The 568,195-nt window shown below is 44.2% G+C and overlaps 1 protein-coding gene and 3 pseudogenes across 2 annotated transcripts; 1 reads left to right on the top strand and 3 right to left on the bottom strand.

Moving 5' to 3' along the window:
• Positions 1-5,734: 5,734 nt before the first annotated feature.
• On the bottom strand, positions 5,735-433,572 carry LOC125894781 (nuclear factor 7, brain-like; annotated as a pseudogene).
• Positions 68,379-478,838, top strand: LOC125894638 (metabotropic glutamate receptor 7). 2 transcript variants are annotated; one of them, XM_049586197.1, is made up of 11 exons: positions 68,379-69,731; positions 207,988-208,204; positions 279,066-279,201; positions 280,036-280,190; positions 313,811-313,948; positions 355,524-355,724; positions 368,149-368,288; positions 413,120-414,055; positions 467,431-467,677; positions 469,609-469,631; positions 474,021-474,087. In XM_049586197.1, exons 1-10 carry the CDS (start codon positions 69,219-69,221, stop codon positions 469,611-469,613), a joined length of 2,688 nt encoding a protein of 895 aa, XP_049442154.1. In that variant the 5' UTR covers positions 68,379-69,218; the 3' UTR covers positions 469,614-469,631; positions 474,021-474,087. The 2 variants fall into 2 exon arrangements, with proteins under 2 accessions (XP_049442154.1, XP_049442147.1); XM_049586190.1 differs by lacking the exon at positions 469,609-469,631 and having other exon boundaries at positions 474,021-478,838.
• On the bottom strand, positions 426,407-433,588 carry LOC125894823 (zinc-binding protein A33-like; annotated as a pseudogene).
• LOC125894840 (nuclear factor 7, brain-like) lies at positions 431,228-433,607 on the bottom strand (annotated as a pseudogene).
• Positions 478,839-568,195: the final 89,357 nt, after the last annotated feature.

Below are 568,195 nucleotides of genomic sequence, written 5' to 3' on the forward strand. Positions count from 1 at the left end.
AACATTAGTTGATATCTGATGTGTGGAGGGGTGAGGTCATTTAAAGCTTCATGAACAAGTTAAACAACTTTAAAATCAATTCTTAAAGCTACAGGTAGTCAGTGTAGTGACTTCAGCAGCGGGGTCATGTGATCCATTTTCCTTGTTTTAGTCGACACTGTGGCTGCAGCGTTCTGGACTAGCTGTCCAGTGAAAGGGGAGCTGCAATAGTCCAAACAGCTGGTAATAAAGTGTGAATGAGTATTTCAGCATCTGTCTGGGTTAAAAAAGGTCTGAGGTTTCAAAGCACTCAAGGACACCTTACAAGACACAGTTAGAAAAAATAAGCAGCAGCAAACAATTCAGTAATATATAATACTGAGTTAATAACTGACTAGACAAAAATCATAATTATAAATATGGACAGGTCTTCAGGTGTTCAGACAGGTCTCAGGCAAGCTCAGGAACGACGCTTGGCCACAATTGTTTTTTCTCCAAGTGAGGAATTAATATAAATATTAATATAAATAAACGCTCCACTCATTACTAAAAGTGTGTGTCATATAAAAACTAAAGTGATGGTCAAAGTTGTCACAGTGAAATTTAAGGTGTGCTGATGGATTCACGTCATCAACTCATGCACTCATGCACTCTCCACAGTATGAACAGTGGTTACATGAGGTCACACATAATGACACTACTATCAAATTTAGCTGGATTTAACCTCAACATTATTGAAACTACATTACGTATGCAGACAGAGAAACACTATTAATGTGAGACCCAAAGGACAATGAACTGTCCAGGATGACTCCTGACCTGAGGGGACAGACAGACAGACGGAGGACTTGTCAGTGATCAGAGAGGTAGAATAAGTACCTACAAGATAACACTTCATTGATTCATCTGTAATCCATTACAACTTGTAAATAAAAACTGTTTTTGTAGTGTGTACACTTGTATCAGTTATTTCTGCTTCGTCTTGAACCTTTGATCGATCTTTGTTTTTACCTTTTTCTTTTTTATGTTTCATTATTGCTAATTAATAGAGGAGGTATCTTAACTATCTTCAATCTAACCTCCCGCACAACAAAACCTTTTTTAATTATTTTCCATCCCCACATACGTGAAAATAAATTAACTCACTAAAACTAACTTATAATAATCAACTTGCAGCATTGAGCTATTTGCAGAATTTGCATAAACTAAAGACGGGTCAGCTCCAGAGCTGCTCCACAGGCCTGTTTGTATCTTGACCTACACAGTGGAAAAGTCACAGCAAGGAACATAACCAATTAAATTTAACAGGAACGTGCATCAGCCCACGCTGCTGCTGCTGTTAATGTAGTTTAGGGCAGGTTGAACTCCTGAGCTACAGAATATATAAAAGTTCCCCTCTGGTTATAAAAGTAGTGTGCTGATTAACTGCTGTGGTCTCACAGCCTGCACAATAACATTTAAACTTTTCTAGGAAACAATTGGACTTAATGGCAGGATTAAATAATGAATAAATAAATAATGAGTCATAAAAATTGATCTTTCAAACTTTCCTATAAAAGTTCCTGCAGAACCACTAAAGAACAGGCACCATCTTGGAGTCTGTAGTTGTGTTCATACAGTGTGCAGTGGCTTAGTGGTGACTTGGTAGATGGGTGTACTGAGGCAATGTGTCTCATTTGTTCTCCGTGTCCCTGCTGATGTCACCATGTCATCACTGTCAGACATTTTCTTGTTGACATAGCTTAAAGTGTCTTGTACCCGCTTAATTATGAAGCCTGTGGGATGTGAAATGACAGCAAGGAGAGGAGTGTTTGTGCCCTCAGTTTGTCCTGAAGACACAGCTTCTCTCCAGGCTTTGTGCCGTTACTTGTGTCGCCAGGAAGAAGGCGCCGCCTTCAAGGCTAAAATCAGGGAAACAACTCTGTCATGCACAGTTAACATTACAGATTACATGAAAGACTGGAACATGATGAGCTGCAGCAACAGGTGCACTGCTAGCTACCTGTGGCTCCAACATGTTCTCCCCGTGTCAGCGTGGGTTTCCTCCAGGTGCTCTGACATGTTCTCCCCGTGTCAGCGTGGGTTTCCTCCAGGTGCTCTGACATGTTCTCCCTGTGTCAGCGTGGGTTTCCTCCAGGTGCTCTGACATGTTCTCCCTGTGTCAGTGTGGGTTTCCTCCAGGTGCTCTGACATGTTCTCCCTGTGTCAGCGTGGGTTTCCTCCAGGTGCTCTGACATGTTCTCCCTGTGTCAGCGTGGGTTTCCTCCAGGTGCTCTGACATGTTCTCCCCGTGTCAGGGTTTCCTCCAGGTGCTCCGACATGTTCTCCCTGTGTCAGCGTGGGTTTCCTCCAGGTGCTCTGACATGTTCTCCCTGTGTCAGCGTGGGTTTCCTCCAGGTGCTCTGACATGTTCTCCCTGTGTCAGTGTGGGTTTCCTCCAGGTGCTGCGACATGTTCTCCCTGTGTCAGCGTGGGTTTCCTCCAGGTGCTCTGACATGTTCTCCCTGTGTCAGCATGGGTTTCCTCCAGGTGCTCTGACATGTTCTCCCCGTGTAAGTGTGGGTTTCCTCCAGGTGCTCTGACATGTTCTCCCTGTGTCAGAGTGGGTTTCCTCCAGGTGCTCTGACATGTTCTCCCCGTGTCAGCGTGGGTTTCCTCCAGGTGCTCTGACATGTTCTCCCCGTGTCAGCGTGGGTTTCCTCCAGGTGCTCCGACATGTTCTCCCCGTGTCAGTGTGGGTTTCCTCCAGGTGCTCTGACATGTTCTCCCCGTGTCAGGGTTTCCTCCAGGTGCTCCGACATGTTCTCCCCGTGTCAGTGTGGGTTTCCTCCAGGTGCTCTGACATGTTCTCCCCGTGTCAGTGTGGGTTTCCTCCAGGTGCTCTGACATGTTCTCCCTGTGTCAGCGTGGGTTTCCTCCAGGTGCTGCGACATGTTCTCCCTGTGTCAGCGTGGGTTTCCTCCAGGTGCTCTGACATGTTCTCCCTGTGTCAGCGTGGGTTTCCTCCAGGTGCTCTGACATGTTCTCCTTGTGTCAGCGTGGGTTTCCTCCAGGTGCTCCCACATGTTCTCCCTGTGTCAGCGTGGGTTTCCTCCAGGTGCTGACATGTTCTCCCTGTGTCAACATGGGTTTCCTCCGGGTGCTCTGACATTCACACCTACGGACAATTTAGAGTCACCAACTAACCTGTGGGAGGAAGCTGGAGCACCTGGAGAAAACCCACACTGACATGAGGAGAATATGCAAACTCCACATAGAAGGGCTCCCCGACCCTGGGGTTTGAACCCCCCCTCTCTGTGAGGTGACAATGCTAGCCACCATGCCACCGAATGGAAGTGTATTTTGAAAACACATACTGCATGCAACACGCATAAATAGACACGGCATTCCGGAACATCCAAAACTGCCGCAGGAGGGCACCTGGTACGTCATATTTTGATGTGTAGACATGTGACAGCGGCACTTGAGGAGTAGGGCTCAGAAGGCGTGTGTGCCTTCACACTGCTACACCTCTGTATTTTTGTATGAAGACATCCATGTGACAGCGGCAAATGTGTGTTCACATTGTGCACATGATGGGGTATGTTTTGTTGTTTACTGCCTTCAGGAAAACATGTAAACAAACATCATTCATTAATGATATTCTCAGAGCCCGGGTTTATTTCACGGGTCATCCATGTTGGCGGCCTGGTGGCGTGTCCTCTCCTGAGAGATGGAAACTCAGAATGGTGAGAGCAGGAGAAGGGAGTCTGTGGCAGCTCTCCACCACCGGGAAGGTTTCTCTCATCAGAGCGATGCAGCTCGGGTGTAAGGTGACGGCGTCTACGTTTGGGAGAGTCCCCGGCGTCCTTCGTGTCACTGCTCTTATCCACACACAACACCACAGGAGGGAAACTGTGCCCCTGAACAGCAGGAGGAACACACGAGTCCAGGGATGTAAGTGGAGCAGTGTGCTCCCTGTCAAAGCACATAAATCAAGCCTGGCTGCAGGATCTGACAAAACAAACAAACCCCAGGCTTTAAAGGAACAGTTCAAGGTTTTGTGAAATATATAGCTTGTTTTCAAATGAGCATGTTTCCCAAAGTGTCAAAGGTTTCCTTTGATAAGTGGCTGAAGTGTCCAGACACTGCAGGTCAGACGACTGTACAGTGTGTCAGGTGAGAGTCTGAATAACCACACAGCTTTTATCAAGATCTGTGAGATGCTAACTCAGTGTCAGAGAAAGTTCTTCAGCTCTTTCCCCGCCACTGACAAGATATTCTGTCAATCGGTGTTCATACTCTTATAAGATAGGGGGCGCTGTTACACATCTTGTGAAATAGAACAGCACTGCCATGTCCAAAAACAAATTAAGAAGATCTGCTGGGAACTGGAGGAGGATGTAGCAGCTTGTAAACTGCACGAAAATGCCAACGGAAAAGTTTACAGTTGCGTGAGCTGTGGAGATATTGATAGACTCAGACCCCAACACTTCCTGTTTTGATCAACAATCTGATTGGATGAGGAAACAAACAAGTTTGGTGGGATGAAACAGGATCTCCATGGTGGCGACAGTGACACACGGACAAGACAACAAGATGTCCAAAATATTGTTTCTTTTTCATGAGAATGCAAAAATTCAAGTGTTGATAAGGACCAAATGGAATAAGATATTATAAAATGTTTTTAATGTATAAAAACAGACGGTCTCTTCTTTAGTTTCATGTATAGACTCTTTACATATTCATAGAACAAATTATTCTGTGGGTCTTGAAAGATTAGTGAATATGATCAAAAATGCTGGCAGTGGCTGGAAACTTAAAAATAATACTCTGGCAGAGAAAGTGTTAAAAGGAAAACTGTCCCAGTTCTGCATTACTGGTCACCTGCTCACTTCTGCCTGCCCAATCACCCAGCTCCCAGTCCCTGCACCTCAGCATCTGGCCCGCCCACCTCATCAAGGCAACTCACTACACCTGTTCCTCCTTACTCTCAGCCAGGACATATACCCCAGCTTCTGTTTGTCACTCGTGCTTACTTAAGACTCTCCAGCACTTTATTCAGGACTGATTTCCTGTTGCTGACCCTGCCTCCCTCTGACCTGCCTGCTTTGTCTGATTCCTGGTAAAAGCAACAGCCTTCTGTCCCCGACCTTGCTTCTTTGGTTCCTGTTCTCCTGTGGCTGCTTCGCGTTACGGCCTGACCACAACGCCACAGTGTGAGTGTTCCAGTGTGCTTACCTGTGGTTTCCTACAGTCCAAAGATTCTCACCATGTCACCACACTCACCATTGTGTGTACATCCTGTCATCAGCCATCAAAAACTGATGAAACTCTCACAGATGTTACTTTTAGTTGTTGGTATTTTGGAACTTTTTTATTGTTTAAATTTTCTTTATGTTGCTATTTACTTGTGATTTTCTTTCCCTTTGCTGTTGTTTGTTTCTGTTGTTCTATTGTTGACCTTATTCCAGTTATTCTTTTATCTCTATATTTGGTTTGTTTTGTTTATTTTTAAGCATGAAGTCTGAGTCCAAAGTGAGATGTCCGTCTCAAATGAAAAATCTTCTCCTCTGACTGAATGACAAACAGCTGAACTAAACTAATATAAACAGAATAAAAACACTTTTACAGACAGAATCGTCTTGTCTTTATTATATCAAACAGAAAATGGTTCATAATTTTTGTGAACTTAAAATTTGAAACATATAATTTTTTATCTTGTAATTTCATTTCATTTCATTCCACGTTATTATGAATTGACTGTAATGTTGGTTTCAGATATGTGGAGCAGAAAAACTAAACGCTGCTTCTCCAAGTCCTGACTCTGTGGACACAAAGCAGTTTGTCCACATCCTGCTGAGACATCACTCATCTTATCCTCAGTATGTCCTGAAGGTGGCAGCAGGCTGACTTTGTAACTTTCTTAATATGGCTGTTGAAGTTCAGCTCTGAGTCCATGACTACACGAAGATTTCTGGCTCCGTCTGTGGTTTTTAACATGGACATCAACATCTGACTTTTAGTCGTTCCTCCTTGGTTCCAAAAACTATGACCTCAGTTTATTTGTTGTTTGACTGAAGAATATTTGTGAACATCCAGTTATTGATTTGTTCAATGCCCTCAGTCAGAGTTGTATCGGACAACAGTCCCCTGGGGACATGGTAATGTAAATTTGTGTGTCATCTGCAGAATTATGGTAACATATTTTGTTGTTTCCATAATCTGAGACAATGGAAGCATGTACTGTAGATGTAAAACAGAAGAGGCACCAATATGGAGCCTTGGGGAACTAAAATGCATGTCATTTTATATGCTCAGCTCTGTAATCGCCTATAGACACAAAGTAGTCCCTTTCCCTTTAGCTTGAATTGAATCAGTTTAGTTTAGTCACTGCAGTAAATTCTGGTGCAGTTCATAGCCACACCCACAAAGTCTTCAGAAGGTCATAAAAATGTTGAAACATGACAATAGCACACTGTATCTACAAAAACTTACAGTCCCAGTGATTTTTAAGTACCCACAAGGAACTGCTCGTCATTTCTCACAGAAGACAAATAAAACTATCAGCAAAAAAATGCAAGCAAAGCTGGAGTTTAGTGACTTTTCCTTCATCTTGAACTGCTCTGTTTCCCTGTCACACAGACCGTCTTTGGTAATATCTTCAGATCATCAAAAGTGCTAACGTATGGAAACATCCTCTCAGTGAAAGTGTGTGTGAAGGTGTGTATGTGTGTGTTAGTATCAGGATCAGAGAACGACAGCTTTCCTCTGTTCCAGTCCAGATTCACTCTGATCCTCTGGAGCTTCTTCTGCACTTTGAGACCAGTGTGTGGAGCTGGTAGTGCCCATGCTGAGTATTCACCTTTATAGAACATTATTCTCCATAATCCAGACTGTATGCGTCCCTTCCTCTGGACAGACTCTGCTAACACACCCAGTATCCAGCCTGTTCTGTCTCCAACCTCGACATCCCAGCTGTGAGTCCCTGAGTTAAAGCCCTCAGAGCCCAGGACAGACCAGTAATTATCAAACCTCTCTGGATTATCAGGAAGCTGCTGTCTCTGTCCTCGTCTCACACTGGTCAGATCTTCAGACAGGATGAGTTTTGGATGAGCAGTGTTTGGATCCAGGATCACAGGAGTGTAGGAGACCATGTCCTTCATCTTGTTCCAGATGTTGAAGGTCAAGTTGCCCAGGTGTTTGGCCTCGTCTATCAGAGCTCCTGAGAGCAGCTGTGGATCATCCAGCAGGGGGCGCTGCTGGACTCTGTCCACTGCAGCCTTGTAGTTGAGCAGGAATGAGACGTCTTCAGCTCTCAGCTCGTCCTCTGTGGCTCTGACTGTGTCTGAAAGAGCTGCTATCTCTCTGCTCAGAGCCTCCATCTTCTCCTTCATCATCTGACTCTTCTGCTCCTCTTCCTCCCACAGTGCAGCCATCCTGGCCTCCTCTTCCTCTTCTAGAAACTGGTGAAGCTTCTTAAACTGCTCCTTAATCTGCCTCTCTGTGCCGGGCCTGGACCTTCATGTGTTGTGCTGTTTGTTCACACTTCACTTTAACTTGTTCACAAACCTTTAACTTCTCCTTTAAGGGCTCCAGAGTTTCCTCAACTTCCTTCTTGTGTTGTCGTGCAGCTTCATCGACGGGTCTGAATCTGTGCTTGGTGTGTTTTTCTGAATCTCTGCAGACGAGACACACTGGCTGCTGATGGTCCAGACAGAAGAGTTTGAGTTTCTCAGAGTGCAGACTGCAGAGAGCCTCTGAAGCTCTCTGATCTCTCTCCTGTAAGAAGGCCTCACACAGGTTCTTTAACGCCAGGTTTAAAGGTGGTTCAGCCCTTGAAGATCTTCTGTTACAAAGTGGACACTCCTTTGTTTGTTTGTCTTTCCACCAGTTCTGCAGACAGTCTTTACAGAAGCTGTGGCTACATGACAGAAGAACAGGATGTCTAAAGACGTCCTGACAGACCGGACAGCAGAGATCCTCCTCTGATCTGGAAGCCATTTAGTCTCTGAGTGAAGCTGAAAACACAGCAGACAGAAAGTACAGTCAGTCATGGCTCCCCTCCCTCCTCTACTAACTTCACTGAAATTTACTTTGAGTGGTGTTTTTAGTCAAACTCACCTTCAGTGTGTGGAGTGTCAGCAGGTTGAAGCAGCAGTGTTGGAGTTTCAGCTGAACTCACTCACAGGAAGTTGTTAGTTTGGTCTGAAGGTGAATCTCATCGTCCGTCCTTCAGTCTGTGTCTCTCTTCAGTGATGAAGAATCACAAACTGTTTTCTGGCTTTTCTCAGGTGAGTCAGGTGAGGGGTGGAGCTGTGTTACACCTCTTCTGCTCAATGTTGTTGCTGGTCCTGTTACACAGGTACATTCCAAAGTACTGATTCATTGTTACATATGTTGACTGGCAGTGTCTAAGAGGCTGTTGCAGCAGCTTGTCTCTGTTAAAAGTAGTTTGAATGTAGTGAAGGAGCAGGTATATAATTTGGTAAAACAATATTTCAAGTTCAATGTTATGTTCTTTAATGGCATGTGCACAACAGCAGTCGTTGACAATGACAATAATAATAATAAATAATAAATAATAATAAAATAATACAAGTTAAAATATAGGTCTGAAATAAAAATAAATAGACCTAACACAAAACTACTTTAAATGTTAGTTGTTGATTATGAGGAAGATGCCTCCTCGCCGCTCTTCCCAGTTGTTTTTGTCCGGTCATGGCAGTGAATGAAGAGCTCCTCTGGAACAACGGCCGAGTCCGGGATTGAGGGGTCGACCCAAGTCTCTAAATGTTGTGGTCCTTAATTTCCCAACAAAAAGCTATCCTGCATCAGTTTCCTCAGAGTGCTGTCACACCTGCCATGCATGGATCATTTCAATTGAACTCAGGTTGGATTGTGCAGGTGTGATCACACCAAACCAACCGGACTGAGACCTTCTTGAAGAGGTGGTCTCAGTCCGGTTCCAAAGGAACTCTGGTGCGGTTGGTTTGTGGTGAGAAGGTGTTGCGACCTGGATGTGAAGCAACTGCAGTCACATGACACATTGTTTGGGTTAAACATGAGCATGTTACAGTCCTGGAGGATTATTAATGTGCACCTCCTCCTGTACTGCCTTAATATGCACATTCAGCACATCCAATGCATCAAAACATTGTTTTCTAGTTGGAGCCGCGTTTGCCTCGTTTTCAAACTGTATGCTTTGACTAAAATGAACAATGACAGCAATATAGTCCACGATGAGCAGCGCTAAAATCAACCTGCGTAGTTGTCCCTCCATTGTGACATTAGAAAGTGTCACATTTATCTTGCAAGTGTACTCTTCTTCAACGTTTGCTTTACTTCCTGGATTTTTCCCACATGGAAATTCTGACCAATCAAGAGCAGCTTTCTCACACAAGGCATTTGATCTGGTCCTCTTGTAAATGCTGCCGTGAGAACACCAACCAACTCTAGGCAATGATACAACTTTGGAACAACATGAGTCCCTGACTCAGACCAGAGGAGACCACTCTAGGGCTGACAGCAGCCTCAGTCTGACTTGGACCCTCTGTTTTACCAGCCATGGAAATTCCCCATCATTTGCTGCTTATGGTGCAAAACTGTTGAGCACCAGTGACCTAATGCACATAGGTTGTTCATAATATATGACAGGGCTGGCTTGGGTGGTGCGCATATTGCAAAAAAACTAAAAAAAAAAAAAAAAAAGCAACAATAAAACAAAGTAAAACAAGAGAAAGAGCAGGGCTGTGGAGGACCTTAAGACACAGCAGCATCCCCTGCACCATCTTGTTCCCTTAATAGTGTACAGCAGTGCTGTAAGGTAGTTACCACGGGCCCCAGTGCATGTTAGTTAATAAGGCACACACAAACACACACCACTGGCAACTATAAAAAAGTCAGATAAATCTGATTTGGGGAGCTCTGCTACTCCTTCCTCATGCTCGCCTCTCCCTTGTCCTTTCTAGCTGCCACTTTTACGTTTGAAAAGGCCTGACTGCCCCCTGCTGGACATACAGACATGCTCTGCTTGTCGGTCTTCAGGGATTTTGTGCCTAAACTAGCTACGGGATCGTATCGTCTTGTCACGTGATCAAATAGAGACTTGACTTCAGGCAACATCAAAATCATCAACATACATGTTCCCCAACAATAATCACTGCATACCTTTTACGTCTGGAACCTCCCGTCTACACCGCCTCATTGAGGACTTGGCTCAGACTAATCTGATCGCATTTGATTCGGTGGTGGGAACCTCTTGCGACTGCATGCCTTTGCTGGCATCTGCCCATTGGTCCGACATCCCATTGTTCCGACCATATTAAACCCATTGTTCCGAAGTCCGTTCCGAAATCATCATGATGTCCTGTGGTTAAGGTCTGGTTAGGTTTAGGCACAAAAACCACTTGGTTAGGGTCAGGAAAAGATCATGGTGTGGGTTAAAATGAAAAAGAAAGTGGCAAACACATAAGCTGTGAGCCTGCTCCGCCTCAAGCCTTTCCCAGCTGACCCAGAGCCGGTTGTGGCGCACCATCAAGGCAGAAATACATCCGCTGGGAGCCGTTCAGCACCGCGGACCGTCGGACCAATGGGCTGTCGGACTAATGGGTTGTCGGACCAATGACATGGACCTCTCCGCTCGCAGCCTTCACAGCTTCACCCCGCAGGACTCCACTCAGTCCGGACTGGAGAAGGTTTGTGGGTTGATGGTGTTTGACAGGCAGGTAGGAGGCTCAGTTATCTGTGAGTGTAGCTGTGCTGTAAGTAAACAGTCTGAACTCAGATCAGTTTTCTCTGACAGAGATGAAAGTTTAGTTTGAATCACCAACTCTGTGAGAGGACACCAGTTTAAACCTCCAGACTAAGATGTTGCACATGAAGAAACAAGTTATGTTTCTGCTTCTTAACAGTCACATGGATAAGTCAGAGTTTACAATGAACCTGGGGACAAATCCTAGTTGGCTTACATTAGTTATTTGTTGAGAGCATAAATAGAGAGATGTTGAGCTTTTCAGATGATGATCAGTAAGTGTGTGCTCGTAAATCAGCCCTTAAACCTGTCACACACTGCTGGAGACATGACACACACATTATCTTATACAACCTGTCACCTTGAGTCTGATTTATGATCCATGAATCAGCCTCACTGGATCAGTTTGAAGAGAAAAACAGATAGAAAACATCAGGACTAAAATGTGACTAAAACTAAACTCAAAGGAATAAGATTTGTTTGTCTCGACTCAGACTAAATCTAAAGTAGCTGTGAGAATGAACACTGGTTAACACTCAGATAAAAAGCACAGATGCTGTTTCATGCTAAATGTCGTTCTGTAAACCTGCTTCATGCACACACAGTACACAGTGTAAGTACTTTATCTTTTGTCTGCTGCAGAGCACCGACTCAGATTAAACTGTCATTGCCAGAAATGAAATCCCAAATCAATGGGTTAATTACAGAACGTCTACAAGAGCTTTTCAAGTCGCCGTACATTTACTGTGATCATTACAATCCTGAGAAGTCATTACAAAGAGTGATGAGTGAAATCTATACACAGGTTTCTACAGATACTCCATTTGAACAATCCACATTCTTCAAGGTTGTGGACTTCAATATTCGTCTGAGGGTTTAATTACAGGTAATTATCAGCAGCAGCATGGCATGTTCAGTGTGGAGGCTAATTTCCTGAATGAGTTTGTGTTTTTAAAACCAGGACGTCACAAAAATTATGTTTGTTTAATGAACCTGCAAATACCAAACACCATTTCTCATCTAAAACCAAGTGAATATTTCTTTGAAATATTTGGTACACTGAGTCCCAACTATGTTTTGTAATTAAATTACAGAGCAGAATGTGATGTGTGTTCTCCTTCATTATGTTTTGCCAAGGTTTTTATTTGATGAGTAATATCTCCAGTGAGAATGAGTCAAGCTCAGATCCTGACTGAGAATAAGAAGGAATTTGTAGCCTTTCTTCCAAGTGGTGTTTAACAGTGGACATTATTCACAATGAGTTCCCCTCAGTGTGATGTTTGGAAGCTCATAAGGAGAATAACATTCATGACTGTTGGCTGATATGAATCAGCAGCTGAAATCACAAAAGACCTTTGTAGGATTTCTTCTGTTTGTGTTTAGGCCCTGTCTGTACAGATCCAGATATTTCTCTAAACAGATATTTTACTCAACGTTTGGGCCTCTCGTCCACACACACACACACACACACACACACATGCACTAAGTTTTAGGTACCTGAAAGGGATATTTTCTGACACACCTTCTAAAGTGAAAAGTTATCAAAACTCTGTTCATCTGTGTGGATGTGTGATATGGGGCGTTTAGAAAACAATGTAATCTTCTCAAAGTGCACACTAACAACAGCAGACTACTGGTTTGCTAATGTTTTGTTCGCACTGCTTGATCTAATGACTTTATACTTAAACTCAACACCAGAAGCGACAGTCTCAAATCAGGACCGGTCGAACCAGCAGATGGTGGGACACTTTCCAGAAATTGTTGTTGATGACGAGTGGAGGAAAAACTTTCAGCAATCAGTGGTGATGATCTCCAAAAGGTGACGTTAGCTTGTCCACTTTAGACGCTCGACACCTGGTCACCCTGCGGCTCGAGTGACGTGCGTTTTCAGCAACAAATGGGCAGTTGTGGTGATCACAGTGGCATTGCACCATCTTTCACTACGGTTTTAATGTTTATATTTGTCACAGACAAGAAACAACTCCGAGTATCTATTTTTGACTCAACACTTCCTGTTTCTGTTTCAAAATAAAAGTCCCCTGAGAATGTTTCTGTGGACAGAATCTTTTCATTTATTGTGCAATATGTGCAGGACCATGTTGTTGTTCATGCAGTGGCAGTTGTTTTTGTACGGCTCCATAAATATGGAGAGTGCAGGCTTTCAATTGTGGAAATACAGACGTTACAGCAGCAGGCAGCTCTGCAGCAGCAACGCTGTCTGTGTGAACACTGCACACATGGGCTGCCGCTCATATTTTAACTGGGACAAATCATGGGTCTCATTTTGCCCCAATCCTCGCCTCTTTTTATCGGCTGTCAGTTAACTTCAGAATTGATTATAAGATTCTTTTAATAACTTTTAAAGCTCAGCGTGGTTTAACCCAAAGTTATACAGCTGAGCTTCTGACGAGCTACACTCCAAGTTGTGACCTGAGATCCTGGAGCCTACCCTCACTAGTCGTCCCTACGTGAAGGCTGATAACTGAAGGTGATCAAGGGCCTGAGGCTCTGGAATTCTCTGCCTGAGGACATCGGCCTCGTTAGCACATTACCTGGTTTTAAATCTTTGCTTGAAACATATTTTTATAGGAAAGTTTCCCTTTTAATGTCCGACCTGTAATTTTGTGTTTTATTTCCTTCTGTTTTGTTTTTGCTTCTGCACTGACTTTTCTTCTCAGCTCTTAACATTTCTTTAATGATTTTTAACTATTGTTGTTTTATTTTCATGCACTTTGTGAAGTACTTTGTGACCTAATGTAGAGAAGTGCTATACAAATAAAGTTATCATTGACTGCTGCATCGTATACCTCCAAGGTCTCAGAGGTCAGGTGTAGGGGGGGCGATTGACTTTGGTGACGCTGTGTCTCCTACTGTCAAGTGTGTTTTATTGTTGGAGGTGTTTTGGGGGCAGTTTGTGCCTATATGTTACAGAGGACAGCAGAGAAAGAATTGTGGGGAATAGCATGTATCAGAGGTCAAATCAGGGACATCGTGGTTCATGTGCTGCTCTGCTGGGACGGCCCCTGTCAGTTTATTTTTGTTGGAAATGCTCTGCAACAGTAATGCATCAAATAATAAAAATATTCAGAGCCTGCATGGCACTACATGAAGAATATATATACTCACACAAGTCCGAAAGAGATATGAAAAGATTTCGGTCAAAGACAGCAGATCAGAGGAAGTCTCACCCCCATGCCCTTTTCTCAACTTCATTCACTCCTGTTTTGTTTTGATCCAGTCTCTACATTAAATATACTTTGATGTCATGAACGTCTGACACCTCACATGTCTGCCTTTTACCATTCGGGCCTTTTAGCACCTGAATGCCTCGTATCCTCCTCACTGGGTCAAGTTCAGCGCTTGGTTCCTGCTGAATACGAGGTGTGAGGAACATGCTGGTGATGAGGACCAAAACACGCTAGCAGGGAGACATGCAACATCAGCACTGCACACACACGCACACACACACACACACACACACACAGGCTTATCATGAGATTAGGGAATGTCGTGAGATCATAATGAATAAGGAAAGAAAAAAAAACGACTCCTCCTCTTTGTTTCTCAAGTCATGTCCTTCTTCTCTCACTTTGCACCTCCTCCTCCTCCAGCCTCTCTGTCTTGGTGAGAGCTGATACATAATGGCAGTGGTGGGACTGTGAAGTCAAAGCCTGCAAATAACAACACGTATATCGCCTGGGGTTGCCATGGTGACGGACTCTGAGCCCACAAGGTGCAATGGGAGCTGCTGTAACAGTGCAGGTGTGCCAGTCGGCTTCCTCGGCACCTTGCCTCCACCAAAGACAAAAAAAAGAAGGTCTTTCCCTTTAAGTTGTAGTGAGACTATGAATATGAGTTTACTTCTTAAACGCTTCCTGTTAGAGGAAAGTAAACAGAAATAATTTCTTATCACTGTTAACGTTACAATTTGTCTTATTGTTTCAGGCGTGGGGTCACTGATGGAGCCAGTTCACATGTTACTGAAGAACCATCATGTTGACACTGAAGATGTGTTAGACACAATGAATATGGTCTATGTCCAAATATACACTTTAGATGACTTTAAGTCGAGGTGCTTCGTGGTCGGTCGCTGGCGCACACAAACCTGTGGCGAACTATGTAACAGAGCGCTTGAACAAACAATTCAACGGCAACTCTGCGATCATGTAGCTGGGCGCTGTGTTGCTGCGTCACTTGTGGTGTAACCACAGAATAAACGTAGACAAGCAACATGGCAGCTACTGGTGAGGGCAATGAAGCCAATAAATGAAGGTTTATCTTCACAAATAATGATGTTAAGATCAGTTGTGATATCTGAGTTTAACAGAGACGCAAAGAAATATGTCATTTAATCATCTCACTATATAATGACGAAAACTCATGTGTGTGTTCCAGGTTTTTCTCCTCACTGACTTGGTCAATCCATGTGAAATTTGGCACAGTGGTAGAGGGTCATGGGAGGATGCCAATGAAGCAATATTACATCAATTGGCCAAAGGGGGGCGCTATAGCAACCCATTGAAATGTCACACTTTGAATGGGCATATCTCATGCCCCGTATGTGGTAGAGACATGAAACTTTGCACAGAGATGCCTCTCCTCATGAGGAACACATTTGCCTCAAGAACCCATAACTTCCGCTTATATAGATTTGTTCACTGGTGGAAACTGAGTACACTGTATGTACTCACTCAGTGTTCATGAGCACAGTTTTGAGAAACTTGTGCATTCCCATTTAAATGCTACTTTACACTTCTACACCACTACGTTTATCTGGCAGAGACACTGGTTGCATAATCCCAATCTGTTTGTTCTGAGATTTCCTGCGACTGAATAAAATGTGTGTGTGTGTGTGTGTGTGTGCAGGGTCTCCTCGTTGTGTCTCTGTCGCTTCCACAGAGACAGTTCTCCTCCAAATGATCAATATTTTTTTGTATTTTAAAAAAATGACGACAGATTTCTGAACTTTGTTTCTTTGTCTTCTCCTCTGTCATTAATCATGTGACTCAGATTTATCTGGGGACCCTTTGGAGGGGCACGGACCCTAGGTTGGGAACCACTGCACTAAACCTGCTAACTGTATATTAAGCAGCTCAAAGTTGCAGCAACATACTGCTCTGACACTAATCAACTACATCTGATGAAGCTGAGCATACTTGAGTACTTTTACTGCTGATACTCTAACTACATAAAGAAGAGGGACTTTTACATGTAATGCAGTATTTTTACACGTTATACTGGTACTTTTAGAAGAATCTGGAACAGAGTAAGAATCCTCCTCAGCTGAAGCAAAGACGATCTCTCATGTCTTCACCTTTAAACGATGCAGTCAGTAAAAACTGAGTTTGTCTTGTTCATGATGAAGCTGAAAATCAAAGTGTTTCCCTGCTGACTGAACGATACTGAAGGATAATTCCAGGAGGACACTCGCAGGTTTGTTTCCCGTCACTGCGCTGAGTTATGGCTTTGTCAGAAATTGATTAACGTTTCAAAATAGCCTGTTAAGGAATGTAATTCAGCGAGGTCTGAGCGGGCTCGCTGTGTGATGTGATCATTAATTTGTATTACAGAGATTCTCAAATGCCGATAATTCTCCCCGTTTTGTTTTTTGACAGTGAACGCGGAGGCGATCATAAATCATACTTTTCTTGTACGAGGCGGTACAAGATGTCCCGTTGAAAAGCAATTCATCATTTTAATAAAAGTGTCACCGCTGTGCTCTTTTATACATTCTCACTTTTTCTTCTGACTGAACTCAAAGATGGAAGAGTTAATCTGGAGACCTGAGATTTTAAAGTGCACAGATTCAAATGAACAGCAGAAATTAAAGCAGTGAAAATGTGACTTTTATACAAACTTTGTTCCTCTGTGACGACCAGAAACAGCTCCAACAGTTTGCTGCTGTCTCTTGGAGGTGGATGGGAAGGTCAAAGTGAGTCGAGCACTAGGACCCAGGAAAAGTGTGGCGTTTATAAAAGGGGCTGAGAGCTCACCTGTGTCCTTCACCCTGCACTGAGACACACCTGAGAATCAGCAGCTGAGGCCGGCCTCTGCTTGGAGATGACTCAGTGAGCTCCTGTTAAATATCTCTGACAGCTTGAGTTTAAGACTTCATTTGTAAAACCAGCACATCTCACAGACTTCATGATGTCACATGAAATGTTGTCTTTCGTCTCTTTGTGTTCTGTGAAACTCGTCAGCTCATCAGCCAAGAATCAGAGTATGTGACATCATGAATCTAAAGAGCTGTGTGAACCATGCAGGAGGATTTAGAGGTGTCCAGCTGAAACTTCTCCTACTTAGAATTATTGTTGATAATTCGCTGCATCAACCAAGAGATAAAATCGTCATTTCCAACTCAAAGCCCCTACAAGGAACTTTCATTTAGAGTTGATTTTGGCGACCCTGTGGACAAAAGCAGTAGTGTTTTGCCGGAATGAAGCCTACATTTCCCATGAGCTCTAGCGCATATTGTCGTAAAGACGCTTACCTGGCTCGCACACGTGTTTGTTTTGTGGATGAATGAAACAACAAGACGGGAAAACTTTGCCCCGCTCCAGCTAACGCCATGGACCCGCCGGCTCCTGCCAGGATTGGGCTGGTAAATGCTAGATCGCTAGCGAACAAAACGTTTATCCTGAAGGATTTCCTGACTTCCCGAGGATTGGATTTTCTCTGTGTGACTGAGACGTGGCTGACTGTTGGTGAGTCCAGTGCTTTCACAGAACTTTTACCCGATGATTGCTGCTATTTTAACTCCCCGCGGACGTCGGGTCGAGGAGGAGGAATAGCGACTATTTATAAGAGTCACTATAAATGTAAGCAGCTAGGTAAGATGACGTGTGCCGTCTGAGTGCCATAAATTGCTTCGTCCTGGAAGCGACCTGGGGCTGTTGTAGGTCTTTTGCATATCCAGTTAAAAGTTCCTTGTAGCGGCTTTAATAATTCAGACATAGACTTCTCACATTGATGTTGCACATTTAGTCAAATGTTGTGTCTTTTTGTATTTTAATCTGCGTCAAACAACTGAGGGCCAAAGTGCTGGAGAACATAGAACTGTGTTGGTGTGTACGTCTGACAGTGTATTTTATTGTCCTTGTGGAGCTGTGTGTGAGAGGCTGAGTCCACGAGCAGCCATTTTGATTGTGTGCTTTATGGTGTGGTTTGAGTCACTGGAGCCTGGGCAGTGATGGTGTATTAATTTGCTGACACACTGTGTGATAAATACCTCATTCTAGCATAACTACAGTCATTCCCTGCAGCTGCAGTCGGAACTCAGAGTGTTTATTTTGTGTTTGTTGTTGCTGATTCATCTCTTTATTTAGTTGTATTGTTTAATGTCTCTCCTTTGTTTGGTCTGAATTTCAGCCTTTCATCACAGGGAGAGTCTGGTGTTTTCAGCCTGGTGTATTTCCCAGTGGTGTGGTCATGGCGGCTCTCTGCTCTGCCTGACTTTTAACTCTTCACCTCTGGTGTAGAAATTCAGGGAAGAGAAGACTCAAGACGACATGTATCCAGGAAAGCTGCGAGAAATAAAAAATGATCTCCATTCAAGCCACGTCGGTGCTACTTAATCAAAGGTAATTTAATAATTTGAGTTAGTTGTGAATAAGATCTTTATTTTTGGTGCTGTTGTGTATCTGGATGAAATCCTTTTTGTCTCAGTATTTTCAGCAGACTTCTGCTGCTCAGTATAAACCACCATCTCCTGCTGTACTGTAACAGCGCTTTGGCCTCCACCCAAACGCACTGTGACTGACTGAAGGTTAAGTGACTTCCTCAAGGTCAGCAGAGACTACACGTTCAATTTCCTCTCCCAGATTTCCCAGTCAGTCTTCGGGTTCCAGCTGGTATCTGTGCCATCGCAAGCGAAGCACCTTGATCCTGAGTGTCACGTTGACTCACGGCTGTCATTTCATTTCACTGCGCCGTAACACCTGATCACAAACCATTAAACCCACAGCCACCTCTCTAACTGGCCGACTCACTCCCATTCACAACCTGCAGGAGGAGCTTCACCTGGACGTGAACTCTTCACACACCTCCTTATTTATTAACAGGAGTGGCATCATAGTGACAAACACACCCTGCCTCCTGTTTCCCTGCCAACAGGCTGTCAGTGCTTTGTTTTTATTCAACCTGTGTACCAGCCAGTGGTAGAAAACTTAAAATACCACAGTGTGAAAATAATCAAATATTTTTTTAAAGAAAAAGGTTCTGCATTAGACGTTTTACTTGCAGCAGCAGTAACTGATGTTTTCATATTACGTCTCAACTGAGTGCTTTTTTAAAGAGCTCACTGGTTGTGATGAATCCACAGAGATGTTTCACTGAACTGGTTTTAGCATCTTCACCTCCACCAAAGAGGTCGTGCAATTGGCTGAGTTTTCTGCATTTGTCATACAGGAAAACTGCCCGCCCAGTTTTCATAAACGTGGCAGAAGGGTAAAATCTGGGCCCAAAAAAGAAAGAGCCCAGATGTGATGATTTTGGTTCCTGTGGTATGTTTTTGTGTTTGCTCTCCCTCCCTCCCCTCTCTTCTGTTCTGCAGTGCATGTGTGTGTCAGGGGGCGTGGCTGGCTTCTCCTGCAGCAGCAGATGAGGCACACCTGTCTTCACTCACCTCATCTTCCTGTCTACAAAAGCCTGGTCTTAACTCCACTATGCAGCCAGGTAGTTCCGTCATGTTCGGTCGAGCTCTGTGTTCTTACATTTTGTATCTTGTGATCAACTCGTTGCATAGCCGTATTTTTGCTGCCTGGTCTTCTAGTGTTGCTGGAGTTCTTTTGAACTTACCTGTGTTTTTTTCCTGTTGTGCTCAGGTTGTGCTTTGTGCCTCACCGTGTGCCCGAGTTTTTTCAATCCATCCTTCGGTGAATATTCTACGAGCCAGCCAGCTCCCTGCCTCCACTGCCTGCTCTTTTGTTTTTTCGTGTTATTAATAAACCTTTTTTTGTTACTTACCTGCATCAGTATCTGCTTTGGGGTCCAAACAAAACCTGAACCTAACACCAAAATTTTGGAGCGGGTCCAAATCACGGGGCAGATGCACAGTTATTTTACAATTTGTGATTCATGACGTTCAGTCGGACCGGGACTGCTCACGGCTCTCACCTCAGACTGTGCAGGTGAACATGGAGATGGCTGAAGGTAGCAGTACAGCTCTAACAACAGTAACAGCACTGACAGAGATAACAGTGTTAATGGGGGTGTAGCTCACAGTCACAGACGATCAACAATGCTGTCATATTCCTACCACTGTTTACTTCTGCTGTGCATCGTGTAGTGGCCTTTGTTGATGACACATCCTTGATTACAGCGGTTTTGATTGACTCTGGTGGAAAGGCAGGCTGGGTCGCTGGATAGCACCCAGGTTCAGAGAATCCTGAGCCAAACCAGTTCAAGAACCAGAGCTAATTTGGTGGACAAGGAGCCAGTTTCAGTCAGTTTGGTGCAGCGTCTGCAGTGATGCAGGCACTGTGCCAGACCATCGTGGTGAAGAGGGAGCCGAGCCAGAGGCCCATCTCCGTCCCAACCCTCACCTATGGTCGTGAGCTCTGGGTAGTGACTGAAAGAATGAGGTCACGGATACAAGCGTCTGAAATTAGTCTCCTCAGAAGGATGGCCAGCTCAGTCTTAGAGATAGGGGGAGGAGCTCGGACAGCCAGACGGAGCTCAGAGTAGAGCCGCTGCTCCTTCACGTTGAAAGGTCAGTTGAGGTGGTTCAACATCTGATCAGGATCCTCCTGGGCGCCTCCTGTTAGAGGTGTTCCAGGCACGTCCCACTGGTAGGAGGCCCCGGGGCAGACCCAGAACACACTGGAGGATTATAGATCTCATCAGGTCTGGGAACACCTCGGGGTCCTCCAGGAGGAGCTGGAAAGCGCTGCTGTGGAGAGGGACGTCTGGGGTGCTTTGCTCAGCCTGCTGCCCCTGTGACCCGGCTTCAGATAAGTAGTTGAAGATGGATTGACGGACGGACAGACGGATGGACGGATGGATGGACTGCTTGATGGAGGGGTCAGTGTGAGATGAGCCTCAGTCTGTCAGAACCTGATATCAGTGTGAGGCTTTCAGACTGAGGGATGAATGTGTGTTGGATCGTAGCTCTATGGAAAGAGAACAGAAACCATCATCCAGCGACTGATGTTTTTAAAATGCAGATCTGCAAGAATCTGCAAACTTTTTAGTTTTTGTTTGTCGCAGCCGTCGTGTTGTGAGAATCCTGTCCTAAATAACCTAACACATGGACATCATACAGCATAAATGTCTTTACGAGGCATTTGGTGTGCTGCATTTAAACGATGTGCTGCATTTATGATTTTCTGCTCTTAATGGTCAGCACCTCGACATGAAGGGTCTCTGAAGTAAGAAATATCATGTGCAGGTTAACACAGAACTCGTTTGTGCAGAATAATAATTTCATCATTCCACAGACCCTGACTCTTTTAACATTGCTCAGTAACTGTAGGTTTGTAAAAGGTTTTGTGTTCAGTGTCACATGTGTTGGAGGACCGTAATGACCTCAGCTCCTAACAAAACACCTGCCAGCCAAACAGCCATTTCTTGGCACGCTGCAGAGACATTCAGGGAAATCACTGTGAATGGAACAACTGTGATCTGAACACATCTTTCTCTGCTGCTTTTCTTCTCCCACGAACCGAGCGCTGCCACATGTACAACAGAAGCTATAATCAGCAGCAGCAGCCGCGGTATTCTAACCAGATGATTATCACTCTGTCTTTCTAATATTGTATTTAAATGTTGGAACGAGCGCCCTGCAATTAGAGCCAGCCCATGTGGGATTATTCCGAATAAGTCAAATGAATTGTGTGAATAGCAGTGACGTGCCTCCACCCCTGTGTGCTCCTTTCTAAAGGCTTATTTCATTTCCCCTCACTGAGGCTTTCAGTGTGGGACTCAGTGTGTCACGGTGGGTGTTTTTCATATTTATCAGCCATTTGAAGCAGGAAAGAAGCACTAAATTACAAAATGAAAGGACAAAGCACATCATTCAGGCCATTTTTTCCTATCATAAAAGTTGTTGTGTTTTTTATTTTTTTCAGAGCTTTAGAGTGTCGACTATTATAACTGCAGTTTGTAAAATTTAAATTCGCCAAATCCCTGATCCTTTATTATTGAAAAGATGAGTATTGAGAGAATAAAGCCAAAGCACCGCACTTTAAATCTCAACTCAGCTGTCAGAATAAATGGCGGCATTCCTGCAAACTACAAATACGTTACATTTGTTTCGATTTAGTAGAAACTTTACATTTTCAACAATGCTGTGGTTCACATGTGATTCGGATTAGGCACAAAAACCACTTGATTATGATTAGAAAAAAGATTACATTTTGTTTTGGTGTAAAAACAGCTGCTTTTGTGGCACTATCCCCGGGGGAAAAACACAGTGATGGGGTGCTAAAAAACACCAAAGTTTGGTAGCTAAAAAGCTGCTGGAAACAGCAATGAGTTGCTGTTAAAAAACAACCGGTTTTGCTGTTTGTTGAACAGCATTTTTTCATTTTTAAGTATAATTTAGTTTGGGCAGCTATTGATATTTTAAGATTCTAAAAAAAACATTTGATTTATAGTCAAGGACGCGTCGAGTATTAAACACAAGCTGTAGTGAGGAGGTCAGAGAACAAGGTTCACATCCTGTCTGTGGTTTAGGCAACAAAAGCCCCTTGGTTAAAGTTCAGAAAAAAATCTAGTTTTGGTTAAAGGTGAAAAAATAAATACTCAACACATCCAGGCTCAAGTTTATTCCTGCATTCCTGGTCACCTGCTCACGTCTGCATGTCCACTCACTCAGCTCTCATTCAGTACTTTTCCATACAGTCTGCTTCTCCTGCCTCAGCATCAGCAACCACGCCCACCTCATCAAGGAAACTCAGTTCACCTGTTCCTCACTGAAGCATGTACAGTGCAAATAAAATGGGCCCTAAGATGGAGCCTTGAGGTACACCACAAGTGATATGGTCAGATGAGCAGGAGAGGCCCCCAGTCTGAACAGAAAAGGACCTGTCCGATAAATAGGAGCAAACCACTTGAGGGCAGTTCTCTGGATGCCAAGAAGTTCTTGAAGACAGTTTAATAATATACAATGATCAACAGTGTCAGAGGCCACACCGAGGTCTAATAGTATTGAAATGGCACATTTACCTCCATATAAAGACAGCAGTGGGTCATTTGACACTTTAAGAAGAGCAGATTCTGTGCTGTGTCGAGTTCTAAAACCTGACTGAATCAAGTAACAGTAAAAGCAAATGGCTGTTACTGTGGTTTTGTTGAAATATTAAGTTATTAGCATTATTGTACCAAAGAGAAAATGTGTGTCTAATGGTAGAATTACAATAATTACAATACAAATTTAACCTCACCCCCCTTTGTTTGACTGATTATACATCATTAGAATTTTTCTACACCTCTGCGCTGGCAATAGACTGCAGGCATTACGTTTTTGGGTTGTCTGTCCATCTGGTGACTCTCATTTTGAACCTGTGTTGATTGTATAGATCTTCTGTGTGTGAAGCATCCATGTTTTCACTGACATGGATGGAGACTGACTGTCAGAGACAGTGGACTGGTGGTGGTGGGGGGGGTACGATTGCTGGGCGGTGATTCTGTTTTTCACAAAAAGTGACAATGCAGGTTCTTCACCTCAGTTCTGCCTCTTTTTTTAGACTGACTTGGATGTGGAGGGACAGGAAGTGGTGTGTGTGTTTTCAGGTGTGTGATGATGTCCCATTAGTCAGAAAGCAGCAGCAGCTCAGCACAGAGCTTTAGAGACCAGCACCATCTGGCTCAGAGTCGCTGCCACACGATGGATGACACTGTTCGCCTGCTTGCTTCCCAGACCCTGACAGCAAATGCAGGACAGTGTCCTCGCAGACGGCTACAGTGGGGGATTTTACACATGTGCAGGCCACATTACTGGCATCGCACAGTGAAAATGAGACTGCTGAGCTGGGCTGGGAAACCACATTTTGCCACCTTTAAATGCAGCGCCACAGCTCTACACAAACACAGGAAAACGTGATATAGTATCTGTAGTTTGCAGCATGACTGCAGGGCGCCCCTGAGCGACTGAATAGAAGACGAAAACTGCAAAAGGCTCATCTAAAGATAAAAATGCATTTGATACAAGAAACTCTAATTAATTTAATTCTGTGAAGGTTTCCTGCCATTTGTATCATTTGAGTCCTACAGCAAACTGCCGAAAAACTCTGATCAAGCATGGTTTTACTCCGTGTTCTGCCCTTGAGCAAGGCAGCGCACCTGCAGCCTGCTGTGCTTTTCGTTGCTTTCAGCCAGTCTGTGCTGTGCATGTTGATCCGGCTCTTGTTAAAACCTTCCCAGATGAGCATTTAGAGCTTGAATATGGTTTTGCAGCAGAGCACTGCTAATGCATTCTGTGTCACTGTGAGGAAATGGAAGACAGCAGCGAAACCATTCAGATTTTTAATTATGCATCTGAGGCATCCGTGCTGTACACTCACACCCATGTGAATTCCATATTCTCTCCATCCTTTTAATGTGCTAAACACTATGATGTCATGCTTTTTGTTTCTCCCAGTGGTATTTGTGCTTGATCTGTCGACTGAGGAAGGAGGTCACAGAGAAACTGAGAAAATGTTGTGTGACTACGAAATCATGAATATTTGGAACAACCGGGCCATAAAGTGACGTTCAATTTAAACAGTTTGCGACATTTGATCAACCTTATAAGTTAGTGCAGCTACACTGTGTGACATGGATCTTATAAACTTGGGTACAACATCCAGTTTGATGTGTGCAGACTGTACGATGACAGCGCCTACTGAATCACGGGCTACCACGTACGTCCATCGTCATCATTATGTCAGAACAAAAATCATCAGCATGCATCATCCATCTACATCACTGTAGTGGTAAGAGAGAAATGAAAACTAACCATATATATTCTATAGTGGCATAGTGTGTCAAAAAAAAGTCTGAAGAGGAGGAGGAGAATGTGGACATGTTTGTGGCTGGGGAACAGAGACCAGCTTAGTGTGCCAATTTTTGTGTCCTTTCATGCTGCATTGCTACTGGTTGGTTAGTAGATGCAGATGGTAACAGCAGTCACACAGTGAGATGGTCACTGTCAGAATTTTATCCCAGGATGTCCTTGATCACAAGACCGTGACCAAGGCCATCGTAGAATCTCTCTCACTGTGCAGCACAGGGCCACCATCTTTCATCTGGGACAGCCCAACATCACACAGTGTGTACCAGGATTAAAAGTCACTGGTCAAGCAGTGTAGTATTGTTAGTAGTGTACTAGTCCGTACGCATTGAGTACAGCATACCATACCATGACTTAGTCATACCAAACATTAGAAAACAACACCAACATTGGTCCACAGGGGGAGCCACAGCCATCGGTGGCATTTTAGCCATTTTGAAGCATTTTTCTGTTGTTATAGCGCCACCCAGTTGCCAATTAGAGTTAAATTTCTCCAGTCACCTTGAGGCGTCCTGTTCTACATATCTACCAAGTTTAGTAAAAATCCATATGGCGGTTAGGCCTAGATAAGAAATTAGCTCTCTAGCGCCCCCATTTTGTTTGATGGGCTCAATAATGGAGGGGTCCCCTCAGATTATGTGTGGTCATATGCCTACAAAGTTGCGTGGTGATGGGTGAAACCCTTGAGATGTTCTACACCTTTATGTGATGAGCCACGCCCTCCGCAATATTCATTGCCTTATAGAAGCTCAGTTTTAGGAAGTTTTCCAACTTTTGCCAAGAGGGAACTTTAGATATTGCTCCCTAGATTATGTTCACCCAGTTTCATGCAGATCGCTCAAACTTCCTAGGAAGAGATCCATTTGAAGTGTTTTTCCAAAAAATGGTGGAAAATCTATATAAGCGGAAGTTATGGGTTCTTGAGGCAAATGTGTTCCTCATGAGGAGAGGCATCTCTGTGCAAAGTTTCATGTCTCTACCACATACGGGGCATGAGATATGCCCATTCAAAGTTTGACATTTCAATGGGTTGCTATAGCGCCCCCCTTTGGCCAATTGATGTAATATTGCTTCATTGGCATCCTCCCATGACCCTCTACCACTGTGCCAAATTTCACATGGATTGACCAAGTCAGTGAGGAGAAAAACCTGGAACACACACACACACACACACACACACACACACACACAGTTTTCCTCATTATATAGTAAGATTTCCTCAAAGCATTAGTTGTTACAAAATACTTGTACATTAATGTTATTTCTATGAGATGCAGATTAAATATGCTGTAGCAACACACTGCCATTATGCATGATGATCCATGGTGGTTAAAACATACAACCAACTCCAGGCTTCTACAAAATACTCACACACACCATTTATATTCCATTTCAGCTGACCTGTTGGTGCACAGCGCCTACACAAAGGAAAAAGGTAGGTGTGATTGTGTAAACCTTCACTGACCCTTTTGCACTGGCCTTCAGGATCTCGTCAGTAAGCAGAGCTCATTGACGGAGTGTTAGACTCTCAGTAACTGCCTCATCACATGAGCTGCGGAGGATTCCCACGTGCGTCTTTCCTCCACAGATCTCAGCATCATGGTGATATGATAGCACGGGCTACATCTAATCAATATTTTAAAATGCAAGCCCTCCCTAACCTTCTTCTCTGGTTCAGGCCATTACTGTGAAATTGACCTTTTTATGGTTGTAAAATTAATTATTTGTGAGAAGAAATCAATGGCTGGCATTTGTTTGGCTGCGGAGAATCGATATCAGATACATGGGATGACCCAAAATACCAGAGGTTAACATTACAGGCTGCAGAGATAATGCTGAAGTGATTTCTGTAATCTGCTTTAAATCTCACTGCGAAGCATTCCTATCAAGTGAATAGTGTTTCATACATTTATCTGAGAAGTGTGTTACAGAGCTCTCACAGCCTTTTTATAGCCACGCTCAGAGTTTTACCACTGAAGCTCTTCGACCGCTCACAAGTGAACATCTCGACCCAGTCGGCACTGGCATCTCTGCAAAACACAGACGTACGGTTCATACAGTTCATATCAGTGTTTCCAAAGAGTCGTAGTGTCTCAGCTGAGTTAGCAATCAGGAGGTGGAGGTGGGAAGGTGGATGGCGTGACACCTACAAGGCGAGATGCCTGCCAAGCTGCAGATCACTGTTCAAGACCAACAAACAGCAAAACCAGTTGTTTATCAGTGATCTTTCACGGTGTCCTCCAGCAGCTTGTTAGACGCCAAACATGGGTGTTTTTTAGCAACCTGTTGCAGTGTTTCCTCTTCAAACATGGGCCTTTTTATCAACCCACTGCTGTGTTCACTGCAGCTGTTCAGCACCCAAATTTGGACGTTTAGTAGTTTATCATCTCTGTGTTTCCTGTGGTTTTTTAGCCCCTAAAGCTTTTATGTTTTTCAACAGTCCATCACTGTGTTTCCTGTTGCTTTACAGCCCCCAACTGTGGGTGTATTTTATAGAACCTGTCACTTTATTTCCTGCTGCTCTTTAGCCCCCAAATATGGGAACACAGGTGTGTTTAGCACCTCATTGCACCCCCCCCCCCAAACATGGGTGTTTATTAGTGAATCAGCTCTGTGTTTGCTGCAACTTGAACAGATTGTTCCAAGCAAGTACTTTAAGACAACCAAGTGTTTTTGTGCCTAAACCTAACCACACACCATCTTCACTGCTGTGTAGACTACCAAGCAGATCTCGCCTGAAACAGAAAGATGGATTTTGTTTGTCTCTAAAATGGCTGCCATCTCGTCTCTGCTGCACCTGAGCTCATGGTTTATATTTTTGTTTTGATAGTTCTCTAAATTTTTGACCTCATCTGAATGAACTTTTTTCAGAGGCTGAAAAACCAGGTCACAATCTGATGAGTTACAGAACTCCAGTTTTATCTGACCTCGACCTTTTGTCCTTTATACTTGCTGCCATTTGAGGTTTTTTTAGATTCATATAAAATCCTCCACATTCCAGCACTCTCACTCTGTGGCAATATTTGCATTTCTAACAAACCATTAATGTTGGCAGAGGGGCTCTGATTTATTTACATTTATTTCTTTTCTCTTAAATTTAAATCTACTCTCATTTTGGACATGTATTCTTAAACACATTAAGCATTGTGTGCCACAGAGGACAGCCGGACTCTAAATGTGCAGATTAATTAGAGAGGTGTACTCTTCTGGTCTCGAGCCATAAAAAAATAAACAGCATGTACAGGGAGCTGGCTGCGCTGGATATCCGTGGAATTAAAATCCCCGATGAGCATGTATTGCTAATTACTGCAGGGGCTTAGAGGCTTCACATGGACATGTAACATAAACTCCCCAGTATTGTACAGATGACTCAACATCTCAAATCAGCCCAGCGTCATGTGTGGATTATGGGGGATTATATGCAGTCCAATCATCTCATGTACACAGTCATACCTCAACAGAGCTGCAGAATGCCTCATTTTGTTTTGCACTGATGCAGAGGAGCGTGCCATGTCTAATACTGCACACACTGAGCCACTGCACAATAAAAAAAACCACTAAGAACTGGTTTGAATCTCAGTGGAATTATGTTTTGCCAATTAGCCCATTTTAAAATGGGTCCACTGTTAAGAATATTTTCTTATAATAGGTCACCTAAAAATAACAGGAAATGTCACTGGTCTCTTTTTAGCCATGCTGGTGGCAAAGTCTGTCAGTGTGTCCGTCTGTCAGTCCAACACTTTGGTTCAGATTCAACAACAGTATCTCAGGAACTATTTAATAGATATGGTTCAGAAATGATTGTTACTCTCAGAATAATAAATTATTTAATCCCAAAAAGGCCCTAAAAACCATCGGCTTCTTGCTACCTTCACTAATTAACTACTTCCTGTGTAGTTTTGTAGTTCTCTTTGAACTGGATTAAAATGGGCGGGGCTTAGCTGGAAAAAGACAATAAATTTTTTTGCATAATTTGACTCAGGATGTGATCTCTGCCGAGCAACAACTTGAAGAAGAACTTGAAAAATGAAGCCAACACAAAAAAGTGCCAAAATCTGCAGTTCCTCTAATGGCCACTTGAGGCTGGCTCCAAGAGCGAGTCAATCCTTAAAGACCCCCATGTTAAAAGGTCCCACTTCACAGCAGAAATAAACGTGTTTACAGCCCGGTACAAAAAAGAGTTTAGGTCTCTACAGCTAATTTCAACATTCAGGACAACTGTCATTACAAGTCATTACATATCACCATTTTGTCAGTGGCCTTTCACGTATCGCACATCAAGTATCATCCTGCGTCTGCTGTTGACATTCTGGTATGCCACAGCCAACGCTGGGGCATCAACAAAAGCACATGGTTAGGTTTAGAAAAAAACATTCACACAGGAAATGAACACAGGCTCCTGGGTGAAAGTCCAGGTTTTATTGGACGCATCCACAGACACATCCGGCAGTGTTTCAACCTGATGCTGATCAGAGGCATACCGTACCACAACGAAAAGTTAAATCCAGCAATGTTACAAACTGCCAGGAAAGGCAGATTTTAGCAAGTTGTGCTTATGTAAGGGCAGGGCCACTTTGAGTGACAGGCTGTCTGCCAACAGTTTCTTCGTCTCAGTCAGATCCACCCCTCACTCTTCCTCAGCTTCCCCCTCCTGTCCAAGTATGGTCACTTCTGGCGCCAAAAATCCAAGATGGTGACAGTCAAAATGCCAAACTTGAGGCTTCAAATCCAGGCCCCCAGGAAGTGCACCAGGCTTTGAAGTCAGTTTTCATAGTGGCCAAACAGTGGCAGTGCAATTTCTGGGGTCCGTTATGTGATGCCGTTGGGCCCAAAAAGACTTTTTCCCACAAACTTACATCGGGAAAGAGGTGTCTGTAAATCAGTGGATACATTTTTTTGAGTGTCACAACCCCCATGAAAAACAGCTCCAGGATTTAACTGTTTTTTTCCCCCATTCAAGTTAACAGAGCACTAAACCAGAAGTCAGCTGCTTGGCCAGTGGCAGTTGGCCACTCGGTCATGCTTGGCCACACTTGGTGGTGCTCACCAGTCCTAAGTCTTATGTGTGCCTGCTCCATCGGCCAAATGATGCAGAAGCAGCACTGATCAATTTCATACTGCGGAAAGAGAGCTTTTTTAGCTTCATGCACGACTGAGCACCTTTACATAGGAATGAGGGGGGCCCCGCCTCCAACGCTGTATCCAGGTCTCTTTACACAGCCATGTTCAAAACAGGAGTCCACAAAGCAGTGGGTGAGGTCATGATTAGGGTGACCATATTTTGATTTCCAAAAAAGAGGACACTCGGCCGGCCACGACATAGCCTATTTAAATGATACTCGCAGTTTACTCAAAGATGCCTTATAATTTTAATATATTTAAAATGTATATGTATGGATAGAAAATTCAGTTATATTACAAAATAATATCTCTCAAAGACAGAAATTCAGATAGGCCCCAATAGGGGACACATACACACACTAGAGTGTGGCGATCCGAGCCCGACGGTACCCGACGGGTCGGGCCAGGTTTGGTCAAAAATGTAGCTATAAATTGTATTCAGGCTCGGGTCGGATTCGGTCAGCTTTCAGTGAAAATGTAGTGTAAAAATAAATAAAATCCTATTGTCTGTCCTGTTTATTGCTTGGGCACTGTTATTTACGTGACAACACCTGAACACAACACACACACACACACACACACACACACACACACAGGCTGTTTGTTTCTACCTCTCCCCTCGTGTCGGACCTCCAGCCGCCCGCTCCCGTCTCAAACATGGAGGTCTCCCTCTCCGCTGAGCACGCCCGGCCTGTTAAATACCCTGTAACCGTAACAATTGTGTGACACAAACTCAGTGCTTTGGTCATTAAATAATGTCGGGCTCGGTTCGGGTTCGGACAGAAATATGCTGCCCATGCCGCACTCTAACACACACACACACACACGGAAACCGGACATTATCATCAGTTTATAAAACCCCCCGGACGCCCCGGACGGGACGTGAAAAGTGGACATGTCCGGGCAAAGGAGGATGTTTGGTCAGCCTAGTCATGATGGTTTCAACATTTGAATGTGTCCAATTCTTTGGTTCATCACTGAATACCTGCAGAGTTAATGACATTAACATCAGCCTCAACTGAATGCTAATTATTTGTTTAATGCTAATTAGCTAATATTGACACGCTAACTCACTAAACTCAGGTGGTGAACATGGACACATCATACCTGCTAAACATCAGCATGTTAGCATTGTCATTGTTAGCATGTTAGAATTGTCATTGTTAGCATGTTAGCATTGTCATTGTTAGCGTGTTAGCATTGTCATTGTTAGTGTGTTAGCGTTGTCATTGTTAGCATGTTAGCATTGTCATTGTTAGCATGTTAGCATGCTGCAGTTAGAATTTAGTTCAAACAGCTGTTAAGTACAATAGCAAGAAAACCTTTAATGCTAATAATGAAAAGACTGAACTCCATCAAAACTGTTAACTTCATTATTTCACTTTAGTTTTGCTACAAGTCGTCAGTGGTGTAGTGGTCGATGATGAGGAGGGTGTACGACTCAGTAGATGGGAAGGTTAGCGAGGAGAAAGTGGGTTTACTCTCCCAAACGTTCCAGTGGCCTTTTGGCTGATAGGTGCTAGGGCTGCGTACGCACTCCTTTGCACCACTACAAGTTGCGTTAAAGCAGAAACACTGTGACAAACAGCTGGACACATGTTAGCGACAACATAATGAATAGATAATGAAGGAATCATGTGTTGTAGTTTCCTCTAACAGGAATCTTTACCTTATTATTATTATGATTTGTACTGGTACCACTGGTTGTGATGGGATGCCAGTTTCAATCAGCTGAAGTGATGCCATTTAATTTATGTCACAAACTCTGTGAAGAGATATTGATGTTTTTATGCCCTTTGTGTATTCTGACCACGCTAAATTGATTTCCTGGCTTCGACTTTGAACTCTGTGTTTACTCGTCGCTATCAATACTCCTTCCTGCATTATCTCAGCCCTCATCCTCTGTCTCTGTCTCTCACCTCACTGGGTGGCAAATTAATCCTGTTTCTCTTGTTCCTTTTAATCAAGGGACCATCCCACGCTGGGCCAGGTCATCATTAAAGGTCAGCGCCTGCAGCCGGCAGGTGAGAAGCACTGAAGTAGCTGATTTACAGTCAAATAATGCAGTTCATGATTACAATGCTCTCATTATGACTCAGAGGAAGTCACTGGTGATGATGTGTCCTGCAGTGGAAATGGTTCAGTGGAGTTGAATTGAGGCTTTTAATTGAGTCTGTATGTATGTGCAGTAAATCATACGATGGGGCTTTCTCCAGTGTGTGAAAACATGAGAAAAGGTCAAGTTCAATTCATTGGTGCATCCACAAGTGATGTTTCCAGCTGCAGCACTGGCATTTACATTACTTAAAGCAGGGGCGGGGGCGGCAGTAGCTCAGTCCATAGGGACTTGGGTTGGGAACTGGAGGGTCGCCTGTTCGAGTCCCCGTCCGGACCAAAATATGGAGCGTGGACTGGTGGCTGGAGAGGTGCCAGTTCACCTCCTGGGCACTGCCGAGGTGCCCTTGAGCAAGGCACCAAACCCCCCAGCTTGGGGTGCCTCACCAAGGGCAGCCCCCTCACTCTGACATCTCTCCACTTTGTGCATGTATAGGTCCTGTTTGTGCATGTGTGTGTCTTTCAGACATGTGTGTAATTGACAAGCAAGAGTGAAAACATTGAATTTCCCCTCAGGGGGATTAATAAAGGAAATAAACTTAAACTTAAAATTAGATGGATTATTGAACAGGCACATGCCCAGGGGCCCCAAAGTGTCAGGGCCCCCTGGCCTTCTCCTGTAAAATGTCACGAAAATGAACATGTATCGACCAGGAAGAGACTTAAAATAACCACAAAGAGATGCATAGAAACAAAAAGATGCATAACAACTACAAATAGAAGCAAACAACAATAAAAAAAAGAAAACCCATAAAGTCTATCGTCATTTTTACACTGCCTCTTCAAGGCAAGAATTTCCTGTTGTCATTCCGCGTTGCTGTTCTGTATAAAAGATAAATTACCAGAACTGAACAGACAGACTTTATGCTCAACGTTAAATACGGATCCGGATATGGACGGAGCCTTCTGTCCGTGCTCTGCGTTCATTTCGTCCATATTTCTGCGCGTTTCCATAAAGCTTACAGATATGGGCCAAACGGAGCAGTACCACCGGGAACCGTGGGGGCAGTGTTGCTGTCACTACCCGATACGTAGCTCTAGTGAGACACGAAGAAGAAATAACAATTCAGTTTCTCTCATTGGCAGTACTAGAGAAAAGAATTCTCCGTCCTCCAGTCGCGATGTATTTAACGGCCTCACCGACCACCGCCTCCTACAACGCTGCCTCTGTTTTTGTCTTTTATGCAAGAGGTACATTATCAATATCTCCTCCACAGTCGCCATGTTTGTTTTTGAGTTTGTTGTTGTCATAAACTTTTGACGCTGGGCTGCCCCCTGGTGGATATATTGGTTAACATCCATGCCAACGTAAAGGACGCATGGGAGTATGTGGGCAGTGACGGTAACATCGTTTGAAACGGACGTATACATTTCGTACGTAAAGGGAGCATAAATGAGCCCTTATCTTACTTTTAAGGCTGTATGTATGTATGTATGTATGTATGTATGTAAATGGGACAGCTGGGCAGGATGTTTTGACGACATCTTATGTGTGCGACCCACTGCCTGTAAATTTAAAGAGAAGCTGATAGCAGTCAGCAGCTAACTCAAAGAAGAAGAACAGTAGAGCAGCGATCAGCTGTCATGTAACAGGGACGGTAACTGACTCTTGTTGACATGTTATGTCATTGTTATTGTTTATGAAGCGCTGCCGACACACACATTATGTGTCACAGTAGAAGCCAATGATGTCGTGTTATGTGTCACGCCCACGGTCCAAACTCACACACTGGAGCGGCATGATGACGTGTTTTTGGTTCTGTGTAAAAAAGGCAACCATCGTGTTGAGGTCAGATAAATCATTCCACAACCAGAAACCATGGATTAACAGAACCATCCGGAGACATGGACAATTTCACTGGAGTTGTACCCTGTGTAATTCCATCTGACAAATGAATAAATGATTAATGTTTTTATATGTCACTCAAAACTGTTGATACTGTCGTATTTTACAAGACATATCAGCCACAAACGACTGGACGGGGAAGACATGGCCATTAATCCAGAAAAAATGCTTTAATAATTGCGAGCAGCAGGAAACGTTTTCATCAGCCTACCTGCTGATTCTGAAGGAAACGGACAGAAAGGATTTAGAGCTCCTCCCCCACAGAGGCCTTTTCAATCAGCAAACACAACAGAAGCTGCTCTTCCTCTTCTGAGAGTCTCTCTGTCAGTGTGAATGGCCGCGCAGCGCCTCACCGCCTCTTTGTTGGCTTTTTGAGAGCCGCTGTCATCAACAGTGCTGCTGTGAGATCTCACCGAGACGATAAAAGTGGAGTCTTGTAATAATGTGATTATTTTTAAATTGCATTCTAAGATTCAAAGAGCAGCTGCTGAACGGAGCTGACAGTTAGTGTCACACTTAATGACTCCGATCAGCTGCATCACAAACTGGACACTACTAATGGAAATATTGTATTTGATTTATTAAAAGTAACTTTCCAATATATCGAGCATTCGTGATGAATTCACTCGTTTTTGCTCATGCATATAAAACACTGGAGCTCTGGAGTCAGCTGTTTCTTTCCTCCCTGGATTATGTTTGAGTTGTTTGGGATTTTCTTGACTGTTCCTGTTTTCATGTTTGGATGCCTTCAGTGCACCCTGCCCGAGTGATATTGATTTATTTTTTCCTCAGGTAAAGATGGAAGCCTCTGGGATGTCACATTCTGACATTTAAACCAGCTAACCTTAAACAGAGTTTTCTATAAGGGATATAAAAATCATTTTCTCTGACCCCTCATCTCCAGCTGAGAGCTCAAGAGGGAGGTGAGCAACAGACTCAAACCACTCGTGTTCATGGGGAAGGAACACGCCAATATCAGGCTTGTATTGTTTCAAAATTGAGTTTTCTCGGACTACTGTTGAACTGTTGCATCAAAATTCTTAAAGCAGCATTTCCAGAGATTCATTTGAACACTGCGTCACAATAATGCCACGATGACAGATTGTTGCAGCTGGTGCCTGACATCAGGAACATTTGCACTGAGACGTGAGACGTGGTGGACTGGGGGGCTGAAAAACACCTTCAGAGATTCAGCATCTGCATCTCTGATTATTTCATTTGATTATTTTTGAAATCACTCTCCCCCTCATGTGACTGCGCTTCTTCCTGTTGGTGTCATCTCATTTCTGTCCCTGTTATCACAGTGAAATGAGTCCTGATCACAGACAGAGAAAAGCATGAGGCAGTTCATACAGACGTTGTGTTGTTGCTTGTGAATGTCCAGATACGGTCCAAGAATGGAAATGGCAAACAGATGTGAACACAGTTCTGTTTATAATGCTCTTGGTGTTTGAACACTTGGACATGTTTGCACCGGCACATATGGCCCAAGGCTACAGTCGTACCTTAGCATCCATATGAATGCAGAGAGTATAAGGGCCCAAACACATGCCGTGTTTTTTGCACCCTCAAATGTATTGTTCTCACGTTGTGTTTTACCTGCACTTCTGATCAAGAACAAGATTCTTGAACTGCTGCTCCGGAGTGTTGTGGTGAAGAAGAGGCTGAACCAGGAGTCACAGCTTTGGATTTCCTGGTCCATCCTTGTCCCAGCCCTCACCTATGGTCATGAGCTCTGGGTAGTGACTGAAAGAATGAGATCGCAGATACAAGCAGCTGAAATGAGTTTCCTCTGTAGGGTGTCTGGGCTCAGCCTTAGAGATAGGGGGAGGAGTCAGACATCTGGAGGGAGCTCGGAGTAGAGCCGCTGCTCCTTCATGTCGAAAGGGGTCAGTGGAGGTGGTTTAGGGATCTGATCGAATCCTTCTGGGCGCCTTCCGTTAGAGGTTTTCTAGGCATCTCCAGCTGGTAGGAGGCCCCGGGACAGACCCAGAACACACTGGAGGGATTCTTCATCTCATCTGGTCTGGGAACACCTCGGGGTCCTCCAGGAGGAGCTGGAGAGTGTTGATGAGGAGAGGGACGTCTGGAATACTTTGCTCAGGCTGTGGCCCCACAAACTGGCCCCGGATAAGTGGATGGATGGATGGATGGATGGATGGATGGATGGATGGATGGATGGCACAAAAGCATTCTCCAGCTCATATTGTTCAGGGCACAACAGCTGCTCCCTTAGCTTAACAAACTTCAACTTTCAACATGTCATGTGATGATCAACAGCCATTCACAGCTCACTGATATCTTTCCTTTATTCCATAAATATCAGCCTACAAGGAGTTGATTATTTTAGAGCTTTACACGTGTGCAACAGACAGCTGAAGTTGAAAGTTGGCACAATTGTAGCATCCAGATCCAGACCTCACATTTTCCAGCTGGTAAAAGACGCCACATGTGTATGACCTTTAATGTGGCTTGATGAAGGAAAAAGAATCAATATTTGGAAAATAAAGACACTGGAGTAAAAGGCTGCTGGTTCTGGTTCTGTTTGGATGCTTCAGGTGTGCTGTGCTTATTTTACTACATATTGCCAACACAGTGTGCCTTGGATTATTTTTGAAGGAGATTTGCATTTCATCTTTTCTACTGAGACCTTATTCCGTCCATGCAGTGAGCCAAGATTGAATTTGGAAAGTAGAATTCCAGCGTTACAGTGTTCAGTCCGTCAGTCCTTTCAGCAAACTCCCAGAAACACTGTTTACATTCATGTGACAGCGGCTGTAAGAGGCCACCGTTCACTTCCTGTTTCCTACAAATAGCCAGCGTTGGTTTCTTTCACCCCTGACCACCATCGTTCCTTCAGTGAGATGGTTATTATCAGAACCATGACAATAAGGTTCCCTGAAAATCACAATCTTTCCCTCACCGTGCTGTGTTTCTGTCTGAACTGAGCCAAACCTTCACCATCACAGTGAGGTCACAAGCGTTTTATAAACAGCCATACAGTTAGTCGTCCTGTTGTTGGAGGCGTCAGATCAGAAAACGTTTGCTGCGTGTGTTGTTCTGGAGCACAAACTATCATTCTGTTGGTTAATGTGAGGGCTTGTTCCTCAGTATGTGGTGTGACGTAGACACGAGCTGCATGCAGAGTCAGAGTGAACTCTCAGTGACTGGAGATCATCAGTGAGTGCACATACTGTAACACCTTTGTTGTGTCTGTGAGCTGCAGACTGTCTCCAGCAGCTGATGTTTCTGACATTTGCCTTTAAAGTCAGACAGTCCATCGCTGCAGCGTGTTCATGTGAAAATGAACAAACATGTGGCAGACCAAGGTCCTCACAGGAGAGGAGGACAAGTCTTCAACAGCAACATGATGCTGCATCCAGCTGCAGTTCTGTCAGCAGTGCAGTCACAGACTGGAGGCTCAGCGACAACAGAAACAGAATAAAAACCTTTTTGCTTTCAAGGTTGTTCATCTTTTCATGGTGCTGCTGGCAGAGGACACTGAGGAGACACTTAAATCGGATCACCTGTTTGTGTAGCGTTACAAAACAATCATGTCGAATAATGAAGCACGCTGAAAGTCATTAACAAGGTTCTTGAAAGTGGCAGTAGGCACTTATTTGTAATTTATTTTTAGTCATTAAAGCAATGATTATTAGTTTTATCTCCAGACAAAATAAATTCAGCTTTTCTGTCTTAGCCTGTTCAGATCCCCGTCTGTTCCAGTGGACGCAACTTTTCTATGATGTCTAGATACATGATGACTGTCATCTGACTGTCATCTGACTATCTATAAGCCAATCACAGTGTTCCACATCCTCTAAAGTGCAGTAGAGCCACACCCCCTTTTTTTTTTTAACAATCAGGGCCAATTAAAGGAAGGAAGAAATGCAAGGCAGGTTTTTATCTTTTCATGATATTGTTAAGGTTCATCATTTGTGTTTAAACTCTGTTTAAAGTTTACATGAGATGTTATATCACTTATACCTGTCATAAAAATCATAAGAAATATTTTAAGCATTTACTTTTTTTTATTAATTTAAGTTATTATTATTATTATTATTATTTAAGTTTTTTTTCAAAGATATTTTTAGTAGTGGGAATGCTATTTAAATAGGAAAAGACTCTTCTGATTTAATTTCCTAATGATATAATCAGCTTATAATGCACCCTAATGATTACACACACAGAATATTCATCTCAAGACGTTTTCAACTAACTGTTTTTTGGAGATACTTCAGAAACTGAGGGTATTTTGAGTAGCAATGACAAATACACTACAGTATGTACATTTATATGCAAAGTGTGTTTAGCATTGATTTGAGTTAACCATTCATGAAAATGAATTTAGTCTTGTTTTTTTTGTTGTTGAAAAAATGACTAATGCAAAACGTCAAATGTCAAATTAAACAAAAGACACTTAAAGCAACCACAAAGACACACAGAAACAAAAAGACACATGACAACCAAAAGCAACACAAAAAAACCACAATACTGCCCCGAATAGGTCGACATTACTCTAAAAACACACAAGACATCCACAAAGAGACACAACAGCAACTAAAAAGTGACAAAATAACTTCACAGAGACACACACACAAAAAGACAAAACAGTATCTCAAAGACACCCCAGGGATAAAAAGACACAGAAAAACCAAAAGGAGACACAAAACAATTTTACCACAAAGACAGAGACACAAATCAACCACAATGTCTGTGTGTCTTGCTCCTGAGTAGGAGAGGTGGTGGGGCCCTCTGCATGTCAGTGCCCAGGGGCCACTGTCTCATAATCCGGCCATGGTTTAGACTGTTTATTGTCATTATTAATATTTGTGTTTTATTGCATTCAGAATCTCCGACCATTAGAACGGACAGAAAACAATAGCACATAATAAAGAATTTTAATTTTAATTTAAATGTTTATGATTTATGAGAGCATCTAGATCCACCATGGAAATATCTTTTTTGTGTTGGAACATAATCAGGTTCAGAGCGGGTTCAGTTTCAGATATCACTGCAGCATTAACTCACACACACTAACCCCCAATTTCCACCAGATGCGTGTTGGTTGCGTCTGCGCTCCGGAGCGGCAGCAGAGCAGATACGTTTCAATTCTAGTCAATGTGTGTGTTTCCACCGGCTGCGGCTGTGCTGCGTTCCGGCTCCGTCACAGCTGCGGCGCTCCGGAGCCCTCCGCAACAGATACGCAGGACTTCTATTTTTGCCGGACGCCGGAGCACAACGCAGCAATTCAGCACAGAGCAGATCGTGCGGGGCAGGAAGTCGTGCACAGAAACAAAACATCCGGTTAATTTTCAAAATAAAATACACAGTGTTCACGGAGGATCATATTTCCCGGCACTACACCTTGAAAACGTCATAATGGGCAGAGGCAGGCCTGAAGTCAACAGGTCAGAGGTTTTCAGACGTCATTTCACCCCGTTGACACCATGGACGAGGAGATGGTAATCATGGAGGTGCACCCAGATGTCTTCCTACTACTCCTCAGCGTTAGTCATGTGTTTAGAGAGGAGATTTGTCGGGCTGCTGCAGAGTAGATGTTGGGGTGCATTGCGTTACAGAAGTGATAATAAACGTAACATGGTGCCAGTGTCATCGGGACTGTCCCATGTAAGACCTGCAGGAGCATGAGGGCGTGAATCCACAAGGCTGCAGACCACCTGAGGAAACATCCCACATGTCGGGGTGCAGGAACGTTAACATCAGGGCTGACATGTGAAGAGCAGAGACATCCTTCCAATAAATAAATAAAAACAATGACTACATAAACCATGAAGCAGCTCATGTGGTGTTTACATGCACATGCTGCAGCTCAGGAGCATGCACTGTGTGCAGCAGGACATGTGTCTGCCATGATAACATCACACTGTGTGTCAGTGTTACTGTTCTTCTTGTAAACTGGGGACGGATCACCAACACTCCAATTACATGGAGCTGCATCTGAAATATGAGCCTCGCTTTAGAGGCCACAGAAAAACCTGAGCCTCAGGTAACATTATTGATGTCACAGAGTGGCGTCCCATTCCTCATACGGCGTCTCCAGCCTTTACACCCTCTCTGGCACTCAGACATTTACGCTGAGCATGCAGGTGACATCAGTTAGAGTCTGTTCAGGTTCAGTGCTCCGGGACAAGAGAGCACAATATTGGTCCAGAGTGTGTGTGTGTGTGGTACCCCCCCCCCCCCCCCAGTGTGTGATACAGCTGATAGATACAATGAGTCCAGACTGCTGCATTGTACAGAGAAATACTGGAGATGGACAAAGAAGAGTTCAGTCCAACAGTCACAGACACTGAGAGAGAAATACATGAGTCGACTCACATGTAGTCATTAAGCACCTGTAATGGATGGGCCTCACAGTACGTAACTTTATCGTGACTTTATCTTAAGTATGTGACTTTACATATCTGTACTTCAAGTTTGTAACTTAACTGCATAACTTTACATGAAGAACATGACATGACAATTTTTCTTTTCCTAAATCTAACCTACGTAAAAGTCTGCAGTAAGAATCTAACTTCACATTTAACTTTACATGAAATATGTAACCGTATGTTAAGTTTGTAACTTTCCATTATGTACGTGATGTAACAACATTCATGGGATGCTAATTCATTAGATGTTGTATAAGCTGCTGCACATGGATACAGCTGTTTGATCACAACTTTAATTGATCACATATGAATTAGCCCTCGTTGCCTCCCAGTGGCCAAAAATCTGTAACTGTTTGTCCATGACTTTGTGAATGTGAAGTGATGGAATGACAGCTTCGTTTGTTTGAAGACAGCAAAGGAAAACTAAGGGAACAGAAAACTTTAGAGAGTGTATGACAGGCGGCTGAAAGATGTACTGACTGGTCTTGTGTGTTCTATCAATAATTAATGTCTGACAAAATGATGTCTTCTTCAGAAATGTATCTTTGTTATTGAGTCGTTCATAAAAGTGTGGAGACATCAGTCTTAAAGATGTTGGTTTCTATAAAGTTTGTATTCAAACGTTTTAAATATCGAAACAATATTTTAACATATTGTTTATGTTAGAAAATGATTGCAGGAAATAAGAGCAGAACTCTAAGTGACGCTTTTGTTTAATAGTTTTCTGCTCTTTACTAAACTGTCCAATCTCCTCATTGAATAAAGACAAAAACACGTCCTCTGTGTTCAGAGAGCAGATTGTTGAGAATAAATATATAAGATCTTCGTTAACATCACACTAAGGTAAACACTTCCTGTTTGGGTTTTTCTATCCTAAAGACTCGTTTGACGTATAAGTGGTATTTAGTGGTTCAAGAAAAAAGCCATCCATCTCCTCTCCTGCTGCTCACACACACACACTTCAGTGGTGTTTTTCAAAATGACAGTCTGTGCAGAGAAGTTCAAACTGGCAGCAAAATGACTTTTACTGACTGACGAGTGTTTGTGTGGGAAGAAACTGCCGGAAAATGTAAGCACCTCACTTATATTGTTTTATGACCCTCTTCTTTTAATGGGACGAATTTGGTGAAGAGTAACAGGAGCGATAAGAGACAGGAAGCAACATGTGATTCAGGAACACGACATAAAGATCCAGTGTGTTGATTTCTGATGTTGTTCGGACTCCATATGTTTACCAGACAAACACATGGAGATGTTTTTCTCAGAGCTCTAAGTGTACGAATAAACACAGATGGTAACCAAAGGAACGTCCTCTAAAACAGTTGTGCAAAAAGTAGACTCATTACTCTGAGTCAGGTTTGACTTTGAATAAATCACACCTGATTTAGAAGTTGTTGTTAATTTTTTATATCACTTACAACTCTTATTTTTGGACCCTAAGGCAATAAATGCAGACGCAACATCATCCTCACTGTGACCTCGTCACATGTCCACGTTTGGTCATGGACTTTCCACGTCCACATATGGCGTCCAAGGTACCCTGGGTGTGTTGGTTGTTGATGTTCTGGGACGCCGTGTCAACTTCAGCCTGTTACATGCATTGTCTGTTTTCAAAATACACTTCTGTTTTCACAGGAAATGTACAGTTTGCATACAGTCTCTTTCAGAATAAAAGCATTACGTCGGTACAACACCACCAACTGATGTTTTTTTTCCTTCAACAACACACAGGTGGTTGAGTTTAGGATAAAAAGACAAAGTTTGGCTTTACAGTCTTACAGGAAGTGAACACCAGTCTCCTGGGTGAAAGTCGGTAGTTGTTGGGCCCGTCCACCCCTTCCGCCCTCCCTCCAGTTCGCCCTACTCCAACTTCCGCCACCTTAACTTTCATTGTTGTTAAACAATAAGAGCAACATACTGAACGCACTCAGCTCAGACTCAGAATGGACAGGAACCCTCATCCTTTCTGTTATTTTCTTAGAGTTGCATTAACAAAGTGTAGTTATGTGTTTGTGTCCACTTGCATCTTTCCATTAACTTTGTGTGCAGCTGCATCATCTGTAAAAATAGCTTCTTGTTCTTGTGAACGCACCTTTAGTTCAGGTTAATTTCACATGTTGCTGTTCTTAGTGGTCATTAATAATTACACTGCATGCTGGAGCAATGCTGCTTTACTTTTCATTACAGATTTAATTTGTACCTTAAACTCAAACTTGCGGCTCTGTGGTGGATAAAAGCTGCTCGCGTGGTCCCATTAGAGCTCATTATGTTACATGATGTTACATCAGCTAAACAAATAGTTTTTCCTGCAGTATCTACCTGCAGTAAAGACTCTAACAGCCTTGTAGCATCTCCACTGCCCACCTCGCCTTATTATTCACTGTTTGTGTTTATACATCTCTTTTTTCTTTTCAGCTGAAATAAATAATCACACCAGCGCCCCCACACAAACTTCCCCCTCTCCCAAGGGAAGAAGAGTTCGAGGCTGATTTAGGTTTTCTTTCAGACGCAGGAGGTTGACTGATTTGTGTATAATTATGTGCAAGAAGACAGTGAACAGCGGTAATTGGCACCTGATATTCCTTCTTCCCCTACTCTAACTGAGCTGAATTTGAATAATCTTGACAGCGGGGCGCAGACACCCAGAGATAAGTGCGTCTTGAGGAAAAGAGCTGGAAGTGTGGAAATACGAGAGGAAATGACACGTATTCACTGTCACACACACACGTTCAGGCTCTGATGGACACTAAATCCTTTCTACTGCTCTCTGTAGTTTTTATGTTTATTGCCTTTCCTGCTGTTTCGCTCTTACATATAAATACAGGAACACTGACAGGGGCTTTGTGGTGAGAGACTTGAGCTCTGCTGCAACCGTTGGCTGTTTACAGTAAAATGTTGGTAATCTGGGAGCTTTTTTTTCTCTGGATGCCAAATCAGATACTGTACGCATATGCATTCAGGCTGTAGTCAAACATCTGCAGTCTGTCTGAGGCTGAAAAATGAAACTTCCTTCTACATAGTGTCTGTGTTTGTTTACATCCTGAATACACAGGAGGGTAGCTGGATTTAACACGTCTAAGAGTCTGCAGCATGCAGCCTTGGTAAATGCTAACTATAGCATGCTAACATGCTGATGTTGAGTCAGCATAATGTGCTTCAGTTAGTAATCGCTGCGTCTGCTTGCAGCCTTATGGCCACCGATTGTGGGAGTTTTTTAGCGACTCTTCACTGTCTGTCTATCGTGGATAGTGCCATGATAAGCAAACAATCTCAGTCTGACCTCGTCACATGTCCACGTTTGGTCATGGACTTTCCACGTCCACATATGGCGTCCAAGGTACCCTGGGTGTGTTGGTTGTTGAGGTTCTGGGACGCCGTGTCAACTTCAGCCTGTTACATGCATTGTCTGTTTTCAAAATACACTTCTGTTTTCACAGGAAATGTACAGTTTGATACAGTCTCTTTCAAAATAAAAGCACTACATTGGTACAACATGGGTAAGGTAATTTTTTTTTCATCAACAACAAACGCACATGGTTGGGTTTAGGAAAAAAGAACAGGGTTTGGCTTTACAATCATACGGGAAGCAAACATCAGCCTCCTGGGTGAAAGTCAGTGGTTGTTGGACCCATCCATCGCCCCTCCCATCCACCTTGCCGGGACTTTCACCCCTTTAGCTTCTGCTGTTGCCCCACTGCATCTCCTCCTGATGCCACCAGGCGTTGCTGCACAAAATGGCAACTGGGCGTGTATCATGCTGATGTGAAAGGACGAATTTTTTCATCAGTGTCTGACACCTCAAGTCACTGCCCAAGCGCCGGTATTTGATGACTCTGGAGTGAGACCTGGTTGGAAAAGCATGTATTTAGGCCCAAACATGATCTTTCCCATCACTATATCACTATAACCATGTAGTTTTTGTCCCCAAACCTAGCCACAAGTCATCCACTGTGTTGTTTAGATGTGAAGAAACTAGGGAAGTCCTGATCAAATATTTTTGCTCCGGATCCGAGTCATTTATTTTTGAGTATCTGTCAAAACCAAGTCCTGATCTAATACTTCTATTTCCTTGATAATACAGCTGCACTGTGCACACTGCAAATACTTTAAAGTTATTAAAGTCAGTTCAATGTGTATGCTTGACAATTCCACAGCCCTGCAATATATGAAAGATTCTCTCTTGTGTGTTTGTTGCGTTGTTGCAGCCTGTGTCTGAGTCAGTCTACCTGAAGGAAGTGTATTCCACTGAGTGTTTATTTTTGTCATCTGTACATATTTTGTGCTGATTATGCTCCATAAATAAATTGCTCTTATTTGCGTTTTGCTCACAAGATTTTGTTGCACTTACAGCGGCATGGTGCGTCTGACAGTCTGCTGTCTCTGAGTAGGGCGGTTGATACCATGCGCCACAGATGACAGCAAAGTGTAAGAGACTCTCACACTGAACTGAAATGTAGCAAGCGCTCAAATATTTGATAAATAATCTCATACCACATTTTGCTGTCGTTTACAGCCTGTCGTGTTTCACAGTGGGCCGACCTCGGCTGCTGCTCTTACACACACGGCAGCTCAGTGAAGAGGAGGCGAAACAGACGGCATATAGCTGGAGAGATGATGATGGCTGCACTCTTTGTTGCTGCATGGCGGCCGGTAAAAACGGTTAGAAATGCCTTGATCAGTCCTGATATTGATCTTTGAGATCGGATCAGGACATCCCTGAAAGAAAAGTAAAGTCTCAACCAGTGGTCGCGTTAACCGGATATTCTCTGTCATTGACCGGTTTTTTACAACAATGACCGGAAAATCTGAAGGCTGTCGGTCATTTTGACCGGTTGCAATTACCACCCCTGCCCACTTGGCGGCAGAGTGCACAGTAGGTACTGCAGAGAAAAAGTCATTCACCTGCTTTATGTAGCGTTGTTGACATAACGGCCTGGACACACCGGACACGGAACCGAAGCACAGCGCCCAGCAGTGGAGGCAGTTTTCAATCGGCGCCCATGTTAACCTATCTGACTGTCCACACAGGCCGCTGAGCAGAGCAGAGCGCCCGCGGAGGCAGCGCTTCAGTTCAGCGTCTGGTCTATTTTTCATGCAAGCTGCGAGCGCTTCTGTCAAGCTGGATCGAGCGGATCGTACCAAACAGGAAGTCGGACACAGAAAAGACGACAGAATCCGGCCAATTTTCAAAATAAAATAACAACAGCACGCACTGAGGAACGTTTGGAGAAAATACTGTGTTTATAATTTAAAAAAACACAACAGTGCATAACCAAACACATTTTTCAATACCCTAATCACTTCATTACAATTTTAATTTTGTGTCACCGAGCCTACAGACATAACCACATAACTCCCTGGACACACCGGACGCGTTAGTGCCGTCCGGTGTGTCCAGGGCGAAGCCTAATGGCACTGTGGTGTGTGGATGTCTGTTCATCTTTTCGTTTATGTCCTTATTAATGCACACTTTATAACTTGCTTGTTGGATTTATTAAAAACGAACAAATGAAAACTAAATGTCTTTGAATATCTTTATAATCATTTAAAAACGAAAATTAAAATGACCGGTAAAAACAGATTATGACCGGATTTTTATGACCCTGTCGGTCAAAATGAGCGGCGACGAAAAAGTCTAACGCAACGTCTGGTCTCAACGTATCTGTTACACAATAAGGAAACTGGTTTGCAGAAACTTACAGTGCTGACATTTATTTGGTGATTGTGTTGGTGAGTGACAACTTTGACCTGCATGTGGTGCTTGAGGGAACATCAAGGGAAGTCTGATGTCTTTAAAATCCATGCTTTTGGCACTCTGAATGTCTGTACCAAATTTAATGGCAACATCTAACAGTTGTTGAAACCAAAATGGTGGAGCGACAAAGCATCTTGGGAGCCACGCAGCCAGCTGGAGAAAACTGCAACATTAAAATGACACCAGTCAACACAGGCAGTAACATTCAGAGGATCAAATGTTGATATATATATGTTGTTATAAAAAATGTTCACATGTGAACTAGCAAGTCTCTTTTGAAGGTTTATGAACCATCATTAGAACCCACACAACAATATATACTCTTTTAAATCCTGATTTAACAGCTGTGGTTTCTCCTCTGACTCGATGCTGGAGAGATTAGCTCAGCGATACAAGTCACGCTCCACATTTTATCGGGTGTGCGCAGTCGTTGGGGACTCCTGCTGTGACAGTGTGGGAGTCTCATTGAAATGAATGCGGAAGCGTGGGATTTCTGCTGCAGTGCTGTTGTCACTATGAAGGGGCTCTTAAATTGCCTACTGTATGTGGCCCTCACATTTTCAAGTGAAGTGAAATATCTTTGTCCCATGCTGATAAGGTTAAAATCAGTCTCTTGGAAAATCCATCTTTCAATATGCTGCAGTTTGAAATATCTGTTAAGTCTCTGGAGACCTTGATGAATAACAGCACAGCACGATAAATCCATCATTTGTGTTTGGAACAAATGAAAGACGAGAGAAATCCTATCAAGACGTTTGCTTTGGTTTGATTTCCACTGACAGTTTGCTTTGGCTGATCTCAGGGTTAATGCTGTCATTTTATTTTATGAAGCCATGTGAGGGGTTTCGAGGCGGAGACATCTGAAACATGACCAGGAAACACAACCACACAGTAAAACAATACCTGTGACGGTAACACTACTTCCTCCTGAAATGTGGCGGAGCAGAAGTATAAGTACCTGTGCTTAAGTACACGACTTGAGTAAATGTATATTACTTTACTTTTCACTTCTGCTGTTACTGTTCTCTGTTGCCTGCAAATTTGTATGATGGGTAAATAAAAATAATAATGTTTTGTATGCAGAGCCATAAAAACTGGTTTGATAAGCAGTAACTGAGAAGATGAATTCTGGCCTGCGGGGAAAGACTGTGTTTTTGAATGGTTGGTCTCCGGTGTAAGAAACCCAACGGTTTAAAATGTCAATTTATGTGATGTACTAAATTAGTTTGGATCAGAAGAATACAAATTCTGATTAATACAGATTTCCTTTGTTACATAATGATATTCATGCTCTCTGCTGTATTAAAATGTGCAGAATTTCCTTTCAGTAAATCCGTCCACCTTTAAAGAGAGATGATCACAGCTCCTGTTCTGATTCATGATAAACTCAACTACATTACCCAGGGGGCACTGCATGACCTGAGTTACAACCATACTTTCAGACATTTTGGAGACATCTCAACACACTTAACTGCCGACTCTGTCAAATACACCACGCTTCACCACACCATGGACTGTATGGGCTGAAAAGAGAATCCATCATCGAAGTACCAATACTGCAGTTCCTCTAATGGCCACATGGGGGAGGCTCCAGGAGTGAGTCAATCCAGCCTGTTGTCGTTCTGAAATGTCAGTGATTTTGGCATCAGGCACCGACGCCAAAAAGCCACCTCTCACAGCAGTATAATATGCCAGCAGGTGGCGTCAGTTTGTAACGCAGCCAGATGAAGCCTTTCATAGTGTTATGACTGCCAATCAGCTCAACGGCGCCAGTTGTGGCAGTATGAAACACTGCAGGACAGCGTCAGGTTGAAACCCTGCCGGTAACAACATGATACAAGGACCTAGAAAGTTCCTAGTGGGTGGATGGGTCCTTCGACCCTGACCTTGACCCTTCAAAATTCAGTCACTGCATTGTTGAGTCCAAGTAAAAGTTTGTGCCAAATGTGAAGAAATTCCCTCACAATGTTCTTGAGACAAGGTCACAGTGACCTTGATCTCTGACCATTAAAAACTAATATGTTCATTGTTAATTCCACATGGACATTTGTGCCAAATTTGAAGTAATTACCTTGAGGTGTTCTTGAGACATTGTGTTCACAAGAATGGGATGGACGGACTGATGGACAGAAAACCTGAAAACATAATTCCTCCAGCCACGGCTAATGTGGGTGCGGAGAATAAAAAGGCGCCGTCCTTGAAGAATCAATTCACGGCTCTGCTTCAGCCTGAAAATGGCCAATAAAATTCCTGAGGTCAGTTATTCCTCCGTACAGCCGGGCGGGAACAGGGTCATTTCTGATCACTTTTTATAGTGTGGCACGGTGTTTTGGCTGATCGGTGTGTATTTAGGTCTGCGTCTTTTTCCCATTGTTTAGTATTTTCAGCGTCTCCACTCACTTCCCCAAAATCTGCACTCATCACTTCACAAAAACATCCATATTTCCCAACAAGAAATCCCAGTTAGAAGACTCGCATTGATCGCCCACTCAGACATAATGATGTTCTCACTCTCAATTACCATGAAAGCCATCGAAACGAGTCTCCAGCGGCAACATCAGTGCCTTTATTGTCTCGTGTGCGGGAGACACAAGAGGGAAGATAGCGTATCAGGAGGCCGGGGTCATTACTGCGCTCAGCCGCACAGGAGGACGAGAGCAGAGAGGAGGGGACGGTCGTGTTTACGCTGACCTTTGACCCTGTGAAGTGCAGCGATTGATCAGCTCCAACACAGCACCGTGTGTGTGCCTTCATCTCATGAATCAGTAATGCTTTAATAGTGGGAAGTTGTTGCTTCTCCCGCTGCTGGGTCCTCACCATTAACACACACACACACACACACACACACACACACACACACACACACACACAGAGGCATGTTTACAGGGAACTTTATGATGCCTTTGAACATACAAGTTTCATGGCTTCTCAACCTGTATGGCTGCATTATTCAGGATGTTGCTCGTGTGCACAGATAAGACACAACGCTTTAAAATATTCATCAACGCTATAAAACAACAATCAATACAGGGAAATGTGAGAATACAGAAGTAGAGCTGCTGTATCTTTAACCACAGCTGCACGTCTTCACTGGCGTTTATTACATCATTTAAAATGAACAGGAATCGAAGGTTCAGTCGTGGTAGCAGAGATACTGTGCGTCGTTCTGTCTGACTAAAAGAGAGCCCTTTTTTTCTAGGTTCCTGCCCCCCCCAAGCTCGTTGCACTTTAACTGCTCTCTGGGGCAGATGGGCGGAGCTATCTGACGTCACGTGAACCCTGAAACACGCTGTATCATCATCATCATGTCAAAACAGCTTAACTACCACGACACTACTGAGAGGGGTGGATGTGGAGAGGACGAACATGACATCAGCAGGAGGAGAGCTCGTTAAGTTAGCAGTTAGCAGTTAGCTGTTAGCAGCTAGTTATCCTTACCTCTAAGCAGCCGGTGGACGCAACCAACAGCTTGTGGAGGTTCTACTGATTTAAACTGTGAGGCGTTCAGGCTCTGCTCAGTAAAAATGAACACTGGGTGAAGGTAAATTATTACGTTCTCATGATGTGTTCAGTGTAATCTTGTAAAATGTAGCTCTTAGTGATAAACTTGAATAAATCAGCTGTTTGAAGGAGAAATGTGTCGATGTTTTCACAACACTGTAAAATAGATATTAGAGAGGAAGTTATGATTCATCATATTTAGTAAAAAGGCTTTTTTGCTTATTTATACAAAGATGTTTTTCACGTATAAGAAGGTTATGTTAAAGTACTGCACCTAATTATATTATATTCAAGTTCTGGCAATATATCCTCCTGCATTCTACACACTGGACGTTAAACTTTCGTGAACTGAAAACACACACTGAACCAGCAACAGCTACACTTGAATGTGATGCCATGGTTACATGATCTCACCAACACTGTAGCCATGGCAGCAACTTCAACAGACAGAACCCACATGTCACTCAAAGTGGCGACCACTTTCAGCCTTAAGACATGTAAACAGGTGAGGTCTCTAAAACTTCAGCCCCGTACAGTCGTCATGAATGTTGAAATCAACTATAACGACTAAACCTGTTTTTTGTACCAGGCTGTAAACATGTTTATTTCTACATTTAAACGTAGAGGTCTGTGGGGACTGACTCGGTCTTGGAGCAAGCCTCAAGTGGACATTAGAGGAAGTGCAGTTGTTGGTACTTGAGCGTTGAGCTTTGTTTTCAGGCCTGGAGGCTGCTGCTGAAGTCATGCCTCGGTCAATGAATACTGCAATATGAAAATAGCTATATAAATATAATCACTATTATTATTTTCATGACATTTGCACACAGTGAACTTTGCTTCATATGATATGAAATATCAATATCATGAAATAATTTAAGATAAGAAACTCATCCGAACCTGAAGATCTGACTGAACTGTCATTTTATTTCACTGGTTGTTTTCTGCTCTGTTTAAAGCAGCTCTGATCTGTGTTTATATAAAATAAAATGCCACATGTAGGGGCAAAAATCCCATTTCATAGTTGGGGGGGACAATAAACAGTAAAAGTTTAGAGAATAATTCCAGGGGGGGACAAGGAAAAAAAGTTGTAGCCTGTCTTTTATACAGCGTCTTTTACCGCAATTTGACGCTTTAATCTTCTCTATCTCTCCAACAGGCAGAGTGAATGTCTATACTTATGAGAAATGGCTTAACAACTAAACATTTCCTGCAATTAAACTGGTAAACTGGTTTATAAACAGTGTGCTGTCAGATCTGCCGCTGCGCACCTCACAACCGTGCGTAATAGTTGCTCGTAATGACCGCTCCTCGTCTGCACGTCTTTCATGTTTGTCTCACTGACAGGTGGAGAGCCTACAGACAGGTAGCCACTGACTGCTCTTGTCCTGTCCTCTCCCTCTTCTTTCTCTCCTGTCCTCTCTATCACTAAACTCTGAGCTTAATCATTAGCTTTTAGCTTAGCAGCACTCGTAATTGAGTAGGCTTTTGAACAATGCAGGAGAAATGCTGCAGACTGTTTATATCATCAGCCTGGGCCTGGGGCTTGTTGTAACAGTAAATGGGATGTGTTGTAACTTGTGTAAGTTAAACTGTGTCTGTGTGAGTGAACATCTTACCCTGCGATGTGCGATGTGGGCAGCGGGTCCAACCACACGCTGCTGCCGCTGCTGCTGCTAAGCAGCTCCGCCCGTTGGAAAGAGTGTGGGATATACCACTACTAGGAATGGGAGGGGGGGACTAGATCAATTTAAGATTTAAACAGCACATTATTGCATGATTATAATGAGCACCGCTTACATTGTGCTTTCAATAAATACTACTGCACTGTTCAAAAATTATTAATTGTGTCTCAAATGATTCCAGGGGGGGACAGCTTTACTGAAGGGGGAGTCATGTCCCCCCTGTCCCCTGCAGGATTTCCACCCCTGGCCACATGTGAGAAACTGGAGGACGAAGAATCTGGATGTTTCAACTATTTACTGATTTCTGTTTTATTTCTTTCGACTCTCTTGTTAGTTTTCAGGCGTTTCCATCCTCAGCATGTGTTGTTAAAGCTGCCCTGTTAGTTATCACTGTTTATATTCAGTGTTTCTCACCAGACCTTATTGCCTGCATCTTTGAGCTTTAACCAACATGTTTAACATTTGCATTTTAACATTTTTTTTTTCACAGTTTGAAACCTGCAACGTAACATCCATGTTTGCTTCTTCTTTAGTTACCTTCTCAGTGCGTTGTCACCACCTGTAGACCTGGAGCAGAGTGTATGTCCTCATGTCCTGTTCAGCCTGTCGCACTGTAGCTGGTAGTTTATTGGTCACTGTCACCATAATTATACGCAGTGATGGGCAGTAACGTCACTACAAGTAGTGATGTTACCAACTAAACTACATCTCTCAGTCGCGTGGTGGTGATGTCACAACTTTCTGAGTCAAATATCAGGAGCGAGGTTGATGAATTTACCGAATACTGCAGCAGCATCCATAAAAGTTAGAAACTCTTTTTTTCCCAGATAAAGCTCTGAGGTGCAGCAAACTTTTTTTCCAGTGGAGGTCTGGATAAAAGTCCGGATAATGACACTGAGAAAAAGTCATGGGACTGACGCCAGCGCCACACTGAGGCATGTAGATGAGGGGAAGCACTCACGTACTGATCCTTCAGTTTATTCTGCTCGCTGCTTCGCTATCAGCTTTTCTTGGCAAGTCCCGCCCTACTCGGCTTCTGATTGGCTACACTGCACCTCTTGATGTGTCTCTCACATAGACTGTATATATTTCAGATTTGCAGTGGACGCCAGACCATCATCATCCTCACTGTGACCTCGTCACATGTCCATGTTTGGTCATGGACTTTCCACGTCCACATATGACGTCCAAGGTACCCTGGGTGTGTTGGTTGTTGACGTTCTGGGACGCCGTGTCAACTTCAGCCTGTTACATGCATTGTCTGTTTTGAAAGAGGCTAAAGTCTGAAAGAAAAAGAAAGCTGTAATTTCAGCTCAACTCAATTTCTTGCTTTCTGTTTGTTTGGCTGACAGTTTTTCTGATCATTGAGAAAATGCTGATTTGACATGAAGTCAAAAATAAGTCACTTTGCAAGTAGCGCGCTGCTTTAGCCATTTCCTTGTTGCTTTGCTGTTACATTTCTCTGAAGACAGCGTTAATGTAGTGAAACTTTATTATGATGTCGAGGAACTGGTAGCTGAGTTCACCACATTTTCCAAGCAGCTGGCCCAAAACTGAATATAACTGGATATATTCTCTGACTGCCAAATAGTCATTTGGTTTTTATTCACTGAGCTTTCCACAACCTCTCTGGCTGTAAAACACTTCACAGTTTCAGTGTTTAAACAACACAAAAGATTATAAATTAATACTCAGCATAAATGATCACACAACATGAAAACTAATAAAGTACGAGGACCCTCCTCTGCCGAACTTAACAGATAAAATCAGTCAACACGTCTCGTCTCTCAGCAAGAAAGACCATAAACATATTCACACAAACTCTTCCCGTGAGGTTTTCTGTGCGCGAGCGTTGTCTGACCTTGTGAGGTACATTTCAACAACACAATGAATTATTGATACAGTAAAACAAAAGCTGGATCAAAGAATCGACGTATAGAGTAAAGAGCTTTGGTCCTGTCCTTCACTGCTGCAGCAGCTCTCAGCTGAATATTAGCAGCTTGTGACAGCTGTGACAGGACACCACCTGTTGAGTGTCAATTTATAGATTTCATTTGATGATTTCTGGAGCATTGACAGACATTTCTTCGATGTTCCACATCAAGGAGAATATTATGTATGTTAAACACTAATCTCTGTCAAATTACACCTTCAGTGTTGCTCTGGTTTATTTCCTGTCTCTCAGACTGATCCATGCTTACATGTCTGAAAGCATTTACAGAGTGTTTTATGTTTATACTGAGAATGCTGTACGTTTCTGTGGTTTTACTGAAGTCTGGCCGACTGTAGTGGAAACCATCAGGCTGCCTGTAGTTATGATGTCTCGGTACACTCCGGTCCTGACCTCAGAATATATCGACCTTTCAGGTTTGTCAGGTTTTCAGGCATTAAGTTGTTGTTCACGAGACTGCATGAACTGCCAATAGGACGTGCAGGAAACTGATGTCCTTCACTGATGCAATATTTCTACTCAGGACATCATGACAAACCCAGTCTCACTCTGGAATCATCCATACTGGTGCTTGATCAGTGACTTCCAGCTTCAGACACCAACAAAAGAAGTCATCCTCCAACTACAATTTTCTGAGGATTCACTCAGCCCTCAGCCAGTGATTTTCCAGTCATACCACTACTACCTGCCAATCAGTTATCTGTCACCCGCTCCTGCTTGTCCACCACGCCCACCTCATCAAGGCAACTCAGTTCACCTGTTCCTCATCACTCTCAGCCAGGACATACCCCTTCTCAGTCACTCAATGCCAGATTGTTCTTCATCACTCATGAAAGACTCTCCATCACTTTATTCTGGACTCATTTCCTGTTGCTGACCCTGCCTCCCTCTGACCTGCCTGCTTTGTCTGATTCCCAGTGAACACACCAGCCCTCGGCTCCTGACCACAAGACCTGCTTCTGTGTCCTTGTGTCCTGTTTGCCTGTGGCTTCTTCAACTGATGACAGCACTAGTCGTGTTTCCATCACAGTTTTGCGCAAAATAAATGCGATATTTCTAAAGTTTCGACAAAGTACAATTGCGACTTGCAGGTGTTTCCATTAAAAGGTGTTTTGCGTATGAGCCGTAATTCTCGTAAAATCTCGTCCCGTGAGACTTTACTTTGTCTGTGGAAGTAAGATGGACATTCCAAATCTCTTGGGAGCTGGAACAATCATCTCGCTTGCAGTAGTGGCAACTGAAGACAAAGAGAGCAAGTGGTTTTCCAAAGGCAAAATCCTTATGAACGAGGAATTCTTTTTTTGTTTTGTTTTCAAAACTTTATTTGTGAACGAGGAATTCATAGAGGACTTGAATGTCCAGTGACGTACATTTGCGAAAAAAGTGTTTCCATTACACTTTTGCAATATACTTCTATATCGACACATCTGAAAAACCACCTCATGAGGGCGTAAAAACCTTTTCTCAATATTTGAGAGGTTTTTTTCGAAATGTAGGTGTTTCCATCACCAGTTTTTTATTGCGATATTTAGGTTTTGCGCATTTCTAGGGTTAATGGAAACGCGTGTGAGTGTGTGAGTGTTCCTGGCTGCTTACCTGTGGTTTCCTGTGGTCCTTTCCTGTGGTTCTCACAGTGTTGCCACACTCGCCATTGTGCGTGCGTCCTGTGAGTACTTACGCTGGCTTCTCGACCTTCAGCCTGTCCCCTCCTGGTTCTTCTGCTTGGACTTTGTTCTTACCTGGTTCTGGATTTCCTGGAGCTCCTCTGTGGTTCCATTGCCTGCTGTAGAACTGAACAGTATTTGTTGTTGGCTGGCGCCCCTGCTCACTCACCTGCCTCTCGGCCCGGTTCAGCCTGCTGAACCAGCCGTGCTGGCGAAGACTTTGTTGAGAGACTTTGCCGGAGTGTTGAACTGTTTTATGTGCTGTTAACTTGCCTTACTCTGTACCTGCTGAGCTGTCGCAGTAAAAGCATCATTACAAACTGTTCCTGGTTATCTGGGTGCTGCAGCTGGGTCCAAACACCATCTGTTTCAATACTTTTACTCAGGTTGGGTTGTGAATGCAGGACTTTAACTTTTAATGAAATCTTGTTCCATTGTTGTACTGTTAACTTTTACTTCAGTAAAGTATCTGAGTACTTCCTCCACCACTGCTGACAATGTGCTGGTGCAAGCAAAGCAACATGTATACATTTTATGTTTGTTATATTTTATTCCCAATTTGTTTTCTGATCATTTGACAAGCAGCACAACAAGAGGTGTGAAAATGAGCGGCTGGTCTGATTCTTCCCAGTTTTCTCTTTTGTATGAGAAACACAGTGTACTAGGTAAATTACCTCTCACAACACACTGAGCTTTCAGATGTCTTTTTGATGTGTTTTAACTGAAGACACAAGGTAAGATGAGGTGATGTGGGGTGACTCAATCCGTTTGATCAGTCAGCCTTTGTCTTTGAGGTGGGTTCGGTGCGTCAGAGTCTTGACAATGTGAATTACAAGTTTGAATCAGGAGTAAATGCAACACAAAACCTCCGGGGAACAGAGCATGTTTGCAGTCACAAGCCGGAAACAATTCGATCAGGCACTGATGTATGTGAGAGAGTAAATAATGAAAATGCATGATAAATATATTCTTGACTTGTAAGCTATGAAGTTTAACCAACATGTTCTCATCCCAACTCCAACTCCACTGAACAAGCAGCATTATGTGACGAGATGGGAGGGATGATGTGTGGATTCTGGGAGTCCTCTGACCTTCCAATCAGCGCCATCACCAGGTCAACATTAATGTGCCCAGTACTTTGGTTTAAGACCAAATAACCTGCAGAACTAATGACATCCACATCAGCCTCAGCTGGACTGTGTGTGCAGTGCTAATGTTAGCATGCTAACATGCCAGACTGTCAGAGTGAACATGTCATTTCCTGATGGTATAATACTGCAGTAAAGTGAACCAAGAGATCTGAAACTTTTAGGAAATCCTGTTCAGCCCGATAATTATTTACTGAGCAGGCCCTGTTCTCATCTTATTCTATTCAGCAGTCACATCAGTGTGAAGCAAAACAAAACTCAGTACCTGTCAAACAAGACGACACCTTCTAACAGCCAATAAACACACAGGACTCATTTCCCCGCACAGTCCCCTGAGGCTCACTGTGAGTACTGCAGTCAAAAGGAACTCCTACATCTGTATGTATATTTAATCTACAGCACTAACCAACCGTGACAATGTTCATGATGTCGCCACTTACTGTCTAACTGCTCCACTGATGCTGGACGGCTACTCAGCCTGCACACCGACATGACTCTGACTGAGCCAAGAGGATTTAAAAGATTTATTAGTACAAATAACCTGCAGTACTACATGACCTGGAGCCTGGTACTCATAGTATGCATTTATTTATCCTGTCCCCTACAAATTACATTTATATACAACTTCTTGAATTTACAACAGCAGAGACACCCTGAGGGAAACTTGTACTTGTGTATTTTTACTGCTGATACTTTACCTACATGAAGATAACAGCTCTGTGCCTCAGTGGCATTTTGAATGCAGTATTTTGTCTTGATATCGTTGTATTGGTACTTTTACTGCAGTGAAGGATGTGAGGACTGTCTCCACCGCTGCCTGTCTTCCATCTGTTTCAACATATGGGTGAAAGCACAAACAGAAACACAGTAGTTGAAGTAATTATTGCAGTTTACTTCCACCTCTCTGGTGAAGAAGTGTCCCAGGCTGTGAGCTGCTCATGAACAAAAACAAGCCGTAAACACGCAGATGATAGATAGCACACACAGTACTGCATGTTTGATCACTTTAAGGAGCATTTAGGAGAAGATAAGATAAGAACCCGCTGGTGGCTCCGCTCCAACTCAGCGCTGCAGTTGCTCCGTCTGTTGTCTGATTACAGCTCAGGTCTGCCAACAGAGCTGCTGCGTCTACCTTGAGACGTGTGTTGGTGATTAATTACAGTTATTTTTCATTTTACACGTGTTAAATGTCAGCTGACTGATCAAGTAACAGCTTAATCATGTTTTGAGGGCTCTTATTTCAGACTGAAGTTATGCATTAAATTAGTGTTCTCGGAGAGCAGCCAGCGGCTCCCAGAGCATCTCTGACCCCTCGTTGATAAAAAAAAATAAAGTCAGTAAGCTGTGATTGAATGCAGGAGTACGGGAGAGCTGAACGCTGCCTCACAGTTAGCAGAATAAATGCAATTATCTTTATTTTGTGCAGGCGGCAAAATCATGAAGAATGACTTGAGCAGGGAGTTGGAGACTAAGTGCTCAGAAATATACGGAGATGTTATCGAGTCATTTATTATGTTTAGACGCCGCTGCCTTCACAGATTAAAGGTGATGCACAAACAGGAGCATAATCGAAGGCACGCAGAACGAGAAAACTCAATGAAAAATAATCGTCTCTTCAGTAATGGTATTTAGTTATATTAAGTATTTATAGAGCCTTTTTCTAAACACCAGTTACAGAGTACTTCACAGATACAAAGGGAGGAATGAGACAAGACTTAAATAAGGCGGCTCTGTGAGGCTCGACTCGGACATGGCAGCACTCTGAGCTAAATGCTAATATCAGCATGCTAACAAAAAGAGGAGTAGTCACAGCGTCATGTCACTGGGTCACAACACAGAGAAGTCTGCTCTGCACCTGCAGAATGGCTCAATAGCTGGCGCACTATCAGAGAACATGATGTTTCACTGAGGCAGAATATATTTCATGTGAAGCATAAAGATATGGGTGAGAATAACAATACTGCAATTACTGAAAAGTCTGAAGTACCTAAAAGTGTTCTATATAAAAATGTTGTATTGTATATCACCATCCAACTGAGTGTACTCAAAGGCTCTGTCAGGGTGATTACATCGTACGTCATAGCCTGTGATTCAGTGGGTGATGTCATCGTACAGTCTGCAGACATCAAACTTGATGTCATACCCAAGTTTATTAGATGTAGTGTAGTGTAGCTGCTAAACACAGAAGAATGATCAAATCTCACAGTCTGTAGGAGGCTTAACGATGACACACAATCTCATTGTGTGACGCAGGTCATTTCATTCACACCGGGTGTCTTCACCTCGCAGGCCCACAGAAGGACAACCAATCCATCCATTGTCTGCCCAAATATCCCAAACACATTTCACGTGCACTCTGGTCTTCATGAAATGATTTGTGTTTAAATATTGTTTCAAATCTATGATGTGTAAAACACACTTTAATTTCAAGTCCGGAGCTCTGTGAGAGGATTGTCTGACTGTTTGTGAATACAGCCGACTCCATGTGTAACAGGTATGATGTCATCATCTTCTGTCACATTCTGCCTCTCTGTCCTGTTCACTGTCGTTCCCCACCTGTCCACCAGATGTCCTCACACCTTCCCTCCAGTCACAGTCACATGACCTTCCCCACCCACCTGCTCACCTGTTTCCACTTCCCCTCCTCAGCCCTGCAGTATTTAACCGGCACATTTCCACATGTTCCTGGACAGACTGTTGCGTCGTGCTTTTGCTTCCAAGCTTTTGGAACTTGAAACCTGGAGCCTGTAGCTGTACCTGTTTCCCTGCCAGTCTGCACCTTTCCGAGTCACCTGTGGACTCTTTGTCATTTCAGTTTGGACTTTTTGACAGTAAGCTCACGTCAACACCTTTCAATAAACCTCTGAACTGCTCCATGTCTGTATCTGGGTCCAGATCTTTTAACTTTGTACCAGTCTGCATGACATGTTCACCATCTGAGTTTGATGTGTTAGCATGCTAACGTTTGCTAACATTTACTGTTTACACAGAGTACAGCTGAGGCTGATGGGAAATCCTTTCCACTGCTCTCTGTAGTTTCAGTGTTTCTCCTGCTGTTTCACTCTCACATATTTAAATACAGGAACACTGTCAGGACGTGAGAGACTTCAGCTGTGTTGCCTGTTTACAGTGAAATGTTGATAATCCGGGAGCTGAAACTTCCACAGACAAACAGAGACACAAAGATGCTACACACACACACACACACACACACACACAGGCTGCAGGTATAAAACCTGCTAGCAGCTCTGAAGCTGTAGGTTCAGTTAAATGCTCAGATTAGCATACTAGCATGCTGATGTTTAGCAGGTATGATGTTCACCATTTTAGTCTAGCATTTTAGCCTGCTAATGTTAGCTTATTAGCAGCAAACACAAGCCCTTTTTACAGAGATGGCGCTCCAGTGTGTGATATTAGACAACATGCCAGTATCATGGAAGCAATAGAGGAGTGACGCGGCGTGACGTAACTCAACAGCGTCGGCCTCTACTGTGACGTATACGCATCAGCAGTGTTTTAAAAACATTAACAATCATGAGTTAGCTGCTAACTGCTATCAGCTACTTTTTAACCCTTTAAAAACAGACATTCCATGGACGGCCATTGGAGATCACTGTGTGTATGATCCTGTTTAAATCGATCTAAAATAAGAACCATAATAATTAAAACAATCATTCTTACTGCAGCAGAGAGCTAAGGCTTCTGTCCTCCTCGTCAAGTTGTGTACTTGTAATGACATCACTACACTATGTTACATGTGTTGTGAAAGCGTGAGATGGCTAGTGATGGTGAAATCGAAGCTTCATGAAGCATTGAACCACTTTGACACACCTGCTTCAAGAATGACACACTGCTTCGAAGCATTTCATACAGTCAGAAGAGTGACATCTGCTGGCTGTGTGTCAGAACTGCATCTAAGTGAAAGACCATTGGGACTGCCTGTAACGAGGCCTCGCTCCCGGTAGTCACGTGATTGTGGGCGTGCCGAAGCAGGGATCGAAACACTGCCTCGGAACACTTGCGCTTCAACAGATCGACACTGTGTCAAGCAAACTGGCTCGAGCGTAACATCACTAGAGATTGCGCCAGAGGAATTAATGATGAGTCTATCACTCTGGTCACAAAAATGAGCATATCCCAGCAACTGATTAATGTACAAGTTAAAAAATATTTTGTTGTTTCTACATTTAAAAATCTTTTGGGTCAAAATGTTTTGTGTTTTTATTTTGTAAAATATGATAAGAGAACATCTATTTTTGGTGTTTTTACACACAATTCAGCACTTCTTTCAATTCTAATGGTTTATTGATTGACATAAGTTTTAGCTCAGGTTGTCAGGTTGATTTAAGGGATGTGAGGAATTTGAAGGTACTCTAAGAAATGACATCACAATAAGCAGAAATACCAGTGTGGGCGGATCATTTCTAAGGCAGAGTTCAAAGGGTTAATTCTCCTGGGGGTGGGTCACACGCATAACACGTCATCAAAACATCACAGTGACGCCCAAGGTCCCGTCCTGCCAGCTGTCCAGTTGATACAGATGTGGTTTTGGTGCTGTTACTACCTCTGATGCCACATTAAAGGCGAGACAACTCTGTCCCGCCATGTAGGGATTGTGCCTTTTAAACAGAAGGAGGAATAATGGTGTGACATTCCCGCCTTAGAGAGGCTGTGTAAACAGGACTACAGAGTCCAACTGAGGCTGATGTGAATGTCATTACTTGATGATGGAGTTACCAAAGTTATCATTTCATTCATTGTGTGCGGATCATAGAAGTTATATTCATGACACTCCACTGAGTAGATTTCATAGGATACATGAAAACAGAGCTGCTGGTGGCGCTAGAGGAGCAGTCAGGTCATCCCTACCTTGTTCTGCTCCTGCCGTTGGTTATTTGTCTTGTTTTGTGTTGACCTCAGTAAAAATCTATCCACGTCTTTAAAGTCTAACATCATTCCCATGGTGTGTTCTCTGCACTGAGATCTTATTCTGCAACATCACTCTGGTTTTGATGTTTTCCTGACTGCAGAGGAACGTCATTTAGCTGATAGAGACATCAGAGTTTGGGGCCTAATCAATTCCTGATTTAGCAAAATCAGCTCAGAGCCAATGAAAAGATCCTGTAATTGGTTCGATCCATCACTAATGTGGCTAAAAGTTGTGCTGCAGAGTTTGAAACCATTCGGAGGGAAGAGCAAGTTTCATAAATTAAGCATGAAGACGAGGAGTTACAGTCTTCAGTAGGTTACGTAATGAAAGCATCAGTAACTCGATGTGAATGTGTCGGGGAAGAGCTCTGTGTGTGAGTCGGATGATCAAAGAGCGTTGAACTTTCTACTTGACCTTTTTACTTGAACTTTCCAGTTGGCCTTCAAACTTCAGTAAGGGTCAAAAGTTACTCGTAGAATGAGTGCAGGGGGTCTGATGCAGAAGGTTAGATCCTCCTCTAACTTCATCCTGTAAATCCTGAATGAATGAATGAATGATCACTTCACGACATCATCATCATCATATTTCACTCCATGTTTCAGGCAGAGTTTTGTGCAGCTGAAGGAAACTGCTCCATCTGGACAGAGGAGGAAGGAGCTGGTATCCAGGGTGACCGGTGCGGCGAGGCTGCAGGTAGGTGAATCCTTCAAGGACACTCTGACAGGAGGTGTGAAATATGACGGACTCAGTGGTATCAAACATGTGAGCTGTCATTTCTCTAACTGCTGCTGTAATTACCGGGGCAGCTTACAGGCTCTCCTCTCTGCAGCCACTGTCGAGTGAGAGGTTCATTATATTCTGTCTGATAGCCGAGTGCAACGTCTGAGGGAAATTCAATACCACAATTCAATCACTGAGTAATGTGTGTTAACAAATTTGCACTTAAAGCATTTTCCTATGGAATCAAACAGGAAACATTTTGTCTGAGTTGTGACAGAAACACTCGGATCATTCATCAAATGTGTTTTGGCTCAGCGAGTGTCCTTGAGCGCTGAACTCGCTAGCTCTCTCTAAGTCACTCTGGGAGAGACCATCAGCCAAATACCTAAAAAATCTAAATGAAAGAATGGCCTGTCGTGTTGTTGTAATGTTCTGGAGGCTCATTTTTCATTTCCTCGAAGGTCGTTCCCCCGTCCCTCCAGCTGTATGAAAGCATCCAGTGAGAAGTGACAGTGAGACATGATGGCTCATGATAGGCCACGTTTGACTCGCTGTTGCATGTGTGACATATTTTACAGTCTAAACACACACACACACCTTTCAAAGAAGGGTTTCCTGCCGCGGAGCTTTCAGGGTCAGGACACGCTGTACCAGCAGGCTGCTGTGATTCCTGACGTCCTCGTCTCTCCTCAGGTGAATCCTGGGGCAGGAAGTGTCACAGTGGCAAAGACAACACATCAGAAAAGTGTCAACAGGAATTACAAGTGTTGGAAACATTTGTAGTTTGGAAGTGCACGACTCTGCAGGTTAGGAGCGCTGTGCTTTTGATAGGATGTAACTGAGCCCAGCCAGACCCAGCACTACGTGACTCTCATTTTGTTTCCTTTTTCTTTTTCATTAAACTATATCCTCCATGTGGCTTCACATAAAAACACAGGACTCTCCAGGACAGAGTGTCTGCAGGTCCTCAGAGAGTCTTAAGTCTTTGCAGTTATTCATTTTCTCATCTTACTCATCCCTCTGTGTTTTTTCTTTCCTTCTCTTGTCACTCGTGATATCACGACTCAGACATCACAGGTCATCCTAAACCAGCCGGGGTGGGGAGGATGAGACAATAGCTTTATTTTTTTCTTTTGGAGTTTCAGTAACTGTAAAATTCTGTAAAATATATAGACACATATAGATTAGATGCTGCTATGCAAATATGATTTATTGTTAATATTTTTGGAAGGAAACTAAAAACAATTTTGATCACAAACAAAAAAAAATCAACTTTATAAAAAAATCAACTGTAAAAGTCATAAAGTAGTTAAAACTGAATTTGTGGGGTTTAATTGCCACAAACATTTAGTCCATCTTTCAATTTCGTGTTGTCAAAATGAGTCGAGGTCTTCAGTGTGAAAGTTACAAATCTTCTAGTCCAGCACTGAACCTAACGCTGTCTTTTTACTTTCTCTTTTCCCTGTTGTTAAACTGACCTATGGCTAAGCCCCGCCCTCAAACACGATGAGCCAATCACAGTGCGTATAGCCATTCCCATACACTGGGACATTCTCTGCCTGGACGTCCATTGAAATGCATTACAGAAAGTCAGTTTGTTGGGTTTTATGAGCTTTTTCTGAGATTTGAAGTTTAAAAATGGTCAAACGGTGTGCATGGGGTACATGCAACTCTGACACAAGGTATCCTGAGAGGCTGGGCGACCAGGTGTATTTTTACACTTTAAACCACATCTCAACCGAGAAAAGTGTCTCCTTTGGATAAAGTTGTGTGGTAACGTTAGACCACAACATCAACTCAACGTGAATAAGATTAACAATGATGTCTACATCTGTTCTAAGGTAAGTCAACATTGTGTTTGAGGCAACATATTGTCACTTTGCTGGAAAGAAATATAAAGTTATCTTTAACATCTCTAGCTAACGTTAGCTAAAGTTAGCCTAACGTTAGCTCCTAGCTGCGTTGTTCATCATGTCACCTTGTTTGCTGGGAGTTCATTAGCCTATTTTGTTCTAGTTTTGTACTTTGGTGATGGTACATCATTGTTAGCTGTTGTCCAAAGGGCTCTAGTTAAGCTAACGTTAACTTCTGGAGCTTAGCTTCATTAACTTATCTGTAATGGCAGAGATAACAAAGGTTGGCAAACGTTATGCTGAATGATTCAGTGTAAATACTGTAGCACCAAACTAACGGAGAGACACTCTTGGTAAAGATGGTAAAAAGGCCGTTATCCTTTTCTCATATTCTGAGCCAAAAACCTTAACTTCAGTGGCACTTTAACTTGTTGTCTTTGATGGTGACGGCAACCAGATGCGGTTCACAAGCGTACACTGTGACCTGTAAATGTTGGCTTGTAATTTAAGCTTTTCATCGACCTTCTCAACAATAAAATGATGAATATATCCCTCCAATGCGTAGTTTAGGCCCTTTTGGTTACTTCTCAATGACATCTGATCGTTATGTCCCCAAAAATCATCAGTTGCCTCCTGTGAAATGCCGTGTACTGTGACACCTGCCATAGCGCCGGGCACTGAATGTTGATAGTTTGTCCGAGTGAGTGGAGGGGGCGTGGCTTAGCCATAGGTCAACTGTAGATGAACCTGACTCACTCTAAGGACCATATTCCTACACACAGGATTCCCATGGTCATGAAATCCCTTGAAAAGTTGTGACATCAAAGGAGCTGTTTTCCAGGCCTGGAAATGGTTTGGAATGAACAGAATATTTAGGGAGAATTGGCTGTTGGTAAAAATGTGTTCAATTAAACCCCCGAACATGAAATACTTTCTTCTATTACATATTTAAAATCTAGAGCTGCGCCGTGTGACCGTTGAAATATTTCTAGTATCATGTGATACACATACACCAGATCGGTATCCCATCACTGTGAAGGCCACACCCCCCGTTAGTGTCAACATATTGTTGCCATAGAAACAAAATTGACATGCAGCAGTAGCAAAGTTTGATTATGATTTTGATTATGGTGCATTATCAGCATGTATGAACATGATGTGTACCTTCCCAACATATATATATATTGTAATTACCGCCAAGTGTTTACGTTCTAAACTCAGGTTTGTCCATCAGTTTGTGAGACGGGTCAAAATACTGCAGTACCCATGAGCCTCAGCTGTTGCTATGGAGAAGAAGTCGGTCTGAGGTGTGAATGTGTTGTTGCATTTATGAACAAAACACACTGCTGTGGACACTGATTCATCCATAATGAAACTGCTTTAAGCTGCAGATCGTAAAGTCAGTTTTCCAGACAGTTTAATCTTCAGCTCACAGTTAGCAGAGACTGAACAGAATTTGAGGCTCTGAGATTGGATTTCTTTGCTGAAATACAAACTGGGAGTCGTGGTCGGCGTCTCTCCCTCAGTTTTTGTGTCCACAGACTTTGTGTACTGTTTGACTTTTTATAAACAGCAGATTTATTAATGCCAGATACTCTTTAACACAGTCATCCGTCTTTTGTTCTGATGACTCTTAAAGATATCACATTACTGTGGGTGTGTCAGCTGTGATGTTCATAAAGAACTGACGTATTTAATTAGGATACGAACGTGTGTCTGAACATCGTTTGGTGGTAACAAATGCACCTCTGGAGTCACACCAGAACAGGGGAGGATATTGTTTCATGTTCGGACTCTCACAGTGTGTTCACACCGGGCGCGAGTAAAATATTCGCCTCGCTCTACTCGCGCGAGTTTGACCGCTGGAATATTTGTTTTTACTCGCGACATTCACGTGAGTAACAGTGTGTTCACACTGCTAGTAAATCAGACAAGTATGGCGGCCAGAAAGCAAGCTACATCGGTTGTGCTAACTGGAGCTAATGCTAGTGCTAATTTTGTTGATAGAAATGTACAGCCAATAGTTGGAATCAATTTTCAAAACTTACCAGGCAGACCGACCTCCTCACTCAATTCCTCCACGCCAGGTCTTTCTTGGTCCGAAGCTTATAATTTGGGGACGTAACGTCATAACGCTCAGGGTGGCCACAAACAGCTATCATTAGCTTGTCCTCCATTTTCGGAACAACGTGGGGCAGTTGTTGACCATTGAGGTCCATCCAGATGTGGCAGAGAAGTGTGTGAAGGCTACCTGCGTTCTCCATAACCCAGACACCTGCAGTGAGGGCGAGCATCCCAGTTGCCGTTGGTGAAGTGGAGCCTGCATTGAATATTAGCACCAAAATAAATATCCATCTGTCTCCGTTGAGTTTTTTGCGTGTGAAAATCAATAAATATTCACTGTATCCGGAAAGTCACATGTCTCCTGAATGAATTTTGTTTACTACAACGGCAGCAGCATGTCAGTGACGTTGGTGACAACAGGAAAATCTCAACGCTGATAGGCTGCCCCGACACAGCATCAAGCGAATATTTTGCTCGAGTTCAATATTTTGAACTTGTGTGAAGAGGCGAATGACGCGAATTTCGCATGTTTGCTCCATTCGCGTCGCGCCATTCGCGTCATTTGCGCCGCCGGCACAAATTTGCGTCTATTCGCGTCTTTACATTGACTTTGTATGTAATCTTATCGTGCGAAAAATTCGCCTCGCTCCCAGTGTGATCACACTGTCAGGCAGAAAGACATGTTTCTGTACATAAGACAAATCATGTATTTAAAAATCTGAATCAGATTTGTACTCAGTCTTTTCTGTTATCAAACGAAGTTGCATCTACACTCTTTGCTTCCTGTTTTGACTTGTTGGAAAAGTTGGAAAAGTAACTAATATGTGGGACAAGGTGTCCACATACTTTTGTCTACTTTTCTTCTGTGGCTGTTGGTCAGCTTCTTCATGAAGGCAAAGATACAACATACAATATTTTAGATCAGATGTGCTTCAGATGTTGTGGCAGAAGTTTAACGAAGGCTTTCCCAACATGAAGATGTCCCCGTGCAAAAACTAACATCCAAGAAATGCTTTTCATATTGTCACGGGAGAGAACTGGACTGAATGAGAGATCCAGATCAGTGAGGGGCGTCTGAATAGTTTTATAGTTAGTCCTCCTCAGGTGGTCCTGACAGACAGACGCAGTCATGTGACTCAGCTCTGTGACAGCAAATCTGCATCAGGTAAATTTAGACCCTTTCATTGTGGAGAAAATATCATCATTAGCATTAATTGATTCACGTGTCTGAAGTCGTTCTGTGAGTTTGAAAGAGGAGCTGCTGCCTCTGTGTCGTCAGATCTTCAATCTGTCATTAATCAGACTCTGACTGGAGCTGAGTTCAGCAGCAGGAGGCCACGGCTGCATTCCAATACTGTCGGGACACACCCTTCCTGTGCTGTACCTCCCACTGTGTGTCCGTTCTGTCAGTCTGCTTGTAATGTTACATCCGTCTTCTTATAGCTTCATATGAAACTGTTACTGAGTCTGAACGCTGAAATCCATCATCAGTAATCTTGTCATCAGCCATATTTCATCTTCACCTCAACTTTGGACATTTACTTTATTTCCTCGACATTTGTACCTGATGTTTGTGTGAAAGGAAAAAACAAAATAAGTTCATGTTTATTTTTTTCTCTGATCTCAATGAAACTAAACAGAAGAGTCCTGTAGTCATGAGGAGGACACGGACGCTTTGACACCAAATTAGGAAACAGTTCATGTGTTATGTTGTATTTGTTCTGTTTGCCGACAGGTCACAGACACACGTGCAGTGCGTCACAGGGTGACAGTAGGCCTAGTTAAAGCTAATGCATAGGATTCAGGGGGATATAATCTAATCAGTCTGTTTGCTTTAGTGTAAAATCAGCTGATAATAATAATAATAATAATAATGATAATGTTTTACAGAGGCTCTCTGCTCAGCGCTACACAACTTTGTGTTTCCCTCGTGCTTCTTTTTAATGTTTCACAGCAGCTCCGCTCCACTGAGATGTGACTGAAGCAGCCTCTTATATCTTCTTATTTTTATCTGTTTACTGAGACGATCCTGTAAAAGCAGAGTTTAAAGCTCCAGTGTGACGGATTCAGAGGGAAATATTGTCAGAGGTGGAATATAATATAATCAGCTGAGAATAAGAATCGTTGGGTTCTCGTTGTCGTAGATTGAGACGTTTATATCTACACAGGAAGCAGGTCCTCGTCTACAGAGATCACCATGTTGCACCCACATGTTTCTACAGTAGCCCAGAGCAGACAAACCAAACACTGGCTCTAGATAGAGACATTTGCTTTTTTGTGTCGTTGCTTGGCCACTGTAGTTAGAAGCCCCTCCGTGATCGTTATTGTTTCCTGGTGTAAATCAGTGTGTGTGTTTGTGTCTGAGAGGAAGAGACCTCTGAGGATAATTCAGCTCCTGAACACTGAAGGAAATGTAACCAGGAGAAGTTTCAGCTGGTTGTAATCTGCAGCCCTCACCACTAGGTGCCACTAAATCCTCCTGAATCTGACACGCTGGACCTTTAAGTCGGTGTTCTGATGTAAACACATCTTCTCATTCAGAATTCATGATGAGAGTAAGGAGTCACTTTGTGCAGCAGAGCTCTGAAACAGTTCAAACTAATGATTTAAAGCCATTTTAATAAAGTGAGCAGAACTGAAATATGAAGCAGATAAACCAGTGTTCAGTGTGTGTGTGTGTGTGTGTGTGTGTGTGTAAACATGAAACAACTGCAGCTTTTTTATTTTCTTCTGAATGCAGTCATTCATAACAACACGAGCTGTCCATAACTCCAAATGTGTTTTGTTTCAGTGTGTTTGTGCAAATCGTTTTGGCACCTTGGACTGATAATTACACGAACGCGCGTGGGCGGAGTGTGCGCGTGTGATTGCGTGTCTATATGTGTGTGAGAGAGGGGGGGTTCTCGTTATTCAGACTCTTTGAGCCCACAGACCTCCACTTCTTCTTCTTCTTCTTCTTGTGCTCCTCGGCGCAGCAGCATCTGTCCGCAGACAGACAGGTGACCGTGGGGCCGGGCTGTGGGAGGGATGAGGAGCCAGTCACAGACGGCTCGTGCTCTCAGCAGAGTTATTTCGTGCACTCAGCAGCGCGTGCGGTGCCGCTTTGACGCCTTCTCCTTTGTGTCCCCACATCCTGAGTCCAGGCTCGAGGAAACTATTAAAGCTGCCTGATCTCCATCCGCAGGTGTGACCACATTTATCTGTTGTTATTTACTCAAGTATGACATCAGAGCCGGCTGGGCTGGGTCCTTCACGGCTCCACACACGGAATACCGGGATAGCCTGACGGAGTCTTCCTCTCCTGCTCCTTCCTCCAGCTGTGTGTGAACACGCACCGATGCTGTGTGTTTCTTTGTTTCCTCTCTCAAATCCCGGAATGGGTTCTCGAGCAACAAGCGACCGTGGCTGCGTGCAGCGGCGGCAGCAGCTCTGCGCACACTTCACAGGGATAACGCATTGGTGAATCAGTGGCTGAGCTTGCTTTGGATGTGTGTGTGTGAGAGAGTGTGTGTGTTTGTGTTTGTGTTTGTGTGTGTGAACCTGCGGGATTACTGTAGTCTCATATTGTCGTTTTTCTCCGCGGGATCGAGGACAGGAATGAACTCGGGTGTTGGATTTGTAAAACTATCCTAAGAAGTGTCTGCACCTGCAGAGGCTCCGCGTTTTCCAGCCGGAGTCGGTGTTGGAGCTGCTGTGGTTCAACTGTTGGTGTGTGTGTGTGTGTGTGTGTGTGTGTGTGTGTGGGTGTGTGTGGTGGGGGGCAGATCCGATCATGGGCAGACCATCTGATAATGCCCCCCAACTGAAAGCGGGTCTGACACTCCGGGTGTTGTGGATGCTTCACGCTTTCCTGGACCTGGCCGGCTCCCAGGAGATTTACGCGCCGCACTCGATCCGGGTGGAGGGCGACGTGACGCTGGGGGGGCTCTTCCCGGTCCACGCCAGGGGGGTCCCGGGGATGCCGTGCGGGGACATCAAGAAGGAAAACGGCATCCACCGGCTGGAGGCGATGATGTACGCCCTGGACCAGATCAACGGCGACGAGGAGCTGTTGCCCAACGTCACCCTGGGCGCCCGGATCCTGGACACCTGCTCCCGGGACACGTACGCGCTGGAGCAGTCGCTCACCTTCGTCCAGGCGCTCATTCAGAAGGACACGTCGGACGTGAGGTGCACCAACGGGGAGCCGCCGGTGTTTGTCAAACCGGAGAAAGTTGTCGGGGTCATCGGAGCGTCGGCCAGCTCCGTGTCCATCATGGTGGCCAACATCCTGCGCCTCTTCCAGGTAGGGGCCGCGCGCACAGTTTCCTCAGACTGAACTCACTACATGAGACTCATTTACACACATCATCATTAGTGTCAGCTTCTGCTTATGTAACCCGCAGTCCTCATGCAGCCGCTTCAGCTGCAGCATCACAAGCTGCGGGCCTGTCGTCCCCCCTCACAGTCTCCACCGGTTACACACACACACACACACACACACACACACACACACAAGGAAAACATTCTCAGAGTCACGCGTGGTGTGGCTGAGGGGCTGGGTCTGGACAAGAACCGCAAATCACTCGTTCCTGCGGAGAGGATGCCATCAGTGTGTGTGTGTGTGTGTGTGTGTGTGTGTGTGTGTTTGCTTTGCCATCCATGTGAGATGTGCGTGCACACTGAGCATTAATATCAGAGAGTGCTGCTTCTTGGCTTCCAAAAAAGGAAAGATGAGCCATCACATTCTGATCAGACATCAGCTGGTTGGGTTTGTTTCCTCTGTGTGTTCATGTTGATGTGAAACTGAAGCGCTCAGGAAATACTGCTGCTGTATTTAAGAAGCGTGAAACATATAAATCCTTCGAGGTCTGTGTGAAGCTTGGAAATGTGTCCTGTGGTCCTGTTGGAGGTTTTAGTGTCAGCAGTCCTGCTGACGACAGAAACAGGATTTATGTGCTTATTAAAAATGTTTTCTGTTACTGGTCTATGAGAGAGCTCAATCCTTCAAAGGTCTGGTGTTTGTGGTGTGTTCAGTGACATTAAAGGCGCCCTGCAGATTGATTTTTGTGCCACTTGCCAGTTTCCTGAGATCTGAGATTTGTCTTCGACTATTTGTGAGCAGGGCTGAGTTATAGCCGATGTTTTGAAGTCTCTAAAGTACGGCAGACTACTAAAACACAAAATTATAGAATGTTACAACAAAGTTAAATAAAGTACTGTTATAATACAGTTTAATAAGGGACTCTTATTATGAAGGTATATAAAGTATTGTTATGTTTAAATCAAGGTGGAAGCACTGGTGCTTTTATTTAGAAGCACCCGGCTCAGATGAACCTGAAACTTCTGTTAAACAGTTAGCTGTTAGCAGTTAGCAGAAAGTTAAACTGTTGCTTCTGCACCGTGAAACATGAGGATTAATTCACGGTGGAGACAAACACAGCTCTACAGTTCATATGTGAGTAATATCTGCAAGTGGCCGAGGGGCTCCATGGTCGCCAAGTGCAACTAAACCGTAACGTTGGCGGTATGGAGAAACACACCTCGCCTGCTCACGCTGTTGCTCAGCAGAAAATGATCTGGATGGGCGCAGGAGTGTGTGTGTGTGTGTGTGTGTGTGTGTGTGTGTGTGACGAGTCATGTCTATGAGAGAGAGAGAGGTTAATTGCCGAAGCGAGTCTCAGGCAGTGGCTAAAGAAAGGTGACCATCTGTACTTGATGTTCACAATATAGTCGTGTTATATATCTCACCTGGAACAAGCTGCAAAACTTGGGACTGACTACCCAGGGCCCCAGTGGTAGGGCCCCAGTGGTAGGGCCCCAGTGGTTGGGGGTCATCGAGAAAACCTGGAGAGAAAAGTTTGGTTTGATTTGCAGTTTTTATTTCTAAGTTATTAGCGCCATAGCTAAATTAAAATTGGCTGAATACGTTGATTTTAAAAAATGAATGTTGTTTGAAAAAGCTACAGCTGTCTGAGGCCCCTCCCACCCCGTACTGGCACAAAATGGTTTAGTCCGTCATTGCACTGGGATTTTTTTCTCTAAATGCAGCGAGAGCCAAGTGAGTGTGCACCAACGCACTGTTATGTTTTTCCCCAAGAGAGCAAAGTCTGGGTTGCAGAAAAGAAAAGAAAAGAAAGAAAGAAAGAAAGAAAGGTGCATGAGAGAGAGAGAGAGAGAGAGAGAGAGAGAGAGAGAGAGCTAACAGAGACTGGCTGTGCATGGAGCCCAGATCTTTGCTGTGGCCCTGTGCCTGTGCACTGGTTCTGTTTTCAGGTGCATCATTATAACAAACTTTTGTTTATTAATTGAGTGATTGCACTAAAATATAGTTTTTAATTGTTCATGCATCTTATCAGGATATCCTGCAGACCTGCTGTGGAGCATCATGAGCTGTCTGGTTATGTTGGTTGTAAACAATCCTGTCTCAGCTGCCCTCTCAACTCGTAGCAGTAAGACATGACCTGATCTGCTCCTCCTGCAGGGGGCGTGTTCTTGGTTCTGAACTGAGATCAGATTGAAACTGAGGACAGAGTAAGATGGAGAGAAAAGCACACAAACAGAGATTCGGACAGAGATTTATAACGTGTGTGTGTGTGTGTGTGTGTGTGTGTGTGTGTGTGTGTGAGGCACGCAGAGTGAGACAGACACACAGTGAAGACATGCAGAGAGGGAAGGAGGGAGGAGTGGTGCTGAAAGAACAGCTCCTCTGCTCCTCTCGTTTGCCGGTCGCTGGGTGAACAAATCATCCTTTTCTCCTTCATTCTGTTAAAACCCTCTCAGCTCTTCACAGTCTTAATACGCCTCACAATTAGAGGGTATTACTCCGAGTTAAAGACCTCAAACAATCCTTTCTATCTCTCTCCTCCTCACAGCTCCTCCTCCTGCTCCTCACAGCTCCTACACTCTCCTGTGTGTTACGTTAAAGCTTCAGTACCAGGTCCACGGTAACGTCGGTCAGTCTTTATTTTCTAGGAAACAAATCTATGACTTCCTGTACCCAGAGACACTCCTCCCCCCAACAACACAACGTATCCTCACACAGCTGTTGGTATGAATGAAGTTATGTTCTTGACTTAAGTTTAATTTAATTCAACAGGCTTTACTGGCCGACATTCAGCGTGTTGCTAAACACAAACACAATTAAAAGGCAGTGAATAAAATTTACAGCTGATTCCACAAATGACAAAAGTCAACAGAGCAAATCAGTAACATACATATATACAGTTCATATAAAGACGTTCATATTTACATAGATATCTCATATGTCTCATATATGTTTACCTATAAACACATGTTTTATCTGTGTGTGAAAACAAACAAAAATATGGAGTAGAAGAGTAAATACAAAGCAGACTGAGCTGTGAGGAGATGAACTCCAGCTTTTGTTTGCTGATGTTGTTCTTGTTGTTTTGTGTGTTTGACTTGGTGTGTTAATTAAAGGTGTCGTGTGTTTATACAAGTAACTTTGCTTTAGACAGATTAAGAAACAATTAACAATATTTTAATGCAAAATCAGAGACGTAAATTGTAAACACATAAACCATAGGAGTAAATAAAAAGGCAGAGTGAGCTGTTGTTGTTGTTGTTGTTGTCTCTGAGGCTGTGACATCACTGACATTTGTTGCTGCATCTGTGACGCTGTTTTATCAGAGTAGATGTTGCATTTGAGTCTGATCAGAGTTACAGCGGTTAGGGTTAGGAAGAGGAACGTTCAGGACGTACCTTAAAATGACTCAGAGTCCTGTGTTTGGTGACCGATCCACCTCCCTGAGCTGCCTCCTCACAAGACTCAGCATCATTGTTCACTCCTGTCAGCACATTGGCCACATGATCAGACTTCCAAATTATCGTGGGTTATGCACGAAGTACTGGCTCATCATTACGTGGGATATATATTTTTTTGGTAGTTTTCGTACACTCTAAACCCGAATTAGTTGACGCAAATTGCGTGGAAACCCGCTGCCTTGTACGGGTTAAGTTTTTACACAAGCTGAAACTAAATAAGTCAAGCTGTTGATAAGTACATATTAGTAGTGTCTACTCAAAAATATGACCAGTTATTGCAACTTATCATTCATTACAATTAATGTATTTTCTTCTAATTTAATTAGCTTTTGTTTTTTAAGATTGTATAAAAACACTGTTTCAGTTAAATTGTATGGAAATGAAGAAATTAAACAGTACATTTAAATGCTCCAATGCATTTTATTTTGAAAAACAAAAAAGCATAACATCAGCTGCAACTTGTTTGAACACTGTAAACCCAGATTTTGTTTCTAATTAAACTTCCGAGATAGAGGTAAGTTTAATTTAGTTTAAGTTTACTTCTTGAAATGAATGAACACCATGCACTTGCAAAGTCGGCTCAAACAGTAGACAGAAAAAAACTGCGTCAGCAAGTTATGTCTAAGTTTACTTTAGCATTTACTTAACAGACTGTTGTTTTGGGTATTAAAATTCCCCACAAAGATCACTACTATAGTTATTTCACATACTACCATTCCTCTTGCTGCTTCACGGTCTGCCACCGCTGTGCTGGTTCCACCAAGTGTAGAGCCTGAAATGGACACACCATTTGCAAGCAGCTGGCCTCGTCACATGACCAAGCAGAATTTTGAATTAGCCCCTCCCCTTTCTTACAAAAAAGTTAACATACCAAGTTATCTCTGCTTAACATGATTAGTGGAATAAATCTTTAAGCTAAATAGTACAAGCAACTATTGTTGTTTAGTAATGATAACATGTTTTTACAAAGCATGAAAGAATTAGTATACTCTGACTAGTATGCTCTAGGATTACTCTGAAGTTTAATTAGAAACAAAATCTGGGTTTACAGTGCAGGAAAACACAGAAAACAGCTCTGTATTTTTGTTAACCTTTATTCAACCATACAACACACAGATCATGTCAGATATAAAACAAGAGCAGCTGGGAACATCAACTGCAATGGGAGATTAATGATGTTCTACAAAAGCTGAGAATTAAATAATAATAATAATAATAATAATAATAATAATATAAAAATATTCAGAAAACGTATAATAAATAAAAATGGACATTAGAAAAAAACAAACACAAACAATGCATTTCACGTCAGAGTTTCAGTCCGTTTTTTTCCTTGTCATTTTCTGTTCCGTGCTTGTGTTGTTGCTGTGAGCAGCAGAGTGCTCAGCACTGAGTTCAATTTCCCAAATACAGTAAAGAAATGAACATGTCACTAGTATCAGCAGAACAGATCATATCTTTCAGGGTAAAACAATGAGCGACATCAGTGGTGCTGAAAACATGAGAACTTAAATCAGACAGAAATGTCATGTTTGTTTCTGCACTGAAAGATGTTTCATCATGTGTCCACAAAAAGAACAAGATTTATCGGCATCCACACGTCTGGAAATGACAGAATTCACTGGATAGATTTTATGTAAAAATGTTTATTCTTTGTTTCTGTTGGACGACTCAGTGAGACCAGGTCGATGTAGGAATACAAAACTTGTGAGGTTTTTTCTTTTCAAATGTGAGTTCCAGTAAAATTTCCATCTTGGGGGAGGTTTTGTTTTTAGTTTGAGAAAAGAAACGTAATAACAGACATATTTGTCCAGTTTCTCAAAGATGTTGATACCATTCAGAAGCAGACGGAGACTCTGGGATGTTTCCTTCACCCAAACACAAGTGACTCCTAAGAAGGCGGATTAAACCAGAAGAAATGACTTTGATTACTGAACTGTTCATACGAGCGCCGCAGGTCAGGACCCCTCTGGACCCCCCTCTCCCTTTGTTTCTTCAGCTACTTCAGATATTTTATTTATTTACGTCTGAGCCACAGCTTAGTAACTTTGTAAGCTTGTCAAGGCTTTGGCTTTCACTCTCAGCCGTTGAAAGCTGATTTGGAAAAGAATTTAATGGTGGCCGGGCTCAAGATGTTTTAAATAACAGACTTTGAAAGGCTGTTTCTCACCAGGAGCTGAGAGTGTTTCTTCTGTCCCACATTTTTCAAAGCGCACGGCACCAAGATGCTGCTGGTTTCTTTTTTCAGCGCTGCCGTGAAGGCCAATAACACAACAAACAGAACTTTAAAAAAAGGGGTGAACTGTGACCTTGAGTCAGAAGAAAATAAACGAAAATGAAATTTATTTTCAGAGGAGTACGCATGCTGCTGCAGACTGTCCTGGTATTAAAAACCATGAATGAAATAAATGACTCTCTACTACGTCCTCATTTATACAAGAACAACTAATATTTGCAATTTTAATTTTAACCCACTAATTTGTCCGTCACACACGTTACAGAACATCTCGCAGGTTTTTCTGCAGCTAACTGGGTCACAAGTGGAGGAGAATGGGAGGAATCTGGTTTCTGCATCCCTTCAACCCAACACTCAGTGGGATGAGATGGGAGGGTAATTATTTTCCCCTGTGATAGAAAAGTCATCTGTTCCACAGCTGTTTTCACTTCATTACGCCCCTGATGTTCCTAAATGGCCTAGTTGGCAGCGGAGTCACACCACAAACACATTAAGGCTTCACTCTCTGGACTGCTGCCCCCTCCCCCGGTGGATCTTGGGTCAGGTCATAGCCAGAAAAAGATTTTTACAGTACATGTAGGGCAGTGGGGTGGCAGCACACGGGCGTGTGCCAGTATCAGTAATTAGACTCATGAATTTTTCCATCGTTCTCTTTTATTCTCATTATTAAAGATGTGACGGCATCAAATATTCATGCTGAGATCTTAGTGGCCAAAAGTGTTTCAGTAAATATCAGGATGTTCCCAAATCTTTCTGAAATACTGCTGTAAGAGCTGAAAGGTCGTAACGTTACTTCACAACATGTTTGTGTTTGATTTTAAACTTGAAACTTTACTGAACGTTACATGATAAACACTAACAGGCTGATACAAGCTGAGGACGTCCATTCATTCATGTTCAACCACTTATCCGAAGCTGGGTCGCGGGGGCAGCAGGCCGACCAAAGCACCCCAGACGTCCCTCTCCCCAGCGACGCTTTCCAGCTCCTCCTGGAGGACCCCGAGGTGTTCCCAGACCAGACGAGATATGTAATCCCTCCAGTGTGTTCTGGGTCTGCCCCGGGGCCTCCTACCAGTGGGACCAGCAGGATCCTGATCAGATGTTGAACCACCTCATCTGACCTCTTTTGACGTGAAGCAATCCCTCCAGCTGTCTGACTCCTCCCCCTATCTCTAAGATTGAGCCCAGACACCCTACAGAGGAAACTCATTTCAGCCGCTTGTATTTCCGATCTCTTTCTCTCAGTCACTACCCAGAGCCTATGACCATAGGTGAGGGTTGGGATGCAGATGGACCAGGAAATCGAAAGCTTTTCTTCTAAGCTCAGCTCCGTCTTCATCACGATGGCCCAGCATCACTGTAGACGCTGCACCAAACCGCCGATCCATCTCATGCTCGGTTCTTTAGGACGTTTGACAAATAATTTTCAGAGTTGTGTCTCGTAGATTTTACACATGTATTCATGGTCTGATTCAGGCTGTAGCTAACAGTTATTTCACTGTCCAGTCCCCAGAGGAAAATGTCTGCGTTGTACATTTCACGAATGTGTGTCATACCAACATCTCTAAAGTGACGTAGTATGTGAGCTGACTTTGTCCTGAGGAGGTGGAGGGGATGGTGGATGGTGTGACTCCTAGACCGCCAACCTGCAGATCTCTGCTCAACACCAACAGTCAACAAAACTGGTTGTGGTTCGTCACTGAGCTTCCAGCAGCTGTTTAGGCAGACAAACTGAGACGTTGCTACTTTTTCCAGCCAGAATTGTGCCACCAAAACCAAGTGTTTCAAGCCAAAACATGATCTTTACTCAACCATAACCAACTGTACATTCCAGTCCCTATACCACCATACTATATTATACACCAGAAGAAGACTGAGTATGTCCCAGTACACTGTATGTCAAATACAGTATGTCAAATATACCAGGATTTTCTTCTTCATTCCGTCTGATTTTGCAGTCTGTAAGCCAGTGTGCTTTTCTGGATATTTTGACCCACAATCTTCCACGATGCACTGACATCATTACGAGCGTACAGCGTAATGACATGAACACAGAAGCCTCTCTGCTGCTGAGAGAACTGTGTTCACTCTGCTGTCAGGTATCATAAGGTACTGACCTGATGATGAGGAAGACAGAAGCCTTCGCTCTCTGCTGCTATAAGGGTGAATTATCTCTGTTGTTGTTCTTATTTTAGATCAGTTTAAACAGAATCATGCAAACAACCATTTACTGTGGCCGTCTGCTGGAGGTCCGTCTTTCAAAGGTTAATTTCCTCATCATGTCGTGTGTGACCGTCTCGTAATGTGAAAGAGGCGATGAACCAAGTCACAGTGTTTGTTCTCAGTGACCTGCTTAGAAACAGCAGTCCTGATGCTACATGTGTTTTTCTGTAAAAAGCACTGATAGCCCATTATCCAAATTAACATTGTCACATATGGTGGAGTCATATTACAGTGTATGTGTCTAATGAGCTGCAGCCTCCATCCCGCCCACTCACTCCCATTACCGACACAAAACACATCCAACCGAACCCACCTACCACTGTCATTATGTGGCACGTCTTGTGTAGCAGCACCGTCCCTCTCGCTCCACAGCAGCAGCAGCAGCAGCAGCACGGCTCATAAAACGCCACTGCAGCCAAACTCTTGTATTTTTATAAGAGAGACGGAGAGAAGTTATATTTTCATTTTGCTCTCATGCTCGCTAAAATTTATGGCTAACAAAGGAGGTATACACCATAATGTGCAGCGACGGGAGGGTTTAATGACCCTGTATCTTCTCGTCACCGTGCACCTGTGCTGAGTCGACTGGTGTTACGGCCTAATGAAGCACACCCAGACAGAATGAGAGGGGAGGAGGAGGAAAGACAAACAAGAGAAATAAAAACGCATGTAAAGAGGAGGAAACTGAGACGGAAGTAGAGCATGCAGGTCAACTGGCAACAGACAAGTTTTGTCACGGATTAAAGGAACAGTGTGTCAGATTAAGGGAGATTTAGTGGCACCTAGTGGTGAGGATCAGAGACTGCAACCAGCTGAAACTTCTCCTGGTTTAAATTCCTTCAGTGTTCAGGAGCTGAATCATCCACAGAGGTCTCCTCCTCTCTGAAACACACACACCAGCTGATTTAAACCAGTAAAAACACTGAATAGAGACGTTTCATGTTTTAAAGAATCAGTGTAATTCCAATGCTGCTCGTTGCAGATGTAGAACGTCTGTAGACGAGGACCTGCTCCCTGTGTAGATATAAATGTCTCAATCTACGACAACGAGAACCCAACGATTCTTATTCTCAGCTGATTATATTATATTCCACCTCTGACAATATTTCCCTCTGAATCCGTCACACTGGAGCTTTAAACTCTGCTTTTACAGGATCGTCTCAGTAAACAGATAAAAATAAGGAGATATAAGAGGCTGCTTCAGTCACATCTCAGTGGAGCGGAGCTGCTGTGAAACATTAAAAAGAAGCACGAGGGAAACAAAGTTGTGTTTAAAAAAAAAAATATATCAGGTTAGTGATTTGCGGTGCTGAGCAGAGAGCCTCTGTAAAATGACTTCACAATGCATCTTGTGATTTATGTTTCTCTGTTTGGACTTGTCTCGCTCATAGCTGCAGATTTTCCTCCTGCTTTTCTCCCACCTTACATTTCCAACTCAGTTTTCTGCTGCAGTGGTCAGTCAGTCTCGTGTTTTGTGTTTCTGAGCAGGAACAACTTAAAATACATAACACATGAGACCCAACATTTCACTGACGTCAAACTCCAGTGCGGTTCCTCAGTAATTAAGTTTGTTTAGCTCCTGAATAACAGCCACAAGTCCTCTGTAAATATTCCCACAGTGCATCAGTGAGATATACATGCATGTCACGATGTGAAGGATCCAATCAGTTCATGAAGGAGTGTTTTATTGATACCTGACTTCACTTCTTTTAATGAGGAGGAAGTGATTTTATTTCCTGACTCTCTGATTGCCTTGGGCCTGATCCCAGTTCCCCCTTGGCCCTACCACTTCGTCTGTAGTGCTGCTGCGCAGGGAAGGGTGTCCCGTTTCTGTTGTGGGATTGAGAGTAGCCCTCCAAACAGAGTAGTAGAGGGAAATTCCCAGCATGCTTTGCAAACTGCAGTAGACTAAATCTAAACAAGCTACCTGTGATGGAAAGAAGCCAATAACTTTAAATGTGTCCTGATAAATAGTCATTAAAACTGTTAAAGTCTGTTGAGATATTGAAGTGTAACGTGGACACAAAGATATATATGTAACTTCATCGTTATAACAAGCATTTCAGTTTCATGTCAGTTACTTTTACCAAGCTATTCTCACAGTTTATTCATTACTGTTACAGGGTTCCCACAGTCATGGAAAATGTAATGTAATAATGTAATGTCACATAACAGCAAATTTATTTCCTGTAGCTGTCGATGTGACACAGCTCTGTGTTGATTTGTGACGTCTTGCTTACCATCAGGTACATCTCTGCATGTTCCAACCTGGTCTCACTCTGAGGTCGTCAAAAACCGGTGCTTAGGCAGTGACTTCTGGCGTCACACACAGACAGAAAATCCTTTCATGTTGGCATGAAACAGTACCTAGCCGGTTGCCATTATGGTTTAACAGCGCCTGGCGCCATCAGGTGGAGAAGCAGCAGGACGACAACAAAAGTGAAGGTGGCAAAGTCTGAGTAGGGCGGGAGGGGTGATGGATGGGTCCAACAACCACCGACTCTCACCCTTAAGGCCGGTGTTCACTTCCTGTATGAATCAGAAGAACCAGTTTGTACTTGCAGTTCTTTTTTCTTAAAGCCAGCCACATGTGTGTGTGTTGTTGGAGGACAAAAACATCAATCATGGTCTTGTACTGATGTAGTGCTTTTATTTTGAAAGAGACTGTATGCAAACTGTACATTTCCTGTGAAAACAGAAGTGTATTTTGAAAACAGACAATGCATGTAACAGGCTGAAGTTGACACGGCGTCCCAGAACGTCAACAACCAACACACCCAGGGTACCTTGGACGTCATATGTGGACGTGGAAAGTCCATGACCAAACGTGGACATGTGACGAGGTCACATTTTCTCTGCTACCTGAAACCTGAATAGAGTTTAAAGCTGACATGTTTGAAGAGTGCAGGGTAAGTGGTACAAAGAGAAAAAATGTCATTAAGGGTCCTTGAAAAGTCACGGAAAAGTTTTAAAATTTTCTCCATGAAAATGTTGGAACTCTGCTGTTAGTTAACTGAAGCTATTTCAGCTGTTTCTCCTGCCTGCTGGGCTTCTTTGGTAGATTAATCTGTCTTGTTCTGTCTTGAAGATTTGGTCAGATGATGACATCGGGGGGGAGAATCTGGACTGAGGCTCTCTGAGTGACTGATGTTGTGTTGGCTCTCTGTGGGTTGGTGGAAGTTGAACTCACAGGTTTACTGTGGCTCAGCCTGAAGTTGCAGAGGACGACACAGATAGGAATGTAAGCAGCAGAGTTTGTGTCCTCGTTGGTTGAACAGGCGTCAGAAGGAGTATTTAAACTGCATGACAAGAAGATTGTCCATTCAAACCAAAACCAATCCTGTTAGCCGGCGTGGCTGCGGCTCCAGGCAGGATAGCCACCCCGTCTGCTCAGCGTGGAGTGGAAACACTCTCTACCAGGCTCGGCAAAACAGTCGATTATACTGTTTCAAGTGCTAAATATCAGACCTGGGTCACACATTCTTTACATAATCCTGTGTGAAATATCCCACTGGTGGGTACATCAGTATGAATATTGAGCAGCACACAGTTCAGCCTATTAAAAATGAATCGGTACAGTTTGCGGTGGCTGGAATTTACCCGACAGCGGGTATAATGGCTCATTTTCAGTGAGTGTTGCCTCACAGGAGAGAGGTCCCTGCAGGGTGGGTCCCTGGTGGTGTTCCTGTGTGGAGTCCTGTCACTGCTCCAGTTTCCTCCCACAGGCCGGCAGTGTATGCAGGTCAGGTGGAGCAGACGCTGAAGGTGCCTTTAGTCTGGGAGTATTTCATGTCGCAGTGTGTTAGATTGTCTCATAAAATCTGTGTCAGACTGCAGGATATCAGTGTGAGGCTGCCACACGGGGCCGTGAATGTGTGGTGAATGATGGCGCTGCGATGGAAACAGTTATAAAGTGTGTGAGAGCAGAAACACTTCGTCCACACTGTTGTTGTGTTTTTCAAATGCAGCAGGATTATAACCAGGCTGTGGTCTCAGAGAGGACACCTATGAGCATCGGACAGTCTCAGAAGAGGAGAAGAGAGGAGGTAGTCGTGGTGGAGAAGAGGGCACGGTGGGTTTTTAAGAACTTTGTTTAAAACAATTTTGTGTGTCTGATTGGTTGCTCTGTAGTCGAGGGCACTTTAAGAGAATTTGGTTCTTAAAGTTTGGCTTTTTTTATTCTCCACAGATACAAATGATCCGCCAGCAGAGGAGAGTCACTGTCTTTCTCCTAGAAATTACATTTAAATTTTATTTGCATTATATTTAAATCCATGAGGTGCTTCATGTATCATACATGGAGGAAGTCATAGAGAGGTGGTCGTGTGGATTGAGGTCGTACAAAGATTCAGATTTCTTTATTGTCATTGTAAAAAACATGCAATGAAATGCAGGTGCACCAAGGACCAGGGTCATGTTAAAGTAATAAACAGTAATAAAAATAAATAAATGCCTCCATTCCACTCATATTCTTCAGTATATGTAGATACCGTGTACTCATCGCCAACATATGCTGTTAAAATGGGATTTTAAAAAGTGCTCGTTCATAATATATCACATAAAATAAGTTATTGCACTTTAGAGAATGAGCTGTGATGTGTTGCAGTGAGTTGGCCTCAGGTCAGAGGTCAGTATGGTGATGGCTTTGTGGCAGAGACTGACTCGCGTGGTGTTTTGATGCACCTGTGGCATTTTTTTCAAGATGAGCAGGATGGAACGAGTCGTTCAGGATGTTCTGTGTTTTCTGCAGGGAGGGAACCTCACAGCAGAAAACACATCGTAGGGACGGGTGCACACAGCTCAACAGCTGCAGTGTGACTGGTCTCACCTGGGCGCAAATAGACACCGTTCATAAAAACATGTATATCATGATTTAACTGTACAATAGTCTCTCACATTTCATTCTTATTTATTCTATTCTGGTTCTTTTATTGAGCACACTTTAGTAGAATGCACATATTTGAACATATTTCATGTTTGTTTTCTGTTTTTTTTTTTACAACATATATGTATACATTGTGTTATATACTTTATTATCTATTTCTGTATCCTTATGATTTCTTGAGGACCAGATCAAATGCCTTGTGTGAGAAAGCTGCTCTTGATTGGTCAGAATTTCCATGTGGGAAAAATCCAGGAAGTAAAGCAAACGTTGAAGAAGAGTACACTTGCAAGATAAATGTGACACTTTCTAATGTCACAATGGAGGGACAACTACGCAGGTTGATTTTAGCGCTGCTCATCGTGGACTATATTGCTGTCATTGTTCATTTTAGTCAAAGCATACAGTTTGAAAACGAGGCAAACGCGGCTCCAACTAGAAAACAATGTTTTGATGCATTGGATGTGCTGAATGTGCATATTAAGGCAGTACAGGAGGAGGTGCACATTAATAATCCTCCAGGACTGTAACATGCTCATGTTTAACCCAAACAATGTGTCATGTGACTGCAGTTGCTTCACATCCAGGTCGCAACACCTTCTCACCACAAACCAACCGCACCAGAGTTCATTGATTGAACTGAACCAAACAGGGCAGGTGTGAACGCAGCCTTAAAACACTGCTGTAAATGAATCGTATAAACACAGAACCAGCAGGAGACAGTGAGTATAAAGGGGCTTTACAATAGTACATGGTGTGAATGTGAATGGGTTTATCTGTCTGTCTGATGGACTGTGACAGTTGTGTTATTATCTGCAGCTCCTGTGAGCCTTAATATGACTCAGCAGTTATGAATGATTGATCAGACGACAGAATCAGATTCAGACTGATCTGAAACACCTGGATGTGAACTCTCCTTCCAGCTCTTCTTCACACAGACTCTTCCTGCAGCTCTGACTGTGAGTAAAGGCTCTGCCACTTTCTGGGACTGCATTCTGTATTTTTGGATACAACACAAACCCATAACTCTTGGACAGCCTTTTTTTCTGACCTATATTCAGTGAAGTGCCACAACAAGAGTGCTGATTCATTAAAACTCCACTTGTGTTGGATGCAGACGCCTCGCCTCGTGTCTGACTTTCATTACTTTCCAAACTCTCGCAGGTGGAAGAGGAGCCTCGCTGCACAGAGAAAGATAAATCCAGACTCAGAAGGGAAGCAATCAGGAACATTTTGGGGTCATGATGCAATTCAAAACAAATTGGGCAGCTGTGATTGGCCCAAAAAAATAAAAACAGCTTCCCAGGTAGCTTCCTCAGCACGGCGCCTTTCATCGCGCAGGAAGCTCCCGTTTCCTTATGGGCTGTTTGAAAAGAGTTTTTGATCTTCACTCACTTTGTCGCCTGTTGCTGGGAGAATTGGTCTCCTGCATCATGGGGGGAAACTACCATCCGTGAATGTGAATGATGTATTTTCGAAAACTCCAGCATTAGAGGCAGCATTCAGCATTTAAAGAAGTGTCCTTTAATATTATACCACACATCACAGTGTCGTGTTAATGAAGTCGCTGCAGGACTGTGGAACAAATCAAACATCATCCAATATCACAGTCTGAGTCGGTCTTTATATGAACACAACAGAGGCTGTTCATGTCGTCACACTGGAGAACAGAGAGTCTGCAGGTCTCAAAGAAGCCTTGAATATCGGCCTTTTCCACATGTTTACGGATCTATCTTAAAATGTTTCTTTCATTCACACAAACTGATTTAGCTCACTGACACAAGGACCTTCTGAAAACCCCGTCCAGAGAGAAGATGTCCTGAAACTGTGTTTTTATTGTTGGTGTGTAGACGGTGACGTCAGAGTGTGCGTCATGATCTCCTGTGTGAAGTGTCACAAATGAGGCAAGGTTTTGTGCAATAATGGACGAGACCAAAATTGTGCTCACTAGATATATCACCGCCTGTTCGGCGTGCTCCTGACAGCGCTTCAGTTGTGTTTTGCTTTGTTGTTTGGACAGAGGATTTTTCATAAACCTGTGTGAGGATCAGTGATGTTGCTGGATACGCAGCCTGCGCCCCTTGAGATGTTCTACACCTTTATGTGATGAGCCACGCCCTCCGCAATATTCATTGCCTTATAGAAACTCAGTTTTAGTAAGTTTTCCAACTTTTGCCAAGAGGGAACTTTAGATATTGCTCCCTAGATTATGTTCACCCAGTTTCATGCAGATGGCTCAAACTTCCTAGGAAGAGATCCATTTGAAGTGTTTTTCAAAAAATTCAAAATGGCGGAAAATCTATATAAGCGGAAGTTATGGGTTCTTGAGGCAAATGTGTTCCTCATGAGGAGAGGCATCTCTGTGCAAAGTTTCATGTCTCTACCACATACGGGGCATGAGATATGCCCATTCAAAGTTTGACATTTCAATGGGTTGCTATAGCGCCCCCCTTTGGCCAATTGATGTAATATTGCTTCATTGGCATCCTCCCATGACCCTCTACCACTGTGCCAAATTTCACATGGATTGACCAAGTCAGTGAGGAGGAAAACATGGAACAGATATAATCTCACACAAGACGAGATCCGGTTTGATCGTCTCAAAGAGTGAAAGGAAAACATGAAAACTCTTCTCAAAAAGAACGAGAAGAAACATATTTGTTAAAAATTGAACTATTAAATTTGTGCAATATTGGGATTATCACATATTACAGTCCCATATGGCTAAAAGAGAACTGGACGATGGAGACGCTGGAAATATTCCCATTACTTTGAGGAGAGCTGTCAGGAACACTGTTGCTGCAGGTAGTCACACTAAAACTCCGGTCTGAAACACCCACTATGACTTCACCACAGCAACGTGACATGTTAATGTGTCCACTGCTTGTTCCTGCTGATAACAAGGGGACACAGATCAGTGAGTGAAGTGATCATTTTAAATCTCATCTGTCCATTAATGTAAATCATGATATCACAGATTGTTGCTATGCTGCTGGACAGTATTAAAAAGGTGATGGAATAATAAGTTATTTGAGGCGCATGTGCTTGTTTCTCATCATACTTTAATATGATCAGAGTCTGATATTGTTATATTTTAGTCTGTGTGGTATTAAACAGGTCTCCACAGTCTGGAGGAAGCAGCAGCAGCAGTAAAGAAAAACTTCTCCTCTCAGGTGTTTGCATTTGTCTCTCCTCCCTCCTCTCTGCTCTCCTTCGACCCTCCATCCTTCTGCCTCCACCTCACAAAGCTGCAGCCCTCCTCTTCTATTAATCCAACACCCAGGAGAGGCTGTTTGCACTCTCAGCTGCTTCTCTCCTTGTTTCGGGGCGTCTTTGTGTTGCTCCTCGGCCTGTCACAGCTGCTTGAGAAGCCTCTTTCTCCTCGCTGTCTTTGCTAAGTATAAAAGAATTGCTGTGGTCGTCTGAGTCGGCCCTCTGAGACGCACACAGCCACACAGGCCCATCTATTACTGGCACAAAAGCTCCTGTGGGTGCAGACACCGCTCACACTCTGTTTCCTGTGTTAGTTGGTGCAGTTTTAGATTAAAAAGCCTTGTTTCAGCTTGTTGGTGGTGATTTCACATCGATGCAGGTTTGGGCTCGGATCTGTTTAGTTGTGCGGATCTGAGTGGTTTTTCATCCTGAGGCTTAAAGTGAGCAAATTAACTGTCACCATGGGACAGACTTCTTTAAACATGGATTTAAGCTCAACACTTGTTCCTTACTTTTCTTCTTCAAACACATATTATATTACTGGCCGTGGATTTGGAGAATTAATTCCTTGTACAAAGACAAAGAAAGAGTTGCTCTGAATGTCTTGGTCCACAGGATGACATGTAAGTGTTGCTGCTGAGTGACGTCATCTTCATACAGCTGAAATCCTGTAATCAAGACAGGTGGAAAAATGTGATGTCAGTTAGTGGGTTCATTATAAGTCACCAGAAACACAGATGCAGTGAAACATTTGTCAGACATGAACATAGCTTGATACATGAAGCAATAAATTACAAATAACTTCATCTTCTTCATCCCTCCAGGATCTCACCGACTCTTTTTGGGATTGTTATTGCAATGCATGTTGCAGCTTTGAATCAGCTCTGCCTGCCCCCCCCCCCCCCCCCACACACACACACACACACACTGAAGCACTATTCGGACGGGATTAGTTTTACATACAATTCGTACGGGATAAGAAATATCAGCAAAACTACCACAAGGGGTAAATCCATTCACGCACCGCCATCTCCTCCTGTCGTCATGTGCATATGACGTTACTTCCTGTGCATACCACACTCGAACACACTTGAATCGTGTTCGTCGTAGGCCCACAGTACCTGAGGTTTCACACGGACTTGTCCAACTGTGAAGTGCAAAACTGAGTGCTTCTTCAAGAGCCTCCATGCTTGAAAATTCGCGAAAAACCACTTGTAAACAGGATATGACGAAATATCTACGCCCGTATTTACTGCTGGTCTGTTCGCACGGGATTAGTATTACCTGAGGTAATTGTCCGGGACCCTTTTACAGAGGGTAAAAGTCGCGGTAATCTTTACTGACGTGGCACGTTCGGACGGGACTAAAATCTCTGGTAATTATTACTTTACCACGCATACCTATGTAAAACTAGTCCCATCCAAACAGGGCTTTAGACTGTTCCTAGTGGACCAACAGCCCTCATCAGGGTCCATCAGTGGACCAACAGTCCTCATCAGGGTCCATCAGTGGACCAGCAGTCCTCATCAGGGTCCATCAGTGGACCAGCAGTCTTCATCAGGGTCCATCAGGGTCCATCAGTGGACCAACAGTCCTCATCAGGGTCCATCAGTGGACCAGCAGTCCTCATCAGGGTCCATCAGTGGACCAGCAGCCCTCATCAGGGTCCATCAGTGGACCAACAGTCCTCATCAGGGTCCATCAGTGGACCATCAGTCCTCATCAGGGTCCATCGGTGGACCAGCAGTCCTCATCAGGGTCCATCGGTGGACCAGCAGTCCTCATCAGGGTCCATCGGTGGACCAGCAGTCCTCATCAGGGTCCATCAGTGGACCATCAGTCCTCATCAGGGTCCATCAGTGGACCAGCAGTCCTCATCAGGGTCCATCAGTGGACCAACAGTCCTCATCAGGGTCCATCAGTGGACCAACAGTCCTCATCAGGGTCCATCAGTGGACTAGTCTCCTGCATGTTTCTGATATTGCTGTAATGATGAAATGATATATTTTGAGTTGAAGGTGTGAGAAAGAATAGTATCAGTAACATTGTTAACACTGTGCTACATTACAGAGAAATACAAACCGTACTAATGAACCTTCATTAATATAGGCCTATATTTTATCTCCAAGTGCACGTCACACACTGAGCGAGCCGCCTGTTAATGACGCTGTGGGCTAATGGGCATGTAGCTACTTCCATGTTTCACATGATACGTCATGTTTGTAGTCGACCAGTGAAGACTGATGTCACTGATGTCCAATGACATCATTGGCCTTGTGAAGACCTCCCCAGAGGTTAAATACCTGGGTTTTTCCACACCAGTTTGTCAGACTAGTTCCAGCCGAGTCAGACAAGCATGGACTGATGAAGCCTCTTGGATAAGAGGTGAAACGTCTTCTAAGACAGAATAAGTCCAGTTGCGTTCGATTCAGTTGCCTTGACATTCTGTGTGTGAAGCATCCATGTTTTCACTGACATGGATGGAGACTGTCAGAGACTGGACTGGTGGGCGGAGTCATACAACCACAGGGTGGACTGGTGGGCGGAGTCATACAACCACGGGGCAGGGAGTCTAGTTTCTTTGTACATCTGGAGGAATTTGCATGAAGCTTCATGAATCTCAACCTGCAGACTGTACATGTATCCACCTGTGCAGCTGCTGGCAGGGCAGAGCCTCACATATGAATATTAATAAAGGTAAAACATGATGCCCAGGACACGAACATGCTCCCAGTGAGGATGTGTCCTGTTCTCCTGTCCGCAGACAGCAGCTGTGTTACACTGCAGGAGAAACTGTCTGCAGTTTATTAAAAGCACAGGATTTAAATGTGATCCCAAAAAGGAGGTGCTGAACAGTTTATTTAATTCAGGTCATGTGGAAATGAAGCAGTTGCTGCTGCTGCCTTCACAAGTAACACAGCCTTACATTATGCTCTGCTTGTTGTCAAGTTGTTTTTTCTTTCAATACATTTCCTCATTTAGGAACGGGCTCTTGCAGCTCCATTAAGGCAGGCCCCCAGGTGCAGGCCTGTGTGTGATTTTGGGTGACCACACATACTGTAGTTTCAAAGGCACCGTGTGAGTACTCAAAGAAAAACCAGTGTGCCAGAATCCAGCAGCCCTGTGAGGCATGCAGAGTCACGCAGGTTCATCTGTAACGGGCAGAAAAGCCTGTCTGTGTCAGCGCCATTCATCTGAGAGCTCACCCCAGGTTGGAGAGATAAAACCCTCAGATGGATGTAAAGATCAGGCTCCACACGTTCATCTGATTTTTAAACTCCTGTTGTGGTTGAGTTGTTATTCAGGCTATCATTTAGTTCCCAGTTTTAACTGCTGTGGTTGTTTCCTCTGAGCCGCTCAGTGCTGCACAGACTCGTGAAGCACCCCAGGAACAGTCTGCGATAATATTCCTCAGTTTTCACTTGAAATCGTAGCTTTTTGTTGTTTATTATATAAAATAGTTTATAAAATACTCATTAAATTGAAACCGCTTAGGATGAAAATATGTCCAAATATTTGGGGGGACACATTGTTTTATTAAAGCTGCAATAACTTTCTGCATCTTCACAACTCAGTGACGTCCAGATGAGCTTTTACTGTTCGTGAAAGTTTTACAGCTCACTGTCGTTACGCCTCCACGCCAGCGACACCCATATGCATCATGTTTTCATGTTGTCCCAACATTCGTCCTATTGTTGCCAATGCAATTTCTCAGAATGCCCTGAGGGATTTTGTTTTTTAATTTGGCACAAACATCCACTTACACTTAAGAATAATCTGACTGGATTCTGGTGGTCAAAGGTCAAGGTCACTGTTGCCTTGTCTGTCTGATTTTTGTGAATGCAATATCTCAAAAAACACCTTGAGGGAAACTAGTTTAAATTTGACAAATGTCCGCTTGGACTGGAGAATATCTTGACTGGAATTCTGAGGTCAGAGGTCAGTGTGAGTGTTAGGATAAGATAAGATGAGACAAGACAATCCTTTATTCGTCCCACAACGGGGATGTGCTATATATATATATACATATATATATATATATATATATATATATATATATATGTGTGTATATGCAACATTACAGCAGCAAAGGGACAGAGTGCAAACAGTTAGCATCAACAGCAAAAATAAAGCTGGGGGCTGGTGGGCGGAGTCATACAACCACAGGGTAGACTGGTGGGCGGAGTCATACAACCACAGGTGGACTGGTGGGCGGAGTCATACTGATATCACACTGATAAATCCCACTGAAGTGATTAACTCACATGTCACTGGTGCAGCCTGACAAACTCCATCCAGGTCTCCCAGCAGCAGCAGCAGCAGCAGCAGCAGCAGCAGCAGGACGTTACAGTACAGATCAGCCCACATTAATGAGGGCAGTGATCACTGAGCTTCTGTCGGAGCTGACTCTGTATCACAGCAGCGAGCCTCCTGCCAATTCACTGCAGTAAAAACTCACTGTGGTATTTATGATGCACATTGTGTTTTCAAATGACTCCATCAGAGATAAAGAAAAGTATATGGAGGGAGCAGATGACGCTTGTTGCCATGGATACCAATTAATCAGGTGCCACTTAATTACAGTTCATTATGTCTCCTTGGTGAAGTCACATCTCCTTGGCTTCTCTACACACTGTGAAAACAATAAGCGTGCAGTCACACTGAGCCCTGTTGTTGTAGCTGGTATCAGTGGAAGAAGTACGAGTGAAGAACAGCTGCTGTTCAAACAAAGTTTGAGTCTGTGTAAAATGTAAATAAATAGAGACTGCAATGATCTGCTCATCTTTTTTGACCCATAGTCAATTGAACTCAGTGCAGAGACCGATGTTTAATGCTGAAACTGATAAATGCTATTTATTTTTGTAAACATACACTCAGTTTGAATTTAATGCTGCAACATGTTTCAACAAAGTTGGCACAGGAGCAACACAAGACTGGGAAAGTTGTGAAATATTCAAAAAAGACACACCTGAAACTTTTCACAAGACACAGATGATAGTATGATTTATAGGTATGAAAGGAGCATCCTCGAAAGACTCAGCTGCTCACAGACATGGACACTTTGAAAAACTGTGAGGACAAACAGTCCGACAGTTAAAGGCACAGTGTGAAACATATTCAGTTGTTTATTGGCAAAAATTGATGTCTGCATACATGGTGCATCATTACCACCACCATCTGACTTATTCTGGTAAAAGGAGAATTTCAGATTTGTTTGTACATTGTGCGGGTAAGTCGTCTGGGGGGTTCCATAACGTTTCACCATCTTGAGAATACATCCGCCAGCGAGGGACATACAGCCCCACCTTAGGCCAGCACTGCATGACTGAGGAAGGAGAGGAGCAAGAGGCGCTTCACTACGACCCCGGCACTACTGCAGCACAACACAGCCCCACTCTTTGAGCATAATGCAGGGTCATGCACATGCAGCGTCACGGGAGACGGAATCCTCGTCACCAAGAAAACACAAAGGGAATCAAAAAGGCAACGTGAACGGCAAATTCAAAAAACAAGGGTCAACATCGGGGCAGCCTTTCCCAGGTGGAGAGAGCTGCTGAAGGAGAAAGGTAATGCAGTCACAGGCTCCTCCTTACTGAGGCTGCTGTCAGCCCTAGAGCGGTCTCCTCTGGTCTGAATCAGGGACTCATGTTGTTCCAAAGTTGTATAATTGCCTAGAGTTGGTTGGTGTTCTCACGGCAGCATTTACAAGAGGACCAGATCAAATGCCTTGTGTGAGAAAGCTGCTCTTGATTGGTCAGAATTTCCATGTGGGAAAAATCCAGGAAGTAAAGCAAACGTTGAAGAACAGTACACTTGCAAGATCAGTCCGGTTGTTTTGGTGTGTTCACACCTGCACAAACGAACCGCACTGAGGGGGCAAACAAACCTGAGTTAGACTGAACTGAACCAAACAGGGCAGGTGTGAACGCAGCCCGAGTGTTGGTAAAAGAAAAGTGAAACATGTTCCTGTCTCAGCTTCATTAGAACATGTTGCAGGCATCAAATACAGAAGGTGTACGATACGTCAAAAACTTTTGCATTGCATTCTTTTCTCTTTACATTACAAGCGCCAATGCAATGATGTAAAAATACTTCATTACAGGTAGTGTGTGTGTGTGTGTGTGTGTGTGTGTGTGTGTGTGTGTGTGTGTGTGTGGACAGTAGTAGCTCCTCATCACGTGTCCTGTTGGTGTGGAGGAGTCGAGGACACAGGGAGCAGGTCAGACAGATCTCCCTCAGACTTCTGGGTAAAGGAGTTGTGTTGGACGTGACTGATGTTGTTCCAGCTCGGTCAGTCAGCAGGTGAAGGACGGCTCACACAGACTCTCTCACGCTGCTGCAGCCGGAGGAGAAGTGCAGCTCGTCACTGCAGGTCTGACCTGCTGCTCTGCTGCTGGGAGCTGAGCTCCAGCTCGGCTGGACGACTCACATTATTTTGGATTTGAGCCGTGAAACAGCGACTGTCAGACATCTGCTCACACACTCGTCCTCTGGACTTCATTAGTTTTGTCTTTGAGTGTGACTCCGTCCTGTTTCTGTGTCAGCAGCAGTGGAGACCAGCAGTGACCTTTGCTGTAATAAATCAGAATAATCCATAACGAGCTGTGGCTTTAATGAACACATCTCTGTGTTTCTCTCCCGTCTCTAACAACAGTGATTGACCTGCTTGTGAGCGAGCACAGATATCTGCACAGCACGCTGTACGATTTAGTCAGGAAAACATTTCTATCCGACTTCTCTGAGAAACGACATCTGTTTTCTAAACCTCAGGAACATGGAGGTGATTTATGAACAATAACTCTTCTTCTTCTTCTTCTTCTTTGGTTCTGTTTTCACTTGCAGCAGAGCATCTTCCTCTTCCTCTTCCTCCCACTCTCAGGCTGCATGCTCCTCTGCCTGAGCTGTCACTGTTGTCACCACTTCCAAACACTGCATATAGACTGCAGCCTGCATACAGATGTTACATGTTTACGCTCCACGCTGTGCCCCCTCCCCCACTACTCTTTATTCTTTATTTGGATCAACAAAGTGGCGCCTCGTCTACAAAACAACACTGATGAAAACAATTTAAAAGACAAAACAAGCCAAATGTACGGATAGACAATAAGTGACATCACTCCAAACCAGTGTTTTCCAATCCTCCCTCCTTCAGGAACCCCTTTAGTCCCAGTGTTCTCAAATGACACAATCATTAAGTCCCGAGATGATGATAACAAACATTATAAATCATTAATAAACAAGTTACAGCCTTAAAAATTGTTCAGCTTTTGTTCCTTGTTCACTTCTGTGTCGGGATCAGCTACAGACTGACTCGGCAGAGATGGCCGCCATCTTGTTTTACATGGATTAGTGTACTGTGCTTTTGTTGCCACTAGATGGCACAAAAAGTGTCCACGTACGAGGACAGCAGGTTGAAGTTAGGCAGAATGAAGTATAAGGTGCAGCCAAACTGAAATGTGATGTCCTCATATGTGGACGCAGGGTCGCAGGGGGCTACGTCTTTATCTTAAATAGTAATCTAAACTTTAAAAGTAACAATGTCTTTTAGGTTTCTGCACATAAATGAATGAAATGCTGCAGTTTTCTTTCAACTATTAAAATCAAAAAGGCCTTGAGACCCACCGTGAAGCTTTGGTGACCCCTAATGGCGGTCAAGACCCCCAGGTTGGGATCCAGTGCTCTAAACAACAAACTAAAGAAACTATTAAAATGATATGAACCAAGCTTTGAACAGGAGTGTGTGTTTGGTGTCTAACAGGTAGTGAGAGACAAACTCTCACGTCACTGATATGATGAGTTGAGAATGATGGCGGCAGCGTTACAGTAGACAGCTGTGTAATTACTGTGAGAGCATATTGATGTGGTTGTGTGTGGCATGATTGCAGTTGAGGAGACAAACAGCTCTGAGTGTAGAATTAACCTGAATCAAAACAGTGTTATTATAGTCTTTAAATCCAGGTTTATTTTTGTAGTGCAGGTACAGAACATTAAATCTATTCAGTAGCTTTCCTCCTGGTGGCAGCCGTTAATAACACAAGTGCAGCCCTGCAGGCAGCTCCTGACATCACCTGTAATGTCTGAACAGCAGTAAACTGTCAATATTAATTTATCATCAGTTATACTCATATCAAATGTTGAATAAACCTAAAGTAGAAAAGACTGACAGGATGTAAAAACACAGTTAATTTAGTCTGAAAACATTTACTGCTTAAAACAGGAATTTCTTTCTTTATTTCAAGGATAGCCCCTTGAGATGTGCCATCTCATTTTCAAGGGGTCCTTAAAAATAATGACAAACATCAGCAATACAAACATAATGAAAATTAAATACAAAACATAATACTAATCATATAAACACAAGGACACACACACACACTCACACACACATGCACACTCCAACAATGCTCCCCAAACCTAGACACCCCCCCCCCACCAGCCAGTATTACACAGTCAAAATACAATCAGAAAACCCTCTGCGAAAGTACGTACGTAGAGGTGGGCTTGTGTACACATAAGCATACATTTACACACCCATATAAATACATTTGCATGCATGCACAAGTACAGTATACATATTTATATGGACAAATACACTCATAGTGTACGCAAGGTGAATGCATAAGGTATATACAGTTCAGTACGTGAACAAAAGGAAAGCAAGTATGAACAGAATGAGTCGTAGAGAGAAAAGGAAAGATAAATCAGAAACAAGAGCAGGATGTTTGAAAATGTGTAATTAAAGATGATTTGAAGATATGAAAAGAAGTGATAGACCTAAGTGAGCAAGGAAGGTTGTTCCAATGTGATGGAGCTTTGAATTTTAAAGCACGATGACCGATTTCTTTGCTGATTCTACGTGTAAGGAAAAAAAGATGATCCATATGCCTTAGGTTGTATTGTGAACTGAGAGGAATTAAAATTGTTTCAAATATGAAGGGAAATTGAAATAAATACACTTGAAAATAAATAATGACCAATGGAATTACCTTCTGGACTTGGTGGCCAGCCAGTTCAAGGACTCTTCTAGGACTCTGGGTTCTATATGGACACCTGAGCACAAATCTACAAAGACTATTTTATAATACGTTAAGAGGACGGAGACTTGTTCCAATAGATAATATCAGTATAGTCTAATATTGGAAATATCAATTGCATTATAATTCTTTTCTTTTCTTTCTTGTCGTGAGAAACAATCAACAGAACGATAAAGTGATTTCAGACAACCAAATATTTTCTTGGAGATTGAGTTGATATGAGGTTTGAAGGATAGCTGGGAATCAAGCCAGAGGCCCAGATATTTAAATTCTTCACCTTTTGCTATTGTTGTTCCATCAAGAAAACCAATACACCAGTTTTTAGTTAAAGACAAAGAATCAGGTCGAGTGCAAAAAAACATATTATATGATTTTTTCTTGTTCAAAAGAAGCTTATTTGAAGAAAACCATTTTTGAACCAAGTTAAAATCAGATTGTAGAGAGTGTTGAATTTGTGAGATATCAGAGCTGGAGGAGTATATTACAGTGTCATCTGCATATAAATGAATTTGGCAGTCAGAACAGATTTGAGGAAGATCATTGATAAAGATGGAGAACAAGAGAGGACCTAAGGATGAGCCTTGTGGAACACCTTTATCAATAATCTTGAAGTCTGATCGGCTACCCTGAAAGGAAACACACTGACTTCTGTAATGAAGAAAGGAATTAAAAAATAATAAAGTCAGTAGAAAGACCAATAGCATATAATTTGTCTAAAAGAAGATAATGATAACCATGTCAAACGCTTTAGTAAGGTCAATGAATATAGCACCTGTAGGCATATTGCTGTCAGATGCTGACAGTATATCGTTTGTAAATTTTAAAAGAGCCGTGGTGGTAGAATAGTTAAGTTGAAAACCAGATTGGTGTGGGGATAATATGTTATGGTCATTAAGATATTTAAATAATTGATTAAAGATTAGTTTTTCAAATATTTTTGCTATAGATAATTGAGATCGGTCTATAATTATTAATGTCTGTGGTGTCACCTATCTTTATGAAGAGGGGTTACTCTGGCACATTTCCATGATGAAGGTGTTTCACAAGTTGCAAGAGATAAATTAAATAAGTCTTTAAGAATTTAATTTCACTAACAAGTAACAGACATGCAGACATAAATATTTATACCACTTCCAGGTTTGTCAAACAGTCTTTTTTTTATTGATTTTGATTTTGTAAAAGCATTTGTGTACACAGTAAGCTTCTAAATATACATTTCTGTCTGTGTTGAATAGTTTTTCACTCAGATTCACACATTTAGTGCCAGTGATAATGTTGATGACAAAAACTAGGATAGAAATTTTTCATCAATGACCTTCTTTCTGTGATGAAAACAAGTCGATGACGAGCAAAAAATAGATCTTGATAAATTAGACAAGACGTGATGTAAATGTTGGTGGTGGACTGTTGGACACTGACAGCTTGTAATGATCTTCAGATGCCTGATGAGCGACAGGCTGGTAAACTCCAGTAAATAGTCTGCACCAGGATGTTTGGGTTGGTGCGAGTTGTGAGCTGTAACTCAGCAGTAAATAATCAGCCGTGTGTCTGACTGTGGATGATGGAGCTGCTGAATGGATTTGTGGAGTTTGTTAGTTGCAGCGGTGGCTGTTAGCAGCTAGCTCCGCTCGCAGCCTTCACAGCTTCACCCCGCAGGACTCCACTCAGTCCGGACTGGAGAAGGTTTGTGGGTTGATGGTGTTTGACAGGCAGGTAGGAGGCTCAGTTATCTGTGAGTGTAGCTGTGCTGTAAGTAAACAGTCTGAACTCAGATCAGTTTTCTCTGACAGAGATGAAAGTTTAGTTTGAATCACCAACTCTGTGAGAGGACACCAGTTTAAACCTCCAGACTAACATGTTGCACATGAAGAAACAAGTTATGTTTCTGCTTCTTAACAGTCACATGGATAAGTCAGAGTTTACAATGAACCTGGGGACAAATCCTAGTTGGCTCACATTAGTTATTTGTTGAGAGCATAAATAGAGACATGTTGAGCTTTTCAGATGATGATCAGTAAGTGTGTGCTCGTAAATCAGCCCTTAAACCTGTCACACACTGCTGGAGACATGACACACACATTATCTTATACAACCTGTCACCTTGAGTCTGATTCATGATCCATGAATCAGCCTCAAAAAAACATATAAACAATATAATTACTAAAATGTTTTGAATTCTTTTCGATTAAAACTATGAAGGATAAAAATGACTAAAAAGTGACTCAGACTAAATCTAAAATAGCTCTCAAAATGAACACTAATCACCTCATTGTTTCAACCTCTTTTTTTGAAAGCGCCTGGATAAAACCTTGAAAAAACTTGTGATTTCTAAATAACACCTCCCAGTTCTGGTCATTAGAAGCTTAATTATCATTTGATTAATTTCAGGGCATCATACAGAAAGTGGTGATGGAGGCATGTGGTTGTTTTTCTTGAGAGAAGGCTGTGTCATAAAATATTCTACTTCAGTGTGTTTAAACTACTGTAAGCCAATGATAGAAGCACTTGTATTGATTCTGACTGTTGGGGAAGAAACTCCACAGCGTCACCTGTCAAATGAGATCACGCATTTACATGTACTAAAAATGGAACACCTTTCAGTTCACTGTAGGTTTGCCTTTGATGGGCGTTTTGGGTGAATTTTGCAGAAATATTAAGATATAAGTGACATGTTTTCATAGATGAATATGTTGAACCTTGAACTGTCTGCAGGGCAGTGGGATCCTGATTTTGAAAAATGCAAAACACTTTTGGATACATGCTGTAGCATCCTCTGAAAACAACCCTCAGCGGCGAGTGCAAAGGTCAGAACAAATATTCCTCTGACTAAAGAATAATCATGCATGATGAAGCAGGGTGCTTTTATGCACAGGGTGACCTCTCTGGGGTCGGGACCTCATGTCAGCGAACATCATCTACAAGGTTCCAGGCTGACTGTGACCTCCCATCTCTGCACTGATAAACTTCAGTGAATCAGTTTCTTGAGGTAAAGGTAGAATCAAACAAACAGGAAGCAGCACTGAGAGTCTGCAGACCCAGAGGCACAGCAGTGCTCTGAGCTCAATGCTAACATGCTAATGTTGAGCAGGGGAAATTTCTACCTTGCTAATGTTTGGTTATCAGCAGTAAGCTGAGCTGAGGCTGATGTGAATATATTGACTGAGTATTGGACACATGTTGACCTGATGATGGCGCCAAAGGAAGAGTCGGAGGATCCACAAAGTTTTTACAGTTCATCCTGAGAGGAGGAGCGTCAAATGTTTTCCAACCCACTATAGATGAAACCACGCCCACCTCTATATCGAAAGCGAGCTGCCAGATGTCACGACCCAACGACTGACTTCCAGCCTGCTGCTGGCTCGCAGTCTCTACACTTCACTCCCCCTGACAGGTTTGCTGATCCAGCCGGGAGTCAGGGGCAGGTCCAGCCAGTAAAGGCGTGTGTCTGCAAAATATGACGGCTACAGCAGCTTGGAAATTGGCGATAAGGGGAAACTGTGACCGAAAGAATGAGGTCACAGATACAAGCGTCTGAAATGAGTTTCCTCTGTAGGGTGTCTGGGCTCAGCCTTAGAGATAGGGGGAGGAGTCAGACATCTGGAGGGAGCTCGGAGTAGAGCCGCTGCTCCTTCATGTTGAGGTGGTTCAACATCTGATCAGGATCCTCCTGGTCCAGCTGGTAGGAGGCCCCGGGGCAGACCCAGAACACACTGGAGGGATTATACTGTATGTCTCATCTGGTCTGGGAACACCTCGGGGTCCTCCAGGAGGAGCTGGAAAGTGTTGCTGTGGAGAGGGACGTCTGGAGGACTTTACTTGACCTGCTGCCCTCACATCCCGGCTTCGTATAACAGTTGAAGATGGATGGATGGATGGATGGATGGATGGATGGATGGATGGGGACATCGCAGATTTCCCACCAGCTCTGTGTCATCACAGTGTGTGCAGGCAAAAGATCGGCCTTCTGTGCACTCGCAGCGCTTGGGAGGGCCAAACACACGAGGCTCCTCACCCATCTGTCAGTTAATTTCAATGAATTTCTGCCTGAGGATCAGCAGGGAGCTTCCTGCACAGGGGGAAACCAAACACTGCTCACATGTGTAATGCGATGAGAGCTGGTTGAAAATCAGCCGAGTTTCCCTTCAACAGCTGCAGCAACTGAAAACCAGATAAACACAGGGGAGGCATTCGCACGTAAACGAGATGAGAGGAGGGAATTTGTGTTTTTGGTAAGGGTGTTGTTTAAAGCCACTCATAAACTCAAGCTGTGATGCAGTGTGTACTACTCGCAGCAGAAGGTTAGCAGCCAATCATCAGGCCTCGGCCTCTGGTGGCTCGCTTTTGGCACAAACACTTTAAACCCTAATTCACTAAACTTGATTTTTTTTTTTTTTTAAACAACTCACACTTAAAACTTTTAGTTTAGCACAAAACGGTCAGATAAAAGTTTTGAGTTCACCAGACACAAAATAAATGTGTCACATGACCCTCATCTGACAGGAAGTTTATGTCTGTTTAAGTTAACTGTTGTTGTTGTTGTTTGAGTATTTAATTCTGTATCACATAAAAACCTTTAGTGCACATTTTACAACTTTTTAATTTCATGAACAATAAAAACATGTTGTTGAAGTGAGGTTCTGCAAGAAAAAGGCAAAGAAATGAATCTGAATCTGGAAGTGCTCTTTGTTCACCTCAGCACAACTTTATGTTTGACACTCTATGTAAGTGCTGTTTAAAGAATGTTTAGTTTAAAATGAGCTCAATGCATAACCAGGTCCATAATTGAATAAATACTTTAATAGATATTTTAATTCATTCAGGTTAAGATGTAAATCTCATGTGTTTGAGTCGATGGATAAAAGGTATTTTAGCTTTTATGTGCATGATTGCAAAGGTTAAAGCTGAGACTTTAGTTCATTGTTGCTTATCTGTATTTATGTGGCAGAACTAATGTTCAGTGTCAGGTGTGCTGTGGGACCACGTACAGTTTAGCGCAGTGTTGAGAATGTCTAGCTAGTTTTGTAAATGTCTGAGGCCGAAGTGGACGGCCAGAGAGATGGTCGGGGAGACATTTGATGGACTTTGAGAGCTTTGGGAAAGTCTTTCATGACAAGCAGCCAGCGGAGTATTTTATTTCACTTTGTTTCTCATGTTGCACTGACCACCATTTTGTTTTCTTTTCTGCCATGTTACACTTTGTGCAATGCAGTGATGCATTCTCAGTTTATTCTTAGAAATATTTTTCACTGTGTGACAAGAAGGAGATGCTTCTGAGAAAGAGAAATGCCCATTTGAGAGCATCGACCTCTGTCTGTGTTGTTGGGAACGGAGCCACACTCTAATATCCAGCGGGAGGTCACTAACTCTGAAAGAATTATTTGAGGTAACGCATTTTTTTTTTTTGTGGCTTTTTGATCATTTGAATGAATAAATCTGATTTGAAAAATGTTTAATTTACGTTGTATAAAACAGAGCTTTAGGCTATTAAGATTCAAATAATTTGAAGACGATGCATACAAACTGCTGTAGGCTATATGTTATCGTATCATTTGTTAAAATAAATGTTAAATAGCTCTACATTCCGACAGCCATCACTGATTTAGAGTTTATCCATTGCGCACAAAACACCTCTGGTTTCCCGTTCCCACTTCATTCAAAACCCCACAAATGAATCTTCTGTTTGTTTGGTGACCGCTGTATTTTGTGTGTGTGTGCTTATGCGTTTCTTTGCCTCCAGTTTCATGTCAAACCATTTACGCTTCACCTCTGACATGGTTCTTTGTACCACGGAGACAACATTAACAGCATCTGTTACCTCCCTCCAGGCCTTCGCTTTGCCTGTCCCTGTCACACCACTACTAACTGAAGAAAATAAAATGTTTTTTCTGAAGTCCACTTCACCCAAAATTATTTCGATCTCCGCTTCGGAAATTTTTTTTTTCTTTCCCTCTCTTTCTTTCTTTGCGCCATGACTGACAGGTCGACTGGATGCACCTACACCTCCTTATATGGTGGTCATTGGCTATTCATGGGCGGGGATTTATGCTAATTGCTGATTACCGGGAGCGCGCTGTCACTTTACGATGGATTGGCATTCATGATCATACACACGTGTTTACGATCAAATCTGAGTTTCCCGCAGCGTTCCTGAATCCGGAGTAGGTTTTTAGTAGCGTAGGCTTTTATGTGCAGATCTACACACAGATTTACTCACTTTTCATGAAGGAGACCCAATGTCTCAAAGCATGCTGGGAAACATTTAGCCCATTTAGCACCAACACGCCACAATATGTTTAGTGTTTATTGGCTGCAAACTAATGAGGGGAAATCATCTCTATACATTTTAGTCAAATTAAGTCAAAACTCAAAAATTGTTGTGCAACTTACTAAAACAATGTTTTTATATAATCTGACAGTCCGGAGCATTTGTGTGAACTTTACATTGAAATGTTGTGTCATGGATGGATTGGGGGTTTACAGTGCAGTCGATGTTGTTTCATCTAAAATGTGTCAGACAAACAATAGACGCAGGAGAACAGGAATGATGAACTGCATTTCATCACAATCCTTTCATCATTTTGCCCTCACATGTAACTCAAAAGCAGAAATGTTAACACTTAATGAAACGGTCAGGTGATCACCAAAGTTTTAAGGACTCATCCTCAGGGGAGCATGAGTCCCTCACCAACACTTGATGACAATCCTTTAAATAGCTGTCGAGATATTTCAGTCTGGAGCGACGCAGCGGACCGACCGATGCTGCTGCCGTGGCTGAAGAGTGCTGTGCTCTGGAAACATTGGTTACATAAATAGCTGTAACAGCACCATGATGAGAAGTGGATGAGAAGAATAAAGGGGTGAAATTATAATGACATCACTGTATAATGAGAGAACGAGACAAAAAGAAACATCAGCTTCAAACATGGACGTAGTGACTCACAGAAATAATGAAATCATTAATTAGGCCGTGCAGCCGGGGTTCTGTCCCACATGATTATTCTGCATATCTGCAACAATGGCTTCTTCTGTGGTGCCCATTAATGCGCCCTTCTGTGTCTTACATGCAGATTCATCCACTGCAGTGATCCCACCACTTCTCACTGGCTGCACAGCAAATTACTGCTGCACTGCTGGAGAGGGACTGTTGACAAAATGCAGAATATACACAAATATTTACTCCAGATGATTTACCCCTGCTCCTCCTCAGCTCCTCGGGAGGCAAAGGAAAACTGCAGCCCGCTGGTTGATGGAGATTCAGGAGCTCTTTGCCATTCATACCTCTTTGAGGATGATGATGATGAAGGCTGTGTGCATGATTTGCCTCTGGAGATGTGACCCTTCATTGATTAGTTACAACAGTGCACCTTGTGTGAGTCTGTGGGAGAGTTTCTGTGGGTTTATCAGTTCAGGAAGTCAACATAGCACAAGAAGTCAAAAGTAGAGCAACTGTGTTCCTTGGGCGAGAAAGCTCCAGTGAATCAGTCAAGCAATCTGAGCAGCACTGACAGTCTGAGAGCTGAAATGTTGGCTGCTATTATTCTTCTGTTTGTGAACCCAAGAAATTTTTAGCTGCACTAGTGGCACGGCTGCAGGGACGCCAGCGCTGGTGTGTCGGGCAGTCGCTTCACTGGTCCGTCACTTTGGTCCAGACTGGAGTGTTTCAACATGTGCGTGATTCTTGCCAAGAAATAATGCACAAACATTCACATTCCCGTCAGGATGAACTGTAATAACTTCCTTTAAATTTTAATCTAGCGCCACCATCAGGTCAACATGTTACTGTGTCAAATACTTTGGTTTAAATACCTGCAGAACTCAAACATTCACATCAGCCTCAGCTGGACTCTGTGTTTATGGTGAACCAGCAAACACACTAAACTAAGTGAACAAAATGCCTGCTGATGTTAGCATGTTAGCATTTTAATTGTTAGCACGTTAGCATGCTGATAATAATAATAATAATAATAATAATAATAATTAACACAACCTGATGTTTAAGAACAAAGACCAAAAGAAAAAGAACATATAACAACATTTACCATGCTCTGGCTAACAGAAGCACAAACACAAGCACAAGCACTAAAAACAAAGTCTTACCTAATATAACATGTCTGTTCTGATCTCAACATGCAAACCAACGTCAGTCGAGCCAACAAGAAAGCAGAAAAGAGCCGCTAGCACCATTGGACAATACATTTTAATGATAACTAGATATCTGATCCCAAGATGGCGTTCATTCATTCCAGTGGAGCTGCTCGCCCAGCGCATACACCAGCTTCTGGGTTTACTCTCGCAGTATGTGTCCGATTAAATATGCACAAAAGTGTTTTAGCCAGCAGGCCCCGCCCACGAGTTCCCACTCAGCTCACAGACTTTACATTGTGATGATGTCACAGATTTTTAAATCACTTTTCTCAAGGAAATTTTTACAAAGATGAAACCTGCATGGATCAAAAACTCAGAATACAAAGAGTCATACTTCGGCTTGTTTGCGGTTCCAGGTGTCCTGACAACTGTTTTACACACGTCTCTTTATAATGGCTGTCTATGGGTGAAATAATATTTGGGCTGCAGTTGAAATACTGCTTCAGAGTGGCCACTGGGAAAAACTGGCTGCAGGGCTGAACTGCTTTCCTGGATGCTTGTGCAGGACACACTGCAAAGACTAGTGACAGATGCTCAACAACAACATTAACCAACAGCTGACCATTAGCTTGGTGTGTCAGGGCCTTTAGAGGTGGACAAGCTGAACAACCCCGACCTGAAGAGACCTGTCATCATTCCTACTGGTTGTATCAAGATGAGATATTTGGGGCAGAAAACAAAGGTGAATGTTTTTGATGCAGGACTAAGCTGTGTTAGCAGTGAGCTCACAGCCCAGCTGTGTGACACAGCCTAACAGAGCTGTTAGCATGGCTGCAGACTCTTCCTCCTGTTTGCCTTTAAGGCATGCAAATCCTGTCCATGTTAACACGAGTTATATAATCATCTGAAGATGTTCCATCATTTTCAGATTCTATTTTTTGCCCTGTATTTCTCACTCTTTGCACTTCACACAATCACAGAGAGAGAGAAAAGACAAAATGTGAATTTCTCTGCTCTTGTTCTTCCTCAGTGTTTCCTCCCTTTATCTCCCACGCAAACACACATCATCAACCTTTGTCTGCTCCCTCCGTCTCCCCTCTCTGCTTTCAAACAAACCCGCACTTCACATAACCTCACTTTGTCTTGTCTCTTTTCTTCCGCTCATTAATGTCATAAACTGGGGCACTGGGACCGCTTGTCAGCCTGTCATCTCCTTTGTCTTCCTCGTTGGTGCCGTAACAAGGATCCCCCCGCAGAGGGAAGCTGCCAGAAATCGTTACAGCCCTCTGATCGCTCGGCTCAATTCTCCAAGTATTAGCTGATGGCGCATAATGACAGTAATGAATGGGGCATCTCTCACTCCCCACTTCCTGTCTTTAACATATGCGCACACACACACACACACTCAGACTGTGATCAATAGCAACCGCAGCATCCCCGCAGACTAACTCCACTCTCGCTCTGACATTCATCAAGCTCAAGTCGAAACCATTAATTTGTTTCAGCATTAATTCAGAATGAGAGAAAATCACGGGGCTGACTGATGCGTCCAGCAGCATGAAGGCCACGTGTCACGGCAGGCTGAGGGAACACTTAGAGGGAAGATTATTACCTCCATCTTTTTGTCTTTGTTGTCAAAAGGTCACCCGCTCCAAAGGTTCACCTGATAATTGCGATTTCCTCTCTCAGTATAAAAACACGTTCTGATGAATGACTCTTTCTCTCTTTGACACATGAGTCAGGTTTCATCCTAATTTAACAGAAATGTAAAGTGAATTTCCAGAAAATCAAGAAAAGAAAACGTGACTGAAATCCACCCACTCCTCTTTTATATATAGTATATATAGTATATATAATGTAATAATATAATAATAAATTTTATTTGTAAGCGCTTTTAACAAATGCTCAAAGACACTTTACAGTTTTTTAAAAATCATAAAATAGAGCTAAGTCAGAATAAAAACAGCAATAAAACAGTATAAAACACACAAACTTAAACATTAAAAGCTGATTTAAAAAGGTGAGTTTTGAGCATGGTCTTGAATGTTGGGAGGTGTGTGCAGATACGGATGGGCGGAGGTCGTGGGAGGGGGTGTGGTGGTGGAGTAGGTGTGTGAGGTAGGAGGGGGCCTGGTTGTTGAGTGCTTTGTGTGTGAGGAGGAGGATTTTGAACTGTATGCGATGTGTGATGGGAGCCAGTGTTGGATGTATTGAAGTTTATTGAGGAGTTTGAATGATGAGCCATAGAGGATGCTATTGCAATAGTCCAGTCTGGATGTGATAAATGTGTGGTTGAGGGTTTCTGCAGCAGAGAAGGTGAGTGAGGGGCGGAGACGGGCGATGTTCCTGAGGTGGAAGAAGGCAGTCCTGGTGATGTGATTGATGTGGTGGTCAAACCTTAGCTGGCTGTGGAAGATGATTCCTAGGTTGCGGGTGTGTGGTGAGGGAGACAGAGTGCAGTTATCGAAGGTGAGGCAGAGGTTGCTGGTGGCTTTGGTGCAGGATGTGGGGTCAATGATGATTATGTCCGATTTGTCACTGTTCAGTTGGAGATAGTTTGTTTGCATCCATGGTTTTATTTCAGTGAGACAGTTGGTGAGTGTGGAGTGGGTGGTGTTGGTGATGGCTTTGGTGGAGATGTACAGTTGGACGTTGTCGGCGTAGCAGTGGAACTGGAGGCCGTGACGACGGATGATGTTGCCAAGGGGGAGCATGTAGAGGATGAAGAGGAGGGGACCAAGCACCGACCCCTGGGGAACACCTTGGGACAGGGGAGCGGTGGGGGAGGTGCAGTTGTTTATACTGATGAACTGGTGTCGGTTGGTGAGGTAGGAGTGAATCCAGGAGAGTGCTGTGCCGCTGATGTGGAGAGATGATTCCAGTCGCGAGAGCAGGATGGAGTGATTGATGGTGTCAAAGGCTGCTGGCTACAATATATATATATATATATATATATATGTAGGGAGAGAGAGAGAGAGAGAGAGAGAGAAAGTGAGAGAGAGAGAGAGAGAGAGCTGGTCGGCATCATTAAACCACTGCAGAAGAAGAAGAGCTCCAGTCAGTGCACTCTAATACCCACACCACTATTTAATATGCCAGAAAAACATTTAGTACATCCCAAAACAGAGTACGTTAAATGCAGTGCCAAAAATACCAGGATGTCCTGCTCTATCCAGTCACATTTTGCAGTCTGCAAACCAGCATGTTTTCTCTTAGTCAATCAAACAAAAACAAAATGGATCCTCAGCAACATATAAGAAACAAGTGAGCAACTCAAACAATATTGTTCATGTTCGAAGGGTCAGGGAGAAGTTAAAAACTCCTCTGGTCTTATATTATCTTTCATATACTAATCAAAGAACATAAAAGTTCAGTTATTGGTGTTTTTTGAATATGGAGGTTTCTCTCAGCTGGAGCAACTCCTGGACACTGCTGGACACACTGCTGATTAGTTGCTCAGAACATAATTTGAAAAGTTTTATAATCAGTCAGATCTTGATATTTTGGTGTTTTTAGCTGGTTCATACTTCAGTAAAGTACATGAGTGAATTAACTGTAGGTCAGTCACTGATAATATGAGCCAGAGTTCAGGACAGACTCAGATTTGCCTTCAGTGTGGATGATAAATCATCTCTGCAGAATGATCTTTTGGTAAAGTGTTGACAGAACAACATGACAGCTGAAGTCACCACAAACTATCGAGTGCATAAACACGTGTCTGGAGGCCTCCGGCAGTCACACAAACGGGTGCAGGCAATAAGCCACTAGACTCAGCCCAAATTGAATTAACCTGGAGGAAAATGGTTTGATTATAAACTCATTAAATCAGAATTTAATGAAGTAAGTGTAATCAATTTGTTTGACATTGATTTTCTTTCCATCAGAGCACAGTCTGGGCGAGGCCCACCTGAGCTCTGAACTCGCCAGCTTGTTGATTGACAAACAGCAGTGTGGCTCTATAATCACCACGCCCAAACGGCTCTGAGCTTTAATGTCTGCTAAATGAATGGAAGAGAACAATGCGTTCCTAATTGGACGTCGCAGACTCAGACCATGCACTAAATCTCCCCGGCAAATTCAAGGTTCATTTGCTGCCGTTTAAACCAGCGATGTGATGTGGTGTGTTTTCTGTGACAGTGTGTTCATATACTTCCCACGTGTGCACACACAAAGGCACTTAGGGAAATGAGGAGGGAAGGGAAGCACTGAAGCGAGAGGAAGTGACTGTATAAACATGAGATGAGTAACAGAGAGAACGATGGGACCGGGACGAGGTTTTCATGCAGCAGCATGCAGCAGGGCGTGTCGTCTCATAATCAGGGTCGTCTTATTTAGCCAACACAGTCATCTGCAAACTGTATACCCCCCCCCCCCCCCACCTCCTCTGTAGGTCCTCTATTAAGTTACTGTAATGAACACCGTTAGGGCTCATTTGTTCTCAACATTAGATGTGGGGTCTCATTTATAAACACTGTGTATGCACAATGTTTTGATCTTTAAGAACAAACTTGATGAGAGGAACTTTGACCCATGCTTACGAATATTTTAGAGACAGGACATTGGTGACACAGATGGTGAGGTGAAGCTTGATCATACATTTTTAGTATGGATCCTATGGGTTATTTCATAGATGAGACCCAGGAGACAAAGATGGACGGAGCCTTCTTTACGTACTCTGCGTTCATTTTGTCCCTATTTGTGTATGTTTCCACTGGAGAGTGTGGAGGCAGTGCAGTGTAGTTCAAGCGAGATTCAACCAAAGACACGATTAAGAATTTTAAATAATGGCAGACAGTGATAAATCGGACATCCAACATGTTCTCCCCGTGTCAGCATGGGTTTTCTCCAGGTGCTCTGACATGTTCTCCCCGTGTCAGCGTGGGTTTCCTCCAGGTGCTCTGACATGTTCTCCCCGTGTCAGCGTGGGTTTCCTCCAGGTGCTCTGACATGTTCTCCCCGTGTCAGCGTGGGTTTTCTCCAGGTGCTCTGACATGTTCTCCCCGTGTCAGCATGGGTTTCCTCCAGGTGCTCTGACATGTTCTCCCTGTGTCAGCGTGGGTTTCCTCCAGGTGCTCCGACATGTTCTCCCTGTTTCAGCGTGGGTTTCCTCCAGGTGCTCTGACATGTTCTCCCTGTGTCAGCGTGGGTTTCCTCCAGGTGCTCTGACATGTTCTCCCTGTGTCAGCGTGGTTTTCCTCCAGGTGCTCTGACATGTTCTCCCTGTGTCAGCGTGGGTTTCCTCCAGGTGCTCTGACATGTTCTTCCTGTGTCAGCGTGGGTTTCTCCAGGTGCTCTGACATGTTCTCCTGTGTCAGCGTGGGTTTCCAGGTGCTCTGACATGTTCTCCTGTGTCAGCGTGGCTCTCCAGGTGCTCTGACATGTTCTCCTGTGTCAGCGTGGGTTTCCTCCAGGTGCTCTGACATGTTCTCCTGTGTCAGCGTGGGTTTCTCCAGGTGCTCTGACATGTTCTCCTGTGTCAGCGTGGTTTCCTCCAGGTGCCTGACATGTTCTCCTGTGTCAGCGTGGTTTCTCCAGGTGCTCTGACATGTTCTCCTGTGTCAGCGTGGTTTCTCCAGGTGCTCTGACATGTTCTCCTGTGTCAGCGTGGCTCTCCAGGTGCTCTGACATGTTCTCCCTGTGTCAGCGTGGGTTTCCTCCAGGTGCTCTGACATGTTCTCCCTGTGTCAGTGTGGGTTTCCTCCAGGTGCTCTGACATGTTCTCCCTGTGTCAGCGTGGGTTTCCTCCAGGTGCTCTGACATGTTCTCCCCGTGTCAGCGTGGGTTTCCTCCAGGTGCTCTGACATGTTCTCCCCGTGTCAGCGTGGGTGTCCTCCAGGTGCTCTGACATGTTCTCCCTGTGTCAGCGTGGGTTTCCTCCAGGTGCTCCGACATGTTCTCCCTGTGTCAGCGTGGGTTTCCTCCAGGTGCTCTGACATGTTCTCCCTGTGTCAGCGTGGGTTTCCTCCAGGTGCTTTGACATGTTCTCCCCGTGTCAGCGTGGGTTTCCTCCAGGTGCTCTGACATGTTCTCCCCGTGTCAGCGTGGGTTTCCTCCAGGTGCTCTGACATGTTCTCCCCGTGTCAGCGTGGGTTTCCTCCAGGTGCTTTAACATGTTCTCCCCGTGTCAGAGTGGGTTTCCTCCAGGTGCTCCAGCTTCCTCCCACAGTCCAAAGACATGCAGGTTAATTGGTGACTCTAAATTGTCCGTAGGTGTGAACGTGAGTGTGAATGGTTGTCTGTCTCTATGTGTCAGCCCTGTGATAGTCTGGTGACCTGTCCAGGGTGAACCCTGCTTCTCGCTCAGTGTCAGCTGGGATAGGCTCCAGCCCCATGTGACCCCCAAACAGAATAAGCTGTTACAGAAAATGAATGAAAGAATCAAACAATGAATAATATTATAATACTAAAAAAATTACAGTACGGATGACATCAGCAGTGTGGTGATAGTGTTGTTCCGGCCCAGTCTAACAGTATTAAATGTATGTTTATGGGATTACAAGTCCAAAAACTACTTATAGCCCAAAAAAGTACTTATTACTTATTTGTTGTCCTCATGTCATGTATGTAAACCCGCTGCAGATGAAGCTCCTGTGAAGCCAAAGACAAGTTTCCTTGTGAGTGGACAATACAGACGTCTGTTCAGGTGTTTGTGCTGAAAGTCTCTTCTTTCTGGTGTAGAGCAGAAATGAATAATTCTATTTCAGAAGGCTTTATATCCAATCTGAGAGAAGAAAGTCATTTCTTCTCTCTCTCTGAAGGTCGACATTCAGAATCTCTAACTTATTAACTATCCAGTCTATAAAAGAGCTTCTTTCAACCAAGGACGTCCAGTAAATGACCTGAACAAATCAATCCTATTGTATTAACACTCTGAGCAGGTATGACATTTTCAAGGAGTGGATGTCTCACTTTGGAACAAAAGGTTATGGGGGGGATGGTGCAGACCCACCACTGAGACCAGCAGCTTCATCATTACTGTGTGGATGTAAAAGTTGGTGTGATCACGGAGAAACGTCAAGTTACTGAGGAGCAGCTGGTTAAATCCTCACAGCGGCTCATCATCAAACAGCTGGTGTTAATAAACAATGTAGATCATAAATGTGTGGTTCTTTATCCTCCTCTGTCTCTGCCATGTTGAGGGCCGTTCATCAGGAATGCTATTAGCTTTTTAGGATGATGAAATCCAGTCACAATCATTTTGTGTTTGACATTTTCGAATAGGTTTCCTTGACCGTGATGGATGGAGGAGAAACAGCACTCTGTCCAGAGCTCACACTGTTTTCATATGAAATATTAATGCTCCCTGCAGCTTGTATGTTGCGTGTGTATTGCAGTATGCTAGCTGTGTATGCTGCGCTGTTTACTCTGTGAATTTCCCTTTTTGGGACAATTAAGTTTGAACTTGAACTTATCTTGTTGTCTTGTGTTTTCATTAAGTCGCCTGGCTCAGCACCAGGTGGCCTCGTTAAAGAGGGAGTAACGCCTGATGGCAGAGTCGACAGACGCTGTGTCTCTCAGATCAAATCTGCCACGTGAAAGCAGAGTGGATGGAGACAGTATGAACAGCAGTCGTGGGATAGAGAGCTCAGATGTGAGAGTTTTATTTTGTAGCCGTGTGAAGGTTTCCATCATTCATTCATTCATTCATTCATGGAGCCATCTACTGTATCAGTGCTGCTCTCTTGGCTGTGTCTGTGAAGCTTCCTGTCTCAGTGAGTCATGCGTCGTGTTCAGAGGTGAGTTGGCCTCACATCACACTGCTGGGGTTTGGAAGGTGAATCATCCTGTCAGCAGTGTTTCCTGCGGAGTGGATGTGTCTGAATCCTTCATTCATTCACTCATGCAGTCCAGTCTACAGGCGCTTCTGGCCTTCACATGAACAAAGACCAGCCTACGACCTACCTGCCAAATGTATGATGTCACTCACTGTCTCTGTCAGTGCTGCAATATTTTTGATAAATTTGATTTTGCTTTTCATGGTTGGTGTTGGACGGTGGTGACATGTGGCTGCAAGTCACTCATCAGGACACTCTGTCTCACGCCAAAGTCGTCAAATACTTTGCTTGGTCGGTGACTAACCCATGAAATATCCTCAGAAAAGTTAAACACCACCAAGAAAAGGCTACTGTTTAAAAATCAAATCCATTTTTTGGTCACTCACAGTAGAACATAGCAGCGTGTTCAGTATATTTTGAATTCAATCAATCAAACTAAGTGATGTGTTCCAGACAGACGGCGCCGCACCAACACACAACAGACAGTGAGGTCATAGTCACATGTAGCTCCACCATTAAACTGTTGTTGATGTTATTCTGTAGATACAGAAAGCTTAAACAGAGGAAGCACAGAGTACAGCTGAGGAGGCGCCCGACCCAAAAATGCAAATCTTTTTTTATTGATTCTTTTTTGGGCTTTTTTCTGTCTCTATTGAACAGGACAGATTCAGTGTGAGAGAGGGGACGACACACAGCAAAGGGCCTCAAGCTAGAAGCAAACCTGAGGCGGCGGTGGCAAGGACACTGCCTTTGTTCATGGGACGCCAGCTCCACCTGCTCCCCGCCAAAACTGCAAATCTAATAAATAACACGCACTGTTTGGTGAGGCAGCACTGTGAAAGTAATCATTTTAGGACATTTCATACATCCAACACTCAGATATAATTTAAAACTGCCATAAATCAGGAAGAACAACTAAGATGAATATTTTTGCTTCTTGCGCCTGTCAGTAACACACCTCATGTTCCAGCGACACACACAGTCAGAGTTCATAAAACACTAAATCATTGTTATAAATTATTCAAGATTAAAATATTATTATAATGAGTTAAATAAATTGACATTATTTTCATTATATGTTCATATATTTAACATCCAGCACCTGCCATCTGACCCAGAACCAAACCTGGAAACTAAATTATGACAAAATACCTTCAGCAAAGCACCTTTGTGTGGTTCACATGTTGGGTACCTGCAGGGGCCGAAATATAGGGCATATATAGGGCCCATGAGACGGGGCGGCCTGTAGAGAGAGCAGACTTTCCAACAGCGTGTTGACCAGAGAGCTGGCTCTTGTAACTCAGATTGCCACCTCAGAAATATGAACATGTTCAAAGAGGAACTCATGTTAAATTTAAAACATGGAGCCCATTGGTCTGTGTGCCGCCGTAAAGGCTAACACATCTCCATAATGCTGTCTTATTTTATTTGGTATTTTTGTCAGATACAGATTTGTGCTGATGATTTCTGGGTAATATGTACGTTGATGTAAAATGTCAGGTGGTAACTCGTCATAATAACATGCACAGGGGCCCGTCATAATAACATGCACGGGGGCTCATCCTAACTACCATACGCCACTGGGACCTGCAGACGCCCGACCTGATGCAGGACTCTGCTGCAAAGTATAAATGTGGATTAAAAGAATACAGTAAACTAGGATGGAAATACGAATGTAGAGTGCCATTATCACCAAATTGAACTTACACTCAGGACTTAAGTAAATGTACTCATAGTTACTTTGCAGCATTGCATTTGATTTAGCCAATCAATTCTGGAGTCAGCGGATCAGTCAGTGAGATAATCAGCCCTTCAGTCAGTCGGTGAACGCCGTCCTCTCTCATCGTCTCTGTGTCTCCCTCCGTTCACTCAGACTGAATCTCATCAGTTGACTGGTCTGCCACTGCACATTAGCCCTGCCGACCCCCCCGCAGGGAGGAGCTGTACATGGGTGAATGGCGCCCACACACACACACACACACACACACACTGCTGAAGAGAAATCCTCTGAGCCCACAGATGCATTTATTTTCGATGGTCCTTGTCTTGGCTGTTGAACCAGCAGTGTTATCGTTTGCACTCCTAAAATTGTCGGTAATCATTCTGTTTACAGGTGAACATCTCGATGTCTGCGTGTATGTGTGTGTGTGTGTGTGTGTGTGTGTGTGTGTGTGTGTGTGTGTGTGTGTGTGGGCTTAGTCATACACCTACCACAGCTCACAGTGACTTATCCTGTCATCAGAAAGCAGTGTTGACTGGATTTGACTTTATGTGATGATGAGTCTCTTAAACAAATGTTACCTGCACTACAGGACCATCAGACAAATGTCACAAAGCAGTGAGAACAATCCGACCGTACATTGTGTTTGATCCACTAAAACTAAAACACAACACTTTTTTATCAACTCGAGATGTTTCTTAATTTTCTGAATCGTGTTTATGAAGCAGGGTTTTAACTGACGACATGTTTCAGAGTTCGCTAGTGAAAATTTCGTCTGTGTGGAGTCTCAGAGACTCTTTGGAAACCCTGATGGGGACAAACCCTGACATAGTTTCATGTGGTTGAAGTTAAGGTGGGGCTGGACGATATGGCACAAAAAAATGATCATAGTTTTGGTGCCACTGTGTCAGCAGTAGCTCTGGGTGGAGACATCATGTTTTCAGGTTGTCCATTTCATTTTCGTGCATGTGATATCTGATAACATCCAGAGGGAATTTCTTCACATTTGGCACAAACGTCCACTTGGACTCAACGATGAACTGATTGGAATTCAGTGCTCAAAGGTCAGTGTGACCTCACAAAACATGTTTTTGGTCACAACTTTCATCCACTAATTATGACAAAACTTGACACAAATGTCTGACAGGATAAAATAATGAAGGTCAAGAGGTCAAAGGTCAGCTTGACTGTGACATCATCATGTTTTACCTCATCAGAGGTAGTAAAGAGCTGAAACAAAGACAGGATGTGATGTTTTGACGATGTGTAATGTGTGCAACCCACTGCGGGAGATTTAAAGAGCAGCTGTTAGCAGTTAGCAGCTAACTCACAGAAGAAGAACAGCAGCTGAAAACGTCCAAATGTGAAAACAATGAGGTCCAGGAGCTCCTTACTGTCGGAGCAGAGGATGAGATCAGCTGCTGTATAACAGGGACGCTAAATGATTGTTATTGACATGTGATGTCATTGTTATTGTTTATAAAGACCTGTCGACACGTGTGTTATATGTCACACTAGAGGCTGACGCTGTTGTGTTCCATGTATCGCCCCTTTTGATTCTGTGACACCAGCATGCTGTCTGACATCACACACTGGAGCGACATGATGCCACCGTCATTTGGTCCAGTGTAAAAATGCAAAGGTGACAAAAAGATGAGACGTGGTAGCGGCTCAATAGCGCCATCTCTGTTAAAAAGGCCAGAGTGTCTCAGTGTAAATGAGGTCTTCAGCACCTAAAATCAATGTTCTCCCCTTGACAGAGCAGGGAGAGTCCCACATGGTGTTGTTGTCAGGTTCAGCTCTTTGCTGCAGAGGTTCAGTGAGGTCAGAAGCTCCTGTCGTTGTTTCTTATGTGGATCTTTGATTATGTTCCTGCAGCAGCTCATGTGTGACAGCTGTCAGTCAGCTCCTGCTGCCTCTGCTCTCTTCAGACGTTTGCATAATGACTCTCAGTGACTGATGAGACTGAAGAGTTGCTGTAGGACACTCAGAGATAAGTGGAGTGGCTCTGTTAATGTGTTGCTACCATAAGGCTGTGACAAAGCAACGCTGCTAAAGTTTCAAACAGGGAAATGATGTTTGCTGCTGCTACGATGTTTCCTTTGATGCTGTACTAATCAGGCAGCCAGAATCCAATTTCATTAAGTTCATTAGGTTGAAAATATAATAGAAAAAACAAAATGGGAAAATCAATAATGATATTTCAGCGCTCACCAACAACGACTCACACTGCTCAGCAGATGATCAGACGTCTGCTCTGTGTTTCCTGCAGGACTGAGGACAGTCACAGTCATGTTTTACAACCCGCTCATGTTGGCACTAAAACCTGCGTCTGTCATGTACAGACGACTCCTGATGGAGGCACAAGTAAACACAGCATCATCACTATGGTAACACATCAGCTGTCAAAGAGGAGAGGGGGAAACTTTTGAAGTGCTTTTGCTAAAAACAATTGTCCAAAAAGAACCTGTTGTATTTGGCCCTCAAAGGCCTGGAATGAAAAGTTTTGTTTTGTTTTATTATCTGTAACCACTTGTCCTGTTACCTACCTACTTATCCTATTATATCCTATATATATACACACACATATATATATATGTGTGTGTATATATATATATATATATATGTATATGTGTATATATACATATATATAATGACTGTAAAACTGTTTGTTTATTTTTGTACATTTTAAAAATCTTTTGGATCAAAATGTTTTGTTTTATTTGTTGAACTTTTTTATGACATATTTTGAATACCTTTATCAGTAATTATGATTTAATGACTTACATACCTTTTTAGTTCAGCTTGTACAGATTTGAGGGATGTGAAGCATTTGAAGATGCTCCAGGAAATGACATCACAATAAGCAACTAGGCACTGGCAGACCGTTTTTATTGCAGAGTTCAAATGGTGAAAGACGGAAAATGGTTTAGTCTGGCCCTGCATTAGGTTTGTCTTTAACACAGCTGGAATTGAGTGAAGGACTGTTGGAGAGAGGAAGGAAGGAAGGAAGGAAGGAAGGAGAAAGAAAGTAAACTCACTTTGTAGAAACAAAAGTTCAAAAATGTGCTGGAGAGCATCGTGTTCTCATAGACCAGTACATATGATATCCTACAAATCAGTGTCCCACAAATGTTGTTACGTCCTTAACGTACAGTTACAGAGATTAGGTTTAGAGAAAGAAACATGGTGAGGACAGATCCGAAACACGACTCCAGGGCAAAGTTTGTTTTTGTGTGACCCATCAATAACACCCCAACCTGCCTCCTTACGAGCGCTCAGGACTGATTCCTTGTTTACTGCCGTCAGCACATTGGTCACGTGATCGCAGCCTTTCTTAATATGTGGGATGTGTAAGAATTTGGGTGCATTATTTTTCGTAGGAAAACAAACTAAATATTTGTGGGAGCAGCCTGGAGAGAGACACAGATGAAGAGATGAAGAGTGGGGGGCCCACAGAGGATGCTTCTGCAAAGTACCCAGAATTCAGTGCTACGTGCCTGTCTGCATGTAGAGACTGAGCCTGAGGCCGAGGGGTAAATCAGCCCGTCACTGTGGCTTCATCAGCTTCAGGACTGAAATGATTTCAGGAAAATGAAAATCATGTCCACCTGCTGTTTTGTACTGGAGATGGAGCCAGTGTGATAAGTGTTACCTGTGTGAGCCAGGATCCTCGTCCTGCTGCAGTGTTCTCTCTGTTACTAACCGAGCCAAATCAAAATGCTCTCTTCATTTGGATGTGAGATGGTAATTTGTCTCAGAGGAGTGAAATTAAGCATCACCTCCAACTGTACAACAACTTTTCCATGCAGCACTTCTCCCGGCCTGATAACGAGCAGATAAACACCAGGGAGGGCTGTTGTTTCAGCTGAGGCGTGCAATACAGAGATGGCAGGAGGATCATGAGGATTAGAAGGGAAGGTAATTCAATAACGCTCTCCCCAAACTCAGCAGCCTCCATCAAAGCGCCCCTGAGTGAGACGTGAAACCTAAACGTTAAACAGATCTGCTCAGCGGTGAGAACCACGACGCTGTGCTTTGACTTGGCAGAGGCTCGTCCTGACAAACTTTTTAAAGCTTATTTAATTTTTTCATGAGCACTGTTGGCCCATTTTTATGGATTTCACAGTCTGGCAGACGACTCCATTTATCTTGAGCTTTGTCCAAATTTTGTGATGAGTGCTGCAGACCGGTGGCACCGGCCCAGCGATGTCATAACAGAGCCTGGAGCTCCATTGTTAGTCGTCATGCTGTGTCACTGTCAGTGAGCGCCGTGCATCTATCATAATGATACTTCATTATGAATGAATCAAAACATAATTTACTAACACTCATCTCACTGTAAAGAAAAGAAACAAAGCCTTTGAGTGGTTGATTACAGGTCTGCTGGATTTGGTCTGACACATGAGTTTATTATTTAAAAATCAGCTGCAGTCAAACGTTCGTCAGGAGATGCTGCAGATGTGCAGCACATTAGCATGTTAGCAGCGTCAGTGTTAGCATGTTAGCACTCTGCTGTTAGCATATCCACCTTTTTCCTGACTTGATTCCTGACTTCCTGTTTCAAACTGGAAGCTGGCTAAGCACTTCCAGTTGAACGGTGTTTACGGTTGAGCTAGCGGTGAAAGCCACCGTAAACGCTGGCTTCTCGCCATGGATCGGGGTGCACGTCCGTGGGCTTTTTATTGATGAAATGAAAAGAGCAAACATAAACTTTCTTTGGAGGATATTTTCGTTTCAACGCCGCAAGCCAAGCTAGCCGGCGCTCTTCCTTGCTCGGCATGGTGTGTAAGGTGTAGGGCCCAGGGCACGGACATGTCTTGTGAAGTTTCTGGTGTTCAAAACAGACGGTTTCTGACAAAATCTTGAGCTTTTTTGAGTTGTGGCAGCCGACAACGGCGCAAGTTGTACCTGAACCCATGTTTCCAATAAAATACAAATTATGGTGCTAGTTTATCGATAGCTCAACCGTTGCTTTCGTGCTTGCGCGGCAGGCTGAGTGAGCCGTGGTGTTGAACCGGAAACAGGTTGCCGGATAGCGGAAGTAGTTGTCTGTCATGGCAGCGCCCATAGGCTTCTGAAGAAACACGTGAATAGCTCAAAGCTCTGCTGTGCTGCAGCCTCACAGAGCTGCTAGCCTGGCTGCAGACTCTTGTTATAATAATAATAATTCAGAAATCTGAAATATAACATGTAGCATTGTATTATTGTGATGTAATACTCCAGCCTCAGTAATCCTACACTTCCTATTTTAATTCTAAAAGCCTAACAAGTGACAGCAGTTGCAAATTTCCGAAGGTTAGAAACCTGTACGCAAAGCATCAAGTTTTTATTTTACATTTGAAGTTTTGTGCTTTTGTCCTGGTGAAATAAACAAGTGAATAAATAAATAATGAGATGACTGAGAAGAGTTTAAGCTGTTGGAAAAAAAGAGGATTGTGCTGCTCAGTTTACATCAACTGCCTATTTTCAATGTTCAGAGTAAACTTTGGAAGTTTCTAAAGACAATAGAACACCTGCGCCCCCTGTCCAGACCCCCTCGCCACTTCCCAAGGCCGCAGGACGAAGTATCTCTGTGCACCCTCTCTCCCCCTCAGCCGCAGACGGACAGGACCCCCTGCTCGCAGCGCTGTGAGCTCTCGCTGGTCCTTGAATATCCGGTGGAGAAGGTGTAAATCTCACGCCAGGCTGAAGGTGAACAGCCTCTGGCGTGTTAGATCAGGGGAAGTCGGCAATCCAGATCCATAACCCAGATTTTTTTTAAGAGTTTTTAGATGTAACTTCACAATAAGAAGGGGAGGGGCCAGAAAGTGGCGGACCTCAACCCATCTCCCATCTAAAAACTCCCAGGTCCCTTCAGGTCACCTCGGCAGGTGCCCAGAAGCTGACTTAGGGCTCCAGCTTCCTCCCACAGTCCAAAGACATGCAGGTTAATTGGTGACTCTAAATTGTCCGTAGTTGTGAACATGAGTGTGAATGGTTGTCTGTCTCTATGTGTCAGTCCTGTGATAGTCTGGTGACCTGTCCAGGGTGAACCCTGCCTCTCACCCAGTGTCATGAATGAATGAAATATCTGTTTTAATTCCACTTAGACAAACTGCTTCTCATTAAATCGATTCTGTAGGAAATGGTTGCTTGACAACTGTCGGTGCAGCTCAGTGAAGCTCTCTCTGTCTCTCTCTCTGTCTCTGGTAGCATTTAACATTAGCCTGCTGCCGTTCTGTTAGCCAGCCAGCTAGTTAGCTATCATTGGCTAATGTGCTAACATGACTGGCCACCAGCTGGTGCTCTCTGGTCTTTGTTTCCTTTAGCTGTGTTTATACAGTGATTAATGAATGTTACTCAGGTGCACGCTGACTGGTCATAGCTAACAAATCACTCTGTAGTCATGTCAGTCTGAATTATACCTGTGCATGACTGAGTTACTGCTTTGGACAGGTGCATGTAACATACAATATTTTACATGCTGTTTAAAAGCATCGGTTTTCTTTCTGTACACAACACTGTTGGTGTTGTTCACTTCAGATGGCAGCAGCAGCAGCAGCAGCAGCAGCAGCACATATGAACACAATGTAAGAGATAAACCTAGCCCCACCTGATGGGCTCGTCAAATATTTAGGTCACAGCAGGTGTCATTTCCAACATAGACAGGTCCCATTGGGCTCAAACTGAAGCTGATGAACTTGGGACTTGTTTCTTTATTCAAGTGAGGAAGTGACATTTAACATGAAGTGCTGATAAACTGTCATTTTGATGAGAATTCGTCAAGCGGACAGGATTTTTATTTTATTTAGGATGCCACAGGCAATATTTTAAAAGTCCCATAATCTTATTTTCCTATGTTCCCCAGTGCTTCAGGATACTCCATGCCGGATGTCACACTTGTATGAGGACATATGCTACTGTAGCACCTCAATATTTGCATCTACATGATGTCACCAGAAACATGTCCAAAACATGGGGTGTTGGGCCCGCTGAGACTGAATGACCTCGAGTTGGAGATGCTCATGATCAGCTGTGATGACCCAAGGTGCAGGCTAACAGGACACTACAGTGAATAAAAGGGAGCAGAAAACCTCCGGATGGCTGGTCCTGAGTGCCGGCCTGTGATATAAGGTGACATGATGCACATTGTTGGGAGGCATATTTGGAGACTATTATTCACAGGACATGTCATTGGTTAAACTTCATCATTTCCACACCTTAAATTCATTCACTTTTTTTTGGTTGTTAACTGAATAATTATGAGCTGCTCGTACTTCTTTTTCACAACAGCAGGAACTAAAATGTATTTTTCCAGATGTGGGAGCAGCTCAGCCAAAGAGAGCAAATGGGCTGCTAGACGGGTAACTTTAACATGTATCTGTACACGTCACACACATGGCTTCTTACTGTCAGTTAAACACAGCTTTAGACAGATTCAGTGGTGTCTTGTGGTGAGGACTGCGGATTGTAACCAGCTGACGCTCCTGGTTATGATTCCTTCAGTGTTCAGGAGCTGAATTAGAAACAGAAACAAACAGACCTGAAGCCTCATTCATAAAACAGTGCATAGGATCCATACCAAAAATGAACATACGGACAAATGCCAAATATTATTCAACTACTTCTACAGTACAGTCAGGCTCCACATCACCATCTGTGTTGTCAGCTCCTGTCTCTGAAATGTTGGTAAGCATGGGGCAAAGTTTCTCCCACCAAGTCTGTTTCTATAAATCACAGCTTTTGCGTGGGAGGTGGCGTGCGTCCTCGCTTTGTGCGTATGTAATGTTCATAAATGAGACCACAGGTGATTTAAACTAATGAAAACACTGAATAAAACAGTTTCACATTTAAAAAATCAGTGATTTTCTGATGCTGCTTGTCGCAGAGCCAGTGTTTGGTTTGTCCATTCTGGGCTACGGTAGCAACAGGGCAATCTCTGTAGACGAGGACCTGCTCCCTGTGGAGGTATAAACGGCTCATTCTGAGGTCACAGAAACACAATGATTCTTATTTTCAGCTGATTCTAAAACACACTGATTATATGATATTCCATATACGTCCTCCTGATCCTGCACGCTGGAGCCTGAACTCTTAATGTCTTCTTCTTCTTCTATGATTTAATTTCTGGGTGTATAATATCCTTTTTCAAAACACATTTACTAACTAGTCGATAAGTGTGACTGTCAAGGTGTTTCTATTCATGATATGCAGCAAAACAACTTCAGCAAATTGCGAACATGAGTACACATCTTGTTTCTGGCACAGCGAGGGCTCGGTGTGCGCCGCGGAGAAACTAATTAAATGGCATAAAAAACATGCAAGCATATTAACGTCTGCTTGTTGAAAGGAGTTGTTCATTTTGAAGAGCGTGTTATTGTGCTGAGACAACCTCAGTCTGCTCACATACGGTACGCCAATTATATGTGCCGCGATACCCACAATCCTGTGTGTCCTTGCTTCGCCATGCTGTTAGTACAAATGAAGAGTTGTCTGATTAAAAGTTGCCAACGCTGTCTGCTGTGATGAGTTTATGCAACTGGGTCAGAGAGGAAGAGGCGAGGACGAGGCAGACTGGTAACGATGGAGGGAAGGAGAGCGCGGCGGTGATTGGCAGCATTAGCTTGCTACGTGCTTGAATCCCATTCAGCTCCATCTTGAGCGTCCTGTTTCTGCTGAGTCGAAGTGAGCAGCTCACGAGGAGCTGGCTCTCGCTGTGGTGCGTTCAACTTGTGTCTGTTTCCTCGTGTGCTAACGCTGCGACTGTGTATGTGTGTTTGTGAATTCAGCATCTGTTGTTTTTAGACTGCGAGCCTCAGGGCACGGGCCTGCATACTAATAATACTGCTTATAATGACGGCGAGCAAGCAAACACAGATAGTAGAGGAGGAGAGAGCAGGAGAGGAAGAGCAGAACAAATAAAGAAACAAGACAGAGGAAGGAACAGTGAGGGAAGGATTGAGGAAGGACTGAGTGAGGGAGAGAAAGAGATGAGGGAGGACAGGAGAGAGAGGAGAGAAGGAGAAAATAGTATCATTGAGATAATGATGACGGAAACAACAACAGGCACTAATGTTGTCCTCTCTTCTACGTTCAGTCTCTCTGAGTTTTCCCATGAATGCAAATGCCCTCAGTAATCTCTGCAGCTGTGGAGCTCCTAACAAAGAAAAGTGTGGACTTTGTGAAGCACTGAGGAGCTGCAGAGTGACCTCACTCCACAGCCACAGAGAAGGAGAACACTGAGCTGCAGATCTGAGGGAAGCTGCTGCACCCCGACCTCCAAAACTCCATCATCAACGTAAACACGTCCACGACTTACTGTTAATAACTGTCATGATCTGCATCGTTCTGAGGATGCTGAGTCAGTATTTAGCCTCATGCAGCAGATCAGGAGAGGATGAGAGGAGCAACAGGAGGAGGAGGAGGAGCAGTGTGGGACATTAAACATTAAACTAAAGTGTATAAAAATATTTCTTATTCTTTAAAGGCATAAATCATATTGATTATTGATCACATTATCTGTTTCAAGGTGTTGATGAAAAAATATTCCTCTTGCTACATAAGTGTCATCATGACGTCATCATCATGTCGGCCTGCGGTCAGTTCAGCTGAGACACATCGACAGGATTCATTCATTCTGCAGGAACAGCTGGAAAAACAGTTCAGCACAGACGACGTAAAAATTAATTTCCAGGGAAATGTTTTGAATATAAATGTGTGTTGATATGTTGCAGCTCTAACATCTACACAGCCGTCTGCATGTGTCTGCTCTTCATCAGTCAGCAGAGTTCCATTTGTCATGCGTGCTACTTCTGGTCTGTAAGGAACGCCACAGCACAGGTGTGACCAGCAGCTCATTTCCCCACAAATGACGTTACGTCCATTAACGTAATTAAAATACTGAGGTTAGGCTCAGGAGAAGAAACATGGTGAGGACGCACCTTAAAATGACTCACAGGGATCCAAACACGCCACTCGCGGGGAAAGTCCTTTTTTTCGGGACTCCTTCCTTGTTTGCAGCCATCATGCACATTGCCGTCACGTGATCGCAGCCTTTCAAAATTCGTGGGATATGTGCAAAGTTGGATGCACTGCTTTCTGTAGGGTATGAGAAATTTGTGAGAACAGTAATTCATGTAGAACTGTATGTCTGTTATTGTCCCACTGTGTTTCCCCCCGACACTGCCGTATATACTGCTGACGTGAAAGGACGGCTTTTTGTGTCAGTCCCTGACGCTGGACGCCACTGACCAAACGCTGGTGTTCAGCGACTTCAGAGTGAGACCAGGTCGTTCTATCAGTCGTCTGAAAATAAAACTGTTGTGTCGGTGATGTCACTTCAAAAAAAAAAGCATCCAGTCACCAACAGAGTTCCAGTAAAGATGTTGTGAGGAAAGAGTTCTGTGAAGGATCTCGTATATCCTCGCTCAAGCCTCCTCCTGACAGCCTCCTCAATTTCCGGGTCACTCGAGGAGCGAGGAGGCGTGACATGAGGCCAGCGAGCAGCGGCCTGTTCGTCTCAAGATCAACACTGGACATGTTCACTGTCCCTCCGAGATACAAATGTCATTCATTAATCAAATATGAGTCGCTGCTGTTTGTCTGACAGCTTCCAGCCTTAGATGTCAGCAGGCACAGCAGCCGTAGGATTATTAGAGGAGGAGGAGGAAGAGGAGGAGGAGGAGGAGGAGGAGGAGGAGGAGGAGGAGAACCCCACGATGACAGGACAGAGAGAGAAAAAGTTATCTGAATGTATTTAAAGTCATCGTGGAGACAAAATTACCCGCTCATGGAATGCAGCCCCACTGATTTTATTATGCCATCAATTTTGTGTGTCAATGCTTCTACACTCCACTTCCTGTCTCGCTCGTCTCCTCCCCCCTCTGGCTGGCTCTCCCCCGCCTGTGCCCTCCTTCTCTACGCAATATTATCTCATTCTCTCTCTTCTTTTATTTATATATTTTCCCTGGTGTTAAAGTGATTTATCTTCTGTGTTACATTTCTACAGTTGCAAATTAATTATAGATCACAGCCGCCATCACATGGCTCCGCTCCGTGGAGACGGTGGACACACGTGTGCGTGCGTGTGTGTGTGTGTGTGTGTTTTCTATCATTGTCACTTAGTTCTCTGCAGTGGAATCATCCAGAAAATCAGGTACACCAAGAACAAGTATATCATGTCAGAGAAGCAGCAGACCTCGGCGCAGACAGAGTCAAATATAGCTCAACTACCTGCAGCTGATTTTATATCAGCTCACACAGAAGTGATTCTCAGGCTGCGCAGCACAGATCAGATCTGAACTTGGAGAAATTAAAGAGTTCCTTTTTTTACAATTACGACAAGGTTGAAGTCTGATTTCTCTGTGCTCACATCCAGATATATGTTCACTTCTTTCCACCTAGCCATTGTTTGACTTGTTGATGCATCGAATTAAAAAATTAGAAATAACTTCACAGCTCAGATTTTCTTTCCTTGAAGTGGAAAGGTCAGCGTGTACAGAAAGCTGCTGCTGAGATGTTTTATTAAATGAATCACAAATTAAAGAGACGTCCATCAGGTGGTTCAGAGGTTGTGTCACACTGATTGGGTCATTAAGACATTTATTTTTTTAATTGAATTATAAATAAAACATTTATTGATTTAAATATGGTTTTTTTGTATTAGTAATTCATTATGGATGAAAACTTCTCAGGACAAACATCATTTATTGCAGTTGTAATGATTTCAGTCCCGGTTGATTTCATGGATGTATAAAGACACCTGGACACATTGTTGGAGGCGAGGCGCTGCATACTCCCAGGAAAGTTGCTCAGCGGCACATGAAGCCAAAATAGCTGCAATAACCTCCCTATAATAATAATAATAAAAAAAAAACAACTAATATTGAAACTCATCAAATCGAAACTAAAAGTGAACATGTTTAAATAATAAAAACTAAACTAAAATGAGCAAACTCACTCTGGAAACTAACTGAAACTAAATTAAATAATAATAATAAAGAAAAAACTAATGAAAATAACAAAATTATAAAACCTCTGGATGCTATCCACCCTGAAAGCAAAATGACCAAAATGCAAGCTCCTTGTTGACCTGTTTGTCTCTCCATCCCCTGTTAGCAGAGAGAGGTCAGAGGTCATATTCAGAATCCTCTCACAGAGCCTGTTAATGACGCTGTGGGCTAATGGGCATGTAGCTACTTCCATGTTTCACATGATACGTCATGTTTGTAGTCGACCAATGAAGATGAGTTTACATATCACCTTGGGTTCGTCCTTCACCTTCTCAAAATGATCCCACACTTTGGATTTCCTGCCCGACATGTTATTAACTAGCCTGTGGAATAACCGCAGGTACCAGCCCTGGAGATTAACCTGACTCCTGTCTGACTGCTGAGCGTGGACACTTCCTGTGGCTGTCCTTTCAAAGTAAAGTCCCACATGCTCCAGTCATATAGGTTTGGAGTTATTTTGACAAGGCGCAGCTCCTGATAGAGTTTCATGTTTGTTTGTTTTGTTTTGTTTAATCCTGAGACTAAGCAGCCAATGAAATCTTGCTGACTAATGACCTCTCTGGTCGACTAACGTTGGTCGTCTGTTGGGGAGCAGCCCGACTCATTGATCCTTTATGTGACTGAGGTTTGTGTTAGGATCTGTGGTCTTGACTGTGGCTCTGAAGGTTCAGCAGCTGAACTGTTTATTGATGGATCCATGGTGCTGAAGTAACAGATGTATAATTACTGTCTGTCTGTTTGACTGGACGAACTCCACCACTAACAGTGACGATGAGGAGAGGCCATTACACAGTATGAATACACTGAATGACCGCTGCTGACAATAAGTAGTTTGTGATGTCTGAAGGATTCATGAATCAAACACCCGTCACGTCAGCTGCTCAGTGTGAAGGCATTCAGGTTCATGTGTGATGACAAACGGAGGTCAGAGTCGGTGCGACACGTCAGGTCCTTGTGGCCGTACAGACACATCGTCCTTTTCCCTAATGTGGCAGGAAGCGGCGAGCTGAGTGGTGCTTACCCAGCCTAGCATAAAGAAGGTAATTATACTGACATCTCATTGCCTCTGAATTTATGCTCCTGTAATGGCTTAGACACACTGAACCGCGGCTGCAGACTGAGCCCTCTTCACTCCACAACACGACGACTCGTGATGACACTTGGACCATTGTATCTGCTGCTTTATTATTATTTCAACTGTTAGTTTTTGTCACTTGTTTTTGTCACTGTTGGTCTAACTGTAATGATATGCAGTTGGCTCACCTGCGCTTGATGAATGTGCTCTTTGTAACTCTGTGCGAGTGCACACTAAATGACTAAAATGTAAATGTGATTGCACTCACACATGCAGAGAGAACAATTGGCCCCATGGTTTGCATAAAATGCCTTCATTTGTGGAAGCGAACAACACCCTTGGTGTTAGCAATTGCTGGAATAAATGTTCAGAGGCAATTTCACACGTCAGTCAGTTGACTTTACTGTTTCTCTTTATTTCTGCGCCGTGAGGCTCAGTGAGGCCCGACAGGCCTGGAGAATACGCTATGTGTTGGAGCCTCACATGAGCTGAGGTTAACGAACATGTGACCTGCAGATTAATGTCTGAAACTTAAATTATTCACAATTACATTCATGGAAAACTTGAACTAATGCAGGCTGAATGTTTGCTTTAAAACATGACACACAAAGTTAGTTATGCACTAAATATATGCTCAGTTAGCTGTTCATTACGTCCATCTGTTCAGTCGCATCATTTCCATTTTCAGAATCATTTATCTCCAGCCCAGTCACCATGAAATGGTGGCATTGTTTGTTTCTGCAAACTTAGAATTGTACATCTCATACGTATCGTCTCAAAGTTGCTAAAGTGATGAAGTATATTAGTTGACGGTGTCATCAGGAGGTGGAGCAGATGGTGGATGATGTGACACTGAGGAGAGACGTTGAACAGGCTGCAGACTAACAAACAACTAAACATTATCTTAGGGACTTGTCTCTGTGTTTCCAGCTGCCACCAAAGGCGAGTACTTTGAATCAAACATGATCTTTTTCTGACCATAACCAAGTGGTGTTTGAGCCTAAACATGACCACATGGTGACCTCAGAGTTTAAATCAACTTATCTTATACTAAACACGTTTTCCAAACAAATACAACATGCTAACGTTATTAGCACAAGCCTATGGCATTTTACATTAGTTAAATTAGCCTAGCAGCTAACAGAGATTTCCTCTGCTCATTTGAAGCCAGGATAAATCACACACAGGAAATCAAATGCTATTTTGTGGAGGCTTTATTCACTATTTGTTATTTCTTATATGTGAAGAGGGAAATGATTCAGTTTACAAAAATAAAAAGGACATCTGCATTAGTTTGACGTGTTGCTACATTTATTGGGAGGTGCACACTAAGCGATGGCACAGGACAGGCGTGTACGCAGAGTCTACAGAATTTTAAATCCCACTTCAGGCATCTGCCAACATTTTTCCATTCGTTCTTTCTCCCATTTTTATAGTTTGAGCTTGATTTTCTTCCTAAAACCTCTCAGAACATTTTCCTCCGACTGTCCAGCCGCCACAGTTCAGATAAGAGAAGAGTCGTTGATAAAAAGGTTGATAAACTCGTCTGAGTCACTTTCAGTTATTATCGTGCGCTCACATCATGAGCAGCAGCCAGACGCTGACTGACCTTTTTTTTTTTTTTTTTTTTTTTGGCTCTTTGCCTCTCAGGAAATTCATTGTGTCCCAACTTTTTGGTCGAGGTTGTCTGTCGCTGTTTAAGAAGAGCAAAGTACAACTTAGCAGTAAATGCATTTGTTTTTATGATTAATTATGTCATTTTGAAAGCAGCCTTCACATCACCTGCTGCGGTGGATGAGTTAGAAATGTTTTGTGCTTTCACACAGTTTGTGTTTTCACATCACGTGTTAAATTAAACTTGACACACACACACACACACACACACACACACACACACACAGACACAGTGAGGCATCAGATTTGTGTCAGTCATTTATCTGCATCACGTGTCTTCATGTCCTGCCAGCAGCTCCACTGCAGCATCACTGTTCAACTAAACACTGTGAAGGAAGAAGAATATTCTCCTGAGCCTTTTCAGAGCAAAGCAGACTCTGCAACCATGATATGATGCTGGCAGCAGGAACACGTTTCATCTCAACCACAGAGTGGGTTTCCTCCATCTTTTACTAAACAGCCTCCTGCTGGCTGCTCACACACCAGCAGCTTCGTCTCTGCTGCTGCTGGTGGTTTGTTGCGTGCTCACAGTTTGTCCCCACGTTTGTTGTTACTCAGTGTGACTGAAAATGTAGCAGCAGCGTCATGCACAGACATTTTGTGAGGGCTGGTGCACAAGCATAATTATTATTTAAAGAATTAACTTATAGCAGCAGTTCATCTTTTATATCTATTTATTTAATTCAGTACCCTTACAGTTGTGCAGACAAGGTGCCAATTCATCTGTACATTGGTAGGGGTGTGTGTGTGTGTGTGTGTGTGTGGGGGGGGGGGGGGTCCTGCATTCTGGGGAATTTATCTGCATCAGTTTATGGTGCAAATGTCTTGACGCTGCTCTGGACAAACTAAAAAACTAAAATATAATTTAGATAAAGAAACTGAAAAAAATGTCTTGTCAGAAGCACAGTTAAATAGTCAGAGGCAGATGCCTGTGTAGAAAGGTCTAACATTTGAAATCAACAATACTCCTAAAATAAAAGTGCACAAAAAGTGTAAATGTGTCTTTATCAACATGCTAACATTATTAGCACAGGCCTATGGCATTTTGCATTGTATAACTTAGCCTAGCCAACAACACTGCCTGAAAAGTGTGAACAAAGTAACAAGTGTAAATGTAGTCTGTGACTTTTGTCCCTGCCTGGATACATATACAGCATCACTCCCAGTGTTCCCACCAACACTGACACCACTTCAACCTGGTTTCCATCCAAAGCTCGACCCAGCCAAAATCCTTCTGCACGGCCTGAGACGGATCAGACTGACACACACACACACACACACACACACACACACACACACACACACAGAGTCTACTCTGCTGCTGTGTGTTATGAGCTCATCCATCATGATGAAGCAGCATCAACTAACTGTAAATGTGAGGACATAAACAATCACATTCAGTCCACCATCTTAGCTTTAATATTCATAGTAATATCAAATAATAACATTTATGTAGAATAGTTAGTTTTATCTTTTCAGCCCTGGTCGGCTGCAGAGCTCTGACTGAACGCAGCACACCAGTCCTGCTGTCTGTGTGAAGCTCCTGATGTTCAGGCTGAGCTGCCGTTGTGAGGTCACAGAGCCACTAACACGGTGGTGTCGGTGGTTTGAATGTTGAATCACGTCACTGTGTGGAGCTGATCCTGTGTGTTTGTGAGGCTGCTCAGTGATGCAGATTGTGTCTGATACTCAAGGCAGCACAGCTTCCTGTAAGTGTCAGTAGTGTTAAGTGACGTAGTGTCCAAGCTGATTTTGTCACCAGGAGGTGGACGCGGTGGTGACTGACGGGACATCAAGGAGAGATGGCTAGATGGATAAAGACAAGTGTTTGTCTGTGAATGCTGCAAGTTATAGTGAAGCTGATTTGTGTTTGACACTGTCTCTATTAAGCCATGTTTAATGTGTGTTCAATGTGTGTTCAATGTGTGTTTAATGTGTGATTTGAATCAGTCAAACGTTACAGCACTTCACAGAAACACCATCGCCAACTAGAGTTTTGGGGGGGTATAACTGCAGAGTGACACACACACACACCAACGTGCAAGTGTAAATGCTCACAGCAGCGTATACTCTGCACAGAGCTGATGCACAAGAATGAGTCTGCCTCATTTCAGCCCCTAAACATGGATGTTTAGTGTGCTCCTGAAAGCAGGTATTTAAGCCAAAACATGATCTTGTCCAAACCGTAACCAAGTGGTTTCTGTGCCTAAACATAACCATGTTAACCACAGCATTGTTGAAACACGGCTGCTGTGTAATAATGTACAAATGTAACATTTGTGTGGTTTGCATTAACGTACAAATTCAAACATTTTTTCAAGTTGTGACGAGTGAGGATGTGTTGTTTTGGAGATCAGTGGAAAATGATTTGTTGTGGAGGTTTGAGAGAGCGTTGGAGGAACCACGAAGCCTCAGGGATTTTAGAAGTTTGCCAGATGGGTTTCTGAAGCTCTTTGGACAGCATGTACGCACTTGTACGTTCTGTACTGAAGGTGGTTCAGAGTTTAATGTTACTCGTTGTCCCCACAACAGTTTGTTCCCATCAGCCTCACAATGAAACAAACAGCAGACTTCCTTTCTCCTTCCACACATCAAATGCTGTCTGACACAAATTACATGAATAAACATCCTGCTTTTGTCAGGCACTTCACCTGAACCTCGCTGTGTTTGGGACGCATAATAACAAAATTGTGCTGTAGGCAAGTTTGGCACCAAATGAATGTTGGCACTCAGTATGAGGAGCTCAAGTACGCAGCGCTCCGACTGAGACTGAAAGGATTCTGTCATTCTGTCAGCCCCGCTTTGACATCACCGCCTACACGTGTGCCGACCACTTCAGAAGTACCTGCAAACCTGAAAGGATTGTCATTTACACACCAGAATCACCGTGACACTGAAGTGTCTGTTGTTTTGTTAGTCATTGAACAAAAACATGTTTGGTGAATTCTGATTATTACATTCTGATGTATTAAATTTACCTCGTGTTGCACTCCAGGGAGTTTTACTTTGAGCAGCTGCTGCACCTGTTGGCGTTTCTGTAAATTTCTTCCTCTCTCTTCTTCCTCCTGTCGTCTCTGCTCTGTAACTTCTGCACAAACATATATTTCCAACTTAGAAAAGAGGTGTTTTGTTGACAGTGGGAAGCTGCAGCAGGGCCGTAATTTGCCAGCACGTCTGATAACTTTTTTTAGGCAGATGACAATTAAGTAATGGGGTGACAACAAGTGAACCTGCTATTAGTGTCTCTTTCTTGTCATAGTTGTACAGCTGGAGACAGTGACACGGTGAAAGGCAGAGGAGGAGAAAATGAAGGGGTTGTGAGGAGGAGGAGGAGGAGGAGGAGGAGGAAGAGACGACAAAAACAGAAAGTTCTGTTCTCTTATTTGTATAGCTGTCACAACAGCGTCAATTACAGTCAAAAATATACGTTAGAGCCAGATGAAGAGTCTCAGCTGCAGCAGCTCTGTGAGGCTGGACATTATCTCATTATCAGTAAGCACAGCATGAACCTCACACACTGGATACAAGCACGAACAACACATCTCTGCTTCAAGCCAGAATTTTACTGCATATGGCCGCTGCCATCTCACGCTGGTGCCGTCATGTGGAGGCAGAGTCTGGTCATTGCGATGAGTAGCCACGGTGTGGAGTTCATGCCCACACAAACGTCCAACCCAGTGGTGGCGCCATAGAGCACACCGATCAGCACATGCAGCCATCACTCATGACGTCAGACGCCCATCTTATGGAATCTAAACCAAACTTATCAGAAAAATGAACACTGGAACAAACATGAAGAGAGCTACCTGAAATAACAGCAAGGATTTTTAGAAAAAAAAGTATACTCAGTAGTGTGCACTTTGATCTTTTAGTTTAGAGTTCCCAGTCTGGGGCACCTGCACCTGAGCTCACCTGGTAGAGCGTGCAGCACATGGACAAAGCTACGTCCCTGCTGCAGTGGCTGCAGGCTCCAGCTACAGATTCCAGCCCTTTGCTGCATGTCATCCTCTCCCTCTCTCCCTCTCTCCCTCTTTCACTCTTTCACTCTCACTCTCTCACTCTGGAACGGAGGAGAAAAAAATAATACTCAAACTCAACTCGAGCCCAATGGGGCCCAGAAAGCCCGACGGGTCGGACAGTAAGTAGGTCAGTGAGATAAATGAAAAATGTATTTGATACAGCACCTTTCACAGGAATAAATTCACAAAACACAATCAAACTATAAAGCGTGCCACTAATAGAAACAAAGCAAAAAAAAGAAACTAAAACATAAGATATAGAACAAATACAGGCGACTGAGGACCCAAAGAGATGGACACCAAGAGTCAATTACGAGACAATTTAGGGTGGAACAAAGGCCATTTTGAAAACATGAGTCTTTGGTTGTTTTTTTAAAAATACTTTTTAAAAGGTCTGCAGCTGATCACGACACAAAATTGGAAAAGATACAAAACCTGATCACATGTTATGGTTGACACTTGTTTATTTATGATTAATAATATTTGTAGTTTGATATGGCAACAAATTTGACCAATTTCAGCAACAGTAACAAGTTAGACGGTGCTCGTTTGAGGACATCAGGACACTATCATTTTATTATCAGAGCACTGTAGCAGGCCAATCAGGTGTGACCGACTGTTCACAACATTCCTTCAGACAGTTATGAAACAAACAACTCACAGGACTTTAAATATTTTGCATTATTTGTAATTTAGTTTTTGCACAGCCATGTGCAAACAGTTCTGAACAGTTTTAGACTTGAACAGTGCCCCCTAAAGGCCAAAACACACCGGCGGTGAATGCCACACCTTAAAAAATACGTCCCCATTATTGTTAATGTACAGCCCCACACCGACGGCAGCTAGACGCACGCTGATGCTGCCTGACATGCTGTCCTGTGGTGCTTCATGCCACCGTCCTATTTCCAGCTGCTCCTTCCCTGAATGCATTTTCCCCCCACTCGCTCTCTGCTTGTACACACCAGCTCCCGTCGCAGCTCTTCTTCTCTGCTCCTGTAGCAGCTCGACTCCTCTCCTCACCATGGATGTATCAAGACAACTCTGTAGCTGTGTCTCGTGTGTGACAAAGAACAGATGAGGAGAGAACAGATGAGCTAAATGACCCACAGTCCTGTCGTTATAAACACAATGACCAAAAAGATACTTCCTGTTGAGTCACAGCTCTGGAGATCGGCCCTCCAGGTGAGACGTCAAGTTTTTCAATTAGCGGCTGTCCACACGTGACTTTAAGCTAACGCAGTTCAGATCTTTTAGTAAAAGCAGTAATACTTTGTGTGGTCGTCTGTTAACGAGCTGCAGCGTGACACGGCCAGTGTGTGCTTGGGGCGGCACTTCACACTTGTCACCCGATGCTCCACGCCACAGCGGCGCCAGTGTGCTTTGGCTTTAACCCACAGAGTTACAGGACATTGAGCAAATATTGCTTTGCCTGCAATTTTGTTTTTGCACAACAATGTTCAGGCATTGAAACAATCAGTTTTTTACTTTGTTAAACACTTGTGACTATTAAAAACAAACCCACTGTTCCCATATGAGGACAATGTGTTTCTCACTGTTTGAGGACTGTTTTACACTTCCCAGGTTTTACTGACCCCAAATAGCTCGAAGAAATTAAACATGCATACGAAACAAAGGCTCAGACCTCAGGAGGATAGAGGTAAGAATTTATGAAGTCAGTGTGTGTCTTTAAATCACAAGTTTTGCACCTTAAAACTGAGCCAAAGAAATCGTAAAATATTTTAAGAGCTTAAAACATTAATAAGACAGAAAGTAGGAGATTACAGCACAGTGGATGGATTAGATGAGGAGAGGAAGAGGTGGGGAATAAACAGGAGGAGAGATAGTGATGAAGCAGAGACAGAAAAATGAAGTGAGGGAGGAAAAGATGCAGAGGAGAGTGAATGGTGAGGAAGCGACGCGGCAGACATTTTGACTGGTCATTAGTGCTGGGGCTGTTTGTGTCAGAGCTGCTCTGGATTAGACGTCCTCCTCTGACACATCATATTTCCTCACCTTTTAATTGGACTGTCACGCCTCGGACCACCCACCCTCAGGCGTGTGGGCCATGACGTGCCTCTGCTGGACGGGTGCCCGGCTGCGTTATCTCACAGTCTTCACAGTTTGACTTCGCAGAGGCAGAAAATGATCACAGGGAAATATAGAAACAACACATTTCACATCTGCTTCTTGCCATGAAGCCGAGGTGATAAATGCTTATTATAGAGATTTGTTCATAAACACACCAGAGTTGGTCCAGCTGCAGCTGCTTATCTGCAGACATCTGATCTGTTAGTAAGATATCTTAACTCAGGTGAATCTGGTGTCAGTGTTTCAGAGAAAGGATAATAACCACACAGACAAACCAGTGTTCACTAACTCTTCTCCTGTTCAACAGGACGTCTTCCTTAAAATGAACTCTGTGTCTGTTCTCCTCACATGTTCACACTCGTGTTCATCCAGATAAGAACTCACTGAGAAACAAAGATAAGAACAGTGTGAGGTCGTTTCACTTCTGGTCAGAACTGGATGGTCAAATTTACCAACAGTCAGTGTTGGTTTCTTTTTAATCCAAAACTTTTATTTGCCTCAACTTAAAAATCCCCCCCCAAAGACAACAAACACACTGCTTATAATAATCATCTGTCTTATATTGTTTTGTTTTTACAGGGCTGTTAATCTAATTAAATACATGCTCTGTGATTAATTCATCTAACTTAATCACATACATCAATGTCAGTTCAACTGAATGCTGTCAGGTGTGTCGTACTGAAGCTGCTGGATGTTGGACACAGTTGTCCCCCTGTCCTCGACCACCCAAACTGTCTGCAGTCCATTCTGTGAGGGAGTCAGTGAGTCGGTCACAGGTAGACTGACTCAGTCTGAACACCTGGTCCAGGCTGGCTGCTAGCGTTAGCATCAGAGGCTGTGCTAGCTCTGACCTGAAGTCTTTGTGTTGAGGTGATATTTCAGACTGAAGTTCTCTGATGGTACGAAAGTTCCTTCCTGCAGAACCTGCAGAGAACGCTGCTCCTATCAACAGCTCCATCTGTGTGTTTGTTGAATGTAAATGTTACATTCATGTGGCCGAGCAGCACCGTCTCGTCTGTGACAAAGACACTGTGGCCTTCAGGGGCACGCCTGGTCAAAGGTCACCACTGGACGCCGTTAATCAGTGTTCATTTTTCTGTGATTAATTAATCGAAATGCACGTGTTATTTTGAGAGCCCTAGTTTTTAAATAATTCATATCCTTTTCATTCCTCTGAGTAATTTCAATCCTTGGATATCTGTGGTTTATGACGTCTTCAGTGGGATTATGTTCATCTTTTGTCTGTTTTGTTTTCAATACTAAAGTAAAGAATCTTTTCCTCAGTGTGTCAGGTATCATGGAAGTTGCATGAGGTTGCTGGGTCGTGGTGACCTTGATTTGATGAGTTGCTGCAGGTGATGGTGGACACACCTCCTACACAGCTGCGAGCATCTTTTTGAGTATGTGTGAGTGTGTGTATCCATGACATAGAGCTAAGTGTATGAATGTGTGGATCTTGTGATTTAAACTGGTTTGATTGTGTGGCCCCTCTCCTTCAGCTCCGTCTGTGAAACGCAACAAGAGAACAGAGCGTCTCTGCATTCTGCTCAATTATTTTCTGCTTCTCTTCTTCTCTTGCCGTTAACCAGTGACTTGTTTTGATGATGAGGAAATGCACAGCAGCAGAATGTATCCTGGAGGAGTGGAAAGAACCAGGGAATAATATGTAGCTCAGTGTGTGTGTGTGTGTGTGTGTGTGTGTGTGAGATTCACCAAGCGGAGCAGCTTCAATCAGTCCGTTTCCATGACATCAGAGGAAATGATTTATTGTGCCAGTCTTTTAAAACCCCTGTAAACATGTCAGTGTGAGTGAAATGGTCCTGCAGTGAATGTGTCACAGTGGGACTAACACACCCAGATCATGTGACTCCTGCATGTATACAGTCAATCAGACCCAAACTGGCCGAGGCGCTCTGAGCATGCTCCACAGTTTCCGCCCCGGTCTTTGACCCAGAAGTCCAATAGCATTAAATGTGTAAGAGAAGAAGAAGCCGGTAACAACATGGAGAAATCTACATCCAGAGCCGTGACTTTTTGGACGCACCAAATGTACAGAGCTGTAAAGTTGTCCACCATGGTAGCAGTTAGCTGCTAGCTAACCGTAGCTAACTTGTTTGTCCATTGTTTGGTCTGTGACGTAATAGGTCAACAGGAAAAAGGTCCAATACTAACAAGCTGAAAGGGGGCATATCTCCACCTATCGTAGAGGAGTCGCACATACTTGGCTCAATAAATGGATTCCCCTCCCGTGCTTGTATACTGGGACAAGGACAGGAGGCCAGTTAGATGTCCTCGTCCAGCTGGGACTGGAGCTCCACTTCACTGTTTCCATGGAGACGTACTAAGCGTTTGTCTGTCAGCGTGGAGTCGACCTCAGTCCACTTGCTGCGACTCAAACTAACTAAACACTAAACTAGTTTGAAAGTTTGCAGGTTAATTATCTGATCAAGGAGCTCATAAGAAGTTGACTATCAGGATGTCACCTCTGCGTCCCCAGAGAGATTGACCTGTAACCATTAGACAGTGTCTTTGAGTTATTACTGAACAGGAACTTGAGCTGCAGAGCTTCAAATTAAAAGCCTGACTCTTAGTGATCGGGGTTAACTTTACCCTTCAAAGCAATTTATACCGGCTCTTTAGATGATGAGATAACTGCCATTAAAATGTTACATCTAAGGATAGATAACTACTTCATGTAGATGAATGCTTTTTAGGAACAAATTGCCTCCTGAGCTGCTTTTAATTAAATGGGATCCTGTCAGATGTGAAGGAGACACTGGTGTGGAGTCTATTTTATAATATTTAATAGGTATACCTTGTTATAAATGACTTGTTTGTGCAGGACTGTATCTGCGGCGTCCTCATAAAATGTCACATCATCAGTTAACGGTGTCTGATGGGATGCACTGGCTCTTTAAATACAATGCTCTGTGATGTTTCATGACACACGAGTGCAGATGCATTTTTAGGATTTAAAAAGACAACATAATAATTTCTGACATGACATTTATTGTCTTTAACACCGGCTCCTCATCTTTACCCTTCAGACCGTCTCCCTCTCAGCTCCTGTGTGGTCTCACTCTTTTTCTATTTTCTGTAACCAGCAGGTTCCCTCTGTGGCTGCAAACAGACCTGCTCAAACACAGAGACTCACCGTCATGTTTACACTGGAAACACTGGAGGCAGTGGCAGCAGCTGCTCGTGTCAATATACCTTTACCACCCACCTGCATGTGTCTCTTCACGTGCAGCTCTGTCTCAGTGCCCCCGCCTCTGACTCTCTGAGGAAAGTTCCTCTCAGCTACACTAAAATGTCGGTGTCTGAAGACCAAACAAAGTTGGGGCCAGGCTCAAAATATTTGGGATGTGACGTTGCCACTGGTCACATGTCAGCAACATGTCAACAGCAACACATTGTCACTCTAGGTACTGATTTAGCGTCAGCATCACGTCAGAAAGACGCTGGACCTTAGGTCGGACAGATATTACATTTTTGTTGGAATAAAAATCAGGTTGATGATATTTTAAATGTCTAACAACATTAGAATTTCACATTGTGTGGACGTTAACATCATGGCATTTTGCAGACGTTGGGTTTTGTTCTTTAACCTTGTGACTAAATGTCTTGGTATTCTCCATCAAGATGATGTTGGCATGAGACGTTTAAAAGACGTTGGTTACTTAATAACACAACTTAAAACCAACAAAATATCAGCATCATCTGTCGTCAGTATTCTACGTCCAACTGACCCTGGCATTAGACGTGCAATAGGAATTTGGTCATCTGACGTCATCACTTAAATTCAACCAAATATCCGTGTGTAACGATGTTGGTGGCAGCTGGGAGTTTGTGTGTCAGCATCCACTCTTTACATGCACAGTGTCTTTTTATTATACACAGACATGTTCAAACTACTTTAGATGTGACATTAAGTGAGAAACTACCTGTATAGGGTTAGAGACAAGATTATGGTGTGGGTAATATAAGCATGTTTGTTGCAGAGCAGTGAACTACATGGAGTTTAAACTGTAGGGTAACACTTTATATTAAGGCACTGTAATTAGCATTAATTAATGCTTAATAAACACAAATTAACAGTTTATGAGCACTTATAAGACGGTATGAGATGCTTATTAACAATAATTAATGCTTATGACAGTACCTTAATATCAAGTGTTACCCTATAGTTTAACTACAATTGCTGGTAGTTCAGCTACATTCATACTTGCAGCGATTCAAATATTTATATGACTTCTTTTTTGCCATTTTTTTGAGTAGTTAAGTGCTGAACATACAAACAATTTTGGGCCATAAAAAGAAAGGATTTTTTATTTTTTATTATATTTATTATTTTAATTTTTACGATAGTTTCTCTACTGTAACTGACCCCTCTTTGGCCATAATTAATGTAGATTATTCATGTTTATTACAAATATTCAGAGGAGTTGTTGCATGCTGTTTTAGAAGATACCTGGCTAAGTAAGATCACCCACACGTACCTGTAAAGCTCAGCACCTGAACCGACCCGTTACCTGTATTTATGTCTAAGTCAACGCCACACCTGTTAAGTCCCCCAACCCACCCATGATCAAACCCCCCAGGCTCCAGTCCCTCACATGAAGCTGGGTCTCCGTTCTTGAATTGGACGTCTCTTTGACTGGATGGTGGAAACATTCAATCACTGCCAGGTTAGGAAACATGTTAGCATGCTCCTTCCACCACCATCAAACCTCCAAAGGATCCCAACTCCATGTAGGCTGCCACCTCATCCTCGGGCTGCAAAGTGTCATGGCTGGAGTCCTCCACGTCGGTGACCAATGTGACCACAGGGTCAAAGGTTACACTGGTGTCACTGACTTTCAAAATAAAAGCAACTGCAGCTTGATAACAGTGATTTAGATGTTAGAATATTACACATATACTGCATAGCTTTTTACTGCGTTTTATTGTGAAAAACATAAAAAAAAAATGTTTTTTGTTCTCACCAGCTGCTTGCCAGCTTGGTGTTAATTTTTACCCGTTTTTGGGGTTTATGAAATTTTGTAATAAAGTCAGTTGAGTGGCCTTTTTTTATATATTTTGTTATCCACCCATCTCAGCTTGGTGATGGTGACAGTTGACCCGGGGCTGCCTGCTGTGTGATATCAAACGCCTCACATGCAGATGATCAGAAAACGCTACAATTTCCGATGTTCTTTAATCGTCTCACATGCAGGTGACCGACTCAGGTAAGGGCTCGTGGACGGTTGAGACAACAGCTACAGTTTTCATCACAGAAACGTGGATAAATAATCACAGAGGACACACAGAGTGGGGATACATCAGTCTGGAGTTATTTCACCGAAGGTCACGGCTGGGTGACAGAGCTCCTGACATGGCGCCGGAGCTCCGGGACGAACAAGATGGCGGCTAACGTTAGCTTCTGGAAGGAAACAGTAAGTGTCTCACACGAAGCTGTTTCACTGTTATTTAAAGTTAGTAAAGTTGTGTCATTAACTACACCATCGACCTTAGAGTTGACTCAGATATGTCCCAGTATGTCCGTGTTGTCCCTCGGTGGTGAGACAGTCCTGTGCTGTGTCTCTGGCTAACGTTAGCTGCAGCTGCTAGCTAACAGGAGTTGTGTTCTGTTTCCTCGGTGGTTAAAGATGAATATTCACCTGTCGCAGGTGTAACAGTGGCTTTTACTCACAGCTATAGTTTTGTAAATCCACAGATCGTCTCTGTGGTGATTTAGATTGTGGCTGTTTTTACATTCTTGTTGTCATAAACTTTTTGTATGAGTTTAATTTGTTCATTTTGAATTCACAGAATTAATTAACTGTTGTTGTGTTGCTGCCGAATGTTTATTATGCAATAAGTAGTTCAGACAAGGCATCTGATTGGTGCTCAGATCAGCATGTCAACACACCTGGCTCATCACTAAGAATCTCCGCCGTTTCCATGGCAACGTTGTAACAGCTGGAGGAAGAACCTGAAGGCTAATAACCTGCTACAGAGCGGATGGTTGTGTTGTTGATGTTGATCTATGTGTCGGATTGAGTTTGATGAAGGGTTGGAAGAAGATGAGGCTGCTGCTGTTGCTGTGGTTCATACTGGACACACACACATGTTAAATATGTGTTCATGCACATGGGCTAAAATATATAGAAAAACTCCAAACAATCCTGTAGAGCCTAATAGAAGTTATTAAAGTAATTTATCTGAAACATTTTTTGTTCTGGGCGGCACGGTGGTGTGGTGGTTAGCACTCTCGCCTCACAGCAAGAGGGTTGCCGGTTCGATCCCAGGCGTGGGAGCCCTTCTGTGTGGAGTTTGCATGTTCTCCCCGTGTCAGCGTGGGTTTCCTCCAGGTGCTCTGACAGGTTCTACCTGTGTCAGTGTGGGTTTCCTCCAGGTGCTCCAGCTTCCTCCCACAGTCCAAAGACATGCAGGTTAACTGGTGACTCTAAATTGTCCGTAGGTGTGAATGTGAGTGTGAATGGTTGTCTGTCTCTATGTGTCAGCCCTGTGATAGTCTGGCGACCTGTCCAGGGTGAACCCTGCCTCTTGCCCGATGTAGCTGGGATAGGCTCCAGCCCCCCCGCGACCCTCAAGAGGATGAAGCGGTTAGAAGATGAATGAATGAATGAATGAATGAATGAATTTTTTGTTCTTTACTTAGAATGACCTGAGAAGCTAACGAGCAAACAGCCACCTATAAATGAGCTGTTATTGTAAAAACAAATCATCTGACAAATGCTCAGAGGCTGTTTCTGCAACTGTTACAGCAGCATTTAGAGAATAAGTCACTTCAGTAAAACAATTTCAGAACTTTAACTTAACCTGTGCATTGCAGAAATTCTCAGATATACTTACAGAGGCTCAGTGATTCATTGGATTTAATGAGTTAGTCTTATTTTTTTATTAAAGCCCCTACAAGGAACTTTCATTTTGAGTTGATTTTGGCGACCCTGTGGATAAAAGCAGTAGTGTTTTGCCCGAATGAAGCCTACATTTCCCATGAGCTCTAGCGCATATTTTTGTAAAGACGCTTACCTGGCTCGCACATGTGTTTGTTTTGCGGATGAATGAGCTCCACCTGTCCGGCGTAAGCGCCACCGCCGCCGGGGTAAACACAGCGGTCGGCTGGTAAGGCTGAAGCACTTCCACGGCTTCTTGGACTGAGTATGGAGCGGTGCCTTGCCTCTTTATTTCTCGGCACTCGCTGGACCCTGTCGACGCCTGGCTAGTACCTGTCATCGGCCCAGATGAGGTGTTCCAGCCCCGCGGCCCCTGCTCTCCTCGTCCCCGCTGGTGTGGGGTGAATCTGCGCAACCTGCGGCCTCTGTGTGTGGCTCCCCAGACAGCTAACGCCGTGGACCTGCTGGCTCCTGCCAGGATTGGGCTGGTAAATGCTAGATTGCTAGCGGACGTCAGGTCGAGGAGGAGGAATAGCGACTATTTATAAGAGTCACTATAAATGTAAGCAGCTAGATAAGATGACGTGTGCCGTCTGGGTGCCGTAAATCGTTTCGTCCTGGAAGCGACCTGAGGCGGACCCGGAGACAGTTTCCTAAAGGTATGGATATACACTATATAGAAATAGCTTATCTTCACACCGATGGTCTCACTTGCTGTTGTAGGTCACGCACAGACATCAGCAGAAACGTTCCTCGTAGCGGCTTTAAATCAACTTTCTTAAATTTATATAATTCATGGTGCTGTGTGCTGCTGGACCGACCTGTCAATTCAGGTGTGTGCCTCCCTGGAGTGCAGCAAGCCGGAGTGTGACTGCAGTGAAAGAGTTGTAGAGTTTGGAAATGATTACATCAAATTTTTATTTATTATTTTTTTTTATCAACATTGACTCTCAGAATTTAAAATGCTCTGGAGTGAGTGTGAACCTCGGGTGCCTCTGGTGTCCTCCATCAGCTGTCCCGGGAGCACGGCACTCCTCGTGTACACTTGACAATACATGTCAGGTTTGTGGATGTAGGCGCTAAATCTGTTGATGGAAAATTATTTTCTTTAGGACATATCTTGGGTGTAACACGACTGATGTAGAAAAGCAGTTTTGTGTTTATATATGGGATGTTTATGTAGCTTGGGGAACCAAAGATCAGGCCACATACAGCCCAGTTTGATCTCAAATGAGCTGGACCACAGCATGATAACCTGTAAACAACACATCCTGAAAACACTCATCTGTTTACAAAACAGATGAACAACCTGAGGTGTCAGAAAACAACAAAAAGAAAGATCAGTGCAGTTCCAACAGTATGTGTCGGTCTCCCACTCTCTGTCATCACGTGTGCATCATTCCATGTATTTCCCTCCTGTGTAGTGATGCTGGCATCACAACCACAAACTAACGTGGAGGCTTTTGATGATACCTGACCTTACAAACCATTCACACATCTACAGCTCTGGCAGTGCCTCAGCAACAGGGCTCCATCAATATGGCTGAAGATAGAGGTGTGACACAGCTGCTGATTGAATATGATGATGACAATAAGTGTTTATTGATTTCTCAGAGAGCTGTATTCTGGTCTGGGTGAAAAGCCTCTGCAGCAGCATTTTACATAAAGACGGCCTGACGCTGTTCAGCTCCTATCACCTGTCACTTCTTGAAGTGTCTGTCACTATTTGGTGAGTCATGCAGTGGGCTGAATTGGACCCTCTAACGGGCTGGTTCTGGCCCCCAGGTCGTGTGTTTGACGCCCCTGATGTAGCCTGTCAGCCTGGAGTCACTGAATCTGCTTTTTCTGTTGTAAGTTCTAGTTATTTGTTTTTGTTTGTTGCATCAGGATTCATTCGTTCCCCCACTAACAACCCTCTGCCACAGATCACAGATTAATTATTTAGAGCTACAGAAACACATGTGAAAACACACAGTGTACTTAAAGCAAACACTTTTTACATTTCATCAGCAGCGGTGATATTAATTGTAGATATCAACAATTGCTTTTTGACTGTAGAATTCCAGATCAACATTTCTATAATGTCATTTTGAGTTGTAGCAATTCTAATTAAGCAACATCACAGAGAGGTCGTGTTGTTGTACTGAACATCAGCACCTGTGATTCGGTCGTACGCACGAGGCTGCAGGTCGAAACAACAGTGCTCCCTCTCGTGTGATCCACAACAGGCGCCATTTATTGACAGTAAAAGTTCAACAGGTTCTGATGAGTTTGTTGATTTAATGATTTATTTCACTCAGTCAACACAAATAGTTTGTCAATTGGACCGGGACTGGACCGTTGCCAAGCAACACACAAACATTCCTGCACACTGGACTGGACAGGTCACCACAGACCAGCTGCTGTGTCTCATGTGGCTTCATCTGTGTGTCTCCATTTATTTATCGACCAGTGAAACCAGTCTGTTGACAGTTGTTTGTTGGAACATGTGATGTTGATGCGTTACAGCGTCATCAGCCCACTGTGTCGTCCTCTGATGTCATATGATCACACCTGACCCACATGACCCTTAATGTCAGCTAATTAACCATTGACATAATTAACAGTAAAATTCCCAGTGCTGTTATTCTGTATATATCAGCACGCATTGAATGACTCCTGTCCAATCAAAATGTTGTATAATTAAATATATGCAGAGTTTATTTATCATTAGTCACAAAGTTAATTTTTGATATCAATAATTAATTTCTTACCGGAGGAAATGTTCGTTGTAGATTTCTGTAACTTCATCACAACGTGTCAACTTTTACCACTGACTAGTTCCAGACATTTATAGATTTTACATGTTATAACCTGATTTATGCATTATGTAATTTTGACTTGTCAGAATTTAATTTTAGATTTCCATTTATGTCTGCAGTGTAAGAACAATAGTAGATATCTACAAGGAACATTTTAACGAGTGAGTTGTAAATATGAAATTAAACTTGCAACTAGTCAGTTATGGATATATGGAGTTTGAATTATAACGTAAAAATAAATTATAGATATCTGTAATTGAGTTTGAATAGAAGTCAATAGTAAAAGCTGACTAGTTTTAAAAAAAAAAGTTACAGATGTCTACTGTACAATGGACATTTCCACTGTTAAGAAATTAATTGCTGATATCAAGAATTTACATTTTTAATTGAAATAGATGAACCGTATACACGTAAATATATATGTTTAAATTACAGGCTCATGATAATAATAGCACACAAAGCACACATCACATCATGACATGAGAACACGGTCTCACAAAGAGAAACTAAACAAAACAAAAGTGAGGCTTACACAGACCAAAGTCAATAAAAGAAAAAACATATAAAAATAACATATAAAAGTTACTGGGATTAAATCAGTAATTCAGTTGATTAACATTAGATACAACAGTAGATAGTTTTAATTAGACTTACTTCCACTTAAAGGCCCAGTGTGTAAAATGGGTTGAAAACAGTGACATCAGTGGTCAAATTCTAGATTGCAGGGCTCACTCGCTCACCCCTCCCGTCGGGTAAATGACGGTGGCCTCGTAGGGACAAAAAGCCTTGCGCAGACACAAGTTTTTCAGGAGTAGGTCTATCTAGCGACGAGGTGAATGTTTATTTAGAAATCTAAACCATGTTACGATATTGTAATGAATCCCTCACGAGCAGGAGACCAGAGGAGCGTTCGGGAAAAAGGCCCGTTTATTTGAGCACTCCAAAAACTCCGGTAACACTCCAGGGGGTAAAAGACTCCGTCCCAAACTCTGACTCTTCTAGCGTAACACACACACTTCATACACACATACTCGTTTACCATACCGAGGGGGGACCCCCTCCCCTCTCTGCTCCACCAATCTCCAGCCTGCACACTGACTGACAGCGTAGCCTGTAAACAGAGCTCAGCTGTTTATTTAGCCTAGCAATATCTCCGGACTATAGTAGCTGCAATGGACGACTTTGAACGCGATTTTGAAGAGTTTCTTGTAGCGGACACAGACCCAGAGCCATACCTGTTTGAGCCGGAGCATACAGATGAGGAACTCCATGTGTTGGATGCTGAGCGGGCGAGAAGAGAGGCTGAATGAACAGAATGGGATTCGGTGCTACTGCTGCCATCGTTGGGGAGATATATCATCAGGAGGAAAAGCGCCGCAGAGAGTGCATCACAAGGAGTGAAGTTGCGTCTTCTTTTCCTCGCAGATGACGGTTCGGGTTCATTCTCTCCTGTTGCGTGGTAAGTGTGGTCCATTCGCAAACTTTATAACTAAAAAAACTTTTCACTACTCTCTATCGACGAACTACTAACACTCTCTGCTGTTTCCTCCTCCTTCTTCCTTCCTTCTGCTGTCTTCATTGGTTCATTTATACACGCGAAACGCGTTCTCTGGCTGGCTGGATTGTCCGCTCGGGCTGCCGTACATACATGGCGGCGCTAATCATTTTATCAAAAAATCTGTTAAAATGTTGAAAAATGTTGGTCTGTGTCTCCCAAACCCCAAAATTACGTCATCTAATGTCTTGTTTCATACTCACACCAAAGGTTTTAGTTCACTGTCATGGGAGAGTGTGTAAAGCTGCCAATATCTGAACGTAAGGAGCTGCAACAAGAGTATTTTGGGTACTTTTATAGTACTATTCTATGAAAAATGACTCAAACCAATTAGTTGACTACTAAAATAGTCACCGATTATTTTAATAGTCAATTAGTCATCAATTAGTCGCCTAATGGTTGCAGCCCTAGTTAGAAATTAATTTTAGATTTAAAAAAGGGAATTCTCACTAGTCAAAATGTCGTTGTAGATATCTTCGATGACATACGTATATATCTGAAATGAATATGCAAATTTTAAAGCTGACCAATGAGTTGTGGTTCTTTAATGATATGACGCCCACATATGAGAGGGATTGTTGATATCTGACATGTGTAGTCACATTTCCACTGGTCACAGTTGTTTTCTTTAACGTGGAAATTCAGCTGTGGATCTCTGTAAATGTTATTCTTAAGTGAAAACAGGAAATGCTAGTATCTATAATTAAATTAAAGACATCTATAAATCTGTTTTGACTTGTCCAAATGTCATTTCTACATGTGACAATATATTTGTGTGTCAAACTTGTTGTACAGATATCTTAAATTAACATTTTGACATGTCTTGATGTTGGCTGGTGAAATCTAAATCACTACTTGTCAGTCCCACTGATTAAATGTAAAAAGGGCTTGACATGTTGATGCTGTGAGCTGGAGATGAATATTAAATACAACATCACAACGTTTCAAACATGTTCTGACTCATGAGTGACCGTGTCTGTTGGAGAGAGACATCGTACAAACGTCCACACGCCATCGTGTCCTTCATCATCATCGCTCTGTCCTCTTGTTCTGCTCGCTGCGGCCCGACCAAACATGGAAATGACAAATTTGAATAAAAGCTTAATTAAACATTCTCGCTGCATGGCACCTGCTACAGATGTGATTTGTCGGAGTCCTCATTAATGTTTTGCTGTATTGCTGAAATTAATAGTGATGAAATATTCCCCTCTGCCATCTGGCAGGCTGATAAGTCATGCATCAAAAGCAGCGGGGAGGGGAGCTGATTAAAATGCTGCTATAAGGGAACTAATGTATGAATTCATTTGACAGTTACATTCATGTTACCATGGCTCACTTCAAGTGTCTTTTACTTCTGTGTTCCTGTGTTGGGTGGACTGACGGGAGATGCATGCGTGAGTGAACACACAGATAACTGCATGTATTCATATATGTGTTTGTGTACAGTGTCATGTGATTGGTGGGAGAGACTGCACATGGACTGTGTGTTTTCAGGAAAAGGTGATGTCACCTTTAATGTCGCACATGCACGGATGTTTCAGTGGCAACATGTTTTTATGTCTCTGCTCCGTCAGTAGCCACAGCTGGAGGTATTATTGTTACGGCCTGTCTGTCAGTCTGTCCATCTATCCGTCCGTCCGTCCGTCCTACTCTCGTGAATGCAACATCTCAAGAATGCCTTCAGGGTCTTTCTTCAGATTTGGCACAAACATCCACTTGTACCCAACGATGGACTGTAGAATCTAGTGGTTGAAGGTCAAAGGTCACTGTTACCTCACAAAACATGTTTTTGGCCATAACTCAAGAATTCCTGCACTAACTATGACACAATTTCACACAGTCATCTCACAGGATAAAAATAATGTTCACTAACAAAGACCACGTCTGCAGAGTTATAAATTGCAGTTAGTTCATAACGCATGATGGGTGAAGACAAAAATAACTTCCAGTCCTATAAAGATATATTTTACTTGGATAAAAAATAGCCGACTCCCCCGCCTCCACACCCAGTTGGTCTCTTCCACCTCCTGTTTGCCAGAGTATAAGAGGCCATTTTAGTTGGTTCCACATGTTTGGACCAGGAGGAGTCTCACTGTGGAGCCATGAGGAGACAACAAAGGTACAGCATCTGTAAACTGAAGCAGAAAGTATTGAATTCATGACAGGATGGAGACTGATGAGTGTGCATGCTCAAATTAGCAAACTGTCAGAATGTTCAATGTTAGCATGTTGCTAAAACACACCAGCATGATTCAGTGTAAGCCAGTGTGGTCAGCACTGCACTCTGTAACCACGTTCAGTCAGGTACAGTGATGATGTTATTTTGATGCTAACAGGTGTTTGTGCAGTAAAACTCTGGAGGTGAAGTTTCTCCAGGCCAGGCAGCTGGTTTGACCGTATTTAATATCAGTTAGTGCTCCCTTGCTGTTTCTTGAACACCCTGCACAGGCACTGGATGTTCTGACTCTGCACAGTGACGCTGAACAGTAATAAGGGGACGGCGTAACGCGTGCAGCTGCAGTAATAATAACCATACGTGGTCAAACACAGCTTACAGCAGCCATACAGGGAGAATGTTGCACAGCAGCAGTCCCAATGCAGATACCATCAGCGTGCATCTGTTTTACCTTTGCACAGCAGGACTTCTCCAACAGTTGCTGTGACCTTTAACTCCACCAGCGAGATTATAACTCCACCTCTGCCTCCACAAAGTCTCCGACTCACCAGGAGAGCTCGCAGCGCGACGCACGGCTGCTTTATCATCACTGTTGGAGTGTTCATCACTGATTGTTATCTTTGGAGATTTACAGACGGAGGTGTTGTTACTGTGACGCTCAGCCTTTATGTTTTTACTGCCTTGTTTTTCTTGTTTAGCTCTAATCTTTGAACAGAGGCATGATGCTGCGGGTCCTCCCTCTGACAGAATGTCTTTAGCCTACAGTTGTTAACATTTAGTCAAGTTCACAGTCAGCTGTATGACGTGTGAGCGGCTCCTGTTTGCAGCGTACGGACTGTTGTGCAGAACTGTCACTGGATCACAGTGAGGGAATTTTAAAACATGATGACTCTCAGGCAGAGTCTGCAAATATAAATCTGAGTGGATTTATGGACGTCTATTCACCGTGGAGTTCAGAGATAATGACATCCTTGGGAAGTGTATGATGAATCAATCTGTGTGTTCAGATCTGACTGAGTGAATCTGAGGAGTGCGATTTTTTTTTTTTTTTTTTTTTTTTTTTAATCCAAGCTGTGGCGATTTGGCACAAAGTGTGTGACAGTATCTTAATCTGCTCCGTGATCTGTGTGTCTCTGCTGCAGCTCCTCATGGTGTGTGTGTGTGTGTGTGTGTGTGTGTGTGTGTGTGTGTGTGTGTGTGTGTGTGAGCGTTCAAATCAGCTGGCAAACTCCAATAATTAACTTCCTGTTGTTTCTACAACACCTGCGTGCACCTGTCCCTGTCACCTTACACTATATCTCTGCCTCCTGTCTTTGTCTCAGTAACTGTTCAGTGTTTTACACGTGAACAACAGCTCAGTCTGTGTCCTTATAGTGTCTGAAATGTGAACAACAAATTATAACAATTAGACAAATATTTAGCTAATTAGACTTCCAGAGAACAAATGCAACTCGTCTCACGGGAGCTTTGTAAGGTTGTAAAGTTAAGAGCAGCATTTCCAGCAAGCATGCTCAACAAAACACCATAAACACATTTGTACGAGAAATTTTTCCTCTTTGAATTCCCATGTGTTTTTTGCACATCAGTACTGTTGCCAGGAAATGAGTGAGTGCACAGAAACAATAAATCAACTGTCTGAAACACTCCTTTGAAATAGAAAGCTAAAAAGGTGACAGAGCAGAGACAGTGGATGTGAGCTATACACTCCTGTTCCTCTGCTGCACACTGAGAATCATCAGCTGCTAACACTTTGATTTATTTCATTTGTTGGGGACAATGTTGAATAAAAACTGAGCCAGATTTAGCTGAAAGCTAATTTTCCTCTGCAGTCCCAGCCGGCCATAATTAAACATACACACAGTGACAGAGCAGCACTGAACAAACAGGACACACAGTCACCCACAGCAGGGCATCACACACACCTCATCAGCGACACACCTAACAGACAAAGTAAAAGTGAAGATATTTGTACACAAAGCAGAAACAGTAAAGTGGTTACAGAGCGGAGGAGCCTTTAGATAACTTCCCAATTTTGCTTTAAAGCTACTGAGAGAACTGCATTTTCTGCAATACAGCTGCTGCCACGCAGAAGCAGAATTATTATCAGGACCTGAAGACAGTAAGTCTGACCCTGAGCTCAGAGAGGCTGCTGGCGTTCTGCTCGTTACTCCACAAAGACACGTGTTACCTCTTCAGCTCATCAGGACGCACAAGACGAGGAACGTTACGAGCTCGTGAAGATTCACACACGTTTATGTTACAGTGTGTAAAGTAAAGACCATCTGCAGTGTTGGTACAGGATGTCTGCATGAATGTGAATGAGTGAGGACTCACTGCTGCCTCTGTACCCGTCTCACCGTACCCATGTCACTGCTTTTATACCTGTCTCACTGCTCTGTACCCATTTCACTGCCCTGTACCTGTCTGGTGCTCTCTGTCAATCTTACTTTTCTGTACCCGTCTCAACACTCAGCACCTGTCTCTTTCTACCTGTCTGGCTGCCCTGTACCTGTCTCACCCCTGTGTCTCCCCTGTACCCATCTCTCTGCTCTAAACTCATCTCACTGCCCTGTCTCACTACTCGGCACCCGTCTCACCACTCTGTACCCCACTCGGTACCCGTCTTACAGCTCTGTACCTGTCTCTTTGTTCTGTACCTGTCTCACTGCCCTCGACCTGTCTCACTGCCTGAGTTGTTTCATTGTTGACACGTCTTCACAGTGTGTCCTCTTCCACTTGATCTCCTTTGGTCTCTGAGGGCCGTTTGCCACCTCGCACAGTGAGCGAGCCTTTCACTGCCAGTATCCTCCTCACTGACTGTAGCAGTGACAGGCGGGCAGCAGTCAGAAGGTGGATGAATAATTTAGCTGTGGTGGGCTGTGTGGCCACGATAGACACCACTAACCCATGCAGCGGGGCCCCATTGGGCTGTGAGGGGTGTGGGGCCGGTCACACCGAGGCACACCAGCCAGATTAGCTCTAACATCCAGGACACAATGAAAGCCACTGTCCCTCTGTAGGAAACAGTCACAGAGCAGCTCTGCTGACGCTGTGTCACTGCTGCTGATTAACTCTTCTACATGTCAGGAGCAAAAACATAAATGTGGTCAGAGGCTGTGAAAATCCAATCTCATGGGCTGGATGGGAAATTAAAGCAGAGAGCAACAGACCACAGAGTTAATAAGTTAATGCAAAAGGAGGGTTTGGAAAAAGTGTACTCGAGTAAAACTAGTAATCAGTAAAAATACTTTTTTCATCCACTTTTTTTTGGCAGAAGGAAGTCGTGAACACATCAGCTGTCAAAACCTCCTCAGCTGATATGTTGAACTTGTTATCAGTTGCTTTCTCCACATGCAGCAGTGATGACTCATCGGGAGTCTTTGTGTTTGTGTCACATGATGAATGTCAGTTCAATACTTTTTCTGACGTGCTGTAAACTTTGATTAATTCAAAACACACGTTAAACATGGCTTAAAGGGGATCTAATGTTTTTTCAACCTGGGCCCTATGTTCTGATCTGCTTTTGTCTAAATGAGTGATAGGATGTTCAATATGTGACATGTCTCCAGTATGAAGCTAGGGCTGACCTGCCTGCAGCCCGTGAGCGCGTGCTATATTAAATAATAGGGCACTCAGACAGCGTCAAACAACGTCAAAATACGTCCACTAAAAGTGCATTTTTTTCACACAGATAGGCTCGGATTGTTAGTATAATTATCTGACAACATAACGGAAAGGAGAAATGAACGTCTGTCTTTACCTGTGTGAAAAAAGCCCCGACAACCCCCAGAAAGCAGAGTGCCAGATTTGCCAAAAGCAACTGACATATCACAACTCAACAACAAATTTGGGAAATCACTTGAAAAACGTAAGTAGTAACTAGTAGGCCTAATATGCATTTTCCAGTTCCACCAGTCCGCTCTGAGTCTGGTGTCAGAGACACTTCTGATGCTCTGAGTTGCGCATCTGTTTGATTGTGCAGCAGTGTGCGCTGAGGGTTTTAATTTAGTGTTCAGTCAAAAGTTAAACACTACTTATCACCGACCATTAGTGTTTTTTTGTTTGTGAATATTTTTATCTTAATTCTAGTGTTGGAAGAAACTACGTTTTTGCCATTTTTTTTTTTTTTTACCCCCCCCCCCCCCTCGTTGAATGCTTCAAATTAAATTCGTTCTGAGCTCCGAAGCTTCGAATGTCCATAAATGGATTCGAAGGTCAGCCCTAAAAATTAGTATCAGTAGTTAGCACAAACGTATGATGTGAGCATGTTTTTTAGGTGATTTTGTTGCAACAAGACAAAAATCAGTTGAAAGATCAGTTGACTGAACAATGCATCATGTTGTGAAGACTCACTGTGTTCAGTATGAAAAACCCTGCTAAAACACAAGATGTCATAATGAACCTAATCAATGTACCAGGTGTCATAATGTGTAAAATGTACAACATTTTCCTCTTAAATGTAGTTACGTGGAAATATAAAGAAGTTATTTGCTTTTGCTTTTCTTCTGCTGCCTTGTTTGTTTTTTGTCTCATTTCTGCAGCTGCATTATGTTCGTCTGAACTTGTGTTCAGTAATTCAGTAAAAGTATTTACTGAAAACGTGGCTGCAGAATTAGCCCCAACTGTTCCCTCCAGTATTTCAGCAGTTTGAGGCTCCTTACCCTGTTTAGGTTGGCTGTGTTGTTTTCTCTGTTTCGCTGTGAGACACAGAAGTTTGGAAAAGTGCTCCATAAACAAAGTTTGAAGTTCTCATTATTGCCATCCCCAGTGGGCCCCTCCAGTTGATCCTCTGGAGCCACTAACTGCAGGATTCTTTACTGGGCATCGTGGGTGAGGGAACTGGAGAGGGTTTTAATCTTTAAAGAGCCAAGCATGCAGCCTGAAGCAGTAAAAAACAAAAAAACAAACTCTGGCACCATCCAAGCTGCAGCAGCAGCAGAAAGTGATGACCCCACATAAACCAGCGCCTCGACACAAACTAAAACAAACAACACTGTAATAATCTTAACACTGGAGAGGGAAGGAGGGAGGCTGTGAGCACGGAGGAGGCCACAGTGTGAAGGAAGTTTAACCTGAGCACCTGGAAGCACTGCTGACCACACTCAACACAATACGTGAAGAGCCTAACCCAAGAAGACCTCAGGAGTAGTTACTGAGGGGAGCTCTGCTCATTCACTTTGTCAAAGATAACGAGCTCCACATAAAGAGGAGGACATTTGTCCTGTCTGGTGCAAACCCTCCACACTGACAGAGGGACTCGTACAGCTGTTGAGTGGTTGTTCACGAGGTTCCGGAGTGGGGATGTGAGTGGGGAGTGCTCAGTTTAAGTTCAAGATGCACAACGGTCGTGGTCATGATTCACAGAACTCCTCAGTTTGCTGATTTCTCACTGGATGTTTCCCAGAATGCCACGGTCACAGTGGTTCAGTTCATTTGGTTGACACCAGGAGGGGAAAAGATCCGTTGATAGATTCCTTCTTGATTCTGGTCCAGTTCATGTTCACAATGAAAACCACGACTCTTTGATTGGACAGTTTGGGTGGTGTTATTGTGCATCATAGAGCTGCCAGGACGCACAGAGAAAAATCTAATTCAGGTGACTGACAGCCGGGGCCAATCCAGTTCTTTCCTCGGCCCTAACGGCTGGGGTCCACCAGGCACGTCAGCGGTGCGACACGTCTGCAGCGCGAGTCCCGTTGCAGCTTGCCCCTCTGTTAATCAATTACAGCGGCTCCACCGGCAACGGGAGCGGCGCATCAACCCCTGTCTGCCCCGCAACAACTCTCTATTTTACGTGGCTCTTCTATTTTTGTCGCGCTACGCTCCCCTACGCGACCCTCCAGCAGATAAAAACTACATGAAATAGTGTGCTAAACGAGCACAATGTGTTTTTAAATGAATAAACCATTATCAGAGGTGATATGTGATGACTCTTTTTCATGCATTTACCCATGTTTATCCATGACATTGTGTAAATGTCCGTGGCGGACATTTGAAAGCCAGTAGATGACAAACAGTACAGTAAACCTGTAGATAACTCAAATATATGTAATAACTTAGGTGGAAAATGCTTTAACACTTCATGCAGCCTACATGCAGCCTCTCGGCTCCGCAAACAGTAAACACTTCTCTACGTATCGCTTCCGTACGCAGTCAGTGGAGCCCAAATGAATACGCCACGATGCTACGCTGACATGATGCTTACATTTGCACGTTACACTTTGTTTTGAGTACTGCTGTATACACAGGTTGTCCAGTGTCTTTTGTGAGGTCAAGGGTTAGTGGTCATCCAGCTCTGCTAGTGGCCCTCCAAATGTAGTGATTTAGATGCAGACTCCAAACAGAGTGGTAGAGGGAAAATCCCAGAATGCTTTGCCAACCGCAGTAGTTTAAACATGAACAGCAGCTCCCAGTGAGTGGAGAGAAACCCATACATGTGACTTTATCTTTGCAAATGATTATGAAAAATGTTAAAATCCATCAGGATCACAAAGGAACACATGTCATTTAGAAACATCACCACTGTGTAAACAGTCTGTCAGGTGTTTCAACTGTTGATCAGTTGCCTTTAGCTAACTGTTTAATCATGTATTCATCAGTGCTCGCTAACTATTTCAGCTGTTTTCTAGTTCAGTCAAAGGTGAAACAACAAAGACCTGATGGGACACAGAGGGACTCGCTGTGCCCGCCCCATTGAGCCTGGCTCCAATTTAAAAATTTGAACGTTGACACTGACGTCATGTCCTTTCCTTCTTTTATAGTTTCCTTGGTAGCTGACAGGAAAACAAACATCTGTTTCCCTGGCAATGGAGTAGCAATGAAAAGGTCTATATAAAGATTTTTCTGTACCTTTTGTCTCTGATTGTAATACCTGTGGTTGTGTTCAGCCTTTACTGGATGTACAGATTATTTCCATCAGTGTAGAGCAGAACTTGATTCGTGAGGACGAACAATCAACTTTCTCGTTTGATTTGACATTGTTATTATCAGTAAGATGTTTGTGAGAATCTTTGGAACAACGTGACACTTAGAGGTTTGAAAAATGTGGAAAGAAGTCAACAGAAAATGTCACTAGAATATTAGTCGTGGTTCACATAGTGAGAGCATGCAGCCAGCCGTGCAGTGACTGACGGTTCTGATCCACTTAAAGCCATGACACAAAGTAGGAATTGATTTTCCTGGATGGGTCACGGGCAGCCGGTGATGCCCTCATGAATGCTGGCATTTAATGTTGGTGGAGGTGTGTGTGTGTGTGTGTGTGTGTGTGTGTGTGTGTGTGTGTCAGGCTCCAGCAGTTTATCAACATGCCTCTCTGTGTTTCAGAGCTGGTAAATGTTAAAACGCTGTAACTGATGTGAGAGTCGCTGAATGGGTCTCGTTCTGAAGTGTGACTGTGACTGTGAGGGTCACTCGTTCAAATCCCCACAACAGATGAAAAACTCGCCGTTGGGAAAGTGGGTTTGTGCAGATATTTACTGGAGTCACTCAAGAGACCAGATACATAAAGCTGTGACGCAAAGACAGAAAAATGCGGCAACACTCTCTATATGAGATTTATAAAGATGTGAGTACAGGAGGTTTTATAGATCCTAATCACTGTGGAGCTGGACGCACAGGAACCAGCCTCATTTTCACTTCCAAGGTTGGACATAAATAATCACGCCTTTAATCAGCTGTTTGCACGTCGATATTTTCCTGCTCCACCACGCGTCGGAGCTGTCAGTGAGAAGAAGTATGATTTCACCGATACATCAGTGAAGTTTTGCGGCAGTGACAGACCGTCTGTCAGCACATGTGGCTATTTAAAGCACCTGCATTATCTTTTATTCATCACATAAAGCTGTTAAACATCATTGGCAGTAATATTTCTATCATTGTGTCAGTTTATAGCACCGTTATCAAAACAGACTTTCACACATAGGCAGATATTCACCGAGGATTTGCAGCTTGTTTTTAGTCATTAAACTGAATCAGGCCTGAGTTACTGAAAGACCTCTGTGATGTTGATGTTGAAAAGCTGCACACATGAAAATCTATGTTTGGTCTCATGTATTAAAGTTTAGGTGTTTGTTTTTAGAGGCACAAACTATGAGAGAAGGGAATGTAAATTTATACAAATACCGTCTGCAGGTGGAAAATGTGCAGCTCTGTTTTATCAGACAAACAGAGAGAGAGAAGTGCCACAGATGTTTCATAAAGTGACTTCACTGCAGCTCTTTGCTCAGCAGCACAAGACAAAAAAGCAAAAAGCTGTTTATTTTACACAGCTGTCTCTTTCTGTTTCCCTCTGTGGCCTTGTGCTTATGTCTCTCTCTTTAGGCCTGAGTCTAAAGTTTGATCACAGTTCTCCCACACTGATTTTTCATAACTTCTCCAGTCATTGATCTTTCTGCTGAGCTGACATCAGGCTGTTTTACTCTGTCTTCATATACAGATTTCCATCTGCAGCCCGTCTAAATTAGCGTCACTGAAAAAAGTTTCGTTGCTGCAAAATAAAAATTTGCGACAGGCCTTTATAAATTCTCCCAGTGAACTGACGCCCAGGAGATAATCCTTCAAACACAGACTGTAGTCCTTCTGTCTGCGTCTCTCTGAAATCACTTTTCTGGTTTTCCAAAATGTAATAATGCTTCTTCAGGGAGTCAAGTTTGTGACAGCGTGGGCACCATGCTCATGATGATGACTTGTGATCAATGATTGTTGTAAACCTGCAGAAATAAAATGATTTTCAGTGTTAATTTAATAAATCAGGCTACATTTGCACTGCAAATTTAGGAAGATGGTGGCTGATGGTGTCACCTGACACTCAGCTGGTCAGATGGCCAGCGGCTGGTTTTAAAGCATGTGACCTGTTTCAACAGCCAGTCAGCTTGTAGTGAAGTCTGCTGGTCAAGTCAAAATGACCACAGGCGGCGTGTTGGCTTGCTGCAGCAGGTGCTCCGTCCCCACAGAGCCCTCTGTTTCCCCTCTTGTAGCTGCACTCAACTGAAAATGTCTTCTTTCTGCAGACGTCTGATTTTACAGACATTTTACATTCATAAGAAAACCTTTCACAGATTCCTGTCACTGGTGTGAATGTGCTAATGGTGGATAATTAGCCAGAGACAAAGTGTTCCACATGTGACAGCAGCTGAGATTATCCTGCTGACTCCTGATACATCACCACCAACAGACAATGAACAGCCAGACTCTGCTGGCTCTGCCTCGTCTCAGCGTCGATTCTGTTTTCATGGTCTGCGTGGCAGACGTCAGGTCGTAAATATCAAACGTGTGAAGTAGCATCGAGGCGGCTCGGTTCAGTCTGTAAAGATTGAATCAGTAAACCTCTCACATCGTTCACAGGTAATTTATGCTGAACGTCAACACTGTGAGCCGCGGCCCTGCTCCGACCGTCGGGGTTTGGAGAGTCGACCATCTGTAGAGCCTCATGCAGCACCTTACGTTAGACCAGGAGACATCTCAAGGAAGCAGTTAGCCATTTTCTCTCCCTCTCCCACACACACACACACACACACACACACACACACACACACACACAAAACCGAAAAGAGTCGCCAAGTGAGCCTGCCAGCTACTGCTAATGACTCCTGCTGCGCCCCAATCCTCCAGACCCCGCTGTCGATTATGCTCACTGGCTCAGAGAGGGAGGGAGAGGAGGGAGAGGAGAGGGACGAAGGAGCATAACAGGGAGAAGGAGATGGATGATTGGCAGGCTGATGGCTGCAGCTCAAGACGTGTGTGTTTGTGTGACAGAAGCTTCCATTCAGTAATGTGACAGAGGAAGTGATGACAGGTTATGCTGACATAATGGTGATGTTGATTACGTGGAGATGACGAAGGTTCCTTGAAGTCAACAAGTAGTGATTTTAACCCAGACCATCATTCTGCCACTGAAGGGTTGCTCAGGTGCTTGTTAACATAGTTATGACATCACAGGCTTGTGTGTGCGTCCCCAGTAAAGGGACTAAAATTAGCCTGTTCACCGGGGCGTCATATTTCCATCGCTGTCGATCAAAGCCGATCAGAGCTGGAGCTGATAAATACCAGTGACTACTGCAGAGTCATTTGAACCAGGAATGGGTGGTAGTGCGTTTCTGTGCAGTGGGAAATATAGTGGATATACTGGATCGTTAAGTCTTATTCCCAGGTCGTTAAACACCGATGCTTTGGGTTGGAGTCTCGGTCCGAATACCAACCCAAAGCATCGGTATTTGACAACCTGGGAAAAGATGAACAATCTTTCTCCAGAGAGGCTCACTGCACCTTTAATCAGTAATGATAATAAACAGTCATTAGCTACAGCCCCTGTCATGATGCATTTTCACCAACAGCTCCACAACCGCAGGCGTGCCAGAGCCGTGCGGAACGGCAGCATCATATTAAAGCAGGGAAGGTGTCCAATAAAGAGCAAATAGGCCTGAGCAGAGGCAGTGAGCCCTGAAGGCAACACCCAGTCACAGCAGGTCTGATGGTCCTGCAGCCGCAGACTGAGGGATTATTCCCCGAGTGGGATAACGAAGGAAGAGGTGAGAGCGGAGGGAGACGGAGATGGTGAGGCGAAGCGAAGTGGGAAGGCAGTATTTAGCCCAAGGCAACATGCTGCAGCAAAGACCATCTCTAATGTACACTGTACTTTTACTGGGGTTCTCCCAGAGGAAGATATGAGGAGGAGGAGGGAGGACAGAGGAGAGGGGTCGAGGCAGACGGAAAGATGCAATTCAGCCCAGAGCAACACACTAACAGATCCGAGGGGTATTACTCCTCACATCGCCTTATTCACTGCAGCTGTCCATCACCACCACCACATGCCTCCTCTCTGTCTCTCTTTTTATTTCCTCACAGTCTCATGCAGGGGCTCATTAATTCTTTCCAGGTCTCTGAGCAGCACAGGAGCACTTAAACGGCACCTTTATAATACATTTACATGCAAGTTTCTCCTTCTCTGTGCCATGAAACGCTCACCCAAGACTTGATTTGTTTTATCTATCTGTCTATCTGTCTATCTATCTGTCTATCTGTCTGTCTGTCTATCTATCTGTCTATCTGTCTATCTATCTGTCTATCTGTCTATCTACCTATCTATCTATCTATCCCCACTTTGAGGGTGTCTGTATTCTGATCAGCTCTCTCAGAAGCAGCTCCAGCAGGATTTCCATTTCCAGCCTGATATAAAATTTATTGCTTGTTGGCCGCTGAGATCAAATGCATGTTGCACGCTCGGCCTGCTCTTTGTTGGCCACAGAGTAATTCACACACACTCATCTATGCACACAACAGATACTGTGTACTCATAAACACACGCATGCACACTCACAGCCTTCGCTGTCCACACATGTATCATACAAACACACACACACACACACACATGTGGTGATAAAAATAGAGCCAGGATCGAAGTGATTTCATGCCTCTTCTCTTTAACTGTGTGTGCTCACACACTGCTTATTGTGACATTCAGTACATGAGTGTGTGTGTGTGTGTGTGTGTGTGTGTGTGTGTATGGTCGAGTGTGTGCATGTCGTTATCGTCATGCATGTGCCTGTGAATCTGTGTGTGTGTGTGTGCTTTCTTGTGATTCTGGTAATAAGAGGCAGCTCGATCTTTTTCCTGCTGTGTTAGTTGGACGTGTCTCTTTCAGTTCCATCAGCCAGCATCTGCAGACTAAATCATGTCAAAGCATCAACAGTGCGATGACAGTTTCCTCGACAACGGCGCCGCATGGTTCGGTTGAAGGTCTCAAACTGGGAGGAGAATTGTTCAGAGACTCAGACATCAAAACAGGAAACCAGACAAATAGCTGAGCTAGCTGCTCTGTGAGGCTGTACTGAGACGCTGCAGTGCTTTAAGCTAAATGCTAACGTCACAATGCTAACGTGCAGATGTTCTGCAGGTATAATGGTTACCTAGGAGTGTAAATCACCTGTTACATCATGATACAATGTTATATCCATTCTTTGGACAAAGATAGATATATTTGTTGATATCACACAGTCTGCTACGATATGATCGTGATTCAGGGTCCTGCGATCGATATGAGATGACATCATCTGATCATTTAGACAAACTTCTGTCTCTGTTTAATCTCCTATCAGCACTGTTTGCATACGGCATGTGTTTTGTCTGTTGAGCCGTATTTTCTTCATAATCCATAATATTTCAACCAGGGTCCAAAACTAACTTTTTCACTTACCAGCCAGGCAGATGTTTTACCAGCCAACCAAATAATAATCATTTAAAGGAAAAAAAGTCAAGTCACTTAATGCTGCCGGTGGATGAGACTGGGGGGGGCGGTGGTGGGAGCAGCAGCAGCTGCAACATTAACCTTCATCTCTTGCTCGTCGGTCGGTAAAATCTCAGCCTCAGCAGGTTCTCTTGCTTTAGTTTTTTTTTTTTTTTTTGTGGGAGGCTCCGCAATACCTGGCCAGCATCACCACATGATACTTTTTCTTACTACTTCTTCTTCTACGGGGGTTCAGAGCATGGAGGTACATTAACAATAGGTTCGTTGGAGATGAGCCAGGCCTACGCAGATTCGATCACCGGCGATCGGAGCACAATGCATGCTGGTTAGTTTTGTGTCCGACTCTCACGACTTGCTCTGACGTATCACAGAAGTGGACGGCGATCAAGCCGCGAGAGCGAGGCGGCCGCAGTTTTTAGAGCCAGGCGCTGCAGTTGCTCTCCACCGACTGCACCGCCTGGCTCTCACCTGATCTAACAGCTGATTGGTTCAGATGTCGACTCAACAAGATGACGTTTTAGATAAACTACTCATATGTGTTGAATTTCAGAGATTAAGATTGTATTTGTCTGACCTGAAGGTTTATTGTGTAACAGAAACATGTTGTGTGACTGATGGTGAAGTTTAGTCGTCACAGACTGAACACATTCATCATGAACTACACAGAGTCTACTGTGTATTAACACTGGACTGTTTTGATTATTGAAGTATTTAGCAGCACAGAGACTGGTGGTCAGTGGGATGTGAGGATTCTTAGACTAACATGTGTACAGATGTGAAGCCCTGACTGTGTCTGACTGAGCCTTAATGAAAGCTGTTGTCTTGTATCAAATATGAAGCTTACAGTCAGACTCAGTGTGTTCAGTCTCTGTTGCCATAGCGACAGGTCAAACTGATACGATGCTGATTTACAGCAGAGTTCATGAACCATGAACATAAACTACAGATCACCTGTAAAGCATTTTAATAAATTAATCTATCATAATTAAAACAACTGGAGACTGAGAACAAACTGATAGATGGGTCTGATCACTTTAATATGAACTGACATCATTCCAGACAGGAAATAAGTGTGTCTGTGACTTCCTGTACGGACTGAAGGCTGCTGGAAACTGTCGGGAAACTGTCCGACTTCACCGCAGCTTTTTGTCACCACCCCCGCTGCGGCCGCCTGCTCTCGTCTACTTTCCAGGCGAGGCGCAATTCATCTCCAACGAGCCTAACAACAGCTATCCACCTCGGCACCCTGTGATGACGTCATGACTGACGCACTTATGTGACCAAAGATCGTCTCTGCCTGAAATACACATTACTCTGCCAGGAAACCAGCCGATACCAGCATCGTTCTCCAGTAACAAAAAATACATTTTTCGCTGGTGAAAAAATAACTGGTGGTCTTAAAAATTTACCAGCCAGAGACAAAATCTACCCGTAATTGGCGAGTGGCGAGTGTTAGTTTTGGACCCTGATTTCAACACTGCTGATTCATGTCAGAGTAGATAACGTTATCCTCATCGTCTTCTCTCGGCTGCTGCGGTATAGTGGTGACACGGAATTTGGAAATAAAGGTGTAACCTAAAGATGATGATATGATTTGGTGCTTTCACTTTGCATGATATTGAATCGATGATCATTGAAGCGATATATTGATCCAGATTGATGGATCGTTACACCCCTAGTAGTCTATTGACAGTTTTGGGACTGTGTAACCTCAGACGGGCTATTCAGCATCAGGTGGGCTGCAGCCAGACGGTCTTTCTTGTTACATTTTTCTCCGCAATTTTTTTCCCCAACATTGTTTGTGGGTGTCTTGTGACCCACATGGCATTGGTCAGAATTGCCTGATGGCCTGCTGTTTGTGACGTGAACCATCATGCAAGGCATCATGTAAAGTTGGTCGCAGAGGATTGGCTGTATGTGAGACGGACCGACTGGTTAATGGTCGTCACCAATCAAGCTGAGAATCATCTGATTCCTGTCACCAGCCGACTGATGGGTGCATCTCTAGCAGATGAAATAACAACAAGTGAGTAGAAAACAGCCGTCAGAAGTGCAAATATTTTGTTGATATACGTATTGGGTAAGTACAAACTTTGACCTGCTGGTGGCGCTACTGGTCAAAGTGATTCAACCTCTGGGGAACGTAACTGTCTGTACAAAATGTGGTTGTATATCCATAACTCAGCTGTGAGATATTTCAGATTGGACCAAAGTGGTGTACCGAGCGTCAGACCACTCATCCAGTGGCATCTCTCTCTGTCAGGAGCATGGCTGAAAGCAGAGTGTGTGAATTGCTGTGTGTGAGTTTTTTACCTCAGCCGTCTAACATCCCGGTTCAATAAACCCGTTGCAGGCTGTTGTTGCTCCGGTTCACGGCCTCAGCGCAGTGAATTTGTTTACTTGGTTTCATAATGGACTTTAAAGAGCGACTGCCTATTTGCTTTTACTTTATAGCTCCTTCTCATTCTCTGAGCATCCCGTCTGACCCGTCCCACAGAGCACAGCGTCCACACATCACACCAAACATCCAATCATGCCAGCTCAGAGATGCTTGTAGCAGATTGCACTGCAGGAAAGGCGGGGAGGGTTTAATATCATCTGTCTCGGGTGACACAGAAACAACATACTATATGTGTACTCCACTATTAGAGGTTGTCGTCAGTGAGATCCTCGGTTGTTTTTAGTAGAAACCATGTCAGGAAGAGATGGAAGACGTGTTGTGACTGCTGAAGATTGTGGCGAAGTGCAATTGATGAGGTGATTTTCACCACAGTTACAGCTGTTCAGCAGAGGTCAAGGGTCGACTGCTCCGACTGTATCTCTGTCTTCACTGTTCTCGGCAGTAAAATGGAGCTTATTTATGAATTTGACTTTATTCATTTGATACAGACAACACAATTCATGCTCTGTGGTACAGAGAGAGCATGAACATGAGAACAGAGAGTTCAAGTTTATATTCTGCTGCAGTCAGACACACTGGGAAGCAGCTATGCTAAGCTAGCTCGTTACAAGATGGTTAGTGACATCATTACCAGAAACAAGATCCTCTGATAACCTACAGGTCAGCTGTTTGGAGCCACGTCGGTTTCACTGTGAATTTTGAGGACGGTGGTGAAAGAGAGTGGTGGATAAAAACACACTGAGCCAAAGAACGAGCCGCTGCACAGCTACAGATTCCCCTTAGCAGCTAACCCAGTAGCACAGTAACATACGTGACCCCCGAGCAGAAGCACGAGCCGCTGTGTGGCCACTGACTCTCTTCAGAAGATAAGCCAACAGCACACACATGGTTGCACAGAACAAAACCCCGACCTAGGGCACAGCTGTACAGTGAAACAAAAGATGGCACCACAAGAATAAAGAAACAGAAGACGACTCATACGTGACTAATTAACAGTCTGAATACTGAATCAGATTATTATCAGAGTCCTGAGGTTTGTTTAAGAGTGCACCCTTCCCTTCCTCTCTACGGCAGACTTGTTCGCACGAGTTACAAGGTTGTAAAGTAAATGTGGAGGAGAGAGATTAATATACTGTGGCGCTGAGCAGTCTTAAACTTTTTCAGCTGAGGATCTAATTATGATAATTTATTCTCACCCAGAGACCAGGGCTCATTAAAACATACAGGTAGCCTTGTCAAGTCAAGGCCCATCACAAACAAGCCCGTGGCCCATTTTGGACCTCGACCCAGTGCTTAATAAATACCGCCAGAGAGCAAGGTATTACATTTTCTGCTACATCCACCTCTTACTTGTTAGTACAGTCACTCCGGTGTGCAGTGCTGGCCTCGAGCACTGCTTTTTAAGCCCATTGTCAGGTAGGAAGAGTGATTAATGCTGAGCGTACAGAATCTCAGGAACACCTGCTCTTTTCATGAAGTAAACTCAGCAGAGAGAATCCAGATGACAATTATGAGCCGTTATAGATTTCATCCATTATAGCTGCACTCTGCAAGATTTTAATTCAAGTGTACATCTGTCTTATCGGCCTCAACCACCAAGTGAGGCTGCAACAGAGACGAGGCTCCATCTCCTCTTAATGAAGCTCTGTGGATTTTCAAATTAAATTCAGATGTACTCAGAACATCCAGTGAGATGCTGAAAAATAAAACCGCAGTGAGCGGTGTGTCCTGATGAACGTGGACTCACCAAACATGGCTTTAAGTGTCAGGAAATTCTGTTAACTTAATTAGTGTATCGGGGTTTTATTGCCCACACCTTTCCAAATATCAGCAGCAGCTAACAATGTGCAGACTTCTCCAGGTTAAAATGAGGTCAGTTTATGATGAGGTGGAAGATTTATCTGGCTCAACGTTTCATTTTGTGACTTTATACCAATACTTCATACGACAGTTGTGCTCAGCGTCAAATATCACTGCGGACATTTACATTGGAGTTCTTTGAAAGCCCAGTGTGTCTCATAAAGATGCTTAAAGGGCGGGATATCACCTTACAATATTATTGCAATTTTAAATAAGTATTGCCATAAAATTTATTGCAATTTTTTTTCAACTTAAAACAAATGATGTCCCCAATGGAAAACTTTGTCAACATCTGTGTTATCTAATAAGATAAAATTTTCAGTTTCACTTTAGCTATTTTATTTTTTGCAGCACATTGTATCTATTGGACTGTGAAAGCAATTGATTAAATCATTGTAGTCAGCTTCCTAGAGGTTAATTTGTATACAATATGATATTGCCACACAAAAATATTGCAATACTATGCTGTATTGTTTTGTCTTCCCCACCCCCATTAAAAGGTTTATTATTATTACCAACCGACACCAGTTCATCAGTATAAACAACTACACCTCCCCCACCGCTCCCCTGTCCCAAGGTGTCCCCCAGGGGCCGGTGCTTGGTCCCCTCCTCTTCATCCTCTACATGCTCCCCCTTGTCAACATCATCCGTCGTCACGGCCTCCAGTTCCACTGCTACGCCGACGACGTCCAACTGTACATCTCCACCAAAGCCATTACCAACACCACCCACTCCACACTCACCAACTGTCTCACTGAAATAAAACCATGGATGCAAACAAACTATCTCCAACTGAACAGTGACAAATCGGACATAATCATCATTGACCCCACATCCTGCACCAAAGCCACCCACAACCTCTGCCTCACCTTCGATAACTGCACTCTGTCTCCCTCACCACACACCCGCAACCTAGGAATCATCTTCCACAGCCAGCTAAGGTTTGACCACCACATCAATCACATCACCAGGACTGCCTTCTTCCACCTCAGGAACATCGCCCGTCTCCGCCCCTCACTCACCTTCTCTGCTGCAGAAACCCTCATCCACGCATTTATCACATCCAGACTGGACTATTGCAATAGCATCCTCTATGGCTCATCATTCAAACTCCTCAATAAACTTCAATACATCCAACACTGGCTCCCATCACACATCGCATACAGTTCAAAATCCTCCTCCTCACACACAAAGCACTCAACAACCAGGCCCCCTCCTACCTCACACACCTACTCCACCACCACACCCCCTCCTGCGACCTCCGCCCATCCGTATCTGCACACACCTCCCAACATTCAAGACCATGCTCAAAACTCACCTTTTTAAATCAGCATTTAATGTTTAAGTTTGTGTGTTTTATACTGTTTTATTGCTGTTTTTATTCTGACTTAGCTCTATTTTATGATTTTTAAAAAACTGTAAAGTGTCTTTGAGCATTTGTTAAAAGCGCTTAAAATAAAATATATTATCATTATTATTATTATTAATCCAGACAGGATTTTGTGGCGTTGCGATTGCAACAGTTGCTGAAATTCCACCAATCCCTGGGAACGCTGTGTGACTTTGCAGTTTTGACCAGTCACCACAACTTCACCACAAATTTGACAATTTAAATTGGTAAAATCTCCTGTCATTGTGAAGCTGTGTGCAGCGTGTTGATTGGCTCAGCCCCTCCCTGTCTGTTTATCATGAAACTGCTGCTGTAGGACCGGAGCTCTATGCCTGGAGTCACTCACACAGTGACAGGGCTAACTGTTAGCATCACAAAGCTAACGTTACCTTCAGGTTATTTACAAGTTTAACGTCAGAGTGGAGACGTTTTATGTTGGTGTGAGATTAACGGCTCGGTGTGGGATGTTAACTGCTGCAGGGCTTCTCTCTAAGTGGCTGAGTATGAAGAGTAGTGATGACATCACATTGTGCTGTGTTAGCTCGTGCTAACTGGGCAGAGAGAGCAGCAGCAGAGCCGCCCACAGGGGCCATCCTTCAGCACCGCATTGAAAGCTGATTGGCGGCGATCAGCTGTTTATGACCCCGTCGTCATGAACAGATTGCAGGATAGTTAGGGTTTTATATCATGATAGTAAGCTCCAAATCTGAGACAGTGTAGTTTGCGGTTTTCACTTGCTCGTGCAGTTTCATTGCAAAAATTGCTTTCAAATGTCACAACACGCACCACAGTTATTTAGAAAAGCTGCCGTGATATCAGACATTTCAGGCCACAACAATCCAAAACAGCCTGTGAAACCCTCAAGGGAAAACACGTCCTCACTGTGACCTCGTCACATGTCCACATATGACGTCCAAGGTACCCTGGGTGTGTTGGTTGTTGAGGTTCTGGGAGACAGTGTCAACTTCAGCCTGTTACATGCATTGTCTGTTTTCAAAACACACTTCTGTTTTCACAGGAAATGTACAGTTTGCATACAGTCTCTTTCAAAATAAAAGCACTACATTGATACAACACCGCCAACTGATGTTTTCTTCCTTCAACAACAAACACACAGTTGGGTTTAGGAAAACAGAACAGGGTTTGGCTTTACAATCTCACAGGAAGCTAACGCCGGCCTCCTGGGTGAAAGCCGGTGGTTGTTGGATCTGTCCATCACCCGTCCTGCCCGCCCTGCTCAGACTTCCACTGACTAACCTCTTGTTCTTGTCGCGCTGTGTTTCCCCCCGACGCTGCCGGACGCCAATACACGTAACAGTGACCGGCCACGTTTCATGCTGATGTGAAAGGAAGTAATTTTTGTCCTTCGTCAGATGTCGGAAGTCACTAGATATTAATGTCACCTTTTTTAATTTCTTATTTTTATTCCTTCAGTTTTATAAATGTATTTTTTATGTGTTGCTGTTGTTTCAGTCTCTGCGCTGCTGTAATGTGAATTTCCACCCACAGATCAGTCAGATTTGATCTTCAGGAGGAAAGTGAGGAAGAATTTCACAGCTTTGTGACATGCAGTGAACAAAAGTAGGAGCAGTTCATCTTGGGATGTTTTTACACTGGTTTTGTCACTGAGACAGAAGCTGCAGACGGCAGGATGTGAACAGAGCTGCCTGTCAACACGTTTGTCACCAGAGTCATAATCTGATAATACGTTTCCATAATCATTTTTTTTTAAATTTCCAGTGACAGCTACTCATACGCTTCTCCTCAGACTCCTCCTCACAGACTTCATTAGTGACAGAGATACATAATCAAAGAATGAGAGTGGTACTGCTGAACCCAATTAAAGTGTGCAGCTCTGAGTTACATTATAAACATGAATTAGAGTTGAGGATGCAGCACGACTCATTAGATTCTGGGTTCATTAGGCGGGTTTGTGTGTACTGCTGACGACAGTCTGTAGGAAACCATGAGAAGTGCAAGCGGCCTCACAGGGTCAGATCTTTATCACACACAGTTTACTGTATTTACACTGGGAGGATGACATCACCTGTCTGTGCTAAGACTTCACATCTTCTCACTGTGTGTAAACTACATATATCTGATGCTGTTATTGCCAGAGATCATATTACACTACTTTCATCTGCGTTCTTTTTTACGTCTCTGTGTCGGAGGCATTTTGTTTTCATGTTGTCAGTCCCTCCGTACATACGTCCATACATACAGACGTCCCATCCTTGTTAACACGTTATCTCAAGAATGCCTCATGGGAAATTTGGCACAAATGTCCACTTAGACTCAACAACTGATTAGTCTTTGGTGGTCATAGGTCAAAGGTCAAGGTCACTGTTACCTTGTCCATATAATTCTTGTGAATAATACAGACAAGGGTTTTGGAGGAAATAGAATTTGGCACAAACGTCCACTTGGACTGAAGAATAAACTGATTAGAATTTTGTGGTTGAAGGTCAAAGGTCACTTTGACCTCACGAACATGTTTCTGTCCATAACTCAAGAATTAATTCACTGATTCTGACCAAACTTGACACAAATGTCTAACAGGATAAAATAATGAAGGTCAAAAGGTCAAAGGTCAGCTTGACTGTGACATCATCATGTTTTAACGTCATATCTCAGGAACAGAAGGGGAGACATTTGGTCAGATACAGAATTGGTGACTCTAATCTTGAAACTGTGCTGATTGGGCTGGTGGGTGGAGCAGATTGAGAGAAAGACTTGCTCCAAACCGTATCAACGGTATCAAACGGTAAAACTAGGTGGTGCTGCTCCAATATGAACCACGATGCTGTTACTGCTTATTTCTCACCTGACATGTTTTATTGTTTCACTGTTATTGAAGATTATTTGTCACCAGCTGGCAGTCATATTGTTTCCTGTGAAGAGGTGGCCAAGCTTGCATTACATCACCCACCAGTAGGGTTGGGTCGGTATGAGAAAAAAAAAAACGGTCTGGTTTTTGTAAAAAAAAAAAACAAAACGCATCAAGTCGATAATACCAGATTTTTGCCACTTGGGGACGCAATTGACTCATTTAAAATAAACAACGACCTTAGGACAACAGAGTGACAGTAACAAGTTGTTTCTTTTATTCCTTACAAATAAATTTTGCAGCTTACTCAATCAGTGCAAACAAGGGTTGCCTCCTTCGACTGGCTCAAAGCCAAAGTGTTGCCATAGTGACGCATTCCTTGATTTCGTCGAGACTAAATTATCCACCATTATCGACTCCCCGTCACTATTAAACAAACTCCAGGCTACAGTAGAGGCACATGCGCACTCGCACCTCCTAGCTCAGTCCCCGTGCGTGCACAGGGCTTGCAGACGTCCACTTTTACCGAGCGGACCTCCGCGGCGTCCACTCTGCGTACGTTCTGCCCGAGTATGCGGTCCGGTCGGTCTCAAAAAATAAAACCCGGTCCAAGACGGAGTACCGGACCGAATTGGTATTACCGAGAACCGACCCAACCCTACCCACCAGCGGGAGCGTTCATTGGTCCGGTGCAGTGCATTCTGGTAGTTGTAGGTTTTCTACATCTTGAGCAAAAGTGAATGCTGCAGCCCTTTTCTCTGCTCATTTAGCACCAACTTCAAAGTATGTGGATCTTTCTGCTGCAGAGAAAGAAATATTTCTTTAATTAAATAGAAAACAAATGTTAGTAGATATTAAAATGACAAATGGGTGTTGTTAAAAGGCATTTTTGAAAAATAAAAGTGACAGTAATAATCCTGAAATGGGAAACAGAAAAGCTTAAATGCAAATAAGGATATAAAGTTTTTATTTCTCCTCTCTTGCTTTGTGCATTTTTACTTTTCTATTTAACATTTGATATTTGGCTTTTCAAGCTGTACATGAGGAATTTCTCCGTTTCATATTTGTCATTTCAGTTTTCAGTATCATTTCCTTTTTCTCTTTAACATTCAACTGTAGCAGAACTAAAATATGACATTAGGTCTCCTTTAATTTAAATTCTGGGGAGAATGATCCTCCATGTAACTGCTGTAGGAAGTGAATCACGTAGGAATCACCTTTCAAATGTAGAACTACGTCAGTGCATCCTCCTCAGTGTCAGAAGAAAGCAGGTGGTCCTAATATTATTGTGCAGGGACAAACCCTCATTATCAGCTCCAGTACAAGTGTCCTTGTTAGCGCCGTCCAGGCCCTGTGTGTGTCCCGCTCTGATGCTGGCATGGTTTATGAGCGCAGTGAGTCAGGTACAGATGGTGGTCTCACCCCCCGGGTCACCCTCTGTTCCCGTTGGCTCGCCGGGGGGACTCGACAGCAAAGCTAATATAGAGCAGAGCGGAGCTGGCACTGACGGCAGCGTCCACACGGGAGCCTCGGTGCAGTGTGAAGTCAGCGGTGAGGGGCCTGTGTGTGTGTGTGTGTGTGTGTGTGTGTGTGTGTGTGTGGGAGCAGGTACACTGTTATTTCAGCATCCAGAAAGGAAGCTACAAATTGCCATAATAATACGTCCACACCTGAGGTTTGTTGATTAATGGCTCCATGATCACTCGGCCAGAGAATCACTTTGCACCTGAAAGTCAGTTTAACCCTTTGAAAACAGACTTCCTGCAGACAGCTGCAGGAGATCGCTGTTTTAATGATCCTGTTTAAACCGCTCTAAAATAAAAAAAAGAATATCCAGAGCATTTTTGTTTTCAGCAGAAAGCTAAGGCTCCTGCCTTCACTGTCATGACGTCATTACGTTACGTTATCTTCCCTCATTGTTTGCATAATCCTGCACATGTATCGATCTAAAATAAAAACTATAACACTGACAGAAGAGAAGCAGCAGAGCAGCGAGACCACAAATGAAACCAACACGCAGCAGAGACTCAGCATAATGATCAATGACATGATTGTTGTGATAAAAACATTTACCCGCCAGTGTGGCAGAAAGCTTTCCAAGATCTACTCGCCAAACGGAAAATCTACCTGCATTTGGCGCCTGGCGGGTGTTAATTTCAGACCCGGGTCATGTGTGGTGCAAAGTACGTGAAAACGTGGCACCAGAGGAATGAATGATGAATCTTTTACAAGACACATTTGCACTCAGAGAAATAAACATTTCTCAAAACCAACTGATGAAGTGTGAAGCAATTTTTTGTTTTTGTTTATACATCTTACTATATAATGACGAAAACTGTGTGTGTGTGTGTGTGTGTGTGTGTTCCACGTTTTTCTCCTCACTGACTTGGTCAATCCATGTGAAATTTGGCACAGTGGTAGAGGGTCATGGGAGGATGCCAATGAAGCAATATTACATCAACTGGCCAAAGGGGGGCGCTATAGCAACCCATTGAAATGTCAGACTTTGAATGGGCATATCTCATGCCCCGTATGTGGTAGAGACATGAAACTTTGCACAGAGATGCCTCTCCTCATGAGGAACACATTTGCCTCAAGAACCCATAACTTCTGCTTATATAGATTTTCCACCATTTTGAATTGTTTGAAAAACACTTCAAATGGATCTCTTCCTAGGAAGTTTGAGCCATCTGCATGAAACTGGGTGAACATAATCTAGGGACCAATATCTAAAGTTCCCTCTTGGCAAAAGTTGGAAAACTTCCTAAAACTGAGCTTCTATAAGGCAATGAATATTGCGGAGGACGTGGCTCATCACATAAAGGTGTAGAACATCTCAAGGGTTTCACCCATCACCACGCAACTTTGTAGGCATATGACCACACATAATCTGAGGGGACCCCTCCATTATTGACCCCATCAAACAAAATGGGGGCGCTAGAGAGCTCATTTCTTATCTAGGCCTAACCGCCATATGGATTTTTACTAAACTTGGTAGATATGTAGAACAGGACGCCTCAAGGTGACTGGAGAAATTTAACTCTAATTGGCAACTGGGTGGCGCTATAACAACAGAAAAATGCTTCAAAATGGCTAAAATGCGACCGATCGCTGTGGCTCCCCCTGTGGACCAATGTTGGTGTTGTTTCTAATGTTTGGTATGACTAAGTCATGGTATGGTATGCTGTACATAATCAGGGAAACTGTCAGTGTGTCATTCTGTCAGTCAGTCATTCTGTCTGTCCCACGTTTTTCTACTCACTGACGTGGTCAATCTATGTGAAACTGCACATAGGCATTGAGGACTGGCATAGGTAGAAGGTGACACAGCTACCAATGGCTATGGACTAGTTTAAATATATTTTGAATCAAAATGTTTTGTATTTTATTTTGTAAAATCCAATAGAAAAATGCTAGATTTTTAATTTTTTTCCTAACGTTTTAGCTCAGGTTTAGAGAAATTAAGCATTTTAAGATCGTCCAGGAAATGACATCACAGGAAGTAAAGACGCCAATGTAGGCACTGGCGGACTCTTTCTACTGCAGAGTTCAGAGGGTTTAAATGCACACAGGAACACGTCTCCTTCACATGTCTGCAGCAGATTATCATCCGCTCAGGAAGATGCTTTGAACACATCTACACCCCCGTGTGCAGTGTAGGCTAACAAGCCTCACTCCTGATGAGAGAGGCACCAGCGAAGCAGCGTTGATTTGTCAGCTAGTTAGCATGACGATGTCTTTCCTCCTCTTTCTTCTTTAGTCCTTTCAGGTTTAATAAGCTGAAGCTCACAGATTTATTTCATGTGCAGATGAGACATAGGTGACACTAATATGACACATCATTCCTACATGAGTTTAAAATGCTCTTTTATATACTGTGTGTTATATAATGACAGACTATATGTGATGTGGGGTATTTATTTATCCATATTTCACCTGTGAGACTTATGTAAATCCATGAATACAGATAAATGAGGCCTGAAGCAGCGTTCACAGCTTCGTACCAATCTGAGAGGAAACATATGGCTCTCCAGTATAATTGATAGGAGCCACACATCTCCTCCACTCCTGGGCTCCTTGATTGATACCTCCACCTACTCCGCTATGCTTTTATAAATAGATCACTTGGAGTGGAGTAGTTCCCCGATGCCTGAGCTTCCACCAGGGACATTCCTCATTTAACAGAGAGGAATTAGCATATTAGTGCCACTTTAGAGCCAATCCCAAAAACCTGCTCCTGCCAAGCCTTGTCCTTATTCCACAGGAGTCGTGCCAGAGCAGCCAGCCAAGGAAGACACACAGAGATGGAGGGAGGGAGGGAGGGAGGGAGGGAGACAGAAAGAAAGAAAAGATCAGAGAGTTTCACTTCTTCCCATCTTCACCCACCTCACACACCCCCACAGTGCTCCTCTTTTAGTGTTTGCATCCTCCCTCCTTCGTCGGCGCGCTGCTTTTCTCATTACCGTTACGAGCTCATCGCACAGCTGAGCTGGACGTCCCTCCGTTAGAGAGACAAGGCGACAGGAAGTTGTTGATTTAACTCGCAGCACCTGACGGGCTCACACAGAACAGAAATGTCATCAGTCTCTGTGGTCGACTTGTTCATTCATCAGCTGAAATTTGGATGTGTGGTAATGCAACAACATGTCGTTCCATTTTCTCTTACAGGAAAGCAATTCATAATTCATGTGTGAATTTTAGTTTGAGAGCAAGTCGGCAAAGTTTGGGAATGATTCAGTCGGGAGCAAACAAGGGACACGTTACAGACACGGCTGGTGTTCTTGTGCTTTGGGAACCAATATAATATTCGCTGCATGTATTATTCTGCCTGTGATTTATGATCCATCTGTAAACAGGGTTGATATAACTCACAGCTGTCGGCCTGTGGTGTTACTGCAGCTGCACAACATTGTTTATCCATTATCAACTCATCTGCAGATTATTTTGTAGATTCCTTGATTCATTACTTGGTCCATAAAATGTCAGAAAGTAAGGAATAAATAGTAATGATAATTCTGAAACGTCACAGTGATGTCTTCTAATCAGAACCATAAATACTTCATTGATCCCGAGACGCTCCGATGTGACGAATAGAGAATATAAGAAGTAAGAAAAAGAGTATGAAATAAAAATCTGTAAATATAAAGTCAGCAAATAAAATAGAAATAAAAGTGTGCTTGATGCCACAATGTTTAACACTAGTTCTCAAAACATTAAGAATAAAAATATGTTCAGTTTGTCCAATCTGTAAGTGTGTAAAAAGTTGGGATGCACGACATTGGATTTTTTCCCGATATCCAACGAGCTGATATGTAACAAGTCATTTGACCAATATCGATATATCCACTTTTTCCCACCTAATATTAGTGAGCTCAGTTCTCTCTAGTGGAATTAGCCTCATATTATACATGTATACTCTTATGGTGACGGCCCACCAGCAGATGGAGACATGAAATACAATACTTTTGAATATATTAAATATTTATTCATTTTGCAAAATAAGAAAAATATGTTGGCTGACTCTGATAGTTCATTTCAAAGCCGATGTCGGCCGATATTAATGTGGATCCTTAGTAAAAATATACATATATGTGCATTGTGTTTTAGCACACTGTATAAACTAGTGTGTTACTTTCATAAATATCAAATATATATTGTGTTATAATGTTCACTACAATACATACATCAGTGGAATAAAAATAAGAATAAACAATAAAAAGCGAGCAGCGCCACTTATTCTGTGACTGTAACTCCGAACAGCCCAGCGGTGTTGCTGTGGAAACACTGTGCCCAACCGCCAGTCTCCCTGGTAACTCTGCAGCTCAGTTATGAGCCGTCAACCCCCTTTAGCATCACTGTTAGCTTTGTTAGCTAGCTTGGTTTCATCGGCTGTTGAAAGCAAAATGAACTAAAACTGACGTCCCTAGGTGGACTGCTTTGGCTGCAATCTGATCTCATCAGCTATCTGACTGGCTTTGTATTAACTTTTAAAACATTTATCTGCAGTCATTAGCAGAAACTACCGGCACACAGAAGAAGTCGTCTTGGCCCAGATATCTGCTGGTTACACTCTATCAACCGAAATATTGGCCCTGGCCCTCAGAGGCTTACTGGCATCAGACCAACGATTAATGAATCAGAAATTGTAAAAGTCTGATCTGTTAGAAGACGAGAAACACAACTAGAAACAATGAAATATGAAAGTAGAGACACTTGATGATATTTTGTACTGAGCTGCAGACGGACCGATTAGTTTTCTTTCTTCAAACTGATTAATGGACGGACTAATTGTTTCAGCTGCAGCTGTTACTAATGTATGAATCCTGTACGTCACAGACGAAAGACGAATGAGCAGCGATGATCAAATGGATGTTTTGTAATTGTTTTGTCATAATTGTTGTTGCAGCAGATGAGGTTTGTGGAGCAGGGGCTGAACGTCAGTATTTTCTGGTGTCTATTTTTGCTGGAGGTTGTAAAGATGATAATCGTCCCTCTGGAAACGTTGTTTAGCATCAGATTCCTCGCCATCAGCCAGCCATGCAGAAGAGTCTGCTTCACATCCGACTGTATTCCCACCTGTGAATATATGTCACTGTAATCATCTCTCAGTCATTACTGCTCAAATGAAACGCTCAGTGATGTTACTGCACACCACTCTGAAGATAACAGAATACCTTATTGTCCCTGTAGGGAAATCTTTGTGCAGGTTGTGACTATAAAAGACATAAACCGAGAGAACCAATAAACAACCGATCCATCCGGTGCGCTGGCCGCCATGTGAGAACCTCTCATATCAACAGATTTGTGGCTTTTCAATCTGGTGTTCGACAGCTTGTCAGATTTTTTAGGTATAGTTTTTACAGATCAGTCGTTACTAAAAGATTCTCTCACTCTGACATCAACATCATCTCCTGTATCATATTCTCTTATCCAACACTACGACGGTCACTGCGTCCCATCTACCATCTATATATAGATAAACCACTGAAGGAAGGATCCTGATGAAATGTGATTCATCTTTATGATCCCCTCAGGATGAGCTGTAATAACTTTGCTAACTCCATCATCAGGTCCACATTTTAATGTGTCTGCTTCTTTGGTTTATGACCAAATACTTCACAACTAATGACGTTTATCAGCCTCAGCTGAACTCTGTGTTTACTCATAATTACCTAATGTTAGCATGCTAACACGCTAAGCTAAAGTTCAGCTCAGACCAAAGATTCTTGAAGAGATGAAACCGTCTAGAATGTCACAGAGAAAAGTGTCAGTGGTGTGAACTGGCCGGTCTGAGCTGGACTCAAGCCGGCTGATGGTGTCACCTGACACTCAGCTGGTCACATGGCCAGCGGCTGGTTTTAAAGCACGTCACCTGTTTCAACAGCCAATCAGCTTGTAGTGAAGTCAGCTGGTCAAGTCAAAATGACCACAGATGGTGTGTTGGCTTGCTGCAGCAGGTGCTCCGTCCCCACAGAGCCCTCTGTTTCCGTCCTCACGGTGTGGACAGTGTGTCGCTGCTGCTGCTGGCTGTATGTGCTTATGCCCCGCCCACACACACATTCTCACTGACTGATGAATTGGCGCTGGTTATTTATATTATTGTGGCGTATTGATTATGAATACAGTCCATCTGATGCTGGTTTTGTTTCATCACTGGAGCCAGTATCTCACTATCACTATCCTCATTCAGATTTTAAGAAGCTACAAATTATATTCAGCCACAAAATAAGTCTGAAAAGCTGCAAATCAGAACGAAGCACAGAGAGTTGTTGACTAGAGATGATACGCCGTCTCACGGTGGTCACTTCCTGTCGACGTTACAGATCAGAAGCGCAGAGAGTCGTTGACTAGAGATGATACGCCGTCTCATGGCGGTCACTTCCTGTCAACGTTACAGATCAGAAGCACAGAGAGTCGTTGACTAGAGATGATACGCCGTCTCATGGCGGTCACTTCCTGTCAACGTTACAGATCAGAAGCGCAGAGAGTCGTTGACTAGAGATGATACGCCGTCTCATGGCGGTCACTTCCTGTCAACGTTACAGATCAGAAGCACAGAGAGTCGTTGACTAGAGATGATACGCCGTCTCATGGCGGTCACTTCCTGTCGACGTTACAGATCAGAAGCACAGAGAGTCGTTGACTAGAGATGATACGCCGTCTCATGGCGGTCACTTCCTGTCAGCGTTACAGATCAGAAGCACAGAGAGTCGTTGACTAGAGATGATACGCCGTCTCATGGCGGTCACTTCCTGTCAACGTTACAGATCAGAAGCACAGAAAGTCGTTGACTAGAGATGATACGCCGTCTCATGGCGGTCACTTCCTGTCAACGTTACAGATCAGAAGCACAGAGAGTCGTTGACTAGAGATGATACGCCGTCTCATGGCGGTCACTTCCTGTCAGCGTTACAGATCAGAAGCACAGAGAGTCGTTGACTAGAGATGATACGCCGTCTCATGGCGGTCACTTCCTGTCAGCGTTACAGATCAGAAGCACAGAGAGTCGTTGACTAGAGATGATACGCCGTCTCATGGCGGTCACTTCCTGTCAGCGTTACAGATCAGAAGCACAGAGAGTCGTCGGCTAGAGATGATACGCCGTCTCACGGCGGTCACTTCCTGTCAACGTTACAGATCAGAAGCACAGAGAGTCGTCGGCTAGAGATGATACGCCGTCTCACGGTGGTCACTTCCTGTGTGACCTATGTTACCAGTGGGGATTTTCGGACCAAACAGTTGTGGAGCTCCTTCAGACCTTTGAGGGTTTTTTTCTGTTTGCATTTGAACAGGCAGCAGTAACACTGAAGTGACGTACTGTAAGACGTCATCAGTTGGTATAGCAATGTCACTTTTGCCTTGATGAGTCAAAATCACGTTATATTTCCATGGTCACATATCTGCTCAGCAAAGCTTGGATTTACCATCAGTCCATCAGTGTTTTCTTCTATTCCTTCGTTAGGAGCTGTTTGTGTTCTGTGTTGTCTGTTGTTTAAAGAGCTAACAGGATTTTTAAAACTGGCTGTTGTCAGTGTTGCCTAGCTGTGTTGGACCAGTCACTGTGCACTTGCATCACTCATGGTTCCTCCTGTGCTGGGAGAGGACCTGCTCTGAGGAAGGAGCTAAAACAGTCCCTCAATATGGCGCTCTAAGGACTGCGATCGTGCTGGATTAATATTTTGTCTGTAGCTGAATGAGCTGTTTCCAGTAAATATTTTGTGGAAAAACCTGCATGAACCAACGTCACAGAAAAAACTGAGTGCAGATCTGATCCTCCAGGCGCTGTTTGTAAGTGTGTATTAGGCCTGTTGATCTCAGGGTGCAGAGGTCACGCCCTGAATAGTAGCTGCTTGGGAACGTGTGTACACTGCTCTGATGTCACTCTGGCGTTTGAGCGTGCCTGCTGTGCGTCTGCATTGAAAACCATGAATTAGAGGGCACAATAAATGCAGCACGTGTACGGGCCCTAAGATGTTTAGGATAGCAATTCCAATATATTGAGATGGAAGTGTAAGCATCAATAAAACATGTTCATACAACCAGCTGCTCTGTAACTTTATACTGTGTAATATCTTTCATTCCACCTTTAGGATGAGTCCATTTGGACATCTGGTCAGAGACCTCTGTGTCTTAGTGCATCAGTGAAGAGTTCTTGTGTTTGGTGCCAGATGTTCTGCAGGTATAAGAGAACAGATGCACGTGCTATGCTTTGTGTCCCTTCAGGGCTTCAGTCTGAGTGAGAAGTAAAATTGAGATGGTATCAGTGAGTTCACTCGGGTAAAGCTCCTGTCTGCCGCTCCACGTTCCAACAAGGCAGTAATATAGAGTGAGCTCGTTAGGCACGCAGCCCGTCTCTGAACGATGTCTTCATTAGCAGGATGTCTTTGTCTGTCTCTATTTGTGTCTGTCTCTGTATCTGCCCATCTCCGTCTCCCGTCTCCCTCTGCCCGTCTGTCTCTCGGTTATATTTGTCTCCTGCTCGGTGCCTCTGGCGCCGCCTCCCCACAGACTCTCAGTGGATGATTGGCCATTCAATATTTAATCTGTCTGACTCAAAGTTTGGCAGAGCCGCCACTGTTGTCTCTATCTGCAGTGCGGGCCCTCTGCCACGGCCTTCATTGTGAGGAGAACATAAAGAAGGACAATGCCGTAAAGAGGGGACAACTTTTATTCTTCAGTGGACTCTGCCACGAGAGAGAGAGAGAGAGAGACATTTGCTCCTCATTTACAGGGACAGCATGACGGGGGGATGACTGTTGGCTCTCACTCACTGAGACAAGAGAAACTCTGTCTGCAGGTGGACCTGTCTCCAGATGAGTCAGAGTTGTATGTCTTGAAGTCCAAACTGTCAGGTTTGCCTCAGTTTTCATAAAGAAGGTGAGAAATTCAGGACTTTCTTGTTATTCAGGTGCTTGAAGAGATAACAGTGTGGTGATCATGTGTAAATCAACTGTGTTAAACTTCCCTCCATCTCACCAGCGCCCAGATCTCCCTGCTCATTAGCCACTGAAAATTTGTTTTGCTGCACCACCCAGCAGATATTTGCTGACTCCTGGGCTGCTGCTTCAACCACAGAGTGTAGGTGTGTATTCTTGTACGCCCACCACGAAACACAACGAGTCAAGAAAACTGTAAAACTAAGCAGCGCTGACCGAATACGAGTCAAGATTCTGTTCCTGTGATTCCTGTTTCTCATGTCAGATCTAGAGACGCACCCATTTGGATCTTTTCAACTGATATGATAGTTGATAATGACTTTAGTTGTTCTTTATCTCAGACATGTGAGGGTGTTACATACCTTGACATGTTTTGGCGGAAACTTCCACCTTCGGTGCGTATGACTCTGGCCTTGTCCCACTCCATAAGATGATTTTCCCTTTTGCAGTGATCTGTTATAACAGATCATCTTGTCTGAGTATACGTGCAGAAAAGAAAACTGAATTTCTGACCAAGTACGTCTGACTCCACCTCGATAGGCGGCGCTGTGACCTTTTTAATATCGTGCCTATTGAGCTAGTTCAGGTTCTTGTTCAGAGTTTTCCTTCCATCCATAAACTTCAAAATGTTTAGCTCCGTCAGCTGTTTGTTTGTTTGTTTGTTTGTTTTTTCCGGGAGTTATGTCATCTCATTCTTCTTCCGGGTGAAAGCCCGCCAAAGAAAAAGTGGTGCATGCGCAGAACGCTCCAGTCGCACTAAGTGGACACATGCAGCAGTGTGTTAGTCGAGCTAAGGATAGTCCAGTGTCAGTCGGACTAAGCCAATAATTCAATTTTCTCAAGCTGCACGTAAACGTACTGACTGACAGCTGATGAACATCAACATCTGCAGCATCATCACGCACAGGCGGCGTCTCACCCTCCCACCATAGACCAGCCTACAGCTACCAAGTAGAACAACGATACAATAATCGCTAACTGTAGCATCACATGGCGAGCGGTTATTAATAGGTTTACCAACAGAATCCAGCTGTTGGATGTTAGCCGCTGCTCCTGATTAGCTCATGCTAACACTCTGTGGCTAACCTGTGTTGGGCGGTCGGAGATCAGACCCTCGGCGCTGTCCTGTTGTCTTCTTCTGGAGCTGTGAAAGACGTCCACACCATGACATGTTTCGCCCTCTTGACAGCTGCTGCAGTCCTTCTTCTTCTTCTTCTTCTTCTTCTTCTTCTTCTTCTTCTTCTTCTTCTTCTCCCCTGTGTTTATTGGCGGCTCACAAACCAAGTTTAAAGGTACATGTAGCTCCACCCACTGTGTCAGTGTGTAGACGCTGCCCTTGTTAAGTCAATGAAAGCAATCTGGCTTTGTGTCATCGGCACTATTTTTTTAGCTATAATTTTAATTACCAGAATAACGCATAACTCTAAAAATGTCCTGTTATCTGCTGATGATTTATCGGCCTGATATATATGGTGCGTCCCTGCTCAGATCTTTTCACACATATTTTAGCTTAATATAAGACTGTTTGTTACCAGCCAGCCGCCATATTGTTTCCAGACGAGCCAGCCAAAACTAATTTACATTATGTCAGCCACCAGACGGTCTGCTGAGGTGCAGTGCATTCTGGTAGTTGTAGGTTTTCTACCTCTTGAGCAAAAGTGAACACCACAGCCCATTTCCTCTCTTTCCTTTAGTCATGTAGCACCAGTGTCAAAAGGATTTGTGTCTTCCTACTACATTAGGGTTGGTATTGAAAAAAAAAAGCAACTGGACGAAAGTTTCAACTTAATTTGAATTATTTTTCAAAGGGAGATTTGTTGTGAGCACAGCATGATAGTGTTGTGGGGGTTGGTTCAAGAGCTGGGGACAACACACATACAACAGACACCTAGCAGACCCTGAGGAGATCTGGATAAACAAATCTATTTAACACCTTTTTATAAAACATACGATATGTCAACGTATTATTTCTCCAGGTTCATACAAATGTCAGGACACTGTGCTGGATCATCAGATCCCACAGTCCTCCTGTTTACCTGAGTGAATATGACGTTTTCTGAATGTGGTATTCACTGCAGCAGCTGTGGAAGTATAAGAAATATGAAATATTTTCCCGACTAGAGAAACAGATTGGCACCAAGCAGTCTAAAAACAGTTGAAAGCTTTTATTTCTAACCTGGAATGACACGAGAGAAGAAGCATCAAACGCTCACAGCTTCTGTTATCAACAGGAAGAAAGAGGTTCAGTGTCTGTGGTGTTTCTTTGATTCACACTCAGTGATTTCACGCACAGTTTGCTTGTTTTCCCATCCAGGAGTTTGTTTATAGGACGACTCCATTTAAGAAGAGACTCTCAGGTCAGACGCAGAGCAGGCAGTGTCTTTAAGTGTTTACGAGAGATCTTTGTGGAACATCTCTGGAGACATGGAAGAAAAGCTTTCACTTCATTTCCCTCACTGATGGTTGCTGTCCTCTGTTTTATCTGCTCATTATACCCACCTGCTTCCCTCCGCTTAAGCCTTGAGAGCCCTGAGAGTCGGCAGCGTACAGCAGGTGTTAAACATATTGAACGCAGAGTGGAGTGAAACAGAGCTGACGGCGGTTTGATCAGGAGGGAACTCGGCGGGGACTCGTATGAAAGGCGAGTGTATGAATAACGGTCAGCGTGCAATTATGTGAGCAGTAAAAGCTTCCTTTGCAAAGAGTCAGGCCGCGTCTGCGCAGCACGCAACCTTCTGCATGACTTTTACACTTCTCCAAACTGGAAAATGGCGGTGACACAGGGGATTGATTGAGCTCAAAGGGTTCTCACTTACACAGCAAGTCTAACACACAGGGCAGGAACGCTTCGCTGCTTAAAGCCAGCGTCTTGTCTTCTTTTAATTCCCAGACAGACACATCCCAGTCTTTGCTCCACGCATTTCTGTCGTCGTATTTATGTGTTTGATTAGACCTTTGAAAGTGTTCACTAAACCCTGGAAGTGCCTCCATGTTTGTGAGACCGCGGCAGTAATGATGTTTTCATTAGGCCCTCGTAAACTTGATGAAGCCCTCCGAGGGCCACAGGAGAATACATGTTCTTTTTACTGGACCGCTGTAAATCTGTGTTTATGTAGTCATGCTGTGAAGCGCTGATGGCTCACTCTGATGGACAACAACATATGGTCCATAATCTATTTAACTTACCTGCTGTCCTCTGTGTGTGTGTCTGTGTGTGTCTGTGTGTGTGTGAGAGACAATGAAAGATCATCATTCTCCTAAAATACATTATGTGAACATCTCCAGTAGTGGGAGAAGTACTCAGGTACTTTACCGAAGTAAAAGTACCAGATACTCCATTAGAAGTTAGGCAGGACATAATAACAGTACTGAGCTCAGTGAATCAGCTTTTAGTTTTTTTCGCACCAAATAAATAGAGCAAGTTATAAGAGGTATTTAAATGAGACAGGTATTTGCTGGGTGATATGGTTGTTTTACAGTGTTCCTGCTTTGAGGAATTGATGGACATGATTAGGCATGTGCCGGTATGAGATTTTGACAGTATGATAACCGTGGTCAAAAATACCACGGTAAGCAGTATTACCGCGGTAATAATAATAATAATAATAATAATAATAAAAACAGGCGTCATCCTATTTTCATGCTCTAGTCTTTAAAACGGTAGGCTAATATAGACCCGTTAAAAGTATAATAGTGCCGTTTCTTAACTTCACGATGGTGACTCCGCCCAGCAGCTTGTTGAGCTCCTCGTCGTTGCGGACAGCCAGCTGCAGGTGACGGGGGATGATACGGGTCTTCTTGTTGATGCGGGCAGTGTTTCCAGCCAACTCCAGGATCTCAGCGGTCAGATACTCCAGCACAGCCGCCAGGTATACGGGGGTGCTGGCACCGACACACTCTGCATTGTTTCCTTTGCACAGCAGCCTGTGAACATGGCCGACTGGGAACTGGAGCCCAGCATGGGAGGAGCAGGTCTTTACCTTGGCTCTGACTTTTCCTCCCACACCACCGAGTTCGTCCTTTTCGCCTGTGGGAAAAGTTCAGCTTTGTTCAGCCATGTTTGCAGTTTGCACGTGAGTGGATTTCTACTGATTACTAACGTACTGACTGACTGAGGAAGTTCCCATTTATTGAGCGTAGGTTACACCGTCGGCCTTTACTGTCAGAACGGAAAATGGGCGGTTAGTGACACCACGACATTCTTTTACCGTGGTAAACCGTGACACCGGTAACCAGCACATGCCTAGACATGATAGTTTCTTATTGTTTTTATTTCCTACATTTTATTGTTTTTAAATCTGCCTGATGACAGACATCGTCTTTGTACATACTCTGTGTTCATTTTGTACATATTTGTGCATGTTTTCTGAAAGATTACGGATAAAATGGAGCAGTACCGCTGGATATTGTGGGGGCAGCATAGCAAGCGAGAAACGACTGTAACACATGAAGAAGACATTTAAAAACGTAGTGAAAGAATGTCACAAGTATTTAATGGACTCACAGTTTGCCGCTGTCTACAGCGCTGCCTCCGTTGAAAGGTGCATTATTACGACCTCGTCCACTGTTGCCTTGTTTGTTGTTGTGTTAAACTATGACTCCGCCCTCTAATGCCGTCATATGGATCTATCTATGCCGTCATGAAAGACACATGTACGTATGAGGGCAGTGATGTGACAACGTTTGAAATGATTGGATCTATTTTGGGACTTAAAGGAAGTATTAATGAGCCCTCAGCCTGATCCTCCAGTCTGAGTCTGTGCCTCCATGGGTTCTTTTCAAAGACACAATTCTGCAGTGAATTATGTGAAACTCTCGTCCCTGCAGGTGAATTTAAAAGAACGACGTCTGTGTCATGTTGTTTTTGAATTGCTGTGGTAACAAGAATGCAACTAAACACACACACACTCGCACTCAGCGGAGGCACGGCGGTGACGAGACATCTAAACCAGATCCAATCACAGGCCGTCTCATCCAGTCATTTCCCATCTCGACCTTTAGTCTGCCATTTACACCAGCAGCAGTTTAACAGTGTCCGCCTCTCAGCACTGTGACGATCACAGAGCTCTCCTCAACAAAGCGCCTCAGATTTCCAGACCGTCCCTTCTTCCCTCTGTAAAGCGGCGACGGTCTGGGAGTGTAATCTGTCTCTGCTTTAGCATGCACGACAGGCAGGGGACCAAACTTAATCTGGCCTGTGATAGGCAGCGAGCTCGCAGTGTGGAGGATGGACCGGCATCACTAGAGCAAATCACTGAGGGGAGATTCATTGTCGGCGCTGCTGCTGTGTGAAGCAACTATCTCTCTGAAACACGCCTGGCGCCGAGCTGAACGACATTTAAAAAGCCCACAGAGAGCTGGATGCTGTGGAGAGGAGTGCGTGTGTGTGTGTGTGTGTGTGTGTGTGTGTGTGTTTATGTGAGAGAGCGATACTGAGAGCTTGGAGCATTTCCACTCGACAGTCAAGTGTTTCATTGCTGCTTTTAGCAGAATGCTGCTGCTCTTAGCGGCACTTTGCGAATGAATGCAGTGTATTCACACTATGAAGCGCAGGATCAATATGGATGTGTGTTTGTGAGAAGCCTCAGAAACAAAGTGAATGAATGAGCTGCCATTTTGTTGATGATGGCTTAATGGGTTCTGGGCAGACCGACAGAGTGCCGAGTGCGAGGCTCAGACAGACATGGAGAGACTGAAGGAGTCAGAGGGTGACAGAGATGTTGACGGGCGGAGGAGAGGAGAAAAGGAGGAGAGACGCTGAGTGATGATGGTTGAAGCTCATAAAGCTTCACAGTATGAAACCTCTTCATGAAGGTTATCCTACAAGAGACCACAGTCATTCCTGAAAGTAGTTTTCTGTCTCAGTAGTTTTCTGTCTCTTTGTTGTAGTTTTGTGTCTCAGTAGTTTTCCTCCTCAGTAGCTGTGCATCTAGGTTGTTTTCTTGCTTTGTGGTGTTGCGCATCTCTTTGTGGACACTTTGTGTCCCTCTGTTGACATTTTGCATCCTTAGTAGACATTTTGCGTCTCATTCTGGTAGTTTTGCATCTCTCTCTCTCTGTAGACGTTTTGCATGTCATTGTGGAAGATTTGTGTCTCCTGTTTCCGTGACATTTTTGCAGCTGCAGCCCTGCGGCGTCCTGAACCCTCTGGGGTCTCTTGGGTCTGTCCCCACTCAGTAATCCGTCCTCGTCACAGCAGCGAGCTGTGAGGAGAACAAACCTGGCGTGGACACAATGACAGGTAGTTTGGTAAATTTGTAGCACACGTTGCAATAATTTGGAGCAAATTGATTTTTACTGAATGAAGATTAGATGAGGAAACAATGCAGTGAAAAACTGTACCTGTTCAGGTTTTATTCAACATGTAGGGCCACATTGAGATTGTCACAGCGTCCATAATTCACACAGCGTGAACCTCCAGCAGCTCCAAGCCAAAACGCTGAATCTCTCAAGTGCTCATTCAAATTACTTTGGAGCAAAATAATGTCGGAGCCCCTTCCTCCCTGCTTCCCAAATGGGCTTAATTAAAATGTTCATTGTAACTGGAAGTGTGCCATTCAATTAAGTGAGGTCATTCAGATTTAATTGGCAGCTTGGTCATTACTTAAAAGTTTGAGTGGGTTTGGACCCTTCACCTCGTCTCTCCTCATCAATATTCTCCGTCTAATGACCTCGTCTCTCCTCTCCTTTATCCCTGCACTCTGTCCTCGTCTTCCTGTTCACCTCTTTGTCTCTTTCATCCTCCTCACCTGTGTCACACCTCCTCCTCCTCCTCCTCTTCTTCTCTGTTTCAGGCGATGGCGAGGTGAGAATCGAGGGCGATGTAGGACAAATGAATTAACAGCATCAGATTAAATAGGATTACTCCTCTCAGTGACAGAGAGGGGCTTGGTGCTCCTAATGAATTATGTAAGCACAAAGAGTCCTGACCAGATTTAATGGTGTGCCGCTGAGCTGTGTGTGTGTGTGTGTGTGTGTGTGTGTGTGTGTGTCTGCAGGTGTGTGTAGTGTCAAATATTAAGGCAGGAATCAGCTGTAATGCTTTGTAGAGGAATAAAGGAAAGAAGGTGCGTGTGTGAGTGTGTGTGTGTGTGTGTGTGTGTGTGTGTGTGTGTGTGTGTGTGTAGTTTTGCATCTCATCAGTATGAATGAGTCGACAGCGACTTATCTAACACCTCAAGCAGCGCCCACTGGAGTCGACACTCAAGTGGGCGCAACAAGGTATTATTAGGCTTTATGCAAGGATCAAAGTATCGGCCATATATGTAATCCCACACGGACATGCAGGAACTCACGCAGGCTTGGCGAGCACTGAGACAGGAAGTAGCAGCTCTGTGGTAAAATAAAAAGTAACACGTTGTTTGAATGAAAGACTTTCCAGATGTATGAAACATCTCACAGAGCACACGCTCATCTTCGTAATCAACACTCGATGCCAACACTCCCGATCGCTAGAAAATATGTTGGTAATGTACGTTCCTGCAAACCAGGAATACGTCACGTTTGAGGTTTGTGTTACATTCTCTGTTTCAACAGTGCCGTGTGTAACGTGCTTTGGTTAAGGCAGGGGTGAGTATCATGAGGGGCGGCTGTGGCTCAGAGGCAGAGCGGGTCGTCCACTAATCGGAAGATCAGCAGTTCGATCTTCGGCTCCTCCAGCTCACATGTCAAAGTATCGACATCGACATATTGACACTGGGTGAGATACTGTGTGAATTACTGAGGAGCAGGTGGCACCACGTACGGTAGTATCCTCGTCCACCGGTGTGTAGCTGTGTGTGTGAATGGGTGAATGTGACATGTAGTGTAAAAGCACCTTATAGGGATGTAACGATGTGGAAAATCTGATATCTCGATTATAGTGACCAAATTATCACAGTAAACGATAATATCGCGATATTTTTTTAAATGCTGTAACATGTCCAAAAAATACATGCATTGAAAAAATTTCACTAAATCTTGTAACTTCCTTATCATACTAAAATGTTAACAGCCAAAATGTTATATTAAAATGAAACTTTCACATTAAAAGGGGCAAGGGAGTGGCACAGCAACAGAAAGATTTATTTTAAATCAACAAAATATGCAGGAACAAAGCTTATTTGGTGCATTTTAACAGTAAGAAAAATATGTAAACAATTAGGAACAAAACTTGTTCGTCAGGAAAATCTGTGCAAGTAGGTAGTAATAATGCAACTTGAAATAACTTTGAATAAAATAAACTTTAAACATTAATATAAATATCAATGTGTTGCAATACCATGTAAACAAGTCCAAACATTCAAGTACTGACAGAACATCACTGATTGATTGTTCTGTCCCAGATCAAGGCTGACTGTGCTGACCTTGCATGACCTTCATGTATGTTCATTTAAGATTGAAATGCAGAAATGTCAGCATATTTACTTTTTCTGGTTTTAAAAGTGCCCTCAGAGGAGAAGCAATGTGCCCACTGGCACTGAACAGCCTCTCTGAAGGTACACTGGTTGCTGGAATGCACAAAAACTTCTTGGCAATCCTAGCAAGATGGGGCAGCTCTGATGCATGGCTCTTCCATCACTGTGGTGGATCATCTTCTGCTGGAATGGAAGGTAGAGTCAAGTAGACCTTGATCTCCTCCTTCACTGTAGCTTCTGCTGTGATTGGAGCTGAATCCTCTGTAGCTCTCTGCTGCTTTGATGAAGCAATTCTTCTCAGCAATCCAGCCAAGCCTTTCCCCTCTGGTGTTTCTGTGGAGGCACTGCTTGTGCTTGGTTGTTCTTCCTCAACCTGGACAGCAGGTGTCAGCTTCAAGGCTTCTTGAACACAGCTCCCAACCACTGCAGTTTCAGCCTCACCCTAAAAGCTCACTTTGAACCTGGGGTCAATGAAACACGTCATCTGCATGACACTGTTAGCCTTCTCTGTGTATTATGTGTTTCATCTCTTTGGTCAGAGCTGGCTCCTCATCATTTTCCTGCAGGACATCGTGGATGATGTGGTCAAGGACAGGCTTTATGGCCAATAGTGTCACGCGTGTCTCTGAGGCAAATGCATCTGTGAACTTGCTCAGAGGTTCAAGCAGCTGGCACAGTTGCTCCATAACACCTATGTCTGCATCCTTGGGCATCAGATGCCATGCACCCCGTTCTGCAGCCGGTGTTGCACAGATTGCTTGCTGTTGTTGAAGAAAACGCCCAACCATCTTGTTGGTTTATCCCCATTGGGTCACCACAACGTGGATCAGAGCCTTCTGTGGCAAACTGAGGGCAGCTTGGTTTTCTGCTGGTCCCCTCCTCCTCTTCCAGCTCCGAGAGAAGCCTTGTACCACATTTCAGCACACTTTGACTGCTGTTTCAACTCTGTTGAGTTTAAGAGCCTTTGATATGGCCAGGTTCAGATTATGGCCAAAACACCCGAGCCACAGGTCTGGAAAGTCTTTGAAAGCCTTGACCATATTTGTAGCGTTGTCAGTGGTTATGGAGACCAAGTCACTCTTCCTGATCACCCACTCCTCAAGCATGTTCTCAGAAAAGTCGCTGATGTTTTGGGCAGAATGATCAGCAGGAAAGAATTGGGTCTCCAGGCAGTGTGCTTACCGGTTGCCAGTCTTGTTTGATGTAATGAATGGTGAAGCTAATGTATGGTACACCAGCCCCAGTTCCACTGGTCCAGAGGTCAGTGGTCACAGCCTTCACTTAGACTCTTCATAACGTCAGCTCTGACCTCATTGTATAACTTTGGAATTTGTGTCTTGGAGAATAAAGTGCGTGATGGCACTTTGTATTGTGGCACAGCTACTTTCATCAGCCTCAAGAAACCTGGCCTCTCAACACTTCTGAATGACATCATGTCTTTGGCGATGAAGTATGAAATGGCAGCAGTGAGGTCTTGTGCATTCTTAGGTTCAGGTGCATAAGCTGACTTTTTCCTGAAGACCTCCTCAAGTGTTTGTGACTTTGTGCCTGGCCCTGAACCAGTGCTTGTGCTTGGCTGGCCCACAGCTTTCCCTTTCTGTAAAAAAGGAAACAAGGTGATTTAGAATTCATATAGACTAGGGATGAGCAACACAAGCAAAAACACTATTCGAAAATTGTGGCAACTATTCGACAATTTTTCGAATAATTTTCGAATCGCATTAAAAAATCGATTTTTCAAAAATAAAACGACTATTCGAAATTCGAAAATCGTGACCCATCCCTAATATAGACGTTGACATTCCCTTAAATGGTTTGATTTGATTTGCGTTATTTATTAGCACGAGAGGAAAAATATATATAAAACAACACAATGCAAGAGTAGATCAAAAAACATACAATAGAATTGATAACACAAATGTGCAGGAGAAACCAAACAAACCCTAAGGGCAGTGGTCATCATTACACAGAATAATCACACATTAGAATTGCGCATTTAATTAATCTTATAAAACCGAGAGCCCCCATTAAGGCTCAAAGGTTAACACGGCAGCGTTTTATGTTGTTTCCTTGAGCTTATGCCGAGAAAGCATAATTGGCCGTCTATATCGATTCTAGCTCGCCATACAATAACCATGTGTATGTTTCTTATTCATGAGTTGTGATTGTGCGTTGTTACCTGTTTTTTCTTTTACTTGTAAAGAACTTTGGTCTCAGTTCTGTTGTTTTAAATGTGCTATATAAATAAATTGGTATGGTATGGTATAATCACAGTGATTCAATCATAGTTGATCTCAATTAGCATTACATTACGTCGGTTTATATTCTGTCGGCTCTGCTCAGTGTTTTCAGCTCTGTTTTGTTTTGAAACACTTAGCAACATAGCTGCTAATACGGCTATTAGCTAGCTACTCAGCTAACGTTAGTATTAGCTCCTAAGTGTCTTAAACGAAAACGGAAAACCTAGTCGCTGTTTAGGAGGACAGATACGGCTCAAATGTCTCGTATACGTCAAGAGTTACATATTATGATAATCTTAGTAAAACCGAAGTCCCTCACACAATAACTGACGTTTGCATAGCATAACTTGCATTGGCTGTAAAGCTGTGGATGATGGTCATGGAGGTGAGCCAGCAGATTCGTGGTGTTACTACCCTTTGCAGCAACTTTACTCCCACACTTTCTGCATGCGGGATAGTTGTCCTCCACCAGCTGACCCTCGGCATTTTTTAAAAACCCAAAGTACGCCCAGACCTCAGACTTTGTCCGTTTAGTTGGGGGGAAAATGTCCCGAGTGCCGCCGCTATCACCACCTTCCGCCATGTTTTCATTCTTTGTGTTTACACATGCTACGCATTCACGCAGCGCCTGCATCGCGAGACTTGAATGAGGCTGTTATTACATATCCTGATAATCCACCGTGATAATGCAATTAATTTAAACATAAACGGTAATTCTTACCGTGTTAAAATTAACCAAGATTTACCGTAATATCAGTAATCGTTACATCCCTAGCACCTTGAGTGGTCAGAAGACCAAAAAAGAGCTAACGATACTACTGCTCACCAACACTGATACTGCTTGACCTGATTGATCTTGACTGATCTAGAACTGTAACCGTACTATTATCGGTTCTTTGGTTTTTAAGAGAAAAACATTGAAACAAAATAAGAACAGAATTAACACTGCTTTATTTAACGTGAATGTGAGTATTGCATATTAATTAACACTGCTGCAGCATTGTTTCAAATTTAATTTTAATTTTCAGTCGTATTTATTAGGGCTGTAGTCTCCTGGTCGACTAGTCGATTATTTGGTCGCTATGCTCTCGTCCGACCAAATTCTCATTGGTCGAATAATCGCCGTGTTACTTTCATAAGGAGAAAAGTGCTACATCAACAGCTTTCCAGGATTAATCCATTATTTCCTGCAAAATGGGGGTGTTGACAGAAAGTTGGACTCACCCACCCTCACGCTCAGCGTCACAGTGACGCAGACCTCCTGTCTGTCTCTGTGAGCTGAAACCATTTCCCTCAGTGGAAACAAAGCTTTGATTTACTTTAATTTCATAGATAAGAAACAATAAATTGTGAAGACAGTAAAGCCTCCACTAAGATAGCATTTTAAGTCTTGTTTGTGATTTATCCTGGCTGAAATATGAGCAGAGGAAATCTCCGCTCGTCGCTAGGCTAATTTATACAATGTAAAATGCCATAGGCTTGTGCTAATAACGTTAGCATGTTGTATTTGTTTGGAAAATGTGTTTAGTATAAGACAGCTGTTTTGTTGGTGAATGTTGTGAGTTGTAATGGAGCTGAATTTTGTGCCGTTACCTTTGTTAAATGTTGCTGTTGTCCCTGGTTTTATATGAGAAGAGGAAAAGATCGCTAGATGCTAGGCTAATTTATACAATGTAAAATGCCACAGACTTGTGCTAATAACGTTAGCATGTTGTATTTGTGGGGAAAATGTGTCCAGATAAAGACAAGTGTTTGTCTGTGAATGCTGCGAGTTATAGTGAAGCTGATTGGCGTACTTGTGTTTGAAATTGTCTCTATTAAGCCATGTTTAATGTGTGTTTAATGTGTGTTTTGCATCAACTTTATATATAAAGTTTGATTTGAACTAAACTTTACAGCTCTTAACACAGTCCTCCACTGCAGACTAGTGTTTTGGAGGTGTAACTGCAGAGTGACACAGACACACCACCACACAAGTATAAATAACATGCAGATTTTTTTTCCTCTGACGACTAATCGATTAGTTGAAGATTATGTGCGACTTTAGTCGACCAAGATTTTCTTTGGTTGACTACAGCTCTAGTATTTATGAAGCCCAAAGTCACAAACTAGAGTTTGACTCAGAGGACTTTACAGCATACGACGCCCCTCTGTCCTCAGACCCTCACAGCTGAAAAGAAAAACTCCCCCAAACACCTTTAACAAGGAAAAAGTGGTAGAAACCTCAGAAACCTGAATGGATTGCTATTATTGACAATAACACACCTGAGGTGAGATAACGGGAGCAGAACTACGAGCTCTGAGCTATCATAGACTCCACCTTTAAATGACTGGAAACAGAAGGTTTTTTGGGTAAGACCTAAAACCATTTCTAGAAGGAGAGTTTGTGTAAAAAGTCTCTTTTGAAAACACACATAAGAGTCTCTGTTTTGTCAGTTCTGTAAATATACAAGATATGTAACCATCAGTTGTCGACGGCTGAAGCCAATACACTCCCGCAGCCATGCCTTGAAGGCGTTTAAGAAGGAAGAGAGCTGAAAGAGAAGTTTAAACCCCGCGTCCTTTCTCTCCTCCACACAGCCGACCAATCACTGAGTGACACTGGTGTGAGCGTCAGATTGTCGTTTTGCAACATCAACAGCGACAGTCGGACGCAGATCTTCAGATTCAGAGCTGGAAGGTTGTGGAATAACGAGGTTACAGTTTTACATCACAGGCTGATGTCTGAAGATGGAGATGAGCAGTGAGACATGTTCACACACAGACACACACACAGCTGCACACAGACACACACACAGACACACACTCCACAGTGACACATGTGACACATGAACCACAGTCAGGCCCTCCGCGGCCTGTTCAACCAGAGAGATGTCAGAGCGATCACCCAGCGCTCAGCCTTCAGCCCCGCTTCATGTTGCATCACAATGAGCTCCTCGCTGATGAGGAGGAGAAACAGCCAGGAAGTGAGACGCACAAAGAAGATTAGAGGAGGGAGAGGAGCGGAGTGGGAAGACGAAGGGGAAGATGTGAGGAGGAAGAGGAGGATAAAAGGATAATGAAAGTGAGTCAGTCAGCAGAGGGCTTCCTCTGGTGTGAATCACAGTCTGGCTCAATGCTGATGCACTGTTTTACAAATATAGTGATAATAACAATGTACACACATGAAATGACACATTCAAACACACATTCAAACACACACACACACACACACACACACACACACCCCGGCAGTGACTCAGAGAGTGTATACATCCAGTAGCTTGTAGCTTTCTGCTTCATTTACCCGTCTGTCGGCAGCTTGGGAAAATAACAGCGTGTTGATGAATGCGTGCGCCTACGTGTGTGTATTTTTGTATGAGTGTGTTCTTGTGCCAGAATGTCATCCTGCCTGTGTCTGTGTGAGAGTGTGTGTGTGTGCGAGTGTGTGTGAGAGAGAGAGAGAGAGAGAGAGAGAGAGAGAGGAGGATATCAGAGAAAATGAGAGGTTGTAATGGAATCAGTGATGGCTGTACCCTGAGCTGAGGGTCATTGTAATTAAGTGTGATTAGGACACAATGCCCCCGCTGTTTCTGTCACCTGTGATTTCCTCTCCTTTAAACAGTACACACACACACACACACACACACACACACACACACACACACACACACACACACAGGGTTTATACGTGTGTATTTCTCTCTGATACAACAATGTTTGTCCTCATCATTTCTAACTGACCCTTGGCTCGGGGTCGCACATCAAATCAGTCATGATAATACTGGTATAATATTTACGATGATATGAAAAATTCATGTTGTGATATTGCAATATTTTGACTTGCTGACATAATGACATCATACTGTTACCAATGGCAACAACAAGCTGAAAGCAAAATGATCACAGAGTCTGTGGTGGTTGCACAAACAGGAGGAGCTTCAGGCCCCGAACACACAGAGTGTTTCTCAGCAGCTGGAGGCGTCGTTCTGTCACAGGTCTTAACAACAATCAAACTTTTTGCTCGTTGTTGTTGCGACATGCCTCCAGGCCTGTCACAGTAACAAATTTTGCTGGGCGATTAATTGCGTCAGAAATTATTGCGATAAGCGATAATATTGCGTAATATTGTGCTTTTAAGACCATTTTTATTATTGTTTTAATTTTGCTGTTTTTAGACCATTTTATAAACTTAAATAATGATAACAGAGACATGTTGATGCAAGTTCACCATTTTAAAGAGAAATAAACATTTATTTAACAAGAATATTTAGGAATGCAAAAAAAGAAAATTTAAATATCCCAAATAACACGTAAAAATATCAAAATATATAAATAAATACAAAACAATAGACTGTCAGTCTCTCACTCTCAGGTGTGCAGTTAAGTTGGTCGTATTCGCTCTTTGTGTTGAGATGGTTTTAGAACAAAAAAAATGATTTGAGAGGCGGGGCTTCTGTGGTGGTCATGACAACAAGTTTACAGCTGGTAACCAATGGAGGAGAAACTGGTGGTAGTGGTTGCTGGATACCCAGAGCTATACGACTTTACAAAGCACAGTTAGCACCATCTGAATAGAAAACAGCAGATAAGTGCAGTACTGTAAACGTCCATGATGGAGGAGAAGCTCCTGGACCAACTGGTGGTACTCCCCATGATCCAGCCTCTTTTTTAGGGTCTCATGTACCCACACAGATCTCTGTTTATCTGCTGACAGCCTCTCACCCTCAACCAGAGCTACAGACAGCACCCTCTGCCTCAACATGGCAGCAGCTACACACTGATTACTGCAGGACACAGAAACTGTAGATTGATGACACAGGAAGGTTAGGGTGACGAGGTGATGGGCTGGTTGCCTGGCAACAAAAAAGGCAGAGCGGTGCGCCTCAGCTTTTGCATCCTGCCAAACACTTTCTGTGACTGGGGCCTGAGGGCCTACGGTGTAGGGTACGGCGTTAATTCACAAGTATAAATCCTGCTTTTGGCGTTAAGAGGGAGGTCTGCTGCGTTTATGTGAATGCATGTTTCCTGATCAGTTCAACTTCTTATTGATCTCTGACAATAAAACATTTGTCTTACTCATGTTTCATTAATTTGATTCCTCCGTGTTTATGGATGGCTGTTAGCTCACTGCTAAACTGTTATATTCGTAACCAAACTACTAAAGATCAGACGTTCATCCTCTGGTGTTTTTGTGACTGAACAGCTTCAGGTGCATCACCACCTCCTCCTGGAGAGGAGGAGGAGGAGCGACCTGATTTACATGTGGCCTGGAAAACAAAGACGGGCTGTGATCAGATTTATGATCCGACCAGCAGAGATGCAGATATGTGACGGAGTGTGAATGGGAGTGTCTTAAATCTCATTTTATCTGGAGAGAAAACACTGGAATTGACAAATGGAAATGGAGGCTGACACACAGACACACAGACACACACACACACACACACACACACACAGACACACACACAGACGTAGCAGGGATGTGACTAAATGAAGCAGGAAGCAGCAGGTCTCTGCCTCCGTAGCCAGTATGTGTTCCAGCTGATTATAATTCTCTTTGACTGCAGACTTCAAAAACACAAACAGTTTGCTACAGGAGCCTGCTGGGACCAAATTTATGGATTTTTGATAATTTAAGGGAGAATTTAGTCTTTTATATTCTCCTAATTTGCTGATAACACAAACACTTCGCACATTTATATTCAGGATTATTTCTTTGGATCTTCAGTGGAGGTTTTTGAACACGTGCGTGCAGCCTGCTGCAGTTTTTCATCCTTTAACTGCAGTTTGACACAAATTTTCCTTAAAAGTTTGACACTTTCATTTGTCATGTCTTTAGAATATCCAACGTAATGTTTCCCATCATGAAAGCACGCTGACCCTGATGGTAGTTCTTAGTTCTGGCTGATTATAGTTTGAGGCTCAGAGCTCTGACAGTTAAATAGATCGTGCGTCATGTTCTTGCTGTTGGAGAGCGATGGCTGTCAGTGTAAACGGTCGTTAAGCTAAATGTCCCAGATGGTGAAACTGAGCTGACTGAAGCAGAGAAGTGTGAGAATGAAAGCTCAAATGGTGGAAGAGTAGGTGGCAGCTGACACTGGCTACGTTTACATGCACACTAACACTCAGCTATCACTGACGTATTCTGATACGTGTCATGCAAACAGCACGTTTGGTTTAGATATTAGTTAGACCTTTTTCTGATGAAGACATGTTGGATGCTTTTATTATTCAGGTTCTCACAGCATTGTTTGGACATTTATCCTCCTGAGACCCTGTGTCCTCATGAGGACGTCACATTTTGGGTTTACTGCACCTTATACTTGATTCTGCTGGACTCACACCTGTTGTCCTCGTTCATGGACACTGTTTGTGCCACCTACTGGTAGTAAGAGCACAACACACTTATCCATGTACAACAAGATGGCAGCCATCTCTGCCAAGTCAGTCTGCAGCTGATCTGGACACAGAAGTGGATCCAGTGAAAGATGTCTGTACATTCATGTGTTCACTGCAAACAGGAGCTGCTCACACATCATTCAGCTCACTGTGAATGGACTCACACAGGACAACATGGACGCGAATAAGGACTGAAAACATCTGTCGAAACATGAAAGGAACTGTAGCTTAAAACCAGGGCTGTCAAGATAACATTTTTATTTTGATAATTAATCACAGAAAAAATAACGCCTTAAAAAAATTAACGCTGATTTATCCTCTTCTCTGGTGCCCTTTGACCTGTTGCGTCCCTGAGGGCCACAGTGTCTTTGTCACATGATGGAGGCAGACAAGACGACGCTGCAGGGCTTGACACTAACTTTTTCCCCAAGGAGCACATGTGCTCCGAAGTTGAAAAAGTAAGGAGCACACAAAGAACTTTCGGGGCACAATGTAAATTGATCAAATAATGTGTTTTCCATAATAAACGTGATGCAAATAGACATTTACAAGCAAAATTAGTTAATGAATTTGTATACAAAATGTACAGAAAGGTAGAATCATCAAGTTTTGAAAAAGTATTGCAATTTAATTTTGTCTTTAATGTTATTATCTTATATATATTATCTTTGCAATATGATTATCTTATATAATGTTATTACTATCCTAAAACATTCTCCAGGTCCTCTGAAACTCTGCAGGACTTATTTCCACCCTGCCCAGCAGTGGTACCGTGGAGGACGGTCCCTAACTGCGGGGAGAACAGAGCAGGCTTCCCCGGAGGTCTGCCGCTTTTCCCGATCCGTCTCCTCCACACTGACTTATTTCCACGCTGCCGACAGTGGGACTTATATTCATTGTGCCGACAGTGGCTTGGAAAACCACCCATAACCGTGTCACACGGGGAAGAGGGAAGAGGGAAGGCAGCTGGAGTTCCTCCAACATTTGCAGTTAGATTATCATATTTTTTTATTGACAAAAATATAGGCTGCTTCGGCTGATTTTTAGTCGCAAATGCGAGTGAAACGTTCGCATTGTCGAGCGCTGGGCTGCTCGGCCCCATGAATGTAACATTTACATTCAACAAACACCCAGATGGAGCTGTTGACAGGAGCAGCGTTCTCTGCAGGTTCTGCAGGAAGGAACTTTCGTACCATCAGAGAACTTCAGTCTGAAATATCACCTCAACACAAAGACTTTAGATCAGAGTTAGCACAGCCTCTGATGCTAACGCTAGCAGCCAGCCTGGACCAGGTGTTCAGACTGAGTCAGTCTACCTGTGACCGACTCACTGACTCCCTCACAGAATGGACTGCAGACAGTTTGGGTGGACAGGGGGACAACTGTGTCCAACATCCAGCAGCTTCACTACGACACACCTGACAGCATTCATGTAATTAATTCAATTATTTCATTGCTTGACAGTCCTATAAAAACAGTAATGATAATAAGAACGTTAAACACACTGATATAAACTTTTCCAGTCTGCACCCTCAGTATATATTATGAGACTCATCAACAGGGTTGTTTCTAGTGAACAGATATGTGTGTGTCCTCTGGAGAGAAGCAGTCACACTGCCTGTGTGTCGGCATGATGACACGTTCAGACACACTCACACCATCACTGCTCAGTGACGTCCGGGCGGCTCATCGACACCAGCCTCAGCGCTCGGTGCCATATGTGCTGTGGAGGCCCCGTCAGTGCCGTTCGGTTCAGACATCACTCCGTCCAGCACTGGGCCAGATGTGGCCCGCTGGCTAACTCACAGAGAACACAGAGATCTGTCAGAGATGTGCCGTACAGTGATGAGGATAATGATGTAACACACACACGTACACACACAGCTGTATGCCTTCATAGACAGAGTTTAATCATGTCATTAATGTTCAGTGCTGCCCTGATGGAGAGTGGCTGTGGTCGCCATGGTTACTAGAAACCCACATTCTTTGATTTCTTATGGATATACTTTGATTTCTTTGTGAACCTGCAGCTGCTACAGGAAGGACCTGTACCCCATTCCTACTGTCATTGGCTGGTTCGGTTTGGTTTGGTTTGGTTTGGTTTGGTTCGGTTCGGTTCGGTTTGGTTTGGTTCGGTTCGGTTCGGTTTGGTTTGGTTCGGTTCGGTTTGGTTTGGTTTGGTTTGGTTCGGTTCGGTTTGGTTCGGTTTGGGCCGTCAGCCCAGCACAGCAGGGATTTGCGTCTCCATGACAACAGGGCTACCTGTTGGAGGTGTGTATTTACCTGCTGACGGCTTGTCTTGAGTGGTGACGTCTGAAAGCAGCGGGCTGATCCACGGCTGTCACTGTTGCTGCAGGTGTTTTTCCATCACACAGCAGGACAGGTGAGAGAAGTTTACCTGTTGGAGGTGAGCTGTGTGTCTTCATCACCATCATCATCCTCTCTCTCTCTTCCTCCCTGCCGTATTATCAGACTTGTCTCTATTGAAAAGAAGCTGCGGACACAGTTCTGCTTATTCAGTAATAAACACATTTCATTTCCTGTAGCTCTTTCACAATAAAAGTCTCCTGTTATTTCGTTATGTAAAACTTTTATCGTGAGTTTTCGAGCAGAAACTTCACACTACTTCTAATATGGCTGATAGCGAACATGAAACAGAGCGCAGGTCACAGTATGAACTGTAAACAATGAAGTTTTAGAAAAGTCCGGCGCCTCCATCCTTCACCTGTGATGCTCTGACCTCTGACAAACACTTGAGGACATACATGTAAGCAAAAGGCCACAGGACACGAGTCGTACCAGCTGCTGTCACAAATCAAACACACAGACACACACACTCATTTAATAGACATCAGCGTTGAGCAGAAGGTCAATAACTTAAGTCCTCTGCCATTGAAGAGACGCACAAATGTCAGATGGAAATGTCAATAACCGTGTTCAGTGCATGGCGGTGGCGCCCCGTGCTCTGTCCTCTCACGCCGTCTTTGTCTCTTTCTGAATGACTTTGTCCACTTTCTGATTCCACTCAGGTTCACACCAGCTTCTGGGCCCTCCAATCAATTTCAGATCGCTCTGTCACATTGTCATTCCCGCTCTTACTCCTCCTCTGTTTTCCCGCCGCCGCGTCTGAGTGTTTCCGTCTTTTCGCTGTCAGTCCCTCTGTCTTCAGTGTCCGTCACCTCTCCCTCCTCTCCCCTTCTGTTGCCATCTGTCTCAGATCAGTGCAGCTTTAGTCTCTGTCACCTTCCAGCTCAGGTCATGTTTGCTTCTCTCAGACCGCCCGCCGCCCCGCCCTGTCTCTTTCTGCCTCGGCGTCTCGGATCAATGCGGGGTTTAGCCATTGTCACAGTGTAGCGCAGGTTGTGTTTTATTGAAGCTGTCAAGGTGCTGACCTTTCCATGTCCAGAGGAAGAAAGAGAGATGCCAGCAGGTATGATAGAGGGAGAGAGGGATGACCAGGCCGCTTATGAGTCTAATCTATCACAGGGTGGAGGGCGAAGCGTCTGCTGCCAAACTTTGGACTTCAGTCACACGGCTCCTTTGTGTTAGCTTTTCTATTCTTCAGTCCTCATGTCACGCACATATATTTGTATTTATTTGTGTGTTTGCTTCCTGTTTTTGGAACACACACGTCTCGTTCAGCATCATGAACGTGCACAGGAAGCTGTGAACTCATCTTAACCCTCAGTGGTGTCGGCGGATGTTTCAGGGTTTAGTTTGTGCACATCACGTCTGCAGCTTTGATAAAGCCTCAAAGCTACTTCACCTGGCTAATTAAAAGTCTTCCCCTCACACCTCCAATTTAAAACCAAGCACAGTTCATCAAAGTGTTTCAGCACAAACGAGCTGAGTGAAGGATCTGGCAAAGTTTCTGAATGCACCTCTGCATTCCTGCATGTTACTCCTGTGTTTCTGTAAAGCATCAGTGGATGAAGTTCAGTGAAGAAGCTTTGATTTGAATCACCTGCTGACAGTTTAAGATGCAGTGAGGTCAGATTAAAGACGTATTTCACTGCCGGAGACGGTCTTTTCATAAGACTGGGCTGTCTGTGCAGCAGAGAGATGCAGATACTTTTGAAATCAGTGAAACATGACCAGAGAAAACAGAGGAAAAGAACTGCGACATCCTCTTTACTCAAGAAAACCTACAACTACCAGAATGCACTGCGCTGCGTCGGACCAATGAATGCTCTCTCTGGTGGGTGACGTGATGCGAACTCATCAGCTTGACACAGAAAACAATATGATGGCCGACTGATGGTGTCACAGGTAAACAGTGAGCTGAAACGTGTTCACAACATGTTCGGAGAGAAACACAGTAACACAGTCTTGCTTTATTTGATCAGCAGTTATTAGTTTTATGATTTGATTGGAGTTTGAGTTTGAGAGAGAACGAAGGGTCTTTCTCATAATCTGCCTCCACACCCTTTGTGTCGTGGTGGAGGACAGTATGAAAATGTTCAATCTGCAGTTGGATAAAGAGCCCAGAGTCAGCTCAGCTCTGCGTGATGACATGTTTCACATCATGCGTCTGTTTTGAGATGGAGGAGAAGCAGGGAGATGTGGGCGCTGATAAGATGGAGGGAAGTTTGTGACAGTTCATTTAAACATACGACACATTGTTCTGACACAAAGATGGTTGAAAATCTGCAAAGTATTTCTTAAAGGTCAAATGAATGACGGTGGATACCTGTGATTAAAGTTGAGCAGAGTTTACAGCAAAGATTCACAACCAGACGAGTTGAAATAGGCAACTACTTGCTGATAAATGTCTTAGAATTTTTATTAAAATGTCCCAAAAAAAATGTTGATAAAATGTCCAAAAAAATATTATTAGAATGTTTGAAAAATGTTGATATAATGTGCTAAAATATAATGTATATATATCCTAAAAGATGTTCAAAAAATGTCCAAAAATCTATGATTAAGATTGCAGATAAAATGTCCAAAAAATATTATTAAAATGTGAATGAAATCCCAAAAATCTTGATACCATGTCCGCAAATATTGATAGATATGTGAAAATATTAACAAAACGTCTGCACCAGACAGCTCGCTGGGGACGGAGCACCTGCTGCAGCAAGCCAACACGCCATCTGTGGTCATTTTGACTTGACCATGACTTCACTACAAGCTGATTGGCTGTTGAAACAGGTGACGTGCTTTAAAACCAGCCACCGGTCATGTGACCAGCTGAGTGTCAGGTGACACCATCAGCCGGCTTGAGTCCGGCTCAGACCGGCCAGTTCACACCGCTGACACTTTTCTCTGTGACGTTTTGAAACAGTTTCGTCTCGTCATGAATCTTTGGTCTGAGCTGGGCTTTAGTGAACAGTGGCGGTCACAGTTTAAAGAGTTGTTCGTGTGTTGGTAGGAAACAGGAAGTGAACGACTCTCTCTGGTGTTTTGTTGTTTTTCAGAATGTAGTGTGATATTAAAGTACAGCGTGCTGCTGGTGTGTAAGGAGAGACGGGCTGTTTGATGTTTGGTACAAAACGAGCGGAGGCTGATCTGAAGCAGAATTTGAGTTTGTTGATGTGATTTAGATGAAGTCACTTTCATGGTTATTGCTCATTAAATGTGATGTAAGTGCTGCACTTTGGAGTAAAATGTTTGTCTGGAAGGAAAATAATAAAAAGAAAACTGTCGTCGTGTCTTAGGGAGGAATATTCTTGCTTGGCAGAGTTCTTTGTTTGCACAGTCACATTCTCTACAACAAGTTCTGTTCTCTCCCGACAGTTTGCCACTGCAGCATTATTTTGGGGTCTTATGAGTCCATGTGCTCGACACAGTTGATAAAATAACCAACACCAAGTGCAGTTTAGCAGCAGGTTTCAGCTGAGCAGCAGAGCGACAGGCGGAGAACTCCTCTCCTTCCATTGCTCTCCTTATTGTCACTGATGACCTCCAGGCTCTGAGCTGAGAAAATTGAGTCAGTTTGTGCTGATGCTGCTGCCCCCCCCCCACCCCCCCCACCCCCCACTGTGGACTCACCATGTGGGCCTCCACAGTGACCACCACAGCCCCAAAGAGTCCCCTCGGCTGTCCCAGGGACACCAGTGCTGCTGTGCAAGCTCACTGGGGATGTTTGAAGCCTCAGTCCTGCAGGCGACACACGACTCTGTGATGGTGTCTCCATTTCTTAGAGAGACGCAGGGGGGACTGTCCTCACCCTGAGGAAGACACCTCTGCTGCACCACTGCTTCATGACGTGCCTTTGCACACTGGCTGTTGACGTCAGTACAGATCTGTCTAAGTCATCTGTAACTCCTCCTGTGGAAACGTGTATGTGGAGCGTGCTCTGTGAACACATAATAACATAAGGCTAATGTGTTAGCTCAGACAGGACATGATGTCACGCTCAGCTCACATCTCAGCTACATCAGCTGATCTCAAACCCTTCATTTTTAGGAGCAGTGTATATTTTCTGTCCTTTTCTCTCCTGTCACACCTGTCGAGTGTCTCGCTGCCTGTACCTGGAGCTGATCCAGAGGATGAACACAGGGGGCAGATGTCCCAAAGTCAGACTGATGGACGCTGCAGATAATGTGGATTCATCGTCTTCTTTAATAATTCAGTCTGTTTTTATCTGATATCTTTTTCTGTCTTTGGTCCCATGTTTTCATCACTTCCCAGCACTGACATAATGTGTGTGTGTGTGTGTGTGTGTGTGTGTGTGTGTGTGTGTGTGTGTGTGTGTGTGTGTGAAAATGTCAGTACAATAACGCAGAGCTCAGAGGGCGTGTCATCAGTGTGACTGCAGCAGTATGTGTGTGTGTTTGTGTCTGACAGGCAGCTGTGTCTGCTGGAGCCCGAGGAGGCGGACACGGTCGGCCCGACGCCGTGTTAGACAGGAATGTATGGAGTCAATTCTGAAGGCCACCTGCTGTGTCACCACATATATGGCAGTCTGAGGAGCTGCTCCTCTTCGCTTTCCTTATCAGGAGCAGGAGTGTGACGTCTGCCAACAGGAGGCAACATCAACGTGTTTAAGAGCTCCTGAGGAGAGCTGCAACATCAGGCCCTCCAGATCTGCTGCACAGCTTTCTGAGGAGGTCTGAGCTCTCCTGATAACGGCTCAAAGGAAGTGTTCACACACTCTGTCAGAACCCAAGAGCCATGCTGCTAGCACGGCTAAACATACCCATAATGCAGCATGAGTTTTATGCCTCTGCGCCATCTGTCCGTCTCACCCTTGTGAACACGCCATGTCAAGAACGCCTTATGGGGATTTCTTTAATTTGGCACAAATGTCCACTTTGACTCAACGATGATGGATGATGTCACAGGAAGCCAATCTTACAAAGGAGGACCACACTTGTTTGTTTTGCTATGGAAGCTAACGTTAGCTAATGTGCTAAAAAGTTAGCGTTGCAGAGAAATCCAATCTTCCTCTTAATCCCTCCCCAGTTTCTGATGAGGTGGACATGATAACCCTTAATACACATAACCTTATTCATCCCTACAACAGGAAATACTTTTTCCCTAACCTGATATGAAGTGTGCGCTGCACATGTGAGCATTTTTGATGATGGCCTCCGTCCAGTCCTTTGGTCTTATCACATTTAACCATAGTTGTCTTTGTTTTTGTTGACGGGCAGTGGCGGCTGGTTTTGAGCCATGACTCCTTCTATTCTGGCTCCCAATAACACAACAAGACAAACACATTTTAACACTCCTGTGGAGCCTACAGCCCTGTGGGGGAGAGGCAGCTGCACCTCCAGCTGATAACATGATGTCATCGTGATGTCAGCCCTCAAAGCCGTCTCTTTTTGTGATTTCTACACAGGTCTCTGGACATGTATTCATGATGGACTTTGGAGAAGATGAAATCCTCACACAGTCACAGTGAATTTATAAATCTGATTATTATAACTGTGTTCAGACTCATTTTGGACTCTGGGCAGAAGGAGTTAGATTTTTTACCCAAATTGCAGCACTCTGGTTCAAACACATCATCATCCTCCAGGACCTGTGTCTCTGCTGCAGCTCTGACGCTGACTGTGTCTGTGGTGAGACGATAAATATCAGAATAAGTGTCCTCTCCTAAATGTCTCAGTGGGCAGTAGGTGGAGGGGCCAGTACAGATTGAGCTGGCGTAAACTGACTACAGGATCCACCTGTGAGAGGCAGACAGCTGCCCGTCAGTGGAGCAGAAACAGAAAGAGATGAAGCTCTAAAGGCGTTCGGCCCCAAAACCATCAGCTCCAGAGGTTATTTCTGCTCCTCAAAGTGTGGAGACCTGAGTAAAGATTATCTTTAGAGAGGAGCGCTCGTGGGAGAGGAGGTGACTGAGCGCCCGAGCCTGTCATGAAGAAGTCTGGGCGGGTTCATCTCAGCGTGGAGCTCACCATGTACAGCCTAATGTGGAGACGACAGGATGTGTGCATGGATAGGATCTCCTCCCACTAAGCACATGAACACGTTATTTTCAGGAATGCATTTAATAAGTGACTTTGCTGGTTTGCATTTAGGGATGCATGATGTGGATTCTTGTCAGTAGAAACCAATAATGACCTACTTCTTAAATTTGCTAGCTAGCACTAGCTAATTGTTTTGCCTCCAGCTAAGCCCCGCCCACCAAAAAAAGTGTTTAGTCCGCACCACACAGTTGCTCTGAGCATCAGCTAACGATGCAGCGCTGTGCGTCGCAGACAAACACCACAGGGTGCCTCAGTGCAGCTGTGTTTGACAAGTTGAGGGCGAAGACGTGTTGAGCTGTTGGTGTTCTCTTTGTTCACGTCCTCCACAGTTTGGATTAGACTTCCACCGATTACAATTTTTTGGGCCGATTCCGATTTCATTTTTTTCAAACCACTTTACAGCACACAAGATATCGCAGTATTTTCTGTCTTTGCTTTATTAGAATATTTTAACCAAGACACAACCAGTCAATCATCAATAATCATCTCAAACAAACAAACACAAACAGTGACACAGGTTCAGAAACATTTTCCTTTTTGCTCAAATATAACTTCAGCTACAGTGTTAAAATAAATAAGTAAAAAGGCATACATAAATAAAAACATGGATAAATAAAATATTAATTCTTGGTGTGTAGCATTTGTGGGTCATTTCTTGAATAGACAAAAAAGTAAAAATATCTCCTGTGGAAAATTCACACAGGTCTTCAGGACGCGCCCACAAATAAACGCACAGTCACGCACATCTTCGGCACGTGGACACGCGCCTCATCAGTTTCAAGCGGCACAGTGCAGCAGTGAGAGCTCCACAGTTCAGTTTAACACGGACAGTTAACAACTTCCTCCTTCTCTCTTTTGGTGTGTGTGTGTGAATGATTAAGGTGAGAAGCCGCCCATGTTTCACTTCCTCACCTCCTCAGTGTGTGCTGCAGATGTCAATCATGCGGCGTGCCGGGAATTTGACCGGCGTTTTAAATCGGCATATTTTAGACTGACCGGCCGGTCGCATGTCATGGGCCATAGCCGATCACGTGAAAACCGGCTCGATTCCGAGCACTGCTGATAAATCGGTGCAAGTCTAGTTTGGATCAAGTCTTTAATATGTGATTATTTTATCTATCGGTGTCTGAGCTGCTCAAGTGTCTCCTCCTGTTAAGAATGTGTTTATGCACATGGAGGCTATGGAGGTTTTCTAAGGGTCAGTCAGAGATCACGTCCACAGACCTCCACCTCCTACCACACCTCGCAGCACGCTTATTCAGCTCAGGTGTGTTTATGGGTCACATCAGAGGAAGCTGTTTTGCTTCTTCCAAAACTAGTGCGTGAATTAAGAAGTGACGCTGTCAGATCTCCTGTCCATCTCTCTCTGGGAGGGTAACGGCCTCACGCAGTGTCAGTAACTGTGATGAACCTGCATACTGTGTGTGTGTGTGTGTGTGTGCTTCACATTTTGTGTGCGAGTGTTTTTATGACTTAACGTGTGTGTGTGTGTGATGCAGCATCTATCACCGGCGGCCAGATGAGGTGGCCTTTGTGACTTCTTGAGTCAGAAGCCATAAAAGCTTAAACATGTTTCAGCTGCGTTTCAAGGACAGCGCCACTAACGCAGCGCAGTTTGGTGAAGACCTGAGGCTCTGCGGCTGCGTCGCTGTGTTCAGCTTCACTGTGACAGGTGACTCTGACCCTCACTGCAGCTTGGTACAAAACCTCAAACACTATCACTTTACTTTGCTCTGTGACTGTCAGGCGTCGTGTGGACCGTCTGAAGCATGACAATACACTGATAAATGAAACTTAAAGACACTGTTTAATCAGCTGACCTTAATCTGTCTGTCTGACCTCCTCTGTTCCTCAGAGGTCAGTTTCTCCTTTTCTTGAAATAGTCCCAATTAAGTCATTTTTAATGTCATAAAGTTCTGATGTCATTTCACTTTCCTTGTATATCTCAGAGACTGCTTTATAATGAAAAACACTGATGACCAGAACAAAACAAGTGTAATGAAATGGAAGAATATATGACAGACTCAAAATCACTGTCAAGCTTGTTCTTGTAATTCTCTGAACACTTTCCTGTGACTATCTGTAAACCAGAGGAGAGAAGCTGGTCAGGATGTTTTTTATGCTCAGTTATCACCGTCCACTGACAGAAATAAGCTTCACTCAGCAGTGAGTGGTGCTGCCCTGGGTTTCACCTCTCAGGCTGCACACAGGTCGCTCTGCCTTAATGGTGGATGTTGTTAAAGCTGCGTGCAACATGAGATGAAGACTGAAGGCACACAGCTGCAAAATCTAGCTCAACACCTCTGTGTGATTCAATGGTGATTAATGCATCCCAGCCAAAATAAATGTTGGAATTATGCCTTTCTGCAAATCACAGATATGTTCAATTTGTATGTTTATGTGACAGCAATGTTTCAACTTTGTTTCAACAACGCTGTGGTTAACGTGGTGTTTAGTTTAAGCAAAAAGATAAAATAAAAGACTTCGTTATGGGCAGGAAAAAAATCATGACTTGGTTTAATTGACCTGATGTTAAGTCACAGTCCCCGCTGGAGACACAGCAGTGTCAGATGCTTTTCCTGGCTCTAGTCCTGCTTAAAAAAAAAGCCATGGGTCCCAAAGAAAAGTCAACATTCTGGGGGGTGAAATGCTGGAAGAAAAGCCACAGGAAGCTTAACATCACCTGTTCGGGGCTGAGATGTCGCAGGCAAAAGAACCAAAGGCAGCTTAAAAAACAAATGTCGGGGGTGAAAGACGCTGGAAAAAACATGATCATCTAGCCTGGAAATCCAGACTGAAATCTAGAAAGATTTAGAGTCTGGCCCTCACCGATACACCCTTCCTACCCAAGTGGCGGCACTAACTGAGGCATATTAAATGCTGCCGCACGCAATTGGATAGCACGATGACCAATCAGAGCAGAAAACAAGGTGACGTATTCATTGCACTAAGCCCCATGTGTTTGCCGACCAGTGGGGCTAACTGATACATTATGCTTTTGCTGTATCCTGTCGGCAAAACAGCAAAAACGTCCTTCCTGGAAGCGAAGGCTTCTAGGGCAGTCTTCTGTTCCTCTCAAGGAGAAAGATAAGTGTAGTTGGCTCAGTGTTTCTTCCAAAGCTAAACTGAATGGACACCGTCCTTCAGCAGCTGCCATCTTGGCTGTTTACTTTTAGACTCCTATGGTGCAGCGCTGTCATCATCATGTTACGCCCGCCCAGAGTCCGCCTCTGTCAGACAGACTGATCTGATTGGTCCGATGGTGATTCAGCGCTCTCTGCTCGTCGGGGCCAGATCCCCGTGCAGAGCAAATCTGAATTTGCTGGGGGCGGGGCATCTGGATTTCCAGGTTAGTGATGACAGTTTGTTTGTTGGTCTCAAGCAGAGGTCTGTAGCTTGACAGGCGAGGTGTCACTCCGTCCACCGTCCCCTCCACCTCCTGATGATGAATTCAGATGATGTTACTTTGGAAATACTGACATGACACATATGCAACATATAAGTGTAATGTATTTGTGGTTTGCAGGAACATTTGATGCCAACAGTTACTTCTGCTGACTGGGCTGTGAGATCCCAGCAGTATATAAATATATATTTATAAATATGCATAAACTGAATATCCTGAAACCAGGCTGACTGTCTGCAGTCTGGATGTAACGATGGACACAGTGTGATGCAGTATGGCGCAGAAACAGAAGGTCTGCTCCAGCACGACTTGTTTTACCAAACAACACATGAACTCTTGAAGCAGATATTTCCTCTGTGGACCCAGAGTGAGTCTGCACCTGCTGCAGGACCACACTGAGCACCTCAGTTTAAAGACGCTGTGGGTGATTGACAGGAACTTGTGTGAGTGTTTGACCTGCTCCACACACACAGCAACACTGCTCTGCATACAGCCAACTTTAACCTGGACATAAAGTGAGTGAGCGCTGGGATCAGAGGGTAATTGGAGGAAGAAATATCTGCTGAGGGAGGATTTGCAACTTTAAGAGTTTTCCTGAGGGATGGAATTTAATCTTCACCGTCCATTAGTGACGACCCTGACGGACAGAGATCAGATAATCCCTGACCTCTCACACAGTCTAATTACCGTCAACACGTTTACTCTTCACTGTGTTAAACTCATTTTGCAGCAAACAGAGGGAATCCCCTCTTCATCTCCTGCCTTCATCCTCATCTTCATACAGACACAGTGAGAGCAGCGGCTCTGAGGGAAACTTTCCTTTAACACGAACTAACTCTGTTTCCACTTCATGAAGCTGCAGCTCCACATTTTAAAGACACTGCAGGAACATTTCACTCACACTGACATGTTTACAGGGATTTTAAAAGACTGACACAATAAATCATTTCCTCTGATGTCATGGAAACGTAGATGATGTTGAATTGATATTTACCAGTAATATATAAACGTCAGTTTTAAGATCTGGAGTCTGTGAGGATTTGCTCTGTTGCACCGAGCCCCCTGTGGCCAGTGGATGAACTGCAGCTTTTGGCACATGTGCATTACGGCGCTCGTCAGCCCTGGAGGTTGTCGCTTGGTTTAACATTGTGATGGTGTCTGATATTTAATGTTTGGCCTTTTTAAAACCCTCACACATCCAGACATACTGAGCAGCACAGCCCTACCTCACATTCATACAGTACGCTGCTCTGTCCCCAGTCCTCGATGACGCTCCGACCATCCTGACTCCTCATCCTCTCTCTCCCCTCTCTCCTTCCAGATCCCTCAGATCAGCTATGCATCCACGGCACCGGAGCTCAGTGACGACCGGCGGTACGACTTCTTCTCTCGGGTGGTCCCTCCGGACAGTTTCCAGGCCCAGGCCATGGTGGACATCGTCAAGGCCATGGGCTGGAACTACGTCTCCACTGTGGCGTCAGAGGGCAGCTACGGGGAGAAAGGAGTGGACGCCTTCATGCAGCTCTCCAGGGAAGCAGGTAAGATGCTGATCAGTTTCTGTAGCGACGATCAATCGGAAAAGAGGCCGTTTTGTTACCTGGTCACCAGGTTGACACTTTGTTGCACTGTCAGTGTCCCAGCAGGGGGCGCAGTTATTTATTAACATGACGGAGTTTGTGACTCTACGGTACAGTACGGTTCAGTTCAGTACGCTTTGTGTGGATGGTCCCAACAGAAGCGTTCCTTAGCGTCCCCATGTTTGGTCCCCCCTCTGTTGGGCTACCTAGCACACACATCTGGTACTAAAAGGTGTGTTTCTCCATGTAGACGTAAAAACAAAAGCAGATCAGTTATCAATTGTGGAGTCACAGGAGCCTGAAGGGAATTAATTAGAGTGTACAGTGATGTTGATCGCTCCCTGAATAATCTCAGTGACATTTAGAACGATCTGATGACTCTTCACAACTCACCAGTTAGGATGTGACCTGACATTTATGTGCTGCAGTTTTTAGAGGATTATTAAAGGACACAGCGCTGCCAGGGAGCACAGAGGACGCCCCGAGAAATCTTTTAACTGTGCCAACAGCAAACACTGGCCCAGTATTTTCACATGGATAAGACCTTGATCATTGATCTGTGCTGCTTTTTGAAGCGTGATTTGATAAAATGAATTGCACAGTGGTCCTTCTCAGCGTCACCCCGAGCTGCGTTCAATCTCTTTATCTGTGCAACAGGTTGAGTTTGAGACAATATTCAGGACAGTTACAGACACGAGGTGATCATTACCAGACTCAAAGTTTAATAGCTGTAGTTTTACAAATCACTGAGACAATAAGTGTCATCATCTGCGACTTCTCTCAGACTTCAGAGCTGCTTTTATCACCTTGTTAATCACTCTTAGTGTTGACACGCACTCTAACTTTGCCAGTCAGGAGCTACTGTTGGTGTCTTCCATTTAATAATTGAATGCACTTTATTTCCAGCTGCCTTTCACAACACTCAAGGTCACCTTACAGACACCTTACAGAGAAAATAACAGCAGATTAAAAAGGTCAACAAGATGAGAAATAGAGTCACATAAGAAAATAAATAATAAGATAATAATAACATTCAGTAAAACAAGTTTACAGTGAATAAAATTCAGTGTCAGTAGTGGGTGTGTGTGGCTGGATGGACAGGAGTCAGACTGATTTGAAAGAGGTGAGTTATGAGGCGGGATTTAAAAGTGAAGACAGAGTTGATGTTACGAATGTCCGATGGGAGGAGCTGCAGAGGCGAGGGGCGGAGCAGCTGAAGGCTTCATACCCCATGGCGGTCAGGCGAGCTATGGGGACAGTGAGGTGGATTTAAGACACAGACCTGAGAGTGAAGGTGGGGGTGTGGACGTGCAGGAGTTGGGAGAGGTACAGAGGAGCGAGGTTGTGGACGACCTTAAAGGTGAGGAGTAAGATCTTAAAGTCAATGTCGATGCAGCTGCACCCGAATGTCAGAATTTCTGAGCTCCCAGTTAGAAATTTCAACCAGAACGCCCCCTGACATCAGAAATTTAGCGGAGAAAGTTGAACCTCATGAATCGGTGGTGCATCCGTGGCTCAGTGCATAAACAGCAGTGAAAGGTGAAGTGATGAACTGTTTGAGCACTTCTGTCAACTTGTGTCTCATTAAAACAGTCGTACTCACAGTTCAGTCCAGCTTCTACCTGTGGATGTGTTGCGACAGTGTTAGTGTGCACTAGATAAAGTGTAATGTGTCGTCAGGTGTTGTTGCTAACAGCGGTCACTTTAACAACTTCTTGGTTTTCTGTCTTTTTGTACTGGAGTGCAGTCAGCATTTTATCCTTCATAGTTTTAGTCTAGTTTTAGTTGACGACAGCAACTCAAAACATTTCAGTCAACAAAACGCCATGACATCTTAGTTGACTTATAGTCATTTGCTCTCATTTCATCTCTGTCAGAGAAAACTGATCTGAGTTCAGACTGTTTACTTACAGCACAGCTACACTCACAGATAACTGAGCCTCCTACCTGCCTGTCAAACACCATCAACCCACAAACCTTCTCCAGTCCGGACTGAGTGGAGTCCTGCGGGGTGGAGCTGTGAAGGCTGCGAGCGGAGCTAGCTGCTAACAACCACCGCTGCAACTAACAAACTGAAATAGATTTCATCTTAGTTATTATCAAGATCTATTTTTAGCTCGTCATCATCTTGTCTTAATCATGGAAAGAAAGGTCGTTGACTCATAGTTTTCGTTGATGACATTAACACTGTGTGTACCATCATTTCCAGCTCTGACTCCTGACTGTTGAGGTCAGTTAAATGCAGCATATCAGCTTGAGGATGCTTTATGAGCACGGCCTCTGATTCTTCAGCATGTGCTAATATTGGGACGGATATATGTGTGTTTTACTCCTCGTGCATAGAAATGCATTGTAACAATGCAGTGTGAGAAAGTAACAGCCGGACCTCACACACAGTGTCACAGGACTGTACTGCTGACAGCACATTAAACATTCAGTCACTGAGCTGTGTCCCTGCAGACTGTGTGACAGGAGATACGCTTTTATGGTTAATATGGCTCCAGCTCTGCAGTCTGCTGTTACAGGTCTGCTGTTACAGGTCTGCCGTCAGTCAGTCAGGACCGCGCTGAGATTCAAAGATGGATGATAAATCCATGAGAGGTGCATCATTAGGAGAGTCTGGTCTTTGTGCAGATGATGTAATTGCCCCTAAATCCTCTTATTTCTGATGCTATCAATCCCAGAATACGTTCTGCGCCTTCTTAGATGACTATTATGAAATATCTGATAGAGGAGCTGTGTGTGTGTGTGTGTGTGTGTGTGTATGTGTGTGTGTGTGTGTGAGAAATGTGCTCAGGTCTTTGTGGGTTATCTGCAGATTTGTGAGTAATCCACCATGTATTGATTGCGGGAGGTTCCTTCTATCAGTCGACACACACACACACACACACACACACACACACATGTAAACTCTTTCACACACACCGACACACAGCGGCGGTAATATAATTAGACGGCGTTGGTTTCCAGCAGGGTGTTGAAGATAGGAGCCTACACACACACACACACACACACACATCCAGAGTGATTAGTCAGGTGGTGGGAGACTGATTAGCAGGGAAACAGTTTCTCTCTTATCTAAAGTTTTCTCAGCTTCTCTCTCAACTTCTCTTCGTCTCAGCAGTCGTTGAGTCGACTCTGATGAACTAACCGCCACCGCAGAGTCAGAACAAAGTGACATCCTGGCGTACACGCGCTGTGAGGACAGACTGGAGTATCATATCTAGGTTGATGGATATTTGGATATTTACATGTCACAGTCCAGAGTCTCCCAGCAGACAGTCGATCATATCTCTCCTCGTTCATTGCAGAAGTGTCAGGTGTGCAGGGAGACATCCCACCCTGATCCTGACCACAGACACTGATCAGGTATTGATTGTTAATTGGCCATAGACTGTTTTAAACTTGAAACATGAACATCCTTAATGGTCCCTCTGCAGTTCCTGCTGAAATCAGGGAACCTTAAAAAGAAGGAAGGGTCATGACATCAGTCAACATGTTTCCATGACATCAGAGAAAATGGGTTTAATGTGTCGGTACGACTAAAACCGCACTTTTAAAAAACACGTAAACATGTTAGTGTGACTGAAACTGAAACATAATTTTTCGGCCCGATATATATCGAACCACGTAGCTATCAGCTGTGCGGTCGAGGTCGGACTGGAGACGTAACCACTGAAAAGATAAATAGGTAGCCTGCCTGCTGTCTGTTTGTAACGTCACTGTTTCAAACAGAAAACATTTTTTACATTGTGATATTTACTGGAAATGATAATATGACCAACAGCAGTAGCCTAGTTTTTTATTAGCAGAATTCATTTCACTCCCCAGAAACGTTCGGCTCCCTGGCGATCTCTCTTCAGCCAGCCTCCACCTCATTTAGGTTCTTGTAGTGACATAAGAAGGTACGGTGTCATCATTCCTCATCTTAACTTCATGAATCAGCTGTTCCTCATCCACTGTGGTGATTTCAAAGCCAGTGACAGATTTAAATAGAAACACAGCATCCAACAACACTTCAGCGTACAATTCAAAGTGTTGCCATGTTGGCGCAGTTTAAGTTTTTTTGCCATGTCTCCTCTTGTCGCCCCAAAACACATGAACTTTGTTGTAAACAAACACTGCTTGTGCCGCTCTGCCCCGAAATCTGACCTCCCCGTTGCTGTCCTTGGCTCACTGCAGGTCGGACAGTAGCAGCTCTGTTTGTTAATTTATAAACATAGTATTATTATGTTAATCATGTTGCTTATTACTAAAGCAATGTAAGTTGGATTTAGCGCCATGATGCCCCAGCGCAGGACTTTTTACTTTGCCAGAACACGTCATAATGACAAATGCTGCTTCAGCCGGTTTGCATTGATTCAAACTGGTTTAAGCTCGTTCACCAAAACGGAAATTGAACCAATTTTACTAAATAAGACACAACGCACTGAAAACAATTGTTCCCACATTATCACCATTCATTAATTAAACACACACAAAATGAAACTCAGATTTTATTGCAGAAGAAAAGAAAATCCATGTTTTCCAGAAACGTCTCTTTTCTTTGGAAAGAACGAGTTCCCGATCCACTAAGTAATAAAAGTATATGAGACATCGGAGAAGATGTATTCTACTTTTCATACACACGCAGTAGATAGTCGATATATACACCATGTTATGAGACGTCTTTTTCTGCAGAGCAGGGAGTATCGACAGGTTGACATGGAGGAACCGTTTTCATTGTGTAATTGTCTCAGTCAGTTGTTTTATGTGAAGACTGAAACTCTGAAGATTTCATTTTCACAGATCTGCTTCGAGATAAAAACGAGCTCAAAAAGTGCAGAACGTATAATCGATGCTCGCCCTTGTTAGGCTGGAAGTGTATGCTCAACTGTCTTGTAGATGGAAGTAAGTACTCCATAGCTTTAATTAAGAATAAATGAGCACATAAATAAAGTCTGTTTCAGCAGGAGCTGCGCTCGTTAACTGGATTTCATGTCTTAGCACTGGCCTCAGTCAGGCCACAATGCTGTTAGTGAAACCTTTGAGTTTAACCAAACCTGCGTCTGCAGTCTGACACTTGGAGTATAAAGCATGTACCAAAAACACAGTTTCAGATCTGTTTGTGTTTGGACATGAGGTAAAAGCCAAACCGCACACGTGAGGAAGAAACTGTGGTGTCAGAGGGGTTTCCTGATCAGAGGTTATTGCTCCGCAGCTCCTGGAACACAGACACGTTTGTAAGACCCTGAGGAACCTGCCCTTATTATCTCTGAATCAGCAGCATTGTGAAGAAAAACGCTGAGAGATATTTGCTTTTCATTCCTTCAGAGGTTGAGAATGCTGACTGGGTAACTGAGGCCCGTAATACCATCTGAGCAGAGTCCTGGCAGCAGATAACAGGAGGGAATAATGTCTCCCAGCTATTTGCCATGTGGAGCATTAGAGTCAAGCTAAAAATCACATGAGGCGTGAACAGAACCTGCAGCTACTGTTTGGTTTGAGATTAAACTGTTTTCATTGTTTGGTTTCTGACATGAGCTGTGTTGACATCATCAGCAATATTCATGAAATTACACATCTCACATTCGGCCGCGATATCACAGCGTGGACAAATCTGACTGATGGTTTATTACTCTTCAGGAACACCAAAGCGACGTGGCTGCATGTGACACTGAAACAGCAGGTTAGCCTCAAGCTAGTCTGACTGACAGGATGTAGACTGTGGCTATAAACCTGCCTTTGGGTCATTGGTTTCAGACGGCATTCTCCCTCCGTCTGCTATCAGTGTGTTGCTGTTTTCAAAATCCCCTTTGGGGGCATCCAAATTATGGATTATGCAACAAGGCACACCTGCTTTGTTCTGTCGGTGAATAGTTGTAAAGATCTGCAACAAATGAAACAACTTAAAAAACCTTGGAAAGCCAGACTCTGTCTCACAGGACTTTCATACCTGATGTTGATCTGTTTTCTGACACAGCCACTTGGAGCTGATTTGCCACATCTTTCAAAAGGTCTTCAGTCAAATGATACCTGAATATGATCACTTACGCACAGCGGTTCTGATCTTTGGCCATCCTGACTCACTGGATCAGCAAACTTTCTATTGCCTCTGCGAACGCAGCAGCTCTCCTCCCAGAGAGTCATCCCGGTTAGCACAGGCTAACACCCAACACTGAGCCGTTAAACGGTCCCAACAAACAGTGCCAACACCGAAACGACTCGACTTTGTTGGTGAACGCAATTCTAATCATTAGGTAACATGAGCAGTGTGATGCTAATCGTTAGCCCTGTCACTGTGTACGATCCCCTTGACAGTATTTTGCGAGGGCACTGTTGCTGCATCCTCGGCTTAGCACCACCCAGGATGATTGTGATTGGTTTAGAGAATAACAAGCCAACAAGCCAGAATGTTTTTTTCCCCTACAGCAGAAAGGTGATGGGTTACCTCAGACCTTTCTCGAGTCTTGACTCAGCGCTGTGTAGCCTTAAACATGCAGGAGTTAACTGAGAAATCTTTGTAAATAATATCAATGATAATGTTGCCAAGGATTCAGTGAGCTATAAAATAAGACGGATTTTATTCATCCTTTATTAGATTCAGGCAGCACAGTGGTGCAGTGGCTTACACTGTCTCCTCACAGCAAGACGGTTTGCAGTCCGAATATGTCGACCGGCTGGAGCCCCTGTGTGGAGTTTGCATGTTCTCCCCGTGTCAGCGTGGGTTTCCTCCAGGTGCTCTGACATGTTCTCCTCGTGTCAGCGTGGGTTTCCTCCAGGTGCTCTGACATGTTCTCCCTGTGTCAGCGTGGGTTTCCTCCAGGTGCTCTGACATGTTCTCCTCATGTCAGCGTGGGTTTCCTCCAGGTGCTCTGACATGTTCTCCCTGTGTCAGCGTGGGTTTCCTCCAGGTGCTCTGACATGTTCTCCCTGTGTCAGTGTGGGTTTCCTCCAGGTGCTCTGACATGTTCTCCCTGTGTCAGCGTGGGTTTCCTCCAGGTGCTCTGACATGTTCTCCTCGTGTCAGCGTGGGTTTCCTCCAGGTGCTCTGACATGTTCTCCCCATGTCAGCGTGGGTTTCCTCCAGGTGCTCTGACATGTTCTCCCCATGTCAGCGTGGGTTTCCTCCAGGTGCTCTGACATGTTCTCCCCGTGTCAGCGTGGGTTTCCTCCAGGTGCTCTGACATGTTCTCCCCGTGTCAGCGTGGGTTTCCTCCAGATGCTCTGACATGTTCTCCCTGTGTCAGCGTGGGTTTCCTCCAGATGCTCTGACATGTTCTCCCCGTGTCAGCGTGGGTTTCCTCCAGGTGCTCTGACATGTTCTACCCGTGTCAGCGTGGGTTTCCTCCAGATGCTCTGACATGTTCTACCCGTGTCAGCGTGGGTTTCCTCCAGGTATGTTCTACCCGTGTCAGCGTGGGTTTCCTCCAGGTGCTCTGACATGTTCTCCCCGTGTCAGCGTGGGTTTCCTCCAGGTGCTCTGACATGTTCTCCCCGTGTCAGCGTGGGTTTCCTCCAGATGCTCTGACATGTTCTCCCTGTGTCAGCGTGGGTTTCCTCCAGATGCTCTGACATGTTCTACCCGTGTCAGCGTGGGTTTTCTCCAGGAGCTCTGACATGTTCTACCCGTGTCAGCGTGGGTTTCCTCCAGATGCTCTGACATGTTCTACCCGTGTCAGCGTGGGTTTCCTCCAGGTGCGTTCTACCCGTGTCAGCGTGGGTTTCCTCCAGATGCTCTGACATGTTCTACTCGTGTCAGCGTGGGTTTCCTCCAGGTGCTCTGACATGTTCTCCCCGTGTCAGTGTGGGCTTCCTCCAGGTGCTCTGACATGTTCTACTCGTGTCAGCGTGGGTTTCCTCCAGATGCTCTGACATGTTCTACTCGTGTCAGTGTGGGTTTCCTCCAGGTGCTCTGACATGTTCTACCCGTGTCAGCGTGGGTTTCCTCCAGGTGCTCTGACATGTTCTACTCGTGTCAGCGTGGGTTTCCTCCAGGTGCTCTGACATGTTCTCCCCGTGTCAGCGTGGGTTTCCTCCAGATGCTCTGACATGTTCTACTCGTGTCAGCGTGGGTTTCCTCCAGGTGCTCTGACATGTTCTACCCGTGTCAGCGTGGGTTTCCTCCAGATGCTCTGACATGTTCTCCCTGTGTCAGCGTGGGTTTCCTCCAGGTGCGTTCCACCCGTGAGACCGTGGGTTTCCTCCAGATGCTCCAGCTTCCTCCCACAGTCCAAAGACATGCAGGTTAATTGTAATTAATTAATTAATTAATTACATTTGATTTAGATTGGATTAGATTGCAGTAAGATGCATTTTTCCTGTAATTTAGAAGCTGATTTATGGACGTTTATTTGAGATAATCTTGAAAAAGTTTAAATCATAGTGAATCATGAGAAACGCATAAATGAACAAACATCTGAAACATAAGAGAGACCAGCCAACAGATCAGCAGCGTTGTCGGCCCAGTGCAGACTGATGGTCTTTCGTGCTCCTGGTCGGTCGTTTGTCTGCACGCTTCTCAGAAGATTAATGTAGATGAAACAAAATGAAATTAATTTCATGGAGCAGAGACTTTTGGATTCTGTTGTTGGAAGAGAAGAGCAGTCTCGTCGTCTGCTGAAACTTTGACCAAAGCTCGTTTAAAGTTACAGATTTTTCCATTCTGACCTTTTGTTTGAACGTCAGGATGTGCAGGACGGATTTCTCTGCAGACGCTCTTGAGAAGTGAATTCCATCAGTGTTTCATTCAGGTTTCAAAGTGATGCTCTGCTGCAGGGATGTCGGCTTGTTTACTTCCACCTACAGCCCACATCCATCTCCATGGACATTTGTCGTGTTCTGCTCAGACTCCTCAGGTCTTGTTTCCATGGCGGCTCCATCACTCGTCTCTGCAGCTGTTTGCCTCTTCATCCTCCTCCATCTTCTGTCTAAACAGCCGTCCCCCTCACTGTGTTTATTTATAAATTCATTAGTCTGGAGAAATATTAGAAGCAACACACCAGTTAATGCAGCACATAATTCTTCTATTTGATTACCTGGGAACCCCGGATGGCGTGCATCAGCCTTTTATTAGCCTCCTCTGCTCCCATAAACACAGAGTGGTGACACATACTTATCACCAGCGCGGGGGTGGAGGTGGGGGTGAGGGTGCTAAAAAAGAAAGGAGAGGTGGTTTCACTTTACTTCATCAGACCATGGTGTGTTACTCGGCGAATGATAACCAGTCTGAAGCGATTCAGGGGGAGATCAGTCAGCGAGAGGAAACACGCTGCACGGCGTCAGTGTTCAGTAATATAGTTCATGGCTGCTCAGGCTGTACTAATGTTTCCTCAGCTTATCTCAGAGCAGCGAGGCCGCCATTCATCAAACTAACTCATCTGCTCTCCTCTAAATATTCTGTTCTGTAAAACAAATCCATCGCTTCTTCTTCTTTCTTCCCCTCAGCTCAGTCATGATCACCAAACAGCAGTGTTTCTCCATCTCTGCAGTGACACTGACTGATCCCTTTTCATGCTTCGCTCTTTTGTTTCAGCGCACAAGCAAATTCCACATTTGATGCTGAGTCATTTCCAAACGAGCGTTTTAAAAAGGAGCTTAGCGGCGTCCCGCGGGCTGCAGTATTGAGTCGAAGCGACATCGATATTTCAAGGTGCAGCCTTCATGTGAACTGTCATCATTCTGTAGAATTCAAAGAGGATGCAGTCGACTGCTTTGATGCACATCAGCTCCACACCAAGCATGGAGGGAGAGAAGAGAGGAAAGAGCGTGTTTGTGTTTAGTGGTCAGCTTAGTGCAGTAAAGATCTGCATAAAGATCTGAGGAAACATAAAACAGGTGTCGTCACATTTAAATACTCTGCCAACAGTTGCATCAGATCAGCGTCACTTCACAGACACTGAAGACGCTGATCCTGCAGCTCAGACACCAGAAGAAGATTCTAGCATTATGCTTTTCTGGAAAAACACAAGTAGGTTACTTTTGTGCGTTTTATATGTATCATGTCAGCGTTGTTTATCGTGATGTAGTGAATGAGCTGACTGTCAGCAGGAGGTGGAGGGGAGGGTGGATGATGTGACACCTCAGAGAGACGCCAGCCGAGCTGCAGACCGCTGTTCAACACCAACTAACAGCAACAGTGGTTGTTATGGCTCCTCACCATCGATAGGCATCATGTCTTCACTCTGTCCGTCTGTCCGTCTGTCCCATCCTTATGAACACAGTGTCTCAAGAACGCCTTGTGGAAATTTCTTCGAATTTGGCACAAACGTCCACTTGGACTGAAGAATTAACTGGTTAGAATTTGGTGGTTGAAGGTCAAAGGTCAGTGTGACTTCATAAAATATGTTTCTGTCCATAACTGAAGAATTCATTCACTGATCATGTCCAAACTTGACACAAATGCCTGACAGGATAAAGTAATGAAGGTCAAAAGGTCAAAGATCAGCTTGACTGTGACATCATCATGTTTTAACGTCATATCTCAGGAACAGAAGGGGAGACATTTGGTCAGATACTGAATTGGTGACTCTAATCTTGAAACTGTGCTGATTGTATAGATCTTCTGTGTGTGAAGCATCCATGTTTTCACTGACATGGATGGAGACTGTCAGAGACACTGGACTGGTGGGCGGAGTCATACAACCACAGGGTGGACTGGTGGGTGGAGTCATACAACCACAGGGTGGACTGGTGGGCGGAGTCACACAACCACTGGATGGGCTGGTGGGCGGAGTCATACAACCACAGGGTGGAGTGGTGGGCGGAGTCATACAACCACAGGGTGGACTGGTGGGTGGAGTCATACAACCACAGGGTGGGCTGGTGGGCGGAGTCATACAACCACAGGGTGGAGTGGTGGGCGGAGTCATACAACCACAGGGTGGACTGGTGGGCGGAGTCATACAACCACAGGGTGGGCTGGTCGGCACTAGTCTGGGGCTGTTTAGTGGCCGTTTTGGTAAGAAACCGGAACCAGGGCGAGAGAGACAGGATCCGGAATTCGATGGATGCGCTTTTCCGTCAAAATAAAAGCACCAAGCTAATAAAAATGCGGTGAAACTTTTTAATTTAAAGAATATAATTTACAAGAAAAGCCCCAAGCCATTAAGTTAACATTTTTCTTTTATTGTAAATCGATGGTGCACCAGAATTTCAAGTTTTACTTTGGTGAATTTGGTGAATTCCGGATCCGCTCTCTAGACCGGAACCAGAATCCAGACAAAATTCAGAGTGAATGGAAATCAGGCTGTTCACCGTACGTGAAGAGCCTGGTGACGCGAGGCTAGGTGGGCGGAGTCATACAACCTCTTGGTGGTAATTCTAGTTTTTTTAGTCATCGCTGTGTTTCCAGCAGGGCTTGTGTCCCAGAACTGGCAGAGTTCCCACATTCATGGAAAAACCTGGAAAAGTCACAGAGTTTTAAGCCTGACCAAGATGTTTTCCTGATGGTTACCAGGTGGTTTTTGTGCTTGAATGTCACCACGTTAACCACATTATGTCTGTCGCCTACTGTTTATTCTCCACACATCACCCTGCACGTCGCTGCTTTTTGCACTTCTGGTTTGAAGCTAAACTGCATTTCATTGTCTCAGTAGTTTCAGCCAGCCTGTGCTCAGTGACAATAAACTGTTATCTCATATAGTTTACAGTATATTTTTACATTTAGTAGTACTTTGACAAACTTCAGTAGGTTAATAAATAACAGAGCAGTGTTTTGTTTCTGAAAGCTGAAGGTCAGTGTCACCATCATTTTACGTCACCTGTAGGACACATGATTCACCTCCTCCTCTGTGGGCATCACACTCCACATGGGAACTAGTTTTTAAGCAGTAACCAGGTTATGAAACCGTCTTTTTAGTCACCTCATCAAAGTGCAACTCGCTGTTTTAATGACTTCCACCATGGGAGGCGGCCTACAGAGCCGTCAGCCGAGTCACAGGTCATTAAGAGGAAGGTGTAGTCTGTGTAGGTGATGACTCACTCAGTGACTCATCAGCGCTGCGAGTCGTGACTCATGTGATTTCAGCTCAAACCAAGGAGCTGGATCTCATCACTTTACCTTCAAAAGTTTGAGTAGTTTTAATTCCAAACATGAATCTTGATGTGTGTGTGTGTGTGTGTGTGTGTGTGTGTGTGTGTGTGCCCTACAGTCAGTCCGACTCCACCGCTCTCTGCAGCGTGCTGAGCGTGCTGTATGAACACGTGTTTGTTCAGGAGTAACTAAGACACTGTGGAGGACGACCTGCTGAGATCCTGACATGTTGTAACGTTTGTTAAAACAGGTCGACGGCCACGTTCACACACAGTCTGGAGTTTTTAACCACATCAGCCAAAAAGTAATAACTCTCTCTGAAGGTGCAGACAGTAGCCGCTTACACAGGAGTGGATTTTCACTCTTGTCCCATCCCACTCTCTCCTGCATGTAAACAACCCAACTGGCAAATGTCAAAATGGAGGAGATCTCCTGACCTTTTGTTTGACACCTCACTTGAGCCAACAAGAGCTTCCAGTGCTGTTGTTACGGCCTCAATAGCCAACCAGGGTCTGAGCTGAAGGAGTATGCATCACTGACATTTCTGGGATTTAAAGCTATGGGCATGAGATAGTTGAGTCACGAGCACAATGGCAGACAGACAAAGTTTGGAGACAAGTGAAAAACGGCCTAGCAGAAGAAAAGGAGCTCCTCTGTGTGAGGAGGCAAAGAAGAGCAAAAAGGAGAGTGATAAAAGAAGAGGAAAAACAAGAGTAAACCTCAGTCAGGCGTTCAAGAGATGGAGGGAGCTCCGTGACCAAAGAGGCTTCTTCTTCTTCTCCAGCTAGCTTTCTTTCTAATGGATCAGTAAGTAACACGGCTAAATGTTAGCTAGACCAGCGAGGACTTCTCATTCTACACATACATAGAGGTATACTGGTGGCTTTACAGCCTACATTTTATTGATTATCTCTGATCCCCACGCTCACTTTGGTCGTTGCGACAGTGCGAGCAACACCACTGATGCTAGGTGGCACCAAGCTAAAAAAACCTGAATCCTATCTGTTGCCTCTTTAAGGTAAAAAGTAAAAAAAAAAAAAACAGTATTCTTATCACTTCTCTGGAAGTGCTTCATAAACAGTGAGCTCCTAAATAAACATTTCTGCCTGTGTTAATTAGTTTCTCACTCGTATTCACACATTCAGTTACTTGTTTTACCCTCTTTTTGAAAAGCCTGTTTATTTATTAACTAAGTGTTTATTTTCTGTGATATTGTTATCTGCTTTGAATCTGGACCACGTGAGGCTTCATCATATGGTCCCATTGTGTTTCCCAGCTAACACCTCCCAGTTCTCGTCATCTGCAGCATCTTCTTCAAGAAAATAAAAAAAATATATATATTACATTACGTTGCAACTTCTGTATCTCAGTGACAGAGGCACTCACAGTGATTCTGACTGTTGGGAAAAAACTTAAGAGTGATGCCTTTTAAATGAGATCATGCATGTACATGTACTAATACTGGAACAAGAACAGCTTTTATTTTCCTCTGCACGCCTCAGATAGGTGTTTGAGGTGAGTTAAGATGAACTTTACACGACCTTATTAAACATACTTTAGGTTTTATTCCAGTAAAATCTGTTTCTGAACCTGACCAGAGTTCATGTCTTGTGAATGTGCCACATAATATATTCTCTCTGGGTAGTTGTGAGCCAAAGTGAAGGAGAAGCTCTTCCACAATCGCTCTGCATCCGTCATGTCTCGAGGCCAAAGAGGAAAGATAAGAGCAGACAACATCCTTTCAAATCAGCCTGTATGCCTTCCTTCAGATAAGCTAAGAAGCTTAAAATGGGAGTCAAAAGACTGGAACTGGGATAAAGTAAGCTAATACGCTACTTTTCACGGCACCAAAAAAAAAAAAAAAAAGAAACAACATTTCCTGCAATGTGTTGTACACACTTTCCCGAAAACAGAGTCAGAGGCTGTGGAGAACAAGTTAAAATGGCGTGCAGCAGCAGCAAATCTTCTAAAGGATGGTTTGTTTCAAGGCCGTGGCCGCGATTTAAGTCACAGAGGTCGTGTTATCTGCACGACAAACAGTCACAGATTCAGTATTTACCACCAGAATGTGGTTCATTGAAGTGTGGAGCTGGCTTTAAAGCAGCATTCATATCTTCATGTTTGGGAAAAAACACAGAAATCATAATGATTCAGTTAATGAAACACATCAAATCTGAAAAAATCCACGGACTCATGACCTCAGTGTTTGCAGCTGCTCGCCTGGGCTCTGCTTTGTATCGTAAACAGATTTTCTCATTAAAACTCTGCGATTCTAAAGAGACCCAGAGATATGTACAAGCTCAGTGTAACCTCATTCATCAGCTCATATTCCACACTGACAATGCAGTCATAACAGCCCGTATTAGTCTATCCATCACCCTGACACACACACACACACACACACACACACACACACAGAGCGCAGTGTTTAGCTTGTGTACTGCCTCCATTTTCCAAAATGCATTTCTGCTGCAGACACTTTGAGATCACACTGAACTTAATAAATGATTTTCAGGGAAAGTTTTCACAGCTTTGGTTCCTGTGACATGGACAATTGGACGCCATCATCCGAGTGGAAAATGATGATTCTTAGTGAAAATGAAGTTAAAGTGCAGAGCTGCAGGAGACGGCTCGAGTGGCGCTGCACTGATACATCAGCTGAGCGCTTCATTTGAGCTGTCAAACTGCTCCCCGTGGGTTGGAGGAGTTGCACTGATTTCACACTCCTCTCGTTCTCTCTAGATTTGAATTGCGTTCCACATGAAGTGATGCGAGCACATGTTCGCCATGTTTGGTACAAATAGCCTCAGTGATTGGACAAGGACCATAAACTCAAGGAAATATAAAATAACCCCCCCCACGCTGCTCTTCACCTTTTCAGTTCTATGACTTCTGTCAGTTTATGTGAGTCTGGCCTCACGCAGCAACGTCCTCTTGAAGTTCTCTTAATTTTTTGGTAAGAGAAAATATAGCTAAATATATAAGTCAACTCCAGATGCACCAAGTGTTCTTAACCAACCAAATCAGCTCTTACCCAGGTGTCTGAATGATGAATCCCACTCCATCATCAGTAACCTGTCAGCACAGGTGACGGGCAGTGCTCTGTGCATAAACTAAGCCATGTTGCCGTGACGATGCAGTCAGAGGTACCTTGTGTTTTTTGCCTTACTCTAGTAGCTGAGGTCCTTTGTGCAACAGATTAATGAATTTAAAGCTTTTCTTTAAACATAAGGAAACCTTAAGGAGAAGACTGAGGGATGATTTGTGCAACCGACTTTATTTAAAGGAAGCCTTAATGCGAATTAAAACAAAATCTTACAGTGCTTTATGCACCCAGCTTATGCACAGAGATGTCTCCAGAAAAGTTCTGTAAGAAGAAGAAGAAGAAAGTATGCAGAAGTGGAATTGACGAACTGTTCAATAAACCTTAAGTAAATCTAGTTTTCCAGTGTCAGTACTGGTGTTACAGGAAAATCAAAAACCCAGAAATGGCAAAACATTCGCCCTGTCAGCAGCAGTGATGGACGACGTATTCAAATCCTTTACTCAAATACAAGTACTAATATCACACTGTAAAAATACTCTGTTACTAGTAAAAGCCCCGCACTGAACATAGTACTCAAGTAAAAGTATGTAAGTAAAGTCAAGAGAATGTGTAGTAAAATATTAAAAGTAAAAGTATTCATGCAGAAAAGTTTAAATAAATGTAAGAAATTAAAAAAATAACTAAGAGGAAAAGAAGCAAGTCCTCATCCATTTATATGAGAAGCTGGAACCATTTAGTGTTTTTTTTTTGTGTGTGTGTGTATATTGTTTATATTTGTATATTTTCATGTGGGTTGTGCACAAAAACTACATTTGTAAAGTAACCAAAGTAATCACATAATCATAGTTGAGTAAAAGGTTCAGTATTGCCCTCTGTGTGGTGGAGGAGATGTAGACAGTGGCCTGAGATTTAAAGATGCAAGTGAAGTAACCTGACAACTAGCGACGTGTAAAGACGGAGACAGTGTGTATGAGGAGGGAGGGAGGGAGGGAGGAGAGGTAGATCAGTCACACAAAGTCCAGACTTTGAACCTGCTGATGGTTTCCTGTGTGAAACCAAATGTCAGTGGAGTTATGTTAATAACAATGTACTGTGCTTGTATGTGTAGCATGCTACACTAGTGACGTGTGTCTGGTGACATGACATCATGTTAGTAACAACTGTACTTTTTTAAGCCATGACGGTTTTTACTAACCCTAACCACGGACTCTTGTTGTCTCAAAGAAATCAGCCTAAAAACGAAGTATTTGACCTGTGTTGAAAGGGTATTTTGAAAAAGGCTGTTTACATTTAACGAGCAGAAATGGTACGTTTCCTGTGAAAATGGAAATTTATTTTGAAGAGACACAGTGCATATATCAGGTCTGAATTAACACGCAGATGCAGGAGGTTACCGTAGGGCATCGCAGTTTGACGTGTAGGGCCACTGACAGAGCGACGATGTTTGACGAGTTGGGATGAGAATGTGTTGGCCGGTTCGGTCTGTTGACAAATGCAGCTGGTTATCTGTTGAGCGACTAAAGTTATCAGAAGTGCGAGCAGTTTGCTAATCTGCAAATGCCTGGAGAGTGGGTGTTTAATACCTGTATCACTATGTAGGCAGACGTATTTTAAACTGCTTAAATTAAATCATGGAAATGGGGTAAAATATTGTGGAAAAGTTTTGATAGAATTGGTAGAAATGTGTGGGCCCTTATTAAGATTTGTCTGAGTTCTAGATCCTGGAAGGAGAGGGATTTTGCACTGATTGCAGCTGTTGTGTTTGTTGTAAAGGACCCTAATTGTGTTGATGAGCTGTGTCTGTCTCAATTACTGAAAAACTACAACAGTGAACTTCCTGTTGTTTCTAAAAGTGCTGAGGGGCCACAGTGACAAACTGATTTTGTCCAAATAGTGGTCCTGTAATCAGATCGAACATTTAGGGGATTATTTTGTGTTCAAAATGAACCAAAGTTTAAATTCTGTGAGCCAAATTATATTTGATGGAATCAGGAGAAGGAACCAAAACTGTGAAACATAAACTGAACACAGGTGGTCATGTTTGAATTATTCAACAGTTGATTTCCAAAGGATCCTGAATGAATCCTGACAGTCGTCTTAGAGACGATGGTGAATAATCTGAGGATTATAACAAACACTGACCACCTCTTCCTCAAAACACTGTTTCTGTTTCTGTGGCTGCCAATAAATGACTTTGAATACGATGCTTAATATTTAATCATTTTTACGTAACACACAGATTATAAAGTTTTTACCCAATGCATTCGTTTAAACTCTCTTATTTCATTCTCACGTTGAAACTGTTTTCAGATTTGACACTGATGAATTATGTTACAGAACATTATACTGCTTTTTTTGACAGCTTTAAATGATGGATTCAGTGACCCAGCACTGTTTTCCAACATCACAGGAAAATCTCATTTATATCTCTAATATTAGATCAACATTACAGCTCGGGAAAGACGTCCACATCTCACCGTTTCCATTTTTAGATCATGAAATTATCTTTATAATGATTTTCGTGGTTTGCATGTCGTGTGCTACATACGGAGCGGCGTGTACCTCCGGTCATGATGGAATATGTAAGCAGGTGATTGCTTCAGCGCACAGTAGCTAATGCGTGCTGCAGGCGTGTAATAATGTAAATATGAAAGAGCAAATAAATTAATCAACAGAGCTTCATGGTCAGAATTGAATTCTTTACTGTTAACACAGAGTGATGATGGATTACACACTCTTCACATCACACGACATCAGGACACAATACAGTCAGTGCTGACATATTAAAGGGACAGTTCACTCCAAAACCAAATATATGTCGACATGTTTGTCCTCAAAGTGAGTGTCTGCTCATGGACAAGAGGCTTGTGACAGCATGACATGTACTCATGAATGGCGTCCTCCTCAGGTGAGCTGTAACGTTAGCTAGCTCAGTGGTGCTAGGTGAGCTAGCAGTAGATGCATGCTTCCTTCTGTGCTGGGATACAGTTGGCGGATATACTTTTAGAGAAAGTAAATGGCTCCTGCTCACAACAAGGTCTGTGGATTATCTTTAGTAAGCGGCTCTTGATATCTGGAAAGAGACATAAATGTTTTAACAGTGTCTCATCACCAGACAGACCTCCAGGAACAGTCGACCCAGTGGGTAGAAAATAGCAGCTAAGGTTCGGTAACATTAGCTAATAACGTTAGCCTGACAGTGTTTACCAGATCACTGGGAAAGATTAACTCACTAGTTAGGAAACAGTGGCTTAAATAAGCTAACGTTAGCTAGTAACGTTAGCCTGACAGCGTTTCACGAGACCTCTGGGAACCATTGACCTAGTAGGTGTAAAGTTAGCTAATGTCAGCCGGTAACGTTAGCTGCATGGCTTTTTACTAGACATCTGGGAAAGGTCGACCTTGCAGGTAAAATACTGGCTAAAATTAGCCAATGTAAGCTAGTTATATTAGTAAAGTTAAAATTAACTTGTAACGTTAGCCTGACAGTTTTTCACTAGACCTCTGGGAACGGTTGACCTAGTAAGGTACAAAATAGTAGATACAATTAGCAAATGTTAGCTAGTAATGTTAGCCTGACAGTGTTTGACCAGGTTTTTGGGAACAGTCAGCCTATTAGGTAGAAAATAGTAAAGTTAGCTAATGTTACCTAGTAATGTTAGCCTGGCGGCGGTGAATCCATGTACAGAGTTGAACTATAAAACCGTTTCACTCCAGCACATTTTCTCACCCTCCCAAAAACAGTTTTAGTCGACCCAGCTTCGCACAAAGAGGACAAGGTCATTAGCAGCGACGATCATGTCCACAACGGACAAATTGGTTGTTTTCTTTGCTTTCTATGATCACATCTAACATGAGCTTCAAACAGTCCCTGGAGAGAAGGCAGCGATCTTTACAGCCGATACCTCCAACACAGGGCAGCTCGCACCAAAACAATCTAAATATCATGACAGATTTTATTTTGGGGTGAACTGTCCCTTTAAGATATTGAGTCATTGTGTAGAGTATTGAGTTATAACACAAGTTAACGGATACTGAGGCTGTAGCTTTAACCCAAAGATATCTGCGCTAGCCTTTAAGAACACGTAACAGTCCAGTCACAGTGATAATAGAGTTAAAACATACGTACATACAGGATGTATGAAAAGTGCTCTATAAATAAAGTTTGACTGATTGATGTAACACAGTGTGCAAACGCAGCTGAAATCATCCAGTCATGAAGTGAAAGGAGGTTTTCCAGGCGTCACTGGTTCCTTCAGAAACTCTGATTCATTTTTCTCACAGATAATTTGACACAGTGAATCACAGGCTGAGCTCGAATCAACCTGAAGCTCTGAGTGAAAAAAATATTGACAACTGAATTAGAAAATATCTGGTTCATAGATTACTAAAAAGTCAAACAAGTGAGAAGCCTGTGGGCATAAAAACTGAAGGAGAGAAATCAGCTCCCACTCCCAGGATGCATTTCAGGAAGAAACATCCAGTCACAGAGCCTGATGTTGTGATGCGCTCTCAGTGTTGAGAAATCAGATCTCTGTCAGTTTTGGATGAATTCAGTAACCATGACGACGGGATTTGTTCTCAACTGCATTGATGATGCCTTTAATTAAAAAAAAAAAAAAAAAAAAATTACCTTCAACTAGATAGCAGCAGCAGCTGAGGAGCATGGGTATTGTAGTGTTTTTGACAACCTGACAGATAAAACCTGATCAGTCAGAAACAAAATAATAATAATTTAACTGAAGGTCAGAACATGAACGTGTGTGATGGTGACATCATCCAGGAGAGTCTGTGCGTCACTTTGGACCCAGTGAACAGGTGATGAGGTGACATTTTTTGGACCAAAGAATAAACTGATCACTGAGGAAACAACCGTGACCTGCAGCCTGAGTGTCACAATGATGGTGTACTGTATAAAAAGTGACGGTGATAGTGAGGTTTCACACAGTGACTGCAGCTCGTCGTATCTACAGCACTTGCTTTGAGTTTGTGGACCTCCAAGTGATGAATGTGAGATTCCTGTTATCCGTGTCCCTGGAGGCAGCGGACTCTGTAATGGCCTCAGTTTGCTGTACAGTATGCTGTGCACTCTGTCACATGATAAAACACCTCTCTGTCTCTGTCTCTGTGGTTGTGAATGGTAAACAGGCTTTTTCTCTCAGCATCACCTCTCTTAACTCTGCATGGGAACTTATTTTATTGATTAAACTGACTCTCCTCTCTTCTTCTATCCTCCTCTGTTAGCGTGTCTTCATGCTTCCTCTGACTTAGAGCCCAGACACACCAAACTGACATCAAAGAACTAGCGGCGACGAAAGCCAACTGTTGCGTCGTCTACGTCACCTCACGTCGCCCTGTGTCAGTTGTATTTGAACACACTACACGAACTACATCCGACGGCCAAGTAGCACGTACGTTCTGCGCCTGCGTGAGAGAGAGCGGAGTGAGAGAGTGGTACATCCTGTCAGCCGAGGGGTTTCCTATCTGTGCAGCCGAGCACCGCAGCACCTCCACGGACTATTACATCCAGACGGTCCCGGTGTTTCCTCCGCAGGCTCCACTTCACTCAGCTGCCCGATAAACCCGCTGCTTCTTCCCACTTTAACCTGAATAACAAACCAGGGCTCAGTGCTCCGGTTGGATCCAAACGGAGGGCCGGGGCTAGCTCAGAGACTAGCGGAGGCTAACTGGCTGTGCTTCCCTCCGGTCATGCTGCGGCTAACGCTCCGCTAGCCGCTCCCAGCTAGCTCCGGTTTGTTATTCAGGTTAAAGTGTGAAGAAGCAGCGGGTCTGTGGGGCAGCTGAGTGAAGTGGAGCCTGAGGAGGAAGCACCGGTTAGCCCCGGTTTCACTACAGGCAGATTCACTCGCTACAGGGGTGAGGAAATAAAACCTGAACAGCCAATCAGAGTGATCTCTCTCACCGACAAGTTCCGCCTCCGATTCAACATGCTCAATCGCCAAAAAGCCGCCGATGTTGAAGTGCAGACGGTGCGGGACACACCGCAAAAACTAGGGCGACAGACGCTCACTGACGGCCCGACTTTGGTCGACGGCCGACCGTCGGCTTGGTGTGTCAGGACCTTTGGAGCCCAGACACACTACACCAACACCAAAGCGCTGATGGTGATGAAGCTCACAGTGTGTCTGACATCACATCCTTCTGTACTAAACACTTCATGTTCTGAGTGTGTTGATGCTGCATAGTACGGGGAATGCAGTGGACTACTTGTGCACTCAAAACGGTCCAAAAGTTAAGTGTGGAATGACGGACACGTCTCACCCTCAATGGTCGCCATGTTTGTAGCAGAGGCTACATGACAAACCTCTCAACTTCTGACATGGCAGCTGGGGACAATAAGGAGCCTGTTTTTTTGCGCTAAGTACCAAAACTGTTGGCCAGGGGTGTCCAAACTTTTTTGAATGGGAGCCAGATAAAACAACATGAAGATACCTGGGGGCCAGCTGATTTTCGCATCAGTTGTTTGTTTGTTGATGTTTGTTTGTTGATGCCTGTTTACAAACTGTATGATAGTCCTGTCATTGTGAGGTGAAGGGTAAAAATGCAAAGTGATCTTGCTTGATTAACCATTATTGTGTCAAGGGCCACATATGGTAGATTTTGAAAGTCAAGCCAAGGACTGATTAAAATTGGTCTGGGGGCCACATTTGGCCCCCGGGCCAGACTTTGGACATGCCTGCTGTTGGCAAACAGAAGCCGTCAAAATGTTTGTTGGGTCTGTAATGATTTGGTTGTGTGAACTCAAATGCAAGTGCTAATGTTAGCTTTCGCTAGCTAGCTGACTGGTGCGTAGCTATAGCTGCACATTTTAATCAGCTGGTTGTTGTGGCGTAAGTTGGGTTTATGTGTGGGCGCAGACAGCGTCAAATGTTGGCGACAATGCTCGACCATCTGTTTGCAATTTGCCGTTTAAAAAGAAAACGACGACGAAGAAGAGGCGGTTAAAAGAAAACGTTGTCATCACTTGCTAACAGTTAACCCTGTCACTGTGTGTTACTGAGCAGCAGCAGTCTTGTGGTAAACACACAGCAGGGCAAGAAGTGGATCAATACGCACCATTGAAATGAGATCGATCCGTCCTAAACTGTCAAATTTGTGGTCAGTTTGAAGTGATTGGACAAAACTGCAAGGTCATGCAAGATTCACAGGGATTGGCTGAATTTGTGTTAATTGCTGTGATGGTGAAATCCTGTGCAGACGGTCGTACAGCACAACACTCTGTCTCTGCTCCTCTCATGTTCGTCCTCCTTCAGTCATTGCCTCGTGTTGCATTCAGTGTTTTTTCACCTCTCGCTCTCCTGTGCGGAGATGCAGATGTAACCCTCGTGGCAAATTGTCTTTTTACTTAATGGTGACTCGCTGATGCTGCACTTCTTCTCAGCTCATGTGGGAGCCACCTTTATTTATACAGTGCGGTCCAACGAGGGCAGTTGACTCTGTTTGTCATCAGCAACATGTGTTCTTAGGACAATAAAAGCAAAAATGCAACATTCAGACAAACATTTACATTTATGAAACTGCTAGTTACAGATAATTAAACATTTAGGAAGGACTTTAAACCAGCATGATATAAAATCTGGGATTAAAGGAGACTGTCAAGAAAAACAACAACAACATCCTTTGTTTCAGCAAATCTGTTTACATTTAAGTGACAGCGCCCCCTAATGGCAGTGGGAATTATGATGAGAGTGAAGGAGGGAATTAGGTGTTGTTTTGACACGGAGTCCACAGATGGAGGACGTTTGGGTGGAGTGACGGTTCACATCAGACTTGAACACCAGAGGCCACTCTTCACTTCCTGTTTCTGACCAACAGTCAACAACACTTCTAACCACGGCCGCCATTGTTCCCTAACCAAACCATTAACCTACTGAGATATCTGAGTCTAAACCTCACCAAACCTTCACCACAGAAACCGTTAGATTTATTAAACAGTGATGTCATCCTGTTGATAGTGGCGTCAGAGGAACTGTAGTGAACGGACCAACGCAGCATCTTCTGTCTCTCATACAGTAAAGGAGCCGTATGTGACGTTCAGAGCGCACCGAGTCTGACGGCTCAGTTATTCTCCCTTTACGTACAAAAATAGCTGCGACTGTCTCAAAGGTTGTGAACGTCACTGCCCTCGTACTTCTATGTGTCCCTCATGTTGGTATAGATACAGAGGGCGGAGTCAAAAGCTACACATAACAAGATGGAGGTCTCGTATTTTACCTTTCAACAGAAGCAGTGTTGCAGACAGGTTGTCTGTGCGGTCTTAAATACATATCGACATGTGGACGAAGAATTCTTTTCACTATATTACTGATTCGTTTCATTTTGCCAGAAATTAAATTTCGTCGTTGCCTCATTCGATTGCATCTCGCTTGAACTACGCTACACTGCCTGATGATCGCTGGTGGTTCTGCTCCGTTTCGTCTGCAAGCTTTCAGAAAATGTGCATAAATATGGATGAAATCAATCCAGAGTACGAACAGAAAGCTCTGTCCATCTCTCTATCTAACACTGAGCATAAATGAGCCCTAGGCCGTCTGCCTTTGGTGAGGGGGAGGAGGGCTCTCTGCATCAGCTGTGTGCTTGGCCAGCAAATGGTATTTGAGACTCCTCGTCCTCTGGTGGTAACTCAGTTCACACTAAGTGCAGATAACTTTGGTCTTGTTGAGAGAACCATCTGGCTGAGCTGTGAAGCTGAACTTGCTGTTCAAAAGACACTTTTCTTCATCTGTGCTCCCTCTCCATAACTACCTGCTGCATCGCTTCCTGATGTCCCAAACTATGGGGTGGGCCGAGAGTCTTAATTACAGAACATATGTGCGTTAATCGCGGGTGTGGAAATGTGGGTCAACTTGTTATTAAAGCGTTAACTTTGACAGCCCTAGTTTCCTTTCATGACACCACAGAGAGGAGGCTCTGTGTTTCACCCCCTCCCCTCAGCCAGAGCAGGTACTGTACCTCCTGCAGACATGTTGACTTCTGCAGGTATTCAGTATCATAGCAACAAGACGCAACCAAAGTGTGTTAGCTGAAAAAACGAGGGGCTCCAAAGCGCTCTCAAACGCTCCCATCAGGGCATTTCCTGAGGAGCACCTGGTGTTTCAGCTGGGGAAATAAAAAGGCTTTGGTGGACACAGGACCTGAATGAACCTGTGAGTGTGAACCTCCATCTTCAACCAGCAGAATCTGCAGATATTCAGAGGAAATTTCTCAGTCAGTGCTTTAGTGTAGAGTCAGTGTGGGACTTAATGATGTCTGCTGCTGCTGCTGAGTGTGTTTGTGTTCACAAAATGGCAGTTTCACTCACACACACACACACTCTCTCTCCCTGTGCCCTGGAGAAGATAGAAATGCTGCTCGCTGTGTCCCCTGACTATCACCACCTCATCAAATGTTCATTTCTCTGGTCAATAATTGACTCTGGCCCTTTATTAGCCTTCTGTTAGCAGAAAGATTAGAGAGCAGATCTGCTGTTGAGCATCTCCTCTTTCATTAGGAGAGATGAGAAACACCACTGGATTGATTACTAGAGCTGTGTGTGTGTGTGTGTGTGTGTGTGTGTGTGTGTGTGTGTGTGTGTGTGTGTGTGTGTGTGTATTAACGTTCAGTATAGCATTAAATGATGCAGAAATAATAACATAATGTCTGAAGTCGTGGTGAATGAGTTCATCATTTAATCACTCTCTGGATTTCCTGCTGAACAAAAACTGCAGCAGACGCACAGTCACGTCACACTGACAGTTTGTCCCTTCAGTTACTGTAAAGACAACCAGCAGAGTTAATTTGTACATGTAGTCAGTGAGGAACAAAGATCCTACGAACTGGACCAACCTGGTCTCACACAGAGGGTTAATACCGGCGCTTGGGCGGTGACTTCTGGCGTCAGACACCAACGAAAGAAGTCCTTTCATGTCGTCATGAGACGCAGCCGCTCTGTTATTGTTTAAAGGCACCCAGTGGCATCAACAATGAGAGTTAAGGAGACAGAAGTCCAAGTAGAGCGGGGAGGAGGGGTGGTGGACGGGACCAGCAACCACTGACTTTAACTGGAGAGGCTGGTGTTCACTTCCTGTAAGACTGTAAAGCCAAACCCTGTTCTGTTTTCCTAAACCCAACCGTGTGTTTGTTGTTGAAGGACGAAAACATCAGTTGGCAGTGCTGTATCAACATAGTGCTTTTATTTTGAAAGAGACTGTATCAAACTGTACATTTCCTGTGAAAACAGAAGTGTATTTTGAAAACAGACAATGCATGTAACAGGCTGAAGTTGACACGGCGTCCCAGAACGTCAACAACCAACACACCCAGGGTACCTTGGACGTCATATGTGGACGTGGAAAGTCCATGACCAAACGTGGACATGTGACGAGGTCACAGTGAGGATGTGTTGTCTAGACAGTTAGCCCAGTCACTAGATAAAATGATGGTATTGTACGTTTCTGCAAACCACAAATAACGTTACATTTGCCTGTTATTATGTGGCAGATATGTAGAAACTTTATGTTTCAACAATGCTGTGGTTAACGTGATTATGTTTGGGCACCAGAACCACTTGGTCATGGTTAGGACACATCGTGTTTGGGCTTGGATGACCCAGTTTTAAGGGGACAATCCCTGCTGGTAGCGCAGCGATGTCTCTGTGAAAAATACCGCTTTATGTGGCAGAAGAAAAGGCTGATCAAGCAACGACAGTTTGGAACAAAACATCGGTGTCTGGAACGAGCAGCAGCGTCCGTGCTGAAACATGAAGCCAACACTGAAGTGCCAAAACCTGCAGTTCCCCTAATGTCCACTTGAGGCTGGCTCCAAGAGCGAGTCAGTCCCCACAGACCCACGGTGGTTTTTCACTGTGACACACTACACAAGATTATTTTCTACAACACTTACTGTCATTCACGATCCGAGTGGTCACCATATGACTCTGCGTCAGGCTGTTGTCAGGCTGATAGTGTGTCGTCTGAACCATAAGTCTCAGACTGTGGGCCCACCCTCAGACACCACCTCCACTAACTCAGCACACAATTTATTTCACTTCGACTTGAATAAATTGTCTTTAAAGTAACAGTAAAATATTGTAGTACTCTTTCCATCCGTGGTTCAGCCACAGCTCTTGAATAATTTATCCACAGTGTTTTTCTCTGTTCTCTTCTAATGCGTCTTTCAGGCCTTCGGGGGGGTTTCAGCACACCTGAGCATCAGCGCAGTGTATAAAGTCCTATAGTATCTGCGGTGTATGCAGTGTTTTATATGCAGCGTTCCCTGCAGCTCTGCTCCCTGTGTGTCACTATGAATGGTAGTTACTGCGAGATGGCAAAGCCTGAATGACTCTGTAGCAATTTTGTGTAAACCTATCCAGTCTTATGTATGACATCCACCCATAATTTCCCTAAGCTACATCTGCCACAGGCAAGATCCCAGCTACACAATATGAAGCCTTCAGCTATACAACTGCAGCCAGGGGCCAATTTTAGCAGGAATGAAAGAGGATGTGATTTTCACCAAGAATACACGATATTGAATTGATCCCTTCTTTCAAACAGTCGACTTAAAGTAAACGTCAGTGAGGAATCTCTTCTCTTTATTGTCAGGCAAGAATACTTCACAAATATTATATATTTTACAAATGCATTGTTAGATTTATCAGTCCTTTTGGAAATTCATTGTGTACCTCAGACAGCAGCCGTCAGATAAACAGAAAGAAGACAACTACCACAGCGAGGACAACAGCAGCAGCTGAACCACATGTTTGGGTCATGCTGCAGTTCAGCAGAGACCTGCGGAGGATTCTCACTTGGAGGGGTGAGACATCAGTCAGTAAACCACAAAGAGATGAAAGCAGCTTCACTTTGTCTCCTGTCACCACCTCCTCGTCCTGTTCCTCTACAGACGGGAACATGAAAACCTCTCACAGAACTTTGTTCTCTGTGTTCTCATCAAACAAGACGATCAGGTGATCATATATACCTCCCAGCAGCCCCCACCTTCATCAGATAGATCCACAGATCCTGATCCCTCCAGCAGGGGTCTCCTCCCCCAGGAAGTAGTTTTGTGAAAAATGATTTTAAAAGTTTTGTTGGTGTAAGCGTTGGATTTAGACAAATCATTTGTAAGTAATAAAAGCCTGTGCACTTATTGCTGCTCAGGGCCTCCTCCATGTTCTGCTGCAGAACATGCTGTGCAATAAAATGAAATTTAATGAACCTCTTAAAAAGTTTTCACACCAGCATTTAAAACAGCAAAATTTGGTGGAAACTTTTCACATCATTGTAAAGGAATCGCAGCGGGGTGAAGTATAAAGAGCTGAAACTGCTTCACAACAGACACGTAGTTCACACAGTCAGGAGACAAGAGACATGCGACACATACGTCTTTGAATAAACTGCTAGCGAGGGGAAGGGGCAGACAAAATATAGCCTATTGTGGCTAACTATGCTAGCCTGGCTGCTTAGCATCGTTAGCTATTAGCTCACCAGCTCTCTGAGAGAAGTCACTTAATGTCAGCAAACTTCTAGAACCAAATATTTAGTGAAGATGCACAGATTATTTTTTCACTGTGCTGCTTTCTGGTAGTGGACACCAGTGACTAAACGACATGTCTCCACTTCCTCCTGCTGTACAGAAATTAAGCCAAAATATCCTGGATACAGCCGCTGCCTTCTGGGAGCCAGAGTCTGTGCATTGTCTGCTCCCACCCAAACACCAGTGCCCCATTGACACACAGCTGTCAATCATGACGTCAGACGCCCTTTTTATAGCATCAGATAATTAATTAAAACCAAACTTATTAGAAAAAAACTTCAGGGTGATCAGAACTTGTAAGTTGTAATTAAAAACACTTGTAAGTAAACATGTAAGTTTGACACCTCGCCACGGTCACTTGGTTCAACGAAAACTCAAGGTTTTAATAACTTCATAAGGTCTAATAAGGTCTTTAGATGAGGCAGACAAAACTTGAAGTCAATCAGACTGAATCTGTAGGAGGAGTTTGTTAAAGTTCGACCTCTGGAAAAGGCCAAAAATGCACCAAAATTGCACAGTAAATTCAAAATGTCTGACTTCCTGTTGGGTTTAGGACATGGCTCCAGGAGACTTTTGTGTAGGTTACATGTGCCTTCCAAGTTTTGTACACATAGGTGAAACCAGCTTCTGGGGTTTCGTAGAAATGTTGTAGGGGGCGCTATTCAGCCATTTATATTTTTGCAACTGAGCATCTATGAGTTTAAAGTTCAGCCCCTGTCCTACTGGCTGACATAGAGGGGGTGGGGTTTATGACCTATACTGCAGCCAGCCACCAGGAGGTGATCCAGATGTTTTGGCTTCACTTATGGGGAGCTGTCATGTCGTCCATCTTTATACAGACATTGATGTCAACCAAGGATGTACAAAGAGAACTGGACACAGGCTAAGTCCTGTTCGTTCTTGTGACAGTTGGTCAGCGGCGCCTGAAGCCAAAACAGTTTGACTTTTATGTGTAAAATTACTCAGGTCTCTTGTTTTGCTTCCAGATCATCGGGCCCATAGAGCAAGCACAGTAAAGACGTCTACCAGTCGAGCAGCTAACGTTGGGTTCAGTGCTCCGCTAACTTGAATGGGAATGAAATTATTTAATCATGCAGCTGTTGTGAAATGTTACCAGACCAAATGGATCAAATCCCAACAGTGACACAAGTCATTTTGCGGAGGCTGCGACGCTCCTGTTGGGCGAACATGTTGGAGCACCCGGAGGAAACCCACGCTGACACCAGGAAACTTACAATGCCAGCATTTTCTTTAGGTGACTGGGCTGAGGTCACTTTAACATTTTGTGTTAGAGCCTGAGTGCCATAGTTTGAAGTGTAGGGCCGCTGACCAAGCTGCCATATGTGACGAGCTGGAAGCTGCAACACCCTCCTTTCTTTAGGCCCTGCTTTCAGAGCACAATAACTCAAAATAAGATACCCAGCAAATACCGAACGTCAGGATCTGAGGATTGAAGTTCTTGAAATTAATTTAAATTATTTAGAGCAGTTTAGAGAGTTGTGATAATTTCTCATTGTCACATTAGAATGATCCTCTACAACCTGAGAATGAGCTTTACAACAAAGATGACTGTCTCTTGATATAAATGTATGGCTTGTGTATGGCTGTGTGGGCTGTTAGGAGAGGGGTGACTAATGTTCTGTATTTCATTATCGTCTCAGCCACTGAGACAACAACACTGCCATTTGAGTCATTGTGTTTTTATTCACTGTTAATAGTCATAATTAGCTGGGATCATTTATCAGAGTGCATCAGTCAGTATTAAAAATAGCACCTCGGCATCCTCCATCAGAAGGGTCTTTAGCGGCGTCGGCGTAACGGGACACGCTGACATCAGTCACAGAGAGAAGGAGGGAGCGTGGAGACGATCAGGAGACAGTCAGGAGACACTGGCCTACGTCTCTGAGGCTGTAGGTTTGTTCTGGAGGCTCACAGTAGATTAAACCTGACATCTGTTTCACCTGTAGACTGCTGGGCCCCTGTGTAGCCAGCAGCTAACCGCCCGGAGCTATTTATATCGTCACATTAGGTATGCCAGAATCTCACCCAGTGATGAGGACTGTCCAACAGAAGGCCTGCAGTTTTATAGCCACCAGCCAGCTACGCAGAGCCTTGACCTAGACTCATATTCACCAGCTAGCTTCTGGCTTACCGTGCAAGATCCACAGCAACATCCCATGACACCGCAGCCATCGGCTCGCTACCTGAAGCCCAACTGGAACCTCTGAAGTGCTTCAAATCACCATTTAGACTCCAGTTTATCACGCCAGCTTCCTCCCAGTCATCCCGTGCAGCAGAGGAGCGTTCAACAACCTGGAACACAGAGTGCTTTAATGCAGGACATGTAGGCCGCCGGGAGTTTACAGTCCCACGAGCTGGTTTAGCTCACCAATCACAATCCAGCAGCACAATTACACAGCAGTCCATTTAACATGACCTGCCTCCTCGCTCACTCAGGCTGCAGACATGCTCACGGCTGGAAGCTGTTAGCCTAACCTGCAGACTGAAATTAGCTTCACAAATGAAGATCATCTGGAGACCGCCGTGTTTGGATGACTAAAATATGCATGAAGAGGAAAGAATGTGGGCATGAATGAAAACACTTTCTAATGTGCAACTTCTTTTTGTGTCTGTTTCAAAATTTATTTTTAGACTCAGTGATTAAAACACAGCTGAGTCACTGACAGAGGAATCCATCACAAGGAGACAGAGAACCGACAGCAGCCTGTGTTACCGTGTACAGTCCAACTGCTGCCTCTCATCTGCGCCCAACAGAAGCAGTGTTGGACAGTAACGTGTTACAGTAATAATGACACTTTTTCCAGTAACGAGTAGTGTAGCTAATTACTAATAAAATGTCAGTAATAATATCACAGTTAACCCAAAAACAAACAACTGGTTTCAACCCTACTTTTGTTATCACATAACTACTGACGTGAAAAACAACAATCACATCAGCGGACTGATTTTCGTGATCATCGTGCTGCACAGGCACGTCACAGAGCAGCACACTAGTTTGGAAGATGGAAACACTTTTTACCTTGGCCCCTGAAATCTCCCCATTACTGTGAGTTTGTCCGGAGGAAAGATGACAACTCTGCTGCTGCAGGTAGTGGCACTGAAACTCCTTCCACTGTGAAAAACACGCCCTCAAACCTAATAAGTACAGTAACATTATTACTTTAGGCCAGTGACGTTGTGGGAACGGAGTGTGACTCTCTGATGGTGGTGTCAGAGAGGAGGATGCTGTCTAAGCTACGAACTATCTTGGACAATGTCTCACACCCACTCCACCATGTGCTGGTCAGGCACCAGAGTACTTTCAGTGGGAGACTCATACACCAAGATGTACCACTGAGCGCCACAGGAAATCATTCCTGCCTGTGGCCATCAAACTGTACAACTCCTCCCTCTGAGTGGCCCTGACACTTTTTCACACACTGCAATAATCTAATTTAACCTGTGCAATAACCCCATTCACCCTGACTGTATATGTTCTGTTTGTGTAAATAATCTTGTTCAGTTTACTATATATATATATATATATATATATATATATATATATATATATATATATATATTTATTTACGTTTATGTTTGTTAATAATTCCTGTTTATTTAACTATATATTTGTTAATACTTTTGTTTAAATTTCTTATATTTTCACGTATCTTTCCTCTCTTGCAAGGAGCAACTGTAACATAAATAATTTCCCCTCGGGGATCAATAAAGTATTTCTGATTCTGATTCTGATTCTGATTTAAAAAGAACAACAAGTAATAAGTAATATATTACATTTTTAGAGTAACAAACCCAACACTGAACATAAGGCTCTGCACTGTGTCTTCAAGGCGGGAATTTTGCGCCGTTATTCCACCTCGCCATTCTTTGGGATGTGGGGACAGAGTTGTCTCGCACCTGAGACAGTAACATCGCCAAATAAATGTCTGTGTAAAAGGAACAGCCAGCAGGATGGGATCATGGCCGGCACGTGTGTGATGTTTTGATAATGTGTTATGTGCGATCCACTGCGGGAGATTTCAAATGTAGCCGTTAGCAGTTAGCAGCTAACTCACAGAAGAAGAACAGCAGCTAAAATGTCCACAAATAGTGAAACCAGCGAGGTCCAGGAGCTCCTTACCCTCCGAGCAGAGGACAAGATCAGCCAAACACTAATTTTCTACATACTAGTGACATATTCTGAAGTATTTTGTGCCTGTTCTGCATCAATTTATGGTGTAAATGTCTTAAATGTTGTCAAAATAAAAGTCCTCTGCTACTTTTGCGTTTCTATTGGGGGGGACAAGGTCATATATTGTAAATATTGAGGGGACATGTCCCCTGTGTCCTCCCTGACATCTACACCTGTGTTTCATCCTCACGATCAAACTCTAATAAAAAGTCATTCTGTGAATGTCGTAAATGTAGGTGACGTCTCAGATGGACATGAAACTGCTGGTTGAATCATCAGTTTGATGTCAGAAAATATTATTTCTTGTTCTGATAAGTCAAAGACACCTTTGGGTGTAAAACCAGAAGAAGAGATGTGAACTACGACTCCCAAGGTGCATTTCAGCAAGAAACATCCAATCACAGGACTTTTTACAGCTGCTAGAAGCTGAAGATTTTCACAACCTTAACAACGAAGTATTTTGAATTCATTACTGATGCATGCCTCTGACTGGATTCTTCTCCATGGCAACAGCAGCTGAGGCTCATGGGTATTGTCGTATTAAGAGCCGTGCACCAAACTGACAGAGTTGTATAGATAACTGGTGGTGGAAACCTGCACGATGGCGACATCAGTCTGGAGAGTTTCTGTGTTCGATAACAAGGAGATCAAGGAGAAACACTTGAGATAAGATAAGGTCAAACTGTTATTAATCCCCAGAGGGATGTTCAGGTGTCACAGCAGCAGTGTAACTGAAACACAGGCGAGGACAGAGCCTCACCAAGATGACGTGAATAAAAAACATAAGTTTAAATATATAATTGAGGTGAAGGAGTGAGCAGCTGGCATTAGATATCTGCACCAGATCTCTGCGTGAGTGAAAGAGGTGAACATATGTACTGTCTGCTAATGCATATAAATATGTACAGACGGAGTCAGTGGGTGAGGACTGACTCATCTTCTGTGTTTTGGGTTATTGAGAGTAGAAACCTGAAACTAGCAGTTTGTCTGTAAACCAGCTGCAGAGCGCTCCAGATGTTTTTGGGATGCCAGCGGATGGTTTTCTTAATTTAGCGCCTCACTGTGTTCCCATCAGGCGTGGCAAGAGAACGGAGACTGAGGCAGAGAAGACTGTGATGAAGCCTCGGAGGGCAGGTGTAGATCTCTGAGGTGAAGCAGAACATCACATCCACCTTCAGCTCCCTCCACAGACGCTCTGATGTCACCTGAGAGCTGCCGCTCGCCTCGCCGTCCTCTGATGGAGATCAGTCAGCTGATCTACAACAGATGAAACCTCAGAGGATAATGAGCTGCAGCCAAGATGAGATCTCACTTTGTTTCACATCTCCTTTATTCTGTCATTTATTATCAGCTGAGGCCGGAGCGACACAGATTAGTGATGGTACCAGTTCAGCTCGTCTGTGCTCTTGAATCCCCGACTGTTCCCGCTTCGTTTATGATCATGGGCGGATAATGAGACAGTGGCCCCTGGGCACAGATATGCAAAGGGCCCCGCCACCTCTCCGACACAGGAACAAGACACAGGGCCCTTCCAAAACTGGACCCCACCCAGAGTGTCACTCTGTTTGTAGTCACCTTCACAGCTGAACGATGAACCCTACATTAAAGTGTAGGGTGCAAACACAGCGACAGGCTTTGGGACAAACTTTCCTCTCTGCAGCGAGCACAAAGGAGCTGTTGTTCAGTGTGGTCACCACACAGACAAGTCAGATTACTCTTATTTTGTGATCTTTATCTGCATTTGTATCACTTTTATTTGACTCCTGCTGATGTTCACTGGGATTTTATTAGTGTATAATATCTTTTTGCAATTAGAATAAAAAATGGAATCAATAAAAAAAAAAATAAGTAGCTGTGGAGCTGTATTTGTACGGAGCTTCTTCCGTGACAATCATAGTTCTGAGTTGTACATGGTCAGTAAGTCGACATCGTGCGGGCTAGCTGTCGGAGGTTGTGAAACATTTTCAGTTGTTTACTGGCAAAAATCAATGCCTGCATTCATAGTAGGGATGGGCAGCACAAGCAAAAACACTATTCGAAAATCATGGCAACTATTCGACAATTTTTCGAATAATTGCCCCCCCGCCACCTCCCGGAGCCACGCACACAGAGATCCATTCATCATTACGCCAGGGCCACACCGCCCGCGGAAGTGCTGCGTGAGCATTTCCGTTCACATCAGACGCGCATTTCTCCATGCTGGTCAACAAGCAGTTCTGCTATCAGCTGTTGTCTCCGTCACCCGGCTTGCTCGTGGCTCGCGCAGAAAATAGACCAGACACCGAAACGATCGCTGCAGGGAGCGAGCTAGCCACGGAGCTGCGCGGCACAGCACCGCCGGTGTGGATGACACAATCAGTTAACATGGGCGCCGAAAAGAAACTGGCCTCTCTTCAAGGCTATTTGCAGCACTTCCGCGGGCGGTGTGGCCCTGGCGTTACGGTCCCTCGCTGCCTCCTGCGTGCCTCGCTCTCAAATGACTGTGCGTACTTGTTGTAGACTTCTGAGAGGCAAGCTTTGCCTCACAGAGTTTGCACTGCACCTCATTTTCGTTTATTTTGTCGAAGTTGTTCCACACAGAACTTTTTGATGACTGTAGTAGTCTCTGGGACGGCGAATAGTAATAGTCGCATTAAAAAATCGATTTTTCAAAATAAAACGACTATTTGAAAATTCGAAAATCGTGACCCATCCCTAATTCATAAACATGTCATCACTGGTGCATCATTACCTCCACCAATAATCTGACTTATTCTCGTAAAAAGGAGAATTTCAGATTTGTTTGTACATAGTGCGGGTAAGTCTTCTGGGGGGTTCCATAACGTTTCACCATCTTGAGAATACATCCGCCAGCGAGGGACATACAGCCCCACCTTAGGCCAGCGCTGCGTGACTGAGGAGCCGAAGGAGAGGATCAAGAGGCGCTTCACTATGACCCCGGCACTACTGCAGCATAACACAGTCCCACTCTCTGAGCATAATGCAGGGTCATGCACATGCAGCGTCACGGGAGACGGAATCCTCGTCACCAAGAAAGCACAAAGGGAATCAAAAAGGCAACGTGAGCGGTGAATTCAAAAAGCGAGGGTCAACATCGGGGCAGCCTTTCCCAGGTGGAGACAGCTGCTGAAGGAGAAACGCAGTGTTGGCCCACTGTGTTTCCCTGGACACTGCAGGGTGCCGTTACGCAATTACAGTAACTGGCTGCGTATCATGCCGATGTGAATGGACGGCTTTATTGATCTGTGTCTGACTCCAGAAGTCACCGACCAAGCACCGGTATTCAACAAGAGTGAGACCGGTTGTTAATGCAGCAGGAGGCTGTGGAGCTGATCGGGACGTCTGGTACCTGCTCCTCAAAGAACAACAGCTGGCCGGTCATTGGACAGATGTATCACATGAGCCTGCACAGCTGACCTACATAGAAGCTGCTGAATCAGGGCATCAAACATACACATGATGACCAGTGATACACTGAAGAGACATTTTTGGGGGCTGTTGAATGTGTTTAACGAGACTGACGCCATGTTTTGCACAAAGTATTAACACTTGAAAGATCTGACATATTTATGCATCAGTTTGAAGGAAGCAATATTTGGGAAAGGATCTTTGGGCCCACCACTAACAGAGGTGATTATCTGTGGCCTCAGTCAGTATCAGATCCAAATGATTCTTTTTTTAATCACAATGTTTATGTGTCCATGCCACTGGTTGAACTTTGACCCTGAACTCTCTGTGAGACGCAGTCTGAGAATATTCTAAAAAAAAAAAAAAAAGCTCGGTTAAACATTTCACGTGAATGTTTTATTCTGCAGTGAAGTGATTTGATGCTCCGCCGTCGTTTATGACTAATTTAAGTTTAACATGGGATTTCTATTTAAGAGGTCAGCGGTTAATTCGTGTGTGAACACAGTCTGAGAGGAGAGATGGTTTGATATTACTCACTCCGTACATTTAATCACTGTGACGGCTCCTTTCACGTCGGCATGAACTGATTTTTTTTACTACATATAATTTGACCCGTACCGTGTTATTATCGTGTCGAAAAGGTCATAATGATGGTTTGTGTTCAGATCTGTCCATCACAGCCTGAGCAGAGAAACGGTCCTGGATATCTGTAAAGTAACAACACGTCATTAATCCACGTCTGCCTGTAACCCTGAGGGCGCTGTCAACAGGAAGTCCATCAGTTTATTCTGCAGATTGTTTCCCCTTTTCATGTGTAATATGTCAGAGTCTGTGGCAGGAAATCGGTTTTATTTTATAACTTTTTTAATGAGTCTTATCAGCGTCTGCATTAGTGTCGGTTACACTCGACAAGAAGCGGTTTGTTCAACATGTTTTCATCAACAGCTGAAAGCAAATGAGTTTATAGCTGAGCGGCCACACAGGAAGGAGCGGAGAGCTGACGTCACAGAGAAGACGAGGGGGATGTGATATTAACGTGAAAATGGCACACGATATCCGTCAGTGTCTTCTAGAAGACATTCATAACGTTGACTTCAGTTGTTCATTGAAAAGTGACAGAAATGATTTTAACAAGAATGAAGAAAGGGGTGGAGGGTGTGTGTGTGTGTGTGTGTGTGTGTGTGTGTGTGTGTGTGGCAGAAGGAAAACATGTTGGTGTACTCCCCCCTTCTCTCTCTCTCTCTCTCTAACTCACGACACACAGACGCTCATGAACATCCAAACAGACCGCACACCACACAGCAGCCATGATGACATAGATGCTGGGGTCAAAGGTCATCGCCAAGCAGAGGTCCATCCTAAACACACACACACATGCACACACTGCAGTCTGTAAACTTCCACTTCATCAAACGTCTGTGGGTCATTACGTTGCTCGCTCTGAGGAAGAGCACGTAACGCACGAGGAGCCCGAGAATTGATTCAAGTGTCAGGCGGCTGCTTTAGAGAGCGATCTGTGAGGAGGTGATGCGTCTGAACGGGCTGTCCTCACTCTGTGTGTGTGTGTGTGTGTGTGTGTGTGTGTGTGTGTGTAGATCAGCTCCATGTTAAGTTTAATGAACAGCCAAAATGCATGTCACAATGTGTGTTTGTGTGTGTGTGTGTGTTTGTACAGGTGTGTTAAAATGTATTTAAAGCTCAGAAGTCAAAGCTGCTGTTTGTTTGTGCCTGTGTCAGTGTGTGTGTGTGTGTGTGTGTGTGTGTGTGCGTGTGTTTGCGTCTCCAAACCAGGGGGCTCATTCTTCTTGCTGGCATTTATTGTAGCAAATTCAGTGTCAATTGATGAGCTCCCCGGGGTGAATGGGTCTGCGGGGGGAGGTGGGAGCGTTGGCGGAGCTCATGGACCCCAGAGCTGTTTATTTCTCCCCACTCATCACCGCAAGCACCGAGAGAGAGGGAGGGAGTAATGAAGGAGAGGAAGGAGGATGAGGAGGAACAAAGTAAAGGAAATAGAAATGATGAGGAGGAAGAGAAGAAGGACACAGGGAGGATGAGTGAAGATGTTTTCTTCGTTTATTTCAGATTTTGCCTCTGAACACAGTGAAGCTTTATCGTCTGTGCAAACAAGCAAACTGGGAATCTGGACAACATGAATATGTGATACGGCTATTTCAACCAACTCCTGAAACTAACGTTAGCTAACTAAGCTAATGTTAGTTTGCTTAGTTACTCCAGATATTCAGCACATTCTGTTTGGATGCTCCAAATTAGGCCTCTGTGCTGCTGATATGTCTTTGGGTTGTTCGTCTGTCTGTCAAAGGTCAGTGTGACCTCACAAACATGTTTGTGTCCATAACTGAAGAATTCATTCACTAATTCTGACCAAACTTGACACAAATGTCTGACAGGATAATAATGAAGGTCAAAAGGTCAAAGGTCAGCTTGACTGTGACATCATCATGTTTTAACGTCATATCTCAGGAACAGAAGGGGAGACATTTGGTCAGATACTGAATTGGTGACTCTAATCTTGAAACTGTGCTGATTGTATAGATCTTCTGTGTGTGAAGCATCCATGTTTTCACTGACATGGATGGAGACTGTCAGAGACACTGGACTGGTGGGCAGAGTCATACAACCACAGGGTGGACTGGTGGGCGGAGTCATACAACCACAGGGTGGACTGGTGGGCGGAGTCATGCAACCACAGGGTGGACTGGTGGGCGGAGTCATGCAACCACAGGGTGGACTGGTGGGCGGAGTCGTAGCATTTCCTGATGAAGTCATGTGGGATAAGTCCATATTATTCAGGGTTCTGCAGCAGTCTTCGGACACGTGTGCAGCACATTTAGAATATGTGTGTCAGTTTGCCACACACAGCCTCTTGTCTGTTCACAGTCGGCTTGTACGTTCACAAACCAACTCACCAACAGTTTTTCTGGCTGGTGTAGAGATGCGTGCCTGAAAGAGAGGCCCACATATTTCTGGTTTGAAGCAGAAACACACTAACTCTTACATTATGAAGGACAGACAGAGGGGCGCTGTGTTCACATGGTCCCACATGTCCACCTCTGGGAGGAAACTTTGAAAACAGAAGCAAGATAACAAGTGGCTCCAGCTTTTCAATTGTTTCTATATTTTGCTGTGATACATGACATGTTAGGACACGTTAATCAGAGCATGTACAGCTGCATGTAAACTGGAATATTAGTGGAATATGCATTTTTATTAGCCGTGGAAACAGCTGTGTATTTTTCAGAATGAAGTCCAGTTCAGACCAAAGATTTGTGATGAGATGAAACTGGTTTAAAATGTTGCAGAAAAAAGTGTCAGCAGTGTGAACTGGCCGGTCTGAGCCGGACTCAAGCCAGCTGATGATGTCACCTGACACTCAGCTGGTCAAATGGCCGGTGGCTGGTTTTTAGCAACAAAAGCATAAAAGGTAAAGTTCGTAATCCTTTCTGTGCGTGTAAACGTAGTGAGTGAAGTGTTGTGGTTTCAGGAGGAAACATCGCTGGTCGTCAGCTAGAAATGAGAAGCTGCTTTTGTCTTCTTCTGTCTGAGATCATGGACCCAGTGGCTTAAACATTAACATGTATTTTGATGCTAAATCTGCCGCAGTTATCGCTGTAAACACTCAAATAAAAACAAATCATTAAAGAGCAGGCAGAAGACATTCAGCCGTTTGTCTGTGGGTCAGTGTGGACGGCACAGACTCAGTTAGCAGAGTGCAAATCTGTCAGTTAAGCTGTGAATGAAGGGCTTTTCAATATGAATCATTTTTTATTCAGATTAGCTGCATTAATGCAGACATGTCCTGAACATGTGTGTGTGTGTGTGTGTGTGTGTGTGTGTGTGTGTGTGTGTGTGTTAGCAGCAGCAGCAGCAGGAGGAGGAGGAATAATGAGAGTGAATGGAGCTGCAGTGGTTTGACTCCCAGAGCTCAGAGCTTCTCCTCATTCATCATCTCTAATGAGGCTCAGCCCTCTCTGAGAGCCGGCAGGCAGAAATATCTTCCTCAGATAGGACAGACCTGATGTCCTCATGGAGTCCTCCACCCTTCATGTATGATGCATCTCCCCCCGAGCCTCATGGGAAATCAGTACCGACAGTGTTTGAACAAAATCTGTCTGTTATTCATGAGATATGTGGAAACATTTATGGACTCCACCGGCAAAGTTTCCCTCTTGAAGCTGAGTAACCCCAGTGACCAGAAGCTTATCCTAGATTATTATTCTGACCTTTCTTTAATCAGGTGATGTCACCGAGATTAAGGTGTGTTCAGCAGGAGAGAGTTGAGAACAGAGACTCACAGTGAAACACTCCGTCGTTCACTCACAGATATTAACCAGGACTGATCAGATGCTTCAACTCGATTCGTTGGTTCAAATTTGTTGTCGATGTGACTGATGTCCAGACGTGTTTTTCAGACCCAGCAGCACAATTTGCAAAAAAATTACATATTTATTTGCAGGAATTTGTCCGTATTTGTTCATGACAGTCCTTCAGTTGTCCACATGAACCTGCTCCAGCAGCACTGGTTGTCTGCAGCTGCCTTGCCTTGTGCTGGTGTTCTGTGGGCCCGACACGTGTCACAAATCCTCTGTGCTGTAAAACACATTGTTAGCTGATGCAAGAGTGAACGACTGTCAGGTTCATAAGTTGTAAACGATGTGTTCAGGTCACCTTTCTCCAAATATACAAGCATGTTCAGTTGTGTTCAGGCACGACACTGATGTGAAGTAAGAAGCCGCACATTGTCTTCTCAGCAGGATTAGAACAATAAAGTCGCATGAAACGAAAATACTCACATAAAGTATTAAGTAAGAAAATGAAGCTCATGTGTAGGAGCTGTGACTGAGTGAATACCTTCCCAGTTATTCATAGTTTCTGCTGACGGCAGAGAAACTGAACAAAATATGGATTTTCATTTAGAAAGATTCTCCTGGGGAAGCAGCAGCAGTTCATCGCTGTGTTTGGGGCAGAGTGGGATTTCCAGCACGGCGAACATCTGTGGTTGTTTGTGGTCCCATGTGACCGACCCAGGTTTGAATCTCTTTGATCGCACAATGAAACTGAAAATAGCTGATGAGTCTCCAGCGCTCAGCTGCAGCATCCCGGAGACGCCCACTCCTCCAGGAGCTCACTGTGTTGTGAAATGATTATTAATCCACCTTGTTTAAACAAAGCAAACAAATGGGAACTATCATGTGTGTAGTTAGTGGACATGTGAGGGGACAGAGGCCAACAGGACACTCACACTTTCAGCACATACGTCAGTGTGATGGCAGCTACACAGCTTCTGCAGAACGAGCTGTAGAGACATGTCATCAGGTGACACACAGAGGTTTAGAGAGGAGGAACAGAAATGAAGATCAGGACATTTGATGGTGTTCAACATGAGGAAGAGGAGAGAGGATGGTTCACAGAGGTGAAAATAATCTCTACCGCTTGTCACCACTAGTTGGCAGGAGGAGCAGCATTATTGCTGCAGGTTAACTTAGGTAATGTTGTGTTGCAGGAGCGCAGGGCCTCATGGTGCTCCTTTCCTCCTCCCTCGTCTCTCCTCTTTCTCTCTGAGCCTCACTCTTTCTTTCATTGATGTTCTAACTCCAGAGCAGCTCAGCCTCCGGGAGGTGTTTGTGAAACTCTAAGGTGAATATAGGGACAGAGGCCGAGGGAGGAGAGGCTGCACAGAGAGGAGGTGGAGAAGCTGCACAGAGAGGAGGTGGAGAGGCTGCACAGAGAGGATGAGGAGAGGCTGCACAGAGGATGAGGAGAGGCTGCACAGAGAGGAGGTGGAGAGGCTGCACAGAGAGGATGAGGAGAGGCTGCACAGAGAGGAGGAGGAGAGGCTGCACAGAGAGGAGAAGGAGGAGAGGATGAGAGGCTGCACAGAGAGGATGAGAGGCTAAACAGAGAGGAGGTGGAGAGGCTGCACAGAGAGGAGAAGGAGGAGAGGAGGAGAGGCTGCACAGAGAGGATGAGGAGAGGCTGCACAGAGAGGAGGAGGAGAGGCTGCACAGAGAGGAGAAGGAGGAGAGGATGAGAGGCTGCACAGAGAGGATGAGAGGCTAAACAGAGAGGAGGTGGAGAGGCTGCACAGAGAGGAGAAGGAGGAGAGGAGGAGAGGCTGCACAGAGAGGATGAGGAGAGGCTGTACAGAGAGGAGGTGGAGAGGCTGCACAGAGAGGAGGTGGAGAGGCTGCACAGAGAGGATGACAGGCTGCACAGAGAGGAGGTGGAGAAGCTGCACAGAGAGGAGGTGGAGAGGCTGCACAGAGAGGATGAGGAGAGGCTGCACAGAGGATGAGGAGAGGCTGCACAGAGAGGAGGTGGAGAGGCTGCACAGAGAGGAGGAGGAGAGGCTGCACAGAGAGGAGGAGGAGGAGAGGATGAGAGGCTGCACAGAGAGGATGAGAGGCTAAACAGAGAGGAGGTGGAGAGGCTGCACAGAGAGGAGAAGGAGGAGAGGAGGAGAGGCTGCACAGAGAGGAGGTGGAGAGGCTGCACAGAGAGGAGAAGGAGGAGAGGATGAGAGGCTGCACAGAGAGGAGGTGGAGAGGCTGCACAGAGATTTTGTGGCTGATAGTCGACAGCAGAGAGGCGACAGGAAATGGTTTCTGACCAAACAGTTTGTGGTCGGAAATCTGGCCACCAAGGCGCCCTGACCCGGGTCACAGTGGGTCACAAGCAGATCGGTTAGTGCTTCTGTTTTAAGGTTTAGCTGATGAGTGGAAGACAGACTAGTTGTGCGCACATCCAATCCTGCTTTAGGTCAGGTGCTGGATAATGGGGGTCCATGCAGATGCTGATGAATGGCCCTGTCGGTCAGGCTGCTCTGACCTTATGGGTGTGTTAAACAGTTTTTCTCTTCGTCATGTTCAGAACATCTGCTGTTGTTTTGTCCTGCTGTTTTTATCAGACTCACTTTAGAAGTTTTAGAGGCCTGAATAAGTGTGAATCAGCTGCGTCGTGTGAATCAATGCCTCTAATGTTTTTTAAATGTGGGTGCTAAGCTCTAACTGCACTGTGTCGCTGCAGTGCAGCTTGTTTTAATACACTTTAAAGCAGAGTTGTTAGTTTTCATTCTGTAAACCTGAAGCGCAGCAGAGAGGTGAGCTCTGTCTCATCACAGTGAAAAGGTCCTGACTTTGAGTTTGGGTGTGAGCTCTTGGGCGTGTGGACGGTGACCTGGTGTATGAGGGACCCTCAGGGTCGACCAGTTGGGAAACAATGTCTTGGTTTATCTGTGAAACATGTTACCATAAACAGAGTTGTAATGGAACAGGCAGAGACTGAGGCATGTGACCTCAGTGACTCTGTAAGGGTTCACACCCACACAGAGTTGGCTTTATTTCTTTCAAAAACACAGGAAGAAGGCAACAAAAGATATTGCAAGAAATTAGTAAAAATATAAAATAAAATAAAAAGTAATTTACTATAAAAAAGAAACAAACAAACAAGGAAATTACTTTGGGGGTAAAAATTATAACAATTCTTTACTATAATTCTTTTTTTAATTATTATTTATTTTATATATTTTTTTATTTTACAATTTTATTCATTTTTTATTTTATTTATCTTTTTTATTTTTATTATTATTTTTATCTTTACCATAATTTTAAATATGTAATAATAATGATTATAAATATAGTTTTTCCTTTTTTTTTTTTTTTTTTAAATAATTTTCTAAATCTATTAATTTGGATGAGAGGTGAAACATCTCTAAGAAACTCAAGCTGCACAGCTGCCTCCAGTAAATCATTTAAGATTACCATGACCTGGACGACTGAAGATCTTCACCAACAACAGGCAGAGACTGCATCGAGCTGGACTTAACGTTTTGGTTTTTTTGCCTTTTTTTACATATCTGTAGCAGAATACTGAGAGACTGTCCGTTTCCATGACGACAGAGGATTTATTGTGTCAGTCTTTATAAATCCCTGTAAACATGTCAGTGTGAGTGAAATGGTCCTGCAGTGAATGTGTCACAGTGGGACTAACACACCCAGATCATGTGACTCCTGCATGTATACAGTCAATCAGAGCCAAACTGGCCGAGGCGCTCTGAGCATGCTCCACAGTTTCCGCCCCGGGCTTTGACCCGGAAGTCCAATAGCATTAAATGTGTAAGAGAAGAAGAAGCCGGTAACAACATGGAGAAATCTACATCCAGAGCCGTGACTTTTTGGATGCACCAAATGTACAGAGCTGTAAAGTTGTCCACCATGGTAGCAGTTAGCTGCTAGCTAACCGTAGCTAACTTGTTTGTCCATTGTTTGGTCTGTGACGTAATAGGTCAACAGGAAAAAGGTCCAATACTAACAAGCTGAAAGGGGGCATATCTCCACCTATCGTAGAGGAGTCGCACATACTTGGCTCAATAAATGGATTCAGCTGGGACTGCAGCTCCACTGCACTGTGACTGGTGTTGAGAGACTTGTGACATGTTGGTTGAGAAAAGGAAGCCATTACACATACAGCCACCCTTAAGCGGGATTTATACTTGTGTGGCAGACCCTACGCACCGGGCCTACGCCATTGTGAGCATTTATACTTCACAATTTATTGTTTCTTATCTGTGAAATTAAAGTAAATCAAAGCTTTGTTTCCACTGAGGGAAATGGTTTCAGCCTACAGAGACATTACATTACATTTCTGAGGAGGTGCACGTCAGGCTATGGTGCAGACACTACGTGGACTCAGAGTCTACGCTGTAGGTACACTGTTGATTCACTGCAGAAGTATAAATTCAGCCTTACACCGCGCTGACCCCTGCTCCTCTGTCCACGCCGTCATTAATGATAGTGGAGGTGTGTTTGAACGCTGTGCTGCATCATAGAGGACAACATCCCCAAATAAACAGATAAACAGGCCTTTACAAAAACAAACGTTCAGTGAGGTATCAATCAAGATTATCCAAACTCACTGTAACCCTGTGACATCTCTCACGCTCAGCACACCTGCCTTTAGCTGAAGGTTCCTGAGATGGCAGGTCAGGTGGTGCATTAAAGTGACTCAAAAATAATCTGAAACTAGAAGGACTTGTCGGGGCATCTCCTACAGGAAGGACTCTTACCTTTTCATCCAGACGCACTGAGCACACAGTGGAATGTGCACACGACTTGTTACAGCCTGAATATGAAGAAATGAGAAGGAAAGAACAGATGAAACCAGAGGAGGAGAGAGGAGAGACAGAGGGAGAGAAGAACAGACGCAGCAGAGAGATGCAGAGTGAGAAAAGGCATGAAGGGATCATGAGCATAAAGAAATACAGCACGCATGTTTTAATCATTTCAACAACTTAGCCCTGGAAAATTTCCCTCCCATGAGAAATGTTCTTATTCCATTTTTTGGTTCCTCACCATAAATATTTCACAGTTCAATCTCACGGATGCTTGTAGTGACGGAGCAGAAAGGCCTCACACTGACACACACTGCTCTCTGACTGTGACAGCAGAGCGCACGTCCTCACACGACTCCATGAAGCCTAAAATAAAGACGCTGCCTTTAGATTCAGAGGCTGAAGATCTATTGATTATTGATATATTTATCATGTTGTCTTTAAAAATGACAAAAACAACCTCGTGTTCTCAGAAAGTGACACCGTCAGATTATTTGTTTTGTACGAAGTTATTAAATTTATAAATCAGAGAAAAGCTGCAAATTTCAGAGCTGAATGAATTTTAATAAAACTCTGAATTTGCAGTTTTTCTTCAAATCAACCGATCAGTTACATTAATGCACAAAATAACTCTCGGCATCAATAATTGGGTATTTCTGTTTTCATCTGTGTGTATCGAGCACACACGAGACACACATGTCATTTATAGGGATGCACTATATTGGATTTTTTGCTGATATCCAATATGCTGATATGTAACAGCTCATTAGACCGATAACTGATACTGTTATCGTAGGCAACATGAAGATATTATACTGTTGTTGAGATATAAGACAGTGAGGTCGTAAATGTCATTTTCCTCACATTTTAAAGGCTGTATTACAGTAAAGGGATGTAAATGTATCAACTTACCAGACTTATCTTTGTTTTAACACTTGCCTCAACCCACTTAGTTGTTATATCCACAGTACTGATTATTTTTCATCAAAAATACCATTATATTAATATTTTCTGGAAAAACAAAACAAAAAGCAATAACTTTGTCGCATCAGAGAGGCTGTTTGGTCTTAAGTACTGTTTTGTTAGAGTTTGTCTCCCAGCCTCCATTAAGGAAATGCTACTGAGGAGATCTGAAATATCAAGATATATCATGTATCAAGATATAGCCCAAAAATATTGCAGTGTAATTTTCAGGACACATCGCCCAGCCCTGAGATATCAAGTCTCGTCTGTTGTGGAATTAACATCATGTTATACACTAGTGCTGCCCGATTAATCTAATCACAGTCGTGATGTCAGGCGGTGCGATTACATAACCACATAAAAGGCTGCGATTTGCGATTTGATGTAAATAAATGTTAACGTGTGTGCCTGTGAACGTGACTGCCTCTCCTGTGGTGTGTGGAGTTTGTTGACATCACGCCCACAAGCTATCCTGGTGTGTGCAGCACGTACAGTCATGTGACTATCTGGTGTGCAGCAGTGACCAACACAGATGCTGAAGAAGAGCATGAGCACGACCATGAACGGGCTGAGTTGGTGGCGAAAATAACACAACGTCTATCACATGGCGATACTTTGGATTCAGGTACGGCGACGTTGAACAGAAAGACGTGCTGTGTAAAAGTTTAAAAGTTAAAGTCGCCACGTCCGGCAGCAACACGACCGATCTATATCAACACTTGAGACAGCACAGAGAAAAGTAGGAAGAGTGCATGCGAGAGGAAGTTGAGCCGTGTAACGTTCAAGACAAAGAGACAACTGAAAGACACCAGAGCCTCATAAAACAACATCCAAGCACAGTGACGCATCGGGCCGGTTATCGTGTGATCAGCCCAGTTTGCCAGAATAAGATGTTGGCACGTCTCTCACTTCTTGTTATCATGCATCCTCCATTTAACTCTGTGTCTGTCCTCATTCCAGCTGCTGTCTTTGTCTCTCTAGTTTGACTTACGAGGTTTTGTCGCGCCCTCAGTCGTATTCAGACACTCTGACCCACTTAGGCCAATCTGTGCGATTTACTGGCTCCTCAGCTCGTGATTTATTTTCCAGCGGCCCAGCTTCTGTCTTTGACTTTATCGCCTGTTGTTTCATCTCCACGCCTCTCTTTCCCTGCTGTCACGAGCAGCTCGGCTCAGTACGCTCAGGAAAACTGTCTCTTCTTCCACTTCGCTCTCGTCTCATAGGCCGGCATTAACCGCCTTTTGTACTTGTATCAGGAAGGCTGAATGAAGCCGTTACTGGTGGAATAAAGAGACGTGGAGTAGAAGAAGACAATGAGAATCACAGGTTTCTTTACTGGCATGTAATATTACAGCATGTTCAGACCTCCGTCAGCCACAGCGCTGTGATTTCTGCTGAGCAGTTTGAGCCTGCTGATTGTTAGATGGGACACAGTGGCAGCAGGACGTATGGTGATGACACGACATGATGGACGATGATGGATCAGACCTGTAAAGCTTTTTGAAGACGAGAGATGAGACCATGCAGCCAACTTTTCTGCAGGTATATAAAGAGAGCGACCTGAGGGCAGATTTGTTTTCAGCCATGTGTAAAGCTCTGTCGCTCTGTTGCTCTGCTCCACACTGACATACAGTATCTCAACAACTATGGAGTCAACTCTCATGAAATGTTACAGCGTCAGTCAGGGTGCCCAGAGGATGAACCTTAATGACTCTCATAATCCTCTGATTTCGTCTAGTGACACCATCAAGCTGTAGACTCTGTGTTTTTTCACATGTGGGTTGGTTTTCAGGTTGTGTGTGTGTGTGTGTGTGTGTGTGTGTCTTTTCAAGACCTCCAGTGTTTGTAGGTAAGGTCGTCTCATTCTGATTCATTTATTGACAGGAAATGAAATAAAAGCAGCTTTGAAACAGTGTCATCGAGAACAATTATGATCTGCTGTAGTCAGTGGTGAACTGTAGCTATGACGAGCCCCAGTGCCAGATTTTGCCTCAAAACAGCTAGCGTATATTTTATAGTATCATCACATCATCAAATACAGACGTGACGTTGGATGACTTCAACACACGTGTTCCCAGCCATCACTGCAAATTTGTTCGTAACAAAAATTCCAAATAAACTAAGAAATTATTCATTAAATTTATTTTGTTATAGATTACTGACTGTTTCACAAAAGCAACATTGTCTGAGATGGTTTTACCTTCTCTCAGATATCGCAGAATACAGATTTGTATTTTAACGTGTGCTCTACGTTAAACAGGCATTTTTTTTGAGGTGGCGAGTTGAATCACTCACAATTGCCTGTTTTCTGCTGCAGAGAAAGCGGGCCACTCTCTATGCCCCCCCCCCCCCCCCACCCCACGGGCCCCAGTGTAACAGCACTGTCTGCACCGTCTGGTTATAATTAGTATAGACGACACTGACCTGCGACAGAGAGCGACAGAGAGCAACAGAGAGCGACGTCTCACTGCGTCACTTTATTTTCTGAAGAAAGGAAGAAAACTGTGACAAAGATGCACAAACACATTAAAATCAACTTTGTTTATTTTCGTTGGGGCAGATCTGTTTGGGTTGGCTCGTCAAACATCTTGTCTGCATGAAAAACACAAAGCATTGAAGACTTTTCTGTGATTATGCCTTAAAGCAGATTTCAGATGTTACAAAGCCTAAAATCCCTCCTCTAACTCTTGTGCATCTGTTTATCTGCGCAGCTCCTACTACGGGATTCACTCAGATTAAAAGAAATCAATGAGGCATAATTGATTTTTTTACCCTCCTTTCATCTGTGTAACTGATGAAAACAACGTGTCTCTAATATCTGTGTGAAATGAAACCTCAATGTTGGATTACGGCGGAACATTGGCAGCTGAAACACAACATCTGTGTTTACAGCCGAGGGAAGTCGCTGCCTTTTGTTTGGTGGTGAATCGAACAATGTAATAAAACTATCACCCGTCCTGTCGGAGCTCAGGGTTTGGACCTTTTCTACACTGTCACCAAACGCTTTGAAGCGCGGTATGCAAATCCCTTTGACCCAGAGTTGACCACTGCTATCGCCTGCGTATCACTAACAAGCTCAGTCGGCCTGTTATGTCTTCTCGCTCAGTGTGAATACAAATGCAGAGCTTTGATATTCTGCTGATGGCCCCAGTGTTAAAATGGCTCTGATGATGAAAGCGCCTCTCTCTGATTCATCCACTCTCAAAGCTAACCATTTAAAACGTATTTGATCAAACACTGTAAAATATGCATGATGTTTCTACATGTTTCTACATTTTTAAAGCCAGAACACTTCAGACTTTCTTAATTTAAATGGTTTCAGGGAGAGCGTCCAGCGTCTTGGTTTAATCCAATCAGCTCCTTCAAATACGATTTAAACAGGACTCCGAATCAATCAGCATGTTGAGGCTGTTTAGTGAAATAATAATCTCATATAAAATCATTTTCCAGCTACTTTCAGTCTGTGCTGATCCTGAACTGGGTTACTTTGTCAAAGGGGACTTTAGCAGAACTCCTGAAAACTCAGTTTCAAATGTACAGTGTTCCATGTGACATGAAATATTTGTGTCTTAATCAGTAAAAAAGTTAGAAAGCAACAAAGAAGAAGAAGAACATCCTCGTATGATTTATTAGGAGTTTAATCCTCATGGGTTATTGATTCAGAGCACAGACTTTCCTTCACAGGAGGGTAATCCAGAAACACTTTGTTTAGCAAGAGTTTGCTGAAAATAGTTGTTTGGATTTCAGTGAGCTCATGAATGGATATACAGCACTTGGACGCACTGCACAGACAGAAAGTTTTTCAGAACTCTTTCATGTGTCTTTTGTTCAGCAAAGTTTCAACGCCCTTTGATGAAAAAAACTTTTCTGGGGCCATAAAGAGCCTGCAGGAGGAGAGCAGTTTATATTGATTTAGGTGAAATATTCCTTTAATGTGGGATTGCTCATATTAAGATTTCAGTCCTGGTTGATCTGGGAAACTCATGGTTGTCATGGTAACAGCAGGTGCAGTTTAATGTTACAGTTAGCAGCTGGTTTTCTCTTTACAGTGCAGCCAAACAAACGCAGATAGTTTTGAACGAAATAAAAATCATTCAGCAGTAATTAAAAGCATTTTGTCTGATTCACAAAAATATCATGCTTATAATGGTTTTGCAGTACAGTGCAATTTGCACAAAAGTCAACCTGCTCTCATTCCAAAATCAGCAAATATGCTGCTTGGCCATTGATTTCCGTGTCAGACACCAACGTAAAAGAGGCATTATTTCGCAGTGGTGTTACGTTCTCAGGTGGCGTACGTTTGAAATGCCACCAAACAACAATGTAAATGAAGGAACTGCAAAGTTCCTATATGGTGGACAGGAGGGGAGGCAGATGGGTCCAACAATACCAGTTTTAGTTTTACTGAAGCCACCGTTAGCTTCCCGTATAAATGTAGAGCCAAACCATGATGCTTTTCTGTAAACCTAACCACGTGCTTTGAAAGAAACTACATGTAAATTTGAGGTGTTTTAAAGACATAAGTTTATTTTGAAAAAGACTGTGTGCATGTGACAAGCAGGAAATGCACATTTTCTGTGAAACGTGAAGTGTATTTTGAAAAGACGTGATGCATGTAACAAGCATAAATTGACACTAGGGCTGCAACGATTATGCGACTAATTGATGACTAATTGACTATTAAAATAATCGCTGACTATTTCAGTAGTCGACTAATTAGTTTTTCATAGAAAAGTACTATAAAAGTACCTCAAAATACTCTTGTTGCAGCTTCTTATGTTCAGATATTGGCAGCTTTACACACTGTCCCATGACAGTGAACTAAAACCCTTTGGCATGAGTACGAAACAAGACATTAGATGACATAATTTTGGGGTTTGGGAGAGACAGGCCGACATTTTTCAACATTTTAACACATTTTTTGATAAAATGATTAGTCGACTAATCGAAGAAATAATCAACAGATTTGTTGACAATGACAATCATCATTAGTTGCAGCCCTAACTGACACGGCGTCCCAGAACCTCAACCACGGATGCACCCAGAGTATCTAGTGCGTAACCTGTGGACTTGAAAGTCAACTAACTGACCAAGCGGTGATATGTGATCAGTTGGGAGTCAGAATGTGTTGGCAAATTATAACTGTTGTGTTTGTGCCAAGAACATAATACACAGAACACTAAATGAGCTGCAGGTCCTGACCAATGAGGTGCAGAGCCACCCCCAAAAATGTCCTGCAGTCTGAGAAGTCTGGGCCTGACCCCCCGATACTGCAAAAGCACTTTAGTTCATACTCACTCTGGATGTGAGGTGGTGTCTTTTTGTAATGTGGCTGGACAGAACCTTTCATGGTGTCATGTGATACGCTGCCAGTCGGCCTGGCAACACCTGTCATGGCAGCATGATACGCCACTGAACGGCGTCGGTTTGAAAGGTTGCTGGTAACGATGTAAAATAAGGAGCTGGGACGTCCCTACAGGGCGAGTGGGAGGGGAGGTGGACGAGGCCAGTTAACCCTGGACTTTCACCTGTGAGCTCGGTGTTCACTTCCAGCGTTGAGCCAAATCATGTTGTGTTTTCTTTCTAAACCTAACCATGTGCTTTTGTTGACGTCCTGGCGTTGGTTGCCATGTCCTGGATCGTCAACAGCAGATGCAGGAGGATACGTAGTGCGTAATATGTAGACGTCAAAGTCCACTGACAAAGTGCTTATATGTGGCGACTTGGGATGAGGACGTGTTGGATTTACAGGCTCATGATTACGTAGGATATGTACAACTGTTGGTGTATTAGTGTTTGTAGGAGATCGTATGAACAGTGCATGAGAACAGGCTGAACAGTATCAGAACTGAGTCTGAACACATGTGTAAGAGTGTCCTGACTTCAGTGCGTCATGTCTCTGATGAAATGTGACTTGCTCTGTGTCTTACAGGGGAATATTATTCCTGGAGTCTCGCTGCCGAACACAGAAGAAGCTATAGATTTTTTAGTTCCAAGTAAATGCAACAGCAAAAAATTTAGGACCATGAAGCAAATCAAATCAGAAAAATAACACCACTTTGTCAGTTCTTGTTCCTTTGCCTTCGTCTTCTTCTGTTTATGTGCATTTGTACAATTTACTTTCTTTTACATAAGACTCTCTTTATCTCTCCTGTTTCTCCTGTGCTGCCTCAAAGAGTTCCTCTCGTCTGTCAGACTGATATTCTTCATGTATTTTAAAACAGTTTTTAATGTTTTCCAGAGGAAAACTTCACCAGGTACATTCTGTGGAACACAGAAAGTACATCAGAGGGAAAGTTTTAAGTGCTTTCTGAGTCCAAACTGAGAGATTAGTATCTGTCTGCACCCAGCTTGGTGTTTGAGAGTGTGTGTGAGGCAGTTTCCATGGTACAACAGACACAGAGATAGAAAGAGACTGACAGAAACACAGAGTGACACTTTCACTTTCTCTGCCTTGGATTTGGTTGAAGTCTCGGCTTGTTGTTTTTTTCACCACGGCACTAAAACAGTCTCACTTCCTGTTGGCTCAGAGAGGAAGATATAAAGGTAGGAGTCGAGGTCAGAAGATGGTTGCTTTGAAATGGTCTCCCTAAGGACCAGAGCGGCCGTAACACTAAGATCCAGTTTGCTTTCACAGGTAGATGTTTGTGTCTGCGATGCACTGAAGTCCACGCTGGCATTTAGAGTTCCCTCCTTGACCCAAACTATAAAGACTTAATGGCCCGGCTCTGTCCTACCTGCGCGTTTGAAGTCTGTGAACCTTCTGCATCACTTTGTGCTTCAAAAACCACACGTTCTTTCAGAACATGCACAATAGCAGCAACAGATGTGCAGTCATGGAATTTTTATTTGAAAGGGTTTTTACACATCTCGGGTCATTACTGCCTTTTAACTCTGAAACGACTTTGAAGAATTTTGAAAAAGGATTTTCCTGCAGGAGAGGTGCTCTCATAGTCTCCTGTCATAGAAGAAGAAAAATTTGTAAAATGTAAAATGTTCCCTCAGTGTAGGAACGTATGTCAGTGATGCAGCAGACAGAAGACAAAGAGTGCTTTACTAAAATTGCCTGTCACCATGGCATCTGGATTATCTGAGGCCAAATCAGTGTTTATTTACGAAAACAAGAAGAAAACTGTTGCGTCACGTACATAAACTCAAACGGCACTTTTTTAGCTACAAAAAAAATCAGTAACACTGTCTATGAAGATCATGTGTGTAATGCATTATGAGGGCATTCATAGTGCTCTGTGACCACACACACAAACACAGTGTTGAATTAAAAAATAAACTTATTACACATGGATGCAGATGGACATCTCCTTCATTTTGAACAGGCTCACAGAGAACCGAGAAATGCAGTATAGATATTTATTTCTGTTGCTTTCTTCTCGGTGGGACCATGAAAGGGTTAAATGCTCCCCTGCAGCCCAGTTGGCCTCGTGCTGTACTGTACGGCGACAGACTTATGAGGTTGTGATAAGCTGCTCTGGATCCTGACGCTGTGTTCGCTTCCAGCAGTCGTTGTGAGCGCTCAGCCTTGACGACACGACGGCAGTGCCTCACACTTCGACCTTGCAAGTTTTGACACTCGCCGCCATAACTCCAACGCTCGCTGGTTGGAGCGGAATGAGGCCATAACTCAGTCCACTGTATGGCCCCACACACACACAAACACCCACACGTGGACGTACTTTAAGCACAGAATGATCACCTGGATCAATATGTAGTCGTAGTAATACAGATAAATTCAAAAGAAGGCTTCGAGCTGAAGTGTGGTCAGTGTGTGAGCTGCAGAGGAGGCAGTTAGTCATTGGTCTTTATGAGTGCTGTTTGTCCGTCCGTCTGGCGGGGAACCCTCGACATCGCAGAGTACAGCAGGAGAGATGGTGGTTGTAGCTGTGAGCTGCTGTTTAGTGAAGCACAGGTTCACCTGAGGAGGTCGAGTTTCTGTGGCCGTAGATTCATGATGGTTCTCGGGAACTTTAATGTTCAAGTCCTTTAATGTGCACTTCAGTTTTCATTTTTCATTTATTATATATAACCTATATTATTATTGCCACCTGCTCCTCAGTTATTTCAAACAATCACACAGCGACGGCACAGCCATCACGAGCAATCTGGGGCTCAGTGTCTTGTGTGAGGATACTTCAACATGCAGACTGGATGAGCCGGGGATCAAACCGCCAGTCTTCCAACTGGTGAACGAACCACTCGACCTCTTGAGCCACAAACGTCCCCACAAAGTTCTGAGGGGAAGTTTTTCCTTCTCTGAATGGAGGCTCTGAGGACAGAGGGTGAACAGATTGTAATGTGGTTTGTGATACTGGACTATATGAATGAAACTGACTCGACTCCAGGAAGCTGATTTCTTTACATGGGACAAAACCAGAAACCTGGTGTTTGAAATCAGGGTAGAGGACGTGTGTTTCAGCTGGAGAGTCAAATCCTCTGCAGTGTGGTCACTAAAGAAATGTAATTCTGCACCAATACGGCAACATTCTGGATATGAAGCAGACGAAAGAGTGACGCAGTGCAGCCGTTGAGCTCAGACTTTGTCTGACGCCACGTTTCTACTTGTTTCTGTCGCTTGCCCTGGAAGCTTGAATGAGGAACGACTGATTCATGAAGCTGAGATGAGGAATTATGGAAATATGTCCAGCACCTCCTTATTTTACTAATGAAACCTAAGCAAGGTGTCAGCTGACTGATGGAGCTCAACAGGAAGCTGAAAGTTTGTGGTAAAGGACCATCGCTCATAACAGGTTAGGCTACTTGTTGTAGGCGGTTTTGTGAATATCACCATATGAAACATGTTTTCTGTTTAAAGAGTAACGTTACAAACATAGGAAGACACACAAATAGACCATTCACCCATGTTGTAAGTGGTTACATCTACAGTCTGACCTGCGTGGTTTGTTTAAATGATGTAACAGAAGTTCATATTTGATGGATTCAGTGTGGACAGGATGTTACATGATGCTTTGTGAGTCAGACGCCAGGACACGGGACACGGTGTCATTATGTTCCACAAAGCAGCTGCTGAGTCAAGTGTGACATAGCGGGTAAAATTCAGTATACCGGTCCGATGTTCGGCTTCATATCAAACCAGTTTGAACATTTTTACACCGGCCCAACCCGACACAGAGTAACTTGTAGAGGCCAGAAAAATACCTGCAATAAATGTATGATAATAAAAGAACATCAGCAGCAGAGAGGACCAGTGTTTTCCCTGCTCAGTGTTAAACTACAGTGAATGAAGATTTTTCACATTAAAAGTATTCCAGCCTCCCCATAACTGGTCGGCTTTTAATGTGAAATGTTTGCACAGGTGCTGTTGAGTTAATATCAATCAGGAAAAGCTGAAAAATTGGAATTGATAGGTGGATGACAAGGCGTTCCTGTTCCTTGTCTTGGCGGCTGACTGTCTCTAGTAACGAGAAATAAACTGACACAGTCCTGCTGAGACATGTAAACATTAATCTGATCGTTACTTTCATCTGCAGATCCAGAGACGTTTTTGCAAACTCTTCTCCAATCCTGACTGTTACTGTTGCTTTACACTTTATTCTGCTCTGAGCAGGCGAACGTCCAAATACTGCAAGTACTGCTGCCAGGCTTTGAACACATTCAGAGAAAGTGTAACCTGTCAGTTTTAGAATTGATTTTAAGATTTTATCGCTCGTTTTTAAAGCTCTCATGATCCCTTAGCTCCCTACAAGCCTGTAGGCTGCTGGAGATCCTCTGCAGGGCCGTAGTGGCTCCTAAATCTGCCTTTGGCACTCACAGTGAGTCAGCCCCTGCTGTCGAGGCCCTTCAGCCCAGTTCTCTCTCTTTGTTGGAATAATTGTTGATTATTTTATCTCATTTTATCTGTGACTTTATCAGCATTTTACTGAGCTGTTTTACTGAGTGGCACTTTGTATTTTGTACTTTAATGGTGCCTAATAAATCAAATTATAATAATTATTGCTCTTAAAAAAGATTTCCCTGCATGGCTCTTTAACCTCGGCGCAGCTTTATAATATAAATAAAAATAACAATTTAATAATATTTTGTCAACCCCTGGAATGAAACCAGTTAAAGTTAGACTGTCAGTTTTACCTCTGGTGTTAAAGGAGCTGTGTGTGACATGTAGGAGCATATCTGTGAGTCAGGGTCTGAGGCAGGATTTCAGCACATGGTTCTCGACATGGAGGTGGCAGCTAACGGTGCTAACTCCACAGACAGCACTAAAGACAGCAACAGTGATTACAGAGAACAGTGTTAACTGGGGGGAACCTAAAGGGTGGGCGCTACTCTGGGCCACACTGCCTGTGTGAGCAGCGTGTTACAGCTACCTCACTGAAGTGCTGCAGTGTTCACACAGACAGCGTTGCTGCTGCAGAGCTGCCTGCTGCTGTAACAACTGTATTTATACAACTAAAAGCTGATGCACCACTAATTTATGGAGCTGTGCAGCCACTGCATTGTCAACAACACAGAAACAGTCCTGAAAATATTTCACAATATAAAGCCTTTTGTTAACATATGAAGGGATTCGGTCCACAGAGACATTGAGGGCTTTAATTTTGAAACAAAAACAGGAAGTGCTTCAAATGAATTATGTATTTGTTTTCATGCCTGTGACCCGTATAGACATTTAAACTGGAGTGAAAGCTGGTGTGATGTCTGTAAGATAATCAGGACACCATGTTTACTTCCTGCTTTTGCTGAAAACTGCACACAGAAAAAACTCCAAATAACTAAATGTTCTGGCCGTAGCAGTGCTGCTCACGCAGGCAGTGTGGCCTGGGCATAAATGCAGTGCTGTGGCAGCTATGAGCCAGTGGGATACACACATGCACTAATGCTGCATTTAGAGGTGGGGCATATCCCACCTGGAGTTAACTAGATCTCACCGCAAAGCATCCCAAACGATCGATGTTGAACGTAAACAACAAACACAGAGGACAGCAGACCCAGTTACCTTGCATAGCGATACATTTCATTGCATTTTTCCCAGTCAGAGGTCTGAGACTTCCTACCTCCCGGCACTTAGGAACGCACCATAGGGACTCATTTATGCTCAACGTTTTAAATGTATAGGTCTCAGTGAAATGGCTCCAAAATGGTGTAAGAATTACTTATCTGGAAGAACTCAGATACTCAGCTTCACTTAGAATAAACAAAGGGGTCCCACTGGGATCAATTTTAGCCCTTATCTTATTTTCTATCTCTATAAATGAACTCGGTGGAATTAGCCCAGCCGATCTTCATATGTTCGTGGTGACATGCTCATCTATACAGTGGCATCCTCTTTGAATTAAGCCATAGAGCTCTTACGGGATGTCTTTCACTCTCTGCAGCTTTCACTGTTAAAACTAAAACTGTCCCCAAATTAAAAAATGACCAAACATATGACTTCAACGTGCACAAACTCTGAAACTGCTGATCCCACTACTGTGACGCTAGATGGTACTTGTATTTAAAAAGAGTCACTTCTAATAAATATCTGGGTGTAGAGGGTGTAGAGGGCGGAGAATGAGCCTTAACATGTGTGCATGGCTGGACCAGCTTACCACAACAAACCACAGAGAAGCTTCTAACACACACGGGGTAAGCGTGACTTTGTTCTCTGCTCAGGACGCCATCACTTCCTTTTACCTGACCTAATAGTGGTTTACTGCTGTTAATATTCTGAATGTCATGTGGAACTTTTAAAGCGTTGTAAGTGGAACATCTGCTGCTGCATTCAGTACTGTACGCCTCACAGTGTCAGACTGACAGGACCGTCCTGCCAACATAGAGTAAGATCAGCGCCTCACACAGCAGCAGCTGATGGATGGACAGCACAGAGTGTGATGGGGACATGCCTCTTTAGATATACTCAATGGACATGACATCACAGCACACACCGATCACGCTGATGGATTCTTCATGCTTCAGAGGAGAGATTACAGGCTGATCAATAGCTGTGTGTGTGCGTGTGTGTGTTATACCTCGTCCGCTGCTTGTGAGCGAGACATGTTTACTGTCCTGCAGACATTATGACAGTAATCTGTGTGGACAAGTCCATGTTGTCAGTGCTCGGAGGTTCAGCAGGTTTGACTTCTGTTTCCAAACAGTGTCCTGGCTCCTGGGGTGACAGCAGGGATGTAAACAAATACAAATACTACGGAAACTTCAGATATAAACAGACAGCGTTCTCTGAACAGATCAAAACGTGACTCAAATCATCATTTGAGTCGTTTTCGTCAGACTAGCTGTTCACTGCTGGGTGAGCCCAAATAGCTTATTTGCAGTCACGTAACTATTATGAGACGCAAAATTCAAATCGAGGGCATGAAGTGATGAATCCATATACTGTGTGAATTAGATACAGAGGAAAGTGACGACATGAACAACAGGTATCGTCAAAAAATTGTAACTCATGTTGGATGTGGTCCAGACAACATAAAGAAAAGTCATTTTCCCACAACCTGACAGATTTGTCTGGTGTGACGCTATCGCTGTTACAAATGACCTCCTGACATTATAATGTCATTACTAACATTACATGTTGAGCCAATGAAAGAGTTTAGTGGATTGTATTGTGTATGCAGTTGAACACTGATGAACTGCTGTCAGGCTAATGCTACTGGCTAACTTTAGCTAACGTTAGCTACTATTTTCTACCTACTAGGTCAATTGTTCCTAGAGGTCCGGTGAAACACTGTCAGGCTAATGTTACTAGCTATTGTTTGCTAACCTGAGCTACATTTTTTTTTATCTACAAGGTAAACCGTTCACAGAGGTCTCTTTGAGTGCTGTCAGGCTAACTTTAGCTACTATTTGGTACCTACTAGGTTAACTGTGTCCATAGGTCTGGTAAGAACACTGTCAGTCAAATGTTACTAGCTAATGTTAGCTAACGTTAGCCTGACAGCGTTTCACCAGACCTCTGAGAACGGTTGCTAACATTAGCTAGTAACATTGGTATACTAACGTTATATCTAACGTTACTATATCTACTGGGTCAATCGTTCACAGAGGTCTGGTGTAACGCTGCCAGACTAACATTACTAGCTAACGTTTCATAAACATTTTAAAGCAGCTGCATTTTTACTCTGAGCTTCCTCTCATTAAGAATACATTGTTTGTATTTAAGAGAACATGTTAAAGCCGCTACAAGGATCTTTTAACTGGATATGCAAAAGTCTCTTGTTTCTGCTGATGTCTGTGCGTGACCTACAACAGCAAATGAGACCATCGGTGTGAAGATAAGCTATTTCTATATAGTGTATATCCATACCTTTAGGAAACTGTCTCTGGGTCCGCCCCAGGTCGCTTCCAGGACGAAACGATTTACGGCACTCAGACGGCACACGTCATCTTACCTAGCTGCTTACATTTATAGTGACTCTTATAAATAGTCGCTATTCCTCCTCCTCGACCCGACGTCCGCGGGGAGTTAAAATAGCAGCAATCATCGGATAAAAGTTCTGTGAAAGCACTGGACTCACCAACAGTCAGCCACGTCTCAGTCACACAGAGAAAATCCAATCCTCAGGAAGTCAGGAAATCCTTCAGGATAAACATTTTGTTCGCTAGCGATCTAGCATTTACCAGCCCAATCCTGGCAGGAGCCGGCGGGTCCATGGCGTTAGCTGTCCGGGGAGCCACACACAGAGGCCGCAGGTCTCGGGGGCGAGGAGAGCAGGGGCCGCGGGGCTGGAACACCTCATCCGGGCCGACGACAGGTACTAGCCAGGCGTCGACAGGGTCCAGCGAGTGCCGAGAAATAAAGAGGCGAGGCACCGCTCCATACTCCATACATATAAGCCGTGGAAGCGCTTGCCAAACAGGCCTTCAGCCTTACCAGCCGACCGCTGCGTTTACCCCGGCAGCGGTGGCGCTTACGCCAGAGAGGTGGAGCTGGGGCGCGGCAGAGGTGAGCTGGGATCCCCGATAGGAGCGGGGGCAAAGTTTTCCTGTCATGCTGTTTCATTCATCCCCAAAAACAAACACATGCGTGAGCCTGGTAAGTGTCTTTATGACAATACGTGCTAGAGCTCATGGGAAATGTAGGCTTCATTCCAGCAAAACACTACCGCTTTTGTCCACAGGGTCGCCAAAATGAACTCAACATGAAAGTTTCTTGTAGGGGCTTTGAGTAAGTTCTCTTAAACCACTCGTTCATGCCACTTTGAGATGACTCTGATTTAGGAGGAGTTCATGCATACGTGATCAATTGGTGAAAGCAGTCTGTGCTTTCATTCACACTTCAGTTACTAAGACAGCAGAATAAACTCACCAAGACTTTTATGCAAATTCTTATCTGTAGCATGAGTAAGCCCTCCAAAACTGCATAAAAAAGTAAATAGCCTCCTTCAGCACCAACTGCAGTCGGTCTCACAAGACTAATCAACCAAAGATACCAAAGTTTGCTTTTCTAAGTGCACTGTTCTCTGATGTAATTTGAGATTCCAGAATTGAAAACCTTCCTGTGTGCTCGCCTGACTTCAGCGTCGTTCAGCCGGCGCGTGGAACGATTCCAGCTGGGATGTTTCTGCACGGTCCAGCAGCTTCTCTGAATCAATTCACTACACAGAGCGGAGACGTTTCACACACAGAAATATTCTTCCGACACTGAGATCCTTCAGATGAGAAAAGATAAAGACAAGAAAAGCCCTTAGTGACGTTGCTGCAGGACCAGGACAGATATACAGACACATAGATTCAACACAAAACATAATAATTAGAAATATTTTAATTAAAATAAGAATCGAAAAGCCATTAAACTTAAAATTGCTCTTGTATCAAAATAAAGTGACAGTGTTCAAACCTTATTATTTTAATGTCAATACAGAATCTTTGGGACCATGTGATCCAAATTATGTGAATTAATTTAAATGTTAGTGTCAATGGCATGTTTTTACATCAGACAGATAAATAACTCTAGTTTTTAGTTGCTGACAAGCAGCTGTTCAAAGTTGAACAAAGACCAAACATCTTGCTGCAAAAAAAAGTGTTTGACTTTGACACCAATAAACGTCCTCCTGTGATGTGTCTTAAGTCAGCGTTGCTTGAAGACTACAAGTATTATGTATGTGGATTTAGAAAGAAGTGAGCTCTGTAGTGCGCTGCTCATCTCTGCTCTGCTGCAGGACACATTAGCTGCTGTAAGATGAACACACCACAGGCCTGTGTCAAACCACACCCTCCCCACCAACTTCCTGTGTTCACACGGAGGCTCCGCCACACTGAGTGTCTCCCCAAACCAACTGGACGTGGACGTGAGATATGAAACCTTCCAACAGCAAGTTTACACTGATGCCAACTTACTGACCATAATTGTATTTTTCTCCGTGGTTACAAAAGGTTTGGACAGTTCCTCTTTCGGCCACAGAGAGGGAAGTTTGTCCCAAAGCAGCAGCTGCTGTGTTTATCCCCTACACCTTGATGGAGGAGCTTCATCCAGCTGTGACGTGACTACAGGCAAAGTTACACTCCTCGATGGAGCGGGAGTGGGAAGGGTCTGGTATTGGAAATGTGCTGGTCATTTACTCCAGTTTGACAGAGCCCTATACGTTACAGTGTTCTATAAAGCTGCTTTTCAAGCTGAGACAAACCAAACCAGCATCACAGAACTAGAAGTCCATACGTTTGTTTGAACACTGTTTGGTCCAGTTAACGACTCCTCACTGTTTGTAGTGGCTGTTTTCCATATTTGAGGATAAACCTTTATCCAGACATAAATTAAACCTGCATTAGAGCGTCTCTGCCACAGTCCTGACGATCCAGATGATGGGAGGTTCATCACACTTCAGTGACGACAGAAGCTTTCCCATCTCTTTCTCTGTGGTACGAGGTGAGCATAGTGAGAACTGGAAACTAAACTTTTTTTATTTGATTACACGGAGACAAAACTGACAAGAAAAGAACCACATTCATTTTTTAAAACGCTGTAACCTTTTTTAAATGTAATGGAGCATGAAACACTTTGATACTGTCCGCGGACGTGAAGGTAATTTAGTGGTGATGTAGATTAATATAGATTCAGTATAAATATGAGAGGATCTGGGAGGGTTAGCACGGTTTTGACCACTGCATACCCAATGCCAAATGTTTTATTCATGGGAGAATAAAATGTGGGGCCCACAGCAGATACGCTCTCCTCCTGATGTAGCACGCTTCAATTTTTCAATTGAATTTGAGATGAGGAGTCATGGAGATATATTATGAGGGCTTGCATGGGGTTTTAACAGAGTGAATATGCGATCTTCTTTGTCCTTGGCCTTCATGAAGCCAAATGGATGATTTAGAGGCGCATATGCTGCTCAGTAATATCAGTGACAAATGACTGAAGTCTGACGTCTAATCTGTTTTGTTTATCAGAGACCAGATCTGCAGTTTTCAGTCCAGAGCCTCAGAAATCTTTAATCTGTTCCATCATTATGAGACTAAATGCATCCTGCAGATCTCCCAGAAAATATTTAATGTACATGTTTATAAGAACAATGTATGACATGATAAAACACTGTGTTGTGTGTCTCTGGTGGAAAAAGATCGGCTGAATCTTAACGCAGCTTCATGGTGAGTTTCAGCTCGTTGGGCCTCATTCATGAATCAATCTGCGAACACATTTTCTCTTTATTTCGTTCATAGTGTAGCTGAGTGGAACTGACGCTGTGGGAAAGTCGGTGCGGCCAGACCTGTATCTGGTGCACTGACAGTGGTTAGGTGATGAAGGTCACCTGCAGGAAGGCTGCAGTCGTTTTTCAGTCTGCTCGTCCCCTCCTCATCGGGCTGTTGCGACAGGTGTGGCGACTAAAACATGATGTCATACAACCACAGGGCGGTGATTCTAGTCTTAGTTTATTTAACGGTGTGTTAATTTTACTTCTGCAAAAGTGTTTCCTTTTACAACCTTTTTTGGTGGCATCTCTCCAATTCTTAGTCATGTGCCAGAGTCTTTGCACACGGCACTACACCGGCCCTTATATAGTGTGTAGGAGGAGTTATCTATGTTAACAGGTGACTGTTGATGAAGTGGGGTTCGTTAATCAGCTCACCTGGGTCGCAGCAGATTTGGAAAGTTAGGTACATTTAGTGAGTCGGGAGCTGACTTCTTTAGTTTTTTCTCTTCACAGAAAATATAAGAGACATTTAAGGAAATGTTGCAGCGTGAGGTCTGTTTGTCATCCATCCGTCCCACAGCTTTAGAGACAGACAGAAACATCAGTTCTTACAGGTTAAATACTCAGTTACAGTTGGTTTCATGTGAGGACACCCATCAACGCTTACATGAAGCATAAATCAGTGTGAAGCTACTAATGATATCTTGGTGTTTGTGTTTGCGACTCCATCGTGCACGTTGCTCTGCATCTTTGCACTGTCACTTTAAATGTAGGGCGCGGCTGCAGCCTGTGGGAGCAGAGCACATATATCAGCTGGTAATGATGAGAAGTATCTGTTGTGGCAAACATTTATTTTCTCAGAACTCTCTGAATGCTCCTAAAGCACGCTGATAAGGTAATACATCAACCGCCAGTGAAGGAGCTAATTAAGGAGGGTTGTCTATCAACTTAATGTTTGTCTCTCACTTCACTGGCAGCCACACTACAGTTGTAAATTTCTGCCTCTTTCCTGCATTAACAGATAAGCTGTGTTCGCTGGCGCAGCAGAGAGATGAGCTTCACTATCGGATCCTGATAGGTACAATAAGTTTCCCCTGTCGTCTTTTACAGTGAACGTCAACAACAAACAGCAGCAGCTGCTGACACCGGCTGATGATGAATAGTCAGATACTCAGAGGTCACAGTGACGACTTCACAGCTCTGTGGACGGCGGTGTCCGTCTGTGGTCCAGACTGAAATATCTCAACTTCTGTTTGATGCTTTGTCATGAAATTTGGTTCATACATTGATGACACCTGAGGCCTGTGAGATGGTAAAATGTCAGTGGCGTGGGATGTCAACAACAGTCTCTGATCTTATAACAGAAACTGCAGAAACACTGAAAATACGATGCAACAATTAAAGTGCGTGCAGGTGTCACTGAGCTGTGTGTGATACTAGTATGAAGTGTTTTATAGTATTTGGTTGGATGATGATGAAGCTACTCTGAATATGCTCCCAGCTACATCAGCTGATCTCAAGCAGCCCAATCGACTGATGGAGCAGCTGATAGATCACATGATTCCTCTCTATGCAACCAGTTGTCAAGTCTCATTCAGGGCGCCATATTTAACCTGCTCTGTCCTGCCTACTGCTGCTGCTTCCCCTGCAGGCTGCCTCCGCCCAGCTCCATATCACTTGTAAAGATTATAAGCCGACTCACCTCAAATCCTGCTCATTATTTCATCAGCACCTTCTCAACGTCACATTCCCTCTGACGGCAGAGGAGAGGGATGCAGCTGACACTCGCTGACACAGTTTTTAATATTTACAAAGCAGAGCGTCAGCAGTTTCAATATTAGATAAATAAATAAACAAACAAATATGTTCACATATCAAACTTTCATCTTCAGGTGATGTCTGAGCATCAGGGATACACTGATCGTCATGATCATTTTGGTGAGGTGTGAATCAGTCTACATGTTGTAAACACATGCTGACAAGTCCAAGTTGATTTGGGATTTATCAAAGGAAGTCGTGCTCTGTCAGGCGATCGCATGGTTTAACAAATCAGAATACTTTTGGCACACGCCACTTTCTGCTTTTGTCCTCACGTACACTTTTAGTATGGATCCAGTGCACCGGTTTATAAATGAGACCCCTGGTGTTGGTGTATTTACGTGTAGAAGACAGTGATGATGTCAGAGATGATGTCAGAGTGGTTTCAGAGCCTGCTCACCTGTTGTTTCTGTGGCTGCTCCTCCTCTGGTGATGTGAGCAGTCTCTGGTTCACTCTCTCTGCTCCTGCAGCCCGTTATGTTTCTGCTGTCTCCAGACGTGACAGTTATGTTACTCCATGCAGACAGATCACATGTGGTCTCTACAACAAATAAGATCATTGATCAATGCATTTATGTTTCTGAGGCGTCAGACAGACACTCCTCCCCGTATCGACAGCCTGTCAGATTAAGACCATCATCACCACCCTCTGCTGACACAGCAGGAAATATATCCTGTACTTCCTGTGCTGCACCATGGTACGACTTCAGGTTTTTATTAAACCATCACAAAGCTGAGACATTTTCTTTTCTCTTTTTTCCTGCTCCAGAATAAAGAGAGGAGCTTCCCGTTTCTCAGCTCGGTGTTTTTCCCCTGATGAGAGAAAAGACTTCATGTAGCCGTCAGAAGCTGAAAAGGATGTTTCTTCATTCGGTTGCTGGAACAAGCAGATACAGAATGTTATTGTGCAACACAAAGATGAATACAAATGGCTAATCAGAGGATGTTGTTCAGACTGTAGTACATTTTAATCGATACAAATACAGCTGGGACGCAGAAACGATTCATTTTATGGAGAGAAAGAAAGCAAGTAAGAGAGAAACAGAGGAGCAACATGAAAGAAGGGAAGAGCTAAATGCAAGAAGGAAATGAATGAATTATATCAAAGAAACAAAAAGAAAGAAAGAGACAGCTGGAGGAAGGGAAGGAAGAAAAAGGACGGGAAGAAGTAACTCGAAAGAAAGAAATGAAGACGACTCGTGAAAGAAAGAAAAACACAAGAAAACAGAATAAAGACAATTTATTTGAAAGATGTGAAGAGAGAAACAGAAAGACAGAAAGTAAATGACAGAAAAGCAACATGATGTCAGAGACACAGAGGAGAGAAGAGAGAGAGGACATTAGCATGAAAGAAAAGAGTTCCCTGAAAGAAGACGAAGGAATGGTGCCTCAGGTGTTGTGTTTGTTTCACACTGCTGATTTAGTGCGAGTGATAAAAGGTGGACTCCCTGTGAACATTGTATTAACCTCTCAACACTGGAATTGAGTTCCCGGTTGGTGGTTCATTACAATCTGCCGCCACATGTTCGTTATTGATAGAAGACGGAGACGGTGCAGCGGACAGGGAGATAAATATTTCTCCTCTGGAGAGAACCTTCTCAAGTTTGATTTGTCACGCTGAGAAGTGAAGGACTCTCATTGACCTCATGTAGGGACCTCTGAGACCTGCTTCACTTTCTACCAGCATCTTACAATTTACACACATTTTGTCATCAGGGAAAGTTTCTCATCGTGTGGTGGATGAACAAACCTCAATAATTTAATAAGAAGGAATTCAAACTTTAAAGAATATATCAGTGAGTTTGATGTCACACGACATTCACAGCTTTTACCAGAGATATTTCTGAGTGCAGTCAGTAAAAAAATCTTTGTCCAGTTCAGACCAAAGATTCACAACCAGAGGAAACACTTTACAAAGCTGCAGTGGTTTCAACTCGCCGTTCGACTTGACTCATATTGGCTTATTGTTTTAGAACATCAACAGCCAGTCGGCCTGTAGTGAAGTCTGCTGGACAAGTCAGGTCAGGTGTGTTTGCTCCCTGAGGCGCCCTCTGACAACAGCCCTCCGTCGCCGCTGAGCCCGAGTCTGTCTCCTTTACATCGCCACAGCTGTTGACACGTGTGTCCACCCAGTGCTCATCCCACATATCACTGTGCCGTGTCAACTTCAGCCTGTTACATGCATTGTCTGTTTTCAAAATACACTTCTGTTTTCACAGGAAATGTACAGTTTGATACAGTCTCTTTCAAAATAAAAGCACTACGTTGGTACAACACAGACGGTTACATTTAGCCAACACACACAGAGGGTGGGGGGAGGGGTGGAGCTCAACGCGAGCGGTGAACAAACCAAACAACACAATGTCAGGAGAAATTGAAAAGATATGCCATCTATGTAAAGTCAACTTGCTAATTAAGGAGCTATTACATGTTCAAGAGTTTTCTAAAGCTGCTCAAACGCCAAAGAGAGGCTATAAGTGAACGCTTCAGCGGCGATGCGTAATGACTGCGATAGGACGATAGGATATGGACAAGATCACCCAACTCTAATACCAGCGTGACAGAGCAGCTTTTTTGGTCAGTGTCTGATGCTGGAAGTCACCGACCAAGCACCGGTCTTTGATGACCTCAGAGTGGGACCAGGTTGTCCAGGTGAAAGTCTGGGTTTGTTGGACCCATCCATCTCCCCTCCCACCAGCCTTATAGAGACTCTCCAGCTCCTTACATAGTGACAGGCGGCGTTTCAACCTGATGCCGCCCAGCGGCATATCATACCGCCTTGAAAGGTGTCTGATGACCACATCCCTGACAAAGTGACGGTATTTGACGGTTTCAGAATGAGAACAGGCAGGACGTCTGAGGTGCTGACGGGTCACATGACCTCATAAATATGGACGTGTTTTCCCAACTGAACCAATCAGGACGGAGACTTCTGACTTGTACTTCCTTCAGCAATTAACAGACAAAACAGGAACTGTAGAGATGTCGAGTTGTGTGGGGTCAGTATGAAGGAACAGGAAAAGGTTCACCATCATTGACATCGTCACGACTTCAACTCTGATGTTCTGGTTACATTTCCTCTAAAACATGTCTGACATCATCATGCCTTGGACCACAGCTGCTCTGAGGGTGAACAGTGTTTATCTGCACAACAAGAGCGTGTTATGACAGAAAGAACAGAGCTGATGAGGTTGATGTGGTTTATTGACAGGTTCATGGCAGAGAAACTTATTGTCACGTTCACTAAGAATGAATGTAAATGAGCTTTCAGTTCAGACGATGTCTCCACACACACTGAACTCTCAAAGCCGTCCCTGCTCTGACCTCAAGTGTTCTTTCTAAGTGTCATAATATCTGATCTCATTTGTGATTCTCAGAGGACTGACCCCCTCCGACTCGCTGGCGGCGCCTCTTCACGCCACACTGACAGCAGCCGCTCTTAAAGGCCAAACTCTTTGTGTAAAGTCTTCACGCTACTTTTCATTAGATCTTGCTTGAGCCAAATGTCATGAGTGCACGTGGGTGTTGCAGAGAGTTAGTGGACGGGTCAGGAAGTGGATCTGCATGACCGGGCTAACAAATCAGATCAGCGCCGCAGAGACAACAGCACAAATAACTGGCATTTTACAGCTGCAGATCAAAATGATTTTAGCCACGTTAGCAGCTACGGTAATGCAGCTGCAGGATGGATTGTCATGAGATGTTGTCCAGAGACCCTCAGACCTATCTGACATATGTCTTTAATGTTATACATCTCCTCCACCAAAATTAGCGAGCGTGCACAGGTTTATTACACACAGGATAACTCCCTAAAAATAGACATTGGACTCTTTTCCCGTTGCCAGCAGGCCAGAGCTGTGCACACGGCTCCACAGCAGACAAGTATGACTTTCTATTGGTGTGTTTTTTGACGTCAAGGACAGGCCTGATTACAGGTCAGTAAACTGTAGAGAGCAGCATGGAGGCCTGTGAAAACTTTGTGGTTACAGGTGTAACGGGTCACGAAAGTCACAGTTCGGTTCGATACAGCAAACAAGTGGATCGTGTCAGGGAAGTTTCCTTGAGTTTTAAATTTCTAAATATATGAAGAATTAAAGAATTTGGGCTTTTGTCTACAAAGCAGAATGACAGTCGGGCTAAAATGGACTTCTTAAATCTGAGTAAAGCGAAATCAGTGATTTCTTTCTTTCTTCTTTCTGAACACGTTAAATATGTTAGAAAACACTTGTTGAGAAAGTGAACAGACTGAACGGTGACGTACTGAATAGTGGAGTTAGATCGTTAAACTGCGTTTCATTATTTCTGTGTCCTGCTATTAGGGATGGACGATACTGGATTTTTTGCAGATATCCGAAATGCAGATATATAACAACTTATTTGGCCAGTAACTGATACTGATGTTGATATATCCATTTTTTCCCACCTAATTGTAGTGATCATCATCAGATCTCTTCTGTAGTGAATCAACATCATATTATACATGCATGCTGTTATGATGTCGGCCGATTCAGACACACAATGTAAAGCCGATATCGTCCGATACTGATGACGTGCTGATGTTATCATGCATCCCTACCCGCTATATAAAAGTTACCACTGACGTCAGAGCTCTCAGTGTCAGTGTTGTTTCTTTAACCCGCTGTATGTGAGCGGTGACTTCGCTCCGTCCCTCGAGCTCTCTGAGCTCCTTCAGTCCAATAAGTACATGAACAAACATCACAGTCGTATAAACACAAGATAAACAGCTGTCACTAACGAACCTTTCACTCTTTCTGGACAAATCAAATCAAAGTTACTGCTCACTGCTGTGGGTGTGTGCTTTGTGCTAACATTAGCTGCTGTTAGCTGCCGTAGCACAGCACCTCTCATGCCCCAATGCTTCTGCTCGGAGGTCATGTATGTTACTGTGCTCATGGGTAGGCTTGTCACGATACCAGAATTTCAGTAGCTGACACCAATACTAATACGCTTGGTCAAGGGGGAGATGTCTATGGTGGCCGAGAGAGCTCACAACAGACACAAACTGTGTGTTCTTTGTTGAATACTGCGACCATTCGCTTGCAACTTGTGCAAAAAATCGGTGTCTCTTCTATTTTCAAGCTTGCTCACGAAGTAGTGCAACTTGAGCAGCGCGTAGAACGGATGTGGTGTGAATGCTCTAACCTATTAACATGCTCGCGGCACTGAAAACACGAGTAAACAGCGACCGTTCGAGAGCGCTACGGGAACGCATCACTTGTGGTGTAAATGAGGCCTAACCATAACCCTCTCCATACACGACTCCTACTACCTGACTTTTCAACAAGCCGAGGTGTTGTGGCTCCAGCAGCACTTGTAGAAGTCATCGTTTCTAGCAAAGACGATGGAGAACAGGCGCTCGTCCTCGACACCGACTGACGTGCATTTAAACTGCCCCCGCAGTTCTGACACAGCCTGCTGAGGGCAAAGTTGTATACGGTACTTACAGTACCGAAAAAAAACAAGAAGCGACGTATTTTTTGCGTGTTGGCATCGACTTGGTACCGAAGTATCGGTTCTCATGACTGCTGATGGGTTCGCTGCTGAAGAGAGTCTGTAGCTTTTTGGCGGCTCGTTCGTTGGCTCAGTGTGTTTTTATCCACCCTTGTCGTCATAAAGTGAAACCCTCTTGGCTCCAAACAGCTGACCTGTAGTTCATCAGAGGAGCTTCTGTTTCTGGTGATGGTGTCGCCGACCATCTTGCAAGGAGCTAGCTTAGCGTATATCTCTGTGTCTTTCTAACTCAGTGCCGTCTAGTTTGGGTTGTAATCCATCTTTGTTTTCATGTTTCATCATCAGAGGATTTTGTTTTTCAGGTTTGGGGTTTTCAGTTTTACTTTGTTGTATTTATTCAGTCATGTGTCCTGTTGTTATCTTCTCCTGATGTGTCTGTGTGTCTCCTCTTGATTGTGTGCCCGTCCTGATGAGTTTCACCTGTCCCTCACTGGCTTTGTCTCACCTTACCTCACCTCCTGCTCACCTGTTTCCTCCTCATGATCAGTCACTCCCTTCATACACCAGCCCAGTTCTGGTTGGTTGTCTCCTCCAGTGATTTGTTTGAGCCATTTTTCTTCCTTGTTTCTTTTAAACCTTTAAAGTCCAAGCAGATTGGTACGACTTCTTCAAGAAACAACTTGGTAAGAAATGACCCACAATTTACAAAAAATAAAAAATAAAACGATGAAAAATTATTATTATTATTATAAGGAAAAAATGGGGAAAAGGAAAGCTTGGAAAAAACAATATAATTATTATTACATTTTAAATGTTCATGTCAGTGAAGTATTATAATTTTTAACGACTCTTTCCAGGTCATTTCCTTTTTTACTTTCTTCTTTCTCTTTTTTTTTTTTTTTTTTTACTAGTTTTTCTGTTTTTAATTTTCTCTTTTGCCTGTTTCTTGCTAGTTTTTGGGTAATTTCTTCTTTTGTTGCTCACTGCATTCTTCCCTTCTTTTTAAAAGAAATCAGGCCAGTTTGCAGGTTTCAAAGGGTTAATGGTGATTTATTAAAGCCTAACTTATTTCGTGAAACAGAGGTTTTTGGGTTTAACTTCCTGTTTTTCTCCAAAGTGTCAGTTTGTATAATTCACAGGTTAAGTCTTTATCATGCATGTGATGTCAGAAACAATGAGCTCATCCTGATCAGAAAGTTTAGATCCTCCGTTATAAGCTCTCAGTCATGGATATGAGGTGATCGTGCATCCACATGTGATTGTGCAGTGAACGAGACCTGCTGATCAAAGAAAAGAAAGCTGCACTTTTTTGTGCAGTTGAGTGACGTTTATTGAAATTAGTGATGTCTCTGCTCGGAGCTCTCTCAGCCTGTTTCCCTCACTTATAAGACGCTGTGCTCAGAGGTGTCGACGGCTTCATGAAATGTCAGGCAGCAGAGAGAGAAGAGCTCAGCGCTCTGTCGTCTCATGTGCTCCTTAAAAGTCTTCTCTCAGCTTCTTCAGTCGCACTAACTCTGACTTCAACTTCAGGAAGAACAGTTCTGAAACGTTGAGTCATAAATGACACGTCTTGTCTCCCGCCCAGTGTTTCAGCAGAGATCACCAGCTGAGGAAGCGAGGTCGTCTCACTGTGTTTGTCTTGTGTCCTCAGGTGGAATCTGTATCGCTCAGTCACTGAAGATCCCTCACGACCACAAACCCTCCGACTTTGATAAAATCATCCGTCTGCTGCTGGACACTCGGTACGCCAGAGCCGTCATCCTGTTCGCCTCCGACGAGGATATCAGGTAAATAACACACCTGAATTAAACACCATTAAAGCGGGAGTTATGGGTCAGATGGAATGAAACATATACAGTTAATTTAACAGACCATTGAACCCAACTTTATATTATGGCTCTGCAGTGGTGAGAGCTGTGGCCAGAGACATTATGTTTTCAGGTTATCCGTCCCATCCTTGTGAACACGATATCTCAAGAACACCTTGAGGGAATTTCTTCAAATTTGGCACAAACGTTCACTTGATGAGATGATGAATTGATTTGATTTTTGCGGTCAAAGGTCAGTGTGACCTCTCAAACTATATTTTTGGCCATAACTGAATAATTTATTTACTTATTATGACAAAATTTGACACAAATGTCTAACAGGATTAAATGATGAAGGTCAAAGGTCAGCTTGACTGTGACATCATCATGTTTTAACGTCATATCTCAGGAACAGAAGGGGAGACATTTGGTCATTGTCTCGTTTTCGTCATGGAGAAAAGGTCGTTGATAATTCAGCTCCTGAATAACGAACACTGAAGGAATTCTAACCAGGAGAAGTTTCAGCTGGTTGTAATCTGCAGTCCTCACCACTAGGTGCCACTAAATCGCCCTAAATCTGACACACTGTACTTTAAGGTGAAACTTGAGCCTGTTGTGTTTCACACTGAGTCAGAATAACACCTCGGTACTCTGTAAAGTTAACCTCGTATTGCGTTGCTGCTTTATTGACGTAAACAAAAACATTTTCAGTGTGAATCATCGATTAAAATCTCAGATAAATGTTTTGTAGCTCTCTGTAAAGTTTTAAATGCTGCCTGTGTGTGACTCAGTGTTGTGTGTGTTTGGATCCAGGGGGATCCTGAACGCCAGTAAGCGAGCGGACCAGGTGGGTCACTTCCTGTGGATCGGCTCCGACAGCTGGGGAGCCAAGAACAGTCCCATCCACCAGCTGGAGGACGCAGCTGTGGGCGCCGTCACCATCCTGCCGAAGAGAGCCACCATCAGCGGTACGTTCATTTATTCATGTCTCTTAATTGAACGATGTTCTTTGGTCACCTGTGTGAATATTTCAGATGAGCCTGCTCACTCGTTTCTTTCTTTTCTTGGTTGCTCGCACACATCTTCATGTTCTTATCTGTGGAGCTGACGGCGTGTACGGTCCTCTCTCTCCTGACTGAGCAGAACTGTTGAAAAACTCAGTCATCAGAGAAAACGTTCACTTGCTCCCATGTCTTGGTTTCCTGTGACACAAAATTGCACAGGACTCCTTTGGTGATGATTGTATCATCGTCATCATCATCATCATCATCCTGCACTAAGTCAATATCTTAGTCAGTCCTGCAGGGATTTTATTTTACTTACTTTCTCTCCTCCTCCTCGTGTGTCCTGAGACTCATCTGAACAGGAGCTGGAGCAGATTTAACTTTGGCAAACATGCATTTACATTTAGGAGGGAAATTAAGTTTTATTGATGGTTAAACAATATTCACAGACCTTTATAAAAAAAATAAATTGAGGGACTGGTCCTGAAGTGTTGTACATCAGCGCTGTGACCAACCAGAATCAGGCCGAACTGTTTCAAAGCAACATGTAGTTCAACATTTTGGGAAATGATTTACGTTCCTGCTGACACTTGAATTTTCACGTCTGTAATATAAAGTAAGTAAGTTAGCTGCGACATAACGTAGCTGTGATATCACTAAACTGTGGGCTGCAGGATGTATTGTGTCAGCATCGACATTGCGATGTGCAGTCGTTGCACCGAAGGACGTGCAGTGTCAAGTAATGCACATTAAGTCGAGCAACGTATTGTTACTGTTTTAAACACGCAGGTAACGCATGGTTCTCCACACACATATTTATTTGTGGCCACCCGCCACACTTAAAACATCTGCAGCCACAAATAGATTTTCTAGATTTTCTGCACTCAGGGCAGAGACGGAGCAGCAGAACACCAGGCCCATTGAAAGTGAAACTTAACTGTTCATTCTGCTGGGTCTAAAAGTTTGCTTTCACTCACAGCAGCTGCTCCTCTCACCCATCCATCCATTGATCTGATCTGATCAGCTGTGAACATCTTGACAGATCAGTTATCCACCCTGCAAGTCACAAACTGCTGCTGGGGAACAGAAGAAGTCGTGGAGAGCTCCGCCTGTGCTGTTTTCACAGACCCGCAAAAACCTCCAAATTTAGAGACACAGAACGATAAAAGAAATTAAAGTTGCTCCCGTGCACAGCTGGACCAAAACTGCAAGGTTAAGATCATTAAAAGATCATTAGGCTTTGTTACTAAGGCAACAAAACATGGCATATCTGACGTCACACAGCTGCTACATGAGGTTGTTAAAATAACTCTACGTTGACTTTCACAGAGGACATGAACAACACTTTCCTGGATTAAAGTCCTGTCCTTGTTTTAGCTGTCAGTCTCCCCTCCCTCCTGCCCTCAGCACTTTTCACACAGAGATGGCGCCATAGAGCTGCTACGAAGTCCCCTCTGTACGCACCCGTCACATTTTTACAGGGCACCAAACAACAAAGGCATTAAACTCCCACAGTGAGTCATTTTAAACAGCATGCCAACATCCCTGAAGCAAAAGAGGCATGACGAGCATCACATTTAAAACGACGGCTTCAGCCTCTGGTGGGACACGTGACATACACGTCTGCAGCGCTTTATAAACAATAATATCACATGACAATAACAATTATTAACTGTCTCTGTCATGTGGCAACTCTTAGCCATAGGTCAATTGAAGTTTTACTGTATGTTGCCCGACAGCCACTGGAGGTCACTGCCTCAAAAACATCAATAAAGGTCATAATTTCTGCTCAGGAAAACATTTATGTGGTCGTTCTCTGGAGAAAGACAGTCTCAGATTGTGTTACGTTTGGGCTAAGCCAACCACCTCTTTATATTCAGCTTTATATTACCCATACAGACAGACAGGGAGTGCTGTCAGTCTGACTCGTAGGAAGACAGTGATGAAGCATAATTCCTGAAATGTCAAACTGTTCCATTAACGTCCTAAAGACAAGTGAAGAGAGATGTACAGAATCCAGTTTTACTCTTTGACAGAGCATCATAGAGACATCATAAGGACGCACAGGAAGTTGATCAGAGGAAACATAACTCGTGGTTCAGCTGTCTTTTAGTGAACACAGAATGTTCCTGACTGCTGCGTTCATGTTAACGACAGCCTTTAGATTAAGATGCATTGGTATCACAGCTCTGTTTAGTAACTACAGACAACTGGGAGCGCGGCTGTCGTATCAAACACAGATTGTTGACAGGGATAGAAAACTGCGTTTGTTGTGGCAGTTCTGCTAAAATGAAGATTTTGACTTCAAATAAAATATGAATCCTTTGTTCTTTTTTTTTTTTCAGCGATACACGAGGACTCCAGTGAGGAGTTTAATGGGAAGCAGCCAAATCTGATTTTCTTGTCTCGAATCAAAATCCTCCTGTTTGAAAGCCTGGCTAATCGAGATGCCAGTGTTTTGTTGTTACATCAATTTCTGCCCTTTTCTTCGCCTCAGAAGCATGTCACGCTTCACACATGCTGTAAAGAAAAAAACACAAGAGCTGCCAGGAGGAGCTCGGTGTGTAACCTTGGACGTGCCCGGAGGGGCCGTCGGTGGAGCACTTACAAACATTGTCCCTTCAATGTGCTCTCTGATACCTTTTGTCCCCTCGTTCTTTTGACAAATGATTTACGGAAATGGACATTTCCTGGTCATAAAGACGGTGGCAGAGAATAGTGGGGTGTGACGGGCGGCCAGGAGAACTGAGGTATAAGGGCAGCAGACCCATTTCATCACCAGGTGAGATGAAAGAGAGAGGTGAGAGGGACAGTGAGTTTGGCTTTATGATGATGGTCAGATTAGACTGCTGCAGAGTTCCTCCTACTCTGTGAGGAGTTTGTCTTTGCTGTAATGTTCCCAAACCACAGAGGCTGAGTAGTAATGTGATTAAACACAGTTTAATGTATCAGTATGAATCTCGTCAGCACAAGACTGGAATAATGAAGGTCCTAAAACTAGATTTTGACACAACAAGCCTCCTCAAGACGATACGCTACCATCTGACCTTGTTAAATCATGCTGCGTATTTCTTCATTAAATTATTTAATCCTGTTGATATTTGAGTGGGTCGACATGAGCAACGCAATGCTCACAGAAGAACAGTGACTTTTAACGACAAATGAAATGAGTGAGATCTCACAGACGCATATAGGACACGGGGAGAACATGTCAGAGCACCTGGAGGAAACCCACACTGACACGGGGAGAACATGTCAGAGCACCTGGAATAAACCCACGCTGACACTGGGAGAACATGTGGGAGCACCTGGAGGAAACCCACGCTGACACGGGGAGAACATGTCAGAGCACCTGGAGGAAACCCACGCTGACACAGGGAGAACATGTCAGAGCACCTGGAGGAAACCCACGCTGACACAGGGAGAACATATCGGAGCACCTGGAGGAAACCCACGCTGACACGGGAAGAACATGTCAGAGCACCTGGAGGAAACCCACGCTGACACAGGGAGAACATGTCAGAGCACCTGGAGGAAACCCACGCTGACACAGCGAGAACATGTCAGAGCACCTGGAGGAATCCCACGCTGACACAGGGAGAACATGTCAGAGCACCTGGAGGAAACCCACGCTGACACAGCGAGAACATGTCAGAGCACCTGGAGGAAACCCACGCTGACACAGGGAGAACATGTCAGAGCACCTGGAGGAAACCCACGCTGACACAGCGAGAACATGTCAGAGCACCTGGAGGAATCCCACGCTGACACAGGGAGAACATGTCAGAGCACCTGGAGGAAACCCACGCTGACACAGGGAGAACATGTCGGAGCACCTGGAATAAACCCACGCTGACACGGGGAGAACATGTCAGAGCACCTGGAGGAAACCCACGCTGACACTGGGAGAACATGTCAGAGCACCTGGAGGAAACCCACGCTGACACAGGGAGAACATGTCAGAGCACCTGGAGGAAACCCACGCTGACACAGGGAGAACATGTCAGAGCACCTGGAGGAAACCCACGCTGACACAGGGAGAACATGTCAGAGCACCTGGAGGAAACCCACGCTGACACAGGGAGAACATGTCAGAGCACCTGGAGGAAACCCACGCTGACACAGGGAGAACATGTCAGAGCACCTGGAGGAAACCCACGCTGACACAGGGAGAACATGTCAGAGCACCTGGAGGAAACCCACGCTGACACAGGGAGATGGTCCATCTCAGGCGCTGCTTGGTGTGTTAAAACTGACAAAGGAAACACAAATCAGCGCAGCACGGTTTGAGTCGGTGCAGCTAAAGGTGGTGATGGAAAATCCCTGTTGCTGTTCATCCTGTACCATTCATCACTGTGTGTAACAGGGTGTCGCTGCACAACAGGATCGGTGGCGGGATATTTATTTCTGTTGTTTCAGTTTGTGCGATGCAGGTCGTTACAACAAAAACAAGTTCTGCTTTAACTCCATTAATAATAGGAACATACTGTAGCTACGTGTCTGATGTCACAGCTCGCACGTCACCTTGAGTTCAGAGTGTCAGTGTCTCTCTGCGTCCTGACACTTGTTGTCAGTCTGTGATAATGATGCAGATGTGACGGGTTTGGGTGCCTTCAGCAGGTCAGTAGTATGAAAATGTTTGCAGTGAGATGGAGGACAAACTCCTCATTTATCTAGACACCAGCTTTGACTGGAGTGCACGTGGTTCTAAATACATCAAAATCTCTGTTTGTGGCTCTGATCCAAAGGTCACGTGCTCTTTCACTGTCTTCTCAGACCTCAGGAAATATATCCAACTTATGTTTGTCGTGTAAATGCAAATTAGCGCTGCGTGTCTGAACACAGCCATGCTACAGCAGCTGTTAATTGCGCCGACTGAACCCGAGAGAGGAGCGAGAGAAAGATGGAAAATGTGAGTTTGGAGGATGAAAGTCTGAGAGCAAAGAAAAAAAGAGACAGAGCAAAAAACAAAGGAGCAAAGATCCAGAAAGAAGAGGAGCGAGCCAGCGAGAGACGATTAGAGAAAGGTGGAGGATGATTTGAAGATGAGGCAGGATGAAGGCTGCAGGCTGTGGGAAGTTTCCCCCTGTGGCAGAGGACGCCTGCTGAGTCTGAGGCCTCCAGCTGAGATGGATCCACTTCCCAGAGTCAATTACGCCCTCTAATCCACAAATCTGCTGCTTTTAATGTCAGGCTGCTGAGAATGACTAAACCAACGGACTGCATACAACCACAGAAAATGAATTTACACCTTATTATGTAATATTTTTATATAAAACCACAGAAAGCAAATGTTACATAAACATACACAGTTGTGCTGGTCACTATGAGAGGATTTCAAGTCACACATTCCTGAAACAAAGAAACTTTGAGGGTCATCAACAAAATGCCACGTCATCAGATTTAAAGTATTAGTCGTAGATTTACTGATTTTGATCACAGTTTTCTGTTTGAAATATAAAATGTAGTTCCTGAGACTCTGAATCAACAGTTGCTAAACAAGGTCAGCTCAGTGGTCATCAGGAGGTGGATGATGTGACACCGCAGTGGTTGTGATTAACGACTCGTTGCTGTGTTTCCAGCAGATTTTTGTAGCGACCGTTCCCTGGTTTTCATCCGGCTTTTCAGACACAAAACACAGTAGTTGTTCACTGAGACGTTGTTGCTGTGTTTCCAGTGGAGACCGTGCCTCCTAAACAGCATATTTTAAGCCCAAAAATGATCTTCTCCTGACCAGTAACCAGGTGGTTTCAGCCTGTTGTTTTTCCAAAGTCGTTGAAGTCATCACCGTTCTCTTCCTGTACGAGTGTAGAGCCAAAACATGATGTATTTTTTTTAAACTTAACCACGTGCTTTTGTTGCCGTCCTGGCGTTGGTTGTGACGTCCCGGAACATCAACAGCAGGAGGATATCCAATGGTGATATGTGGCGACTTTGGATGAGACCGTGTTGGTGGTTTTTGTGCCTAAACTTAACCACACGTTAACCACGGCGTTGGAGAATGTTTCTAACTATCTGCTACATAGTGAAACAAATCACGCAAATGCAATGTGTCCATGGTTTGACATCAGTGTTTGAGTTATGTTAACAACCTAAAGTATTAGCAAACATACTTCAATCAGGAGAGACACGTTTTTATAGTAAAAAATATTAACATGAGCACATAAGGAGGCAAAATATGAAAGTCTTTGGAGATTAGACCCCGTAGAGATGGTTTGATTTAAGGAGAGTGATGAATCCATAGTCGTATAGGGAACCCCCCGGGGTCTAGACGCTGGTGGTGGTAGAGGTGGTGAAGATGAGATGAGAGGAGGATGGAGACGTGCCGATGATCTGGATGAGAGGAGGAATGAGCCTTTGAGAGCTCATCCTGGACTCTGGATACGATGGCTGGAGGTGACCGGGGTGGAGGAGGGTGGTGAGCAATTGCCAGCGCGAAGATTCTGCCTAAAATGATGGCTGACAGCAGCAAAGGAGAGGGCAGAGTTAAAATATTGCAGTGGCATCCTGATTGGCTGAGAGATCATGGCAAAGTGTGATTGGATAACTAGAGGAGTGAACACCAACAGTCAGCTGATGAGAGGAAACAGTGGGAGTGGGATGGAGAGAGTTGTGAATGAGTGAGCGCAAAGAAAGTTCCTGATATAACTTACGCTGAGCTTCATTTATTTTAATGCAAACCAACCGACTGCAAGCGTTTCACAATGTTGGCAACCTGTTTTTCAAACTGTGACATCATATGTAATATTTTGCTGTCCACCAGTAGGAGAGCTGCTTTAAATCACTCCTGTGTGTCGTGTTCAGAGGAAGGACAATGAGACCTGTGTGGTCGTATGTGTTGGAGGACTGAACTGAAGAAGCCTCTTGGATGAGACGTGAAACATCTTCAACACTCAAAGTCCAGTTTCTGAGGATATATCACTGGATCTTGGAGGACTTGTTGCACGTCACAGTTTGTACCTGCATGTTAGAAAGTTCAAGGTCATCCTTGCTGTTCCCCGGGAGAAATCTGTGCTGCAGCCAGTGTTCACATAAAGACATAAACCAGAATACTAAGGACATCGTCAGCGACACATCGCCACAATAAATCAACAGAGTGAGAGCAGGGAAATGGAAATTCATACCAAGAAGGCTACACATGTACCAGAGTGTGCAAAGCAAAGAGCCTGTTTATCTACAGCGACGAGTCCACAGTGATTTGTTTTGACCTCCAGAATCTCTCACCTCACAGGACGGCAGCACTCCGAACGCTGTGATACTGTGTGACTTTTGTTTTCAAGCCTCGCTTCACAATTTTGAGTCGGTGTGAAAGGAGGAAAAAAACAAATCTAAAATGCAGCAAAGTCAACTTTTCCTCTGTGGTTCAGTCATGGTGAAATGTAACAGTAGGTGTGACTGCAGGCAGAGACGAAGAGGAAATGAAGCAGAGAGGTTCGTGAGGATAGAAGCTGCCTACATGCCCCCCCCACCCACCCACTCCTCTCCATCCTCTTTGTTTGAACCGCAGAGCTGGTGGGTTCAGTGTACCCATGTGTACGAGGGAGATAGCAGGATGTGGATTTTAATCTGGCTCTATGTTTAAAACATGATCAGTATCCTCCTGCACACATTTCCCTGAGACAACAGGAAGTGACTGTGAGCTCACAGTTGGCGCAGAGAAAATACACATTCTTTATGTCACATAGGAAACTTCTCATGGCCGTAGGTGCACTTATGAACAAAGAAGAATGAGAGCGGAGGGTAAATATTCCTCCCTTTATATTGCACTTTGAAATGTACCCAGTGCACGGTGCAGTCACCCCGGTGTCTCTCCGTCTGTTTGTGCAGATAGCACTCCAGTTTATTTTTGCACAGTTCAGGAAAAAGCAATATTTAGCTGCAGAGGACGAATGACAAAATTATATACAGTAATCTCGTACGAGTTCCCCACAGGAGCTGCAGCATGAAGCAAAGCATTTCACAGAAAAATGAAGACACAATATGTGACGCTGATGTTTCCCAATTTGACAAAGAGACTTTTAAATGAATGTGTCCAGGAGCAGCAGCTCATCCTCCCAACAACCATCTCCACAGTGTGACAGAGCTGCACAGTATCACTGATGCTTCATAATTAGAGATTGTTTATCACGCAGCGTTGCCTCCGCACTCCACAGCTCGTACTGTGTAGATCCCAGGACAGTGAATGTAGCCTGATGCTGCTGTAGCTGTCCTGTACTGGAGCGTTAGCCAGTGTGTTGGCGCTGTGTGAGATCCAGGACACACAGTCTGGGATTCATATTCATTACTGCAGCTATGACGCTGTGTGCTGTCACTGTGATGTAATCTGTGTGTGACTACTTCACCAGCGTTTTTCACATCAACACCAAATCTTTAGTTTTTGTACGAGCAAAAGAAAAACTGTCCTGTTTTCTTGACCTCACAGGCCCTGCGTGGCCCCTGTTGCTGCAGTGTCTGGATGAGTGTTTCCTGGAGAGCTTATCTTATTCAGCTGGGATGCTCTCTGGCAGCCTGTCACAATGGATCCTGGTGGCTGAGCTGTGAGACTGAACACTAATGTGACAAACGGCACAGAGATGGGAGGAGGAGACGCTCAGCCACTGACACTGATCACGCTAAGCATCCTCTCTCCTGCCTCACACCAAAGTCTTTCTCTATCATTACATCTTTTATTTCTTCTTCTTCTCACATTTAACTGTCACTTGTAACTTTACCTTCCTCTGCCCTCTGAATGTCCCCCAAACCTCCTTCATCCTCTCCACTCTCCTCCGGCAGAGAGTGTTGACCTTTTCTCTTTTAGAGTAAACTGTAAGTCTTCTTTTCGCTGCTGATGCAGCTCTGAGGGCCCCTGAAGGCTGCAGCTACAGTTTACTGTGGTGTTTAGATCTCAAACAGTCTGTTATCCGTTTATATAACCAACACATCACAGGCATTGTTCCTGAAGCTGCATGAAAACATGATGTTGTGACATCATCACTGTACTTTAGGAAACCCATGAGTGAAGCGTGGTACTTGTGTCCATGCCACCTGTGTCTGTGCTTCACTTCATCTCCTCCTCCGCCCTCGTGTGAAACCACTTTCACCTCGCAAGCTTCTGTTTTCTTTTCCCAGCAAAGGATTAGTCTTATCTTAAATAAGGGCATTAAACGATTTTTTTCCCAATTGTTTTCCCCACTCAAGGCCGAGCTAAATAAGGGCCAGTAATTGACTTTTTCTCTCTTGTTTACTGGCTCCAGCCCCGGCAGCAGTTTTGGCTGTTAGTCGAGCCCTTGGCAGTTAGTTTAATTTTGGCCATTAGAGTCGGAGCTTGGCTCCAGCTTTAGCTGTGACCCCTCTTGGCTTCTGTTTGTTTGGCTACTTGTTGTTTTGTAGTTTTTTAACTTTCCTGTGCAGCAGAGAAGAACGGTGCTCCACCAGGAGGCGTTTTATCTACCTGAGACTGGTAAAAAAAGAAAAAAAAGATTTCCCAAAACAAAGATCATCAGTGTGAGCACAAGATCTTATTATTGAAAACACATCCAGGGTGCTGCAGGGAGCATCGTGTCTGAGTTAGCATTTCTACCAGAGTTAAGCCTCCATCAGACAGAGCACCATTTAGCAGCTTGTGGAGGTGTTTGCTGATGGTTTCCACTGAGAGGGAAACGTTTTGCACGAGTTTTTCTGCTCTATGTGCCTACTGTTTCTCCAGAGGCACCTTGAGCGACTCAAGATGAAAAAACTTTAAAGCAGAGTAGAAAAAGCGACCGATGTCACTGGCGGTTTTTCCCCATTGTTCACCAGATGACTTGAAAGGTGGGGCTTCTGTTGTGGCGTGCATGTTTTTTGTTAAGCTAACGTTAGCTCGCTTTAATCTTCCACATCTGAACAAATTGTTGCTTCATCTACTTTCTAAGGTTTTACTAACTGTAATGAGGCCAGACGATTTGCAGCAGGTTGTCAACCGTCCTGGACTTATCCTAAAATCAGCCTTGAACAGGCCGTCACCCAGGAGCAGCTCCTCGACCTGCTGGCAGAGTCCTACACGGGTCCGTTTTTAAAACCTGCACAGGCCCATACCTGTAAAGCTCAGCACCAGAACCGACCGACACCTGTCATTGTGTCTGAGTCAAAGCCGCACCCGTTAATCAGAGTCCTGTGACCCTCCACCCATGATCAACCCCCCCAGGCTCCAGTCCCTCACGTGAAGCTGGTTCTCCGTCTCTTTGACTGGATGGTGAAAACATTCAATCACTGCCAGGTTAGGAAACATGTTAGCATGCTCCTTCCACCACCATCAAACCTCCAAAGGATCCCAACTCCATGTAGGCTGCCACCTCATCTCACACCTCACAGATCTGTGAGTTTACTTCACAGCAAAATGGCGGCTAAGCTAACAACAAGTGATTCAGTGCCTGCGGCGCAACAGAGACGCAGGAAGCTGCAGAAAGTGCTCTGTCTGATCGAGGCCTTAATATACAAATAAATACAGTGAACATTAATGCACTCATATGCACACATGTTAACTAGAAGTCTAAACTGACAGTCAGATAATTTGCTGTGATTCATCAGAGTTTTTGCAGTAATATTTGTAGCAGTAGTTTTTAATGTGGCTAACACTGTGTTCCAGGTAGACGACAGAGTTCACTCAGACAGACACAGGTAGTTACAGAGAAAGCGACATGTCGCAGGAAGGACATCAGAGTGAGCTCGACATTATCTCCAGAGTCACTTTGAGTGTTTTCAGTGACTCACAGTTTGCTGACTTTGCTGTTGACCTTCTCACAGATCCTTTGTCTCCCCGTCTCGCTGTGTCTTGTCTTCTCTTGCTGCTGGATCTAAACGACTTGAACAAAGCTTCCGATGTGGAAAGGCAAAGTGTAGTTTCACACAGATGAAAGGACCTTGTGATTCGAGGTCACTCCTGGGCAGCGGCGATGTTCGCCGAGTGTGAGGCGGCGATCCGAGAATAGGTTGTGACGTGTGTGCAGTTATCACTGCTGTGTGGCGACCTGCTCTGTTAGCCCTCTCACCTGCGGGGCACAGGGCGGTGTTAAACCATTTCCATGTCATCATAACCACTGTGTGTGTGTGTGTGTGTGTGTGTGTGTGTGTGTGTGTGTGTGTGTGTGTGTGCGCGTGCGCCATCAAATCCCTGCTACAACATGATCGCTGCTTGCTGTGGCTACCTTCATGAGCAGCCATCTGGTGCTCAGAGGCCGGCGTCTGAGGCCAACCTGTTTCCACTCCGCCTGTCCAACTTCACGCTCTGCGAGCTCAAACCAACACGTCCGGCTTCTCTCTGATGCACTCACTGTAATATGAGTTTGGGGGCACCATCCCTCTGTCAGGGCTCAAACACTGTGCTATCAGGCAGTGTTGTCGTTCTTTAGATGATGCTGTGCAGAGTTTTATTGATGCATGTGAGAGCAGAGGGACGGAGACACTGTGGACGCGACACAAAGCTTCTGTCTGTATCTGTTCATGTCACAAAAAGTGTTGGGAAGTGTTTAGTGTGCTTTCAGTTTCTATTCCTCTCACAGTACAAGATGTCAATTTGATTTACAAGAAATCTTCCAAAATAAGGTCATATTTAAACCATAGCAACAGACCAGTTTGGAGCGGACGTCGTAGGTTGTGCTGCTGGATGTCAGAACAGGAACACAAAAAAGGTAACTTTCATTTTTATAAAAAGCCGTCACCAAGGACGCCATCTGAAACTAAACAAAGCTAGAATTCAAAGTAGATTTGAAAAGCTACATAATATTGACATATTCAGTTCATAGAGTCAGTCCTACAGTTACAGCATGAAATAATATTTAGGCCTATATTTACATCCACATGGTGGCAGCAGTATTTACGTCATTCTAAGTATTAAACATCCTGGATGTGACTGTAAAAAAGAATTTAAAAAAAAAAATTGTATGCATGGAGAGATTTGTAGGTCTTGAGTTATTCTTTCGTGCAGACGCTGAAGCTCTCTGAAGATGTCTGCCCACTGTAACGTTGGCATCGCTCAGGGTTAGTGAGTTAGTGCAGACCACAGATATATACACATACATACAGACATTATGATCTGCATGTAGAAGAAAATCAAGTTTTGTCTCCAGTTAATTAACATCTCAATATTCAGGCTGTGATGGCTGCTGGACGCTCAGTAGAGGAGTGTGTTCGACTGACATGAACTGAATCACTGACGTGACGTGACGTGACGTGATGTGACGTGAGATAATTCATCATCACAAGGAACTGTAAAAACTCACATTTGTCAAACATGTTTGTCTCATTGTCCCTGGTTACAACTTGTGCAGACGTCCACATAGAATAGCATTTAATGTGGGAGTTACATCGGACAACTTGTCAACGAGCTCGCTGACGCTGTCTGTTTATTAACGCCTTGATTACAACAGAAAATCATAACTTCCCCCATTGCTGTTCGTTGTTTAGATAATCACACAGACAGGATCATAGACGTGTGTTTCCAGCTGTCAGCGATCGTTAGCTACGTCACTAAAGGTTCATTCTCACTGCCGTGATGCCGAAATGCGGGACGGATTTGCGGAATATTCACGCAGCGCTTTTCCACGTTTAAACCATACACACAGGCACGGTACGGACGCAGTGTGGAATTTCACGCTGTTGTGTTCCAAGTCTGCGCAGTGTGAATGGGTGTGGGTGAACACGGATGAGAGTAGCAGCAGCAGCAAGCTAGCAAGCTAACGTTTAACAAGCATCAGCATCAACTTTCTTTAGCACTTACCAATCTCACCACAGCCACCAAGCTGGACAATGGCCTGCCAGACGTTGTCCTTTAATTCATTGCTCATAAAATCATCCCGTCCCAAAAAGGACTTTAATGTTAGCGAGCCTTTCACTTCCTGCCTGGATGCAGATGAACCGATCTAAACGCACATGTCTTGAACTCCATGTAGGCTGCCACCTCATCCCCGGGCTGCAAAGTGTCATGGCTGGAGTCCTCCACGTCTGTGACCAGTGTGACCACGGGGTCAAAGGTTACACTGGTGTCACTGACTTTCAAAATAAAAGGAAGTGCAGCTTGATAATAGTGATTTAGATGTTAGAATATCACACATATACTGCACAGCTTTTTACTGCGTTTTAAAACGTAGATTTTTGATCTCACCTGCTGCCCGCCCGTGTGAAGTGTGTTTTTACCTGTGAACTTATAGATATACACATTTGTACCAGTTACTCAGCGTGTAGCACGTTACCCGCCCCGCTGCAGGACTCTGACCTATAGCATCGTAGTCTGAACCGTGGGGCTACTAAACAAGCTGCTGTCTTTGAGGAGTTGTGAGAGAGAGCTTGTTGCTCTTCGTCATCCGTGTCTTCACCTTTGCGAAGGTCTCTACCTTTATCCAAACATCACACCTGCGGAACATCAGCCGGCTGCACCAACAGTCTGAAGAATCTGGTAATTCAACAGACACACTGAGCTGCTGTTGACATCAGAGTCAAGTATTTGTTTACAGCTCTGGTAGAAACATTACGGTGACTTCAGCTCACAGGAAGTGAGACTAATTCTCTGTAGTGTTTCACAGAGGTCTGATCTCATCTTTTAAAGCGTGACTCGCTGACAGTCTCATCAGCAGACGCTCCTGAAGCTTCTGATTGAATCAGTAAACCTTGAATCCTCTATCAGCACTAAAAACACATTACGGAGCGTCTCAGCTGTCAGCGACTGAAGGCCACAGAACTCCAACTGTCTCTTAAACTAATCCATGCGTCGATGTGTGCAGCGTGCTGTTTTGGGGGAAATGAAGAATGTGAACATCATAATGAATCTGAGGGAGAATCTTTGCTGAGGGCCCATTCTGCTCATTGAAGTGTGCAGCTACTGTAGCTTGTCTTCAAACGCTCCCGGAGGCAGACGCCGTAATCATCGGTAAGCACCAGCATGCCCCAGTACTCCTGGGCACCAGTGTGTGTGTGTGTGTGTGTGGTCAGTAGTTTGTGTTTAAATCATCAAACCTTATTTCATGAAAGAAAATATTAAGCTGAGGAGACGGTGTCAGGTGGAGGAGGCAGCCAAGCTAACACAGGATACTACACACAGCTCTGAGTGTGTGTTGATGCACTGCTGTGTGTGTGTGTATGTGTGTGTGTGTGAGAGGAGGTGATGTTTGTAGCTGCATCCTGTCCTCTGTTTCAGCCCTCTGTCTGCGTTACCATGACGATTTCTCTCCAGAGTAAATAAATCTTAAATCTGCAGCTCTCATTGTGCGACTTCATGTTTTTCTAACTTTGTCTGTGATCGATCATTTTTAATGATCCCACAGCTGCTGTCATTAAACGGGATTTATGTTGATTTTGTCAGACGACGCCGTGGTTATAAAATAGTGATTTGTTCAGCAGCACAGTGCAGCAGCTTGGGGACGACTGCTGGTCAACACAGTATTTATGAGCCGCCATCAGACTTCAGACTCATTCAGTGGTGTGACAACAGAAGGAGACTAAAATGTAAATGAGAAGTAAATGTTGAATTCAGAAGCATTGAAATGCAGAGAGATGATCAGAGAGCAGCAGGAGACTTCGACACTCAGCAGAGTAATGTTAACTTCCTGTCGCCTCCAACTTAATCTGTGCAGTTTAACTGAAAAGAGACGAAGAAGAGATTTAACAGCTTATTGTTCAGGTGTTTCACAGGGTCGACCCCTGACTGTGAGTCTGTTTGTGATATTCGTGGAGATGATCTCGAGGTGCAGCCGGGGGGGGGGGGGGGTCCTGTTTGTGGACCTAAGAAACGTCTCTGCTCTTTGCAGATGATGTGGTTCTGTTGGCTTCATCACATCGTGACCTCCAGCGTGACCTGGGGCGGTTTGAAGCCGAGTGTGAAGCAGTTGGGATGAGTTAGCACCTCCAAGTCTGAGGTCATGGTTCTCTGCTGGAGAACGGTAGATTGTTCCCTCTGTGTTTGGAGTAGGGTGACCATTTCCACAACACCAAAAAGGAGGACACTCTGCGGCATTTAGTGAAGCAAGAAAAATCGCAGCATAGGACTCTAGTGTACTCCCCACTGCAATACTATTTTGTCCATTACCATGATACAGTGATTCTGAGATATTCTATTCATCAAGACAATTTGATCTATGATATATCATGTATGACTGGTGATGCTTGACTGCATGATAGACTTTACAAAGCTTTGCAGCGAATATACCAATCATCTTGAGGCGATGTTGCTTATCGAAAAAACAACTTTATGGAAGAGGTACCTGCGGCTCGTCTGTTGCTTTCATGTTTCTCCTGCTAGCATGCCTTTCAATGGCCCCTTTCCTTATGTACGACCACATCACAACGACAAAGTGTACAATACGTGTGCAAGTCGTCTTTGCTACTTTTGCTGACAAATGTGTGCTCTTTTGACCATTCGTCACTGAATGAGGCCTGTCTTTTTGGCATGTAACATTCCGTTAACGTGATGACATAACACAGCTAGCACATGGAGGCTTGTTTACATTTTCAACCAATGATAGATCAGATAATCGACTGACACCTCTTTTAGCCAATCTTTTTTTTTGCCAATCTTTTGTTAGACTGAAAGTCTTACAGCATTGGACGATATGCTGCATTACGTTCAAGTGCAACTCCAAAAAGGGGCTGCGCCACACGCCGGACAGGCCATTTAAATTCCGGACTGTCTGGCCTAAACCCAGACGTATGGCCACCCTAGTTGAGAGAGAGAGTTATTTCCATCATTGCTGATCAAAGCCAGTTGGAGTTGGAGCTGATAAAGTCTTGTGACTGTTGTGGAGTCATTTGATGCCAAGCATTACCTCTCCTGGATGTTAGTAGGTGTTAGTTGCTTTGTTTTTTTGTCTCGTGGAAAAAAAGGAAAGTAGGACCAGAGATTTCTTTGCTTGGACCGAAGACGAGATGGAACTGTCACTGAAAATATCACATGAGTATAAGGCGGTCAAGGCGGTGGAAGACCGATTGGGAGTCGCTGCAAAGTAAATACAGTGACATCAGAGCGTTGCTAGGAGCATTATTCATCGCCGGAGGACGCCATGACGATTACGTAACGTAGACCGACTTAAAGTTTTTTGGCTGGACTCGTTGTGAGTGATGAGACCTAATGAGGGAGTGAACATGATATTCTTTGTCATCGTTTTCAGAAGTCTCCACTCGTCCAGACTAAAATTCCACCCTGTCGTTTTCAAACGTCTCTGCTCTGTGGGCTCTGAGAGGCCAGAGCCGTGTCGACGCTTGGCGCAAACGTTGCACTAATTATGTTTAAAATGTGGATGTGAGCTGAGAGGAGTGTTGACTGTTAACAGGGGCCAGGTGACTGCACGGTGTGGGGCCTGCAGGGACCACATTAGCATTACAAAGAGAACACGGAGCCATCAGGGAAGTGCATATTTGGGCAAAGATGAGTGTCAGAAAAACAAAGGAAACAAAAGTTAAAATGACCCGAGCAGTGAGGGAACATTTAAGGAAAGTCTTCTGGCTGTAAAGTGTGTTAGAAAACAGCACCAGGCCTGTTGAATCTGTTTCATTTCCCTCATTTAGCGTTTAGTCCCTCCTTTCTCTGGGAGCTTGTCTGCAGTGTAAAGATAACAGACTCCCTGCTGGAGGCTTCTGTGGTCATTGTGCTGAGAGGAAGAGAAATGCAGCAGGAAGGTGATCGATACAACGACAAAGCAGCTTTATAACGTGCTTTACTTGGATGGTTTCTTCTGTTGCTTCCGTGTATATGTTTCATGATTCAAAGCTAGCAGCTCCTTCAGTCTGACTCTTCTTCCTAAATACAGACTTGTTTTAAAAAGTCTCATACAAAATGTACTTCACGGCTGCCTCTGCTGTGTTTTATGAGCGCCATAAAAGCTGATGTATTTATACCTGATGTGTGTGAGTGTATGTGAGGTTAGCAGCTCAGTATCAAAGAGGAGGTGGTGAGACGAGTCGTGCAAAGATCCAAATGTTGCTCAGAGCTTTAGTCAAGTGTTTGGGGGAATCTACAAGTGGGTGCATATTTCTGTTCACACAGTATTTGGTGCTGCAGGGGACGTGATTTATCTCTCAGGGTACGTGGTGCATGTGTTGAGGCTACAGAGCCCTTGTGAAGTGTGCACAGGGCGCAGGTATCACAGCAGCCGCCACCACGAGCCATGTAGCTGCTGAAGTTCACAAAATGTTCCACAAATGTTTAAAGAGGTTGTAGCGGTGCCTTTAAAATGAAAATATACCTCACTCGGGGGCATTTTAGCATCTGCCCTCATTTGATTTTAAAGATAAACACTGTGTGAATGTGGAACCTTGAGTGAACGGCACGATCTGTAACACCTCCGAGGTTTGCTCTCGAGGTTGCGAGGTGATGGTGGTGAAAGATCCAGTGGAAACATTTCCACCCACAGTCAATTGAACTGAGAGGCTGGAAGGCAGACGTGCTCCTCCTGAGGGAAGCCTTCTTCTCCTCCGGGCTCAGCTAACACGGCTGCATGACGATGACGATGGCAAACTTCAGGTCACAGTTCAGTTTTAACGTGCGGGAAAATTGATGCGTGTCATGCTCACACTGTTGGAGTGTGTGCTGGGGAGCGTACTGTGTGCTCGGGGCAGGGAAGGGTCTGTATGACTCTGCATACTGTGCGTCTTGTAGCAACATTTATTGACAAGTTTCAAGACTGCTTCAAGTTTAAAGTGAGAGAAATCTGGAATCTTGAGCAGCTCCGGGGATTTATTTCACACCAGACACCTTCTGACTCACGACTGGACTTCAGTCTCAGAGAAAGAGATGTTGCTGTTGTTTGTGCTCGTCCACTTTAACTTGAGGAGCGAAACACAAAGCTGCTGTTTATCTGTTTAAGTGTCAAAAGAACTTAATCGTTTCTGAATAAATCAATGAGAAATCTGGATGTGCATTTGAGCGTTCAAAATACAACAGTCTAAATTTGAAGCTGCTTTTTAGCCATCAGAAGCAGGTATTTCAGCCAAAACATGATCATCTAGCCTGGAAATCCAGACTCAAATCTAGAAAGATTTAGAGTCTGGCCCTCACCGATACACCCTTCCTACCCAAGGGACAGCACTAACTGAGGCATCTCAAATGCCACCGCACGCAATTGGATAGCACGATAGCCAATCAGAGCAAAAAACAAGGTGACGTATTCATTGCACTGAGCCCCATGTGTTTGCCGACCAGTGGGGCTAACTGATATATTATGCTTTTGCTGTATCCCGTCGGCAAAACAGCAAAAACGTCCTTCTAGGCTTCTAGGGCAGTCTTCTGTTCCTCTCTCAAGGAGAAAGATAAGTGTAGTTGGCTCAGTGTTTCTTCCAAAGCTAAACTGAATGGACGCCGTCCTTCAGCAGCGGCCATCTTGGCCGTTTACTTTTAGACTCCTACGGTGCAGCGCTGTCATCATCATGTTACGCCCGCCCAGAGCCCGCCTCTGTCAGACAGACTGATCTGATTGGTCCAATGGTGATTCAGCGCGCTCTGCTCATCAGGGTCAGATCCCCGTGCAGAGCAAATTTGAATTTGCAAGGGGCGGGACATCTGGATTTCCAGGTTAGATCTTCACTTAAACTTAACCAAGTGGTTTTTGTACCTGCACCTGACCACACGTTAACCACAGCGTTGTTGAAATGTTAAGTTTCAATGATTTGCTGAATGTAAATGTTGCACAGTGCCACCATTTTAACTGGCAGTTGGGTTTTTAAGAAGCACCATTACAAATGTGTAATCCAGAATGACTTACCACATTTTAACTCTACATGATGCGACTTTCCATCTTGGATCCTTCAGCCAACGACCTCAGCAGCAGTAAATGATAAAAACATATCAATATTTAATGTAAAAGTTATTTCATCTTCTGTGTATTGTTTTTCCCAATTTGCTTGCTGTAGCTATATTTGTTTTCCACATCACCATTAATATTGTATGAACTGTAATATGTTCTGATGTGTCACTGTGAAGCACAGAAAATGAGGGTTTAAAATATTGATTCTGTTTATTCTCTCGCAGCTTGAATTCACCTTTCTCTCACATGTTGTCACCAGAACTCAAAATGTTTCACTGCAGGAAAAAGTTTAGAGTTTTAGAGTCATTATTTGTTGCTGTTTGCGTCACAGTTTAGAGCACGGAGAGAAGAAGTCGTGTTGACTGAGAGGAGAGACGAGGAGGGGACAGTTAAAGTGAAAGAGACAGCGATTAATGGCGTCATTAAAGGGGGATTTTACAGGAAGGTGTGTGTGTGTGTGTGTGTGTGTGCGCAATGTGTTCAATCAATAAGGGAGCAGCAGCAGAGAGTTCAGAGGAAACTCCTCCTGGCTCTCCTCTGAGACTTCCTCATTATGCATGTGCTGCAATTACCTGACGTCTGTGAGGAAATGTTTCGTGCCAAATTACACTCTGATTAGTCGCTGCAATCGCAGGGTCAGAGAGGCAGCTTCACTCAACACTTCACTGTGGAGACACAAACCTGACTTCAGGGCTGAAGGTGAACCTGAGCTGACAACCAGTCGCAACAACAAACATTTCTACAAACCACAGATATTGGCAGTATAAAAACAAAATCAGGGAGTGCAGCAAAATGCCGCCTACCTACTTTTGTTTATACAGAATGTGCCTTTTTCGGGGCAATGGGGGGCGTGAGCAAGTAACAAAACGTGTAGCTCAGTGTGTGACGTAAACAGTGACGTGGGAGGGAAGCCGCGGCTGGTCAGTCCTTCGGTGATTCTCTCATAAGTCGGCCCGTCCTTCACCGTCCCCGTCATCTGACGGTTAATGGCCTCTTTGTTTGCGAGGACAAGGAGGGCGCACAATTCCTTGTCTCCCCAGTTGCTCATCTTTACAGTGTCTGTCAGGTTTGTGTTTCCCTCTTGCTACTAGCTGCTCGCTAATTCCTGCTATCAGCTGTTTCCTGTTTATCCACCGCCAGTGGGTCGCACGTGCGGTGTCATCAACAGCTCCTCCCACAAGTCATCAACAGCCCCTCCCGTTGCAGAAGGCCGCCTCGGTCTGTTTAAACTAAAAAGGTTCAAGCAAATTCAGCACATCTTCTATGGATCCATGTCCATCTCTGTACAGCCTGTCATTTTCATTGTTTTTCACAGCGGTCACAGCACCATGACGCACTGCAGCATCGTTGTTATAGACGTCTGAGTTGACGCTGGACAAAGTTGGGTTAACGGTAACAGTACGGTAACATTAGCGATGTAATTGTTCTCAGCCTTCATACAGTCATCATACTGCAGACTGTGATGTTTTTTTTCAGGAGGTTTAATATGTACTTAATTATGTGTGTTGCTTTGTGACGCAGACACACGTCTCATACAGCCTTTGTTCTTTCTCAAGTCCAAACACCAGGTGATGATGGTTGATGAATGGATGATTTTCCTTTTGCCAGTCACGACATTCAGGACAGTTTTTTCCAGACTGGTGTAGCAGCACGACAGCTCTTTATCAGCTGAGACCAGTTGTTAGTTCAAGAAGCATTTGATTCGATATGCAGCAGTTTTCTGTGAGCACTGTGCACATTTTAAACACAAGTTTATTTAATTGTGGGAAGCCATGATACATGATGGATATATGTTGGTCAGCCCTGTCGCCCAAGGTGTCACAGCACCCATCCTCCCCTCCACCTCCTGATGACACCTCACTTCAGGGGCATTGATATGTGGGTGCCCACGAGCTCACCTAGTAGAGCTGACGCCCAGTGTTCAAAGGCTGCGTCCTCACTGCAGCGTCTGCAGGTTGAATTCCAACTCCGCCCTACACCCACACCTACACCTTCTTGTCTAATCAAGGTAAAAATGCAAAAAGATCATCTTGAAAAAAAAAGACACTTTGATATGAAACTTATGGAACATACAAACGAGGTTTGCAGAAAATCATCCTGCCAAAACTTTCTTCTGTCGACTGAGACGCAGTTTAGTGTTCAGAGTGTAACAGCTGTCGTTACCTCTTCTTCTTCTTCTTCTTCTTCTTCTTCTTCTTCTTCTTCTTCCTGTTCTCTCACAGATGGAAAACTTTAAATGTCACTTCCTTCCTCTTCTCTTTCCTCTTCTCTTCTTTGATATGTTTTGCTGTTTGTTACAGTAGAAATTAATCCATTCTGAACGTTGTAAAATATGAAGCAGTGCATTTTTTATTTATCAGAAACAGCTCAGTGTAAATGCATCCAAGAGGCAGTGAAGACAGATTGAAATCACCTCTGGAGGAAGTTTCAATGTGCAAACTTTACTCCACCCAACTGTAACTGTGTCATTCCTTCATGTTGTCAGCGTGCCTCAAAGCTCATACTTCTGCAAAAACACCTCATATTTTGCGTCCACGCTGCATAGTATGGGAAAATGCAGTGAACTACAGGCACACTCAAAACGGTCCAAAAGTTGAGAGTGGAATGACGGACACTTCTCATCCTCAATGGTCGCCATCTGTGTGACATCACAATCTTCTCAACTTTTGACATGGTGGCTGGAGACAACACAGAGCCTGTCAGTTCAACGTGTTCTTGCACTCAGTGCCAAAACTGTTGTGGAATAGAAGCCGTCAGTGATGCTTGTTGGGTCTGTGATGATTTGGTCATGTGAACTACAACACAAGTGCTAATGTTAGCTTGCTAGCTAGCAATAGCATTCATTAGCAAGCTAACTTGCTTCTAGGCTAGCTATGGCAGCACGTTTTAATCAGCGCTGATGTTGTGAGTTTATGTGTGAGCAGAGACAGCGGTCAGATGTTGGCGATAACGCTTCTCCGTCTGTTTGCACCGTTTAAAAAGAAACAAGAGAGGCAGTTTAAAAAGCCATGGCCACTTCCTGTAAGTGCAAACAGCAGTGTGCGATTTGAGACACATCGTGTGTTAGATTATAGCCGTTAGCTTGCTGCTGAGCCATTGTTGTTGTTCTTGTTGTTGTAGTAAGATCTTCTTCTTCTAGTGTTTCCGTCAGGTACCAGACAGCTCCTGGTGAATCATCTGTACTGGAGGACTTAGATCACATGGAGCCCAGAAAATGAGGACGGACTGTAACCAGATCTGTAAATACAGACTGGGTGTGAATGAACGTGTGTTTGCTCTCATGTGGATTTTATCTGATGCAAGACGTTTGAAATTAACAAGTGGAAAAGAAGCCTCGGATCTTTGCAAAGAGCTTCGCTGCTGCATCATGAGGAGGCTCCCGGTGGTGTCACTGCTCCTGTCAGCGGAGCACTTAAAGCTTGATAACTGGCAGTGAGGGGAGTAAACAAACTCTTATTGGTTTGTTTCCTCTCTCGGCATAAACAGCACTTCCTCTGCTGTGATGACGGCTGCAATGAGAGCGTCTCAGGTCAGTGTGAGGGCAGCCAGATCAACATGGAGGAGCTCCGAGGAGCTTTCAGTGTTTTAATGAGGTTTTTTATTGTTTACTAAAACACACATGTTTAGTTTAGTTTTAAACTGTGTCATCACTGGATTGGTGGTTGGTTTCCATATTAATGATAAACTGAGAAATGCTGAACACATTCAACTTGGTCTCACTCCGAAGTCAGTGGTGTAGTGGAGGGTATACTCAGGTATACACACTTCTTTTTCTATCCAGTGACAGTACACCCGCCTATCAGCTAAACAGCCACTGTAATATAGGCAAGTATGCCCACTTCCTCATCCGCAACCTACCTGTCTACCTGGTAGTACACCCCCCTCATCAACTACAACTACACCACTGTCCAAAGTCATCAAAAAGCGGTGCTTGGTCAGTGACTTCTGACGCCATCCTTTCACGTCCGTATGATACACGGACGGACGCTGTTACCCCCAAATTTTACCAGATGCGTGTTGGTTGCGTCTGCGCTCTGGAACGGCAGCAGAGCCGATACATTTCAATTCTAGTCAATGTGTGTGTTTCCACCGGCTGCAGCTGTGCTGCGTTCTGGCTCCGTCACAGCTGCGGTGCTCTGGAGCCCTCCGCAACAGATACACAGGACTTCTATTTTTGCTGGATGCCGGAGCACAACAACACCCGCCAACTTTCAACCAGGAGGCTGATGTTCACTTCCTGCAAGGTTGTAAAGCCAAACCCTGTTCTTTCTATTTTTTGTTCACCCGTGTGTGTTGTTGAAGGAAAAAAGCGTCAATTTGCAGTGTTGTACCAACGTAGTGCTTTTATTTTGAAAGAGACTGTATCAAACTGTACATTTCCTGTGAAAACAGAAGTGTATTTTGAAAACAGACAATGCATGTAACAGGCTGAAGTTGACACGGCGTCCCAGAACGTCAACAACCAACACACCCAGGGTACCTTGGACGCCATATGTGGACGTGGAAAGTCCATGACCAAACGTGGACATGTGACGAGGTCACAGGGAGGATGATGATGTCACATTGCAGTGTTAATAATGCGCTAACACCAATAAAAATCACAGAAAGTTTTCATAGAGACCTCATAATTCATGATACATAAACTTAAAAACATATTCATATTTATTCAGCATCAGCTTCCAAACAGAAAGTCTCCTGACATGCTTCTCCTGCAGGATGTCGCTAATTATTGTCATTTCCGATTGCTGCCATGATGAAATGTTTCAGGTGCACCTGAGCAGTTCACAACAACAACAACACGCCTCACATTTTTTATTCTGGGTAGCTGTAAATGATCGGTGTTAGAAAATGTTATTTTTCTCTTTTGCCTGATGTTTTCATCAACACTTTGTCAGGGTCTCTGTTCAAATCAAGGACTTGTTGACTTTTAGTTTTCCAGCACAGCACCAGCTGGAAATAAATTGCTGTGAGCTCTCACGCTGGCATTGCTTAAAGAATAAAAGGAAAGTGGAGATTTCTGTGAGAGTGAAATGAAAAACAAAGCAGAGGACGGCGTTGTTGTCAGAGGCGGTGACAGACTCACACACTCAGGATCTGACCCTGAAAATCTCCGACTTTAGTCTCGGCTGCGGATGACACTGTGATGGTGGTCACTCGGTGGGATAACATGTCACAGCGGTCCGACACTCCTTCACACTGTCACTGAAACCTCTGACCTGGAAAGTGTTCGACATCTCTCAGTAAACAAGAGGTGCTGAAAACAACCTGCAGAGAGGAGAAGTCACCGACCTCGACGCTCCAACATGGATATTATCTGGTTTTACTCCGTGCTCCTGTCAGACACGTTCCCTGCTGTGTTTCTCCTCTGACCAGCTCTGATAAATATGCTGCTCCACATGACATGCTGCTTCTAAATCAGAATATATTTTTATTTGTGAGGACAAGAAGACACAGCGCTGTCAGGTGACTTTAACAGGAAGTAGTACACTGCATTGGATGTAGACGTGCACAGACACATGCACAGACAAACCCCAGCTGCTGCTCAAGCTCCTGCCCTCTGCCTTCTGTCTAGATGAACAACATGTTTGTTTCTATTTCTTTTAATAATGTTACACTTTAGTCGGCACAAATTCTCAATTAAAAGTGTGTTTCGGGCCCTGGCCCCTCCCTCATTGGGCCCTGGCCCCTCCCTCATTGGGCCCTGGCCCCTCCCTCTGCAGCGTCCCTTTTCACAGCCACCACAGTAACTGCACACAGATGGAGCGCCCTGCAGAGCAGCATCACGTCTCTCTGACCTGCCGTCACTGACAGCCAGGTAACACCAGTGTTTGCTCTCAGCCTCAGTATCGTTTCCAACTGCTGTGAGATTAAACCACTGTTCGAACATATAGGCAGGCAGACTAACTCAGGCAATAACCCACCAGTAAGCTTCATAACTAGTTAACTAGTCTGGCGTAAAACCAAATGGTCTCCCTCCAGCTCTGGCTGATTCTGGCTCACCAGCTGCCCGGTGTGAGCGGAGACAGAGGCTGAACTGCTTTCCCACGTCCACATGTCTTTTTAAACCAAAACTCTATTTGTAATAATGTTTACATTCCCAATGCTGCGTGTCTGATACTTAATTTAACTAAAAATAACATGCAGTTTTGGCTGTGCTGAGTCAAGAGTGCAGAGAAGGAGAGTCTATTTTATAGACCACTAAGGTGCGCACAGTGTGTCAGTGTGTCTTAACCCTTTTGCACCTGCAAAACAAATGTGGAGGAGATGCACTTTATTTCCACTTGAGCACCTGCCCTGCAAAATGTCTGCGCTGAGACACACAGTAGGTGTGCTCAAAAGCAGGAGCAACGCTGTCACAGTGCAAGTGCTCCTATAGTTTCAGGGCGCAATGTCTTCACCCTGAGATGAACAGCTTTTGGAACGCAGCAACACACACCACACTCATGTTTTCTTTTTGTTTTTTTCTTCTAATATCTGTTTATTTTAATTTACAAATAGAACAGATAGAAAACACAGTCACATTTGGTGGATCCAATAGTCACACAACAAAAAAGTAAGTGGTAAGTAAAATGTGTGGCCAGCAGGGTAACAAAGGCTGCCTCAAGAGGAGGTGGTGGTACTGTGGGTGGAGTTACACCAAACTATCCAATCACAGTGACATCAAGAAAATCTCAATGCTGACGCACATCATCACGCAAATTTCCCGCTTCCGTTAAAACTAGGGTTGAGCCGGATACTCGTTTCAGACCAGTATCCGGTACGGATAAAGCATTTTTGACGAGTACGAGCATGATACGAGTAAAACTCGTCAATATCCGTGCTCATGCTGACTGTCTTCACGCTCTGTGATTGGCCAGTCACACACAGCGCCCGCCCCTCCCTACACAGACATATCTCTGCAGCCAGAGTTGTGCCCCACTCTCGCACACACAGACAGTGACTGATCTGTCTGTGCTTGGCTTGACTCTAGCTCACATTGCTCTCTTCAGTACTCCTTAGGTTTTCTTCAACTCGCTGCTATTTCGGTTTGTATGATATTTAAAGTCACTTGGTGAACTTGTTTCGTAACGTACGCGGTGCATTTGACAAGACAGAGCTGAAAACGGCTCGTGTCGCGTCAGTCACTGCCTCCACTCCGGTCGGGTTTTTTTTTTTTTTTTTTTTTTTTTTTAACCGTCTGCTTGCTGTTAGTTAGTAAAACTTTGCTCGTACTGAACGCGGTGCTTTTTAGAAGAATACAGTGAACAAGGCTGACATATTATTTCCCTGTTTGCCATCACTGGATGTTTACATGAATCACCAAGTTCACACAGATCATTAAAAAATAAACAGTCTTACAGACCACTTACACACATACACACATATAGCTGAACACACAAAGTAGCCTATATTAATATTTTTATTGTGTATATGGCTGTTCATAAAAATAAATATAATATTATAAATATTACAAATTAAGCTTTATATACTGTATATAGGCTTTTTATAGGCTTTAATTACATAGCGCTCTCTCTCTCTCTCTTATACAGTGAGTGATACAGAGGGTACTTCAGCTGACACTGAACCAGGCAATATCACTCGCAATAGCAGTAGTGGTAGCACCCACCTTGCCCCCTCTGAGACCAATATTGCATCTGGTGATGGAGGTCCTCCTCCACCAAAAACCAAAAGGACCTCTGAAGTATGGGACTCTTTCACTGTTTGTGAAAATGATCCCTCCAAAGCTACGTGTAAGCTTTGCAAGTCCAAAATAAGCAGAGGTAGAGATCCAAAACATTACAATACAACATCTCTACATAACCATCTGTTATATGTTCATCACATGAGAAAGCCCGTTGTATCAGCCACCTCCTCCTCCATCTCCTCCACCTCTCCTGGCAGCATTCCTTCTCAGGACACTGGTGTTCAGCTGGGTGCTGCTAAGGGCTCACCTTCTTCCTCCTCTTCACCAATACTCACTGCATTTGCAGCAAAGCAGCCATTCTCTGCAAACCATCCCCGGTCAAAAAAAATTACGGAGATGATTGGTAAAATGATCTGCACTGAAAGCAAGAAATCGGCTACTCCAATGAGGACACATTTGCCATCAGGTGATGTGGAGGCCTACCTGGCAGATGGGGACATCAGCCTTACTGATGACCCAGTGAAATACTGGTCAGGCAAGCTCCAGTGCTGGCCCAATTTGACACGCTTTGCACTGCAGCATCTCAGTTGCCCACCTACTAGTGTCCAGTCTGAGCGTGTTTTTAGCACGGCTGGAAATGTGGTCAGTCCACAGCGAGCAAACCCAGACCCTAGCCATGTGGAACAACTGGTCTTCATTAAAGTAAATGAAGATCTGAAAAACAGCATAGGACTATTTGGTCAGTAGAAAAACCTCTCTCTCTCCCTCTCACACAGTCACTCAGTCACACACACATGCACACACAGACACAGACACAGACACACACACCTTAATCAACATTGTTTAACTTTGTGTGGAAAAAAAAGAGCCAAGAACATTAGGTAGTAAAAATAAATAAATAATTGAAAAAAAAATCACAGTTTGATCATAAAAATTAAAAAAATAAATAAATAAATAAAAAAGAAAGTTGTGTTGAGTATGACAACTCTTGTTCATGCATACTTCGTAGTTCATAATTTCCTACTGCATGCGTTGTATTCATTCATGCACTTAAAAATATTCATGTTCTGAGTTTATAAAAAAACTTGATCTGTAAATAGTTCCTTTACTATTGTGATCAAAAACATTGAATCTCAATTCTGAGGCTGTTCTGTAAATAGTTTTCAAATAAACAATAAATAAAGCAACTTCTGATCAATTCATATCAATTTCAGACTTAAAATAATGTACCGATTTAAGCCCCACCCAGTTCCACTTGAACCACGCCCACTTCCGGTTTAGGCCCCGCCCGCTCCGAGTACAGATACGGATACAGATAATTTAGATGGTTGAACAGATACAGATAGTGGTGTACGTGCTCATCCCTACTTAAAACATTTCATCGTGTGTTTTCACATCTGTTTGCATCGCCACACGTGGTTTCACATCAGTCCGTGTCTTTGCATCGACTGTTCGTAATCACGCTGCGTGAAAAAATTATTTGTTGTGATCACACCTTCATGCTTCATTTTTCTTTGGAGGACAGTTTCAGGAGAGGCCTCACAGGCAGCAGGGTTGGCTAATTAATAATAATAATAATAATAGCAATAATGGTTGTTGCAGTGTGAGTCAGTTTCAAGGATGCTGATGCAGATGTGAAGCCTCTCTGATGCAGGCGGTGGAGAAACTGAATAACTGAGAAACTGTTCCTCTGTGCAGCGTGCTCACAACAGAGAGTTGATCAAACAATAGTGGGGGTGGCTGTTATTCTGCAGCTTCTCCTCAGGACCTGAAGACAAACACACATCTGACATTATGTGCTCCATAAAGTAGGCTAAGTCCCATCAGGGATTCATATAAATTAAGATCAAACACCGTGTTCGCCCTTGAGGTTACATCCAGATGCAATTATTGTGGAATCCACACTTTCTCCAATGTAAGCTCTGCGTACTGTTTCACTAATGCTCCTTTCCAAAGAGTAATTACAAGGACATTTCTAATTTAGTTTTCTTTCAAGCTGTGAGGAGATGCCGCAGGAAGAATCTGCCCTTCAGTCACACTATTTAATGTCTGTTCATTTGTTCTGCGTCGCTCTGAGGAGAGAACGCGCACGGAGAGTAAACGCATATAGACAAGTGTAACAGCTGTATCAGTACGGTGGATTTAAAATCCTGACATTACATCATAGTAAGAGTTTGGTGTCCTCCTGCTGTTTGTGGTTATTGAAAGCTGTGTGTGCAATAACAGCTGAGTGCGTCTGTTTACCTTCATTATTCATCTTCCCCAGTAAAGAAATCTTTAAATAGATGTTAGCAGCACAGCTGTCCCTCTGCGGCCCGCACAGTCAGAGTATCTGGAGAGATCGCCATCACGGCTGCCTCACTTCCTGCCTCCATGCTGCCCGTCTGTCGAGTTGAAGCTCCGCTAACAGAAAGAATATACAGTAAAGAGAGACGCCTGCATCAGCGAGGCAGCGCAGAGAGATGATGAGTTCCTCCTGGAGAGAGTCTGTAATTTCAGTGACTGATGTGTGACAGATGCAGAGCTGGCGGGCAGCACGGATTCCTAACCAGGTACACATCAGGAGCGTCTGCAGCTGCCAGAGGGAACATGGGAAGATGGTAGTCTGAAACAAAGAAAGGAATTATTAGATCAGATTAGATTAAACCTTATTGTCTTTGCACCGAGTGGAGGAACTGAGACGATTAACAAGCAGCAAAGTCTGGAGTCAGACACAGAATGATATACTGAAGGAGCTGTGAGATATGTAAGGGTTAATGCCCGACGAGGTGTCCATTATCAGGAATCAATGGACGACATGGAGGCGTGAACCGTCCAACGTGAAGGGCATTAACCCGCTTATACCATGGTCACTTACCAAAGAAATGAATATTAAATCAATTATTTATGCTTTAATGTGTTTTACAGTTAAAATCAAGAGTTTTTCACAAGCCACAGCTGAGCGGACTATTTAATCTCTGTAGTTCACAGGCGTTGCCATGGAAACCCGCTGTGGCCGCAGCGTAGACAGCGACTCTGATCAGTGAAAAGAAGTGAGATGATGGCTAAACGTTACGTGATATTATTCAGAAGATGATTATTTCAGAAAGCCAGTGCTTTTCTTACCGCTTGTGTGTTACAGACTCTGGTGGTCAGAGGATGGCGTGCAAAAAAACCCTTAGATATTACTTTCATGATTCAGTGGCGTTCATTTATAGGCCCAAGAAAATGTGTTTCAAATAACCAACATCCAAATAGTAGGCTAGTCAAAATCATTTTAATTGCAACAAATAAAATAAACAAAACAAATAAATAAATGCTACATTACCATTAATAGTGACATTTGAAAGTTCTATGGGTATGTCTGGGGCGGCACAGTGGTGTGGTGGTGTCAGAGAGCCGACCTACAGCTGTGCTCCGGAGGCTGTGATTGGTGCAGACCCGCGACTCCTTGAGCCGTTTCTCCCTTTTCTTTTCATTCTCTATCCTCTCTTCTGCATCCCAGTCATCAAATTTATCAAATTCACCAAATAAATTAAATGAAATGATAAAATCACTCATGATGCCGTTGTAATCCGTTGCCTTTGCTCTGAGTCTCCATTGCTATGGTTACAAACTAGCAGTTGAGTCAGCGCAATAATTTAGAACCTGTCATCAGGCAATTTGACCGGAACGTCTTTTTAGCTGTCCTATAACACCTTTTAACGGACACCCTGCAGCCAATCAGAACTGAGTATTCACCCAGACCATGGTATAAAGAATAAATGTAGGATGTAAAATTAAAGTGTGTGTTTACAATAGAGTAAGTAAACTTTATTTATACAGTGCAACAAGAAAGGAAACACAGACGACAAAGAGACTGTGAGCTGCAGAGTTTACACGATAGAAACCACAGAAGCAGCAGATCGTCAGCGAGCAGGCAGAGCTTTTTAAAAATGAAGGTGCTACACAGGGATGTAATGATCCATCGATCTGGATCGATATATCGATTAAATGATCAACAATCCAGTATCATCAGTGCAAAGTGAAAACATCAATGTATATGGTCATCTTTAGAATATGCTTTTATTTTGAAAGTCTAAGAAAATTATTTACTTGGGAATGAATCAGCAGCGTGGGAAAATTCTCGATGATGGAGGAAATACAACAGACAGGACACACGCCGTATGTGGACAGTGACGCTGTGAGATAAACAAACGCACCTGGTCAGGTATCTCACTGCAGCAACATCAGCTGATGTTCAACAATGATTTTACTACTGTTGTTTTAAGGGGGCTAAAACCATCATCATCCTCACTGTGACCTCGTCACATGTCCACGTTTGGTCATGGACTTTCCACGTCCACATATGACGTCCAAGGTACCCTGGGTGTGTTGGTTGTTGACGTTCTGGGACGCCGTGTCAACTTCAGCCTGTTACATGCATTGTCTGTTTTCAAAATACACTTCTGTTTTCACAGGAAATGTACAGTTTGATACAGTCTCTTTCAAAATAAAAGCACTACGTTGGTACAACACCACCAACTGATGTTTTGTCTTTAGAATCTTACAGGAAGTGAACACCGACCTGCTAGGTGAAAGTCACCTACCCCTCCCACCTGCCATACTCAGACTTCCGGCCCCTTAACTTTCACTGTTGTCCCACCACGTTTCCTCCAATGTCGCTGAGCACTGTTAAATGTCAACCAGCCACGAATCATGCTGATGTGAAAGGGCGACTTTTTCCAGGCGGCGGCTTTTGGCGACTTCTGAGTGAGACTGGGTGGCTAGAACACATTTTGCTGCGGCCCCGCCCACAGCAGCACGTTGTTTAGCTTCTGTGGCTGCTGATTGGTTCATTAGAGTTGATAGCAAATCAACACAGAGCATAAAATAATCACAGCAGAAACATCAGACAGTCTTTTACAATAAATCTGAAAACCACAGTTACAGGAGGAGGAGGACGAGGGGTAGGAGGAGGAGGACGAGGAGGAAGAGGAGTCACTATCAGCCAGATCACATCTCTGAGTGAATTATGAATTACATCTCTCACTGTAATGGAGTCTTATTCTCTTGTCGTCGTTTCTATTTTTCTCTTTTATGTGAGCCTTTAACCCCCACCACCCTCCTCCTCCTCCTCCTCCTCCCTGACAATCCTCCTCCCTGACAATCCTCCTGCCGTCCTCCACTCTGCTGACTTGGAGCTCCACGCAGAGAAACTTATAGAGGTCAAGATCCTAATTTTAGCCTGTCAGAAATTATTAAAATGTATGCGTCAGTGACATCATGAGAGGTGTCAAGGACATCAGAGGCTGCCTATCATCCTGAAGACAATCCTTCCAGGGAGAATAGAGACATGATGAAGAGCACTTCTTAAGATAAAAGACTCTTCTTCTTCTAACTCAATTTCCTCCTCTGACTGTTGTGACGATGTGAGCGATGGAGTGCAGGAGCTGTCAGCAGAAACAGAAATGAATCTGACTTGATTGCTGATGTTTTATTTTTTGAAATATGATCTATTTATTCAGACTGAAGTGATTTGATGAGGAGTGGGTTTAAACTGTTCATTATCCGTTCAGTTCAACACCCATTTACTACTGTTATTTTATCAGTGTTGTGTCACCTTCATTTAACGGATCAATCGGTGAATGAAATCACTCTGTCAGCTGAGCTCAGGTGAGGAGCAGAGAAACAGGAAGTGAGCTGAGTAAAGGAGGAGGAGCTAAAGTCCAAAACCTTGTTCCATGAGGTCAGAATATTTTTCTCTTCAGCAGACGTGCTCCGTGACGCGCTGCTCAGTGACGAGCTGCTCCGTGACGTGCTGCTCCGTGACGTGCTGCTCAGTGACGTGCTGCTCCGTGACGAGCTGCTCAGTGACGTGCTGCTCCATGACGAGCTGCTCAGTGACGTGCTGCTCCGTGACGAGCTGCTCAGTGACGTGCTGCTCCGTGACGAGCTGCTCAGTGACGTGCTGCTCCGTGACGTGCTGCTCCGTGACGTGCTGCTCCGTGACGTGCTGCTCCGTGACGTGCTGCTCAGTGACGTGCTGCTCTGTGACGTGCTGCTCCGTGACGTGCTGCTCAGTGACGTGCTGCTCCGTGACGTGCTGCTCAGTGACGTGCTGCTCCGTGACGTGCTGCTCCGTGACGTGCTGCTCAGTGACGTGCTGCTCCGTGACGTGCTGCTCCGTGACGTGCTGCTCCGTGACGTGCTGCTCAGTGCAGAGATCACGAAAATGAATCTGCTGATGTGATTGTTGTATTTCAAGGGAATAGTGATGTGATAACAAAAGTAAAGCAGACACCAGTTGTTTAGTTTTTGGGGGGTAACTGTGATAATATCACTGACAGATTATTAGTAATTAGTTCCACTACTCGTTACTTGTAAAGAATATCATGACTGCAACACGTTGCTGCTCAACACTGCCTGTTACTTTGCCTGAAATCACATATTTTGAAGCCATATTAAAAACTGTTCTTTTGGCTGAGCCCTTCTGTTGGCTGCTTCTGACTGGCGCCCTCATGTTTGCTGCTCTTTTTGTTTTCTTTTTTATTGAAACAATAATAATAGCAGACAAAAGAAAAAGATACGATGTGAAACACTGCAGCACACAGTTGGTGTTCATCTGGATTCAAACTGATGTGTTGTTCTGACATCATTTTATAATTTGTGTTGTTTGTTCCAGGTTGAATGATTTTGTTTTCTGTTGCCTCTGACCTGTTTTAAAGTCTGCATGTTGTCATAGTTACCGATAATCTCTTAATGGACTTATGTGATTAGAAACCTACACACCACCTTCTACATCTCTGAGCCCTTTGTGATGGGCGCAGAGAGCTTATTATGTGTGTGGAGCTATTTCTGGTTTTATTCATTCCTGTGGAGTCTTCGTGTCCTGCCAGACATCTTGGGACCAACACTTCCTGTTGTCTTCCTGTGTGTTTGGGCAGCGATACACGAGACGATGTTCACCAGTGAGAACGTCCAGAAGAGAAGAATCTTGGCCGTCGTCATTTATCTGATGATGTTTCCTTTGTGTCTGTTGAAGAGCTGAACTCGTCCGTCAGAGGACTTCAGATGAACAACATGAAAACGGAGCAAATCAACACTTGTACCTTAAGAAACATCTTATCTGTTGTGTCTGTTCACACTCGAGTGCTGCTGTCACACTCTGCTCCGGCCTGACTCTGGCTGTTAAACAGCCCTAATGAACGAGGCTCTTCTTGCTGTGTTGACCTGTTGTTTGTTTGTTTGTCTTTCAGGGTTCGATGCGTACTTCATGTCGCGGACTCTGGAGAACAACAGGAGGAACGTGTGGTTTGCTGAGTACTGGGAGGAGAACTTCAACTGCAAACTGATGAGCTCGTCAAAGAAGGACGAGAGCAGCAGGAAGTGCACAGGTCAGTGTGTGTGTGTGTGTGTGTGTGTGTGTGTTTGGTGATAAAATAACGTGTGGACGGACAGACGTCTTTACCTGGGCTCCTCGGCCTGTGAGGGTTGTGATGAACAGACAGATGCATCACGGACCCTGCGTCCTGTCCTCCTCTCAATCACTGTTTTAGGTGAATTTTTTACAGACGCCTCTCTAAGTGTCGTCTGATCGTTCAGCTCGTCAGAGTCCACACGCACATCTGGACCTCTTATCACTCCTGTAACCTTTAACTAAAATGCCCATGCAAGGCAGACCCAAGGTAAACTGAAAGCTGTTCTTGAACCACTCTGAGCACGTGCACACACACATGGTCTCTATTGAAAGGTAACACTCAGTGTAAGTGCTGTTGGCATGTCAGTTTGACCAGTGTTAGGGGTAATAGATTACAGTCATATGTCATGTGTTAGTGAAGTAATATAACTTGATGCCAACAGGATTTCCGGTGACATTGTTACATGTGCAGTGTCATGTAATGAGTCACCAGCTGAGATAATTGTTTTCATTTTTCATTCATCCACAGCACTTCACTTTGCAGGGTGCCAACAGAAGAATATCATCCGAAGGTTTTGTGATGTCATCACAGACTACATTATAGAAAGAAGTCTGTGATCGGCACATCTGGGTGATGCAGTACCTGCAGCATCTACAACATATCCCGTTCTGCTTTTGCATTCTATGCAGTGATAATTTTGTTGACAAAAACTTTGATGAAAATGTTTGTTCAACAAGCTTTTTCCATGACGAAGATGAGACGACGACGAGCTAAAAATAGATCCTGATAATAAAAACTAAGATGAAATGTATGTTTCATTTTTGTTGAAGGGACGTGATGTAAATGTTAGTGGTGGACTATCGGACATTGAACGCAGAGAACTGCTCTGCTTGTAATGATCTTCAGATGCCTGATGAGCGACAGGCTGTAAACTCCAGTAAATAGTCTGCACCAGGATGTTTGGGTTGGTGCGAGTTTTGAGCTGTGACTCAGCAGTAAATAATCAGCCGTGTGTGTCTGACTGTGGATGGTGGAGCTGCTGAATGGATTTGTGGAGTTTGTTAGTTGCAGCGGTGGCTGTTAGCAGCTAGCTGTTAGCAGTTAGCTGTTAGCAGCTAGCAGATAGCGTCAAATTCAAAGCAGACAACAGTATCACAGAAAATAAACATTTTACACATATTTTTCTGAGGTTGCGTCGAGACGCTTTAAAAAAACAAAAAGGGTAAAACGATGAACTGAATGTGTGATTATGAGTGAAAAACTAATCAACTGACAGAAATCTCTGTTTTATATTAAAGGAATCTTTGAAAGTCAGAATTAATAAGTGAGGTGAGATTTTCCTTCAGGATAATAAAAGAACCATCTTTTTATTAAAAAATCCAATGTTTGAAGACTCTGAGGAAAAAACAGCTTCAACACATTTCTGCTTTTTATATATATTTGAATATAAGATTAAACAAAGAAAAGATTAAACTGTATTTCTACATTTATCCTGAGCACCATCAGTTTGTGTATCTGTAAGAGCCTGAGAAGAGCTTGTTTAATGATGTGTGGCCTGTTTTACAGTACTTACATAAAATCTTGGGAACGGGGTGAAACATGATGGAACATCTGTGTGAACGCTGGAGTTTGTTGGTTTTAAACTGGCTGCCGGCTGATGAGCGCTCCATGTTAACAGAGTCAAGTCAAATTTATTTATAAAGCACATTCAGAAACAACCCAAGTTGACCAAAGTGCTGTACCTACAGTTAAAAATGAATAAAAGAGATACACGTGAAGTGAAATAATGAACAGAACAAAAACAGCAACCAGCATAGATCAAGACACAAATAAACACACAGGCAACTTCAGGAGGACTCTAAAGCTTTGGTAAACAGGAACGTTTTTAGCTTTGATTGAAGAGTCGATGGAGGGGGCAAGTCTGACAGAGAGGGGGGTGCTGTTCCAGAGTGTGGGCACTGCGATCGCAAAGGCACGGTCACCCCTGAGTTTGAAATAAGTGCGTGGAACAGTTAAAGCCCTAGGTTAGCCGACCTGAGGGGTCTGGAGGTGGAGTATGGGGTTAAAAGTCCTGTCATGTAGGAGGGGGCCACTCCATTCAGGGCTTTGTATGTGAATAAAAGAAGTTTAAAATCAATACGGTGCTGCACTGGCAGCCAGTGGAGAGAGGCCAGGACAGGGGTGATGTGGTCTCTCTCTCGGGAACCTGTCAAGAGTCTGTTTTTGTACTAGTTGTAAATGGGAGAGAGATGACTGATTAATTCCAGTGTAAAGAGAGTTGCAGTAGTCCAAACAGGTGGGAATGAAAGCATGGATGACTTTTTCTAGGCCCTTGAAACTCAGGAATGGTTTGATTTTTGCGATGGTGTGAAGTTGGAAAAACTGGCTTTGACTACGGAGTTGACCTGTTGATCAAACTTGAGTGCAGAATCGAAAATGACACCGAGGTTTTTGACGTGAGGATTCAGTCCTCCAGCAGAGAACAAAAGGAGCGCTCCTCTGATTTCCAACAGCAGGAGAGAGACGGAGGTGGAGATGATTCCTTCAGACTGACCTCAGGTGGAGGCAGAGCCAATATCACAGCTCTAATGAACTCTATTTATCACGTATTGACTTGTTGCATACACTCGGTGTGCTCTGGTGCAGGCTGCTGGGAAGGTATCGCTGCATTGGTGTTAGAACAGAAGCTCACACGTCTCTGCGGGCTACAGTCAATAACTCACAGCAATCAGTGGCCCGATATGAAAGTGTGGACCTTCACCACTAATGAACCTCTTCTATTAAGAGTATGGATTGAAACCACTAATGAACATATTACCTCGTCTTCTTCTTCACACACGTCTCCTCCTCCTCCTCTCTTCCTCCCAGGCTGATTATTGATACTTATCTGACTGATATTTCATGACATGAAACGGTGCAGCGCCTCATTTGTCGTCACTGTAACTCTTTGTTCTCTCGTCTCTGCCCTGACTTCCCTCCCTTCACACATTATAATTCGAACCACAGAGACGCTGGGATCATCTGTGCCCCCTCCAACTAAACCTTCAATTACATAATGAACGCGCCTTCTGTGCCCTTTCAGGATGATTGACTCCCTCTGTTCCCTCCGAGCAGCAGGCGTGGAGACAAGACACACCAGCAGACAGCTTTATTCCCTCAAACTCCCCTAATGACTCAGACACGCAGAGATTCACCCAAACTGACGGATATTAAAGGTGCTCAGAGGAGGTCAGGGTTTCTGTGAACCATCAGCACAAAGGAATGATCAGTATTTTCCTCTGTTTGCAAAGAAATTAGAAACTAGAAGGGTAATATTTGTACCGTCACGTCTCGGTATTCTTTTAAGCTTTTTAGTGACGAGATCTGGAAGGCGGGTTCGACCCAGCGCCACCTCTCTGCTGCAGAGTGCAGCGTTCTGCTGGGTACAAGTTAGGGTCCAAAACTGAGACACAAAACTCATTTTGCATTTCTTTTTGATTGTTTCACTTTTCTCTGCAGCTGTTCTCTCCCCTTGTGGTTGCTTTGCATCTCTTGCTGGATGATTTGCGTCTCTTTGTAGCCATGCTTTAGTCTTTAGATGGTCAGTTTGTGTCTTTGTCTCTGGATGTCTTTATCTTGAGTATTTTGGTGGTTGTCTTGCGTCTCTCTGGGCTCAGTTTGCATCTCACTGTGGTCATTTACCGTCTCTTTGTAGCTTTGTGTCTCTGTCAGCGACTGCAGGTGAAGCACTTCTCACAGCTGCTGCTGAACAGTGTTCATACTTGAGATGAGGAGAGGCTGCAGTATGGAGGGAAACAAGTCGATGTTGGGGGTTAAACATGTGGATCTGCCTGCTGTCAGCTGAGCTCTGTGACTTTCACTGAAGTCAGTACTGTTCTGTATGATGACATCACGTCGTCATTAAATGTCCCTGTTAGATTTTTGCTGCTTGTATCTGATATCAGAGTTTTGACCTCTTGGCTGGAGGCCAGAACAGACCTTGATGTGTGTGAGTGTGGCAGCTCGTTATGGACAGACACCAATCAGTGTTTTGGCGTTTCACACATGAATAAAACATGCAGCTGTCTATGTGGCGGCGCGGCGTCTCAGCGGTGAGCTCTGTCACTCCACAGAAGGAAGGTTCACGTCTCTGCCCTCATTGTATCTGTGTGGAGACGATAATGAATCAACACGCTCAGCTTCAGTGTGAGTCCTCACAAACAGATGAGGACACACAGTTTACTGCCCACAGTGACAAACACACCGCTGGAGTCATTTAACTGGACTTCTGTCTCATAGTAATGAACCTGTATCTGTGTGTGTGTGTGTGTGTGTGTGTGTGGGCTCCTCTGAGCTCTACAGACCTGTGTGAGGTGTCATGGTGCTCAGGCTGACAGCGTCACAGTTAAACTGCCAGTAGCTGATTGGTTGCCACGTCATGTAGTGTTGAGGACGAGCTCACCGTCTGTTGTAACATCTTCAACCATGTCTCCTAAATGTTGTGTCTATAAACAACTAATCTGCAGTAGGAAATATAGTTTTACTTATTTGTCAGCAGGAAATCTGAAAAACTCGCTGAGCAGATTTAAATGTGATGTTGAGAACGGTCAGCCTGTGGACAAACACTGAGTCATTTCACAGAGACAGCTGCGACTCCAGGCTGATTATAAAACACTTTACAAAACCAGAAAGCCCAAACTGAACTCAGATCCATGAGTGTTGTTTCTAAAATGTTGGTAAATCACATTCTGACAGATGTTGATTCTGCACCTGTCAGTAACGTGTTCAGTGTAAACTAATCTGAGTTGTGTTGCACCAGAATATCTTACCTTACAACACAATATCTGCTCAGAGAAATAAAACAAGGTGAAGCTATTCTAAGCATCAGCTGCCCCAAAACTACATTCATTTAAAAATGTGTTTTTTAATATTGAGATCTGAACGACGTAGTTCAGCCAGCAGCGACTGACTGACTCCTGCAGAGTGACGTGTTCTGCTCTTCACAAGTTAAGACTGAAAGACACAAAACCTTCTTCATCTCTTAGGCTGCCTTTACACTACCATGTCTTGATGCCCAGTTCTGATTTGTTGCCTATATCTGATTTTTCCTGACTGCTGTTTACATGTTCTATTCACCTTATTTTTCACAGAACGCAGCCAGCTTCCGTTTTTTTGTGCGACACTTCCAGTCCAGCACTCTTGACCACTGTGTAAATGTCCCATGGTATTTGCTACAGTGACATTACTGCGCGCATGGAAATGTTTACATTACTGAAAGCAATTTTAAGGACTAACTTTAAATATTTGAAGTTAATCGTTAAAGAATAAATCACCTGGAAAGCTGGCGCTGCTCCACATAATTTAAAAGGTAACTTAGCCTACACAGAGCGGTGGAAATGTCCGTGCAGGGATGGTTGATGCGTACATGCTGATTCAGGTGCTATCAGAGCCGATCCGCGCATCACTATGGCTTAATAATAAACTCAGTCAATTAAAACAACCCGTCCTGTGTTAGGAGTGTATGTCGCTGACAGAAAGAAAGAAAGAAAGAAAAGGAAAAAAAAAGATAGAAAAGCAGCGTACACCATTTATTTCTCACAGTTGAGCACACGTGTAGCTGGCATGCAGAAGCACCGTCCGTGTGTGTGTGTGTCGAGGGTGTGAGCCGCAGCTTCAGCTGCTCAGGTAGGGAGGCTGTGTAGCCCGGTGTGTTTTTCGCTGATTCGGTTCTGCAGGTTCTCTGCTGGTACACATCAAGCAGTTTGTCTCACTCGGGATAGATTGTGCTTTTTTGGTTCATAGTTTTTGACTGACGTGCGATTTATCCGGCTTTCCTTCCTTTCCCTCGCTCATGAGCACGTCATCAAAACGCGCTGTCGTCGCATTATTATTCAGACGTACGACGTGGATTGCCAGGAAATATCCGCTCTGTCCGTTTAGATTACAGACCTATTGGCAGATATCTGATTCATTTCCGATGTATTTCCACATATGAAGGAGGCCTGAATCTGATCTGACAATATCCGATATCATGCGTTTTTTTCCTGTTTACATTTTCATGTTACAGATCCGATCTGTGCCACTTGAGAGGAAAAAACTGGAATTGGGTCACTTGAACCATGTAGTGTAAAGTAGGCATTTGTCTCTTTTTAGTTGTTCTGAGTTTCTCTGAGGCTGTTTTGAGTCTCTTTGTCGTCATTTAGCTCTGATTGGATGGGGATTCTGAAGCCCTATTTCCACCAAGCTGTACAGTTCAGTTCAGTTCAGTTCATAGTTTCTGTCTCCACAGTGAAAGTTGTGGATGGTCCCAACAGAAGCGTTCCTTAGCGTCCCCATGTTTGGTCCCCCCTCTGTTGGGGTACCTAGCACACAGATCTGGTACTAAAAGGTGGAGCTAGAAACCCTGCAGTCTGATTGGTCAGTAGAGGACGCTCACTCTGGTTTTATGTAACCTCTGTTCATACATCAGTAAACTACAACTATAAAATGAAAGAGAAAAAAATCACTTCATTCACTGGGCCGACTGCCGGCAACTTTTAAGGTGGAACGTTAACTTGTAATGTTACTCAATGCATGAGTTGATGACGTGAATCCATCAGCACACCTTAAATTTCACTGTGACAACTTTGACCATCACTTTAGTTTTTATATGACACACACTTTTAGTAATGACTTTAAAAATATAGATTCATTTGGAGCGGATTATGTGAAGGTCATATATTCTAATCCTCACTTCCTGTGGGCTACAGCAACACTAAACCCCTGAGCTTGCCTGAGAAGGACTAAATGCACAAAGCTGCTATTTTGAAATATCCCATGGAGAGAGACTCTCACTGTCTGCATTTGATGCCCTGGGAATGAGAACAGGTTTTAGTTTCACACCGCAGCATAATGGGTAAACTAACAGGGTCAGTAGTTTACAGTCGTCACGTCTGGATGGCAGGCGTGTTGTCCTGTATCAGTGGTGACAAACCAGGTGGATGTTCAGCACCGTCACCTGACAGCACGCAGCCCCCCCCCCCCACACACACACACAAAGTGCTGAAACATGCTTTTTAGGAGAATTTAGGAGCACACACACTGTGACTGTGTGAGTCAGAGTGTGTTGAACACCCTGCCTCTCCCCCAGTGCATGCTGGGATAATCCCTGGCCCCGTGCGACCCTGAACAGGATGAATGGACGGATGTGTCCCACCTTAAAAACAGCCCACATGTTTTTACAGGCGCTGTAGAAAATAAACATGACAGCTTCAACAATGCTGTTTTATGTGAGGCGGCGAGTGTGTGGCCACATGTCAGCGTCATGCCCGTAATCTGACTCCAGAACAGTCCGTCAGCTCTTACTGCTGTAATAAAGCTGCCACATGCTCCTGCATTAGGACGCTGGCTTCTGGTGGCTACTTTACAATCAGCCATTAGTCACGGCCGCTGGCTTTATGGAGCCTGATTGCTGCGCTGTTATCCATTCGAAAAGATGAGAGAAATTATATTTGCCAATATGATGATATGTGTGTTGTACTGTATGATTGTGTTTGTTACATCAGCTGTCAGGGATTAAAGACCTCAAACACACAGTATATGACTCCAGTGATCCAGAGTCTGATTTATAAAATATGTGATAAACCAGGATGTAGTCTGCACCCACCTACTCACATTCAAGACAGCAGCAGCACTTTGCTGTAACAACCCTCCTGTTTAATATTTATAATCAGTGCATAAACATGTAATAACTGGTTTATTACTGTAATGTGGCTGTACACAGATATAAATGTTTATTGATGTGTTAACGACTTTAACTCGTCTGCTCACATAAACAGACGCTGCTGTAGAAACAGTTACGGAATGAATGCACATTTAGTATAAAATGTCTTCAGAGGAGACGTTCTAATAAAAACTGCACATTTCTAAAAACTCTAAAATAAAGAGCTGCATACGACACATTATGGTGTGATATTAACCATTTAGTTTATGTTTTTATTCTGTTTATGGAACGTAAAGTGTTCATGACATGCAACAGTCTCAAAATACTCCACGAAGTAAAAACAAGTAGAGAAGTATTAACAGTTAAATGTACCTATAAATGTGCTCATTATGCAGAGTCCTTCTCTACTCACAGTGTAATATCTGATTTCACCAACACATGTACACAACATGTGTAAGAGCATTTTAATGTTGTATTTCTTCAGTTCAGAGCCAATGTGAGACACTTTGTTTCCTGCTTGGTGGATGAGTAGTGTAATACTGCATCATACCATACGAGCATGTGCTTATAGACTCTGTGCATACTGCTCATGTAAATATGAATTACTAGCTAAAGGTGTTGAAACATGTAGTGAGGTAAAAACACAAATTAGCAAGAAATTAAAATAATCAAGTAAATTACAAGTTCGTCAAATCTGCAGTGACAGGAGCACTTCACCTGCAGCCTCATCATTTGTTTGTCAGTTACTCACCACCTCTCTCTCTCGTGGCTCCAAATAAACAAAGAATCCAAAGTCAATAAGCTCTAATTAAATGTTTAAAAATTAAATTTCATCATATTTGCATCAAGTAGCAGGAGGGACGATGATGGACTATGCTCCAGTGTCAGTAGATGGAAAATAAATTTCTGGAGTTTGTTAAACTCGTTTTTTGGTTGATGAAAAAATAAATAAATAGAAAATTGCTAAATCACTGGAAATTCTCACCAAAGTACTTTTTGAATCAAGTTTTTAAATGCTTATTAGTTAATTACTTACACACATGGGACATGTTGTAAAGAGCTAATCAGGAAATTATCTTTACGTTTAACTCATGATGTTGTCATTTATCGTTTACTGTTATTTTCTGTATAATGTTAGTTTAGTTCTTTCATCTGCTTTTTTCCTTTTTGTTTGTCATTGTCTGTTTTTCTCCTGAAGTTGAGGAGAGGTCTGTTTGTGTCCGCCTGAGGCTTCTGGACCTCTCCTGACACATTTCTAAGTTCTTATTCATTACTATTTGGATTTTATGCAGTTTGTGCAGAAAAACAAGCAAAACTTTTGAAGAATTAAAGTTAACAGAGACGACGTGCAACAGCAGCAAAACTATATCAAAACATCAGTTTACGAACTCTCACACAACTCATGCAGCATAATCCAATCTCATTCATCCAGTCACATGATCACGACTTCAGACACGTGACTTTAATGTAAAACATTAGAAATTAAAACCCGTCAGTACAAACTGTCTCAGGCACAGCTGAGTAACCTGCCTCAGACATTTGAAGCTCATGAGCTTGAGCGTGCTCAGTGTGCTCTAGTCATAGTTGGAAGTGTTTTTTTTTTTTGCAAGATACTTCAATTTATGAAGAATGTTTGCCAAAACCAGGTCTCTCTCCGAAGTCGTTGACAAATACCGTCGAATACTACTGCGAATAATGCTTGGTCAGCGACTTCCAGCGTCAGACATCAACGAGTCACGTCAGCATGACACGCAGCCGGTCGCCATTATTGTTCAACAGCACCCGGCAGCGTCAGGGGGGAAACACACTGGGACAACTACAAAAGTTAAGGTGGCAGAAGTCCAGGTAGGGCGGACTGGAGGGGTGGTGGATGGGTTCAACAACCACCAACTGTTCACTTCCTGTGAGACTGTAAAGCCGAACCCTTTCCTAAACCCAACCACGTGTTGTTGAAGGAAAAAAACATCAGTGGGTGGTGTTGTACCGACGTAGTGCTTTTATTTTGAAAGAGACTGTATCAAACTGTACATTTCCTGTGAAAACAGAAGTGTATTTTGAAAACAGACAATGCATGTAACAGGCTGAAGTTGACACGGCGTCCCAGAACGTCAACAACCAACACACCCAGGGTACCTTGGACGTCATATGTGGACGTGGAAAGTCCATGACCAAACGTGGACATGTGACGAGGTCACAGTGAGGATGATGATGCTTTGCCGTATTTGGATTTTTCGTGAACGCGGAGACTCGAGAGTTAAACAGAGTTTTCTTAATGAAGTCAGTGTTTCACACGGTGAGTAACAGAAACACAAACGGTCATGTCGTGTTTAAGTTCAGTAAACGAACTCCGTCAGGCTGAAAATAACTACGATGTAGAAAGTCAAAGACAATCAGAGTTAATGTGTCATTTCAGTATCTAAAAGCCAATTAATCTTGGTGTGCAGCTCTAAATGGAGACGATGCACAGCAGGGTGGTCGCCCCTCCGGCACTGCAGGCAGCAGCATCCAGTCTCCATGGTGACCTGTTTTTTTATTTTTTTTTTTGTTATTTTTACTGATGCCTCCAAACATGATTTCACTGCAACAACTGGGGCAGTTATTTGTGTTAATAACCCATTTACCCAAAGTGCGTAGGAGAGGGGGAGGGGCTGAAATAAATGTGACATCTGGTTGAAACATTCTCAGTCTGCAGCCTCTGACTTCGTCTGCAGCGGCATGTTTGTTCTATACATGTAGAGAAGACATGAATAGCTTCATCCAACAGGAAATTAAACCTCAAACGCCTCCAGTGAAGCTGTGATCAGTCCTTACTGCACTGTATGCTGATACAGTCTCTGAATATGAGGCTGAATTCAACTTGATCTCATTTCTCTCCCTGATGTGTACATTTGCTGGTGAGCACAGTAACTCTGTGACGCCTCAACAAGAATCACGTACCACACATAACGTAGCACAATGACGTCATTATGAGCATATAACATGATGACACAGGAGACAGAAACCTTAACTTGCTGCTGCAAAAGAACAAATGTTTTAACTGCTGTAGTTTTTATTTTATATTTATTTAAACAGAATTAAACAAACAACGATCTGCACCGACCAGCGCAGGGCAATACTGGTGTGATTAAAGTGAAATATGACATTTGCACAGCACATAAGGTAAAGTAAGGTCATGATGTGATGATGAAGAACACAGACGCCTTAGCTGTCTGCAGCTTATTTCTTATTTTACATGGATACATACAGGATTATGTGAACAGCAATCTCCTGCAGCCACGATGAGGAAATTATCAGGGAAATACTTTGATTATTACGGCAGAATGTTCCAAGAGCACGGCACATAAGATGATGACACGATGAGGACAGAAGCCTTTTCTTTCTGCTGCTCAAAGAAGACGTGTTACAGCTATCGTGGTTCTTATTGTTTATTTAGATTTATTTTATTTATAACAACACACACGTTAATCAACATTTCTGTGAATGTGCCGGTGTTAGCCAGCTGGCTCATTTTCAACTGCAGTCCTATGGCCAGATTTGAAACCAGCAAATGGATAAAAATATCAGAGGACAGAGACGGCATGGAGACATAGAGATGGAGCAGGAGCCATGAAAGTCAGCAAGCAACAGCTGAGCATCAGAACAATACAGTAACACAAAACAACAACAACAACAACAACAACAAACTGCATGTCAGCAGAAAGTGAAAACAGATAAAACACAGCAGTCATTATGTTCAGTCAGATGTATTAAAACACAAGCCATGTGACTGACAGTCGGCCATGCGGCTAATAAAATAGATATTTGATAGATGCACGTGCAGAGCTGAGTGCCTGGCAGTGGGCAGTGACATAAAGCAGGTTATTGATTAGAAATGTCCAAACACCAGAGCTTTAGTTTGACACTGATTTTAGATCAGTTTAAACAGAATCATGCAAACAATGATCTTCAGCAGCCGTCTGCAGGTGGTCTGTTGTTAAAGGGTTAATGTGCTCCTCCACACTGTGAACACAGTTAACAGAGCAAACCATCAGATGCTCTTCCTCACTGTCTTCATCTGAGCTGTGCTGGTAACCAGACGTTGCATTTCTTCCCTGAGAGAGAACCTGAACGCGGCTTTGGTATCAGCTCCTGATCAGAGACCAGGTTCAGGAACTCGTCTTCAGAGTACAGATGCACCGATCCAGCTTTTTCAGTTCTGATCCCGATGCTGTGGCTTTGAGTATCAGCTGATACCCGATACAGATCTGATACCATGGTTGAGCTAAAAGCTATATACCTTGACATGTAGAACAGAAAAGACTAGAGGCATCAGGCATCGATGATGACACAGTTCTTTCCTAAGATAAAATGAAACCAGATCAAACAGATTAATTCAATGATGAACAAAAATAAACAACTGTGCAACAGCAGTTGAAATAGTGTGAAATACCTCCACACAGCAGATTCTCTCCTTCGCTCCATGACGTGTGACGTAGCTCACGTAGCAATAGATTTAAAAGAAAAGGATCGTCTCAGGTATAGCTTGCATTTTCTGATACCTGATCCGTCTGTTTGATGATATTGGATCCAGATATCACATCGGTGCATCTCTACTTCAGAGCGGGGAAACAGAGGAAACAAAAGCCGAAGCAGAGAGCGAGGATCCAGCTGAAGTCGCAGGTGGTTCAGCTCCTGCAGTAGAGGAGGCCTAAGCGCCTGCAGTCAGTGTGTGAGGACAGTTTCCACACAACAGCATCCGGGGGCAGCAACAAGCTGTCAGGATAACATTATGCTCCGTGAGCCTTTGAAGGCTGCAGCCCAGATTAAATGATGCCAACGGGGTCCGATGGGCGTCCTGTTTAGTGTGAGTGAGAGCCAGATATGAGCAGGTCACAGAGAGCAGAGAGGGACTGAGGGACTCCTGTTTATGAGATAACATAAAGCTCTGGGTCCCTTTGCCGCAGGCCAGGAAACAGAGAGGGCTCAGAGACTATAGCAGGGGCCTCCGGAGGCCTCCTAAAGACAGATAGGAAGACTGCGATCAGCATGTGGCAGCAGATAGCAGAGTAATAATTACTGCTGTCAGCGCAGAGCTGAGCTGAGAACAGCCTGCTCCCCTCACACTTTAACTAAAACTGCTCCTAACAATGTCACGGCGCGCGGCGCTCACAGGTCAGGAGGAGCTGATCTTCTAAGCAGATGGTGTGGCTGTTATTAAGGATAACACTTAGTGCTGAGAGCAGAACATCTGCTGCTGCTGCTGCTGCTGCTGCACATCTCTGGATATTTATAGGACGTCCAGGTTATTTATTCTTGGCTTTGTCAGTCACGAGGAAGAGTTTGATTTGATCTGTTTTCACCACAGGCGTGTGTTAAGAGGAGAATCATATTATTGGATTACAGGAGAGTATTCAGGTTACGCTGCTGCTCCGAGGCTCAGGAACATATGAAGTGCATCATCCTGAGCTGATGTGAAGTCACGGTGGGATATATAGAGTTACCTGGGACACTGCTGCACAGCATTTAAAGAAGTCATGTGTGGTGATGTCAGGGCCGCATTAAGGCCATTAGTGGCCCCTGATCGGCCCCTGATCGGCCCCTGATTGGCCCCTGATTGGCCTCTGACCAACAGCTTGTGAAACTGGTGTCATGATGCAGTAAATGTTGGCAAATGGACCTGCACTTGTATAGATCCTTTCTAGTCATCTGACCACTCAAAGCGCTTCTTACACTACGAGTCACACACACACATTGACACACTGGTGGCCGAGGCGACCACACAAGGTGCCACCTGCTGCTCACTTTTTTAACACAGCAATGGAACAGCCATATGGAGCAATTTGGGCTTCAGTGTCTTGCTCAAGGACACTTTCACATGTGGACTGAACTTTGAACCGTTGGTCTTTCAATTAGTGGACGATCCGCTCGACCTTTTGAGCCACAGCCACCCCGGCTGGATTTTACCAGGGACGCACGGCATTGCCAGTCACCTCTCCACCAGCTCTGCTAAATTTGTTTTTAAGTCTGAGTGGTGCTTTTTGTGGTTGACGTTGGACAACATCGTCCTCACTGTGACCTCGTCACATGTCCACGTTTGGTCATGGACTTTCCACATATGGCGTCCAAGGTACCCTGGGTGTGTTGGTTGTTGACGTTCTGGGACGCCGTGTCAACTTCAGCCTGTTACATGCATTGTCTGTTTTCAAAATACACTTCTGTTTTCACAGGAAATGTACAGTTTGCATACAGACTCTTTCAAAATAAAAGCACTGTGTCAGTACAACACCACCAACTGATGTTTTTTTCCTTCAACACACACACACATGGTTGGGTTTAGGAAAAAAGAACAGTGTTCAGCTTTACAGTCTCAGGAAGTGAACACCTGCCTCCTGGGGGAAAGTCAGTGGCTGCGAGTCACTAATGGCGAAGAGGAAGCTGGTCGACCTGCATGCCGCATCAGTTTCTGACAGGTTATCAGGACCTGTTAGCCTGGAAATCCAGACTGAAATCTAGAAAGATTTACAGTCTGACCCTCACCGATACCCCCTTCCTACCCAAGGGGTGGCATTAACCGAGGCATTTGTTTCCACTGAGGGAAATGGTTTCAGCTCACAGAGACAGACAGGAGGTCTGCGTCACTGTGACGTGGAGTTACATCTCCGGGGAGGTGCACGTCAGGCTACAGCGCAGGGTACGGCGTAGTCTCTCCATGGATTTGATACAGAAATATAATCCTGCTGAACCATCTGTAAACATGAAACATTACAGAGCAGCAGCCTACAGTGTCTGCAGAGGCAAAAGGACTAAATGACAGTGAACAAGTTGAGAAGACTGACAGCATCACTTTTCACTGAGTTGATCCTTGTGTATCTTCAGATAATAAATGATTGATTGATTGATCAGTAACTGCCTCTGCAGGATTTTCTGGACACATTTTCTCCAGTGTTAAATGCTGACTCACATGTGAGGCACCACTGCAGTGAGGTGGCTTGTTTACGACCTAAATCATCTTTAATATGAGACATAAACATATTGTCTTATATCCAGGTTTATATGACTGACTGAGCGCGTGAAGGTTTGATGACTGTTTGTTTGTGTTGGTTCATAAAGAGGTTCCTGTGATGGCGGGACGTGAAGCTCACAGAGCAGATGAAGATATTACAGGAGGACAGGAGTATAAATACTTTGTGATAAAACATGAGCACACTGATAATATTCAGTGTTGGAGTGAGTCAGCTGGTGCTCCCTGTTGGAGCTGTGATTTGTAGCGCTAACGGGCTCCTGATGTCGTGCTATTAGCTGCCTGGCTAGCTCTGCTGCTCCTCCGCCTGTAATGAGATTATTTGGGAGCGGTATTGATAGCATGTCTCCTTCTGTGTTTCACTCATCCTCAGCCAAACTGCCTCTTCCATTTTATTTCCTCTCATTATTTATGTATGAGACAGCACACCAAAGACAAATAAAGAACACAACAAACGCTGAGCGGCGCTTCGACTCTGCCTCCTGATTTATTTCTTTTTTTTGTTTTTCATTTGGTGTGCGGCTCATCCTGCGCTCCTCCAGAGGTCATTTTCATTCCACCTGTGTGATGGAGGGTGAAAGTTTTGAGTGAAGTTGAATTGAATGTAAATGCAGGTTGTTTCACTGCCACATCATCCCAGCCTCCTTCAATGTGAAGTTTTTCTACAGCAAACAATTCACTATCAAAACAGTCATCTGGGTTTATTCAGTAGAAATGATCAGAAACTTTCAGGCAGGTTATTTTGTGATGTTCCTTCTATCCACTGCTCTCTGCCTGCACCCTGCACTTAAAAATGCCTCACGCTTTGACTGTGAGCAGGTTATTTTCGGTCATATTTTATGCATGCAGTAAATAAAGTATTTCTACTTCTCTGGCTACTGCGGCTCCAACAGCTGAGGATGAGCTCAGAGTCAAACTACACCAAGGAAAATGATTTATTAAGCAGCAGCTCAGTCACCAGAAGGAAACGGAGGCATTTTTATTTTCTGTTGCATTTGCATGTTTTATACACATGTAATCAGGAGGTGGAGGGGACAGTGGCTGGCGTGACACCTGCCAAGCTGCACGCTGTTCAACACCAACAAACAAAACCTGCTGTTTTTTAGTCAGACATCACTGTTTTTCCAGCAGCTTTCTAGTTCCAAACGTGCGCGTTTTTAGGGACCTGTCGCTGTTTTTCCAGCAGCTTTTTGGCACCCAAGTGTACGTATTTTTTAAAGATCTGTCGCTGTTTTTTCAGCGACTTCCTACTGCCCAAGCACTGTTGTTTTTTAGAGACCAGCTGCAGTTTATCCAGTGGCTTTTTAGTACCTAAATGTTCATTTTTAGGGACCTGATGCCGTTTTCTAGCAGCTTTGAAGCACCTAGTTGTGCTTGTTTTAAAGCCCAGTTGCTGTTTTTCCAGCGACTTACTAGTTCCAAAGATGCGCATTTGTCACTGTGTTTCCAGCAGCTTTTTGGCGCCCAAACGTGCATATTTGTTTGGGAATCATTGCTGTTTTTCAAGCAGCTTTTAAGCTCCAGAAAGCAGCAGTTTTTACAGTGTTACATTCCAGCGGCTGTTCAGCCCCCAGCAGTGGGTATTTTATGCCAAAACATGATCTTTGTAGTTACTAGGGTTGGGACTCATTAGGAATTTAACGATTCCGATTCCTCTTACCAGTTCCTACATTATATTCATTATACTTGCTATACTTAAACAAGTATAGAATAAACACAAATGCAATCATACAAATACAAAAACTTTATTCTAACTGTTGCACAGTACAATTAGATGAAAACACACATTTGTGTGTGGTGTGTATTTCAGATTTAGAGCTTGTATCATCTCCCTGAGAATATATAACAACAGAAGGTGATTCCCTGATTTCTACAGTAACACTATTACCTCAAATTAACCACAGCAATGTAATAAAAAATACTTATATGCATTCATGCTTGGGCACTGTTATTTACGTGACAACACCTGAACAGAACACACACACACACACACACACACACTGGCTGTTTTTTTCTATCTCTCCCCTCACTGGAAGCGTCGGACCTCCTGCCGCCCGCTCCCGTCTCAAACACGAAGGTCTCCCTCTCCGCTGAGCACGCCCGGCCTGTTAAATAGCCTGTAACCATGACAACTGTGAGACACAAACTCAGTGCTTTAGTAATTAAATAATATCGGGCTCGGTCGGGTTCGGACAGAAATATGCGGCCCGTGCCGCACTCTAATGGAAATGCACGTGATGTTGGGTTTTTTTTTTTACAATCTAGGAACCGTTTGCAGGAACCGTTACTCCAAATGTGATGGAACCGGTTCTGGAACCGGAATTTTGGACCCGGTTCCAAAAAAGAACCAGATCCAGATCCCAACCCTAGTAGTTAGTGACTTAGTTTGTGCCTGAACATAAACACTTATTAACCACTGGTTTGTTAAGTTTCAAGGTATCTGCTACATTTAATTTGAATAATGTTTTATTTAAGAAGTGACAGTGGACATTAGGGATGGGCATCAATTTTCGATTATCGATGATTGATTGTTAAGGCTTTTGATCAGTCACAAATAATTTTGATCGATAGTCGCAGTGTTTCCCCTACAATGCCTGGCATAGGTCTGGCGAGCCGCCGTGCCAACGAGACCCTTCCGCCCGGCGAGCACGGTGGCTCGACAGGCCTACGAGACCCCCGCCGGACCTATGCCAGGTGAAAAATCAGAAACAGACGGAGGCTCTCATCGCTCTCCAAAGCCTCGGAAGCTTCCCTTGAGGAAAACACTACGCCATTGAAAGACGGAGGTTTTGCTGAAAACTGAAGCCTGTAACTCTGGCTGGCAACGGTTGTAAACACCCAGAGGTGAACTGCACACGCGTGCCATTCTTCCTCTTTGGCCTGGGGGGTTGAGGCTCAAAACTGGGGCAGCTGCGCTCTCTTGCGGCGACAGTCTGCACTGCACTCTTTTGTTTTCTCTCTTTTGAAATACTCACTTATCAATTAACCGATAATTGATTGTTAATTTTTTTTGATGATCAAATAATGAATTTTGATTGTTTGCCCATCCCTAGTGGACATGAATCCACATTCAAATAAATGTAAATGTGCCCGAGTTAGCAGAAGAAGCAAGTTTTTTAAGAGGACTCTGTAACTGATGGTGGCTCTGATTTTCACTGGTGAGATGCTCTAAAGAAAACACATCTTTGCTAGATGCAGATTATCTGAGTGAGACTGTGCACTCACCCCGAGCTGCAACTCTTGCAACTCTGTTCACTGTAGATTTAAATGGATGCAAGCGAACAGACCCTGCATAATCTTATACTAACATCCAAATGTAACGTGTCCATGTAGAAATGTACAATACCACCATTTCTCCTGCCGACTGGGTTGTTTGATTCTCAGAATGTGGATTTTATCCTCTCTTCATTCCTGTGCATCCTTTACATAATGCACAATAGTTCCTCTGGATAAAAGCTGTTAAACTCACATCTGTCACAAACATCACATTGAACCTGCTGTGCAGTGAACATGTTTTCACGTCACATCTGCACCTGAAGAACAGAAGCTGCAGAGAATCTGCTCGGCTGTGTGTTTGACCTCATTCCATTTATACCAGCCTTCACGTGTCTCTGCACACGCCGTGCTGCCATGTATATCTCTGCTGCTCAGGCGAACAGATCCCACTCTCTCACACAATGCTGCCATTGTTAGGAGCGTTAACAGAGCCATGTGACGGTGCTACAGTATGTTCCTGAGTCCTTCACAGTGGGCTTCATTTCAGAGCGAATCCTGGAGAACCTGCAGCTGTGACAGTGAGAGACAGTGTGTGTGTGTGTGTGTGTGTGAGATACACATGTGATGCAGGTCAAGCATCTGTTCAAATGATACAAACATAAGAGCTTCAGTCTGTTGGTAGCACACCAAGTAAACGCTCAGATACACTGCTGTTTTTTGTTTTGTTTTACAGTTTGTTGGTTTCAACATGAAGTTGTAACGTGATGACTGATCGAAGTGTTCCCTGCGTCTCAGAAATGTTCCTCCCTCGTGGGATTTTGTGCACTTGCATTAAAAGAGAGACTGTAAACAGAGAAACACTGAAATAAACATATAGTGCGATTGTTCTGGAGGCTAATCTGCTTCTTCCTGCCTTTAGTTTGCAGTTTGGAGCTACAGAGTCTTTTTCTTGTTGTGGTGCAAACAAGCTCTGAAAATACACCACACAAGTAAAATAACTCCGTCACCACCAGCTGAGGGAATAAATGGTGTCTGTAAGATTAATCCGCTATAATTGGAGCTTTCTCTGACCTTAGATTCTGGGATGGAAACTCTCCCCTGATTGCTGCAGAGAACTAATCTGAATAACAACATTCTGTCTGAGACACAATAATTGGGAAGTAAATTCTGTGCAGCCTTGATTTACATGGCTGCATCTGCCGGCACATGAAACTACATGAGGACAAATAATGCAGTTTATATATAATTTACTCAGGATGCATGACGGCGACAGGCGGAGAGACGGCGCTTCATTACACGACGCTCACAGTACATGGTTAGTGAAAGATTTAGGCATTTTGCTGAAATAGTGAGCCTTTACTAGCATTTTATCACAGTCAGCTCACCTGGCGCCTGATGGGTTGATATCTAATGTGTTCATATATATAGATATACATTGTCAGTGTGAGAGCAGTTGGAGGTCCAGAGGACTCTGAAGTCACTGAGAGCTGCTCACAGTCAGTCGGCTGCTGCAGGTGAGGAGCCTCTCAGTGTCAGCCATCTGCAAGATAACAATGAAAATTAGATTTAAAAAGCATACATTTTTGATGGCAGCGAATTAATAAGCGCTACGTGTCGTATCCAGTCACACCAGAGATCACAGTTTGTGCGTCTCTGCACGACTCTGTGACTCTGGACAAATGCAGTTTGCAGCACTTAAAGGATTTAAACAGTCTGTCAGAATTATTCATTAAACCATAATTAATTCAGTTTAAGCCTCAATGAAGTGCTGATTAATACTAATGTAGTGATGTTTGATAATGCACACAGAATGAGCAGCGGCTGAATCATTTGGATTTGTTTGGTACAGGCTGTCACAGTTTGGTTTCTATCCATCTGTGTGAGGTTTAATGACACATTAGCAGCAGCTCAGCTGTTACAGCTGCAGAAACGTTTTCTTTATCAACTCACTTACAGGTCCATTGTGAGGGACTTAAAGGATATACAGACAGATATGGAATATAATAGTATTCATAACTATGATTCCATTAATCCCGTCTCCTCCAAACCCTTTCAGTCCAACACCTTTGGAACCAACAGTGACCTTCAGACATGGTACCTAGACCCTCGGTCTGTTCAGACAGTCGGCGTCGGGATCAGTTCATGTGTTGTCTTGACAGAGTTACTGACAGAATCCAGTTTTGTCACTTAATGTGACGACGCTGACGTCCGTCCCTCAGAAATATTTATATTGTTCCACCTCAGACGACTCAGAATATTCTGGAGGAGAGTGTCTCCTTCTCTGTGTTTATGAGATGAGCAGAGGTTAAACTGGGATTTGTTTGTTTGGAGGAGTCGGGTGTGTGTGGGTATGTGTGTGTGTGTGGGGGGGGGGGGTCACATCCATAATTCAGCTCATATGTGTTTATTCCAGAAATATCCATAGTTTATTCAGTGAGACAGTGAGATGCATAGTTGACAGTGTCAGTTAATGAGATCCCAGCTGAGGCTGAACTCTCTACAACACCACATATTTGTCTGCACACACACCCGCCCACATAATTATCTTTATTTTGTCACATATTTAGTTTTAGTTAAAAGCTTAACACGAGTTGAAGATTCGCTGTCCCTGATGTTCTCTCAACTGACAGAGGAGCAGCTCATTGGCCTGTGTGACTGGTGTCAGTACACACAACACTGACTGTTATCTACTGTACATGTAAAGTGTCAGCAGACCTGCAGGAATGGGATGAAGTACATTTTTTAGACCATGGAGTGAGAGCGAAGACTGGAGTCATATCCTCAGCTGAAGAAAACTGAATATAAAATACATTAAAATGAAAAATAAATCAGCCCAGTATCCCTCAGAGTTTCTGTCATATTGGTTGATTCTGTGTTTCAGTGAGAACAGTTGATGCAAATTAAGTAGTGTCTTCTACATGTAGACAAAGTGGATGTTTAAATGAGAGCTGGATGCTGCGTCCCGTCCAAAGATGGCGCACGATTTACTGCTATGAAAGTTGCTCACTGGGCGCAAACAGTGAAAAAAATGTCTTTTGTTTTTGCTACTCAATAATCATTCACACACACACACACACACACACACCGATGGATCAGCCATCAGGATCAAACTGGGGTTCAGTATCTTGCCCAAGGATATTTCAGCGCACAGACTGTAGGAGCCAGTGATAGAACCGCTGAGCCACAGCTTCCCAAAAATTGTCATATTGACATTTAAGGCATGTTGACTGATTGATAGATTTACATCAATTGATGCATTGAGTAACATGCAAGAAATCATTCCACCCTTAAAGTAGCTGTAGCTGCCGGAGGTGCCTTTGAACCTTTTGTCAGTCTATGGCTGCTAACAATGAACTAGCAAAAACCAAAAGGCAGCAAAGCATCCTTTTATTTTATAGTTAAAAGAATAGGAAACTCACCACAGTAGGAACAGTGGTTACTTCACTGTGCACGGGTGCTCATGCGCTATAGGTGCTGTCCGGTACAGTAACAAAAAGCACTTCCCTCCTGCTTGTCTGGCATTAGCGAAGATTCAAGACAGAAGTTTGATTTTCCAGGGTTAAATAAGCTTGAGTGTCTTCACAGGAAAGGAAATGTGTCTGTTTTTGACTGATTTGACTAAGAGCAAGAAAGAAAAGGAACGGTCCTGAGACGGAGCCCTGAGGAACCCCGCAGGAGATTTTAGATCCAGAGAATGAGAAATTACACACATTGATTAAAAATGTTGTGTTGGCAAGAGAGAAGATAACCCAGAGAATAAAGTTCATCCAACTTTCATTTGAGTAAATGTGTGTCATGGTCCCGTGTAGGTCATTTAAAACCTCAGGTTCATTTATTTAAAAAAAAGATAACTTTATAAATGAAAGGGGGAGCAGCTGAGGGAAACCAAACCGCTCAAGGACTTTTGCTTCAAGTGGTTTTGAGATTTGTCAAAATACAAAAATCCTACGAGGTGAAGGGTCAAGGTTTGTTTTTTATGGAGTGCTTACACAACTTCTTCCTTTCAAAAGTGTGAAAAGTGTCGTGACTGACTTGTTGAGAGAAGGGAGGAAACTTGTGCATGGAGTCCAGTGGGGAAATTATTGATGGAACAAGTTGTCAGTTCTTCATGAGAAACAGAGAGAGATGATCCAGGTTAGCGATATTAAAAAACAAAGACGTCCCACTCATTCTTAGTTTAGCTCACCTCATACAGACTGATGAAGTCTGTGAGAGTGACACATCACTCATGTCACCGTGAGCTGAAACAGGCTGAGTGGGCGGTGACTGGTGACTGTCAGTCATTTGGAGCAGGAAAACAATGAGGAGCCGTTTGTTTCACCGAGTGTCGACTCAAAGTTCTGATTTTTATTTCAGCAACACAATATGGGAAATATTCAGCTTCACTGAGTGACATCAGAGAGTCTACAGGAGTCACTGAACCTGTGTGTGTGTGTGTGTGTGTGTGTGTGTGTGTGTGTGTGTGTGTGTGTGTGTGTGAAGGAGAGAGCATGTTAAAGAGGAGGACGGCAGACACAATGAAAAGATATTGCATGAGAGCGACGGGAGCAGAGTCAGAGCGATGAAGAGATACTGTAGCATGAAAGCAAATGACGACTGCAGAAAAGGACAGAGACGCACAAGGAAGTTAATGGAGTGGATCAAAAACTCCCAGCAGCCTTTGCTGCTCTCTCTTTCACATGCACACATGATTATAATGAACTCATATATTTGCTCCACTGCTGCTGCTGCCGCCCTGCACGCCACCAAACAGCAGCCACCGAGCAGTGGTTGACTCAGAAACGTTGGCGTTCTGCTCAGCTGCTCGTTCCTTTGTCTTCTTCACTCTCTCCCTGTGACACCAACAACACTCTGTAATTAACTTTGAAAGGCCTGGTGGGGATTTAGAGGACCAAAGGGAGAGCTGGGGTGGGGACATGTTGTCATGGAGATGTGGACGGGCTTTAGACACCAATTTCAAATAAATATGACCTTTTCTGGGTGTAATTTGTTTTTATATAAAAAGTGTCAGTTATCACACAGGTGCTGTGCACTGTGGACGGGTGACTTGGAGACACATCGTGTCTAAAGGGTTTGTTCTGTTGCATGTTTGAAAAGGGTGAAGTACGAGCGCCTTTCACAGAATCTGCACAAGAAATTCACTATACTATTTGTACTGTGATGTGGCTCAAATATTGCTCATAAACAACTCATGAGTGTTTTCTGATGTCTGTGGTGAAGGTTTGGTTTCAGTGTGTTTGCATGTTTAGTTGGGTTTGTTTGTTCAGGTGTGAAAGCTGTCAATCAAACTCCAAACTAAACAACCAGACTGAAGACAAATAGGAAGCTTCACTTCACCTTCAGATGGAAACAGACAGACCATAATATGCTTAATATTAAATCCATCAGGTGATTGTTTCTGATCTGCTCAGAAAGTGATCCGTGTCAGCAAAATATAGTTATGTAATCATTTGGTCGCCATGGTAACTTGTTTGTGTGTTTACGTCCTGGGCAGGGTGTCCTGATTCTTGTTGGGATATTTATGCCTCATCGCCCTCCAATCAATCACTTTTATTTATAAAGCCCACTATCACAAATCACAATTTGCCTCAGTGGCTTTACAGCATACGGCCTCCCTCTGTCCTTAGGACCCTCACAGCAACAAAGACACAACGTGATTTGGTCAAGTCGGGCGTGTTCCTGCATCATCATCATCCCACTGTGCATTCCTGCACCAACATTGCGATCAACCAATCACAGCCCTCTGACATGCTCAGTGTCAGTGTCAATGCACGATGTGACTTGTTTGTTGATGTCAGTCCCACATGTGTGAAAAGGTCCGCCATCTTGGACGCCACCAGGACAAACCACGTCATGACCTGAGTTTCATGTCAGGATCTGAATTTCAACCAGATATCAGACCGTATTATGAGACCACATTATCTTAACAAGCACAGGCTGACCTCATGGAACGTCTGGTCTGTTTTTAGTGTTCTTAACATTTTCCACAGCCCAAGGTATTACAGAAAATGTTTCGTCCATGTTCAAGATGTGCTTCTTTGGCCCTGAAAGTTATGAAAGTAGTGTTAAAAACTGTATTACAAACTTTCTGCTCAAACTTATACCAATATAATATTCGAGCAGTGGAGTTGCTGCACTTGTTATCGCTGCTCTAATATCAGTGCAGGCTAGGAGCACCGGTTGCTAAGGTTAGCCTACAGAGCACCATGTAGTCGACTTATTTGATTGACTGATAATGTAAAGCTCACACGGTAAACAAATTGCGAGCATCCTGACAACCACCAAAGGTTGTCTGTAGCCAACACAAGAAAAATCATCACTACAGATGGCGGTGTTTCTGCAATCCAGCAACACGTGTCGCCTGGAAAACGAGGGGTTGGGTCAAAATACAAAATGAGACTGGGGCTTATCCAGCTCTGATCCGTCTGCAGGAGAGTGATCTTTTATCAGTCAGATCAAGTCACTGACAGTAACATTGAATTACGTTCTGCACCGTTTCCTGTAAATCTCTTGTGTGTGTGAAGGCGATTTGACTCCAGCGCAGGAATGGCGGACCCCTCCACTAACAATGAAAACTACTAGAGAGATAATTGCAGGCAATTAAATAAGTTACAATGCTTTTACTGAAGAAAACATTGACCATTAACAGCATCAGAAATCTTAAAACTTTTATAGCCAGAGCGTCATGTACTGTACTTTTTATATCCAACCAGTCCAAATAACAGTTTAATGTTACGTACAGAGGAAAGTCAGTGTTCCCATGACAGCTGTTGTTTGTTTCAAACCTTTAAACAAACTGTGCATGCTGTTTCCCAGAGGACAAACTCCCCAAACACAGCTTTACAAGTTTGGAAGTTTTATTCAGGCCAAATGATTATTGACGAATGCACTTCAGAAGGACTGAGGATTTTTATGTGCAGCATAGAAACAAAGCTTTCATCAGCAGTTTTAGTCATTTGAGACATACTGTATATATCCAGAGGGAAACACAGAGAGGAAAAGAGTCTCGATATCCAAAGCAAAGAATATTACTCCCTAACCGCTCAGGTAAACCACACCTCAGCTCCACTCTCTCAGTAAATGACAAAATAAAATCAACTAGGCTAACACTTTTTTCAGAAGTAAGAAAAATCTGCATTTATGCACCCTGTGATGAAATTAATTCAGATTTGTAGAGGAGTCTGGGAGCACAATGAGGCCGCACAAGGAACTCTGGGAGATATCAAAGTCTCTTTGAGTCTTTTTTCTTTTTTTAGCAGCCAAACATTTCGTGAAAGCCGAGGCCCTGCAGCTGCTGCCATTTAAACTGCTTTAGTTATTTAGCATTTTGCAGCGTAATGTTTCCGCCGGTCTCATGAAACACCACGAGAACAATTCTAAGTAATTGTGCATCACAGTGATACAGTTTCACTGAGCTACAATCTACCCCACTGTCTTTGTGATTGTCTGAATTTATTTGCATCTCCCCCTCTCATTGTCATTTCTTATATTGAGGCAACTTAATCATCACAGAAGCCTCTCTGTTTTCTTTTTAATTATGTATCTTATGCAAAGATTATCACAGGCTATGTCTGACGCATAGCAAATTGTGAGGTTGTAAACAAAGTGGTTGTGATCAGGTGGATTAACAGCTGAAGGTAAATCAACATTTCCAGCCTCGTCATAAGATTTCTGCTGCTGCAGTATTAGAGACACCAAATCAGGATGACCTGGAGGTTCTAATCAGGCTTTTCATGTGCATAGTGCTAAGGTGAGGCTGTAGAGCTCCACGAAGAAATGACCAGACGTTGATGTGTCCTGTCTGATTTCCTTAATCTGGCTGTGGTTACACTTGGATTTGGTGCAATCACACCGGACTTTACACACTGGAATCACACCAAGTTCACATAGCTCACGTTATACGAGAAAATAACTTGAGGAAGTGATATTCAGTTAGCTTAAAATGCATCGTTTCACCATCAGACAACCTTCAACAGGAACCAGAAACTGAAGAAAAGGGGTGCTTGACTGTCATGACATGTCAGCTTCATTAAAAGTATAGCTGCAAATTAAAAGCAACAATAGATGTAAAAACACATAGAGACAATGCATCTGTGATCAGTCCCCTAATTTAATATTAATCATTTTTTCAATCTTCTCCAATTTCTCGTTTTATTTTATGGAAGTGATCAATGTAAGTGCACTTGTCCTAGAGCCGCCATGATGGTTTTTATAATACATATATATTTTATAATACATATTGCAAAACTCTGTAAAGGTACACCAAAGCATTTCGTTTCCAAATATTTATTTGAAAACAAAACCATTCATACAGTCAATAAAAAAATATTTTGTTAATAATAAAAAACGAATCTCAACAGTGACCGCGCCAACATGAGTAATGCAGTAATAATAAATAATAGAAAAACAACAGATCTGCAACATTTCAGGGCAGTGGTGAACAGTTAGAGGCTTTGAAACTTCATTCATACCATTGACATTTGAATTGTAAATCAGCATTCAGACCCTGCACAGCGTTTTTCTTTTTTTGCATGCCTGTTCATGATGCTGTTTAAACCCAGTATTTCTGCACAGTTGCAGATAAAGACCGTGGCACACCAATAATTATTAATACATTTTAGTTTAAAACAAGCACAAAATCAGAATTCAGTGATTTGTTAATGATTTTCGACAAATAGTGGAGTATATGAGCATTTAACACGTCAGAGTCGGAGTTTAAACACTGAATATATTTATTTTTCTTTCCGAACATTTCTAATAACATTTTAACTCCAGAGTATTGTGAAGTCCACAATTCGAAAGTTATTTTAAAAAAAAAAGAAGAAGATGGATGTAATGTTTTTGTTTAGCAAAATATTCAGCTTCAGACAATTTTGATGCCATTTTGCCTCAAAAACAACATCTGGGAATTTGTATAATGAGGACTAGCAGCAGCTTTACAGGAGCTCACAGACAACGATTATCAATGTGTCACAAATTAAATTAAAGGTGCAAGCAGCGTTTGGCGGGACCTCGCACTCGCGCCCGTTTCGGCCCCCAGCTTATGTCGTCACTGTGAATTATTTAGAAATATCAAACATGTTGCCACAAACATCAGAAAATCCTTACAGAGTTGAACGTTTTGATGTTTGAATGCTTTCTGTAGCTGCAGGTGTGTATAAGTGATGTCACAGTATGCAAATCAGATGAGTGAATTTCTTCCCATCAGATTCCTCTTCCTTTATTTTGAGGATGAGACAACAAAAACAACACAAAACAAAAGAAATCTACTGTGTAAATATGTTCAAAATGTTCTTTTACTGAGATTTATGAAATCCAATATGGCTGCCTGCTGGTGATGCCACAATATGCAAATTAGATGAGTTAATTTACTCCCATGACAAACTTTGGGTCATGATGAATAGTTTTCTCATTTACAGTATGCCTTTATCTGTCACCACTTTCAAGCCACAGCCTTTTGAAATGTTGAAATGAAAATGGAATATTTTCCTCAATAAACTCACCTAAAGGGTTAAAATGGAGATGCTGCCCCTGTCATGTCTGAATGTAAGATGGAGACACACACACAGACATCATGTTTCTGTGAGTTTGTGTGTGACAGCGGTTGCCATGGTAATTAAGTAGGCGCACCTGGCAGAAGAGCAGAGACAGACAGAGACAGAACACAGAGAAGAGACCTGTTTTAGTGGAGATTTAACTCCTCGAACAAGTTCTTCCCATTCCCAAACCGTTGGTTAAGTTATACAGAAGATCTGATCAGTTGAGCTGGCATGTGTGTGTCTTTAAAGCCGATACAATAAACAGTGTAGGAGGAGATGTGTTTTTTTTAGAGCATGTTTGAGGCAAAATCTTACTTTGAAAGGTCAAATAGCTCACTTCCTGTTGGAATCAGGTCCTGGGTGACCGCGTGATTTGTAAGTCAGACACACCAGTTTTGGTTTGATCTTGATACGACATTCCTATGGGCTGCAGTGGCCATTTTAGTGCGTCTAGGTGGCGCTAGAGAGCCCATTTTGGCACTGTAGGGGTTAATAATGTGTATTTGCTGTTTCAAATGAAGTTTCTGCTGCTGTAATCTGTCCTTTATAGATTGTGAGACACACAGAGAGAGCTGTGTGTGTGTGTGTGTGTGTGTGTGTGTGTGTGTGCAGCCGTTGTCATGGCGATTAATGACTTGTCAGCACCTGTGGCACACACAGACAGCTCAGGAGAGCAGCTCACCAAAGGCTGTTTATAATGGGTTTGAACTCCTCAAACAAGTCCTTCCCATACCCAAACCGTTGGTCCAAGCAAGAAAATAAAGTGATTTTGAGAGACAGCCACTTCTTGTGAACGCACGTGTCGTGTTTTATATTTCTAGAGTCAAAAATGTGGTCAGGGGAGCGAGTTTAAAATGTGTTGCACCTAAGCTGTTTCCAGAAATTTCTCCTCTGAGTTTACATGGGAGTGAATGAGAAAAAAATGGGCGCTCCCTTCACTTTGGAGCCACTCAGCAAAAATGTGTACATGTGAGAGATTCCATGTCAACATATCTGAGCAGGACAAATTTTCCTACGTTTTGTGGTATAAATTGTGTCTGTACAGTGAAAATTGTGGCCATGGCAGCGAGTTAAAGACAAAAGTTTTAGACGATTTTTAGAGCCCTCTCCACTCTAGCTCACAGCATTCCATGCAATACACACCCATTGTAAACTGAGAATTTCTCCACTTTTGCTCATGGTACTTTGAGAGGCACCGATCAAAAACGGTAAAAGATATGAAAAAGATGAAAACATGAGTGAATAGATGAGACCTGTGGCAACATTTGAGAGTTGGAATGGAGTCTGTAGCACAAAGTATGGAGACGCTGTAAATGCTAGAAAAAGCCCTAAGATTGGTCTCTTTCTCCCCCCTGCTGCCATTCATTTCCTATGGGACAGCTTTGGAAGATCGTCAGGACGTTTTTCTGACATCTCACCTTATGGAGGCCACAAAATCCAAACGCAGTGAGTAATGAAAAAGTTACGAATAACTTTTGATTAGAAGGAGTTGATCTGTAATCTGTGCAAGTTTGAACCCGATAGGATAAACTGTGTATGAGAAGAAGATTTTTTAGGAAAGGCAGTTTTAAGGCAAAATCTTACTTTGAAAGGGCAAATATCTCACTTCCTGTTGGGTTTAGGTCAGGGGTGTCAGCGCGTGATTTTTAGGTTTCATGAAACGAACATAGCAGTTTTGGTTTCATGTTTCTATGACGTTCCTACAGACCGTGGCGGCCATTTTTGTGTGCCTAGGTGGCACTAGAGAGGCCATTTTGGCACTTTAGGGGTTAATGTCATGATTTTGTAAAATTTTTCACCGGTTCTGATGTGCGTGCCAATTTTGGTGAGTTTTTGAGCATGTTTAGGGGGTCAAATTCCAGTTCAAAGAGGCAGCGGGAGAAAGAATAATAAACGCACCAAAAACAGTCCTCTGCCTCCGGGCTCGGTCCCTAATAACAAGAAGACGGATGTAATGTTTTTATTTAGCAAAATATTCAGCTTCAGACAATTTTGTTGCCATTTTGCCTCAAAAACAACATCTCGGAATTTGTATAATGAATTAACAAATTAAATAACATGAAAGAACTGTCAGGACCAGTGGGAACCCTCTCTGGAATAGCCCCGCCCACTTTTAAATTCTATGTGGATGGGTGGAGTTAGAGGCGGAGTTAGAGGAGGAGTTAGAACGCCATCAGTGTTCTAAACCTTTATGACAATTCGTCGCACGGAACACATCAAAATTGAAATTGGTAAATAGACCCCGATATCACATAAATTCAGTCAGACACTGGTGTAGCGTACTGAGTCTTTTACACAGACGATAGAACACACACAGTGAGTATTCTTAGGATTAGCAGAGTCTGTTGGCCATCACTGCAAAGAAAGATGGAAAGAAGACCCCACAACAGACAAAGACCAGCTGAAACCTCTTGCGGAAACCAGAAGGACAAGGAACACCAAAAGATGTTCAACAGTGTCAAGAAGACAGTTGCAAGGTATGAGGCCCTGAAACAACCTGCCTCAAACCAGAGCAAGCTGGTTTTGAGGGAGGAGGTTGAGAGCCAGGTACTGAGGGAGTACCAGGAGAGGGAAGCCCAGATGAGACAACAGATGAATCAGATGAGTGCTGACCTCCTGAAACTCCACAACGAGAAACAGAGTCTCCTTCTGATGCTAGCAGAGGCACACACAGTGATAAGCAGCAAAGATGCTGCCCTCCAGCAGAGCGAGGACGTCTGGCAGGCGAAATACGAGGCTCTGAGTCAGAAGTCTGCAACAGACATTGAGGCAAATAACAAGAAATGGGAGATGCGGGAGAAGGAATTGACCAGCAAGGTCTCTCTGATGGAGGAGCAACTCCACCAGAGAGACCTTGAGATCATCCATCTCACAGACAACACCAACAGCCTCATTCACAAGCTCGAAATAGTAGAAGAGCTGAACGTTAAAGATACTGAGCTCCTCCAGAGTCAGACAGCCTGGGAGGCTAAATTCCAGACTATGACAGACAACTTCTACAAGCTGGGAGAAAGTCAACGGAGCATGATGGCACAGCAGACCAAACATATCGTCAAAGTGGAGGCCAAACTCAGCCAGAGAGACGCTGAGATCCTCCGTCTCACCGAGGACAACAACTGTCTCGTCAAAAAACTTGCCGAGACAACACAAGAGGTGACCTCAAGAGATGCTGAGCTCCTCCAGAGCCAGACAGCCTGGCAAGCTAAATACACCGCTCTGGAGAAGGTTGTAGAGTACCTGACTGAGAAACAGCAGAGCCTGGAAGCAGAGGTAATGCAGCTGGTCACCGACAAGACAGAACTGGAGGACCTCTGTTTGTACATAAACAAGAAGAGGAAACGCTTCTTGTTGTTTCCAAGGAGGTCTTCCGATGACAGACAGACCCAGCTGCTGAAGATGAAGATCAAAATGCAGCAGAAGGCAGCGCAAACAAGAGGAGACAAGAAGGAGGAGGAAGAAATGGAGGATGATGATTATTAAGCTCAGGCTGGGCATCATTAGCTCCCATAGCTTTCTCAATTTATGTGCGGTCCTCTCGTGGTGCTCAGGTTCACCTGTCAGTGTCGGTCACATTTAAAAAAAGGGGGTAGAGGAGGAGGCAGTTGTTGCTCAGCTCAGGCTGGGCAACAATTGCCTCCCAGACATGCCTGTGTCCCAGTCATCCAGGTCATGGTACTCATAAGTGCTATATCGTAGGCAAAGGGACACAGGCAAATCCATTTGCCTACGATATAGCACTGACTGCTTCCACAGAGGGTTTTCTCCTGGTGCTCAGGTTCGCCCGTTAATGTCAATGACATTTAAAAAAAAAAAAAGCTCTAGAAGGAAGAACAAACTAGAGCAGACGAGAAGAAGGAGGTAGAGGAGGAGGCAATTATTGCTCAGCTCAGGCTGGGCAACAATTGCCTCCCAGAGATGTCTGTGTCTGTGTCCTCCAGGTCATGGTACTCATAAGTGCTATATCGTAGGCAAAGGGACACAGGCAAATCCATTTGCCTACGATATAGCACTGACAGCTTCTGTAGATTATTATTATCTACTCACGGGTTTTCTCCTGGTACTCAGGTTTTTCCCGCCAATGTCAATCATATTAGACTATACCATCATTAGTCATAATAAAATGACATCAAATTGGAGTTCAATGTTTCTGTGTCTTTGAATGAAAACAAACAGCATAAATACAATGTTATGACATTGTGGAAGGTAAAAAGTGTAAGAACTGGTATCTGTTGAAGTTATGGTTTAAACACCTCTGAAACTGATCAATGACAAAACGATCAGTGTAATAAAAGATGTTCCAAATGGTATTTAAGGTGCTGGTTAACAACAGGAGCTGGTTCTGTAGGGAACAGGAATGTAGCCAGACCAAAAACTTACAATGAAAAGTTCATCATATCATACTTGCCAACACTGGGTTGTGAAAAATAGGGAGATTTTTTTCATTGGTTTATCAGCCCAAGGAACAAGGTTCCTTCGCCAGGTGTGCATATAATTGTTGTCATTTCTTGCCTTGTATTTTAAACCTGATGAAGGAAACTTGTTCTGAAAATGTTGTTTCTTTGATATTCAATAAATGATTCTGTTTACCATTGAGGACAATGAAAAAATGAGCAGTTTTAATTGTTGAAATGAGCACCAGAAGGCTAAATAATAAGGCGGTTGCACTGCAATGCATTTAGTATGCAGTATTTATTGCACATCAAATTACAAAGTGTGTGCCACTGACTGTGCCACCATCTCACTGAAAAAGAATGAAATACAATAGAAATACAATATTGTACACAATGTGCAAAAGAGTTGCCTTACAAAACAACACTAAAGCGGCCTTCACATGATAAGAACAATGCGCTTTGCTCACCCCAGGTGCGGAGCAGCGGCGCGGTCAAAGTTCAAATTATTTCAACTCTGAGTGCAGCGCTTGGGCGGAAAATCCCAGTGGTGCGCGACACCAAGGGTAGCGGTGCCGCTTTGTCAGGCATTGCCACCCTCTCCATACACAAACAATGGGACAGCCAGCGCAAAGCAGTTTTACAGCTGATCATGTGTAGGGGCCTTAACTGGACACTGAATTGTGTGCATCTGAGTGTGTGAATCAGAACCAGAATCAGAAATACTTTATTGGTCCCCGAGGGGAAATTATTTATGTTACAGGTGCTCCTTGCAAGAGAGGAAAGATACGTGAAAATATAAGAAATTTAAACAGTAGTATTTAAAAATATATAGTTAAATAAACAGGAATTATTAACAAACATAAACGTAAATTAAAGCTGCAAGCAGCGTTTGGCGGGACCTCGCACTTGCGCCCGTTTCCGCCCCCAGCTTATGTCGTCACTGTGAATTATTTAGAAATATCAAACATGTTGCCACAAACATCAGAAAATCCTTACAGAGTTGAACGTTTTGATGTTTGAATGCTTTCTGTAGCTGTAGGTATGTACAAGTGATGTCACATTATGCAAATTAGATGGGCGAATTTCTTCCCATCAGATTCCTCTTCCTTTATTTTGAGGAAGAGATGACAAAAACAACACAAAACAAAATAAATCTACTGTGTAAATCTGTTCAAAATGTTTTTTGACTGAGATTTATGAAATCCAATATGGCTGCCTGCTGGTGATGCCACAATATGCAAATTAGATGAGTTAATTTACTCCTATCACAAACTTTGGGTCATGATGAATAGTTTTCTCATTTACAGTATGCCTTTATCTGTCACCACTTTCAAGCCACAGCCTTTTGAAATGTTGAAATGAAAATGGAATATTTTCCTCAATTAACTCTGTGCCATGTGCACCTGGCAGAAGAGCAGAGACAGACAGAGACAGAACACAGAGAAGAGACCTGTTTTAGTGGAGACTTAACTCCTCGAACAAGTTCTTCCCATTCCCAAACCGTTGATTAAGTTATACAGAAGATCTGATCAGTTGAGCTGGCATGTGTGTGTCTTTAAAGCCGATACAATAAACAGTGTAGGAGGAGATGTGTTTTTTTTAGAGCATGTTTGAGGCAAAATCTTGCTTTGAAAGGTCAAATAGCTCACTTCCTGTTGGAATCAGGTCATGGGTGTCAATGCGTGATTTGTAAGTCAAACACACCAGTTTTGGTTTGATCTTGATACGACATCCCTACGGGCTGCAGTGGCCACTTTAGTGCGTCTAGGTGGCGCTAGAGAGCCCATTTTGGCACTGTAGGGGTTAATAATGTGTATTTGCTGTTTCAAATGAAGTTTCTGCTGCTGTAATCTGTCCTTTATAGATTGTGAGACACACAGACAGAGAGAGCTGTGTGTGTGTGTGTGTGTGTGTGTGTGTGTGTGTGTGCAGCCGTTGTCATGGCGATTAATGACTTGTCAGCACCTGTGGCACACACAGACAGCTCAGGAGAGCAGCTCACCAAAGGCTGTTTATAATGGGTTTGAACTCCTTGAACAAGTCCTTCCCATACCCAAACCGTTGGTCCAAGCAAGAAAATAAAGTGATTTTGAGAGACAGCCACTTCTCGTGAACGCACGTGTCGTGTTTTATATTTCTAGAGTCAAAAATGTGGTCAGGGGAGCGAGTTTAAAATGTGTTGCACCTAAGCTGTTTCCAGAAATTTCTCCTCTGAGTTTACATGGGAGTGAATGAGAAAAAAATGGGCGCTCCCTTCACTTTGGAGCCACTCAGCAAAAATGTGTACGTGTGAGAGATTCCATGTCAACATATCTGTGAGCAGGACAAATTTTCCTACATTTTGTGGTATAAATTGTGTCTGTACAGTGAAAATTGTGGCCATGGCAGCGAGTTAAAGACAAAAGTTTTAGACGATTTTTAGAGCCCTCTCCACTCTAGCTCACAGCATTCCGTGCAATACACACCCATTGTAAAGTGAGAATTTCTCCACTTTTGCTCATGGTACTTTGAGAGGCACCGATCAAAAACGGTAAAAGATATGAAGAAGATGAAAACATGAGTGAATAGATGAGACCTGTGGCAACATTTGAGAGTTGGAATGGAGTCTGTAGCACAAAGTATGGAGACGCTGTAAATGCTAGAAAAAGCCCTAAGATTGGTCTCTTTCTCCCCCCTGCTGCCATTCATTTCCTATGGGACAGCTTTGGAAGATCGTCAGGACGTTTTTCTGACATCTCACCTTATGGAGGCCACAAAATCCAAACGCAGCGAGTAATGAAAAAGTTATAAATAAGATCTGATTAGAAGGAGTTGATCTGTCATCTGTGCAAGTTTGAACCCGATAGGATAAGCGGTGTATGAGAAGAAGATTTTTTAGGAAAGGCAGTTTTAAGGCAAAATCTTACTTTGAAAGGGCAAATATCTCACTTCCTGTTGGATTTAGGTCAGGGGTGTCAGCGCGTGATTTTTAGGCCTTCATGAGACGAAGACGCCACTTTTGGTTTCATGTTTCTACGATGTTCCTAGGGGTGTTTAGGGGTTAATGTCATGATTTTCTAAAATTTTTCACCGGTTGTGATGTGCGTGCCAATTTTGGTGAGTTTTTGAGCATGTTTAGGGGGTCAAATTCCAGTTCAAAGAGGCAGCGGGAGAAAGAATAAAGAATAATAATAAACGGAGCAAAAACAATAGTGTCAGTGAGGACTGGTCTGTGAGAATAAATGCAGCAAAAACTATAGGGAGGGTCCTCGCCTTTGGCGAGCAGTCCTCTGCCTTAGGGCTCGGTCCCTAATAAATATATATATATATACATATATATATTGTAAACTGAACAAGATTATTTACACAAACAGAATATATACAGTCAGGGTGAATGGGGTTATTGCACAGGTTAAATTAAATTATTGCAGTGTGTGAAATAGTCTCAGGGCCACTCAGAGGGAGGAGTTGTACAGTTTGATGGCCACAGGCAGGAATGATTTCCTGTGGCGCTCAGTGGTACATGAATGTCAAAGCCTTAATCCTTGTTCCCTCTTTCCAGCAGTATCAACGTTACTTGGTGTATCACTGCCTCCAGCGAGTGATACACGCAGGCAGGCCAGGGTTGCCAGATACTGTGACAAATATCCCCCACAATATTACTTGTTTCCTTCACCGTAAAATCAGGAGATTAGCGGGAGAAATTACTGACAGGAGCATCGTGGGAGATAGGGTTAAAAATCGTGAGTCTCCCACGTGAATCGGGAGAGTTGGTAAGTATGTCATATATTCATCTGTCTGAGTCACTGTTGTTGTTAAAGTCTCTCCTAAAAACGTATCTGAGTTGTCTGTCTACTTTATTGATCTCTGATAGGTTTTAATTCCAAACATGCTTGTTTCCAGACATTTCCAATAACATTTAAGTCAAGAGTATTGTAAAGTCCAAACTTCAAAATTTAGGTTAAAAAAAAGGATGGATGTAATTAGTTCCAAAATTTGCAACATGTTTTTATTTAGACAGACGGACAGACAGACAGATACTCAGTGCAGATGTTCCTGTACACTATGGGCCAGATCTGTATAAAAACATATGCAAACTCATTGCACGCGCAAAAAAACGTACAAACTGATATACTAACAGTGTGTACTAAGGGTTGTGTCTTTCAAAGGTGCAAAATAGTGTGTCTGCATCCAGTTAGTATGTTTGCTGCAATGAATATGCAATATGGGACGTTTACACACAATTGTGCGTGTGCTGGGAGGAGAAAATGTAAATATATTAATTTAGCACACGCAAAGTGATTTATCAAACCTGAAAGCAATTTTGCTCATAGAAACTGCGTCTATATTTAACACATGCCAAAGAGAGGTGCAAACGGTTTGTATGCGTAATTGCACACACATGGCTGCAGTTATTGTTGCAAGAAGGAGACATCGAAATGATGAAAGAAGACGTAGAGAACGCATTTTTCACCCTCGTGTGAAGCAAGCAACACGGGCTGGAGCAGAATGCCATGCCGGAGGAGAACTCCTCTCTGACACACACACAAACACACATTGAACACGCGATTGAATGAATGAATGAACACTGGAAGCAGTACACATTTTAGTAAAAGTCACAGGAAGAGAAGCTTGTAGGTTTTATCTAAACAGAGTTATTTGCATTATTTGCATTAGATTACGGCAGCCAGTCAGCGTTGAGCTGCAAGCGATAGGACCCAGCGTCTCAAGCGATGAGCGAAATTACGCTCTCTCACTCTGTTGCTGTCACTCGGAGCCCGAGCGATTTTTCTCCCAGGCGAATATATGCTCAGTTGCCCGTTTGCATTGATTTTATATGTTAACTCGTCTCTGGCGGGGAAAAAAACAGGTCCGGTGTGAACACACCTTTAGCTGGTTGTGGTGTTCACTGACCGTTAGCAATGTTAGCAGTTAAGTGTCGTCTGGACAGGACTCCTGACTCGAACATTTTGTCACAAAAGATAAGACTTTTTTTAGACATTTCCTGTGGTTCCTGTCTGTTCCCTTTTTGTTCCGATGTGGGCAGTGTAGTTTGTAGTCTGATCTGTCTGTAGTTTATTTAGACAGATAAATGTTTGTTCCTCGGCCCCTCTGTGTTTCACCAGTACTAAATTTATTTACACAAAAAATGTGATTGTTACCGTTTATGCGTGTGTTTGAATCATTAAGTGTGTTTCACACCAGAGGGCCTACATTATTTATCCTCACTCGACCAGCTGCTGCAAGAAAAGCACAACTTTCTCTTCCTTTGCAGGAAGCTTCTGTAGCCTATCCACCTTATTTTCAAACACGTAAGTAAATAGTGATCAACTTCCGTTTTTTTGTGTGTGACTTCCGGTCAGTCGCTTTCCCTCATGCTTTCCCTTACCGGAGCTAACGGTGCAGGCTAATTTTTTTCAATTTTCAGTTGTTTATGTTAGTCAATCAGTTAGTTAGTTAGTTAGTCTGTGTATTTTATATAGATAACTGTGCCCACGTTTCTGTTATGACGGAAATGTATTCCCTCTAAATGCGAATAAATCGCACGTCAGTCGAAAACTATGAACCAAAAAAGCACAATCTATCCCGAGTGAGACAAACTGCTTGATGTGTACCAGCAGAGAACCTGCAGAACCAAAAAACACACCGGGCTACACAGCCTCCCTACCTGAGCAGCTGAAGCTGCGGCTCGCACCCTCGACACACAGACACACAGACGGTGCTTCTGCATGCCAGCTACACGTGTGCTCAACTGTGAGAAATAAATGGTGTACGCTGCTTTTCTATTTTTCTTTCTTTCTTTCTTTCTTTCTTTCTTTCTTTCTGTCAACGACATACACTCCTAACACAGGACGGGTTGTTTTTATTGACTGAGTTTATTATTAAGCCATAGTGATGAGCGGATCGGCTCTGATAGCACCTGAATCAGCATGTACGCATCAACCATCCAGCCGTTACAACATGATTGAGCTAGCAAAGCAGTTTTGTGTTGCTATGTGTGGTATTTATTCAGTTTTGGGAAATCACGATGTCTAGAAAGCATCAGTGGCTGCAGCTGACAGGGACAGCTAACACTAGCAGCTAAGCTAACATCAGGACGTCATCTGTTAAAAGCCTCCCGTTGTCGGATACGACATGAAACTACTCCAGTTAGCTCAATCATGTTGTAACTAAGACATCCGCTGGAAAGAATATTTTTTTCATGGACCGTTTATTGAGTTATTACAGACACCGCTAACAGCTAACGGTTTATTATAAAACGTGCACACAGAAATAGTAATGTTTGTTCAGTCATTGTGTTTATAGACTTTACAAACATCAGATTAGTCTAAACGGTGATATAGTGACGTGAAAAATGTGATATATACATATATATATAGCTAAACTCAGCAGGTAAACAACAAGGCGATTCCCATTTACACAGTGGTCAAGAGTGCTGGACCAGAAGTGTCGCACAAAAAAAGGGAAGTTGGCTGCGTTCTGTTTTGCCTCCGTGTTTCCGTGAAAAATAAGGTGGATAGGAGACCCTCAACAAGCTGTTACTTTACTTCATGTTGTAGGAATGTTGTGGAGAAACTGAACTTTTCTCAGGTGTGACCTCCATGTTCAGTGGTTGGTGAAACAGGTCACTTAAAACCATATATAACAGTGAGTGTCTGAGAGTCTCCACTGCATCAGCATGGACCACATGTCCAGCCAGCACTTAATGAAAGGCCAATATCCTCCTTTTTCATTGGCCGACTGACACAGCAAACATCATAATCCTCTTATCAGGCTCTACATGGATGCAAACTGCTGCTGTTTTGGGAGCATGTAACTTTGGACACGCTCGTCTTTTCTGCTGAGACAGGCTCAGGTTTCACTCCCTCAGGCTTCACCACCAACCAGGAGAACAGCGCTCAGATATGAGAGCTTTAATGGGAACCGGCGCCGGTCGTTGTATCACTGGGCCGCTCAGCACTTCTCTGCATGCTCTGTTTCACATACAGGATTTCAAAATGTCTCACTTTTACACTTTGTGCTCACACAATCACAGAAGAAGGAATCAGCGTCATTAATCTGAGGACAGAGAAGTCACTCTTACACTTCTGTCATTTCCATGGATGAGAGCGTGCAGAAACACTGAAAGCTTCTCTGTGACGAACAGTGAATCTGGTTTGTGTGAGATATAAGTGGAGTCAGTGTGCATGACAAAGTACAACAGTCATCAGCTGACTGATGTTATCGGCTGTAGCTCATTAACGTTAATGTTGTGATTCAGCCACCGGTTGTCTCTACAATCAGACCTGTCAGACGATGTGTGCAGCACTGTGGTTTTTGTTCCTTTCAGTTGTGATTTTTCAAAAACATCGTTATGCACAGAAACCTTTCACACTGACTTGATCTGTTTTATTGCTCTATTTGGTGTCAAAATTTGCAACACGTGACAAAATGAACAAACACATTTCCTCCTTCACCTCTCTCCACTGGAGTTACCTATCTGACTGACATCACTTCCTCTCTGTCCCCACATCCTCCTCCTCTTCTTCATCATGCCCTGAATCTTACTACCTGACCTGTTGAATGTGAGCTGTCTGAGTTATGAAAGGATGCTGCACACCTCGTTCCTCTGCCCTGCTCCATCAGTCGTCTCTAAAGGCTCCGACGGATCGAACCTGAAACACTTTAATGATGGATGAAAATATCAGAGTCAGTGTGCAGAGATGATTGACACAACGTGAGGTTGAATTTATTTTTCAGAAATGCGACAATTTTGGACAAAAAGAGCTGACGTGGTGTGCAAAGGCGTTTATTCAAACATGTCAGATTCAAACAGAATTCCAGCTCAGTCATACATGAATGGACAGAACATGAGGAGAAAATAAAGAAACACGTGATGGTTAACAAAACGTTGTCACGCTCTGACGCTAATTAGAGCAACATTACGTCAAAGGCTACAGAAAAGAAATTTCATGTTACATTACAGGAAAGGTTATCCAAAAAGGATTATTGTAACAGTTCATGTCATTGCCATCAACAAAATTTCATGACTTTTACAAAGCTTTGAAGGATTTTATCAGTTCCACATCATTCTCAGGCCTGGAAAACAATTTTTAAACAAACCAAAAAAGAAGAAACTGTCAGCATAATAAAAGAAAAACTTACTGTGTAAAAATAGTGACATGAAGAAAAGGTCAGGAGATTGTCATCGACTTCGACTCAACCTTCCCCTCTGTAACGAAGGGCTCACTTGTTGAGACAGCCGAGTGCTGCAGCTACCTGAGAACAGTGATGGACAACATGAACCCTGACCTCAACACATCTGCACACTCAGCCCGCAGAGACGGTCGATCTTGGCCCGCTCGGACCTCCCACTCTCAGAGAGGGAGTTTGTTCTTCTCCCTTCTTGGCGGAGATTCAGGTCCCTCAGGGTAAAAACCAATAGGTTTAAATTTGTTGTGCAGTAAATGCACTTAATTTGCACTAAACCTTGACTGCAGCGCTCAGCAGCACTTTATCACAGACCGTCCCACTGCTTTGATACTTTAACCAACAGATGCATCTTTTTTATTTGGTTGTTTGCTGTAACTGTGCTGATTAATGTCCCGTGTCTTCTGGCATGTTGTCTTTTTGTTTTTCACTGTAAATCAGATTTCTCCTCGAGGGACGATAAAGATCTGAACTGAAGTGAGAAACACGCCAGAATGCAAAAAACTATATTTAAAAATAATGATAACAATAATTTTGAATGCCTGTGTTTTATATTTGGTGTAACTCTTTCAGTGTTTGTTGGTTTCAAAGCCAAAACTCTGTATGACGTCAGTCTGTCAGTCAGTCCGTTTGTTCCAGACTGAAATATCTCATCAACTGTTTAATAAATATACATTTACTCCTGTCCAGACATTTATGATCCCGTCAGGATGAACTGTGATGACTCTGGTTTGTGACCAGATACGTCTAGTTTCTGTCATCCTCAGCTGTTTGTCAATCTGAGACACAGCTACAGTCATTCTCAGCAGGTTCCGAGTGTTCGCTCCAGAAACGTGATTAAATAAAGTTCACTCACCTGTTTTGATTGTGCACCCAGTTAAACCAGTGTACAGCAGTGGTTTTCCCCACTCTGTGTGAGGACTCATTGTGTCCTGTAGTGTGAACAGTGTTCAGTAAAACAGACTTAAGTCCAGTTCGGACCAAAGACTCTTGACTAGACAAAATGGTTTTAGAACGTTGCAGAGAAAAGTGTCAGCGGTGTGAACTGGCCGGTCTGAGCTGGACTCAAGCCGGCTGATGATGTCACCTGACACTCAGCTGGTCAAATGGCCGGCAGCATAATGTAACGTCCAGTTCAGACCAGAGATCCATGATGAGACTAGTTGAAACAAACAACTACTGTCAACAATCCATTGTTTGGTTGAGTTCAGAGTGACTCCTTCATGTGTTTGTTTTACCTCAAATTAGTTTTATGTTTTTTTTGTCAAGCTTGTGAATTTCTTTCAGCTTTACACTAAATATAAAAAAATAATCTGTTTAATTTGAATAGAAACATTTTCACACACACTTTAAGATTGGTTTTTAGGCCATTTTTAGAAATAATAATGTCCCCATGAGTTCACCTGGAACGCCCACAGCAAATATTATTATTATTTTCAGTGCTGACTCACTGTCAGTGTTCTTCAGTGGGAGACGTCTGTGGATTTGTGACTGTAAGCTGCACACTCCTGTAAATATTAAGTCTGACTGTCAGCTCTCTGTCTGTCTCTCTCAGGTCAGGAGCGTATCGGCGTTGATTCCAAGTATGAGCAGGAGGGTAAAGTCCAGTTTGTGATCGACGCGGTGTACGCCATGGCCCACGCCCTCCACAACATGCAGAGGGATCTGTGTCCGGAGATGTCGGGCATCTGCCCTGAGATGGACCTGGCTGGAGGGAAGAAACTGCTCAAGTACATCCGCAGCGTCAGCTTCAACGGTGAGTGGACGGATGGCTCTGTCCTTCCACAGGCCATAAAGCGCTCCTTAATGATATATACTGTGTGCTCCAAGGCCGAGATACACGAGTGAATCATTGAGACGAGAGCGGCTTCAGATGGAAAACAATCGAAATCCACCAAAGTAGCCAACTGACGCTGATCATAAAAACACTCCTGGTGATAAAAGTGCATAAAAATTGTCTAGATTGTCTCATAAAATGTCCTCCGCATCACGGTCCTGAGGGTTTTTATCCTCCATCATAACCATGCTCTTCATCACGCCTTATATGGAGTTGTTTAGAGAAGTTTATTCTCTTTATTTTTTATGTATTTACATCAAAATACCAAAACAGCATCATGGAGACAGAAGTGCAGAGCAGAGAGGCTCCTGATCCACTCAGAGTCCAGACTGAAGGACAGACGTCTGTGTGACTAAACCACATGTTCCTGTGTGACCCAACAACTCTGAAAATCTGCTCTGGTCTCAAGACAAACAGATTAAAGCTGCTCCGTCTCATTATAAAGTTCAGTGGAGTCCAGTCGTTTGTATTGTATAACGTAGTTACCAACAACGTTTTGACCTGACGCTGTGCAGTGGCATATCCTCACATCCTCACTGTGACCTCGTCACATGTCCACGTTTGGTCATGGACTTTCCACGTCCACATATGACGTCCAAGGTACCCTGGGTGTGTTGGTTGTTGACGTTCTGGGACGCCGTGTCAACTTCAGCCTGTTACATGCATTGTCTGTTTTCAAAATACACTTCTGTTTTCACAGGAAATGTACAGTTTGCACACAGTCTCTTTCAAAATAAAAGCACTACATCAGTACAACACCACCAACTGATGTTTTTTTCCTTCAACAACACACACACGTGGTTACATTTAGGAAAAAAGAACAGGGTTCAGCTTTACAGTCTCACAGGAAGTGAACATCGACCTCCCGGGTGAAAGTCCGTGGCTGCGAGTCAATAATGGGGAAGAGGAAACTGGTCAACCTCAGTGCCGCATCAGTTTCTGACAGGATATCAGGACCTGTTAGCCTGGAAATCCATCCTGGCCCTCACCGATACACCCTTCCTACCCAAGGGGCAGCACTAACTTTTTTTTTTGTTATTTTTACTGATGCCTCCAAACATGATTTCACTGCAACAACTGGGGCAGTTATTTGTGTTAATAACCCATTTACCCAAAGTGCGTAGGAGAGGGGGAGGGGCTGAAATAAATGTGACATCTGGTTGAAACAATCTCAGTCTGCAGCCTCTGACTTCGTCTGCAGCGGCATGTTTGTTCTATACATGTAGAGAAGACATGAATAGCTTCATCCAACAGGAAATTAAACCTCAAACGCCTCCAGTGAAGCTGTGATCAGTCCTTACTGCACTGTCACGTACCACACATAACGTAGCACAATGACATCATTATGAGCATATAACATGATGACACAGGAGACAGAAACCTTAACTTGCTGCTGCAAAAGAACAAATGTTTTAACTGCTATAGTTTTTATTTTATATTTATTTAAACAGAATTAAACAAACAACGATCTGCACCGACCAGCGCAGGGCAATACTGGTGTGATTAAAGTGAAATATAAGCAAATTATAAGCTAATAATAACACATAAGGTAAAGTAAGGTCTAGGGTTGGGATCTGGTTCTTTTTTGGAATCGGGTCCAAAGTTTCGGTTCCGGAACCGGTTCCATCAGATTTGGCGTAACGGTCCCTGCAAACGGTTCCTAGATTGTAAAAAAAAAAACGTCACGTGCATTTCCATTAGAGTGCGGCACAGGCCGCGTATTTCTGTCCGAACCCGACTGAGCCCGACATTATTTAATTACTAAAGCACTGAGTTTGTGTCACACAGTTGTTATGGTTACGGGCTATTTAACAGGCCGGGCGTGCGCCGTGGGTGCTCAGCGGAGAGGGAGACCTTCGTGTTTGAGATGGGAGTGGGCGGTGGGAGGTCCGATGCTTCCAGCGAGGGGAGAGGGAGAAACAAACAGCCAGTGTGTGTGTGTGTTCTGTTCAGGTGTTGTCACGTAAATAACAGTGCCCAAGCATGAATGCATAAGTATTTTTTTTTATTACATTGCTGTGGTTAATTTGAGGTAATAGATTGCATTTGTGTTCATTATATACTTGTTTACGTATAGCAAGTATAATGAATATAATGTAGGAATCGGTAAGAGGAATCGGACCGTTAAGAAGGAATCAGTAAGGAATCGTAATCGTTAAAATCCTAACGAGTCCCAACCCTAACGATAGCCAATCAGAGCAAAAAACAAGGTGACGTATTCATTGCACTAAGCCCCATGTGTTTGCCGACCAGTGGGGCTAACTGATATATTCTGCTTTTGCTGTATCCCGTCGACAAAACAGCAAAAACGTCCTTCCTGGAAGCGAAGGCTTCTAGGGCAGTCTTCTGTTCCTCTCAAGGAGAAAGATGAGTGTAGTTGGCTCAGTGTTTCTTCCAAAGCTAAACTGAATGGACGCCATCCTTCGGCAGCTGCCATCTTGGCTGTTTGCTTTAGACTCCTACGGCGCAGCGCTGTCATCATCATGTTACGCCCGCCCAGAGCCCGCCTCTGTCAGATAGACTGATCTGATTGGTCCAATGGCGATTCAACAGGCTCTGCTCGTTCCCATGCAGAGCAACTTTGAATTTGCTAGGGGCGGGGCATCTGGATTTCCAGGTAAGGACCTGTAACTTCCTTTGATTCACTGAAACTTGTCTAAATCCTGGACAGCTCCATCTAACCAGGTGGCTCTGATCTATCTGCTGATCTGACAGGGCAGAGGACACATTTTCCCCACAAATACAACATGCTAACGTTTTTAGCACAAGCCTATGGCATATTATATTGTATACATTAGCCTAGCAGCTCGCAGGGATTTCCTTTCTGTTTCTTATCTGTGAAATTAAAGTAAATCAAAGCTTTGTTTCCACTGAGGGAAATGGTTTCAGCCACATTTCCCCCTGACGCTGCTGGGCACCAACTGGCCACATAACATGCCAATGTGAAAGGATGGCTTTTTTCGTCGGTGTCTGACACAGGAAGTCACTGACCAAGCGCTGATATTCGACAACTTTGGAGTGAGTCTGGGTTGCCGTATGATACTGCTGCGAAGGTGGCTGTTGGTGTCAGATTTCTGACACTAAAATCTCTCTCTCTGTAGTTTTGAATAGTGATTAATGTTAGCTGTAAACGTGGAGGCTATGATTTGATTGGGTTTTTTCGTCATCCATTTTACACTTATGTCAGTGTTAATAATGTTTTAAGGTTTCACTGGAAACCTGAAGAATCTTCACTCCACTGGTGACCTGTTTCACACGCAGGTCGTGAGAATGTTTGTGGCAGTTGATAATGCAGCAGTGCTCCTTGTTGTCAGGCTGGATAAGATATAAACTCAACCACTGTAGCTTCCATCAATCCCACAATGGAGTGTTGCTCACTCCCGCTCACGTCACGATCCTGTTCTCTGTTGGCTGTTGCCTTTAGACGATGACTTAGCGGATGGGTTCAGAGATTGTTTGGTTCCTAACGCTGTGAAATGGAGAACAGAGGGCGTATTAAAGGTGCAGCGGTGCGTGGATGTGATTTACCACAAGGAGGTCAACCTGAGCGGAGCTGCACAGAGTCAACAGAGCAGCGAAGGAACTCTGACGGCGTGTTGGTGAACAGGTGCTGTAAAGAGAGATGATGGACAGCCTCGGTCTTAAAGGGGCAATCATTAGACTTTTATTGCCCCATAGCACAAAATGACTGCTCTCAGTGAAGTCGATCATTAAGGCGGCGGCTGACTGTGCCAGGTGGTAAGATTTCTGTCTCTCCAAACTTACCTTCCATTCAGCACACTGTTTTGGAACATAAACCGCCTGAGGAGCTTCATCACCTCGTGTCTCTCTTCAAATGTCCAATAATGGAAGACGGAGTTCCTTTATGAGCGAGCAGTTGGCCTTCTGAGACGTTTCACTCTCCAGCCAAAATGCAAATGAAATGCAGAGTTATTATAAGAGTGTTTTGCAGCGTGATATTATCGTCTTTACTCTGGCAGCCTCGAGCTGAAGGTGTTAGGTGTGTGTGTGTGTGTGTGTGTGTGTGTGTGTGTGTGTGTGTGTTTACATAGAGTTGTGTTTCCTACGTTTAGAAAGGAGCATAACGTCGCCTGGATTATATCTTTTATCGGCATAATTAGGAGGCATTATTTAACACATATTGCACATATTACACTTTTTTATGACTGTGGTAAAACACTCACAGCAGCACGAGAGGAAGATTTTGGTCTGCAGAGATGAAAGCCTGAGACAGACCTTCACCAAAGTGCTTCTGTTGCCGATACCTCGAGGCTGTGAGACAGTTATTGGGGTGATGAGTGAAGCTGACACTTATGTTTCTCGCCCCTTGGGTTATTTTGTTCTTTAACCCCCTCCTCACATCCATCCATTTTCATCCACTTATACAGGGCAGGGTCACGGGAACGACGTCTCTCTCCCCAGCAACACTTTCCAGCTCCTCCTGGAGGACCCCGATGCGTTCCCAGACCAGATCTATAATCCCTGCAGTGTGTTCTGGGTCTGCCCCGGGGCCTCCTACCAGTTGGACGTCCCTGCAACACCTCCAATGTTCGCACCAAACGCAATGCAGATTTTCACATCAAGTTGAATGCTAGAATATTTTGTATTGACTCGCTTCATATATGCAGATATCTCGCATCATGTGTGCATCAAATCGCTGAATCGATGAATGAACTTTCGCCAGTAAGTCCTCAGCGTTAAATGTCCCTGTAGGATCTCAGTGCTGATTGGCTATTGCGATGCGAATTGCTCGCTGAAGTTCCGATTTTTCACCTCACGTGTATGATGCAAAGTTGCGCTACCTACATCATTTGCATCACGTCTATTGCATCCATCGTGCCTCCTGGCGGGAACTGGCATCTAATCAGGTCTTTACTTTGACTTTACATCTAATTAACCTGCACAAATTGTTTTATTGGCGCCCGGAGTGAACGCAACGTAACGGGAGGCGCCCGGGAGGATCCTGATCAAATGTTGAACCACCTCAACTGCCCCGAGACCCTGGTCCAGTGTTCCACAGCCAGGACAGAATAAGCCCTGCTCCTCACAACGTGTCAAAATAACATCACTTTGATAAGTTAGTATAAACATGTTTAATCCTGTTCCCTAATCCAAACGTTAATATCTTGCCAGAACTCCTTACAGCCACCCCGATACAGACATCAGTGAAAATGCTGTCCTCCTCTGTCTACGTCATGACCCATCATACAGATGAAAGCTCATGATTACTAACTTTATATCAGAGGGGAAGTCTGGGGAAAGAAAGCAGATTTAGGGCGAGGAGAAAATAAAAGACAAGTGAGATCATCTGTGTTTATTTTCTGACTCGTGTAAGAAGCAAAGGAAAAGAACAGAAACTGTGAAGTTACAGAGGCACAAATCTGTTTTAACCCAAACCATATTTCCTTCAACAAACCATCACAACACAGAGAACAGTTTTAAAGACGCAGACAGATGACATCATCCTGTCGATAAGTCAGAGATCACTCAGAGTGTTGTTGTGCAGGACGGATACAAAAGAAGGATTCTGTGGTTTAACTTGGACGACTTGTTAAACAGGAAACGAAGCACTGATACGTGTTGGAGGTAAATTGTGTCGTGCTTTTAAGCTAATTAGACGGATTTTAAATCCAGTTTTTAACAGGAAGTTGGTGTGACAAAGCCAGCTGCTGGGGAGCATAAGAACGCAGTCGAGCTTTTCTTCATAACTGTGCAGCAAAATTTTTGTGTAATCACAGACGTGCTGCAGCTTCTCAGCTTAAACAGGAAAATAATGTGAAGTCTCAGACGTCAGGAGACAAAGTGTGGCGTGAACCTGCTGGACAGATGAGAGGACGCAGTGAGGCTTTGTGTCAAGAAACATTTTTGATTGACGGGGATGCACTTTTATTTGATGAGGACATTTCAGGTCCAAATATTCTGTCAAATAGTGTTTGTTTGTTTGTTTGGGAGGATTACTCTCTTGCAGTTGAGAAAAGTGCAGTAACTCTGATATAACTTTGATGACTCACTGACGTCCAATCATCCGATTAAGCATCATCATTTTTCAGTAGTTTCAGTTTGGTGTCTTTCTCTGATTCATACAGTGCGTGTCAGACTATTGTTCCTCCGATGGTAAGACACAACACGTCAACCTGAGGACGTCCCCTTAATGAATAATATACTGGTGTGGTGGTGTGTCTGTGTCGCTCTGCAGTTACACCTTTGGAGTGGAGTTTCTGTGATTCTCAGATAAAAGTAAGCTTTAAGGAGGGACTTAAAAGAAATGAAAAGAAACTCGGCCAACCTGATTTTCTCGAGCAGATTCTTCCAGAGCCATGACAGCAAACGCTCCGTCCCAAGTGCACAAGGACACGTTTTCCCCACAAATACAGCATGCTAACATTATTAGCACAAGCCTATGGCATTTTACATTGCATAAATTAGCCTAGCGGCTAGCAGAGTTTTCAGTCTATTCATATGAAGCCAGTGTAAATCACACACAGGACTTTTAAAGCAGGTCTGCAGTCTGTTTCCAGCCATTTATCAATACTGTAATGACATCAGTCTGACTAGCAGCACCTGTGTGCTCAGCTCGTAGGTGAGAGCTCAAACTCAAAGTACTGTTTGACACAAGGTGCAGATTACTGCTGACTGTCAGCTGAGCCGAGTTTTTTCAACTGAAAGGAGACGTTCAAAAGAAGAAAACGTGGAGGCGGGACACAGCTGGGACAAGACAGAGGAACACACAGAGTCATTTCATAACTCAGACGCTCATGTTCAACAGGTCAGATAGTAATATTCAGGTGGACGATGATGACGAGGAGGAGGAGAGCTCTGCCCCTTCATGCAGCCGTGGTGGAGGGAGGGAGTGATGTCAGTCCGACAGGTACCTGCAGTGGAGAGAGGCAGAGGAGGAAATGTGTCTTTTCATTTTGTAACGTATAGTGAATTTACGCAATGAATAGAAGAATAAAAGCATCGGGGTCAGCTTATCAGATGATGATTAAAAAATGTTTGGTGTGTTAAAGAGACAAAATAGCAGCATGCGATTTAAAGAAAATATAATACTCACGTGTTGTGTTTGGACCTTAATGTCACTGTGATAAATATACAAATGCATTAACACAGGCAGCCCAGATATTTATATATATATAAATACACACGTCACACGTTATGATCCCGAGTAAAGTTCCAGGTCATTAATATGTGAGATGTGTAACATGTTTAACACTCAGTGAAACTGTTGAGCACATTTTCACAGCGAGTGATTTGCAGTTTCACCTGTATTATTATTATTCATGCCATTATTTGCATAGTTTTATAGTTTTAATGCACGAGACGGAGCCGCTGAAATCTGCCCCTGCAGAGAGATTCTTTTATCAGCTAATTAGCAAAGCTGCACTGTGCTAATTTCAAATCAAAGTGGCAGCTGAACTGCTCACTCACCGTTTATTACAGGCTTAATAATTCCACAGTAAAAGAAGAAGAATCAGCTCAGAGCTGTTTTCTGCAGAGCTGCCGTCACCTCCTCCGTGTTCCTGCTCCACTTCCTACAGAAACAGATCATATTTCTGAGATCTCTGCCACATAACAATCAATTAAGACATTGATCACTGTAAAGAAAGAAAGCAGAAACACATAAAAGTCTCTGTTTTCCACCAGAGACAGAAGAGTTCTTTGTTTCTCCCAGAATCTGTATTGAAACAAACATGAGCCAAATATTGACTGAGAAACAAAATACATTTTATATCAAGAGGTGGGTCTGTGTTGCCTGTGGTAGCTATTAACCCCAGTATTGATCCGAGCCAGTTGTCTGGTCATGGCAGGAATTAATAATTGAGCTACTCAACAGCAGACTCTTTAAAAACTCGGCTCTTCTTTCAGACTGTGAATCTATTTTTTCTGTGTGATCTCAGCCGTCAGTCCGTCTGTGCCTCTGTGTGTTTGACACAGTAACTAAGACAACTGATTAAAAGCAGTCACGTTTTTCATTAAACTGAACCAGATTGTGCTGCAAACACAGAGATATGAGATAAGATGTGGAGGGAGATGTTAAGCTTGATCATGAGACTCTGATTATTGATAACAGTTATTAAAACGTTTCATTTCCACAATACTTTTTATCCATAAATTCTAAAGTTATAGAAGATATTTTATTTTTCCTTTTTCTTCTGTCTTTGCTCCTTGAAATATTCCTGACACATCTGTGATATAAAAAAAAAAAAAAAAAAGCAACATCACTTGATTTTTTTGAATCTTTACTGGAGCGACTGACGCCAGAGGAGAGCCGATAAAAGCCTTAAAAGCTTTATGAAACATGTCACATATCAGCTTCATGCTTCCTGTACCGGTGCGTATCCATTACTGCTCTCCACTTTGGATAAACGGACAAACACTTTGCTTCAACTGTGTCTTCACTCTGCACTCGTACATACAAACCATCATCTTCATCTTCAGCTGGAGCTGTGTCATCTGAAAGAATGTGCAGAAATATGTTGGACTCAGATGGATCTGGTTCCAGATTCACGCCGACCTGCGATCTCAGATAAGTGCTCCTCTTCTGGGAGGATAATTGCTGGATGAGTGAGATCAGGTTTGAGGATTTGAGGATGTTCTTTACATCAGAGGACTGGATGAAGTTATTGTTTGCTGCTCCGCTGCTTCATCTCTTCATAACTGTGAATAATCCCCTCAAAGCGGTGAGCAGGAACAAATGATCAGAGTGAGAGCAGGTTGCAAAATTACGACATGCTCATGCAGCCGCGTGGACGTTTATAAGATCATGTGCGATGCCTTTGTTCCTGTCAGTGTCAGCGTTGCTTTATCTTCTCAGAGGAGAAAACTGTCTTTGATTGAAGGAACTGATGCTTGAAAACAGACATGACCCAAAATGCACTTCAGGAATGATTTAAAAACTCATGACTCACACAAGAAAACATTAGCAAACAGTTGAAAATAAAACAAACCTAAAAACACCCCCCTTTACATAAAGAGCACACCTGAGGGCTAACTATGAGGGCTGCAGTGGTACACTGGGAAGCTTTACGGGTCAGACACACCAGACCAGCTTCAGAGAACTAGCGGCGACGAAGGTCCCCTGCTGCGTTGCCTCATGTCGCCGTGTCTCGGCCAGAAAGTTGCCCATGGACACACCGCAAAGTCTACGGCCGACGGCCAACCAGCACATATGTTCTGCTCCTGTGTGAGAGGAAATAACTCTCCACAACAGCAGACAGCTGTCGTCTGTATTCATCATTCAAAAAGTGAAACAGGAAGAGTGTCTTGATGCTAGTTAGCCAGTTAGCACACTAACAATACAATCGGAGCATATTTACTGTGCTCCAGTGAACAAACCCAAACCGTCAGGAAGTGTTTCTGCTGAACAGCTCAGTGGATAAAGAAAAATTTTCTGAGCTTAGGACCTGCGTTCACATAGTGCCGGCATCTTTTTCAATTGTTCTCAAAAGAGGAGCGAGCACATGTGACGCCATGGAGCCGCCTGGAGGAAAAGCGTTGAGTCAGATTCTAGAGCGCTCCACCTATTGCGTGCAGCTGCTCCGAGCACTTTAAGTTGAAAATCTCTGAACTTTTCAGGAAGGCACTGGTGACGTGCTGTGCATTAAGTTGGTGCATCGATAAAAACTAAGTGAAAACAGATTAGTGAGACATTGGGGTGGCTGGACTGAGACATCCGTCCATTTCCATCCACCTATCCGTGGCTAGTTGCAGGATCAGCCGGCTGAGAGAAGCGTTCAGGAGACCCTCCTCAGCAACATCTTCCAGCTCCTCTTGAGGGACCTCAAGTGTTTGCAGATGAGATAGATCCCTCCAGCATGTTCTGCCCTGGGGTCTCTTACCAGTTGGACAGGAGGTGCCCAGGTGCCATCCTGATCAGATGAACCACCTCACCTGGCTCCTCCCAACGTGAAGGAGCAGCAGCTCTATTCTGAGCTCACTTTTTTACGTCTGAGCTCCTCACTGTGTCTCTAAAGATCCTGACGCACCAGACCCATTGTCAGCTGTTGGTCAGTGTCAGGCCATCGGTGAGCGCCTGTCACCCTCAATTTTGCAGTGTGTCTCTGCACCGTTGGCACCTATCGGCATGTGGAGTTGGTGTTGGCGATGGTGGAGCCCATCGATAAGAGAAGTCACTCTGATTGTCAGTTCAGCTCAGCACACGAGAAGAGAAACAGAAGTGAGGAAAGTAAACAAATGACTGAAGTCATGAGGGCAGTAGATCCAAACTTATGTGAGGTTTGATTATGTTTTTATCCACTGAGCTCTTTAGCAGCAATGCCTCTTAATTGTGTTGGGTTTTGTGTTTTTAATAAATATTATTAGTTATTTCAACAGCAGGTTGTGTTTAACGTGCTAACTGGCTAACTAGCATCTTGAGTCCGTCCTGTCAGTCTTCCTGTTTCACTTAATAATGAAAACACACCAGTGTAGGAAATTAACTTTTCCTTCTACTAGTCACTCAGACTTTTTACCAGCCTCCATTCTGTTATCACACTTCTGTGTGTACTTAAATTTAGTCCTACGTTTGTCTGTACAAAGAAAAAACAAAAACAACTAATACACATTGCTCTCATAAAAGGCATCAGTTTAATATTTCATTTAATGCTTATTCATTTTTAATTCTCTCCCTCACACGGACACACACACACACACACACACACACACACTTCAAATGCAGAAAAACAAAATGCAGACACCCAAGCAAAATAAATAAATAAATAAATGTATTATTATTACTTGAACTTAAAAGAAATCCCCTTTTCCCTTTTTACTTTTGGTTCATGAACTGGAGTTGTCTCCTCTTCAGTGGGCTCTAGATCTAGAGCTTTGCTTTCAGGCTCAGCTCCGTCTTCACCACAATGGAACAGCACAACGCGGCATCACTGCTGACGCCGCACCGATCAGCCTGTCCATCTCACGCTCCATTTCATCCTCGTGAAGACCCGGAGATACTTGAACTATTGCACAGTAACTCTTCCCAACCCAGAGAAAGCAGTCCTCTGTTTTCCAGCCGAGAACCACAACGTCAGACGTGTTGACCCTCAGCCCGACCGCTTCACACTCAGCTGCAAACCGCCCCAGTGCATGCTGGAGGTCACAGTGCTGGGAGCAGACTGGAGTTAACACCGTGCTCCCAGAGAGGGTTCATTCTTGGATTATTGAAGATGGCAGGTTGCCTCCACTAATGCAGAGACCTCAGCACATTAGCATGACACAGTCCTCCCAGTAAACACGCAGGCACAGAGCCATAAACGTGCTGCACTAATGCACGCATGCTCTCACACACTGTATTCTGGCAGATGAACAATGCGTCGTGCACACAAGTAAGATGCAGTTCTTCGCATGTATCATTACACAGGAGAAGATGGAAGCTGTGTGTGAAGTGAAATATTAAACATAGAGCTGCAAACACAAACATGAAAATGTTTGAAAAGTAAGAGGCAGAATATTCCAAAGTTAGTTAGTGTTATTGTGTCGCTGCCGACAGTTCAAACGTCACAGTTACTGAGAGAAAAGCATATTAATAAAGAGTTTCCTGCCAAAACAGTTCTTTGTGACCCGAGGAAATTTCTCTTTGTATTTCATTTTGAACAGAGGAAGCCCAACACTATCTGTCCCCTCTCCTCCGCCTGTCAGCCCTTTTCTACTCTCTCTTTTCACCACATTTCTATTTTCCCCTCTATCTGCCTCCCTCCCTTTCACTCTAAATTAAATACAAACTTGAAAGAGACTCCTGGCCCACACCAAAGCCCGACGAGCCAGAGTAAATAAACAGCGTGTCTTTGAGGGGCCCTCGCAGCGTCGCGGAGTAGAAAGAACAGAGGAAAACAAAAGACAAGGAGACGGAGAGGACGGGAAGGTCAGAGAGACGACCTGACGTCCTGAGAGACGAGTCTCAGAGAAAGTGCCAAAATCAGTTTACTGTCAGGTCTGCGCCACGCTGCAGGCCCATAGTCACGCTAACAAGCTTCAGATATTAGACGGCTCGTTCATTTATTCATTCACTCAGTGCTTCATTCATCGAGTCATGAAGTCCCAGTCATTTCTCCACGGACTCTGTTACGTGACTCAGAGCTGGAGCTTGTCAGGTTGGATGAACGTGACTCTCTCCTGGTGGAGACGTCGGAACAAAACAACAACTGTGTTAGAAAATATCTGATTCTTTGGCTGGACGGAGAGTTGTTAAGTGTCTTTATTAATGGAAACAATCATTCATTCATAATTTATTTGATCTGTTTTTCTGGAAAATCAGTTAAAATCTGAACTAAATCTGGACGTAAACTTGACTGATGATTGATGTGTTGATTGACTCGTTGACTCAGTGGCTATTTGTCCCCTACAGGAAGTGCTGGTACTTCAGTGACATTCAACCGGAATGGCGACGCCCCCGGACGCTACGACCTCTTCCAGTACCAGTGGAACAACATCACAGGTCCAGGCTACCGCGTGATTGGACAATGGACGGAGACCCTGCAGCTCAACGTGAGTTCATATTTGATTATTTTAATGTGTACATGAACTAAAAAACCCGAGGGTAACTTCCTGTCTTCATACGATCAGATGAGCAGGTGAATCTGCTGTTTGTCTCTGATTGTACAAACTAAACTTATTATCAGCTGTGGCGAAGACTTTGTGGCGAGGATGAGGAGGACAGTGGTGTATCAACACAACAAAGTACACAGAGAGAACTCTTAATATTGTGAAGCCAGTTTTTCTCCGTCTGTGTGATGGTGTTGGAGACAGGCAGCGACATGAACCGATGACATCACCTTCAATATCAATAAACTGTGAGTAAACAAGTGAACAGCGCTCTGTGAAGCGGCAGGGGCGTGGCTACAGGGCTTGGCAGGGTCGAGCATGTCGTCATCTGTGTGAACTGAGTCAATTTTGGTGGTTGAAGGTCACGGTAACAGTGACCTTCCATCCCTCTCATTCTTGTGAATATATCTTAAGAACGCCTCCAGGAAATTTCTTTAAATTTGGCACAAACGTCCACTTTGTGTCAAGGATGAAGGGATAAGTATGTGGTGGTCAGAAGTGAAACGTCATGGTCATTGTGACCTCGATGGTCACAGTCTCGTAAACGCTTTAGCTCAAGAACAGCTTCAGGGAATTTTTTTGACTTTGGCACAAACATCAACTTGGACTCAACAATGAACTGATAAGATTTTGGTGGTCAAAGGTCAGTGTGACCTCACAAACATGTTTGTGTCCATAACTGAAGAATTCATTCACTAATTCCGACCAAACTTGACACAAATGTCTAACAGGATAAAATAACGAAGGTCAAAAGGTCAAAGGTCAGCTTGACTGTGACATCATCATGTTTTAACGTCATATCTCAGGAACAGAAGGGGAGACATTTGGTCAGATACTGAATTGGTGACTCTAATCTTGAAACTGTGCTGATTGTATAGATCTTCTGTGTGTGAAGCATCCATGTTTTCACTGACATGGATGGAGACTGTCAGAGACACTGGACTGGTGGGCGGAGTCATACAACCACAGGGTGGACTGGTGGGCGGAGTCATACAACCACAGGGTGGACTGGTGGGCGGAGTCATACAACCACAGGGTGGACTGGTGGGCGGAGTCACAACCACAGGGTGGACTGGTGGGCGGAGTCACACAACCACAGGGTGGACTGGTGGGCGGAGTCATACAACCACAGGGCAGTGATTCTAGTTTTAATTTATTTGTTATTTGCAGCTGCATTTCTTGATGTTTTGTTTGTGAATTACTGATTTGATTGAACAGGTCGTGCTTGTCGTCCTTTGTGTGTGTGGATATTGAATTCGCTCAGATGTTTGAGGGAAACTTTGTCTCACATCAAACTATGATTTTTACCAGGCCTCTTGTTCAGCTGCTGAACTGAGGTGGTGATTGAGAGGTAAATTTGTTTATTGCAGAAAGATGACAGAATCTTACTGATTGTGATATTTTTGATGATGCCAGTTAGAGTAAAAAAACATAACAGAAAAAAACTTTCCACTGAATGAATAAAGTTGTTTGTGGTTTTCTTGTTGATCAGACTGAGGATAGTTAGCAGGATGGAAAACACCCACAGCTGCACTACAGACTAAATACTCTTATGAATATGCATGCTGGTCCATCTATCAGTACATTTGTTAGTGACATCAGATCTTGTGGTAACTGCAGTTTTACGGGCCACAAACACGCCACGTTTTTTTCGCCATCAATTCATTGTTTTCAGTGTCACCACGCAGCAGGCGCTCGAACGCCAGAGCTGTCCGTTGCAGGGATCACGTGTCTGACCAGTCTGGGGACGTCCACATCCTCCCTGTGATGTGTTGTCATGTGAGCCAGGCTCGGACACACTGGAAGATTATCAGGCCAGCTCACACCAGATCTGACCATCCTCACAACTAATTAGAGGCTTGTTCAGGACAGATAGTCGGAGGAGATTATCTGTTAGTGTGAGAGGGTTACAAATTTATTAGGCTGTTGGATCAGGATGGGCACAACAGAGCCAAATGGACCACACCACAGGAATGTGTTGAACGCAGACAGCGCTCCTGTTCAGCTCGTCAGTGTGTTGTCAGAACTGGACGCCAACATGCTGCCACGCTACTTAAATAAAAACTGCTCACACGTGCATCTGTCACTCTGTCCATAGACTTTACACCAGGATGACATCACACACATTAAAATGGTGGATGGGTCCAACAACCACTGTCTTTCACCCAGGAGGCCAGTGTTCACTTCCTGTAAGACTGTAAAGCCAAACTCTTCTTCTTTTTCTCTAAACCCAACCACGAGTGTGTCGACATCCCAGAACATCAACAACCAACACACCCAGGAAACCTTGAACGTCATATGTGGACGTGGAAAGTCCATGAGCAAACATGACGAAAATGAACGATCTGATTCAACGTGAATCAGATCAGATCAGATGATGGATGAGAGGAGCAGCTGCTGCAGAGACGAGTGAAAGCAAACATTCAGACCCAGAGTAACAAACGTATAAGTTTCAGTCTCACTGTGTTTGGTGTTCTGCTGCTCCGTCTGTGTCCACAGTGCGCTCTGCCCCGTGAGTGTCGTGTGATGAAACACTGAACACTTTATATAGTCACTTAATTTTGGTGCAAAGGAAAAGACCAGGAGCAAAGAGATTTAGTCCACCGATTAATCACAGGTGTGTGTCTGCCAGAGATGGGACCAAGTCACACATGTGCAAGTCTCAAGTAAGTCTCAAGTCTTAACCTTCAAGTCTCAAGTAAGTCTCAAGTCATTTTTTCTTGGGCAAGTCAAGTCAAGTCAAGTCAAGTCAAGTCACAGGTTATGTCAAGTCAAGTCCTGTAATAGGTCAAGTCAAGTCCAAGTCCAAGTCAAGTCACCTTATTATTGTAATTTTACCTGCAGAATCTGATCTTAATAAAGTGAAAAGACAAGATATAAGTAACTGTCAGTAAACATTGACTTCATCGCTACAATGTTTACTTTGCAGGCACGACCCCCATGCGTGTGCATGCACACACGCGCGCACACACACACACACACACACACTAACCAAGGCAGCGGTCAAAATCACCCATTTAGCTCATTTAACCCTGTGTTGCTCGTTTATAAAACATACAGCCGGTCTTGTGATGAACTGGTCGGAATGTTCGGGTTAATGGGTTAATGTTAACAAATAAATTAAAAAACAAGTTCCACCAAACCGTGTCTCAAGTCAAGTCAAGTCCCGAGTCTTTAACTTCCAAGTCCGAGTCAAGTCTCAAGTCTTTTATTTTTTGTCAAGTCAAGTCACAAGTCATCAAAACAGCAACTTGAGTCGACTCGAGTCCAAGTCACAATGACTCGAGTCCCCATCTCTGGTGTCTGCACCTGGTGCACAGAATAGAGAAGATAGTGGTTTTGAGAGGAAGAGGCCGCACACATGCAGTGTCTCTAACTGCCTGGAAAACACAAGGTCCGGCGCTGGGCGCTACTCTGTGCCAGCTTTCAAGGGCGCGGAGACAGGTTGTGTCCGAGGTTGCTAAGCGACCATAACCAGCACCATATCAGAGCCTAATTACCTGAGGTCAGAGCTGATTGTCTTCCAGGAGCTGTCTGTAATTGTGTATTAGGCCAAAACATTGTCTGTGGGACAGATGTGATGCTCTGACAGCTCTGCACTAACATGATCAGCTTCTCCTCCATATTTATCACACACTGATATTTACTGAAGAAGGAAAGATATCTGTCAGCTGTGATTGGTTGGTCCTCGTCACATGACATGCAGTGTGTGCTGCTGCCTTCCAAAAGTTGGACTCTGTTTATTTCAGGGTGCAGCCGTCGGGCCCTGAAAAAAAGGTGTTCAGGAATGTATGCACGCCATGACGGTGTCGCTCTGCCATTTGAGCGCGCCTGCTGCTACGCTGAAAATAATGAATTTGAGGGCACAAACATGCGGCATGTTTACGGCCTCTAATGCAGTGAGAGCAGTGATGTCACTGGATCTCTCATTTTATTCATTCATTTTCCATAACTACTTATCCTGTTAGGGGTCACGGGGGGTGGAGCCTATCCCAGCTGACACTGGGCGAGAGGCGGAGTAACCCTGGACAGGTTGCCAGACTATCACAGGCCACTGCAGCAAATATGAAAAACTAATGACATTAGGTCTGAAGGTCTGAACTTAAAAGTGGAAACAGAACAAAACTTTGAGCCTGTGAAATAATCGGTGAAGTCACGCTGCGTGTAAACGTGCACAGCGTGTCTCTGTAGCTCTGCTCTGATCTCTGCTACATTCATGTTAAACATGACGTCATTCACATTATCTCACCCGTCTATGTGGGCGCTTTATGCTTTTTTCTTTTCAGACCAGGTTTTTGTTGGTCTGACCAGACCTCATTTTAAGACCTACCCACCCCAGGGAGCACAGATGGGTGTGAGACAATGTGGCTGCTGGCCGTGAAGATGATAACTGCATCTGTCTGAAACCAGCCGCTGTGCCGTGTGTTGCTGTGTGGCGGCCGCACAGCGAGGTAGCACCTCAGTCTCGTCAGCAGAGCCATTTGTTGAGTGCACGAACAGAAAATCAAATGAAACTGAACAAATGAACGTTTGGATTCTTTCTGAGCTCTGATAAAACATGTGGTGAGAACTTCTCAGTAAAGAAACAGAGTGAAGTCTGAGTTGTTATTTCCTCACCTGTGGAGTGACGTCTGTGGTTTTAAGCCTCTGTGTACTCACAGCTGATAGTCTTTCATTATTCTGCTCAGAGGCTGCTGCTCTGTTTCCACAGATACTGTTCGCTGCAAAGCAAAGTGATGTTGAATTATTAACCAGACTTATCCGTCAGTAACAGGCGCTGCGTTCCGGAAAGTTGGGCTGAGTCGCCGCGCCGCTCTGGAGAATGACGCCTCTGTGTCGCATCATTCATGCCTCAGCGTGAACACGCTGGAGGATCTAACAGGTTTCTGCTGTGTGTCTGATCCAGTAAGAGTTTATACTGTGTTGAATCACAGCAGATCAATCTGTGAGAGGAATGTGGTCATATTATGGGATGTATGTTAAAACTGTGCACAGCATGACAATCCTCAACATTAGACCTCTGAGTCTGGTAGCTGCCCCCTCCTCACACCAATCGCACAGTGGTTTCAAACCAGTACAGCACTGGTGTGGGTAGGTAGATGTACGTGAGCCCCAACGGCACGCTGTTACACATGAAATCATCCAGCATATTTGATATTAGCCCCACCAGCTACAATATTTAAATTCTACTTACATATTAATTCATCACTAATGATAAGCTAATAATTTAATACAGTCTCAGACTCACGTGGGGCCGATTTTCTCTGCATTACGAGCACTTTATAGTATAGCACTTTAAGTATAAAACATTTATAATACTTTTACTTCAGATTAAACTCCAGAGATTTCCCACATCGGCATCTGTTTCCAAAACCCGGTCTCACTTCACAGTCGTTGATTGCCAGCACTTGGTCAGAGACATCCGGAGTCAAACACCGACGAAAGCAGCCATCCTTTCATGTCAGCATGACACGTGGCTGGTTGCCATCATTGTTTATTGGTGACTGACAGTGTCAGGGAAAGGTGCCAGGACAACAAAGAAAGTTGAGGGCGTGAGAGGAAAATGTTTTGAATTTTTGTCGACTAAAACTATGAAGGATAAAAATGACCAGAATGTGACAAAAACTAATGAATATTTTCGTCTTAAGACTAAATCTAAAGTCACTGTCAACACTGACACTGTGTCACTGCAACAAGAGGGTAAATAATAACAAAAACAAAGTAAACAACAATATAGAAACATCTGTATCAGTGTGCCCTGTCCACCAAACTGTTACTTTAAACATATCAGCACAGAATTTCCAAATCGGTGCATCGGTAATAACGACACCTGTTTATTTCAAACCTCTCCATGAAGCTCTCAGCTCACTGAATGACATCAGATCAGAAGACATTTGTTCCCACAGTTTGTCCTTCAGCCGCAGCGTCTCTCTCCAGGCTCAGTGATGCCTCACAGCAGTCCTGATGTTACCTGAGAGGACGCACTGCTTTACAGGAACAGTCAGGGAACACAGGTGTGTGTGTAACGCCACAGATGACATCACAGACTGTCAGTATACACTGTACTCCTGCGTATACACACGACTACACCACAGTAGTAGAGAAACATGTTGTCACGGAGGAAGTATCATACGTGCTCCTTGTGTTGCTCCTGCTGTCCTCGTGTCCTCAGCAGGTGTGAAGCAGCCATGTTTCCTTCCACTCTGGCTGTGATTTGAGCCGCAGCATTCTTCTGCTTCTGCATTCAAGGCCATGTCTCTGCTTCTTCACAACACTAAATAATTCACCTCGATAGCCCCCGGTAAGCCAGATGTGGCAGAGCTGTTGCTATTAGGCCTCCCATTATTGCTCCTTCCCTCCATCCTCACAACTCCTCTGTGTGTATTCTGCGCTGCTCTCCACATTACAGAGGGGAGCTATTACCGAAACTATATGTTCAAGCGTGACAGTCAGACCTAATATGATTTAGTCGAGGTACATGTACAGTGACTTTCTGAGGCGCAGAAGACTAATCAGCATATTTAGAGGATTAGTAACCTTTGTTTGAACCTGCTGCTGTTAGCAGAGTTGCAGAAGAAGAAAAGCCCGCGCCCCAAGGGGACGTCTGCCATGTTATGTATGGATCAATTATCTTAATGTGCCACGCTGACATACGTGCTCTGCCCCTCATGTCCTCTTAAATCATGTGTCAGTGATGTATGTAAATGAGGAGAGGGGAAATATTCAGGTGCTTCTGTGAGGTGAGAACATGTCCGCACGTTCACCTGTGATGAGGTTTATTTGTTTCCGATGGAGAAACACATCATCATGTTCCTCCCTGTGTCATGTCCTCCTCCTGCTCCTCCTCCTGCTCCTCCTTAGCTCCCTGCTGGCACTGGGCTTTGCTGTGGCTTAATGGGTCAATCAGACTATGTTTCGGTCTGATGGGTCTCTGTCAGGCTTTATGTGGCCGTACTCTGCACCAGGACGACTCTGTCACTCTGCCGCCACAGTCCATCAGAACCACCGCTGTACCTCCGCAGCTGAAAACTCCTGCTGACCAATCACATGTATGAATACACACACACACACACACACACACACAGTTAGATTGTCTCATTCATAACTTGGGAATCCATCATCATCCTCACTGTGACCTCGTCACATGTCCACGTTTGGTCATGGACTTTCCACGTCCACACATGACGTCCAAGGTACCCTGGGTGTGTTGGTTGTTGACGTTCTGGGACGCCGTGTCAACTTCAGTCTGATCTCTGAGGACGCTCCGCTGCACAGCGTTGACATGATGCTGGCAGACGGGCCTCTTGTGGATGTTGGTGTGTTAATTGTTGGGAGACGACACTCTCTCCTCTGTGGTCCTCCCAGGGGGACAACAGGGAGGACCACACTCTCCTCTGTGGTCCTCCCTGTTGTCCCCCTGGGTTTGGACGTGGATGTGTCCTCTTCCATCTGATCCTGCTGCTACTGGACGGAGTTAAAGAGGAGAAGCTGGCGGCGTTCCTCTGTACTGGGAGGGTCTTTGTTTCCTGGTGCAACAGTCTGTGTGTTTCCTCTTGGACGCTGATAGATGAGAGTCTCCTCCCTGTGGTGACGGACAGCCCAAACTGTGTGTCCGTCTCCTTCTGGTCTGCTGCAGGGTGATGTCACTGACGTGGTGCTGAGAGGAGTCGATCCTGTGAGCAGCTCTGATCTCTCTCATCAACACTGACGCCCATGTGGCAGTTTGTATGGTAGCGTGTTGGCTGGTGCTTCATGCATGCATCAGGCTCAACCTGCAGGTGTTCTCCTCCTCCTCCTCCTCCTCCAGGTCTGCAGAAAGTGTTTCCTGTTTCTTCTGCTGTACAGACGTCAGCCATGAGAGTTCGTCCTGTCGTCATGTTCCTGTCCTCACAGTCGAGATGAGAGAAGTTTAAGGTTGGTAGAGAGCTCTCGAGGAAAACTTCTTCCAACTGTGCAGAAAGACACAAATTCTTTTGAGGTCGGCGCTACACGACCAGAAAAACAGAGGAAAAGGGCATATTTACTGGAGGAAGAAAGCCTACAACTACCAGAATGCACTGCACCACACAAGCCCTTAACTTGTACATTAAAGTAATATTTTGGCAGGGGAAGTGTTAAACGCTCTCGAAGGAGTCAAGGAGAGAGGAGTCGAGGAGAGAGCAGGCTGTCAGTGGAGAAGGAAGCGAGGATACACAAGTGCAGCCTTAACTTAAGTCTTTTACCGACAGACACATTTCCTGATTGGATATCAGTTATTGATTGGAGAGCGCAGAGCTGCAGCTGATTGGACCGATCTGATGCATCCATACTCAGTCAGATATTGTAAATAAAAACACAGGTTAGATTTGTTTGTGACCTGAAACGTCTCCATCTTTATTTCAGCTGTTTGTTTCTGTGAAGCCAAGTTGACAACAAGTGTTGGAGATGTAAAGTAGAAATATTAAAGCTATTCATGTCAGTAAAAGTCCAGTGAAACAAATAAATGATGTCCAATCAGAAGTGGCGGTGAAACGAGGGACATGTTGGATCACCTGGTCGCAGCCACACCACGATGTCGTGTGGCTCACTGAGGGATTCACACAGGAGGATTAAACACTTCACATCCATGATACAGGATTACCAGCCTCATTTAGGAAATGGATGTTTCTGACGATGACATCGCCATGACACGACACAACACGACCCCTGCGGAGCTGCGTTCAACATCCACAGACCTGCACAGTCAGACAGCGTGACGTATAATATGAGGAGTCTGTCAGTCACAGTCAGAGCGCTCCTCAGGTCTTTAAACTCTTCACAGAGCGGACGATGTTATTTTTCTTTCATTAAAGAGAAGGACGCCGCAGGACACAGACAATAGTTTTGCCTCATTCATCTCCTCCCTGCTCCCCTCCTCTCTCCTGACATCTGCTGCTAATCCTCTCCAGGCTGGAGACCCCGTTTCATCCCATTCCAGCCTCAATTGAGATTAATTCAATTTATCACTTGTAATTTCTTTTCCCCCTCAGTAAACGCCTTGTGTATTAGCCTGGCAGTCGGTCTCCTCAGAGGGCCAATGTGATTATGCATGCTACGTGATACTTTGTGCATTCGGGGTTTGTACATGTGTTGTCTGGAGCAGCGAGGAGCGCGAGGAGGCGGGGAGTCTTCCACACGGCTCCTGTTGCTGCTGTGTCTCCTGGATGAGTCACACCCACTGAGCGGTCTCGCTTTGGTTGTTTGGTCCGCACCAGGGTGTGACTGACAGCTTTCACACCAGCCCAAACGAACCGTACTAACAGATGGACCAAACATGTTGGGAGTGAACGCAGCCTGAGGTTGTGTATCAGCTGTGTATTGACATTACTGTCAGTGAGGCGTCAGCTGACACTACAGTGAGCGTAAAGACAATGACGGAGGGATGACAGGTCCTCTCTACTTTATGAACCAACACTCTCTGCGAGACAGGACGCAGTCTGATGATCTGAGAGCCTCCATGATGTCACTGTGCACGGCCGCCATGGAAACACACGCTCCACACACTCCTCAGAAACACATGATCTGACAGGATGATTACAGTGTCTATCAAAGAGGAGCGCCGGAGCTCAGCGGGGAGAGACATGAAAAACACCAACGGACACATCAGTCTACACACACACACACACACACACACACACACACACACACACAACCCTGGACATGCAAACACACACGCATACACATGAGTTATGAAATGACAGCGCCAAAGAAGCATTTCCTGTTCTGACTGAGGAAGGGACGCAGCTTACTGAGACATTAATTCTTCACGTTTCATCTTCTCACAGAGCAGAACACACATTATTCCTCAAATCACACAAAACCTCATTTACGTGAAATTACAATCTGAGTGACATTGGTGCAGAAAAACGACCTCTGTGTTCCGTCTGCAGCTTCTGTTTTCAGAGGGAAACGAGCCTCCAGTGGGATGAATGTGACAGTTAAAGGTGATTGTGACCCGGCAGCAGCAGAGGCGGTGGCGGCGGTGGCGGTGGCGGCGGTGGCGGCAGCGGCGTTATCTGTAAGGCCTCAGAAATCTCTTGGCTCAACTCAGAAATCTGTGGCTGCTGGTCTTTCATGTGTGAGAGCCACAGAGAGAGAGAGATGGAGAGATTCTGATGGATGCTAAGCCTCATTAGGAGTAATGAAATTTGACCTTGATCTGTGTGAGAGCGATCCCTCCCAGCCCTCCCAGCTGTGTTATCAGTCAGATGGAGAGATGTGAGCGAGCACTCTGAGCGTCACTCTGAGCAGGTCCAGGATCAGTCGGCAGGTCTAATAAAGTCTTTCCACTGATTAGCTGAGAAAATCTGTCATGACGTCTCTGTGACTCCACACTGAGCTGTTCTCTAACATCATCTCCACAGAGGATCGATCTGAAACACCGACTTTATGTTTCAGTGTGTTCCAGGAAAACTGAGCTTTTACAAAACAATGACGTGCACCCAAAAATATGTCCCCCATTGCCCTCCGCTATAATCAGTCCTGTACTCACAGTCCCAGCACTTTGGTGCACAGCAGGGTTTTGACGATAACTATATCATCAGTGCTGTGACCACGCTACGCCACCAGGACTGACTCTATTCATCATCACTCTATTTCTTTTTCATTTAAACTGATGTAATAAACTAATAGAAAAATGTGCTACTTTGGCTCTGATGCAGCTTCCTGTCTCTGCCTGCAGTCTTCACTCTGTAGCCTCTCTCCAAGTCCCGCCCACAGCCCCATCTGATTGGTTACACGTCAGGTGTGATAGCATGTCATCACTGACGGCTGCTGTGGTGCTGCGGTGAGCGAACGCACTCAAGACTGTGTGTCAAATGTAAAATCTGTAAGAGAGATCAATGTGTCTTACGCTGCAGTTCCAGAAACACCTGCTGATGCTGTTGCTAACGTTCTGTCGTATCGTAGTTACTTCATGTAACTTTAGTTTTATGAGACCGAGGATTGCAGGAAGAGGAAGAGGGCGTGAGGCGGCACCTGGACGGCGCAGTGATGATACACTTTCATACGCTGGATGTATGTAACACATGTACCTGCTGATGCTCATTCAGCCCACGTTAGACTGTTTATATGAGTCAGACGTCCATTACTGGGACCGGGCATTAGCGGCTAACTGCCAAACAGAAGTGATATGTTGCTTTTTAGCCGGGAAGAAAGAGTCCATGCGGTCACAGCCCCAGTTTAATGTGACTTTATCAGACAGGGAACACCTCCCACACTGTCTGGTGCCTAAAAAGTTGCCAGAAACAGTTTAAATAAAACCCAGTTTTGTTGTTTGCTGGTTTTGAACAGTGACCTTCGGCTCCTTGGTGTCACAGCAGCCACCATCCCCTCCCCCTCCTGAGAACAAAGTCAGCTCACATTTCTTTAGAAATGTTTATACGATGTATAAAACAAATGTATCGTACTCGTGGTTTACAGAAACGAGCAGTGTTGATATTTGCTTCTGGCGATGGAGCAGTGATCAGAGTCACAGTGAGACACAACAGAGCTTTAGACATCAAATCCTACGTTACTGAACGCAGGCTGAGAGCAGGAAGTGAGTATTAGTGCCACTGCGAGCAGCAAAGAGTCTGTTGATGTCACGTTAGCGTCAGTGAAACCTCCTGCTACTAACAAACCTGCTCAGGAAACAACTCTTTTGGTTGTCTTAGGCCCCATCTCATAGAGAGCGTTCTGCAGGTTGCAAAATGCAAGACGCACCACACTGTCTTCTTTTTTTTAATTGAATGCCACCAGTAAAATAGATCTTGCCTTTTAATTGTTGCCAGGCAACCAGCCCATCACCTCGTCACCCTAACCTTCCTGTGTGATCAGTCTACAGTTTGTGTATCCTGCAGTAATCAGTGTGTAGCTGCTGCCATGTTGAGGCAGAGGGTGCTGTCTGTAGCTCTGGTTGAGGGTGAGAGGCTGTCAGCAGATAAACAGAGATCTGTGTGGGTACATGAGACCCTAAAAAAAAAAAAAAGACTGCAGAAACACACAGCACAGCAACGTAAAAACAGTGAGCAAAAAGTTTCATCCTCATGGACTGTGTCCTTCCTCATACCACGTCAGCTGACAGCACATGTGTGAGTTTTGTCGCTTTACTCTCAGAGAACATCTGAGATCAGTAAACACTGGCCCTCAACATGACCTCCTTGCTCTCATCCTAACTGCTCCTGACACTGATGCATCGATGTGACGAGTACCAGCCAATCACAGCACGTGGTTGGATCCATAATAACCAATCGTAGGGATGGGTGCAGTCTGATAGCTGCAGTGTGAGTATCTCACTTTGATGCAACTTTATAAACACAAGTAGTAAGAAGTGAAACTGTAACTGAGCAGTTTTCACCCACTGGTGTAGCTCAGGTGTCTCAGTGTGGACAGACAGAGACTCTGTGAGGACGCAGGTGGACGTCACATGGACAGATGCTGCAGTGTGTGTTAGCCTTGTTTAGCTCTCCTGTGTGTCTTTAGGTCTGAGGGAACCATCTCCGGCCCTGACACCATTTGTCTCCACGTTGACGTCCACCGTGTGAAGATGAAGTCTGATAAACAGTCGTGTTGTGCTCGCCGGGTTTTCGGCCCGTTGGTTAACAGTGTGCCTGTAAATACAGAGTCCCTCTCTGCTCTCATACCAACTATATGAACAACAGGGGAAGCATTTGTTTCAAAGATAAATCGAGTGAGAATTGTTTACTGGTGTTGGTGTCTGTTTTCAGTGATGTATACTGTCTCACTTCTCTCTGATGGAATGTTGTTCGCTCGTACAGGAGTTTGTCTTGCCCTGTTGTGTCTTGGGAATCCAGCTGAAAGGAATATAATTATTCAAATGTTCCTGTTTTTTTTCTTTTTTCTTTGAAGCAGGGTTAGAAGCGTGTTTTATTCAGATTTATTCAGCACCCGAATGAAAGAACAAAGGCGGTCGATTTCTCACCTGCGCTGGGAAAACACTGCACATCCTCCAATTAATGTACACTCTGTTTTCATTGTTTCCTTTTAAATAACCACAAGTCACAGCAGGTCATCCAAGACTGCAACATTTAACACTTCAAATAATGTAGAAATAAGTGAAGTAAAGCTGGTGTGCGGCCCCGGGGATTATCATACGGGCTGACGTCCACCGAAGATACTCTCAGCTTTATATCTGCTTTAATCCGTCCTGTTCAGGAAGTGTCATCCAGTTGTTGAAGAGAAGATCGTCTCTTATGTTTTAAACTCTGCGTGTGTCCAACCTACGAAACAACTGCATCGTTTCTCACATCTCTCCTGCCGATGCTTGAGAAACATTAAAATGAGTCGACTCTTCATTCATGTGTCATGTCAGGAAGATTATCTCGGAATTCTGTCCCGGTTCAGGTTTAGTTATTGGTATTGGTAATAACAGTAAAGGTAGGATTAGTTTGAATATACTTCCTTCCTTGTTTTTTATTCCCTCTCCTCTCCTCCATCCTTTCACCTGTCAGACCTGTCATGTACAGACACACAGGCACAAACACAACCCAACAACACTTCATTTACCAGCCTGTGTTCACTTTTGTTTTCAGTGTTCTTGCAATTAAAAAAAAAAAAAAGTAACCTTGGGAAAAAGAGAAATGCGTGTAGGCGTATAAACAAAAGTTAAGGTTTATTTACAGAAGGTAGGAGTGTACGAAAAGTCTCCAAAATGTTCCCAAAATACTACTGTCTTAAAAAAAACAAAGCTCTTCTAAATTAGCAGTTAAGTGATTTTAATTAAGAACTCAACCAAAGCCTCCGTGAAGAGGAGAGTGAAGATCACCATGACTCTGATGCACCACAACACGAACAACAAACACAGTGCCTGAGCTGCCACACTGACCAGCATGTTCTCATTTTGAACTCATCAAATACTGCGGCTTGGTCAGTGACTCTGGTGTCACAGAGACAGAGACAGACGGCAGACGCCACCTTTCACAGTGGTCTGAGACGCCACCAGTCAGCCAGACGCCACCTGTAGCAGCGGTGTGATGCGCTGCTGGACGGTGTCAGTTGGAAACGCTGCCGGTAACAATGAAATATAAGGAGCTATAAAGTCCCTACAGGGCGGGCAGGAGTGGAGGTGGATGGGTCCAACAAACCCCGGACTTACACCTGAGATCCTGCTGTTTGCTTCCTGTATGGCTGTAGATCCAAAGCATGATGTTTTTTCCAAACCTAACCATGTGCTTTTGTTGCACAAGGACACAAATGTTAAAACAAGGTGTTGTACTGATGTAAGTTTATTTTGAGAGAGACAGTCTGCACCTAACGAGCAGAAACTGGACATTTCCTGTGAAAACCAAAGTTTATTATGAAAAGACACGCTGCATGTAACAGGCGTGAATTGACACGCCACGCTGGAACGTTAACGACAGACACAGGAGGATACCTGGCGTGTCATATGTACATGTGAACGACACCGACCGAGTGGCGATATGTGAGGAACTGGGATGAGAATGTGTTGATAACTCCACATGTCAGCGTCATGAGTCAGCCATTCTTCGTCCACTGCGTCACAGAACTTTCACAGCCAGTGACAAGTAAAGAGAAACAAGGCGTCCAACAGAAATTCAAAAGCTGCGTCAGTCACGGCCAGTTGGAACAATCCAGTATGAAAAAAAACAAACTGATGCTCGCTTGTGTCACATTCAGTTCGGACACGGTGTCAGATAGGGGTGTGTGACATGGACAAAAATAATATCTCAATATTTTGGGGGATTTTGACGATAACGATAATTAGACGATATTATTTTAAATATGTGTTTGTAACAGCCTGAGTTATAGCTCATTAATTGATATTGATGGAAAAATGTTCTTAACATTTGTTGCTGCTTTTTTACCTGCTCGCTCTGTTTGACTCTGGTGACGGCCTTTTGTAGCGTCAATTCCAGGTCCATTTGCAACTGTTCAGATAGGCGTTTGTCCCGCAGACTCACCACACCACAAGAAACGGGCGAGATGGCCGACAGATTTGCCTTAATGAATCTGTCGGCCATCTTGCCTGTTTCTTGATGCCGCTGATTAAATTTTGCTCTCTCAGAGATCACATTCCTGTGATTCTCTTCTGCTTGGGTCTCCAGTCCACAAGCAATGTGGAATCTGTCGAAGCCAGTCTTCAGCCTTGAAGGTGAACTTTTCCAGCAGGGAGACTTGAAACTGTGCCATGTTGCCGCTTCGTTCAGCTAACTGTGGCTAGGCTAGGTAGCTCTGTAGACGGTCTTCCGGTACGGCGAACTTTCCCGACCTACAACTAGACAGTTTTGCGTGTCGCTATATGCAGACTAAGTCACTAGTACTGTTGCTCGCGTCTGACTTTACTTCTGACACCATGTTCAGTTATTTATTGGTATAACCGCAAACCACTCATGAACCACGCAGGCTTCAGGTACTTGAGCAACCCTTTAATTGTTCCCCTGCAACACAATACAGCATAAGTTCCCACCTGACAGGCTGGGACCTATCGTTACAGCTGACCCACATCTTCCGAAGCTGCTGGAGCATCTGTGAGCAGCGGTGTTGCCATGTTGTCTCGCTAATGTTTGTTTAGCAGCAGGCTGACCTGCCAGGTAGGTGCCAATGAGAGATCATGTGACCACCTAGGCGTACTGCGGCGTGCTGCTGCACGCAAGTTACGTAACTCTTGTTCAGTGAACGTGTGGGGTTTCAACCTGGTTTCAACGTGTGTTTTCATTTGTTTTTGTGAAGTCATTTGCATACTCGATAATGTAAATTTGCACATCGTTAAAACAACAGTGACAATATTATTGTGAACAATATATATCGCTCACCCCTAGGTTCAGAGCAAATAAAACAAAACAAACAATATCATTCCTTGAAGTAATCTATTTTTAAAGACAGTAACTGTATCCACAACATCACTACTTCAAACTGTAACAATAAACACTTTGTTATATTTTGTATTTTAGATACACAGCACTATTTCTTGTATCCCGTTACTCCCCAACCCTTTAACATATCTCAGAGGAGAATATGCTGAGAGGATGAATATGTGAACCATATCACATAACAATCTGTTGAAGTGACAAAAATCGGTGCCTGAAGTTGGGCCAGATGGCTCCCGACCTTGTCCTTCTTTTTCTTCTAATGCGTCTTCTGAAGTCTGTTCTGGGTCTAGGTTCGGCTGGCAGATCTTTAGGAAATCACTGGAGACAAGCTGGATCTGGTGCAATCGAGTTTATTGTGTTCACAGGCAATAACACAGACAAACTCATGAGTCAGGCTCCGGAGTATGACTAAAAAATTGCTTTCACTATCCTGGCTTATATGCTGTCGGAGGTTGGAAAGATCTCCGCCTATTTCTATTGTCCTTCCCCTTTCAACCCGTTTCTATTGGTAGCAGATTTCTTCTCTTTGTTCCGTCTCAGCTATAATTTACCACCAGTATCTCCGGAGCTGCTCACATTTTATTTTTTAAAAAACACGTGAACCTGAGGGACTCTCATGCTACAATCCCTCGTGTTTCCATATAAAGTGATCCATTACACATATACTGGGTAATACAACCATTTGAGTATGTGTGTGTGTGTGTGCTCCATACAATATAATCCATTACACATGTGCTAGGTAATACAATCCTTTAAATGTGCGTGTGTGTGTCTTCTTCTCCTGTTCATGAACCCCTTTTGGTGCAGTAGGCAATAAATCAAGTGGATGTGCTCCTCTTCATCCAGTGCTTAGTGTGGTGTTTGAGCTTACACACGTGTTATTATTCTTAGTAGAGTATATCACATCTTAACGTCATATATGACATATATATGTGTATGTCTAACAGTTCCCTGAAAGTTCAGAACAGTATATAATGAAGTCTGTTAAAAGTTCAAAGCACCATATGAGAAAATCTGCTATGCATTCGCAGTAAATCTGAGGAGGCCCCGTGTTAGTTCACAGCTGAGATGTCACTGAGAGTTTACAACTTAGAAGTCACCAAGAGTTCACAGCTAGGATGTCACTGAGAGTTCACGTTTATGTCTACCCATTACCTTTAAATGCAGTATCTGTTCTTTAAAACAGTCTAAATATCTACTTTAATAGCAGTTTACACACAAACATGATTATGCAATTAATTCAGACCGGATACAATATAAGCCGGATAAAAATTACACTACATTCCCCCCTTTGGGGCTTAACAGTCCCACACATCATTACTTAAAGCACAGGAAATAAGGCATAGGCATAGGGTGAATGAAAATATATATATCCCCCCTTTGGGACTTTATAGTCCCATATCATCAGTTTAAAATCGCCAGCACCATTGTGTTCCAGTGGTTATATCAATAGGTTATGAGTAAGTGCTACATAGATCATCACACATAAGTTGAAGAGAATACTCTATGGCCTAGTGTTGTCATCCTGTAGCATGAGGATATTGAATGACATTGGCACACAGTATACTAATACAATTTGTGAGAGATTAACTAGTGACTTCACACATAAAGGTTGCAGTAGGCGTGAGTTATAAGTATCATGAACTGTCTCCTTACTGTCCCTCGAGCCCTCCGGCTGGCATCCGCAGACGTCGATATGTTGCCAGTTGATCCTTTAGAGCGTCAACCTCTTCCTGCGTGGCCTCATAAGCGTTGAGCTGTTGCTGCAAGGTATCCCTTGCCTGTGTCAACTCATGGACTTGGCTACGCAAGTCCACCACCTGCCCTCGAGCCGACGCAGGTGGAGCCTGTGCAGTCTCTTACTGTCCCCTTCCTTATCGCGTAGGTGCCATGACGGACTTTGCGAAGTCTTCTTCGCAAGTCAAGGGGAAAGCTGCGCACCAGCCGTCGAAAAATCAGTGCCGGAACATAATGCAGCTGGTTACGCAGCTCGGCCATCAACTGCATCTGTCGTAGCGTTGCAGGTGCTCCATCTGGCAAACATCGAAGCTTGATTTCTACTTCGTCTGGATCCACATTATATTCATCTTGTAGCAGTGTGCGAGTCGTCTGGGGCAGTGCAAACACACTCAGGTGTCCCACGTTACGTGGTGGCTTGCGACTCTGGCATGGTTCTGCTGGAGGTGGTGGTTGGTGAATAACCTGGCGATGACGTCACACTATCCTCTGACGGGCTGGACGGGGCAGTGGAGCATCTTGGCATCATTTTTTCTGCCACCAGGTTTAGGGAGGTCATCAGTGTGAGATGGTGCTTGTGAGGTGGGGGGTGCTGGGGGCTGCTCAGGCGTGCGGTACGGGGGGGGGTAATGTGGGCCTGGAGTGGTAATCGTCCATTCTACTGGCCATTCAGTTCCCTGCCCGGTTCCCATCTGGATCTGACTTCCCTGGCTGGAGGTATGTGCAGCTGGTGTGAATAGTTCTGGGCCGGCTCCCCCACTGCCAGAACTCACAACTGGCTCGGATTGTTGGCGGGACATCAGATAGCGGATCAGGCTGGTTGATGGAGGGTGGTTCAGTATCTGGATTGCCGGTGCCGGGGTATGGAGTTGATCATAGAGCTCATCTAGGGATACCTCGGGAGGATGGGCTGGTAATGGATGGCTGGACCCGGGGTGGAGTAGAGACTGAGGAGGCCCCATCACGCCTGGTCTCTGTTGTTGCTGCCAGAACACAGATTGGTCTGCCTGGTTCTGCTGACATGGATATGGTGCTCTCCACGACCCAGCCATAGCCTGCTATTGTCTCAAAGATGTAGAGGACATTTTAGTGCACTTTCCTTTACTGATTATCCTTTCCTATTTACTCTTAAGTTTATACTTCACACAAGCCATGCAAGAAGGGTTAGTATATTAGTATCTGTTACAACTTAAATGCTGGTAAGTAGTGATTATGGTTTTGGTGACAGCAAGGCCATCAGGGTCCCCTTAGGCAATTTCTCATACACTGCTTCAACCCGTTTGGCTTTCTGATTATTTTGGACAGTTCCTGATGCCCTGCTTTGTAACATTATCTCATACTGGTTTCTACTCTGTCTACTTTCACCCTGCTTTTGTCGCTGGAGCACTGTCTCTGGGAACCTGTCATGTCTTCATATGATTCAATGTTGGTAGGTCGTAGCCCTTGATCTATTACAACAAACTGTCCTGAGACGCTTGTCAGGGCCCTTCTGATTACAAGTCGTATCAGGGAAGAACACAGCAGGCTATTACGAGGAGAGCCAACACAACAACACCCAAGAGCATTCCCAACATCTTCAAGGTCCTCTCTGGGGATAGTGATGATAACCAGTCCCACATTGAGGGGGTTTTGGTGTTCCAGTTTGAGTGCTGCACATGCTCATCACGTAAGGCCCGCATGCCTTCCAATGCTCTGGTCAAATTTCCACCCTCCCTGTATGCATTGGAATGACAGTACAGCAATGCTCCCCTATTATATCACAGACCCCTCATGGGCTAGTAAGGTCTCAATAACAAGTCTGTTCTGTATCATCAGGGATGTGGCATGTAGTTGTTCATTTACCCTTCGAGGGCTCTTATAGTCCAATTCACGAACCTTTGTTGGTTATACCACAGATAATTTATCCACCGACTATTACGGGCTATATATTGTGCATTCACTGTAGACCCCAAACTGGCCAAGATCCTAATACTCTACCTGTCTCTATCCATTCATCTGCTACAGCCTGCTGGTCCTTAGGGACTCCTTGAGGCACCTGGTCCCAGGTAATGTACACACTAGCATCTTCCTCCCAGGAGTGCCTCTGAGTTTCAGATGACCTACGGTTCCTTACTGGGGTGCTATTGGTTAGACTGAGTATCGAATTGGTCCTGTTAACATTACTGGAGCACAAAGCCCTCCCACTTAGCCGGCAATACTGCTTTTACCTGAAGTTCATGCTCACACATCCAAAATATGTCTGCTAGTGGGGTGGTACCATTGGTCAAGTCCATTGTCCAAATCCACGTGGTCCCATTATAATTTTGGCCCAAAACTATGGAGTCGTCCCTCCATTAACTACCTGGTGACATTGGATTTTGGCTTCTTGGGTTGTATTACATACCTTTCGTATCTCTGAGAGCTGTACTGTACCTCCTGGCGTAGATATCCTTCCTGTAATCTTTTCATACCTACAGCGAATCCGCCTCTCTGCCTCCTGGCCAGCGTCAATTTGGGTGTCATTATCTAACCAATACTCTATCTTATTCCTCGTGCTATACAAAATGGAAATATAAGGTCTGGAGTTAGGAGCACCACTGGTGGTACTTGAAATTCCTGTTGAACCTGATCAGAGGTATTCTTAAGACTATCTGGACAAATTGCAGTTGTGTTGGTCCACCTCTTTCTACCGCTGCCATCCACATGACACATGCAGCAAAACACTTATCCTGTTCCCAGCATCTCTCTATATCAGGGAGTGGTCTAACCTTGGGCAGGCCCCTTCTCCGGTGGCAAGCTACGCAAGTAGTGTTGGTTACTTGCTTAGCAGAATATTCTAACCATTGATAGAAAGCATTGGACTTCCATGTGGTAGTCCTTATTAACTCCACCTTCTGCTCTAGCACTTCTCTTGGTTTTCTTGGTGCTCTAGGATGCAACTGGAACCATTTCTGCGCCACCTTCAAAGATATAGTGAGCCCACCCTCTACATCTGTACACCCTCTCATATTACACTGGACTCTTGCTGTCACCATTCCCTCCATGCTACAGCGTGATCCAGTGGATTGTCCATGCAGTCTAAGGTCTCCTGAACCTTCCATCAATACAGTATCATAAGTGTGTGACTTATAGTAGGTTAGTTGCATTATCTCCCTGTGTAAGGTATCTTCCCTGTTTTGCAGCCAAAGTTCCCAATGCTAACAAACACTCGCTATTCTCATTCCGGCTTTTCCTATTCTGCGCTGCCCCCTCGCTCTGATGTATTCTTGTTGCAATGAGCAATAGGGTTAGTATTAGCACAGCCACTGCCCCTACTTTGATTTCTAGTCGCATGCTGACTGAGCCCTTAGGTTGACCGGGGCTGTTCCCTCTCCGGGTCTGAAGCTGGCCGGGGACTGTTCCCCTCTGGGGTCTGAGGTTCTGTCACTTGTGCTTCCTGGGCCTGAGCCTGAATCTGGGTCTGAGTCTGAGTCTGAGTCTGCGTCTGCGTCTGTGTCCTCTGGTTCCCTAGCTTCTCCTGCTTTTGGACTGACACTTTCCTCTCCTCCTTCTGTCTCTGTTCTCTCTCCTTCCTGTCCTTCTGCCTCTGCTGCCACCTCTCTCTCTGCACTTGTCCTCTCATTATCTGCCCTATCACTAGCAGGTGGTGACTCATGCGGCTGATGTTGGCCACTAGTCCCGGGGAGGAGCCTCCTCTGAAGAGCCCTCCTCTCCTGCTGATACCCTCTCTGGTAACGACCCACTGCTCTCACTCTGGGCTGAACCGCGGCTGTCACTCTGGGTTCTCTGTGCTCTGCGCCTCTGTGCCACACGTGCAGATCTCCTTGTCCCCTGCTCCTGTGGGGAGGCGTCGCCATCCCCTTCTGGATGATCTCCTACAGGCCTTGGGGCGGCTTCGCCGTCCCCTTGTGGCTCTGGGGTTACTGCTCTCTGTCTGGCTCTAGACCAGGGTATGGGTCCTGCTGGGCCTTGTGGGTTAGCTCTGCAGCAGTGGTTAAGGTGGAACCAAACGTCCTTACCTTCAACTTTCAAGGCAGTTGGTGTGGCAAGTATCACCTTGTATGGACCTTCCTTCGTGGCTGGTCCCACTTTCTCTTGAACACCTTGACGTATACCAAGTCTCCAGGAACAATCCTCTGGAGATCCGCCGGGATGTCGACCCCTCTATCTGCTGTGGCCCTTTCACCTGCTGGAACACTGCCCTGTGGATGCGAGTTAGACCTCGTAAGTAATCAAACATTTCACCTTGCAACTGTTCCAGGGACGGTCCCTCATGGGGACCTCTCAAGTAAGGTAGCGGCATGGGCCGGCCCGTAAGCATTTCATGCGGTGTTAGATGCGTGACTCGGCTAGCTTGTGAGCGCATAGACATTAGTGCGAGTGGTAAAGCATCCACCCAGTTAAGCTTGTTTCTGCTATCTGCCACTATTTTAGCTATTTTAGCTTTCAAGATGCCATTTGCTCTTTCTACCGCTCCCTGCGATTGGGGATGGTAAACACAGCCAAATTTCTGCTTAATTCCTAGCTGCTTCAATGTCTCCTGTATGACATTGGAGACAAAGTGGCTGCCGTTGTCTGATGATATGGTATCTGGCATTCCAAACCTCGGAAGACTTCTTGACACAAAAATTTTGCGACTGTTTTGTGGTCTGATTTCGCAGTAGCTTTTGCCTCCACCCACCTACTATATCTACATATGACCACTAACACATACCTCAGTCCCCTTGCTCTTGACTGTGGTCCCATGTCAATATAGTCCAACATGAGATGTCTAAAGGGCCCGTCTGGAGTTGGAATGTGTGCCAGTGGAGCTGAAAAAACTTTCCTGATATTGTACTCTGCACAAACATCACATTCATTTAGCACCCTATCCACTGTGGCTGCCATGAACGGCGACCACCATACTGCCTGCAATTTCCTGAGGATCTCCCCCCTTGCGCAATGGTCACTACCATGCGCCCAAATGATGGCATGTCTTAACAGTAAGGTTGGAAGTACAAAACGGCCGTGGGCATCTAGCCAGACGCCATACAATGGGCCCCGTATCGGGCCTGTTTGTGTATTCTTAACGGCACCACGCTTAAGCCATAGCGTTTCTCCGCCTCCTCTACTCTATCTTGAGCTGCTATTAGTGAGGGCAAGGACACAAGGGATTCACAATCCTGTATGGTCAAAATGGGTGCCATAACTGCCCCTATTGCTGCTTGTTTGGCTGCTTCATCTGCAAGATTATTACCTGTGGCTATCAAGGTGTTGGTTTTTTGATGGGCTGGACACTTAATGACAGCTAAGGCCTTTGGAAGCGTCATGGCTTCTAATAGACTGAGGATGGCTGCTCCATGGGTTACAGGGGTGCCATCTGCTCTGCGGAAACCTCTCTGTTTCCAGATGTTAGCATGAACATGGCACACGCCGTAAGCATATGCTGAGTCTGTGTAGACATTTAGTGATTTTCCTGCAGCTAACTTACATGCTTCCGTCAGTGCTTTTATCTCTGCAAGTTGGGCTGAGCAGGGCTGAGCAAGCTTGCGGGCCTGTACTGTGTCAAAAGTGTGGTCATCACTTTGTAACTGAACAATGCCATAGCCGGCATGACTGCCGGTGGCATCACGAAAGCATGAGCCATCTACGAAAAATGTGAGGTCAGCAGCAATTGGCTGGTTGTGCAGGTCTTCTCTGGCCCGCATAAACTTCTCTGTGTCATGGATGCAATCGTGTGGGGTGCCGTCTGTCGGCAAAATAAGTTTCGTGGCGGGATTAATGACAGTGCAACGCTGAATGTTGAGTTCAGGGGCAGATAGGATTACCTCATATCCCGTGCGTCTGGCCTGTGTTAAGACGAATCGCGGACTGGTCAGCAACGCATGAATTTGGTGGGAAGTGTACAGCGTCACAGGGTGTCCCATGGTCAACGATGAGGCTTTCTGAAAGGCAAAAACAGCGGCAGCCAGCCCCTGATAGCAGGGTGGCAGGCCAGCCTCGATGTTATCCAGTTTAGTGCTATAGTATGCCAAAGGTTGCTTACCCGTGGGTGTGTCTTGCATGAGGACTGCACATGCAAAGCCGGACTTTTCTGCAACATACAAATGAAAAGGTTTAGCATAGTTTGGTGTCCCCAAGGCTGGGGCAGATTGCATGTCTGTTTTTAAGGCTTGGAACGCCCCTTCTGCTTCCTCTGTCCATGTTAACTGTGCCGTGTTATTTGTTTGTCCGGCGGCTCTTATCAGAGCCCTGAGGGGAGCAGTTTTAATGGCATAATCACAGATCCAGGGTCTGCTATAGCCTGTCATGCCCAGAAAAGACAGCATTTGGCCCACCGTTTGCGGTTGAGGGGCCTTGATTACTGCCCCCAACTGAGAGGGTGCGATACATCTTTTGTCTCCACAAAGCCTTCTCCCCAGGTATTCCACTGACTGCTGGCAAAACTGCAATTTGGTTTTACTGACTTTGTGGCCCCCTTCAGCCAAGGCCGTGAGTACTGCGATAGAGTCTTTTTCACACTGTTCTTTGGTAGGACTACAAATGAGCAAATCATCCACATATTGCAACACTGTGCTTTGCACGTTCAGGCTAGCAAGATCTTGCGTCAACACACGGTTAAAGATTGACGGGGAGTCCAAATATCCTTGAGCCAATCTGGTATAAGTGTATTGTTGATTCTCATAGGTAAAGGCGAACAGATACTGGGAGTCTGGATGTAGTGGCACACTGAAAAAGGCTGAGCATAAATCGATGACTGTGTACCACTGAGTTTCTGGTGGTATGTTGGAAAGTAATGTGTGTGGGTCTGGAACGAGTGGCACTTCTCCGTCCACTACTGCATTAACAGCCCTCAGGTCGTGAACCAAACGGTAATCTGTGGAATTTGGTTTCTTAATGGGAAAAATAGGCGTGTTACAGGGGCTCTTGGTTTTGACCAACACCCTGCTTCAACCAAACCTTGAATCGTTGGTCGGATACCATCAATCGCATGCTGCTTGAGAGGGTACTGTTTTTGGTATGGCAGGTTAACATGTGGCTTCAATTTAATGTGAACTGGTTGTGCTGATTTTATTAACCTACATCAGTCTTATGGGCTGTCCATAATCGAGATGGAACTTGGCTTAGCATGTCCTCATGTTCTGTTGTGACTGCCATGTGTGTGCAACTTCATCTACAATCACTTTATCTGCTAACACCTCGCCTACCTTGACTGAGATCCTGATGAACTGTTTATCTTTAGATATGTGAATGTATTTGTTGTCTGTAGGTACCCACTCTTGCACCTGCAAAGCACGCCTGACCATAGGACCGAGATGATGCGACTCATAATCTTTGGCCACTAAAAGCGTGATGTGCGGCGTTGACTTTGACACCTGAAACCACCCTGATAATTCCTCCGGAAGGCGCGCTGCCGCTGCCACACCCTCTGGCCCCAAAAATATGTCTTCACTGGTGATGAGATATGGTTTTTTATTGATCCCTGCATCCCAGCATTCCTGGTAATCTACATGAGTCTGATCTCTGTCATACATGAGAGTGCAGTGCAGTGGCAGAGTGGGGGTGTGTGCAGTGTCATAGTGCATGCAAATCCACTTCTCCCATTCAGTCCATTTCTGTTTGAGATGTGAGTCCTCTGGTGTCAGCTGGAGCCAATAGGCAAGGGCTTGTTGTGTGTCTGCAGTGGCTTGAGGTAATTGTGACATCATGCTTCGTGGGGGTTCATCCGGGAAGTCCAGGTACAGTCCATCTTGGGTACACATGATTTTTGCCTTCAATGGGCATAGAATGTCTCTGCCTAGCAAGTTCACTGGGGTGTGGATGGAGTATAGCAAAGGTGCACATATGACTTTGCCTGCAATGAACATTGGAATGGGCTCTGTTAATGGTATGACTTGTGATTTCCCAGAGAAGCCTACTGTTTTTATCGATGACGTGGAGAGGGGGAACTTGGAGCCTTCTTTTCCAATGCAGTATGTGGCGCCTGTGTCTACCATAAATGAGTATTCTTGGTCCTGGATGACAACAGGTACAATTGGTTCATCATGTGCTTGTAGCGATATAGCTGGTGTCATTAGTTCCCCCTCAGGCTTCTCTGGGCACCCCTACCACTGGGGTTGTTGAGGCATGTCAGGCCAATTCTGTGCAGGGCCTTCCCAAGGGTTGCTAGGGCACTGAGCCCGTATATGGCCTGGTTGGCCACACCCCCAGCATTTGTTGTCAGGTGGATCCGGACTGACCTCTGGGTGGCCTGCCGCTGCATGTGGGTGGCTTGGCTGTGGATTGGGCGCGTTCTGGAAGGCCTGCTGATTTCCTGGTGCGTAGTTTCTGCCTCCCCTCCATCCTCCCGGTCCCCCACGGCCCCGTCCTCTGGGGATCCGCTGATTGCCCCCACCCCTTGGCATCTGTTGGTAATAATAGTGGTGATGTGTGGCGTTGGCAGAGGTATTATACCCTGTTGCGCTGGGGTCTGTGGGAGGTGTCTGCTGAGGTGCCTGGGGTGGGAGGGTTGGAGGAGCTGCTTGAGTTGCTGCCACCACAGGCGCTTGAACTTTAGATTTCTCCTTTTCCTTCTTTACCAACTTGCTCAGTTCCCCCAGCTGTAGCTGAGTCAACTTATTGACCAGCTGTTTATCTTCCTCCTCTTTTTTCCTTCTGTCTTTCCTATATAGTTCAACATGGTGAACTATGTGCTCTGAGAACAGCGGCCAGTCCATCTTCATCAGCCCTACCACATCTTCTAGACGCCGCTGCACGCCTCTGGCATGGCATTTTTAACCATCATTTTGAACAGGCTCTGTGTTGTTTTATTTGCATTCCATGCTTCTCCTGTTTCTTCTTTCCATTTCTTCTGAAAAGCGTGCAGAAACTTAGAGGGACATTCGTCCTCTCCCAAAGTCTCTCCCTCCAACTTTGATGGATCTCTCTTGGCTGGATAGTGTTTTCTCAGTTGGCGCCATATTTTTGAGCGGTAGTGCCCAAAATCCATGTCGTCGCTGTAGTTATTTCCAATAGCCGCTCCCACATTGGCTTCTGTGAATATCTCCTGAGTGGTTTGTTTACCAGCCACGTAGGTGAGCAGAGCTTTGACGCCCCTAGGGCTAGCTGTATTCCAGCTGTTGTTTCTTCCAGAGCCAGTATCCACTTGTCTGCGCCATCGGTGAGTGTTGGCAGGCTGCCAGGCCTATCATGTCCATGAAAGGCCAGGGTTCGTACTGCCTGTGTCCATTAGCTTGTGTCACCAGAGGACACATGGTAGTTCGGTTACCTTCCTCATCCAACAGATGCAGGAGATCTTCGGTTCCTCTGAGGACTTTTCCTCCTCTCAACTTCATGCCACCTTGACTCTGGACTCTGCTGTGCATGGCTGGTCGCCTGCCAGCGCTGCGCTCCTCAGTGGGCTGGGCTCTGCTCGATTCCATGGTGCCTTGGAGTGTCAGGGTGATGTGTTCTGTGGTAGGGCTGGCTGAGGATTCTTCCAACCCCTGCTGGAGACTTCCTTCGCTTAACTGCTGTTCTTGTATTGTGTCCAATAGTTGACTCATGTGTTGCAATCTGTCTTCAGTCCTCCGGCTAATCTCTTCCAGTTCTCTACGTATCTCTAGCTCTCTGCCATCAGTCAGTAATGCGCCGCTGGGATTGTGCCCTTGGTGACAGTGACCACTTCCATTACAGGGTCCATTCTCCATTGGCGGATGTGGACATGGTGGTGGGTCAATAGTAGTTGATCCCCGGCCTTTTCCCTCCTTGCACAATTGATTCTTTGCCTCCCAATCCCATATTTGCTTCCAGTGTTCGTAGTCGAAGCGCCCAAAGATCTGGATTCCGTCTCTTCATTTTCCTTTCATCCTCGCAATCCTATTACAGAGTCAGGTCTATCTGTGGAGAGGCTCAGGTTACTTTTGTGGTGAACACTGCTTCTGTTTTTCACCTGCTTCCGCCTCCCTCTTCCCTTCCATTCCGTGGTTGGTGTTTGGTTTCCAGTGGATTGGCCGCCTCCACTACTAGCGCTATAAGCTGGTTCTCTAGTAGTAATTCCAGTGCAATCACTACTTTTCCTGTTGCGGTGTCTGTATATCTTTGGAGAGGGGGCAGTTTCACTTTCCACATGCTCCTCCTCCCCTTCATCACTTGGATCCACAGGTGCTCTCTGCTTCTGAGAGGGACTCTGGCTCCAACTGTAATTTCTTTCTTGGCCTCCGCTGTCCTCTTGTAGCGGGTCCCTGCTTATTGTTCTTTGTCAAAGTCACTGTAAATTTCCCTTCCAATTGGCCCTCCATTTTTGTTGCTTCTGAGTTTCTCAGCGGGTATTGTCCTATTGTAGGCTGTTTTGAATCTTGTGGGTACGGGGGCGGTGGTGGAGTGAGCAGGGGCGGTGCTGTGGGTGTCACTTCATCCTGTGCCCGATGTTCTTTGTCATTTTCCTCTAGCTGCACCATTATCCTTGTTCCAGTCTGTCTGAACCATCCTAGTACTTCTCTTTCCTTGGCTCTCTTGTTTTTTAATTTGTATCCTGCTTTGTGTCTCGGGCTTCAATGTGTCTTAATTCTGTCTCTACTTCATCACAGCATGCCAGATTGAAGGTACCCTGCACAGGCCAACGATTCTTTCCCGATGTCCTTTTGTGCCATTTGGCTGCACAGCGCCGAATGCGTTTTGCACGACTGGGGTGCTGTTTTATCACCATCTCTATCGGGGTCAACGCCTCCTTCCATTCTGCCCTGGCTGTTTCCCATGAATCCTTGTTTTGCTGTACTTGTCCTAGGGATTTCTGGTTGTTCGTCTGTTTCTTTGTGCGTATCAATACCACTATTTTCCCTACAGTTATGGCAGTTTTAAATTTCTTCTCTCTGTGAGGGTTGTATTCCAAATCACAAGACCCGTCCCCTTGAGTCTTCCGCTTACTCAGACACCCAAATTTACCTGTTTCCCACTCAACTTTTCTGGGCACGATGACAATCTGCAGCCGCGGATTGTATGTCTCTCCTCCTGCGGGCCCTTGTATACTGACTTGGTGCAGAGGAAGTGTGGCCACTGGTGCGCCCAGATAATTATCACACAGATTCTGCAGTAGTGGGGTTAATGAGTATGGAACCCACAGTCTTCTCAAAATCGCTTTGCCCCTGGATACTCTTTTTCACTTCCTTTAAATTAACAAATTTGGTGATCTGCCAGCGGTTCTGGTTGATCTCCTGCTCGTCCTGCCAATGCTCAGCCCCCTCGCTATCTATGTAGCTGCGTTCTAACCAAAAATGTGTGCGTACCCCCTTATATTCTATAGGGCCCTCTGTTATACAGTGCTCTTCTCCCCAAATCTCGTCCTCAATGATTTCCCCTTCTTCCATCTACTTTTGGTGCAGCTAAAAGTTACGTTAGTCCCCGCTTCTTGGCTGCTAATGATGACTTTATACACTTACCCAATAAATTTTTTCCCTCTTTTTATTAACACAACGCTGCTACTATGCAGCCTGTTTGTTTAATTTATTTAACAATTCCCTTAAGTGTCTGTTATACACTTACTCCCCTTCCCATTTAATCCTATTTCAGCCTACTCACCACATGGTTTACTAATTTTTCATACACAATTTTTCCCAACACCTTCCTACCTTCTTTGATTTATTTTTTCCTTACTAACAGCTATATTTACAGCACTTATATGAATAGCATGCACAATATCCTCAAAGATTATGTTTAACTATTTTACAGATTACTTTCAGACATATTACAATGTATATTACAATATTTACACTTAGCGATCGATCAGTTGACTTTTTTTGCTTGTTTTTTTGTTTTTTCTCTTTTCTATTTCTTATTATAGCCACCTGCCCGTACAGGCCCGTTCCCGGGGGTGGTTCCTCTGCTCTCTTGGCCAAGAGGTTCCCCCCCTCAAACGGCGGTATCCACAGGAGCTTTTTAACTTTTCTCTGAGCTATCTGCCCGTTCAGACCTGTTGCGTCTACGGTGACCTCCCCTCTGGGCTGAAAGGTCACTTTCCTCACAACAGCGGTATCCACAGATGCTTTTAGGCCTTTGAACTTTATTTGGTAGATCGCCTATGCAGGCCTGATGCCTCCCCTAGACGCACCCACTCAGAGTGCGCTAGACAAGCCAACAGCGGTATCCGCGAAACTACACAGCACTCCGCCCGCGCAGCCTGCCGGCTGGCATCAACACCCCCGCCCCTACAGGCTAAAGGGAGCGTTGGCAAGTCCCGGCAGCGGTATCCACGTATGTGCTTTTGAGTACTCTTTTCTTACTTTACTTTAAATACTTTACTCGTTAGTCACACGCACACACATTCACTCTTTCCGCTCCACGATCACACTGTATTGCAGCAGAGTTACCCGACTCCAGTGATGTTAGTTGCGTTTTCAATAGTGTTTCTCTTAAACAGTATCAGTACATTATACAACTAGGTTCTTTAGGAGAGGAATTTGTCAAATACCTTTGACCTGGGCGGCTCCCAGCACTGCACCCCAGACACACCCGGTTTTTAAACAGAAAAACTCTGCTTACCTTATTTGGTGGCGCCACCTGTGTGTCTGTCGTACAGCCCGGTGCTCCCGATCTCTGGCTTCGACCTTCCTTGCCTCCTGGCTGGCAAACCGCCACTTGAAGTGACAAAAATCGGTGCCTGAAGTTGGGCCAGATGGCTCCCGACCTTGTCCTTCTTTTTCTTCTAATGCGTCTCTTCTGAAGTCTGTTCTGGGTCTAGGTTCGGCTGGCAGATCTTTAGGAAATCACTGGAGACAAGCTGGATCTGGTGCAATCGAGTTTATTGTGTTCACAGGCAATAACACAGACAAACTCATGAGTCAGGCTCCGGAGTATGACTAAAAAATTGCTTTCACTATCCTGGCTTATATGCTGTCGGAGGTTGGAAAGATCTCCGCCTATTTCTATTGTCCTTCCCCTTTCAACCCGTTTCTATTGGTAGCAGATTTCTTCTCTTTGTTCCGTCTCAGCTATAATTTACCACCAGTATCTCCGGAGCTGCTCACATTTTATTTTTTAAAAAACACGTGAACCTGAGGGACTCTCATGCTACAATCCCTCGTGTTTCCATATAAAGTGATCCATTACACATATACTGGGTAATACAACCATTTGAGTGTGTGTGTGTGTGTGTGCTCCATACAATATAATCCATTACACATGTGCTAGGTAATACAATCCTTTAAATGTGCGTGTGTGTGTCTTCTTCTCCTGTTCATGAACCCCTTTTGGTGCAGTAGGCAATAAATCAAGTGGATGTGCTCCCCTCTTCATCCAGTGCTTAGTGTGGTGTTTGAGCTTACACACGTGTTATTATTCTTAGTAGAGTATATCACATCTTAACGTCATATATGACATATATATGTGTATGTCTAACAGTTCCCTGAAAGTTCAGAACAGTATATAATGAAGTCTGTTAAAAGTTCAAAGCACCATATGAGAAAATCTGCTATGCATTCGCAGTAAATCTGAGGAGGCCCCGTGTTAGTTCACAGCTGAGATGTCACTGAGAGTTTACAACTTAGAAGTCACCAAGAGTTCACAGCTAGGATGTCACTGAGAGTTCACATTTATGTCTACCCATTACCTTTAAATGCAGTATCTATTCTTTAAAACAGTCTAAATATCTACTTTAATAGCAGTTTACACACAAACATGATTATGCAATTAATTCAGACCGGATACAATATAAGCCGGATAAAAATTACACTACACTGTCCAATGGCTGTTGAGATATTTTATTATAACCACTGATATCAACCTCACGGTGGCGCTTGGAGAAGAGTCAGATGATCGTTAAAGTCTGTGCGACGCATTGTCTAAGAGCCATTGATATCTGTGAGCAGTGTCATATGAATCCATCCAACAGTTGTTGAGATGTTTGAGAGGAAATCAGAGGAGCTGATTAAAATTCACTGCAGCATGTGGACAAAAGGAGGAGAAGCAGGAAAGAGGAGAGCAATGAGAAGTCAAATGCTGTATTTTGTTTTAAAGCAGTTTCCTGAAGTTGTGTTGAAGCAGCAGCAGGATGGAAACACAGAGCAGGAAGTCAGGAGGAGAGGCTGCAGGGCGGTGGGGAGGTGGGGGGAGGGGCGTGGTGATGAAGACGAGATGGATCCTGCATCATATCTGTGGCTAACTGATCGTCTGTCTTTATCCCACCTCACTAAATTTTTATTGAATAAAATGTTTTACAGTGTTGAACTAATGGGGGGGGGGGGGGGTGAGAGATGTGACTGAGTCGTGTTATTGCGTTAGTGAGTTAGCAGTTAGCTCGTCAGCTACAGCACTTCACCAATGAGCCCTGTGACGACCTCACATCTAAAGGAGCAACTTCTTTTATCACTGTTGAAGTCACGTCTGTGTCATCTTCACATTATAACAAATAACGTGCTGTGATAGAAGCAGATTGGACAAAAAGTGCACTCTAATGATCTTTACACACATAAGCCTCTAGTTTCGCAGACTGGGCGAGGCGGGGGCGCAGTGCACCTGTGCTTCGCCAACTGGGTGTGGCCAGGTGGATTTTGCAAGTTTGGCACACCGTGCGCCTGGCGCAGCTACTCCTCTTTCCCACCTCCGTCCCTCCTACCTGCGCAAGTCAGAAAGAGGGAGGAGAGAAGGCGTGGAGTGGGTTTTACACACATCACACCAATCAAATGAGCCCCTCTCCTCGCCCTTAAATGCGCCGTACGAAGGCGTAATGAGAGTTTACTCAATTCGCCATGGCAGAAGAGAGCAGCAGCGTCAGACGGCCAAACTTCTCCCAGGAGGAAACTGATGTTTTGGTCCGGGAGGTCCAAGCTCGCAGTGTCTGAATATACTGAACTGCGAGCAGACCTCCACGGGCTGATGATGCAAAGGTAGCCTGGGAGGAGGTCACCACAATTGTAAATCAATGTTGCGTTTCTCTCGTGCGTGCGCTCTCTCTTTCTCTCTCACAGTCTCACTCTGTTTCTTTTCTTTTGACTTTTCTAAGATGACAGATGCTGAATATATACTCCCTATCTGATGCTGTGGCTGTTTGTGGTTGGCTGAGAGGGATGTGAACTCATTAGTTTGCAGCTGTGTTAATCAAATCAGGTTGGGTTTCCATTACGCGTGCCAAACGTGCTAAACGGTGCCAATCCCCTTTGATCTGACATCAGATGTGACGGGACAGTCGATATAGAGATACATTTATGTGCTGATTGCAGATAGTTGCATTGAATAGTGGTTTTTGGGTATTTATTGCATCGTTAATGTGCCTGATATTCTGGAAACCTGCCTGTGAGGTTTTGGTGACGTGTGCGCACTGTCCGCCGGTCAGCCAAACTTTGGCTTACACCGGCTGCGCTCCGCCTGCGCTGACAGTAGACCTGGTTTCAGCTGGCGAGCTTTTAGTGCACCTTCGGCGAAGCCTTTTGGCACGAAACTGTCACTGCGCCAAGCTGGATCTGTGGACACCTCCCCCTGCTGCGCCGCCACACCCATCTCAGCGCACCTCGGTCTGCCAAACTACCAAACTGAGCGCGCCTCAGGTTGCGCTGCTCGAAACTAGCTCTGTTCGCCACCCTGCGCCATGCTGGGAAACTAGAGCCCTAAGAATGAAACAAACAAAGAAAGGAACCAAAATCTGGAATATTCATTAACAACCTGAGTTTAAACCTTTCTCAACAAGGTCAACACACATTTTCCTGTTTTGTGCGTCTCACCAAAAATCTAAGGTTTGCAGTCACACAGTCATCAATTAACCTCTAACAGACAAGTGTGAAAGGGGGAGGGGGGGGGGTGACATGCAGCTCTGCCACTAAGCCACCGACGCCCCTAACCTCTGATTTTTAAAAAAATATTTTGGAGATACGTTTTGGTTATTTTTTGATTTGATTTTTTTTGGTGAAGTTGCCTTTCAAATTTTGACAACAATTTTTGGAAATACATTTTGGCTTTTTTTTTCTTTTTTTTTTCAAATTATTTTATAAAGAAAATGTGCCTTTCAAATTTTGGTGAGTTTACAAATGTTGGCATTAATTTTTTGGAAAAAAAAAAAATAAATAAATAAATTAAAAAAGGTGATTCTCAAAGAAAAGTTCAAACCCACACTTTGTTTTTCTTTCTTTTGCTTATTTTTTCATTTCCAGAAACACTTTTTTAGAGGAACGCTTTTCTCAGGAAAAACAAAAAACATGACCAGATCTTAAATTAGTGATATTTCATCAAAATACATTCATTTTCCTTTAAAATTCAGCCAAAACTAAACCATTGCAAGACAAGAGTGAAAAATGGAGGCTCTCTTTAACTCCAGGAGTTCATCTTCAACTTTTAATTTTCAAACATCAAAGTTTTAAAAATCTAATAACTCATTTATGGGGGAGGGAGGGACATCAGAGTCTCTCAGGGAGGATCAAGGAAAAATATTTGTAGCTTCAGGGAGGGTCAGAATAAAAACACCTACTGCCCTCCTCTGATAAATAAAGAACAGTCCCTGACCTTAACCAACTAAATGCCTCACCCTGACCCTGACCCACAGCCGACTGTATCCTGAGCCCTGAAACCAAGGCTGACCCTCACACAGGCCGATGGAAACGTCAGGAGCAGCCAGGATGTCCTCACTTTATAATAATGTCCTCACTCTGTTACCAAAATACATTTTTTTGTCCCCACCATGTATCATACACACACACACACACACACACACACACACAGTCTCTTTAATAAGCACTGCAAATGTTTTCACAGCTAATCAGAATGTGACGTCTTAAACTGCCTCCTTACTGTGTATTTGTCATGTGACTGTATTAAAATGTATTGGTGAAGCGTGCAATGACGCTGTCGCCATGGTGATGCTGTCGGGGCAGCGAGACTCATCTGATTAGTCTGTTTTTCTTTCTGCTTCTCATTCGGTTCCCGTCACTCAGGCCTGCTGCTAATCTGCTAACTGTGTACATTCCGGTGCTCACGGCCCGGCGGGGAGCCGAGGATTTATTTCCTTTTCCATTCAATTAATCAATTTAATCAGGATCCACAGTCACCATGTTAATGACTGAGGCACATATTAACGAGGAGGAAGCTCCTCTCTGTGTGTGTGTGTGTGTGTGGTTGACTCAGCTGAGAGATGCTTGAGTTTTGACGGGTTTTATTATGAACAGAGGCAGTTAGTCACAGGCGACAGCAGCCATTACGCACAGTGGATGACTGTACGGCGCCCTATAAGGCCGAGCAGGAAGAAGTCACATCATAACTTTCACACAGTCTCTTCTGCTCCGTGTCTGAGGGCGTGAGAGATTTGGAACAGCTCAAGTGCTGAAAAGAGTTTCATCAGGACGGATGCAAAGAGAAGTGAAGTGTAGGAAATCTCCGGTGTGTGTGGCGGCGTGGGCGGGGCCTGAGAATACAGACGCAGACAGACAGGTGAAGAAGTAGTTATGAAACAAATTATTAAAGGAGAGAAAGATCAGCTCGCTCTCGTCCCAGCTCGTCAGATACCGCCATTTTGTCAGAGGCCTTTCACATTTTCATGACATGCTAGGTATCCTCCTGCGTCTGATGTTGACAGTCCGGATGCCGTGTCAATTTACGCTTGTTACAAATACACTTCCATTTTCACAGAAGTGTTCAGATTCTGCTCGTGTTAACATTTTAAGCTGTGACTAAGAGAGCATGAAAACACGCGTGACCTGTGTATGACGTCTTCTGCTCTGATGATCCACTCGGAGCTGAACTCCACTCGGAGCTGGTAGGTGGCGCTAGCAGCCAGATTAATTCACCTCCTGGAAAACTCTTTGTAGCTCTGTGATAAACAGCAAAGCACAGCGGTGATGAGTCTCGCGCTCTGTCTCATGGAAAATCCTCCGTAACTCTCAAAATGACTCTGTTTACATGTTTTAAGAAACAAATTGTAAAAACAGTGAAGTGATGCAGTGGATTTTAAATTTGTGCAAATGAAAGCAACTATAGAAAAAACATTATATCTCCCTGTTTAACAACATTTAATGGAGCGACAGTAAAACCTACCTGGACAAACAGCAAAGGACAAAGGTGTTGAGTGACCTCGTGTGGACGACCTGCTCAGGCTCTGTCTGGAAACATCATGCTAGTGTGAGCTAACAGCACACTGACAGTGTTTACTGCTCGCAAGAATAATAATAACCAATATTTAAATGAATGAAAACATGGCGAACTTAATGACAGGAAATGAAGTCACAAGCAGATACAGACAGCTCGACCTCTGTCTGCCTTCTGAGTAAGTAACTTTATATTTGTCCACGGACGTCGACAGGTCGGTTAGCTCGTGTAAAATCCTCCATAGCTCTGAAAATGATTCACAGTCCTCTGCTGTTTCCTGCTTCAGGCAGATACTGAGCTCCTTCAAACTGAATGCCATCTCAACGTAAAGCCTCTCAGCAGAGACATGTGAGACACAAAGTGAACAGACAGAGGTCACATGACGACTCTCTTATCACTTTTAGCTGGATTTAACCTCGCCCTCATTAACGCTGTCACACACACAATAAAGTGAAGTCAAATTAACAGTAAACAACAAACACAACTGTCCTCCCCAAACCTACCAGCTCACCCTCCACAAACTAAAGTCAGAAACAAAAAGACATTTACTAAACCCTGCTCCCTGGGAATGGCACAAACAGGAGAAAATGGCAGCCCAGCCCTGCAGCTTTAAAGTTAATTACAAACCTCTAAAAGTAGATTACGCTCCCAAAGCCACTGAGGCTGAGCGCCCAACAAAACCTCACCGCTTTCACTCAGAAACAGTCGAGGTTTGGAGGCTGACGACACAACACTGTTGCCGTCAGACAGTCTGATGGAAACAGGGATTTCAGACTGCAGACGGTGATGGACGAGCCAATCAGCAGCTGATACTCCTCAGGCCAAACCTGTGACTACGGCCAATCAGAAACAGACACCTGTAGTTTAAAGGACAAATCAGAAGACACACTCTCAGCTGAAACACAGAGATAATTAGACACATATCAACATACAGCCAGAGGTGCCACAGAAAAACTGATCAGTATCAGGTAATCTTATAATAATAATAATGATAATAAACTCTACTCATACAAGAAGTGCAGCACAAAGCACTTATCAATAAGGACATTATAAGCTCTGAGTGCTCCACACGAACACAGACAGAATGGACATAAAACAGTCGGCTGAAATAAAGACGTGAATCAGTTTCTCTGCATCTTTTTCTTTCAGAAATAATCGTACCTTAGAGATGTTTCTGTCTCTGAGGTGGAAACGTGTTTTTGTCACCTTGTTAATGTGGGACTTGAAGCTGAGATCTGAATCAAGGATCACACCAAGACTCGTCACCTCCGATTCAGTCAGGAAGTTAATTTCCTCAGATTATTAAACTGCATTTCTCTTTTTGTTGTAGCAAGATTTCAGTTCATTTAACTTTTAAAATATCATGCATTTATTTATTGCTAAAAGACAGGTAGTGATGGAGTTCATGGCTGCGGCATCGTTTGGTTCAGCACAGATAAACAGTTGCGTGTCGTCTGCGTCCAAAACAGAGCTCATGTTTCTCAGACATGTGATCTCCAAGACTGACGTAAAACTTCCTCCCTTTAGTTTATGTTTTGAACCAGCTGAACACACAGTCAGTCTTTAGAAGGAGGTTGGTTTTTCTGACTAAGATGTCACGGTCAGTCGTGCCAAATGCTGCGCTTAACTCTCAGAGGACAAGATGTTTTTTATTGTTGCAAGAAACTTCTCTTATTATAACAAAGTTTTTCTCATTTTATGACGATGTTTTTTAATGTCATGTTTTATTTCGTCATAACATGGTGTCTTGTCACAATAAGAAACGTTTCTTGTTAAAACTTTAAGATATGTTGTAAAACGTGAAAAACATCTCGTTACAACAACAAAGTTTTAATGATATTACTGATGTTTTCTTTTGTCTTGGCAGTTCCACACTAGCTGTAAGTAATTAGTATGAAGGTGGAGAATGTCCAGTTACTGGTTGCTCTAACTGGTTTTGGAAAGAATGCAAACACAGGAACCAACGCAGGTGACACCAATCTGATATCAGACGTTTACTTTCATGTTAGACAGAGGTTAACTTTCAGTCGGAGTGAAATCACGTTGACAACATTTTAAATGTTTAACACCGTTCATGTTTTCTGGGCGTTAACATTTTGACGTTTTACAGACGTTGGGTTTGTTCTCCAAACTTCATGACTGAATGTCGTTATTCTACATCAAGATGACGTTAGCATGAGACGTTTGGAAGACGTTGGATTGTAGTCACTGAACACAACTTAAAACCAACAAAATGAAAACGCCATCTGTCGTCTGCATTTTGTGTCAAATTGATGTTGGCATTCGACGTTGTTCAATGATGTCGCAGCTAAACTCAAATATCAATGTTTACTGACGTCGGTGGCCAGCTGGGTTACGCCTCCAGGACAGAAATAATTCTGATGAATATCAACTTTAAATAAATATTTTAATCAGCATCCAGTTTCAAATCAGTTCAAAAGATCAGGTTGTCACATGACGGCTGGCGCTTCCTGTAAATAAAGTTTCTCTCAGTGTTCCTGAGAAGTTTGAGCTTCACTGTGCAGTTTGTTTTCACATCCATCCTCCACCTCGTCACGTCCTCCCTGTGACCTCGTCACATGTCCACGTTTGGTCATGGACTTTCCACGTCCACATATGACGTCCAAGGTACCCTGGGTGTGTTGGTTGTTGACGTTCTGGGACGCCGTGTCAACTTCAGCCTGTTACATGCATTGTCTGTTTTCAAAATACACTTCTGTTTTCACAGGAAATGTACAGTTTGATACAGTCTCTTTCAAAATAAAAGCACTACATCGGTACAACACTGCCAACAAGGTTTTTTTTTCCCTTCAACAACAAACACACATGAGGTTACGTTTAGGGCAAAAGAGCAGGCTTTGGTTTTACAATCTCACAGGAAGTGAACACCGACCTCCTACTCTGACTCTCGCCCTCTTAAGTTACGATGTTGTATCGTCGTGTTTCCCCCTGATGTGTCGACGTGACAGGACGGCAGAAGTCACTGCTCAAGCGCCTTCAGAGTGAGACCTGGATGTTAATCTCAGTTTAACCCCTGAACGTACCTGCAGGATTTATGACATCACTTCCAGTTTGGAGCCAGTCTCGGTGAACAACATGAAGCCTGCAGGTCACAAACACTAAGAGACATTTTGTGTCACAATCTTTACATATTCAGATATTTTGTGTTTTGACACGAGGTGCAGATATTCAGTTGTTTTTCAAACTTCAGACACAAATGATTATATACAGCAGAGTGTCTTTATGTGTGGTGAAAGGTGTCTACAGGGGATCTTTAGACTCATCTGCCAGGGCGGAGGGCGTACATCAGATAAGACAAAGGCTGCAGCACAGCATGTGTGGAGGAAAGGAAGGACGAGAGGCAGGAGAAAAGGAAACCAATGAGCCGCAGAAGTCAGACGCTGTTTTTTTAAAAGCAGTTTCCTGCAGTAACGTAATGAACCAACAGCAGCAGGATGGAAACACAGAGCAGGAAGGCAGAAGGAGAGGCGGTGGGGGTGTCGGGCAACGAGGAGTCAAGGCCAAAAAAAAAAAAAAAAAAACTGCATCGTATCCATGGCAACGGCGCGTAGATGCGATCAGTGTTTCCTCAGAGGTTTTTATGACGAGCTCAGGGAGCTAACAGGGCCCCCTAAAGGCCGGATAATGAACTGCAGCATGTGGCTGCTGTGAGGGGACGGAGGAGAAGGATGAGGAGGAGGAGGAAGATGGAGGAGGAGGAGGAGGAGGAGGAGGAGGAGGCAGCACATGAATAAACTGCTCTCAGCTATCTGTGACCAAATACAACCCCAGTTTGATCCAGTCTGATCCCAGGGAGCCACACGGGAAGTTTCCTGTTGTTGTTGGGTCATTACTGAATGTTAGAGGCGTCTGCAGACACACATGTGGAGTCTGGGGACAAACAGGAGTCCATGAGAGGAGACGCACAGAGGAGGATGAGACAGAGGAGACGGGACTCATCACACAAACACAGTGACAGAGACGCTGTCCTTCCTCAGTATCTGTCCCTCTGTCTGTCCTCACAGGGGGTTTGTTTTGGACGGTTTACAGTGTCATTATTCAGACGGAGACTAATGTGGGGACATTTTAAGTAATCACCTGACCCGCAGCGTACAATGACATCAAGGTTGGCCGATGGTTTATTGACAGCCGAGTGTGACAGCAGAGCAGAGGAGCAAAGGTCTGCCGGGGACTGATAAGAAAACCAGAGGGACGAGGCAGAGAGACGGAGACACAGAGAGAGAGAGAGAGAGATGAGGAGGACATACAAACATCAACAACTCTCACTCCTTCTCTCTTCTCTTCTCTTCTCTTCTGCAGAAAATAACCTGCTCCTGTTTTCTCTCTGGTACTTCTAATTTTGAACATTCAGCTCTCCTCATCCTTCTCTCCTCTCCTCTCTTCTCTCCTCTTTGTAAGTCTGATGTTTAAGGCTGTCAGCCAAGAACAAGACAAGAAGAACGACAGTATCAGTTGTTTCAGCAGGTTCCCCAAAACTTGTTTACACTCACGTGACAGCGCCCTCTGGTGGCCGTATGAATCATGACAGGTGACGTCGTTCTAACCACCTGCTTATTTTGATCTTTAATGTACATTTGACTGACATGTTCATTCTGGGTGAATATTTGTTCACTGTATAAACCACAGGAGACAGACTTTGATTTAAAGTGTCCTGACACTGATCACGTCTCAGTTGCTGGAAGGACAGTGTGACAGATTCAGGAGGATATAATCTAATCATTGTGTTTCCTTCAGAGTATAATCAGCTGAAAATCAGAATCTTTGTGTAGTCGTTCCCTCAGAATGAGCTGTTTATATCTCCACAGGGAGCAGGTCCTCGTCTACAGAGATCACCATGTTGCACCTCCATGTTTCTACAGTAGCCAGAGTGAACAAACCAAACACTGACTCGAGATAGAGACATTCATGTGTTCACGTCGGCCACCGTAGTCAGAAGCCCCTCAGTGATGAGCAGCATCGGAAAATGATGATTTTGTTTTTTTAAACCTGAAACTGCTTTATTCAGTGTTTCCACTGGTTTCTGATCATTGATTAGACGTGTCAGGTATAAAACAGGATCAGGCTCCACCTCATCATCTGTGTCGCCAATTTCCTGTTTCCAAACTGTTGGTAAGCATGGGTCAAAGTTTCTCCATCAAGTCTGTTTTTATACATCTCAACTTTTGCATGTGAAGTGGCGTGCGCCTCTTTCAGGCCTTGCTTTGTGCGTACGCAGTGTTTGTAAATGAGACCACTGATTTGTTTGTTTAGGAGAGGAGGAGCCCTCTGTGGAAAATTCAGCTCCTGATGAAAGATGTGCACACGCAGGAGATGCTGGGTGAGCAGCTCGTCTGTGACATACGTCTGAGAAACAGTGATTTGTAACGTGTTTCTACTGATCTCACCTGCTGCGTGTGTTCTGGAGAGGAAGAGACGTCTGTGTTTCCTGGTAAAAACCTCCAGAACAACAAAGACTGAAGGAATTTAACCAGGAGAAGTTTCAGCTGGTTGTAATCTGCAGCCCTCACTGAGAGACGACACTAAAGCCCCCTAAATCTGACACGCTGGACTTTAACCCTTTAAAAACAGGGAGATTGTTGTTTCAATGATTCTGTTTAAACTGATCTAAAATAAGCACCATAATATCCAGCGCATTCATTCTGTCTCCTCATCATCACGAGCACATCCCAAAACTAAATAATGTCAGTAGTTCAAATAACTTTGTCTTTGTTTGTACATCTAAAAATCTTTTGGATCAAAACGTGTTGTATTTTTATCATGTCCAATGTTTGCATTTGTTAATGACACAGTTTCAGTGCGTTTATTAATTCTTATGATTTATTGAGTAACATCACCTCTTAGCTGAGCAGATTTAGTGCTTTAGTTTAAAGGGTTAAAGACGTGTGATATTCATGTTCTTCGGCTCATACGCAGCAGCTCTCGTGCTCTCCAAATGTTTCTTTTTTGACCTGTCAGATGCAGTCAGTACCACCACACACAGCTCTCCTCATTTATAAATCATCCCAGTGACAGAGAGTGTCAGAGGGTCGGCTGAGTTCAGGACCCGGGGACTTAATCACCTGCTCGGGCTGATCTTCAGCTGCAGGGGACAGGACGTATGTGGACTTTTGTACGCGCTCATAGTCAGAACCAGAGAGACCTCTCGTCCCGATCTCTCCACCAGCTGTGACACCTCTTCAAAGACCTGAGTGAATTATTGAAGACGCGGCGGTGGCTGGCAGTCCTCCTGACCGCTGCGAAGGCGAGAAGACAGATGGCGTTTCCATTTAAATGATTGACCCGACGTTGCTCCTGGCATTTTGAATCCCATTTGCACCACCAGGCTGAAATCCTTTTGGATTTGAGAAGCCGTGAGTCATTCTATAACCAGGCACAAGGCTGCCACTCATCACTTCTGTGGAGTAAAGCTTGTTTCCTTCATGACACATTTTTAATACGTTTCATATGCTAAATGAGGAAGCACATTCACCTGGCTCTGAGCTGTTAGCGAGGAGGAGCAGCAGGGATTTGTGTCAGCCGGTCATGTAGGTTTTGATGGGCCGTGTGTGTCGCTGTGCTCGGCATACAATAAGAGGCTCAGTGTGAAGTGGACACAGTGTGGGAGTGATGGATGTGTGGAAGCACGCGCTGATGAATATGATCAGAAAACCATAATAGAAAAGGAATGAAGTAAGAGAAGGAGGGTGACATGTGCAGGAGATGTGTGGGAGGCCAGATATTTTTCTTCTCCTTCTCCTCAGAGTCGGCCTGCCGCCTTGGGGAGGGAGAAAGATTAGAGGGCTGTTTGGAGTTTGCCTTTTTGTTGTGGCGCTGAATCGTCACCGTGGCCAAATACAAGCCTTCGGCTGACTCAGGCTGTTAGTGTGATGCGGCTTTTATCCCCAAACTATCCCAGGTTATCAACTGGGCTTTCTGGTAGCACACAGGGAGCCTGGGGAGGGTCTGGTTGATCGTGGGTGGCGATAACATCCAGTGTCAATTTTTTACTTTTTTCTCAAGCATAGCCGGCGGCTGCTGGAACCAAAGACTGACTCAGATTGGCCTTTGTAGATAATCTGTTTGAGGATGTCCTTAGCGCTGTGTAATTGATCGGCTCTGGGTCACAGTACCATTTGAAATCCCTCCAAGTCCTTTCAAATCCTTTAAACAGAAACCAGCTATCTGCCAAAATAATCAACATCAATATACAATAACTGAGTTTCTGGCCACCGTCAGTCAGCAGAGCTCCTTCCAAGGTCTGGGCACAGTTTCAAGACGAGCCGGGAACTGTTGAGAGGACATGAACTGATTTACTGAGGCTTTTTACACTTTAGCTCAGTTCACATTATAGCATCTTGAAAATTAAATATTCTCACTAATCAGGTCCGTTACCTTTCAAATGGAATATCAAAAATGCTTTCTGTAAAGACTCATTTCTTTATTCCTGTCTGCTTTCAGGTGTTTTTATGCAGCTGTTACAGACGGTGACAAATGACCAGGGATACAAATCAGTCAGTGCACATGTTGCAGAGTAAAGACTGCAGCTAGTGTTTACTGCACTCTGATCTTTAAACCAAATAATTATTCCATTCTTACACTGTAACTGTAACTGTAACTGTAACTGCGGTTGGGAACTCATAGCTCAAAATATTAAGAAAAATAATTATTAATTATGTTAAATAAATTAGGGCTGTCAAGCAATTAAAAAATATAATCCAATGAATTACACGTTCTGTGATTAATTAATTTAAATTAATCTCATACATCAACTGTTGTCAGGTGTGTCGTAGTGAAGCTGCTGGATGTTGGACACAGGTGTCCCCCTGTCCTCGACCACCCAAACTGTCTGCAGTCCATTCTGTGAGGGAGTCAGTGAGTCGGTCACAGGTAGACTGACTCAGTCTGAACACCTGGTCCAGGCTGGCTGCTAGCGTTAGCATCAGAGGCTGTGCTAGCTCTGACCTGAAGTCTTTGTGTTGAGGTGATATTTCAGACTGAAGTTCACGGGGCCGAGCAGCGTCATCTCGTCTGCCTCCATCATGTGACAAAGACACTGAGGCCCTCAGGGACACACCAGGTCAAAGGGCACCAGAGAACACCATTAATCAGTGTTCATGTTTTTAATGCGTTATCTTTTTCTGTGATTAATCAATCAACATTAATGACTATAACGATATAATAACTTTATTTGTACAGAACTTATCTAAACAAGGTCACAACGTGCTTTACAAAATAACAACAATAAGAATACAATCATTTAAAACCAGTGAGCACAGAGGCAACAACAGAACCAAAGAAACAAATCACAAAGGTACAAATGAGGCATTAAAAGGAATAAACATGTTTTAAGCAGTGATTTAAAAACAGGTAATGTGTTAGCAAGCCTCATTGCCTCAGGCAGAGATTCCAGAGCCTCGGGGCCTCGATCACTTTTAGTCATCAGCCTTGACCTTGGGACGACTAGTGAGGGTAGGCTGGAGGATCTCAGGTCACGACTTGGAGCGTAGGTCGTCACACGCTCAGCTGTATAACTGAAGGTTAAACCATGCTGAGCTTTAAAAGTCAATAAAAAAAATCTTAAAATCAGTTCTGAAGTTAACTGGCAGCCGATGGAGGGAGGTGAGGATTGGGGTGATGGGGTGGACCTGAGTTAAACTCTGTGCGTTGCTCAAGGACTCCTTGACGGGCAGAATGTGCCTTGAAACCAGATCGTCCAGGTTCAGCCACCTGGCTGAGGAGTGTAAACTGCAGATAACCAAGATGTCCGCTCAGTGCAGAGCTATGATCCAGGTGGACTTTATCCATATTGATGTTGCACTAATAGAGTATTCATTACTCATTAGCAGCAGTCAAGCTGTCAAATCCATGATTTCACCTTTGCTTCAGTAACAAGCCGGAGACAAAGCAAAGCCCTTGTTTAACAGCAGCGCTGCGAGATAAAATCTTTGCTATAAATCAGAAGCTCACAGAACATTTCTTACAGTGTCATCACCTAAAACTGGTTTGACAGCACAGGGAAGTTTTACAGTATGTGGGACGAACTCAAACACTGAGAAACTGTTTTTGTTTCAGATTTATCAAGTTCAAAATAAATAAAAGTGACATTTTCAGGAATGTTTCAGCATGTTCAAGAGGCATGTCCCAGTCCTGCTTTGATCTAACCGTCCTGTGTCTTCGATGTTCTCTCTCCAGATCGAGGACATGCAGTGGCCCCGAGGGGAGCAGGACATCCCCAGCTCCGTGTGCAGCCTTCCCTGTAAAACCGGAGAGAGGAAGAAGGTGGTGAAGGGCATGCCCTGCTGCTGGCACTGCGAGCCCTGCGACGGCTACCAGTACCAGCACGACGAGTTCACCTGCAAGCTCTGCTCCTACAACATGAGGCCCAACGCCAACCGCACAGCCTGCCAGCCTATACCCATCATCAAACTGGAATGGCACTCCCCCTGGGCCGTGATTCCCGTTTTCCTGGCAATGCTCGGCATCATCGCTACAATCTTCGTCATGGCTACCTTCATACGGTACAACGACACACCGATCGTCCGGGCGTCTGGCCGAGAGCTGAGTTATGTCCTCCTGACTGGGATATTTTTATGTTACATCATCACATTCCTCATGATCGCCAAGCCAGATGTTGGCGTGTGCTCGTTCAGGAGGATCTTCCTGGGCCTGGGGATGTGCATCAGCTACGCCGCCCTCCTCACCAAAACCAACCGCATCTACCGAATCTTCGAGCAGGGCAAGAAGTCAGTGACGGCACCCCGGCTGATCAGCCCCACCTCACAGCTGGCAATCACCTCCAGCCTCATCTCGGTGCAGCTGCTTGGCGTGTTCATCTGGTTCGTGGTGGATCCGCCAAACACCATCATAGACTATGACGAGCAGAAGACCTTCAACCCAGATCTGGCACGAGGAGTGTTGAAATGTGACATCACGGATCTTCAGATCATCTGTTCGTTGGGTTACAGTATCTTATTGATGGTGACGTGTACTGTTTACGCCATAAAGACCCGCGGGGTCCCGGAGAATTTTAACGAGGCCAAGCCCATCGGGTTCACCATGTACACCACCTGCATCGTATGGCTCGCTTTTATACCCATCTTCTTTGGCACAGCGCAGTCAGCAGAGAAGGTAAGAGCCAATGGATGGATGGATGGATGATTGTACGATGGATGGATGGATGGATGGATGGATGGATGGACGGACGATGGATGATTGTACGATGGATGGATGGATGGATGGATGGATGGATGGATGATTGTATGATGGATGGATGGATGGATGATTGTACGATGGATGGATGGATGGATGGATGGATGATTGTATGATGGATGGATGGATGAGCTGCAGGATGGATGGATGGATGGATGGATGGATGAGCTGCAGGATGGATGGATGGATGGATGATTGTACGATGGATGGATGGATGGAAGGATGGATGATTGTATGATGGATGGATGGATGGATGGAAGGATGGATGGATGGATGATTGTATGATGGATGATTGTATGATGGATGGATGGATGGAAGGATGGATGGATGGATGATTGTATGATGGATGGATGGATGGATGATTGTACGATGGATGGATGGATGGATGATGGATGGATGGATGGATGGATGGATGGATGATTGTACGATGGATGGATGGATGGATGGATGGATGGATGGATGGATGATTGTATGATGGATGGATGGATGGATGATTGTACGATGGATGGATGGATGGATGATTGTACGATGGATGGATGGATGGATGGATGAACTGCAGGATGGATGGATGGATGGATGATTGTACGATGGATGGATGGATGGATGAGCTGCAGGATGGATGGATGGATGGATGAGCTGCAGGATGGATGGATGGATGGATGGATGGATGGATGATTGTATGATGGATGGATGGATGGATGATTGTACGATGGATGGTTACGTCATGTTTGCATGAAACTGTATGTGCTACAAACCCTCCTCACTGGAGCTGCAGTGATTGGTTGACTGAAAAAACAATCAAACTGCCACGACTTTGATTCTCGCTTAATCGACAAAAATCTTGTGATGTGATACGTGTTGAGAAAGGTTTGGGGGTTTTCTGCTGGCTTGAGAGGAATTCTGTGTTTCAGTGTTTTGCTTTTAGACACCAGTCTGTGATTACGTTGATGGTTTGACCACAGAGGACCTTGTGATTTGTTTCCTGTTTGCAGTTTTGGTGTCTGAGTCACAGATTCTCAGTCCTGAGCTTTTGTTTCTAATAATGCATCAGATCAGTGAAGACAAGCCGTGAAAATAAAGATGCCTGTTGGGACACCAGAACAGCTCAGTATGATCATCTTCAGTCATAACCATGAGCACTGCATCAACAGTCTCAGTGAAGAAAATACAGGAAAAAATAAATTAAAAGTTAAAACACTGTGCAGGAGAGGTTAGAAGCCAAACATGGCTTATGGAGATACTGCGCTGCAGCGAGTAAGAGCCCCACAGCGGTGAGCACGGAGGCCGAGGGCACAGGCCCAGATGAGATCTTAGAAGCAAATATTCAAATGTGAACTTTGAAGGTCGAAGTGGAGACGGGTTCCAGGTGAGCAGCAGGTGAACATAAGTCAGTTGGTCCAAACTGAGAGTTGAGGCCGTCTCAGACACAGTTTGAGCTGCGCTCTCCGCTGAGTCAGTGAACTCAGTGCAGCTACAACACCAGCTCACCGAGCGCTGCACTCGTGCTGTAGGTTGTTGTTAGTCATTAATACAGCCAGTTGCTTCTGCTGAGTGAAGTTTGTTTAAGTCGTCTTGCTGTCACCAGCATCAATGCAGAACTGGCTCAGCGGCTGTCATATGATGACCTCATCAACGACCTTACAGCCAGGTACAGGACACGTGTGTGTTATTTGAACAATAATGGTAACATTGATAATGATAATACTCTTACTTTATTGAAGATGACTGTGTGTGTGTGTGTGTGTGTTTGCTTGTTCTATAATTCAACAGTCTCCGCACCAGTGCTAGCCGTAGCTAGAGGCATTGTGTTTTCAGGTTGTCCATCTGTCCATCCCTTTCTCATGAACATGACGTCTGAAGAACACCTTAAGGGAATTTTTTTCAATTTGGCACAAACGTCCACTTAGACTGGAGAATAAATTAAGTAGGATTTTGGTGGTCAAAGGTCAGTGTGACCTCACAAAACTTGTTTTTAGCCATAACTCAAGAATTCATTCACTAATTATGACAAAACTTAACACGAATGTCTGACAGGATAAAATAATGAAGGGATGATGTGGCTCTGTTCGCGTCAGGGTTTTGTTCACAGTGAGGGTAGAATGGAGCGTGAGATGGACGGTGGTTTGGTGCAGTGTCTGCAGTGATGTGGGCGCTGTGCCGGACTGTCATGGTTCAGGGGGAGCTGAGCCAGAAGGTGAAACTGTTTTCCTGGTCCATCTCCGTCGCCCGAGAACCAGGCCCAGATATGCTGATGAAAATGGATGGAATGAAGTGATGACATGTTATGTCCAAAAGGTCAAAGGTCAGCTTGACTGTGACATCATCATGTTTTAACGTCATATCTCAGGAACAGAAGGGGAGACATTTGGTCAGATACTGAATTGGTGACTCTAATCTTGAAACTGTGACACTGACACTGGACTGGTGGGCGGAGTCATACAACCACAGGGTGGACTGGTGGGCGGAGTCACACAACCACAGGGCTGTAATTCTAGTTATTCGTATTTTCATGTAGCGTTACACACAGATGTTTCAGCCACAGAAAATGACTTGATATAAAACATGTCCGTGTTTCCCTCTGTTTAGAAACAAGAGGATAAAGACACACTCTGTTTCACTGCACTTACAAATCACCAACAAATCACAATATAGCAAAATCCATGTCAAGCAGAGCATTACCTCATCACTCATAATGGGTGACTATCACTGTAGTGCCCCATTTTATCAGCCTAAAGGCTTCCAGATGAGCCTGATCTGCCACGAGGAAATAATCTCATTCCCCTCCGTGCAGAGAGGAAGGCTTTGATATGAAACTCAATGATCCACATGTTGCAGTGAGATGACACAGATACCACAGAGGCAGTTATGATGCTCAGCAGGAATCCAGACGACATTTAAGTGAATGTTGTTGGTGAAATATTGCATGAAGAGAGACACATATTTCTCAGTATCTGTTCCGATCCCGGGCGTTGTTTGTTCTCATCAGATACTTGGTCCTGATGAAGTCGTGACAGTGTGGAGGTTTAATAAAGGACAACAGCTGCATCCCCAGGTGTTCACACTCCTCAGAGCCGCCGTTTGATTGTGTCGTCTCTGCAGGTTATAAAAGCTCCCAGAGGCTCAAACAATCAGCTCACTGTCACCACAGACTGAACCTGAGTTCTGATGTGATTCAGGGGAAGTTAGAGGATGCAGGGAACTCGTTAGAAAAGTTTAAATGTTTGTGCCATAATTGAATGACCTTTAAGTCTTATCACAGTTTTATGAAAACTTCTGCTAAACAAAATGAGTCTCTGCATTTAGTCCTCTGTGAAATCTGCTCAACAGTTAATAAGCTTGAGCTAAACTCAATCATCCACTGCGGGGATAAATAATGATTCTGTGAGCTCTGTCAAACTGGTCAGTGTCTCCACAGATCTGTTCAGCTTCTTTCTTATTTCAGAACACTGTTGTATTTTTTATTAGGAGGAAGCCATGAATACTGTGGCCTGCGTCAGTCATTGCACAAATGCATTAGATATTTTACAGAAACCATACAGACATAGTGAGCATCACTTGTTATTGTTTCTTTATCACTGCTTACGTAGTTTGTTACAAACTTTTCTCAATACTGAGTTCACTTTTTTGAAATTCTTCACAGCTTTGAAAGTGTTGATAAATTCTCTTTGCCGGTGCACAACGTTTGAAGCAGAGTGTAACCGGACAAAAATTCGACTACGCAGGCCTCAGGGAAAAAACCTGTTCTCTACGATGACTTGAGGCGGAGCTGTTGCTGCAGCTGCGCTTGTCGCCATCTTCCATGTTTTGTTGTTGTTTGTAGGAGCTGGTCAGGTGCTCTGGCATTTAATGGCAGACAGGGCTTGAAATTAACCTTTTTTTACATGGTTTTTACATGGTGCTCATAACTTCAAAAAGTTAGGAGCACCATGTAAAATTTTGGGAGCACCCACTGTAAAGTAAGAAGCACCAACAGTGTAATCGATTTTGGATATTGCAACAAAAAGTCGACATTATACTGTATACATTACACTGTATGTGTATAGTATACTTATCATTAACAACTTTTTCAGTTGAAGACATTTTTAGAAAAAACACTCCTGAACCACTGAACACCACTGTGAATGACAGAGAAACCTTAGATGATGATAATACTGATGATGATCAGTATTATCATCATCATCATCAGTATTATCATCATCTAAGGTTTCTCTGTCATTCACAGTGGTGATCAGTGGCAGCCTGGCCTGTCCAGACCCAATTCGCACAACGCGAATGGGTCTGGACACGGAGTGTACGTTTCCTCTGTTCCCGAGGGGCGGTATCAACGGCTGTCACTCAAAGTGCCCCTTCACGCAATTGGAAAAAAGGAAAACCAATCAGAGTAAACAAAACGTGTGATGTAGGCTGTCACAACGCCACTGTAAACAGACCAGCAAGCTGCAGCGGAGATGAGCTGTGATGATGTCTGGGAAAGAGTGTTGTCATCTTTGTGGATTTCCTCCTCAGTGTGGACTCTGAGTTGCCTGGCTGTGATTCCCAGCTTGGTCACTTCCCTGACCTGCTCCTCCATGAGAGCAACTAGCGGAGAAACAACAATAGCCACTGGGTTTTCACTGAGTCCCATCTTTTTCCCGATCAACGGAGCCAGCTGGTAAATTAAAGTTTTACCAAACCCTGTAGGAAGGACGGCAAACACATCCTTTTGTTCAGTAAAAGCTTTCAGTGCAGCCGTTTGTTCTGCTTTTAAAGAAAATGTACATTCCAGTTTGTTCAACACATTTACCATCGCAGTTTCAAAATCAGTAGCCGTGTTGGTTGTTTACGAAATGCATTCACTCCGCTCCTTGTCCCTCCTACTCTCATGACGTGCCCGCCCCAAAGTAATAAACGGTTGTGAGCTGCAGAGCGAAATAGAATATGAGCTCCTGAGATTAGGATGGTTTCACCAGGCCAGTTCAGTGGTGTTTTTTATAAAAAAGTCTTTCAGCGTTGTCTTCATTTTCTCTTCTCTCCAGCATGAATTAGCTTCGGCTTCTGGTTATTTCTGAGTGACAGAAGTGCCACGGTCGCGGAGTGATTTGAGGCTAATAACCAATCTAAAATCAGCATTAAAGATCAAGCTCACATTTGATCACTGTCAGCTCACGAGGTAGAGAGCAGCCTGGGAACTTTATCAATGTAGCCTACTAACTTGAGGGGAGGAAAAAAAAAACTTGTGAATGAGACATTCGACTCAGGGGGAAATAGTCGCACCAGAAGAATTATTTACACTCGCACCAGTGTTCCCAATTATATTTTGAGGTCACACAGATGAAATTTTGGTCACATATGCAACCAAAACTGTCTTAATTTCGAGCCCTGGCAGACTAGAACATGTGTAGGCGTATATGCTGCCTCATCAGGACCAGAAGAATTGCATCCCCGGTGCTTATGGTACTGGAGAAAATGAGTACAGTCATATTTTCATAATTTTGGCATCAACTCAGTACTGAGGCATCAGCTCTCATGACACTCCTATAACAGAATATTAAACAACTGTATCAAATTAATAATTAAGGGACTTAAATAGAGTTTAAAGGTGGTTTTTAAAGTTTTAATAGATGGAAAAGGTCTGATGGTAAACTGTTGAACCAAACAAAATTCTATATTTCAGTGGAAACCAGTGGAGGGAGGCCAGTACACCAGTACAAAGGAGACGTGGTCTCTGCTCTTGGTTCTAGTGAGGATTAGTTTTAATGACCAATAACAGAAATGTCTTACTTTGGCCATCCTGTATTTGACATCCTCAGGACAGCTAAACGAGACAGAAGCTGATGTGTTTTGGGGACAAACAGCAACGTGTCATCAGCGTAGAAGTGATCAAGTCAGTGTGGACCAAACTGTGGAACATGTTTCCCTGCTTTGAAACGAAATGCATTCAGTGATCACGTCTTTAAAGTTTCATTGAAATGTTTTCACACTCAACCATCAAACCTTTGTGTATTTACACTCTACATGTCGACTGTGTTAAATATTTATGTTGTGAGATTAACTGTTGCTGCATGTTTCATACAGCAGCTTCTTCTCGTTCACATCACACCGTCTGTCCTCTCTCGTCTCCTGTCTTCACTTCCACTGTGTCACTGAGGTAATGAGGCCTTCAGTATTGTAATTCCCAGTTACTGCTATATGTCATTTTATTTTTACATTGTTTGAGATGTAGGAGAACGTAGTGACTCTTAGTCTTATTTTGACTGAGTGGAACTGACGCTATGGGAACGTCTGTCCGGTCAGACCTGTATCTGGTGCACTGACAGTGATGAGGTGCAGAAGTGACTGAAGTTACCGGCGTTATGCAGAGTGTAACCATGGATCCTCCTAATTGCCTGTGTTGATGGATCACTGCTGTGAGAGCTTCCCGAGCAGTCTCAGACAAGTCACTGGGGGAAATCCACACAGGCATATTCCTTTTATTTTGAAAGTCAGTGACACCAGTGTAACCTTTGACCCCGTGGTCTCCAGCCATGACACTTTGCAGCCCGAGGATGAGGTGGCAGCCTACATGGAGTTGGGATCCTTTGGAGGTTTGATGGTGGTGGAAGGAGCATGCTAACATGTTTCCTAACCTGGCAGTGATTGAATGTTTCCACCATCCAGTCAAAGAGACGGAGACCCAGCTTCATGTGAGGGACTGGAGCCTGGGGGGGTTTGATCGGGGGGGAGGGTCGCAGGACTTTTATTAACGGGTGTGACTTTGACATAGACCTAATGATGGGTAACAGGTCGGTTCTGGTTGTGACCTTTACGGGTATGGGCAGCTTTTTTAAAATGGACCCGTGCAGGACTCTGAGATGCTGCCTTGGTGTCTTCTTTTGTTTCTTTGTTGGGTCTGATTTTGTTTTGCCCACCCCGGTAATCTTAAGGCATAGTTTGCGAACTCCTCTTTCTCTCAGCTGATGTATTTCTTTGCCTTTTTAACCCATTATGAGGATGTGTGATGTTCTGTGCTGTTGAGGACCAACCAACGTGGGTCTGCCGGTGTGAAGCTGATTTCAGTTGTGGAAATATTTTTCGAACAAATAAAGATTTCTATTTTTAGAATAACGCTGCCTTCGGGGTGTATTTACCTGAACAGTGACTGAGCCTGTTGGGATGTGTTTTTTTCTTGTAAACTTAACAGTTAGTACGTAAATGTGTAAAACCAAGCTTGAGTTCACGGAGGATTGGAGGTGGTCCAGTTTGAGAAAACAGTTCATATAATTTGTCAGATGTGGTCATTAATGAATTTTGTGTCAAAGTTCTGCACAGTGTGGTCGACACTGACTGTGTCACTGTGAGCAGTTTGGACATACTGTAAAATATCAGTTAAAAAATTACAGTCTTCATATCAGGTCAGGCTTACACGCTTTGCATTATGCAATGAACTTCTTCACCATTAGCAGCAGAGTGACTTTAAATTACATTTTGATGAAGCACAAATATCCCTCTAATACCGAAGTTGTGAGTGATTTAAGTTTTTGGTAAAGAGCTGTAAAGCCAGCCGGAGGCAGAGATTATAGGAGGGTGCTGCTGTTCCCATCATCCCTCAGGCCCAGGTGAGAGTGTCCGGCCTGACACTGTGAGCTCTGGGTTTGATCTTTCAAAGTCTAAGCCTCTGCTCAACACTCAGCATTAAAGACATGGATTGGGGTAAAGCCCTCTGATGGACCTGTGTCCTGTCCACAGGGATACACTTGTCCACCTAAACTGCTTCAGGCCACAGAGACAGCTGATAAGCCTGCAGCCTCTGAGCTGCCTAACTGGGCTGTCAGTGCACGGCGAGGAGAATCCTGCAGCCTGTGGCACAGAGCGGCTCCAACACAGCTCATCAAGAAAGTTTTTAACTTGTAGTGTTGACTCATGTTTGCAGCTACAGAAACCACAAGCTCTTCCTGAAGGGGAAGAGTTTCTCAGACAAGGTGTTTTCTCAGCTGTAGTTAGGTAGACGGCAAGAAGAGATCAGGGGTGTCATTTATAATGCCTGTGTACGCACAAAACGAGGTCTGAAAGAGGCGCACGTCACTTCACACGCAGAAGTTGTGTTCTATGAAAACTGCTTGATGGGAGAAGCTTTGCCCCATGCTTATGAACATTTTGGAGACAGGAAATTGGCGACGCAGACGGCGAGGTGGAGCCTGATTATAGAAACTGCTGAATGTTTTTTGGCGCACGCCATTTTTTGCTTTCCTCTGTACGAACATTTTTAGTTTGGATCCTACGCACTGTTTTATAAATGAAACCCCAGATGATGGTTCAGTTTTTGATCACACTGAATTCTTGAGTAAACATGAGCGCCTTTTATTCTGCAGGTATGTGCTGTTATTCTGCCTCGCGGTTCTGTATTAAAGGTACAATTGCTGAATGAGGAGACAGAGTTGGCTGGCCTTTAAGGCGGCAGCAGAGGAAGTAACAGCGCCAAAACATTTGTAAAAAAGCAGGACATCTGCATGTCTTTAAAAAGTCTCAAATTATCTAAAATTAGATTTTATAAACATGAGGCCTTAAAAATCATTGTTGTCTTAAATTTGACATAAAGATAAAAAGCAAGGACAGGCCAGTTCACTCAGTGTAAAAGTCCACAGTACAGACATGCTGTCCAAAAATTCATCAGAGTTAAACATCCTTTATTGATTTGTGGATAAAACAATGTGTTTGGAATAGAGAGTCTTCATGTCGTCTCACGTGACCAGCCTCCCTAACTTCGGAATGGGAGTGTGGGGACATTCGTCTATCGTTTTGTATCGCTAGGTGGCTGTACCTACACTAGTTGCCAACCGTTAGTAACGGAAGAAGAAGAGGAAAAACTTTGAGGCAACAACAACTTGGATTTCACGGGTGAGTTTCTTACCAAAATCAATCAATTTTCAATCAATATTCTTTAAGAATATTTAAACAAACTTATATTTACAGATTCTCAGGCGATGGATTGAATTTAATAAAAAAATGTGAATTTAATTTTATTTCTGAACCAACAGGAAATAAAACATTTAGCAGGTTAGATTAAAGGCTTCTGATGGGAAAGTAACAACAAGAGAAACTATAAAATCAGCCCTGCAGCATTTAAGGCCTGAAGAAAAGAACCATGTTTGTAAGAAGCTGAATTTGATGTGAATGAACCAAAGTACCTTTAAAAGACTCTTTCTCTTCAGCACTTTGTGAATTTAATGTCGGCGTGTCAGAGCAGCTTCTACCATTTAAACCTCTCTGAAGAACGGGCTCCCTCATATACACACAGTAAAACACATGACAACATGAAATAAGACAAGTTGATCTGCAGGAGAATGAATATCTGAAAGCAGTACAGAATGCCTGAAAGCGTTATTGCTTCATATTCAATTATAATTTTATTTAGATTTGTCACCTGACACCTGAATTTAGTTTTCCTTTACATAAATACATCTCCACCATAAATTGACACATCCATAAGTGACACCAGAGGCACACGTAGAGCGTCATAGATTGAAACGCAGTGCCACCGAGCAAGCTGCCGTACTTGAAGAGTTGGGGGTGAGATCATGTTGAAAAAATTACGATAAATAAAATGAGGAATATAAATTAATGGTGTATTGAGGAGGAGCGTGAGCTGTAATGGCACATCATGTAGTGGACAGAGAAAACAGGAGGAGGAGAAGAGATCTGCGGGGAAGCCAGAGATAAAGAAAGAGTACAGAGTGATCTGATGTGTCGGAGTAAATTGGGAGACTGGGATGAAAAAAGGAAGTAAAGCACAGTGTGATCTGTGGTGAGAGGAGAAAAGAGGATGACAGGAAGACAAAGAGAGCAGAGAACAAGAGAGACAGAGAGTGAAAGAAGAGAGGTTTATGTGGACATGTCTGATAGTTTTACAGATGGCTCCAAGGCTTTTCCCTTCAGCCCCGCAGAGCTGCTGACTGAAGGTGTCGAGAGGCTGCATCATCAGGATGAAGGTCTCATCTGGAGAGAGATTATTATTTCAGACTGTCTTTATTTGCTTCAATCACATTAGCATCACAAATCCAAAAAACATTGAGACACCTTTCTTCACCCAACAGCAGTCCAGAGAGCAGCAGAGCGTCACACATCGTCATATCAGCAGACAGTGATGAACGTCTCCACAACATTCATCATGCTGTCATTATGCTTCACAGGAAGCTTTAGTCCAAAGGTTTTCACACTGTGCAGAGGAGATACAGGGGGAGGTGAAAGGTCACGCAGGTGTTGTAAAATCAGGTAGTTATTGTAGTCTGTCAGCAGCTGGAGCTGCAGCAGAGACACACAGATCATGAAGGACATTAAAGGAGCAGTGTGAAGATTTAGTGGCGTCCAGCAGTGATGATTGCAGATTTCAATCAGCTGAAACTTCTCCAATGTAAAGTCTCTGATCATGTGACGAGACAATATGTGCACGTTAGCGTGCACTGGGGCCCGTCACAACTACCTTACACCACTGTGTGTGATTATTATGACCACTGTTGTTTATTCTGTCATTAGATAAACAGTTTGTACAATAATCACCACAGTTTATATCTTCATTATCTTTGTTTTATTGGCTTTGGCAGCAGAAACCTCTTTATGTCATTCAAATGAAGCACACTGAAATATACATTTTAGAAAAGTGTATTAACCCCCAGAAGCCTTGTTAACACCTGCAGCCTTCATACAGATCAATACATTCATAACAACAGTACTTACTTTGTTACAGAAACATCTCAACTCACAGGTGGAACACAGTCAGTGAAGAACAGAGTGTATAGATATGAGAAAATATATTAAATAAAATCACAATTGATCTGTTGTCATCACAAGACGTCAGACTTTACATTTCCTGGAATTTCCTCACAGATTATTTAACATATATGAACATTTAAACTGATCAAACTGAACTAAATGATACCGACAAAAGTTTGAGTTAGAAACAAAAATACTGTCCTTCTTTCTTCAGTAAAATCAGCAGCAGAGAAACTGTAGATTCTCTGTTTGTTCAAAGTAAACTTGTTATTCACAAAGAGACGAGAAACTGACCTGAGAGCTTTGAAAAGTCACTGATTTACTCATACAAGAAAAAGAATTATACACACATTAATTTCTTCATATTTGGCACAAACCTCCGCATGGATTTAAGGATGAACTGGTTGGATTTTGGTGGTCAGAAGTCAATGTCAGTGTGACTGAATGTCCGTCTCATTCTCGTGAATGCAATATATTAAGAACACCACAAGGGAATTTTTCATATTTGGCACAAACGTCTACTTGAACTTAATAAAATTTGGTCGTCAAAGATCAACATCGTTGTGACTTTGCGTACATCTCATCATTGTGAACTCAATATCTAAAGAGGGCCCAGAGGGAATTTCTTCAAATTTCGTACAAACTAACCCTTGGATTCAAGAATGAACTGTTTTAAATTTGATGGTCATAGGTCAAGGTCACTGTGACCCTGTGTCCGTCTCACTCTCATGATATCTCAATAAGGCTTTGAGGGTTTTTCCTCAAACTTGCCACAAACATCCGCTTGGACTCAAGGATGAACTTACTAGACTTTGAGTGTCAAGGTCACTATGACCTCAAAAAACATGTCAAAAGGTCAAAGGTCAGCTTGACTGTGACATCATCATGTTTTAACATCATATCTCAGGAACAGAAGGGGAGACATTTGGTCAGATACTGAATTGGTGACTCTAATCTTGAAACTGTGCTGATTGTATAGATCTTCTGTGTGTGAAGCATCCATGTTTGAGAATATGTAACTTGTTTGCAGCAGCATCCATCTTTAAAGCACTGTCAACTGTCATGGCTACATGTGAGTCTGGACAGATATCGATGTAAACCTCAACTTGACTAGTTTATGGAGAAACATTACCACGCTATTCTAGTACTATATTATTGATATATACATTATATATAAAAAACAGTGTTTTTCTGACTCTGCTTGTTGTGGAGGGCGGCTAACTATGGTAGCTGGCATGACAACATGAATGTCTCTATCTATAGTCAGTGTTTGGTTTGTCCATTCTGGGCTACTGTAGAAACATGGCGGTGCAACTTTGTGGTCTCTGTAGACGAGGACCTGCTCTCTGTGTAGATATTAACATCTCATTCTGAGGTGACAAAACACAACCATTCTCATTTTCAGCTGATTATACTCTGAACAAAACACACCGATTATATTCCATTTCTGACAGTATGTCCCCCTGAATACGACACACTGGAGCTTTAGAAGTGAATAACTGAGTGCTTTGTTTACTTATCGCCACCTTCAAACCAAAGACTCTCTCAGACCTGTTTACCTGTCACACAGACCTTCAGCGGTGAGATCTTCAGTTTGTCCACAGTGCTAACGTATGGAAAGAGTCTCTCAGTGAAAGTGTGTGTGAAGGTGTGTATGTGTGTGTTAGTATCAGGATCAGAGAACGACAGCTTTCCTCTGTTCCAGTCCAGATTCACTCTGATCCTCTGGAGCTTCTTCTGCACGATGAGATCAGTGTGTGGAGCTGGTAGTGCCCATGCTGAGTATTCACCTTTATAGAACATTATTCTCCACAATCCAGACTGTATGAATCCCTTCCTCTGGACAGACTCTGCTAACACACCCAGTATCCAGCCTGTACTGTCTCCAACCTCGACATCCCAGCTGTGAGTCCCTGAGTTAAAGCCCTCAGAGCCCAGGACAGAGCAGTAATAATCAATCCTCTCTGGATTATCAGGAAGCTGCTGTCTCTCCTCTGCTCGTCTCACACTGGTCAGATCTTCAGACAGGATGAGTTTTGGATTAGCAGTGTTTGGATCCAGGATCACAGGAGTGTAGGAGACCATGTCCTTCATCTTGTTCCAGATGCTGAAGGTCAAGTTGCCCAGGTGTTTGGCCTCGTCTATCAGAGCTCCTGAGAGCAGCTGTGGATCATCCAGCAGGGGGCACTGCTGGACTCTGTCCACTGCAGCCTTGTAGTTGAGCAGGAATGAGACGTCTTCAGCTCTCAGCTCGTCCTCTGTGGCTCTGACTGTGTCTGAAAGAGCTGCTATCTCTCTGCTCAGAGCCTCCATCTTCTCCTTCATCATCTGACTCTTCTGCTCCTTTTCCAACCTCAGTGCAGCCATCCTGGCCTACTCTTCCTCTTCTAGAAACTGGTGAAGCTTCTTAAACTGCTCCTTAATCTGCCTCTCTGTGCTGGGCCTGGACCTTCATGTGCTCTGCTGTTTGTTCACACTTCACTTTAACTTGTTCACAAACCTTTAACTTCTCCTTTAAGGGCTCCAGAGTTTCCTCAACTTCCTTCTTGTGTTGTCGCGCAGCTTCATCAACGGGTCTGAATCTGTGCTTGGTGTTTTTCTGAATCTCTGCAGACGAGACACACTGGCTGCTGATGGTCCAGACAGAAGAGTTTGAGTTTCTCAGAGTGCAGACTGCAGAGAGCCTCTGAAGCTCTCTGATCTCTCTCCTGTAAGAAGGCCTCACACAGGTTCTTTAACACCAGGTTTAAAGGTGGTTCTCTTGAAGATCTTCTCTTACAAAGTGGACACTCCTGTTTTGGTTTCTCTGTCCACCAGCTCTTCAGACAGTCTTTACAGAAGCTGTGGCTACATGACAGAACAACAGGATGTCTAAAGACGTCCTGACAGACCGGACAGCAGAGATCCTCCTCTGATCTGGAAGCCATTTAGTCTCTGAGTGAAGCTGAAAACACAGCAGACAGAAAGTACAGTCAGTCATGGCTCCCCTCTCTCCTCTACTAACTTCACTGAAATTTACTTTCAGTGGTGTTTTTAGTCAAACTCACCTTCAGTGTGTGGAGTGTCAGCAGGTTGAAGCAGCAGTGTTGGAGTTTTACTTGAACTCACTCAGAGGAAATTGTTAGTTTGGTCTGAAGGTCAAGTCAAGTTTATTTAGTTTATGAAGGTGAATCTGATCGTCTGTTCTTCAGTCTGTGTGTCTCTTCAGTGACGAAGAATCACAAACTGTTTCACCGCTTCATCTCATGCTGTTGCTACACGTATAACCCAGGGGTGTGCTTCATTCCAAAGTTCAAAAGATCACCTTCCCATACCTATAAAACCTACTGATTAACAGGCGTTATCTCATTTTATCTGTGTAGTACTCATTCAGCTTTGATGTGTCTTTTATCTGCAAAGTGTTGCAGGAGTGTGGGTTACTGGAGTTGGTATAGGCTTAACAGACCTGCTAAACCAAAATGAAGACTAAAGGTGAACTGGGAATGCGTTCTTGAGGTCTTCAATGTCCACTAGCAGACACATTGTTCCTGCATCCTGTTGAAGGTTGGGGACATGGAATACAAGTTTAGACCCTTCATTGGGGGTCAGTTGTCCAGACTTGTGGCCATAAGACCTTCTGTGCCTGATGGCAGCCAAAGAACCTGCTGGTGAAAGACGACATCAAGTAGAAGAAAGAGTTCTTGATTGGCCCAGGGGACTCCTGAAGCAGCAGACAGGTAACAGAAGACCAGAAGAACTGGGGCTTCTGTGATTATAAAAGTAAAAACTTGGCTGTGGGAGGAGTTTTAGGAGGACATGGAGACTGACCTTCGGTTAGCCTCAAAGAGGTTCAGGCAAGCTGTCAGATGACTCAGGGTGGGTGTGGGGAGCTCAGCCCAAGCTGATTTTCAGAAGGTGAGAACTGCTGACCTGGACTGAGGATAATATCAGTTGGAGAAAGGATCACTCTGAGAAACAGATGAAACCATCTTTTCCTTTTCACAAACAGAGGTCAGTGAGGAAGTTAAAAAGCTGTACAATGTCAAGGTGGATGAGATTTGTCCTAAAATGTAAAAGTCTCTTGACATTATTGGTCTTCGTTGATTCAGTCCTTAAGTGTTGATTGAAGGTGTTAAAGTAATAAGATACTGGAGGGGTCATTGGAGTTTGTTCGTGTTTTTGAACTTGGAGAAGGTGTGGGGTACTGCAGAAGTGTGGGATACTGTGTGACTATCAGTGTTTAAGCGTAACTGAATGAGAATGTGTTTCTGTTCTCAGCAGGAAATTAAGTTTGTCCTCAGTGGGTGTTGGGTTACACCCAGGTTGTTCCCTGTCACAGATTCTCTTGATGATCTTTATGGACAGAATCTGAAGGTGCAGCTGAGAAGTGGAAAGTGTAGGTACCATGATCATAGGATTGTACCTTTACTTCTCATAGATGACGTGGTTCTGCTGGCTTTATCAGACTATGACTTCTAGTGAGCACTGGGTTGGCTTGCAGCTGACTCTGAAATGGTCAGGATGAGAGCCAGCACTGTTTTCTGGCAGAGACAATGGATCTGTACCAGAGGGTATCTTGGGATCTTGTTCACGAGGAGAGGATGGAGCATTATTGGGCTCACTGGACTACACAGATGATTTGTTTATTTGTGCAATTCTAGACTGGACATGTAAGGCATGCCCTGTAAGTTAAATGGACTGCACTTACATGGCACCTTTCTAGTCATCTGACCACTCAAAGCACTTTTTACATTGCGAGTCACATTCACCCATTCACACACACACATTCATACACTGGTGGCTGAGGCTACCATACAAGGTGCCACCTGCTGCTTAGTTTTTAGCGCAGTCATACACCGATGGAGCAGCCATCACGAGCAATTTGGGGGTTAAATATCCTACTCATGGATACGTCAACATGCAGACTGGAGGAGCCGGGGATTGAACCGCTGAACCTCTTCTGATTAGTGGATGACCCGCTGTACTTCCTGAGCCACAGCAGCCCCGAGTTCAGCCCTCTTTTAATTGGCTGCTCCTTCATGTGAAACTCCAGTCCTTATTCACCATTGGTCACTGTGACATGTGACCCACAACCTCACCAGGTCAGTAGAAGAGGAAAGCCTTATTCTTTTCTCTCTTTCTCCTGAGACCTCCTCAGAGGAGAGTCCTGGGTGCTGGAGGACCTGCTCGACCCCTACCCTGCCCTTCTCACCTCTGCTGCATGAAGCAGCGAATAATAGCTCTCTGAATGTGACCTGTTCAATAGATACAGAAAAACTTCCAGATGGTAGAAGAGACCAGACAAGTTAGTGCTTCAGGCAGACACAAAGTTTCCAAGCTAACTTTTCAAGCAAAGGAGAATAAAGTGGAGCTAGCTGGGCACAAAAAGTGACCAGTTTCCTCTGATCTGCACCACTTGAATCCAGCACAGCAAAAACAACTCTGTAAACACAACTCTTCTGAGCCAGGATCATCCACAACAGAAACCAGCCAGCTAACAGGCAGCACAACAAAGCAGCTCTTCCTTCCATTCATGGACTGGTAATGTAAAAACCGCACATACCATTAGTAAAGTTGTACAGGCTGAGTAAGATTGTTTAACTTCTGTTAGCTTACGTGTATTGATTTGATGTTATTCAGTGAGTTTATTGGGGGTTTTTTTTTGTGTTTGTAGTGAGATTATTGGGTAGTTTGGATTTATCAAAGCTAACTTGATGTAGTTAGCTAATGCTTCACACAAACTGAGTCTTGTATGCTACGAAACATTCCCTTTTACTAACTTGGCACCTTTATACAACACAGATAACACACACATTCTCATATGATTTAGCTTTCAAACATAAGTACTCTCAGAGTGGAAACTCAGAGTTCCCGCCTCAAAAGTTTTCCTCATTTCTTGTCCTGACTGACCTCATGTGGTCCAGCAGAGCCGCACAGCTCTGGGCAGCCATCTTGGCTTTGGCCATCTTCACTTTAAAAACACATGAAGAAACAAACAAAACATATTATGATTTTCTTCAATGATTACTGTTGTTGGTTTCGTTATTCAATCATCAATTTGAATAATAATGACAGCTATTATAATTTATATGTTTATGACTTTTTCTTTATTTTGACAGCACAAATCTTTACATGTCATTCCAATAAAGCACACTGAAATTGAACATTTAAAAAGGTAAATGAATCCTCAGGAGCTGGGTTCACACCTGCAGCCTTCATACAGATCAATACATACATTCATCTTCTAACCGCTTCATCCTCTTGAGGGTTGCGGGGGGGCTGGAGTCTATCCCAGCTACATCAGGCGAGAGGCAGGGTTCACCCTGGACAGGTCACCAGACTATCGCAGGGCTGACACATAGAGACAGACAACCATTCACACTCACATTCACACCTACAGACAATTTAGAGTTATCAATTAACCTAGTCCCCAATCTGCATGTCTTTGGACTGTGGGAGGAAGCCGGAGTGCCCGGAGAGAACCCACGCTGACACGGGGAGAACATGCAAACTCCACACAGAAGGGCTCCCACGCCCTGGATCGAACCGGCAACCCTCTTGCTGTGAGGCGAGAGTGCTAACCACCACACCACCGTGCCGCCCCAATACATACATAACAACAACAATATTTATTTTGTTGCAGAAATAATAAACTATGATAAACTTGCAGGTAACAAATCCAGTGAAGACAGAGATGCTTTATTTACATACAGACCAAAGTATATAAAGTAAAACCTCGACCCATCATTTGTCAATGAGAGATTAAACTGTGCATCCATCTATCAATGATCATGATCATTGACTTTATACTAAAGTTTCAAGCGATCCATTTGATTTCACAGATTATTTACCACATATGAACATTTAAACTGAACTGAACCATACATTGGTGAAAAGACGCCAGCAAAAGTTTGAGAAGCAAAACCACTGTTCTTTCTTCAATAATCAGCAGCAGATAAACTGTAGATTCTCCCTGTTTGTTCAAAGTAAACTAGACATCCAGGAACAGTCAGCAGAGAAACTGACCTGAGATCTTTGGGGTCAAAAATTTGGCTCTCCAATGATAGATGGAGGGAGTAGTGAACCATTGTACACTTATTATACTAAACACCACCTTCAATCTAGACTCTGTCAGATCTGGTATTTTGTCACATAGACCTTCAGTGGTAATATCTTCAGGTTATTACCAGTGCCAATGTATGGAAACAGTCTCTCAGTGAAAGTGTGTGTGAAGGTGTGTATGTGTGTGTTAGTATCAGGATCAGAGAACGACAGCTTTCCTCTGTTCCAGTCCAGATTCACTCTGATCCTCTGGAGCTTCTTCTGCACTACGAGATCAGTGAGTGAAGCTGGTAGTGCCCATGCTGAGTATTCACCTTTATAGAACATTATTCTCCATAATCCAGACTGTATGCGTCCCTTCCTCTGGGCAGACTCTGCTAACACACCCAGTATCCAGCCTGTTCTGTCTCCAACCTCGACATCCCAGCTGTGAGTCCCTGAGTTAAAGCCCTCAGAGCCCAGGACAGAGAAGTAATTATCAAACCTCTCTGGATTATCAGGAAGCTGCTGTCTCTGTCCTCGTCTCACACTGGTCAGATCTTCAGACAGGATGAGTTTTGGATGAGCAGTGTTTGGGTCCAGGATCACAGGAGTGTAGGAGACCATGTCCTTCATCTTGTTCCAGATGTTGAAGGTCAGGTTGCCCAGGTGTTTGGCCTCGTCTATCAGAGCTCCTGAGAGCAGCTGTGGATCATCCAGCAGGGGGCGCTGCTGGACTCTGTCCACTGCAGCCTTGTAGTTGAGCAGGAATGAGACGTCTTCAGCTCTCAGCTCATCCTCTGTGGCTCTGACTGTGTCTGCAAGAGCTGCTATCTCTCTGCTCAGAGCCTCCATCTTCTCCTTCATCATCTGACTCTTCTGCTCCTCTTCCTCCCTCAGTGCAGCCATCCTGGCCTCCTCTTCCTCTTCTAGAAACTGGTGAAGCTTCTTAAACTGCTCCTTAATCTGCCTCTCTGGGCCGGGCCTGGACCTTCATGTGTTGTGCTGTTTGTTCACACTTCACTTTAACTTGTTCACAAACCTTTAACTTCTCCTTTAAGGGCTCCAGAGTTTCCTCAACTTCCTTCTTGTGTTGTCGTGCAACTTCATCGACAGGTCTGAATCTGTGCTTGGTGTGTTTTTCTGAATCTCTGCAGACGACACACACTGGCTGCTGATGGTCCAGACAGAAGAGTTTGAGTTTCTCAGAGTGCAGACTGCAGAGAGCCTCTGAAGCTCTCTGATCTCTCTCCTGTAAGAAGGCCTCACACAGGTTCTTTAACACCAGGTTTAAAGGTGGTTCAGCCCTTGAAGATCTTCTGTTACAAAGTGGACACTCCTTTGTGTGTTTGTCTTTCCACCAGCTCTTCAGACAGTCTTTACAGAAGCTGTGGCTACATGACAGAAGAACAGGATGTCTAAAGACGTCCTGACAGACCGGACAGCAGAGATCCTCCTCTGATCTGGAAGCCATTTAGTCTCTGAGTGAAGCTGAAAACACAGCAGACAGAAAGTACAGTCAGTCATGGCTCCCCTCCCTCCTCTACTAACTTCACTGAAATTTACTTTGAGTGGTGTTTTTAGTCAAACTCACCTTCAGTGTGTGGAGTGTCAGCAGGTTGAAGCAGCAGTGTTGGAGTTTTAGCTGAACTCACTCACAGGAAGTTGTTAGTTTGGTCTGAAGGTGAATCTGATCGTCAGTCTGTGTCTCTCTTCAGTGACGAAGAATCACAAACTGTTTCCTGTTTGTGTCATGTGACTCTGGTGAAGGGTGGAGCTTTGTTAAACCTCTGCTAAATACTGTTGATCCATCAGTAACACAAAGGTGTGTCTCATTCCACAAACAGCTGCCACACCTCTGAAGCTTGCTGTTAAACAGGTTTGACCACATTTTATCTTCACAGTACAGTACAACTTAATCTCCGCTGAGCTCATAAAATATCATTCAGTTGTCCGGCTGTGATGGAGCTTTTCAAGAACAAACTGTGTTCTGATTGTGTGGCACACTTGCCAACAATACAATAAGGACTGTAATGCAATGATGTAGTGCCCAAGTCAATCAAAACTCAATGAAATTAAAGTTTCTCCATTTTGTTGCAGAGGCAGAAAAGGTCATTGTTCACTGGGCTCCATCCATCCATTCATTTGGCAAATAACCCTCAAGTTATGAGTGTACAAGGCCATGTTCTGTTATATTCATGTACTTGGTACCAGAACACCTTGTGCCAAAGGCTGATGATTGATTGAGGCTGTGCAGCATTGGACACTTGCGTGTATTTTGGATTAACTTTAACAATCCCCAAGGGGAAACTGGATTGCCACCATGGCACCTGTGAACAGAGGAGCAGAGCTGTTAGCTGATCAAGACTTGGTGATGAGTTGGATCAGGTGGAGGGAGATGTTATTTTGGACTTGGTGATGATGAGGAGTACTGCAGAAGTATGGGATACTGTGTTACTGTTCGTCTCTCGGTATAACTGGAGTGAGAGTGGTGTTTGTATTCTCAGCAGGGAGTAAAGTTTGTCCTCAGTGGGTGTAGGGTTACGCCACAGATGTATTAAGAGCATACAGCATTGGTGGCGGGGTTTGTTCGTTCCTGTGGAAGTTGGTCAGTGGCGCCAAAATCGCTCTATCTAATCGCATTATAAAATTACCCAGATCGGCCCTGCTTCCGCATCATTAGGCCTGTTAAGCAGGCACACTGGAGACTTGCAGCCATTGAGCATGGCCACGCAGCTGTCTTATACTTTAGTGCTCCGCTTACTTGAAAGGGGATAAAATGAATTAGTCGTGCTGCTCTTTTAGACCTTCAAATGTTATTGGACCAAATGGATTAAATCTTGATATCATTTTGCAGGAGTTGTAATGCTCAAAAAATGTATCCACTGAGACATGTTTTTTCAAATGTAAATCTATGGGGAAAAAGTATTTTGGGTGCAATGGCATCATGTGATAGACCCCAAAAATTGCAGTACCACTGTTTGACCACTATAAAAATTGGCTTCAAATCCTATCACACTTTCCAGGGTCTGGGTTACAGCCGGTTGTTCACTGTCACAGATTCTCTTTGTGATCTTCATTGATGGGATCTGAAGGTGCAGTCATAAAGAAAAAAGAATTGTATGGTGACCTAGGGATTGTATCTTTGCTTCTCATGGATGACGTGATTCTACTGGCTTTATCAGACTGTGACTTCTAGTGAGCACTGGAATGATTTGCAACCGATTTTGAAATGGTCTGGATGAGAGGCAGCACTGTTTTTGAGGTCATGGTTCTATGCCAGAAGGTCGGCTGGAGTCTTGTTCACAAGGATAAGGTGGAGCCTGAGATTGAGAAGCTATTTGGCAGACCAGTATGGCATGTTGAAGAGAGTCCTATCACAGCATGTTGGATGGTGACTGAAATAATGAAATCACAGATATGAGCTGGTAAAATGAATTTGCTTGGCAATTCTCTGTGGATGTATTCCAAGCACGTCCAACTGAGAGCACACCCCAGAACACGATGGAGGCTTTACATATCCCATCTGCCCTGGGAACACCTTGGGATCCAATTAAAGGTCCAGATTGATTGATGGGTGGGTGTCATGGTTGTTGGGATAACTGGACTCCACAGATGATTTGCTTCTTTGTGCAACTCTAAACTGGCCATGTCAGGTCCTGTAAGTTCAGCCCACCTAAACTTGCTTCTGCGGCTTTCTTTGTCTCTGGCAAAGGACAGAGACAGAGTCCTCTGCTTGTTCACTCTTTGGTGTGAAAACTTGCCTTTTCAGTCACCATTAGTTACTGTGGTATGTGACCCTGTGATGTCACCAAGCTTAGAATAGAAGCAGCTCTCTGCTCTTCTGTCTCTCTTGTGGCTGCTGGAGGACCTCAGGATTTTCCCTGCCTATCTAAGACAAAGGCGGGCCGCCTGGGTGATTTTGGCCACCGCCTTGGTTAAGCGTGTGTGTGTGCATGGGGGGCGTTCAGATTTAGCATCTTTTGCGCGCACAAACCCATTACTTTCAATGTAGACGTGTGTCATACACGCTGACAACCCAAAGCGACGCCGTAGCGACGCGCATTCGGTGCGAAGCGCTTGTTTTTTCGTCCGGCGCACAGCTCCATGGACCGGCTTCTCCCTCCAGTGTTGTGTCAGACCCCGGTTCCCCCTCAGGCTGTGTCTCTCCTACTGTTTCCCACAGAGCTCTGCCCCATTTGAAAGATGAAGGAAGCCTGTATGTGGAAAGACATCACCTCTGAGATGTAGAATGTGTATTATAGAAGAGAAACACACATTTCAGGACCGCTGACTTGTATCATCAGAACAGACATGTCCTGTGATTTTCAGCCTCCTTTATTTAATAGAGGGGGGACAATACCTGACAGTAATATTCTCAGCTGTCAGGATGTGCCTGCTGTAAAGGGTAAATATAATCATAGAAGGCTGAAAATCACAGGACATGTCTGTTCTGATTATACAAGTCAGCAGTGTAAAGCTCAAGCATGTGGGGGCCTCCTTTCATATTTAATAGAGGGGGGACCGGATCTAAACGTACAGCTGTCAAGATGCCCCCCACCACAGGCCTTCGCCCCACTGGTCTCGAAAAAACCCAGGGAAAACCCTGGGTCACCTGCCACACCCTTTCCCCACTTTTTCTAACCTCGGCTCTGAGCAGCAGCCGCAGCCCAGCTCTCTGATCTACATGTGACCTGTTCCCAGCAGACACCTAAAAAACTCCTATAAATGGTAGAGGAGACCAGACAAGTTGGTGCTCCAGGTAGACACAAAGTTTGCAAGCTAAATTTCAAAGCAAAGGAGAACAAAGTACAGTTAGAGACGAACTACAAACTCTGTAAGGACAGAGCAACCACTTTGCTCTGATCTGCACAAGTGGAATATTGTACAGCAAACACTGCACTGGAACTACAACCTTCTGAGCCAGGCTCATCCACAATGGAAGATCGCCTGCTAACAAGCAGCACAACAAAGCAACTCTACCTTGCATGCGTGGACTGGTATAGTAGCAACACGGCACAGCATTGGTGTAACAGAACAGCCTGTTAACATTTGTCAATACATGTGTAACATATGTTGATTTGTGAGTAAGTTTCACTGTTGTGATCTCTTTGTATTAAGGAGCTGATGTTAGTTAGCTAATGCTTCACACAGACAAGAGTCATGCATGCAGTGGAGCAACCTTTTTACTAACCAGTCACCTCCTTACAACATAGATCACATATACATACAGTTGCATGCAACAGTTTGGGAACTCCAGGTCAAAACTCTGTTGACTGTATGTAGCTAGGAGAGTACAAGATGGCCTGATTTCCAAAAGACATGAAGATAAAGATGACACATTTCTTTAATATTTTAAGCAAGACTAGACTTACAATTTAAAAATAACAACAAAGGAAAAGAGCCTGAAGCAAAAGCTTGGGCCCCTTCATGGTCAGTGCTCAGTAACGCCCCCTTTGGCAAGTATCACATCTTCTAAACACTTCTTGTATCCAGCTCAGAGTCTCTCAGTTCTTGTTTGGAGGATTTTCACCCATTCTTCCTGCAAAAGGCTTCCAGCTCTGTGAGAGTCTTGAGCCGTCTTCATGCTCTGCTCTTTGAGCTCTATCCACAGATGTTTAATGATGTTTAGGTCGGGGGACTGTGAGGGGCGTGGCCAAACCTTCAGCATGCTCCTCTCGAGGCTGTCCATTGCTGATTTGGAGGTGTGTTTAGGATCATTGTCCTGTTGTAGAAGCCATCCTCTCTTCATCTGCAGCTTTTTACAGATGCTGTGATGTCTGGAATTTAACTGAATCCATTCTTCCCTCTACCTGTAAAATGTTCCCCGTGCCACTGGCTGCAACACAAGCCCAAAGCATCATCCATCCACCCCCGTGTTTAACAGTTTGGTCTCCAAACATACCTTTGCTCATTGTATCCAGAAAGTTCTGTTTTACCTTCATCAGTCCACAGGACTTGTTTCCAAAAAGCATCAGGCTTGTTTTGATGTTCCTTTGCAAACTTCTGATGCTGAATATTGTGGTGAGGACACAGGAAAGGTTTTCTTCTGATGACTCTTCCATGAAGATGAAGGTCTACATGGAAACTAAAATAGAGTTGTAGCTCACAGCTAACTCACTGACTCCACAGCAACATCATACTTCTTGGTCACATCCTCCAGAGCATCATGGGAGCTGCGGTGCCAAAACTTAAAGCTTGATATCTTTTTTTGTAATATGTTTTGTTTTGTTTTTTTCTGAGACGCAGGATATCTCATCATCATTATATTTCTGGAACACCGAAACTCTCCTCTGTTCATTCATACACAGATAAACAGTGTCAGACTTTCAAAACTATTCCTCCAAACATCAATATTCATATTTAATCAATGCATGCATCAGTTTGTGGGCTTGCGCAATGTGCATTTTAATGGGTCTGTTAGCTGCAAGAATGGGCGTGTGGTGTGTGTGTGTGTGTGTGTGTGTGTGTGTGTGTGTGTGCGCGTGTGTGCGCAGAGGCTTGACGTCAGCAGGCAGCCAGCAGCTGAGTGGAGCGGTGACATCGTGGCCTTTGCTGCTTGTCATTACCTACCTGCTCCAAGACGAGCTGAATACAAATGAGGCGAGAGGAAGAAGCTGCACACCCTGCACACACACACACACACACACACACACACACACAGGCAGAGCATTCAGACACACACACACGCATGGAGACACTGAAGCGCATAACTTACACATGCAAACATAGACAGTGGCAGACAACGAGGCCGAGAGCAAAACAGGTTTGAAGGAAGGAAAGAAGAGCCAGAAAGAGACGGACGATATGGTGTTGATGCGTGAAGGCAAGGGGGTGGGGAGGGCATGGGGGTTGGGGGTAAAAGAAGCTGTCGATGCGTTCAAGAGGCCAACTTGAGGAACAAAACACAAATGCAAACAGGAGGAAGGGAAGAGAGGCACAAATACAACACAACACTTAGAAATAACTGACACTAATTAACAAGAGAGAAGCCACACTGAACACACATGTACTCATGTATGTACACACACACACACACACACGTATAACACACGAAATAAAAGCTCAATCTCTATTTAAATGTAATGTAAAAATAGCTTCATGAGTCATGTTAAAGGAGATTTAAAGATCAAGCTCAAGGTTTGAACATTGAACGGAGACGATGAGATTAACAGCAGGATGTAGTTCTTCTGTTTCTGCTGGAACCTGCTGCATTATCTTCACCTCATTTCACACACAGCAGAACGATGTGAAATAAACTGATTTATGTGATTGCTGGTGAGCTGCATACGTAGCTGCCATCCACACTGACTGTTGTGTTGTCGTACATTTCAAGAGGCAGTAATAATGAGCCACACAGTGAAACAGATCCTAGAGTGTAATGTTGAGGTGGCAGTCTGAACTGTTCTGGTGAATAGCTGTGAAACACTGACAGCACTGATATCTGAATGATTTGGGAATTCAATGTGCAGAAATAGAAAAGAGACTAATTTTCTGTCTGTGCATGAATTTAAATTTTCATCTGCATAAACAATTTGTTGCTTTTATTGTTTTGTGTAATCTGGAGCAAGGACAAACCTCTGTGATGGTGCATTTAAGAATGCTCTGAAATCTGAGCCTCTGGTGAGGTTAATGCTCAGGGCTCAGGTGATGTTGTCAGAAAATCAAATAATTCACATTTTCTTTTGATCATTTTCAAGGTTAGGCAGCTTTATTTGTACAACACATTTCATGCACCAGAACAATTCAAAGTGCTTTACAGAGCAATACAATATAAAACACAAGAAAGATACAGATTTATAGTAAAATATTTATTTACATTTATTTTACAATAAAAGAGAAAATATATAAAAGGTAAAAATGTATTACTAAAGACAAGAGGTGCAAACACAGATTATTTAAAATGGAGTTTCATATTAAGTTTGCAGTAGGAGTGGGCGATATGGCCCTAAAATAATATCACGATATTTCAGGGTATTTTTGCGATTACAATATTCTTGATGATATGACAAATTAGAAAAAAGAAAGTATTATTAATTCAAAAAAATAGAATTGCAACAAATGTTTCACAGTTTGCTTCAAATCTTCAGTAAAAACTAAATAAAAATGATCTCTCATTTCTTTAGTTTGTGAACAACAACAGTAACTCAGAGTCAGATTCAGATTCTGTCACAATATTAATAGTTCAGCTAAATCAAATCTACCACTAATTACACATTTAAACAAATGTCCCCTGGGATCTGTATATATAAATCATCTCTAACCATCAGGCTGTAACCTGTGACAGGCTGTTAGCAGACAGTCACATATTAGATGCAGAGTCACTGACCTTTAATGAGACCAGAAAAATTCAAATAAAACTTTTTGTTTTATTTTACATTTTGTTTGTTTGTTAATGAACCACAAAGCTTCACTTTGCAAGGTTGGATCAACCGTAACACGCCACAGACGCCGCCGCTGCCTGTCGTCTTTAAGTGTGGAATGGATGACCTATCAACATGTACCACAACAGCCCCACATGCCACAAATAAACTCTTCAGCTTTAGTGAAGTGCCTGAAATATAAAATGTGACTGTGGCTGTTAAATCTTTCCTCTGATAAACATCATGTGAGGAAACAGTGAGTCACATCTCTTCTTCCTGTAAACCAGGATTGCTCACAGATTTCCGGTGACGTGTTGTTTTATTTACCGATCGTGTGTCTCCTGTGTTGGAGGATTTGACAGAGTGAAGCGTCCGAGCTCTGACTGCAGTGAGAGCAGACGTATTAAATGTTTGAATCACACACAGGCAGCAGTGTGAGTTAAATGTGAATCAGAAAACACAAAGCTGCAGCGCCACATACGGACGCTTCATCTTAGACAAGCGACTCTTACATTTTTAACTTTACTTCCTGAAGTCTGAAAGAAAATTCCGCACCTTATTTCCTACACCAATCAACTTTTAAAGTCTGTGTTCTCACACACACACACACACACACACACACACACACACACACGTAGACAGCTGCCTCTGTGTGGCTCTGTAACATGAAATAATGCGGAGGGATTAGCCTCTGTGTGCTTAACAGGGTCCCATTCTCATCCTGATAAAAGCTGTTTGCTGTACTCTGAAAGGGGATTTGCTGTATCTAAATGTAACAGAGGTGTATTGTGTGTGTTCTCTGGTGTGAGTGCAGCAGCAGACTCATTCAGGATTAACCGCTGAGAGAATTGGCTTTAAGTTCAGGCTCCCAGGTGACACACAGCACCTGTGGACAGGTGACATGTGACTGTGTGAAAGGAAATCTGCTTCACAGCCCGGACGGAAAAATCCTCCGTCTGATCAACACACTCAGACTTCATACGTATCCTGCAACATATCTATAATCCTTTAAGTTTCATATCATATCCCATAAGAAGTCCAACATTTTGTAACATTTCTCTACAGTGAAGTTACATCTTTATTCAATGGGAACAAAACTGCAGCCACACGAACATTAAAGTTTGAGACTAAAGACAGAAATAATGCTGCAGTTTCTGAGCCCGTAAGTCACCACTTCAAGTCACGACTCACGACTTCAAACTGTCAAAGCAACATGGCGGACTGTGCGGTTTATGTTTGTTTACAATCACTTCCATCGCCAAAGGTGCCGGTTCCTTCCTCATTTGAGGGAAACAGAGGAGGAGAAGCGGCGCATAAGGTCACAAATGCTGTTATACTTTTTATTTTACCTTATCTGTGTGTTTGGAGACGTATTTTGTATTGATTTATTCTTGCACTGGAAACCAGCTGTTAGAGCGGCTGCCAGTAAGGCGTCAACATTAGCAGTTATGTTTTGTCTATTTCTTACGTGTATCACCTGCATCAGCACCACATCCATGGAGGCTGCCATTGTTGTTTAGAGCGCTGTGTGACGTCAGAGAGCGTAACTGGGAGTACATCGATCTGGTACGAGTTCACGGGTTGCCTGGAACGCGCCGTAAGATTCAAGATGAGGCTCTCTATGGGTGTTTGGGCAGAGCTGATAAAGACTCAGTTTGATGATCTTACATGTAACAGAAGCAAACAAAGACTCTGCATCACACACGGTGACCAAACAGGGATGCATGACAAGTGTTTACACAGTGTTCGATGCTGCTGTTGAGAAGCAGGGCCGTAACATCAGGTGCTCAAGCAGTCTTTGTGGTCCCCACCCCTCCTCTCTGGATCCATGTCTCTCTCACGCACCTTTTCATTAAAGGAATAAAAATAACGCAGTAGACGCAGGTAGTGCCAGCTTTCACACTGGCAGAGTTTGATCACACACCATGACGACGGCCATCTTTGAACCTCTCTGACTGTGCAGCATAAATTAATAATAGTCACAGTAAACAGTGATCGTAACCTGTTCATTTTCTTTTAGTTTATTCTAATATTTTTTGAAACTCCTGTTGATTGTATTTATCTTTTAATAGACGTACATTTTCCATGTGAGACGAGCAGGTGAAGGCGTCAGGTGAGCTCTGCTGGAGGCAGGTGTTCAGTGACTCTTCTGTGTCAGCGCTGGGTGCAGGTTAATCATTCAGAATATAACGTGTCCTGTTGTTTGTGTCGAGGATGTTTGTTTTGTTTTGGCATGGTATCAGAAGACCTAACTAGCTGTCTGACTAGCACTGTGTTGAAGTTTAAAACCCTCGACTCTGTGTGTCTGAATGGTTTGGTGCAAAGTCCTCTTTACTGACAGAGGTTATTTAATATGAGGGGTTTGTTTGCAGTGTCAGGCACCAACGTTGCTAACTTTGGTCCATTTCTCAGTAGCGTGGTGGTGACGTCACTTTCTGAGTCAAAGAGCTTTTCAGTAGTGAGGTGATTGATTGGCTGAGCAGCGCGGTGGTGTCCACAAAAAAGCTCTGAAGCACAGCCGACTGTTTTTCTGCAGAAGTCCGGATAACAACACTGAGGATAAGTCATGTGACTGCTGCCAGAGCCACACGAGGCATGAAGACGAGGGAAGCACTTCCTGTATGACATCACATACTCATCCCTCAGTTTATTCTGCTCGCTGCTTCGCTATTGGCTTTTCTTTGCAAGTCCCGCCCTACTCTGCTTCTGATTGGCTACACTGCACTTTTTGACGCGTCTCTGACGTGTCTCTGTTGCGTCTCTGACGTGTCTCTGACGTGTCTCGTCCACAGAGTGTTTATATTTAGTGGATGTGCAGTGAACACCAGAGCAACAGACACAACAGAGAGGACAGTATGAAGACAGGAGACAGAGACATGCTGATGTCAGGTGTTGTCTGCAGGACATGTTCATGTTCTAATGTGTACTGTGTTTTATTTATAATGGTTTTATTGAGTGAACAATATATTTAATAAGATTGTTTTTGGATCAGTGACAGAGCCAGAGAGTCGACTGAAAGAGACTGAGACTGAGACATGCAGAGCAACAGGCCGTCTGATGATTTCATGTTATTGGAGGACATGTTCACATATCATAAAGTCTTCATTCAGTCTTTGTGTTACCTGCCTGTTTGTTTGTCTGATCACTGAGAAAATGCTGATTTGACATAAAGTCAAAAAATAAAAGTAGCTTTACAACCAGCAAGTTACTTTGGCCGTTTTCTTGTAGCTTAGCAGCAACATTTCTCTGCAGATTGCTTCAATGTGGTGACGCTTTATGTGATGTAAAGTTTATACAGCTGAATCAGAACAGAAGAAATCATCAGTCATTGGAGGCTGAGCATCAAACTGTGCACAGTTTTAAACAGGAAGAGGTTCCAGTAATCCCTCTGACAGCGAAGCTCTTCTTACATCACTACAGAAACACAAAGTCAGTCTTTCAGTTTAGCATCAGCTTCATCTGTTGGTGTTTCAGATAAATGAAATATGGCTGCTATCAAACTCCTCTGTAGCTGCTCTGAAACCGTCTCCACGCGATGCCGTCCACACGCATCACTTCTGAAATCAGCAGCGTTTTATCATCACGGCTTTAAGATCAGTTTTAATGGAGAGTTCTTGTTTTGGGTGACGTCCTAAATGCTGCGTCAGTGTCGGCCTCACGCTGCTGTCTCCTGCACAGAGATGTAGAAACACAATCTGCTGTGATAAGTTAGCACTTCATGAATAAATCAGCAGAGGAAAAGTGTTTTCTTCAGCCCTCAGAATATCTCATTTCCCCGGAGACTCGTGCATCTCCTTATGCAAAACGCCAAGGTCACAGAGCGGAGACTTGTTCTCGTCATTAAGGCTCAAACTGCCACTGTCCCACTTGATTTAACAGTGTGCTTTAAAAGGTAGATCCAGTGGTATATAGAGGAGGGGTGGAGGAGATAGAGACACCAGTGTGCAGGGTGGAGGAGGAGGAGGAGGTGGAAGAGGAAGAGGAGGAGGGCAGAGGGGAGGACAATATTTGCAATGCTAATATCATTTCTTCATGCAGCATGCATTTTATGGCATCCATTAATGTTTGTGTTTTCCACCTGTCTCTCCTCGTCCTCCTCCCCCTCCTCCTCATCTTCCTCATCCTCCTGTCCTCACTTGTCATTTCTTCATATTTATTGTCTTCTCCTCTCATGTTGTGCTTTTCTTTACTCTTCTCCTCAAAGCGACGCTGTGTCTCTGTACGGCCTCACGCAGCTGCTAACACGACTGCACACGCTCAGGTTCCTGGCTTTCAGGTGTCGCGTCATGTTAGACTGCTGCTCTGCTGACCCGTGGAAAACACACACACACACACACACACACAGTTCTGCCAACAGCTGAGAAAAATTCAATTAATATCAATGAAAATACAACCAGAAAAGAAAACGCAACCAAAAAAAAATAATAGAACCAAATTTGAAGTAAAATACAAAAATACATCTAAATTCGGAAAATACAGCCAAATAAAACAAAGACGACCACATAAAAATGCAAATAAATAAAAACAATACAACTTCATTCAGAAAATACTATTACCATATAAAAAATGTAACCAACTAAAAAAAAGGCAGCCAAATATTAAAAAATGACCAAAGAAAAATAACCAACTAAATCCAGAAAATACTAAACAAACAAAATATAGCCACATATTAAAAATACAGCCAAATTTAAAACTGCAGCTAAACAGACCTGAACACACACAGAAAATATAACCAAAAGCAAAAACAGCAGAAAATATTATTTATTAACTTCTTTATTTGACCAGGACGAATGCACGAGACATTTCTTCATATGAAATGATGCAAAGCTCACAGGTGGCTCAGCTAATGTGCAGCCCCCTGACCCAGGTTAGGTTTTTAGAATTAAAACAGGAACTTTAAGTGAGTCTCACTTTTGTTGTTTATTTCTTCATTTATTTATCTCTTCAAATTTTTTTTTGTGCTGTTTCATGTTTTTAAGCTGCAGTCTGTGAAGCTTTCAGGGCCGCCGTACGTTTGTGCTGGATGCTGAAACACACACACGCACACATAGACGCAGGCAGTTGTGAGGGGTGCAGCAGCTGTCTGTGATCTGAGGCTGTATCTTATATTATTGCCGAGGTATAGGACACATGACCTCTTGGTCGGGGCCCAGCTGTGCAGCAGCATCACATAAATCACTGAGTCACTCATCTCTGCACACACAGGCTGGAGTCCTGCACTGTTGGTGTGCCGCTGTGGTGGAAAGTGTGAGAGGAAACCTGGAGACGAGCTGCAGGACTGTGTCCAGTGTGACGTCCTCTGGGTCTCCTTTGTCATTTTGGGGAAGTGTAAATAAAGTTGACTGTTTTGTATATAAACATATAGAGTGAAGTGCAGCAACATGTCGGCACTCACAGTTTAGTAGACACCCTGCTGATGAGATTATTGTAGCTAAAGAAGGTTGTTCAAAATGCATCGAGAGGCTACAGAGGAGGAGGAGGGGGAGCATGAGGAGGAGGAGTAGGAGGAGGAGGTGGATGAGGAGAAGGAGAGCAGCTGAGTGCTGAGAGATAAGATACAGTGAAACAGACTCCCTGGTTGGAGCGAGATGAAGATTATTTCTGATGTAAGAGAGTGAAGAGATGAAAACACAGGCAGAGGCAGAGAGATGGAGAGACTTGGAGGGATGTCAGGGAAGTCAGAGACAAAAAGAAAAGCAGAGAGACGGAGAGACAGAGACGGCTGTGGCCTTTTTGCACCGAGGTGTCAGTCTGCAGCAGAAGTCACTCCAAAGTCAACTTCTAACACTGTCAGTCTGCAGCTGCACACAAACACACACTCCCATCCACGATCCACAGGGTGAACTGTGAGCACCGTCTCCTGTCGTCTGAGCTGCTTCGCTTCAGTTTCAGGTAGAAAATGAGACGCATCAGAGGAAAGCTCAGAATAACACAACACACACTGAGAGCTGAGCTGATTGGAGGACAGACGACGACTTTCAAGGTTACTTTAGTCTCTTTATCAGTGATGTGGTGATGGCTTCTAAACCTGATTTATGTGACTTTATGCTAAGAACGTAAGTTTACGTTCAAAACTTAACGTGATGATGCCCAGTCACTTTCCTTTCAGAAACCTCACCTATGTAACTTTATATTCCTAAACCTGACCTACTTAAACCTAACTTACGTAACTTCAAACTAAGTATGTAACTTGACGTTAAGTGCCTAACTTTATGTTAAGAACTTCACGTGACGATGCCCAGCCACTTTTCTTTCCGAAACCTCACCAGTGATGCAGTGTGTCAGGATGCTCTCCATGGTTCCTCTGTACATGATCTCATGATGGATGGAGTTCACTTTTCTCAGTCTCTGCTGGAGGTGGAGGCGTCGCTGCGTTTTCTTGGTGAGAGCTGTGATGTTGACGGACGTCATTAAAGGAATAGTTGGGATGTTTCGCAGTAGGATCGTGTGAGGTACTTATCCACAGTCAGTGTGTCTTCAGTAGATGGAGGTTAGTACGACTCTGGTTTGGAGAAGGAGACTGGTGTTCCCACAGAGAAGCTGAGTAATGTTCTGCTGTGGGCAATTAAATGGAAGGTAGGATGCGTTCAGGCACAGTACTGAGTGTAGGTCACTTGTGTTTTGACAGCACAACAGTCAGAAACAGACAGAATAGACCTGAAGCATAAAAACGGACTTTGTGAGTAAAGTGTTTCCTGTTTCGCTTCCTGTGTCGACAGACATATTGATTAAACTGAATCAGCTTCGTCACACAGATGTATGAAGATTATCTGTGCAGAAATCCAAAGACATGTTCAATGTTATCCACTGCCCCACTGCTCCACCGTGCCACCCATGTTCACTCATGGAACTGAGAGTGATAAACGAAATCTGTGAAAGAAGCGTTCATCATGTTTTATTCCACTCATTGACCTGCAAAATGTTCCATTAGTAAAAGTCAGGGGGCTGTGTCGGATATTTAGCGCTAACAAAGGTGATGCAGCCCTCAAACCACACACACACACACACACACACACACACATTACCTCCTGCTGTAACACAAACGGAGGTCCACTGGTGTCACATCGACTTGCGATACAGCATCCTGTAATCTGCTTAAACAGCTGTCAACATACACCTCCGACTCCATCTGACTAAAGTCTATTGATTATGTGTCGTGTGTGTGTGTGTGTGTGTGTGTGTGTGTGTGTGTGTGTGAGTTAAAGACACACTGAGCCTTTATGTTTCCTCTGGAGCCTCTGCTGTAACACTTCATGCAGATAATAATCTCAGTTTAACGCAAAACACACACACGTTTCTCACAGCAGTAAAACTACACACACTTCTACTTGTGTACTTTCACTACATGAAACTGATAACACACAAACACACAGCTAGACACACTGTGTGAGCACAAACAGCAACATGATTAATGACACGGTCAAATATAGCTGCTGTGTGTGTGTGTGTGTGTGTGTGTGTGTGTGTGTGAGTGTGAGTGAGAGACAGGTGAGTGTGGGGGTGGAGATTTCAAAGACTCAACCTGTAATTGTGTCTTCTTCTTCTCCAGCTGCAGCAGAGGGGTGACGCTGGGGGTTGCCATACCATCTTATTTTCTTATTCACACATCCTCCACCAAACAAGGTCCTTTTTTTGAAAATAAGCTTCAGGTTTATTTTTCAGCTGCGCCGTGCTCCAGCTGAGCTCCAGCTGTACTCAGTCATGGCTCCATCCTACTTTCGATATCCACAGGAAACATTTCAGTCCTCTGTAGGACTGACTCATTGATAGCACTGTGTAGAGTTGTTTGGTTTAGAGTTATTTTGGGGAGCTGACTGCAGGGTTTATGTATTTATTATAATGACTTTATAACAGTGACTGTTATTAGACCATTTTCTGACCACACATCTGAGTATTATTCACTTTAAATGTTAATGAGATGCCTGTAAGTTAGAAACAGTTGCCTGGCTCTGTAGGACTGACTCTGTAGGACTGACTCTGTAGGACTGGCTCTGTAGGACTGACTCTGTAGGACTGGCTCTGTAGGACTGACTCTGTGGGACTGACTCTGTAGGACTGACTCTGTAGGACTGACTGTGTGGGACTGACTGTGTGGGACTGGCTCTGGAGGACTGACTCTGTGGGACTGACTCTGTAGGACTGACTGTGTGGGACTGGCTCTGTAGGACTGGCTCTGTAGGACTGACTCTGTAGGACTGACTATGTGGGACTGACTCTGTAGGACTGACTCTGTAGGACTGACTGTGTGGGACTGACTCTGTAGGACTGACTATGTGGGACTGACTCTGTAGGGCTGGCTCTGTAGGACTGACTATGTGGGACTGACTCTGTAGGACTGACTCTGTAGGACTGACTGTGTGGGACTGGCTCTGTAGGACTGGCTCTGTAGGACTGGCTCTGTAGGACTGACTCTGTAGGACTGACTGTGTGGGACTGACTCTGTAGGACTGACTCTGTAGGACTGACTGTGTGGGACTGACTCTGTAGGACTGACTCTGTGGGACTGACTCTGTAGGACTGACTCTGTAGGACTGACTGTGTGGGACTGACTCTGTAGGACTGGCTCTGTAGGACTGACTATGTGGGACTGACTCTGTAGGACTGACTCTGTGGGACTGACTCTGTGGGACTGACTCTGTAGGACTGACTCTGTAGGACTGACTCTGTGGGACTGACTCTGTAGGACTGACTCTGTAGGACTGACTATGTGGGACTGACTCTGTAGGACTGACTCTGTGGGACTGACTGTGTGGGACTGGCTCTGTAGGACTGGCTCTGTAGGACTGACTGTGTGGGACTGACTCTGTGGGACTGACTCTGTAGGACTGACTCTGTAGGACTGACTATGTGGGACTGACTCTGTAGGACTGACTGTGTGGGACTGACTCTGTAGGGCTGGCTCTGTAGGACTGACTCTGTAGGACTGGCTCTGTAGGGCTGGCTCTGTAGGACCGACTCTGTAGGACTGACTCTGTAGGACTGGCTCTGTAGGGCTGGCTCTGTAGGACCGACTCTGTAGGACTGACTCTGTAGGGCTGGCTCTGTAGGGCTGGCTCTGTAGGACCGACTCTGTAGGACTGGCTCTGTAGGACTGTCTCTGTAGGACCGACTGTGTGGGACTGACTCTGTAAGGCTGACTCTGTAGGGCTGGCTCTGTAGGACTGACTGTGTGGGACTGACTCTGTAGGACTGACTCTGTAGGGCTGGCTCTGTAGGGCTGACTCTGTGGGACTGGCTCTGTAGGACTGACTGTGTGGGACTGACTGTGTGGGACTGACTGTGTGGGACTGGCTCTGTAGGGCTGGCTCTGTAGGACTGGCTCTGTAGGGCTGGCTCTGTAGGACTGACTGTGTGGGACTGACTGTGTGGGACTGACTCTGTAGGGCTGGCTCTGTAGGGCTGGCTCTGTAGGACTGACTGTGTGGGACTGACTGTGTGGGACTGACTGTGTGGGACTGACTCTGTAGGGCTGGCTCTGTAGGGCTGGCTCTGTAGGACTGACCGTGTGGCACTGACCGTGTGGGACTGACTGTGTGGGACTGACTCTGTAGGACTAACTGTGTGGGACTGACTCTGTAGGACTGACTCTGTAGGACTGACTCTGTAGGACTGACTGTGTGGGACTGACTCTGTAGGATTGACTATGTGGGACTGACCGTGTGGGACTGACTCTGTAGGACTGACTGTGTGGGACTGACTGTGTGGGACTGACTCTGTAGGGCTGACTGTGTGGGACTGATTGTGTGGGACTGACTCTGTAGGACTGACTGTGTGGGACTGACTCTGTAGGATTGACTATGTGGGACTGACCGTGTGGGACTGACTCTGTAGGACTGACTGTGTGGGACTGACTGTGTGGGACTGACTCTGTAGGGCTGGCTCTGTAGGACTGACTCTGTAGGGCTGACTGTGTGGGACTGATTGTGTGGGACTGACTCTGTAGGACTGACTCTGTAGGACTGACTCTGTAGGACTGGCTCTGTAGGGCTGACTGTGTGGGACTGATTGTGTGGGACTGACTCTGTAGGACTGACTCTGTAGGACTGACTCTGTAGGACTGGCTCTGTAGGACTGGCTCTGTAGGACTGACTCTGTAGGACTGGCTCTGTCGACAAACAGCTGGAGTTGGTCTTTCCTCTGCAGAGCTGTTTCTTACTGTGTTTTTCTGACTTCCTCTGATGAAACTTTTCAGGCTGTCAGATCGAACCAGTTGGTAAAATTGAACGATTGTGTTTTTATTTCTAGCTCAGAGACGTTTCTCTTCTTGGTCGTATTACAAGTCTCCATGTTGTAAACTCTGGGGGCGGGGCCTCTTCTGACCCAGAATATATCAGGGCGGGAGCTTTGAATGATGACTGTTTCCGGCTACCACCTTTATCAGTGCCAGACTGTTCTTACGATGTGATTGGAGAGATACAAACGTTTTATGAATCGCACACAAACCCTGTTGTTTTATAATTTCTGCTCTCAGATCTGCGCTGGTTTGTACGTTAGACTGATAAATGAGGGTCACTATGTGCATTGACAAGGTCAGCAAACACGCTGAATGCATTTCCTCCTTTAACATTAGCAAATATCATTTTTTAATATTTTAATTCATGTATTGTTTACATGCTGTGTTCTTCTCTGGCGGTGTTTATTGGTGCATTATTAGCTTACATGGCTGTGTTACAGCAGCCAGCAGCTGTCGATCAGTTTAATAACTGGAAAACATTCATAAAATAATTTGTCTGCAGCGCAGCATAGTGTTCAAAAACATATTATACATATGCTGTTTATTATTTAGGATTACTTTATTAGACAATGTCTGGTTTATATGAATGATATCATCTTAAGTCTTCTTCTTCTTCTTCTGTAGATCTGAGTGTGTAAGTTGTACTTTGATATTAACTGTAATCAAAAGATCACAGAAGATTCTCTTTCGTGTCTTCCCAACACTCACTTCATTAATGTCCTTTATCTGTGTGTCCTTCATCTCTTTATCTTCTTCCTCATGTGTCTCTGCTGCGTGAGGAGCAGCTCATCAGCGTGTTACCGAGCCAGAGTCGCATGTTTAAAGAAGATATGCAGTCGTCCAAACACATCCCTGAAATTTGTGGTCCGTTAATGAAAGTAAATTCCTTCTCCGATGGAGCTTTTATTGCATTTTCAATGGAGTCGATTACACAAATGATACAATACAGACAAACAGTGATTGCTGTAAATTGCCTTTTGTTGTGGAGCAGTTCGCCCGCAGTGAGATGAGGAAGAAGCTGCCAAAATACCCCTGTCATATTTATTCTCTCTACGGCACGCGCATGAATTTAATGGCGAGGTAATGATCATTTTATAATTATGTGTTTCAGGAAAACAACATATTACACCATGAAGTCAACAAAACATGTTCCATGATGAATTTCCTCTGAAAGTTAGGACTGTACAGTGTGTATTCACACAGGAGATGGTGTAAAAGATATTAATGTGTTCTGTTAAAAAGCATCAATCAGATTAAATAAGAGATTCTTCTGTGTGTGAGCTGATATGAAGCTTTTAAACACAAAGCGCCTTGTTGGAGACGCACACATGTTTAGTTTAGTTTCTGCTGCTCAGATCAACATCTCGATGTGAAACTGCACAGATGTGCTGAACCTGTTCCTTTGGGGGAAGTAAATGCTCCTGCAGATGTGATGTGGCTCAGGTGCTCAGTCGTGATGCATTTAGGAGCAGCTGGACATCCCTGTTTTAGCCCCATCTCTGATACACAGCAGCTTCCCTGAGCTTTTCTGTGGGAACGATCCAGGACGGTCCCCTGCAGTGGGTGTGATCTGTCCCTCTGACTGTCCACACCATGTTTTAGTGTCAACACGTCACACCAGCAGTGATCCAGAATTCATTAGGTCATCTTCACATATTTAGCTCTCACTGTAACATCTGCACCAGCACACTGCTGAACAGCTGAAGCATCTTTTTTACATCTTAGACTCCAGTCCTCAAACTTCAGAGCTGCTTGGATTCTTAAGTTAGCTTAGCTTACATTAGCCCACCAGGGCTTCAGCAGGCGCAGCAGAGGTGGACAGAGACGGGACGTAAATGTGACTGACAGCTGAGGATGCGATTCTGTAAACTACTGACTTTAACATTCTGCTGCTGCTGTTGGATGAAGTCAGCTACAGTCAGATTCAGTTTTACATCATGGAGGACAGAACTGCTGCGTGCTCTCTGCAAATAAAGAAATAACTTGTGTTCTACTGTTCCTGTGAGAATGCTGCAGATCTCACTGCCCACTTCCTGTCTCTTCTTCTCTCTCTCATCTTCCCTTTAAGGGCCCGTACAGATGCTGCGTTGTTTGCGCCTTCAAATTCATTGTTTTCAAGGTAGATGTGCGGCAGGTGCGCTCAAACGCCAGAGTGATGCTGTCATGGCGCGCACATGTTCCAGGCGCCTGTTTTTCAGGGCTCAGCAGATGCACTTTGAGATAAACCAAGTTCAACTTTTGGAACACAGCAGCTCACACTGCATGTCATGTGATGAGGACCAACCAATCACAGCTGACAGATATCTTTCCTTCCTCAGTAAATATCAGTGTGTGATAAATATGGAGGAGAAGCTGATCATGTTAGTGCAGAGCTGTCAGAGCGTCACATCTGTCCCACAGACACACAGGAAGTAGATCAGCTCTGACCTCAGGACTTCAGGTAAACAGGCTCTACGATGCTTGTTAGGTTGCTTAGCAACCTGCTGCTGCACTCTTGAAAGCTGGCACAGAGAAGGCACTAAAGTAGTGTCCGGCGCCCGACCCTTTGTTTCCTGGGCGGTTAAGGACGAAGCATGTGTACAGCCTCTAAATCTGATATCAATCTGTTAGCAACTTCTCTCGTACTCTCTTCTTTGTATTGAGCCTGTTTCTCCTCCTCGTCCTCCTCCTCTGTCAGACATTCCTCTACAGTCTTCACCTCTCTCCTAACCTCTAACAACTCCACCGCTCCTCTCATCCATCTCTCTCAGTTCTCTCCAACTTTTTTTTTATCATAAACGACACTGTGACTTCGCCATCAATCTTCTGCTGCTGTCCAAAGCTTCTTAAAAACTTTCCAGCCTCTTGTCTCTTCTCCTCTTCCCTCACTCCTCCTCCTCTTCTCTCTTTCATTCATCATTTACAGCTCTCTCACTGAACCTGACTTTGCACTCACAGTTCTGCTGCTGTCTCGTCCCACTTAACCTCCTCTCACCGCTCGTCTCTCCTCCTTTCTCCAACTCCTTCTCTCGGCTCTGTCGGCCTTTCTTTCTTTATCTCAGCCCTGTCATCCTTTCACCTCCTCCTTTCTTATTCCTCTTTCTCTGGCCATCACCGTCCTCTCACCTGCCTTACTTTCTGACTCATCCCTCAGTCACAACTTTCTCTCATAAACCATTTTAGCTGGCCGAGGTTTGCAGGTCAGGGTTGAGGTCAGCACAGCTCCACCACAGCTGACAGTTCTCAGCCCTGCTCTGCTCAGATCAGTCTGTGGTCTCCATCAGGAGGGAGGATGTTAGTCTGCATCTGCTGCTGCTGCAGAGGACATACCTTCAGTCTGTAACCTAGTGCTCATAAACTGTTATCACGCAGCCATGGATGGATGGATGGATGGATGGATGGATGGATGGATGCCGCCGGGCGGTGATTCTAATCGCAGTAAAAATCCTCCCACATTTGTCGCCTACGTGACCCCTGTTATCTTACTGTTTATATGAAAGGCTGTAGTTTTGTGTATTTGAGCGTCTGTACTTCCTGCACACCTTGAGTGTTGTGTTGTGTGAAGCCTGCTGACCGTCCAGCACCTTCAACTGCAGACAGTGACAACATTTCATAAGAACAACAGATCCATACTGACGCTGAGATGATTTAAATACTTGAGCTGTTTCCTGTCTGTGGACTTTGTGTCCTGAATGTCTCGCAGCACTTTAAACATCGTCCTTCACTCGCTGAGCTGAAACAGAGGCAGTAATCAGGAGGCGGAGACGGGGAGGGTGTCTCATTTTCACTGGGCGGTTTGGTTGTAAACAGACGGAGGAAAAATCCTCCAGCTTTGAGTGCAGGACAACACCTGACGCTGGCAGAGAGACGATCACATACAAGAATCCTGCAGGAGATTCCACAGACAGAAGGTTTCTTTATTAACCCGTATGAATCTTTAGATTTACTGACTTTATATTTGATGGTAATACACAGTTTGTTAAGAACTGTCCACAGGACAGCTCCGTCCACACACTGACACTGGTTAGTTAAACATGTTATAGGATAATTATCAGACTGTTATTTTGTATTGAAATGATTCAGCTCAGTCGGCTCTCTGAAACTGAACAAGCTCAAACATAAACGTTACACAATCATAAAAACTTTATTGATCCCTGAGAGAGTGAAGCGTTACAGTCACTAGGCACCTCACGATTGGATTCAGTTCCGATTCCGAGGGCAACAATTTCAATTCTAAAAGGAGCCAATAAGAAAATTAACACTAGAAAACATTATTGTAATAAAGCTGGGAACACATATCCAGTGCATACAAACTGTAGGCCTATTACTTACTGTGGTGAGATGACTACGCTCCACCAGTCTCCTCCTCATCCACAAATCTCGTGAATGGTTGAAGAGTTACGGTAATTTGAAAAATGCATGACATTTTCTGTCGCCGGCGACAGCATCGGTTTTAAAGAGTTAAATAAATAAATAAAAATTGATTATGAGATTCCACATCGATGTTCGCATCGTTCAAGACAGAATCTCAATGCGTCTAAAAATCGATTTTTCTCCACCCCTCACAGTCGCTCTGATGTAAAACAGAAAAAAAAAGGTGAATATGTAAAATATTTAAAAGAATATAAAACATGTATAATATGCTGTAAAGTGTAAAAGAAATATAAAAAGATGTGATTATGCTGCATTACAATATATGAAAGTAAAATGTACATTTTTAGAAATATTTAAACCTGTTGTGATGTTTGTGGAGATAAAATATGTATTCATATCTACCTCGTCAGTTTATCTCTTAAAATAAAGTTTTCAGTCTGTTCATCACTTACTTGCAGCAGTAAAATGTTTCTGTTGGACTGAGAAAGCAGTTGATGATAATATTCCAGTGAGCTACCCAGAGTTTAATTTGTATGTTTAATATTTATAATTTATATAATTAAAGAATGCTACTTGGCACTGTGTGACGACGATACAATTAAAACCTGTATATTAGTGTTCATGTTACAAGAGCTTGTTCCTCTGTCTCTCTTTTAACAATAAATCATAATTTAAAATGCATCTACTAAATAATGAAGATTATCATTAACCCTTTCCCTGCCAGAGTATTACTTTTAGGTTTCCAGACATCGCCAGCATTTCTGATCATATTCACTGATCTTTCCAGACCCACAGAGTCATTTGTTCTGTGAACAGTCTACACATCAAACTAAAGGACAGACCTTCTGTTTTTATTCTGTTGTATTCCATTTATTGTTTTTATCAACACAAAAAACATTTTAGACAGAAGAATTATTTTGTCGAAGAGTCATTTTCAATATAAAATCAATTTCACATTTACATGTTCTGTCTTTTCTCATTTCCTTACGTCAGTCTGAACTGTATGAATGAAAATAACAATAATAATATTCTCTTTGAGGTGCAGCAGTGGAACATGTCGTCACGTTCAGTGTTGTGTTGTCTCCGCCTCCTCTGTGGTCGTCTCGTCCGTGTGTCACCATCACTGTGATGGAGATCCTGTTTCGTCCCACTTGTTTGTTTCTTCGTCCAATCAGATTCAGAATGTTGATCAAAACAGGAAGTGTCAGAGTCTGAGTCCATCAACATCTTCACGGTTGTGCATCAGCGCCGGCGTTTTTGTGCAGTTTACAAGCTGTTACGTTAAATCCTGTGATGTCATAATGTATAAACAAGTCATTACAATCTTGTTCTAATTTAAAGGGCCAGTGTGTAATATTTGGCATGGTTTATTGTCAATCTGAATCTGAATCTGAATATTCTACCCAGTGTATAAGTGTATAATCGCTATAAAATAAAATTTGTTTGGTTTTCATAGCCATATATATATATATATATATATATATATAGCAAGGGCCTTGCTTTAGAGAGGTCGTCATCTTGCGCCGCCATGTATGTACGGCAGCCCGAGCGGACAATCCAGCCAGCCAGAGAACGCGTTTCGCGTGTATAAATAAACCAACGAAGACAGCAGAAGGAAGGAAGAAGGAGGAGGAAACAGCAGAGAGTGTTAGTAGTTCGTCGATAGAGAGTAGTGAAAAGTTTTTTTAGTTATAAAGTTTGCGAATGGACCACACTTACCACGCAACAGGAGAGAATGAACCCGAACCGTCATCTGCGAGGAAAAGAAGACTCAACTTCACTCCTTGTGATGCACTCTCTGCAGCGCTTTTCCTCCTGATGATATATCTCCCAACAATGGCAGCAGTAGCACCGAATCCCATTCTGTGCATTCAGCCTCTCTTCTCGCCCGCTCAGCATCAAACACATGGAGTTCCTCATCTGTATGCTCCGGCTCAAACAGGTATGGCTCTGGGTCTGTGTCCGCTACAAGAAACTCTTCAAAATCGCGTTCAAAGTCGTCCATTGCAGCTACTATAGTCCGGAGATATTGCTAGGCTAAATAAACAGCTGAGCTCTGTTTACAGGCTACGCTGTCAGTCAGTGTGCAGGCTGGAGATTGGTGGAGCAGAGAGGGGAGGGGGTCCCCCTCGGTATGGTAAACAAGTATGTGTGTATGGAGTGTGTGTGTTACGCTAGAAGAGTCAGAGTTTGGGACGGAGTCTTTTACCCCCTGGAGTGTTACCGGAGTTTTTGGAGTGCTCAAATAAACGGGCCTTTTTCCCGAACGCTCCTCTGGTCTCCTGCTCGTGAGGGATTCATTACAATATCGTAACATGGTTTAGATTTCTAAATAAACATTCACCTCGTCGCTAGATAGACCTACTCCTGAAAAACTTGTCTGCGCAAGGATTTTTGTCCCTACGAGGCCACCGTCATTTACCCGACGGGAGGGGTGAGCGAGTGAGCCCTGCAATCTAGAATTTGACCACTGATGTCACTGTTTTCAACCCATTTTACACACTGGCCCTTTAACATTTGATACCAGTATCTTCAGCCTTTTCTCATCTTTCTGATAATAATTTCCTTTTAGCGCACACTATGTTTTTCCTGAGCCTGAATTATAATATCCCACATGTTCTTTTGCTCATGTATGACCCACACATACATCTGTACACATGAATATGAAAGCAGTCATCTGCAGCTGCAGCAGGAGTATGTGTATGTAGGTCAGTGAACACAGGTTCCTTTATGGAAATTCACTCAAACATCCAGAGCGCACGCAGAGCTGCTCAGCCGACCCACAGCTCTAAAATAATATGCATAAAATCATGCAAACGCTCTGCTGCAGCGCCGACATCCTGATGACGTCTCAAGGCTTCACTCAAATTACTGAGAGTACTGAGAGTGTTTAGAGCAGCGTGGACTCTGCAGGAGGTGATCAGACACAGATAATCCTCCTGATGTCTCGACATTCAGACACATTGTCACACACCACTGTTACCACATCACATCACGTTATGTTGTCACCACCCACACATGGTCATGTTGGACTTTTACTGTGTGTCAGTTTCAAATGAAAGGCTTGAGGGTCTCTTTCAGCAAACTGGACGCAGCAGGTCCGTCCTGCTCGTCTGTGTCCTGCAGCATATTGTCGTATGTTATCTAATGAATTCGTGTCCCATAAATGCTGTCATGTACTCAAGATATAGTTAGGTAGATACAGTTCAGGAAAAGAAACGTGATGATGACGTACCTTAAAATAACTCAAAGCTCACTTGGTGTCATATAGGACATGAACAGCGGTCTCCTGGGGGAAAGTTCTGGGTTAGTTTGACCCAGCTTCCTCAAACCACCTCATTATGTGGACCTTCACTCTTTAAATTACTTCTCTCAGCGTGTCCAGCACGTGTTCACAGCCTTCCTGATTACATCAGTTATATATGACGCTGTGAGTGTTCAGAGAAGTTAATTATTCCTAGCAGCAACAAGCGTCTCAGACTGATCCAGGTTTGTTTTGACTAAAAGCATTTTGTCAACTTTCTGAAGCTATTTAACGACTCCTGTCTGAGCTGATTTTATTTTTAAGAGATATCTGTTGACCAGCCACAGAGAGCACGCGCTCTCATTACACACCCTGATGTCCTCGCAGCCTCAGCTCGTTTGAGTCACACCGTGGCGTCATCAAACACGCCATCAGTAACTTTCAGTTCATGCAGGAAATATTTAATCTGAGACAACAAAGGAACAGAAACATCATTCTGAATAGTTGTGTGCAGAGAAACAGACCAGGCCGAGGCTGCATCCCATAATAATTATAAATCGACAGCCACAGATGTTGGTCTGACAGAAAACACACAGGTCACTTTTATAACAACTACATTAAACACATCGGCCGACGCTGCCGCATCGTGAAAACAACGTGCAGTGTGTAATGTGAGTGCCCCCCCAAACATGGACGTCCACAGCAGGAACAGACGACATCGTGTTTATTAGACACAAACAGAAATCAGAAACTCACACACACTAACAAGTGCTTCACTGTGAGCATTGTCTTTATTTCAGGAAGCTAAATATTGAAAATGTACATTCACACAGAGGAAACCAGCGGCATCTGAAACAAGGATATTTTAGAGTTCCTCCTGTGGAGCTCTTTGAGTCTCTGAGAGGATCCGCCCACACACCTTCCAGGAATCCTTTTCTCTTTTCTTTCTCACCATTAACAGGAACATTGAGATGATGATGTGAGCCGGCTGTCGAAGATTCTTTTTTGTTTTTGCTTCAACAATTTAAAATCGCTCTTTATTTCCACCGTCACATATCTGCTCAGTGAAGCCTCAACACCTCTGCTTTTACAAAAAGCATAATAGTCTTTGAAACGTAAACACCAACTTTACCTCACTTTGTTATTATTTATGTTAACGGGACCCTTGCTGTGTAGTTATGATGCTGTGGCCTTATGGAGAAAAAAAACAGTCATTAAATAATGCTGTCTTCACTGTGAGTGGACGCTGTGATGGATCGTCTGTTTTGGTGGAAACAAACTAAAGTACATTTTGCTGATACTTTCAGTATCAATATTTTTGTGACCTGCCAGGTACGTTAGCAACATTTCTTCGTGGTGATAACAGAAAATTTAATTTGCTTCTGCATTACGTTTCACTTAAAACATATTTGCTGTTTCACATGAGTTGTAATTAAGAGTCATTTCTAGGAGACAGAGCTGTTAAGCAGCAGCTGAAGCAAATTAACTAAACCTCACTGAATAAATGGAAATATATTTTTCAATAAATTTAAGCAGAGACACACAGAAGCACCAACGTGAGTCCAGACTTGCTGCTGTTTCTTCCTCAAACACTCAAACAGAAGATAACTTTATTTATTTTGCTGTTTTTCTTTTGACGGCAGTTAAAATTGGACAGAACAGAAGAAGAGAACTGAGGAAGAGTTGCAGATGATTTGTAGTAAACAGTAACTAATGCTGCAGAGTTCTCTCCACCCACACTGAATGGGATCTGTCAGCGCTCCAGACCCCAGTCGTAATGAGCCCCCGCTCAGGGAGTCCAGGGAAGTTGAATTAATGGACTTTGTTTGCGCCCACGCCACGGCGCCCCGCTGAGACAGTTTGACACACAAAGTCTTCAAACACAGAAGATGAGACATGATAAGAAAGCTTCTGACGATGTGAGACACAAACACACTGAGACTCTGACATCAGCTGATGAAAAAGTGTTGTTTGAAATCACATCAGAGGCGAAGGAGCTCTGTCTGCACCCAGATGGAGCTCTGCACCCAGATGGAGCTCTGCAGCCAGATGGAGCTCTGCAGCCGGATGGAGCTCTGCAGCCAGATGGAGCTCTGCAGCCAGATGGAGCTCTGCAGCTAGATGGAGCTCTGCAGCTAGATGGAGCTCTGCAGCCAGATGGAGCTCTGCAGCTGGATGGAGCTCTGCAGCCAGATGGAGCTCTGCAGCCAGATGGAGCTCTGCAGCCGGATGAAGCTCTGCAGCCGGATGGAGCTCTGCAGCCAGATGGAGCTCTGCAGCCGGATGGAACTCTGCAGCTAGATGGAGCTCTGCAGCTGGATGGAGCTCTGCAGCCGGATGGAGCTCTGCAGCTAGATGGAGCTCTGCAGCCGGATGGAGCTCTGCAGCCGGATGGAGCTCTGCAGCTGGATGGAACTCTGCAGCCGGATGGAGCTCTGCAGCTTGATGGAGCTCTGCAGCCGGATGGAGCTCTGCAGCCGGATGGAGCTCTGCAGCTGGATGGAGCTCTGCAGCCGGATGGAGCGCTGCAGCTGGATGGAACTCTGCAGCCGGATGGAGCTCTGCAGCCGGATGGAGCTCTGCAGCCAGATGGAGCTCTGCAGCCAGATGGAGCTCTGCAGCCGGATGGAGCTCTGCAGCCGGATGGAGCTCTGCAGCCAGATGGAGCTCTGCAGCCGGATGGAACTCTGCAGCTAGATGGAGCTCTGCAGCTGGATGGAGCTCTGCAGCCGGATGGAGCTCTGCAGCTAGATGGAGCTCTGCAGCCGGATGGAGCTCTGCAGCCGGATGGAGCTCTGCAGCTGGATGGAACTCTGCAGCCGGATGGAGCTCTGCAGCTTGATGGAGCTCTGCAGCCGGATGGAGCTCTGCAGCCGGATGGAGCTCTGCAGCTGGATGGAGCTCTGCAGCCGGATGGAGCTCTGCAGCTGGATGGAGCTCTGCAGCCGGATGGAGCTCTGCAGCCGGATGGAGCTCTGCAGCCAGATGGAGCTCTGCAGCTAGATGGAGCTCTGCAGCTGGATGGAGCTCTGCAGCCTGATGGAGCTCTGCAGCCAGATGGAGCGCTGCAGCTAGATGGAGCTCTGCAGCCGGATGGAGCTCTGCAGCCGGATGGAGCTCTGCAGCCAGATGGAACTCTGCAGCCGGATGGAGCTCTGCAGCTTGATGGAGCTCTGCAGCCGGATGGAGCTCTGCAGCCGGATGGAGCTCTGCAGCTGGATGGAGCTCTGCAGCCGGATGGAGCTCTGCAGCCGGATGGAGCTCTGCAGCCGGATGGAGCTCTGCAGCTTGATGGAGCTCTGCAGCCGGATGGAGCTCTGCAGCCGGATGGAGCTCTGCAGCTAGATGGAGCTCTGCAGCCGGATGGAGCTCTGCAGCCGGATGGAGCTCTGCAGCCGGATGGAACTCTGCAGCCGGATGGAGCTCTGCAGCTTGATGGAGCTCTGCAGCCGGATGGAGCTCTGCAGCCGGATGGAGCTCTGCAGCCGGATGGAGCTCTGCAGCTTGATGGAGCTCTGCAGCCGGATGGAGCTCTGCAGCCGGATGGAGCTCTGCAGCCGGATGGAGCTCTGCAGCCAGATGGAGCTCTGCAGCTTGATGGAGCTCTGCAGCCGGATGGAGCTCTGCAGCCGGATGGAGCTCTGCAGCTGGATGGAGCTCTGCAGCCGGATGGAGCTCTGCAGCTGGATGGAGCTCTGCAGCCGGATGGAGCTCTGCAGCCGGATGGAGCTCTGCAGCCAGATGGAGCGCTGCAGCTAGATGGAGCGCTGCAGCTAGATGGAGCTCTGCAGCCGGATGGAGCTCTGCAGCTAGATGGAGCTCTGCAGCCAGATGGAGCTCTGCAGCTAGATGGAGCTCTGCAGCTGGATGGAGCTCTGCAGCCAGATGGAGCTCTGCAGCTAGATGGAGCTCTGCAGGCAGATGGAGCTCATACTGAAGGCTGGATGGAGCTCTGCAGCCAGATGAGCAGGATAATTTGGAGCTCTGCAGCCGGATGGAGCTCTGCAGCCGGTAATATAATTTATGCAGCCAGATGGAACTCTGCACGGATGGAGCTGTGCAGTGGTTAGCTCTCGCCGGATGGGTTGCCGGATGGATCCTGCAGCCGGATGGAGCTCTGCAGCTAGATGGAGTTTGCAGCTGGATGGAGCTCCCGTGCAGCCAGATGGGCTCTGCAGGTGATGGAGCTTCCAGCCAGATGGAGCTCTGCAGCCAGATGGTGCTCTGCAGCTAAATTGTCCGTAGCTGTGAATGTGAGCTCTGAATGGTTGGAGCTCTGTCTCTATGTGGAGCTCTGCAGCTGGATGGAGCTCTGCAGCTGGATGGAGCTCTGCAGCTGAATGGAACCACTTTGCACTGTGACCCTGTTGATCAGCTGGGATAGGCTCCAGGACGACCCTCATACTGAAGGCTGGATTTTAGAAGAAGATGAATTTATGCCCATTTTTACACTTGTATCGTCATGGTGTCGGAGGCCACCTCCTCTGTCGTTTCAGTTTGATGTAACTGGCTTCTTTCACGCCTCTTTCAGCAAAGGGTTGCATCTTCTCTGGCGTGAGATGTGCATGTTGCATGTGCTCTCCCGTGTCAGTGTGGGTTTCACCCAGGTGCTCCACTGCAGTCCACAGTCCAAAGACATGGTTAATCTAACTCTAAATTGTCCGTATATGAATGTGAGTGTGAATGGTTGTCTGTCTCTATGTGTCAGCCCTGTGATAGTCTGGCGACCTGTCCAGGAGTTTAAGCCTGCCTCTCGCCCGATGTCAGCTGGGAATACTCCAGCTGCACTTCAAGAGGATGTGCGCCTGGTTAGAAGAAGATGAATTTATGCCCATGTTTTTAATCAGTGGAATAAATTCACGTCTTCTTCCAGGAAAGGGTTTGTGTGTTGTTTAATATCATCATTTGAACCCAGAGTCTTGTGAGTCTGATGAATGTCAGACCTGAGTAACTCTCAGACGAAGATAAGTGATCCACTTAACCTTGCCTGTGGTCTGGCTCTCAGCTTCATCACAGTCTGGTGTAGCTTTTATTGTCCGAGTGAAACATCCAGCTGCACTTAAGATGTGCACGGCCTGGATGACTGAGAGTCTTCAACATTTCTGGGAATGTTTTTAATCAGTGGAATAAATTCACGTCTTCTTCCAGGAAAGGGTTTGTGTGTTGTTTAATATCATCATTTGAACCCAGAGTCTTGTGAGTCTGATGAATGTCAGACCTGAGTAACTCTCAGACGAAGATAAGTGATCCACTTAACCTTGCCTGTGGTCTGGCTCTCAGCTTCATCACAGTCTGGTGTAGCTTTTATTGTCCGATAACAAGAGAACAATAAGATTAGGTTTCTTTTTTCCTCCTCAGATCCTGGTCCTGCTGCGTCAGGCCTCCTGTGACTGACAGAGTCCTGATTACAGCCTCTTCACTTTGTCTCTCTCCTCATCCTCCTCCAGTCTTCCTCTCACTCTCTGAACACACATAAAGCAGCACAGAAACATGCAGATTATAACTCGTGATATGATTGTTTTAATCTCAGGTCTTGAGGTGTTTCGTCTGTATCTGATCTCGTCTTATCACACTGATTTATATCAGACACACAGACAGCTGCTGTGTTTACAGAGTTTACTGTTCTGCTGAGGCCTGATGGGAGATTAAACTCTGCTTCCAGACATCTACATCTCCTCATCAGGACTGAACTGTATCAGATTTTGTTAATGATGGAAAATCTTGAGTCATAGTCGTGGTGGTAGTCGTCATACTAAGGGCAGCCATTAGGAAATATGGACAGGGGACAACATGTGAGGCCCCTCATCCACACCCACTCCACCACCTCCCATCCACCCTCAGCTTAAACACCAACACGGGCAATTACAGATTAGCTCTTGGCTCTCATCAGCCTTGTAGTGAAAGAGATGGAGTCTCCGGCAGCCGTTCCAAAGCCAGTGTTACAGACTCATCCAGGCAAAGCTCAGCAGGGAATGTCTTCCCTTTTGTTCCTGAGATATGACGTTAAAACATGATGATGTCACAGTCAAGCTGACCTTCGACCTTTTGACCTTCATTATTTTATCCTGTCAGACATTTGTGTGAAGTTTTGTCAGAATTAGCGCATGAATTCTAAAGTTATGGACAAAAACATGTTTTGTAAGGTTACGCAAACTTTTGACCTTCGACTATCAAAATCCAGTCAGTTCATCATTGAGTCCAAGTGGATGTTTGTGCCAAATTTAAGAAACTCCCTTGAGTCATTCTTGTGACTCCAGCCACAGCTATAGCTAGTACGGAGACATAAGAAATGTTTGAGTTCAGACAGTGACGGTTAGATTTCTCCTTTTTACCTTAAAACAAAACAAGCAGAAAAAATCCTCCAATTAATAATTAATCAAACACTGAAGAAATTACAGCGCGGAGTTTAATCACAGGAACAAATCATGAGTGAGCAGAATATAAGCTAAAGCTAATGTTTGCTAGCCAACATTGTTAGCTTGTTCAAAGTAAAGATCACTAGCCAACAGGACCATTTGTGTGTGCTGTGTGTCGGTCTGGTCATTTTCATTCTACAAAAACTTGTGAAACTAATCTGTACTGAAATGAGCTCTACAGACCCCAGAGCCCGACAGCGTCCAGTTCTTTCCACACTTTGTGCTGTTCATTTCTCTCAGGAGGAAGTAGACATCAAGTTTGTACCTTGTTGAAGCGAACAACCTTTCATCGAGCAGCAAGGTCCTCAGACTAAAGTTCAGTGTTTGAGACGCTGTTTTCAAAGTGCAGTAGTGGCTGGAACAATGATGACGTTTCCTAGCAACCAAAAGACGCCTTGAAACAGTCTGTGGATTTGCGTTTTCTAAGATACTGAAGGAATGCACCGCCCTAATCTCTTTCTGATTGGCTAGTACTCATTGCCTTCGTTGGATGGGTTCATTAGGTTCAGGCAAGAGGAGTGGGATTGGTTGGAGTCAGGGAGAGAAAGTCAAGGTGAGCCAATCAGAGACAGAGTAAGGTGGGCCATTCCTTCGCTATCCTCAGAAACACCAGCCTGTTCTCATTTGTTGTCAACCACCGTTGCTCTGTCAGTGATTTCAGTGTCAGACACCGACAGCAAAAACCACCTTTCACGGTGTTACGATATGCCGCCGGTCGGCTGGAAGGCTCCTGTTGCAACAGTATGATTTGTGGACGTGCAGCATCAGATAATATCATGACCTGATGGCACCTGTCGCTGTGGCATGATACACTGAGAGCGTTAGCTTAAAACGCTCCTGATAACAACGTAATTTAAGGAGCTTTGAACTCCCTATAGGGTGGGCGGGAGGTTAAGGGGTCCAACAAACCCTGGACTTTCACTTTCAGCCTGCTGTTCACTTCCTGTATGACTTTAGAGCCATACCATGACGCCACAGACTGAGCAGCGTTATGCAACAGGTTGGAAACGCAGATTCACAAACAGACTAAACTATGTCACCTGACTTCTTCCTTTGCTCCTGTAATGAATACCAGAGGTCAGAGGTCGCCGCCGAGCAGTAAAGATAAACATGAGTCATAACTTGGTGTGGTTTTATTTTGGAGGACAGTCACTGACTTCCTGCTCTGTCCGCTGCAGGAAACTTTCTCACACTTGTGAAACACAGATGTGTTTTTGGTTGAGTTTCTTCAGGCAGCTCTGTGTTCATTTCCTGTGACAGAATCTTTTAATTAACACGTTCACTGAAACGTGATCCTCTGCGCCGGTTTGTGTCTCTGCTGCTGCTTTCTTAAATCCTCAGCGTGCAGCTGCTGCGAGTCGGCCTGTGACTCGTGGCTGTAAATGGCATACATCAGCCTGTGACAGCAGGGCCATAACACATAAAGACAGTGAGGCTGAACTCTATGAAACTCACTGTGGGAAGCCCATTACAGCGCGGCCCGAGCCTCTTTATGCATTCATCCCGGCCTCATATTGGGTTCAGAGGGCCACGGCTTCGGATGCAAGTGCAATATACACAGCCCATAAAATATTTACGCCGCGGCGGCCCAGCTGTCTGCTGCTGCTCTCTGCTGTAGGTGAGGGTCGGGAACACACAGGATAATAAAAAACAATCCTTCATCAGCTCATAAAAAGTGTCAGAGTTTGGTCCTCTAACAAATCTCTGTGTGGGCTTATTACCGCCATGTTTCCTCCGTCAGACCGCCACTTTGATCGACCCGGGCTGTGGATGGAGTTAGTTCAGATCAGAACTTTTGGTGGATGTGTTTTTCAATCCATCATCCAAAAGAAATGTTACACACAGAAACCTCACACACTGATTCTGAGTTTATTGTTTTATTTGTAATGAAAATTCACAACAAGAGACAAAATGAAGAGATGAATTTCCTCCTCTGCCTCTCTCCACTGCATGAAGGGCCGGAGCTGTCCTGTCTGTGTGTGGCCCATATCCTCCTCCTCGTCATCATCATCGTCCACCTGATCGTCACTATCTGACCTGTTGAACGTATAGCTGTGTGAGTTATGAAATGATTCTGTGTGACCCGTTCCTCTGTCTTATCTCAGCTGTGTCACGACGTCACATTTTCTTCTCTGATTCTTGGTCAAACGTCTCTAAAGGTTCTGACGGAGACGAAAAGCATAGAAAACTGAACTTGCTCTGAAGCTTCAGTGACGGACTCTCAGACTCAGTGTGCAAATGTGACACAACGTGAAGTCATGTTTATTTTTAGACGTGCAACAATTTTGGACAAAAAAAACCTGGATTCAGTGTGTAAAGGCCTTTACTTGTGGCTGTGTCTCTGTGAGGCTGCGTCTCTGTGAGGTTGTGTCTCTGTGAGGCTGCGTCTCTGTGAGGTTGTGTCTCTGTGAGGCTGCGTCTCTGTGAGGTTGTGTCTCTGTGAGGCTGCGTCTCTGTGAGGTTGCGTCTCTGTGAGGTTGTGTCTCTGTGAGGCTGCGTCTCTGTGAGGTTGCGTCTCTGTGAGGCTGCGTCGCTGTGAGGATGCGTCTCTGTGAGGCTGCGTCGCTGTGAGGTTGTGTCTCTGTGAGGCTGTGTCTCTGTGAGGCTGCGTCTCTGTGAGGTTGCGTCTCTGTGAGGCTGCGTCTCTGTGAGGTTGCGTCTCTGTGAGGCTGTGTCTCTGTGAGGTTGCGTCTCTGTGAGGCTGCGTCGCTGTGAGGTTGCGTCTCTGTGAGGCTGCGTCTCTGTGAGGTTGTGTCTCTGTGAGGCTGCGTCTCTGTGAGGCTGTGTCTCTGTGAGGCTGTGTCTCTGTGAGGTTGCGGTTGCGGAGGTTGACATCATCAGTCACCTGGACACTAAAATATAATTTTACGTTTGCATACATTCACTTCTTAAACTGAGTCTTTGTACAAACACATTTCCTGTTTCTGCCCCCCCCCCAGCTGTACATCCAGACGACCACGCTGACCATCTCCATGAACCTGAGTGCGTCTGTGGCCCTCGGGATGCTCTACATGCCCAAAGTCTACGTCATCATCTTCCACCCGGAGCTCAACGTGCAGAAGAGGAAACGTTCCTTCAAAGCCGTCGTCACAGCCGCCACCATGTCGTCCCGACTCTCCCACAAGGCCAGCGACAGACCCAACGGAGAGGCCAAGACAGAGCTGTGTGAGAACGTCGACCCCAACAGTGAGTACTGACCTCAGCTTCATCACAGTCAGGACTGTGGTCTTCATCAGGGATCTGAAACCTCAATGAAACCAGTAAAACACTGCAGGTTAACTCTGCAGACACACAGACTGTTAAATGAAGCGTCAAACTGAAATCAATTGAAACGTAATAAAGCATGTTATTATTTTATTCATCCAACCATACATTTGCTTCACCTCCAGGACTGACTGGAGTTTAATGTGACTGTTTGAAGGAGGAGGTTTGACACAGAGACGCTGAAAACACCTCTGAAATATCTGAAAATAAAACGTAGTCTCTGTGGGTCAGATGGTCTGATGGATTTCACTCTCATGTCTCTGAACTCAATATGAAGCTGCTGCCAGCAGCCTCTTAGCTTAGCTTAGCTTAGCTTAGCTTAGAGTAAGGACTGGAAACAGAGGGAAACATTTAGCTGGCTCTGTCCGAAGGAAACAGAATCCAGGACACAGTCCTGCACACTTTGGGTTTTTTGGACAAACATGATAAAACATGTTGAGCTGTGAGCTGTAGAGATGCTGCTCTGTGATTATTTAGAAGTTTCCCAACTTAAATGTTTCTGGGAAAACAAATGAGCAGCAGGCTCGATAAACCAGAGCTGCAAGAACAGTTAGTCCGTTTGAATTTACTGGTTTGATTCTTCTTAAAGCTCCAGTGTGTCAGATTTAAATGGAATATATACACCTCAGGCCCCGATCACACAGAGAGCGGTTTAGAAACTGGAGGCGCCTTTTTGTGATAGTTTCTAACCAGAATGAAACTTTTTGCTCGCTGTTTTTGTGTTGCTACATACCTCATGTTTCTGCACGCTAGGCGCCTGGTGTTTTTGTCGGAGCGCTCTGAACTTCTCGAGTTAAAAACTTCACCTCAGAGCAGAAAATCACCCACGTCATCTCAGCTTTTTTCCCCATTGTCCAATGGGATGATTTGAGAGGCGGGCCTCCTGTGGTGGTCATGACAACAAGTTTCCAGTTGGTAACCAATGGAGGAGAAACTGGTGGTAGTGGTTGCTGGATACCCAGAGCTATACGACTTTACAAAGCACAGTTAGCACCATCTGAATAGAAAACAGCAGATAAGTGCAGTACTGTAAACGTCCATGATGGAGGAGAAGCTACTGGACCAACTGGTGGTACTCCCCATGATCCAGCCTCTTTTTTAGGGTCTCATGTACCCACACAGATCTCTGTTTATCTGCTGAAAGCCTCTCACCCTCAACCACAGCTATAGACAGTACCCTAAAAACTGGCGGTGCTGTGCGTCTTATCTTTTACGACCTGCAAAACACTTCCTGTGTGATCTGGGCTTCAGGCTGTTAAACGCTGTCTGTCTGATCAGGGTCTGACGCTGCAGGATACAAAACAGTGAGCTGTCGTCTTTCAATGACTTCACCAGACCTCCTCCCAGCTGTCACCTCCAGCCCATAATTATGTCGTACAGACTCTTTACACTCTGTGTGTCTCGTTTCTTCTGGTCAGTGTTGTTTTTCTGAAGCTTATTTGGATGTAAATCATTTTTGCTTTCATGATGTGAAAACATTGTCACATGAGATTTTACTTGCAGTGTGAAACATCTGGGTCCGACACCTACTGTTGTCTATAAATCCACATATTCAGCTGTGTGATGTTCGACCCATGTCTCTGACCTGTGTGCTTAATGTCCAGAAGAAAGACAAGCATGCAGAATGTTTCTTTTGAGATTAAAGGAAAAGAAAATCCTAAAAGTTGTGTTCTTGCTCCACAGGAAATCAGAGCTGCAATAAAAAAGATTAAAAAAAAAAAGAGCTTCAACCCAGAAATAAAAAGTGCACAAATTGAAATTACATGGCATGTGATCAAATTACCACCTGGCAGTGGGATTCCCTCTGGGCCTCAGAGACAACTCACCAAATAATGTTTTTCTCCCCCTGACAGGCTAATTTCATAATTTATCAGAGGTAAGAGTAAATTAATCTTCTCCTTCTGCTTTGCTGTCCTGACCTTGATCCATTTCCTGCTGGAGGTTTGAGGGGACGAGGGGAGAAGGAGAGATAAAGGGAACAGATTTAAGTGGGAGAGAGGAGAGGAGGGAGTGTGTGGAGGGAATGTTAAATATACTTCCACGGCTCTTTATCGCCATCTTTCAATTGACTCATAACTTTTACATGAGGAGGGAGAGACGAGTGTAATATGGCTGTTTGAGTGGCAGATTTACAGTCTGTCTCTGCTGCTGCGTGCAGGCTGCTCTGGGTGGCACTTTAATGACACGTTTGACCCCCAAGACCTCCGATTTCAGCGCATTGCTCCTGCATTCATCAGGATATTAACTGTGCATGTGGCATGCTGGGAAATCCCTTCAACACTAGAGAGCGATATGGAAAGAGAGAGGACGGCCCTGCTGAAAGATCCCTCTGTGGTCCTACGTTTTACCTCCACCAGTCGTCTCATCGTCTTTATTCAGCTGCTGTGTCTCCAGCTGATTTGGTCCAATTGTCCCCTCGCTGCTTGTGTCACACATTTCACCATCAAACGACCTCGTCAGGAAGAACCATAAACTAATGAACGTGAGGAAATGAAGGCAAAGAGAGAGAAGTGGAGGGAGACCACCGTACAGTCTGTCTCTAGTCCAAACCAGCTGATAAAGGTCAGAGGTCACTGACCAAGCGCTGGTATTCAGTGACCTCAGAGATGAAACCAGGCTGCATCAGCGGAGGATGTAGCACGATGCACAACAGACGTAAACAGTAGTAGCAGAGCGGCAGATTGAGTTGATGACCTGCAAACTTTACTTCTGGTATTACAGATATTTGTTTTTGATCCAAAAACCAAGCACGGCCGAATATTAATGAGATCGCTGCATGTATTTTTTTTTTCTGACAGTGTCTAACTTGTCTTCTCCATCTGTTCATTTGAATCTGTAGAATAAGACACGCCCACTGATGTCGTCAAGGTTCGCACTTTAACTTAAGAGAAGACCTGCTGTTTTTGGTTCCAGCTAAGAACCAGCTTTCTGGGTTGTATGTGCCATCACTTTTGAATCATTAGGAGGCTCGTGACAGAAATCTGCTCCTCTCCGTGTTTACTGGTTTTTAAATTCTACACCAATAAACAATAAATAAATCTGACCGTGTGAGAACTCTCTCCTCTGAGATCTGGGTGCTCGTGGCTCATCAGTGCGTCTGGCTTGTTGTCGGGGGGGTTTCCTGGTGTGTTACCAACACTGCGGGGACTCTGGACCACAACATGTTTTACTGTTCAGAGTCAGCTGATGGTGGAGGAGACGCAGCAGAGCCGGAGCGTTGCTGGCAGACTGCAGCTCAGTCAGGACTCCCTGAAGACCTGCAGAGCCATCTGTCGCTGCGCTCCCCCTCGTTTCTCACTCCATTTCTCTCCCCGTCTCTCTGCACTCGTTCAGCCTCGGGTTTACTGGTCCTCCCTTAACTCCGATTTTAAATCCTCTCTCTTTTCAATCTCGCTCTCTGGCCTCCCCTCACCTGCTGCCCCCCCCCCCCCACCCACCCCACCCCCCCTCACCACTCTGTAATAGCCCTCAGTCACTTCAGATGGCTTCATCTCTTCGTCTCTGCTCTCATGGCCCTCTGCTTCTCTAACAACAAAGACTTCTATCTCTGCGGCTTCAGTCGCTCTTCAAAGGCCAAATCTGTCTGATTCTGCTCTTATACGGCCTTGCTGCCTTTCTCCAAAAGCTGATTCCTTCTACAACAAAGGTTTCTATATATCTCTTAAAACTCATAGAGCTCTGGCTGCTCTCACAAAGAGTCCTTACAAGTACTACTTCCAAATCTCACCACCTTTGTTAGCGCTGCCCACAGGAGCCAAAGGCTTCCACTGCTTTTATTTCTCTGGGGATTAGCTTCTCTGACAAACGAGTGACGTCACCTTCAAATCCTGTTCTGAGGAGAGAATGTAGAGGTGCAGCACTGAGCTCCACTTGTCAACAAATTAATTCACCTGAAACTAAGTCTTTGTGTTAATAACAAAGTACAGAGAAAAGAGGCTGCACAATTTCCCCAGAGTCATGTGACTGATGTGTTTTAATATTCCACATGGAGGCGAGATGTGGGACGAAATTAAAGAGTTTTAAGGGTTAAAAAAAAATCAAAGTGTACCGACAGTATCATCAGCGTGTACTTTAAAGGGTTAGGTCAGGGTTTTTGAGGTGGGGTCGTACAAGGTTCTGATCTATAGTCAGTGAATCACCTTCAGTCGACAACGGTTGGTGCGCACCCAGTTTAGAATACTGGTGATACCGCGCATGGCAGCGCAGACGTGTTTTTAGTTGAGAAAATGCAGTGCCAAAGAAAAGGGCTGTGTGACGGCGAGGGTGAAGTGGTGACAAACTCCTCAACAAAGCGTCCAGTTAGACTGATGCAGAGATCACTGACAAAGAGTTGATATTTGAAGAGTTTAGTTGTTGCCAGCGGCGTCAAAAACAGCTGCGGCCCAGTACATGTGGTTCCCAACATGAGGGGTCGGGCCTCTCAAAGGGTCACCAGATAAATGTGAGGGGTCGTCACATGATTAGCAGGAGAGAAGAAGAGGAAAGAGAAATCTATTTTCAGGTTTTGTCCTTAATGTAAAAAGTAAGTGACGGATGAATGTAGTGGAGCTGAAGTATGAAGATGAGAAACATCTTCCTCTTCATCCTAAAGATGTTTTACTACAAACCCCAGGCTACTCTTCATCTCAGGAAGTAAACAGCTGTCACATTTCTGTCAGTGCAGTGATCTGAGCTGGTTGTCAGGATCCTGCAGAGGGACGTATCACTCCATCCTGATTGGACAGGCGGGCCTGTCAGACTCTAATGACTTCTCTCTGGGTGACAAAGTCAGGGAGGTTCAGAGACACTTTGAGGCCTTAATATGCATATTATGCCATTTTCTCTTTTATCTGGCTGCCATGATTGATGACAGGCTTTTGGCTCTAAGCCATTTGTCACTGGATGAACAGCGAGGGCCAAGTGGTGTCCAGTAGAGGGGGAGGAGGGCACAGCTGCAGGGGGGAGATAGGGAGGTGTTCACGACGCCTGCTCTACCTGCTCACTGAACATCTGAGGGCCGTATTTTCACATCGCCACGACGACCAGCATGAGGCTTGAACTTGAAATTCTCTTTGGTGAGAGATTTGTTGAGATGAAGCGGCACAGAGACCGCTGTTGGCATCATGGTGGAAATCAGAAACCGATCTGATCATTTGGTCGACAAAACCCTCATAAACACTCAGCAGCTGCACAGAGACCGAAAGAATGAGGTCACAGATACAAGCGTCTGAAATGAGTTTCCTCTGTAGGGTGTCTGGGCTCAGCCTTAGAGATAGGGGGAGGAGTCAGACATCTGGAGGGAGCTCGGAGTAGAGCCGCTGCTCCTTCATGTTGAGGTGGTTCAACATCTGATCAGGATCCTCCTAGTCCAGCTGGTAGGAGGCCCCGGGGCAGACCCAGAACACACTGGAGGGATTATAGATCCCATCTGGTCTGGATCCTCCTGCCAGCGCCTTTCTGCTGGAAAAAAATTGAAAAAAGATTATTTTATTCACCGACAGACTCCGCTGTCTCTGATGCCGCTTCAGCGTGCTGAGTCGGCATAAAAAAAGGCCGACGTGGGGCAACGATGTGGGACACACTGCGCCAACTAGGGTGACTGACGCTCACCGACGGCCCAACACTGACCAGCAGCCGGCTGTCAGCCCGACGTGTCGGCTCTTTAGAATAAGATTCAAAATGAGTCTCATTAGTGAAGTGAATGCTCAACATTAACAATACAGGATCAAATGACCTGCTCAGATCAGTGTCATCTTGTTTTAGACAGCAGAACTCCTCACAGGTGAGACCTGAACTCTGTCTGTCGTCACTGAGCTCTGAACCTTTGACCTTCACGTTGGGAGGCACGATGTGATTGGCTGGGCGTCTTTATGAATCACTCTCTTCACTCTGAGCTGTTCGTCGCTGTTGCATGATTCAAATACGGCCCTGAACTAAAGTTTAATGCTCGTTCTGCAGAATCTGATGTTCTCCTGAGGAACCTTTGGATTCTCAGTGTTTTGTCTTCTGAGTCATGACCTCTCAACAGCCAGAAAACATCCAGTCACTAAAACTATAAGAGAAGCTGATTCTCTGAGTGATGAGGCTGTCAGTCATCCGAGGCCCTGCACCACCCTCGCTCTTTGAGAGTTCATAACTCAAGCCTTCTTTTAAAACTTTAAGATCATTTCATTTATTTCCATCATTAACTCTCATTTCACCTCCATCACTGCATTAACCTTCAGCTGGAACGACAGCCACGAGGACTGAAGCTCATTTACCTTTTGTCCATTTCCTCCCTCTTCAGGTCCAGCAGCAAAGAAGAAATATGTGAGCTACAACGACCTTGTGATGTGACGGCGTCGGAGCGATGGGCTGAAGAGAGAGAGAGGAGAGGCTGATAGTTGGAGATGTTTCGGTCTCCTGCCCTGCTGGCTAAAAACAAGAACAAAGAGAAAAAAGAGAGACGAAGAGAAGGATGTTTTTTGTTGTTGTTGTTTAGTTTTTTGGTCTCACGTGCTTCATTGCCCACTACAGACTTTCAGACGCTGAAGCAAAGCCTTGTGGGACTTTCCTTTGGGCACTCACACACACACACACACACACACACACACAAACACACACACACACACACACACACACACACACATACATTCAGTTGGTCAAAGAGACGCGAGGACACAAAGACAGTGTTCAAATCTCGGGGATGTTGTTCAGAAAATAAAAAATCTTTTTTGTTTGTGATGATGATGATGATGATGGTACTGAGAACAAACATGGCAGACGTCTCGCAGCCTCACGGGGCTTCATGTTGATCCTCTCCTGCTGTTGATGTCAAACGAAGCCGCCGTCATCTCGGCCTGACGTGACCTTTCTACGGAGCCCGCCTCCCGTTTGTCTTTTAATGTACTTCCAAACTGTAAGTTTTCCAACCTTCCTGTCCTCCCACCTGTGGTTCTTTATGGCTTCTATGTTCCTTTGGTTGTTGGTTTGATTTTATTTGTCCTTTCAAAGGCAACGATGGTCATGACGCTGACGATGAATCTACTTTGTTCTTTGCTTCTTGGATGCACATTGTTTTTTATTAAAGCCATATTCTTCGCTCTGAGATTTTGAGGGCTTTGCTCACGCTGCTCCCTGGAATCTGATTGTTGCCGCATGAACCTCCCGAAAGGCCTCGAAAACATGTTTTCAGCTTCCTACATGAGCACGTTAGATTACAGCACGCAAGGTAGTATAACGAGTGTCATTATTATCAACAGTAAACATGAAAGAAATTCATATTAATGGATTTTTTCACTTTTATTATTATTATTGTAACATCTACTGGGGTGATCATGCTCTACAGAAATACAGTTCCCATAATGCTTTGAGGGTTTCTAAAGCGGAAGTAGTATAATGCAGCCATGGAATCAGTCAGTGCGTTTCCATGACATCAGAGGAAATGATTTATTGTGCCAGTCTTTATAAATCCCTGTAAACATGTCAGTGTGAGTGAAATGGTCCTGCAGTGAATGTGTCACAGTGGGACTAACACACCCAGATCATGTGACGCCTGCATGTATACAGTCAATCAGACCCAAACTGGCCGAGGCGCTCTGAGCATGCTCCACAGTTTCCGGACGGGCGGACTTCTTCCTCCGTATCATGAGCATCAACAGACGGCAATGTTTTTAATCAGCATTTTAAAGTGGAAGCTTTTCAGCGAGCTAACGCTGCAGCTAGGAACAAACATCTATGACCCATCATCTGTTTGATCATCTGAACAAAGAATGTTTCCCTGCAGTCGTCCTCCTACAATGAGCTGTGGTGACAGTTATTACTCTGTATTGATAGTGTTAGCTAGCGAGCCACTGCACCAGCTAGTGGAAAAGCTTTATACTTCCACTTTAAACAAGTAACTGTGAACTCAAGGCTCACATTGTTTTACAACAACGATCTGAAATATGTATTTAGTTATCTCCATCTGCATCCATCAGCTCTCCGACTCTGCAGGTGGATGTTTCTCTGTTCCTATAATATCCATACAGACGGGAAGTCACTCACTGTAAACATATGATGCAAAATGTCTTAACTTTAACCCATTATAACCAGTGTGAAACACAGACACATGAATCACTGTGTGGTGGGCAACATCGGTGATGCACAACACATTTAAACACAGTTTTATTAAACACATTGGGTCTCATGCAGCAACATTCTCTTAAATTGGCCAAAACTCTGAGTGTGCTGAGCAGCTGAAGGTGTGGAGGCACAGGTTTTGACCGGCATGTGTTTTGCACAAGTTCTGGCTCCAGAGTGTTGCACACATCCAGAAGTATAAGGTGTGGTAATCTGAAGCAGCTGAGCAGCCATTCATCCGTCTCTGCAAAAACATCGGCACGATCTCTAAAAAGGTGCTCTCTGTAAAGCCTGGTTGGCCACAGCACCCACAGCAGCAGGTGAGCCATTGTTCAGGTGCAGGACTCGTGAGATAATCCCAGGGTATTTATAGTTTTGACTGGGTTCAATTAACCAATAGGATTTTTGAATTAAAAAATAAATCATTAAAAGTCATTTAAAGCATATAATAATCTACATTATATTATATAATCTGTTTTCTTATGTTCCTGAAATAAAAAACGTGTTTCTGCGCATTCGACAAGCAATCTATGAGCTGTGTAAACACAATGATTTTCTCTTATCTTGGTGAGAGTGCTCTCAACTCGTAAATTTTGTTCTTACCCAAGAGAAGAGCAAAAATAAGAAAACATTGGTGAATCACAGAAGTCAGTGGGTGCTAACAAAATAACAGAAAATCAAGGATACGAACAAAGATAAGAGAAAATTCATCCGTAAATCGTTTCTTGCATGAGGCCCATTGTGTCACAGCATGCTGGGAAGCTACGCCCATTTAGCCCCAACATGCCACAGTATGTTAAGTGCACAGTGACAGTGTTGTTTATCCACTGCAAACTAATGAGGCAAAATCAGCTTCATACATTTTAGTCAAATTAAGTCAAAATTCTTCTTGAATTAACAAAAAAAACCTATGTCAAACTCACAGTGATGTGTTTTTATGTCACTTTGACGATCAGGGACATTTGTGTAGACTTGACATTGAAATAGATTGGAGGTTTACAGTGTATGATGCTGTTTTAACCTAAATTTAATCGTCTTTATTTTCTGATCCAAATGCTGGTTTTAAGCCTGTTTGGCAAAGTGTTGTCACAGCGAAGAACACGTCTGAACTCCCTCAGAATGTTCATTCAAATAAACACAAGAAGTTTGTGCTCTAGAAAAGGATCAGCACTCAGTGAATAACCTCCTAAGCCCTACGATAAGCTATTATGGCAAGGCTTAACTATACAGACCAGTGAGCAGTGATAACTAGCATGTCTTTGGGGTCATCGGGTGGGAACCTCCTTTCACCAGTGTTTCATCTAGTTGGTCCCACGACACCTCCAGGAGGCTAGACAGTGATCTCTGGCGTCCCAGAGACACTCCCCTAATGCCAGGTCTCACTGCTCCCCGCACCAACCCAATAACCTCCTTTACCTTACTTACACATGGCTTTCTCAGCCCAAACAGCACTGCCACCTTCAACAAACCCAGGCTCCGTACATGCGAGCTCCAGGTAGAGACAGTGCTGATACTACCTTTCCTAGCACATTCACCATACTCTATTTCACACACTACATAGCATAACTACAATATAAGCTAAAGTTAAAGGAGATAAATAAACTTACAGGATCAGCAAACACACTCACCTTGCAGCATGGTCTCAAACAAAAGGGATTCAAATAGGCCACTCCCACACTTAAATAACCTTCCTTTTCCTGGATTTCCTCCTGAGAGGAAGTGGATCTCTCCACCTGATCTCAAGGAGTTATGTACTCTGTGTAATTTAGCTGACAAACAAAAAAGAGATCTGTGTGAGATTGTAAGAGAAGTTATGAGCCTCTGAGGACCCGTAGTTCTTCAGGTTGAAAATTCCTGCATGATAACGTAACAGCACATCATCAAAACAAGCTGATGCTGCTGAGTAACGTTAGCGCTGCTGTGCCGTCTCCAAACATTCAGAGTTCACTACAACACATTAAAGCGTTAGTGGCTGCAGGACTCTGGTGTCATGATCAGTTTATTGAATCATATCTGTAGTAAATCTAATAGTGTCTCCTAGGTGAAGCATTCACAGGCTGACTCCGCCCCCGACACGCCCCCTAACTGTGACTGACTGTGTCCAGGCTTCAGGTCAGTTTGCTCAGTTAGGAATCGGAACCAACAGCTTTGATCTCCTCCATGATCTGTGTGTCTCTGCTGCAGCTCCAGCTGCTGACACACTTCCTGTTTTACCTGCGCACACCTGTCACTCTGACCTCACACAGTACCGTTACCTCACACGTCTCCCTCCTCAGGGGGAGGCGCCTCACAGTTTGAGAAACTCTAAGATTTGAAGCCATGTTTTCAGGATCTTTAACCACCGAAGATCAGGAATGTGGACATGAGGCCACGTTGCCTCTGAACTTTAAGTGCTCTCTTACTGATGGAGCGGGAGCAACGTGTGAAGCCGCCATTTCCTCAGAAATGTGTGCCAGAAATTGGAGCTGTGAACTTTTCATGGCCATCCAAAAATACACAGGTGAGACGATGATTGAAGAATCAGAGATCAGTTTGGTTTGTGAGTCATTTGACGTGGTAAAAATCAGATTCCTCGGCGCTCTGCGGATGCAAAGCAAAAAAAAAAGAAAAAAAAAAAGAAAGAAAAAAAGGCCGTCGTGTTTTTAAAGGCCTTTTTGTTCAAACTGTGTGTGGTCTCATGCTGATGACAGCATCCCCATCCCAACATGTGTGTTCCTTCTCCACTCGCACATACATGATGACTTCTCCAGTATTTTGTAGGTGTCTGATGCTGACGATGACGACGATGATGATGCTGATGATGATGACGATGATGATGACCCTTATCTGTGTTGTAGCCGACTTTAAAAGAACCCTCTGCGGTCCGGACGTCACTGGTTTGTGCTGAGTATCTGGTGATTTAACGGACTGCTGATCTGACAAAGGTGTTGATGTGGAGGTTGTCAATGCATGCCTGATATGTTCGATGTTGAATCTGAAAAAAAAAAAAAAAAAAGAAAAACAAGTTTAATGAAACTTCTCACGACACAGTTGACTCCACCTGTCTGCTCTGATCTGTAACTGTTTTTGATTTCTGTTCGGTTTCTTTCCTCCACTGAGACTTTCTCACACGGCAGAATATGGCTTTGATTGGTTTCTTATTTTCCTGGAAACTCTGGAGAAAAAGATGAATATATATTTAAAAAAACAAAATACTTGTTAAAAAAAAGGAAGCATGTATGTTTTTTACTGTTTGTACTCGGTATATTCATGTTGCCCTTGCTGCTTATGTGCCAATGTTGTGGGAGAGATTTACATTTGGCCACTCATGCAACTATTCTGTGGTGTTGTCCAAGAATGTATCAACATGAAATAAAAAAAACATTTGGTTATTTTTTTATATATATTCCCTGAGGAAACGCAGCTTGGTGCTCGTGTCTTACTCACTTGAATTGCCTTGGGAGAAATTTGATTGAACAATGAAACAGTGTCTGCGTCTTGGATTTGTAGAATATCGTAATTTGCCTGAAAAAAAAAGTCTCCTTTTTTCATTCTTCCTGTTCTCTGCTCTGAAACGCGCTTCCTTTGGTGGAGAAAATGGGAAGTGTTAAAATATCTGAGCTGCATGGGTGATTTCCAGAAAATGAGCCACTCGATCTCAGTTTCTACAGAAGCTTGTTTTTCATTGAAGATCATCAATAAAACAAAAGCTGCAGATCCTGAACGCACAGCTCAGATAACTCACCTGCACCTCTTGTGCTATTACAGAAATCTTTAGCGTACACATTGAGATAAGTTTCTGTTTCATGGTCAGAATAATGTGGAGCGGAGAGGATGTCTGTTTGATGAATGCATCTGTTCTGCTCTCACACTGGCCGTCTGCCAAACACTGTGCTTTAAAAAAAGCATCAACAGCAACAAGTCCGGCTTTGTTTCCAACCGAGAGAGCGCAGGAGTGTTATGTTCAGGTACAAGTGTAAGGTGGGGATGGGCGGGCCGATTCTTCTCACTTGTAAATGTATCAAACATTTCGAGTTTTCATAAACATGGTGTCAGTTTCTGTTTGACATATTCAGCATCTGGGACTCAGACTGTTTGCTGACAGAGTTCTCGGCCTCTCAGTCTGATCCACCGCTCGCTCCTCCACAGCTCCACCTCTCGCCCAAATATGGTCACTTCTGGCTCCAAAAGACCAAGAGATGCCGAACGCCAAGCTCTGAAACAGAAGCCCTGAAACCAGTGTCCCAGCAGCTTTGTCCATTCATTTTACAGTCTATGCTTAAAACATGCTTAGGACTTAAGGTGCAGACACACCAAACCGTCGCCCTGTGTCAGTTGCATTTGAACACACTACACGGACTACATCCGACGGCCAAGTAGCACGTACGTTCTGCGCCTGCGTGAGAGAGAGCGGAGTGAGAGAGTGGTACATCCTGTCAGCCGAGGGGTTTCCTATCTGTGCAGCCGAGCACCGCAGCACCTCCACGGACTATTACATCCAGACGGTCCCGGTGTTTCCTCCGCAGGCTCCACTTCACTCAGCTGCCCAATAAACCCGCTGCTTCTTCCCACTTTAACCTGAATAACAAACCAGGGCTCGGTGCTCCGGTTGGATCCAAACGGAGAGCCGGGGCTAGCTCAGAGACTAGCGGAGGCTAACTGGCTGTGCTTCCCTCCGGTCATGCTGCGGCTAACGCTCCGCTAGCCGCTCCCAGCTAGCTCTGGTTTGTTATTCAGGTTAAAGTGTGAAGAAGCAGCGGGTCTGTGGGGCAGCTGAGTGAAGTGGAGCCTGAGGAGGAAGCACCGGTTAGCCCCGGTTTCACTACAGGCAGATTCACTCGCTACAGGGGCGAGGAAATAAAACCTGAACAGCCAATCAGAGTGATCTCTCTCACCGACAAGTTCCGCCTCCGATTCAACATGCTCAATTGGCTGAAAAGCCGCCAACGCTGAAGTGCCGACGTCACACCGCAAAAACTAGGCCGACAGACACTCACCGACGGCCGACCGTCGGCTCGGTGTGTCAGGGCCTTAATGGGCCATACACACGTCGCCTTTCTTGCACCCTTGAGTTAATTGTTTAAAAACTGTCCTAAGCCCCTCCCACCTGATGACTTCAGTCATATGCACACGCTTAATACAGTTACTGTTATTTTATTTCATCTTGTGTTGTTCTCTGAAGCCTGCCTCGCCCTGCTCTGTCTCTCAATCAGATCAAAGGTGAGACAAGAATTAGTTGCTAGCCGCCCTGCGCTCCCTCCGCCTCGCTCCCCGCCACTGTGGACTGCCTCACCAGGACGAGATCGGGCAGCAGCTCTGGAAAAGGACCTCCGGGAGGTGGCTGTAGCAGCTTAAAATTGGCCAGCTTAAACTTTCCTCAGCACCAGGTCTCACTGCAGCAGCAGCAGGTCTAACCTGTGTAATCAGTTCAATTCAATTTTATTTATAAAGCCCAATATCACAAATCACAATTTGCCTCACAGGGCTTTACAGCATACGACATCCCTCTGTCCTTAGGACCCTCACAGCGGATAAGGAAAAACTCCCCCCAAAAACCCTTTAACGGGCAGCAACAGGAAGCTTGCTGATCTGACGAGGAGTCTGGGCCGTCCACTCCTCCAGAGCTGTGTTTGTACAATGTGGATTCAGGTTGCTGCGGTCGCTGACTGGGGGTCCGTCTGTCTCTAGAGCTGCTGCCTGCTCTCCTCCCGGCAGGGTGGTCTGTGGCGGCGGGCAGTGAGACGGAGGACACACTTTCTTACCATATTATCTCTGGTTCATGAACCAGTTTCATTCAGGATTCTTGAAGCCTCGGTGCTATCAAGTGAGCCAGCTTGAGTTCCACCAGTTTTTAATGGAACCATTGTAATCAAGGATGTGTCGTCCGTGGAGTGTGTCGCACAGTGGAAATGGCGGATTACACTGATTACCTGCAAAGTCTACAACTTATCCAACCTGTAGAATAAGACACGCCCACTGACGTCATCACTGTTCACACCTCAGGTAAAGAAAAATCTGTTGTTTGTTTTGCTCCAGCTGAGAACCAACCTTCAGGGTTTTGAACCAGCTTATGTTTGGTTGAAATCTTCTGAAAGATTCAAATGTAGCTGCAGGAACCCAAGCAGCAGAACTGGTTTCATGTTGTGGAAAGGGGGTAACAGTGATTCAAGGCCCTCGCTAACGTTAGCTACATAAATGTGAACTGGAAGCTGCAGCTGTGAGACTTTTGCTCCAGTTAGCAGAAGGCTAACTTATTAGCAACATTATTTCCATCTCTCAAACACTTTGCTGATGTTGACACGTTTTATTTGGTTTATTGTCAGATTCTGTTTGATCGGTCCGTCTTCCTGTTTTGAGTTGCTTTGCACTGTCAGCAGTTGTTATCATTGCTTCTCTGCAGGATTCTCCACTACTGAACAACGTATTCTCATGGGACAGTTCATATGATGTCCTATGAATTAGCATCCCGTGAATGACATTGCATCCATGGTGAGGGCGTAACTTGAAATGACTCAAAGTTCCTATTAATCCAAACACACGACTGCAGTGGAAAGTACCCGGGTGAAGGTCTATTTTTTGTGACCCATCCACCACACCAACCTGCCTCCTTGTGTGCACGCTCGTCTGCATCTGTAGAGCAGCCAATAGGAACGCCCTTTCTCTGAAGTGACCTGTGATTGGACAGGTCGGTGGAGATCCTCAGTCATCCAGGTCATGGTTAACATAAGTGCTATATTGTAGGCAGCAGGACCTGCTCGAGTTTCTTGAAGATGTTTCACCTCTCATCCAAGAAGCTTCTTCAGAGGAAGAGACAAAAAAATGAAACGACATTGTCATTCCTAATGTCGCAGGAGTGTCTGAGAAACTCAGGAGGATCTTCAACAAACACCACATCCCTGTGCACTTCACACCCAGCAACACACTGAGACAGAAACTTGTCCACCCTGAGGACAAAACACCCAGACAGAAGCAGAGTCATGTAGTGTGAGCAGTTCAGTGCAACCGGGAGTGCACAGATTTTTACACTGGGGAGACAAAACAACCGCTCCACAAACACATGGCAAAGGGACACTCCTTTGAGGAAAGCAATGTGCACATCTTGGCCAGACAGGAAAGATGGTTTGAAAGAGGAGTAAAAGAAGCCATCTATGTCAAGCTGGAACGACCATCGTTAAACAGAGGGGGTGGCTTACGACACCACTTACCATCCACCTACAGTGCAGTCCTGGGATCCCTCCCCAGACGACTTCACCCCTGGTCCCACCTGACCCTAATGACCCACATGGTGGTCAGGTGGGTCAGTGACTCATGTGACTTCAACGACTCGGTCAGGGTTCACACCCACTGAAGAAGCTTCCTGGATGAGAGGTGAAACGTCTTTGAGAAACTCAATCACGTCCAGCTGCCTCTGATATAGCACTTATGATCACCTGTGATTGGACAAAAATGTCTCCTGAAAACAAGAGGAGGAGCAGAAGTCTAGTTTCCTCTCAGAACACTTGACAATATGCTCAAAGGTTATTATGGGAAAGTTAAACTGCCTACCCCAGCTGCAATAACACCTGTAACCTTTGCAGTTTTAAAGTCACATTAACATTATTAAACATTATTTACCTGTGATACATTTGTGACAGTCTGTGAAGCTGTATCTGAGGCAGGTGGAGACAACCCAGTTCACCCAGTCTGAGTGTCGCAGTGATCTTTACAGTGTAAATGCTGTTTTGGTGAATTCCTGCTGACAAACAGCAAAAACCAAAGTTTTAACGAGGTAGTAAAATGACTCTGAGTCGACAGCACAAACAGGCTGTAGTTTCCTTTGTCAGAGCTCGGTGTACATAGTAAGTCCTTTAATACGATAATCTGACATATTGATTGTTTTCATCCACGTCTTGCTAACAGCTGTTGTTCTCTCGGGTTCAGACATTTTCCTGCAGATCCTCCGACTAATTAATGCCAAAGTTTGCACTTCTGCCTAAATGTTCTCTACGCAGTTTTTTGTTCCGAGTTCAGAAACTTTTTTCCTGTTATTATGCTAACACAGACCCCCTGCATTTTCCACTGCAGTGGCTACTGAAGAGCTTTGTCAGCATGTTTTCCTGCAGCTAAGATATCAGAGCACTAATACGACTACTGGCATCTCATCCTCCCTCCCAGTAACACTAATTGGTTTGGCGGCGACTAATCTAATTGGACACTGAAGGTTAGTTATGTGAATCCACACAGAGCCGCCTCTTATCGCTCAGACAGAGGCTCAGAGAGGAGGAGGAGGAGGCTGTGCTATTGTTTCAGAGGGAGGAGGGAGGAGCAGTGATGGGGAGACACAATCCTGACAAAGAAATGTAAAAGTTTAAGTCAGCTTTCAATGAAGTGATTTTATGTTCCAGTCTTAATTAATCCCGTCTGCTTTTGTCCCAAAGACAAACTCAAGTTTGTAGTTTGTTGTGCTGAGCACAAACTCACACTGATCGCTGCTGTGATATTATAGCAGGGGATGTTTTTAAGGAGACACATACTGGACCTCATTTATAGACAGTGTGGTTTGGCTGGGGCCAGTGGGGTGGAGGGGCCTGATTGTCACCTGGAAATACATCTGTGTTCAAAGAAGAATTCACACTAAATCAAAAACCATGATGGAGATGGGTTTGTCCTCAAAAAGAAAAAACGATCTCCATCATGGTTTTTGTTTTGGTAAAACAGTACCAGTCTGTACCAAAAGATATGTTTGTTCCACAGAAACTATAAAAACTGTTTCATTAAATTAATAATATCCTGTTTTCTTTTGTAGTTTTGGTCATATACGGATATGTGATGATGATTTCTGGGTAATATGTATGTTTGTGTCGTTCAATATCAAGTCTGTTTAATCCGGTAATGAGACAACAGGATTTTCAGCAGCTAGTTTCAAAATCTCTGAAGACTAACAAACTGGGCACGTCTGAACATAAAAGCAGCAGTAAGACTCACTACTGGTAAAATATACACGCCTGAAACTGTGTGTGTGTGTGTGTGTGTGTGTGTGTATATATAAGCATCATAACCTCACACCACTGTCTCGCCGATCACAGCATAGGAATGATGAGGCGCTGATAAATGTTGACAACAATTGTTTAAATCTCCAGGCCCGACAGAGTGGACCAGGAATGAGTCCTAAAACCTGGAAATGAGTCAGCATTTGACCACCCACGGTTCCCTCGTCTCGAAGTCAGTAGGTTTTTGGTTAGATTCTGAAATCAAATCTGTGGTTAACACGAGCTGAAGAGACTTTCACGTTTTGTTCTACCACATAGAATACGTCAGTAAATGCCCCACTCATGAACTTTGAATTAGAATCAGAATCAGAAATACTTTATTGATCCCCGAGGGGAAATTATTTATCACAAAAAGCCAAGCACAAATACCAAACTTAATAAAGCAAAAAAGTAAGAAAACCGAGAAAACAAGCAGTAGCGACTGCAACAGGCTGTACGCGCGGGCGCATGCGCACTAGTTGAAGCATCTCAAGTCCTGTTTCCACCAAGCAGTCCAGTACGTATCAGTTCAGTTCGGTCCCCATGTTTGGTCCCCCTCTGTTGGGGTACGTAGCTCATGGATCTGGGTTCTCATTTATAAAATACTGTGCATGATCCACAATGAAAATGTACTTACGGATCACAGCTAAACATGACGTGGCCAAAAAATACTTGACATTTTCTACAATCAGGCTTCCACCGCACCATCTGCGTCAGCATTGCCAATTTCCTATTGTGAGCATGGGTCCACATTTCTGACACCAGCTGACTGCTGGTGTACAGTTTACTGATAAAACTCTGTACAGTATGAACAGTGTTTACATGAGTTTCAAAGAGCTTCATGAGCTTTTAGTACCAGATCTGTGTGCCAGGTGCCCCAACAGAGGGGGGACCAAACATGGGGAAGGTAAGGGACAGTTCTGTTGGTACCATCCATAACTTTTGACAGTGGAAACAGAAACAAAACGTCTGGACTGAACTGAACTGAACTGAACCGGACTGCTCAGAGGAAACAAAGCTTTAGTTTTCTGTGCTTGTTAACGCCACCAAACATCGAGTGCAGTTTTGCTGTTTTTGGTCCAATTAAAAGAATCTGTTTTTCATTATTTAGTTTTGACCCATCCAAACATTAATGTCAGAGAGACAGGAAATCAGAGCCTGCAGTGCATTCGTGGTATTTGGTGTGACAGAGACATACAATCGTGTGTCATCTGCATAAAGATGGTAATAAATGTAGTGATGGCTGGTAATGTTTCCAAGTGTAAGCAAATATAATAAAACAAAATGGGGCCAGAACGCTTCCTTGAGGAACACCATGTTTATTATAATGAGTCTCTGATACAGGAGGACCCAGGCTGACAAACAACTATCAGTTAAATACCAAGCTGAGACACTGTCAGAGAGAACAACCCATTTTTAGTCCATTAAAACACTGTGGTCAACTGTATCAAACACTGCATTTTAGTCTAATAGAAGACGAACAGCAACATCGTTTGCATTTACAATAATGCTCAGTTCATTTACTACTTTGAGTTGGGCCGTCACTGTGCTGTGGTTTGCTCGATAGCCAGATTGGAACCTTTCTAAACTGCCATTGTGTGTCTGCTGTGTGTCTCTGTGTGGTTGCTTCAAACAGAGGCTGTATTTAATAACGTAGTCCTGAGTGTGTCTGTTCACAGTGAGCTGAGTGAAGTGTGTCTGCAGTGTGGACACACAGATGATTATCACTGGATTACTGTGACACTGAAGAAAAGACTCTTTCTTCTGATGGTGGATTTACAGACCTTTATTCTGGAGAAAATACATCCTCAGAGGGCTGAAGTCACACTGAACCTAAATATAAGTCTTTCATGTTTTTGTGTTCAGATTTTTGATGGAAATTCGATGCAACAAGTCTTTTAAAGTATCTTAATGTCTCTGCTGCAGCTCCACCTGCTGACCGCATTGGTGAGCAATCAAACCAGACGCCAAACTACAAAAACTAACTTCCTGTTTCTTAAAGAACACCTGCATCACCTGTCGGGTCCCCCTTACCCCCGTCTCCCACCATTCCTCCAACTCGACACCTCTGAGGTCAAAGATTAAGGGCTCTAGTTTCCCGGCGCAGCGCAGGGTGGCGAACCCCGCGCAGAGCTAGTTTCGAGCAGCGCAACCTGAGGCGCGCTCAGTTTGGTAGTTTGGCAGACCGAGGTGCGCTGAGATGGGTGTGGCGGCGGAGGGGGGGGGAGGTGTCCACAGATCCAGCTTGGCCCAGTGACAGTTTCGTGCCAAAAGGCTTCGCCGAAGGTGCGCTAAAAGCTCGCCAACTGAAACTAGGTCTACTGTCAGCGCAGGTGGAGCACAGCTGGTGTAGTGGAAGTTTGGCTGACCGGCGGACAGTGTGCACACGTCACCAAAACCTCACAGGCAGGTTTCCAGAATATCAGGCACATTAACGATGCAATAAATACCCAAAAAACCACTATTCAATGCAACTATCTGCAATCAGCACATAAATGTATCTCTATATCCACTGTGGTGCGCTGCGCCCCCGCCTTGCCCAGTCTGCGAAACTAGAGGCCTAAATGTCACCATGCTACAAAACCTTACTGGCAAAATGGGCGCCTTTACTTTTGCACTGGTTTTTTACTGGTTCCCAACTCTTTTTAGTTAAATGTTTAAAGCCCCTCGTTACAGGCTGCATCATGTTCCAGCAGTTCAACCAGAGAGTGTGTTAACCACTCTGTAAGGATGAATTTCAGTACGTCTGCATAAAGCAAAGATTTGAGAAAACATCTGAGGGGAAACCAGCGTAGTTTTGTAAAGTAGCAGAAATGTTTTTCTTCTTCTTCTGTTCAGTCTTGTTAATCATCGTGCAGCCTGCTCCCCTCTCAGGAGACACTGCCAGGATCCAAAGAGATACATTCACTGGACGGTTGTTAGAGTTGTTGATCAATACCAATGACTCACTGATTACTTTGCCAAGTGCTGACGGACTTTAGAAACTAAGGAAAGTGAGGGAGGAAAAGTGAGATGGATTCTCTGTCAGACAGACGGCACACAAGAGGACGGACAGTGAGACAGAATCAAACCTGTGTCCTGGATGTCCCACTGGACTGGACCCTGTTATTGAGCCAGAGTCTTTCTGTCTCTTCATGTGTAGACGCTGAATCATGGAAACACTCAGAAGCTGATTCCACTTCATCTCAGGGTGAGGAACCAGGAGGAGGAGGAGGAGGAGGAGGAGGAGAGGGCAAGATGTTGAAGACTCCTCACTTCATTCTGCTTATGAGGCAAATTGCTCACACACTCACTTTCTGTCTCTCAGACTTCACTTAACGTTAAAGGAACTGTGTGTGTTTCCTTCTTATGTGTGTTACGTCCCCATCTGTATGTGATCAGTCCTCGCTCCTCCAACCTCCACATGCAGGTAGCCTGGAGTCATTCTGGTCCGGCTTCATTAAAAACATGGGCAGCTGACCCTGGACCACACTCACCAACAGCCCCTTCTGCTTATTCAAAGGTCCAGTGTGTCAGATTCAGGAGGATTACAGATTAGAGATTACAACCAGCTGAAACTTCTCCTGGTCAGAATTCCTTCAGTGTTCATTGTTCAGGAGCTGAATTATCCTCAGAGTCTCTTCCTCTCAGACACAAACGCACCAGCTGCTTTAAACCAGTAAAAACACTGAATAAAGACGTTTCATCACAGCAGCCGACGTGACAATTTAAGTGTCCCTGCCTAGAGCCAGTTTTTGATTTGTCTGATCTGGGCTAATGTAGAAACATGGCGCTGCAACAACTGACCAGGTGATTAAAACATGTAAAAGAAACACTCCATAAAGCCAACTCATCCTTGTCACGTCTCACAAGATTCTTCTTCTTTGGTGTTTTATGGCAGTTGGTCTCGTGAGATTTGAGCTGTTGCAGGAAGTTACCGCTGCAGTGACCTCACAGTTGGTCAAAATCGGGTCAAAATTCAGCCATGACTACTCCAAACAGAGGAACTCCTTGCGTTTGTAAGGTCACTCCAGCAGTAACTTCCTGCAACAACTCAAATCTGGTGAGACGTGAGATTTCAGAGCCAGACTTTCACTCTCTGAGTGAGTGTTTTGACTTGCCACAACAAAACTGTCCGAATTTTAACCTGATTTTGACCAACTGGATCTGGATGAGCCATTTGAATTTTGATGAGCGCCCATATTTATTTGAACACGGAGTACACGGACGTACATGGACGCAGAGCTCATTGAAACTGAAGAGCGGACGAGGAGAGAGAGGGAGCAGCAACGGGCAGAGGAACATGTCTGAATCCAGCTAAAGGTAAACACACACGTTCATTTCTCCTTTCCGTTATGTTGTCAGATAATTTTACTAACAATCCGAGCCTATCTGTGTGAAAAAAATGCACTTTTAGTGGACGTATTTTGGAGTTGTTTGATGCTGTCTGAGTGCCCTATTATTTAATATAGCGTGCGCTCACGGGCTGCAGGCAGGTCAGCCCTAGCTTCGTACTGGAGAAATGTCACATATTGAACATCCTATCACTCATTTAGACAAAAGCAGATCTGAACATAGGGCCCAGGTTGAAAAAACATTAGTTCCCCTTTCAGCCCAAACCTGATCTGTTCCCATAACCAAGTGGCTTTTGTGCTTCAAACCAAACCACATGTTAACCACAGCAACATATCCTCAAACACAGATTACATTACATACTTGACATAAAGAGTTCACTCAGAGTCTGACCCTGAACACTGGTCTCATGGGGAAAGTCCTGTTTCTATTGACCCAACCACCCCCCCGACCTGCCACCTTACAAGGCCGCTTCCTGGTTTATTCTGCACTCCTGTCAGCGCCTCTGTCACATGATCACAGCCTCCAAGATAACCTGTGTTATGCATGAATTACTGGCTCATCATGAAATGGGGTATGTGCGAATTTATTGCATTACTTTTCGTAGGAATACGTACAAACAGTGCGTGAGAACATCCTGACCACAGCGCTGTTTAAACATACAGAAACATAAAGTTATCTGCGTCATAATAACATACAAATTTAACGTATCCTTGGTTTGCAGAAACGTACAATGCCAACATTTAATCCGGAGACTGTGTTGCAGTAACAGTCCTCATGAAGTCGCCTTCCATCACTAACACCAATTACACTAATGAACGAAGGTTTCACGTTTATATGTGAATAACATCAGTAGATATAGTTAAATATTCCATCTTGCTTTCTTCTTAAAGCTTTTGAGACAAAGTTAGCAACTAACCAGCTCCACTTCTTCATCATCCTACATCAGGATACATCAGGATTTTTCTTTCCAGGCATTTAAAGGAAGATTTACTGTTAAACCGTCATAATTAAAACAACAGAGAAGAAACTGGATCTTCTTGTCGATCACACATCAAAGCAGGTGAGGCATTTTTTATATATATTATAATGAAACTAAGCTTCTTTAAAATGCAGCGTCTGAACCAGGAAATAAATAGAATATAATGTAGGTAAAGAATCATTAACAGCAACTCGTGACATTTCTATTAAACATTTTCAACTCCCATAATTAAAATGTTAAACTATAAATCCATCAGTTTGAGTTTCACACCTTTAAATTTTCCTCCTTTATGTTTTAACTGTTCTCTGTCAGCAGACATCCCTGTCTTCCTCTGCTGCCCCGCGCTGGATTATCTTCGCTCCTGACAAAAAAGAAGCCCGATAATGACAAATATTTCAATATTTGAGCGTCTAATTTGAGATAAGCCCAACCTCGTGGCAAGGCAATTAAAAAGCTGAATGGGAATGAATGGTTTATCTTAACAAGGCATCGAGGGCGGCTGAACAGTGACGGCGCCGCAGAACATCATCACCGGAGGGGGAACAAAAGTCAGGGGTTTGACATGGCAACAATAAAAGCTGCGTATATACGGAGAGGAAGTTAGTGCTGTATGGTGGCTTATTTGGCTCCACGCCATCGGCGCCTTTACACTTGATGAGGTCCTCTGTGCTATCTGCTGAGGGATAGCAGGTGTCAATGGAAACCAATTTAAGGCGTCCAAAGCAAAGCAAGTTATTAACCCGCCTGCCAAAGACATGTGTCTCCCTCTCTGTCTGTCTCTGCTGTATGTCGGGAGGAGCGACTGAAGGAGAGAGAGACGGCTGAGCAGGACGGAGCTGCTCAAACTGCAGTTTAAGAGGGAGATTAGTCATTTGACATTTTGCCTTTTTAAACGCTCGAGTTAAAGACTGAGAAACTAAAAGCTTCCCAGAGGAGACAGAAAGAGAGAGAAGACATAAAGAGGATGGACAGACACTTGTGTCCTTCACACGTCATTGACAAGTCTCCAAGACTGATGTAATAGAGGTTTGTCCCAAAACTTCAGCTTCGAGGACAGCAGCATCAGACGTGACACTCCTAAATCCAGCAGTAGAAGAAGTATTCATTACTGCAGTAAAAGTACTAACACGACACTGTGAAAATACTAAAAGTTCTACAGTCAAACCTTACTGAAGTGAAATTAGCAAAATGTTCTTAAAGGTTCTAAATGTCCATGACACCAGGGATCATCATGCCGGAGCCCCGCCCTGCCTGCCACCTGGCACACAGTACACCTGATCCTGATTCCTGTCCCTGTGGGAGGCGGGCTTACTGGGCGGCGGCTTTCTTCCATGGGATGGCTGGGCTCAGCCTTATGTTGTGTTCCCACCAAAGGTGATGAGAATTGTTGCGTAACCTTACTCATGCCAGTTTGAACGCTAGAATATTTTGTGTTGACTCGCGTCATATGCACAAAGAACTTGTGTGAAATTGCTGATGAATGAACTTCTGCTGGTACGTTCTTGCCGTCCCCGGAGGATCTCAGTGCTGGTTGCTGAGATTCTCATTTTTCAACTATTGGGAATAAACGTATGACGCAGATAAGCACAACTCACTTTATTTGTGCTGCTTAATTTGTGTATTTCGTGTCATGTCTATCGCACCAACCAGTGGGAATTCACGTCTAATGGCGTCTTTACATTGATTTTACATGTAATTCACTCACACTAATTGTTTTACTCGTGCCTGGTGTGAACACAACACTAGAGATAGGGTAAGAAGCTTGGGCATCTGGAGGGAGCTCGGAGTAGAGCTGCTGCTCCTTCATGTTGAAAAGGGTCCCATCCGCTACCTCACTGGGAGGAGAGCGGTCGGCAGCTCTGACCTCAGCAGCTGTAAAGACTCCAATTCAGCCAGTACAGACTCCAGCCTCGAGGTTTCACAGCTGACTGGTGGCCAGCAGTAGTGTTGGGTTGAACTTGTGTAACAGCAGCAACAGAAAGTTTTCTGATCTGGTGAGACTTGGGCTGGTTGAGAAGATGGCCCAGGATCAGACCCCGGCTCTGGGTCTTGCTCTGGCTGAATGTGAGGTGCTACAGGAGGCTAAGTGTTGGACCATACCCTCCTGGCTGCTGCTGCAAATAATGAAAACACAGCATGTGTGGACTCAGTGTTGTGGCAGTTACCGGCAGTTTGCTGACATTAGCCGACTCCATTTCTTAGTTAAAAACTGTTGCACACTGCAGAGAGGTGCTCATGGTTAAAGTATAACTCACTTTCTATTTGACATATTTCATATTTATTTTGTGTCCAGACTTGATTTCAGCAAATATACACAGGATCAGTCGTGGATCAGTGTCAGGCCAATCAGCCAGACTGAGTCAGCCAGGAAGTGACATAGGCAGCGTCTCTGCATCAGTGTCATCAGTGCTGATCACGTAACAGAAACCACACATTCTGATTTACATGCATGCTAAAGACTGAACAATGTGAGTCACGTTCGGAGTCTTAGAGTTACTCACGAGCAGCTGTGTCTCTAACAGGAGGTATCAGCAGAGATTCATATGGAAGGATTCAGACCAGGACAAAAACAAAACAACCAGGAATTTCCCTAAATGCATTTTTCTTTCCGTAATTTCATGTGAAAGGCAGGCGGAGCACCCGACAGCTGAATATTAGTTTTCTCTGCTGACCTTATTAGTGTTAATGACTTACAGGTGTTTAGCGTGCATATGAAAATGTCAGACAACATGCTGCTCAGCTGCTGCTCGTCTGCCATATTGTTTCAATACAACACAATTAGTCTCCGTCAGGAGCTCAGCGAGAGGGGAGGACACCCGGAGAGGACTCAGGGCCAAATTACCTCCTGTAGGTTCTGCTACAGCCAAACACTGACACTGAATAATGTCCATGTGTTGGTCAAGGCTGACGAGAGGCCAGAACGTTGCACCACATTAACTCTTTTATTTGGTTCATCCATGTTGTCCTTCAGTCTCTCACACAGATCAGCAGATTTAACATTATATATATTTATTATTTATTATTAACATCACTGTAATAAAATCCTTTAATTGTTCAGTTCTTCTTTCAGACCACAAACTGCACCAGTTCATTCAGAGGATGAGCCAGACCTTCCTTTTCAAGGCGGTATTTGTTTGCACCAGATTTTTATTGACAGCCATCATACCTGCCCAAACAAACCAAACAGGTGTGTCTCAGCTCAGCATTACTGGTTACCTGCTCACCTCTGCCTGCCCAGTCACTCAGCTCCTGGTCAGTAGTTTTCCATTCACCCTGGTTTTCCCACCTCATCAAGGTAACTCAGTTCACCTGGTCCTCATTACTATAGACCCCAGCCTCACAGATACTCTCTGCCAGATTGTTCCTCACTCACTCAAGACTCAGCTGCTTCCTGTGAGTATTTCCCTGCTGGCTTCTCGATCCTCTGCCTGTTCTGCCAGCTCCGAGGTTGCTGCTTTGTTTTTACCTGACTGCTGATAAATTCTCAAATTGACAATCCATCCAAACATGTACAACTGCAGCAAAGTACTAAAGCAGTCTGATGATTGTGATGTTTTACACTAAAATATTGATACACATATGATAATATTATGTGAATAATCCAGTGCGTCTTCGATAGATAGATAGATAGATAGATAGATAGATAGATAGATAGATAGATAGATAGATAGATATTGCAATAACATTATTACTATGAACTCTTTCCCTGATTTGTACAAAGGTGCCTGCAGGTTATCAAAGTACAGCAAGAACCAGACAGGAGATCCACATGTTGTTTTAAATGTCCCATGAGTTTTAATTGTGCAGCGTTTCAACTGAACACAGATCTTTGCCAGGCTTTCAAAATGCCTGACGAAGATCTCTGTTAGATGGAAACAATTAAAACTACTGGGAGCTTTAATACAGTGTGCAGATCTCCTGTCTGGTTCTTGCTTTAATTTGAGTTTTGATGTGTGTGTCCTCCACCCTTTTTGTTCCCTCCATATAAAGTATAAAGATGCTCTCAAAGGACCGGCTGCGTCGGTCACGCAGCTGGCTGAAGTGTTTCACTGTTGCATCCTGCTAAACCACATCATCTGAGTGCAATACCAAGCTTCCAGGTGTCTCATAGTAACTGAGTGCTACAGGAATCAATAAACTAATGACTGAATGGTGTTCTTTTAAATGTTAGCTGGTATTTCTGTCTCTTCTCTGCAGCTCACGGTGAAAAGGTGAAACATGAGACAGTTTATTCAGAGCCAAACCAACATTTACAACTTCATCCATCGTGCTGCTTTAAATGTAGAACCTGATGCTGAATTAATTCCCTAATCAGCCTGAGCAGTCGGCGCTGTCGCTCAGTGTCTCACAACATCCCTGAAAACACCTTAAAAACCCAAAACAAACCCTGCGTCACATTAAAGCCTCGTCTCATCCCCCTCGCTCTGTTCCTTTTCTTCTCCACATTAATACTGACAGATTTTCTCACTGTGCAGTATCAAGCCGACCAGCGCTGCACATTCCCTGTGAAAGCCTTTAAATCTTTAAAGCGCAGCACCGGCCGACCCCGTTTCTCCCCAACGCTCCACTTTTTGTTGTTGTTATGAACATGAATATTGACAGATTCTCCCAGCGAGGTGCATCCAGCTCGCCGCCGGCCGCTGCCCCCTCATCCATTCTCCTATCCTCCCAGTGCACACATCATCTGTTTTGGGCTCCTGGGCTATACATCACTGTGGCGGGCCAGAGAAAAGCTCTTTAAGTTGCATAAACACAATGTCGCCCGGGCACCCGCCGACTGCCGGTGATGGATGGGGACCGCACACAGAAAAGAGAGGTTGGGATTCTTCCCGAAGACCAGCTGACTGTCACCACTTTACACCTTTAACTGGAGAGGCTGCTCCGCTCACCGCTGAGGCTGAACGCTGTTGACAGGAAGAGGAAGGTGGTCATTAGCAGATTTACAGCAGAACATGACACTAACGAATCAGTCTGCTGTGAACCAGACGTATAGCTCGTTACATTAATCTGATGGCGTCTGGCCGACCGTCACGTGTTCGTGTTACAGTCACGACGCCAGCTGTGAGAGGCCAACAGAGATTACTGATAGTTATGATTTCCACTCTTTGACACAATTATGTAATGACACTATCTGGCACAAACGTCCATTTTGACTGAAGAATAAACTGATTAGAATTTTGTGGTCAGAGGTCACTGTGACATCACAAAATATGTTTTTGGCCATACCTTAATAATTCATATGCTAAGTATAAATAAAATAATGAAATCTAAAAATGTATTTTTTAGTTTTTCCCACCTGCGAAGGGAGCAGAGTTTATGTACCTATACTGCAGCCAGCCACCGGGGGCGACCCAGATGTTTTGGGGAGGCGTAAATGTTACATTTATACATTTAACCAACCAGCAGCTTATAAAGCGTGTGTTGTATGAATGTCAAATTTCATTACCTGAAAGAAATGCTGTCCCTGAAAGTCACATTTTTACGTTTCATATGTCTCAATGTTTCTAAAGTGACGTAGTTTATGAGCTGACTTTGTCATCTGGAGGTGGAGGGGATGTAAGGTGGAGTTCCCTGAGAAAGCGAAGGAATGACCCGTCCTACTCTCCCTCTGATTGGCAAGTACTTGTTGCCTTCCTTAGTTGGATTGGATTGGTTTAGGCAAGATGAGTGGGATTGGTTATCATTATGGTAAGAGTGTCACGGTAAGCCAATCAGAGGCAGAGTAAGACTGGCCATTCCTTCGCTATCCCAGAAAATGAAAGTTCACCGCGGGGATGGTGGATGGCGTGACACCTGGGCGAGATGCTGCCAAACTGTAGACCACTGTTTGAGTGTGACATACGACAAAACTGATTGCTCAAACATGATCTTTACCTAACCATAACCAGGTGGTTTGTTTCACATAAACTTAACCATATGTTATCCAAAGTGTTGTGGAAACGTCAGATTTAAATGATCACTGACATTGAACAGACTGAACATGTGACGTGTGACGAGTTGGATGCATTGTTTTCCTGTACTATCTGCAATCCTGTGTTAGGGAACTGAAATCATCGTACCTCTGTAATAGATGGTAGGATCATTTCTGTTGCAGTGTTCCTCAGGGGTCCATTCTTGGCCCACTGTTGTTTTCTATATAGATTTTTCCTTTCAGCCTCATCAGTGAGAACCACAGTGTCTCCCACCACTCTTATGTAGATGATAAATTACATTTTAGTCTTAATTTGGAAGACATGTTGGGAAAGAAATTGAATTGAACACCATCATTAAAATCTGCAGCAGCACAGTGACTCTAAACATGTTTGACTGATTAAAATCATGTATTCCACTCAACGAAATAACTTCTCTTTTTCAAATAAACTAGGACACTCTATGAATGAGCCAATTATACATCGTTAGGGAGGTTTTGTTTTCAGAGATCAGCCTCAACTCTGTCTCCTTGAAATGATTTTTATATGCAGCTCATTGACACAAAGACAATTAAGTTTTGAAGAGAAGTGATGCTGACTGGATTTCACCTTCTGTTAACATAATGAGGTGATTTTAATGAATGTATCTGTAAAACACATCCAGTCTTACATCGTAGTGACTTCAGCATTATTATAACTTTTTCAGGTTGTGTTCAGACAGCTGGTGGAAAAGGTTAGTGAAATATCAGGTCTGTTTTAAGAAAAAGTCTGCAGCCGCCTTTATTAACATTTAGCTGAAACCACAGACAGGACTCAGGATGTCAGCCTGCTCTCTGTGTCCTGCTGAACTCATTGACTGTGAAAATAGGTCATTATGTTTGTCACCACATTCAGAGACAGGACCGTCAGATGTTTCACCTGCTGATTTTAAGAGGTTAGAAAACTTCTAACTGGACATTATGCAGCTCAGTTCTTTACCTGACTAACGATCATTGAAATGACATCACAGAGTATCTGAGGAGTCACTAAGGAGAAGATGCACCAGTGTCATTAATGAAACTTTAAACAGGCGATGGTGGATGACGCACCTGAAATACCAAAATGTTCTCATCCCAGGTCATCATGTATTGCTGCTGACTTTCATGTCTGCATATTAAACACGAGGCCTCCTGTGTCCGCAACCAACGCCGGGACGTCAAACAAAGTATGTGATTAGATTTAGAAAAAACAACACACAACACAGCACCCATCCATTGCCCCCTTCACCCCCCACACCCGACAAGCGGCATATCTCAACACTGCGAAAGGTTCCATCAGACCACATTACATATCGTACCGCCGCAAAAGGTGGCTTTTGTGTGACACCAGATCACTGATAAAATGGTGGGATTTGACACCTTCAGAATGAGAACAAGCTGAAAAGCCATATTTGAGTAAAAGTACAGATTTCTTCCCAAAAATGACTTTAGTAGGAGTTAGTTAGTGTGTGTTAAAGTATCTGATTTACTTGTGCATCAAAACTAGGGCTCTCAAAATAACACGTGCATTTCGATTAATTAATCACAGAAAAATGAACACTGATTAATGGCGTCCAGTGGTGACCTTTGACCAGGCGTGCTCCTGAAGGCCACAGTGTCTTTGTCACAGACGAGACGGTGCTGCTCGGCCACGTGAATGTAACATTTACATTCAACAAACACACAGATGGAGCTGTTGATAGGAGCAGCGTTCTCTGCAGGTTCTGCAGGAAGGAACTTTTGTACCATCAGAGAACTTCAGTCTGAAATATCACCTCAACACAAAGACTTCAGGTCAGAGCTAGCACAGCCTCTGATGCTAACGCTAGCAGCCAGCCTGGACCAGGTGTTCAGACTGAGTCAGTCTACCTGTGACCGACTCACTGACTCCCTCACAGAATGGACTGCAGACAGTTTGGGTGGTCGAGGACAGGGGGACAACTGTGTCCAACATCCAGCAGCTTCACTACGACACACCTGACAGCATTCAGTTGAACATTTTTACTGCAAAAATTGATGCATGAGATTAATTTAGATTCATTAATCACAGAACATGTATTTAATTAGATTGTTTTTCCAGCGCTCACACTCACAGTCACAGGTCAGTAAGAACGGCGCCTTTTTCTCTTCTTCAGTTTCCAGCTGATTCCCCCTCTGAAAGAGCTGCAGTCACCATGACAACACAAGCCACGCCGGCGTGTGAGACTCATATACAGTATGTATGTTTGTATGTTTGTATGTACATATATATATTGTCCGTACATTAGACGTTGTACAGACAACAAGTACTGAAAATGAAATGTACATTTTTACACTGTTATAAATCAGATAAATTAATGTTTGCAGACACTTTCCATGTCGTCATGTTCAGGACAACCCGACTGTGACTGTGTCACTTCTGAACCAGCTGAGCCCACCCTAAATACTCTGCAGCCCTGTGCTCAGCTGTTTCTCCGACATGTTTTCAAACTGCTGTCAGATTAACGTCCAGGACAGAATATCCACATTAACTCTGAGCATTTATGTGTTTTCTTATAAACTCACAGTAATTAATTCAGCCGGCATCAGCAGCTGATAACAAGTCTCAGTGCCGTACGAGGGCTCTCCTCTGAACAGTAATTCCTCCCTGACTCTGTCTCTTAATGCGAGTCGTGTCACTTCTGCTGCTGCAGCTCTCGCAGCCACTGGATTCAAAGTATTTACCAATCAGTTAGTAATACTCTGTAATACCCCCTGAGCCCGCACGACCAAAACATCAGAGTCTCTAAGCCAGTTACCCGCAGACAGCCAGGGACCTGAAAGAACTTCCGCGACACAACATTCCCTCAGTTACTTACACACAGACCTGACTCTACAGTAACTTCACAGCTGCACTTTTGGAGTCCTTTTAAGGACAATAAATAACTGATAATTAAAGTCTAATTTCTGCTCACCTTTTGTGTGGAAATATAAACTATGATTTTACAACAATGATTTTTCCAAAGAGGATAAAACAGGTTTGAAGATATTTGTGGAAGCAGCTTTAGTCTGTGGATGGCTGCTGACTGACACATGAGGAACACATTTGTTAGTGTTGTGAAGAGTTGATGCTCAAACAGACACGTTTACTATAATGTCAGGTCTCTGTGGTAACAAACACCAGAAAATACACGGGATAAGGAAAAAACTAAAAACTAAACTAACGAAAAGTTTACTGTTCACTGACAGCACAGCTACAGCTCACAACTCGCACCAACCCAAACATCCTGGTGCAGACTATTTACTGGAGTTTTTCAGCCTGTCGCTCATCAGGCATCTGAAGATCATTACAAGCTGTCAGTGTCAGTCCACCACCAACATTTACATCACGTCTCATCAGTGAAAATCAAACATAGATTTCATCTTAGTTTTTATTATCAAGATCTATTTTTAGCTCGTCATCGTCTTGTTTTCATCATGGAAAAAAGGTCGTTGAAAGATTTTCGTCAATGAAATCAATACTGGACTCCTTCCAAGTCGGACCTACAGAGGCAATGAACACACACTGGAACAGGCTAGTGAGCACCCAGGTGTGCGTCATTGAAAGCATTGTGGGTACTTCATACCTGCTGAGGATACACTTATGCATCCTTGAAAATTTTTTGAAGGAAGGACTCGGTAAAATTGGAAGGCTCCTTAGGCCCGTTTCCACCGCACGAACTTCAGGGTAATTTTACGGGGCTGGGGCCGTTGGTGCGTGTCTCCACCGCAGGAGCCACCCCCGAAGGACAGAGTTCCAGAACTTTTGCAGGGGCTAAACAAGTCCCTGCCTCGGAGTAGGTACTCAGAACGGCCCCGAAAGACTCCTGGCTGGGGCTTGGGGGTTACTTGGTACTGATTGGATATACTCAAGGAGGGATGTGACGTCAACAGAAAGCAACAAAATAGCCGGCATTTTTAAAACTCAGCAGACAAGGGTTAGCTCGTTCATAGCTTCCACCGCCATGTAAACAAACTCAATAACCGGTCCGTGAAAAACATATTTTTTCCAGCAGATATCTTAGTTACAACGTGATTGAGCTAGCAAAGCAGTTTTGTGTTGCTATGTGTGGTATTTATTCAGTTATGGGAAATCACGATGTCTAGAAAGCATCAGTGGCTGCAGCTGACAGGGACAGCTAACAGCAGCAGCAAAGCTAACATCAGGACGTCATCTGTTAAAAGCCTCCCGTTGTCAGATACGACATGAAACTACTCCAGTTAGCTCAATCATGTTGTAACTAAGACATCCGCTGGAAAAAATATTTTTCTCACGGACCGTGACCGGAGTTATTACAGACACCGCTAACGGCTAACGGCATCCCTACGCCCCTACATCGCCCCGGTCAAAATGGTTGCGCAACGATTACATCACATACAGAGCCCATAACTTTACAGGAACCTTCCTCGTACTCCGCCTTCTCAGTGGAGACACGGCGGTTAAGAGGGCCGAGCGAGAGGACGTTCCTGTAGTAGTTCCTGCCCCCCAAATAGTACCAGGAACTTCTTCAGTGGAAACGGGCCTCATGACATGAGAACAGTCCCTGATTCGATGATGTCACCTCCTTGAAATTCAGCCGTTTAAGGATCCTTCCTCAACTTTGAGAAGCACCACATCCGTCTCATGTACTTCCTTCAGAATGTGGTGACAGTTTCAGCAGATATGACACAAAGTTATTTTCATAAAAGTTACCAACTGGAGCTTCAAAGGCACATTTGATCTCGAGTATAAAACAAGAGAAAACTTTCCTCATGTTTTTCTGTGAGATAAAAACATGAGGAAAGTTCCGATCGATGATCCGCGGATCAGAGAGTCCGCACACTCGGCATGTGTGTCTCTGTGTGTGTACACATCTGATGCTGGCTCACAACATACTGTGGGCTCTCCTCCCCGGGATGATCGAGTGTGTCTCCGACTCCCACATTAAAGTAGCAGCTGTGAGACAGTGCATACCAATGAGCTCTTACTTTGTCCTTATTTCCCCTTTACATCTTCACTGCTGCTTCACTAAATAACTTCTGAACTTACTTCAGAAACATCCAGACTGCTCACTCAATTTTTCTGCCAACCTTCGCTCTGATATTTAACGCTGATAAGGGCAAATAGGAAAAGAGCTTCAACACTTTCTGAAGGGAAAAAGCTTTGAGGTGTTCCAGTGATTCGGAGCAGCTTTGCTCCAGCAAGAGAAGGAAAGTCCTACTTTCACAGACAGCCACCGCAAAGTGAGAATCATCTCTATATTTGCATAAATAATTCCATGTAGGACGGCTGTTTCACATGCTGATAACATGGAGGCTTCACATGTGACCAAATGATCAACTACAAGACCGAGAATACTCTGAAGACTTCACGTCTCTGCCCCGAAACAACATGGTGAGCTCCGACAGACATCAAGCTTCAACGAATAATAAAAAACTGAATCTATCTGAGTCACTGGAAGAATTAAGTTAAAATCTCTGTTTTAGTGTCTAAAGTCCAGTTCACACCAGTGATGTGAATCACTTTTTACTGCCAGCAGAGAGGACGTCTGTCTGTCTGTCCCAGCAGTGGACAGACACTGACCTCAGTACAATCTGGACGAACATGTGAAAATGAGACATGATGTTTAAGAACCAGCAGAGACAATAAACTCTAACTTTTATCAGTAATAAGGGATTTTATTCAGCAACAAGAGACACGTGTGAGACACATTTGAGACACATGTGACACAAGTGTGAGACATACAGAGCAGTGTTTCCTGTTGTAGTTAGAGTCCATCCATCCTCGTATCTGTTGTTGAGTCAGCTCTGATTGGCTCTGCAGCCAGCGCTGCTCTTTTCTCCTCACTGCTGCATTATGTCATGTTTGGGTCTATCAGCGGCGCTCTCAGAAGCCGGATTGACAGGTCCGGGTGGCGGCAGTTTTCCCAGTGGACTGAGATTTATCAGGCGGCGGTGGAACGTGTGAGTTCTTGCTGAAGTCAGTGGAGTCGCTCTGTCACATAAACACTGACTGGATCAGAGTTGTTGGTCCCAGCAGGGTCGGAGCACGTCTGTCATACACACTGTTCAGCTTCAACACAAACACACTATTTCTAACACACACATGCACAAGAGGACGAGACATGACGAACCCTCAGCTTCATAAAACACAGAGTCATCATGTCTGTGTCAGCAGTCTGAAATAATCACCTGTTAAAACTATGAATCCCATGATGCCATGTGTGTCACTGAGGTGTGAGGTGACGTCCTGCAGAGATGAGTGTCACATAGCTGTCTGTGCCTGGAGACCAAAGAGCATGCAGAGGAAAAGCCTTCACACATCCAGATTAGATTTTAACAAATGACAAATCATCTGTGGTCCTGTGAATCCCAACAGGATGATGATGATGATGATGATGATGATGATGGTGATGATGTCATTATTTAGTTGTTTTCGGTTGTTTGTTTTGTTGATAAGTTGCTTTTTATGTATCTGTGATTTTTTTTTCTTTGTCCTCGTTTGTCTGTGTCAGTGGTTCATGATGTGTTTCAGTGTAGTTGTGTCATTTGTATTTGTTCTGTTTAAATAAATTAAAATTAAAATATTAAAGTGGGCTGTGTCGTCTGAGCAGAGTTACAATATAAACAGAAGGCTAAATAAATAAATACAATATTATATTGGTTATAGATTCATACTTCTGTCTATCTCTGTAGGTACAAGAGTTTGTATGAAGTTTTAAAATCTGTTTGAATTTTATTTATTTATTTAGTCTGAACCGTGACTAAAATGAACAGGACGTTTTACAGTGCAGTTTCCGGTTGGCAGCAGATACATGTTCTCGTGTACCATCTGACAGTCGCTGACATTTTTAACTCAACAGCTGACTGTGAAGAGGTTTTTATACCGGAGAGACCGGAACACCTGCAGAGCCGTGAGCTGCAGCGTCACACCTGCAGGAGTTAACGTGAGCTTCTCTGACGTCACTGTGATGTTCTCACCTTAAACTAGGGTTTTGTTATTTGACTGTGTCACGTGTGAATGTCAGAGTTAAAGTCTGATCAGCTGCATGTGATGACGTAGTTAAAGTAGTGACTGCGCAGTGACGTTTCCTGCTGTCTGAGTTTGCTCTATGTGATGTTTCTGTATTCATATTCCTGCTGCATCAATCTGTCACTGGACTGTTGAGTAAACTGTTTAATCTACAGACATGTCATCATATTCATGTCATCATGTTTGTCCTGTGAGAACAACATGCCTGTCAATAGTCAGATTTCTTTTTTTTTTCTCAATCAACTTTATTGCAACGATACGGATGAGATCAACAATAATCCGTATAGCACATGTAAACAGGAAATAAATGAAGGAGCCATTGTACAAAAACACCAACCAGCCTTTTGGCTTGTGGAGCTAGAGAGCACTGTCACATATCGTTCAGCCTCCTTCGGGAAAACATCAAAACAGGGTTTACTACAACTGGATTTACACTTATGACTAAAATCTCAGTTTTATTACAAAAAATACATCATTTTCTTTTTTAGGATTCTTGAGAAAACCAAACACAACATTTTCCCAAAATAACGTGAAATCTTCAAAGATATTGTCAGTGATGAATCTAGATAGGTCTTGCCACAATGTCTTGGAGTAAGGACAAAGGCACAGAAAGAACAGTTTATGTTTTTATCTCTTTTGAACTTCTTTAAGTATTTACAGGGTAGTATTTGTGAATAATAGTTTTAAAGCATACCTCCGTGATCTTATTCACAGTTAGGTATTTGTGAGGAGGCTGTGATGGAAAATTTGGGTATTTGGTATTGCTATGATGTATGATGTGTGTTGCTCATTTTACCCCTACTGTGACAGCAGTGAGAGACACTTTTTCTTTAAACTGTTCATTAAATAGTAATTTTGCCACCACAAGGCAACCATACTTTCCTCCAGCATATATCATTTACAGAGCGATTCCAGTATGCCGTGACATGTGGAGTCGAGACAACAGCTCTTTGAAACAGGGCATGAATGGCTCGATTATTTTTTTGAGGGCGTAATGAAAAGCACATTTTTCCTATGGAGGAGTCAGCTGCGATGGTGAAGATGTTAAGTGAATTAACACCATATTATACACACAGACTCTGATGGAGACATAAAACACTGTTCAGTGACGGTTTGTTTTAAAGCCGATATCAGCAGAGACTGATGACGTGCCGATATTATTGTGCATCCCTATTTTATATTTGTCTTGTTCCAGTCTAGCAGTCAGCAGCCTGCAGCTCTTTATCTCCTCTGCACTGGCTCCCTGTGGCTGACAACACACCATATGGAAATAAATGAGTTTTTTTAAACATCTTAATTTCCATTAATCATTGTTGAAGCCCTAAAGTGATTTTTACCCTCTCCAGTTTTAAAAATGTGTAGCTTATACACAGAATAAAAAAAAAAAGTTTTAGCATTTCATCAGCTAAACTGTTCATCCTACATCTACAGGTTGCAGCCTTTTCATGTAGATTTTGCCAAACTTTGCCGAACAGAGGTGGCCCATCTTCAGTGTCTCCAGCTGGGCTGGCTTTAGAGTCCAAATCCAAAAAAGTGAAAAGTCTCTGAGTAAAATGGAGAATTTAATCGTGCGTGGAAGTTTCAGAGTCACTGTTTTATGTTTTTCAGAAAGAGGTTGGTAAATATATATGTGAGATAGTTGTTGTAAAGATAACATTAGCCTTGTGTTCACAACTGCCTGTGGAAGTAGAAGTATAAAACTTTTCTAGTAGCTAGTGCACCAGCTCATTAGCTAACACTGTCTGCCTATAAACTCCTTCATCACGGATCATTTCAGAATATAGGAACTTTCACCACAGCTCATTTTAGAAGGACCACCACAAGGAAACATGCTCTTTGTTCAGATTATCAAACGCATGATGGATCATAGGTGTTTGTTTCAGGCTGCAGCGTTAGCTCGCTAAAAAGTTTTCCACTTTAAAATGTTGATTAAAAATGTTGGCGTCTGTTGATACTTTGACTTGAATGAGTGCTAAAATGGACCGTCCGAAGGAACAAGTCCGCCCATCCAGAGAGCATGAAACCCCCGGGGAAAGATATGACCAGCGTCCTGGCTCTGAGCTCCTAAACAGCCTCCATCAGATCCCACTGACCCAGGCTGTGATCTGCTCCTGCGCTAGAAGAACCAGAGGGAGGGCGGGACGTTGGCAGGGTCTGTCGGCTTTCTTCCAGTGTCCACACACTCCTGGATGTGGAGCTGTGGACTTGGTCTGTTTTGTCCCCGGGGGTTTGGTGCCCCGACCCTCTGGACAGGCAGACTTGTTCCCTCCAGACCGTCCATTCTAACATTAACCCTCGACAATGTATCAACAGACAACAACGTTATTGTTCGATAACTGTCTGATAATTTGTACAAAGCCTTCTCACAGTGGTTCTTCTAAAATCAGCTGTGGTTGAAGTCACTATATTCTGTTATGATCGGGGTGTTGATACGCTGACGCTAGCTAGCGTTAGCCTGGCTAGCTAGTTGAAATGTTGACTACTGTGAAGTGACTTGCTGACTGACAGAGGATTGTGAGCCACTGATTGGCCACATTTAAAAATAACTGACAAATACCCCGCCCTCTGGAGCTTGTGCATGTGCGCGTCTAAAACAGCAGCTCTCCGGCTCTGCGGGGGGACGACACTGGCTCCAGACTGATTTCTTTTTTTTTGGATGGTGGGGGTCGCTCTCCTCTGCTTTAGTCTCATATGTTGACTCTTAGCGGTGTCACTGTCAGTTTGTAGACGGTGACTAATTTCTTCTGTCTTATTAAACCCCTTCACGTGGTCGATCATATTCTCATAGTCTCTGACATCTGCCTGTTGATGATGATGAGAAGCTGCTGCAGTGTGAAGAGTCAAAACTCTCCACAGAGAACTTTATTTCTTCATTTCTGTGTTTCAGCTTGTGGACCTCGTCAGGGTCGTCCTTGTTCTAACTGGACCCGTCCGTGATGACAGTGCAGCTGTTCCCATCAAGTTTCAGACGCTCTCTGTCGATTCATCCAGTCAGTTTGTTTTGAGGGAAACTTTTCTTTTTATAATGATTTCCAGATCATAGTTCAACAGCGTCTGTGCTGTGAAAGGTTTGGATAAAAACTGCTTTTTGTTTTGTTCTGAGAGGAATCATTTTTTCATAAAGAATTCTTTTTGTCTAACATCTCTGAGAAATGTTTGTAGATCAGAAACAAGAGTTCAAACGGACTCACAGACGGGTTGGAACAAAGGAGAGTTCAAGCACCGAGAGCTGAGCGGAGGTCAGCGACAAGCAGAAACAATCTGATCAGAAAATCAAATTGTTCTTTGTACCACACGTGTTCTGACCTCGTCAGACTTTTTCCTTTCTACGTGTTGAATGTTGGAAGCAGCTGAAGAAATTCATTCTTTGCTACTGCAGCAGTAACACACCAGTTAGGAACTGTTAAAAGAGGAGTGACGATGTGAGTGACCGTCAGGAAAATGATCCTGATATTTACTGAGGTTAAAACAGAAAGTAAGAAATCATTTCCAACATGTCTTTAGTTTACAGCTCAGTTCTTAATGAACTGCAGGTCAGCTGAGAACCACCGTGGAGATCCAGTGAAGAACATCCAGCGATGAAGACCCAGCGAAGAAGACCCAGTGACGAAGACCCAGTGACGAAGATCCAGTGACGAAGATCCAGTGACGAAGATCCAGTGAAGAAGATCCGGTGACAAAGATCCAGTGAAGAAGATCCAGTGAAGAAGATCCGGTGACAAAGATCCAGTGACTAAGATCCAGTGAAGAAGATCCAGTGACTAAGATCCAGTGACTAAGATCCAGTGACTAAGATCCAGTGAAGAAGATCCAGTGACTAAGATCCAGTGAAGAAGATCCAGTGATGAATCACGCTGACAGGTTGTATTAAATTCCATTCCAACAATTTCATTTCTTTGTCTCCAAAAAATGCGCCCACACTTATTAAATTGAATGGACTCGATATATTGATCCAGATCAATGGACTGTTACACCTCTAGTTCAAAATCTAAAAACATCGGACATTATGGTAGAAGTTTTCACAAATTGAAAATGTTACAGTTCAAATAAATTTCTACTTTTTTGCTGAAGCAGAAACTCTGAACTTTGTGAAACGTTATCCTCCTGATAAAAAGGGAAAGGATGGTAAACATTAAAAAAGACATAATTACAATGATAAAACACAAAAATAAGAATAAAATAAAAATAGAAGCTAAATGATGCTAATGGTGCGGCCTGAGTTAATGGAAAGAGTTGGTTTCTAGTTGTCAGGAAGGACTCAACATAAACTCAGTCATGGACTTTTGAAGGCGTCACTCTGATGAAGGATGTAAAACACTGAACCAAACTCACTACATGTCACTGCTCTGTGTGAAAACAGGCTGTAACTTTTAAAGTGTAGAAGAAGAATCCCAGCTTGATGGTGATGGATGGAGACACTGATGTGGATATTTAAAGGACTCAGTCTTTGTCCTGGTGGTGTCATGTCACCTGATGGATGCTTTGTTGACAGAGAAGAATCATGAGTTCCCTGATCAGTGGAGGCGCTGAAGTGATTAACTTTCTGTGTTTGTGTGATGAAGGAGGAAGAAACATGACAGACGCCACTCAGCTTACTGAAGGTTTCCTGCAGTCGCAGGTCGCGTCCATCGGCCTCGCTGCACAGGACTCACAAAGACATGTCTTAGAAACAGTTTCCTCGAATGTTGACGCTGACGGTTTCAGATGTTTCAGTGGATCATTAGTTTGTCTTTCAGCCTGGTGTCAGTTCATCACTTCAACACTGAGACACATATGACACATGGACAGTTGGTGTCTGTGTTTCTTTCCCTGGACAGAAGAACAGCACCGTCACCGTTTGTTCAAACACATATGTTTGTGTTTCCTGTCAGAATCAAAGGCAGAACAAATGTGACGTTAATCTCTTTGGATAAAGAGCCGCTGGAAGCAAATAAAACTTTCAGCATTGCTCAGTGAGGAGGTGACATGTTAGCAAACACTGTGTTGATGCTGTGTCCAGTAACCGACAGGAGTCTCTGTGATCCACTGCCGTCCTCCAGACGCAGTGATACGTGACATCACTATTTTCATCACGGTGTTTATGTGACGGCTTTTTGTCATTCAGACAGAAGAGACTTTCACATTAATGTTCCTCACAGCTTCATTCAGACGTGACGAGATATTCTCACACACGCTGCTGCCCTGTTATTAAAAGATTTAAAATCTGGACCAGAATGATACAGATTTTAAAATCCCAGGTTTTGCTAACCAGGATCAGCTGATCAACGTTGGTTTGGTGTCGATGTTTCAAACTCTGTCCCTCCATTTTGTGATCACACCTTTCATACATAACAGGGAGGCGGCATTATGGCGTGAAATCCCCACCTTGAAGAGGCTGATGGGATTGGGATCACTGTAATTTAAGGATTTAAATTTTCTTTGTGATGGTGAGATGAGAGGATGAATCTTGTGTGTGTGTGTGTGTGTGTGTGTGTGTGTGTGTGTGTGTGTTCAGTAGCTGATGGTCTAAACACGGAGACAATGAAACATGTTTAACATCTGGACAGAATGAGTCCCAGCCCTCCTCCATACATGGCTCAGATTTGTTTGTGTGTGTGTGTGTGTGTGTGTGTGTGTGTGTGTGTGTGTGTGTGTGTGTCCTCTAGGCCCACTGAGCGTGTCCAACATTAGACGTCCTCTCAGTCTCAGCTGTAACAGCACCATGGTCAGTCATAAATCACACCCTCATCAACAGGACATGTTTCCTGTCTGTTCCTCTGCTGCTGCTTCCTGTCGTCTTTCCTTCTCTTCTTCATTTGTTCATATCAGCCCGTCTCCGCCTCCTCTCAGGGAGGCAGGATCTGTCTTTGGACAGTTTTTGTTGATGAAAACTACAAAGACAAATATTTGTTGCAGACTTTTTTCACGATAAAAACAAGATTGAAAAGTGGCCTTTAAAAATTAATAAAGATATGAATCAACATGAATCATGAAGATAGTGTACCATAAACTGCACTCAGTGGGGTTTACAGTTTATATGTTGTATTGACTTAAAAGAGGGGCACACTGGTAGTTCACATGGGAAAAGAATATACTAATAGTGTAATTTTTGGAAAAAGTAGCTTTGTCTTTGTCTCTCTAGCGCCCCCATTTTGTTTGATGGGCTCAATAATGGAGGGGTCCCCTCAGATTATGTGTGCTCATATGCCTACAAAGTTGCGTGGTGATGGGTGAAACCCTTGAGATGTTCTACACCTTTATGTGATGAGCCACGCCCTCCGCAATATTCATTGCCTTATAGAAGCTCAGTTTTAGGAAGTTTTCCAACTTTTGCCAAGAGGGAACTTTAGATATTGGTCCCTAGATTATGTTCACCCAGTTTCATGCAGATCGCTCAAACTTCCTAGGAAGAGATCCATTTGAAGTGTTTTTCAAACAATTCAAAATGGTGGAAAATCTATATAAGCGGAAGTTATGGGTTCTTGAGGCAAATGTGTTCCTCATGAGGAGAGGCATCTCTGTGCAAAGTTTCATGTCTCTACCACATACGGGGCATGAGATATGCCCATTCAAAGTTTGACATTTCAATGGGTTGCTATAGCGCCCCCCTTTGGCCAATTGATGTAATATTGCTTCATTGGCATCCTCCCATGACCCTCTACCACTGTGCCAAATTTCACATGGATTGACCAAGTCAGTGAGGAGAAAAACATGGAACACACACACACACACAGACAGAGTTTTCGTCATTATATAGTGAGATGAACCACGTGTCTTAAATTATTTTAACACTGGTCAATAGGGGGCACCAATTTGTCCTTAAATCAATGAGGTTTGTTCAAACATCAACAAACTCAGTGGACTTTCTTAACTAAGCCGTGAAAGCAAAATGTTTCTACAGTTGACAAACAGGAAGTGACACAGTCCCCAGAGAAGAGAGTGGCGAGGTACAGATTTGGACGTTAATGAGCAAGCGTCTGTCTGATCATCATAAAACCTGTTGTTTATCTTTAATGCGGCGGCGTCCTAAACTGTCAGATGTCTTGATCCTTCCCAGCCTTCAACTCTTAAAGATCAATGCTGGCTCTAACCTCAGAATCACATGCCTGCAGATATATTGTTCTAGTCGCTGCAGTTATCATGATTGTTAGAGGACTTCCCTCCATCTGCACTGTCAGCTGTGAGTCTCTCATGTTTCTCTGTCACTCTGTATGAAGTCAGCGTGTGCAGATAAATTCCTCCTCTGTTGCAGTGAGCAGCAGAGCAGTGACTCCTCAGTGTTTCAGAGGAACTAAACCCAGGAGGTTTTCCTGTGTAAATATGTATATGTGAGAAGCAGCCAGACGACGGCTGCGGCAGTTATTTTGGGGAACAGATGGCCCGAGCAGCTTAGGAGTTTGATAACACTTTTGCTCATAGCTTTGCGGTCGGCAGGGATTTTTCTTGGCTGCATTAAAAGGAGATTTACAGTACAAGAGAATAACATTATAAAGCAGCCTGGCTTGGCTGCTGGCTTCAGACTTGTTTACAGAGTTGTCAGTGACGCAGAAATAAAATGTTCTGTCGGCTACTGCAGGTGGAGGTGAGCGTGTTGTTCTTCTTCATAGTTCACCTGCAGCTGTGAGAAACTGATGTGTGTCACATTTATACGTACTGTAAGCCTCAGATGTTGACCTGAGGTGAGACATGATCAGTTTAACTGGTTGAGTCAGTTCTCAGTTTGACTTTGGAGACGTCACTTTATTTTCTGTTTCTGATCTTTTCATCTTTTATTGTTGTGTTTGTTTGGAAAGTTTGTTTCAGTATGAACGATGTCGTGAAGTCACTGAGCACCTCTCTGACCTTCGATATCAGTGACTGTAATATCAGAGGAGCAGGCCCACTGCTGCTCAAGAGTCACCTCTGCAAACATCTCATCTCACAAACTACTGGTCCAGTCAGCCTCATGTTTTATGTGCACATGTATGACTGGTTGGTCCAGGACTTCTCGTGGTTTCAGGGAAAAACCTGCTTTATTGACACTTTCATTCATCACTGGCGGCTGACTCCTCTTACACGGCCGGTCGGGGCAGCAGGTTCATTGGAAGTCATCTCAGCTAAAAACAAGAAGCCTTTTGGTCTGTGACAGGACACATGTTTTCCTTTGTTGTGGCTCAAAACTGGCGTCCATAGAAAGGTCTCATTTTGAACCAGCTCATCTGCAGAGTTATTCCGAACCTGATACGTTCTGATCTACTAAAGTTACACTGCTAAGGTTCAAGTCAAGCAGCTGTGACGAGGTCTCGTTCTGTCACACCTGGAGCGTTTCTCCTGCCTGATTTTATAGATTTGTAGATTTTGTTGATTTAGTCTTTTTTCTTTGATACTTGTGTGTGTAGCATCAGGCTGTGCAGATAAATGGTTTCTCTCTGTTTTAATTGTGTTTATTGATGTTTCCTCCTTAGTTTTGCTGCAGCCCACAGACAAAGATAAAACCATTAAATGTCCAGTTATAAACGACATGGATCAAAGACTTGTGGCTGTGTTTTCGGCCCTGTCTGTGCGTATACAGATATTTTGTAAAGAGATATTTTCCTCTACATTTCAGCCTCTCATCCACACACACAGAGTTATTCTGTTTACTATTTATCTGTGTGGACGTGTAAACAGAATGATGTAATCTTCTCAAATCACACACGTCTATTGATGCTTTGTGTGATGACTCAACGCTGGAAACAACAACAGTGGCGGACCAGCAGTTTGGCTAATGTTTTGTTAGCGCTGTTTGCTCTAATGACGACTTTACACTTAAACTCACCACTTCACAGACAAACAGAGACGTTTGCTGCACGCAGTGTTTCTGCTCCACCTCAGCGTCCACGGTTTAAAGTCCACCAGAGCCGGCGGTTGAAAAAGGCCGAAGTTATCCTCTAAGAGTTATGGTGACTGATGATTGTGTAACACAGTGTACTGATGTTTTCTGAGAGTTATCGTGCCGTAAAAATCTCATAGTGTTGCAGTCCAGGTCAGGAGAGGAGGAGGAACCATCAGATGCCGCCACAGCTTCACCAACTTGGCCTTCATATTTTGCGTCCACATGATGCGTGATGTCGCCATGACACTTTCAGACACTCTGTTTGCCACCTCATGCATGTGTAGTGAGGTAAACAACTCGTGACTCTGCTTCAGCTGTGTGAGAGTCTGACGACGGCAGACCAAAAGTTCTCAGGTCAGAAATTCATCTGAACGTCTTTAACTTTAACGCTTCTGAAACCTTTTAGTAAATAATAGAAACATGAATAGATGATGATGGTTTTGATTTTTGGTGTCTAGTGTTTCCACTGCAGAGTCTCATGTTACATCAGACTTGCAGTTACTCAACCATGAAAACCTGACGACATGTATAAAGAACAGACTGAGGTACATTTTGCCAAATGTCTTGTTTCTCTAAATGTCACTACATTTTCAGACATCTACATAAAACTATTAGACTGACAGAGCGCTGCTGTGTCTGTGGAGTATCTCCTCTTTCCTCTGAGTGTATTCAGACATCAGTGTGTGAGTTTCATATTGACCCACCTGTGTGAGCCACCGCCTCCTCTGAGGATTCACGACGCAGCTTCCAAACATCTACAGATAAACATTCTTGTATTTCCCCGCTCAGCTCAGGCTGCAGTTCACCAGGAGGAAACATTTCCCCTGCTCGGCCCAGATAAGGCCTCACACTGAGCCGCTGTGTGGGGGACAGCAGCTGATGGGTTTTGGTCCAGGCTTTGATCTCCTGCATCCCCATGTTCTGACTGCGAAATAGAGTCCTGACAGGGCGCCTGCATATTCCCAGCTGGGGACTGCTGTGCTGAGGAATGCATACACAACTCTGAATAAAACAAAATAAAACTTCCTGACAAAACAGAAAAATCCCTGTTTTTTATTGATGATTATAAATGATTGCTATTTGTTATAATGCAGCAGCACGCCTGTTGCTCCTCCACTTCAGTTCACACTGAATATCTCAACGACTCTTGGATGGACTGTGATGAAGTTTTGTGCAGACAATCGTGCTCCCCGGAGGATGAATCCTGCTGACTGAACTCCTGACTTTTCCTCAAGCACCATCAACAGTTGAAAGTTTCATCCAGTGAAATAATTCCATTTATTATTTCAGCAGTCTGAGACCTGTACAGTAAAATCAGCCCGTTGGGAGGAGCATGAGACTGGAGGTTACAGGCTCATCTGAATCAGCGGCTACGCCTCCCATCTGAGATCTCCTCTGCTAACCTCAGACCAGACGTCAAGCTTTAGTCCTCCTCACTGGGCTCCGTCTGCATCACTGAGCTCACTGTGAGCTGGGAGGATGCTGTGGAGGAGGACTATGAACGCAAGAGCCTTAGGTACGCCAGTGTTAAGCAACACAGCTGGAAAGCGAAGGTTTATCCAGTGAAAGTTGGCCGCAGAGGCTTCGTGGGCCGTCAGCTACCAGGCTGCTTAAGGAAATGGGGATTTGAGGCCGAGCCCAACGTCAGGCCATCAAAGCCCCGAACCCTCTCTGAACGGGCAACCTGCTGGCTCTGGATTAAGAGGGAAAACACCACCTGGGCCCAGCTGTTCAAAAGTAATCTGATTGGATCAAATTTTGACAATAAGTTGTTCAGGCCTGAGTGTGGTGGCTGTGATGGTGTCCAGGAACTTCAGCTGCCTACCTAGATTGACCAGCACCTGTCAGTCTCTTGCTGGTGAGAGCAGCTCGCCCTGGGCCTTCGGTCAGGGTTGAGGCTTCTCCCCAGCACACACAAAAGAGATGGGGCATTTTAAAGGGTGTTGCCACTTGCTGAGGCTGATGCCAGTGCAGATGGTGTCTGCTACTGCCCGCAGAACCTGGCCATGGTGCCACCGGTATCGCACCTTTACCAAGGCTTCTGGTTCAGCAGCTGAGTATGCACTCCAGTCACCCCTATCTGTGAGCAGGTGAGTCCGCCAGGCCCCAGGTGAACAGGTTGGAAGGACTTGGGAGAATGTCATAAACTGACTGGACCAGAACCTGAATCCTGGTCCACACATGGAGCGCCAGATGAGTCCTCTGGAGATGTTGTGGGCCTTTAATGGAAACACCAGTGAAGGAACTTGATGACTGGAGGAAGTCTGACGCAGTAGCTGAGTAGTGCGTGAAGTTTGAACTGTTGAGAGTGAAAGTATTATTATGCGCCATGGATTTCATGTCACGTCTGGGGGCCACACAAAGTGTTTCAGAGGGCCACCGTCGGCCCGAGGGTCACACTGTGAGCGACTCTGCTGTGGAGTCTGTGCAGGGTTCATTCTACACATCATTTCTATAAACTGAGTTAAACTTTGAGCTTCATGTAGATGGAAGCCAGTGAAGCATGGAGGCGTGAGGACCGGAGGGGGCGACTGGTTGTTGTTGTTGTGCGGTGGTGAAGCCAGAGCTGACACCGGGGTCACGAGACAAAGACAGGAGTTGAATTGTTGTGGTTCATTAGTTTGAGTTGATCTGTGCATCCTGTCAGCGGGGCGACGGTGCGACAGAGAGGCTTTAACCGGCTGACAGACTGTGGTTTTATTTCACAGACGTATCCTCTGCTTCTCTACGTCTTAATGAGCTGTAAACAGAACTCTGTGATCTGCTGTTTACTCCATCTTCTTCTCTCCTCAGTGAATATTCTTATTGTGTTTCAATAATTCGTTCAAAATGACATTCATTGCCCATAAATGTCCATAGACATTCAACACCACAGTGGGTTCTCATCAAAGCAAATGTAGCTGAAACAAGATATTTTCTAATTACTGAAACCTTTTAATTCAGTTTTGTTGTGTAGGATTTATCAGCCACATCAGACCGTCGCCTTAAAGCTTCTCAGAGTTTGATTCATCTCCCTCAGATACAATTTCATGGTTGAGAAAGCGTCGCATTTTCAATCTAACATGGGCCTGCGTTGCCTTCAGTGTCCACGTGACTTGTTAATATCACACTCAGTGTTTTATGACACAAAACCAGGGAAGAATCCACAGGGGAGAGTGAAGAGGAAATAAAGCAAGAATAAAGCTAAAAAGTGAAGATGAAAGGATGTGGACGAAGAAACAGTTTCTCATTTAACACACTGAATTAAAGGTCAGTTCAGGGCGTTTTCTCACCGCGCCGCAGTCGACTGTTTCAGATTTTTTAAATGCATATGAACGGCCTTCAGTCCCTGAACTCACACACAGACTGTTTTCCTCTAAAGTGGAGTTTGTTGTGAGGTCACACATGTTTGTAGTGATGTAGTCAGAGGGGTCAGAGGGGTCAGAGGGGTCAGGGCCGCTGAGATGATTTCTTTTATTTATAAAGTTCCAGAAACTTTCCTACACAAAGAATAAAAGCTTTTTCCTCTTCAGCAGTAAACACAGAGGCTGCTGCAGTCAACAGTGGACTGTTTCAATTCGAGGATTTTACAGAGGAGATATCAGCAGGCTCGTGCCGATCGGTGATCTGATCGACTATTGATGATTAAAGAGATGATCAATTGTTGTTTTTATGCCTCCACACCGGTGACAGCTGCAGCCCAGCTGTTAAGTGTTCAGGTTGTCTGTCCATCCCATTCTCGTGAACACAGTATCTCAGGAATTTGGCACAAATGTCCACTTGGACTTAATGATCTCATTAGATTTTGGTGGTCAAAGGTCAAGTTCATTGGAACCTTGCGTCCATCTTACTCTGGGCAACACAGTAACTCAAGAACGCCTTGAGTTTTTTAAATTGTTTGTTTTTGGGGTTTTTTAGATCTGCACATGGTTAAGGTCACCAGGACCTTGCATCCATCTTACTGTAGGGAATGCAATATCTAAATTAAGCCTAGTAGTCTTTTCTTTTTTTTCTTTTGTTAATTTGGCACAAATGTCCACTTGGATTCAATGAACTGATTGGATTTGGGTGGTCCATGGTTAAGGTCACAGGACCCTGCATCCATCTTACTGTAGGGAATTTGATACCTCAAAACACCTTAAGTTTTTTTTTTCCCCCCAGATTTGGCACAAACATCCACTTTGATTCAGTGATTAACTGAATAGATTTTGGTGGTCAAAGGTCAAGGTCACTGTCACCATAAAAAAAACGTTTTTCACCTATAATTCAGGAATTCATACATTAATTATGACAATATTTTACACAAACTCTAGTATGATATCAAAAACATTTTATATCCAAAAGGTCAAAGGTCAGCTTCACTGTGACATCATCATGTTTTCTGTCCATTATTCAACATCATATCTCAGGGACTCAGTTGGGTGTCCATCTTGAAACTGTGCTGATTGTATAGATCTTCTGTGTGTGAAGCATCCATGTTTTCACTGACATGGATGGAGACTGTCAGAGACACTGGACTGGTGGGCGGAGTCATACAACCACAGGGTGGACTGGTGGGCGGAGTCATACAACCACAGGGTGGACTGGTGGGCGGAGTCATACAACCACAGGGTGGACTGGTGGGCGGAGTCATACAGCCAGAGGGTGGACTGGTGGGCGGACTGGTGGGCGGAGTCGTACAGCCACAGGGTGGACTGGTGGGCGGAGTCATACAACCACAGGGTGGGCTGGTGGGCGGAGTCGTACAGCCACAGGGTGGACTGGTGGGCGGACTGGTGGGCGGAGTCGTACAGCCACAGGGTGGACTGGTGGGCGGAGTCATACAACCACAGGGTGGGCTGGTGGGCGGGGTCATACAACCACAGGGTGGACTGGTGGGCGGAGTCATACAACCACAGGGTGGACTGGTGGGCGGAGTCATACAGCCAGAGGGTGGACTGGTGGGCGGACTGGTGGGCGGAGTCGTACAGCCACAGGGTGGACTGGTGGGCGGAGTCATACAACCACAGGGTGGACTGGTGGGCGGAGTCATACAGCCAGAGGGTGGACTGGTGGGCGGACTGGTGGGCGGAGTCGTACAGCCACAGGGTGGACTGGTGGGCGGAGTCATACAACCACAGGGTGGGCTGGTGGGCGGAGTCGTACAGCCACAGGGTGGACTGGTGGGCGGACTGGTGGGCGGAGTCATACAACCACAGGGTGGGCTGGTGGGCGGAGTCGTACAGCCACAGGGTGGACTGGTGGGCGGACTGGTGGGCGGAGTCATACAACCACAGGGTGGACTAGTGGGCGGAGTCATACAACCACAGGGTGGGCTGGTGGGCGGAGTCATACAACCACAGGGTGGACTAGTGGGCGGAGTCATACAACCACAGGGTGGGCTGGTGGGCGGAGTCATACAACCACAGGGTGGTGATTCTAGTTTTAGCAATGACTGCTGAGTTCTTCTGTTCTTGTTGCTCAAAGGGATCTTTGTCTCTTAATGTCTGGTTGGACCATCGTTCAAACCAAAGAGTACAAACCAAAGCCTTCATGCTAAATAACATCTGTTTGTGAGGAGTACTTTCTACAACCACAAAGAGTCAAAGAGCGTTCAGACAAGTCCTCTCAGACGCTCACTGGACCACACTGAGCTCTGTGGAGGCGATTAGTAAGTACCTGGTTGTGTACGTCAGCCTCCATACTAACTGTGATTCTGTGTTACTCACAGAAAGACTCACACACACACACACACACACACACACACACACACACACACACACACACACCTGTCAGACAGGGATACTCGGAGGTCCTCTCCTTCCTGTTGTTTCCTTCATATCTCAGACAGACCTTATCTCCACCCCTCCACTCCGTCACTCCACCTGGCCTTTGTGTTAAAGCTGGATCATGTTATCAGTGAGCGGCTGCAGTGTGAGAGGTGAGACGGATCCAGACACAAAGAGGCTGACACACTTCACTGAGAGACACCGGAGCAGGATTACTGCAGCTGCAGATCTGGATCTCTCTGAATGTACATCTGTCTGTCTGAACCCGAGACATTTGACATTTATTTAAGTCCTGGTTTAACACGAGCTGCTGCAGACTGATCCAACAGATCTGGACAGACAGCTGGAGACTGATCTCTGTGTGGATTCACCACTGAAACTTTAAGAGATGTGCAGGTCATACATGTGTGACGGTGCACGTTGACAGCTGTGTCTCTGCACCACCCGTCAGACCTGTTGGAGAAACATACAGCAACTTTCCTCTGTGACGTCCCAAAACAGTTTCATCTCATCGCCAATCTTTGGTCTGGACTGGACTTTAGAGAAATGGTGCCAGCTGCCAGCAGGGGCAGCTCAGAGAGTCTGATTCTGCAAACTCCAACTAACCAAACAATGTAAACTTCAGCCAGGCAACAACAACAACAACAACAACAACAACAGCTGAACTCACTGACACTCTTTCTGTCTGAGTCGTGAACTCAGCAGCCCCCCTGTTGTGTGTACATGTGACACACTGACAGTGCAGAGCAGGTATTTTATTATCCAAACAGGAAGTGCTCTGAGTCATTACTGACTCATCGAAGCTGCTGAGCTCATTTAGTCACCTAACAAAGCAGAGAGGAAGCAGTGAGCAGCAGATGCAGACTGTTTCACTCCTGGCTGCTGCTCATCATGTTCATAATCACTCTTTAATGATTCCTGCAGCCTCCGGCACCTGCATGGTGTCCCCGCGTGGTGTCCCTGCATGGTGTCCCCGTGTGGTGTCCCCGTGAGGTGTCCACATGGGACACAGCCAGGGGTGAGACAGATTTACTGCAGCGGGGCACGTCCACAGAGTTTATAATGAACCATCAGTCTGTGGGAACAGTCACGCCTCATCATCGTGTGGTTTTCGGACGTTTCACACTCACAGTGATGTTTCACCTCTGAATGAAGTGACGTATGTTCTGCTGTGGTCTTCAGATCCATAACTAATTATATGGTTTTGATTTTGTTTAGTATGAGAGTGCTGACTGGACCAAAAAATGAGAATTAATACTCCTCAAAACTCATGACTCTGCAATAATTCACAGCCGAGCTCTTTTAACTTTTAGAAATGTCTGTCGACGGTAAAAAACTGTGTGACTCTAAATGTTTGGAAAAAGAAGCTGAATATTGGAAACAGAGTCTTGTGATTATCTATAGCTTTATTTTACGGTGTCTTTATGACATTAACACATCCGTTTGATTATGCAACATATTTGTTAGATGTTTTTAATGATCAGCGTAAATCTGATAAAAATCAATATTAAATGTCTCAACAATAAATTGTACAGATGTAACAGATCTGTGGTTTGCAGTAATGACATTGCAGACATTTATCCTGGCGACGAATGGATTCAATTTTGGTGGTTGAAGGTCAAGGTCACCGGGATCTTGCATCCACCTTACTCTTGGAAACACAATATCTCAAGAACACCGTAGGTTTTGTTTTTTCCGCCAGATTTGGCACAAACGTCAATTTGGACTTAATGATCTGATTAGACTTTGGTGGTCAAAGGTCAGAGTCATCGGGACCTTGCATCCATCTCGTTCTTTGGAACAAGATATTAAAAAAACACCTTATTTTATTTTTTTTAAAATTTATTTGGCACAAACGTCTACTACTCAGTGATGAAAAAAATAGATTTTGGTTGTAACAGGTCAGGGTCACCAGGACCTTGCATCCATCTTACTCTTGGGAACACAATATCTCAAAGACGCCTGGAGTTTTTGTAATTGGTTTGTTTTTTTGTTTTTTTTTTGTTTTTTTGTAATTTGGCACAAACGTCCACCTGGACTTAACAATGATCCCCGACAATAAATCGCACAGATGTAACGGATCTGTGGTTTGCAGAAATGACATTGCAGACATTTATTCTGGCGACTCAGTTGAACGTCTCTCTGGTTCTTTGTGTGAATCAGGAAACAGAGTCACAACTTTCATGTTGCAGCGTACGAAATGTTTCTCTGATTATAAACTGGAGTCAAATCTAACAAATCTAACTGTATTTCATGGTGCATTTGTGATGTTAATACATAAGTCTGATTATATGACATGCAGATTAGGTGTCATATGACTGTGCCGCCTACTGGCAACAGGAAGTGCGTCTCGTCAGACACTTATCTTTTGATTTACACGGTGGTCCTGCGTGTGGCGTCTGACTTTCACAGAAATGAACAGTGGCATCAGCCGGCGTCCTGACAGCACCCTCGACATGCGTGAATGTGCAGCTTCAACTTTAATCGTGAGTTATTGATTTACTATTTTTTGTCTGTATTGCTCGGCTCTACTGTAACCATGGAGATGACAGATCAGTAACAGGGTGATGAGTTTGTTTCAGATCGAATCGGATCACAGAAACACACTCCTGCTGCTCAGGTGATTTATCACACGCTCAGATTTATGGGAGAAATGGCTGAAACTCTGATTCTGTGACGTCTCCATGGAGCTCAGTGTCAGCTGTCTGTGTCTGTCTCACATCGGACAACAAACCTGTCGTCTTTTGTCAAACATCATCAATCAGAGGCCGATTTGACAAAAGGCTGCTGGTCAGAGCATCGACTCTACAGAGACCTCAGCAGGGTCCAACTGTGTCTCCGTCCTCCAGACAACCAGTGGGACATCCATCTTAATTAACCCCAGTCTCCACCCGATCACTGGGAATGTCTCCACAGGGCAGGAGGAGGGAGGAGGAGGAGGGGAGAGCAACAAATTAGTATTTGAGATACGTGAGGAGTGAAGGGTGAAAGAGAGACATGAGGAACGAGAGTTAGGAGAGGACACCTGTCAGGTGATGGGACATCAGTCTCTGTCTGCAGGAACATGAACCTTCATGTTAACCCTGCGATGACTCAGAGGTCGCTGCCTCTAAATGAACCTCAGCTCACCTCCACTGTCTCCTGGAGTCAGATACATCGACCATGTGACGCACAGAAACCCTGCGTACACACATGAAGTGGTTTTTATAAAGGATGATTGTGATCACGTCACTCAGACTTCAGACCAACGCACAGATTCAGCTGCAGGTGAGATGAAAAATCGATACAGCAAAGTATCATTATATTTCAGTGGTGATATTGCATCGATACATGGACACCAAGTATCGACCTTTTATTATGTACATCATTCATTTTTAATCCAACTTTTGGTCCTAGAATAATAACATCAGTTGCTTTTTTGGACAACTAGATGGAGCTGATGTTTGTTTCCTGCTGAGGTCAGCAGAGGTCTCAGTCAGCGCCATGTGGCAGGAAGTTCATCAAAACAAAGATGGAGGCACCAGAGACAGAAATCAGAAATGTGCCATCGGTGTTTTAAACAAACATCTGGACTTATTTTGGATGTTTTACCACAGAAGGAGGACGTGGACATGACACGTGTGTCATATAAGAATAAAATACGAACACGAGGGCTAAATAAACAAAATATACATTATATATATAAACTAGTCCATAGCCATTGGTAGCTTTGTCCCCTTCTACCTATGCCAGTCCTCAATGCCTATGTGCAGTTTCACATAGATTGACCACGTCAGTGAGTAGAAAAACGTGGGACAGACAGAATGACTGGCTGACAGAATGACACACTGACAGTTTCCGTGATTATGTACAGCATACCATACCATGACTTAGTCATACCAAACATTAGAAAACAACACCAACATTGGTCCACAGGGGGAGCCACAGCGATCGGTCGCATTTTAGCCATTTTGAAGCATTTTTCTGTTGTTATAGCGCCACCCAGTTGCCAATTAGAGTTAAATTTCTCCAGTCACCTTGAGGCGTCCTGTTCTACATATCTACCAAGTTTAGTAAAAATCCATATGGCGGTTAGGCCTAGATAAGAAATGAGCTCTCTAGCGCCCCCATTTTGTTTGATGGGGTCAATAATGGAGGGGTCCCCTCAGATTATGTGTGGTCATATGCCTACAAAGTTGCGTGGTGATGGGTGAAACCCTTGAGATGTTCTACACCTTTATGTGATGAGCCACGCCCTCCGCAATATTCATTGCCTTATAGAAGCTCAGTTTTAGGAAGTTTTCCAACTTTTGCCAAGAGGGAACTTTAGATATTGCTCCCTAGATTATGTTCACCCAGTTTCATGCAGATCGCTCAAACTTCCTAGGAAGAGATCCATTTGAAGTGTTTTTCAAAAAATTCAAAATGGTGGAAAATCTATATAAGCGGAAGTTATGGGTTCTTGAGGCAAATGTGTTCCTCATGAGGAGAGGCATCTCTGTGCAAAGTTTCATGTCTCTACCACATACAGGGCATGAGATATGCACATTCAAAGTTTGACATTTCAATGGGTTGCTATAGCGCCCCCCTTTGGCCAATTGATGTAATATTGCTTCATTGGCATCCTCCCATGACCCTCTACCACTGTGCCAAATTTCACATGGATTGACCAAGTCAGTGAGGAGAAAAACGTGGAACACACACACACACACACACACACACACACACACAGAGTTTTCATCATTATATAGTGAGATATATTTATATATTCATATATATAAATAATATACATTAAGAATATTCTAAATTGTTTTTACATTATTGGTATTATACAACTTTTTAAATGACATTCATACTAATAAAGCCCATTATTACATTTCCTCCTATTCCCACTGCGTCACCTTGTTCTTACTCATTTACGTCAGCAACAGTCAGCGTCAGCTTTTCAACAAACCTGAAAACATTTCACATTTGTTTCTACATTATTGTAATTATTCAACTTTTAAACCATGAAATCAGTTTAGCCTCAGTTTTAAAAACTAAACAAACAAGCAAACAAGCAAAAAACGTATTAAGCCCATTCCCACTTTTCCTACTTGTGTTTTTTCTGGCTTCTTCTTTAAGTCAGTCATACAGTCACTTTCAGCTTTTCAACATTCACACTGCATTTTATCCACTAACAGCCCACTCTAATGACTAATACAGTGATGTTATATATATAATGATATAATCACAATACTAACTGTATAGTAGTAACATAGTACTGTGTTATATAGTGAAATTAATGTTAGTACTATTTTAGTGTCAGATATGTGAGCGCTTATGATACCTGCAGTCACACAGTAAAAGTAATCTGATTACAGCAGAGTTGCTTTAAAGGAGGAACTGACTGATCTGACACACTGTAAGAAGTGAAGGTGCAGCTCCTCTCAGGGACCAACAGGAGGGCAGAAAGTTGTGAGATGAGTTTCTGTCACAGACTTGAGCCCTGCTGAGTCAGAGGAAAAAACTGTGGACAAAGAAATGAAACATTTTTCTGTCATTTAAACTTTAACTGAAGTTTAATTATTCATTCATTAATTCCTGTTTCACTCCAACACCATCATCTAAAAGTAACTCCAGCTCATTCATTAACAGCCCAACTCATTTCTGTCTTTAAAGCAACAGAAGAAGATTTAAGGAAACAGAATACCTGAGTGAGTCTGCAGGTGGAGGAGCTTCTGCTGACTGTGGGTTTGAGAAGACTTTAAAGAAGTGCAGGTGACGGGAGATCTCTCCATGAAATATTTACTGAGTATGTCTCTGAGAAAGTGAGGCGGAGTGGAGAAGGAAACACACACTGAAGTCAAGAACTTATTTACTGTAAATGTCAATATTTAAATACAGAATGGTGAAGTGAGGCGATGGAGGAACCTCAGGAGGATGGCAGATAAATATTTGCTGATAAAGCTTCGCTGAGATGTGATGGCAGCCGTTTATCGCTCACAGCGTTCCACACTTTGCTTCATCACTTGCCAAACTGCCTCCAGACAAACCGAGAACAAACAAAACTTGTATCCAGAGCAGAAACATTCAGTCTGTGCTGCAGAGTTTCATCTTCCTGTCGTCTGCTGGAGACTCAGGACTCTACTTCAGCCGGTTCTCATGATGCACACTGAGCAACAAAAACGTGCTTATGTTTAGCCAACACGCACGTGGTTGGGTTTAGGAAAAAAAGAACAGGGTTTGGCTTTACAGTCTCACAGGAAGTGAACACTGGCCTCTTGGGTGAAAGTCGGTGTTTGTAGGACCCAGTAACCACCGCTCCCTCCTGCCCTACTTGGACCTTTACTGATGTAACTTTCTTTCTTGTCCTGCTGTGTTTCCTCCTGACGCTGCTCAGCCGTGCATCATACGGACGTAAAAGATGGCTTTTTTTTGTTGGCGTCTGATGCTGGAAGTCAATGGCAGCCAATTCTGTTGCACCTGCTTTTTCAAGCGGTTACTTGTCACTGTGCGAGGTCCGAGATCAATGTAAAAACAGTTGATTTATTTTATTATTTTAACACGTGTGCACCAAAAAAGGTAAAACATCAGGGAACGTCTCAGTTCTTGACTAACGTCTCCTCTGCCGTCCTTTCTTGTTTGTCTGTTGTATTGATCCACCCAAGACAAACTTTTTTTGTTGCCTCAGTAAGCGCAGGTTCACAGCAGCCCTGAGACTTCGCAGTAGGTTCAGAATAAAATATGGTTTGGCTGTAATTTAACACGGGAAAGCCTCCTGGGTGAAAGTCCAGGGCTTGTTGGACCCCTCCACCCTCTGGAGACTCTCCAGTTCCTCATGCCACATCGTTACCAGCAGCGTTTCAAAATGACGCCGTCCAGCAGCAGATCACACTGCTATGACAGGTACCTTTCAGTCAACTGGCGGCGTATCAGAACTCCACGATAGGTTCTGTCCAACAGAGTTTCAAACTGACGCCGCCGAGCAGCATGTCATACTGCTGTGAAAGGTGGCCTTTGGCGCTAAAATCACTGACAAAGAGACGTTATTTGAGGAGTTGAAAACAGGCTGGATAAACACATGCAGAGATTCAGAGCTCACTCGTAGGTTTGGGGACGTTGTCAAAATGGTCAAATGCTGCATTTGTCTAAGTTTTTATTAAAAATTCCTGCAGGAGATTTTTTTTCCGTCTCAGAAGCAGCAGCGAGAAAATCAAATCTGCCCCCAAACTTCCCCTCAGACTGCTGACGAAGCTCTTTTCATCTTCCTCCTCCTCTTTGCTCTTTTTGGGTTTTCCATGCTTTTTCTCTGAAGTGTGTGTGTGTGTGTGTGTGTGTGTGTGGGTGGGTGGATGAGATGAGTTGTTTGTGCCATGCTCCTTTAAATCAAAGGCAAGGGGAAGGCTGTGCTTTAATCATATTTCACGCCGACCTCACTTATCTTCCTCGCCTGTTGTTTAAGGCCTGTCACTGCAGATATATCGGCCTCCGTTTGACTGCTACAGCATGGGGAGCTCACACACACACACACACACACACACACACACACGCAGTGCATGAATATTCTGTATTCATGTCCTCACAGGCACACACACGCGCACTGTGAACAAATGATCTTAAAAACCAGAAACATAAGTTCAGGTGCAGAGTGTGTGACAGGACGACGGGACGTAAAGAAGTCCCGATGTGTTAACATTTTCTTTGTAAATGTCAAAGTCTAACACTTCCAGCTTTGTGTGGAGCAGCGGGTCAGCTGGCGCCTCATTAACTGTTTCTGTGACACTAAGGAAAAAGTCTGAAGGTTACGGCGACCTTAAAGCTGCTGTCGCAGTGTCCTTGAGCAAATACTGAACCCCACGCTGCTGCCGATGGCTGATCCATGTGAGTGTGGATATATGACTGAGAGGCAGGTGGCGCCGTGTGCAACAGCCTCGATCTGTGTGCGAATGTGTGTGTGCACATGGCATTTAGTGTAAGAGAGCTTAGGTAGGTAGAAAGACGAATGGACGGATAGACGGACAGATAGATGGATGGACGGACAGACGGATAGACAGATAGACAGACCGATGGATGGACAGATAGACAGATAGACGGACAGAAGGACAGACAGATAGACGGACAGAAGGACAGACAGATAGACGGACAGAAGGACAGACAGATAGACGGACGAACAGACAGATAGACAGACAGATGGATGGACAGATAGATAGACGGATGGATGGACAGATAGACGGACGGACGGACGGACGGACAGACAGATAGACGGTCTTTGTCTTCTCTCAGACACGTCAGAGCTCTGAGTGGTCAGAGGAGCAGAGAGTTGCTGAACAAATGGAAGCTCAGTTTCCTGTCACATGACGTCACATGTCAGTCACATTGTCCAGAGTGTCTCAGTGAGGACATGAGGGGCACACACACTCACCTCAGCTCAACATGAACTGATCAGAATTTGGTGGACATAGACGAGTAACAGTAACAGTGCTGATGATGATGATGCAAAATAATAAATATGATTTTATTGTATTTTATTTATTGATGATCATTCATGTGTTCAACACTTAATGTTGCAGCTGATGAAGGTGGAGCTCCTTTTAAATATGGTCGTTCTGTTGTGTGTGTGTGTGTGTGTGTGTGTGTGTGTTCAGCTCCATTTGTTCAGGCTCAAGGAGACGATCCATCATACAACAAACATGTTATGTCCAGAAAACATGACAGCAACTTAAATGACCAGCTGGAGAACACACACACACACACACACACACACACACACACACACACACACACACACACACACACACAGAACAACCTTCTTCACAGCAGGAAAAGATAAATTACTACAAACAACAACAAAAAAAATCACAACCATCAATTTCACTGAAGAGAAAACAACGTGAACTTTTACAGCACACATCATCGTGTGTGTGTGTGTGTGTGTGTGTGTGTGTGTGTGTGTGTGTGTGTACAGGACTCCCAGCTGTCAGGTCCTGAGGAGCAGATGGATCCAGTCAGTCGTCTCTCACACAGACGAACAGACTCTTGAGGGTTAAAGTTGTGACACACTCACAGTGACTGAAGCTTCACTGACTCTGTTATCTTATCGACCCTTTTTGTGTTTGTAAACAAGGATGATGTATTTTGTGGGCGGAGCTGAACAGAAAGTGACCGTCGTGGTGTCGACGTGAGCGCCAAATAAAACATTTATATTTCTTTAACGATTGCAGCGACTTGTTTTTATATCCATGAGTTTATGAAAAGTTTTGTTTCCAGTTTATTAGAATGTGGATATTCAGGCTGTAATCACTGCTGCACGCTCAGCAGAGGAGTCTCCATGTGATTCAATGTGGAAGCACAACTTTTCAGCGTGCTAGCTAACGCTGTCTGCTGATGAACACCTTGACCATTAACTTTCAGCACTGCTCATAGAGATGATGCGCGTCTCATCGTGGTCACTTCCTGTGACCTGGCAGCGCTGACCGTGGCTGTTTGTTTCTGGTCACGTCGTCAGTCTGTGATTTGAACTGGACTTTAAAGTTTCTGGTGATTCAGTGCTTGTAAATTGTGTTCACATGACGTGCGCTGTGTGCAGCGGAGCGTGACTCTTGTACCGTGATGGTTCAGAACAAATACACAAAGAGGTGCTCCTGGATTCTAACACTGCATAGTTCAGTGGTTCCTCACAGTCTTTGACTCCATCAGCTTCAGAACCATGACGGCTGCAGATCGGTGAAACGAGCTCCTTTTCAGTAACGCTACCAGTTAGACTAAGTCTGTAATGAGTCATCTGATAATGGAGTCATTGTTTCCCAGCTTGGTCTCCGTGACCTCGGCCTCTCTGTGACAGTTTATCTGTTCGACAGCCTCAGTTTCGTATCCCTCTTGGCATATTGTAATTTTCCTCTCTGCTCTACAAATGAGTCCCGCGGGGCCGACAGTCCATCACAGCTCTGCTCCGTAACCACTCAGCCATCTTTCCTTCATGACTTATTGAACAGGCTGCTCACTGCTGTTTCCTGTGTTGCTGGTAATGGTAGTGAAAGCCATTTGTCACAACAAGTTCACCTTCTGGAGGAAAACTGAGAGGGGGAAAAAGGACGTCAAGAAATAAATGATTGCCACCTGAATCCCAGCTGGCCACCAATCCCCCCCCTCTGCACCTTCTGAAAAGCCATGGCACAGACAGGCCGCTGAAATCCATACATTTCAAATGAAACAGTCGCTGTTCCCCCGAGATTAATACGTCTCGCCGGTAGTAACACAGGAAAGCTTGATGTACCTGTCAGAAGTGGGCAGAACAATAAACGGCAGAGAAAAGAAACAAGTTTGAAAATGATCTTTGAGTGTTGGGCTGCCTGCTGGCCTGATCTCTGCAGGAGTGGAGCGAAATGAATCCTCGTCTGTGTCTGCAGTGACACGTGCTGAGGACTTAACACCACGTTCAGGTTCCTATTATTCCTGCACGACATCTCAAACACTGCTCTTGTGATAAAGATGCTTCAGGTTGACGGGAGGAGATGTACATAGTGTTTGAGTTCTTTAAAGCAGCAGTAACAGACGTTAATGTTTCCTCTGTATCGGCCACATGAATCTGTATCTCAACATGTCACATCACATCAGTAACGTTCACACAGACACACATTATTTTCCCCTAAACACACCGCCTGCAGACAGAACAGGGAAACACTGCACTCACTATCATTCTCACACCGAAGGCGCCTTTGAACGATGGAGTTGGTTTACTTCCTGTCACGCTGTGCGAGATGGTTTAATAAAATCTGCGTCAGTGTGCACGATATCAGTGTGCGGCTGTCACGCTGTGCGATGAATGTGTGTTGAATCGTTGGAAAACAAAGTGTCTGAGAGCAGGAACACGTCACCAGCTTGCATCATCCATCTGCTCCGATTCTATGTTTTTAAATGCAGCAGCATAAAAACCAGGCTCAGCGCTGACACTAACAAAAACCCTCAGACACGAGGACGAGTCAGTTGATTCAAAAACATCAGTTCGGTCGGTGATGAAGCTCCAGCTCCACCAATCTGACCAGAGACAATAATGAATAAAAGCACCATGTCTGATTCATAATCACTGAGTCGCTGCAGGACACGCCACAGCTTTATAAATCATTTATTTATCTCTGCAGCTGGAGCGGACTGTTGCCAAGCAACACAAAAACATTCCTGCACTAGAGCTGGCTTGATTTACAGTTTTGCCGGTCCAGTCTGGTGTACGAGCTTAAACCAGTTTGATTTTGTGCAAACCTGCTGAACCTGCATTTCTTTTTGTGACATGTTCTGGAATCAAATCAGTGAATGTCTCACGGTGGATGATGGAAAGTCTCCAGTGTTGTTAGCTGGAGCGTATCTATGTTTCCCGTGTTCTATGTTCCCCGCTCAACCAAGTGGGGAACATAGAACCTTTTTTGCAGGGTTAAGTGGGAAACATAGAGATGACCCCTTGTTAGCGGCTCTGTGAGGCTGTATATATTAGCATGCTAACAGCTAATTGTAACTTAAGTGTTGGACAGATTAACTTGTTGACCTGATGAAAGGTCAGACAATCAATCAATCAATCAATCAATTTTATTTATACAGCCCAATATCACAAATCACAATTTGCCTCACAGGGCTTTACAGCATACGACATCCCTCTGTCCTTATGACCCTCACAGCTGATCAGGAAAAACTCCCCAAAAAACCCTTTAACGGGGAAAAAACGGTAGAAACCTCAGGAAGAGCAACTGAGGAGGGATCCCTCTTCCAGGACGGACAGACGTGCAATAGATGTCGTACAGAACAGATCAGCATAATAAATTAACAGTAATCCATATGACACAATGAGACAGAGAGAGAGAGAGAGAGAGAGAGAGAGAGATGCAGGTAATGACAGCAGCTTACAACAACATTAATGAAAGTAATAATATTATAGTTATAGTTCTGGTTACTGTGGTACAATATGTTGAAAGTATGTATTAATATCTGGCAGTATACATGTGTGACAATAGTCATATGTGTATAATAACAGTAGAAGTATGACTAATGACTAATGATGGCAGCAGCAGCAGCAGGAGGCATCTGGCAGGACCACGGCAGCAGCACAACCACACACGTCACGCTGTCCAGGCACCGCTGTGATATGAGTTAATCTGAGAGACAGTGGAGCACAAAGGCTCCGGAGAAGAAGCCGAGTTAGTGACATCCAGAATGGCCGAGTTAGCAAGATGCAGTAATAGGATACGAGAGAGAGAGAGAGAGAGAGAAGGGGCCCGGTGTATTATACACAGGGCAAGCCTGAGCCAGCCCTAACTATAAGCTTTATCAAAGAGGAAAGTCTTAAGTCTAGTCTTAAATGTGGAGATGGTGTCTGCCTCCCGGACCGTAACAGGAAGATGATTCCACAGGAGAGGAGCCTGATAGCTAAAGGCTCTGGCTCCTGATCTACTTTTGGAGACTTTAGGGACCACGAGTAACCCTGCGTTCTCAGAGCGCAGTGTTCTGGTGGGATAATATGGCACTATGAGCTCTCTAAGATATGACGGAGCTTGACCATTTAGAGCTTTATAAGTTAACAGTAGGATTTTAAATTCAATTCTGGATTTTACAGGGAGCCAGTGCAGAGAAGCTAAAACAGGAGAAATATGATCTTGTTTCTTAGTTCCTGTTAGTACACGTGCTGCTGCATTCTGAATTAGCTGGAGAGTTTTTAAGGACTTACTAGAGCTACCTGATAATAGAGAGTTACAGTAATCCAGCCTAGAGGTAACAAAAGCGTGGACCAATTTTTCTGCATCTTTTCGGGTCAGGATAGGCCTAATTTTCGCAATATTACGCAGATGAAAAAATGCAGTCCGTGAGGTTTGTTTTAAATGAGAATTAAAAGACAAATCTTGATCAAATATTACTCCGAGGTTTCTTACGGTAGTGCTAGAGGCCAGAGCAATGCCATCTAGAGAAACTATGTCATCAGATAAAGAGTCTCTGAGTTGTTTGGGGCCAAGAACAATAACTTCAGTTTTGTCTGAATTTAACATCAGGAAATTGGTGCTCATCCAGGTTTTTATGTCTTTAAGGCAGTTATGGAGTTTAGTTAATTGATTACTTTCTTCTGGCTTCATCGATAAATACAACTGTGTATCATCCGCATAACAATGGAAATTTACAGAGTGATTTCTAATGATGTTGCCTAAAGGAAGCATATATAGAGTAAATAGGATTGGTCCGAGCACAGAACCTTGCGGAACTCCAAAACAAACTTTGGTACGTAAGGACGATTCATTATGAACGTGAACAAACTGTAAACGATCAGATAAATAAGATTTAAACCAGCTCAGTGCTGAACCTTTTAGGCCAATTAAGTGATCCAGTCTCTGCAGCAGAATTTGATGGTCAATTGTGTCAAACGCCGCACTAAGATCTAATAAAACAAGTACAGAGACAAGTCCTTTGTCTGAAGCAATCAGAAGGTCATTTGTAATTTTAACTAGTGCTGTCTCAGTGCTATGATGCACTCTAAATCCTGACTGAAATTCCTCAAATAAATTATTATCATGGAGAAAATCACACAGCTGGTCTGCGACTACTTTCTCAAGGATCTTTGACATAAAGGGATGATTAGATTATGTCATTATCTCATCATTAAAGTTATTACAGTTCATCCTGAACATGAATAATGAAACATATTTCGACCCAGTTGTCCGACACATGTTGACGTCACGTGTGTCCATGTGAACCTGACAGGTGAAAACCCTGCTGTAAAAACACACAACAACAACTGTTTCTGCACCACTGCTCAAGATGAACATAAATAAATATTAATAAGTGTTAAATTCGTACAAACAGGAGTCAGACAGAAAGGAGGAAGAGGAGACGGATGAAGTTTACACTCATTGTTTAACATGCACATGCACACGCACACACACACGTACACACACACATACACACACACACACACACCTCAGTCTGCAGTAGAGCAAACACAACTAATTACTTTTTATTCCAAATACGATAGGTGCTGAGACTCGCTGTTTACACCCCGACACACTCGCTGAGGCTCATCCACTCGTCACGCAGTGTTTACATCGAGTCCTGTTTACATGAGCATCATATTAATTTCCATCGTCATCCTTTATTTATCCTGATAAACACAACTTCCTGTTCTCTCCTAAACTGCACAGCCAATCAAATGTTTTATTCCTTTCTTTATTCAGGAGTGTGGTTTTTAAATCAGTGTCACATTTCAGGTTCCCTCACGCTCAGACCGTCCTGCTGCCTCCGACTGTCTCTGCTCAGACTTTTTGCTTTCATTCATGTTTACTGTTGCTTTCACGTGTTTCCTGCGCTCCAGCTTGAGCTTCACTCCTCGCTCTCAAGCTCCTCCTGTGGGCTTGTGATGGTCCAACACGCTGTGGCAGTAAGCATGGAGCCCACACTGTAACTGACTGCACTCCCATAGACATATGATGATAGTGGGCTGGATCAGACCCTTTGGCTGTCCGGTTCTGCCCCCGGGCCGTATGTTTGATGCCCTGATCTACACAGAAAACAACAACAGTGGTCAGACTGGTCATCGTTCACTTATTACTGCTAACAATAATCTGGCTCTGAAGGGCGGGAAGGAGTAAAGACTTGGATTAAAAGATGGATTTTACTTGAAGAAAGCTGGGAAGGTAACTCTCTCCACACAGACAAAGACACATCTTTTTAAAGTTCCTGGACGAGCCTGTCAATGAATTTGGGATTTTTTTAAGCTGTAAATCACTGAGAATCTCTTTAATCCACAAAGTGTGGGAGGTGACGTCATGATTTGCATCTGATTAATATCAGACACTGAGCTGCAAGACTGAACTTTAGCTCAGTCTGGGATTTGATATGAATCTTTAACTTCACCTGAAACACAAATAAAACACAACAAAGTCCAACTTGTGTGTGTGTGCGTGTGTGTGTGTGTGTGTGTGTGTGTGTGCGTCGCAATAATCCTTCATGTTCATTGTCTCCCTGTGGAAACGTCTCCACATAGATGTGTTGTCTGGACACAGCCGACCATCGGACGTTGGAGTGAAGCGCTGCCGTCCTTCAGGTCCAGTCTGAAGGTCACAGGCTCAGTTTGAGCTCGTCAGCCTTCCTGTCGCTCAGTGTCACTTTGGCCTTTTTATTTTTATTTTTCGAGTCGCCATCTTCTCTGATTCTGATTCTGATTTTCCAACATGATAATAAACTTAAGTCCTGCAGAACATTTCTGAGCAGAGACACAAACTGTGCTGCAGAACGATGATGTGAATAAATATTTGTGAGACGTCCATCCCGTCTCTCACCATCTACAGATGAACTGTCCTTCAGTGAAACAGACTCAGTTATTAATAACCATCTGTGTGAGAACCTCTGTTCCCTGGCAACTCGTCCTCAGGGCCTCCTGCTTTAATGAGAACATATTTTTAGTCGACTTCCACGGTGAAGAAAGAGCTAAAGAAATGACCTTCAATGCAAATCACACTGCAGAGCATCACTGATAAATGTGTTCTTGTTTCAGTGTCAGCTGCTTTTAAATCGGTGAAAATGAGCGTTAACAAACATCGACTGACGAGGGAAGACGTTGACGTCATGTCAGAGGGTTCACATGGATTTAATATGAAGAATAATTCACCTGTGAAGACGACGTGGAGAACATTTAATGTGTGTCTCACTGTCCAACACTAAAGTGTAAATTAGAGCTCCACAGTGAATGATAATCACAATCACACACTGGCTGAGCTAAAAGATAGTCGCTGCTGTTTCGGAGCTGTAAGATGGAATCAGTTTGATAACCATGAGTCCATGGCAGAAAGTGTGGAATAAACCTTTAAAACTATGACTAAGTGTTTAGAACACTGTCTTGTTAGGGGGCGCTGGTGGCTTAGTGGTAGAGCAGGCGCCCCATGTACAAGGCTGTTGCCGCAGCGGCCCGGGTTCGACTCTAGCCTGTGGCCCTTTGCTGCATGTCTCTCCCTCTCTCTCTCCCCCCTTCATGCTTGTCTGTCCTATACATTAAAGGCTAAAAAGCCCCAAAAAATATCTTTAAAAAAGAACACTGTCTTGTTTGCACTCTTGGGGTCGTTCAGGTCTGTAGGTGGTGCTGTGGCAAAGAACTGCGGTCCTGAAAGTTCTTTACTGCAGAGATGTCGTAATGACACGTGACGGCAGGACAGCGGTTCAAACGTGGCGTTAAGGAAGCGCTTTGGTTGATACGCAGCAGAGTTTTGTCTTAAACGTCGTGTTACAGTCCGTCATGTACATTTAATTGTTGGAAGCCAAAATCGTCATTATGATTAATATGTGACTGATGGTGCAGCCCTGCAGGAAATGACTCTGACACTGTCATGTGAACGCAGCAGTGAGTGCAGGTCACCTTTGATCCTTGTTTTTGGTTTTATATTTTTAACAGGCTGAATCCTTTGTGATTATTTCCATTAGAGACACAACGAATCATCGTAGCTCCGGATGAATGATATCTGTCAGAGTCAGGACAGACTTTTATTGTGGAAGGAATCTCTGGAAACTCAGGAAGTGATGAGCGGTCCGACTCTCGTCTGACAGGACGGAGTGACGACCTGGAGACAAACAGTTTACTGGTGATTAAGATTAAGTTTTCCACCAATCAGGTATTAACGAGACGGACGAGGAACTGCGTCTGTTTGTGTCTGACTGTATCCACGAAGGATCTCAGGCAGTGGGTTCATCTCAGTGTCCCTCCTCCACTCCTCTGTCCTCTATCTGTGGTCACTGGGGGGACGGACACACGTCATGTTGGTGGACGTCCCAGTTCCTTAAATGTGCTCTGAGGAGGGAGGAGGGAGGAGCGAGGATACACAAGAGCAGCCTCAGCCAAAGCCTAGCGACCGCCATGCCTCCTTATTGAATATCAGTGATTGATTGGACACAGCAGCTGATTGGACCGATCTGTGACATCACAACATCAGTGGAGTTTCATTCTGCTGTGAAGACAGAGGACAGGTTAGACTCCAGTGTGTCACTGCCGCGTTCAATATCTGACTCATTTCCTGTTCGATCATCTTGTTAAAAATCTGAACATAAAGACCAAAAACATTTTTCTTTTCAAACTTGTGATTGGCCTTCACAGAGAGTGCCGATCAAACCATCTACACGAGTACTGGCCGATAACGATCGGTGACCGATCAATCAGAGCGCCCTAAGTCTCTGAGTCCTGCGTCTGAGTCCTGTCTCCTGTTGCTGGACACTCTGAGGTTCAGCCAGAGGATTCAATCAGCCTGCTGATGATTGGAGGGAAATTGAGATGAGCTCTCCGTCCTCCAGCTCGCTGCCAAACGCAGCTGAAGGTTGATGGGGTGGCCGTATTTACCATGTGGTCTCCTGAGGTGTGAAGGCAGCATTTTCAGAGAGGCATCAAACTGTGCAGCTGACATTCAGAAAACAGCCTGAAGCGCTCGTGATGAACCGAACTGTCACTTCAGCTCCAAGAAGGACATCACACACACACACACACACACACACACACAGTTCTGTCTGTGCTACAGGCAGAGATGAAGAGGACAGAAACATATGTTCTCTTTGTATTTACAACATGTGTGTGAATCAGTGTGAAGCTCACAGCAGCAGCTTCATGAAGCAGATCAGCTTCAGTCATCATCACTGAACACATGATGAAGATGGAGACTCTGAACATGAGTCTGACACTCACAGACGAGTGGCTCCTCTTCACCCCTCAAGTCTTCCATTTATCCTAAATTCAGACCTGGTCTTGTGAGGATGATTTTTTCTGCTCCTGCAGCAGCTCTTCTTCTCTTCTTCTCTGTTCCTGCAGCAGCTCTTCTTCTGTGCTCCTGTAGCAGCTCTTCTTCTCTGCTCCTGCAGCAGCTCGACTCCTCCGCTCCTGCAGCAGCTCTTCTTCTCTTCTTCTCTGCTCCTGCAGCAGCTCAACTCCTCCGCTCCTGTAGCAGCTCTTCTTCTCTGCTCCTGCAGCAGTTCGACTCCTCCGCTCCTGTAGCAGCTCTTCTTCTCTGCTCCTATAGCAGCTCTTCTTCTCTTCTTCTCTGCTCCTGCAGCAGTTCGACTCCTCCGCTCCTGCAGCAGTTCGACTCCTCCGCTCCTGTAGCAGCTCTTCTTCTCTGCTCCTGCAGCAGCTCTTCTTCTCTTCTTCTCTGCTCCTGCAGCAGTTCGACTCCTCCGCTCCTGTAGCAGCTCTTCTTCTCTGCTCCTGCAGCAGCTCTTCTTCTCTTCTTCTCTGCTCCTGCAGCAGTTCGACTCCTCCGCTCCTGTAGCAGCTCTTCTTCTCTGCTCCTGTAGCAGCTCTTCTTCTCTGCTCCTATAGCAGCTCTTCTTCTCTGCTCCTGCAGCAGCTCTTCTTTTCTGCTCCTGTAGCAGCTCTTCTTCTCTTCTTCTCTGCTCCTGCAGCAGCTCTTCTTCTCTTCTTCTCTGCTCCTGCAGCAGTTCGACTCCTCCGCTCCTGTAGCAGCTCTTCTTCTCTGCTCCTATAGCAGCTCTTCTTCTCTGCTCCTGCAGCAGTTCGACTCCTCCGCTCCTGTAGCAGCTCTTCTTCTCTGCTCCTGCAGCAGCTCTTCTTCTCTTCTTCTCTGCTCCTGTAGCAGCTCTTCTTCTCTGCTCCTATAGCAGCTCTTCTTCTCTGCTCCTGTAGCAGCTCGACTCCTCTGCTCCTGCAGCAGCTCGACTCCTCCGCTCCTGTAGCAGCTCGACTCCTCTGCTCCTGCAGCAGCTCGACTCCTCTCCTCACCATGGAAGTTTAAAGAGAACTGTGTAGCCGTGTCTTGTGTGTGATGAAGAATGGATGAAGACAGACTCGTTGTTGAGGTCAGGAAATATCCGAAGTGGTATTAATTCTGTTGACAGAAACTCTGCTGAAAATTCCTCACCAACAACCTTTCTTCTATGACGAAAATGAGACGAGGAGGAGCTAAAAATAGATCCTGATAATAAAAAAATAGACAAAATCTATGTTTCATTTTCATTGACAGGATGTGATGCTAATGTTTGTGGTGGACTATCAGACATTAAAAGCCGAGAGCAGTCGTGCTTGTAATGATCTTCAGATGCCTGATGAGCGACAGGCTGGTAAACTCCAGTAAATAGTCTGCACCAGGATGTTTGGGTTGGTGCGAGTTGTGAGCTGTAATTCAGCAGTAAATAATCAGCCGTGTGTGTCTGACTGTGGATGGTGGAGCTGCTGAATGGATTTGTGGAGTTTGTTAGTTGCAGCGGTGGCTGTTAGCAGCTAGCTCCGCTCGCAGCCTTCACAGCTTCACCCCACAGGACTCCACTCAGTCCGGACTGGAGAAGGTTTGTGGGTTGATGGTGTTTGACAGGCAGGTAGGAGGCTCAGTTATCTGTGAGTGTAGCTGTGCTGTAAGTAAACAGTCTGAACTCACTCACCTTAATTCTAATTTCTGATACGTGAATGAGCCTCATTGGATCAGTTTAAAGACCAAAAACTGACTCAAGACTCAGACTTTAAAGACTCACCCTGGGTCTGTGTCTGCAGCTGCCTGTAGTGGAGAACAGCTTGAAAGAGAGGAGCGCTCACTCTGCTGTTGAACCTGTGGATCAAAATATCCCCTACAGTACGGCGCACACTGACTGAGGGGTCTCAGACTGGTGATCTGAATCTCTGACTTTGAGGGGGCGGACCTAACACAGACTGTCTGTTCTGAGTAATGATACTAAAGTAGGGTTTTATTTATTATGTGGTATTTCTGTCTGTCTCTTTGATTCTTGCTGCACCCAGACTCACATCTCCTCTCTGCTTCGTCAGACTGACCTCCTTCCAAAATAAAAGTCAGTGACATCACCCAGGCGGTGAGCCTCCTGTTTGTCTCCTCTGCAACAAGTGTGATGTACCGACGCTGCTGCACCGCTGTGTCTGCTCTGCTCTGTTGTTTTGAACTTCTTCCAATGCAAATATTGAGCCTGCCTCTGCCAACACTGACTCTCCCCCCCAAGAAACAGGAACATAAACACTGAGCTCCAGCGGGGCTTCCCTGGCCCATTTTTCTCTGCATCCTCTTCAGCAGTTGTCGTTTAAGACGGCGCAGTATCCTGAGGAATTAGCATTGTCAAGAGCGGCCGCCGCTGGCAAACAGTGGAGGTGCATCACACAGCTGATAAATAGTTATTAAAGGCAGAAACAGCCTGAACGCTCCAGAATTTTTCCTTCAGCTGGGAGGATTTAAACTTTAATGGCTAGTTTAAAAGATAGGATGTTTCTTTATTTATTAAAGTCCAGATGTCCTTCAGCTTAATCAATCCTCCTCTGTAGCATCTCTCCATCTCTTCTCTTCTTCCTCTCGTCTGTCCCTCTCTGTCCTCTCAGTGTGTCGTCCTGATGCAGTAATGGGACAGTCTCAGTGGATCAATGACCTGAAGGAGAGAGACGGAGACAGGGGAGGTTTTCAGCCGAATCAGCCAAGAACAGCCTGCAGAGATAAAAGAGAGGAAGGTGATGGAGGAGGAGGAGGAGGAGGAGGAGGAGGAGGAAGCTGTGTTTCCATCGCTCCTGCTTTCTTACCGTATACACTCTCTTCTGGAGCCCTGTCTTAATATTAGTTTTCATTTGTTTCCATGAGACAAATAACTGCTTCCTGATCATGTTCATGGTGTTATGGTCAGTTGTACGGAGGCGGTGGAGATTCAGGACCTTCATCTTCACACCCTGCATACGGTCGCTTCAGCTTCAGCTTCAGCTTCAGTTCTCTTTGGTTCAGGTCAGAACTTTGTGCTTTAAGTCTCATTCTGAACAGTAAACAAAGAGCACAGTCGAATACTGGATATTGCTAACAGAAGCCTCGGAGGCAAACTGACGCTCTCTCCAAGAAAGTGACGATTGCTGTGTGTGACAAAGACTGAATCTGAGCAGGTTAAATATCTGGACGTGTCTGTGAATCCAGACCCTGTGATGAGAAATTAGTCCTGACCGGTGGCGACAGCAGTAACGACCCAAGGCCAACAAGGGTGCAAGATACAAGGCAAGGGAAATATCAGAGGGAGACAGTCATTTCCTTACTTGTGTTTTTTGCCGCAGGTAGATTATGGACGACCTTTGGCCAGTTTGACCTCTCCTGACTCTGTCCATCTTGTTTGTGCCGAGCCCAGGACCAAGAGTTGTAGCGCACCTTTTCCTCAGCAAAAATGTCAGCCTTGCCAGTGTGGAGCGCGGTTCTGTCTATGTCTCCACACTGAGAGATTTTTTTGGTGTCAGAAGGTGTGATGTGTCATCGTCCCCATCGCTGGGACACCTTCTTCAACCAGGTTTATGATTTGGTGTTCATTCATCAATGGATTTGTAACTCACTCTGTTTTACAGGGTGGGGTACATAGCCCCGCCCCCAACACCCCAACCTGGAGGACTAGGGATTGCATTTGTCTGCCTTTGGTTGAACCTTCCCTGCATTGCTCTCAGGGTCACTGAGTTCGCAGACCTCTGGACCACGGCAAGGCAGCGCTTCAAGAATGTTCAGTATCTTTGATGAAGTGGATGTTTTTGTGTGATTCTTGTGACTTTGGATTAATGTGTCAGGACTTTGGTGGCGGCTCATGAATATGTTGAACGTGTCACTGAGCTGCAGAACAACGTCAGACAAACTCAGCATGAATCCAGGTTTGTGACAGCAGCTGAGAGATCAACTGTACTCACGGTCCTCATATTAAATCATCTGTTAGCATCTAAATGAGCCGCTGACGTGTCTTTAAACATGAAAAATGATTTTAAAACAACATAAACTGTGAATGTGTCAGAGTCCTGAAAAACCTGAGCTGCCCTTAACCTGTAAAGCTCAGTACCAGAACTGACCTGTTACCTGTCAGTGTGACTGAGTCAACGCTGCACAAAAATAAAAGGAACTGCAGCTTGATAATAGTGATGTCATAATATCACACATATACTGCACATCTTTTTACTTTGGCTCATCCTAGCTGCCCGCATGGAGTTCATTTTTACCTGTGAATTTATGTACGTATATATATTTTTTATTTTTATGTTACCCGTGCAGGTGCAGGACTTTTGAATGTCTCTTGAAAAACAGACGCTGCTGAGACGTTTCCTGTGGACACTGCAAAGACGTTGGGCCTGAACTCATCACCGACATGGACACACAGTTATCACTCGTAAACAGACTCACACTCAGAAATAAGCACCATATTTATGTTCTGGGAAATAATAAAAACTCACAGTTGATAAATTTGAAGGACAAAGGAGGGAGGAGCAGAGAGAGATGAAGAGGGAGGTGGAGGAGGAGGAAGATGGAGATCCAAAGAGAAGAGAAATTCACTTTCATGCTCAGGATGGATGTTTGGGTCGATGGGGTCTGCAGAGCCTCACAGCGGTTCCTCAACAAGAATCCTCCATAATAGGCACCAAAGGGAGAAGGAACACACACACACACACACACACACACACACACACACACACACACAGACAGATAGTTATCAGGTCCTCCTCGTATTGATTTCTCTTACAGAGGTATTTACGGTGAGAAAAGAAATACAGTTATTGTCCGCGGGGCAGCCTCTCTATTTATCTCCTTTAACTGGCCTGCGGTGCTTTTTAACTGCTTCAGTGCCGGGACGCCTCATCGCTGATGTCACAGAGGTGACGGTGAGTCCGCAGAGAGCTCGCGCTTCGTGGAGAGAGCTAATGATCCGTCAGCTGATGGAAGGAGGCTGAAGTCGGTGTGCAGACTGTGTCGCCTCGAGCAGAGCTGTTCACACAGCGTGGAGGGAATCAGACCGCTCACTGATGTCTCACAAATATTCTCAGCTTATATTCGACTGTCTCACATTTTCTTTAGTTTCTGTCTCTGTAGGACGGACGGATCCACACAGTGAAGGTCATACATGATATATATGTATCATATATGGACACAGATCCACTGACATATCAGCCTGGCTTTAATTCACAGTAACGCATTGATTCATTAATGTTTCTTTTTTAAACATTTATATTTTTATATATTTATATTTTTATGGTTTTTTATTATTATAGCCCCGGGGGTGGATGAGATTCGTCCCGGATATCTCAAGGCTCTGGATGTTGTAGGGCTGTCTTGGCTGACATGCCTCTGCAACATTGCGTGGACATCGGGGGCAGTGCCTCTGGAGTGGCAGACTGGGGTGGTGGTCCCCATTTTCAAGAAAGGGAACCAGAGGGTGTGTTCCAACTACAGGGGGATCACACTCCTCAGCCTACCTGGTAAGGTCTACTCCAGGGTGCTGGAGAAGAGGGTCCGGTCGATAGTTGAACCTCGGATCGAGGAGGAGCAATGTGGTTTTCGTCCCGGACGCGGAACCGTGGACCAGCTCTTTACCCTCGCCAGGGTGCTGGAGGGGGCATGGGAGTTCGCCCAACCAGTCCACATGTGTTTTGTGGTTTTGGAGAAGGCTTACGACCGTGGAGCATGAGTCTGGTTCGCGTGGCTGGCAATAAGTCGGACCTGTTCCCAGTGAGGGTTGGACTCCGCCAGGGCTGCCCTTTGTCACCGGTTCTGTTCATAACTTTTATGGACAGAATTTCTAGGCGCAGCCGAGTGGTGGAGGGTGTCAGGTTCGGTGATGGGAGAATCTCGTCCCTGCTTTTTGCGGATGACGTGGTCCTCCTAGCTCCATCGAACAGTGACCTCCAGCTCTCACTGGGGCGGTTCGCAGCCGAGTGTGAAGCGGCTGGGATGAGAATCAGCACCTCCAAGTCCGAGGCTATGGTCCTCAGCCGGAAAAGGGTGGATTGCCCACTCCAGGTCAGGGGGGAGGTCCTTCCTCAGGTGGAGGAGTTTAAGTATCTCGGGATCTTGTTCACGAGTGAGGGTAGGATGGAGCGGGAGATTGACAGGCGGATTGGGGCAGCGTCAGCAGTGATGTGGGCGCTTAACCGGTCCGTTGTGGTGAAAAGGGAGCTTGGCCAGAAAGCGAAGCTCTCGATTTACCGGTCGATCTTCGTTCCAACCCTCACCTATGGTCACGAGCTCTGGGTAGTGACCGAAAGAACGAGATCGCGAATACAAGCGGCCGAAATGAGTTTCCTCCGCAGGGTGGCTGGGCTCAGCCTTAGGGATAGGGTGAGGAGCTCAGACATTCGGGAGGGACTCGGAGTAGAGCCGCTGCTCCTCCACATCGAGAGAAGCCAGTTGAGGTGGTTCGGGCATCTGGTAAGGATGCCTCCCGGACGCCTCCCTTGGGAGGTGTTTCGGGCATGTCCAACCGGGAGGAGACCTCGGGGCCGCCCCAGGACACGCTGGAGGGACTACATCACCCGGCTGGCCTGGGAACGCCTCGGGGTTCCCGTGGAAGAGCTGATGGAAGTGGCTGGGGAGAGGACTGTCTGGGCTTCCTTGCTGAGGCTGCTGCCCCCACGACCCGGACCCGGATAAGCGGAGGACGACGACGACGACGACGATTATTATAGTTTATATGGACCTATTTTTGAGTCTGACATAAAGATTGATTGATTGATTGATTGATTGATTGATAAACTGCTGAGCTCATCCTCGTGGTGAAACTGAGCTGCACCTGCAGAGAAACACAACAGGTGTTTCATGAAATCATGTCCTCTATATAATCATTAGTCGACCACAGAGGTCATTAGTCAGCAAGGTCTCATTGGTCGCTTAGTCGCAGGTAAAAAACAAATGTGAAACTCTATCAGGAGCTGTGCCTTGTCAGAATAAATCCAAACCTATATGACTGGAGCATGTGGGACTTTACTTTGAAAGGACAGACACAGGAAGTGTCCACGCTCAGCAGTCAGACAGGAGTCAGGTTAATCTCCAGGGCTGGTACCTGCGGTTATTCCACAGGCTAGTTAATAACATGTCGGGCAGGAAATCCAAAGTGTGGGATCATTTTGAGAAGGTGAAGGACGAACCCAAGGTGATATGTAAACTCATCTTCATTGGTCGACTACAAACATGATGTCGTCTGGAAGCGTGCAGCTCCTCAAGCTCCTCTTTTTGTTTTCTTGACATGGGATGGAAATAAAATAACATCAATCAAAGGTCTGCAGGTGTGGAGCAGCAAGTCCACAACGAGGATGTGAGTCTCCTCAGAGACCTCAGAGGTCAGACTGTGGGACAAGCTCAGTGGCCAGGGTTTTATTGGTTGAGAGTTGATACCAGTTGTGTGTCTTTACTGGGCAGACTAAGGCTCCGTCAGTGTGTGTGTGGTTGAGTCTGCAGCTGTGAGTCTGTGGAGCTGAAGTCTGTCTGTGCAGGTTTGCTCTGGACTTTTCCTCCTCCATCACAGGCAGAGGCAGCAGGACAGACCTCAGACCAGCTGACTGGCTGAGTTATCACACTCACTCCTAAACAGCTGTAAGTTTATGACTCAGACGGTGGTGACGGACACTTTTCCTCTGAGGTGTATTTGGGGTCATCTCCCTGATCTTTGGCTGGAGGTCAGTCCTCAGAGACACTTTGAGCTGCAGTGGTTCCTTCGTTCAGAGGCTGCAGTTTGAAACTTTTCTGCTTGTGAGGAGAAGAAGAGTTTCCTTTGATCAGAGTTTGTGTTCTGACTTCAGCTGCAGTGAGTCCCATTGAAATATAATCTCATCAGCAGGAAGTAACAGTCACTGTGTTCTGGTTCCCTCAGAATGAGCTGTTTATATCTACACAGGGAGCAGGTCCTCGTCTATAGGGATCATCATGTTGCACCGCCATGTTTCTACAGTAGCCCAGAACGGACAAACCAAACACTGACTCTAGATAGAGACATTCATGTTAATGTGTTTTCACATCAGCACCATAGTTAGCAGCTCCATGAGCACTTTGGAAAAACACCCATTTTTTATGCCTCTGCTGTGGCCAGAGGAATTATGTTTCTGGGTTGTCAGTCTGTCCGTGCATACGTCTGTACGTCTGTATGTACATAAAGTATCAAGTGCAGCTGAGCCACACGTGCAGTTTTAAACTGGATGAAGTGAATGGGTCTGATGTGACGGGTTAACTTCTATCAGCAGACAGTGAGGAAGAGGAAGAGGAAGAGGAGGAAGAGCAGGAGGAGGAGGAGGAGGAGGAGGAGGAGGAGGAGGATGGACTCCTCTGGTGTTTTTCTGCAGCGGATCAATGAGCGGCCTCAGAGGTGATCCAGGAAACAGATACCACGTCTGCAGAAGCCGACAAAGACCCAAACTTATCTGCACCGTCAGACCTTTCTGTGCCTCACACACACACACACACACACACACACTTGTACTAAAGCACAGAGAGCAACTCTTTAAACACACACATCAGTTTCTCTGGATAATTGAGTCTGATTAGGTTCATCAGATTTTTCTTCTGGTAGCTCCGTCTCCGTCTGCGTGTGTTTGTGTGTGTGTGTGTGTGTGTGTGTGTGTTTGTGTGTGTGTGCGTGCAGATGGTTTTTTTTGCTGATTCAGTAATCAATACAGTGAGGCTGTGGGAAGAAATGAACTCTTTCTTAAAGTGTGCAGATGGTATCTCCCGACAGGTGACTGACTGAGACAGATGGTATCTTCCTCATGATGTGACAGCATCATTCTGTACCCTGAAAGGGGGCGTGGCCTTTGTGATTGGTGCTTGATGACAGCATGCTGATCTGGTCTGCTTTAAACAACTGAGACTAAAGTCCAGTACACGCTGTGTGACTCTGGTCTGTCCCAGACTGAAGACGACCAGCGGTAAAGAACCGTGTTGATATCTTTGGTGTCAGCTCTAAAGCGGTGGTCCTACGTCACACAGTCAGAGAGGCTCAAGGATGGTCGTCGTCACGGTCTGTGATCAAAGACCGACAGCATGATGCTGTCACCACCTACGTCTGCTAACCAACCAATAGAAATGCAGCATGAAATGAGCCAATCAAACAGACAGATAGCAGCTCGCCATGGAGGCAAAACTAAAGCGCGTCACATTTTTTTGGGTATTTTATCAGCATTTTTTGGGACAGTTTATCACTGATAATAATAATTTTATTAATGTGCCCTTTTGCATTTAGCTTCACAGTTAGGGAAGTAATAACCTGTGCAGCACTCTGAAGCTGTGATTCAGTCGGCGCTATCATTGTGATGTCATAACCAAGTCTGCGTGTGTCTGATACTTTGGTTTATGAGCTGAAGACGTTCAGTCTCAGGTGGACTCTGTGTTTACTTTAATCAGCTGACGTCAGGTGAGCTGTAAACACTGACACTGTCACCCTGACTCAGTTGGTTGCAACCGAAGCTGATCATGTTGTTGTTCTGCAGACGTCATGTGGGACTGATTTCAGATCAGATCAGAAACTCCGGATCTTTATTATTAAACACACACTGGCGGTTCAACGCTGCCGTGCCTGAGGCAACCTGAGCATCACAGTGTTCCATCACAGAGGTCACTGAACCCAAAGCATTTCCTTCATTTTAGGATCCTGGTTCATTAGAACATCAGACGTCATCCAGAGACACCTAAAACAGCATGTGATGAATTCACTCTGACACATGAAGCATCAAAGTGTTTTAATAAGAAGACAATCATCAGATGTAAAGAATCAAAGTGTAGAGCGAGGATAATGTGAAGCAGGAGAAATATCCCTCCTCTCTGAACGCTCCTCCTGACCTCCCTGATGAGATCTGGACAGTTATGTTTGGAGGTGTAAAACCAGGCTGTGATGTCAGGCTGACCCGGCTCCTCGGAACCTGCTGGTGCTGAGAGGAAACTGAAGAGTAAACTGTCTCAAAGTCAAACTCTCCCTCCACTTAAACAACAAACCTGTGTGCTCCAGTTAGAGGCAGCAGGAGCTGTGAGTGCGACTGAGACACAGCAGTGTGTTGGTCCTCAGACAGTCCGGCATGTTTTCATTACAGCAATAGAGACATACGTGTGATCAGAGCCCGTCACATGTGTCTCTCTTAAATCTCTGGTCAAACTGAGAAGCAGCGACTGATTCCACACGTCTTCACTTCCTGTTTGTGTGGTTGAAGTCATTCATTTTTCATCCTGCAGAGGGCGACAACACTGACTCCAGGTGTGCTGGACTACACTCCAGCACACCTGTCGTCTCTCTGCTGATGTGTATAACAGTCGAATATATGAAATGTGCCTTTAACATGGTGTATACTGTGTCGCTTAACAGCAACGTCATCAAGCAGCGGTTGTTATGAGTTGAGTCTGTTGAGAGCGCACCCAACGCTGGTCGGACGTATACATATGTGCTCCTGCTTTTTGTCTCTCAACACAACAGTGATGGTTGTAAGTACGTGTGGCGACTATTTTGTTCATGTATGAAATTGTAGTAGCCATACAACCGGGCTTGGTAAGGTTGGAGTGTTTTTAAGTTGACGTAAATAAAAAATAAACGATGAGCATTTGTGAAATCCCACACTCGTGTGGAAGTGAGTTTCTGCCTGTCATCTCACTCCAAAGAGCTACACGGACCCAAAACCATTACCTGTGGTTTGATCTTGCTGAGATGTAGAGAGGGAATGAAAGCAGCTGTTGGTGTTGAAGTTTCTCCAGGTGTGTGTTTCTGTGCAGTCGGTCAGCAGCAGGGCCGACCTGTCTCATCATGAGTCGGGTTTCCATCCACCTATTTTTATTCGCATTTTCAACAATTGCAAAAAAAAAAAAAAAAAAAATAGATTTGAAAAAAGGCTGAAATATCTCAAAAAAGTTTTTACGCTTGGAGAGGGTGGAAAAGTCAACGTATTAGGAAAATGCAACTTTTGGCAATGGAAACAGATTTAGCGAATAAACGATGACGTAGGCTACCGGATCCTACTTCTACTTCACACACACACACCTGTGTGAACTTAGAGAGAGGTAATTACTCCAGTGTCAGGTGAGTGTATTTCTCAACTTACCCAAATAAAGTGGACGTGTTGAATACCGCTGCATCATGTGCGCTGCCTGGTGTACCAACACAGACATCACAGCATTATGTAGGCTACGCTGACAACGCTGATCTGAGTATGATGAGAGCTCTCGCAGTAGCCAAGAGGTTCCCAAGGAATCTCTCCATCTCATCGTAGTCATGGATGTGCTGGTAATTGTTTACATCAGTTGTGGACATGAGACGCTCTCAATTTTATTTTTCAGGAGAAGAGCCACCTACTGCTCGACCTGTTGACTCCCAATACTCGCAAATCAATAATGAATGGAAACGTGCATAAATTCGCATTTTCACAAAATTGGCTTACAATGTGTGACACATTTGGATGGAAACCTGGTTAGTGACAGAAGAAGTTCAGATCTTTTACTTCTTGGTGCTGAATCCAAGCTGCTGATTCAAACCTCGTCTGTTTCTTCTGGAGTCCTGTGTGCATGTTCATACTGAGCGTATTAAAGTCTTCTGTTTAAAGCTGCTTTGACGAACTGTAAAACTTTCACCAGCCTGCTGCGGCTACACGTTTTGACAAATACAGGCCTGTCTCAATTAGAGGCCTGGGGTCGTATTCACAAACATCTTCTCAGAGAGCTCCTGGCTCAGCCTAAAAACTTTTATGAAGGATTCAGGAGTGATTTAGGAGGTGAGGTCCACCCTGTTGCCAGGTGTGATGCATTCTTCTAACAGATGTGATTGGTTGTCAGAGACACACCCCTCTGTGAGCCTTTAAGGTGTGAGGACACCCAGTGGACATGAGATGAACTGCTGACTGTGACAGTGTCCGTGTGATCACTGCTGATGAAGGTTGAGACACACTCAACTCATCACTGCTGCTCTGACGGGTTTTTACAGTTTTACAAATATCTCAGTGATGTCATCATTTTATTTCTGGGTTTATAGTGTTGGTGTGTTGGGTGTGAAATGTGTGTGAAGCCCTAATGAGACGTTACACACATGTTATCCCTGTATAATCAGATCTGTAGTGTTTCATATCCTCACTTTCATCCAGTGGAGAACATTCCTCCACCCTCTCTGTGTTTCCACCATTTCATCCTCTCATCTTTTTGTCATCATTTTTAATGATGCCTGGTGTCTGGGTGCTCTAGGCACCTGGGTGCTCTAGGTGCCTGGTGTCTGGGTGCTCTAGGCACCTGGGTGCTCTAGGTGCCTGGTATTTGGTGCTCTAGATGCCTGGGTACTGTAGGTGCCTGGTGTTTGGTGCTCTAGATGCCTGGGTACTGTAGGTGCCTGGTGTGTGGTGCTCTAGGTGCCTGGTGTTTGGTGCTCTAGATGCCTGGGTACTGTAGGTGCCTGGTGTGTGGTGCTCTAGGTGCCTGGTGTTTGGTGCTCTAGATGCCTGGGTACTGTAGATGCCTGGTGTTTGGTGCTCTAGATGCCTGGGTACTGTAGGTGCCTGGTGTTTGGGTGCTCTAGATGCCTGGTGTTTGGTGCTCTAGGCACCTGGGTGCTCTAGGTGCCTGGTGTTTGGGTGCTCTAGGTGCCTGGTGTTTGGTGCTCTAGGCACCTGGGTGCTCTAGGTGCCTGGTGTTTGGGTGCTCTAGGTGCCTGGGTACTGTAGGCACCTGGGTGCTCTAGGTGCCTGGTGTTTGGTACTGTAGGCACCTGGGTGCTCTAGGTGCCTGGTGTTTGGGTGCTCTAGGTGCCTGGGTGCTCTAGGTGCCTGGTGTTTGGGTGCTCTAGGTGCCTGGGTACTGTAGGCACCTGGGTGCTCTAGGTGCCTGGTGTTTGGGTGCTCTAGGTGCCTGGGTGCTCTAGGTGCCTGGTGTTTGGGTGCTCTAGGTGCCTGGGTACTGTAGGCACCTGGGTGCTCTAGGTGCCTGGTGTTTGGTACTGTAGGCACCTGGGTGCTCTAGGTGCCTGGTGTTTGGGTGCTCTAGGTGCCTGGTGTTTGGGTGCTCTAGGTGCCTGGGTGCTCTAGGTGCCTGGTGTTTGGGTGCTCTAGGTGCCTGGGTACTGTAGGCACCTGGGTGCTCTAGGTGCCTGGTGTTTGGGTGCTCTAGGCACTTGGGTGCTCTAGGTGCCTGGTGTTTGGGTGCTCTAGGTGCCTGGTGTTTGGGTGCTCTAGGTGCCTGGGTACTGTAGGCACCTGGGTGCTCTAGGTGCCTGGTGTTTGGGTGCTCTAGGCACCTGGGTGCTCTAGGTGCCTGGGTACTGTAGGTGCCTGGTGTTTGGGTGCTCTAGGTGCCTGGTGTTTGGGTGCTCTAGGTGCCTGGTGTTTGGGTGCTCTAGGTGCCTGGGTACTGTAGGTGCCTGGTGTTTGGTGCTCTAGATGCCTGGGTACTGTAGGTGCCTGGTGTGTGGTGCTCTAGGTGCCTGGTGTTTGGTGCTCTAGATGCCTGGGTACTGTAGGTGCCTGGTGTGTGGTGCTCTAGGTGCCTGGTGTTTGGTGCTCTAGATGCCTGGGTACTGTAGGTGCCTGGTGTTTGGTGCTCTAGATGCCTGGGTACTGTAGGTGCCTGGTGTTTGGTGCTCTAGATGCCTGGTGTTTGGGTGCTCTAGATGCCTGGGTACTGTAGGTGCCTGGTGTTTGGGTGCTCTAGATGCCTGGTGTTTGGTGCTCTAGGCACCTGGGTGCTCTAGGTGCCTGGTGTTTGGGTGCTCTAGGTGCCTGGGTACTGTAGGCACCTGGGTGCTCTAGGTGCCTGGTGTTTGGGTGCTCTAGGTGCCTGGGTACTGTAGGTGCCTGGTGTTTGGGTGCTCTAGGTGCCTGGTGTTTGGGTGCTCTAGGTGCCTGGGTACTGTAGGTGCCTGGTGTTTGGGTGCTCTAGGTGCCTGGGTGCTCTAGGTGCCTGGTGTTTGGGTGCTCTAGGCACTTGGGTGCTCTAGGTGCCTGGTGTTTGGGTGCTCTAGGTGCCTGGGTGCTCTAGGTGCCTGGTGTTTGGGTGCTCTAGGTGCCTGGTACTGTAGGCACCCAGGTGCCTGGTGTTTGGGTGCTCTAGGCACCTGGGTGCTCTAGGTGCCTGGGTACTGTAGGTGCCTGGTGTTTGGGTGCTCTAGGTGCCTGGTGTTTGGGTGCTCTAGGTGCCTGGGTACTGTAGGTGCCTGGTGTTTGGGTGCTCTAGGTGCCTGGTGTTTGGGTGCTCTAGGTGCCTGGTGTTTGGGTGCTCTAGGTGCCTGGGTACTGTAGGTGCCTGGTGTTTGGGTGCTCTAGATGCCTGGTGTTTGGGTGCTCTAGGTGCCTGGGTACTGTAGGTGCCTGGTGTTTGGGTGCTCTAGGTGCCTGGTGTTTGGGTGCTCTAGGTGCCTGGGTACTGTAGGTGCCTGGTGTTTGGGTGCTCTAGATGCCTGGTGTTTTTGCCGGAGCACTCTGAACTCCAACCTGCAGAACACTTCCTGTTTGATCGCAGCCTCAAACAATCTAGTGTGTGTCAGTGTGTATCTGTGTCTGTGTGTGGTAGTGTGTGGTAGTGTGTATCTGTGTGTGCCAGTGTGTGTTAGTGTGTGTCAGTGTGTATCTGTGTGTGTATCTGTGTGTCTGTGTCTCTGTGTGTGTCAGTGTGTGTCAGTGTGTGTCTGTCTGTCAGTGTGTATCTGTGTGTATCTGTGTGTGTCAGTGTGTATCTGTGTGTGTCTGTGTGTCTGTGTCTCTGTGTGTGTCTGAGTGTGTCTGTGTGTGTGTGTCAGTGTGTATCTGTGTGTGTCTGTGTGTGTCTGTGTGTCAGTGTGTATCTGTGTGTATCTGTGTGTCTGTGTCTCTGTGTGTGTCTGTGTGTATCTGTGTGTATCTGTGTGTCTGTGTCTCTGTGTGTGTCTGTGTGTCAGTGTGTGTCTGTGTGTGTCAGTGTGTATCTGTGTATATCTGTGTATCTGTGTGTCTGTGTCTCTGTGTGTGTCTGTGTCAGTGTGTACCTGTGTGTGTCTGTGTGTGTCTGTGTCAGTGTGTATCTGTGTGTATCTGTGTATATCTGTGTGTATCTGTGTGTCTGTGTCTCTGTGTGTGTCTGTGTGTCAGTGTGTGTCTGTGTGTGTCAGTGTGTATCTGTGTATATCTGTGTATCTGTGTGTCTGTGTCTCTGTGTGTGTCTGTGTCAGTGTGTACCTGTGTGTGTCTGTGTGTGTCTGTGTCAGTGTGTGTCAGTGTGTATCTGTGTGTATCTGTGTATATCTGTGTGTATCTGTGTGTCTGTGTCTCTGTGTGTCTGTGTGTCAGTGTGTGTCAGTGTGTGTGTTTGTGTGTCTCTGTGTGTCTGTGTGTTGTGGAGTGAAAGTGTTGCCATTAAGTCTCTCAGCAGCTCTGCAGCAGTGAATCACACAGCTCAGCCTCGGACGTGGCAGCATCATAATTGCATCGTGTTTTTTGATGTGTACATGCAGCTGTGTGTGTGTGTGTGTGTGTGTGTGTGTGTGTGTGTGTGTGTGTGTGTGTGTGTGCGTGTGTTGTTGTTTGTGTACGGAGGAAGTAAAGGGTTAAAAAGAGTCTGAGAGCACTGCAGCCCTTAAAGGGGGAGAGGAGGAATGGGGCATTATGGGTCAGCAGTTGGTCAGGGTCAGTGCCCGGTCAGCAGAAAGTGAGAACAGCTTTGTGGAGAGACTGAAGCAGAGAGTGAGACTGTTTCCTGGAGGATCAGAGGCCGAGAGGAGACGACTCGCGCTGGCTCAGTCAGTCACATGATGACGTCATGTCTGTACACCTGTACCTGAGGTAAACGTGCACTGAATTCATGAATATATTACTTTACCTCTGAATTATCATTACGCTTTTTAAGGTATATATTTAAAATAACAAAAAGGTTTAATGTCTAACTTGGCTCTGTAAGGTTTTACTGTGATCCAATCAGCACTGAGAAAGAACACAAGAGGACCAATCAGGTTCCACTTTGTTATGTGTCAGTGCTGATATGAATCAAAGCCCCGCCCTCCACTTCCTGTTTGGAGTTCATTCATCTTCTAACCGCTTCATCCTCTTGGGGGTCACATGGGGCTGGAGCCTATCCCAGCTGACACTGGGCAAGAGGCAGGGTTCACCCTGGACAGGTCACCAGACTATCACAGGGCTGACACATAGAGACAGACAACCATTCACACTCACATTCACACCTATGGACAATGTAGAGTCACCAATTAACCTGCATGTCTTTGGACTGTGGGAGGAAGCCGGAGTGCCCGGAGAGAACCCACGCTGACACGGGGAGAACATGCAAACTCCACACAGAAGGGCTCCCACGCCCGGGATCGAACCGGCAACTGTGAGGCGAGAGTGCTAACCACCACACCACCGTGCCGCCCCCTGTTTCTAGTTATGAGGTTCTATCTTACAAAATATGAAGTGAAGGAAAGATTTTTTTTTAAAAAAATGGTTTATTTATAATTTGTTTTAAAACACAACAACGTGTTCGATAAAGTTTAATTTGATGCTTTTTATGTTGTTTTTAAAACATTTATTTATTGTTGTCAGACAAATCTTTTCTTCTCCAGAAACATGGCGGGGTCAGTACAGGTCAGTGATAAACATTTTGTTCAGTGTAGGAATATGGATGGTTATTATTCCAGGAAGCTTTAGTTTAGTTGATCAGGTTCTGACATCAGCTTCACTTAATTTAGTTAATTTCTAAGAAACAAAACAAAACAAAAAAAAAATCTAAATGACACGAAACACAAGAAGCCTTCCCATTGGTCGGTGCTCCGCTGAGTCAGTGAGCTCTGGTAAAGAGCCGTGTTCCTGTACATGTGGACAGACACAGAGAACGCTTTGTGAAATATTGAAAATGTCTTGATTTGATTTGATTTCCTGTCGTCTCTGCTGACAGCTAACTGTGTTACCGTGGAAACATAGTGTCCATGTAACAGAAGTGCACTTAATTATTTCTTGTTCTAAACTACATTTTGTAATTTTTATTTGTCATTTAAAATTTCTGTCAAGTATTTGTGAATTTGGTCTTTCTGAGTTATTTTTTATTTACTGTTATTTTTAGTGTTTCTTGTGGAAATGAACTTGATGCACATCACCTCTTCTGTACCTCCCAGGTTTCCGTAGCTCCTCCCATCTGCCCCTCAGAGCGCTGGGACACGTCATTTTGAAAAATGCTGCAGCACTTTATTATTTTCTCTGTGAACGGAGCAGATTATATTTTAATCTTTGGTGCATATTGTTTCACGTTAGCAGCTGTTTTGTGTTGTTTGAAGGCTGAAGACATTTGTTCATTGAAGCTGTTAGAGCCTTGTGTCGTGTGATGAGCTGTGTGTGAAATGCTGTTATTCTGTGTTCAGGAGCAGAGGTGATGAAACAGGTGTCAAGAAGGTCATTAATGATCCAACTGTCCTGTGCAGGTCTGTGTGTGTTTGTGTAAAGCAGTGGTTCTCAAGTGGTGTGTCGTGATGCCAGTCCAGCTGTGCCGTGGGATTTTGTGGTAACCACACATTATTATTGCAATATTTAACTGGGCCCATAAAAAAAGTTATGAATTAATTTTTAATCGACTGTATCAGCGTGCTGTGTGCACCCATTTCCTAATGAAGAGAATAAAAAATGAAATGAAATTTAATTTAATTTAAAAACCTTCACAGGGAACTTATTTGCTGCTGTTTGCGTGTGGGAATTATAAATGTGTGACACAAGAAAAGTCCTGACTGGCAGCCAGTGTGAGGATGATGACACTTAAAATGAGAAAGCTGTGAGCGTGACGATGGATCAGCTTATTGCACAGAGCAATAGAGCAATTTGAGCAATTACAACAAAGCACCAGCGAAGTAGAGCTGTCACCGAAAGAGAAGAGAAAAAGAACAGTCAGAGTCACGAAACCTGCCTGTCTTATTTCTTCTTATTTTAATTGTCATGTTGTGATGAGAGTGATAACACAGGCTGTAGAAGCTGTTGTGCACAGATGTGAACACACGTGTGCCTAAACCACTGGTTTAATGTGTTAATCTTCTACCTCACGTGCACTTTCATACTTTGCCCACCAGGTGTCAGTGTTTTTCTTGGTTTTGAGGAAATGTATTGTTCAGTGTTTGCAGGTCAGTTTTAACAGCTCTTGGATGATAGTGTGAATATAATGTGATGTCAGAGTGAAGTATTTGGACCTGAAGGAGAAGATGTGGTCACACAGGGCTGTTTTGCACAGCTGGGGGAGCAGAGCTGCAGAAATCAGTGTCCAGAAGGACGTTAACGTGCTGTACTGTCTTCTGCAGGGAAAATAAATGCTGGACAGCGATGTCTTGGAGTTGTCCTCTGTCTTTGTCCCCATCCACACATGTTACACACAGGCTGCTGATTTCCTTAAATACTTCCTCCTGCTGTGATCGGCTCCACAGCCTGACACTGTCTGGATTTTGTCTCTCCTATAATTCTTCTGTTTCTGCTTCTGTTCAGGGTGATGATCGTGCTCAAAGCTTTAGAACAACTTTGTGGGATAGAAACAGGAAGTTAAATGTGACTGTGGCTTCAGAGAGCTTCAGGCTACAACCGGAGCCTGTATTGGTTCACATGTAGTCCTGCATGTGACCGCTCACGGTGAGCTGAATGAAGTGTGAGCAGCTCCTGTCTGCAGTGAACTCATGGATGTTCAGACAACTCTCGCTGTGGATTCATGGAGGTTTATTATGATGGACGTCAGAGATGATGTCGTCCTCTGGAAGGAGAAGTTGCACTGAATCTGAACATGTGTGTATCATGTCTGTGAGTTCAGATTTGACAGTTAGGACTCTGAGAAAGTGATTTTTAGACATAAATTACAACAATCAGATGCCTGTTTTGAGGTATCTTAATCAGCTCTGTGATTTGAGTCTGCTGCAGCTCCAAATGGTTCAAACCAAAAACAAACTTTCTGTTGCTGTAGCGACACCTGTGTACACCTAGTCTCGCCACAAGACAATCAGAGATCCCCACCTTCTGATAGTCTGGGGACACTCCTTTCTAAAGTGTGTTTAACACACCGGCGAAAACGGCCAGCAACAAAGCAACGCCTCTTGCATTTTTGAAAAGGACACTCCTTCTCGGAAATGTGCGCTCCTCCTTTTCTCGTCCGCAAGGAAACAAACACAGAGAGCTTGAAAATGGATGTCGAGAGATTAAACTCCGTTTAATCAAACGTGTGCTGATCCATGAAGAAAATATTTTTTCCAGCGGATGTCTGAGTTACAACATGATTGAGCTAACTGGAGTAGTTTCATGTTGTATCCGACAACGGGAGGCTTTTAACAGATGACGTCCTGATGTTAGCTTTGCTGCTGCTGTTAGCTGTCCCTGTCAGCTGATGCTTTCTAGACATCGTGATTTGCCAAAACTGAATAAATACCACACATAGCAACACAAAACTGCTTTGCTAGCTCAATCATGTTGTAACTAAGATATCCGCTGGAAAAGATATTTTTTTCACAGACCGTTTAATGAGTTATTACCTATTACAGACACTGCTAACGGCTAAGAAATAGTAATGTTTGTTCAAACATTGTGTTTATAGACTTTACAAACATCGGATTAGTCTAAACGGTGATACAGTGATGTGAAAAATGTGATGTATAGGCTATATATAGCTAAAAGCTCTGCTGGTTTTCTACCCGGAAGTATTTGTAAACAACAAGGCGATTATTCCACTAACGTTATAGCGTTTTCCAGCGGACGGATGAGGCCATTTTGTAGCGCTACACGTGTTTCTAGTCGGAGCCACCGAAGGACCGCCCTGCAGATTTACTATTGGTTCTGCAACGTAGGGAGTTTTTTTAAACTCTGAAATTGTATCCGCCCATCTAAACACAAAATCAGGGAGAAAAACATCAGTCTTTAGTTAAGCAAAGCGTCTAGTGAGTCTAGTGTACACCTGTCCCTGTCACCTGAATTTGCATCTTTGCCTCACCTCTCTTCCTCTTAAGGCTCATTTATTCTCACTTTACAACATTTGAAACCGGCGTATCTTTTGCACATAATCACTGCCCTCCTACTTCTGTGTGTCCTTTATGTTGGCATAGATAGAGCCAATAGATGGCAGCAGAGGGCGGGGCCAAAAGTGTCATACAAAAAAGGTGAAGATGGAGGTTGTAATATTGTGACATCAAGTGGAGCTGTGAGGACATTAAATACATCCTTACGTGAATGGAGATTCTTTCCACTACATTACTGATTCTTTCTTTTCTGCTGTTATTTTAATTTCTTTGTCGTCTCCTACGGTCGTATCTCGCTTGAATTACACAACACTGCCCCCACAGTCTCTGGTGGACTGAATTTACCAAACACACCATGTCATGTCATTCACTCTCCGGGACCGCCAGTGTTACTTGAATAAGTAAACACTGACCAACGGGACCAGACTGGCCGACCCGTATGCTCTCACTCAGTGGATGGATGATGTCACAGGAAGCCAATCTTACAAAGGAAGACGACTTCCCTCCAGTTTGTTTTGCTAATGCAGCCTACAGCCCTCTGGTGGAGAGGCAGCTCTACCTCCACATAATAACATGACGTCATTGTGACTTCGGCCCTAAAGCGGTTTAATGACAGGTAACAGATCAGTTCAAAAAACGAATCTGTGCAGGACCCTGCTCTGTGGGCTGCACAGTGCAGAAGCAGTCTTTGTGATTTCACTGTGGCAGTTGGACGGTTTAGCTTCATGCAGCACTGAGCAACTCTGGCAACTTAGAGCAGCTGTTTACATGATCACATGTTCTAATGAGAGTTTTCGGTGTATTTATGAAACACAAACACAGACTGTACTAATAGTGTGTTACAGAACAAATCAATCTGCCCTCAGTGACGTGTTTCTCTGATGTTTTCATCGTCCATCATTGTTGGATAGCTGTAACGACAACTCAAACTTCCTGCCAATACACAACCTACACACACACACATTATTTATGTCAATAAGAAAATAATGGCAGCAATTGAGCGTTCCCAGGAGGTCCACTCCATCTTCACTGCCATCAGTTTTCTCTGCAGTGTTTTCACTGAATCAGAAATATGTTTTTGTGATATAAAGCATGTGGTTTATTGCAGAGGAGAGCCGTACCTCACAGTCTGACTGATTCCTGATTCACTTCATTATGTTCGATGATTTAACTGCTGCAGAATCCACTGTGATGTCAGAGTCAGTGTGGTGAACAAAGATGAGATGCAGTGTGGATTGTTTTGTACTTTATGGAAGACTCAACACAGCGACAGAGAAGTGAGGAAATGACATTTATAACATTTAACTGTTTCACACAGACTTTAGGGTCAGGGTTTGACAAGACAATAGACTGTCGAGAGAGAAACCAACAAAAGTAACGAGAGAGAATAATGGAGGAGAACAGAGCAGCAGGGCCGTCAGACAATCGGCGCCACATCATGACGGCTTATTTATAGACATTTTCTTTATTTAGATGAAGCAACTTGCTGGAAACCAGTCACATTATGTGGGTGCATTTATATGCAGCAACTTTCAGATCTTGTTACCACAGGCCTGTCTTCTATCAGGGTGCTGATATTTAGCAGTAATGTTAGCGAGGAAAAACACTTTATACAGTAACAAGTACTGTTAGTGTTAAAAAAAAAAAAGAAAAAAGTTATCAGAAAGAAAAGTAACATTAGCTTAAATAAAAGTATCATTAGCATAAAAAAATGTTAGCATAAAGAAAAGTATCAATAGCGTTAAGAAAAGTAACAGCATAAGAAAGGAAACGTGATGATAAGTAATGTAAGGGTACAGGAAAGCATCATTCGTATAAAGGAAAGAAACTTAAGGATAAAGAAAATTATCGATAGCATAAAGAAGAGTATCTTCAGTCTAGAGAAAAGTAACAGCATTAAGAAAAGTAAAGTTAGTGTAAAGAAAAGTAACACTAGTGTCAGGTAATGTTATAAAGAAAAATAACATTAGCTTAAAGGAAAGAAACATTGCATAAAGTCAATTACCTTTAAGAGAAGTAATGTAAACATAAAGAGATGTGTCGTTAGCTAAAAGAAAAGTAACAGCTTAAGAAAAGCAATGGTAACATAAAGAAATGTTGAGGGAAAGAAAATTATTGTTAGTATGAATGAAACTAACAATAGCATAAAAAATAGTAACATTAGTATTAAAGTAAACGGGAAAAAAAGGAAGAAAAGGAAAGTATTGTAAGTGTAAAGAAAAGTAATGTTAACCTAAAGAAAAATAACATTATCTTAAAGAGAATAAATATTAGCGTACAGACAACTATCGCTAAGAAAAGTAATGTAAACATAAAGAGATGTGTCGTCGTAGGTAACAGCTTAAGAAATGTAATGTTAACGTAAAGAAGAGTAGCGTTAGTGTAAAGAAGAGTAACGTTAGCGTAAAGAAGAGTAACGTTAGCGTAAAGAAGAGTAAGGTTAGCATAAAGAAGAGTAAGGTTAGTGTAAAGAAGAGTAGCGTTAGTGTAAAGAAGAGTAACGTTAGCGTAAAGAAGAGTAATGTTAGCATAAAGAAGAGTAAGGTTAGCGTAAAGAAGAGTAATGATAGCGTAAAGAAAAATAATGTTAGCGTAAAGAAGAGTAATGATAGCGTAAAGAAAACTAATGTTAGCGTAAAGAAGAGTAATGATAGCGTAAAGAAAACTAATGTTAGTGTAAAGAAGAGTAACATTAGCATAAAGAAGAGTAATGTTAGTGTAAAGAAGAGTAACATTAGCGTAAGGAGGGGTAATGTTAGCATAAAGAAGAGTAACATTAGCATAAAGAAGAGTAATGTTAGTGTAATGAAGAGTAAGGTTAGCGTAAAGAAGAGTAGTGTTAGTGTAAAGAAGAGTAACATTAGTTAGTGTAAAGAAGAGTAACATTAGTGGAAAGAAAAGTAATGATGTAAATGTAATGTCAGGATAAAAAATAAGCATAGAATAAAGTTAGCATGAAAAAACAGTAATGTTAGCATAAAGAGAAGCATTACCTTTTTATCTGCGGGCCCAATGCAACACAGATACCTCACTCACTGACTCAAGTCATAATGCACAGATTTGATTGGCTGAGTAGCATGACGTGAGATGATTTAACGCATGTGATTGGTCCGTCAGTTTCAGTGGTACAGGTGCTGCAGGAGTTAAAATAGAAACAAAATGTGACAGTGCTCAGCTATAGGTCCGTGTGTGTGTGTGTGTGTGTGTGTGTGTGTGTGTGTGTGTGTGTGTTGTGCAGAGGATTTTATGACCACACATAAATCAGTGTGCCTTTATAAAACAGAAAATAGATTTTCTTCAGTAGAATATACAGCAGTTTATATATTTTGATGCTGTTGATGCAGAGTTAGAAACACACACACACACACACACACACACACACACACACACACAGATTGAGAGCCAAGGATGCCTCAGGTACATCCTGATCAATTTAAGGTCCACTGGCTGTGAATCCCTCAGTACCACCTTAAATCACTGACGCCCCTCAGCGTTTCCTCTGAAGAACAAAAAGACTTGATTTCCATCTCACGGTTCAGAGGAGCAGAGCCCTCAGCAGGGGCTCTATCGACTGGTAGGGGGAGGGGGGGGCAGTTTGTCAATCAACATGATTGATTTCAACTTCAAGGCCGATGAATATATACAGAACATAAACCTCTGAGGTTTGTTCTCTGTATGAAGCTCTCCTGGAGGCAGCGTTATGTGTGCAGTGCTCCTTCACTCTGTACATAGAAAACACAGAAACCAACTCACTGGAATTTACCATTTTCTAAATTCTTAGACCAAACAAACGTCAATAAAATAATAATCAGAATTAGTGATTGTGAAAATAATCATAAGTTGCAGCCATATTTTTTTTTATCTCTCTGCGCCAGTGACAGCTGGAGGCCTTATGTTTAAGGGTTGTACCTTAACCTACAACCACGGGGTGGACTGGTGGGCGGAGTCATAGTGGAGGAAGTACTGAAATCCTTTAATGCAGTAAAAGTACAATTACCACACAGAAAAAAAACTCCACTTCAAGTAAAGGTTCTGCATTCAAACCCATCCTGAACAATAAGAATATAATCAGCAATAAGTCGTTTTAAAAAGAAGTTAAAGTCAGTATGTTGCAGTGAAGTGTTTTCTTCTTCTGTATGATGTTTTTGGACAAACTCCCCTCCTCCCCCTCTTCGTAGCAGACTGGCTCTGGGAACGTGGAACGTCACCTCTCTGTCAGGGAATGAACTGGAGCAGGTGCAGGAGATGAACCAGTACCAATTAAATATAACTGGACTCACCTCACCACTGGTTCTGGAACCAAACTTCTGGAGAGGGACTGGACTCTCACGTCTTCTGGAGTTTCCCAGGGTGAGAGGTGCTGGATGGGTGTGGGGATACTGGTGGGGGTTTCTGCGACTATGTGTTGCTGAGTCGGAGTCCTTGACTGTTATGTGCCCGCCCCTCTTGGAGTCTCTGGGTTGGGTCCTGGAAATGGTACAAACCAGGGACTCTATAGTTCTGTTAGATCTGTCTTTATCTGGACACATTTTCCCCTCAAATACAACATGCTAACGTTATTAGCACAAGCCTATGGCATTTTACATTGTATAAATTAGCCTAGCAGCTAGCAGAGATTTCCTCTGCTCATATTTCAGCCAGGATAAATCACACACAGTGTGTGGAGGCTTTATTGTCTTCACAATTTATTGTTTCTTATCTGTGAAATTAAAGTAAATCAAAGCTTTGTTTCCACTGAGGGAAATGGTTTCAGCTCACAGAGACAGACAGGAGGTCTGCGGCACTGTGACGCTGTGGAGTTACATTACAGCCCCTGGCTGCTATTGGGTGCATCTACATTTTATTTTTTTTCTTCTCTTTAGAAGGAATGTTTATTGATGTACACTGTCCCTTCTTAAACAAATAAAAGGGATTGTATTTCTGGGGAGGTGCACATCAGGTGACGCTGTTGATTCAACACAGAAGTATAAACTCCGCATTAATTGTAACAAAGTATTTTTACATTGTTTAACATTAGTGAAGGGTCTGAGTGCTGCACCCAGGTCGTCTCACACACACACACACACACACACACACACACACACACGGTCATGGCTGCAGTCGTGACCTTGTCTGGTAAACTCTGCAGCACCGACAGCAAATCAGAGCTCGAAGACCCGACCAATCATCCTCCAGCTACAGGGTAACATGTTTGTGTGCGTGTGTGTGTGTGTTTCTATCTACCTCATTACATCAGTGGCCCTGGCAAACATAATCAGAATTCAGAGCTGGAAATGAATCACAAACTCTCTCTCAGACACACACACACACACACACACACACTCCAGTCGAGAGTTGAGTGTATGTGTCTTCAGAACAGAATGAAATGAGCTGTCAATATGTCATTTTCAGGTGCTCAGCAGAGGAAGCAATGCAAAAGTGAAAAAAACCCCAAAAAAACCCCTCAATGACAAAGTGCACACACACACACACAGAGTCACACACACACACACACACACACACACACACACACACGCACATACAACAACAGACACACACACAACACACACACGAGCACAAGTTGACAGACGTGTTGATCGGACTGCTTTCACATATGAAACACACGTGCAGACATCTGTACATGTACAGGTACACTCATCCACACACATGTACACACAATACACACATGTACACACAGAGGGAGGTCCTTCCACACAAACAGCAGTGTGGATAATTCATTCAGAAGAAAAGAGTTTTTGTGTCGTAGTGAAGCTCAACACTGCCACCTGCTGTCAGTACACACAGCAGTGTTCTGAATCAGCTGTCTGATGGACATGTTTGTCCACATCCTGCTGAGACATCTGTCCTTTTGTCCTCGATATGTCCTGAAGTTGACAGCAGGCTGACTTTGTAATTGTATTAATGTGTCTGTTGAAGTTCAGCTCTGACTCCATGACTGCACCAAGATTTCTGACTCTGTCTGTGGTTCAAACATCACGCTCTGACTCCTCCTTGGCTCCAAAAACCATGACCTCAGTTTTTCTCTGTTTACCGTAGGAACATTGCAGCACATCTAATCACTGATTTGTTCAATGCAGTCCAGCTTGTATTGGACCATTATTCCCAGGGGACATGGTTATGTAAATTTTCCATAATCTGATCCAGTGGAAATATGTAGATGTAAAACAGAAGAGGTCCCAGTATGGAGCCTTGGGAAACTCCGCATGTCATTTTTGTCCACTCAGATGTACCTATAAACACAAAGTAGTCCCTGTCCTTCCAGTCTATTCCAGTCGGTGTAGTGATATGTTGAGGTTAAATGCGTCACTGAGATCCAGAAATACTGAGACTGAGAATCTGCTGCTGCAGATTGAGTTTGAGTGGATATCAGTGAAGACCTTAATGAGAGCTGTCTCAGTGCTGTGATGTCATCCAAATCCTGACTGGAGGACATCAAACACTTATTTAGCACCATGTACAGCTGACTCTGTGCAGACTGGGTCAGTGTTACTAATGTTGCTGCAGTTCAGTGATATCTCTTTATGTTTAACCACTGGAAATGAGTCAGTTGATGAGAAGTTCGCTGAACACAGAGTGTCTGTGAAATCTTCATGTTCACTGAGTTTACTGATGCAGAAATGTTTCAGCAGTAATCTCTCAGACTGAAGGATCATTGGTTCAAACAGTGTTTATGACCTGCCTGAGCCTGAAGGAACACATCAGTCACTCTGTTTACATTATCAGAGGAAATGGATTTATTGTGAATGGAATGGAGAATGGAGAAGCCGGTAACAACATGGAGAAATCTACATCCAGAGCCGTGACTTTTTGGACGGACCAAATGTACAGAGCTGTAAAGTTGTCCACCATGGTAGCAGTTAGCTGCTAGCTAACCGTAGCTAACTTGTTTGTCCATTGTTTGGTCTGTGACGTAATAGGTCAACAGGAAAAAGGTCCAATACTAACAAGCTGAAAGGGGGCATATCTCCACCTATCGTAGAGGAGTCGCACATACTTGGCTCAATAAATGGATTCCCCTCCCGTGCTTGTATACTGGGACAAGGACAGTAGGCCAGTTAGATGTCCTCGTCCTGCTGGGACTGTAGCGCTACTTCACTGTTTCCATGGAAACGGACTGAGTGTATCCCTGTAACATACGTGATGTATGTGCACATGTCAGAGAGCTGAGGCTGTTACAGACACTGGAACAAAACACAGATATAAAGACCCTGGACTCTTTTCACACATTTTATGGACTTGATCATTAATTAACTGAAGAAGTTTTTTACTGATTATATATTAACGTCATTAATCATCAGATGATCCGTGTTAATCAGGGAACACGTTATTAGCTCATGTTTGAAAGTTCGGAAACTGGAGCACTGGTGTGACTGGTCCTCCGTCCTGACACATATTCAGATTATTAAAATCAGAGAAAATAAGTTTGACCAAATTAATCACATCTCTCCAACTGTGTGTGTGTGTGTGTGTGTGTGTGTGTGTCTGATTTCCCCCTGGGTAATTATCCTTCTTCCTCCTCTTGTGATGAAAATGAGGCAGCAACTGCTGATTGTTTTCATTATCAATTAACGTGCCAATTATTTTCTTGATTAATAAATGAAGGCTGATGTATGGTTGTGTGCAGGCGCCAGGGTCGGCCCTATTCTTGTGGAGGCCCTAAGCAGGTTTGTTTTAGGGGCCCTTCTCAATATAACGTGTTGCCGCTTTACATGAGACTAAACCAGCTGATGTGTTTCATATATATTAGTTTTAGAACTCATAAAGTGGGACCTGTCAGCAGAGATTGTATCTTTAATAAACTACAGTAAATACAGTACATGTGTGTTTCCCCTCAGGTTGCAGTGATACATCTGGTTCAAGATAAATGTGATATAAAGGTTGACGGTTATATTGTGTACATGTACTTATCTACAGTACTGAAAAATCAAATGCAGCTGGTGGTTGGATCTCTCCTTTATTTGAGTTGTTTTCTGAGGGGAAACTTTTTACACAAACTTCCATCAACATGTTTCAAGTTTCAGTTTTAGTAATGAAACATTTGTTCAACCAACAATAAGCTTTCTGTTTTCATTCAAAGGGATTTCTTAGACGCTCAGCAGCCTCTCCAACTTTATTAAATCATCCATCCATTTTCATCCACTTATCTGAGGTCTCGGGGGCAGCAGGCCGAGCAAAGTCCTCCAGACGTCCCTCTCCTCAGCTCCTTCCTCCAGCTCCTCTTGGAGGACCCCGAGGTGTTCCCAGACCAGATGAGATCTATAATCCCTCCAGTGTGTTCTGGGTCTGCCCCGGGGCCTCCTACCAGCTGGACCAGGAGGATCCTGATCAGATGTTGAACCACCTCAACATGAAGGAGCAGCGGCTCTACTCCGAGCTCCCTCCAGATGTCTGACTCCTCCCCCTATCTCTAAGGCTGAGCCCAGACACCCTACAGAGGAAACTCATTTCAGCTGCTTGTATCTGTGACCTCATTCTTTCAGTCACTACCCAGAGCTCATGACCATAGCTGAGGGTTGGGACGCAGATGGAACCATTCTGAACCAGTCCGGCGCAGCGCCCACATCACTGCAGACGCCGCACCAAACCTCCGATCCATCTCACGCTCCACTCTACCTTCACTGTGAACAACACAAGTTCTTGATCACTATGTTAAACCCCATGTCAAACTCTTGGCCTGATATGTGACTCTGTCTTTAAGTTTGACAAACAAATTAACACAGTAGTAAAAGTCAGCTTTTTCCAACGCCTCTCTTATGTGTTTATAATGACTTATTCCTTCTGTGCAGCACTTCGGTGACGTGAGTTGTTTTTAAATGTGCTTTATAAATTAATTTGAGTTGAGTTGATAATTATAGTTATTTGAATGATCATCTTTGAGCTTTGGGAAAAAAATTGACATTTATAGACAAAACATTTAATTTATTAATGAAGAGAATAATCTATTAAAATTATCATTATTATTATTGAACGTGTATTTTTGGTTCAGTGTGTATTGTTGGTGTATGTTCCTCATCCTGCAGATTTCACAGGATCATAAAGTCTAATATTTTGTCTTAATTTATCATAATTAGAGAAACAAATCAGCAGGATATGAAGTTTACCTGCGGACGTTTGCTTCCTGTGATGATGTAATGTGAGGAGTCCACCTGTGTTCCCATCAGCAGCCTGTGTGTTGTGCAGGTGACTGTCCTGTAGGGGGCAGCAGAGCTCTGTCACACACTGAACGACAGCTGGAAACACACACGCACACAGCACACACACACACACACACACACGATTGAATTCTAATGAGAAGAAAAAATTATTTTATTTGGTTTCATTTTTAATTAAAATCTGATTTCAGAGCAGGCTGTGATGAACAGCAAGGCGGAGCTGAGCACAGTTTCAGGGACACACACTGATGTACGAGGCTGTAAAAAATAAATTATTACATTTAATAATGAATTATTTTTAAATACAGCAGAGGAGTAAATGAGCAGCCTGATCATGGTGACGGTAATGAAACAGATATTTCATAAACTGTCAGTAGTTTTCACTTTAATCTGTGTTCTCCTGTTGAACCTGAAGCTGAAGCTGAAGCTCAGCGTTCGTCTCTGTCAGAGAGACGTTTAGTTTGAATCATGGAAATTATTTACAAACAGTCTGATGAGGCTGAAATATAATTTTCTATTAACACGTGATGATCAGGCGTCTGTTTTCTGATTATAAACTATTTTCTGTTTGACATGTTGAAGTTGTTTGTTGTTGTTGTTGTTGTTGTTGTTTAAATTAAGACAAATAACATGTACAACACAGCACAGTGCACATATACATATCTGAGGGTCACATGATCATGGCGAAACCTCAGAGTCACCGCTGGCATGTTAACTAATAAGTACCATGACATGTACACACACTAGACAAAGGCAGCTCAATGAGAATATAAAGTCATGATGACTGCTGATGAAATTAAATATATTAAATGTTCTTTCACCAAGGTTCCGTTGTTCCCTTCACTTTAGGAATCTAAAGGTCTGTAGTTTTGTGTTAGAACTGAATCTTTCGATCATCCAGTGTGATTTAAGATAAGTTTTATTAAGCTGTTTGGTTATTTTCGGTTTTACCAAACAATATCACAGTGTTGCTGATCTCTGAGTTCTGTTTTAGATCATCATCCACCTCTGACTTCAGCAACAGCAGGATAATACCACGTTAGATGAAGGACTGATTCCTCTTCATCACTGCAAACCTTCATGAACTCATTTGTTCAAGGATTTTAATAGGAATACATTTACTTATTATCTGTAGTTATATTACACGTATAGATATGTCTTGGGAAGTGTTATAGATCCTATTCAACACATCTTTCCATGGAGTTATGATTTTAATAGAGTCTTTCCATTTATTTAAGGATTTATAATGATTTTGTCGGAAACTGAGTTCTATATATTTTTGTATTTTGTATTTTGGAAAATGATCCATCACCCAAAAACTCATGTTGATGACTTTTTTTATTTTCTATTTTTGTTTTGTTATTATTTTTCTCTTTTATTTGAAATGTTGAATTTCCTGGGTTTGACATAAATAATTAAAAGTAAATAAATTGAATGAAGCAGTGATTTCACTTTAATGGGGACAAACTACTAAAAACACTAAAACTACTTCTACCATACTTATTAATAATAATTAGTTAAAATATGACTGTAATATTTGTAATATCAGTACTATAAATATTATTACTATGCATTTTATCATTATTATGAATAATAATAATAATAATCAATACCACTACCATTATTATTATTATCTGTATTATTATTATTATTATTATTATTATTATTATTATAAATTTAATAATTTAATTTTGACAAATTTAGACAAATTTTAAATATAATAATTATTATGGAGCATTTATTTTTTGTGGTGTATGTTTCTCATCCTGCAGAATTTACAGTCTAATAATAATAATAACAATAATATCAGTATTAAAATATCTTCTCATTGTATAAACCTTATATATTTAGCAGAGGTGTGTGGGTGGGTTTCAGACACTAGGTGGAGACATCTTCCTGTTTGATGTTCATCACACACACACACACACACACACACACACACACACACGTTCATCTGACTGACGTCTGTTTAGATTAAATTGGTCAGCTGTGATGTTTTAGTCACTGTTCTATGATCTGTCATTAAACATGATTTCATTCTCAAACACTGACGTCACAGTTACATCAGATTCAAACTCAGAGCATCAATAAAGAAATAAATAAATGTTTGATGATGTCAGAGGGAAACTGAGACGAACAGAAAGCTGAGTTAATTTGTGTGTTTGCAGCAGCTTGTACTCTGAGCCTGTCGGACCGAGGAGAGACTTGTGCTGGGTTTCTGACCCTGATGTGAAGCCTTGTTATTGAACACATTCCTGGAAATCCAATCAAATCCCATCTGGCTCTGCAGTCCAGCAGAAAATATAAATGTAATGGACAAATAAAGTCAGAAGCTGTGACTCCAGGGTCCAACCGAACATGAACCACAAGTTAGAAGCAGCGAAGGATTGAGACCTGTGAGGCTCACAACACCTGGAAGAAGATCACCAACACTTTCTCAGACCATCAGACTGACACTCCCGGGCCACGCTCCTCTGTGGCACACCTGTTCACACTGCAGTTACATTTTGGTGCTTCAATAGTTTAACTTCAAAATTCGACTGAGTTTGGTGATGGTCACTGATTCATGGCCGAAGTTTGGAGCTCATCAGTCACGATATAAAGTCAAAATCATTTTACTCATGTGGTTCGACATTGTTATTTAACAGTGATTCCTGATTTACAGTCTGATTACTGGTGTGCCATGCCTTTTTTTTTTTTTTTTTTTTTTGCAATTATGGCGCCCCCTAGCGGTCGATTTGAATGAAACTTTATGGGAATGTTGCTCGTACCGATTTAGACATTTCCTGTGAGTTTTGTGATGATTGGCTCCACAGTTACAGAGGTGGGTCTATTAATGTGTTGGACCACGCCCCCTCTGAAGTTCATTGGTCAGGATCTTCAAACTGCAGTGAGACATCAACATGCTTTTTATGCGTTTGATAAGTTTGGTCCGCAGATGTCTGTGATATGTTGACGTCATGTTTGTTATCTGTGTTATGTTGTCATTTATTGAACTATGAACAAAGGAGCAGCACCTGTAATCTTTCTTTTCTTTTATATTTCTATATAATGACAATAAAGCTCTCTAATCTGATGATCCACAGAACGTTTGGTACACATCCGACCGACAGGTAAGAAGAAATGTGTTTTTCAAAAAGTGGCAGGAAGCTTTCCTGTGGGACCTGAACGGTTCTCCAGGTTTTCCGTAGAGCTCACTGAGCTGGATGTGTGTCTGATTTTAGATTGGAGTTGATTGGACTCAACAGTTTAAGCCTTAATATTAAAATTCTGATTAACTGGAGACAAAACGCTTTTTTCTCATGAACCCAGGAATAATGAGAAACATAAATGTTACAGTGATTTTTATCCACAAAAGCTGAAGCTCCTCTGTTTATGTTTTACAGACGCTCTCCCTCCCTCCAGTTTGTTGTCAGCGACACTGATGAACAGTCCAGCTGCAAATGAGACGTGTATTTCTGTATCAGTGATTACTGCTACTGATGAAGTCAACATTAACACACGTAGTGTGGAAGCAGTTCTTACAGCATGTCTTGAAGGTTAAAGCTGCTGTGGATGACTAAAACTTCCTCTTTGCTTTGTCTTTTCATTGACCCATTTATTCCTCTCACACACACACACACACACACACACAGCAGGTTGCCATTAGTGGACAGGTCATGTGCTGTTCTGGTTCTATCGATCAGGGGAAAAAAGAAAGCTCCAGTTCCTCTATAAATACACTCAGAGCTGCCATCAGTGCCCTTGTGTCCTCCATCTTTACCTCCTCCATCTTTCTG

The sequence above is a fragment of the Epinephelus fuscoguttatus genome, linkage group LG1, assembly GCF_011397635.1.
Source record: "Epinephelus fuscoguttatus linkage group LG1, E.fuscoguttatus.final_Chr_v1".
NCBI lineage: Eukaryota > Metazoa > Chordata > Actinopteri > Perciformes > Serranidae > Epinephelus > Epinephelus fuscoguttatus.

Excerpts from the sequence above, each read along its gene's own strand:
- LOC125894638 (XM_049586190.1), top strand. The coding sequence starts at position 69,219 with ATGGGCAGACCATCTGATAATGCCCCCCAACTGAAAGCGGGTCTGACA. Across the intron at positions 279,202-280,035 it reads GCCTCCGACGAGGATATCAG|GGGGATCCTGAACGCCAGTA; the intron begins GTAAATAACACA and ends GTTTGGATCCAG. Across the intron at positions 414,056-467,430 it reads CAGCGCAGTCAGCAGAGAAG|CTGTACATCCAGACGACCAC; the intron begins GTAAGAGCCAAT and ends CCCCCCCCCCAG.